This window comes from Homo sapiens, chromosome 2 (assembly GCF_000001405.40).
Source record: "Homo sapiens chromosome 2, GRCh38.p14 Primary Assembly".
In the NCBI taxonomy this organism is placed as follows: Eukaryota; Metazoa; Chordata; class Mammalia; order Primates; family Hominidae; genus Homo; species Homo sapiens.
In genome coordinates this window covers 112,037,266-112,478,207 of record NC_000002.12, presented here as the reverse complement: position 1 = coordinate 112,478,207, position 440,942 = coordinate 112,037,266, and the positions used below count along the sequence as shown (strand labels likewise).

The window sequence follows — 440,942 nt, the reverse complement described above, 5'->3', positions numbered from 1 at the left end:
CTACCAAAAAAACCCTTAAGGACTACCCACACATACATACCCACGAAATGTTAGAATTAATAAACAAATTAGAATTAATAGAATTAATAAACAAATTCAGCAAACTTTTGGAACAGCCCAAAATAATCCAAGAAAAAATTAAGAAAACAATTTCATTTATAGTACCATCAAATAACCCGTTTATTAAGGGAAAATTTGAAAAAAATAAAACTGTCACTTTTCCCATATGATATGGTTCTATACATAGTGGATCCTGAAGAACCTATACTAATTGAATGAATAACTGAACATTGTAAAGTCACTAGATACAAGGTATATATACAGATATAAATTGTATTTCTGTATGTCAACAACAAAGAAATAGAAAAAAAATTTTTAAAAGATACGATTTACAGTAGCATCAATATAAATGTGAAATAATTAGGAGTATCTAATGAAAGCTGTGCATTGCCTCTACACTGAAAATTACAAAGCATAATCGAGAGAAAATTTAAAAGCATAAAATAAATGAAAGGATGTACCATGTTCATGACTGAAAGACTCAAAATTGTTAAGGTGTCAAATTGATCTATAGATTCAATACAATCCCAAACAAAATCTCTGCAGAGCCATTCATGGAAATTGACAAGGTAATTCAAAAATTTATATAGAAATGCAAGGGACTGGCTGGGCGCGGTGGCTCATGCCTGTAATCCCAGCACTTTGAGAGGCCGAGGCGGGCAAATTGCCCGAGGTTAGGAGTTCGAGACCAGTCTAGGCAACATGGTGAAACCCCAGTTCTACTAAAAGTACAAAAAAATTAGCCGGCCATATGTTTTTTAAAAAAGACTGAAAATCTTTTTAAAGATTTTCATGGTGGCATGATTTTTAAGATTTTTAAGATTTTAAGATTCCATGGTGGCATGCACCTGTAATCCCAGCTACTCGGGAGGCTGAGGCAGGAGAATTACTTGAACTGGGGAGGTAGAGGTTGCAATGAGCTGAAGATTGCGCCATTGCACTCCAGCCTGGGCGACAGAGTGAGACTCCAACTCAAAAAGAAAAAAAAGAAAAAAGAAAAAGAAACTCTGACTCAAAAAGAAAAAAAAAAAAGAATAGCAAAGGTAATCTTTAAGAAAGTTGGAGGATTTACACTACCAGGTATCAAGACCTGACTATCAAAGTTATAGTATGTAAGTACAAAGCTGTAGCAATTAAGGAAGCATGGTTTTAGCATAAGAAGGGAAAAATTAACCAATGTAATAAACAGACCAATGTAACCCATGTAGGGAAAACCCATTTTAAGTTGTTTGGGGGTCTAAGTATAGGACACAAAGAAAAGACATGAAGGGAGGAGTAGTTCAGGATTTTGAGGCTTGCTTTTTAGGAGCACCACTCTTAAGCCCACGTAAGAAAACTTTAGAGGCTCTCACTCCGGCCCTGCTCTAGCCACATTCTTCCCTACAGATGAGACGTTTGTGAGGTCAAGGAGTTAATGGCCACCAGGAGACTGTCACCCTCCCAGTTTCTAGGATGTGCCAGATATCCGGGAACCAGAATTCACTGTCCAGAGATCAAAGCCTATTTCCTGGCCCTGCTCAGGCTTCCTCCCCGGGCCCATGTCCCAAGGGTCAGTGGCACTGCTGGTGTAGGCACCCATAGGCCTGGGCAGTGGCCAAGGGGCGGCTGTTTGTGGGTGAGGAGGAATGGATGCTCAGCTGTGAAGAGCAGTGTCCTCGCTTGAGTTCCTCAAAAAGGTGGCCCTGGAACTCACAATTGCATTGTATGTATGTTATAAACAACCTGATTTATATCAAAGGTGACATTGCAGATGAGTAGGGGCAGAGATGGGCTTACAGATGGAGCTGGGTCAAGGATATCCATATGGAAAACTAAATAAACCTTGACTCCTATCACATGCTATACTCAAAAATCAATTGCAAATGCGTTATGATGGAATACATTTAAAAGTGGAAGGTAAAGCAATAAAGCTTGCTGGGTGGGCAAAGTGACCCATGCCTATAATCCCAGCACTTTGGGAGGTCAGGTGTTAGGATCGCTTAAGCCCAAAAGTTCAAGGCTACAGTGAATTCTGATCGTGCCACTGCACTCCAGCCTGGGCGACAGAGCAAGACCTCATCTTAAAAAAAAAGGACTTTTAGAAGAAAACAGGAGAAAATCTTTATGATCTTACACTAGGTAAATATTTCTTAAGAGGACGCAAAAATCTCTATGAATAAAGTAAAAAAATATGAATGGTCAGTCTTAAAATTAACAAGTCTCATTCATCAAAAGACACCATCAAGAGAATAAATAGGAAAGCCATAGAATAGGATATATGTGTGTGTGTGTGTGTGTGTGTGTGTGTGTGTGTGTGTGTATGTACATACCTATATGTATGACAAAGGACTCATATCTGGGATATAAAAGGGATTACAAATTAAGAATTAAAAACTGGTAAGCCAATGAACAAAAGAACTGAGTTGAATATTCATAAGAGACAACCTAAGAAGTAAGCCCTGAGCAAAGAGAAGATTTGGAGAAGAGTCATACTGAGAAAGTCAATAAGGGATATGTTTGGCTAAAAAGCAGGCCCACATCTAATAGTTGTATACACATGGGAGCCACATGTCTCAGTGTCTACCGTATATCTGAGTATTTAAAAGTTACAGACCAAGCCAATAAGCTGCTAAATAGAATGTCTTCTTGCTACTTTACAATCATACTTTTATAAGGATGACCTGCAAGGGCAGGATTTTTAGAATTCTCAGACTCATAAGAGTTCCACGTCAGAGCCTGGTAATACTGGGAGAGATGGCCTTGGCCCCTGACCATAGCTCAGCCCCGTTTCTTCCCATCCCTGACTCCAGCCTGCACCACAGAGGCTGTGCATGCATGCATGGCCTCTTCCTCACCACAGTGAGAAAGTCCAAGCTCCACCCATACATCATCCCCCACAAACAGTCACCCTTTGGCCACTTCCCAGGCCTAGGGGTGCACACACCAGCATTGCCACTGATACCTGGGACATGGGCCCAGGGAGGAAGCCTGCACAGGGCCAGGAAATAGGCTTTGATCTTTGGACAGTGAATTCTGGTTCCCAGGTATCTGGCATAGCCTAGAAAGTGTGAGGGTAACAGTCTCCAGGCGGCCATAGCGCCTTGACCTCAAGAATGTCTCATCTGTAGGGAAGAATGTGGCTAGAGCAGAGCTGGAGTGACAGCCTCTAGAGCTTTCTTACACGGGCCTAAGAGTGGTGCTCCTAGGAAGCAAGCCTCAAAATCCTGAACTACTCCTCCCTCCATCTCTCTTCTTTGTATCCTATACTTGGACCCCAAAACAACTTAAAATGGGTTTTCCCTCACCCCTACCGCCACCACAATCACTCCATGCCTTGCTTACTGTAACTACTTCATAGCTACTCTTCTTGTTCTAGCCCCTCCACCTCTCCCACCTTCCCTGAACACTACCACCAAATTAATCTTTCTAAAGCACAGCATTCATCCAGTCTGTCCACACATCAAATACTGCAGGGGCTCATTGAAGCCAGAACCCCGTTTCAAATTCATAAATTCATGGCTTTTTTTTTTTTTTTTTGAGATGGAGTCTTGCTCTGTCACCCAGGCTGGAGTGCAGTGGCGTGATCTTGGCTCACTGCAACCTCTGCCTACTGGGGTCAAGCAATTCTCCTGCCTCAGCCTCCCAAGTAGCTGGGATCACAGGTGTGTACAACCATCCCAGGCTAATTTTTGTATTTTTAGTAGAGACAGGGTTTTACAATGTTGGCCAGGCTGGTCTCGAACTCCTGACCTCAGATGATCCACCCACCTTGGCCTCCCAAAGAGCTGGGAGTACAGGCGTGAGCCACCGCGTCTGCCCGAATTCATGGCTTTTCATTAGGCCTTTCCACTGTATCTTTCCTGCCACATCTACCACATTCCCTCAACCAAATTGAAATGCCCTGATCATCATCAAGGTCAAATAACAGTTTGTCAGTGGAGTTTTAATGTTGAATGTGTATTAACCCTTCCAAAATGATCCACCTACTAGATGGATCATAAAAATCTCTATTCATCCAAACCTTTAATTAGCCAACATTTTCTATCTCACAGTCACACCGTATAAAACATTTATTATTTCTTCAGCCTGAGAGCTTGGTTGCTCTTAAGCACTTTTGTTTTTTTGGGACAGAGTCTTGCTCTGTCACCCAGGCCAGAGTGCAATGGCGTGATCTTGGCTCACTGCAACCTCCGCCTCCCAGGTTCAAGCAATTCTTCCTCTTCAGCCTCCCAAGTAGCTGGGATTACATGCACCCGCCACCACGCCCAGCTAAATTTTGTACTTTTAGTGGAGATGGTGTTTCACCATGTTGGCCAGTCTGGTCTCAAATTCCTGGCCTCAGGTGATCTGCCCACCTCGGCTTCCCAAAGTGCTGGGATTACAGGCGTGAGCCACCGCGCCTGGTCCCCTTGGATATCTTGCTGCACAAGTGTTTATGGATAATGAGTGTCTTTTTAATACAAAGTTTCTGCATGAGCTCTCCTTATTCAGCCTGTAAATCCCAGCTATGCCCATTCTTCCACAAGAGTGGATTTGGGCCCTTTAATGACAGCTTGAGCTTGTCCAGCAGGGAAAGGCCCTGGAAGGAAGGGTGGTTCTGTATGCAGTTCCTGGAATACACTTCTTCCAGTGAAGTGTCAGGGAAGAGACACAGCCAGGTTATCAATGGTGTGTGGAATGGGAGTACACCTGAATATGGACATCCCAGAGGGAGAATGGGGGAGCTCTGCACCCCTCCACAAACACCCACATGCACCTCTACCAAAGATTTCAACCCCTCTGGAGACAGTTTTCTCAGCTCAAGCAAACTGTTCCCCTCTTTGCTCTCTCATCATTTAAAATTCCCCAAAGAGGGGCTGGAATTTCTCAAGAGTATATTCCAGGCCACCCAGAGCTCGAGACATGGAAGGAGGCTTTAAACTCCAGAACCAGGACCTGGGTTTTGGGATGGTGTCAATCAGAAATCATGAGGACTGAGGTTTCCAAGGGGACGATGGAGCTTGTAGCCACTTTAGTTGGAAAGTAACTGTGTCTGGACTTGTAATTCTGCACAGGCCGTGTGACAGAGCGATGAAGACAGTGGTGCTCTGGGGCCAACCAGGCCTAACATCCCATATCTGCAGTTACTCTAACATCCCATATCTGCAGTTACTCTCTGTGTGACTCAAAATAGGTTTCTTGACCACTCTGGGCCTCAAATTCTGTCTTTCAGGAATGGACTAATGATGTCACAATTGTGAGGATGAAATGACATGTAAAATGCCTAGTACACGCCTGGCATATAATAAACTGTCTGTAAATAAGAAGTTACCAAGTTTAGATGCTGCACTTATATAATAGACCAAAAATACCTTTCTGTTAGGAGGAAAGCAGCCTGTGGAGTGGGGATGTCCCTGCTGGTGAGCAGGAACATTTTCGTTTTCTATGCAAAAGGGACTGCCCCCAGGCACATAGTTAAATTGGTGAAATTCAACTACACACAGACACACACACAGACACACACACACACACACACACACACACACATATATATATATACACACACACACTTACTTTTTTTTTTTTTTTTTTGAGACAGGGTCTAATTCTGTCATCCAGACTGGAATGCAGTGGTGAAATCGTGGCTCACTTTCACTGCAGCCTCGACCTCCCTGGCCTCAGGTAATACTACCTCAGCCTCCTAAGTAGCTGGGACAGGCATGCACCACCAAGCCTGGCTAATTTTTTTGTAGAGATGGGATTTCACCATGTTGCCCAGACTGGTCTCAAACTCTTGGGCTCAAGCAATTTACCCGCCTCAGTCTCCCAAAGTGCTGGGATTATAGGCGTGAGCCACTGCACCCAGCCTTTACACATCTTTTAACACTTTCTCTCACCTATCCCACATCACCAAGGCCCCACTGCATGTCCCAGGTGCTGTCCTTTTAAGACAGCCAGGCAAGCTCTGCACAAGACAGCTTCTCCCCATCAGATTACACCTGACTCTGAGAGTGAGATGAGTATGCAGGTCGTGACCCATGAACATGGACAAGGAAGATACTTACTTCCAACTGTGGAAAGGATCATACAGAGCAATGGAAATGGGAACAGGAAGGCTTGGGGTGGTGTGTTTCAATCATGTCTATGGAACAGAAGGATTGGAGGAAGCCACAAAGTTTATCAATGGTTGATAATGCAGGGATTAGGGTTGTTTCTTTGTACTTTACGTTGAGACAGATGCCAAGATGTCTCTGCTGCTTAATATATATAATATGTTACATAATGTATAAATATTTACTGAACCAATCTGTCACCCTTCTTCACTGCTCTCAGCCAGCTCACTCAGGAAGCCAACAGACACCACATAGGTGTACTAGGTTGTAAGGTCCCTTGAGGCAGGTGCCTTGACTTTATGTCCCTCCAAGTATTTCTCAAAACTAGGACAAAAAGATTTTCCATTTGAGTGAACTTATTAATGCTGAGGTTCAGTGATGGGTGCATTATTTTTCCTAGCAGTAAGGATTGTCAACAGAGACTTTTGGAATGACTTACTCTTAAGGCATGCATCATTCATTCAACATTTAACATGTACTTGTTCCAGACAGTGTTGTAGGCGTGGAGGATTAAGACAAAGTCCTTGTCCTCACATAGCTTATGATTTTAGTGCATGCCAGATAGAGGAATTTTTTTTTTTTTTTTTGAGACGGAGTCTTATAGTGTCGCTCAGGCTGGAGCACAATGGCGTGATCTCGGCTCACTGCAACCTCCGCCTCCTGGGTTCAAGCGATTTTCCTACCTCAGCCTCCTGAGTAGCTGGGACTACATGCACGTGGCACCACGACTGGGTTATTTTTGTATTTTTAGTAGAGACGGGGTTTCACTGTGTTAGCCAGGCTGGTCTCGAACTCCTGACCTCAGGTGATCTGCCCACCTCAGCTTCCCAAAGTGCTGGGATTACAGCCAAGAGCCACCGTGCCCGGCCTAGACAGAGGAATTTTTAATTGGGGGAGCACATATTCCCACAGTCTTGGCTGCTGGAATTCTGGTTTGGGGTGATGGTTGTGGAAACAGGAATGCCTCTTGAAAACCCTCACATCTCACTATGCAGGAGAAAGTTGCTTATGTCCATGTGTGACCTGAGTCATTTTTTCCTCTTATTTCCCGTTCTTTCTAGAGTGGATGCAATGGTTCAAATGTAAAGGAAATAGGAAAGTAACTCAGTGGACTGCATTCAAAGGATAATGCCCAGACCTCCTGGAGTCACAGGGTGCTAGTGACTGTCAGGTGACACCCATGCCTCCCATCCAGAGGCCTCTGGCAAAGCCCCACACTCTCCTTTTGCCGGGGTCGTGCTTGCTGCAAAGTGATGCCTGCTCAGGGTCTACACACAATGTAACAGGCCTGTGAAAACCCAACTTAATTAGAAGTTGGTGGCATCTTTTCAAACAAACACTTCCAGGAAGTAGCCACTCAGCATTCCAGGTAAGACTTAGGCTTCCAGGTTTCAAGGGGAGAAAGCCTAAACCATAAGACGGCATATACACAGAGTTGTAGTTGTTGTTGCTGTTTTTGAGACGGAGTCTCGCTCTGTCACCCAGGCTGGAGTGCAGTGGTGCGATCTCAGCTCACTGCAAGCTCCGCCTCCAGGGTTCACGCTATTCTCCTGCCTCAGCCTCCCGAGTAGCTGGGACTACAGGCGCCCACCACCACGCCCGGCTAATTTTTTGTATTTTTAGTAGAGACGGGATTTCACCGTGGTCTCGATCTCCTGACCTCGTGATCTGCCTTCCTCGGCCTCCCAGAGTGCTGGGATTCAGGCGTGAGCCACCGCGCCCGGCCTACACAGAGTTTTAGGTAAGAATATGCCAGACTGCTCTCTTTGTTTAATTGGGATATCCATCACCTTATATCTTTATCGTTTCTTTACACTTTTTTTATTATCTTCTAGCTATTTTAAAATGTACGAACAATTAATGTTAACTATAGTCACCTTACTGACTTATAGAACACCAAGTCATATGTCTTCTAAGTATATATTTGTACCCATTAATCAGCCTCTCTTCATCCTCTTTCCCCCAGTACTCTTCCCAGCCTCTGATAACCACCAGTCTACTCTCTAGCTTTATGAGTTCTACTTTTTCTTAGCTCCCACATATGAGGGAGAACATGTAATATTTGTCTTTCTGTGCTTGGCTTATTTCACTTACCAATATGACCTCCAATTCTATCCCTGTTGCTGCAAACGACAAGACTTCATTCTTTTTTATGGTTGAATAATATTTCATTATGTATATATACTACATTTTCTTTATCCATTCATCCATTGATGGACACTTAGTTTGGTTCCCTGTTTTGGCTATTGTGAATAGTGCTGCAAATGAACATGGTTGTGCAGCTATTTCTTTGATATATTGATCTCCTTTCTTTTGGATGTATACCCAGTAGTGGAAATTACTGAATCACGTTGTAGTTCTATTTTCAGTTTAGTTTTTTTTTTTTTTTTTAGGCACCTCCATACTATTTTCCATAGTGGCTGTACTAGTTTATATTTCCACGAACGTTGTTTGAGAGTCCTCCTTTCTCCACAGTCTCACCAGGATCCGCTATTCCCTGTCTTTTTTGTAAAAGCCATTCTAACTAGGGTAAGTTGATATCTCCTTGAGGTAAGTTGATATCTCATTGCGGTTTTGATTTGTATTTATCTGATGATTAGTGATGTTGAATACGTTTTCATTTACCTGTTGGCCGTATTTTATGAAAACTCTGTTCAGATATTTTGCCCATTTTTAAGTCGGATTATTTCTCTTTTTTGTTATTGAATTGTTTGAGCTCCTTGTGTATTCTGGTTGTTAGTCCCTTGTCAGATGAATAGTTTGCAAATATGTTCTCCCATTCTGTGGATTGTCTGTCCACTTTTTGATGGTTTCCTTTGCTGTGCAGAAGCTTTGTAGCTTGGCGTAATCCCATTTGCCTATTTTTACTTTATTTTGCCTGTACTTTTGAAGTCTTACACAAAAAATCTTTGACCAGACCAATGTCCTGAAGTGTTTGTCCAATGTCTTCTTCTAGTAGTTTCATAGTTTCCAGTCTTAGATTTAAGTCTTTAATCCATTTTGACTTGAGTTTTCTGTATGGTGAAAGATAGGGGTCTAGCTTCATTCTTCTGCATGTGAATATCCAGTTTTCCCAGCACGGTTTATTGAGGAAAGTGTCCTTTCCCTATTATATGTTCTTGGTGCCTTTATCAAAAATGAGTTGGCTGCAAATGTGTGAATTTGTTTCTTGGTTCTCTATTCTATTCCATTGGTTGGTCTATGTGTCTGTTTTTATGCCAGTACCATGCTGATTTGGATACTATAGCTTTGTTGTATATTTTGAAGTCAGTGTGATGCCTTTAGCTTTGTTCTTTTTGCTCAGGATTGCTTTGGCTGTTTGGTGTCTTCTGTGGTCCCATATAAATTTTAGGATTTGTTTTTATTTCTGTGGAGAATGTAATTGGTATCTTGATAGGGATTGCACTAAATCTATACATTGCCTTGAATAGAATTATCATTTTAACATGATTAATTCTTCCAATCCATGGATTGGAATATTCTGCCAATTTTTGATGTCCTCTTCAATTTCTTTCATCAGTGTTTTATAGTTTTTCTTATATTGATCTTTTATATCTTTTGTTAAACTGATTCCTAGGTATTTTACATTCTTTGTAGCTATTGCATGGGTTTGCTTTCTTGATTTCTTTTTCAGATTGTTTGCTGTTGGTGTATATAAATGCTACCAATTTTTATTTGTTGATTTTGTAGCCTGCATTTTACTGAATTCATTTATCAGTTCTAAGAATTTTTTTGGTGGTGTCTTTAGGTTTTTCTGAGTATAAGACTATGTTGTCTATGCATGAAGCTAATTTGACTTCTTCCTTTCCAATTGTGAATGCCCTTTATTTCTTTCTCTTGCCTAATTGCTCTGGTCAGAATTTCCAGTATTATGTTGGATAAAAGTGGGCATCTTTGTCGTGTTCCAGATCTTAGAGAAAGGTTTTCAATTTTTCCCTAATCAGTATGATATTGGTTGTGGGTTTGTCATATATGGCCTTTATTATTTTGAGGTATGTTCCTTCTATACCCAGTTTGTTGAAGTTTTTTTTATCATAAAGTGTTGTTAAATTCTATTGAATGCTTTTTTTAGCATCTGTTGATATGTTCATATGGTTTTTATCCTTTGTTCTGTCAATGTGATGTACCACATTTGTTGATTTGTGATACAAACCACAAATTTTGATGTTGAACCATCCTTGGATCTCTGGCATGAATCCCACTTGATCATGGTAAATGATCTTTTTAATGTGTTGTTTAATTCAGTTAGCTGGTATTTTGTTAAGGATTGTTGCATCTATGTTCATTAGTGATATTGGCCTGTAGCTTTTTGTTGTTGTTGTTGTGTGTCCTTGTCTGGTTTTGGTATCAGGATGATGCTGGCCTGGTAGAATGATTTTGGAAGTACTCCCTCCTCTTCAATTTTTAAAAAGAGTTTGAGTAGAATTGGTATTTGTTCTTCTTTAAATGTTTGGTAGAATTCAGCAGTGAAGCCATTAGGTCTTGGACTTTACTTTGGTGGGAGACTTTTTATTACAGCTTTGATTCTTTTACATTCATCTTTGGTTTGTTGACATTTTCTACTTCTTCATGGTTCAATCTTGGTAGACTGTACGTGGCCAGGACTTTATCCATTCCTTCTGTGGTGTCCCATTTGTTGGTGTATAGTTGCCTGTAATAGTCTTTAATGATTCTTTGTATTTCTGTGGTCTCAGTTGGTATATCCCCTTTTTTTGTTTCTGAATTTATTTATTCTGTCTTTTTTTCTCAGTCTAGCTAAAGGTTTGTTGATCCAGACTGGCGTGTGTGTGTGTGTGTGTGTGTGTGTGTGTATGTATGTTTGAGTCAGGGTCTCTGTTGCCCAGGCTGGAGTGCAGTAGCAAGATCTCAGCTCACTGCAGCCTCTGTCCCTGGGCTCAAGTGATCCTCCCACCTCAGGCTTCTGAGTAGCTGGGACCACAGGCACACACCACCATGTCTGATTAATTTTTGTTTTTTTGAAAAGGCAGGGTTTTCCCATGTTGCTCAGGCTATTCTCGAACTCCTGGGCTCAAGCAACCCACCCATCTTGGCCTCCCGAAATGCTAGGATTACAGGCATGGGCTCCCAAGCCTGGCCTCAAACTGTTCTTAACCTGTGGAAAAGGTAAATCCATCTCATTAAAGAGAAAGAATAACATATATGCCACAATGTTGCTGATTTGCCACAGCTGGGCATGGTGCCAGACAAAGAGGGCCAGAGAGGCCAACCTTGTACCAAGCACAAGTCACCAACCAAGAGCAGCCCAGTTTCATGGGGGTTGGGGCAGCCAGCCTTTAAGTTGGCCTCAGAGATTCCATCTCCTAGTATTCACACCTTTGTGTCCCCTTCCACATTATAAGCATATTAGTGTTTGTGATAGATAGAATATGGCGAACTGAGATAGGTCACTTCCAAGATTAGGTTAGAAAATACACTGTGGGCCCTATTTCCCTCTCTCTGTCTCTCTCTCTCCTCCATCTCCCTCCCCCTCTGTCATAACTCTCTCTGGGGAAATCAGATGCCATGTTGTAATAATTACAATAATATTTTGTTATTATTCAGTAGCTAATATATGCCAGGCACTGTGCTAGGCACCTTACAAATACTTTTCCAATGAATCCTTACTATCGACCCATGAGGTTAATACCATTATTATTCTGTACATATTACAAAGGAGAAAATGAGGCCTCAAGAAGTGAAGTAACTTGCTCAGAAGTTGGTCCTAATCTCTTTTGACTCCAAAGTCCATGCTCCTAACCACTCTCAGTGTGCTAGGGCAATAGTAGCAACAAAGAACAAAAATCTCAGAACCCAAGCAATTTACAATTTAGTGAGTGAGATGAAGCATGCACAAAGGGAACAATTAGAGAAAAATTACAAATGAAAATACAAATTTGAGATAATTTGCCCTCCCCACTCCCTTAAGCGATAATGACTAGAGGTGCTAAGGAAATAGGAATGTGGGGCAAGGGGAATAATCAGGAAAAATTTCTTAGAAGAAATGGGTTTTGATCCAGATTTAGAATGGAAGGCAACTGAAAATATCATCTGAGCTGGTTCCAACATGTATTGACCCAAGGAAAAGTCAAAGGCATCAGCATCTCTTTTACCTAGTTTTTCCCTAATGCTCATCTGCCTCCAAGGTCAATTGCTAGTTTTGATATTGTACAATAGCTATGCAAGATGTTACCATTGGGGAAAATTGAGAAAAGGGTATATGTGACCTTCTGGTCCTTTTTTTTTTTTTTTTTTTTTTTTTGCAATTTTCTGCAAATGTATAACTATTTCAAAATTAAAAGGTTTTTTGTTTGTTTGTTTTTTTTTTTTGGTCAGGGGTATAACTATTTCCCAAGTGTGCCAATCAGTTGTCTACTGGCTCTTAACTCCATTCGCACCCCTTGCATGCGTCTCTGTATCACAGGGCGGCTGGAAGCCTGCAAACCACATTTCCTAGACTCTCTTTTCAGTTGATTTTAGGTTCTGCCAGTAGGAGTCACTGGCAGTAAATTGGAAGATGATCAAAGCCACAGACTTCTTTTATTCTTGAGGCAACAGTGTATCCCAGTAGCCTCAGTAGCCTGGTGATTGTGGGTCCTGGAAAACACCTTTCCTTTTCTTTCTCCAGGTTAGGTGGATGGTAGCACCCTGCAATTACTGATCTTTGGGTAATCTCATTTCCCCTTTCCAATCCTTCAGCCCTTCCAACATTTTTTTTTTTTTTTTTTTGCAATGGAGTTTCGCTGTTGTTGCCCAGGCTGGAGTGCAATGGTGTGATCTCGGCTCGTCCCAACCTCCACCTCCCGGGTTCAAGCAATTCTCCTGCCTCACCCTCTGGAGTAGCTGGGATTACAGGCATGTGCCACCCCGCCTGGTTAATTTTTTTGTGTTTTTACTAGAGACGGGGTTTCTCCATGTTGGTCAGCCTGGTCTCGAACTCCCGACCTCAGGCTGCCCTCCTCGGCCTCCCAAAGTGCTGGGATTACAGGCATGAGCCACTGTGCCCGGCCCCAACATTTTTTAAAAACACTTTGAGATATAATTTACATACAGCAAAGTTCATCCATCATAAGTAACTGCAAAAATTTTGGCAAATTCATGTGACCATCACTATAACTTAGCTTTAGGACATTTCATCACCCCCCAAAATTTCCTCGTGTCTGTTTATGGTTAATTCCCACTCTCACCTCCAGCCCCCTGGAACCACAGTCCTGCTTTCTGCCTGTATACATTTCTTTTTTTCTGAATATTTTATATAAATTGAATTTACAAAGTGTTGTCTTTTGTGTCTGGTCTCTATCACTTAGCATAATGTTTTTGAAGTTCATCCATGTGTTAGTGCATATCAGTAGTGTGTGCCTTTTAATTGTGGCACAGTATCCCATTATTTGAAAATACTACAATTTGTTTGCCTGCTCATCAGTTGATGGGTCTTTGTGTTTCCAGTTTTTGGCTATAAGAAATAATTCACAGATATGTCTGTATGTGGACATACATTTTCATTTCTTTGGGGTAAATTCCTGGGAATGGAATTGCTGTGTTGTATGGTAAATTTATGTTTAACTTTGAAAGACCCTGCCAAACTATTTTCCACAGTGGATCTACCATTTTATATTCCCACCAGCAATGCACAAGTGGTACAGTTTCTCTGCATCTTTGACAAGACTTGGTACTGTCTGTCTTTTTTATTATAGTTGACGAGTATCTGTGTAGTGGTATCCAGTGGCTTTAATTTGCATTTCACTGATGATTATGTTGCTGTTGAGTATGTTTTCATGGCTATTTGCTTTTCAGCCATCTGTATTCTTTCTTTGGTGAAATGTCTATTAAATCTTATGCTCATTTTTAATTGGCTTGACTTCTTGTTGTTGAGTTGTATGAGTTCTTTATATATTTTGGATACAAGCCCGTTATCAGATATATGTCTGGTAAACACTTATCCCAGTCTGTGGCTTTTAAAAACTATCTTCTTTATGGTATCTTTTATAGTGCAAAAATTTTAGATTTTGATGAATTGTAATTTACTTATTTTTTCTTTTATAGATCATTCTTTTGGTGTCATATTTAAGAACTCCTTGCCCAACTCAAGGTTATGAAATTTTTCTCCTATTTTTTTTCTAGAAGTTTTGTAATTCTAGCTTGTACATTTAGGTATATAATCCATTTAGTGAATTTTTGTGTAAAGGACAGGGTCTAAGGTCATTTTTTTTAAGTCAATATGCAGTTGTCCCAGACTATTTGTTAAAATATTATCCTCTCCTTGTTAAATTTTCTTGGCAACTTTGCTGAAAATCAATCCTTTCACCTCACCCTCCCAAGTAGCTGGGACTACAGGCATGCATCACTGCACCTGGCTCTACACCTGCATTTTTGAAAGATACTTTTAAATTCTGGATATAGAATTCTTGGATAATTGTTGGCATTTCCCCCAGCACTTTGAATATTTTTATACAACTACCTTCTAGCCTTATTTTTGAGGAGAAGTAGCTGTTAATTGTATTAGTGTTCCCTGTATATTCTACTTTCAGTGATAAAAGAGTCTTTGGCTTTCAACAGTTTGACTATAATGTGTCTAGGTGTGGTTCTTCTATTTGAAGTTTGCTGAATTTCTTGGATCTGTAGATTAATGCTTTTCATTTAATTTGAGGAGCATTTGGCCATTGTTTATTCAAATATGTTTTTCTGCTCTTTCTTCCTCTCTCATCTGAAATGCCCATTAAGTATATATAGGTACACTTGATATACGGCAGGTCTTCAAGGCTGTGTTCACTTTTCTGCAGTCTTTTCTCTCTTTGTTGTCTAAGATGTCCTCTTGATCTATCTTCAAGTTCACTGATTCATTCTTCTTCCATCTTAAATCTTTTGTTGAACTCCTCTAATGAATTCTTTACTTTGATTATTGTACTCTTCAACAACACATTTTCATTTTTTATATATTTTTTAAAGAGAGAATCTTGCTTTGTCACCCAGGCTGGAGTGTGGTGGCACTATCACAGCTCACTGCCACCTCAAATTCTTGGACTCAAGAGATCACCCTGCCTCAGCCTCCTGAGTAACTGGGACCACAGGCAAGCACCACGACGCCTGGCTAATTTTTAAATCTTTTTTGTAGAGATGGAAGTCTCAACATCTTGCCCTGGCTGGTCTTCAACTGCTATGCATAGCTTAGTGTTCAGTCGATTATTAGATAAAGATTGTGTTCAAATACCTCAAACCAGTAAGGTTTGCATCATCTGCTGATGCATTTGAACATGGATAGGGGACCACATTAAAAATTTAGGCTGTTGGGGCCAGGCCGGTAATCTCAGCACATTGGGAAGCTGAAGCAGGTGGATTACTTGAGGTCAAGAGTTCGGGACCAGCCTGTCCAACATGGTGAAACCGCATCTCCACGAAAAATACAAAAATTAGCCAGGCATGGTGGCACGCGCCTGTAACCCAAGCTCCTCAGGAGGCTGAGGCAGGAGAATCACTTGAACCCAGGAGGCGGAGGTTGCAGTTAGCCAAGATCCTGCCACTGCACTTCAGCCTAGGGGACAGAGGGAGACTCCTCTTAAAAAAAAAAAAATTAGGCTGTTCTCAGGTCTTCTTAGTGTTTTGCTTTCTGATGCCACCTTTTGAGTCTTCTACGCTCACACAAAGCCTTAGTGTCAGCTAGGAGTGTGTGAATAGCTGGAGGATTCTCAGTCTCTGCCACACATGCGCACAGCATCATACAGGAATATGCTTACCCCAGTTGCAAGCTCAACCGCAGGCCAGTAGAAATTTGACCTTGGCTCCCCCCACTCTCCTGCCTCTGAGAAATCAGTTTCACTGACTGATCCTGACTGTGGGTGTCATCCAGTGCTCCTAATGGAGAGAGTCTCCTTCAATGGCAGTCGAGAAGCTGCTGGTCCTCGTGGGCTGCCCTCCCTGGCAGAACCCCTATGTTGATCAAGCTGGGAGTGGGGGCAGTATGACTGGAATAACTGGGACTTATTCCTCAGATCTCCACAAAGATTAGCAGGGGCTCAAGCATAAACACTTCTCAGATTGTCGTTTTCCTGTGGTCACTTTCAAATTTGCTAAAACAGCTCTTTTTTTTTTTTTTCAATTTTGTCCATCTTTATAGCTGCTTTTAAGGAAGATGATTTGATGATTTCCTCACTCGACCACAGCTAGAAGTTCTGCCTGAATCACTATCCCTCCTAATACTTTTGTAATTAATTCCTTGAATCAAATTTCCTGTTTCAAATAACTTGAGTGGTGGTTTCTGATTTCCTGACCAGACACAACTCAAACACCATAATATTTAGAAACGTACTGCAAGTCAAGGAATGGATGATAATTGAATAGGAAATAATCCTCAAAGGTTTGGCACCATTCATATGCCCTGATGTTCCTCACCCTCACACATACACACAAAATACCAGAGTTTGGTATCACATTGGTATAGATTTGAATCCAGTCTTGATCTACTTATCGGCTCTGAAATTGTGGGCACAATTTTGAGCCTCCATGAGCTTTGGTTTCCTCATCTGTAGAGTGAAGTTAATAATATTTATCTAATAATGCACATGCTAAATGGCCTAGTCATTCCACAGTGTATACGTATATTAAAACACTACGTGGCCGGGTGTGGTGGCTCATACCTGTAATCCCAGCACGTTGGGAGGCCAAGGCGGGTGGATCACTGGAGGTTGGGAGTTCAAGACCAGCCTAGACAACATGGTGAAACCCTGTCTTTACTAAAAATACAAAATTAGCCAGGTGTGGTGGCCCATGCCAGTAATCCCAGCTACTTAGGAGGCTGAGGCAGGAGAATCGCTTGAACTCGGGAGGCGGAAGTTGCGGTGAGCTGAGATCACACCATTGCACTCCAGCCTGGGCCACAAGAGTGAAACTCCGTCTCAAAACAAAAACAAAAACAAAACAAAAAACACAAAAACACCATGTTGCACACCATGAATATATACAATTTTTACCTGTCAATTTAAAAAAGAAATAAAAAAATACTTACCTAATGAAATCATTCTGAGGAATAAATGAGATGATGTGTGGAAAACACTTGAGACACAATACATATCAAATATGTCTTTAAATCCATTTTCTCTCCAATTTAAGCACCCATTCCTTTTCTTGTTTCAGCAGCCTGAATTATTGAACTAGCAGACTGAATATTCACTCAGGAATCAAATTCTTATGAAAATCCACACAGGAGATAACTGGAAAGAAAAAGTCAAATTAAAGTGTTCGGCAATTCATCATTTGGTTTCATTAGTTCCAGGGCCTAATTTCCTTTCAGTTTCCCACAACAGGACTTTTTGAAGACTCACAGTTGAACCTTATTTTTATGCCTGAATTGATTAAAACTTTTAGCTTCTTTTACAGACTCTAGTCCAGTTCTTATTTCCATGAATAAGCAGGACCGTCAGTACAGCAGAAACAGCAAACCTCTCTTAGCTCCATGCATAAATTATGATGTCTGCTTGTTAGCAATACTCTCTGTAACATCAGCAGCAGAGTCAGCTAACAGTTGCTGGCAGGTGCCACAGTCTGGAACTCTACTATAGATGGACATAGATTTCTGTGGCTTGGTAAACCATCTGGATTTCTTACATTTAGGGTGAATCCAATTATTTGTTCTTTCCTTTGGAGGGTGAAAAGTGTCTTCCCAACAAGGTAAGTCAATCTGTCCATGTTTTTCTCCTTGTTGATTCTCTATGGTTGGCTACTCTCTCGTGATTGTCAATCAAAAGTGGATTATGGGATTTCTACAAGTTATGCTCTGAATGTGATGGTGTTGGCTGATCTCTAGATGTATTCAGAAACAGGAATAATCACATTCCTCTTTTCCCTATGTGTTAAGCTGTTTGTTAACTGGGATCATTTATTTTATAATACATTTTGGTGTCTTAATATGTTTCATTAACAGAGTTCATGCTAAAAAACATTGTGTGAGTTAGCCATTTAAAAACGAAAGAGAAGATCTACTAAAGTAAACAAAAACAGTACTAGATACAATACAACCACCTCTGTTTTTGGATAATTTAGGTGTGTTAGGATTCTACATGTCCTCCTTCCAGCTCTATAAGCACTTCATGTCGAAGATCTGTAGATGTGCAGAAAGGAATGTCCCAGAGATATTGTGGGTTGTGGGGGAATGGTGCAGGTGTGCCAGTTGGGCCTCCCAAACATATTCAAAATAGTTTAAGTAGAACAAAAAAGTATGTGTTGAAGGACAAAGGCTTGCCTGAATCTAGGAGCGTAAGCAATGTCCTCAGGACTTGGTCTCACTCTCTCGGTCTCTCACTACACTCTCCTCAGTGCTGGTTCTATCCACAAGCAGGCCCCCATCATGGGGGCACAGTGGCTGTCAGCACCTCCAGGCACATAACCTGGCTCTCAACAGATTTTTGGGGTCAATCATAATTGGACAAGCTGAGATTATCTGTCTTACCTGAAGCAATCCATGTAGCCAGGGGAAGGGTCTTAGCTCAGCTTCCCTGGAAGCAGAGCCTGAGACAGTGGTTTGGGGTCACATGACGTATTGAAGAAATGCCCTTCAGGAAAAACCTATAGGGGAAGGGGAGAAACAGGAGAGGGCAGGGGAAGGAACTAAGCAAGGATGTGGTGTCAGGTCAGATCTAGCCTGGTCTGATCCACAAGATGAAAGCATTGAGGACAAACTACATCATAGTTGGTCTCCCCTAGAGGCAAGGGGCTTACCTTTTATAATCTATTTCATTTGGTCATTGGCTGTAGTCTGTACCTAGAGGAAAGATCACTCCCCAGGAAAAGTAGCTATATCATCTCAGGGCAATTCCCTGGAGAGGGGGCAGATGTGAGCTGTTAGCAGCTTACATTGCAGCATTAGGTGCACGGGCTGGTGAAGGGACCTGAGTGGGCACCATGGCATCTACTACTTTAAGTTTAGTGGGACTCTTCCTATACCCCCTGATAAAGCATGCTTTATTCGGAATCCACAGCTTCTAGTCCCACAGAATCTAAAGTTGGTGAGGAACAGAAACACAAATTCCCCAAGAGAGATGTTGAGAAAGGCCATTCCCCTCTCCACCATTTAGTCCCCATTTCGATGAATTCTACCTTTCAGGAACACCACATATCTAATGGCTGTTGGTTTAAGGAGTGTGTTGCATCTTGAAGAATAGCATTCCATCCTCACAGGGCGTCGTCTCCAGGTCAGCACCTCAACTGCATCTTTAAGAGGCCATTCCACTGCTGTGTCAGGCTGGAAGGTTCTGGAGGATGCAGTACATGTTAGGAACAGTGGATCCTGTGGTCATGGGCCCATGGCTGCACCTCCTTTGTCATCAAGTGGGTCCCTTGTTTGAAGCTAGGCTTTGTGGAATCTCATATTGGTAAATCACTCCCACTGTGAGTTCTCAAATAGTGGTGCTGGCTCTGGCTCTGCAGGCAGGAAAGCCAAACCCTTACCCAGAACTTGTATCAGTTCCAGTCAGGATGAGTGGCTGCCCTTTCCAGAGTAGCAAGGATTCATTGTAATAAACTTGTCACCAAGTTGCTGGCTGGTTGCCACAAGGGAATGTACAGGTGGCTCAGCATCCATCTCTGTTGCTGACAGGCTGGAAAATTACACCACTCTTGGTGAGAGGAGCCTGTGTTCTTGGGCCTCTGCGTAGCCTCCATCTATGCCTTCCTGGCTATTTCCTTCCTGAGGCCATGATGGAAGCACCAGGATGGCTGAGGGTAGAGGCTGGTGGGCATCAATTAGTTGAGTCACTCAATCTATGCATTGGCTTAATATCTCATGCGCAATGGATGGTCCCTTATGAGCATTAACATGTGCTACAAAGACCCTGATACTTGATGTCCACTCCCATAGGTCCAACAATATACCTCTTCCCCAGACCTCCTTGTCCCTTGATCTTACTATGCTGCTCCTTCCAATCCCCTAATCCACCAGTCAAGTCATTCATCACTGCCTGTGAGTGGATGTATATTCTTACTTTGGGTTATGATATGGTTTGGCTGTGTCCCCACCCAAATCTCATCTTGAATTGTAGTTCCCATAATCCCTATGTGTCATGGGAGGGACCCAGTTGGAGGTGATTGAATCATGGTGGCAGTTACCTCCATGCTGTTCTCGTGATAGTGACTGAGTTCTCACGAGATCTGATGGTTTCATAAGGGGCTTTTGCTTGGCACTTCTCCTTCCTGCCATCATTTAAAGAAGAATGTGTTTGCTTCCCCTTCCTCTGTGATTGTAAGTTTCCTGAGGCCTCCCCAGCCATGTGAAACTGTGAGTCAATTAAACCTCTTACCTTAATAAATTACCCGGTCTTGGGCAGTTCTTTATAGCAGCGTGAGAATGGACTAATCCAGGTTACTTCTCTCTCCACCCAAAGTGTATGACCAATTGCATAGCCTGAATGTCTGCCCCCTGGAGGGATTCTCCTCATCACTCTTATCTCTGAGTGGGTCAACCATGCAATAGCAGTGCCTTTTCAGCGGGTACCAATATACTGGGCCAACCCATCCCTGAATCACACTCAGACCATTTGTCCTTCTGTCATCTGTTGGTAATTGACCCATGTTGCTATGTGAGATGAGCTGAGAAAAAGTGGATCATGTGGGTGTCTGGCTCTTTGCTCATGCAGCTTAGTTATTTGCTCTGGATCTGCTTGGACATGATCTTGGATGTGCCATTTCCACCTTTCAATGGATTGCTGCAGGCTCTGCTAAACCTTATGACTCTGGGTCTCACAGCATGCAGTTCATGATGGGCAGTTCTGACCACATGATCACTTGATGGCCCATAGTCAGAGGCAGCGTCTCACCACACCCTGGTAGCATGTGAGGGGCTGTTTTTTAAATGATGTCTAGTTCTCTGCTGCAGATACATAACTTGCTGCAGAACCCTGTATGTCTATGCTGAGATTCTCCTATTGGGGTTCCACATGGTATCACTTTCTAATTCTAATCCATGAGGTATGTCCATTCACTTGGCCCAGGCAGCAGTTCTGTCTGTACTATAGCCCAAATATGCTGCAGTGCCCTTTTCTGCTCGGAGCCTCTATCAAAATTAACAGCTTGTTACTAATATCCAATAAATGGGTTGGAATGATATTCCCAAGTGTGACATAGTCTACCTTCAAAACCAGAAGGGGTCTCCCAAGCACTGTGCCTCTTTCTTTAGTAGTAAGATGTTCAAGGTGAAAAACTTGTTCCTGCTTTGGAGGGCCCATCCTGACATGTTCCACACTTTTGGACTCCTAAAATTGTCATCACTGTGCAAACCTCTGAATCTTTACGGGACTTACTTCCCATCCTCATTAAGTGCGTATTTTCACAAAGGCATCCTGAGTACTTGCCAGTTCATGCTCATCAGGTCCAATTAATGTGTTGTCATCAATAAAGTGGACCAATGTGACATTTGGAGGAATGTCCCAGATGGTCCAGCTCTCTTTTGGTTATACTGAGACAGAGATCAGGAGAATTAACATAGCTCCTGGGTGGCCGGACATGGTGGCTCACGCCTGTAATCCCAGCACTTTGGGAGGCCGAGACCGGCGGATCACGAGGTCAGGAGATCAAGACCATCTTGGCTAACATGGTGAAACCCCATCTCTACTAAAAACACAAAAAAATTAGCCGGGCATGGTGGCGGGTGCCTGTAGTCCCAGCTACTCAGGAAGCTGAGGCAGGAGAATGGCGTGAACCCGGGAGGTGGAGCTTGCAGTGAGCCGAGATCGTGCCACTGCACTCCAGCCTGGGCGACAAACAAACAAACGAACAAACATAGCCCCTGGGCAAGAACGTGAATGAATGCTGTGAATGTGACCTATTTCTGATCCTTCTTCCTGTTGAGTAGGATAAAACCTCCTTTGCCAGATCTCTAGCCACATACTAGATTACTAGCGGCTGTGTTAACGTGCTTTAGTAGTAGGGATACTACATTGTTATAGTAGCTCCATTTGAGGTTATTACTTGGTTAATGTTGTAGCTGGCCACTGTGATACACCTTAAATCCAGGTGTGCAGGAGTCAATCTGGTAAACTACTTGGGAACATAATAGGAACCACCAGTGATGGATTTTTTTTTTTTTTTTTTTTTTGAGACGGAGTCTCGCCGTGTCGCCCGGGCTGGAGTGCAGTGGCCCGATCTCAGCTCACTGCAAGCTCCACCTCCCGGGTTCATGCTATTCTCCTGCCTCAGCCTCCTGAGTAGCTGGGAGTACAGGCACCGGCCACCATGCCCGGCTAATTTTTTTGTGTTTTTAGTAGATATGGGGTTTCACCGTGTTAGTCAGGATGGTCTCGATCTACTGACCTCATGATCTGCCTGCCTCGGCCTCCCAAAGTGCTGGGATTACAGGCGTGAGCCACCACGCCTGGCCGGATCTTTTGTTTTTGAGGATGGCACTCATCTTCGTCATTACCCCCGGGATGCACTATTGTTCTTGATATATGATATTGGCTAAGGTTGTGCGTGCAGTTTCAGGGTGGCTCTTTGATCTTGGATCTCTACTGAGAAATTGAAATACACACACAAACACATGAAATCAAAGAACATACAGAAGGCTGAAACCAGCTACTCCAGTAATGGAGACTCACAATCCCTTGCATTATATGCGTGTGTATGTTTTAAGGCCACACAGTTGGAATCAGATAGCTAAAAAAGTCAGTTGAATAGCAGTTTACCAAACCAGGATGGGAAAGTTTCCCTGATAAGAGTTCATGAATAGCCTGGATGAGAGGTTCATTTTTGGGTGTGTATCATCCAAACGAAGGGAAGTTGCACTGGGCTAATGAGGTGATTGGAGGTGTGTGAGATTGGAAGCTGATCTTGGGGGACTGCTTTTTGCCTTGGAGGCAGAACTAACCAAGACGTGGTCATAAATCTGTGCTCACTTCAGCCAGTGATGTCTTGAGACTGATTATCTTTTACTTTTTGGAGAGCAGTCCCTTTATTTGTGATGCTTCTGAGATGTAAAGTCAATGACGTTGCTGCTTAGCTAAAGAGTTTTTTATTAGTTTGTTCTGGCTAATTAATATGATTAGGGAGTTAAAAATTTGCAGAATTTATTTTTTTCTTTCTCTAGAGAAAGATGACAAAATTATTTTAAATAGTAGACCCTCTGATTTTGTGTGTCATCTCAAACATACTATATATAATAAATTATCTGGCACCTAGAATTCTATTGTAATAAGGTCTGTTGTTTTGTCTGCTTGGTACCCTCCTTCTGCAACAAAGCCCTGATTTTCAGTGTAGAATCATCCTCCCTGACTTTTAGCAGTTATGGTTAGTGGGACCACACCCAATGCTGGATGCAGGGCTGGGCACATAGAAGATACCTAGCCAGTCAGCATGTTCTCTCCCTGAGGCTAGTGCTCTTTCTCTACCCACATCCCTTCACCAGGTCAGTGCATCCATGCCCAGCTGCTGTGAGGCTTACCTGCTGATAATCATAGGTGCACCCCTTTTCTAAAGGATTGGCTGGATGTTTTGCTCACATCTATAATCCCAGCACTGTGAGAGGCTGTGGCAGGAGAATTGCTTGAGCCCAGGAGTTCAAGATCAGCCTGGCTACAAGGTCATTAACTAGAGTGGAATTTCAAAGCCTGATCTACCTCAGGATATGCTTGCCCTGCTGAGGGAGGGAGATGTTATATGTAAAGGAGCAGCAGGGCCTGAATAACAGGGATTAAGAGAACTGGTAGTGTGTACCTAGGAATAGATCTTAATGGCTAGGAGTCAAGGTTGGGTAGAAGGTGAGGCTGCATAAGGAAGCTGTTCATATTAGGTGTCAACTTGATTGGATTGAAGGACACCTAGATAGCTGGCATTGTTTCTGGGTGTGTCTGTGAGGGTATTGCCAGAGGAGACTGACATTTGAGTTGTTGGTTTGGGAGAGGAAGACCCACCCTCAGTGTGGGTGGGCACCATCCAATCTAGCTGCCAGGCTAGAATGAAGAAGGCAGAAAATAGGATAAGTTTGCTTGTTGAGTCTTCTGGCTTTCTTTCTTCTTCCCATGCCGGCCACTGGCTTCCACTCTTCCTGCCCTTGGACCTCAGACTCCAGTGGCTTCCTGAGAGCTCTTAGGCCTTTGGCCTCAGACTGAAGCTGCATTGTTGGCTTCCCTGGTTTTGAGGCCTTCTGACTTGGACTGAGCCACTACTGATTCTCTCTTTCCCCAGCTTGCAGACAGTCACCTTGTAATCATGTGAGGCAGTTTTCCCTAATAAACTCCTGTAGATAGATAGATAGATAGAGATATAGATATAGGAGAGAGATATATATACACACACATACATATATGTGATATATGATATATCACATATATCATATAGGATATATCTATATATCCTATACATCCTATACATCTATATATCCTATACATCCTATATATCCTATACAAATATATAGGATATATCTATGTATCCTAGGATATATAGATATATAGATACATATATATAGATATATAGATATATCCTAGGATACATAGATATATATCTATGTATCTATATATCCTATACATCCTATTTGATAGGATGTATAGGATATATATAGGATATATCCGTATATCCTATACATCCTATTTGTTCTCCCCCTCTGGAGAACTCCAATACAGAAGCCTTCTCAAGGTGGGGGCATCTTTTACATAACACAAGATTTAACACCTGCAATGAGCCCCACAAGAAAGCTCTAATATACCGCTGCAAAGCTTCAGAAGCTTGGAAAAATCAATGGCCCACATTAAATGAAGCAGAGATGCCAGAACTATGGACAAAGAGTTCAAAAAGACACTCCATTTATCAGAGCTAAGAAGGCACTGGTGGGAGGGCAGCAGCATCAATGAGAGGCACGGTAGCAAATGTCTTCTGAAGGTCAAGAAGAATGGTGGGGATGCTGTTACAGAACTGGACTTCCTGTTAGCAATGGGGAGCATAGGATCCCAGCACAGTAAGGGCCATATGACAGCTCCTAAATGTCAGGAGGAAGGTGAGCATCATTACTGTACTAGACAGCAAGGTTGGAATCACAGTCAGAAAGATGTCTCTTGTTTATGTAAACTTGTCTGGTAATATCAACATGATAATTTATTTAATAAGCTATCATTTTCTCATTAAATTGAAATACTGTGCCATTGTCTTACATTAAATTCTGAAATGTGCTTGATTTATCTCTGGATTCTGTAGTCTGAATATCCTTGGGTCAGTTCAATAGTGGGCTGATTGTAGTGTTTTTTTTAGGAGATTCAACTACCTAAAAATGATTAAGTATAGGAACTTACATAAGATAGGTTTATTTCTCTGAAAATCCAAAGCTGGCAGGATGTCCAAGTGATGTAGGCTGCTGCAACCTATGAGTTAATTCAAGGAGCCAAATTCTTTTTTGTTTTCGTAGCCATCCCTTAGGGTGTTACCTGCATAGTCTCACTATACCTATGTTCCAGCCCATGGTATGAGAGAAAAATGGGGGAGAGAAACAAAATCCTTTTTAAGGGCATAACCCCAAAGTCACATGACTTTATTCCATATGTGTGCCTTTAGTCAGAATGTAGTCACACTACCAATCTAGCTAAAAAGGAGTCCAGAGAACGTAATCTCTGACAGGTTGGCCTATTCTTAGATAAAACTAATGGGAAGAAGAGAAATGGACACAGGAAGTTGGTAATGAGCCTTCAAGATGGCCCCCAATAATCCCTGACACCTAGTATTTACAATCTTGTGTAGTCCCCTCCCATGTTACACTAAGTTTAATCTGTGTGTCCAACATCATAGGCAAGAGTGATAGCATGTCACGTCTGAGAATAGATTACAAAAAGACGACAGCCAGTCTTGAGATCTCTCTCTGACCACTTGCTCTGGGGGAAGCCAGTTGCTATGTTGTGAGGTAGCCCTGTGGAGAAACCTATATGGAAAGAACTGAGTGTCTGGCCTCCCAACAACCATACAGTGAGCTTGGAAGTGGATTCTCCAGCCTCAGTCAGGCCTTGAGATGTTGCAGCTCAGGCGGATAGCTTGACTACACCCTCGTGAGACACTCTGAGCCAGAACCACCCAGCTAAGCTGCAGGTGGATTCCTGATCCTCAGAAACTGAGGTAATAAATGCTTGTTATTTTAAGCTGCTATGTTTGAGGGTAATTATTACACACTCTGTTGCTGCATAACGAATTGCTCCAGAGCTTAGTGGCTTAAAACCCCTACGTTTATTAGCTCATAGATTCTTTGAGTCAGGAATCTGGACATAACGTAGCTGGATCCTTGGGCTCTGGTTGCAGTCAAGGTGTCAGCAGGGCTGCAGTTACCTTCAGGCTTGATTAGGGATAGATCAGCTTCCAAGCACTCTCACATGGTTGTTGGCCAGTTTCTACATGGGTTATTAGACTAAAGCTTCAATTCCTCAAAAGCTGTTGGCTGGAAGCCTCTCTTGGTTCCTTACTACATAGGCTTTTCCATTGGGCAGTTTACAACATGCCTGCTGGCCTCACTACAGTGAGCAAGAAAGAGGGTAAGAGATGGTAAGCAAGAAAAAAGCCACAGTCTTTTGTAACTTAATCTTTGAAGTAATATTGTCAGAGGTGTTTGAACCAGAGCGACTCCATATTGAATAGGGGCTGGGTAAAATTAGGCTGAGACCTATTGGGGTGCATTCCCAGGAGGTTAGGCATTCTTAGTCATAGGATGACATAGGAGATCAGCACAAAGTACAAAGACCTTGCTGATAAAACAGTTTGCAGTAAAGAAGCCAGCCAAAACCTACCAAACCCAAGATGGCAATGAAAGTGACCTCTGGTCATTCTCACTGCTCGTTATCCACGAATTATAATGCGTTAGCATGCTAGAAGACATTCCCATCAGTGCCATGACAGTTTACAAATGCCTTAGCAATGTCTGGAAGTTACCCTGCATGGTCTAAAAAGGGGAGGAAACCTCAGTTCTGGGAATTGTCCTCCCCTTTCCTGGAAAACTCATGAATAATCCACCCCTTGTTTAGCATATAATCAAGAAAGAACCGTAAGTGTTCTTAGTCGAGCAGCCCACACCACTGCTCTGCCTATGGAGTAGCCATTCTTTTATTCCTTTACTTTCTTAATAAGCTTGCTGTCACTTTACTCTATGAATTCACTTTGAACTCTTTTTTTGTGTGAGATCCAAGAACCTTCTCTTGGGGTCTGGATCGGGACCCCTTTCCAGTAATAATATTCCATCACTTTTTCCATATTCTATTCATGAAAAGCAAGCAACAGGTCCAGGCCACACTTAAGGGGAGGGGATTACACAAGAGGTTGAATACCAGGAAGTGGAGATCACTGGAGACCATCCTAGGAAGCTGCCTACCATAGTCTGCTCTCTGGTCCCCAGTGATTCACATCCCTCCCTCATGGCAAATACATCTACAACTCTCCAAGAGTCCCCAGAGCCTCACCTCATAACATCAGCTCTAAGTCCAGAATCCCATCATCTAAATCAGGTCCAGGTATGGTTGAGATACATCAGGTGTAGTTCCCCAAGTACAGCTCCTTAAGCACAGTTCCAATTGATCTGTGGATTTCTGAAGCTAAAGAGACGAGATACCTGCCCACCTCCCACACCCAATGTATTAGTCTGTTCTCATGCTGCTAATAAAGACATACCTGAGACTGGGTAATTTACAAAGGAAAGACGTTTAATTGACTCACAGTTCCACAGGGCTGGGGAGGCCTTACAATCATGGTGGAAGGCAAGCGGGGGGAGTAAATCCACGTCTTAAATGGTGACAGACAAAGAGAGAATGAGAGCCAAGTGAAAGGGGAAACCCGTTATAAAACCGTCAGATCTCATGTGACTTATTCACTACCACCAGAACAGCATAGGGGAAATTGCCCCCATGATTCAATTATCTCCCACTGGGTCCCTCTCACAACATATAGGTATTACGGGAGCTACAATTCAAGACAAGATTTGCTTGGGAAAATAGCCAAACCATATCACCCAATATACGATGGTGGGACAGGCACAAGATAATCTCTACACACAAAAAAGGGGCAAATAGGAGGCACACAGGTGTTACTGGTCCATAGCAATTCTGAAATCCAAATTTTAGAACTCAGTCTCATTCCTGCTAAAAATAATTCTCCATGGCTCTTGGCTCCATCCTCTGGACTCCTTATTTTTGCCCTCTGAATCATCCTTTTTTTTTGGAGACACAGTCTCACTCTGTCACCCAGGCTGGAGTGTAGTGGCGCAATCTCGGGCTCACTGCAACCTCCACCTCCCGGGTTCGAGTGATTCTCCTGCCTCAGCATCCCGAGTAGCTGGGACTACAGGCTCCCACCACCATGCCTGGGTGATTTTTGTATTTTTAGTAGAGACGGGGTTTCACCATGTTGGCCAGGCTGGTCTTGAGCTCTTGACCTCAAGCGATCTGCCCTCTTCAGCCTCCCAAAGTGCTGGGATTACAGGTGTGAGCCACTGTGCCCGGACTTTTTTTTTTTTTTTTTAAAGAAAAGGTAGCATCTGTTTTCTCAGCCTGCTTCCTGCTAGAATTTTGGAGGTCCAACAATTCCTTTTTATGTTGTACTGGGTCTGCCTTTTCCACTCCAAACTGACACACAGATTTCTCAGGAAATTTGTGGGTCTTTTTGTTTGCTTGCATAATGTGTTAACTACATTAGACGAAACCCTACAAATCTCTCTGGATAAACCCTTCACTATCTTGAGCTTCTGCTGAGAGGCTGAGGAAAAATACTCTTAAGCTCCCTAGAGGTTTAATTGTTTGAGACAATCTGAGAGCAACACCTTTAATCTCTTTAAAGGGACCTTTGTGTGACTGAATATGACTGTGATCCTTTGGTCTCTCTGAGATTTTAACATTAGATTGTATATACATAGAAATAGGTAACTAATGCAGGCAGCGTTTAGCATTCTCCACTATATAGTGGATATAAAGGCAATTCCCTCTCATTATTCTTTGACTTAGTGTCTTGGTGATTCTGAAGCATTTATTTTTCCATGTAATTTTTGAAATCCTTTTAGCTAGCTCAAACATATTGTGTAAGAACTGCAGCAATATCCATACATTATTAATGTTGGGAGGATTTTTATTCCTATGATAGCGAGTCTCCCCATTCAGATACGGTGTCTCTCAATGTACTTAGTTTTAACGTCCACTACAAAATTTTATTCAAGTTAAACTCATGTCCCTGATGTTATTTTTATTTCACTTTGAATTTAGTTGCTATTCAATGACATGGTTTTCCATTTCCATTTCTGATTTCTGTTCATAGAGAAAACATGTGCAACTATTTAACCAAATTTACTTATTCGTTTAAGATTGTTTTTGTTCCTTTTTTTTTTTTCGAGACAGAGTCTTGCTCTGTCACCCAGGCTAGAGTGCAGTGGTGCGATCTCTGCTCACTGCAAGCTCTGCCTCCCGGGTTCACGCCATTCTCCTGCCTCAGCCTCCCGAGTAGCTGGGACTACAGGCACCCGCCACCACACCCGGCTAATTTTTTGTATTTTTAATAGAGACGGGGTTTCACCATGTTGGCTAGGATGGTCTCGGTCTCCTGACTTCATGATCTGCCCACTTCAGCCTCCCAAAGTGCTGGGATTACAGGCGTGAGCCACTGCGCCCGGCCTGTTTTTGTTTCTTTTCTAAAATATCTTGGATGGTTTTGCCTACTTTCCAACATTTAAATTGATTATTTCTTTTTTTTTTTTTTTTTTTTTTTGAGACGGAGTCTCCCTCTGTCACCCAGGCTGGAGTGCAGTCTCGTGATCTCGGCTCACTGCAACCTCTGCCTCCCGGGTTCAAGTGATTCTCCTGTCTCAGCTTCCCGAGTAGCTGGGATTACAGGTGCACGCCACCATGCCTGGCTAATTTTCTTTTTGGATTTTTAGTAGAAACGGGGTTTCACCATGTTGACCAGGCTGGTCTCGAACTCCTGACCTCAAGTGATCTACCCACCTCGGCCTCCCAAAGTGCTGGGATTCCAGGCATGAGCCACCATGCCCGGCCCCAATTATTTCAATTTTTGATCTAATTATATTCAGTAGAATTTTGAAAAAATATGTTTAATAATGGTGCCAGCTGATATTTCCAGCTTGAAACTGATGGATAAAATTGGCTCTGTGTTTTACTGTTTAGTATAAAGCTTTCTCTTGATGACGAATCATATTTAATCATTTTACTTGGAAACTTTGAAAAAAGATCAGAAACAAGCTTTTTAGTATTTATTGACTTAATTGTATTATCCTAGTTTAAATTGTTGATTTAATATATTGTGATAGTTGAATATTTTTTTAAAATAGTCTTAACTTTTTGGACAGTTTTGTACTTACAGAAAAATTAAGAAATTCGTACAAAGAGCACCTATATGCCCTGTACTCAATTGTCTCCTATAACCAACATCTTACATGAGTATGGTGTATTTGCAACAATTACTCAACTAATATTGATTTGTTATTATTAGCTAGTGTGAATATTTTATCCAGATCTCCTTAGTTTTTGCCTAATATTATTTTCTGTTCGAGGATCTCATCCAGGACACCACATTACATTTAGTTGTCATGTGTCCTTACGCTCCGCTTGGCTGTGACAGTTTCTAAGACTTTTCTTGTTTCTGATGACCTTGACAGTTTTGGGGATACTGGTGAGATTTATTCCTGTTGATGCTGACCTTGATCACCTGGCTGAGACGGTGTCCATTACGTTTCTCCACAGAAAAGTCCCTCTTTCTTTCCCTTTCCTTACTGTACTCTTTGGAAGGAAGTCCTTATGTCAGAGGTGTTTGAACTGGAGTGACTCCATTTTGAGTGAGGGCTAGGAAAATGTGTCTGAGGCTTCCTGGGCTGCATTCCCAGAAAGTGAGGAATTCCTAGCCCCTAGATGTTTATGGTTAAGGGAACAGATTAATAATGTTTACTAAACAGATGCAGACTCGGGAGTGTCCAGATATCCCAATATCTGGAGAACAAGGGCATTCCTAATTTTGCTTTAAACATATCGATTCTTGCAAAATACAGTAATTAGGACAATTAATGCTTTATCACAAACCCCTGTAGCAGAGCACATCTCCCCAATATCTTTTTTTATCATATATATATACATATGTGTGTGTATATATATACACATATGTATGTATTTATCTCATATATACATATATGTATGTATTTATCTCATATATACATATATGTATGTATTTATCTCATATACATATATGTATGTATCTCATATATACATATATGTATGTATCTCATATATACATATATGTATGTATTTATCTCATATATACATATATGTATGTATTTATCTCATATATACATATATGTATGTATTTAGCTCATATATACATATATGTATGTATTTATCGTGTGTGTGTGTGTGTGTGTGTGTGTGTGTGTGTGTGTGTATACCAACATTGTATCTACGGTGGAAGCGTTCCTCCTTTTGCTTTCAGGAACGCCCTGCTCTGTCTGTGGAGTAGCTGTGCTTTCACTACTTTACTTTCTTTAATAAACTTGCTTTTGCTTTGCACTGCAGATTCATCCTGAATTCTTTCTTGTGCAAGATTCAAGAATCCTCTCTTAGGGTGTGGATCGGGATCCCGATCCCTTTCCAGCCCACACTTAAGGATGGGAGAGTTATGCTCTCCACTGTTTGAGGGTGAAATATCGACATCAATCATTTAGAATTCCTCTGCATGGGAGGTTTGTCTCCCCTATTTATTTATTTTCTCAATCATTGTTCATAGATACTTATTTCATACTTTGGGTTAGAATCCAGTGTTACTTTATGGTGTTGCTCCAATCATGCCTCCTTTGGCCACTGGAAGTTCTTTCACTTGCTCCTGTGTGCCTTTGACAAACCTCCATCAAAGTGCGTTTGGTTTTGTTTGGGAGCACTTCTTTATTTCCTGTCATTTCAAGAGATTCTGTGCTTACCTTCTCTATTCCTGCTGCAGTCCTTGAATCAGCCATTTGTCCAAGGAATCCTGGTCAGTTGAGTTTGTAATGTTGAAGCACCCTCTCATTCCTCAAACCCTGATTAGTTAAGGAGTACTATTCTTTTTCCATATCATTGGATTTCATATTCTAATAATTTGATTATAATTTTTGTGTCTGTATCCCTTTATAAAAATGGTATATACTCTAATTTTTTGATATTTCTTACTAGTTTTAAAAATTAAAGCAATGTTAGCCTTATAAGATAAACAATGAAGCTTTGCACTTTTTCCAAGTACTGAAATTGTTTAGACATTGTAAGAATTGTTCCTTCTTTAAAGGCCAGAAAGAATTCAGGGATTAAAATCTTCTGGATCTATGACCTTTTAAAATATAGGCCTTTATTATTTCACTCTCTCTATAGCTAATAATTCATTCAGGCTTTGTGTTTCTTCTGGGTAACTTTTGTTTATATTTTGACAAGAAATGTTTTTATTTCCCCTTCATTCCTGCAGTATAGTTCGCTGGGTATAGAATTAGGATGAACAGTTCTTTTATTTTAGCCCTTGAAAATGTTAGCTATTTTCTTATTGTCCCACAAGTTCCTGGATCTCTGTTCATTTCTTTTCCAGCTATTTTCTTTTTGTCGTTCAGTTTGAGAAACTTGTAATAATCTATCTTCAAATTAATTGACTTTCCTCTGTCATCTCCATTCTGCTATTGAGCCCATTCAATGAATTTATTTTAATTATATTTTCAGTTCTAAAATTTCAAATTTTTTCCTTCTATGTCTTTTTTTTCTTGAATTGTAATTTTCAAAATTTAAGTGTGTTCAATTACTTGTTGAAGTATGTTCATGACATCTGCTTCAAAATCCTTGTCAGGGCTTTGTTGGGTATACATCATCTGAATAACACACATTTTTACCTATTAAGTAATTTCTCACCATCAACTCCCCTCCCACCCCCTCACTCTTCCAAGTCAACACTGTCTATCACTCCACACTCTATGTCCATGTGTACACATTATTTAGCTCCCACCTGTAAGTGAGAACATGCAGAATTTGTCTATGTCTGACTTTTTTCACTTAAGATAATGGCTTCCAGTTTCATTCATGTTGCTGCCAAAGACATGACTTCATTCTCTTTTTATGACTGAATAGAATTCCATTGTGTATATGTACCACATTTTCTTTATCCAATCATCTGTTGATGGATACATAGGTTAATTCCCTATCTTTTTTTTTTTTTTTTTTGACAGAGTCTTGTTCTGTCGCCCAGGCTGGGGTGCAATGGCGTGATCTTGGCTCACTGTAACCTCCCCCTTCTGGGTTCAAGCTATTCTTGTGCCTCAGCCATCAGAGTAGCTGGGATTACAGGCATGCACCACCACGCCTGGCTGATTTTTTTTTTTTTTTTGTATGTTTAGTAGAGATGGGTTTTCACCATGTTGGCCAGGCTGGTCTCAACTCCTGGCCTCAAGTGATCCACCTGCCTCAGCCTCTCAAAGTACTGGGATTACAGGTGTAAGCCACAGCACCTGGCTGATTCCATATCTTTGCTATTGTGAATAATGCTGTGATAAACATATGAGTGCAGTTATCTTTTTGATATAATGATTTCTTTTCCTTTGGGTAGATGCCCAGTTGTGGTATTGCTAGATTGAATGGTAGTTCTATTTTCAGTTCTCCGAGAAATCTCCATACTGATTTCCATAGAGGTTGTACTAATTTACATTCTCACCAAAAGTGTATGACCTTTTCTCTATACTCTTGCCAACATTTGTTATTTTTGTCTTTTTAATAATAGTCATTCTGACTGATGTATAATGATATCTCATTGTGGTTTTAATTAGCATTTCTCTGGTGATTTGTGATGTTAAGCATTTTTTCATATGCCTCTTGGCCATTTGTATGTCTTCTTTCAAAAGTGTCTATTCATGTCCTTTGCCTATTGTTTAATGGGATTGTTTTCTATTTTGTTGTTGTTGTTGTTGCATTGTTTGAGTTCCTTGTAAATTCTGGACATTAGTCCCCTGTCATACATAGTTTGTAAATATTTTCTCCCATTCTCCAGGTTGTCTGTTCACTCTGATGATTATTTCTTTTGCTGTGCAGAAGCCTTTTAGTTTAATTAAGTCCCATTTGCCTATTTTTGTTTTTGTTGTCTGTGCTTTTGAGGTCTTTGTCATCAATTTTTTGCCTAGATCAATGTCCAGAAGAGTTTTCCCCAGATTTTCTTCTAGTGTTTTTGTAGTTTCGGATCTTACATTTAAATCTTTAATCCATCTTGAGTTGATTTTTTTATATGGTAAAAGATGGTGGTCCAGTTTCTTTCGTCTGCAGATGCCAATCCAATTATCCCAGCATCATTTATTGAAAAGGGTGTCCTTTCTCCACTGTATGTTCTTGTTGATTTTGTCAAATATCAGTTGGCTGTAATATGTGGCTTTATTTCTGGATTCTCTTTTCTATTCCATTGATCTATGTGTCTATTTTTGTACGAGTATCATACTGTTTTGGTTACTACAGCCTTGTATTATAATTTGAAGTCTGGTAATGTGACAGCTTTAGCTTTGTTGTTGTTGTTTTATAATTGCTTTGGCTATTCCGGCTCTTTTTTGGTTACATGTTAATTTTAGCATGTTTTTTCTAATTCTTTGAAAAATGACATTGGTATTTTGATAGAGATCCCATTGAATATGTAGATTGCATGGGGCAGTATGATCATTTTAATGATATTAAATCTGACCAATGAGCATGGGATATCTTTCTATTTGGTTGTGTCATCTACAGTTTCTTTCATCAGAGTTATGTAGTTTTCCTTGTTTAGATCTTTCACCTCCTTGGTTACTTGGTATTTTATTTTATTTTATTTTTGAAGCTATTATATATGAGATTGCCTTCTTGATTTTGTTCTCAGCTAGATCCTCATTGGTGTATAGAAACACTACTGATTTTTATACATTGATTTTGTATTCTTAAGTGTTACTGAATTCATTTATCAAGTCTAAGAGTTTTTTGGTGGAGTCTTTAGGTTTTGCTAGATATAGAATCATATCATCAGTGAACAGGAATATTTTGACTTCTTTTACAATTTGGATGCCTTTTATTTCTTTCTCTTGCCTGATTGCTCTGGCTAGGACTTCCAGTACTAATTAATATGTTGAATAGGAGTGGTGAAAGTAGGCAACCTTGTTTTGTTTCAGTACTTAGAATGCTTTCAGCTTTTCCCCATTCAGTATGATGTTGGCAGTGGGTTTGTTATATATGGTTTTTATTAATTCAGAGTATGTTCCTTCTATACCTAGTTTATTGAAGGTTTTTATCATGAAGAGATGCTGAATTTTACCAAATGCTTTCTCTGCATTTATTGAGATGATCATATGGTTTATTGTCTCTAATTCTGTTGATAAGATGAATCAAATTTATTTATTGATTTGCATATGTTGAAGCATCCTTTGCAACCCTGGGATGAATCCCACTTGACCATGGGGTATTACTTTTTGATGTGCTGTTGGATTTGGTTTGCTAGTATTTTTTGAAAATTTTTGCATCTATGTTGATCAGGGATATTGGTGTGGAGTTTTCTTTCCTTATGTGTCATGGTCTCTCTGATTTTGGTATAAGGTATTACTGGTCTCATAGTATGAGTTAGAGAGGACTCATTTCTCCTCAAATTTTTTTTGAAACAGTTTCAGGAGGACTTGTATTAGTTCTTCTTTGTACATTTGATAAAATTCAACTATGAATCCATCTGGTCCTGGGCTTTTCTTTCTTGGGAGATCTTTTATTACTGATTTAATCTAGCTATTCATTATTCATCTGCTTAGGTTTACTGTTTCTTCCTGGTTCAATATTGGGAGGTTGCATGTTTCTAGGAATTTATTCACTTCCTCTAAGTTTTCTGGTTTGTAAGCTTATAGTTGTTCATAATAGTCTCTGATGATCTCTTGTATTTCCATGTTATCAGTTGTAATGTCTCCTTTATCTTTTCTGATTTTGTTTATTCAGATTTTCTCTTTTCTTGGTTAGTCTAGCTAGTGGCTTATTAATCTGTTTATCTTTTTGAAAAACAAACTTTTCATTTCATTGATCCTTTGTATTTTTTTATCTGTATTTCATTTAGCTCTGCTCTGATCTTTGTTACTTCTTTTCTTCTGCTAACTTTCCATTTGGTTTGTTCTTGCTTTTATAGCTTCTTGATGTGTGATGTTAGGTTGTTAACTTGTAATCTTTCTTTTTTTTGATGTAGGCATTTAATACTATAAACTTTACTCAGCACTGCTTTTGCTGTATCCCAAAGGTTTTGGTATGTTTTGTTTTCATTTTTATTTGTTTCAAAAAATTTTTAAATTTCCAGCTGGGCATGTTGGCTCATGCCTGTAATCCCCGTGGTCTGGGAGGCCGAGGCGGGTGGATCACCTGAGGTCAGGAGTTCGAGACCAGCCTGACCAACATGAAGAAACCCTGTCTCTACTAAAAATACAGAATTAGCCATTGTGATGGCACATGACTGTAATCCCAGCTGCTTGGGAGGCTGAGGCAGCGGGAGTGCTTGAACCTGGAAGGCAGCAGTTGCGGTGAGCCAAGACCGTGCCATTGCACTCCATCCTGGGCAACAAGAGCAAAAATCCGTCTCAAAAAAATTAAAAAAATTTTTTTTACATTTCTATCTTAATTTCTTGATGCAATGATCATTCAGGAGCATGTAGCTTAATTTCCATGTATTTGTATAGTTTCCAAAGTTCCTCTTGGTATTTATTTCTAGTTTTAATTCCACTGTGGTCTGAGAAGAACTTGATGTGATTTTAATTTTTAAAAATTTGTTTTGACCGGGCACTGTGGCTCACGCCTGTAATCCCTGCACTTTGGGAGTCTGAGGCGGGTGGATCACCTGTAGTCAGGAGTTTGAGACCAGCTTGGCCAACACGGTGAAACCCTGTCTCTACTAAAAATACAAAAATTAGCCAGGCGTGGTGGCAGGTGCCTGTAATCCCAGCTACTCAGGAGGCTGAGGCAGGAGAATCGCTTGAACCTGGGAGGTGGAGGTTGCAGTGAGCTGAGATCGCGCCATTGCACTCCAGCCTGGGAGGCAAGAGCGAGACTTTGTCTCAAAAAAAAAAAAAAAAGAAAAATTTGTTTTGTGGCTTGATAGAGGTTTGTGTTGGAGAATATTCCACGTGCTGATGAGAAGAATGTATATTCTGCAGTTGTTTGGTAGAGTGTTCTGTAAATGTCTGTAAAGTCCTATTTAAGTTCAATGTTTCTTTGTCAATTAACCATTTCTTAAACTGCCTCTATTTCATATAGTTTGTGAGTCCATTCGCCATTGTTTGAACCTCTGAATCTATCTCATTGTGCCTTTGTCCCATTTTTTAATGTTTCTGCTAAGCCACAACCTATCCCATACTTGTGAGGTCCTAAAAATATCTCCCCCAACTTATCCCTTTGATATTTTGCAGATTTCTTTCTCATGATAGAAGTAAAATTAGATGAACATCAAGTCAAAGAGAAGTAGGTTTACATGTCAGTCAGTGTGAGTTAAACTGTGTTGTAACTTCTGTTCACAGACTAAGAGAGATGGAGTCTTTCCTCTTGGATGACATCAGCTCTGTGATACAGAACAAAGGCATTGAGAGAATCATCTCACCAATGATCGTTCAGCTTTGCCATCTGCTCATCTCAATGGAGAGGAAAGAAGTGGAGAATGAAGTATTTGCCTCGTTGGAGAAGATGGCTGAGGAATTGGCGAAAGCTTGTGAAGACTTCGTGCAAGCGGTCAAAAGGTAATTCTTTCAAAGAACACAATAAATTTTCACTCTGACAAATTTGCAGAAGAAGGAAAGTGTAACTAGAGACTTATTATAATCTTTTTAAGTGCTTTTGGAAAGAAGTCAGATGAGAAAAAAATTAATAAGACACAAAGACACAAAGCAAATTTATTTAATAAGTTGTTATTTATTACTTGGGGTATAATTTAAGTATGCAAACATTTGAGAATTAGTTGACTGAGTTTTCCACTGAGAACAAGTTCTACGTGCCATCAGAGGGTTTCTAGATTATTATTTCATTTCACAGATGAATTATTTTCTATTATAGGGATAAGAATTTTCAGAGTAGTCTAAACACAATTTTCATGTCTGTCTTTTAGTGCATTTGAGCCTGATTCTTTATTAGTAAACCTACATGCAAATTATTTTCATAATAAGTTTCAATTCCAGGGTTAATACAAAGTAGCCTAGTTATAACAACAAAACCGAACTCTATTAATAAAAACTGAATACCACTACAAAAATGTTACTTTTTTCTTTTTCGCCCAAAACTTCATGTAGGTGTTGGAGCAAACTGCCTATGTTTGAATCTTAGCAACACCATCAATTTAGTGCAATCCTATAAAAATTCCACAAGCTTTCTTTTTTAAATGGAGTTTGAAAAGTTGATACCAAAGTCCATATGAAAAAAATTAAACATAAGAACAACTAGGAGAACCCTGGAATAAAAAGCTATGGAGAGCGAGAGAATAGCTTGTCAGGTATTAAAAACACTTCTAGATCCTCTTTTAGGAAAGTGTGTGATACTGTCATATGAAGAGACAGATTGACCACTGGAACAGAATAAAAAGCCCAGAAACACACAACTACACATGGATCTGTACACCACAAAGAGTGGACTTTAGTGCACGCAAATTTGAAAAATGAACCAGGCTGGCCGGACGGGTGGCTCATGCCTGTAAACTCAGCATTTTGGGAGGCGGAGGCAGGTGGATCGCCTGAGGTCGGGAGTTCAAGACCAGCCTGGCCAGCATGGTGAAACCCCATCTCTACTAAAAATACAAAAATTAGCTGGGCGTGGTGGCGGGCGCCTGTAGTCCCAGCTACTCCGGAGGCTGAGGCAGGAGAATCGCTTGAACCCAGGAGGCGGAGGCTGCAAGTGAGCCAAGATAGTGCCATTGCACTCCAGCCTGGTGACAGAGCAAGACTCCATCTCAAAAAAAAAAAAAAAAGAAAAGAAATAGGCTGTTAGGAAGTCCTGTGGAGAAAGCAGGCTATAACAAATGAATCTAACAATATTACAAACGCATGATACAGCCTCACTGAAAGAGTTGCATGGAGAAGGAGCTGACCTAAGCAACTTTGGAAGACAGCCTTTTGACTGGATACTGTAAAACTAAAGAAAATTGTATATTAACACAGTATTCTAGGTAGTAAATTTGTTTCTCAGTAATTTTGAAACTACAAGTATAATAAATACATAAATATGTTGTAGATAATGAAAGTCGGAGTCTCACTCTCAGAGAAAAAAGTTACAAATAAGCAAGGGGGGAAGTTAGAATAAGCCCTGTGGAGTAGAGTGGGAGGTATCAGTATGAATGTGTGCGTGTCTATGTATACACATGTATAATACACTAATCTGTGTTTAGCTATATTTTTTCGCTCTGTCTTCTGAGAAGCCCTAGAAGCAGTGACACCCCAGTATTTCTGGAGAAACGCCTGAGAAATTCTAGGTCTGGAGCCAGGAATACACAAAATAAGGCTGGAACATCTTGTAGCACCAGAAGGAAAAGAAAGGATGGAGGCGTGTAAGAAGGACATGTGGTGGGCTGAATAATGGCCCCCAAATATGTCCAGATCCTAATCCCCAAAACCTGTGAATATGTTACTTACATGGCAAACGGACTTTGCAAATATGGTTAAGAACCTTTAGATGGGAGATGATCCTGGATGATCTGGGGGCCCGAGGGAGTCACAATCGTCCTTATAAGAGGGATGTAGGAGGATCAGAAAGAGGAGAAAGGAATGTGAGGATGGAAACAGAGGTCAGAGTAATGTGCTTTGAAGAGGAAGAACAGGCCACGAGAAGTTGCTACCTGTAATAAAATGTCAAATAAGATCTAGAGGCTTGAGGAGAACCTGAGGTTATCTGTGGAGGGTGGAAGGCTTATGCTGAAGTGGCCCCCTGAGAGCAGAGATCAGGAGTAAGGGACGATCTCCTAGTACTCACTTGCAGAAGTGACTTAAAGCTGCTAAAAGGGTGTGTGTCAGGGCTTTGGCATTCTGCCGCAGACATAGAAAGACCTGATACTGTTTTGACTTCATGTGTCCCTGTAGCCATTCAGCGGCCAACATTTGTATAGTACTTTATCTTTCTCAGCTTATTTCTAATTAGCGATAATTAATACTCTTAGTATTAATACGAGTTAATTTGTAATTCTTACAAAAGAGTGTGAGATAAATGAGCATGTGCTGTCTTTAATTTCCAAAGGAGGAAAGCACTCTGTGCCGTCTGAGCTGCCCGCGATCCAGTCCCTAAGAGGGACCATCGGCAGGCGGCTTCCTGGCTCTTGGGGTCCGCACAGGCCTGTGGTAGCCCTGTGAGGGTCGGCTCCTGCATAGAACCCTGCCTGACTTCCCAGAGGAGGCCATGAGAACCGTCAAGAAGTTCATGGACTCAGGAGGACGTCGTCAGCAGTGCTGAGGTCATGGAATGTGGGCTGGGACCTTGTGTTTGGTGACGTTCTGTAAGTACTCGGCTTGCTCAAGCTAACTGCCCGGCTGGGATCACCGCTCTAGGAGGACTCAAGAGTTCAGATGAGTGGCCCAGGGGCCCGTCAGTGCTGTGCACCTCGCCCCCCGTGGGCGGGGGAGGAGCCTGGGGACTTGGCCAGTCCTGGAGGAGCCCTGAGACCAGGCCCTGTGGCGGGCACCACGGCACGGGGAGGTGCCTGGAGGGCTGGAGCCCACTTGGGGGGCCTTGGTCAGTCGGGGCTGCAGAAGCAGAGAAATGCGGGGTGCCCATGCTGGCTGGGACTCGCCCACTGCCCTGCACATGGCGAGTGAGGGAGAGAGGCAAGGCACCTTTCCAGGGGTGCATGGGAGGCTGCGGTCAAAGGTCCTGCACACCCGCATGCATGCTCACATCTGTAGCTACAGACACTGACCCCCAGAGACCCCCGAGCTCATGTGGGGCTGGTGTAGGCGTGGGGTGGACACTGGGGCAGTGTGGGCTCCTCCTCCTCCTCTATGCGCGTGACGGGGTGGGGGTGGCCCCTTCCCTTGCCCTGGAAGCTCCGGCCCCCTCCCCACCCTCCCTGTGGCCCCAGTAGACAGAGCCCTGGCCCCTGCCTTGGGCCAGGTTTGGCAGAGGGGGCCCTGGCTGGAAACTGGAGGCAGATGGAGGGGAGCTGGGGTTGCGGGCTGGCCGTGTCCCCTAACCCCTACACAGCCCAGCTCTGCTCCTGCTCCGCCTGGGTGTTCTGCAGGCTGGGGTGGAGGTGCTCCAGGACTACCCCACAGCCCGGGGCCACACACCCCTGGAGCGATCCCTATCTCTGTCTGCGCCCTGGCCTCCTTCCTGCCAAGACCCTGACTGAGTCAATAGGCTTGACTTTCATAAACTGGCCAACAAGATTGAGACCACACTTGGAGTGGAAGATGGGGCCGTCTTAAGCCCTTGCCCCCTGCACGGGTCAGCCTGTGGCCAACGTTCTGGGCCGAGCCTCCTCCTCTTGCTCCACGCTCTTCCCACCCTGAGAGGGGCCTGGTCTGGGTGGGTCTCCTGGGACCCCCAGTGTTCGAACATGACCTGAAAAGCAGAAATGGAGGCTGAAGCCTTGGCGAGGAGGCCAGCACTTCCCAATCTCACCTTCCACAGCTGATGTGCAGGGCCGGGGGAGTGTTGGTAATCCTCCCAGGACACACGTGTCTGCATTTAAGGGTGTGCCTGACATGAAAGGAGATTTATTCAATGATGTTTGCTAAAGACTGGAAGCGGACTACTCAGGACCAGTGCGGTGGGTGCTGGGACCAGGGCAGTGGGATTTTGCAGTGGTGGAGAGAGATTTAGGCTCCACTCTGAATATGGCTCCAGCAAGTGGGATTTGATAGCCCAGGAGCAGAGTGGGGTCCTCGGATGGAACATCACTAAGAACAAACAGCAGGGGTGGGGGGTTCTGGCTGAAGGGAGGCAGGGTCATTCGTCATCACCTGGGTGCCCGAGGACGAGCAGGCTGCCCTGACGAGGATGATCAGATACGGGGCGGGGCAGTTCTGGCTGAAGTCACTTAGCAGTGTTCTTGCTAAAACCGGATTTTGCAAGGAAGTGTGCAGGTGGCCTAGAAGGTTCAAGGGCCTGATAGAGTTTGGCCAAGCAAAGAATCTCGTCACTGAGAATTAGAATCAAGGGCAGGTGGCTAAATAGTGCCTTGTAGATTCTCTCCAGCTTTTGCGGCCCCTCCCTCCACATCCTGCTCTGGGTAGCCCCTATCCTGCAGCCATGACCCAGATTCCTGAAGAGGGGATGACTACACAGGGGCCTGGATGCTGGGTGGCGGCCTCAGGGGCGGGAGGCACCGGGAGAGGCCTGGCCGGAGAGCCCCAGGGACCCAGGTCAGGTCAGGACCCAGTGTGTAGCGGAGCTTGGGCTCATGAGGTCAGAGCTGGAGCCACTGCACATCGTCTCCCAGGGCCGGGGCTCCCAGAGGACATGCAGTGTCTGCAGTTTTCTGGGGTGCCCCCGTCCTCCGCGTGGCACTCTGCGTGTTGGGGGGCCTATTGCGAGCTGCTCATCCTGGCTTCTTGGGAGCAGCGTGGCCTGAGCAAGGGAGGCTGCCCAGGACCGGCGCCTGTGGGGCGGGGCTGGTCACAGGGTCTTGGTCCCCGAGGGCTGATTCCTGCTGAATGCTTCAATGGCCAAGGGTGGATCCCTCTCCTTCCAGCCTGAGGCTGTTTCAGGAAGAAACAGTCAGGCCCCGGCAGGTTTCCCTGCCCAAGGGGAGAGTCTGAGGAGGGGCCGACTCGGCAGGTGGAGCAGGGGGCCACTTTCATCGAGTTTGTGTTCAGAACTCACTCCAGGGTCCTTTTCTTTTGGGGCCAGGCAGGCAGCACCGTGTGGGACATTATTAGCAAGGAGAGGAGGGGCCCGGGAGAGCTCACAGGGCGTTTTGGGAGCTCCGTAGACAGGCAGGTCCTGAGGACTTTTGGAAAGGATAGAACAAGGTCCCGGGCAGCTTTGTGGTGGTCGAGAGCGAGGGAGGAGGTGGCCTCCCTGAGCGTGGATGGCTGGATGCAGGCCCCAGACCCAGGGGCAGAGGCCGAGAAGGGAAGGCGGGGGCCCAGGGACCACACTTGGCAGGGTGGAGGGGGCAGGGGGAGCCACTTGCTGGGGAAACTTCACCGGATGATCTGGGCTGAGGACGCGCGAGTGTGGAAGAAACGGCGCCTCCCCCGTGCCAGATGCTGCCCACCACCGGCACAGGGCCAGAGTTGGGGTCAGCAGGGCAGCCGTGTGCCCCCAGTGGGAGCTTGGAGGTCACGGAGGAAATGCGAGACCAGATGCAGGCAGGGGAGTCCTCCGGAGCCTGCAGGAGGGGGCCGCTGGCTCAGGGGCACCGGGAGACCCCCACATGGACAGGGTGGAAAGGGCTTTCTTCAAAGCCAGGATCTTGTCCCCATCACAGCGTCCCGCTACGCATTGGGAGCGCTTGCTGCCAGGAGGCTCCCCAGTCCCGCAGCAGCCCCTCAGCGGCTGCCCTCCAAGGAAGGGGCGCACAGACACTCCAGGGCTCCACAGCGCGCGGGCCAGGGGCCCCATCTACCCCCGGGGCAGCGGGACTGGGCGTGAGCCCGGCCTGGGACACAGCCCCTGCGACTGCACCATTGTTAGGGGCCTTCTCGGAGCTGGCAGACCTAGAACCAGGCCTAGGGGGTGGGGGTGTGCCTGGATGTGTGTTGCGGGGGTCTGAACCCTTAGTTAGGACCGGGGGCCCTCCTTTCCACTTCGTGCAGTCCCTGGGGTCTGGGGCATCCTAGCCATGCGTGGGGCCTCCCTGCTGGGATTGGAGACCCCCTGACAGCTGGGGCTGGTCCCAGCATTTTCGCTCTTCCCCCAGAAGGACTCAGATGCAGGGTCTTCTCTGCTCCCCGTCACACAGAGGGTGGCACCCCCGATGGGAACTCTCATTTATCACCAAACCAGAAGATAATGGAGAAACTGACAGAGAAGGGCTGCAAGCAGCTACCGCAGGGCGGTGTGTGGATGCAGATGGGATGGGCAGATGGAGGCGGGGGCCAGCATCGCTGCCTTCTTGCCCCTCCCAGAGGACCCCAGGTCCCCAGCTCGGGCGCCCCACCAGACTGGTAACACCTGCGTCTGCTGTTTGGCACCGGGGGATGAATCACTTGCTTTTCTTTCAACAGTGTTCTGTAGTTTCCAGTCTACAAGTCTTACACTTTTGGGTTAAATTTATTCATAATTATTTTATTATTTTTGATAATATTATAAATGGAATTGTTTACTTAATTTTACTTGAATTGTTCCTTGCTGGTGTATAAGTAGACATCTCATTTTTTTTAGTTGACCTCGTATGGTACAATCTCTTTGAACTCATTTATTATCACTGATGGTTTGTCTTTTTTTTTTTTTTTTTGAGCTTTCATTAAGGTTTTCTATAGATAAGATCATGTCAAGACACCCTCAGACCACAGGGCGGCGCCACCAGCCCGGCCGAGTGCAGCTGGAGCGCCGACGTCCCCGAGGATACACAGTGCTGAGGCAGAACGCAGGTTCGTCACAGTGGGCCTCCGTGGGCGGCGCCGCACGCTCGTCACAGTGGGCCTCCGCCGGCTACGCCGCTGCTTCAGTGGCTTGCAGGCACTTTCCTCTTGGAAGTGGCGACTGCTGCGGGGCTGAGCGGTGCTCGCACGCGTCTCGGGAGCCAGGTTGGCGGCGCGATGAGGCGCAGCAAGGCCGATGTGGAGCGGTACGTCGCCTCGGTGCTGGGTCTCACCCCGTCGCCTCGACAGGTGAGTGGGTCTGGAAGAGAGCGGCGGCCTCGACCCGGCCGGGCGGCGGCGGCCTCGACCCGGCCCGGCGGCGGCCTCGATGGGTCAGGGGTCATGGCTCCCGACGGGCGCTGCTCCCTGGCGCGCTCTGTTGAGGCGGCGGCCTCCACCCGGCCCGGCGGCGGCCTCGATGGGTCAGGGGTCATGGCTCCCGACGGGCGCTGCTCCCTGGCGCGCTCTGTTGAGGCGGCGGCCTCGACCCGGCCCGGCGGCGGCCTCGATGGGTCAGGGGTCATGGCTCCCGAGGGCGCTGCTCCCTGGCGCGCTCTGTTGAGGCGGCGGCCTCGACCCGGCCCGGGGGCGGCCTCGATGGGTCAGGGGTCATGGCTCCCGAGGGCGCTGCTCCCTGGCGCGCTCTGTTGAGGCGGCGGCCTCGACCCGGCCCGGCGGCGGCCTCGATGGGTCAGGGGTCATGGCTCCCGAGGGCGCTGCTCCCTGGCGCGCTCTGTTGAGGCGGAGGCCGGCTAGCGCAGTCCTGTGGGCGGCGTGGCGCTTGCAAGCGCAGGAAGAGTCCTGGGGGGACCGCGGCGGGCGGGAGACCTTTGGCGCCGGCTCTTCCTCTTTCTCCCGGTTTGTTCCCGACGGTGCTCGCTCGTGGGCTCGCCCTGGCCCGGGCTTTCTGGCCCCGTAGTACCCGCGCGGCCTAGTTCTCGGGGGCTTGGGCACCCGGGTGCTGTATCGGCGGGTTTCTTCCCATGTCCTGGACATTTACTTTATATGCCGCGGCGGAGGTCGTACCTCCTTGGCCTGGAGGAACCCAGTGGGGACTGACGCAGCTCCGGGTGAGCTTTGGCGGCTGCGTCGAGTGACAAGGTAGGCATCTCAGCGTGGACATTTGCAATGGCCCGATGGCACAAATGACACGGAAAGTCCCCTTGTTTTGAGTATGAGGTGTTTGTCGCTGTCCCTTTGTAAGGGTCCAGCTCCACTCCACTCCTCATACTCACCTCCCTCGCCCCCCTCCCCGCCCGGAACACTTTGGTAGCTGCCTTTGCTTAAAAAAAAAAAATTCTAAAGTTCTTACAAATCGTTAGTATGGCTTACAATTTTTAACCTTTTCCACAAGTGTTTTTAGGGTATTTTTCCTCTTTACAGGTAAATAATGTGATCTATTTTGGATTCAATAAGACTTTAGTCATTGGATCTAAAGAGTGACGGAAGAAGCTATTAAAGGTGGATGTGCGCAGAATCTTGAGTCAGTTTGCTTTGGCTTGAATAATCACAGCACTGTCGTTTATAAGCTGGGTATTTGGGGCCACTTACACTTTTCATCCATAGATGGAGTTGTAACATTGATAGAATTTGATAGGATGATCCATTTTAAACATTTAGGTTATTGCTTGACACATAGCACTAAATGTTAGCTACAAGTCACTTTTTATTGTTGATGTTAAAAGGATATTGGCCGGGCGCAGTGGCTCACGCCTGTAATCCCACCACTTTGGGAGGCCGAGGAGGGCGGATTGCCTGAGGTCAGGAGTTCGAGACCAGCCTGGCTAACATGTTGAAACCTTGTCTCTACTAAAAATACAAATAAAGTTAGCCGGACGTGGTGGCGCACGCCTGTAGTCCCAGCTACCTGGGAGGCTGAGGCAGGAGAGTCGCTTGAACCCGGGAGGCGGAGGTTCTAGTGAGCCGAGATCGCGCTACTGCACTCCAGCCTGGGCGACAGAGGGAGACTCCAGAAAAAAAAAAAAAAAACCAGAAACTCACGGATGACCATGATTATAATAGTAGCATAATTGTGTCTCTTATCATAACTAAGCATAGGTTATCTTATTTTGCGCTTCCAGCAACCCTGTGGATATTGAGACCTGTAGAGATTTAAGATACTTGTTCAGGGTCAAATGGGTAGTGCAGCAGAATTTTGGCAGTGGGTCTGATTTAGTTTCTCTTGGGAACAGTGCAGTAAGTTACAGTCTATTCCTCCAGAGAAGGATAGATATCTACTTGTACGTTGTAATTTCAAACTGCTAGCATAGTATAAATATGAATGTGATGGTAAGAGTCTAAAACAGACCTTAATTGAGGGTTCCTGTAACTCCTGAAATTAAAGACTTTAATTTTTGTGTTATTTTATTTTTTTTGAGGTGGGGTCTCACTCTGTCACCCAGCTGGATGCAGTGGCACTATCTCGACTCACTGCAGCTTCCGCCTCCCCAGCTCAAGCGATCCTCCCACCTCAGTCTCCCGAGTAGTTGGGACCACAGGTGTACCCACCACACCCGCTGTTTTGTTTTGTTTTGTATTTTTGGTAGAGACTGGGTTTCACCATGTTGCCCAGGCTGTTCTTGAACTCCTGGGCTCAAGTGATTTCCCCGCCTCCACTTCCCAAAGTGTTGGGATTATAGGCGTGAGCCACTGCACCGGCCATTATTTTGTTTTTGAGACAAGGTCTCTTTCTGTCTCCCAGGCTGGAGTGCTGTGGCGGGATCGTGGCTCACTGCAGCGTTGACGTCCTGGGCTCAATCCGTCCTCCCACCTTAGCCTCCTGGGTAGCTGAGACTACAGGCATGCGCCACCATGCCCGGCTTTTTTCTTTAATGTAGAGACGGGGTCTTACCATGTTACCCAGGCTGGTCTCCAACTCCTGGGCTCAAGTGATCCTCCCGCCTTGGCCCCAAGTGCTGAGATTACAGGTGTGAGCCACTCTGCTCAGCCTGATTTTTTTTTTAAACAAGCTTAAAAAAAAAAAAAAGCAACCTTAGAGCCTTTCTGAGATTCTTAGTGGGGACCTTGGCTTCCAAAAGATTAAAAACCACTGGTCTAGACAGAAGTCAGAATGTTCTTTCAACTACATAACTTCTCCATTAAATAAAGTGGAGTGGTAGCAACATTTTGACGATTGGTTATTATGACCACCTCTCTTACACTTAGAGTCTTTTTTTCCCCCCCAAATTTAAAGTCATTTACATTAGAACCTGGGGATTTCAGCGGAATATGGATTAACTAGTGAGTAACTGGAACATGTGAAGCTATTCTGTAAAGTTAGGTTTGAGTGAAATGACAAAACAGGGTGCTTTGGATAGAAGGTAAAGAATGGAGGGAGAAGAGGCAGTGGCTGTGAAGAATATGAAGAGGTTAGTATTCTCCCCCAGTTTGGCAGAGGCTGGCCATCTGTGAACTGCCCATGCCTTCTAGAATGTCGGAGTTTTGGTGTGTGATGATGCGTCTGTATATCATATCTTTCTAGTCTTCCATTGTGCTTTCATTTGTTAGTCTTCTCTTGTTTTGCCATTTTTCTACTCCCTCACATGTGCTTTTGCCCTTCTTAAAAATATTCTTCGTCTGTAATCCGAGCACTTTGGGAGGCCGAGAGACCAGCCTGACCAATATGGTGAAAATCTGTCTCTATTAAAAATACAAAAATGAGCCGGGCGTGGTGGCAGCGCCTGTAGTCCCACCTACTCGGTAGGCTGAGACAGGAGAATTGCTTGAACCCTGGAGGCAGAGGTTGTGGTGAGCAGAGATTGCGCCACTGCACTCCAGCCTGTGTGACAGAGCGAGACTCTGTCTCCAAAAAAGAAAAAAGGAAAAAAATATAATTCTTTCTCTAGTTTTTCTTTTTCCCGATGGCTTCTGTTTAGTTTTTCTATGTTCTGTCAAGTCGATTTCTTATTCTGCAGCTGATTCCTACTTCTCAAAGTCTACTTGACAGCTCTTATTTTTATTTATTTGTTTTTTAGAATAGGGTCTTGCTGTGTTGCTCATCAAATTTTTGGGCGTAAATGATCCTCCTACCTCTGTTTCCTGAGTACTTAGGACTACAGGCAGGCACCTTTGACAGCTGTTAGTTGTTTTTTCTGCCCTTTACATCTATACTTCATACTTCTGAGTAACACACATATATACTTTTGTTATTTTTAATTCCCTTTCTCCCATTTTAGACATTTTCTTTTCTTTTCTTTTTTTTTTTTTTTTTTTTTTGAGACGGAGTCTGGCTCTATCGTCCAGGCTGGAGTGCAGTGTCGCGATCTCGGCTCACTGCAAACTCTGCCTCCGGGGTTCACGCCATTCTCCTGCCCCAGCCTGTAGCTGGGACTACAGGCACCCGCCACAACACTCGGCTAATTTTTTAGCATTTTTAGTAGAGACGGAGTTTCACCGTGTTAGCCAGGATAGTCTCAATCTCCTGACCTCATGATCCGCCCGCCTCAGCCTCCCAAAGTGCTGGGATTACAGGCGTGAGCCACCGCGCCCGGCCCCATTTTAGACATTCTGTACTGGCTATTATGCTCCTCCAAAACTGTCCTCAGACACTTTGGTTTGCCCCTCATTCTTTCAGTACTGTTACTGCAGTTTTTGTTTAAATGAATAGTTAACATTTATATAAATAGAAGGTAAATATTTTTGCATTTGAATTGCCCTTGTTGTGCAGTTTTTTGTTGTTTTTTTTATTATACTTTAAGTTTTAGGGTACATGTGCACATTGTGCAGGTTAGTTACATATGTATACATGTGCCATGCTGGTGTGCTGCACCCACGTTTTCCTGGACTGAATAATTGCTTTATTTTTTGGTTTGCTTGTATGTTGTGTTACTACTTGCTTACTTAAACTCAGCAATTTAAACCCTCAAATGTGGTCAAACTGGTCACATAATCCCATCAATTTCAGCTTAAAACATTGATTGATTGATTGATTGTCTGTCTACCTGGAATACCCTTACTAACCAACTTCTCCAACCCGGATTGGTTTTTCTTCCTCTTTGCTACACAGCTGTGCTCTTGGGACTTCCCTTTATCACCAGTTTGAGAATTCCCTTCATCTTTTTTCTGAGTTAGACCCTTTGTTTCTTGTATCTCATGTCCTCTTCATTTACTTTCTTTGTTTTGGTGTAGCATAGTCTCACTTGCTTTGAGGAAAAGTGGATGAGAGGTTTTTTTGTTTGTTTTTGTTATGGGACAGAGTCTTGCTCTGTTGCCCAGGCTGGAGTGCAGTGGCATGGTCTCAGCTCACCGCAACCTCCGCCTCCCAGGTTCAAGTGATTCTCCTGCCTCAGCCTCCCGAGTAGCGGGATTACAGGTGTGCGCCACCATGCCCGGCTAATTTTTTCTATTTTTAGTAGAGATGGGATTTCACCATACTGGTCAGGCTGGTCTAGAAACTAATGGTATGTCTTTAAAACATCTTTACTTAATTTAGTTGATCATTTGGTTATCGAATTCTGAGTTTCAAATAATTTTTTTTGCAATTTTGAAAGCATTGCTCCATTTTCTAGAAGTTCTGTTGTTAGGAGTCCCATGAGATTCTTGTTCTTGGTAACTTAAAGGTTTTCTGGAAGTGTCCTTTCAATTGGGAAACTCATTTCTTTCAGTTCTGTAGCATTTCTTGTATTATTTCTTTGACCATTTCTTACCCTTTTTTTTAATGATGTTTACCTGAAAGCTGGAGTTTCTCTAATTTTTCTCTTATTCTCCTCTTTTGTTTGTTCTGCCTTTTGAGAGATTTCCTTACCCTTATGTTCCAGGGGAAGAAGATTGGGGAACTCATGGTTCAGTATCTAGACTTTTCCTCATTGTCCTGTATAATCACGGCCTTCACCCTTGTTGGGACTCCACAGATTTGGAGCTGATCAGATGGGTTTGTTGAGAACAGCAGCTTTTTTGGAGGATTTTAGGGGGAGGGAGATTCATTTGACTGTGCAAGATGGGCGACAGGGTGAGACTCCGTTTGAATTAAAAAAAAAAGAGAGAAATTTAGAACTGCATAATGAAAAAGTAGGCCACAAATATTAAGTTTTGGACAATTACAATTACATCTCTATCTTACTGTGCAAGATAGCGATGATGTGGCATCTCTTAGGGTCTTACTGTTCCTGTTTTCAGCCCTGCATCAGTTCTTGATATTTGGCAGCTTAAGTGAATTCAGGTATTTGCTTATAGTGACATCTGCTGTCATGTAAAGAAGTACTGCTTGCATCAGATATTGTCCTGTTTACATAACATGGGCTGTGCTCCTTTCTAGCTGTATATCTTTAAACAAGGCATTTGTCTGCTTGAGCTTCAGTTCCCTTGTAAAGTGAGCAGGTTAGAGGCAAAAGATCATATAGAAGAATAATTTGTAAAGTTGTTTAATTATCTTAAGATTGTCTACTTTAATAACATAGTTGGAAGCAAAGAAGGTAATGGAATTATTTTTCTATTATGTTTTAACATAGTTGGAAGCAAAGAAGGTAATGGAATTATTTTTCTATTATGTTTTGGCATTGTACCTTGAATCTATTTCTTCATTTTGAAAAGGGGGAACTGGCCGGGCTCGGTGGCTGATGCCTGTAATCCCAGCACTTTGGGAGGCGGAAGAAGTCAGATCACAAGGTCGAGAGATCGACACCATCTTGGCCAACATGGTGAAACCCCATCTCTACTGAAAATACAAAAATTAGCTGGGCATGGTGGCGTGCGCCTGTAGTCCCAGCTTGTACCCGGGACGCAGAGGTTGCAGTGAGCTGAGATCGAGCCACCGCACTCCAGCCTGGCGACAGAGCAAGACTCCATCTCAAAAAAAAAAAAAAAAAGGAAGGGGGGAACAGGACTTGTTCCTTTATGTGCTGTCCTGACTGTTGTGTATTATTTTTGTTAAGATTGCTATAGTTCTTTTTTTTTTTGAGACGGAGTCTTGCTCTGTCGCCAGTGCTGGGATTGCAGGTGTTAGCCTGGCATTGAGCAAGGTTTTGTAATTTAAGCATACAAGTCTCTCACCTCCTTGTTTACATTTATTCCCAGGCATTTTTTTCTTTTAGATGCGATTGTAAATGGAATTGCTTTCTTAATTTCATTTTCTGATTGTTCGTTGCTGGTACAGTAGTCCCTTCTTATCCACAGTATTGCCTTACGTGGTTTTACTTACCTGCGTCACCCGTGGTCCAAAAATATTGAATGGAAGATTATATAAATAAACATTTCATGAGTTTTAAATTGCAAACAGGTCTGAATAACATGATAAAAATCTCACGGCCTCCTGCTCCGTCCTACCCAGGACACGAATCATCCCTTTGTCCAACATATTCATGCTGTATGTGCTCCCCACCCGCTAGTTACATACTAGCCACCTCAGTTATCAGATCAGTTGTTGGAGTATTGCAGTGCTTGTGTTCAAGTGACCTTTATTTTATTTAAAATGGCACCAAAGAGCAAGAATAGCGATGCTGGCAGTTCACATATGCCAGAGAGAAGCCATATAGTGCTTCCTTTAAGTGAAGAGGTGAGTTTTTGACTTAGGAAAGAAAAAAGATCATATACTGGGGTTGCTGAGATCTATGGTAAGAACAAATCTTTTGTCCATGAAATTGTGAAGAAGGAAAAAGAAATTTGTGCTAGTTTTGTTGTGACACCCCAAACTGCAAAAGTTACAGCCACAGTGTGTGATAAGTGCTTAGTTGAGATGGACAAGACATTAAATTTGTGGGTGGAGGACACAAACAGGAAACATGTTTCGATTGATGGCAACCTGGTTTGGTACTATTCATCGTTTTGGACATTCACTGGGGTCTTGGAATTTCAAAAATAAGATGTTTGAGTAGCTGTATACTCTATCACATGGATGGAACATACTCTGGTTGTATCAGCATTTTTTTTTTTTTTTTTTTGAGATGGAATCATTCTGTTGCCCAGGTTGGAGTTCAGTGGTGCGATCTTGGCCCACTGCAGCCTCTGCCTCCCGGGTTCAAGTGATTCTTTGCCTCAGCCTCCCAAGCAGCGGGGATTACAGGCGTGTGCCACCATGCCCAGCTAATTTTTGTATTTTTAGTAGAAAGGAGGTTTCTGTATGTTGGCCAGGCTGGTCTCGAACTCTTGGCTTCAAGTGATCCACCCGCCTCAGTCTCCGAAAGTGCTGGGATTACAGGTGTGAGCCACCGCACCCAGCCTGGTGTGCATCAGCATTTTGGACTTTGGAGTTTATGTAACCAAGGATCCAGGCTGTGGACCTCGTTTATTACTTGAAGAATTCAATATTTATTTCTGCCTTTTTGACTCCTTGACTGTAAAATACTGATCTGATCTGTAGAGAGAACAGTACATGGACCCGGGAATCCTCAGTGCCTTAATAGATCCTAAGTACTTATTTATTCTTTCCCATAGAGGCTTACACATGGTAGGAGAAGAGATTTCTGGAATACCTTTCCTCCCCAAAGAAAGCTGGTTTCTTTTGTTTGTTAAGTGAGAGAGTGGTACCACAGGGTTTCCGAGATTTCCAAGGCTGATGAAAATTCTTAACTTCTGTTGTCTGCTTGTCTTGCTTTCTTGAATTTATTTTTTGTATGTTATGTATTTATTATTTAGAGAGAGGATCTCCCTGTGTCACCCAGGCTGGAGTGCAGTGTCACAGTCATAACTCACGGCAGTGTCAACCTCCTGGGCTCAAGTGATTCTCCTTCCTTGGCCTCCTGAGTAGCTAGGAACACAGGCATGCTCCACTATGCCTGGCTATTTTTTTCCCCCTGGAGACAGGATCTTGTTGTGTTGCACAGGCTGGTTTCAAACTCTTGGCCTCAAAGCTAGCCTCCCACCTTGGTCTCTGAAAGTGCTAGAATTAAATAGAATTAAAGGTGTGACCAACTGCACCCAGCTTATTTATGATGATGATGATGATGATGATGATGATGATGTTTGGGAGATGGAGTCTCTGTCGCCCAGGCTGGAGTGCAATGGCACGATCTCAGCTGACTGCAACCTCTGGCTCACTGCAACCTCCACCTCCTGGGTTCAACTGATTTTTGTGCCTTAGCCTCCTGAGTAGCTGGGATTACAGGCACCCGCCATCATGCCTGGCTAATTTTTCTATTTTTGTAGAGACGGGGTTTCACCATGTTAGCCAGGCTGGTCTCAAACTCCTGACCTCAGGTGATCCGCCCACTTCGGCCTCCCAAAGTGCTGGGATTACAGGCATGAGCCGCTGCACCCAGCTCTATTTTTTGTTTTGTGGTAGGAAATTATAAAACATGGAATTATGCATTTGTCAGGCTTTAACTACTTTTGAAAAAATGTTGGAAAATATTTCTGTATGAAACATAAAACAACTTTTAATTTTTTTTTAGAAGTCAATGAAAGGATTCTATTTTGCAAAGCTGTATTATGAAGCTAAAGAATATGATCTTGCTAAAAAGTAAGTACAAACCGTAACATGTATTCTTTTTTTTAAAATCAATGCCTTTTCTCATTTTCTTCTTTGAAATAGGTAAAAATATGTTCTTAGTAGTTCTTCCTAAGTGTATTCTGGAATAAGGGATTTATCACTCAGACTGATGCTAAGGACCAGCCTAGATTCCATTGAGATTGAAACTGCAATTAGTGTTTTCTGCATGCTGCTGCTTTATACCAAGGGCAAGAAATTGTTTGGCTTAAAACACTTTTTCTAAAAATTGTCTTCTGTTGGAGTAAAAGAGGACCATGCCTATATCTTAATTTGTTTTTGGTTAGATATCTGATACCTTAATCAGATGGAAAATAGCAATGAATAAAAAACTAAACTGTAATTGTAAGGCAGGAGAATAGCTTGTATAAAAGATCTTTAATTGACACAATATGTGATGCTGTAAGGCTCTATCCTAGGGATAAGAAGCTTGGTGATTCTGATTTCCTGGCTGGGAGTGGATTAAAGCAGGAAATTAAGAGGGAGGCAGGCTTTTTTTTTTTTTTAGGCAGTATCTGTCTCTCTTGCTCCGGCTGGAGTGCAGCAGCTGGCTCCATCTTTGCTCACTGTAACCTCTGCCTTCTGGGCTCAAGCGATCTTCCCACCTCAGCGCCCCAAGTAGCTGGGGATACAGATGCGCACCACCACGTGGACCTGGCTAAGGTTTGCATTTTTTGGTAGAGACAGGTGTCACTATGTTGCCCAGGCTAGTCTTGAACTTCTGAGCACAGCAGTCTGCCTGCCTCGGCCTCCCATAGTGTTGGGACTACAGGTGTGTGTTACTGCTCCCAGCTGGGAGGCAGGCTTTTAAAGGCATCCAAAGGAAGATGGAAATGCTGGTAAGAAAGGAAAATGGTGGTACATAAATTATGTAACTAGCAGCACTGTGACTGTTAACTCTTGTACCTTTTTACTGTGAGACTTTAATCCCTTAGTTTAGGTCTGGCCTAATTTCTCTGATCGTAATACTGTCAAGGAACCTAGAGGATATTTACTTATTTTAGTTGTTACTTGATTTGAGAAATGGAAATTTCCTGTATTTGGTACTGTAATTAGTAATTTTTCTTCTGTTCGATTTTAGCTGGATATAGTACTGTTAGAAATTACTTTCTTGCTTAAAGGGTAAATGTATTTCCCTTTGTTGTTTGGGAAATTGTTGCTGTTTAGTATTTTGCATTATGATAACTTTAAAAATGTTTATTATAATCACTTCTAATTTATTGGCAAAACTGTTAGTGCTTTATTAAAATGTGATCAGGAAGAAAAAGCAATCTATATGTTCATTTCTTATGTGTGGTTAACACTGGAGAAAAATTTGGTAAATGTGACATTTAATGGTAAAATGAGTATGTGGTCAACTCTATGTACGTGTTTTTAAGTATTACCCATTTCTTTCTATGAATACTTTTGAGTTATCTGCATAAATAGTGGTAGTTTTGAGTAACAATATAAACGAGTTTAGTGGTTGCTTTGGTTTAAGATGTATTCTTCGGTTAGCATTTAAAAGTACAGTTCTAAGTTTAATTTACTTTTGTATTACTTTTAAAAAACAGATACATATGTACTTACATTAATGTGCAAGAGAGGGATCCCAAAGCTCACAGATTTCTGGGTCTTCTTTATGAATTGGAAGAAAACACAGAGAAAGCCGTTGAATGTTACAGGGTAAGTTATAGGATTCAAATATAGCCTTTGCATAGCCAAACACATGATGCCCAGAGAAATTTATATAAGTAAGTCAAATATATTTTATAAATATCATAAAACAGGCATTGGTATCATAGTACAATTATGTGACACAGCTTGGAACAGATTTAGAATTGTTTAACACCTATAAATTGTAAGTCTAACACGGTCAGAAATGGTGTTCTTTTGTGTTTTTTGCATTCAAATGACACAAATATAATTTTTATTTGATTCATTTCTAGAAAATTCCAAGACACTTTTATTTTAACACCTTTAAAGTAACATGTTTTCTCTAGAAGTAGAATTTTTTAAGGGTTGGAGTGATAATTTTTAACCTTTATGTATAAGTATATATACTCCTACATACATACATACAATTTATTTACTAATCTTTAATTTCTTTTCTGATATTAGCGTTCAGTGGAATTAAACCCAACACAAAAAGATCTTGTGTTGAAGATTGCAGAATTGCTTTGTAAAAATGATGTTACTGATGGAAGAGCAAAATACTGGGTCGAAAGAGCAGCAAAACTTTTCCCAGGAAGTCCTGCAATTTATAAACTAAAGGTAAACAAACAAAACATAAAGGGAGAAAACTTAAGACATAACCATTTCTAATATTTGGAGTTTAAATTACTTTTCAATAGCAAACCTTAAGCTCAGGTGTTTGTGTTTCCTTTAACATTTTTCTTTTAAAAAGTGTATTAAAACCTTTCTGAGCATCTACTGTCTTATTAGGCATTGTTATACTTTATAAGTGACATCTCATTTACCCTTCTGGAATAATTAATATTTTAGGGATTTTACAGTTTAGTAGCTGTAAACTAAGTAGAGCTAAGATTTACATTAAGTTCTGTCTGATATACAATTTTTGCTTCATTAAGTGAAAATTACCTACAGGATGACAATTTAGGGATATTTTAAAGAAGAGTTTTCTGATAACTATTGTCTGAAAGTAGAAGGGATTGTATTTTGAGATAGTAAGGTTTTCAAGCAAAAGATAAAAGGTGGTTTCTGTAGTATATAAGACGTAATTACTAAAAATGGTAGGAAGTTCTTGCTAGTGTGTTGACTGGTCCTGATATTCTTTATAGAGTAAAATATAGTTTACTAAGTAACTGTTCTGGAGAAATCTACACAAATATGTTTGGCAAACATTTAAAATGTATATTGTAATGTTTTATATATTAATGTATACTTTATTGTGTGTGTACAATATAAAATTATAAATGTATATTTGCCTTTAGCTTCCTCCTACCCCCATCATATATGTTTCTGATAGAAATTTAAAAAATTTTAATTTTGAAATAATTATAGATTTTTTTGCACAGGAAGTTGCAAAGTTTGCACAGAAAGATCCTATATGCTACTTCATTTTTCCCCAATGCTTATACAGGTTGAGCATTTAAAATCCGAAATCCTAAATGCTCCAAAATCTGAAATTTTTTGAGCACTGACATGATGCTCAAAGAAATGCTCATTGGAAAATTTTGGATTTCAGATTTTCAGATTTGGGATGCTCTATCTGCTAAGTATCCTGCAAATATTCCAAAGTCTGAAAAAGTTCAAAATCTGAAATACTTCTGGTCTCAAGCATTTTGGATAAGGGATACTCAACCTGTTTAACCTGACCAAAGCACAGTATCAAAATCAGGAATTTTGACATTGGTACAATGTGTATGTATAGTTTTCTTTCATTTTATCACGTGTAGATTCATACCACCACTGCCGTCAAGATACAGAACTACTCTGTTACCACAGAGATCTTCCTCATGCTGCCCCTTTTGTAGTCATGCTATTTACTTCTCTTCACTATGCCTGACCTCTGGCAACCATTAATCTGTTCTCCATCTTTATACTTTGGTGATTTCAAAATGTTATGTAAATGTCATCATGAAATGTGTGACTTTTTTTTTCTTTTTTCATTGTTTTTGAGACGGAGTCTCGCTCTGTTGCCCAGGTTGGAGTTCACTGGCGCAATCTCGGCTCACTGCCACCTCCGCCTCCCAGGTTCAAGCGATTCTCCTGCCTCGGCCTTCCGGGTAGCTGGGACTACAGGCACATGTTACCATGTCCCGCTTATTTTTGTATTTTTAGTAGAAACTGGCTGGTCTCGAACTCCTGACCTCCTGTGATCTGCCCACCCCAGCCTCCCAAAGTGCTAGGATTACAGGCGTGAGCCACCGCGGCCAGCCAAGCATGTGACCTTTTGAGGTTGGCTTGTTCAGTCAGCATAATACCATTTGTGATCCATATTAAGTTTTGTATATCCATAGTTGGTTCCTTTACTTCTGAGTAGTATTTCATGGTCCACAATTTAACCATTCACTTTTTTTTTTTTTTTTTTTTTTTTTTTTGAGACAGAGTCTTGCTCTGTTGCCCATGCTGGAGTGCAGTGGTGCTACCTCGGCTCACTGCAACTTCTGCCTCCCAGGTTCTCAGGTGATCCACCCACTTTGGCCTCCCAAAGTGCTGGGATTACAGGTGTGAGCCACTGTGCCCAGCCTTAACCATTCACTTTTGAGGGGCATTTTGGTTATTTCTAGGTTTTGGCTATTGTTCAACTGCTATGAACAATCATGTACAGATTTTTGAAGCTGAAAAAGCATTGAAGATGCTTCCAAAGATAAATATTACTGATAAGTTTTTCTCCCCAGTAATAAGCAGCTGGATTTTAAATGTTAGTCTAAAGCGTGAGGTCTAATTGTGCAGATTTCTTTACTCTCTTAGGTGTTATGCCTCAAACATAACTCCCATATTGGGCGTGGCAATCCAGTTAATCTGGTGTCAGTAGTGTTAAAGAACATATGTAATGGCAGGAGATTCTTTTCTTGCAGTGTAACAAGTTAGATACTTTGAAGCACTCTTTAAAGATTTTCTTTAATAACTTGAAGGCACTGTTACACCTTTCCTGTATCAGATTTTTTTTTTTTGGAATTGAAATCCATGAGATTTATAACTGTCATGCAAAGTAATTCCATTTCTCCTAAAATTTAAGGCTTGCTAAGGTAAACAGTTTCTGACATTTGTTTAATGAATGAGAGTATTACTGTTGAGAAGGCTTTTTCTCTCAAGTATGAGATAGAACTTTTTAAAAGCACTCATAGTGGTTTTTAAAAAAATGTTTAACATAGAGTCAAAGACTAGGGCTTTTGCAATAGGGAGAGGCCAGGGTTTCATCCATCTCATCCAGAAGAGGAGAAATTGATAAAGGAGAGAGGGGAATGAAATACAGAGTACTAATGGGCGGCTTGGTCTTGAGAGTTGGGGAAAGACGAGTTTAAGTAGGTAAGGTAAAATGGAATTTATATGTGATAGCATCAGGTTTCTCAGTGAAGGATGAATCTAGGTTATAAGTTGAAAGTGAGGGTCAAAGGAAGGTATGGGGAAGTTGAGGAAATAGGAGGAGGTGTGAAGTGTCAGGGAGTGGAGAAAGTGAGTCTGTTAGTACTAAAATGGTATTTTGTTTTAGGCAGCACCAGTTTGATGGTTGAGATAATGCAAATGAAATCAGTTAGCTTGGGGTTATGATTTCCCAAATCTAAGCACACAGAAACCAGTTGGGAGGGTTCTTCTGAGGAAAAGAGGGAATTAGTTGAAGGGATCTGTAAGCAAACAGTAATTATGGATATAAGGGATTATAGCATTTTTTGCCTGACAGAAGAAAGTGTGTGTATTTATATGTGTTTACAGGTGTTTAAAACTTGATGATGTTATTGTCTTGAAGGGAACTTGTCATATGGTGGAGAAGTATATTTCTGAAAGTAAGGGTATGTAGGCCCTCAGTGAGGTGGAAGAATAAGAAGGGTGGTATGGTGGTTTCGGTGGTATGACCAAAATGCAGATTTTGAAGACCTGTGTCAGTGGCAAGTGGATGGTTGAGGTTGGAGTAGAGGATAACATCACTGGAGATGAGGTGATTAAGGAACTGAGTAGTCAGCCTGGGCAACACGGCAAGACCCCATCTCTACAGAACGTTAAAAAAAAATTAGCCGGGCATGGTGGTGCATGCCTATGGTCCTAGCTTCTTGAGAGGCTGATGGAAGAGCATCGCAAATGAGAAGCGAGTGGCCACAAACCCTACTTCCTCTCCTCGTATGTAAGTTCAGAGAGAAAAAGCCATCATGGTAGTGGGGGTTATCCTGAGATGATACTGTCTTCATTTAAGGTCAGGAGGTGATGACAGTGCTTTGAGATGATGATAAAGGTAACAGAACAGTGGGAGGAGAGGGGATGCAGGATTGAATCAGATTTAAGGAGATACAGAGCAGTTTGAACATAAGGACCTTGTTGCTGAGGATTGACTGGGGAGGTCTAGGCTTCTGGTGGTGACTCAGATGGACAGGAATGTGTGGCATTAGTCCTGGTAGTCTCTGAAGAGAGTATGAGCTACTGCAGTAATCACAGATGCTTTTCTTCACATACAGTTCTTGAGGCTTAGTTTCTGGGTTGTAAGCAACTCTCAGAAGGGACGAATAAGGTATTTAGGATGGTGTTTTTGGTGGCATCATCATAAAACTAGACATAGTGGAATGGTGCTTTTTGGGAGCATGACTTGTTTAAAGTTGCACAAGTGTTACTCTAATAATTTTTCTTTTTCCTCTCTAAATAGGAACAGCTTCTAGATTGTGAAGGTGAAGATGGATGGAATAAACTTTTTGACTTGATTCAGTCAGAACTTTATGTAAGACCTGATGACGTCCATGTGAACATCCGGCTAGTGGAGTTGTATCGCTCAACTAAAAGATTGAAGGATGCTGTGGCCCACTGCCATGAGGCAGAGAGGAACATAGCTTTGCGTTCAAGTTTAGAGTGGAATTCGTGTGTTGTACAGACCCTTAAGGTAGATAAAAGCTATTGAGTCTTTACATTTCTATGTAGGCAATTAGCATACATCTTTTTGTACTAAAGCAGCAGTGCCCCGCAGGACTTAAATTTCTTTTATTTATGTAGAACAGTTATAAAATGAAATTTTTACCAGGATCAGTTAAATTTATAATGGGAAGATTGGGGAGATAACTATGATAAATGTATATATTTTTGGTGTTTTCATTTATAAGGTTGATGTAAAAATCAATGTAGTTTCACAAATGTGGTTGGAGTGAGAAAAGGAATTTGTAGGCATAAAATGGTTAATTACTTAACACTTGATTAAGTTTTGTAACTTACTATTCATTCCACAAAATAGGAATATCTGGAGTCTTTACAGTGTTTGGAGTCTGATAAAAGTGACTGGCGAGCAACCAATACAGACTTACTGCTGGCCTATGCTAATCTTATGCTTCTTACGCTTTCCACTAGAGATGTGCAGGAAAATAGAGAATTACTGGAAAGGTGCGTAGACTTTGAGGAGAATGCTTTAGTATAAATTGCAGTTTTTCTTTTTGCAGTAAGTTCATTGCTCTAAACTTCTTCACTGAATCATTATTTCTATAATGTACCTAGGAGTTATAGTTAATACAGTGAACCGCTAGGAGGCAATCTTATTTTTCTTCTTTTACAGGGAAGTTCTAATTGGTTTTATATGACTTTCCTTTTTAGAGAACTCTTATAGTTCAAGCTTGATTAAAATTAGCCTTATGGTTACTCAGTTTTGTCATAGTCAAGCTTAAAATGAATGTTCTAACTGCTATTTCATATTTTATTTTTTTATAATAGTATAATCTTTAGTGAAAATTAAAGTTCATCTGTCATCAGATGGCTAGGTTCACATGTACTAGTATAAGCACTTAGCATCACTGGTATTTCAGAAAATACTGTTTTAGCTAAGAAACAAAATAACTCAACTATGTGATTTACCTTTTTTCCTAAATTTTGATTTTGAAAACCAGTGTCTCCATTTTGAAAATAAATTCCATTGAACAAAAACATCACTTGGATTTGTATAAAGATGTTAGTTTAGAGCAGGGGTTGATTAGAACTTGTGGGCCAAATATGGCCCCTGCCTAATTTTGTTAATATTTATTGGAATGCAGCTTGCCTCTGTTTATGTATTGTCTGTGGCTGCTTACATACTACAGGGTTGGAGTTGAGTGGTTTCAGCAGAGATTGTATGCCTGTAAAGCCAGATTAGTAATCTCCTCCTTTTGTAGAAAAAGTTTACTGATTGCTAATTTAGGCTGTCCATTTGTTTGGAAGTTAATTTATTTCCCCATCTGGTATAAGGAAAGAAGTTCATTTCACTGAGTGCAGGGAGTAGGTAATTTTCTTGAAAAAGTACATAGTGTCCTAAATTGGTAGGGTAAGAGCAGTATCTAAAAGAACTAACATAACTTTAAGATTATTTTAGAAAACATGTAGGATGTTTTATTTTGTGTTCTTTGTATACTCAAATTTTTTGGTCACAAGTTCCTTTTACATTTTTCTTAAGGACATCAAAGATCTTTGTATGTGGGTTCCTTTTTTTCTTTCTTTCTTTTTTTTTTTTTTTTTTTTTTTGAGATGGAGTCTTGCTCTGTCACCAGGCTGGAGTGCAGTGGCACGACCTTGGCTCACTGTAACCTCCGCCTCCCGGGTTCAGGCGATTCTCCTGCCTCAGCCTCCCAAGTAGCTGGGACCACAGGCACACACCACTACGCCCAGCTAATTTTTGTATTTTTAGTAGAGACGGGGTTCAGGATGGTCTCAATCTCTCTTTTTTTTTTTTTGAGACTGAGTCTTGCTCTCGCCAGGTTGGCATGCAGTGGTGCAGTCTCGGCTCACTGCAACCTCTGCCTCCTGGGTTCAAGTGATTCTCTTGTCTCTGCCTCCTGAATAGGTGGGACTACATGTGCCCGACACCACACCTGGCTAATTTTTTTTTTTTTTTTTTTTTGAGACAGAGTCTCGCTCTGTCACCCAGCCTGGAGTACAGTGGCACAATCTCGGCTCACTGCAAGCTTCACAATTTCCTCTCAATGCTCTGAATAAGAGCTTATCCTCCTGCCTCAGGTTGTTCCCCACCAGGAAGCCCCAGGAGGGCCCTGAGGACAGCCCTTGGCCCTCAGAGGGGGAGGCTCAGGAGGGGAAATGACCATGGGGATGGAGTCACTCAGGGGAGAATCTGGACCATGATGGGGTGACTTGGGGGCCTGAGGGGAGGACCCTGAGGAAGATAAAAAGCTGGTGCCACCCTAGGCAGTTTCACAGTGTGGCTTAGGGCTGTGGGTGACAGATGGTTTGTCAGATCAGTTAATCAGGCCTCATGGGCCCTTTGTTACCCGCCTTGTGAACCTCCCAGGTTCATGCCATTCTTCTGCCTCAGCCTCCTGAGTAGCTGGGACTACAGGCGCCCACCACCACGCTCGGCTAATTTTTTTTGTATTTTTAGTAGAGACGGAGTGTCACCGTGTTAGCCAGGATGGTCTCGATCTCCTGACCTCGTGATCTGCCCTCCTCGGCCTCCCGAAGTGTTGGGATTACAGGGGTGAGCCACCGCGCCCAGCCCACACCTGGCTAGTTTTTGTATTTTTAGTAGAAACAGGGTTTCATCATGTTGGCCAGGATGGTCTCGATCTTTTTTTTTTTTGAGATGGAGTCTCGCTCTGTTGCCCAGGCTGGAGTGCAGTGGCGCCATCTCGGCTCACTGCAAGCTCTGTCTCCAGGGTTCATGCCATTCTCCTGCCTCAGCCTCCCGAGTAGCTGGGCCTACAGGTGCCCGCCACCACACCCAGCTAATTTTTTGTATTTTTAGTAGAGATGGGGTTTCACCGTGTTAGCCAGGATGGTCTTGATATCCTGACCTTGTGATCCGCCTGCCTCAGCCTCCCAAAGTGCTGGGATTACAGGCATGAGCCACCACGCCCGGCTGGTCTCGGTCTCTTGACCTCTTGATCCGTCTACCTTGGCCTCCCAAAGTACTGGAAGGTCTCAATCTCTTGACCTCGTGATCCGCCTGCCTTGGCCTTCCAAAGTGCTGGGATTGCAGGTCTGAGCCACTGCATCCGGCCGTATGTGGGTTATTTCTGTCAGTGTTTATTACATTAGAAATTAAAACAAAAAATGTAATCCATTAAAAATGTAATAAGCCCTATTGTGTGTTAATAATAATAGCTTTTTTTTTTTTTTTTTGAGACGGAGTTTTGCTCTTGTTGCCCAGGCTAGAGTGCAACAGTGTGATCTCGGATCACTGCAACCTCTGCTTCCCAGGTTCAAGCGATTCTCCTGCCTCAGCCTCCCAAGTAGCTGGAATTACAGGTGCCCACCACCACGCCTGGCTAATTTTTTGTATTTTTAGTAGAGATGGGGTTTCACCATGTTGGCTAGGCTGGTCTTGAACTCCTGACCTCAGGTGATCCACCCGCCTCGGCCTCCCAAAGTGCTGGAATTACATGTGTGAGCCACTGCGCAGGGCCAATAATAGCATTTTTTATGAAAAATAACTATTTCCCAACAGCAAAAAAGTAGTCAGAAAAGTGTCATTGTTTTTGCATTGTTGTAAATCTTTTTAATGTCTCGCTTAATAGAACATAGCTAGATTCTCATTTACTTCCTCTTTCAGTCTGTAAAACTATTACATGTCATGAAGCCTCTAGAAAACTCAGCTCAGCGGGGCGCGGTGGCTCAGGCCTGTAATCCCAGCACTTTGGGAGGCCGAGGCGGGTGGATCACGAAGTCAGGAGATCGAGACCATCCCAGCTAACAATGGTGAAACCTTGTCTCTACTAAAAATACAAAAAATTAGCCGGGCATGTTGGTACACGCCTATAGTCCCAGCTGCTCGGGAGGCTGAGGCAGAAGAATCGCTTGAACCTGGGAGTCAGAGGTTGCAGTAAGCCAAGATTGTGCCACTGCACTCCAGCCTTGTGACAGAGTGAGATTCTGTCTCCAAAAACAAAAACAAAAAAAGTCAGCTCTACATACATGAGAAAATGAGTATGTAATATATAAATTTTTTTTGGTATTGTAAAAGTAATTTTAACTTCATGGATCCCCTGAAGGGGTTTTTGAGCACCCTCAGAGATCTTTAGACCTCACTTGCTCTGGTTGCTTTATTGTAAGCCACTTTAAAATCATGCTTCACGTTTAAGTGTTTGCTTTTTGCTTTTACTTTTCTTCCAAAGTGAGGATTTGGAGAAACATTAGGATTTAGAAGAACTAATTTAGAATATAGATTACAAATAGTAGGCCAGACATAGTGGCTCATGCCTGTAATCCCAGCACATTGGTAAACTGAGGCGGGCGGATCGTGAGGTCAGGAGTTCGAGACCAGCCTGGCCAACATAGTGAAACCCTGTCTCTACTAAAAATATAAAAAAAGTTTAGCGGGGCATGGTGGCAGGTGCCTGTAATCCCAGCTACTCAGGAGGCTGAGTCGGGAGAATCACTTGAACCTGGGAGGTGGAGGTTGCAGTGAGCTTAGATCGTGCCATTGCACTCCAGCCCAGGCGGTAGTGAGAGACTCCGTCTCAAAAAAAAAAAAAAAAAGACAATTTATTTAACGCTGTAATGATCTATATAGTAAAAAGAGCAATTGCTGTATTGATACTCAAATACCTGTCAGTTATTTACTTATAATTTGGAAATGGTATGTCTAATTTGAGAAATTACAACTGTTAATTAAATAATGAAATTATATGATCAGGAAGAAACTACAAAATAGTCTCCCAACTTTATCCTGGTTTATTTTGAAATGTGCACCTATAATCACTAATCTTATATTTATCCTGTGATTGGAGGGCTGGAAATAACTGGGAATAAGACATCATTTGAGAGGTTAAGCATGAAGTATAGGAAGTATGCAGGATAAAAATAAGCATTAGATGATTCATAATTTATAACATGGGGAATAAGAATTATTAGAAGTTGAATGTGGAAGATGAAGCTTGAAATAAAATTTTTATTTTGTTTTGAATTAAATCAACCATGATTATTCACAGTGCAGTAAGTGTGTATCATCTGTTTGATATTTTCATATTACAGTTTTGATAGTGCTCTTCAGTCTGCGAAATCTTCTTTGGGTGGAAATGATGAACTGTCAGCTACTTTCTTAGAAATGAAAGGACATTTCTATATGTATGCTGGTTCTCTGCTCTTGAAGATGGGTCAGCATGGTAATAATGTTCAATGGCGAGCTCTTTCTGAGCTGGCTGCATTGTGCTATCTCATAGCATTTCAGGTAAGTCTTCCACTTGTAGGAGCAATTGACATTTCACGGAGTCTTGATGTGTTTTAAATGAAGGTGTGCTCTGGTATGTAATGACAATATGTGAACAAACCTGTGGAATTAAAGTTAAAATGAAATAGTCAATTTGATACAGTGGAAAATAACTAAGCATACACAATACTGGTGAGGCTGGTGAAACAGGGATGTTGAATGCACTCTTGTCGAAAGCCTGCATTGCCATGATTTGTTTGTAGACAAATTTGAAGAGTTTGATCTTTTTACTCTGCCATTTTTGGGAACATGATAAAGATGTAATCTCGTATTATGGGTAAAGCTTGATTCAAAAAGATGTGTTACTTGGACAAAATCCTAATAAGTAGACGTAGGGCAATGGCTTTATAGCCTATGATAGAAGAATATGATTGCAATTTAACATGTTAATTGAAACACATGTATATAACATTTATGACTGTATTGTGTATATGTAACAGTATATCTATTAATCTTTGAAAACATAAAACCTTTTCTTATTTTTTATTTTTTTATTTTTTTTGAGACCAAGTCTCTCTCTGTCGCCAGGCTGGAGTGCAGTGGCGTGATCTCGGCTCACTGCAGCCTCCACCTCCTGGGTTCGAGTGATTCTCCTGCCTCAGCCTCCCGAGTAGCTGGGACTACAGGCCCATGCTACCAAGCCCAGCTAATTTTTTGTATTTTTAATAGAGATGGGGTTTCACCATGTTGGCCAGGATGGTCGCAATCTCTTGACCTCTTGATCTACCTGCCTTGGTCTCCCAAAGTGCTGGGATTACAGGCGCGAGGCACTGCGCCTGGCGCGCCTGGCTTTTTTTTTTTTTTTTTTTTTTTTTTTTTTTGAGACGCAGTCTCGCTCTGTCGCCCAGGCTGGAGTGCAGTGGCATGATCTCGGCTCACTGCAAGCTCCACCTCCCGAGTTCACGCCATTTTCCTGCCTCAGCCTCCTGAGTAGCTGGGACTACAGGCACCCGCCACCATGCCTGGCTAATTTTTTTTTGTACTTTTAGTAGAGACGGGGTTTCACCGTGGTAGCCAGGATGGTCTCAATCTCCTGACCTAGTCATCCACCTGCCTCGGCCTCCCAAAGTGCTGGGATTTACAGACATGAGCCACCATGCCTGGCCTTTTTTTTTTTTTTTTTTTTTTAATGAGCTTGCATAACTTTCGAAAGGAAAAGAAATAAGCAGTCTTCCAAAAAAACATTAAACCAGGCTTAGAAAGATGATTAATTTTAGAGAAGGATTTTTTGCTTGGGGAGGGAAAAAAAAGGATTCATTACTTTTAGAGAAGGCCCCTCCTTCTAATATAAATCTTTTTTTCTTTTTGAGACGGAGTTTTGCTCTTGTTGCCCAGGCTGGAGTGCAATGGCGCCATCTGGCTCACTGCAACCTCTGCCTCCCGGGTTCAAGCGATTGTCCTGCTTCAGCCTCCCGAGTAGCTGGGATTACAGGCACACGCCACCACGCCCATCTAATTTTGTGTTTTTAGTAGAGACGAGGTTTCTCCATGTTGGTCAGGCTGGTCTTGAGCTCCTGAACTCAGGTGATCTGCGCGTCTCGGCCTCTCAAAGTGCTGGGATTACAGGCAGTGAGCCAGCATGCCCTGCCTAATATAAATCTTTTTATTTTTATTTGAGACGGAGTCTCGCTCTGTCACAAGGCTGGAGTGCAGTGGTGCAATCTCAGCTCACTGCAACCTGTGTCTCCTGGGTTCAAGTGATTCTCCTGCTTCAGCCTGTCACGTATCTGGGATTACAGGCACACACCACCATGCCTGGCTAATTTTTTGTATTTTTTAATAGAGATGGGATTTCACCATGTTAGCCAGGATGGTCTCGATCTTCTGACCTCGTGATCCACCCAACTCGGCCTCTCAAAGTGCTGGGATTACAGGCATGAGCCATTGAGCCCGGCCTGTAAATCTTTTAAAAACACCGTTGATAGACAGTTCACATGTTAAGTGCTAATATTTGCTCAGTAGAAACTTCTGTGTTCATAAGGAATGGATTAGTGAAAATTAATGGATTTAGTGAGGTTCACTAGGTAATACAAACATTAAAAGGTTCTTATAGAAATTCTCAAGTAACTGATAGTTCTTATTTTTATTTATTTTATTTTTTTTTGAGATGGAGTCTCACTCTGTCACCCAGGCTGGAGCACAGTGGCACGACCTCGGCTCACTGCAAGCTCCGCCTCCTGGGTTCACGCCATTCTCCTGCCTCAGCCTCCCGAGTAGCTGGGACTACAGGCACCCACCACCACGCCTGGCTAATTTTTTTGTATTTTCAGTAGAGATGGGGTTTCACCGTGTTAGCCAGGATGGTCTCGATCTCCTGACCTCATGATCCGCCCACCTTGGCCTCCCAAAGTGCTGGCATTACAGGTGTGAGCCACCGCACCCTGCCAATAGTTCTTATTTTTAATGGAAACTTTAAAATTTATCTGTCTGTGTGTCTATTAGAGTCTTGCTGTGTCACCCAGGCTGGAGTGCAGTTGCGTAATCGTAGCTCACCATAACATTGAACTGGGCTCGAGCTTCCCAGAGTGCTGGGATTATAGGTGTGAGCTGCTGCGCACAGCCTAAAATTTTTTGATATGTAGTTTTGGGAGGCAGAGTCTCACTCTTGCTCTGGCTGGAGTGCAGTGGCATGATCATAACTCACTGCATCCTCGAACTCCTGGGCTCAAGTGATCCTCTCCTGCTTCAGCCTCAGCTCAGTAGCTGGGACTACAGGTGCCTGCCACCATGCCTGGCTACATTGTTAAATTTTTTGTAAAGACAAGGTCTTGCTATGTTTCCCAGGCTGGTTGGTCTTGAACTCCTGGCTTCAAGTGATCTTTCTGCCTTGCCCTCCCAAAGTGCTGAGATTACAGGTATGAGCCACCACACCTGACTGTGAACTTTTAATCATAATAAGTTAGTTTCCCTCTTAATCCATTCACTCAGGTCTCCTTTCCTAGATGACAGCTACTGTTAGGAGTTTCTTGGGTGTTCAGAAATATTTTTTGCATATGCAAATGTGCAATACATTCTTTCTCTGCTTTTAAAAAATATTGTGCCTCAGTGTGGGTGTGCTTTACCTATTGCCAGATGCCTTGCTTTTCTAAATGTTTCTTCATTGTTCCACTTCAGCACAGAGATACCTACCTCAGTCTTTATTAACTACCACATATTTCTGTAGAATGAATATATAATAGAAACATCTTAGATGCTTGTATTTTATTTGATCAGTTTATTTTAAAGCTTAATGAACAAATGATTATAAGCATAAAATGTAGGTTATGTGCTGGCATTTGGGTATTTAAGAATTGGCTAACTTTTATGGCAAGATTTTCAGACTCTTAATCAGAGGAATACTGTGGTTCTAGTAAGTGCATCTGCATTGCAGCTAGGTAGTTAACAAAGTATCTTGAAACCTTTTAGTTAAGATGAGGAAATAGCCAGGCGTGGTGGCTCACACCTATAATCTTAGCACTTTGGGAGGCTGAGGCGGGCGGATCGCTTAAGGTCAGGAGTTTGAGACCATCCTGACCAACATGGTCAAACCCCATCTCTACTAAAAATACAAAAATTAGCCACGCATGGTGGCGGGTGCCTGTAGTCCCAGCTACTTGAGAGGCCGAGACAGGAGAATTGCTTGAAACCAGGAGGCGGAGGTTGCAGTGAGCCGAGATCGTGCCACTGCAGCACTCCAGCCTGGCGACAGAGCGAGACTCCATCTCAAAAAAAAAAAAAAGGAAATAGTGAATTGAGATGATTTGATTGAGTGGATTCACAACTAATTAACTGGTCACAGATTCAACTGTTGAATAATTTTGTAAAAGAGGCCGGGTTTATGAATTGAGGTCAGTTTGAAAACAAAAAGAATGATGTCAACATTTTGTTTCTTACTTTGTGTGCTCTTTTCAACATATAGATGACAAACTTTGACATGATGTTTAGAAAACTTGTGAGTAAAAGGATAGGCGATACGAATATTTCTAAAATTCAAAATCAGAAGCTTTTAGGTTCATAAATCATATATTTTGAAAAATGAGCATGTTTGGAAAGAATTATATATACATGGTTTAAAATTCTGGCGGCTCTTAAGAATATGCTATGAAGACTCCTTTCTGTTCCCTAGTTATTTACTTTCTCCACCCCCAAAGAAACTAATGTTATTGCTTTCTTGTGTGTTCTTCAGGAAATGTTTTATGCATCTCCAAGTAAACACACATATATCCCCTGTCTTTAAAAGAAGGAGGAAAACATTTGAACATTGCATTTACTTTATTTCCATTAACTGTATCTTGGAGATGTTTCCATGTCAGTATATATAAAGGGCATTCTCATTAGTTTGGATGCTTGCATATTATTCCATTGTATGGATGTACTGTAGTTTTGGAGTTTTTAAAACCAGGGTCCTAAAACCAGGACATTAGCTTGCTTTTACTTTTGTTTTAAATGCTACTTCAAGTAATTTAGCAATGATTAACTTGTGCCATGAATTCCTGAAAGAATTGCAGTATCAAAGTATATCTGTGCATTTATAATTTTTAGAGCTGTTGCCAAATATCTAACCCTAAAGAGGTTGTATCAAATTACATTTCCACCACCAATTAAGAAAGTGGTGATAGAATTAAAAGCCGATGCTCTAGTCACCCATATAGTTACTTTTGGCATGTTTCTAGTAAGCGGGCATTGCCTATGACTGGACGTTTTCAGTGATGGACATTCATTACTTTTCAAGATAGCCCAGTGCATCTTTAGGTGGTTTGGCTCTTGGTACTTCCTTATATAGAATAAAAATATTCTTCAAGCCTTCTACCTGTTGGTCTTGTTTCTTCTTTTGATGATTTCTTTTATAAAATAATTTTAATATTTGAAGGCAGCTGTCACGTCTTCCCTTCGCCATTCTATTCATCATGCTTTTTTTTTCTTCCATAGGTTATTGCATGAGGATCTCTTTAATTTCCTGGTTGTCCCATTTATTCTAGTGCTATCCCCTATTATCCATACTCTGAAAATGTGTTATCTACAATGTGGCATTTCCAAGTGTCATTTCACCTGTGCTTTTTAAAGTAGGGTGTCATATCTACTCAAATAGGACAACATCTGCTGTTGTCCTATTTATGCAGGGTAGAAAAGTAATGTAATTAAATTTTCCATTTCTCTGAATGTAACATGAATGTGCTTTTAGTAGAAACTAATTTCTCAGAGCTGCTCTGTGTATGCTTTTTTTTTTTTTTTCTTTTTTTGGAGATAGGGTCTCACACTGTCGCCCAAGCTGGAGCACAGTGGCATGATCATGGCTCACTGCAGCCTTGACCTCCTGGATTTAAGTGATCCTCCTGCCTCAGCCTCCTGAGTAGCTGGGACCACAGGTGTGTGCCACCACGCCTGGCTAATTAAAAAAAAACTTTTTTTAGAGATAGGGTCTCACCGTGTTGTTCAGGCTGGTCTTGAACTCTGGGCTCAAGTGATCCCCCCACCTCGGCCTCCCAAAGTGCTGGGATTACAGGTGTGAACCAACATGTCTGGCCCCTCTTTTTTTTTTTTTTTTTTGCGATGGAGTCTCGCTCTTTCACCCAGGCTGGAGTGCAATGGCGCAGTCTCGGCGCACTACAACCTCTGCCTCCCAGGTTCAAGCTATCCTTGTGCCTCAGCCTCCCGTGTAGCTGGAATTAATAGGTGTGTGCCACCACGCCTGGCTCTTTGTTTTTTTTTTTATTATTTTTAGTAGAGACTGGGTTTCACCATGTTGGCCAGGCTGGTCTCGAACTCCTGACCTCAAGTGATCAGCCCACCTTGGCCTCCCAGAGTGTTGGGATTACAGGTGTGAGCCACCACGCCTGTACCTGGCCTATCTTTCATAGGTTATATAAATTCCTTGGTTCCCAGTTTTTGCAGTCTTTTCCAATTCAGTTTAATTAATGGTTAACTGTTTATTCATTATCAAAAAAAGTACAGTGTAATAGATAAGACCATGTTACTATTAGAAGTATGGGTATCATCAAATTAAGATTTTTGATTCTAAAATTATTAGGTTCCAAGACCAAAGATTAAATTAAGAGAAGGTAAAGCTGGACAAAATCTGCTGGAAATGATGGCCTGTGACCGACTGAGCCAATCAGGTAATAGTAATATTAAACTAATTTAATTTAAAAAGAAAAAGGAATTTCTGTTAAGGCATATCTTATGATAAAATCTTCATCTGTCCAGGAGATAATTTGTCAAAATTATTTCTTTTTGCCGTATCAGTTAAGAGCAATAGGTATGGAAGAGATGCGAAGAAATAGCACATTCTTTTAAAAAAATGAATATTTGATATTGTTTGTTCCTATGTGGAGAGGATTTCTTAACTCTTTCTTCATCTGGCTGCTAGAGCCTCTATCCTGAATATTTAGTCACTTCCTGAACTAAGTATAATTATTGATTTGCCAACCATTTAACACCAGCTGATTCTAAAAACACTGCTGTGGGGATATAAAGATGAAGAAGATACGGATCTGTCTTAAAGAGCTGAGAGCATAGTGAGGAAGATAGAAGATATATACTTACCTTATATTAGGCTCTTGGAATTTGTGGATTTTTTCCCCCATTTTTGGCTTGGGATGAATCCTAAAGGTCTGTTGCATATTACCTGTGATTTTGCTAAGATACAAACTTTAAGGTAGTTAGATGGCCATTGAATCAAGCAGTGAACTGAAGAAACATAATGCTTTCTATAAGGAGCAGTTTTGATATAAAATTGGATGAATTTTGTAAAGAGCAAGATGTAATATTAAATCAAAGTTATTATAAGCTTTGGTGTATAGTTAGGCTGTTGGCCAGAGCTCACATTGCTCTTTTATTCCATAGCCCACTTTTTTTGTGGGAGTTAGGCTTTCAGTCCTTAAAGTGACTTTCTACTTTTTCCCTTTTCTCTTTTCCTTCTACCCTTGCAGGGCTCTCATAAGTGCCTTTGCATGGTGTCACAGTTAGATAAAAATTGCCTGTATCTTTTTTTTATGTCTTTGATCTGGGCATTCCGAGGGTGCCTCTGTAAGTGTGCTGAGACACAACTGTGTAGTGGTAACCAAACCTAATTGCCCAGCAGAATTAACTCGAAGGAGGGTTTTTAAAAAAAGTTCAATTGAAATATAATTCGTATACCATACGCTTCACCCATTTAAAGTGTACAGTTCAGTGGCTTTTACTATGTTCATAGAGTATTACCACTGTCACCACAGTCAGTTTTAGAAGATTTTCATCACTCCGTGAGGAATTCCTTACCTATTAGCAGTTACTCCCCATTTTACCCAAACCTCTCAGCCTTGGCAACCGCTAATCTGTCTCTGTAGGTTTGCCTCTTCTGAACATTTCACATAAATGGAATCATAGTATGTGGTCTTTTGTGACTGGCTTCTTTGATTTAGCAAGGTTTTCAAGGTTCATCTGTGTTATAGCATGTATCAGTACTTTATCCGAGGACTATGATTTTTTGATTGCTTACTGTAAACCTATGGCATAAAAATCTCTGGGAACAAGGCCTGGAAATAATTCTTTTTTTTTTTTTTTTTTCCTGAGACAGTCTTACTCTGTCGCCCAGGCTGGAGTGCAGTGGCGTGATCTCGGCTCACTGCAAGCTCCGCCTCCCGGGTTCACGCCATTCTCCTCCCTCAGCCTCCCCAGTAGCTGGGACTACAGGCACCCGCCACCAGGGCCGGCTAATTTTTTTTTTTTTTTTTGTATTTTTAGTAGAGATGGGGTTTCACTGTGTTAGCCAGGATGGTCTTGATCTCCTGACCTCATTATCCACCCAGCTTGGCCTCCCAAAGTGCTGGGATTACAGGCATGAGCCACCGTGCCCAGCTGGAAATAATTCTTAAAAGCTGTTTAAAGGAGGATTCTGATCAGCCAGGTTCAGAAATCAGTGTATCAGATCAGAGAATAAGAGCTTGTCCCTGTTCTCCTATGGCCACTTAAATCCAGACCTTTTCATCTAAAGTGCAAATATGTTTGGCATTTTTCATACACATTCCTGTCTTTTTTCCCCGTTCTGCTGTCTTATGTAGATACTGAGAATATTAAACCTGTACTCTTTTCATTTGCTACATAAGCACCCATTTTGTTGTCCAGCTGTATTTTTTGGGTTGGAGGGTTAGGTTTGCAATAATCATGTTATTTCCCCTTTGGGTATACAAATGAGACAACGTGAGCAAATACAATCTGTATTTTTAAAGTGATGGAAATAACTTAAATTTTTTTTTCAGGGCACATGTTGCTAAGCTTAAGTCGTGGCAAGCAAGATTTCTTAAAAGAGGTTGTTGAAACTTTTGCCAACAAAATTGGGCAGTCTGCGTTATATGATGCTCTGTTTTCTAGTCAGTCACCTAAGGATACATCTTTTCTTGGTAGCGATGATATTGGAAAAATTGATGTACAAGAACCAGAGCTTGAAGATTTGGCTAGATACGATGTTGGTAAGTTATATGTTTCAGAGGAAATGGTCTCCGTCTTAATTCTTATAAATTGCCCATAATGTTATTACCCAGAAATAACGACTTAATATTTTCCTGTATTCCTTTTGTGTGTGGGTTGGGCTGGGGGGAGTTTGAATGTGGTGCTGTGGGGGTGGCATGTATTTTTTGTTGTTGTTGTTGTTGTTTTTGAGACCAAGTTTTGCTCTTGGCGCCCATGCTGGAGTGCAGTGGTGCGATCTCGGCTCACTGTAACCTCTGCCTCCCTGGTTCAAGTGATTCTGCTGCCTCAGTCTCCCAAGTAGCGGGATTACAAATGCCCGCCACCACGCCCGGCTAATTTTTTGTATTTTTAGTAGAGACGGGGTTTCATCATGTTGGTCAGGCTGGTCTCAAACTCCTGACCTCAGGTGATCCACCTGCCTTGGCCTCCCAAAGTGCTGGGATTACAGGTGTGAGCCACTGCGACCAGCCTTGTTGTATTTTGAGACAGGGTCTCGCTGTGTCACCTGGGCTGCAGTGTAGTGGCATGATCGTAGGTCACTGGTGCCTTGAACTTCTGGGCTCAAGGGATTCTCTTGCCTCAGCCTCCTGAGTAGCTGGTACCATAGGCACATGCCACTCGGCCCAGATAATTTTTTTTTTAATTGGCAGAGACAGGGTCTCCCTTTGTTGCCCAGGCTAGTCTCCAACTCCTAGGCTCAAGTGATCCTCCTGCTTAAGCCCCCCAAAATGTTGGGATTAGGCCCGGCACAGTGGCTCATATCTGTAATCCCAGCACTTTGGGAGGCCGAGGCGGGCAGATCACCTGAGATCAGGAGTTCGAGACCATCCTGGCCAACATGGTGAAACCCCGTCTCTACTAAAAATACAAAAATTATCCGGGGGTGGTGGCATGTGCCTGTAGTCCCTACTCAGGAGGCTGAGGCAGGAGAGTCCTTCAACCCGGGAGGTGGAGGTTGCAGTGAGCCAAGATCACACTGCTGCACTACAGCCTGGGCGACAGAGCGAGACTTCGTCTCAAAAACAAAAAGTGTTGGAATTATAGGCATGAGCCACTGCATCTGGCCATATTTTTCATCTAAATGGTTGTTTATGTATGATTTATCTTGCTTCCTTCATGAATTCTCTCCCATAGTCTGTGTATTAAAACTATAAATATCACTTTTATTGGCAATATAATCTTTTTTATGAAGTAGTCATAATTTGCTTGCTACTTTCTGTTATTGGGCATCCAAGTTTTCTCAACTTTTCCACTGTTAATAATCATACTCTGATAAAAACTTCAACAAAAAGTGTCTTCATTGCAAGTTATTTCCATAGAGATACCTAAAAACAGAATTACTGAGACAAAGGACATGAACATCTTTAAGTCTTGCAAATTGCCAAAATGACAGAAAGATTATACCTCTTCATGCTTCCAGAAGCGCATAACCTTTTCTTTTCTTTTCTTTTCTTTTCTTTTCTTTTCTTGTTTTTGAGACAGAGTCTCGCTCTGTCACCCAGGCTGGAGCGCAGTGGCGCAATCTCGGCTGCCAGGTTCAAGCAATTGTCTTGCCTCGGCCTCCCAAGTAGCTGGGACTATAGGCATGTGACACCGTGCTCGGCTAATTTTTTGTATTTTTAGTAGAGACGGAGTTTCACCATGCTGGCCAGGCTGGTCTCGAACTCCTGACTGCGCATAACATTTTCAATATTGACTTTCTTGTAGAAAAACAGATTTCTTTACTGTACCGATGGATTAATATAGTGGTGTTCCATTGCTTTAATGACTTAAAGCAAAACCCATTGTTTTGGGGTTTCTTATTAGGTTAGGTGTTCTTTATTTGGCTTTTGTCAGTTGATTTTGGTTTATTGAGTTCTAGTCAGTGTCATTTTTTAAGATGGACTTAAACATTCTTCATCACTACTATTTTTATTAAAATTTCTAGAAATAATCAAGTGAGAATGCATTTAATAAGAACATGAGATTTTGCCTAACATAGAATTCCCTCCAGCTTTGATATAGAAAAGCAGTTATATAATTAAGATATATATAATGTGAATTGTTTATGTTGGCAAAACTAATGGCACAAAGAAAAATTTCAAACCCTTAAGCCAATTTTTAAATTTTATTTCAGGTGCTATTCGAGCACATAATGGTAGTCTTCAGCATCTTACTTGGCTTGGCTTACAGTGGAATTCATTGCCTGCTTTACCTGGAATCCGAAAATGGCTAAAACAGCTTTTCCATCGTTTGCCCCATGAAACCTCAAGGCTTGAAACAAATGCGCCTGAATCAATATGTATTTTAGATCTTGAAGTAAGCAAAGATTTTAACAAATTAAATATTCTGAATTTTGTTTAATTTTTTTTTCTAACTTAACTTTTCCTTAAATGAAACAGGTATTTCTCCTTGGAGTAGTATATACCAGCCACTTACAATTAAAGGAGAAATGTAATTCTCACCATAGCTCCTATCAGCCGTTATGCCTGCCCTTTCCTGTGTGTAAACAGCTTTGTACAGAAAGACAAAAATCTTGGTGGGATGCGGTTTGTACTCTGATTCACAGAAAAGCAGTGTAAGTAGTAAAACAAAAATATTGCTTTCACTTAGTGCGTAGGTTTTACCGGGGATTTAATCCTCGTGTGAAGATTTAATTTGTCATGTGACCCATTAACATATATGTATGTAAGCGCTGAACTGTGTATTTAGAAAGCAATTTTAGTAAATTGAACTATTTTTTAGACCTGGAAACTTGGCAAAATTGAGACTTCTAGTTCAGCATGAAATAAACACTCTAAGAGCCCAGGAAAAACATGGCCTTCAACCTGCTCTGCTTGTACATTGGGCAAAATACCTTCAGAAAACGGTGAGTTTTAAAGTATAAGCATTTTTAATGAACATTACCTTAATTTTTTAAAATCATGAACTTTTTATTGAAAGTTTTTTTGTTCTGAAAACAGCAGCTTGGTCATATTATGACAGATGTGTTTTTTATTGCTGCAAAATAGTTAATGTAGTTAAATATAAGCACTTAGAGGAGCAATGCCTGGCACACAGTGAATGTTACATATTAGCTGAGCTGTTACTGTTATTCCTTAATAATTAAGTTCTGATAATTATTCAGCCTGAAAATTAAAAAAAAAATTAGCACAAGGCTTTGTAGGTAAGACCATTATAGATCTTTCTAAATATTTAAGGTGTGTTTTGTGTCACCATTAGGTGTAGATGGTCAGCCTTTTGAACAAACTGACACTACAGAAGAGGCAGGTTTCAGCTATCTAAAAAGGACAACTGTTAAAAAGTAGTTTGGATTGCTACGTTAGAGTGGTATCATTAGAAGCATTTAAAAGTTGAGTGTAGAGGCCGGGTGCGGTGGCTCACACCTGTAATCCCAGCACGTTAGGAGGCCGAGGCGGGCAGATCACAAGGTCAGGAGGTCGAGATCATTCCTGGCTAACACGGTGAAACCCCGTCTCTGCTAAAAATACAAAAAAAAACTCTACTAAAACTACAAAATTAGCCAGACATGGTGGCAGGTGCCTGTAATCCCAGCTACTTGGGAAGCTGAGGCAGGAGAATTGCTTGAACCTGCACGGCAGAGGTTGCAGTGAGTTCACTGGTATTAAGGTGGTTTAGTTATTACAGTATTTGGAAGTTGAACAAATGACTATTGAGGTACCATTTGGTTTTGACTTGAAATTTTAGCCAGTTCTTACAACTTGTAAATGAACTTTAGATCTAATCATGCGTGTTCCTTAAAGTTGTGTGCTTTTAACTTTCTTTTTTAGGGCAGCGGTCTTAATTCTTTTTATGGTCAACTAGAATACATAGGGAGAAGTGTTCATTATTGGAAGAAAGTTTTGCCATTGTTGAAGATAATAAAGAAGAACAGTATTCCTGAACCTATTGATCCTCTGTTTAAACATTTTCATAGTGTAGACATTCAGGTAACAGAGTTCCTTTATGAATTTATTGGAGATGGGAATTTCCAGTTTATAAACAAAGACGTGGAGCTATAAACTGCTTAAATTAATTGCCTTGTTATTTAACGGTAATCTTGTTTTCTAAATTCACTAGCTCTCACAGATAAGATATGACAGAGAAGAGTAATGAGATGTTTGTCTCTTAAGATCATATAAAATCTTTGGAAAATCATTTGGGTTTTATATTCTGAGTATAAACAATTTGACTAAAAACTATTCTATGTGTTTAGGCATCAGAAATTGTTGAATATGAAGAAGACGCACACATAACTTTTGCTATATTGGATGCAGTAAATGGAAATATAGAAGATGCTGTGACTGCTTTTGAATCTATAAAAAGTGTTGTTTCTTATTGGAATCTTGCACTGGTAAGTAGATGCAGTACTTGAGCTAAAAGTTGTATTTATTTATTTATTATTTTTTTTAAAAGACGGGGTTTCTCTGTTGGCCAGGCTAGAGTGCAGTGGCACAATCTTGGCTCACTGCAACCTCTGCTTCCCAGGCTCAAGCGATTCTTGTGCCTCAGCTCCCGAGTTGCTGGGATTACAGGCATGAGCCACCATGCGTGGCCAAGCTGAAAGTTTTTTGTTTTAAAAAGCTAATGATTTCATGAAAGCACTATTTGTATAGATTTTTCACAGGAAGGCAGAAGACATTGAAAATGATGCCCTTTCTCCTGAAGAACAAGAAGAATGCAGAAATTATCTGACAAAGACCAGGGACTACCTAATAAAGATTATAGATGACGGTGATTCAAATCTTTCAGTGGTCAAGAAAGTAAGTAGCAGGTTGTTGTATGTACGTTCTTACTGATAACCCACTGGTCAGTGTTTTTGCGTTGGTCTTATATTTTGGTAATTTCAAAAATACTCAGTAATATGTTGTTATTAATGCACAGAAGGGATGCGTGTGTCTAAATGCTTAGATTTGCTTGCTTTGTCTTAGGTTTGGTGTGTCTTTTTAAACTTGGGAATCTAGGTATATGCTCTTAAAAAGTACTTCTTGGGGAATTAGAAAAGATTTCTAAGATAAGACATTGATTTTGTTATCTTAGCAGTGTAATCAAAACAAATATTATAACCTCAGGACTAATTCTTAATGAACTTTGCTGAAATTGAAAGTTGTTGCTGACAACTTAAGAGCATTTCTTCTCATCGTCATCAGCCATTATGAACGCCCTTGTTTTCTTGCTGTCAGCTGTTTGAGATTGTCATGATGATGTTAAATTATGTTCAGTCTTCTGAGTGTTTTGTTGATTAATTTGTGTTACTACTCTTTTATTAGGATTTATGTTGTCTGGTGTATTGTAGCATCTGTATTTCTGTCACCATTGAAAATCAGTTAGAAAACATCAGTAACTTATTTTGTTCACTTGGAAAAGCTTTCCAAGTTAACATTCCTCTACAATTATCATGGTTAACAGAAGTAATAGAAAGAGCATGGACTTTAGAATCAGAAGATGTTAGACTGTACAACACTTTTCTGTGTTCCTGAAGAAAAAAATAGAATAAAGACAAAAAAATAAAAATAATAATACAAAACAACAGAAAAACAAAGAAAAAAGATAATTAAAAAACACTTTCACGTGTATTATTATTTAAAGTGTAAAGTGCTTATTAAAGTGACAAAAATGTAAATAAGATAAAATATATCATTTTAGAGTTTTTACTTTTGGAATTTTTTGCAAATGAAAGCCCTTAATTAATGTCTTTTATTTTTAGTTGCCTGTGCCCCTGGAGTCTGTAAAACAGATGCTTAATTCAGTCATGCAGGAACTCGAAGACTATAGTGAAGGAGGTCCTCTCTATAAAAATGGTTCTTTGCGAAATGCAGATTCAGAAATAAAACATTCTACACCGTCTCCTACCAAATATTCACTATCACCAAGTAAAAGTTACAAGGTAAACAGGAAAGAATGGAATCATTTCATTGTGAAATTGTTTCTGTTCTAAGTGTTTTAAATGCTGTTTTGTTATTTTTATTTTTTTTTTCAGTATTCTCCCGAAACACCACCTCGATGGACAGAAGATCGGAATTCTTTACTGAATATGATTTGCCAACAAGTAGAGGCCATTAAGGTAAGTCACTTAATTTCTCTAGCTGTACTTTTTATTCCAAGATTCCTTCCCTGGCTACTCTCTCACTTTTTTTCTGAAGCTGGTCAGAATGTCCCCTTGCCATCCAAATAGTATGGCAAGGGGACATTTTGGTCTTTTTTTTTTTTTTTTAAGACAAGGGTCTTGTTCTGTTGTGCAGGCTGGAGTACAGTGGTATGATCACAGCTTACTGCGGCTTCAACCTCCTAGCTCAAGAGAGCCTCTTGGCTCAGCCTGCCACGAAGCCAGGACTACAGACAGTCACATGCCACCAGGCCCAGCTAATTGTTGTATTTTTTGTAGAGATGGGATTTTGCCATGTTGCCCAGGGTGGCCTTGAACTCCTGGCTCAAACAATCCTCCTGCTTCAGCCTCCCAAAGTGCTGGGATTGCAGGTGTGAGCCACTGTGCCCAGCCTACATACCTCGGTCTTGACCCTTTACCATATTTTGTTTTGTTTTGTTTTGAGATGGAGTCTCACTCTGTTGCCCAGTCTGGAGTGCAATGGTGTGATCTTGGCTCACTGCAACCTCCACCTCCCAGGTTCAAGTGACTCTCCTGCCTCAGCCTCCCGAGTAGCTGGGATTACAGGCACCCGCCACCAGGCCCAGCTAATTTTTGTATTTTTAGTAGACACAGAGTTTCACCATGTTGGCCAGGCTGGTTTTGAACTTCTGACCTCAGGTGATCTGCCCACCTTGGCCTCCCAAAGTGCTGGGATTACAGGTGTAAACCACCGCACCCAGCCCTTTACCATATTTTTGAAAGTACTTTATGTGTCTCTCTCCTCATCTTCCACAAAATTTGAGACCTTCAAAGGTAGAAACTGTTTTATTTAAAATATAAGAGTTCCTGACACAGAGAAGGTTCCCGAGTGATTGAAGTGCTACAATGTACTAATCATACTCTGGTCTATGAGTTCATTCCCAGATTAGCTGTGGATTACATGTGTTTCAAATGTATAGCTAGGAATCGAAAAGTGGTCTGAGCTTCAAAAAGTCTTACTATATTTTAATACTTCCATATGAATTTGACTTAATTATGTAAGGAAATAGTTATGTATATATATCTTATTTTAACAATAGGGTTCAAAGGAGCTTGACTTTTTTGGAATTGGAAATAAAAGTAGGTTCTTTCATGTTTATCAAGCAAGAACTAAATTACTCATACTGCTAAAGTTACATCAAGGATATGCTGATGTGTGGCGATTATTACAGTGTGATCAGCAGCATTTGCAAATTAAGAGAATACTATTTGGTGGGGAAGACATTTTTGAATTTGCACAAAAATTTTGAATGTTAATTCTGTGTAGTCGTGGCCTATGACAATTACATACAATTTTGACTTAACATACAGGTTTCAGGCTCCCAACATTGTATTCTGTGGAAGTATAGTGGAGCACTAGTCCATGAGCTTGAAAAGCTTGGTACTAGTACTGACTCTGCCATTAATTAATGATCTTGGGCCAGTCACTTCCTTTGTGACTGTTTGGCTTCTTATCTTTAAAATGAGAGAATTATTGAAGCCAGTTCTCATCACACTGAATGTTAAAAATTACAGTTACAGCAGTGATTGCAAATTCAAAGCTCTGGTGCGGATACCAACAGTGACTATAAAGTTTTCTAGGTGATTCCACTAGTTTCTTATTTCTTGGATGTGTATGTGTAGCATCTGGACTAGGCACTGTAGATGGATGAATGGGGGAAATTTTATTTAGCTTGAAAATTGAGATAGTTTTGGACCTCATGGTTAGGTCTTTCTGGGAAATTTTTAATTGAAACACTTGTAGAAACAGAAAGCAGACATGCTAGATCTGTCCCTGACCTCACTTGTTAGAACTGATCGGATTCCTGGGCTGATACAGAGAAGTTTGAAACTTTTCAAAATTTACCTGTTTTCTGATACCACTACAATTTCTTTGGAAAAAGAATTTCCTGTTAAGTGTCTGTTTTGTAAGGGGACATTTTGTAGGTTCTAGGGTGTTGGGTATGGTGCTGTCATTTAGTTTTCTTCAGCAGAGATCAGGTAGCCACATAGCTACACTAGACGGCATTGGATCTATCTGCCATCTTGTCAAGGCAGCAGAGTTGTGTTAAGAAAACATTTTTGGAGTCAGATGTGTTTCAAATTCCAGCTGTTATTCCCTGCATCCGTTTCTCTCATTTTAAGATAGGAGCTAATATTGTTTACCTAACAGTGTAGATGGTGTAAAAATTAAGAGTTTAAGTGCATTGGACGTATTATTATATACATAATAAATTCTCTGCAGCTACTACTTTTTTCCCTTTCCTGGTGGAGCATTTGAACATCACCTTGAGAATTAGTTGTATTTTGTTTGAACACAGGGTTAAGTGAAAAGCTAATTTGGGGAGGTGATTTGGAATGTCAGGTAGTCCAGGTTGCAGTGTAGAAAGAACACACTGAAAGGATGGTCAGTGTAATGTTAGAGGACTGTGAAAGTTGGGGAAAGAAGTTTAGTTTGTAGGTACTTGTTTTTTTGAGCAGGGAATTGTCTTGGCTGGAGGTGAACGTCAGAAAGGTTAATGTAGGCAAGTGTAGAATGGAAATGAAGGTGTGATCATTTAGGAGGTTATTTGTTTAGGTGAGAGAGTTAATGAATTAGGTTTTGTATTAACGAATGAAAATGGGAGCAGATAAATTTTTAACAAATTAAGAATCATATTTTAAAATCAGCACCAGGTACCTAGAACTCTTTGGCAAATAGAAACTTTCAAAAGATATAATCAGGTCCGGGCGTGGTGGGTCACACCTATAATCCCAGCACTTTGGGAGGCTGAGGTGGTGGATCACTTGAGGTCAGGAGTTCAAGACTAGCCTGGCAAACATGGTGAAACCCCATCTCTACTATTATACCAAAAATTAGCCGGGCGTGCTGGCTGACGCCTGTAATCCCAGCTACTCGGGAGGCTGAGGTGGGAGAATTGCTTGAGCCCAGGAGGTGGAGGTTGCGGTGAGCCAAGATTGTGCCATTGCACTCCAGCCTGGACGACAGATCGAGACACCATCTCAAAAAAGAAAAAAAGAAAAAATCAGTTATTTAAATTTAAAAGAGTAAGTTTCCCCAGCACTGTTTCTGGCATGATATAATTAAATGATTAAAATTATTTGATTTTTTTTTTCTTCCAATAGAAAGAAATGCAGGAGTTGAAACTAAATAGCAGTAAGTCAGCATCCCGTCATCGTTGGCCCACAGAGAATTATGGACCAGACTCGGTGCCTGATGGATATCAGGGGTCACAGACATTTCATGGGGCTCCACTAACAGGTGAGCTGGCAAGTGGATAATCGCATATTTTAGTAAAACTACTTTACTTCCCTCTTTTAAGTAGATAACGTGTGAAATCACCTTGTTTATATATGTTTGTTAATATACATGTCAACGTCTGTTTATATGTGACTTCAAAAGCTGTATTAGGTGTTACGGAGATTTTTATAATCCCAAGCAGAAAAAACGAGCCGTATGTGATCACGTGTATATAAAGGCTTAAAGAACACTTAATCCACACCTCAGATGAGCTGAGATGAGATTATTCCTTAAATTGCAAAATGTTATTGAATAGAGTTATGCACTAAGAAATGCTTAATTAAGAACCTACACCTCTGGGGAATTATTTTGATGATAATGATGAGAGGCAGGACGTTATATAGGAAATCTTACTTAATTTGAAATATTATGGTTATATAAAGAAAGAAAAGGAGTTTGGACCTGAATCATACTGGGTTTTTAAGTTCTGCTCTATCACTTACTATAATAGCTGTGTAAGTTAACCTGTCTGAAATGTGGAGATAATACTTGCCTTACATAATTACTATGAGCATTTGTGTATGTGCAGGTGGGCGTGGGTGTGTATCAGACATTTATTAGAGTATACAGTAAACAGTTAATGAACTAAGGTTACTAATAGTGTTTACTGTGGGTTGGCTGTGTGCAAAAGTGCTGTGTGAATGTAATTTGATTTAATTACAGTAACTTAGAATGGCCGGCACCATTATTAATCCCTTTTTTATAAATAAGGAAATGGATAAAGAAAGGTTAGGTAACTTACTCATTATTATACAGCTAGTTATTGATAGAGCCGAGATTCACACTCCAGTGGTGTAACTCCAAAGCACTTGCCAGTATAATACATTGCTCCCAGGCAGCCAGAAATAACAAAATTGTTCCTTTTACGTACGACAGACTTCTGAAATGGTAGTAGTAGTGCCCTTTTTTTTTTTCTCTTTTTAGCCCAGGAAAGATTTAGAAAAAAATCTAGTTTAGATGAGCACATTTGTGTGATGGTTCCTATAGTTAAGGCAACCCCACTAGCCTTTTGTGATAGTATCTTCTCAACACAAGCAAAATAACAGAAAATCTTTGTGAAGTCAAGCTTATTAAATGTCGTAAGTCATAGATAAGTATATGAAATGTCTAACGTTCAAACCTTGTTTTCTTAAAACCTTACACATCATATAGGTCCTTGTAAGAGGATAAACAAACCGGCTAGCCTTTCCTGGGGCTTTTTTAGTGATGTGTGCAGTCAGTTATTTGGTGCCTTGTGGGTCATGATTTCCATTTCTTCTGTGTACAGGCATAAAAGGTCTTCTGTTCTTATACAAGCATGTAAATCCAACATTCTCATTGTCTCATTTTATTCTTGCAATGACCCTGTGAAATGTGTAGAAGCAGCACATCGTCATTTTACAATTGAGAAACATGGAGACTCCAAATGGATTATTTACAGGTTCACAAAACAGCTTTGTGGCACTGAAAGGGCGAGAGCCAAGATCTCCTGATTTCTGTTCCTGTGTTCATAGATTCTTTTTCCTTAATAAAAGTAAACATATATCAAGATGGTCCTTGTTTTTTTAAAATAAGATGATTAAAATTAAAGATTAATGAGCTCATAGGAGATACTCAGAAGTACTGAACAGGGTGAAGAAAACTAAAAGCTAACCACCTTATTAACATTTCTTATATTTGAGAGCATTTCCTTCTGGTTCTTTCTCTATACATATAGTATTTTTTATGAGATTGTTACCATGTTACTATGTTGTGTGTAGATGAGCTAGCCTGTTTTTAAAATGTTACTTTAGTTCTGAGCATTTTTAAACTTAAATGTTTTTTGAATATTAATGAGTTCATGGTATCCCATCACATGGAAGTACTGTAAATTCTGTTCCTTTATTTATGTTGTTTCTGGTTTATGCCATTACAAATTCTAGGACACTGTCCTAGTTTTGTAGGGTATTCAAAATATTCAGTTTATGCTCTTACCGCTAGTATCTGATAGTGCCATTTTCGCACTTTTGCTAATGCTGACTTACTAGTTTATAAAATCCTTTGCCAATTTGTAGGAACAAAAGTGATATCAATTTTTAAGTTTTTTTAATACTAGTCATGCTCAACAATTCATGCAAATGGCAGTTGGTAGTTTTGCCATCTTCAACGTACCTTCCAGTTGTTTGGTTTCTTGGTAAAACTCACACAAAACAGATGGAGAAGAGTTTTTGTATATCAACATGAATGTTAATGTGATTTTTTTAAAGCCAACGAACACATTTGTGTTCCTTGTGAGATCCTGTGCGTGAATTTGTCAGGTAATTTTTTTGACCTGAACATTCTCATAATAGCTTCAATTTGCACAATGCAACCTCGTCATTTTGCAGATTTTCAAGGCTCACTTCAAAAACATGTTCCTTGAGGCCTATTAACATTTCTTTCCTAAATTGTCTATTCATATGGTGCTTTAAAAAATTAGATTACTTTTAGTAGATTTATTAGAGCCGCACAGTTTAGAGTCAGTAGTCAATTAAAGTCCCTACTTAAACTTCAGACTAAGATTTTTTTTTATTTAATATTTTATTTTTTCTTTTTGCTTTCATGCAGACAGACATCTTGCAAGACTTTAAGATTCTTGGGCCATTTCTGTCAGGTTGTTCTGTGTTCTGTGCCTGCTTCCTCCCCATAGTAATTTCAAAATAGCTATCCTCACCTCTGTAAGGTTTCCGAAATCAAACTTGGGCTTCTGGCTAGCCTTTTCTAGGTCTTGATTTTTCAGTGCTTTCCAGAGGCAATTGTTTGGAACCTCTTGGCACAGTTTCTGTTTCTTCTTCCATGTACAGGCATAAAAGGTCTTTTGGTTGTTTTCTGGTAAAACTATCATAAAACAGTTCAAGCAAATGACTATTGGTAGTTTTGTCATTAACATGGGTGCCTTCTAGTCATTTTGTTTCCTGGCAAAACAGACCAAACAGAGGGAGCAGACAGTTTGTACATCTGTATGAGTGTTGATGTGCTTTTTATTTTAAGCCAGGGAACACATTTTATGTTATTTATGACATCCTTTCCATGAATTTGTCAGGTGATTTTTGAGCTGAACATTCTCAGTAATAGCTTTAGTTTACAAAATACAACCTAGTCTTTCTGCAGATTTTCTAGGCCCACTTCAAATGCATTGACTATCAGATGGCATCTTGGTTCCTTACGTCCTTTCTGTGACTGAATGTCCATAATTCCACATCATACTGATCTTTCTTAGAAAAGGCAACAGTTACTATCTTCTTTATTCCTTTTTTAATGCTTGCGAGGTAGTTCTTGTTGATCACAGCGATGCTATTCTCTCATTCTTCATGTCATATTTAGCAATTTTTTTCTAGTTTGTCATTTGATAATCTTGATTGGTGTATTTTGATGTACAGAAATTTAAAATTTATGTAGTTAAATCTTTCTTTAATTTCTATTGCTTTTGTATTTATAGCTCTTGCCTAGATAGTCTTAACTGTAGTATAGACTTTAACAGTGTTTTCTTTCTTTTCTTTTTTTTTTTTCAGTTGCAACTACTGGCCCTTCAGTATATTATAGTCAGTCACCAGCATATAATTCCCAGTATCTTCTCAGACCAGCAGCTAATGTTACTCCCACAAAGGTAACAAAGGAATAATTTATACATTTATAATTATTTTCTTTTTAAATTGTTTAGGGTTCCTTCAAATAAATTCAAGAGAGCAGTTCACTATTAAAACTTTTATGTCCCTTAAAATGTAGATATTTTAAATTTATCTCCAAATACAGAAATTATCCTTCTCAGTCACCTTATTTTTGTGTTAATAAGTGTGAATATTTAGAATATTTTAAAAATGGGAGTGGTGGTGGTGGATCCTTCATCGTTCTGTTTTAACAGAAATAGAACTGTAATGCCCTTGCTGACCCACTATGTGGTAAGTACTTTCAGGCCTGATACAGCTATATATATAACAATTGATTGAAGACTCAATATTACAGTGGTAGTTGAATGTGACAGCTTTGAGGACAGAGTGTTGGGGTGCATTTAGACCCTTGCTCTTCTGCTTATTTTGACCACAGGCAAGTTTCTTAACCTCTCAGTGCATCAGTTGCCTTATATGTAAAATGAGGATAATAATAATACCTTAATTCATAGGGTTTTTGAGGATATTAAAATGAGATAATAATGTAAAGTGCTTAGAACAGTGCCCAGCTGGCACATTAATGAATGCTCAATAAATGTTATCATCATCATCATCATCATTATTGTTAACATCATTTGATAAATTGTTTAGGAATGAAGAAGGTATTTATTTCATGACTATTTTGGGCATGTGGATCAAGAAAATTCACCTTCATTTATGTTTCAGGGTTCTTCTAATACAGAATTTAAGTCAACCAAAGAAGGATTTTCCATCCCTGTGTCTGCTGATGGATTTAAATTTGGCATTTCGGAACCAGGAAATCAAGAAAAGAAAAGGGAAAAGCCTCTTGAAAATGATACTGGCTTACAGGCTCAGGATATTAGGGGCCGGAAGAAGGGCCGTGGTGTGATTTTTGGCCAAACAAGTAGCACTTTTACATTTGCAGATGTTGCAAAATCAACTTCAGGAGAAGGATTTCAGTTTGGCAAAAAAGACCTCAATTTCAAGGGATTTTCAGGTGCTGGAGAAAAATTATTCTCATCACGATACGGTAAAATGGCCAATAAAGCAAACACTTCCGGTGACTTTGAGAAAGATGATGATGCCTATAAGACTGAGGACAGCGATGACATCCATTTTGAACCAGTAGTTCAAATGCCTGAAAAAGTAGAACTTGTAACAGGAGAAGAAGGTGAAAAAGTTCTGTATTCACAGGGGGTAAAACTATTTAGATTTGATGCTGAGGTAAGGCAGTGGAAAGAAAGGGGCTTGGGGAACTTAAAAATTCTCAAAAACGAGGTCAATGGCAAACTAAGAATGCTGATGCGAAGAGAACAAGTACTAAAAGTGTGTGCTAATCATTGGATAACGACTACAATGAACCTGAAGCCCCTCTCTGGATCAGATAGAGCATGGATGTGGTCAGCCAGTGATTTCTCTGATGGTGATGCCAAACTAGAGCGGTTGGCAGCAAAATTTAAAACACCAGAGCTGGCTGAAGAATTCAAGCAGAAATTTGAGGAATGCCAGCGGCTTCTGTTAGACATACCACTTCAAACTCCCCATAAACTTGTAGATACTGGCAGAGCTGCCAAGTTAATACAGAGAGCTGAAGAAATGAAGAGTGGACTGAAAGATTTCAAAACATTTTTGACAAATGATCAAACAAAAGTCACTGAGGAAGAAAATAAGGGTTCAGGTACAGGTGTGGCCGGTGCCTCAGACACAACAATAAAACCCAATGCTGAAAACACTGGGCCCACATTAGAATGGGATAACTATGACTTAAGGGAAGATGCTTTGGATGATAGTGTCAGTAGTAGCTCAGTACATGCTTCTCCATTGGCAAGTAGCCCTGTGAGAAAAAATCTTTTCCGCTTTGATGAGTCAACAACAGGATCTAACTTCAGTTTTAAATCTGCTTTGAGTCTATCTAAGTCTCCTGCCAAGTTGAATCAGAGTGGGACTTCAGTTGGCACTGATGAAGAATCTGTTGTTACTCAAGAAGAAGAGAGAGATGGACAGTACTTTGAACCTGTTGTTCCTTTACCTGATCTAGTTGAAGTATCCAGTGGTGAGGAAAATGAACAAGTTGTTTTTAGTCACAGGGCAGAAATCTACAGATATGATAAAGATGTTGGTCAATGGAAAGAAAGGGGCATTGGTGATATAAAGATTTTACAGAATTATGATAATAAGCAAGTTCGTATAGTGATGAGAAGGGACCAAGTATTAAAACTTTGTGCCAATCACAGAATAACTCCAGACATGAGTTTGCAAAATATGAAAGGGACAGAAAGAGTATGGGTGTGGACTGCATGTGATTTTGCAGATGGAGAAAGAAAAGTAGAGCATTTAGCTGTTCGTTTTAAACTACAGGATGTTGCAGACTCGTTTAAGAAAATTTTTGATGAAGCAAAAACAGCCCAGGAAAAAGATTCTTTGATAACACCTCATGTTTCTCGGTCAAGCACTCCCAGAGAGTCACCATGTGGCAAAATTGCTGTAGCTGTATTAGAAGAAATCACAAGAGAGAGGACAGATGTTATTCAGGGTGATGATGTAGCAGATGCAGCTTCAGAAGTTGAAGTGTCTAGCACATCTGAAACAACAACAAAAGCAGTGGTTTCTCCTCCAAAGTTTGTATTTGTTTCAGAGTCTGTTAAAAGAATTTTTAGTAGTGAAAAATCAAAACCATTTGCATTTGGCAACAGTTCTGCCACTGGGTCTTTGTTTGGATTTAGTTTTAATGCACCTTTGAAAAGTAACAATAGTGAAACTAGTTCAGTAGCCCAGAGTGGATCTGAAAGCAAAGTGGAACCTAAAAAATGTGAACTGTCAAAGAACTCTGATATCGAACAGTCTTCAGATAGCAAAGTCAAAAATCTCTCTGCTTCCTTTCCAACGGAAGAATCTTCAATCAACTACACATTTAAAACACCAGAAAAGGGTAGGTACTTTGTTGTTAAAGTTAAGCACAATTTTTCTTTCTTTTAATGTTTAGCTTGATGCAGACTCTTTGTGGGATACTAATGTTGGGATATAAACGATGCTTTGTGAACACCCCCAAAATATTTGAGCAATTTTTTTTCTCCCTTAATAAGTTCTCGGTGAGGTTTCAAAGAGCAAGAGAACTTAGTTAAAGACATTTCAGTAACTGGAAGATACTTCTATCATGCTAGGGCAGAGCAAAAGAACTTGGTACAGTGTACGGAGTCATGCTTGAATCATGCGCATTAACGTGAGTCTTTTTTTAAAGTGTTCATTTTCATTTGTTCTGTTTCTTTTGTCACTCAGAAAACATGATATTGAGGCTGGGCACGGTGGCTCACTCCTAGAATGCCAGCACTTTGGGAGGTTGAGGTGGGCAGATCACTTGAGCTCAGGAGTTCGAGACCAGCCTGGCCAACATGGTGAAACCCTGTTTCTACTGAAAATACAAAAATGAGCCGGGCATGGTGGTGCGTGCCTATAATTAGCAGCTACTCAGGAGGTTGAGGCAGGAGGATCGCTTGAGCACAGGAGATGGAGGTAGCAGTGAGCTGAAATCATGCCACTTACTCCAGCCTGACTGAGTGACTGAGTGAGACTTTGTCTCCAAAAAAAACAAAAAACAAAAAACAAAAAAAAACATGATATTGAGATGTTCTCATTTTATGTGTTGTATGTCAGTCTTGCTCATGTATTAAATGAGCAAAGAATGAAACTACAGGGATAAATGAATATGTAAGACAGTCAGATTGGTGGTATAAATTGAGGGATTCTGGCTTTTTATGTTTTAAAAGCATATTCATTTTGTTTCCTAAAATGTTAAAAAATGAAATATTCTTTATTTTCTAGGATTTAATTTTAGCCTTTTTAAATCTAATCCCATGGCCTTTTGGACTAGCACCCCTTCCTCACAGCCTGAGAGCAAAGGTATAGAACTAGCATTCTCAGTATGAGATAACAGCAGTTTTTAGCAGCTGGGTAGCCCTTAGCAAAGTATTAATTACTGTGGCTGTATGAAATGAAGTACTTACCACTACAACATGCATGTTAAAGAATGCCAGTTTAAGCAAAGTACCTTTTGACTGGTGGCATGACACCCTTGTTGGTTTGTTTTTTAAAATGTAGTGGGATGCTGATTTGTAATGTACTTCATTGCTCTGCTATTTCAGGTCTGCTCAATGAAGACCTATGTTTTATCTAATGTTTATCTTTAGCCACTAACGTCTGCCAGTATTCACATGTAGTGGCAACGGCATGTATACAGTATGGAAGAGTGTCCCTGTAGGGCTGTTCTTTTGTGCATGGTTTAGAAAAATGTTGTATTTGAAAATGGACCCCATTTTTAACAGCCAGCATTCTACAGCTTGCATATTATATATGTTGCACAGATCATTTTTAGAAGTGTGGCTACTAGAGTGGAACAAGAAGTGGGATCTGTTGAAGGCCTTCAAGAACAGGTTAGGGAAGTGAAATCTCACCCTTAGTGACCAGTAACACATCTTAGCCATGCCAAACAAGTACAATGATAAAGTAACAATCTCTGATTTTTTTTTAAGTATACCAGTTTTATTACCAGCTAAGGTAGCTCTTAATCTTTTATTTTAAAGATACGGTCTTTGAGAAATGTGAAAAGTGTTAACTTAAAAGTGGATGTATACTTGCGTACAGTTTCTGTGAGCTCTAGGTTAAGAATCCCTGAGCTAAGAACGAATGTGCCTATACACTACTGTAGAACATAGAGCCTTATTCTGTTTTGAATCTGATAATGTCATTGTCCCAAGGGACCTTAGAAATGAAGACTTTAGACATGAGTAAACTGAGGCCAAGAGAGGCTATCTGATTTACCCAAGGGGTCTTTACTGAGTAATAGCAGAAGTGGAACAAGAATCTGTATCTTATGGTGTACTGTTATTTCTCCTAGCTAGGAAATGATACTAAGTTTTTGTTTATAATGAAGGAGAGGGACAGATTTAACATTGTAAAAGGAAGGGCACTGGTTCTGCAGAGCAGTGTCATCCAATAGAAATAAAATATAACCTGTGTATGTAATTTAAAATTGTCATTTGGTGCAATGGCTTGTGCCTATAATCCCAGTTACTTGGGAGGCTGAGGCAGAGGGATCACTTGAGCCCACAAGTTCCAGGCTTCAGTGAACTATGATCACATCACTGCACTCCAGCTCTGGGTGACAAAGGTGACAAAGGAAGACCGCATCTCAAATAAATACATAAATAAATAAATTTTCTAGTAGCCATATTAAAAAGAATAAAAAGAAACAGTTAAAAAGGGAAACAGATGAAAGTAACTTTATTGATAGATTTGATTTAACTCATTATGTCCAAAATATCATTTTAACTTCTAATTAATATAAAAATTAACGATATTTTACATTATTGTTTTTCACCAAGTCTTCAAAATCCAGTGTGTGTGTTTACACTTACTGTTAGCATGTCTTGATTTGGACTAGCCACCTTGTGAGGTTTTAATAGAATGTGGCTAGGCTACCATATTGGACACCATAGCTCTCAGAATGTTTCCCTGTCACCAGTTGGTATACATGGCATGCTTCATAACTGGCTTACTTTATTAAACTCCTTTAGCCAGAAGTTCTTCTTTACATTAATAGATCAGAACAGGTTGCATATAGAAGTTTTTTCTGTTTCTAATTTTTTGCCCTTTGCATTGATGGTGGCTGGGGATGGGTTGTTTTCAGCCATATGAATGGTCTTAGATTTTATAGTGTTAGCTACCCATAGAGTCACAGTTTTTATTTAATTTTATCTAGTATCATGCTTGAACACAGGCAAACTAGATGCAACTCTAGTCACCTTCCATTCTTGGCAATTGTTAACTTTCCTTACAGGAACTAATCACAGTTGGCTTTGGATTAGTTTCATATGTATACTAATACTTGCTTATGTTTTAAGATTTTTTTCAATTGCTGCAAATGCGTGGATATTTTGGTAAACTATTGTATGCTAAGTATAGTTAGGCAACACTTTAAAATTTTTAACCTTTTTAAATTCTAGAAATTTTGTAGTAATTCTTTTCAATGACTATTAAGTAAACACAAGATTTTTTTTGTTTTCTTTGGTTTTAAATAGATTCTGTGTTCACTTAGGGTTTTTGGTAGAACACTAAATCAGGATGCTAATTCTAATTCATGATTATCGTACATCTCTGCATCAAAGTATATGTGTTTTTTATCAGTATGCTGTTTTAACCTATAGATAGGTTCCATGGTTTTTATTTTCAGGTAGAGTATTAACGTCAATACTTAATACCTTATCTTTGTCAATTTTTTTGACTGGTGTTACAGCAAAAGAGAAGAAAAAACCTGAAGATTCTCCCTCAGATAGTCTCGGTCTCCTGACCTCGTGATCCACCCGCCTCGGCCTCCCAAAGTGCTGGGATTACAGGCATGAGCCACTGCGCCTGGCTGACACATGTCTTAATTCTGGTATTCACCAGATTTGTTTCGTGTTCTCCGTTGTTAGTCATCAAATTTGTCTACTTTTTAAATAGAAACATTAGCTAGAGCAAGGAACTTAGAAACACTCAAGCGGCACTGAATGTGTAGAATTGCATAACCAATATAGCTTCTTTGCTTTCACATTTACAATTAGTTGGAGTTTTAGTTCAGCCGTACCCAGTATCTTCCATTCTGCTTCCAGGAAGAAATGGAAAAATGTCAGCCATGATGATGCAGTATTTTAGTAGCAAGTTGATGGTGTTTTGGTTTCCCATGGGAAATATTGTCACTGGAGCATTAGCAGCTATCGGTCACTTATTAGGGTAAAAAAGCAACTTCAGAAGAATTTAATATATGCCAAAGAATCAACAAAGGAAGTAATCAGCCAGGGCAAAGGTCGCACAAGAGATTGTAATCTAGCAATCAGCAGTGGAATAAGCAGTCAGCTTACCAGAAACCCAGGAAAATGCTTCAGAAAGGGCAGTCAGGACTAAGGCAATTTAATGAAATGCAAAATAAATGAAATCTGAAGTTTAAATAAAAATCTAGATTACAATTCTGGTTTCTAACTCAGTTATGAGACCTTGGGCAAAGTCATTAAATTTCTCTGAACTTCAGATTTTTGGGAGTCAATAAACCAATACATGTCAAAGGGCCTGGTAAACTTTACAGTTTAGACCAGGCGTGGTGTCTCACCCCTGCAATCTGAGCACTTTGGGAGCCAAAGCAGTTGGATCACATGAGGCCAGGAGTTTGAGACCAGTCTGAACAACATGGTGAAATCCCATCTCTATTAAAAGTACAAAAATTATCTGGGCGGGATGGCATGCACCTGGAAGTCCCAGCTACTTGTGGGGCTGAGGTGGGAGGATGGCCTGAGCCTGGGAGGCAGAGGTTGCTGTGAGCCAAGATCGTGCCACTGCACTCCAACCTGTGTGACAGAGTGAGACCCTGTCTCAGAAAAAATAACACTTTACAGTTTATCAGCAAACAGGAAAGTCTTGCTAGGCAATGTAATTGATTAGTTCCGTGCCCTGGATTCTGGGCTCTTAACTGTATGAGCACTGTAGGTGTGAGCAGCAACAATTAAGAAGCTGCAGAGGTAAAGGTATAAGGGCAGTGATTGAGGATGTCTACCAAGCAGATTTCAGCAAGTGTGTTTCAAGAAGTATGCAGCAATCTGAAATACCTAATCCTGAAAAATTTCTAGAATCTAGTCTTTTAATTTTGGCCAGTATTTAGCAGTAGTTTGGCCCTCTACTCTAAATTAATAAAAAATAAGTAGTACTATATTATGAGCTGTGTTATCTAACAGTTTATCTTAGCTAGTAGCAATTAATTTATAGCTGCTATTAAAATGACTAACGTAGTTAAAAGTTTGATGAGTAAGTTTTTTTTTGTTGTTTTTTTTTTTTGAGCTGGCGTCTCGCTCTGTCGCCAGGCTGGAGTGCGGTGGCGTGATCTTGGCTCACTGCAACCTCCGCCTCCTGGTTTCCAGCAATTCTCTGCCTCAGCCTCCCCAGCAGCTGGGATTACAGGCACCTGCCACTGTGCCTGGCTAATTTTTGTATTTTTAGTAGAGATAGGGTTTCACCATCTTGGCCAGGCTGGTCTTGAACTTGCTGACCTCGTGATCCACCCACCTTAGCCTCCCAAACTGCTAGGATTACAGATTTGAGCCACCACGCCCGGCCTTGATGACTAAATTTTAAGAAATGTTTTAGCAATTCTTCATACACCTTTCACTTATAGTTACTTAATTCCTCTACTCTTATCATTTGATATTTTCATTTTATTGTGTACCTCTGTAAGGCCGAATCAATAGATTTTGAACAATCTCACACTTAACCTTTAAAAAAAATCTAATAGGCCCAGTTTCCTCTCAACAATCTTTGAAGAACCTTCGAGAAAGGAGAAACACAGACCTCCCGCTTCTAGACATGCACACTGTAACCCGGGAAGAGGGAGAAGGCATGGAGACAACTGATACGGAGTCTGTGTCTTCCGCCAGCACATACACACAGTCTTTAGAGCAGCTGCTTAATTCTCCCGAAACTAAACTTGGTCTGTTACTCTGTCTAAATATGTTCTTCTTCTTTAATTTCACTGTCTTATTTAATTACTATTACTCTAAGGTACATATGCTTTTTTGGGCTGCTCCAATAAAATTTCTTTCAATATTCCACTACCTGTTTGTATTAGGGTTCTCTAGAGGGACAGAACTAATTGGATGGTTGGATGGATGGATGGGATGGATGGATGGATGCTTATTAAGTATTACCTTACACGATCACTAGGCCATCTGCAGACTGAGGAGCAACGAGAGCCAGTCCAAGTTCCAAAACTGAAGAACTAGGAGTCTGATGTTCAAGGGCAGGAAGCATCCAGCACAGGAGAAAGATGTAGCTTGGGAGGCTAGGCCAGTCTCGCCTTTTCAGGTTTTTCTGCCTGCTTTATATTCGCTGGCAGCTGATTAGATGGCACCTACCAGATTAAGGGTGGGTCTGCCTTCCCCAGCCCACTGACTCAAATGTTAATCCCTTTGGCAACACCCTCACAGACAACACTCAGGATTAATACTTTGCATCCTTTAATCCAATCAAGTTGACACCCAGTATTAACCATCACACTGTCCAAATGGAAAAATTATTAAACAAATCTTTTTTAAAATAAAATGCTAGCTCTTGCCCTAGGCTTGAACCATAAATAAGTGGTGGGAAGTTTATAGTCACAAATAGGTGGTGGGTATTAGAAAGCAGGATAAACTATCCTCTCACCCTTCCAAGAAACTGACAGTTTCAGTTTATTCCTCTTGATGAAGTAATGCTAAATTTTTGTAGTGATGTTTTGGTATATTTTATTACTTGTAATTAATATTACTGTTCAAAATTTAGGGGGAATCTGTCATCTTCCTGAAACTTCAGAATCACCTGGAGTAAGGGTCATTTGTATTCATGGTCACTGACCACGTGGGGTAGAAACTGCAAGTCATGGTTCCTTCAGGCAAAGTTAATAGTGGTGACACGGAGGCATCATGATAGAGCAGCAGACTCCAGAAGCCAATTTGACTTTGTGATTTCTGAAAAAATTACCTGTCAACTGTGAGCCTGTTTCATCATCTGTAAACTTTGAATAATGATACCTACCCCGCCTGATAGAAGATTCTTATGAGGGAACATGATACGTGACCAGTAAATGTTAATGCTTTCCTTATACGTGAAATGACATAAAATCTTGGAATATTAATAGATGGGAAGAAGATGTGTAATAAAACTGTCTATAAACACAATTCTGACAAATTTCAGAACTGGGATTCATAGGGCTTTATTCAGTTAGATTACATGCTTTACAACAGAGATACTGTTTTATTTGTGTCACCTACAACATATAATCTGTTGATTGAGGTATGCTGAATAGATGAATGGCAAAGAAAGCAGACCTATAAAATATCACATAGTAAGATATTTATATTTAGATTTTTCTTATTTAGAATCTTCATCTGTAATGTATGATTTTGAAAATTAATTCTTGGAACAACATCTTGCAGAGCCTCCATTATGGCATGCTGAATTTACCAAAGAAGAATTGGTTCAGAAGCTCCGTTCCACCACAAAAAGTGCAGATCACTTAAACGGCCTGCTTCGGGAAATAGAGGCAACCAATGCAGTCCTTATGGAGCAAATTAAGGTGAGATCAGAAAACCTGGCCACCGTGAAAACCGCCAGTTTGGTTTTCTGGACCTTCCATACACATGCACCCAAGTTTAAAAATTCACATTGCAGATGCATCTATAACGTCTTGATCTTTATATTAGATTCCTGATGGTGAGAAATATTGCCTTTTTTTTTTTTTTTTTTTTTGAGACAGTCTTGCTCTGTCACCCAGGCTGGAGTGCAGTGGCACGATCTTAGCTCACTGCAAGCTCCACCTCCCAGGTTCACGCCATTCTCCTGCCTCAGCCTCCCGAGTAGCTGGGACTACAGGTGCCCGCCAACATGCCTGGCTAATTTCTTTGTATTTTTAGTAGAGACAGGGTTTACCATGTTAGCCAGGATGGTCTCGATCTCCTGACCTCGTGATCCACCTGCCTTGGCCTCCCGAAGTGCGGGTATTACAGGTGTGAGCCACCGCATCCAGCCAAAATACTTCTTTTACACCTATTACATAAAGATTATTTCTTAATTCCTACTTTTCCTAAGAAACCGTAATAGATTTAGAAACTAGAGAGATGTTCACAAATCATTGTTCACATATGCTTAAATAAAAAATGGGTGTGAGTCTTTGAATTCTAAAGATAACCAGTGAATTTAAATTATTCAACTGATATTTATAGTACTGAACTACTAAACAGTTTTCAGGTGGAGATGGCAAAGTGGCATGGGAAGTTTTTCCTGTTTAAAGTAGACACCAGAAACATCTAGGAATGTTGCAGAACAGTTGAGGATTACTCAAATGAGGTTTTTCCACCCTGGCTCACTGATAAATCACCCCTCAGAATATAGTCATACTGCTTGTTGAGGAGTTCTTATGACCCAGGCCCTGGGCTTTACATACATTATTTAATCTCATCACTGGTTGAGAGAAAAATTGAAGCTGGTAAATGGTGGAACAAAATTCAAACTCATAGCTGTCTGAAAAGTACATGCTTTTCCCCTGTACTTTGCTGCTCCTAATAGATCTGTCCTGCCACTGTGCAAGGCCACTAGCTATCCTTGTCAGATTATTTTAAAGCCGAATTCAGTTATTTTCAGTAAATTGTATATATCATGACATTCCACCATTAAATACTTCAGTATGCATCTCTATAAAATAACATTTTCCCACTAATAAAAACATTATCATAGCTAACAAATCACTAACTAGCCCAGTAAACCTAAATGACTTATTTAAATGTTATATTTTCTTGTTTTTTTTTTTTGAGATAGTCTCGCTCTGTCACCAGGTTTGGAGTGCAGTGGTGCAATCTCAGCTCACTGCAATCTCCGCCTCCCAGGTTCAAGCGATTCCCCTGCCTCAGCCTCCCGAGTAGCTGGGACTGCAGGCATGCACCACCATGCCCGGCTAATTTTTTTTATTTTACTAGAGACACAGTTTCACCATGTTGGCCAGGACAGTCTGAATCTCCTGACCTCGTGATCTGCCTGCCTCAGCCTCCCAAAGTGTTGGGATTACAGGCATGAGCCACCACGCCTGGCCAAATGTTATATTTTCATAAATTTATACTCTCTTCATGATTTCTTCGTCTTCTTTATTGTCACTTTTTTAAATGGTCCTAGGTTTGAGGACAAAGTTCGCTAACTTTCTTGCCTAACCTAAAATGAAAATATACTAAAAGCTATGGCTTGGTTTCAACCTGGAAATCTTCCTCAAAGACTTGAACATGATATTACCTTTTTTATATTGTTCTTTGCCTCATTTCTCTGATAGTGTTTTACATTGTCTTATATTCCTGAATTTTCACTGTGTCTAACTTTTGTTTTGATTAAGTGCCGTTCACTGTGGACGTCTTAACTGCCTGGGACTTTAGGAACAGGGTAGGGGCAGGGGGTTAGTGGAGGCTGCCGATGTTCCCCTCAGCCCATTTTCAGAGCCCCATGCCATACTGGCTTAGTTTCTATCGAAAGTAGAAGGCAGAGGGAACATCTTGGTACCAACCCATGGCTCCAGTTAGTTGCTCCTCATGGAGACGTTCCATCAGTTCCCCAGCTTTCAACTCCATTTCCATGATACCCTGTGCTTCTGAGACAAGAACCCCAGTATTTACACAGGATGCATCCTCTCCTCTTGTCAGTGATACTTGGTAAGCTGCTGGACTGACTCATTTCCACCTCTTCATCTGTTTCTCGTGAGAATTTCTTGATGTGTCTCATCTACTTTTTCTCCTCTTGTATTAGCTTGTTGCTTTTCTACTTCGCCCCTCTTCCTTCCAACCCCAAATAGCTTAGGACAATGGAGTCCTATAGCCCAACACTTGGTTCATATGCAGCAATCCACTTTCTAGGCAAATGCAGCTTTGAAACTATCTCATAGTTGGAGTTCCGGTTTTCATGTCAAATGGATTTTATACGGTGATGTCATAAACTCCTTTGAAATGCTTCACATGCAGCTGCTGTAGTTAACTGAATTCCTTCCTTTATTGCCATATGGAGGGAAGGGGGAAATTTGGGGGGAAGAGAAGAAAAATACATGAGTTCAGTCTGCCATATTTAATCAGAAGCTCCTAAAGCCCATTTTTAACTCATTTCTCTAACACCAGCTTCTCAAAAGTGAAATAAGAAGATTGGAAAGGAATCAAGAGCGAGAGAAGTCTGCAGCTAACCTGGAATACTTGAAGAACGTCTTGCTGCAGTTCATTTTCTTGAAGCCAGGTAGTGAAAGAGAGAGACTTCTTCCTGTTATAAATACGATGTTGCAGCTCAGCCCTGAAGAAAAGGGAAAACTTGCTGCGGTTGCTCAAGGTGGGTAAAAGGAGAGTCTCAGAACTTCTGACTTCTAACTTAAACTAAACAGCCTGGTGGTTGAGAAGTTGTCTGTATGTGTAACTTTTCAATTTTGCTCATTTGAATTGGGTCTGTCATATGAGTAGGCCGTGACTAGATTTGAAAAGCTGACTTTTTAACATCTTGAGGCAACTGTAGTACATTTATATAATTTTAACGTTCAGCAAAATACAATAAGTGCTTAGCTTGATCTTCTAGCTCTTTGAAAATTGGATTTTTATCCTGGTGTTGAGTTCTGGTGTTCAGCTGAACGTGGTTTTGTTTTAAATTCTACTTTTTAAAAAGCATTTATTAGCTTGTTCCTTTTCTACTTCACGCCTCTTCCTTCCTCCAACCCCAAATAGCCTAAGACAATGGAGCCATAGAGCCCAACACTTGGTCTATATACAGCAGTCCACTTTCTAGGCAAATGCAGTTTTAAAACTGTGCCATAGGCCAGGCGCCGGTGGTTCACGCCTATAATCCCACCACTTTGGGAGGCCGAGGCAGGCGGATCACAAGATCAAGATACCGAGACCATCCTGGCCAACATGGTGAAATCTCGTCTCTACTAAAAATACAAAAATTAGCTGGACGTGGTGGCATGCGCCTGTAGTCCCAGCTACTCAGGGGGCTGAGGCAGCAGAGTCGCTTGAACTCACGAGGCGGAGGTTGCAGTGATGTGTCACGCCACTGTACTCCAGCCTGACGGCAGAGCGAGACTCCATCTCAAAAAAAAAAAAAAAAAAAACTATGATGTAGTTAGAGTTGGTTTCCATGTCAGATGGATTTAATACTGTGATGTCATTAACTTCTTTGAAATGCTTCATATACAACTGCTATAGTTAACTGAATTCAAGCTGCATCTTAAGAATTATGGTTTCGTTTTTGTTTTAGTTTTAAATTACTTTTATTTTTGACATTTACAAGCACAAGGAAGACGCTATAATCTCTCTTGAGTTGTCACCCATCTCTAACAGTTTTCAACTCATGGACAATCTTTTGGCGTAAATAGGGGAGAGTTAGAGACTTAAATCCCACACATCATTTCTTTCCCCAGTGAATAATTCAATGTTTATTGGATTTCTCTGTCACCTATACCTAGTTTATGTTCATTTTGCCTGTGTTATTGTGAATGTCTTTTTATAGTATCCTAAATAGGGCTCATATATTGCATTTGGTTGATATTCCTTAAGCTTTATTTTGTTGTTGTGTTTTTGTTTGTTTGAGACGTAGTGTTGCTCTGTCACCCTGGCTGGAGTGCAGTGGTCCGATCATGGCTCACTGCAACCTCCGCCTCCCGGATTCAAGTGATTCTCCTGCCTCAGCCTCCCAAGTAGCTGGGACTACAGATGCACGCCAGCTAATTTTTCTATTTTTAGTAGAGACGAGGTTTCACCATGTTGGCCAGGATGGTCTCAATCTCCTGACCTTGTGATCTGCCCGCCTTGGCCTCCCAAAGTGCTGGGATTACAGGTGTGAGCCACCACGCCCAGTCATTTTGTTGTTTTTTTATCTATAACAATTATATATATAAGTATATTTTTAATGTGCCACTTATTAATTGAAGAAAGTGGTCATTTATGCTATAGCAGTTCTATATTTGGGTTTTAATCATTACAGGGTAACACTGAGCTTGTTCCAATTGCCTATAAATAGGAAGATCCAGGTGCAATTGGGTGGGATGGTGGACAAAAATACATCATAGATGGTATTGTGTGCTTTCTAAGACATGAGGAGGCCCAGAATGTCCAGACAACTTACTTTTGACTGATTGACCTTATCTAGTTGGTGTTCTTTAACATGTTCCCCATCCCCTGTAAACCCTAATAACTAAACTGATAAGAGTCATCCTCAAAATTGAGCAGGCATCTGAATCATCTGGTATACTTACTAAAATTCCAATTGCTGGTCCCCAATTTCTGACCCAAGATTCTGCATTTTTAGCAATTTGTTGCTGATACTTCTGGTCTGGGGCCCATACCTTGAGAACCCCCGGTCTAGAGGCCTGATAAGATTCAGGCTTAATTTTTTTTACAGACATACTTCATAAGTAGTATTGATAGTTTCTTTGAATCTGGTTTTTAATAATCTTTCTAATGATGAAGGAGGAATGTTCTCAATACTGACAGTAATCTCAGTTCTTCAAACTATAGGATAGGTTTCTATAGCCACAATAGTATTTTTGTCACAAGGGCCCAAATAAGAATACATCATGTATATTTTTAATACTTATTCAAATTACAAATTCACTGTCTTTAATTTATTCTAACAAAAGTAAACCTAATTTTATAGTTATAAAAAAGAAGAAATCTACTTCTAGTCACCTAAGAGTAAAACTGCCCTTATAAAAAACAAGACAGAAATCTCAAAATTATAACTAATTTTATAGTTATAAAATTAACCAGGACTTTAAGAACGTTTGCATTTTAAAATTAAAGTTTTCAATAGTTTTCAATACAACAATGATACTATCTCAAAATACTCAGCATGTCTAACAGGCCTCTTTTAAAAGCTCAGCATGTTTAATGTAGGTGTTGCTAACGTCCAGGTGGCTCCTATAAGTTAAGGGTCCATTGATTTAGAAGTTCTAAAAGAGACTAACCTAAGGGATACCAATAACAGATATTTTTAAAGAATTTCATAGAGGAGATACACATTAGAAACCCAGAACTCTAAGATGTGCATTTGCTAAGTCCTGTAAACAGACAGGAAAACACATTTACATTAGTTTGCCCTTTAAAGATTATTTCCTACTTGTCTCTTATCAATGTGAGTACATAAAAGAGACCTTATTACAATTAAAAACAATGATGGTTTAGCAGCAGATTTAGATACCTTACATTCTCTCTTTAAGAGAGAGAATGTAAGGCCTGGTGCGGTGGCTCACACCTGTAATCCAGCACTTTGGCAGGCCGAGGAGGGTAGATCACCTGAGGTCAGGAGTTCGAGACCAGCCTGGCCAACATGGTGAAACCCCGTCTCTACTCAGAATACAAAAATTAGCCGGGCATGGTGGCGCATGCCTGTAATCCCAGCAACTTGGGAGGCTGAGGTAGGAGAACTGCTTGAACCCAGGAGGCAGAGGTTGCAGTGAGCCGAGATGGTGCCATTGCACTCCAGCCCAAGCAACAAGAGCAAAACTCCTATCTCAAAAAAAAAAAAAAAAAAAAGAATGTAAACTACAAGATGGTTCAAAAGAAATTACACAGAATTCAGCATGGGAGAAACAAAAAACAAGAGTGGGAAAAGACATCAAACATGTTTTTACTAATCGAAGTTCTAAAAGGAGAGACAAGAATACAGCACAGATAATATATGAAGAGAATGGCTGGAAATCTTTCAGAACTGTTGAAGGATATCTATCCACAGATTCAAAAACCCAGTAAAATCTCAAGCAGTATTAAAAAAAAAAGAAGAAATCTACTTCTAGTCACATAAGAGTAAAACTGCCCCTAAAAAAGACAGAGAGAAATCTCAAAAGCAGCCAGAGAAAGAAGACACATTGCCTCACAATAGACTTCTCAACAGCATTGGTGTAATACTATCTCATGTACTAAAAGAAATAACTGCCAACCTTTTATATTTTCCAAGATCTCTTCTGGAAAACAAAAACTTTAAGAATCTGCCTTCACTGGAAATTCTTAATGATGTACTTCAAGCAAAAAGAAAATTTCCTAGGTAAAAGGTCTAAGATGCCAGAAAGAAAGACATGCAAAGGAAACTTACCACCATATTACAGATATGGACTGTCAGTCTGACTGGTCACACTAGGGGCATTTTGTTACCAAGGCCTTGAAAATAATAACCAACACTGCATACATGAGGGATGCCAGAAGAAAGGTCTGAGAGCCACTCTTCCTGGCACTGAAGGAAACAGGGCCCATCAGAGCAAACAAGTACCTTTTGCCTCTCTCATCTCCTTGGAGGCAAATGTTTATAATCTCTGGTTTTGTGTAAAGTTTATAACAGTATTTTTCATTCAGGTTGCTACCTATTAGTGGATGGTGAAATTAATTTGGTGGATCACATTCAGGATATTTTTTTTTTAAATCAAAAGAATACAAGCTGGGCTCAATGACTCACACCTGTAAGCCCAACAGTTTGGGAAGACCAGGCAGGAGGATTGCTTGAGAACAGGAGTTCAGAATCAGCCTGGGCAACATGGCGAGACCCTATGTCTACAAAAATTTTAAAATATGCCAGATCTGGTGGCATGTGCCCATAGTCCTAGCTACTCGGGAGGCTAAGGCAGCAGGATTGTTTGTTAGAAGGAGTTCGAGGCTGCAGTCAAACTTCTGGTCGAAATCCTGGTCACGCCACTGCATTTCAGCCTGGGCAACAGAGTAAAACCCCATCTTTAAAAAAATATTAAGAAATAAAAATAATATGTGAAACGTTAGAATATGTTGAATCTGGTAAGGATAAGCAATTATTTCTTGAAACTCTACATATATACATGAGTGTTGGTAAATACCTGACTGTATCATCAGCTCTAGATATAAAATGTTTATGATGTTGGCTGTGAGTTAATGAGGAATAGTTTTCCTTTCTGTGGGTTTGGGTGTATTTGGGAAACATTAGCTTAGGGGGGTAAAGTAGGTTACCCAACTCTGAAAAGCAGCATCAAAATCTTTATAATAAACACATATTAGGGGCCCAACTTAAATTTCAAGCAGATGTCATGAGCTGCTCAGAGTAGCGTGTTACAACTCTGCGTTATAAGGTAAAATGACTTAGAGTGTAGCAGTAGTCCCCAATGTCAAATAGACAGTGGTAAGTATAGATTGCTCTTCTCCTTGCATCACAAATGTTAATTCACCCTGCCCCCACACGCATTAAAACTCAGCATATTTCACAAATTGAGTGTTTCATTTCTATTTGAGATAGACTTATGGTAAGTCAGCTTTGCTCCCCAAATAAGTTAGCCATATAGTACTTCTATATGCAAAATTTGAATCTCAATTTTACTACTAAAGCTGGAAGTAAAAGTCATTTTTCTATATCTTCTTTGCTCCCAGACTGGGTTACAGTTTACAGATCTGAATATTGTCACTTGTACACCATACATACACAGAGGTCTAAAACTCTCTACAAGTAAATAAAGAAAAAAAGCCCAGCAACCCAATAGGAAAATAGGCCAAGCCTGTTATAGGCTTTTTGATCATCTCCAGACTGGCAGGAAGAGAATGCATACTCACACTGTAAGTGCCTGATTTGATTTGCAGAGGATATAGAACCTTATCAGAAAACAGCCTTCCAAGGCAAGAGCAAATGCACCCTATCTAAGCACAGCTTTTCTCCAATTCTTATTTACCTAAGGAGATGAATAGCTGCCAGGAACATTGTTTGCACAAGGGCAGGAGCCTGCCAGATCTGAGAACACAGCAAAATTTTTATTTTGTCAAAAATCTTATATTCAGCTTACACCATTCATTTCAGGTGAACATACAACAGTCTGCATTTCAGTTTAGGGAAATGTTTACAGTCGTCTGGTTCTCTTTATTCTTGGGAACAAGGTTACCTCACTTGGAACACATAACCAGTGCCAAGTTGTCCATCCCTAAGCAATATCGCTTCCTCCTACTTTCTAGAAGTTCTTCAGGTTGTGGAAGACAGACTTTTCAGAATTGTTTGCCCTCATTCCCTCCTCCAGAAATGCATGCCTTTGTATAATCTCTTCCCCTTGAGAGCCAGTAGGCTAACCTAATGAGTTATGTTTAACCAGTAGAATACAGCAAGAATGATAGATTACAAGAGATTGTGGCTTCTATCTTGCTAGCGGCCTCTCTCTGTCTTCTCTGCTTGCACACTTTGTTGAAGCAAGCTACCATCCCAGAGGCAAGGAACACAGGCCATCAGTTTAGCAGCCTTGAGGAACTAAATTCTTCCAACTACCACATAAGTTTGGAAGTAGATTCTTCTCCAGTCCAGCCTTCAGATGAGACCCCAGCCATGCCAACATCTTGATTGCAGCCCTGTGAGAGACCTTGAAATAGAACCATTTCTGATCTCCTGACCCACAGAAACTGTGAAATAAATATGTGTTAAGGTACTAAGTTTGTAGTAATTTGTTACGCAGCAGATTGTAAATAACACGCAGATAAAACCAGACAGAACAGAAAAATAAAATGACTTGTAACTCTAGAAAGTTTCCCCATGTAAAATTTTGAAAATGCTACTCTGCCTAAGGTCAAACTGTCATACATATATACGTATGAAAACACAGAAAGGTGTCTGGAAGGGTAATACCAAATTAAATCTTTATCCAAGAGGAATGAAAACCAGTATTCACACAAAAACCTATGCACAAACCTTGTGAATATATTAAAAACCAGTGAATTATGCACTTTAAAAAGGTGAATTATGTGGTATATGAATTATATCTCCAAAACATTTAATTAAAAACCTGTACACAATTATTCGTAGAAACTTTCTTTAAAATTGCTAAAAACGAGGAAGATCTCAGTTATCCTTCAACTGGCAAATGAATAAACAAACTGGTACAGCCGTGCAATTGAATACTGCTCAGCAATAAAAAAGAATGCACTGCCAGTTCAGCAACATGGGTAATTCTCAAATGCATTATGCCAGTTGACAGAGGTCAGACTCAAAATACTATGTACAGTGTGATTCTACTTATATGACACTGAAAAAAGCAGAACTATAAGGACAGAAAACAGGTTAGCGGTTGCCAAGGAGTGGGAGAAGCAGCCAGGGAGAACTTTGAGGAGATGAAAATGTGCCAGGCCTTGGTCGGTGGTGGTACGTAACTGTGCATTTGTCAAGACTCAGTGCTATATGCTGAAAAGGGCAGGTTTTACTATAAGTAAGTTGTACCTCAATAAACATGATTTTTAAATGATTAAAACTTTGGTTTTTGTTTGTTGTGGTTCAGTTTTAAGGTTTCCCATAAATCTATTGGTTTTAGATTCTAAGTTGTATATAAGCTTCTGTTTTAAAAGAATTTTTTTTAAAATCCTCTTATCGTCAACAATATTTAGTTGTGCTGGAAATTTTATTTTGGAATTGTTTAATAGAGAAAGACAATAAATAATGTTCAAGAACAGACATTGATTCATAACATCAAAGTATATTGTGAGAAGATGGTATTTCAGAATAGAGGAAGAATTTCTTATGTGCTGGTAAGATTGTTTGTAGATAATCATTTCTGCATAATTTTCATAGCTGGATTGCTTTAATAAAGCCATTTAAAGGTTAAGTTCTAGATTGCTTCATGTTGCTTATCAATGTTTTAAAGCTAAAATAGAAAATTAGCTGTTAAGTTGGCTCAACCGGAAATTCAGTATATCCTTTAAAAAGAGAAATTTAGTAAGCAGTGTGTCTAAAGAATGACATATGGTTGGGTACAGTGGCTCGTGACTGCAATCCCAACACTGTGAGGCTGAAGTGGGAGGATCACTTGAGCCCAGGAATTTGAGACCAGCCTGGAAAACAGTGAGACCTGCATCTCTACAAAAAAACAAAAAATTACCCAGGCATGGTGGTACACACCTTGTGGTCCCAGTTGCTTGGGAGGCTGAGGTGGGAGAATCACTTGAGCCTGGGAGATCAAGGCTGCATTGAAGTCTCATCACGCCACTGCACTCGAGCCTGGGTGACAGAGCAAGACCCTATCTCAAAAAAAAAAAAAAAAAAAAAAAAAAAAGAACCCCCCCCCCCACCAAAAAAGGCATGTGATCAGTAAAAAAGACATTATTTGCTTATATTGTAGAGTGGTTCTAAAATATAGATTTTACATTGAGAAATTTTAATACTCTCTTTTTTCTTTTTTTTTTCTTTGTTTTACTTTCTAAAGATGAGGAAGAAAATCCTTCCCGTTCTTCTGGATGAGCATCCTATCTTCGTAGTTGGTTTGGACTTCGATAGGTTGATGGAAGGAATACTTCTATTAACCAAATAGAATCTGTTTACAAAAATGGTTCGTGTGTGTTACCATTATTCTTTTGTCAAAAAGTGTGTATATGTGTTTGCATTTACATATATTTGTACATCTGTATGACAGATGTATTTTAAAAGTTTCAACTTGAAGTAAAAGTACAACAGCTTGAAGTGTTGATACCAGGCCACAGCCCTCTAACTCATGTGATCTCCCATGCATGCTGCCAGAATAAAACCACCAGGAATGAATTCACTCCCCACTTCTCTGGAACCTCAGGACCCGCCCATTTCTCGGCAGTACTGTGAATTTTGAAGTTAAACTAAATTTTGGTACCATACCAACTGGAATTTAGGCTTTAAAAATAATGTTTCAAGGCCAGGTGTGGTGATTCATGCCTGAAATCCCACTACTTTGGGAGGCTGAGGCTGGAGAATCGCTTGAGGCTAGTGAGCTGTGATTGTACCACTGCACTCCAGCTCGGGGAACAGAGCGAGACCTTGTCTCTAAAAATAATAATAGTAATAAAAATAACGTTTTATGACTATTTATTGCAAGGTCAGATTTACAGATTGTTATAAATTGTTGAGAAATTTTTGTGATTAGAATATGAAGGAAAAAGCTTTGTTGGTAAAAGTGACATGTTAAGGGGCTATGAAGTAAATATGCTGCAGTTAATTGTGCTAAGTTAAAATACAGTTTAGTTATTTGCTTTAAAATAAACTCTTCTTTTTTTCTTTAAAGTATACTACCTCAAAACTCATTATGTTGTCAGAGCCCTAGAGCTGGCTAGTGTAACACTGACTATGAGTAGGTGGGCCCACCACTTGAGTTGAGGTGATTTCATGGTGTCTTTCCAGGCTCTTGATAGGGTGTCACTGCATGCAAGCCATGAATCTGTTTTGAGAATCCTCTCCATTTTCCCAAATAAAAACCTATCCCAACAGTGACTATATCACTCAGCATTGGATCTAAATATAAAAGTGGTGCTTTCAGTGTTTTTGGCAGATAGTGTTCCATAACCTTTCCATCAGAAGGGATTTTAGACACCTTAGAGGTCCGTGCTACATCTTCACAGTTCCTCCGAATAACCTTAGGTGGTAGTGTTACTTGCCTTTGACACCTGTGCATATGTTTTAATGACTAGATCCAAACTGTGTTGTTCTTAAATCAAAAATTGGATAATTTTTAATATTTATGTATTAATCACACAGTGTGCTCTCTGAAGTTCTCTTAAGCCTTCAGTTTATACTCTTAATTTTCTTTCTGAGCTGGGGAACTGACTTTGCACTTTGGTTACACAGAACATTGGTTTCCAATTTAGTTTAACTGAAATTTGCTGCTGATATGTTGAGTTTGTTCTTTAAAAAATATCTCATATATCTCGTCTTTCCTCCTTAGAAGAACAGACCTAACTAGCGAATGTATGAATGAAAATGCATCTATTTCAGAGCCGACATGAAGAGTTTAGTTTTTTTACTTTATAAACTGTGAATATGAGTATGCCAGCTGCATTAGATGTAACTAATCATATTTAAATATATTTCACTTTGACTTTAGACCTTTTGAAGTCTGTATAAACTTGTTTTGAAATACAGTCTCCACTTACGAATGTCATAACAAAATACTTTTTTGCATGATAAAAAATTACTTTGATTACAAAAGGCATATTCTTTCATGGTTTCTGCAATGAGAGGAAGTGTAATGATTATTTTAATATTTCTATTAAAACTGTATATTTTTATGGCTGCTCTTTTATGTTACCCACTGTCTCTTTGGGGTTGTTAATTGGTTTCTGAAAGGGAACTTCAAACTCCTTTACTACTGGCCTTCCATGGTTGGTCCCTATTAGGTTGTTGTGAGAACGTCGACCAACTCTTTGATACCCGCCAGGTAGACCGTAGTACCTGCCATGTCTGACACCCTGCATCCAGCTAAAACCAGAAACAGCGCTGGGCCTCCCTGTGGACAAGACATTGATTTGACCAGAAGCAGATGTCTGGCTAAGGCTGCCAACCAAAGGGTGGCCTTAGATGAAGGGCTTTGTTCAGTTAGGGGCAGAGGTCATTAATTTTTTTTTTTTTTTTTGAGACAGAGTCTTGCTCTGTCGCCCAGGCGTGAGTGCAATGGCGCGATCTCGGCTCACTGCAAGCTCTGCCTCCCAGGTTCACGCCATTCTCCTGCCTCAGCCTCCTAAGTAGCTGGGACTACAGGCGCCGGCCACCATGCCCGGCTAATTTTTTGTATTTTTACTAGAGACAGGGTTTCACCGTGTTAGCCTGGATGGTCTCGATCTCCTGGAGGTAATTTATTTCTTTGGATGTTTGGACTAGGAGATGGGGAGAGGCAGAGCAGAAAGAGAAACACAGATGCCACAAGGAGGAGGAACAGAGCTAACCCTGGATAGGACTGGACACAGCAGCCAGACCAAGAGAGGCATCTAGTGAGAAGCAGCTCTTCAGCCCTGGGCCTGGTGCACACATCACTCCTTGGTTTCTAAGAACCAAATTTGGCCCAGCACAGTGGCTCATGCCTGTAATCCCAGCACCTTGGGAGGCCAAAGCGGGTAGATCATGAGGTCAAGAGATCAAGACCATCCTGGCCAACATGGTGAAACCCCGTCTCTACTAAAAACACACAAAAAATCAGCTGGGCATGGTGGTGTGCACCTGTAGTCCTAGCTACTTGGGAAGCTGAGGCAGGAGAATCACTTGAACCCAGGTGGCAGAGTCCAGTGAGCTGAGATCACACTACTGCACTCCAGCCTGGCGACAGAGTGAGACTCTGTCAAAAAAATAAAAGAAAGCCAAATTCATACAGTCCCTGAGGAGTGGGAACTGATGCACATCTCTTGTATACAATAAGCTATGCTTGTGCTCTGAACAGTGTAAGATTGAGAATTGTATTCCTTTAAAGAAAGTTCGGCAGAACTGTAACTGAATTACTAACAAGGCACTGAGAAGGCATACCGTACTTTGTATGGTATTTGGCGAATGGCATAACACATCAAAAAATTGGTTGTATCATATGATTAAATTGCAACGTGATGATTTCAACTTGGTGGAAGACTTCTGCTTCGTCTTGGTATGTGAAAATCCCCTTTGCTTCAAACTTAATACACACCAAGGAAAACAACCTGATACAAGTTTGCAAGTGTCTTTGAGCTAATGGCTTTTCGTGGGTATTAAAAAGCATTGGGTTATTTATGTATAATTACGTAGAAAGAAAATGTTTGTTCCATTCAAGATACGGTTACACAAAAAGTCATCTAGTTGTGACCTTCAAATTATTACTTATATACCTACAGAAAATTCCTATAAATAGGCTGGGCGCGATGGCTCACACCTGTCATCCCGGCACTTAGGGAGGCCAGGGTGGGCAGATCACCTGAGGTCAGGAGTCCAAGACCAGCCTGGCCAATATGGTGAAAACTTGTCTCTACGAAAAATACAAAAATTAGCCAGGCATGTTGGCCCATGCCTGTAGTCCCAGCTACTCAGCAGGCTGAGGTAGGAGAATCGCTTGAACTCGGGAGGGGAGGCTGCAGTGAGCCAAGATCACACACCACTGCACTCCAGCCTGGGCAACAAAGTGAGACCCCCATCTCAAATAAGGAAAGAAAATTCCTATGAAGAAACACTATACCTCTGAGTTTCAATAATAGAGATGATTAACCCAGTTTCCCTGCAAGGATGTGCTCACTGTGAACAGATGTAGTGGTTACCACTCCAGATGTCTGCCTAGCATTTGAGACAACAGTCTCTGTCACCCCTGCCTCTCTCTGGGAACTTCTGCCCCACCACCATACAGAGGGGCAGTAGGCCCAGCCATAATCAACTGAAACAGACACAGAGTTATGACCTGAGCCTAGGCAATTAGGTTTTCTCAGGAATATGGATCTGGGACTAAAGAACTCAGCATCTTCCTGTGACTGGAGTTGTAGCATGTAAGTACAGAAGCTTTGGAGTGCCCAGAAAGAGCAGAGAAAGCCAAGAGAGTGCCAGGTTTAAGTTGACATAAGAGGTCAACAAAATCGTGAAGTGAGTGTTCTGGGGACCTGAGAGTCAAGGGACTGGATTCTGTACAATGTCTCTGCATCATCATAGTAAACTTCCTACACATGCTTTGAAAGTAAATATCAGATAATTTGGAGCACAGTATAATGGTAAAGTATAAACTGTGAACTTACACAAGGACACCACAATTTCTGCCTCACTGACGAATAACTTGGGGCATGTTCTTGACTGCTCTGAGCCCCCATTTCTTTATCTGTAAAAAGGAAATAAATTACATAGTTGTGAGTTATTGGATGACATAATAAAACCCAGCACAGAGGGCTGGGCGCAGTGGCTCACACCTGTAATCCCAGCACTTTGGGAGGCCAAGGTGGGCGTATCACAAGGTCAGGAGATCGGGAGCATCCTGGCTAACACGGTGAAGCCCCGTCTCTACTAAAAATACAAAAAATCAGCCAGGCATGGTGGCAGGTGCCTGTAGTCCCAGCTACTTGGGAGGCTGAGGCAGAAGAATGGCGTGAACCCAGGAGGCGGAGCTTGCAGTGAGCCGAGATTGCGCCGCTGCACTCCAGCCTGGGCGACAGAGCAAGACCCCATCTCAACAAAAAAAACAAAAAAAAAAAAAACCCAGCACAGAGTAGGCATGCCAGCATTCTCTCACTTCTCAGCCTGCAAAAAGATTTACCAATTTACCTCATTTTCTTCTGTTCCTTGTTCTGACCTCAGTGCATGACCCACAGCACCAAGTGTTACTGTCGTTTATGAGTGAACAATTGTGTTAATAAGGAAATAAATTGAATGTTTTCCAGCACTTTGACCTTATTTTTTAAAACTTTGTACCTCCCAGAGCTGGGAAGAGATTCCAGATTTCCAGACTTAGTCCAGAGTCATGACTAATGCTGGACTTCGTCTATAGCTCTTATTGAAATGTCAGAAAACATTTTTTGCCCCAAAAACTATTAACTGATAAATTTATAGCATCAAACTGCATTTTTTAAAGGAGGCTTTTTGTTTTTTCTTTTTTGAGAGAGAGAGAGAGTCTTGCTCTGTCACCCAGGCTGGAGTGCCTTGGCATAGTCTCAGTTCTCTGCAATCTCTGCCTCCCGGTCTCAGGTGATTCTCCTGCCTCAGCCTCCCAAGTAGCTGGGACTACAGGTGTGCACCACCACATCTGGCTAATTTTTGTTTGTTTTTGGTAGAGACGAGGTTTTGCCATGTTACCTAGGCTGATCTTGAACTCCTGGACTCAAGTGATCCACCCACCTCGGCCTCCCAAAGTGCTGAGATTTCAGGTGTGAACCACCACACCTGGCCAAAAGAGACTTTTTTTTTTTTTTTGAGATGAGTGTCGCTCTGTCGCCAGGCTGGAGTACAGTGGCATGGTCTCAGCTCACTGCAACCTCCACCTCCTGGGTTCAAGCGATTCTCCTGCCTCAGCCTCCCGAGTAGCTGGGACTATAGGCACGCGCCACCACGTCCAGCTAATTTTTTGTATTTTTAGTACAGATGGAGTTTCACTGTGTTAGCCAGGATGGTCTCGATCTCCTGACCTCGTGATCTGCCCACCTTTGTCCCCCAAAGTGCTGGGATTACAGGCGTGAACCATCGCGCCCAGCCCATGCCCGGCTAATTTTTTTTTTTTTTTTTTTTTTGGATTTTAGTAGAGACAAGGTTTCACCATGTTGCCCAGGCTGGTCTTGAACTCCTGAGTGCAGGCAATCTGCCCACCTCACCCTCCCAAAGTGCTAGGATTACAGGTATTTGGTTTTTTGTTTGGTTTTCAAGCAACCTTTCTAAATTTTGCTATGCTCACTCTTTCTTCACATGTTGGTACTGGCTAGATACAGATTTTGCTTTCCTATTGGAGACTCTTTTGAGAGCTGGCTATCCCCTCTTGCTCCTTTTCTTTTTTCTCTTCCCTACTTTCAAGTTTCTTGCTCTTTTTCTTACCCCATAAGTTACCAGAAATTCATACCCCCTTGAGAGGGCTTTTTGTTTGAACTTCAGTCTTTAGTTTCATCAACTTTTCTAAGGAAATTGATCTGTTAATGAAAGTTGGCTTGCTTGACTTCAGAATATCTGTATTATTCAGTGATGTGTTTTTCTGGTTGCTTTGTTTGAGCACAGTGTAAATATCACCCATTGCATAGCTTTGGCAGTGACATAAATCTGGCAGCGTAAGATCGAGAAAAGCTAGAAGTCTCACCACAGATTGTATTTCAGTGAAAGGGATTCTTTTTAAGTGCTGATAAAACTAAAGAAAACCTATAAACATGGAAAACAATTATTAAACCCACCATATGCTCATACTGCTATTAAATGGTGTGACAGATTCTAGAAAGAGTTACCTTTTGGTAAGAGCACTGCTTGTTAACTATAGTTGATTGCTTTAGATGTCTAGTGTGTATACAAAAGCATGAATTTTATTCCTTATAACCAAAGTAGAAACCTACTCTGAGCAATTTGACAAAAGGTTTACATTATTTATTTTAGTGTAGTTTAAGATTACAGTAAGATACAATTCCCAAAGAGTGAAATATAAGGCTGGGCGTGGTGGATCACGCCTGTAATCCTAACACTTTGGGAGGCTGAGGCGGGTGGATCACCTGAGGTCAGGAGTTCGAGACCAGCCTGGCCAACATGACAAAACCCCGTATCTACTAAAAATACAACAATTAGCCAGACGTGGTGGTGCGCACCTGTAATCCCAACTACTAGGGAGGCTGAGGCAGGAGAATCACTTGAACCTGGTGGGGCGGAGGCTGGAGTGAGCTGAGATCATGCCATTGCACTCCAGCCTGGGCACACTCTCAAAAAAAAAAAAAGTGCAACATAGCTTTTCACAAAATATGGAACTGTGGTAGTGTAGAACAATGTCTCAATATACCTCCTACACTAAGTATAATAGTAAATATCTGTATTTGGTGGCATAATATGTTCTTAGTATAAACCAAAAACACATGCTGAGCATTGGACATTGTCCAATGTTTAATTCATATGATTCATTCTGAGTTTCTGACTGAGATCATTCTTTCAGACTATGTCTATTTGTCCTGGGACCCATAAAATATGCAGCCCTAACATGATTTCATTTTTGTTTCCTTTCCTGGAAAAGGAGAAATCATTCAGATCAGCTTTCATATTGCCTTATAGACGATGACTTCAAAATAGTTTGAAAGGGACTCCTTTGTTCTAGAACTGCTCTAACACAGTAGCCACTAGCCACATGTGGCTATTGAAAGATTGAAATGTGGTTATTCCAAATCAGGATGTACAGTAAATATAAAATACACACCAGATTTCAAAGGCTTACATGAAAAAAGTAATGTGAAATATCTCACTAGTAGTTTTTATAGTGATTACATGTTGAAATTTTAACATTGTGAACATATTAGTTTAAATAAAATGTATTGTGAAAATTAATTCCATGTTTCTATTTACTTTTGATAAAAGTACTACTAGAGGCTGGGTGTGGTGGCTCACTCCTGTAATCCCAGCACTTTGGGAGGCTGAGGTGGGAGGATCACGAGGTCAGGAGACCGAGACCATCCTGGCTAACACGGTGAAACCCCGTCTCTACTAAAAACACAGAAAATTAGCCAGGAGTGGTGGCAGGCGCCTGTAGTCCCAGCTACTAGGGAGGCTGAGGCAGGAGAATGGCGCGAACCTGGGAGGCGGAGCTTGCAGTGAGCCGAGATCGTGCCACTGCACTCCAGCCTGGGCTTCAGAGCGAGACTCCGTCTCAGAAAAAGAAACACTACTAGCACATTTTTAAATTACTTGTAGTGATCTCATTTGTACCACATTACATTTCAATCGTATACTGCTTTTCTAAAGAGTCACTGCTAAGCCCTGAAATTAACTCCAAATACCTCCCTGGAATACAGTGCCAAGGCAGGGGCTTCCTTGAACTTCAACCTCCAAAAGTAAGCAAGAATTGAGAAATATCTTCTGCTTTGAAAAATATTCACTCCCCAACCCTAATACATCAATTACATATTATTTGGGGGCTAACTAAGCTCCTGTTTTAAAATGTAAATTGAAGAAATTAGGCCAGAGTCATTCCCATCTTAGTGCCAATCATATAATCAGATAATTAGATTGCTCTTTCCCTAAAGCCTGTTTAGTTTTCTTGTTTGCTGGTTTTGTTGTTGTTGGGTTTTTTAATTTGTTTTTGTTGTTGTTGTTGTTGTTTTGAGATGGATACTCACTGTGTCACCCAGGCTAGAGTGCAGCGGCATGATCTCTGCTCACTGCAACCTCCAACTCCTGGGTTCAAGTGATTCTCCTGCCTCAGCCTCCTGAGTAGCTGGGACTATAGGTGCATGCCACCACGCCCGTCTAATTTTTTTGTTGTTTTGTTTTTTTTTTGTTGTTTTTTTTTGTTTGTTTTGAGACAGTCTCGCTGTTTCCCAGGCTGGAGTGCAGTGGCACGATCTCGGCTCACTGCAACCTCCACTTCCGAGGTTCAAGCAATTCTCCTGCCTCAGCCTCCCAAGTGGCTGGGACTACAGGTGCATGCCATTATGCCTGGCTAATTTTTTGTATTTTTAGCAGAGATGGGGTTTCGCCATGTTGGCCAAACTGGCCTCAAACTTCTGGCCTCAGGTGATCCAGCCGTCTCAGATCAAAGTGCTGGGATTCCAGGCATGAGCCACCACTCACAGCTCGCTAAGGCCTTTTGCCAAGACAAATTAGCTCTTAGAGAACCACAGGATTCCTCTTGTAATGTATTACAAACTAAAGTCTTACCTGCTCTTGAAGAGTAGAAAACATGAAAAAGTTCTGTGTTAGCCCTTAGAATAATTAAAAATTCATAAGCTCTGAAATAAATACAGGTAATAAAGGTAATAAAATTATTGCCTATGACAAAACAAAAGTTTAAATTGGCGTTTGTAAACTCTGCACGAAAGCCAGGTTTCTCACTACTAGAAAAAGAAAAAAAGTTATAAATAAGCCAAGAATTCCAGAATGAATCCTGTGGTGCCAAATATATGTTAACTACAAGGAATAACAGTGACCTTACACTGGAAACACCTTAACCATGGGCCAAGGTTAAAGATATAACAGCTTTCTCACACCCCTTGCACAGCTACCCCCAATGTTAACATAACTGTTAATAAATTATCAAAACTAAGAAATTAGTCTTGGTATAGTATCACTAACTACACTCCAGACCTCAGTCAGGTTTTCCCAGTCTTTCCTTCAGTGTCCTTCCTCTGTTTCAGGATTCAATCCATGATCCTTGACACTTGGTACTTTGTCAGATGTCCTGCTATATGGGTTTGTTTGATGTTTTCCCATGATTAGGGATAGACACTGCAAGACTCAGAGCTACTTTACAAAGAAGCCTCTAGGGAGCTCCCCAGAGAAGACAGGGGAGACAACACAGGGACACTAAAGGAAATTTTAGCCTCTGACATCCATGACTATATAGCAAAGAGTAAACAAAGCCTAACTCCTAGCCAGAGAAATACAAAATCTCATACTAAAGCCTTATTTAACTCAGTTCCTTTCACCCAGTACATCATATACAGCCTCAAACAAAAAATTACAAAGCATACTAAAAGACAAGAAACCCCACACTTTGAAGAGACAGAGCAAGCATCAGAACCAGACTCAGATATGAAAGAAATATTGGAAGTGTCCAAGCAGGAATTTAAAATAACTAAGATTAACATGCTAGGGGCTCTAATGTAAAAACAGCATAACATGCAAGAACAGATGGGTAATGTAAGCAAAGAGATAAAAACACTAAGAAGAAATAAAAATGAAATACTAGAAATAAAAAACACCATAACAGAAATGAAGAATGCCTTTGACGGGTTCATCAAAAGAATGGATATGGCCAATGAAAGAATCAGTGAGCTCGAAGAGATGTCAATAGACACTTCAAAAGCTGACACACAGTGAGAAAAAAGAATGAAAAAGAAAAAACAGAACAAGAGTCAAGAACTGCGAGACAATTACAGAAGGTGGAACACGGAGACTTTTTGGAAATACCAGAAAGAGAAGAAAAAGAGAAAGAAAGCCGGGCGTGGTGGCTTACGCCTATAATCCCAGCACTTTGGGAGGCTGAGGCGGGCAGATCACAAGGTCAGGAGATCGAGACCATCCTGGCTAACACGGTGAAACCCTTTCTCTACTAAAAATACAAAAAATTAGCAGGGGGTGGTGGCAGGCGCCTGTAGTCCCAGCTACTCGGGAGACTGAGGCAGGAGAATGGCATGAATCTGGGAGGAGGAGCTTGCAGTGAGCTGAGATCATGCCACTGCACTCCAGCCTGGGCAACAGAGCAAGACTCTGTCTCAAAAAAAAAAAAAAAAGAGAGAGAAAGAAACAGAAGAAACATTTGAAGCAACAGTGACTGAAAATTTCCCCAAATTAATGATAGATAAAGCTATGGTCTGAATGTTTGTGTCTCCTCAAAAGTTATATTGAAACTTAATCCTCAATATGATAGTACTGAGGTGGGGCTTTTGGGAGTCAATCAGGTTATGAGGGCTCTATCCTCAGGACAGAGATTAGTGCACTTATGAAAGAAGCCCCAGGGAATTAGCTAGCCCCTGACACCATGTGAGGACAAAGCCAGAATGTGTCATATATGAGGAAGCAGGGCCTCACCAGACACTGCTAGTGCCTTGGTCTTGGACATCACAGCCCCTAGAACTGTAAGAAATAAATTTCTGTTGTTTATAAACTCTCCAGTTTATGATATTTTTGTCACAGCAGCCCAAATGAACTAAGGTAGACATAAAGGAACAGATCCAGGAAGCTCAAAAAACACCATATAGGATAAATAACAAAAATGCTACATCAAGGTATATCTTTTTTTTTTTTCTAAGGTGGAGTTCCACTCTTGTTGCCCAGGCTAGAGTGCAATGGTGCAATCTCAGCTCACTGCAGCCTCTGCCTCCTGGGTTCAAGTGATTATCCTGCCTCAGCCTCCTGAGTAGCTGGGATTACAGGCCCCCGCCACTAAGCCCAGCTAATTTTTTGTATTTTTAGTAGAGATGGGGTTTCACCATGTTGGCCAGGCTGGTCTCGAACTCCTGGCCTCAGGTGATCTGCCTGCCTTGGCCTCCCAAAGTGCTGGGATTACAGGCATGAGCCACTGGGCCTGCCTAAGTATATCTTATCTAGACACAGATCTCACTCCTTTCACAAAAACTAACTCAAAATGGATCATAGACCTAAATGTAACATGCAACACTACAGAATTCCTAGAAGATAACATAGGAGAAAACTCAGGTGACCTTGGATTTGGTGATGACTTTTTAGATATAACATCAAAAACATGACTCATAAAAGAAAAAATTGGTAAGTTGGACTTTACTAAAATTAAATTTTTCTGCTCACAAAGGACACTGTTAAGAGAATGAAAAGGTAAGCCATTAAATGGGAAAAAAATCTTTGCAAAAAAATAGTTCTTTATATATGATATATAATAATATATATCATATATAATATTATATATATATATATATATATTCTGAAAAAGGCAAAACCATAGAAACAGTAAGAAGTTCAGTGGTTGCCAGGAGTTAGGAGTTGGGGGTGGGGAGGGTGGATAAATGGTGGAGAACAGCTGATTTTTAGGGTAGTGAAACTATTCTGTTTGATTCTGTAATGATGAATACATGTCATTATACATTTGTCAAAACCCATAGACTATACAACACCAAGAATGAACTCTGATGTAATCCACAAAGGACTATTGTTAATAAAGTTTTAATAATGGCTCATCAATTATAACAAATGTACTATACTAATGCAAGATGTTAATAATAAGGGAAACGGGGGTGGGAGGGTTTGGGGTAAGAGGGCATATGGGAATTCTCTTCTGTTTGCTCACTTTTCTGATAAGCTGAAATTGCTCAAACAATAAAATGTATTATTAATAATTTTCAAAAATTCACTCGATGGGCTACATAGCAGAATGCAGATGACAATGATAGGAGTTTGTGAACTTGATGACAGATTAGAAATGGTAGACCTAAATCCCACCAAATCAATAATTACATTAAATGTAAATGGTCTAAATATACCAACTGTAATGCAGAGATTGTCAGACTACATTAAACAGACAAGACCCGAGTACATGTTATTTATACGAAAATCACTTTCAATATAAAGACTTAATTGATTAAAAGAATGGGCTGGGCTTGGTGGATCACACCTGTAATCCCAGCACTTTGGGAGGCCGAGGCAGGCAGATCACGAGGTCAGGAGACCGAGATCATCCTGGCTAACACGGTGAAACCCCGTCGCTACTAAAAATACAAAAAATTAGCCAGGCATAATGGCACGCACCTGTAGTCCCAGCTACTTGGGAGGCTGAGGCAGGAGAATCACTTGAACCTCGGAGGTGGAGGTTGCACTGAGCTGAGATCGTGCCACTGCACTCCAGCCTGGGTGACAGAGTGAGACTTCATATCAAAAATATATATAGAGAAAAATAAAATTAAAAGTGGAAAAATGCAAATACTAATCAAAGGAAATTAGGCTGGGTGTGGTGGCTTACACCTGTAATTCTAGCACTTTGGGAGGCCAAGGCAGGAAGATTTCTTGAGGCTAGGAGTTCCAGACCAGCCTGGGCAACAGAATGAGGTCCCTTCTCTACAAATGAAAAAAAAAAGTTTAAATAGCCCAGCATGGTGGCATGCATGGTATAATGTACCCTAGCTACTTGGGAGGCTGAGGTGGGAGGATCACTTGAGCTCAGTAGTTTGAGGTTACAGCAAGCTATGATCACACCACTGCACTCCAGCCTGGGCAACAGAATGAGACCCTGTATCTAAAAAAACAAGCAAAAGAAAAAGGAAATGAGAGTGTCTATATTAATATCAAAGTAGACTTCAAACAAAGATGATTACCATGAATAAAGAAGGATATTACATAATTATTAAAGGGTCAATTCAACAAGAAGACATAACAATCATAAATGTGTAAATATAATTCCATAGTAAAAGGAATCAGGAGGCTTGAGAGATGCTTATTTCAGGTCTGGGGTAAGGAATGTACAAAGTGAACCAGGACTAATGAAGTTATATTAAAACTCCAAAAGACGAAAAGAGTCATTTAAAAGACTAATGGAGTCATATGAAAAGGTCCCAGGAGCCAACAGAAAGGACTCCCCTTGGCCAAATCTGGAACATTTTGACAGTTTGAGCATCAATAAGAGTAATGAACCATAATTGACTAGAAGACATTTAAAGCATAAAAACTCTTGAGTCCATAATCATACTCAATAAAGATGAAAACAAACCATCTTATTCATCACTGATGGGGGTGGCTGTTATTCAAGTTCTTATGCTAAAACTTGGTAATTAAAGGTAAATAAAGAATAATGTATTCTTTCTCTGCAGTGGAACTAAGTTTTAGATACAAAATAACCCCAGTGGATGAGGGAAAGTTCTTTAGAGGTAAGAATGACAGTTAATAAATGTAGAAAAAAGAAGATAATTTAATCACCATTTTGCAACTTCTAATTAAGTAACTGAAGTGAGAAAGAATCATTACTGCATGCTAAAACCATTAAGGGAAAGATGTCAAAGATCTCAGTGTTTCAACCCATAGAATACTTTCCAGTGGCAAGAAGATAAATGGATAGTTAACCCTATAATCTTAGAATCTCTAATAGTGGGTACACTAGGTATTATGTGAAGAAAATGGCATCAGGCTGGGCGTGGTGGCTCATGCCTGTAATCCCAGTACTTTGGGAGGCAGAGGTGGGTGGATCACCTAAGGTCAGGAGTTCGAGACCAGCCTGGCCAATATGGTGAAACCCCATCTCTACTAAAAATACAAAAACTTTCTGGGCGTGGTGGCGAGCGCCTGTAATCCCAGCTACGTGGGAGGCTGAGGCAGGAGAATCACTTGAACCCAGGAGGCAGAGGTTGCAGTGAACCGAGATCGTGCCACTGCACTCCAGCCTGGGTGACGAGAGTGAAACTGCATAAGAAAGAAAAGAAAAGAAAAAGAAAGAAAGAAAGAAAGAAAGAAAGAAAGAAAATGGTATCAATGGTGAAGAATTGTTGTCCAACATGTTTAATGTAATTGTGTTCAAGCCTAAAATTCTGCTTTACTGGAAATAAAAGAGAATACAGTTATAGGACACCATGAGGAAACAATCAGATAAATACAGAAAGTGAGAACATTGACCCAACTTCTGTAAGTCAACTGGCTAGGTCTCTCCAATAAGTTCAAAGTCAAGAAAAAAAAAGGGGGGGCCAGGTACTACACTTGATTTTTAAAAGCTTAGAGACAAACAATGAAATGCAACCTATGCTCCTTAATTAGAACCCTATTTAAACAAACCAGCTCTCAAAGACATTTTTTGGGGTCAAAAAGGGAAAGGTGAATATAGTCTGGTTATTAGACAACATTTAGAAAGCACTGTTACGTGTGTTAGGTGTGAAAATTGTGTGATTATATTGTGAAAGAATTCATTCTTTAAAAAAGATGCATTCTAAAGTATTTAGGGGTGAAAAGTTTAAAGTAATTTACTTCAAACTACAGTGAAAAAAATTTAAACACTGCAAAATATTAACTGCTAAATCTAGATGGTGGCTTTATAATATTCACAGATGAGCATATTTCCTTTAAATTTCTATGTGCTTAAAATTTTTCATGTTAAGTAATATATGTATTACATTGGGATACACATAACTATGATTGACAGAAAATAACACTAAAAGTGCAAGATCACTGATTCTATCTAGGAAGTAGGATTATAGGGACTTCAATTTTCAAGTTAGCTTTTTTTTTTTTTTGAGACGGAGTCTTGCTCTATCGCCCAGGCTAGAGTGCACTGGCGCAATCTCAGCTCCCTGCAAGCTCCGCCTCCCGGGTTCACACCATTCTCCTGCCTCAGCTGGGACTACAGGCACCACCGCCATACCCGGCTAATTTTTTTTGTATTTTTAGTAGACACAGGGCTTCACTGTGTTAGCCAGGATGGTCTCGATCTCCTGACCTCGTGATCTGCCCGCCTCGGCCTCCCAAAGTGCTGGGATTACAGGGTGTGAGTCACCGCACCTGGCCCAGTATTTGTCCTTTTTATGATTTGCTTCTTTCACTTAGTGTAACGTTCTCAAGGTTGATCCATTTTGCAGCATAAGTCAGAATTTCCTTCCTTTTTTTTTTTTTTTTTTTTTTTGAGATGGAGTCTTGCTGTTGTTGCTCAGACTGGACTGCAATGGCACGATCTTGGCTCACTGCAACCTCCAGCTACTGGGTTCAAGTGATTCTCCTGCCTCAGCCTCCGGAGTAGCTGGGACTATAGGCGCCCGCCACCATGCCCAGCTAATTTTTGTATTTTCAGTAGAGATGGGGTTTTACCATGTTGGCCAGGCTGGTCTCGAACTCCTGACCTCAGGTGATCTGCCTGCCTTGGCCTCCCAAAGTGCTGGTGTTACAGGCATGAGCCACCACGCCCAGCCAGAATTTCCTTTTTAAGGGTGAATAGATAAATATTCAATTGTATGAATGTACCACATTTTATTTATCCATTTATCCATTTCTGGACATTTGGGTGGCTTCCACCTTTCATCTATTGTGAATAATGCTACTATGAATGTGCACATGCAAATATCTCTTCAAGACCGTGCTTTCACTTCTTTGGGATATAGATCCAGAAGTGGAATTGCTAGATCACATGGCAACTGTATCTTGAATTTTTTAAACAACTGCCTTACTGCTTTCCACAGGAGCTGCACCATTTTACATTCCCTCCAACAGTGCACAAGGGTTCCAATTTCTCCACATCCTTGCTAACATTATTTTCTGTTTTTTTGATAGTAGCCATCTGAAAGGGTAGGAGGTATATCTCACCATGGTTTTGATTTGCATTTCCCTAATGATTAGTGATGTTGAGCATTTTTTCATATACTTATTGGCTATTCTTATTTAAGAGCTGCCGAGTATTCCTGGTAGAAACCGTAATTTACTTAAACAATGTCCTGGATAAATAAACTTTCTCAGTTCTTAAAAACAAAACTGCAATGACTCTCCTTGTACATTCGTCTGTTTTCAATTTTTTTTTTTTTTTTTTTTGAGACGGAGTCTCACTCTGTCACCCAGGCTGGAGTGCAGTGGCACGATCTCGGCTTAGGGGAGGAGACCACTCCTCATGTTGTCTTATGCCCAATTTCTGCCTCCAAAGAAGAAAAGGTAAAAACTAAAAGGCAGAAATGAAATCCACAAGCAGACAGCCCGGCCCCACACCCTAGGCCTGGTAGTTAAAGATCGACCCCTGACCTAATCGGTTATGTTATCTATAGATTACAGACACTGTATAGTAAAGCACTGTGAAAATTCCTATCCTGTATTGTTCCGATCTAATTACCAGTGCATGCAGCCCCCAGTTACATACCCCCTGCTTGCTCAATTGATCACGACCCTCTCACGCACACCCCCTTAAGAGTTGTGAGCCCTTAAAAAAGACAAGAATTGCTCACTCGGGGAGCTTGGCCCTTAAGAAAGGAGTCTTGCCTATGCCCCCGGCTGAATAAGCCCCTTCCTTCTTTAACTCGGTGTCTGAGGAGTTTTGTCTGCGGCTGGTCCTGCTACATTTCTCGGTTCCCTGACCGGGAAGCGAGGTGATTGGCAGATGGTCGAGGCAGCTCCTTAGGCGGCTTAAGCCTGCCCTGTGGAACATCCCTGCGGGGGACTCCGACCAGCCCGAGCGGATCCTGAGAGCGCTCCCGGGTAGGCACTTGCCCCGGTGGGATGCCTCACCAGAGCAGTGTGTGGCAGGCCCCCATGGAGGATCAACGCAGTGGCTGAACACTGGGAAGGAACAGGCACTTGGAGTCTGGACATCTAAAACTTGTTAAGACTAGTCTTTGAAACTTGCGCACTCCGTTTGAGTGGAAGCGTGGCCTGATCACCCATGGCATGCCTTTATCGGCACTTTGGTTTTGGTTTTGACTTGGTTTGAATTGCTTGACAGGATTGGTCTTAGGAACTTGCCTACTCCATTTGAGTGGAAGCATGGCCTGATCACCCACGGTGTGCCCGTACCGGCACTTTGGTTTTTGTTATTGACTTGATTTGGATTGCTTGATACTTTGGTTTTGGTTTTGACCTGGCTTGGATTTCTGGATACTCTGATTTTAGTTTTGATTTTGGTTTGGTGCAAACTGCAAAAGTGTGTGTGTGCCCTTTTTACCCGTTCTTTGTTTTATGGTGTGTGTGTGGTGTAAGCGTGGTGTTTTGTCTCGAAGAAGCATAGGTCAGGCACCAATAAGCCCACCCTACTAGGAACTAAGTTGAAAATTTTCAAAAAAGAATTTAAAAGAGACTATGGAGTACTGTGACACCAGGAAAACTTAAAACTTTGTGTAAGATAGACTGGCCAGCATTAGAGGTAGGTTGGCCATTAGAAGGAAGCCTGGACAAGTAAGTCCCTTGTTTCAAAGGTATGGCACAAGACAACCTGTAAGCCTGGGAACCCAGACCAGTTCCCGTACATAGACACTTGGTTACAGCTAGTTTTAGACCCCATGCCCCCAACACACAGTGGTTGAAAGAACATCAGCATAAGCAGCTGGCAAGACCAGCAGAGAGAGATAAAGGAAAGAGACAGAGAGGAAAAGAGGCAAAGAGAAAGAGGAAGAGACAGAGAGGAAGAGACAGACAAAGAGGAAGTCAAGGAGAGAGAGAGAGAAAGAGAGAGGCAGAGAGAGAGAGAGAGAAAGAGAGAAAAAGAGACCGAGTCAAAAAGAAAGTCAAAGAGAGAGAGACAAAGTCAGAGAGAGAAAGAAAGAGAGATATACAAGCAGTTAAAAAAAAAAAAAGGTGTACCCTATCTCTTTAAAAGCCAAGGTAAATTTAAAACCTATAATTGATAATTGAAGGTATTCTCTGTAACCCTATAACACTCCAATGCCACTTTGTTGTCAGTGTAAACAAGGGCGTATCCCAAAAGGGCCTTCCTATCAAAAATCCTTAACCCAGTAACCCGCGGATGGCCCAAATGCATTCAATCTGTAGCGGCAACTGCGTTGTTAACAACAACAAAAGAAAAAGTAAAAAAAATAACTTTTAGAGGAAAGGTCATTGTGAGCACACCTCACCAGTTCAAAAGTATCCTAAGGAAAAAAAAAAAGAAAAAAAAGGCGGGGCAGAATTTATATGAAAAGAGTATTATATGGTAAATTCTTGTCCTGAAATAAATTAATTGGTTGTTTAAAGAAAGAAATATTTGTAATAAGTCAGAAAGTTAAGCCATGTTGAAGAATTGTCTGTGAAAGTCATGAAAGAGAAAAAGTTATAAAAAAGAATTTATGTAAAAAATGTTGTACAATTTAAAAGTAACTAGGCCTCCTGAATGTAAAACTATTTAAAAAAAAAACAGTTTATGTGCAAGGTGTATAAGAAAAGTATACTATACCTTTGGTAAAAGGATTATAAGGGGGCATAAGAATGTACATTCTTACCTACATTAAAAAGTTAAAAAAAAAAACTATTGTTTTGAAAGTTTAAGCAAGTTTTAAAACATTAATTGTAAAGAAAATTATGTGTGTAAACATATTAGCTACAGTTAAAGAAGTATCATTGAGTTTTTCTGTGAACTGGACATTAAAGTAAAAGCATAATAGGTTTTTCTTAAAGCACCAACCTGCTCTTTAGCAAAAGTTATAAAAGGTTAAAAAGAGTCTATAAAATCTTACTTTATGGTCAAACATTAAAAATTAGATAAATATGTCTACAAGCTTTTATTAAAATTACATTTAATATTAATAACACACTAATATAAAGATAAAATTTAGCTTATCTGATATAAAAATCATACAAGAAGCATTGTTAAATGTAAAATGGTATTTGGCTTTTTTGGTTTAAAAACTAATAAAAACAGGTGCTAAAGGAAATTTCTCAGTAAAAAGGCACTAAGGACTATAAAGTCCACTGCCAAAGTCCCCACATTTGAAACAAAAGGTCAATTTCTTAAAAATTATATACTTGGTTTATCTTTCACTTTCCTTTCTCTCAAAAACTAAAAGTCTTTTAGCACATGTACGACCCCTAGAATTTCTGGTAAACCAGCACCACCAGCCTGAAGATCATGTTCTCATCAAAAGGTGGAAAGAAGAAAAACTCGAGCCAGCCTGGGAAGGACCCTACCTTGTGCTGCTAACCACCAAGACTGCTATTCGTACAGCAAAAAAAAAAAAAAAAAAAAAAAAAAAAAAAGGATGGCCTCATCATCACACCCGAGTCAAGAAAGCGCCACCCCCTCCAGAGTTGTGGGCCATAGTCCCAGGGGAAAACCCTAACAAACTAAAGCTAAGAAAAATTTAACTCTTTTTATCTAGTCTATTACTCTTCCTTCTTTCCTCGTTCTATTGCTGACCATCCAGTTATTAACAACCAAGTCAATTTCACCTCAAACTATTGCATTTAATGCTTGCCTTTTTATACCTTGTGGGGACTTGCCAAGTCAAAGACAGCTTTCTACTTCAGAAAAGTACTTCTGTCCCGCCTGACTCTCCTCAGACTGGGCATTAGTAAACTAGGACCATTTAATCCAGGGAGATGTCTATAAAGACCGCAGTGTCAACCAGGAGTCTTGCCCCCCCATGTAGACCTTTCATGCCATAGTTGGTCCAACGTTCTGTGGACCAGTAAAGAGCAAGGATGGACTGCCCCAACAGGTTTTTGCAATTTCCTAAAACCATACATTCATTTTACTAGAGGATCATAGAAGTTAAAGACTTAAAACAAACTTTAGCAATTAAGACAAGACACCAAGATGCAAATGCCTGGTTAAAAGGGATCAAATATTCCACCTGCATGTTAAACAAAAATAATTGTTATGCTTGTGCACATGGCAGGCCAGAGGCCCAGATTGTCCCCTTTCCACTAAAGTGGTCATCCAGTTGACCAGGTGTAGGCTGCATGGTAGCCCTTTTCCAGGATTCTACAGCCTGAAGTAATAAGTTGTGCCAAGCTCTCTCTGCTATATCCCAAAGTCCGGCACCCTGTGGGTCAGCCCTTGAAGGCCATCCAGCCTCCGTCTCCCAACACTGAGTTCACTTTGTGTCTCTCATGACAAGTAGGAAACTTAGTGTTCCTTGGAGACCTGAAAGGATGCAGTGAGCTTAAGAATTTTCAAGAGCTTATCAATCACTCAGCCCTTGTTCACCCCCGAGCGGATGTGTGGTAGTATTGTGGTGGACCTTTAGTAGGCACTCTGCCGAATAACTGGAGTGGCACTTGTATTTTAGTCCAGTTGACTATCCCTTTCACCCTGGCATTTCATCAACCAGAAAGAAAAAAAAATAAGACATCGTAAAGGGAGAGAAGTCCCTTATAGGTCTTTTGACTCTCATGTCTATTTACATGCAATTGGAGTCCTACGAGGAATACCAGATCAATTTAAAGCTTGAAACCAAATAGCTGCAGGATTTGAGTCAATATTTTGGTAGGTGACAGTTAATAAAAATGTAGATTAGATAAACTACATCTATTACAACCAACAGCAACGAGCTTTTCATGAGTTAAAAGAAAAACTCATGTCGGCCCCAGCCCAGGGGCTACCTGACCTGACAAAACCCTTTACACCCTATGTGTCAGAAAGAGAAAAAATGGCAGTTAGAGTTTTAACCCAGACTGTGGGGCCCTGGCCAAGGCCAGTGGCCTATCTCTCAAAACAACTAGACAGGGTTTCCAAAGGCTGGCCCCCAGGTCTAAGGGCCCTAGCAGAAATGGCCCTGTTAGCACAAATAGCAGATAAACTAACCCTTAGGCAAAACCTGAATATAAAGGCCCCCATGCTGTGGTAACTTTAATGACTACCAAAGGACATCATTAGTTCACAAATGCTAGATTAACCTATGTGAAAATTCCCACATAACCACTGAAGTTCGCAACACCCTAAGCCCCACCACCTTGCTCCCGGTATCAGAGAGCCCAGTTGAACATAACCGTATAGACGTGTTAGACTCAGTTTATTCTAGCAGGCCCAACCTCCGAGACCATCCTTAAACATCAGTAGACTGTGAACGGTACGTGGACAGGAGCAGCTTCACCAACCGCTGCAAAGTGACTCTGAAGAAGACGACAAACCCTGCTCCAGTCACACCCGGAAGCTGACTGGTCCACGCATGGCCAAAGCATGAGAAAACTCATCGCGGGACTCATTTTCCTTAAAATTTAGACTTTTACAGTAAGGACTTCAACTGACCTTCCTCAGACCGAGGACTATTCCCAGTGTATACAACAAGTCACTGAGGTAGGACAAAAAGTTGCTACGGTCCTATTATTTTGTGGTTATTATAAGTGTACTGGAACTCTAAAAAGAACTTGTTTGTATAATGTTATTCTATACAAGGTATGTAGCCCAGGAAATGACCAACCTGATGTGTGTTATGACCCAACTCAGCCTCCCATGACCACAATTTTTAAAATAAGATTAAGGACTGAGGACTGGTGGGGGCTCATAAACGATACGAGTAAAGTGTTAGCTAAAACAGAAGAAAAAGGGGTGCCCAAACAAGTCACCTTAAAAGTTAATGTCTGCGCTGTCATTAATAGTAATAAGTTAGGAATAAGGCATGGTTGTCTTAATTAGAAAAGAGGCTATATGGCAGAAAATAAGTACATCTGTCATAAATTAGGACTGTGTGGAAATAAATATAAATACTGGTCTTGTGTCATTTAGGCCACTTAGAAAAAAAAAATGAAAAAGATCCAGTCCACCTTCAGAAAGGAAAAAATGGCCCTTCCTGTACTAAGGGACAATGTAACCCCTTAGAGCTAGTAATAACCAATCCCCGTGATCCTCGCAGGAAAAAAGAGGAGAGTGTGACCTTAAGAATCTACGGGGCCAGACTGGATCCTCAAGTAAACATCTTAGTTTGAGGAGAAGTTTATAAATGCTCTCCTAAGCCAGTGTTTTAAACTTTCTTTTTTTTTTTTTTTTTGAGACGGAGTCTCGCTGTGTCTCCCAGGTTGGAGTGCAGTGGCGTGATCTCGGCTCACTGCAAGCTCCACCTCCCAGGTTCATGCCATTCTCCTGCCTCAGCCTCCCAAGTAGCTGGGACTACAGGCGCCCGCCACCACACCCGGCTAATTTTTTGTATTTTTAGTAGAAACGGGGTTTCACCGTGTTAGCCAAGATGGTCTCGATCTCCTGACCTCGTGATCTGCCCGTCTCGGCCTCCCAAAGTGCTAGGATTACAGGCGTGAGCCACCGCGCCCGGCCGTGTTTTAAACTTTCTATGATGAACTAAATGTGCCAGTATCAGAAATTCCAGGAAAAACAAGAAATTTGTTTTTGCAATTAGCCGAGCATGTAGCCTAGTCTCTCAATGTCACTTCATGTTATGTACGTGGAGAAACTGTAATGGGAGATCAATGGCCACAGGAAGCCCAAGAATTAGTACCTACAGACCAAGTTCCTGATGAATTCCCAGCTCAAAAGAATCACCCTGATAATTTCTAGGTCCTAAAAGCCTCAATTATTGGACAATATTGCATAGCTAGAGAAGGAAGAGAATTCACTCACCCCGTAGGATGACTTAGTTATCTGAGACAGAAAGTGTATAATGGTACCACAAAAACAGTCACTTGGTGGAGTTCAAATCACACAGAGAGAAATCCATTTAGTAAATTCCCAAAGTTGCAAACTGTGTGGACCCACCCAGAGTCCCACCGGGACTGGACAGCCCCCACTAGATTGTACTGGATATGTAGGCATAGAGCTTACGCCAAATTACCCGACCAGCAGGCAGGTAGTTGTGTTACTGGCACTATTAAACCATCTTTCTTCTTACTGCCCATAAAAACAGGCGAAATCCTAGGCTTCCCTGTCTATGCTTCCCACGAAAAGAGAAACATGGCTATAAGAAATTGAAAACATGATAAATGGCCCCCTAAGAGAATCATGCAATATTATAGGCCTGCTACTTAGGCACAAGACGGCTCATGAGGATACCAGACCAGATGGTGGTGGTGGTGGTGATGGTGGTGTTGGTGATGGTGGTGGTGGTGGTGGTGATGGTGGTGTTAGTGATGGTGGTGGTGGTGATGGTGGTGGTGGTGATGGTGGTAGTGTTGGTGATGTTGGTGGTAATGGTGGTGGTGATGGTGGTGGTGGTGGTGATGGTGGTAGTGTTGGTGATGGTGGTGGTAATGGTGATGGTGATGGTGGTGATGTTGGTGATGGTGGTGATGGTAGTAATGGTGGTGGTGGTGGTGATGGTGATGGTGTTGCTGATGGTGGTGATGGTGGTGTTGCTGGTGTTGCTGGTGGTGGTGGTGATGGTGATGGTGGTGGTGTGATGGTGGTGCGATGGTGATGGTGGTGGTGATGGTGGTGATGGTGGCAGTGGTGATGGTGGTGATGGTGGTGGTGATGGTGGTGATGGTGGCAGTGGTGGTGGTGATGGTGGTGGTGATGGTGGTGATGGTGGCAGTGGTGGTGGTGGTGATGGTGTGATGTTGGTGGTGATGGTGGTGGTGGTGGTGATGGTGATGGTGGTGATGGTGGTGGTGATGGTGATGGTGGTGATGGTAGTAATGGTGGTGGTGGTGGTGATGGTGATGGTGTTGCTGATGGTGGTGATGGTGGTGTTGCTGGTGTTGCTGGTGGTGGTGGTGGTGATGGTGATGGTGGTGGTGATGGTGGTGATGGTGGCGGTGGTGATGGTGGTGATGGTGGTGGTGGTGATGGTGGTGATGGTGGCAGTGGTGATGGTGGTGATGGTGGTGATGGTGGTGGTGGTGATGGTGGTGATGGTGGCAGTGGTGATGGTGGTGATGGTGGTGGTGATGGTGGTGATGGTGGCAGTGGTGGTGGTGGTGATGGTGGTGATGGTGGTGGTGGTGATGGTGGTGGTGTGATGGTGGTGGTGATGGTGATGTTGGTGGTGATGGTGGTGGTGGTGGTGGTGGTGGTAGTCTGGAGTGCAGGAGCAGGAGGTGGTAGTGGCCTGAGTCTGGTGACTGGCAGCCAGGGGTCTTGAGGACCCTGGACAGGTGGTCATCCAGAATCGTCTGCCTGTCTTCCTCGTGGCTGCCAGGGGACAGGGAGGGCGAGGGAGTGCTGGGTGGGCACCCCCTCCCACTAGCTTGGACCTTTCCTTCTCTTTATCCTGCATGGGAAGGCAGCTCAAATACACATTTTAGTATTCAACAAAAACTGCAGAGGACCCTTACATAGACGTCTGGAGTTCTGTGCCTGCCAGCGCTCTCCTCGGCAGTGCTCCCACGCAGCTGCCCTTGCTCCTCTCATCTCCACCTCTGCTCCATTTAGCAAGATTGCTGCGCAGCTGCGCTCTGCCCGGGATGCCCTGCTCTGTGGTCAAGAATGGAACTACAGGGAAAAAGCTGGGGCGATTGCAGAGCTTACCTGATTAGTTTTCTTTTTTTAATAGATCCGTATCTTTCATGGCCTATTATCCAATGCCTAACAGTAACGTCGTTTATTTCCTCCAGCTTTCTAGTTGTTTGAGGGAAGAGGAGGAATCCAATGCCTGTTACTGTATCGCACCCAGAAGCGGCAGTCCTGGTCAGTGGTTTTAACAGGAGGATACAGACCTGTGTATAGGTGAAGTTAGTGCAGTACAGAGACGGAACAGAAAGGGGACGCCTGGAAAAGCAAATTCTTAGGCGAAGGAGGTGCCAAATGGATTCGAAAACGGGCGGTGGTGTCTGGCACGGTGGCTCACGCCTGTGATCCTAGCACTTTGGGAGGCCGAGGTGGGCGGATCCCTGAGCCCAGGAGTTAGAGACTAACCTGGGCAACTGGCAAAACCCTGTCTCTACAAAATACCAAAATTAGCCAGGCGTTGGTGGCTTGCACCTGTAGTCCCAGTTACTCGAGAGGCTGAGGCAGGAGAATCGCTTGAGCCCAGGAGGTGGAGTTTGCAGTGAGTCGAGATCATGCCATTGCACTCCAGCCTGAGCAACCGAGATCCGGTTTCAAAAAAAAAGTCGAGGTGAGGGGGAGGTAGGACAGACACCTCTTTCTCTGAAATAAAGAGAAGAAAGGTAAAAACTGGTTAAAAATTGTAAAAAACCTAGATAAGTCTGAAGATTAGAAAAGAAAAAGAGGACTGGGCAGGCAGTTCTTCCTCACCCTCTCCGTCCTGGTCGTTTTAAGGGTTAGATAAAATAGCACTCAGACTGTAATACCCAGAAAACTTGTGTTAATATATTAAGGAGAAGGAAAACATTTTTCTTCTGTAGCATTATTATGAGACTTAGCAGCCTCCTGAGATGGTTTACACTTAATTCACATAATGAGTATTAGGGTGTTTCTCTTGACTTCCTGCATATAACTCTGAACTGAACTGGTACTTTTTTACTAACTATCTGAACCCAAAAAGCAACTAGCACCAATTCTAAAACCAGACTAAACCCTGGTACATCTGGTATCAGGTACACCTGGTACAGCTGGTATATCAGTACAACACACACATGCACGTTTAAACAACAAATGCATACATAGACCAGACAAATACATATTTATAATTTTGATTTTGGAAGGATAAATTTTATCTTTCAAACTAAGGATATTTGACTGAGGAGATAAACAAATCCCATAGATAGGAACTTGATATAATGTTAGTAACTTAAAATTTCCAAACTAGTCTTACAGCAATTATGAAACTGAATATAATCCTTGGTGAGGTCACCCCACTGCTAGCTGGGCCAGTGATGTCAGTTTCAGTTGTTTTCTATACTCAGTTTATCACATAAAATCCCAGTTCAGCCTGCACATCTGTTTTTCCTCTGGGACTCATTTTAATTTCCTACCTAAATTATCGTCCAGCTATGCTTGCTCAGCCTCACCCATGCCACCCTCTCTGCCTTTCTACTTGTATGGAAGCCCTCTTGAGCAATGCATTACAAAATTTTCAGTGTCTGCCTTTTTGGAAGTGGATGCCAGTAACTAAATTGCCAACACTGCCTCTTCAGACATTGAGTGAGATATTTTGTTAGTAAACCATGGACTCTGTGTAAGAATTGCACACCCTTTGGGACATCAGGAAGACTCTCTGGGCCAGTGTTTAATGGAAATAGCAGCTAAGGCCTCAGAGAAAACACTTAGCTTCTGTTGCCCAGTCTGTTGTAGTGAGCTCTGGAGCACCTCACACTCCAGCTGCTTGGCAGGAAGTAGACTAGTCTTCAGTAAGTGTGTATTGGGTTGCTGCTACAATAGTAGCTCACAAAACTCAGAAGTGGAAAGAATATGCCCAATTTGCTCTATAACATGTCTGGCCTTCCTCCTTAGCTCATACCCACTGATTAGCAAGACAAAAACATTAAACCCCAAACTGGTTTAAGAGCTTAGTATGATCTACTCCGTCCCTAAGATGGCATCTGGGTATGAGGGAGAAGACAGGAGTGGTTTTCATGCCTTTATGGCATTGGGGTAGGGTAGGCTTTGTGCTGGTCCTGGGGTGACGACTGGTTGATAATCACTGTACTAGTCACTAATCACAACAGCTGCTGGCCTCTCATGCTGTGTCTACACCTGGGGAAACGGTGATTTTTTTCTTTTCTTTTTGCTTGGAGAGTGCTTGCAGGGAGCACCAACCAGCTTCCCTCATTGTCTCTGCTTCTCCTCAGCTCTTAATGGCTGAAGACCCTTGGGGAACCGCTCCCTTGTGTAGTCACCTCATCCTATCACAAAGGGCACCCACACTACACAGGAACTGAGAGTGCCCCAGGAGAATCAGGATACCCTGAGCAAACACTCTTGCCTAAGCTTGGCTGCCCTACATTAGCCATGGCACCCTTGCACGAAGTCTCCTCCCAGAATCTCAGACACTTCCCAGCACCTACAAAGAAACAATTCTGGATGTACATCTGGTCAACCCACTCTAACCCTTTTCTCTTCTTCTTTTTCTTGGAATTGTCCAAGGACAGACAGAAAAAGACTTTCTTCCCTGACTCCATCCTCCACCTCATTCCTCAGTAGTTTAGCCCTCCTTTTAGTAAAACTCTAGTTATTGGTATGTTGAAAGGAGTATAAAGGAATTTAGACAATCATTTCAAGTTTCAAGCCAGGCTAGGATAAGTCTGGTTTTCGAGTGTCAAAGCTGAATATTTTGTTCATTTGCTTTGCATTCCTTGTAACAAACTGTAATAGTCTCTTATCTTCACCTCATTGTCCCAGGTGGATGATTGTCACAAGACAATGAGGCAATCTTTGGCAAGCTCAAAAAAAAAGTGAAAATCCATTAATAATTTAAAAAATATTTTTAAAACTGTTTTTTTTTTCTTTTTTTCTTTTTGAGATAGAGTCTCGCTCTGTCGCCCAGGCTGGAGTGCAGTGACGTGATCTCTGCTCACTGCAACCTCCACCTCCTGGGTTCACGCCATTCTCCTGCCTCAGCCTCCCAAGTAGCTGGGAATACAGGCGCCCGCCACCATGCCCAGCTAATTTTTTGTATTTTTTAGTGGAGACGGGGTTTCACCATGTTAGCCAGGATGTTCTCAATCTCCTGACCTCGTGATCCACCCGCCTCAGCCTCCCAAAGTGCTGGGATTACAGGCGTGAGCCACCTTGCCCGGCCTTAAAAACTTTCTGATGCTACTTAGGGGTAGGAGGTGGATATCAGGAATGGAGAGAGGCTTGGCTCACTTTTGGAAAAAAGTGCTTCCATGGATAATCAGAGACACTTTGAGGCTACTCCAGAGACCTGCTGTATTGCATGCTTGTAAGATCAGTGGAGACATTTGCAATCTTTGGTTGTGGCTAATGTGTTCCATATTGGAATTTTGCTTTGCTTTGTAGGAACGTTTTAGGTATTTTTGCTTTCTCGGAAGCCATTAATATGACAACATTGCCCATGTGTCATTACTCCAACTTCAGCAGCTGATTGATTTATTGTCTTGGAAACCCCTGAGGGAAAAAAAACAATCAGCATTCTTTCTTACTCATTAAGTACTTAATGTACAGTAGAAAATAATTGCAAGTATGTTAACCTTTCCAAAGCTTTTTCTAAATTGAAATTAATCTCTTCAGTCAATAAATATTTATTGAGCACTTTATTGATGGGGTTTCTAATAACTTATTGTAGTAAAAAAAAAAGTGACTTGCATGTATATCTCATGGTGAATGTTTAATGAATATGTACTTCTGATCTATATTTATTTAACTCCATCTGGTCCCCTACTTTAGCTTAAATAAAATTGTAACCACTGGCATAAACTTGAGCTCTTTATCATTTCTAAACCTTCGGTTATCAGATAAAGAGAGAGATTTGAGATCATCTAGCCCGAAGTCCCTTTCAAGGCTTAAAAAAGAAAAGACCTTTATGATTTTAATTATTCCCTAGATAAAATTAAACTATTCTTTGGCTGTAAATACCATGTCTTGAGTGGACATGAAGTTTTGCTGTATATGGAGGGGTCAAACCCCAGTCTTTGGATGGCAAAAGTGAATCTGTTAAATCATCCAAGAGTGATCCCAACTGGCCCTTTATGGAAGACGTGGAAGGAGTGAGGGTGACAGATCCTATTTTCAAGTATTGAGCTGCCAATCACTACAGCAAAATGCAGAATGTGCTTCTAAAGCCCCAGGAAAGAACCTGGAGAGACCACTGAAAATGGTCAACCTTAGTTCTCATTTTGTAAAACCTGAGAACACCATTACTTGAGAAGTTATTGTTGAATTAGCAAAGTCAAATTAATTTTGCGCTAATGATAAATATAAACACCTGCGAAAAGCCACTTGCAGACAATGGAATGAGGTCTTGAGAGTTGCAACTAAAGTTGGAAATCGCTATTCTAAGAGTTTGTGCTGTTTTCTGAGTATTGAAAAGCAGCCATGTTGTTGTAGTTAACAACACTGGTTTGGACCCAGGCAGGTGTGTTTAAATCCCAGCTTTTGTCACACACATCAGTTATGATCTTAGGCAAGCTATGTATCCTCACGATGCTGTTTGCCCATCTTTAAAATGGGAACCAGGGCTCACCTTACTGGACTGTCCTGGATACTAGCTATGGATTTGATAAGATGATGCACATAAGCCCTCGAGCACACCATCACCCAATTCGCATATATTGAGGCTTTACCGTAATTATTGTAAATACTTTGGGGCTCAAAAATGCTGGGTAGACTAATGTGCCACTGTGGAAAACGAAGTCAAAGGGGTGAAACCAACACCAATGTGAGGATGGCAGAGATGGGCATTGTTTGATTTGAAAAAAATTATGTAACCCTACATCCACCATACTTTTTTTGGTCCCTTTAGTTACTAAAATGTATCCTTGTGTGCTTGATCATTTGATATCCACCACAAAGCAACGTGACTTCATTCACTTTGCAGTAAGCAATATTCAAAAAGCAATCCATCTTATTACTCATCTCTGTATCTCAACACCTAATAGCATATGCTAAGTGCTCGATCTTTCTTAAATGAATGAATGAATAAATCTGCATTTTGTAGATGAGGAAAGCAATGCTCAGTGAAGTCCTGACTTGCCCAGTATTACATTGCTCAGAAGAGAGGGTACCAAGTCCAGACCACGCTATCTCTTAAGGAATAAGCTTCTGACAGAATTGCTCAGGAATTACATCCAGTAACCTACTAGGCTCCCGTGTTTAAGACAGTGTGTTCTTGACCATTGAACATGTTAGAACAGAAGCCAGAAAACATCTTTTAATGACATTTCCTGACTTTGGGGGAAGCATGACCAGTTCTCTGAAAGCCTTTCCTGCAATGAGATCCCATTTTGATCCTAAAGAGTTTGTGCTCTATTAAGCAGTACATTTGCTAACAACTTCTTAGGTTCAGATCTTCTAACAGAAAATTAACTTTAGCTAATGTAAGAGACGTTTCCTGGAATGAAGGTAATATCAGGAAATGGGGCTTTAAATGCTAACAGCATCTATGTAGATAAGCGAAGCACAATTTCAGTGTACTAAAGATAAATTGAAGGGCAAATAGTTTAATGCTATCCCCCTTTTTTTTCCAGGAAAGTCTGGGAGGGTTCCAGTTATAAGCTTTTAAATGTGCACATGGTTCCCATATGTTCTGTCTTTAAATGCTGAAGATTTATTAAAGCAAAGCATCACACTGCCAGACAGATATTATTAGAAACATTTTTATTTAAATTCAGACAATAGAAAGGTATACAGAAAAAAATTACAGAAACTTGCAACAACAGTATGCAACTTGGAAAATTTATTAGTAAAGAAGGAGGGGAAAAGTTATTCCTAATTTTGCCAAGTACTGGGTTAGTCCTTAATAGAATAATTTATCAGTTCAGCAAAGTATACCCCCTTGCTGGTGTCTTTTGAGCAGACAGATTAACAACGTCATTAATCTACTAAACTGATATCTAGTAAAACCTTCCAAAGTAAAATAGTCAAGGCAGCATTTCCCCAACATTTGAGATACAACTTCGGGGAACTGAAATAATTACAGTAGAAAGTTAAAAAAAAAAAAAGTCATAGTGAATAGGTATAACCTGGATTTCAGCCCACAGATATTGCTTGTGGATCTGATGGAAAACAAACAATCTTAAACCTGGACAACTCCCGCCTGCCCCCGTCCCTGGCCCCAACCAGCAACACACATACAAAGATGCCCTGCCTAGACTGTGGAGGACAAAAGCCCTAGACTAATAACAAAATGACCTGGGCCCTGGAGCCCTGGATCTATGCCAAACCCTTTCTGAATTCTGGGTGGATGGGGCAGTGGGTTTAGGGTAAGGAATGTAAAAAACTTTTAAACTTTGGCAAGTATACAAATGAGTCTTTTTTGATTGTCACTTTTATAAGGAAATATCATTCTACCCTTGAAAAGATATTTTTCTATCATATGTGACTTCCCTCTCAAACATTTGAGGGCAAATTTCTGTAAAATACAGGTGGACTCAAACCTCTATTTTATAATGGTTAGTTTATCATTTTTCACTTTCTCTATTTAAAAAGTGTATAAAAGGTATAGTCTAGGCCAGGTGTGGTGGCTCATGCCTGTAAGGCCAGCACTTTGGGAGGCTCAGGTCGGTGGATCATTTGAGGTCAGGAGTTCGAAATCAGCCTGGCCAACATGGTGAAACCCCATCTCTACTAAAAAATACGAAAAATTAGCTGGGTGTGGTGGCAGGCGTCTGTAATTCCAGCTACTCGGGAGGCTGAGGCAGAATTGCTTGAACCTGGGAGGCAGAGGTTGCTGTGAGCTGTACTCCAGCCTGGGTGACAGAGCAAGACTCCGTCTCAAAAAAAAAAAATTATATATATATATATATATATATATATATATATATATATATATATATATATATATATACACACATATACATACATATATATATAGTCTATCATTGACAACCCCAAGATATTAGTGGTAATGGAGGTTTGAGAATATGGTTATTTTTTAATTGAGCCTCTATATATTTAATTTCTTTACAATAAATTACATATCAGACCTCTGATAATGCAAATTTCACCATTCCTTTCAACCTTAATACTCTCATGAAGGTATTAAAATCAGTAATGAGCCAAGAAGTATGGGGCCTGACTATCTGCAGAGCTAATTTTTTCTAAAATGCTATAATTAGCTATATATTCACTTTTTTCTTATAAACTCTAAGCTTAAAAAACAAGAAGGTCAAGAATAAACAACGCTGTAAAATACTATTCCAAGAACTCACAATCTTCTTTGAACTCACAGCTCTTCCTTATGCCTACAATAATTTTGCTAACAGTAGCATGATTGTTCTATTCCAAAGGGTAACGAAAGGTGTTTAAAGACCAGATACAAGACCCAAAATTAGAGTCAAATCATAACTTAAAAGGGAAAATTACTGTTCATGGTATCAGGATAGAAGGAATTTTAAATGCTATTGATAATTCACTAGGTTAGGACTAAGTATTTATTTTAAAATAAAAGACTGGCCAGGCACAGTGGCTCACGCCTGTAATCCCAGCACTTTGGGAGGCTGAGGCGGGCAGATCACTTGAGGTAAGGAGTTTGAGACCAGCCGGGCCAACATGATGAAACTGTGTCTCTACCAAAAATATAAAAAATTAGCTGGTTGTGGTGGCGCATGCCTATAATCCCAGCTACTCAGAAGGCTGAGGCAGGAGAATTGCTTGAACCCAGAGGCAGAGGTTGCAGTGAGCCAAGATCATGCCACTACACTCCAGCCTGGGCAACAGAGCAAGACTCCGTCTCAAAAAATAAATAAATAAAAATAAATAATAATTAAAAAAAAAGACTGGGCCAGGCGTGGTGGCTCATGCCTGTGATCCCAGCACTTTGAGAGGCCAAGACTGGTGGATCACTTGAGGCCAGGAGTTCAAGATCAGCTTGGCCAACATGGTCAAACCCTGTCTCTACCAAAAAAATACAAAAATTAGCTGGGTGTGGTGGCACACACCTGTAGTTCCAGCTACTCAGGAAGCTAAGGTGGGAGAATTGCTTGAACCTGGGAGGCGGAGGCTGCTGTGAGCTGATAGCGCCACTGCACTTCAGCCTGAGCGACAAAGTGAGACTGTCTCAAAAAAATAAATAAAAAACAGGCTGAGCACGGTGGCTCACGCCTGTAACCCCAACACTTTTGGAGGTTGAGGCGGGTGGATCACCTGGGGTCAGGAGTTCAAGATCAGCCTGATCAACATGGTGAAACCCCGTCTCTAGTAAATACAATAAATTAGCTGGGTGTGGTGGCACGTGCCTGTAAGCCCAGCTACTTGGGAGTCTGAGGCAGGAGAATCACTTGAACCTGGGAGGCAGAGGTTGCAGTGATCCGAGATTGCACCATTACACTCCAGCCTGGGCAACAAGAATGAAGACTCTGTCTCAAACAAAAACAACAACAAATTAAAAAAAAAAAAAAAGAATGGCTATGCAGTTACTTTTCTGGTTACAGAAAAAATCCTGCAGACCTTTATAGGAATAAATTATTGATCAATCCAAACTTTCACCATGAAGTAATCTTGTAAGTCTGGAGGACTCTTAAAGTTATGAATTATTATGGAAACATGGAGCTCCTAAGTTGCCATAATCTGTCTTCACATTGCTTGGGCTGAGGGTGGGGACAAAAAAGAGCAGGTGGGCTGTCTACCAAAAGAGATATAACCCATAAGGTGCATTCTTCCTAATGCAGTCATGGAATACTTCTGCCACACCTGTTTAACGGGTGACAGCATCTGTAAAAGTGACATTTGGATGGATGTCAGGAAGCCATCAACAAGCAGTTAACAAAGCACCCACTGTAGGCCTACAACTAGGCTTGTTTCTATGGCAAGTATAAAAATAAGGAGATACATGTGGGTCCTGTCTCCAAAAGCATAAAATATTATTTTAAATGTGCTTTTTGTTTCTTATTTTAAAATTAGAAATTCTAAGTACTATGTAGATGTTAACTTTTCTTGGGTCTGTATCCTTTCCAGGAAAGGCAGGATAATAGGGAGGGCTTTGTCACAACTGGCAGATACTGCTGATAAATGACATAAATGACATACTCAAACACAAAACTCCAGCAATATAGTGACTGGTAGCTGCCAAAACTTTCTGCAAACCACATGAAACTGCTTGGGGAGAAGGCATTATGTAAATGCTAAGGTGTAACACCTAAGAAAATAGCTTTGAACTCTTAGGCCGTTTGGTTATATATGTCAAAACTTGGATTTCCTAAACTAAGTCTTATTTAAACTATAATTATAGTTTACAAATGCTTATATATTTTACTGGACTTAATTTTGAACATAATGTCATCAAGTGCTGCCAAACCATTTTTGAAAAGATAATTCAAGAAATTAACAGAAAGCTCAATTATTGAAGCTTGCGGGGTGGGGGACCCTATCAGTGGACTGCATGACTGCAGACCACCCCCACCAAGGTACAGCCTTCAACACAGTCCAACCCTCCAAAAACATCAGGGAAAACATCTCCACCACAGATTCTATGTCATGCAAATGAAGAGATTCTGACAGCCTCTTTAAGATCTCATATCCTGGTCCCTAGGAGCTTCCTAACTTCTAGTGGCCATTAATTAAAGAAACATAATACCTTTATGAAGTAAGTAGTCTTTCAGGAAGACCGCAGTGTGACATGCCTGAAGAAATACATATTACAGACTGGGTGTGAATATATCTGTTGTTTCTAAGAGCTGGTGGCTCTTATATTGAATGAGCTGGCCACTTTGCCTAAACATGCTATGATTTAAACAAACACACCATGCACCATGAACTGTCATAGCATTTTTAACCCTCCATCAATATCCAACCTGTATAGAATGTGCAGAGAAGTCAGATCTTGAAGAGGCCCAAGTCTATATAGCTCTAAGGCAGGGAAGTCCTGTCTTCCTGATACTCATGTAGTTAAGGAAATTGCTAACTTGATGGGTTAATATTCACTCAACCTCTCAGGAAATTCTACTGTTGTGTCACCAGTGCATGTCATCTGAAGCTTCGTAAAATTGCTAAACCATACAAACCATACCATGTTATTTTGGAATTTGTACAACTTAATGCACCCTAATGGGAGCATAATGATTATGTTCATTCAAGTTATAAAGCAATTTTATATTTACAAATACTTTACAAAAATAATTCATTCTTTACATCAAATGTGATCAATAAAAATTAACCCAATTTCACAGATAAGCAACTAGATACTGATATAAATTACACAGAAATCAATTCAGAACAAAAAATATGAATTTATTCTCTTTAAACTTCCAGCCCTTGTAAGTCCTTCCTACCTCTAATTAATTCAGCAGAGTAGCTGAGCTAAAAGTTCACACAGGATTTACTACTCAACTCTTCTTCCAGCTTAAAGTAAGTAGGAGGAACACTACTCTTTAAAGTTCCATGGCTAAAGGATAAACAGAAACATAAGCGCACATCATTTCACAATTAGGCTCTTTCGGTTGCAGCCTAATTTGGGGGTTTGAAACATTCAGCTGGGAAATAGAGGGTCCATATAGAAACAGACCCAATTGTTGAAATAGAGTTTGAAATCACTCCAACATCTGATTTGTGTTCAAGGTTCACAATGAGGTCTTAACCAAGATATGAGACAGCAGTTGCTGAATCTCAATTGTCATGATCTTCTGTGTGTTCCATTTCAACCCCCTGCTATATCCACTGTATTCATCATCACAGTAAACAGGTATAGAATTTCCATCACAAACAGTATGAATAGCTAAGTTACATCTCATTGGATGAGCCTATCCATACTCTTAAGACTCAAGTTATTTCTGTTATCTCTAAATGTGTGGCTTCTAAGAACAGGAACGTAACTTACTTTTCAATCTAACAGTGCAAATCAAATTACATGGATTCTAAAAACACCAATTGACCTAAAAGAAGAGGTATTCATTGGGGGAAAATGGCTACTTATTCAATTTGTATGAGAAAATGGGAAAAAAGAAGAAAAATAAACTATGTTTACAGGATATGACAGAATATCCCATAAACTAACGTTATCACAATAAAAATGCTGCATAATAAATAAGTTATTTTAAACATAAACATTTTCATATAAAATATATTGTCAAATTTGAAACTAAGTTCAAACTTTCTTGTAAAATAGCCTCTAGAACACCAATTGAGGTAACAGGGACTCAAGAATACTGAATAAATGAACATTACATAATTTGCATTAATAACTTTTAAACCTGACTCTTTAATAAATCTTGGAATATCTCTTTTAGTTGTAAAAAAGATATTCGGTTAAGAGTTTGGATTCTATTTTGATGTTTAGCAAGCCAAATTATCTTTTTTGTATGATGCTTAAAATGTAAACAGCACTGCTTGACACAATAATTATAAACTACATGAATGAAAGATTTGCTAAAAATTTCATTTACTAAAATCAGCCATTTTTCTGATTTTATCCTGACAAAAGAGTAAATTACACCTTGGGATATATATATATGTTTTTTTTCTGTCAGTTTAATCCATTTTATTGACTTCTCAATTAACAACAAAATTCATTTGGACAGTAAATCAGAAAATACTTTCTATGGTGGCTTTAAATTACATTTTTTAACCCAAAAATGTTATCCAGAGCCATTTTAGACAACAAATGTATCTTAAGTACAAACGGTAAAAATTCACATTCCCTTCAGTAACTCTCCTTCCACTTAGAACACAATGAACTTCTTAGGTAGGCAGAGTTCTCGTTCACTTAACCACAACCCCATTTTAGCACAGAACTGCAGCAAAAAGAATTGAAGAAGTGATTAGAAAGGATATGCATTATTAATAAACCATATGCTATGTGAGTGTTAGGTTCCCACGAAATATTTTACTGTATATTTAAAAAAAAATCCCTTCTCAAGGGCACTGCTTTCATTCAAGGACTGATTTCATTACCTACTTCATTATCTTTTATAGTGAAATGCTCCTTTTCAAGTTATTAATACACATTGGAGTTGTTACCAGCAAACACTGTCCTACACCTGCAGTTCAAAATATGAGTAGCAGTCTAATACTTAGATTCAGTTATAAATTATATATGTATAAAACAAAGAGTTGCCATTATTTATATATTGTAATAAATACACAAGAATGAATACAAGTTATTTTTCATAAAATACAATTTCTAATCAATTTAGGGGATTTCCACACTATGAGGACATTAAATACTTAAAACACCAGGTAATCCCCTCTGTTACAGAATGCCAGCCGGGTGAGATCTTAAAGAGATTCTTTATTGATAGCCAAATACTGTTGACTATACTAGCAATCTGTATTTTCTTGCTATTTAAGAAAAAAATACAGAACCTAGACATTTAAAACATTATCCGTGTAATAATCACTACAGACTCTCACTGGGTCTTTAAAAATTTTGTTAAAAATCGCCAAAGTCATGATGAACACAATTAATGCAGCTACATCATTTGAAAAAGCAATATAAATTATGCTGTTAAAGACAAAAACATTGACATACATAAACATCACAATGTAACACAGCAGTAACTAATTGCTATTTCATATGAAAAATTAAATGTAAAAAGTTATGCTAGAGAACTTGGAAATTTTTCACTTTAGCAAAATGTTCTATTTATATACCTCCAACTTCTATGATACAGTATACAATAAAATACTTTAAAAAGATATGACATTCAAATGCTTCATTTACACAAATAATATTGCCAATACTAATAAAAGTGATGCCCTTAAACATGAACTGCTCTGCTAATTGTAATTTTAAAATGTTTTCTTTACTTGATTTTACATTTTAATTAGCAGGTAGCATTACATATTAATCAGTTCTGTGCTGACAAATAAGAGAGGTCCTAGTCAAAATACTGTTTCTCAAAAGTAATGTACATCATATTGCTTGAAACTAAACAACCATATAAAAAGTGGCAATCATTTATCTAAACATTGATTATGAAAGACAACTGGCATATATTCAGGCAGAGTGTTGAGTTCATGATTGTTTATTTACAATAAAAGTACTTTTACTGAAGCTAACATAAGTTTTTAGGTCAATTACTACAGTCTCTTAAAGTTATAAAAATATTATATAAAATACCACAGGCTTTAGAGGCTATAACTTCATGTGGTTCTGATACTAGCAGCTGAAAAGTGTTTATAATTTAAAAATAAATAAACTATAGAGGTAAACCAGTTACAAAACAGCAGAGGACTGAGATAGTCACAAGAGTGAAAAGAATTGCTCAGTTACACAATAGCTAACAAAATGGTGAAGCAGTTGGATCAAAAGTTTTAAAAACCTCTTTCAGAGATTTGTCATCTGTTTCTCTACCGGGATCATTATCTGGGGTCGGGCTCCCCTGTCCTGGCTGCCTTGCCTGCCTTGGATCACTGTACTGTGGCCTAATTAAGCCTGTTAATGCCTGAACAGGAAGGCTGTGCACTGCTGGGACCTGAACCTTACCAGAACTCCTGGGAACGTCCGCCTGTGGGTCAGCTGGCCCCTCAAGAGTGACTCCCACGTTTGGACTGGGTTTTTGTGGAAGGATGGCTTCTCCAGGAGAAGGTTCAGTTTTGTCACTACTTTTTAAGCCACCACTTTTTTTCTGGTTCTTTGAGTTTTCTCCTGAAGAAGCTGTTGCTAGCTCTGATGTGGATGATGAACCGTGATCCCTAGGGTCATACAAACTAATACCACTAAGAACTGAAGTGGAAGTTCCCAGTGGAAGGCCAGCTGAGGAAGAGAGTTTAGGGGCATATGGAGGCAGAGCCCCGGAACCAGAATTGCTAGTTCCTGCCCCTGAGGGCTGTGATGAACCAGGGTTTGATCTGGGTAAGTGAGGGGCACCCTTTGATGCATGTGAATCCTTCATAACCACTTGATGAGACTCTGTATTGGGCAGTCTGTGAAGCCTAGGATCAAAATTTTTTTGTAGTCTAGGATCTCCTAATTTAGCTCCTGAACCGTGTGAGTCTCCAAATTGTTCTAGGTAGCCTTCTCTGTTTGTTGTGTTAATTTTGGCTTTGGCTGCTAATTTTGGATCAATGGACACTGTATTTTGATGAAGATCACTTTTTGTATTCCATAATCTATTTAGCCTCTGGTCAGCTATAAGTGGGGGCAGAGGTAAATTGATTGAAGACACTGGATCAGGTTTAGGTAAAGGTACTGGAAGTAAGTCTTCGGGAGCCCACACGATGTGTTTTGCAAAGTTGGGTTTGGTTAGAGTAATGTCCATTTTAATGTGACTGAACTGTCTCAATTGTGACCTTGGATCCTGGAGCATTATGCCAGGTGAGGCATCCAAAGGTATTAAGAAAGCTTTTTCTCTCAGTTCTCTTTCTGTATCTTCATCATCATCATCGCCTCTTTTGTGTTTGACATTAGTGCCAGCATTTGCATGATGCAAATCAAACTTTGCTCCACCAACAGAAGAGCCTATGTGACCACTTCCATTCCCTCTCAATTTCCTGGGATCCCACGCAAGTCTAAGATCCAGTGGGGCAGACTCAGAAGGCTTTCTAATGTCTTGCCTTGGGATAGTCCTAAGCCTAGGGTCAACCACTTGGTTTCCTTTACTTTTCTCTTTAGCAAGTCTTGGATCAGTAGGAGTGCTGAGTTCTGTGGAAGGTTGTTGCTGATTCCTTAAAGTTTCTGTTTGTTTCTGTAATGTTTTCAGTATTGATTTGACACTGCTTCCTTCTTCCTCTTCACTACTGGAATACCAGTTAACTGTATCATCTAAATGCAGACAAAAACTTATTATAAACTTTATATTATAAACTTATAATATAATAAAATTATTATATTATAATTATAAATTATTCTTTATAATATGGCTACATTTATATGTAGCCTTAATTAATATTAAAAAACACATACTATTTCTGAAATAAGTATAATCTAACTTCAAGAAAATGCATAACAAAAATGCCAGATTTCAATACTGGAACAAAATAAGATGTGGTAAGAAAACTATCGATTCAGTCATTATACTCTATTAAGGAAGTGGGGTGATACTAGAATATGTGTAATGTCCTTCCAGTCAGAGAAAAGGCAGGACCTTTCCTTCCAACTGGCCAAAGGGAATTCAGATATGTGTGTTGTATGTGTGGTGGGCTGTAGGAGAAAGGAAAATGCTGTTAGCATTCTAAAATATGCTAGGTCTCTTCAAATCAAGCATTCCTTAAGCTTCCTAGCTCTGAATTTATCAAGTTAACAATGGACTAAAAAGAAAACAAAACACTGAAAGTGATGGTTAAGGTAGCAATGGAAACTGAGCAAATGAGGAATGGGGTAGAGACTTTTCATTTACTCTTTATTATATGTTTAGATATTTGACCTGTGTGACTATATTAGCTATTCAAACATTAACTTTAAAAATAACAAAACTGGCTGGGCGTGGTGGCTCACACCTGTAATTCCAGCACTTTGGGAGGCCGAGGTGGGCGGATCACGAGGTCATGAGATCGAGACCATCCTGGCTAACTCGGTGAAACCCCGTCTCTACTAAAAATACAAAAAAATTAGCCGTGCACGGTGGCGGGCACATGTAGTCCCAGCTACTCAGGAGGCTGAGGCAGGAGAATGGCGTGAACCTGGGAGGCGGAGCTCGCAGTGAGCTGAGATCTAGCCACTGCACTCCAGCCTGGGCGACAGAGCAAGACTCCATCTCAAAAAAAAAAAAAAACCTACCATCCTAAAACTTACATACTTTATGAGAACACTTTGAGTCTTACTCTTAAAGCCTATTTAACTCTAGCATATTAGATGCAAGTTTAAGAAGCCTACCTAAAGAAGCCTACCTATCGTAAGTCTTTTCTCTAGCAGAAGGAATTACAAACTGATGTTTCAGAAGGGTGATTCTCCCTCCTCTCCATTAAAATATACACAGGTTGGCTCTGAATTGGCCACAAGGTATCTACTGTTCACATTCTTGCCAGAACGTAAGAGTCAGAACATGGAATACAGATGTATAGATATACTGTATATGCATATATGTATCTCCATCCTGGAGTATCTTGGATCAGCAGACTATCCTAGATATTCTCATTTTTACCTCATCTCACTGCTCACTAATGCATGCCTACTACATGGAACTTTAGTGTTACAGGGTTAGTTTGAACAAAGCAGTGCTTACAAAACAAGCATTGGTATTTAGGGTAGAATGTGGATTAAAACAGCATATGGTATGTCACAATTGCAAAAAGTTTTACTCAGATCTCAATATCTGAAAAAACTACTTCTAGACACTAGATCTCTTTTCTTCTCTTTGACATCAAGGAAATCTACAGATGGATTTGTGATTCACTTTTACCTGCTGCAATTACTTTAAATATTTCTGTATAGTAATTTCACTCCTCATAGTATTTGTTACTTCTATCCTTACTTTCTTTTCATTCCCATATCAATATATTTTATAAGCATTATATATATATTTCATGATTTATAAAGCATACTTAAAATCTTTCTTAAATGAGAGTGAAAATAGTAACAGAGGGAGAGTAGAAGAATAGAGACAGGCTGGTGGAAAACAGATATTAGATAAAAAATGATAATTAGCAGCTTTTATCAAAGCAGAGATAAAATGCATAAAAGCATTAAAATCCATAAAAATTAACACAAACACAAGTAAACCTAGCTGTTCAAAATATTTCTGTATCAGAGCCAACAACTCCCATAGAACACTACCAATTATATAACATTATAGAATAAAATTTTCTATTATCTAAAAGTTTTAATATCTTTGTTTATGAAAACATAAAACTTTTAAGACTATCGAAAGATTACTTTTTTTTTTTTTTTTTGAGACAGAGTCTCGCTCTGTTACCCAGGCTGGAGTGCAATGGCATGATCTCGGCTCACTGCAACCTCCGCCTCCTGGGTTCAAGCGATTCTCCTGCCTCAGCCTTCTGAGTAGCTGGGACTACAGACATGCACTAACATGCCCAGCTAATTTTTACATTTTTAGTAGAGACAAGGTTTCACCATGTTGGCCAGGATGGTCTCGATCTCTTGACCTCGTGATCTACCCGCCTTGGCCTCCCAAAGTGCTGGGATTACAGGCGTGAGCCACTGCGCCCGGCTGAAAGATTGCTATTAAAATGCTTATAATTGAAATTGTACAGGAAATTCACTTATTAGGAATCCTTCATTCTCCTGTGATGTTAGGTAAATGAAGAATTAATAATATCTTCTTTGAAAATGTAACAAAAAATGTTCACTTACATTGATGCAAGAAACTGAAGAGGACACCAAAAATTGGAAAGATATTCCATGTTCATGGATTGGAAGAATCAATATTGTTAAAATGTCCATACTACCCAAAGCAATCTACAGATTCAATGCAGTTCCAATCAAAATACCAATAGTGTTCTTCACAGATATAGAAAAAACTATCCTAAAATTTATATGGAACCACAAAGGACTCAGAATAGCCAAACCTATCCTGAGCAAAAAGAACAAAACTAGAGGAATCACATTACCTGGTCAAATTATACTAGAGAGCTATAGTAATCAAAACAGCATGGTACCTCCATAAAAACAGACACATAAGCTGGGCACAGTGGCTCACACCTGTAATCCCAGCACTTTGGGAGGCCAACGCAGGCAGATCACTTGAGGCCAGGCATTTGAGACCAACCTGGCCAACGTGGTAAAACCGTGTCTCTACTAAAAATACAAAAAAATTATCTGTGCATGGTGGCGCACATCTGTAGTCCCACCTACTTGGGAGGCTGAGGCAGGAGAATGGCATGAACCTAGGAGGCAGAGGTTGTGGTGAGCCGAGATCGCACCACTGTACAACAGAGTGACACCCTGTCTTAAGAAAAAACAAAAACAAAAACAAAAAAATGAACTAACAAAAAACAGACACATAGACCAATGGAACAGAACAGAGAACCCAGAAAGAAACCCATACATCTACAGTGAACCCATTTTGACAAAGGTGCTAAAAACATACATCGGGGAAAGGACAATCTCGTCAATAAATGGTGCTGGGAAAAACTGGATATCCATATGCAGAAGAGTAAAACTAGACCCCTATCTCTCACCATACACAAAAATCAAATCAAAATGGATTAAATACTTAAATCTAAGACCTCAAACTATGAAACTGCTACCAGAAAACATTGGGTAAACTCTCCAGGTCACTGGTCTGGGCAAAGATTTCTTAAGTAATACCTCACAAGCGTAGGCAACCAAGCAAAAATGGACAAATGGGATCACATCAAGTTAAAAAGCTGCATTGTGAAGGAAACAAATGATGAGACAATCCACAGAATGGGAGAAAATATCTGCAAACTACCTATCTGAGAAGGGATTAATAACTAGAATATATAAGGAGCTCAAACAACTCTATAGGAAAAAATCAATAATCCAATTTAAAAATGGGCGAAATATCTGAATAGACATTTCTCAAAAGAAGACATAAAAATGGCACACAGGGATATGAAAAGGTGCACAACATCACTCATCATCAGAAAAATGCAAATCAAAACTACAGTAAGATATCATCTCACCCCAGTTAAAATGGGTCTTATCCAAAAGACAGGAAATAACAAATGCAGGCAAGGATGTGGAGGAAAGAGAACCTTCATACACCGTTGGTGGGAAAGTAAATTAGTACGACCACTATGAAGAACAGTTTGAAAGTTCCTCAAAAAACTAAAAATAAAGTTACCATCTGATCCAGCAATCCCACTGCCAGGTATATACCCAAAAGACAGGAAATCAGTATATCAAAGAGATATCTGTACTCTCACATTTACTGCAGCATTATTCACAATAACCAAGATTTGGAAGCAACCTAAGTGTCCACCAACAGACAATGGCCAGGCACGGTGGCGCACACCTGTAATCCCAGCACTTTGGGAGGCCGAGGCGGGCAGATCACCTGAGGTCAGGAGTTCGTGACAAGCGTGGCCAACACAGTGAAACCCCATCTCTACTAAAAATATAAAAATTAGCTGGGCATGGTGGTGCACACCTGTAATCCCAGCTACTCGGGAGGCAGAGGCACGAGAATTGCTTGAACCTGGGAGGGAGAGGTTGCAGTGAGCCGAGATCGTGTCACTGAATCCCAGCCTGGGTAACAGAGTGAGACTCTGTCTTAAAACAAAACAAAACAAAAAACAGACAATGGATAAAGAAAATGTGGCATATATACACAATGGAGTACTATTCAGCCATAAGAAGAATGAGATCCTGTCATTTGCAACAACAGGGAACTGGAGGTCATTATGTTAAGTGAAATAAGCCAGGCACAGAAAGACAAACTTCTCATATTCTCACTTATTTGTGGGAGCTAAAAATTAAAACAATTGAACTCATGGACATAGAGAGTAGAAGGATGGTTACCAGAGACTGGGAAGGGTAGCTGGCAGATAGGGAGGAAGTGGGGACGGTTAATGGGTACCAAAAGTTTAAAAGAATGAATAAGACCTAGTATTTGATAGCACAACAGGGTGACTATAGTCAATAATAATTTAATTGTACATTTAAAAAAAAACTAAAAGAGTATACCTGGATTGTTTGTAACACAGAGGATAAATGCTTAAGGTGGTGGATACTCTATTTACCCTGATGTGATTATTATGCATTGCATGCCTCTATCAAAATACCTCATGTACTCCATAAATATATATACCTACTACGTACCCACAAAAATAATTTAAAAATTATAAATATATATATTTTAAATGCTCATATAATAGCTTGCAGCTACCTAGCGTTACATAGTTTTACATAGTTTTTCATAAATGTCATGTTTAAGAGTGGCCAAACATCAGTTTTGTAATTCATAAACAGAACTGGATGCTTTAAACTTTTCTCATCCTTTACTGAATTAACTAACTGTTGTATACTTACCAGTATCAAAAATACTAAGATAAACTTAGTTTCCATATAATCTTTTTATATTTAAAAATATTTCTTATTATAGCAGATCCTTAATTATAGAGCCTATGACATAAAAATATCTCTAATAACTGAATCATTTTGAAATTGGGCTAGAATTCAAAATCCTTAAACTGAAAGTTGTCCTTTTCCTGTTCTATTTATTTTCTTCAGAAAAAAAAAGCAAAAGGCTTAATTACTTGCAAGTCTGCACAACCTTGAACTCTAGCTTCAGATCTTTTCACTGCTTCAAGTCAAACCTTTAGCAATTAAGTATTAATGCAATTAATGGCACTGAAACCACAATCAATCACAAGATAGTGGCTATGAAATACATTGGAAATAGAAGACAGAGCTCATTTTTAATCCTTTTTTTTTTGAGACTGAGTCTCACTCTGTTGCCTAGTCTCACTGCAACCTCTGCCTCCCAAGTTGAAGCGATTCTCCTGCCTCAAGCTCCAGAGTAGCTGGTACTACAGGCACATGCCAACACGACCACCTAATTTTTGCATTTTTAGTAGAGATGGGGTTTCACCATGTTGGCCAGGTTGGTCTCGAACTCCTGACCTCAGGTGATTCACCTGCCTCGGCCATTTAAAAATTTTAACCCATCCAAATAGGTAAGATGCTATTAATAACTTCTGACACACCTTCTTCCTTGCTTGGTGCCCTATGAGGTTGGGTGCTGGTTTGTTCTTCATCTTCTTGGTATCTCTGAGTAAGTCTTACAAAAAGAGCTCTTTGCACTGCAGGGAGGAGGCCTGGTACAGGCAGAGGGCCATGGCCTGTCCTAGTGCTGCTGCCATCAGACCCACTCCCATGGTTAGGTGAGTCTTGAACAACAGGAGGCTGCTGCTGGGCAAATTCACCATGCCACATCCCATCTACATGTATAACATGGGGAGAGACAGTCATTGAGTGAGCACAAAACTTCACCAGTCATAAGAAATGAAAGCTTTCATCACAGGCACACTGGATTATCAAATTATATCATTTAAAATATTTCTAAAAGTTATCTAAAATTCTATTGTTTCAAAAGTTTGGCAAACTGAAAACATTTTAAGGTTTCAATCTTATCAATTTTACTCAGCTTTACTTAAAACTTACGTTTCTGTCATGCTTTTAATGAAAAATAGGACTGTATTTTAAATTAGGAATAAATTATTTCAAAAAAGTAAACTTACCACCAGAGTTATTGGGTGGCTGAAAATTATGTATAGAATGCTGTGCATAGTAATTATCGTAAAACTCAGCTGGGTTTTGCAGGGACTCATAATTGGTGTTGAGCTGCATTTCACCAGGACTTTGCTGGTATGATGAACCTGGAGAACAGTGATTCTCTCTGGGTACTTTCATCACATGTCCTGGAAAGCCTGGGGAGTGGTAAGCCCCACCCATACTTGGTGGTGTCAAAGATGTGTCTGGTTGAACAAGCACTCCAGCTTGATTTTGAGGACCTACAATTTCAGGTGGACCAGGTGGTAAAGGTGGGCTCTGTGGCACTGGTAGACCAGGAGGTCCTGCACATGGGTGATGTCCAGGGGAGCCTGGGTGCATCACAGGACTACTGTGTCCCTGAGACATGTTAGGTCCAGGACCTGGACTTGACCCAGAACTATAGATATGTTGAGGGTGTGGACTGCTTCCCTGAAATTGTGGTCCTGGTGGTGAGGCACTGGTATAAAATGCTGGTGGCCTGTAGACAGAAATAATAATATTTCTTAGTTCAAAGAAAAAGAAACAAACAAGAATGTTAACACTTCTAAACAGATATTGGTTAAGTACTTTTTTTACATCAGAATAGAATACTGTGTGTTTAAGAAGCAATTTGTTCCATAGCGTCGATAGGTAGAAACACGAAATAGACCTCATGCTTTCATTTTAGCCCACTTGCTGCTTACCGTTAGCTGTTCTAAAACTTACTGTTTTGAAAAACACAGAAAAGTACAAAGATAAATAAGAATCACCCCTAATCCCACTACCCAGAGATAAAATTTTATTGGTTCTCTCCTACTAGTCCTCTTTTTCAGGCATATATAACCTTTTACAGTAAAATTAGAATCTACTATATAAACATCCAACTTTTTATAATAATTTGTAATTGGTTATTGCTGGCATATAAAAAGACATTCAGTTTTTGAATGTTGCTCTTCTTTCCTGACATCTTGCTAATTTAATTATTATTTCCAATAGTTTTGTCTGTTGATTCCTTTGGGTTGAGGGAAACTTCCCAAATAATTAGGCTGCCACTCCACTTCTAATCTTTATAACTTTTATTTCTCTTATTTCATTGACCAGGATACAATATATAATATTACCAAAATAGTGGACATACTTATCTTCCTGACATTAGTAGAAATACTTTTAATGGTTCAAATGAATTGTGATATTTGCTATAGATTTCTTGTTCCTCATTGGCTGAGACCTCCTTGCTTTCCTGAGTTGTCAGGACTAAACGAATGCTCAACAATGTGACTTAGGGCCCAGGTGCACAGACGCTTGGGGACTGGCAGCAGGGCTGAAATGGTGGTGTTAGAAAATGAAAATCTGGATCCAGAGGTCTTCCGCCAATAGCCTAAGGAATTGCTCTTCAAAATAATCAAATATGTGGAGACCTATTTCCCACAATCTGAAGGCATTATCAATGACAATGCAGCCTCATAATCAAGTGAAAATGCCAAATCCACCCACCAGGCAGGGTTCTTCAGGATTACTATGCTGAGAAGTTTCAGAAGCTGTATAAGGATTCCATATGGGAAAGCACTGATGGCAAGCAGCAGGTGGGAACCGAAAACAAAGGTGGAAGCAACAATCTGCGTGCATGCCAGATATGTGCTATCTCTAACCAAGTTTAATTACATGATTAGCTTGGAGTATGACTTAGTTTCTTAATGATAATTTTCAGAAAAAAATATTTGATGTCATTTTGAAAGTTTTTCACTTACTTCCTCCCAATTTTATGCGCTAAATCCACAGTAGGTTTTACAACTATTTCAAAAAGAGATGGAATTTTCCTAAAATCATCAGAGAAATCTGTCTGAAAATCGTCTTCAGGATCAGAAAAGGGAAAATGCTCTGGAGGGGTTGGCAGAAGCCCAACCCCTGGAGGTGGTTTGGGAAGAGGAGTTATGCCACGCTTTCTAAGTTCCTCTAATTCTCTTTCATCTTCATTTATGAGTTCTTCATCAGTATTCAACACCTAAAAATAATTGGCAAAGATTACTATTTCAAAGCGAGTCTTTTCCTCACATTTAAAACTAGAAGACTTAAGTTTGGTTAGTAGAAAAATAATATTAAAGTTGAAATGGGCTGGTCGCAGTGGCTCACGCCTTTAATCTCAACACCTTGGAAGGCCAAGGCAGCTGGATCGCTTGAGCCCAAGAGACCAGCCCAAGCAACACGGAGAAACCCCTGTCTCTACAAAAAATGCAAAAATTAGCTGGGCATGGTAGTGCCCACCTCAGAAGGTTGAGGTGGGAGGATGACCCCAGGGGCAGGGGTGGGGGGCGGTGCAGGGCAGGGGGTTGGCAAGGAGCAGGGTGTGGAGGTTGCAGTAAGCTGAGCTAAGATCACGCCACTACACCCAGCCTGGACAACACAGCGAGACCTTGCCAAAAGAAAAGAAAAGAAAAGAGACAGAGAGAGAGAGAGAGAAATAAGAAAGAAAAAGCAAGCAAGCAAGAGGGAGGGAGGGAGGAAGGAAGGAGGGAAGGAGGGAAGGAGGGAAGGAGGGAAGACGGGAAGGAGGGAAGGGGGAGAGAAAGAAAAAAAAAAGTTGAAATGGTTTGGAGATAGCTAACTCCTCATTTTTTATAAACAGAATGAGGTTCAAAAAGGTAAAGAATATTGCTCAAATAGAATAAAATATAAAATAGTAAACTTTCAATTTCTCAGCAGTTTCATAAAATATCACTTATAAAATATGATTCAAGTCAAATGTATTTGTGGAGAGACATAATCAAGGTACAAAAATATTACTCACTTTGTCCAAAAGTTTCTTTGTTTCTTTAGTTAGATCATCATGGGAAAATTTACAGTTGTCTCCCTGGTAACATTTTGCTCCACTATGATAGAACTTGCATGGAAATTCATGTAAATAAAAATATTAAGGAAAAGACCAAGTAAAATCAAGGTCTAATTTTTTTTTAAACCAAAACCTACAACTGTTAGACAAGATAGTTAAGTTCTAGAGATCTGCTATGTAACATTGTACCTATAGTCAACAATACTGTATTGTATACTTAAAATTTTGTTAAGGGAGTAGAACTCATGCTAAGTGTTCTTAACACACACACACACACAAAACCACAACTGTGCTGAATCAATAAGGCTGTATTATTATATATTATACTGAATTTACTATAATCACATCAGCTTATTTTTAATTCTATTAAGGTTAGATATTTTAATTATACAAAAACATTCAAACAGCTTTTTTCTCTATTAAAACTAGAAAGCCACTTTTTAAAGGAAAAAAAACATTTATCACTATTATAGCAAACACTATTATATTTTAATTACATAAGCTCTGTTACTTTTCACAATAAAATAAAATATTATATAAATTTTGTAGCAAGAGCTTATATTTATAAAGAAAATTAAGAGGCTTAATATGTCATGTTAAAGGCAAATATCCCAATAATCAACTACAGACTAATCTTAGGATTTTGGAGACAAACGTATAAAGAAAATATTAAATCTAGAAGTATAGTGAAAAATATACCACTCTCAGGTGATGTATGTTCAGGGAATAGCTGGATGGTTTTAGGAAATTTATTATTGTAAACACTGATAAGGTCAAGAAAAAAATTATATGATCATTTTGGCAGATGCAAAAGGCAACTGATAAAATTCAAAATCTTTTTTAGATTTCTTTTTTAGGTTTAAAAAAATCCTCTTAGTAAAATAAAAATATACTTTCTTAATTGATTTTTTAAAACTTACTTTAAAACTGCAGCCACAAGCTAAAACAAAAAGGCACTATCATTAAAACATGTTTTATGTCTGCCACAGTCACTATTATTTAACATTCTTCTGGAAATGTGGCCAATACAATTAAAATTAAATAAGAGGTATAAATATTGTAAATGAAGTAAAATTATTATTATTTACAAACAGCATGACTATATAACAAAAACCCCATAAGAATAGATGGAAAGCTTTCAGAAACAGAATAAAGTATTTGCTTTCTAAAGAAATATGTCAAATCTGAAAAAATTTATTTTTCTTGAATAGGACAAATTCATTACATTTTATTTGTTTTTATTATTTGCCAAATCACTTCTGACCTGAGACTATTACAACATTTTTTTTAAAAAGGAAGGAGTATTTGCCTTACCAAATATCAAACATACTCTTACAGAGGTGAATAATCAAATACCACAATAGATAAGAGTAGTATAGAAGCAGAACTGTGTACAAATGAGAATTTAGGGTCTGGTGAAGATGCCATTTTAAATCAGTAAAGATAAGACAATGAGTTAATCATCTGAATAAAGGTCCTTATTAACACACTGTGTATTAAAATACAGTCCATATTAATGTAAATGTTAAATTTAAAAATACAATATTCACAATCATTATAGATTTCATTTTTCTAAAAAATTATGTGTATAGGCTGGGCCCAGTGGCTCACGCCTATAATCCCAGCACTTTGGGAGGCCGAGGCAGGCGGATCACCTGAGGTCGGGAGATTGAGACCAGTCTGATCAACATGGAGAAACAACATCTCTACTAAAAATACAAAAATTAGCCAGGCGTGGTGGTGCATGCCTGTAATCCCAGCTACTCGGGAGGCTGAGGCAGGAGAATTGCTTGAACCCGGGAGGCAGAGGTTGCAGTGAGCGGAGAACGCGCCATTGGACTCCAGCCTGGGCAACAAAAGTGAAACTCCGTCTCACAAAAATAAAAAATTATGTGTATAAACATATACACATCCATTCATACATACATACCAGCATAGAAAAAAAGTCTGAAAGGCTTTATGCCATACTCCAAGTATGGTTCTCTGTAGGATGACATTACTTAGGATTTTTTTTCTAAGTTTGTTTGAAGGTCATTAACCATACCAAAGTAGAGAGAATAATAAAATGAAGTCCCTCTCATGTTGACCTCATAGGTTCAACAACTTTCATCATTTGTTGTAAATATTTCCATACCTATTCTCAACATAAGGACTATTGTTTCTTTCCTTTTTTTTTTTGAGACAGAGTCTTGCTCTGTTGCTCAGGCTGGAGTGCAGTGGCACCATCTTGGCTCACTGCAACCTCCACCTCCCAGGTTCAAGCGATTCTCCTGCCTCAGCTTCCCAAGTAGCTGGGATTACAGGTGCACGCTACCATGCCCAACTAATTTGTGTATTTTTAGTAGAGATGGGGTTTCACTATGTTGGCCAGGTTGGTCTTGAACTCCTCACCTCAGGTGATCCACCCGCCTTGGCCTCCGAAAGTGGTGGGATTACAGGCATGAGCCACCGTGCCTGGCCCCTTTCCTCTTTAAATTAGTTATGGGAGTGGGGGAGGTGTCTCACTATGTTACCCAGGCTGGTCTCCAACTCCTGGCCTCAATCAATCCTCCCACCCCAGCATCCCAGTGTTAGGATTACAGGTGTGACCTACCATGCCTGGCCAGGAATACTTTTTCTTACCAATCACGACTTCATTACCACCCTGGCAAAATTAATGTGTTAATTTCAACTAGTAACCAGTCAATATACAAATTTTCCAGACTTTTAAAAAAGTATGTTTTTATAATTCCTTTCTTCAGATCAGGACATAAAGATGATCCACAAATTGTATCTAGTTAATACATCTCCCAAGTTACTTTTACTGATTTCTAGAAGTTCCCCTTTCCCTTTTATTTTTGTATCATTTGTTAATTTTAATATTGGTCATAGATGGTATTCAAATACTCTCTACTGTATCATATCAAAAGGCATTTAATATCTGGTTGTTTCTTTTTAGTAATGTTAAGACTGATCAGTCCTTTCAGGTGTTGTCAGCTCCATCCATCAGTTGTAAAGTTCCTAATTAACTTTTCACCTCATGATTTTAGCAGCCATCAGTAATCACTGCCCAGGTCTATTGTGGAGAAACTGCAAAACGTGGGATTGCTGGGTCAAAGGGTAAATGCATATTGCATTTACCAAGCTCTCCTCCATAGGAATGCACCATTTTGACATTGCCAGCATCAAGGTCTTCTCACATCCTTGCTAACAAACTTCACTGTCACGATTTTTTTATTTTTGCAAACGTGACACAGCTGCAAATGTTATCTCAGTGTAGCTTAAATTACATTCCCCTTATTAGGAACAAGATTGAACATCTTTCTGTATGTTTTGGGACCATTTGCATTTCTCTTTCTGGGAATTATCTGTATCTCTTCCCTCATTTTTCTTCTCAATGTTTAGAAACTCATATATTAAGGATATGACCTCTTCGTAAGTGATATAAATTACACATAATCTTTCTCACTTCATTATTTATCTTATTATTTAGCTCATGTTATATGTATTTGTTTTGCAAATGCAAGCTTTTTCATGGAGTCAAAATTTCAATCTGTTCCCTTTTTGCTTCTGGATTTTGAGACAGGAAATTTTTCTGTTCCAATTCATCATGTATTCCTCTGGTAATTACATCGTTCCATTTTTTGACATTTTGATCTATGATAACAGGCATTTTTCATTTTATTCACTTTCTTTTTTTTCACATTTTTTAAACACGACAACAGAATTTAAAAATTTATCTGGAAAAATAAACATCAGAATCTACCAAATATTACCGTGGCTGTTGTGGCAGAAATAATCACAGCAAAGCAAGACAGACATGAGGGTGAACAAATCCATGGAGCCAAACACGAAGTCCAGAAGAAAAATCCATATATGTAAACATTTTGTCTGTGATAGAGTTTCAATTCTGTGGGGGAAAGCTTCATTAGTCATAAGTCGTAGTGAGCAACCTGACAGATATTTGGGGGAAAATTAACATGGAAAAATTGCAGAATACATTTTTTTAAAGGACCAGAACACTATATATAGTGAAATTCCAATTTGGGTAGGAGCAGGAATACAATTTAAATGTATATATTTCCCAAGGGAGAGTGGGGAAGAATATACAGCATCTATCATTGAGTGGTAAGATTTGATAAGACTTATAATCTTCACAATGATAATTTTTTACTCCCGAACTTAAGTAAAATAATTATGGAATAAAATAAGTATTTTGCCAACTACTCCTTCAGGAAGCACAATCTCTTGAAATACTTTAAGCTGATTATATTAAAGTACCTTCCCTTCACAGAATTTTTTCCAAAGGGCAGTTATCTCATTTCCCTAAAGAATAAAGGTCAGTTTGCTCTTTTGAAGTACAAAGTTTGACTAGACTGGGTTTATGTAATGTGTTGTTTTAAATTTAAAACCAAACTAGGCTTTATAGGGTGTATTTATTATTTTTTAAAACCTCAATGATGCTTTAAAACCCCAGCATTTTATTTAACATACATTTTAAATAAAGGATATTATGCATATAAATGCAGTTCTCTCCTTTGGTACAATATCCTTGTAAATAAAATTTGCAGATCTCTTTTCTTTTCTCCAACTCTGCATCATGATCAAATTTACACTGATCTCCCTATTCACAAAAAAAAAAAAAAGAAAAAAGAAAAAAAGGTAAGAAACAATGAGAAACAAAGAAACAACAGCTGAATTTTCTACATGGTGTCTCATGGTAAAATTATGGTCATTATCTTCAGTCTTTAATAATGAACAAATAATAACTCAAATGACCCCTTAGAATTCCTGCCCAAGACAGTGGATGTAGCTACATGCATTAAGGCAGCACAGTGAGCAAGACCTCACAGGATACTGCCTGAATTGGCAACCAGCACTCACCATTTCTTGCTGAGCTACCATGGGAACTTACTTAACCTCTTGGTGCCATGAATAAAATGGGGATAATAACATTAACTACTTTGTAGGGTCACTGTAGGATTAAATCATTTAATATTAGTTGTACTTTGAACAGTACTTGCCACGTAGCATTATGTGTCTTTTAAACAAATCCGATTTCAACAAATTATGTTATTGTCCCAGAACATAATTAAATGAGCTCTAATGTACGGTATTTCCATGCAAGATACATTTTAAAGACCCAGTTTTATTACAACTATATGAGAAGAGAAAAAAATTAACCATCCCCCAAAAGACTTTAATTTTAAAGATTATTTTGGAAGTTAAAATGACTTATGATACCTCTATAAATTTACCTTAATACACCTCCCTTCCAGGAAGTATTTACAGATTTGTTTTCCTTTGTGTTCCACTGTGTGCTGATTAATAAATTCCTGAGTCATAACCTTCCATTTTTTCCCTGGTTTATTATACTGCAAGAAAAAAATTCCATTTGAATGCAGCATATGAAATATTAATAGGTATCAAAATGTATGATTAAGTTGATCTGGAAAAAAGTACAAATTGACTACAAAAAGTGATCAAGATTGAACATTCTGATGCTATTCATTTATTTGGAGAGAGATATGTGTCTAGTAATCTACTTATGCTACTAGTGATCGCAAAAAAAAGCCTATTTCTTTCTATTTTAATGAAGATGAATAACTTTTTAAATAAAATTATAAAAAGTTTAAAAATTCACAATTCTCAATTTGGGCAAAGACACAATAAAATATGCACTCATATTATTGATAGGTATGTTATAAAAGACTTTAAAATATCCATATTGTTTGACATACAACTTGTACTTTTTGGGATTATTTTGAAAGAATTATCAGGGAGACACAAAGATCTAGTCATATAATAAAATACTGACATAGTAAAACAAACAGCAAAACGAGAAACACTCTACACATTTAAAACTAGAAGACTGGTCAAATATATTATGATACACTTAGGTGGTAGAATATTATGCAGTCATTAAAAAATCAACAACTTTGGATCATAAAAACTGTTTACAGATCAGGCATGGTGGCTCATGCCTGTAATCCCAGCACTTTGGGATCATTTGAGGCCAGGAGTTTGAGACCAGCCTGGCCAACATAGTGAAATCCTGTCCATACTAAAAATACAAAAAATTAGCCAGGTGTGGTGGCACACACCTCTGTAATCTCAGCTACTTGGGAGGCTGAGGCACGAGAATCGCTTGAACCTGGGAGGTGGAGCCTGCAGTGAGAGCCAAGATCACGCCACTGCATTCCTGCCTGGGCAACAGAGTGAGAGTGTCTCAAACAAACAAACAAAAAAAAAACAAAAAAAAAGTTTACAATATTTTATGAAGTAAAAAATTGATCCCAATTCTACAATAATAAATAAAGGCAAAGGAAAAAAGACAAAAAGAATATACCCCCATATTTTACAGTGTATGTCTCTGGATGGCAGGATTAGAGATTTTATGTGTGTGGTTATTTTGTACTTTCTTTAGGGGAAAAAAAGGGCAAACAAACAGGCGGCGTGTATTACTTTTAACTTTTAAATATAAAAAGTTAAGAAAAAAACTTAAGAAAATTAAAGGAAAAGAAATCTTATAGCCCTACTTGTTTTCCTTACTTCTCCTGAGTCCCCTATTCAACTTCTGCTTTAAGTATAAGATTAAGTAACAAGGCAGAGTATGATGCTTAGCCATGCTAAATGTAATGAGTTACATTCATCAACTCTAAAAAACAACATTATTTTTCATGCACCTGGCATGCACTGTGCCCTGTATATCATAGGAGTTCAATGACTATTTACTCTTCTGATTTGATTTCTGTTTTCCCTTTTCTCTTAATTTGCTAAAAGATAGAGCATAAAGTTCAATCTACTGAAAACAAGAGATTGCCTCACAGCAAACATTGAGGCAATAGATGTCTAAATTGAAATCTGATCCCCAGCATTCACAGCTCAAATCACATTTTACTGTAAGAATTCTAAAAAAGGTACAAGAATACAAAGTAAACAGATAATCCTAGAGATTCGTTTTAAAAATATAAACATACCTAATTTACCCCAGGAAAACACAATGAAATTGCTTATAATATACTATGACAGAATCATTTAAAGTGTCTCAAATCTATATAAATTTGATTCACAAACATTTTTATGTTTAGAGATTCGTTTAGAATAAGCAGATATAAATGACCAGCTCACATAGGCATTCTATACAAAGAATCATGGCTGTTATAAAATAAAATAAACAGCCAAAGAAAGTAAATTATGCAAAAATCAATGAGCAACCTGAGGAATATAACTCTGAAATTAAAAAGTAAAAAAATTAGGTAATCACACACACACACACACCCTGAAAAATGCAACAAGTTGTACTTAGCGTTTCATTAATAACTTACTCTTTCTGTATACATTACTTCCAAATAATGTTTCATTGTTTTAATAGAGGATTGTGGTGAGGAAGTGTTTTGTTTTGTTTTTTAGTTTAGTTCCACTTAAATGAGTAGAAAGTATGTCAGTGTCCACAGCTATGGGAAACCTGACTATAATCAAGGTACTATAGAAAATCTAAAGCAACTTTAACAAATAAATTTTTAGGGCAAAATTAAGTGCCCAGAAGATATGGTGAGTTAGCAGACTGACAGAACTCAGGAATTGTGCCTTGCAACTCCTCCTATATTCTTTGCATTACAAGACAGTACTGCGAATAAAAAAAAATACAAGAATGAAGGAGAGAAAGAGGGAGAGATGGAGGGAGAAAAAAAACCAAGCTACCTACTGTACTTGGTCATTTTAAAACTTATTTACTTTAGAAGATATATTGATACAAGAGACAAGAGCATAAAATATTAATATATATCAGGTAGAGGAAATGTAAGGATCTACCAGGAAAATAATATTTATTACAAAAAAATGTAATAGGTACAGTAAATACTAAAACAATTTAAGAGTATTATGGCCAATAAAATGAAGAAGCCTTTAAAATTCAGTGAAAGTTTGCTTCTTTGTGACTACTCTTGATTTTTCAAAAAAATTATGATGAATCTGAAGGTACCCCGAATTGATTTGGCTTTGGAGACTCTCATAGTCTCTGAAAGGCCTAGGACAGAGACGGATCTATCTTGGCCACTCTGCTGTGGCCTCCATGTTCATGCTATTCTGGATGGGCCACCTGCAGACCATTCCTGAACATGAACTGCTTCCGTGGGCTCTGGCACACTCCCAGTTGTTTCTGGAATCATAAGAAATGTCTCTCGTGATAGCCAATAAATTGACATGACTGATAATGTATTTTTATCTTTATTTTTCTGTTATATGATTATCTTTTAGGTATAGCCCAGATCTACAGACATCTAAAATGCTGTGCTTGATGGGGCCCTTAGAGTTAACTTAATACTATACCCTCATTTTGCAGATTAAGCAAATTGAGGCAAAGAGACAGGTATAACTTGCTCAAAGTCACACTTTCCTGGAAGCTAATTTTGTTTAAAGGTATAGGGTGTAAGAACTGGGTATAGGTGCAGGCTTACTTAGAAAGCATTTGTATTAGTTTGGGTTAGGGAAATCAGCATATTCTAAAGGTCTACTGGTGTCTAAGAAGATGACAGGCAGGTTTTTAGTCACCCCAAAATTCTAAAATAATAACCATAGTAATTCCAAAGCTGCTGTTCCATGGAACAGTGAGTGGCTCAGTGAATGTTAGTAGGTGTGTAGGGAAAAAAATAGTTTGTAGTTGAGTAAATGATGGGTTGAACAAAATAAGCTTCTTTTTGCCTAAGCTGCTCACAAGCTTTACTACATTAATGTCAACTGAGAATCTCCAAAAGCAGATGGCATGTGCTGGGTTTCGCAAATTTATTTGGGTCTGACCTTCTTTTTTTAGGTCACACCTGTTAACATCTCCTGAAACAGTATACTAAGGAGTGCATATTAAGAAATCTCTGCCCACTATCTTTAAACTGAGAGATCAGAAAACCAAGCATTTTCAAATTATAGTATATAGCTATCCCTCTCAGCTCTCACACAAAGTTGCAGCTTTTTTTTTTTTTTTATTTTGAGATGGAGTCTCGCTCTGTCACCCAGGCTGGAGTGTAGTGGAGCCATCTTGGCTCACTGCAACCTCCGCCTCCTGGGTTCAAGCGACTCTTCTGCCTCAGCCTCCCGAGTAGCTGGGACTACAGATGTGCACCACCACATCCGACAAATTCTTGTATTTTTGTAGAGATGGGGTTTCTCCATGTTGGCCAGGCTGGTCTTGAACTCCTGACCTCAGGATCTGTCCGACTTGGCCTCCCAAAGTGCTGGGATTACGGGCGTGAGCCACTGTGCCCAGCCAAAGCTCCAGCTTTTAATGACCCACTATTGCCTCTATAATTCAATCAAATCTTACTAGAACAGTAGTAGAACACAGGAATTGGACCACAGTAATCCAGGGAGTCACTACAAGGTTAAAAGTTCATGTTCAGAGTTCAACTCAATTTGACATATATTTATTGAATATCTACAACATGTAACATACATAAGTTCACCTTTCCAACCATTTATATCCCCCTTTCTTCTCTTTCAATCTTTTCAACTCTAAAAAGGAAGTTAATTTACCACTGCCTCCCTTCTTGTCCCCCCTACATATTGAGCTATTAGCACTTCATTGCCAGTTACATCTGGGGAAGATGATTCCTAGGAAAGAAAAGCACAAAAGAAGACTAATAGAGGATATATTTTTGCTTTTAAACTTAGCAATTTTATTTTGAGGTTCTTTCAAACATAACAATTTTATTTCAAAGTCAGCAAAATCTGTAAATTAGTTTCACAACTAATTAACAACTATTTTTTGGAGGTTATTGATACTCATTTTATCTGAGCTGGTAATTTTTCATTTACTAGAGAAGTATCATTAAAATCACAATGCTTTCTTTGCCATCAAATAAATTAAAAGATGAAAAAGCTCCTCCCCTCCTTATACATAAATTCTTAGTACCTCTTGAAAGTCATCCGATACTGAAAACACATTAGGCCCTTTATTGGTTCTTCCCCCACGTTCTTTTCGTTTGATTTTCTTCGGCAAGCCACGTCCACGACCAACATTAAAACTTTTAACTCTCTGTTCAATACCTAGAAAAGTTAAAATGTACTTAAATTTAAAAGAAAAACAGCATACCTTTCAATTTATTAGTTTATAAGGAACAGCACATTTTAATAGTCTATAATATACAGTGCATTCTTTTTTTTCCTTCTAGATTCAATGAAAAAAATTAAATCTTTGTATCTTATCTCCTTGGTACTGCTTCTTAAGGGATGTTAACAACATAGGAAGGCAAGGAACAAGGATACACATGGCTAGAGAAGCGAAATCAAGTTTTATTCTTTTTAATTTTCCTTAGCATAAGATCATTAACAAGCCTTTCTGTTTTTAAGAGAATCAAATATTATATTCCTATTTAAGGAAGACATTGTAGGTATCAGTGGTTAATTAGCAGCAAATCAAATTTCCACTGGTAATTTTGAGTAGATATATACACATATATCTCCAGGAAAAATTATACTTCTTTTGTTTTTGAAAAACTTGGTATTTAAAAGTATGTAAAAAGATACCCAAATTACAAAAATTAGTTTTTCTTTTTAGAGGCAGGGTCTCACTCTGTCACCCAGACTGGAATACAGTGGTAAGAACATAGCTTGCTGTAACCTTGAAGTCCTGGGCTCAAGCAATCCTCCCTCCTCAGCTTCCTGAGTAGCTGGGACTTAAGGTGTAAGCCTTTGGCCTGGCCAATACTCAGTTCTTTAAGAGCACAAACAAGTAGGAGCTTGAAAAGAAAAGCCCCAGGTGGGAAGGGATGAACAAGACTTTTTTGCATTACCCTTATTGTCCAAGTGGGATGATCCCTGATACCACAACATCTAGACTACAGGAACAAACTTGCTCAGTACAACAGCATATGTGTAGAAAAATTATTTTCCCTTTATTTCAGCTAAAGCCTACATTCATATTTTTCAAAGAAATCCTGCTAGGAAATCGAGAAAAAATAAAGTCATAGAAATAACCAAATTTACTCATAACTGATTCCTGTATGCAAAGATAATTAAAGGGTAGTTATACAGAGTGTGGCTCCTCACTACTTCATTTCAGTCTCATATTGCTCCACTTTTCCTGAAGCAGATACATTGACTAGCCAATACTTAAGGCTGATTTGAGGCTTACATGACCCATAGTTTCTTCACTTATTGTCAAGAGCTGGCAACTTGTCCTGGTCTCTCCAGGGACCATGTAATTCAATATTGCAGATAAACAGGTGATCAGTGCAGAAATGTCTTTAGATTATGTTTTTATCTCCAATTTTAAAAGATGTTCATAGTCCATGCACACTTGCTTAGCAAAAATGACTGCTGTATTTTAAAGCCTAATAAAAGTATAGCTTCCCAGCTGGTCTAAATTTAAAGCAATACATACAGCAACAGAGATAACTGTATACTGACATGACACAGAAGCAAGGGGAAAAATATAAGAAAGTTGTATTGCATTTTTATGTATTTTTAAATCATTAGAATATCTTTCCAACTGAAATATTCATGTATCATACAGATTGAAATATTTGTAGATTCTGTTCTCAAGGTCTACAAAATAAAAGAAAATGAATTTAGGTTCTACAAGAATAAGCTAATCTTGAACAGGGATAAGTTTCTAAGTTTTTACTCCATAGCTGCCTGTTTTAATAAGGTTCTCACATTCTAAGACAGACTGTAATTTCAAACTTACCTTGCTGAACTCCTTTCATTCTCTGTTTTTTTCCTGATTCTTTAGAAAATGATGACCCTAAAGCAATATTTGAGGTTTCTTTAGCTTGCCTGTATTGTTTCAGCTGATTGGCAAAATCTTCCTCTGTTTCCTGACCGTAGTTACCAAAGTTGTCATCACTGTAGTTACCGAAGTTGTCATCACTGTAGGTGCTGTACTCATCATATTCTTTACTTTTAAATTTTTTGTTATGTTGACCCTTCTTTGATGTTATGTAGCTTCCTGATATATGTCCACGCTAAGTGAAAATGGACAATCATTATCAGGATTTTTCAATTATATATAGCAATTGACAGTAGCACAGGACATCCTTTTCCCCCCAGCAAGTTTGGAGAAAGGAGAAAAGACAGTTATTAGTTCTGACTCTTGATCAGTACTTATCTATGATACTACTTAACACTAACTTCAAAAGCCTAAATGTTACCCTGAGATAATTAAATATTGTTATCTTTATGCTTTAGCCTTTGCTTTCTATGTTCTATGTCTCAGTATCTTACACACAGGAAAAAGTAAAAATACACACAATCATACATAAATTTTTCCTCCAAAAAATGAAAAGGCCTTTTTGAAAATAGGGAAAAGATAGTTAAATAGCTTGGGGTGGAGGAGTGTGGTAAAACATACTATTTCTCCTAACACTGGAAAATTCTCAAATTACATTATATTTAATAAAAAACTGTATGTGTGGAAAATTTTATAAAAAGAAAATGTCTATATCAAGGGTCTAATAGAAAAAACAGAGCTTTCCCTAATAGTGAAAAACATCTAGTGAATAAGTTGCTTATTAGAAACTGTTTATTACAACAAACATGATTAGTTTTATTGCTTCCTTACTAAAGCATGTGAAAACAAAGAATACACTTTAGTACTAGAAGTTTATTAAATGACAGTATTCAGGTCTGTCTCTATTCACTGAAATATTTTTATTAGTTCTATTGTATCCTCTGTCAATTTTTTTTAGTAAAGCGAGAAAAAATTGCACATAATTACAACTTAAGGATCTAGACAAATCCAAACCAAATAATTCATCTTTAGCTTAGTGCATTTTATTTTATTTATTTATTTCTTTTGAGACAGAGTCTCGCTCTTGTTGCCCAGGCTGGAGTGCAGTGGCATGATCTTGGCTCACTGCGACCTCTGCCTCTTGGGTTCAAACAATTCTCCTGCCTCAGCCTCCCAAGTAGCTGGGATTACAGGCGCGCACCAACATGCCCGGCTAATTTTTGTATATTTAGTAGAGATGGGGTTTCACTATGTTGGCCAGGCTGGTCTCGAACTCCTGACCTTGTGATCCGCCTGCCTCAGCCTCCCAAAGTGCTGGGATTACAGGTGTGACCCACTGTGCCTGGCCAGGTTAGTGCATTTTAAATGTGATATTAAAATACTACTCTGGCCGGGCACAGCGGTTCACGCCTGTAATCCCAGCACTTTGGGAGGCTGAGGCAGGTGGATCACTTGAAGTCAGGAGTTCGAGAAGAGCCTGGCCAACATGGTGAAACACCGTCTCTACCAAAAAATACAAAAATGAGCTGAATGTGGTAGCATACACCTGTAGTCTCAGCTACTCAGGAGTCTGAGGCAGGAGAACTGCTTGAATCCAGGAGGTGAAAGGAAGTTGCAGTGAGCCAAGATCGCACCACTGCACTCCAGCCTGGGTGACACAGTGAGAACCTGTCTCAAAATAAATAAATAAATAAATAAATAAATAAATAAATAAAATAAAATAAAATACTACTCTGGCAAAATACCAACATGAGACTACGTATTTAATGAAATGCAATGAAGTATTAGATCTTTCTAATTATAAAATAGAGAAAAAATGCATAACTAATCAAGAAAACCAATTCACTCATCAATTTTAAATTTTAAAAACACTATCATATTTTTGATTTGTTTTAAGTAGTACTTTTTAAAGTTTATGAACTCCATTCTTAGTCTAGCACTTCAGAAGTTCAAAAGGGAATTTATGATTGTAGCCAAAACAGTGTTTCTGACATTTTTTAAAGCCACTATGAAAACTAAAGCAAAACAAAAAATAATTGCTTAGATTAAGTTGAAGATTAAATTAACTAGTTAAATGATGGTTATATTTCCTTTTATTAAAACTGTGACTATATTAATACTTGATATATTTCAACACTTTATGATTGAAGATTACTTTGTTAATAGATGAGTATCAATTTTTCTCTGGAGATTAGATGCTTCTCATACAAGTTTTAAATTCTTAACATTAATTCAGTTCTCTGATTGGCATAGCTTTATCAAAATAATCTCTGTGTTCTTACCTTAAGTAGAATTATCCCTAAATTTTCATTTACCTCCTCCCTAGATTCCCAACTGTAAATATTCTTAATAGTCCCCTAAGAATGCACGTTCCATCCCAGGGCTCCTTTTGTGGTTAAAGACTTCTAGTGTGGACTGCTAAGGTCCTTCACATTCGCATTCACACCACGTTGTATGAGTTTTCCAGGAAGCATGAAATGAATGAAGGGTGACAGAGCAGCCCCGCTTTTCTAGAGTGGTTCATATATTCCTTATGGTTCATATGGTCATCATTGGGATGAACAAAACGCACTCATGGGCGAGGGTCTAGCAGGTATTTTTTCAAGTCCAACCGAGAGAAGATAAATGAAAAAGACAACAAATTCCACAAAAATAGATAGCTTTTGTAATCACTTTGCCAACTGATTATTTGGCTATACAAACTGCTAGAATGTCTGCAGGGATAGAGTTGGTTTCTGTAAAACAAAAACAAGCCCCACAGCAATCACTGGAAACAAATAAAGGAAAAGGAGGCCCTGAAAAAAGATGAGGAAAAAAGAAGCTAAATTAAGTTCTCTAATTTAACTGCTGGGGGGTTAACAGTATATTCAAATTTTGCCCTGTAATTGTAGAAGTTATATAGCAGATACTTGTTATCTAAGAAAAGGGATTTTTGGATGTAATTAGGATATAATCTTAATTCTCAGTGAGTCAACTCTAAAATATATATATGGAAGAAATGGTACTGAACTTTCTCTTCTTGTAAATAGCAGACTGGGCAATTCAGACTAGTTGTCTCTCTTAAAAAAAGTAGAAAAGATAGACAAAATATTTTTCTTAAATCCGTTTGTAGACATCAGACAGCTAACAAATTAGTGAAGGATTACTAGACCAATACCCATGGAGTAGATGAAAATCCTGAGAAGTGGGCAGCATTTGGAGCTGCATTTGCTCCGAGAGTATCACCCCATCAGGAAGAACCAGGTGAGAGATCCAACAGCACTTTAGACTGTCTCTGTTGTCTATGGAAACAAAAGGTGGAGTCCAGAGTCTGGAAAAGGTGGAAGCTTAGTAAACCCCATCCTCAATTATAAGGGGATCTCAAAATGCGAATCACAGACTGCAGCCCAGCCTTCAGGAATCTGAGTGGCTCAGAGGTCTCAAATCCTGAAATTGGAATAAAGTTTGTAAGGGTCACCAGAAATCTGGCAGAAGTAAGTAAAAATCCTTTCTGAAGGAAAAGAACATCATCCTAGGCCTAAAGTTATTTCTACAAAATGCTCAGCACAGAATAGAAAAAACTGAAAACAAAAATTGGCTTATGAAGAGATAGGATCACATGAAAGAGAACCAGCAAAAAATAACAGGCAATAGAAATACAGACTTCAGGCCGTGCACGGTGGCTCACGCCTATAATCCCAGCACTTTGGGAGGCAGAGGTGGGCAGATCACCTGAGGTCAGGAGTTTGAGACCAGCCTGGCCAACATGGTGAAACCCTGTCTCTACTAAAAATACAAAAATTAGCCAAGTGTGGTGGCGTATGCCTGTAGTCCCAGCTACTTGGGAGGCTGAGGCAAGAGAATCACTTGAACTCGGGAAGCAGAGGTTGCAGTGAGCCAAGATCACGCCACTGCACTCCAGCCTTGGCAACAAAGTGAGACTCCGTCTCAAAAAAAAAAAAAAAAGAAATACAGACTTCAGATATAGAAATTTGTATCTGAAGTCTGCTATTTTCAAGTAAAAGACAATATGAACATTTCAGCAGCAAACTTGAAACTATAAAAATGACTTAGAAGATTTTAAAGAACCAAATTTCTACGTATGAAAAATACTTAATAGATAGGTTTAAAGGCAAATTACACTCTAGCCTGGGTAGCAGAGCAAGGCTCTGTCTCAAATAAATAAATAAAGGCAAATTAGATCTCTCTGAAGGGAAGAGAAGACTAGAGAAGAAAGATTAGGTAAAGCATATGTGGTAAAACGTTAACTGGGGAATCTGGATGAAAGATATACAGGAGTTCTCTGCACCATTCTTGCAACTTTTTTGTAAGCCTGAAATTATGACAAAATGAAAAGTTATAAAAAATGAGGATAAAATAAACACATTGGCCTAATAAATAAAAACTGAGAGAATTTGATAGCAAACCTGTGCTATAAGATATGCTAAGCAAAGGCTAAACGATGCAGTGCGTCTGGCTAAAAGAAAATGGTATCATATTAAAACTCAGATCTACAAAAAAAGTGAAGAACACTGGAAATGAAATGTAGATAAATATAAAAGACCATCCGTTTTCTTAATTTCTTTAACTGATTTTTTTGAAGCAAAAATAAAACAGTATGTCTACAGGGATATATAATAGTCAGCGTAATATTAACAATAAATAACTGCATAATGTTTAAAAAATGTGAGATACCTAAAACAACTGCATTATTGTTTATACATACAAATCCATCTTGCCTCCCACAGTGGCCACATAGAAGGCTATGTACTTATTACAATAATGCTGCCACTATTTTAAATATTTGGAACTTCCTCTTTGGGGTTACTTTCAGTGATAACTTATGAATCCAGAACCTGTCTCATTACTTGATATTTTCAAATGTCTTCTCACTTGAAATAATAATGCCCATCCTTAGCATCTTTTCATTCATTGTAAGAGTCTCCAAATGACTTTTGAATATTTCTAAAGAATAAATCTAACTACATATCAGTGTTGCTGAATTAAAAGTTTTGTCACTTGTGGTAAAAATATTTTTAATGAACAGTTATAAAATGTTCTGAGAAATAGCAACAACCACTGACTCTAAAATCACTGGACATATTGACCTTATAAACATTCTGATATTTACCCAACTAGATAAAATTATTAACTAGTGTATAATTCTTTTCAAATTTTAAGAGAAGATATTTTAATAAAACCTCATTTATTTAATGGTCACTTAGCAATCTCAACTATAAAGGCGGCAACAGTGAATCAGACTATAGAAATAACTCTAACAAAAATAGTATTTTGGTTTCTAAACTCACAAGAGATTAGGAACACCAAATTAGGAGAAAAAATAGTGCTCTTGTAGACCAGAACAGTGAGACTGGCAAAAACGAGAACTCAGAAACTTTGGGGCTTTTCAGATAAGTGCACACTGATCCAAATACTTCCTAGTGACTCTGAGAAGCATCATAACTTGCCTAGCACAAAATACTGTATATTTGGAGATAGGGCCTTTAAAGAGGTGACTAAATTAGAATGAGGCTGTTAAAGTGGGCTCTAATCCAGTTTGACTGATGTCCCTATAATAAGAGGAATTTTGGACACAGAGAAACACCAGGGGTTCCTGCACACAGAGGGATGACCATGTTAGGACAAAGCAGTGAGAAGGAGGCCAGTGACAAACCAAGGAGAGAAGCCTAGCACAGATCCTTCCCTTACAGCCCTCAAAAGAAACCAACCCTGCTGGCACCTTGATCTGGGGCTTCTAGACTCCAGACTGTGAGAAAATACATTTCTATTGCTTAAGCCACCCAGTCTATAAAATTTTGTTATGTTAGCTCTAGCAAACTAATACATTATGTATTCTTTTGTTCAAAGATTTCAAATTTACAGCCTATGTCTGATAAAATACCAGAAAGAATAAAATTGAAAGTTTAATTTTTCTCTTAAAAGGGCAATACTCAAAACCACAATGAGATGCCACTTCATACTCATTTTCTGTTTCCAAAAGAAAACAAAGAAAAAAAACACACGTTGGCAAGGATGTAGAGAAATTGAAACCCTCAGGCATTATGTAAATAATGTAAATGTATTTTTATACTTACATTATTGTAATGTAAATAATATGTAAACATTGTAAATAATGTAAAATAGTGCAGCCACTGTGGAAAAGTTTCATGGTTCCTCAGACAGTTGGACATAGAATCACCATATGATCTAGCAATTCTGCTCCTAAATATATACCCCAATAAACTGAAAGAAGTCTTAAAAAGATTTTTGAATACCCATGTTCATAAGCAGCATGATTCACAATAGCAAAAGGTAGAAGCTTTTTTTCATGAACACCCACGTGTCCATCAACAGATGAATGGATAAACAAAATGTGATATATACACACAACGGAATATTATTCAGCCTTAAAAAGGAATGAAATTCTGACACATGCTACAGCTTGGGTGAACTTTTAAAATATTATGTTAAGTGAAATAAGCCAGATACAAAAGAACAAATACTGTATGATTCCACTTACATGAAATACCTAGAATAGGCAAATCCATAGAAACAGAAAATAGAATAGTGGTTTTCAGGGGCTGGGGGCAGGGGAAAACGAGATGTTATTGCTTAATAGGTGCTGAGTTTCTGTTTGGAATGATCAAGAATTTCTAGAAATGGATAAGTGGTGATGATTGAACAACACTGTCAATATACTTAATATCACTGAATTGTACAGTTAAAAGGGTTAAAATGGTACATTTTATGCTATCTATGTTTTATCACAAAACAAAAAAATGGCAATACCTGAGTAAATGGAATGTCATAATCCCTGTAGAAACCAGTTCTTTTTTTATGGGAACTTTCTGTATGTTCAACATCTGAATCAAGGCTGTAGTCCGAACTATCATCACTAGATGGGGAATTATGCTGAAGGGAGGGGAAAGACAAATATGTTACATTTGCAAAAGGAAGAAAATTTAACTAGTAATTAGATAAGCTTGTTTCAGCCAGAGGTACCAACCAGTAGATTATATTATTCCAGGAGACTCTGAAGTACTACTGAAAAATTCTTGCCCCAAAGGCCACCACCATTCCAACTTCGCTGAGGTTTTCTGAGAAGTCTATCTTCCTCTCTGCTCAGAGACTTTATGACATTTTCCTCATCATCCCTTTGACCTAAACAGAAATATTCTGCCCCTATGCTCTAAAATGATCTACATTTAAGCTAAACCTAAAGAAAGTAAAATTGGCTCCTAGATCACCAAGAAAGGTCATAGAACATGAGTAGAGTATGTATTAATTTGTTTTTACCTAAAATGGCTTTGGAGTTCTTATTCTATTGCATGAGTACCCTAAAACTAAAAGATACCAAAACATTACAAATTACAAAAATAAAATAAATCTGGCCCACAAAATTGAACAAAAGTGAAATGAAAAGCATAAGTAATTGATAATGATTATTGATGTCAAGTACAATGATAATTGATATCAAGAGTAAGCTTTTTCAAGTATTAATACAATTTCAAAAAAAATGGGACCAAATCTCCTCCATCTGGTCAGAATGATTACCTTCCCGAGTTGAGCATTCTCTTTAAAGAGTTCTTACATTTCCTAGCAATGAAAACACTGGCTCTGTGTATTATTATCATTGCAGTCCCAGCATCTAGATCTAGTACAAACTCAGTAAAAATTTGCTGAAATGATTGAACTCTGATGCTTTTACAAGGGAAGGCTCTGTTTTTCTCTAATCCATCCTGAAATGTTATTTTAGGAAAGACAAATTGCTTTCCTCCATCTTGTTCCTAAATGGTCTGGAGTTTGGTTTTTATGATTTTATTGCTTTTGTCTTTGTTGATTTGATAGGTGACATAAAGAAATATTTTTATAATTATGCTGTCAAATGCTTCAACTTTAAGTATCTAATCATTCTTGGCTAGGATTTAAAATAAATAGTGTCTATTTAAAAGCCATGTTTGCTCAGTCACCATCAGAAGTCAGCTCCAGCTCTAAGGAAAACCTTTCACCTGAAAAATACTAATAGAATTATACTCTGAAAAGATTTGGTCCTTGTGTTTCTTGGTAGGGTAGATTACAAACTCCAAAAAGTCTCAGACTTTTTGACTCTCTAGAATTAATTTTGTTAGGTAGTACTTTTCTAGAAAATTTTCCATTTCATCTTGCTTTTAATATTTATTTTCATAAAATTATATACATAAATTTCTTATGATTTGAATTTCCTTTTTGATAGTTATTTCACCCTCAGCATATATACATTTATTTTTCTTTTCCCTTTTATTATTGATAAGTTTGGTCAATGATATATATGTTGTTGATCTTTTTTAAAAAACTATTGGTTTTCATTCTAATTCATTCACTTCTGCTTATAATTTTATTAAGTACTTCCTTTTGGTTTTGTTTTGTTTTGTTATTATTCTATGCTGTTTGAGCATAGCTTATATTGTTTTCTTAATTTTTTGTCATTTTAAAATATTAGGTTAAATTTTTCATATGCTTTGTGGGCATGCTTTCTTTTCTGGAAGACTTACTCTCCATTATTCTCTTTTATCTTACAATAACAACTATGGAATGTGACCATAGTCTTATCTTGCTTCTCATGTGAAAAAAATGGATGGAATGGGCCAATAAAGCTTTCCTAGCTTCATAGCTCTAGGGTTATCTCTTCTGTTGTTAGCATGAAGTATTCAAAAATATGGCTATTTTCTGAGCTATGCCTCTTCTGCTTCCTTCCCCCATTTGTTATCTGACTATTTCTTTCCTTGGCCCTATATGCCTGTTTCTCAATGTAGACTTTACTTCCAGCAGTTACCTCCTCAGTGTGGGACTCTGTCATAAAAAGGAATTTGGTTGATTCATATTTGGGGTTCATCAGGTCCAGATCTTTTCAGCACCATCCAATTTCTGTGGTCACCTTACATTCATGCATGAACTGGTGATAGCACAGCCCCCTCCCAGTTTCTGTTGCTGTTCTCAGGCCCATGAGGTTTCCGTGCTGGGCACTGACCATTTGAGGTGAATATCTGTTGGCAACTTGGTTTCTGGAAGTCCCTTTATTTTCCCTCTGCTTCATTTGTACTGATGCTGTTGTTACACTGCTCTTGTTGCTGTCTATCGTTTGGCTCCAGTCATTTGTACTTTTTAGGTTTATTAGAGATAACTTGTTTCTTCCTTTTTTTGTAGATGTTGTCAATGGGTTTTGGTTGTGTTATCCTAATTGATGTGATTTTAATGGAGGAAATTCAGGGAGTTTCAAAACCTGCTCCTACATTGCTGCCAACTTGTCCATGATTTCTCAGTCAGCATAGGTTCCCCTTCTTCCCTACCCCAAATCCACATAATTCTCTATCCAGTACCTTGTTGTTTTTTTCATAGCTTTCCCATTGCAATGTAAACTCTTTAAGAGCCAACTATTTCACTCACTACTATAACCCTCAGCATACAGCATAAAGGTTTCCATAGTAAGCACTCGATCATATACCTAAATGAATAATAAATAGATGGACAATGCCAATGCTGCTAATCTGTATCTGTAGAGAATGAAACTCTCTTTCCTTAATCTTCCAATATCCATGTATACAAGCTTCCATCAATTAAAATATTATTTATTTCAATCTGCGTTAAAATTTAACTTGAAGCCCGGTGTGGTGGCTCACACCTGTAAACCTAGCAATTTGGGAGGCCACGGTTGGCACATCACTTGAGCCCAGCAGTTTGAGCCCAGCCTGGGCAACATGGCAAAACCCTGTCTCTACTAAAAATAAAACATTAGCCAAGTGTGGTGGTGTGCACCTGTAGTTCCAGCTACTCAGGAGGCTGAGTGGGGGATCACCTAAGCCTGGGAGATCAAGGCTGCAGTGAGCCAAAATTGTGCCACTGCACTCAAGCCTGGACAATAGACCCTATCTCAAAAAAAAAAAAGATTTAACTTAATTACTTTTTAAATCTTTAAGATAATTCATATAATCTTTGTTTAGAAAGTTTAATCACATAAATGAAAATATCTAATCCACATGTTTTATAATAAAATAATGACTTCTACTTTCTAATTTTCAGTATTTTATATTTCATAAACATTTATCAAAAGAATAAAAAGTAGATTCTAACTAACCTTATGTTTCTCACGTTTTCTCCTTTTGGATTTTTTCTTCTCTCTCTCTTTCTTATGTTTTTTTCTTGATTTTCTGTAGGCTTTCTCACTTTTCTGCTTTTCATTCTCTTTTGCTTCTTTTTCTTGTATTTCTTCAAATCCTGCATCGTCTATTTCACCATCTTCTAATTCGCCATCTTCTCTATAGAAGGAAAATTTTAATTTTCAAATATCATTCTAAAACAAATCTTACAGAAAGATTTTCAAAAGAAAAAAAGCATATGCCAAGGATTTATGTTATATTCATTTAGACAAGCACTTGAAAAATTTTTCTATAAAGGCCCAGATAGTAAATATTTTACATTTGCAGGCCATATATGGTTTCTGTTGCGAATTCGTCTTCATTTAACATTCCTTTAAGAATGTAAGAACCATTATCAGCAGCCGAAGTTTGCAAACCTCTTAGATTAAAATCACTGATTCTCACAAAATGAATGCATGAATAAATACAGTGCTATCCCAAAGTACTCCAATAGTTACCATCTACTAAATTTTCTTCAAAAAAAGGAATTAAACTAAAATGCTCTAAGAAACACTCGACTTACAGGAAGGTATTTTTAACTTAGTGGCTCATAGACAGCTATAGTTTTAAAATAAAAGGAATCTAAGAACCAAGAATGGGCTGCCCTTGGCGAAAGAGGATCTAGGATCCAGTTGGTGCAGCTTATGGCTTGTCCCTATGCATACAGTTCTTAAATTTTTTTTTTTTTTTTTGAGATGGAGTCTCACTCTGACGCCCAGGCTGGAGTGCAGTGGCACCATCTCGGCTCACTGCAAGCTCCGCCTCCCGGGTTCACGCCATTCTACTGCCTCAGCCTCCCAAGTAGCTGGGACTACAGGCGCCTGCCACCACGCCCGGCTAATTTTTTGTATTTTTAGTAGAGACGGGGTTTCACCGTGTTAGCCAGGATGGTCTCAATCTCCTGACCTCGTGATCTGCCTGCCTCGGCCTCCCAAAGTGCTGGGATTACAGGTGTGAGCCACCCACCACACCCGGCCAAATTATTCTTTTTTTATTTTTATTTCTAAAAAATAATTCTTTCAATAGATAATACAGGCATGTGGCTTAAAGGGAAACCTCAAAAGGCACATAAGGATCTGTCTCATTTTAAGTTAAAAAATACTGTATCAGTATCAAATAATTAAACATTTCTTCATTTGAATCATAACTTTTTTCTTTATTGTATTGTTCCCTTTCCTGTGCTTACATATTTTCAGAAATTTTAGTTGGTGTGCATACGACAATTTGTATTTTGTACTTAAATATTTTACATTTCATGGCTGTATATTCATTTGATCAAGTTCTTTTATATCATAAATAATTCACATAGAGCTGGGCATTTGATTGCTTGCCGATAACTCGGCAATAAGCATTTTTAAGCATGAAGTAATTCTTTGGTTGAATTTTATTCTTGATATGGGGCTTACTTAAGAGTGAGATTTCTGGTCTACAGAAATTACCATGCTCATGAATTTTGACGTGTATCGCCATGATGCTTTGCACAAGGGCTGCACCAATTTAGATCATCTTTAGCAGTGAATCAGCAGATTAGTTTTACTACAACTTTACTAATGTTGGTGGTGGAATTTCAGTTGGTTTTTTTTGCCAGCTTAATAGGTCTAAAATTTTACTTTCTTTGATGACTAGTGAAGTTGAATTTTCCCTGCCTGTTATATTGCTTGCATACTTTGCCTGTTTGTGTCACCGTCCTTCTTTTGGATTGGGGTCATACTATTTTTTTAAACTTATCTGTGTAAAACATTTTATTCAAAACTAGTACTGTTGGTCATATTTAATACAAATGTTTTTCATAATCTGAAAAAAATAAATTTTTTAAAAAGCAATATATCTATCTATATGTATATATATATTTTTTGAGACAGGGTCTCACTCTGTCACCCAGACTGCAGTGCAGTGGCACGATCTCAGCTCACTGCAACCTCCACCTCCCAGGTTCAAGCGATTCTCGTGCCTCAGCCTCCGAGTAGCTGGGATTACAGGCACACGCCATCACATCCGACTAATTTTTGTATTTTTACGGAGATGGGGGTTTCACCACGTTGGCCAGACTGGTCTCAAACTCCTGACCTCAAGTGATCTGCCTGCCTTGGCCTCCCAAAATACCGGGATTACAGGTGCAAGCCACCGTGCCCAGCCAGTCAATATTAATTCTTACCAACAAACACTAAGTAAACAAACAAACAAAAAACCAAATTTTCATACACAGATAGTAACAAAACTCAAGCCACAAAACAATTCCTCAACTTGAATCTGTAAAAAAGATTCATAGTAGAACTATAAATCTAATTTCTTTCCAAATACTAGTATCTTTGCTATTATGGAGGCTGAATCCTAGAAACAAACTGACTTTTATATTGATTATGACATTTTATAGATAGAAACCAAAATATTCATTAATAGTATTTTAAAATGCAAATAAACCAACCGATACACATGGAAAGATGAATACATAAAACAATTTTAACATTTAATCATACTTCCAAAACACTATAGTTTGAAAAAGTGCAAACTACTACAAATAGTACATGCAGAAAGGTAACTGTCTATGTATAAATGGCAGCAAATGAAAAACAACTAAACTATGGTGTGGGCATTTTAAAGGTAATTTAGAATTACCAGGTATGTGTAATTTCTTAAATACAAAACTGATCATGTCACTCTCCTGCCATAAATCTTCAATGATATGATATGATATATCTCAAATCTGCTTCAAAATAATCCACTACGGATAGTGGACGTGGTCTTAATAAGATTGGCCATGAGTTGGTAACTGCTGAAACTGGGATGTGTATACGAGGATTCATTCTATTCTTTTTGAGGTGTTCTATAATAAAAAGATAATCTTCAATGGTTCCCTCTGCTCACCCAGCTACTTTCAATTTCTCAAGTCTACAAGCCTTAAAAAGTGCCTAAAATCTCTCAATGCCCAGCTCATGTCACCAGCCTCACCACACCTCTTTCACCTGGCTAATTCCAATTCAGTATTTCGGATGCAGTTTAGATGTCATTTCCTACAAGATGTCTCCCATTACTACCCAGATTTAGGTGAGATGCTTCATTCTAAGTACTCCTCTGCTAGTTCTCATTTCTCTTATCATTGCACTCTGTACATTATGTCAAATGACTTGTTTGTTCATTGGTGAAAGCAGGGTGTATGACTGTCTTTTACAGAGGTATCTCTAGCACCTAGCATGGCACCTTGCTATTTACTGAATCCCTGAATGTATAATACCCATAACTCTTGCATCATAGAAGAGGCATATGATACGACCCTAAAGTGGCTGTAAAGTCACTGGAATTTTCCCCAGCTTCTACTATAAAATCAGAGAGGTAATATTCACTTAGACTTGAAAATTGCTTATGAGGCAGTCTTGGCATTCTGGCTATTTCAATTAAAATGTTTTGAACTTTTATAAACTACAAAACCTTACAATCCGAGAAAATGAGTGCACATATTCACCAAAAGACAAGTATAAGAATGTTTTTGACAGCTGTAGTCATAATAGTAAAAAATTATAAATAACAAATCTCTATCAACAGGCAAATAGATATATAAATTATGCTTTATTTATATCATAGAATACTACAAAGAAAAAATTAACAACTGCTACAAAAAAACAATATAGAGGAATCTTATAGACATAATGAGGAGTGAAAGAAGCCAGACACAAGACAGTACTGTATGATTTCATGTATATGCACTTTGAAAACAGACAAACCAATATATAACAGAAGTCAGAATAGTGATTACCTCTTGCACGAGTGCAAGTGACAAAAAAAGGGGTATTAAGGAAACTTCTGAGGTACTGAAATATTCTGTATATTAATCTGTGTGATTACTATATATACATTATACACATTTGTAAAAACCCATCAAGTTATACATTTAAGTATTGTGTACTTTGCTATCTACATTTATACCACAATAAAATTTAAAACACAAATGACAAAAAAAATCTATAAGTGTTTATCCTTTCTTTTACTGCGCCTCTCCTTCAACGTGAGCTCCTTAAAGCATAAAAAAAATTACATCTGGAAATCACTGCTTCATATTTAGCATTTTAACTAGAGCTATTTAAAAACAAAGTAAACATGCTAAAAATGCCCATAAACTCATGTCCTACTTTACATACATTATTTAAGTGTGAAATGTGGGTCATTTATATTTGTTACGAGATATAAAACACTGCAAGCTTTTAAAATTTTTTTTAGTTTCCCTTAGCCTACTTATCATTTCAGCATTCATATAATAGCAGATTTAAACTTGTATATTTTTGTATGGCTACAAAAAATGCGAGAGAAAGAGGAAATAGAGAAAAATAATTCACACTATGAACTGCTTCCAAACCCTTTGAAATGTCAGCTTTGGACGCATGTGGAAAGCATGTGTGGTATAATGGAAAGAGAAGGAGACTCCATGGGAGGAAAGCTGGATTCTAATTCCAGCTCTATCACCAAAATAAAATAAAGCTTTCTTAATTGAACACCTAGTAATGTATCAGATACTAACCTAGTGATCTTGGGAAATACCTAGAAGAGGTAATAGAAATAATTAAGAGTTCTTATCATTCTCTAGATTTTGAACTAGCTTAATACTATTATATAAGAGCTGTTTTGTTTACTAAACACAAGACTTTAAAAAATGTAATACATCAAATAGATAAGTTCCTCAGTCAATTAATTATATATGTGACGTTTTATTAATATAAACACAATAGACTGATTATGTCCTTTTTAAAAAAGGAGCATATTCATGTTCTTGTACCAATGACTGGTAAATAACTGTTCAGTTAATAAACAATAATTTTAAAAGATTTTATATCTTAGGCAAATCTATACAGATACAAAGTAGATTAGGAGTTGCCAGGTAGATTAGAGGGAAAAATAGGGAGTGAATGCTAGTGGGTAAAGGGTTACTTTGTGGAGTGGTGAAAATGTTCTAAAATTAAATAGTGGTAATGACTGTACTACTCTGAATATACTAAAAACCAGTGATCTGTACACTTTAAAAGTGAAATGTATCTCAATAAAGCTGTTATTTTAAAAAATAGTTAAAAATATTTTTTCTCTAGATCTAAGTATCTAGATTGAGACAACTGGGGAAAATCATAATACCCTATGGTATAAAAATTCAAGACTCTGAAAATGGTCAGTACCCTCGTCACCCATGATGTTCTTATTCTAAGGTAATTATTCATTAAATCTTTACAAACTGATATGCCTTAATAGAGGATTCTACTTTTTTCCACTCTGATATTGATGGCTATTAAAATAAATTAACCTCAACTATTCAGTCTTACCTCCACAGTAGTTTCTGCTTTTTTTTTATGCTTGCCTAAAGGCTCCTGTTACAAGCTACAGATCAGAAACTGAGTCTTCTGGAAGAAACACAAAAGCCTCTATAAAAGACTATACAAGTACTCCTGATAGATGATAGTACAATGACATTACTCATGAATGCAAACTTCTTGGGATAATATGATCACCACAAAAAAAGACAATCTTCAGAATGTGCCAAGTGACTGTGTCAGAATCTCTAGGATTTCTTTGCAGTCCAGGAGCAAACAACTTAATAGAAGCAGAATGCTTATCCTAAGACCAACAGAACAAAATTTCCTAGATGTTTGAAATGATTACTTATAACATTTTTCTTTTCATGCTTTTGTACTAATTCACACGGTCGTTTCTTCCTTACTATAGATGATAAGGTAGGATAACTGCTCTGTACTCGTGCCCTGGAAAACTCGCATGCCTCCACATAGGCTACTTACGTAAGCCCAACGATAGGCTGACCTAAGCTTTGGCAGAATGCTCTGTGTTCCTTCAGAATATGGAAAGATAGGCAGTATTGTGAGGTGCTGCTACAAGGCTATTTCTTACCAACCTCCATATTTTGTGGGAGCCTGCTGGGAGGCAGTTTCTCATCCACCTTCCCTGGTTCCATGAGGTCTGAGATTCACCACCTTGCCCACTCCTTAGGATGTAGCTGTAGGCTAAAAAACTACTTAGCTACAGGATGGAAACTGTTCCTCAGCCAGAGTGCCCACCACTCATGTTACCTATCATGTGGTCCCGTTTAGTTTCAGTGTTACCCTGCGGATGAGGGACATGAGGAGCTGACACTATGCTGATCATGCATTTCTCTAAGTAATTAATAAACTGTCTGAATATGTCAGCTTGCTTGATAGATAACTTGATTTGAGTCTAGGCTTTGCCCATGCCTATTCTGATCTTTTCCCTCAACCTAAATAGCACATGTATAGTTCTCTTGATTAATCCTTAAACTAACTCCCTACCTTACCCCCACCAAACTAGTATTTCTCCTCAAGGAAAATACTGTCTGCTCACACTGGGGCCATGGAAGATCCACCAGACATGAGTTTTCGTGATTTTCTGTTTATCTCAAAACTTGGCCTTCGGCATTTACATCTTGGATGGCTTTTTGTATCTCCATTTTCTCTTTACAGTTTCATAAACAGTTCCTCTTGAAAAATTATCAGTGGTAAAATCTGATGAGTATCAATAGTCTTCAAAGTGCTTTTTATCTTCATCCTTTATCCAATACATTCTTACACCCTCTGAAATTGTTTAGTTTGCAGAAACTTAGCTTACCCCTTTTTGACTATTTACAGCCATGGCAATTTTTACTTGGTTTGTTTTACTGCTCAAGCCAGTCTTAGAATTTCTCAAAGCCTCAACCCAAATATAAAATCCTTCAGGAATGAGACTTAGTACAAATATATGGGCAATATTATAAATTTTAATTAGCCTAATGGCCTCCATAGTCCTATGACAACCTTTGGAATTTTTGCTGAACTCTATGCAAGGTATCTCTACCCAAGAGATAACTGAGAATTCCTTTCTTACTTACTTTTGTTACAAGTAATTCCTCTTTTGTTCTTAAAACTACACATGGCTCTCCTAATTTTTACCTCCTGAATCAACAACATATTTACTTACATTTGCCTCATTAGAACCTAACTTGCATATATGCATAATAACTCCAGGTATACTGGAGTTATTATATAGCTCCAATGTAATAATTAGATGATTTAAGAGACTTCTCACGTCTTCCAGGAGATCATGCTTACCTGGGAGTGTCTGAGAGGACACTGATCTCCCTGGATGGGGGTTACAAAACTTGAAAAAGCTACCAAAACTTGGTTAATAATGCTGACTGAAAAGATAAAGCCATAAAACCTAGAAGTATAACCAACTAATCTAAAATAATTAATCCAAGTGGTTACAGGTAACAGCATAGCTTTAGATTGCTTAATGGTACACCAAGAAAAAAATATGACATATTGCTAACATTCCCTGATGAATGTGGAGGGAAGGTTGACTAACCTATAGTCAAACTGAAAGAAAAGACAATTTGGCTAATCAAAAGTGGACTCAGAAGGACCCTTGAGATCTGACCTCCTGGTCAAAATAAGGAAATCTTTGGTCATCAATCTAAAGTGACTTCCAGTGTCTCCTTATCATCGTTCTAGTTATTCTTGTCTCACAGTCTTCTAATGCCTGGTCTCCAGAGCTGTATATGCCACTGCATAGCTGTTATTTCACTGATGGCACAAAAAATTATTTTGCAATGGAACGAAAAATAAAGGGATTCTGATATTCAGTCAGGCCAAATGCCAAGCCCTTCAGTTAGAATTCCTACAAAGGTAATAAGCCATATAGCAGTGAATACGTAATCATCTGCTCTACTTCTACAGGAATAAGGGATGGTGAAAATAGGGGAGGGGATTGTTAAAACTGTGCCAGGTTCCCAGTCTGTGCACTCAAAAGTGTTGACCCTATGTCCCTGAGCTTAACATTCATATCCCATCTCAGACCTCTTTGTTAAGCAATGTCTGTGCTTTTGTGACAAAAGCAGAAAAAATAAAATAAAATAAAATGGAGAATTTCGAGTCCCCAAATGAACCAATTAGAACTTAATGCCTAGAACTGGCCAAACACAGTGGCTCACGCCTGTAATCGCAGCACTTCGGAGGCCAAGGCAGGCAGATCGCTTCAGGTCAGGAGTTCGAGACCAGCCTGGTCAACATGGTGAACCCCTATCTCTACTAAAAATACAAAAATTAGCCAGGCGTGGTGGCAGGTGCCTGTAGTCCCAACTACTTGGGAGGTGAGGCAGGAGAATCTCTTGAACCTGGGAGGCGGAGGTTGCAGTGAGCTAAGATCGAGCCACTGCAGTCTGGCCTGGGCGACAGAATGAGACTCTGTCTCAAAAAAAGGAACTTAGTGCCTAGCATCCTTCCCAACATGTAATAAGCTTTATTTTCTTCTTCATCTATCTCTCCCACTTTCTGTGCGGAGAGAAACACTGAACTCATTACTTAACCAGCAAGCAGACTGATTTACATTTATTTATTTAAGCTCTGGTTGTGTTTGTATTATTCCTTAAAGGTATTTATAAAATATTTTATTGAGGCCTGGCGCGGTGGCTCATGCCTGTAATCACAGCACTTTGGGAGGCTGAGGCGGACGGATTACCTGAGGTCAGGAGTTCGAGACCAGCCTGGCCAACATGGCGAAACCCCGTCTCTACTAAAACTACAAAAATTGGCCAGGAATAGTGGGACATGCCTATAATCCCAGCTACTCAGGAGGCTGAGGCAGGAGAATTGCTTGAGCCCAGGAGACAGACATTGCAGTGAACTGAGATCGTGCCACTGCACTCCAGCCTGGCCGACAGAGTGAGACTCTGTTCCAAAAAAAAAAAGTATTTTATTGAACAAACTATAAAATATGTAAATAATCACATAATCACAGTTAAAATTCTAGAGATTAAGATGAAACTAAAACTGAGATTAGCTTACACAGGGTATGCCAGAAACCCCTAACTAATTTTTAGATGTCAGTCACAAATCTGACTTTGAGCTTCAGGAAACAAAAGTTAGGCCTAAGACAACAGTGCTTCCGAGACAAAAACAGACCAGTTGCTCAAGAAAAGCACACTTTTTTTTCTGGGAGTAAGATCAGAGAGAAATTTCTCCTCTGGGTCCTGATGATATTACCTGATATAATGGATAGTACTTGATATGGCAGACACTGTCCTCAAGAGTGTCCATACAATCAATGCAACATTTTATTGCTTACAGCATATGCCAATTTGAGCCAAGGGCACACTACCAAAGTTCAATTAAGAAAAAACAATTATGTAAAGGAACAAAGTACTACTGTGCAAGTACACAATTGTCTGACATTCTGACTTAATCCAGAGATGAAATCCAAAATATCTGCAGCCATAATTCTTAAAAACTATATGTATGTAAGAATTTTATGTCCTTCCAGCTAAAAAAAAAAAAAAGGCCATTCATTCATTTAACACGTATTTATTCACCATGTTCTCAGTGGGGATACAATGGCAAACAAAAACAAGAAAAAGACATGGTTTCTTCTCTCATGAAGTTTTTAATCTTGGGACAGCACAGACACCAATCAAAGAATCACACAAATAAACATAAAATAACCACACAAGTATACGAAGTAGGTAAATGGTGCTATGAGCACACACAACAGGGGAAAGTCATCCGTCAGGGAAGTGTGGAAGGCTTTCCCTGAGGAAGTCGTAAATAAACTGAGATGAGGAGTCTGCCTGAGAGATAGGGGATGGGGAAGGGACCTCTGCAAACAAAGGAATAGGATGAGCAAAACTTCTGTGCAGAACAGAGTATGACACACTATAGGAACTGAGACAAGGCCAGTGTCACTGGGTCATAAATGTGAATTTCTTCAATTCCTCAGGAGTGATTTGAATGTTTGTCAGGAAATGGTGGTCACCAGGGCAGACCAGTTGGGTGACAGTATGGGATTTGGAGTTATAAGACACTATAGGTTTGTTTTTTTTTTAATTGAATAGCATTTTTTTAAGGGCTCAAAGAACATTAGTCCAAACTTTTTATTGTACAGGTTTTTCAAAAGCTGGGCACGGTGGTTCATGCCTATAATCCCAGCACTTTGGAAGGCCAAGGAGGGTGAACTGGTCAAGCCCAGGAGTGTGAGACCAGCCTGGGCAACACGGTAAAACCCCGTCTCTATAAAAAAATACAAAAATGAACCAGGTGTTAGGTGCGTGGCTGTGGCTCCAGCCACTCTGGAGGCTGGGGTGGTAGAATCACCTGAGCCTGGGAGGTCGAGGCTAGAGTAAGCTGTCATTGGGCCATTGTATTTCAGCCTGGGTGACAGAGACCCTGTCTCAAAAACAAAACAAAACAAAACAAACAAAAAACGGTAAAAATATTTAAATCATATGAAGCCAGAAAATCATATAAAGCTAGAAAATGGGTCACCCTATTTCATTTCAGGGTCCCAGATAAGTTGATGAAGAGTGGTTCAGGGCCGGCGCGGTGGCTCACGCCTGTAATCCCAGCACTTTGGGAGGCCGAGGCAGGCGGATCACAAGGTCAGGAGATCGAGACCAGCCTGGCTAACACGGTGAAACCCCGTCTCTACTAAAAAATACAATAAATCAGCTGGGCGTGGTTGCGGGCGCCTGTAATCCCAGCTACTTGGGAAGCTGAGGCAGGAGAATGGCATGAAACCAGGAGGCGGAGCTTGTAGTGAGCCAAGATCGCGCCACTGCACTCCAGCCTGGGCGACAAGAACAAGAGACTCCATCTCAAAAAAAAAAAAAAAAAGAAAAAGAAAAAAAAAGTGTTCAGGGCCTGGCACGGGTGGCTCATGCCTGTAACCCTAGCACTTTGGGAGGCTGAGGTGGGCAGATCACTTGAGTTCGAGACCAGCCTGGCCAACATGGTGAAACCCCGTCTCTACTAAAACTACAAAAATTAGCCAGAAATCGCTTGAATCTGGGAGGTAGAGGTTGCAGTGAGCCGATATTGTGCCACTGCACTCCAGCCTGGGCAACAGGGCGGGATTCTGTCTCAAAAAAAAAAAAGAAAAAAAAGAAAAAAAAGAGTGGTTCAGTTCAGCTCATCAAAGTCAGTAGGGTGGTGGTGGCGGGGGGGTGGGCAGTGAGAAGAGGAACGCTCAAAGAATGAAAACTATTTTATTAATAAGGTTTGCGGTTCAAAAAAGGGCTGAGCACCAATATCCAGAAGAGAGAGTGGAATATAGTGAGGTAGGTGATTGCCCTAACAGCAATTTCTACCTAAAGTTAGAGAGGATGCAAACCAAAACAAAAACCAAATGAAATCTCTTATTTCATGAAGACCCACGGTTCTGGCAAAGTGAGGTCACCTGAACCTGGAAATTAAAATAGGAGTGTTAAATGAGAATAACCAGCAACAAAAGATTTCTTAAAAGGACTACTTAAGGCTTTAAACTTAAGTGGCATGTTAAAACTAATTACTTAACATCATAGCAAGGTAGAAGAACACAAAGCTCTAGAACCAGAAAGATCTGTGTTCAAATTCTGCTTCCCAAAGTACTACCTATATGAACATGAACAAATTATGCCATCCCTCTAACATTCAGTTTCCTTGTCTACAAAATGGGATGAATTAATCACCCTTACCACTGCAGAGTTGTTTAAGGATTGAGATAAAGTTAATTACCTAGCACTGTACCACCTAGTAGATAGCCCTCAACGAAAGCTTCCTTTCCCTTCGTGACTTAACTGAACTATACATATCTGAATAGAATTACTATGCTGGACTACAAGTACTTCCACAGAAATGAACTGGGAAAGGTTACAAATCCAAGGAGAAGGGATTCTAAGAGGAAATTTCTCTTATTTTCCTTCAGAGAATACCAATGAAAAATTATCTGGAATAGGTTTAAAAAAAAAAAATGAAAGGAAGCTGGAATAGACCAAGTTTGGAGTCTGTTCCTGAAGGTATTTGTACTTTATTCCATCTCTATGCAACACTCAGCAGCAGTCTGCATGAACACCTCTCATACTCTCAAAGTCTCCCCAAGGCAACAATAAAACATAAAATGGAGTATGACATCTAGTGATCACAGGGATTATGGTGACAACAGATGTTAATGATGATTCAAAGTAACCAACTAAAGGATAAATCAGCAACTGTATAGTAAAACAGAAAGGCATGCCATGTATTTTATTTACAAAGAGTTCCTTCAAAATGTTTCCAACGGCCGGGGGCGGTGGCTCACGCCTGTAATCCCAGTACTTTGGGAGGCCAAGGCAGGCGGATCACGAGGTCAGGAGATCTAGAGCATCCTGGCTAACACAGTGAAACCCTGTCTCTACTAAAAATACAAAAAAATTAGCCGGGCGTGGTGGCATGCGCCTGTAGTCCCAGCTATGTGGGAGGCTGAGGCAGGACAATAGCGTGAACCCGGGAGGTGGAGCTTGCAGTGAGCTGAGATCGTGCCACTGCACCTCCAGCCTGGGCGACAGAACAAGACTCCATCTCAAAAAAAAAATTTTTTTTCCAACAAATTTGTTTTTGATAAGAAAATATCTGATAATTATTAATTATCTGCCCCCATCCAATGCAAGATGGAAGTAGTGCTGAACATTAATCTAGAAAATTAAGAATTTTTAAATATATCCATAAGCTTGTATGTTTGACATCATGAAGAAAACCACACTATTCCTAAAATATATTATACTTTATGTCATAAGCAGAGACAGACTATTGCATGAATAAGTCAAACTGAATTAGCTTGCCATAGCTTTTTTTTGAGACATTTTAAAAGTTATTATTTTTATATTTCATTTACTCTCTTGGGTATCTAAGCTAGAATTGATTTACTTTCATTACCTTTCAAATTATCCTCTTGATTTAGGCTTTCAGTGCAGACTGGGGAACTAGAAATTCCACAGAAACAAATCTCAGAAAACAAAATTCCCTTAGAATATGAGTATCAGAAAATAATCTTCTAGGTGCCATGACATCAAAAGTTTAAAAAGTTGATACTTTCCACAATATTTTCATATAGCAGTTCTCTAGAAATGCTTACTGGATGAATCTACAATGAACCAGAGTGAAACTGCCTGTTACCTAGTAATATCCCAATGGGCATTTGGTCTGTAAATACCTAATATCCCAATCCAGTATCTGCTACTAGATTAACTGTAATTGTAAGGTACTGCAAGTGGGGGGCATAGGGGAGTAGATTTTTTAAAAGAAATGTTCCAAATTATACTTTGGCCTAAGTATTCAGCCAAAGTATGCTTCTCCAATTCTCCCTTGGCCCATCTCAAGTCATTTTTGGTATCCCTGAATGTCACATGGTCAGAGATTGCATGATCATTCAGTTACCATCATATCTAAACAGTATAACAAAAATCTGTCCAGGCACAGTGTCATGCCTATGAGCCCAGCACTTTGGAAGGCCAAAGCGGGCAGATCACTTGAGCCCAGGAGGCTCAAGACTAGCCTGGGCAACATGGCAAAACCCCGTCTCTACCAAAAATGCAAAATTTAGCTGGGCGTGGTGTTGTGCGCCCATAGTCCCAGCTACTTGGGAGGCTGAGGCAGGACAATCGCCCGAACTCGGGAGGCGGAGGTTGCAGTGCGCCGAGATTGCGCCACTGCACTCCAGTCTGGAAGACAGAGCCAACCTTGTTTCCAAAAAAAAGTGAGTTATGCGCTGGGTCGCCAAGATGTCGTTCCCAAAGTATACTCCTTCGCCCCTGGCCACTATGCCCTCAACCCAGCCGAACAGGACATATTTTTGGAAACCCAGCGGGCGCAAGCCAAGTGGTTGACCATTAAGAGCCTGGCTGAAACCTGCTTACCCTAACTGCCGAGGGCTCATCGAAAATCCTGCCTTGATTCCCTGGACCTATGCAAGATCAGCAAGTGTCTTTCCTAATTTCAGACCCACTCCTAAAAACTCACTCTTGGGAGCTCTGTGTGGAATTGGGCCCCTCTTCTTCTGGTATTATGTTTTTAAAACTGACATGGATAGGAAAGAAAAACTTATCTGGGAAGGAAAATTGGGTCCAACATTTAACCTGTCATATTAAGTCTGGCAATGATGACTATGTATTCTTGCTTAAATAAATCATCTATTAATCATTAAACAAACAACAACAACAGAAAGTGAGAATTTTTTTTTTTTTGAGACGGAGACTCGCTCTGTCGCCCAGGCTGGAGTGCAGTGGGGCAATCTCTGCTCACTGCAGCCTCCGCCTCCTGGATTCAAGCAGTTCTCCTGCCTCAGCCTCCCAAGTAGCTGGGATTACAGGCGCATGCCACCACACCCAGCTAATTTTTGTATTTTTAGTAGAGATGGGGTTTCACCATGTTAGCCAGGCTGGTCTTGAACTCCTGACCTCAGGTGATCCACCCTCAACCTTCCACAGTGCTGAGATTACAGGCGTGAGCCACCACACACGGCCCGAGAATATTTTTTCAAGTATGTCATTTAGGTGCAGTGGCTCACACCTGTAATTCCAGCACTTTGGAAGACTGAGGCCAGCAGATCCCTTGAGGTTGGGAGTTGGAGACCAGCCTGGCCAACATGGTGAAACCCCGTCTCTACCAAAAAATACAAAAATTAGCCGGGCGTGGCGTTGTGGGCCTGTAGTCCCAGCTACTCAGGAGGCTAAGGGAGGGGAATAATTTGAACCCGGGAGGCAGAGGTTACAGTGAGCCAAGATCCCACCACTGCACTCCAGCCTGGGTGACAGAGTTAGATGCCATCTCAAAAAAAAAAAAAAATTTACTCAGTATCTGAATATTCATTTTCCAATTTGAGGTGTTTTACATAAAACTTGGAATGAAAATCTTTTTGTGTCACTTTGTATGTTAAAATTTTCTCAATTAGATGAAGTATAAATGTACATTAATGCAAGAAGAAAATGTCACAATGATTATGAATGCTATTTATGTACGAAAGAAAGTAACAATTTTCAAATAGGCAAATAATAGTGTAATAATATTGAGAGAGTTAGCTAATGAATTTAAGAAGAATATTAAATCCTTTTTCAGATGACAATTATAAAAACTTTAACGAAAAATACAAAGCAGAATAGAAATTTTATATCATAATTTCAATTGCATTCAGTTGTCATACCAGTATTAATTATACTAAACAAAATCATTTCTAAAGACTATATTTAATTTTTAGTTATTTTATACCATGAATTTTTTTTCTTCCTTTTTTTTCTCAGACTCAAAATCCATGAATCTTCTATGAGAAAATCTTATTTGGGAATTCTTCACATTTTTTTGGAGATAAATTAAAAGCAGAATGTTAACTCTACCACTTCAGAATTTTATAAGGAGGAAAACCTCCAAAAGTTCTGTACAACATAATCATTTTTGCTCCAGATATTATGTATGTGTATACATATTTGTATACACACACATATAAACACAGACACATATAAAGACGTTAGAGGAAGAAAGTTCCTCCACCTATTTTGTATTCCACTAACTTCAGTGGAAAGTGACCCTCAATTTAGTGTCTGTATGTGCATGACAGCAATCATAGGAACAATCTAGCAACAGGCAGCACTGAGAAAATTATCATTACTGCACTATAATGTCCTACTCTTAAAATAAGATTACTAATATTTCTGAGAATAAATTATAATAACTTCAGGGATAACATTTCATATCTTCACATATGCCAGAAGTTTACTCTATGATGATGATACCGACTTCTGCTCCAGCTTTAACAAATATTGGTTTTCACACTTGGCCATTTGGCATTCAAAAAAGGGATATTTTGTGCACTAAATGTACAGCCAAAATATGTAGGTAATTCCTATGTCAACTCATTATTTCATTCCATTTTCATGTGCTTATATAAAATATAATTTTAAAAGAGGATCTTATATAGTCCAAGGATGTAGAAAACAACTCACAGCCTCCCTTATGGGTCTAACAGGAGATATCATAAAAAACTCAACCCCACACAGAAGCACCAGTGATCTAATAACATTTTATTGTTAACTGCCAATAATCAAGAAAAATCCATGCAAGAAAGGTGTTAGTTCTTCTGATCTCTATGCATTTTCAATGAATTCCCTTCACAGGCTGAAACCTGTACACAATAGAATTGCTTTCCACAGCTAAAAACTTCCAGATCTAAGTTAGCCAGACTTGACTTCATAGTCTCTTAAAATATAAAGATTATTAACATCCTTATACATTAAAATTTAATATTTTAAGATTTAGACAAGTGTCACGTCAGATGAATTTTTAACTAAGATGAAATTGTCTGTGATTCAGTGATATCCAAAATAAAAACATTTATAAATGCCCAAAATCCCAGTCCAGCAACTGATACCAGAGTAACGATCCTTATGAAGCAAGGGAAAGATGGCTGAGACTGAATGCCACAGATAGGCTGTGGTTCTCACTCAGCTGCTTAGTCATCTTAGACAAGTTATTTGCCCTTCCAAGTCTGTTTCCTAAACTATAAAATGAATATATTAATATCTTCTCTGTCTATATGTCTAACTACCAAATGAAGTTATGGAAATTACAAACTCTGATATATGTAAAATATTGAGTATCATGAGTGTTCCAAATCTAGGATCTTTGTTTTCATACCAACTTTATAAATAGACTGTGATTGATTTTTATGTAGTTTTATGTTTACTTTTAATGTTTACTCTCTTTAGAAACTACTCGGAACTTGATTATTTATTTATTTGCCATTCAAGAATGTGGGTATGATTTATGAAAGTGTATTAACAGTTATCTGAAGTATTAATGTTAAGCTAGAACTCAAATTACAAATAAAGAAAAACAAAACAAATATAAAATCATTTATAATAGAGAAAGCTTGCTTTTTGCCAAGAGTAATAATAATCTGCTGAAATCATTATTGTTAGTCACTTAATGACTACTGTCTTGGTTGGTACACATCAGCAGCAGTCAAATACCACCTCCCAGAACCCAACCACCCAAAAAAAGATACTGGGAATAAGAATGTCCTCAGAAAGCTCAACTGTCAAACTAAAACATAAACCAGAACATAGATTAGGAAGTCAAGCCCAGAGGATCAAGCAAAAGATAGGACTAAATTTAAGATACTAACATGCAATGAGAAAAAATATATCTACCAGAAATATGGAGGTGAGTAGTTTGGTCAGCAATGGAAGCAGTGAAAAAGGAAAGGTACAAAACACTATCATATAAGCATCAACCAGGAGAAAGGATATCCTAGAAGGCAGATTGATGTAAGTAACTGCTTGACAAGTATATCATGGAGCTGAGATTATCACTTTATCAGCGCCGATGCCATTTAAAACTTCTAGTCATTTATAATCAACTCCCTTGTTGTTATCTCATGATCTTGTTCAGTAGGCAACTATTGAAATTTGGTTTTCCATTCAGCATTCTACATTGAAAGAATATATTTCTTGATGTAAATTTCTAGTCCTTATTTTACTTGAATAAACTGGCGTTCTCTTGTGATGGGAATGTATATGCTTAGATAAGAGAGTGGGCTCTGGAGTCAGGTTACTTTGAGTTCCCACTGACTTACTTTGTGATCTTGGGAAACTTACCAATCTGTTGTCTGTTTCCTCATCTGTAGAAAGGGTGCCTAATAATAGGACCTATTTCCCAGGGTTGTTGTGAGGATTAAACAATTCATGTAAAGCACTTAAAACAGTACCTGTCACATAGCAAGTGCTAAACAAATGCTAGCCTGGTTATTATTTTTGAACATGAATTAACATTCCTGTGTCTGATCGCTCTGACACTGATCAGTTTCTAAATCTAAAAAAACTAAAGCAGGGCCACTGTGTTTCACAACTCCGGGGGCATCAATGCACAAGAGAACAGAGTTCTCCGGCCGCTCTGAACTGATGGCATGACCTGGTGAATTCAAGGTCACCCACCTGTGAGGTTCTTTTTGGTAGCCAATCTGTCCAGGTGAAAACTTAAGAGTCATAAACCTAAAATGTCTACCCTAGTGAGGCAGATCTCCTAAATAAGTGAGGCACACCTTGAGTGGTGAGTTTGCCAAGAAACTATGAATGATAAGACTGTGGAGTGTAGAGCACAAGTCAAGCCTTAAATGCTTTCAAATACAGATATTTTAAGATATTCTGTCAGGCAAAAACAACAGTATAGGCAGATTTTAGGCCTGAAGCCCACCAGTTTGCAAACCCTGCAGCACCCTTTCATTCAAACCTTAAAATATTTTAACTTAGGATAATGTACATCCTGTGACCTATTTTTAACCTTTATTTTTCTTTACTGCTCTGTGACTATCCCTTCTTTTCTCCTCCCTTGGTTTCCAAAAACTTCTGTGCTCTTCTCCATACCTCTTGACACACATACCTTGAGTGGTATCATTCATTTCAACTAACATTTCAATCAGCTAAAAATTCCAGATATTTATATCCAACTCTATCAATGCTAAGAAATACCTCATGAATTGTGCCTACTTTCTCATTGCCAATGCCTTTGGTCAAGTCCTCATCTGATTTCTAGACGTTTACAATAGCTTTGGTTCATTCTATTCTCTCATTGTCCACATCCAGCCACCAGTAAATCCTATTGGTTCTAAAACCAATCAAACCATATCCACAATCCAACCATTTTCACCTAAACCATCATCATCTGTTACCTAAATTACCACAGCAGTTCCTTTTACTATTCATTTACCTCATTTACCATACTACTCACTTACCATATACCATAGAGGATCCTGTCCCTCCTCTGTTTAATCCCCCATTAGCTCCCAGGTCACTCAAGAGTGAAATCCCTTGTGTTTTCCTCAATCATACCAGGCTCATTCCTGGTCCAGGCTTTCTCTACCTCCCACTCCCTTTATATGGATGCTCTTTCCTCAAATGTCTTGGGTCTGAATTGTTGTCTTGTATCAGGGCTCTTTGCTCAAATGTTACTCTTTCATAAGTGCTTCCCTAAACACCCTCCCCACATCCACTTGACTCCCCATCTCCCTTTCTGCTTTATCACCATTGAACACATCTGTTTTTCATGTTTATTTTCTGTCTCTCCCAAGAAAATATGTTTCATTACACCAAGTTTTTTCTTTATTGCTGTATTCCTGATCCTAGAACAATACATATTAAGCTTCATGTTTAATGAAAATGACTGAAAAGCTTCCTAACTTGTCTTCCTTCTACTGATCTCCCCTTCTGTAGTCCATTTCCTCCTATCCCCCAGGTAGTATACCAAAAAATGCATCTGATCATTCTCCTGCTTAAAAGACTTTGATGGGATCCCCACATCCTTCAGGGTCTGGCCCCAAATTTAATCCGTTTCCCCATTCCCCAAAATAGTTGTACACTCTCCACATACTAACACTTTTATCATCCCTGAACCTACTTGTGCCATTTATCCATGCTTTTCGTGTATCTCTGTATTTACTTGGCCAAAGTTTTATTCATCCTCCAGGTCTAGTTATGCCATGATGTCTCCCAGAAGCCTTCATCTGTGTACCCCCACAGCACTCAGTTCAGGCCTCCATTATAGTACTTGTGCTATACTATGTATTTACCAATCTGTTTCTGCAACTAGATTATAAGATCCCAGAGAGCAAGTTCATGATGTTGTGTCCAGAGTTCTTTTGTCAGTGCTTAACACTATACTTAGCAGAGACGAAACACTGTTAAGTCTGAGGAATGAAAATGTAATGAATGAAATTTTATAATGAATGAAATATTTGTTTATGAGAGGTTGGGGGAAAAAAAGAGTCTTCCTGAGAGTCAGAGTGCTTTACAACATCAAACCTGAGACCTGATACGAGGTTTTACATTTGCTAAAGAAAAATTTCCTTTAGTAATTTCAACAATAGTTAAATTAGTGGATTCAGGAATCAGAAGTAAGTTAATGGCTAGTCAGGAAAGTTATTTACTCCACGGAACATACTAATTTACAAACCAGATATTGTGTGGAGCAAAAAGTGTACTCTAATCTGAGAAAAGGCATCTGCAATTTTTTTAATTAAAATTGATTTAAGTGGGAAGGAAAATTGAAAATGATCTAGTGCAACTACTTCATTTCACAAATGAAAAAAATAATGAAAAGGGGAAGAGCATTAACCCAAGTTAGAAGATCAGGATCAGTACCAAGGTTTTATTCAAAATGAAGGGCTCTCTCTCAAATGTAGCACATTACAATTCCAAACTACTCAAGGATTAAAGCCCAGAACTTATTCCATTACTTTGCTGTGCAAACTTAATGAAGAGTGAAGATAATATTGCAAGTAGGAAAATAATATTGCAAGACTGAAAATAATAATACCTGGGTTCTTATCTAGGTTGTATTTATGAGATCTCAGACAATTCACTGAACCTTGTAATGCTACCTTAATTAACTACCACATGGGATTAATGTGAGAATCAAATGAAAGCCCTGTTGCAAATGAAAAGTATAATCATCTTTTCCATCCTCATCCTTTCAGGTTCTCCAGTGCAGTCTCTTAGCAAGTTTTCAATCTATATGGGGGGCCATAAACCACTTGCAATTCTGACTAGTTGGAGTTTTGTTGTTCTTGTAGTACAGGACAGAAAGCTGCGAGGGAAGGGTGGGGAGGTTGTTTATGTATTATAAACCTCCTCCCAAAGGGGAGTATTATCCATATCACCTATCAGTTAAAGACTCTTTGAGACTCACAAGCTCTTAAAAGGTTCATGCTAAAAAATTATCTTTTTCCCCAGTACAAGCCCTACAAAACCTTTTACCATTAGTATATTTCAGAAAATTCTGTAACAATTACTTGGGTTATATTTATCTTTTCCTACTCTACTACAGATGTGTCCAAAGCAGGGACTCATAGTATTTCGTCTTCAGGAGTTGTGAATTGTTTTAATTGGGTCAACATCCAGTTGAAATATAAAACTGAGCGGCTGGAGTCGTGCCTGAGAGAACTGAATGAAAAAGAACTGAACGACGAGAGACCAGAATTATACCTCCCTCTGATTTCCCTAAATCCCTAAAGACCTTTAGAAACTAGGCTCTGGGCTTATGCAAAAGTCCTCTACTACATTCTACATAGCCACAAGTAGAATTAGAAGTATTTTTATATTAATAACATCTTATAAAATACAATGTTTTAACTCCAGGTGTGAAAATATTTAAAGGAAAGTACACTAAATGGATTTTTTTTAAATTATTCATTTGGCAAACAATCTTGTGCAAAATGTTCACTATATAACATGTACAAGGCCAGGCGTGGTGGCTCACGCCTGTAATCCCAACACTCTGGGAGGCTGAAATGGGAGGATGGCTGGAGCCCAGGAGTTCAAGACCAGCCTAGGCATATAGCGAGACTCTATTTCTTTAAACGAGAAAAAAATTATGCATTCTGTGAATTCCATTTACATTTAGAATCTCATTCTCATAAACAGTAATATTTTAATTTGTATAAAATCAAAGCAATTGTAAATATAAATCATAGGCTTCATTTTTTTTCCTGCATACACAATATGCCTTAATTTTTGAAAATGTTATAAAAAGAATATCCTTGGCTGGGCACAGTGGCTCACCCCTGTAATCCCAAAACTTTGGGAGGCCAAGGCTGGTGGATCACTTGAGGTCAGGAGTTCAAGACCAGCCTGTCCAACATGATGAAACGTGGTCTCTACTAAAAATACAAAAAATTAGCCAGGTGTGGTGGCGGGTGCCTGTAATCCCAGCTACTCAGGAGGCTGAGGCAGGAGAATGGTGTGAAGGCGGGAAGTGGAGCTTGCAGTGAGCTGAGACAGTGCCACTGCACTCCAGCCTGGGCGACAGAGCGAGACTCCGTCTCAAAAAAATAAAATAAATAAAATAAAATCCTTGAGACAAAGCCTAGCTCCATATACCAAGTTTCATATATTTTTCTCCACTTAATTCACAGAAACTTTTATAACAGCATAAAATAGCTATTATATGGAAAGATACAGTATTTTGGAAGCCCGCAGATTAGTCCATTTTTTCCCCAAATTTCTTAAGAATTTCCCAGGGAGCCTATGAAAAATACCCTAGAGATTCTGATTCAGTTGCTCTGGGCAGAACAAAAATTTATTCCCCAAAGTGATTCTGATGATTAACTATCATTGGGAAACACTGATCGAGTATAGCGGTTCTCAATTTGGCACATATTAGAATTTCCTGGGGAGCTTTTAGAACTCTTAAAACCCAGGCTGAGGTCCAGACCAACAGAAATAGCGCCAATACTTTAAAGAAAAAAAGTTCCCCAGGGAAGGTTTAGAACCATTGATCTGATCTTGTAGAATTTCTCCTGACTTCTAGTTCACTTTGTTTTTGATGTAGTTGTTTTGTTTTTCATGTGGGTTGACAAAAAAAGCATGAAAAAAAAAAACCATCTCCTTCATCTCAGCACAATGATGCCACTTAACAATTGGCTAAGTTAAAGTGGAGCTAACCTTTTTGTTTCAGAAATCACTAGAAAATACTTTTAGTCCGAATTTTAAATAAAATAGACTAATCTTAATCTTTAGCTCCTACTACCAACCTATTAACATATCTTACAAATAATTCTTTAAAGTTTTCTAACCTCTAAACCAGTATTTTAAAATTTCAAATTCTTTAAAAGGTCTGTCATCACAGTTCCTTACCAGCAAAATTATTTTGATACTTGAATTTGATGGCATTGTTTTTTCATGATGTACAATACATAACTCCATATATAGAAGTTACTTTGTGCACTAAGAGAGGGGAACAGATATTCTTCCATATTAAAAAAAAAAAGGATTTTAGGCTCCATTAGCAAAACCCCATCATTGGTTTGTCCATACCTCAAGAGCAAGGTATTAGTCAACCCATTCTAAGAATTTCCTTTTTAATACAAAAGATAACGTTAAAAAAATCATTAAAAATGTGCCAAGTGCAAGCTTATCATTTTTAAAAGTGCATTTTACTTTCCAAAAATTTTTACACTTTGATTGACGTGCCCTCTGGGAATCTACTTTTATTATTACAATACTGAAGTTGTTGAAATACCATTTTTATCCCTCTCAAGATTGCTAGGTATTTAGATATTTCAAATTTCAGCAGTGTTTGTGATTTTTGCTTCTGGGTTTTAAAAAACGTGTTTAGGATGCTTTACCAAGCCGATCACATTACTACAGATAAAACTTCAGCAATGTATATAGTCTATAGTAAAACGTATATTTTTTCTTACTTCTATTCACAAAGGAGTAATTGTGAGGTTCTAGATTTTCAAATTAATATTCTAAGTAAGAATCAGATGCAATGGATTTTGTTTCAGTAAGTTTAATGAATGAAAGCCCCCCTTTCGCATTATTAAAGATATATACGAATGAAAATTTGAATTATAACCAAAATTTAAGTATGCTACAGTATACTTTGTAAATGTCCCCAAACTCGAATGGAAACAAGAATGTGCCTCTTAAGGCACAGAGCAAAAAATAAAAAATCAGAATCTCAATATTCAAGTGATACACACCATCTAGAAAATTGGGCTAGCCGGAATAATCCATGGAGTTTTTACGTTAGGGTAAAACTGTGCTAAACTAAGTTTCTGCAAAGCCTAAGTATTTTGTGTTAACATATTAAACTTGAAACTTGCCATCTCAAATTCCAAGGGATAAGACTGTATACAACAGATGGCCTTTTGGTGCTGCTTAAAACTTCCCTGAAAACCAAATGTTTATTTTTTTAGAGGTGTTCTCGGTTCTCGGGAAGCAGTCAAATATCAAAACACCCATTCCTGAAAATTCCTGGCTGGTCCTATCTGGCCGGGAGCACCGACACCTGGACGGGCAGAAGCAGGACCTCAGCACCGAGCCGGGACGCTGAGAGCCGCCCGGCGCACACGGAGCCCGCCCGGGGGGCGGGGGGCTCGCACGTGCCCGGCCGGGGGCGGGGCCGGCGCTGGCGAGCAGCGACCCCGGCTCGGGGAGGCGGGCGCGGCCGGGCCGACCTCCCCCGCGGCCGCGATCCAGCAGTTTACATAAGAGTGCGCGTCATGGAACTGACGGAGCCACACAGAGACGTCTAGGTCATGCAGGAGGCGCCCGGCCCCGGCCCGCTCCCGCCGCCCCAGACCCCTCCTCTCATCCGACAGAAAGACAGACAAGAAGGGTTCCCGACCTGTCGTGCCCTGCATGTTCAGAGTCTGTCATGTTTGGTCAAGAACGGGGCGGGGCTGGAGGGCAGGTCTGCGAGGCCGGCGGCGGCGGGGCGCGGGGAAGACCCCCCGCGCCGCCTGCGGGAACCTGCTCCCGGCCGCCGCCGACAGGTGACGAAGTGGTAAAAACTCACGGTTACTAGTGAGCGACACAGACACAGACTTTCCAGTCTATTAACAACCACGCCAGAGAGATGGGGCTCTAACTGCAAACACTGGGCAACGGCCCCGCGCTGCCGGCGCTGCCGCTCTAGTCTCTATTCGCCGCCGGTGGCTGTGGCGTGGGAGCGGGCGGGCGGCGTGCAGCGACGCGGGGATTTGGACAGTGGCCGTAACGGTGATTTCTCCTCACCAACATGGCGGCACCCGAAACAGGCGGCTCGAGAAAATGGCGCCGGCCGCAACACCTTGCCCGGGACTAAAGGGCAAGAGAGATTCCTCCGCGAGCCGCGGCCCTTGCCCAGCCCGCCGGGGCCGAGCGCGTTGACCATTGGAGGAGAGTGCCCGTCAATCACCTGCAGGGGCGGGTCTTCGCCCTTCTCTGTGCAGCGGCGGAGGCGGCAGCCTAGTGGCGGGGCCGGGCGGCGAGAGACGCGGCCGGATGGCTCCTCGAGTGTCTGCAGGAGGGGGAGGCAGCCCACGGGACCTACGAGGGCCACCAGCGCTTCTGCTCCCGGCGCAGTACGGGCCGCGGTTTTTCCTGCGAGACGCCCGCCGCCCGAGGAGTTCCAGACGCACCAAGCAAACGGGCCCCAAAACCGTTAGCCGAGGCGGGCAGGGGTGGGATAACAAAGAACAAGGCGGCTGTAGAGTCCTTAAATTTTTTTGTGAAAACCTTTGTTCTTGTAATAATAGGGAAATGCAGTTTCTCCTTCACAGTTGTAGCAAGTATCTGTTTTTGTAACGTTTAGTGTTCAGAATCATGTTTTAAGGAAAATAGCTTGCCATGCAGTTTTTTCTTGTATTTGCTGTTAAATTTACCCAATTATTACTTAAATAGGAATAGCTATTGAAATAATTATATAAACGTTACTTTATTTCGTAATAATATTAACATGTAAAATGTATGCGAGTATTTTATAAATACTATTAGGCATGCCTTTTTTTTTTTTTTTTTTTTTTTTTTTTTTTTTTTTTTCTGAGATGGAGTCTCCTCTGTCGCCCAGGCTGGAGTGCAGTGTCGCGCTCTCGGCTCACTGCAACCTCTGCCTCCTGGGTTCAAGCAATTTTCCTGCCTCAGCCTCCCGAGTAGCTGGGACTGCAGGCACGCGCCACCACGCCTGGCTAATTTTTGTATTTTTAGTAGAGATGGGGTTTCCCCATTTTGGCCAGGCTGGTCTCGAACTCCTGACTTCAGGTGATCCGCCCTCCTGGGTCTCCCAAAGTGCTGGGGTTACAGCCGTGAGCCACCGCGCCCGACCATGCATGAGTTTTTTATACTTATGAAGTGACCTTAAAAAATTTTTAAATGACAAGTCAGTGTTTTGGCCTATTTAATATATTAGTCCTGAAGGAAAGTTCCTTGCTTTTTACTAAAATGATAGACTCAATGATTAATCCAAATATCTGACTTAATTTGTCTTTCCTTAATAATACATTTTACTAATACATAAATGGAATGCATTCAAAAACAATTGCAATGAGTGGATTAAATTGGAAATGTAAAGTTTTTGATATTAACATATACATTGAAAATAAAGGCCGGGCGTAATGGCTCACGCCTGTAATCCCAGCACTTTGGGAGGCTGAGGCGGGCAGATCACCAGAGGTCGGGAGTTCGATACCCGCCTGACCAACATGGAGAAACCCAGTCTCTACTAAAAATAAAAATAAGCCAGGCGTGGTAGCCCATGCCTGTAATCCCAGCTAATCGGGAAGCTGAGGCAAGAGAATCGCTTGAACCCGGGAGGCGGAGGTTGCGGTGAGCCGAGGTCGAGTCATTGCGCTCCAGCCTGGGCAACAAAAGCGAAACTCCGTCTTAAAAAAAAAAAAAAGTCGCCCCTTTTTTTTTTTTTAAAGTTGAATACAGCCAGTGACAGGAGCTGTGGTCGCACTATTTTTTTTTTTTTTTCAGTTGAATGCAGCCAGTGACAGGACCTGTACTTATAGCCACACTTTACCATAATAAATTTGTAGGGAGCTTTCAAAAGGTACTATGAAGGTACTATGAAGAAACTATGTTAACATTTGGAGTTACATTAAAATCTCAGGACTTCGGTTTTATCGTAACTGTTTTAGTTAATTTAGGCCTTTCTGTAGCTAATTTGGGTAACTGCTTTCTTGAAGTTATCCAGAGGCCCTTGTGGTAAACAGTTGCTGTTCTTTCTTGCACTTCTGTTTTCCCCTGTCTCCTGTATCTGGAGGTCTGAGAATTTCTTTCAAGCCTTCGTTAAGGTGTTTGGTTTGTGATGGCGTAGGACAGTGCAGTTCTCTCTGGATGAAAAGCCTCCTTTTCGAACCGTTGGCATGCGCCACTTAAGTTTGATGGTAAAATTTGTCATCAGGTCTTGGTCTTTTTCTCTAGGTAACAGAAAGGGGAGGTGTGTGGGGGTGAGCATTGAGGGGCAGTGCTCCTTTGAGGCTATGGGTTTTTAGAATCTAGAAGTGCTTAGAGATCTGTGACACCTTGTCTTTAATTGCCTCAGTTAAGGAGCAATGTAGGTATCAAAGAGATTACACTAATTAATTTTAAACCTAACAGATTTTACCTAATAATGACATATGGATCATGAGAACTGCAGAACTCTTGTCACGTAATGACCTTGTCCAAACCTCAGCAAAAGGAGACCACCAAACTATAGCGAGCCTTGTAGCAGCATAAGGTCGTGTTCGTAGGATGACCGCAGATCTCTCCCCGGGCCTCTCGGTTAAATGTCTCCCAGAGAAAACTCAACACTGCCCACCTGGCCATAGGCCCTTGACCCCCTTTCTTGGAGCATTTACAAAAAAAGAGCTTACAATTGTGAGTCCTTCCTCTGTCCCCTTGACACGTATGTGTTCTCTCCTACAATTCAGGAGTATCTTTCTTAAGGACCTGAAAGCCATTCCTTTGAAATTTAATCATCTGGAAGGTTGCTATCTCCCATTCTTGGTGGGAGGGTAGAATCCTGACTTCAGTGATAATCGCCAGCTAGCTGACGCAGCTGATCTAATCACTTTTATACTGACAGACTTTGAAATGTTTTGCATGTATTCCGGCTCTTTCCCCCTCCCTTATTCTCTCTTTAAGCTGCTCAATTATCTCTGCATTGAAATGGAACGCTGCTCTTTCCCCTACTGTTAGTAATTACTGAATAAAATTGGTTTTCACCACTTTAATGTCCAGGTTTTTTTATCTTTGTCAACCTTCCCCACCCTCTATCCACACAAAAATTGTAACGGACATAAAGGTACCAACACTTTATTTTGCTAAATAAATTAAACATATTAAACATCTTACGGTTATTTCATAAAAGACATTTTAACATCAAGAAAGTAGGAAGGATATCATTATTTTTGTTTCGTTGGTTTTTGTTGGGTTTTTTTTTGAGACAGAGTTTCACTTCACAGGCTGGAGTGCAGTGGCACGATCTCGGCTCACTGCAACCTCTGCCTTCTGGGTTCAAGCAATTCTCATGCCTTAGCCTCTCGAGTAGCAGCTAGCATTACAGGCACGCACCATCATGCCCGCTAATTTTCGTATTTTTCATAGAGACGGTGGTTTCTGCCATGTTGGTCAGGCTGGTCTCTATCTCCTGACCTTGAGTGATTCATCCGCCTCGGCCTTCCAAAGTGCTGGGATTACAGGCGTGAGCCACCGCGCCTGGCCAAGGATATACTTTAAAAAGCCAATTACTTTACTTTGAATTCCTTTACATTTAGTGTTAAGAAAAATTCCTTTTATTGCCCGTGTTTTGTCCCAGATGGTAAGAATAAGCCCTGGTATACCAAGGCTCCCAATATTGGACCACTAGACATTCGGAGACTGGTCAGACTTGGGACAAAAACGGTCTCCTAGGTGATCATCCTAGCTGGAAGATTAGGGGACCCTTACCCCATCCTTCCTGGTAGCTTATACAAACCCTAAATGTATATGTGGCCCTAGGCAGGGGGAGGGAGCCCCAGTTACAACTGTTTTCTGTCTACCTACCGGAATAGGGGCTTAGAGTTAGAATTAAATTGGCAGGAATAATTCCCCGTACAGTACACACTGAGGTTACAAATGAATACTTGTGTTAGTCACTGGAAAGTTTTTAACACACACACACACACCCTAAAAATACAAGCATCTGAACAGTAGCCATGTCTTTGAAAAAGTACTTTTATTTTATTTTAAAACAGAGTCTCACTCTGTTACCCAGGCGGAGTGCAGTGGCATGATCTCGGCTCGCTGCAACCTCCACCTCCTGAGCTCAAGTGATTCTCCTGTCTCAGCCTCCCGAGTAGCTGGGCCTACAGGCGTGCACCACCACACCCGGCTAATTTTTGTATTTTGTAGAGACGGGGTTTCACCATGTTGGCCAGGCTGGTCTCTAACTCATGACCTCAGATGATCCGCCCGCTTGGGCCTTCCAAAGTGCTGGGATTACAAGTGTGAACCACAGCACCCAGCCTGAAAAAGTACTTTTAAAATGTTGCCTCCAATTCTTTTGCAGCTCATAAGCATGATGATTAGATTTTCATGTGCACGCGTGAGATGTGCCTCATCAAGCCTTGTTATGACCTCAGTACATCCAGATGTGCTGGAGTGCAGTGGCACAATTATAGTGCTTAGTGATCTGTGACACCTTGTCTTTAATTGCCTCAGATAAGGAGGAGTGTATGTATCACAGATATCACACTAGATAATACAAGAACTAGAACTGCAGCCTTCCACCTCAGCCACCGCCATCACCCGCTGTCCACACCCCCCCACTGCCCCAAGTAGCTGGGACCACTGGTACACTCTATCACATCTGGCTTATTTTTTGTAGAGGCGAGGTCTTACTATGTGCCCAGGCTGGCTAATTTATTTGTATTTTTGTAAAGACAGGGTCTCGCTGTGTTATTTAGGACTCATTTCTCTTAATACAATTTTGTAATTTTTTCCTATGTCTTTATTTTTGTAGAGACAGGGGCTCGCTGTGTTGCCCAGGCTGGTCTTGAACTCCTGGCCTCAAGCAATCCTCCAGCCTCAGCCTTCCAAAGTACTAGCAATACAGGATTGAGCCACCACACACGGCCTTAAGTTTTAATATAGAGTTTAGAAGTAGTCATTTAGAATTTATAATTTGATAGAACTTTTAGAGTTATCAAGTTCCATAAAGAAAACTTGAGATTTTTATTAGCATTGCCTTGAATTGATAGACCAATTTTGAAAGAACTGACAATTGCTTAGTTGTGTCTTTCATTTTGTGAATATGTAATATCTCTCCATTTATTTAGGACTCATATCTCTTAATACAATGTTGAAATTTTTCCTATATGTCTTTCATTTATATAAATATCTTGCATCTTTTATAGATTTATTCCTAAGCATTTGGTATTTGTATTACTTTTCTGTTGCTGCATAACAAGTTACAACATACCTAGTGTTTTATTTCTTCCTTTCCAATCCTTAGACTCCAGTTTCTTTTTCTGCCCTGGCTAGGATCTCCAGCACTAGGACATTCAATCCTGTGTTAAATAGAAGTGGTTATATTGGATATACTTGTCTTGTTTCCCAATGTTCAAGGAGATGACTATAAAGTTTTCCCATTTAGGATGATATCTGGGGATTTTATAGACAGTCATCCCTCAGCATACATAGGGGATTGGTACCAAGACCCCTGCATATACCAAAATCCACGCATACTCGGCCTTGGCAACTCTATTATATGAAAAGTGGGTCCTTTGTATATGCTGGTTTCTGCACCCCTCCGATACTCCCAAGTTTGGTTGAAAAAAATTCTCATATAAGTGATTCATTGATTTTTTTCCTTAAGAATTCACTTTTTACTGTAGGTCATAATTTTTTACTCTTATTTTTATTGTCTCTGTCTCATCAATTTTCACTCAATCATATTATATCTTTATTCCTGCTTTCTTTTTTGGTTATTATTTTATTTTTAACTTCTTCATTCATTAATTTTGATGTATCTTTTCTATTATAAGTATTTATGTCTATAAATTTCTCTTGAAGAACTGCTTTTGCTGAATCCTATAAGTTTTAACATGTGGTATTTTTATTTTCAGTTATTTTATAATTTTTATTATAATTTACTCTTTAACCCATGAGTTACTTAGCAGTGTTTTTAACTTCTAGCTTAACTGCCATGAGGTCATAAATTACGGTCTGTATAACACCTATTCTTTACAATTTTGAGGGTTTGTGTATAAGATTCATTTTTGTAAATGTTCCATTTGTGCTTTAAAAATGTAAATTCTCTCATTGTTAAATGCAGAACTCTATATATGTCCAGTGGGTCAAGATTATTCATTGTAAAGTTCTTATTTTCTATATCCTTGCTGATTTTTCTTCATCTGTTTGATAAAACAATCAAGTAAAGTAATTTAAATCCCTCACAATGATGTATTTCTCCACTTCTTTTATAGTTATATCACATATTCTTCATTTATTACAAGGATATCGTACAAAAGTGTCTAAAGTTGTTTTCCCTTCCTAGTAAGTTATTTAGTAACTTTCTCCATTTCTAGTGATGCTGTTTTTCCTAAAGTCTTTTAAATCTTTTTTTTAAATATTCATATAGCTATAAAACCTTTCTCTTAGTTTCTGTCTGATGAGTCTTTTTTTTTTTTTTCATTGTTTTTCTAGCATTTCACAAGCTCAAGGCTCTGTACTACCCTGATTTTAGCCTGGAGGACACCAATATAAAATGTGGGTCACTGTCTGTCCAAGGCAGTGGTGAGGGAAACAAGGGCACAATTGGAACTGTTTCTTTTCTAATTTATCTTCTCACAACCTTCCCAAGCTGCTTCCTGCCCCAGGCCCAAGACACCAACTGTTATGGTTTGAGTGTGTCCCCCAAAATTCATGTGTTGGGGACTTAATCCTCAATGCAACAGTATTGGGAAGTGGGGCCTAATGGGAGGTGCAGAGGTCATGAGGGGTTTGCCCTCATGAATGGATTCATGCTGCCATAAAAAGGGATTGCAGGAGTTGTTTCTCTCTCTTCTGCTGTTCTACCATGTGAAGACATGGTGCTCTTCCCTTTCTTGCCCTCCCATCTTCCACCAGTGGGGACACAACAAGAAGGCCCTCACCAGGCCACATGGCAGTGCCTTGATCTTGGACTTCCCAGCCTCTAGAACTGTGAGGAATACATTTTTGTTGTTTCTAAGTCAACTAGTCTCAGGTATTCTGTTACAGCAGCACAAAACATACTAAGACACCAACCCACAGACGTCAGTTTAAAACAGCACCTAGTCCCACAAACTCCACCATTGCCATGGAATCTCCAGAGGTTTCTCCCAATTTTCTCTGTTACTTGTTACTTTGTTAACATTTTACCATATTTATTACACTATTAGCTATCTATTCTTTCCTTTATCCATCCATCAGTTGATTTTGTCTTTAGACACATTTCAAAGTAAGTTGCAGACTTCACTGGTTTTAGTCTGTTTGGGCCACCATAACAAATTATCATAGACTGGTGGTTTATAAACAACAGAAATTTATTTCTCACAGTTCTTGAGGTCAGAAAGTCCAAGATCAAGGTGCCAGAAGATTTGGCCAGCTTCCTGATTCACAGATGGCTGTCTTCTCATTGTGTCTTCACATGGTGGAATCAGCAAGGGAGCCCTCTGGGTTCTCTTTTATAAGGGCACTAATCTCATTCAAGAGGGCTCCAACCTCATGACCTAATCACCACCCAGAGGCCTCATCTTCAAATACCATCACATTGGGGATTACGTTTCAACATACTGAATTTCAAAATTTCAAATTTTCAACATAAATTTGGGAGGAACACAAACATTCAGTCTATAGCACCTTCTAAACACTTCAGCATACAAATCATTAATTAGAATGTAATATTTTTGCAGTACCATTTTAAGGTAAATTTTACATACAGTGAGGTGCAGAATCTTGAGAAAACAATTTGATGAGTTCTGAAAAATGCAGAAAATACATATACCTGTGTCACCCAAATCCTTATGAAAACATAAAACATGACCATACCCTAGAAATTTCCCTCCGCCCCTGCCCATTCAATCCTCATCTGCATCCAGAGGCAACCATTCCTCTGACTTTTTTCACTGTAAATTAGTTTTGCCTGATTTAAAACATGGTGTGATTTATAAATAGAATAAATGCTGTTTTGTGTAAGGCTTTTTTCACTCAGAAAAATGACTTTCTTCATTTATTTTTTATGTTAAAAATTGCCATTTTTTCAGTTTTTATATCTCTTGCTTTTTCAAAATCTTAGAGGGAAAGCATTCAATCATATGAAGTATGCTAGTAACCATAGTTTTTGACATGCCCTTATCAGATGGAGGATATCTATCTATTTTTTGGTTTTTGAGGTTTTTTGTTATTTATTATTGATTTCTTTTTTAATTCCACCATAGTTAGAGAACATACTTTATATTATTTCAATTCTATGACATTTGTTAAGGTTTGTCTATTAAGGAAATCTTTCTGTTAAGGAAATCTATCTATGCCTAATTTGCTGAATTGATGTTGGATATTGTCAAATAATTTTCTGCATCAGTTGATGAGATCATATAGTTTTTCTTGTTTTGACTCATAACATGTTGGATTGCACTGAATGATTTGCAAATAACAAACCACCTTATATTTCTGATATGAACTCCACTTAGTTGTTGCATATTATTCTTTTTATATTGTTGGATTTGATTTTTAACATTTAGTTAAGGATTTTAAAATCTATGTTCAGGAGGGACATTGGTCTGCAGTTTTCTTTCTTTGTTTTTGACTGTTTTTGGAATTGGATTAATGCATGCCTAATAAAATAATTTGGGAAGTGTTCCTTTTTTTTCTATTTTCTGCATGAGATCATATAAAACTGGTATTTCTTCCTTAAATGTTTGGTAGAATTCTCCAGAAAAACCATCTGGGGCTTGAGATTTCTTATTTTAGAAGGTTTTAAGCTATGAATTTAATTTCTTCAATAGTTATTGTTCTGTTAGATTGTGTACTTTACCTTAGATGAGTTTACATGGTTTGTGGTTTGTGAGGATTTGGCTTTTAATCTAAGAGGGTTTCATAAAATTGACTTTTTTTTTTTTTAATTATCGCTGGAGTCTGTACTGAAATATCCTCTTTCATGTCTGATTGGTAATTTGTATCTTTTCTCCTTTTTCTTTTCAGTTTTGCTAGAGATTATCAATTATCTTTTCAAATAATTAGATTTTGGTTTAACTTTATTGTTTTTCTGCTCTTATCTGTTGTTGATTTCTGCCTTTATCTTTAATATATCATTCTTTCTGCTTGTTTTTTCTAACTTCTGAAGGTAGAAGTTTATTTATTTGAGATCTTTAAGTATTTAGAGCTCTAAAATTCCTATAAACACTGCTTTGGCCGTATCTCACAATTTTGCTATGTTGCATTTTCACATTCATTCAGCTCAAAATATTTTCTTTCTTTCTTTCTTTCTTTTTTTTTTTCTGAGACGGAGTCTTGCTCTTTCGCCCAGGCTGGAGTGCAGTGGCGCAATCTCGGCTCACTGCAACCTCTTCCTCTCTGGTTCAAGCAATTCTCCTTCCTCAGCCTCCCGAGTAGCTAGGATTACAGGTGCGTGCCACCACACCCAGCTAATTTTTGGTAAAGACGGGGTTTCACCATACTGGCCAAGCTGGTCTCGAACTCCTGACCTCAAGTGATCCACCCGCCTCAGCCTCCCAAAGTGCTGAGATTGCAGGTGTGAGCCACTGGACCCAGCTTCAGTTCAAGATATTTTCTAATTTACTTTGTGAATCCTCCTTTGACCTATGGAATTTTTAGAGGTATGTTGTTTAATTTCCAAGTATTTGGAGGTTTCGTTGTTGTTGTTGTTATTTATTATTGATTTCTTATTCAATTCCATTATGGTTAGCAAATATCTCTCTATTATTTCAATACTATTACATTTGTTAAAGTTTATTTTATAACCCAGTTTATGGTTTATCTTGGTGAATTTTCCATGTGCTTTGTATATTTGTGCATACCTATTTAGGACTATTATGACTTTATGGTGAATTTGCCTTTTTGTAATTACACAACATCTATATTTATCTCTGCTAATTTTTTACTCTAAGGTCCACTTTGTTTGATATTAATACAGTCACTTTGGCTTTCTTTGGTTTAGTGTTTCTTAGTATGTATTTTACCAACCTTTACTTTTAACCTATCCATATCATGTTTAAAGTGAGTTTCTTGCCAGGGGTGGTGGCTCACACCTGTGATCCCAGCACTTTGGGAAGCTGAGGTGGGAGGATCACTTGAGCTCAGGAGTTCGAGACCAGCGTGGCTAATATTGTGAAACCTCATCTCTACTAAAAATACCAAAATTAGCCAGGCATGGCGGAGTGCGCCTGTAATCCCAGCTACTCAGGAGGCTGAAGCAGGAGAATCCCTTGAAGTTGAGAGGTGGAGGTTGCAGTGAGCTGCAATTGTGCCACTGCACTCCAGCCTGGGTGACAGGAGCGAAACTCCATCTCAAAAAAATAAATAAAATAAAATAAAATAAAATGAGTTTCTTGTGGAGAATACACAGCTGGATCATATTTATCCATTCTGACAATCTCTTTGTTTTATTTGGTAAATTTATCCCACTTGCATCCAATGTACCTATTAATATGTTTGATTTTAAGTCTATCTTTAACATTTTTTTTATTCATTCTCTTGTTGCTCTTCCATTTTTTTCTTTTCTGCTTTAACATTTTGGGATATTCCATATTTGATTTACTTATTGTGTCTTTGAATATTCATTGAGTTTTTAATTTTAGTTTTTATATTTTTCAGTTCTCAAAATTCCATTTGGTTCTTCTTTATGTCTTCTCTTTTTTTACTGAGATGCTCTACTTTTTCCATTTGTTTCAAGGGCATTTAGTGTAGCGTTTTTATAAAAAGCTGTTTCAAAGTCTGTCAGATAATTCCAATATATAAGTCATCACAGCTTTGGCATTTGTTGATTGTCTTTTCCCAGGCAATTTGAGATTTTCCTGGTTCTTTGTATGCCAAATAAGTTTGAATTGTATCCTGGAGATTCTGAATAATAATATGCTATAAAACCTCTGGATCTTAGTTAAATCTTATGCAGAATGTTTATATTTTTGTTTTTATTGGTAATAGACCCGGTTAGGTTCAGGCCTCGATTTCTAACCCACTGCGATTCCAGTGCCTGTTCAACTGGATGCCTTTGCAATGTTATTTGAATCTTAGATCTGTACTACCAGGGACCAGTCAGGACATGGATGAATTATGTCTATTCAACTCTCAAAAGTCTTTGGCATGCCAATTAGGATCAGATCCATGCATGGGCAACTATATGGTAAGCCCGGGGGTTCAGAAATTTATGATGTCATTTTTCTAGGCCCCTTCTTCATTATGGTCTCCTAGAAAATTTTTCAGGTCCCTGGAGCTTTATTTTTTGGTTGTCCAACCAGAAAGCTTGAGCTTCAGTTACCCCCACTTCTGCATACATTTGCAATTGTACCTATGTCTGGGCTTAGTGGCAGGAGGACCACAGAAAAAAGAAAATTAAAAACTTAACGCTATTTCAGTGGTACTTTGAATTGTCATCTTCTTCACCAATCTGCCTGCGTTAATTACTTTCTAGAGTCTTCAAGCAATTCCGTGCATCCTATCTAGGTAAACCTATATTCAGGGACTATAATGTGCTTTTACTATGTTACCTAGAACCAGAAATCCCATCATATATAAACTTTAACTACCAAATACCTTAGTAATATTGTTCTATTCACTAAATATTTACTTAGAATGATCAGTTTCTTCATTGTCCATTTTTTTCTTATAACTCAAACCTGCACCTGAGATTTGCTGCTATCAAATTCATTCTTTCTAATTTCTAAATTTATTCAGAATCTCCTAAATAATTTGCTCATAGTGACCTCTCTGTTTTTGTTTTCCTAAATACATCTTATAGCTCACCTCCATTTTTGAATAATATTGTTTCAAGGTATAGAATCCTAGTTCAGAAGTTTTATTTTCTTTCAATTTATTGAAGATATAATTTTATTGTCTTCTGGATTCCCTTGTTGCAGCTGTGAAGACAGCTGGCAGTCTAATTGTCATTATTCTGAAGGTAAACTTTTAAAACTTTTCTGTGGCTATTTTACATATTTTCTCTGCTTTTCTGTAGTTTCAGTATGGTGTGTCTTAGTATGGATTTCTTTTAGTTATCCTGCCTAGTATTTGTTTAATGCTTGATCTGTAAATTGCTGAGTTTCAACAATCTGGAAAAGTCTGTCTTTTCTTTTCTTTCTTTTTCTTTTTCTCTTTTCTTTTCTATTTTTTTTGAGACAGAGTCTCACTCTGTCACCCAGGCTGGAGTGCAGTGGCACAATCTTGGCTTACTGCAACCTCCGCCTCCTGGGTTCAAGTGATTCTCCTGCCTCAGCCTCCCGAGTAGCTGGGATTACAGGTGTGGGCCACCATGCCTGGCTATTGCGTATTTTTAGCAGAGACAGGGTTTCACCATGTTGGCCAGGCTGGTCTTGAACTCCTGACCTCAAGAGATCCACCTGCCTTGGCCTCCCAAAGTGCTGGGAATATAGACATGAACCACCACACCTGGCCAGCCTTTTCTTTTCAAATATGTCCTCCTCCTCTTTCTTTTTTTCTTCTCTTCTTATTATTAGTTATATGTTAGACATTTAAATCTATTATTTATGTTTTTATAATAATCTCTTTTGTAACTTCCCTTTTTTGGGTGGCAGTCTCTCTATGATGTACTCTGGATAATTTCTTCTGACTTATCTTCCAGTTCACTAATTTTCTTTTAAACCCTGTCTACTCTATTAAAGCCATCTTATTACTCAAAGTCTAATTGGATAATCAGAATCACTAGAAGATAAATAAATAGATAGATGACAGATGATAGCTAGCTAGATTTACAGGGATTTGACCTTATGCAATTGTGGGAGCTGTTTAAAACAGTCTGTAAAGCTCTTGTCTGATATTGGAGCTTCAGAGCTGCAAGGTGGGGCCAGGCACAGCGGCTTATGCCTATAATCCCAGTACTTTGGGAGGGTGAAGTAGGAGGATTGCTGAGGCCAGGAGTTTGAAACCAGTCTGGGCAACACAGTGAGACCCCATGGGAGTGCAGTGAGCTATAATTGTGCCACTGATGAAGCAAGACTTTGTCTAAAAAACTTTTAAGACCTGCAAGGCACATATTCAGGAAGGGAAGTTGGATGTAAAGTGGGGGAGAATGAAGACAATCTAGAATCCCTGAGCATAAACCCAGAACCTGTATTAATCTGCTCTACTTTAATGACGTAGGTGTTGTGCAGGAGACTCTTGAGCCCTTTATCGTGGAACTAAAGACATGCTTGGCCCAGAATTTAGAAAATCTGAAGGAGGATCTGGGGTGAGTTATATCAGGTCTTGTTGTTGTCCCATATCAACAAGGTAAACCAGTAAACAACAATGTGCATGAGTTGCAATAGCATCTTCTGCCCCTTCACTGACCTCCTGAATGTAAAAAGCAATATGGCTGCTGTTTTACCTCCACCTCCCAAATTTTATGCAAAATCTATCTTGTGGTCCACCCTAACTAGAAATATGCAGGATAAGAATCCTGGAAAACATGGGTTAGCCTACCTAAGATGACATGTTACAAAATCACCAAGTATACACTAAGATGACATATTACAAAATCATCGAGTATACACTTATTTTTTTTTGAGACAGAGTCTTGCTCTGTCACCAGGCTGGAGTGCAGTAGCGCGATATCGGCTCACTGCAACCTCTGCCTCCCGGGTTTAAGCGATTCCCCTGCCTCAGCTTCTTGAGTAGCTGGGACTACAGGAGCCTGCCACCACGCCTGGCTAATTTTTTGTATTTCAGCAGAGATGGGGTTTCACCATGTTGGCCAGGATAGTCTCCATCTCCTGACCTCGTGATTCGCCCACCTCGGCCTCCCAAAGTGCTGGGATTACAGGCATGAGCCACTGCGCCTGGCCCAAGTATACACTTTTTAACTAGGTACCTATAAATATCTCTTTAACCCATATTTAGTTTTCAGATAAAAGCAATAGCAAAGTCATGCCTCTGCCTAACATGATGCACCAATCCCCCATTCAACCAAAAACATGCTACCCATTTTCCCAAGAAAGGATAAAAAGTCCCTTTTTCACTTTTGGGTGATGTTCATTCTTCTTTGAATTCTTTTTTTAGCTCAGTCACATGCCTCCTTTTATATCCTATAACTTAAATAGAGATATAAAGTTAACTACTATTAACATATTTTGTGTTAGATGGTAGGGGAATAGTAGAAGGGAAAATTTTAAATATATGTGTGTGTGTGTCTATGTGTGTGTAATTCCACACACATATTTCCACAAATTTATATCAAATTAAGAATGATATATTCATAAATATTGCAATCATTTTTGCTACTGGTCATGTAGTTGGGAAGCAGCATCATTCGTCTGGGGTAATTCCTTAGGTTCATTGTCTCATGCCAAGGAAATCGAGGATTCGGACACACAAGGACGGAGTTTAAGAGCAGAAGTTTAATAGGTGAAAGAAAGAGAAAAGCTGCCTCATGCAGAGGAAGGGGTCCCCAACATTTCCAGGTTCAGGGAGAGATGTGGGTGGTTTTATAGATGAGCTTGAGGAGCTGGTATCTGATTTACATAGGGTGCAAAGGATTGGTTGGACCAGGTGCGCCATTTACATGGTGCTTGAAGAAGCTAGCAACCCCACCCTAATCTTTTATTATGCAGATAGGTTTGCTACCTGGCTGGTGCCATGTTGCCTGTTCCCTGACTGTACATGTGGTGACAAAGAAAAGGGAAGATGGAGCCTCCATGTTGGATATGCCTGGCTCCTAGGTAGCCCTTTTCTATTGGCACAGCTGCCAGCATTTACCTCTGCAAGGTTCTAGCTTGCTTTTCTACGTCTGCTGCTTGATTTTTCAGGCTGCTCTTTGTTAGAAATGATTTTGGAGCTGCTTTTTTATTAAAAGGGAAACCTTACTGAGGACTCGCTTGCCCTCACTAACAGCCTAAACAATTTCTTTTAAGCTCCTGTATCAGTTGCAGCTGATATTTGTACAACTACCTTCTGCTCCTACTCTTTGCCGTGTTCTCTTTGCTCTCCCAAGCTGGTCTTGACTCCTTGCTGGGCGTGAGGCAGGAGAATAGGGTCTGGAAGCAGGGAACTTAAGGCCAATTCGTGCTGAATCAAGGAAAAACACCAAGGTCTGGGGGCAGGGAATCTGAGGCCAATTCACGCTGACTTCCCAAAGCTGGATCAAAAGGAAAACACCTGGGTCTGGGGGAAGGGATCCTAAGGCCAATTACTGTAAATATCCTAAAGCTGAACCAAAAGGAACCCCCCCTTCCCATCTCCTCACACCAGAGTAGCAAAGGATCAAAGGCTACTCTCCCTACAACTCTCCCCCATCTACCACATCTCAGATGGAAAAGGAAAGTGCCCTGGATTGGCCGAGGGCCTGGCAGGGACCATCGCTTCATCTACATAGGGCACCAATTCACCTCAGCCTTTAATTAGCCAGAGACCAAATCCTTCATCTATAAGCACCTCAAAAGGAGTACTTAAAACCCAGAAAACTTTGCAACTGGGCCCTTGAGCTGCTTGCTCTGGCCCATTCCCACCCTGTGGAGTGCTTTCTCGCTTTAATACATTCCTGCTTTTGCTGCTTCGTCCCTGTGTTTCATTCCTTTGTTACTTTGTGCGTTTTGTCTAATTCTTTGTTGAAAACACCAAGGACCACCACAACTTACACTCAAGTGCCCTCCTGATAACAGGTGGATAACCCAAACCTTCATGCCTGAAGGGTTTGGGGCACTTTCAGTGCTGCCTGTGGTGGTGGTGTTTTCTATTAACTTTAATCATAGAGCATAGGATTACTTAGTCTCCCGCCCAGGAAATCAGCTGCATCCTAGACATACTCTTCCTTAACATCATTATGTAGTCAGGATAACTTGATAGTTAGGATTAATCACCCCTGCCAATACAGTAAGCCCCTTCTTTACCTGTTAATTCACTGGCATGAGGATCCTAAGGTGGCCAAACGGCAGTCTCAACCTCAAGTTTAATGGACTCATTGTCACGCCCCTTGATGCAAACATTCCTACTTTTGGGATTAACGCTACACCGGTGGTTCTCAAGTGAGGACGATTTTGCTCCCCGCAGAGGACATTTGGCAATGTCTGGAGACATTTTGGGTTGCCACAACTGGGGAACAGCTGCTACTGACACCTAGCGGCAGAGGCCAGGGATGCTGCCAAGCTTCCTACAATGCGCAAGACCGTCCCCAATTATCCAGGCCGAAATGACAATAATGTTACGGTTGAAAAAGTCTGCTCTAAACCAGCAGAGCCCAAAGTTGTGGAGATAGGCAGCAAACATTATTCTAGGGCATCACTAGGAATAATACAGAGAGGACCTACTCCCACTTGGAAGCCTTGATTCCCAGACCCTGTGTATACTGGCTATGGGAGAAACAGCACCATGTATTGGTGATTGTTGATTTATAGCACATACTCATAAGGTATTATATCTAGCTCATACTGGAGCTGAGTTATCACAGGCCATTTCACCATTTTAACATGCCAACTGCTTTATTTTATTTTGGTAAAAGAAATATAAAATTTGCCATTTCAACTTTTTTTTTTTTTTGAGACGGAGTCTCACTCTGTTGCCCAGGCTGGAGCGCAATGGCACCATCTCGGCTCACTACAACCTCTGCCTCTCGGGTTTCAGCGATTCTCCTGCCTCAGCCTCCCGAGTAGCTGGGATTACAGGTGCCCGCCACCACGCCTGGCTAATTTTTGGATTGTTAGTAGAGACGGGGTTTCACCATGTTGGTCAGGCTGGTCTCAAACTCCTGACCTCAGATGATCCACCTGCCTTGGCCTCCCAAAGTGCTGGGATTACAGGAGTGAGCAACTGTGTCTGACCAGCCATTTTTAAGCATATAATTCATTGGCATTAGTTACATTCACATTGTTGTGCAACCATCACCATTATGTATTTCCAAACTTTCCCATCACCTCAAGCAGAAATTCTGTCACTTTTAAGCAACAATTCCGTTTCACCCTCTCTCAGTCCCTGGTAACCTCTAATCTACTGTCTGTCTCTATACAATTCCCTATTGTAGATATTTCACGTAAGTGGAATCATACAATATTTGTCCTTTTGTGCCTGGCTTATTTAACTTAGCATACAGTTTTCAAAGTTCAGCTAGTATACAAAATTCAGTTCTGACAGCATGTATCAGAGCATCATTCCTTTTTATGGATAAATAATATCCTATGTGTATATCACATTTTATCCATTAATCAGTGGATGGACACTCGGTTTGTTTCTACCTTTTGGCTATTGTGAATAATGCTGCAATTAACATGAATGTACAAATATATGTTTCAGTCCCTGTTTTCAATTCCTTTGGGTATATACCTAGGAGTGGAATTGCTGGGTCATATGATAATTTTATGTTTAGGCCATCTGCTTTATAATAATAGGGAATTTCACTTTTCTATTGCTATAGAGGACAGCAAATTGGCCTAAAACTTTGTGGTTAAAAAAACAAACATTGATCTTCTTTATTATTATTATTATTTTTTGAGATGAAGTTTTGCTCTTCTTGCCCAGGCTGGAGTGCAATGGCGCGATCTCGGCTTACTGCAAACTCCGCCTCCTGGGTTCAAGCGATTCTCGTGCCTCAGCCTCCCAAGTAACTGGGACTACAGGCATGCGCCACCACACCCAGCTAATTTTGTATTTTTAGTAGAGACGGGGTTTCACCATGTTGGCCAGGCTGGTCTCAACCTCCTGACTTGAGGTGATCCACCTGCCTCAGACTCCCAAAGTGCTGGGATTACAGGCGTGAGCCACCACACCTGGCCCAACATTGATCTTCTTATATCCTCTGTGGGTCACGAATCTGCGAGCTGCTTAGCTGGGTGGTTCTGTCCCACAGTTTCTCACGGGATTGCTGTCGAGATGTCTTCTGGCTTGCTTAGTGCTGGGAGATCTGTTTCCAAGGTACCTCACCCACATGGCTGGCTCTCCACAGGCTGCCTGAGTGATTCATGACATGGTGACTGACTTCCCTTCATGCAGATGATTCAAGAGAATAAGGCAGAAACTACAATGTCTTCTTATGACCTCAGAAATCATGCATCATCACTTTTGCCACATTGTATTTGTTAGAAATAAATAAGTAAATCCTATCCACATTAAAGAAGAGGGGACTAAATCTCCAACTTTTGCAGGGAGAAGTGTTAAGGAATTTTTGAACACATTTTAATATGACCACACCATCCACTGATTTTTTTTTTTTTTTTTTGAGATGGAGTCTCACTCTGTCTCCCAGGCTGGAGTGCAGTGGCGCAATTTCAGCTCACTGCAACCTCCGCCTCCCGGGTTCAAGCGATTCTCCTGCCTCAGACTCCTGAGTAGCTGGGACTACAGGCGTGCGCCAACCCGCCCAGCTAATTTTTGTATTTTTATTAGAGACAGGGTTTCACCATTTTGGCAGGATGGTCTCTATCTCTTGACCTTGTGATCCACCGGCCTTGGCCTCCCAAAGTGCTGGGATTACAGGTGTGAGCCACCACGCCCAGCCCCATCCACTGATTTTTAAAAATTTCAGTATTATATTTTTTATTTCTAGAAGTTCTACTTGGTTACTTCTCCCCAATTTCTCTATGACACTTTTTATAGTTTCTTTTTTATTAGTTAGATATTACTATGTAGTAAACTACTTAAAAACTTAGTGGCTTAAAACAAGGACCATTTATTTATGTGGGTTAGTAATTTGGACTGGGATCATCTGAGAGTCTTTGGTTCTCTGCAGGACTCCATCATGTGTGTGCTCAGCTGTATGTTGCCTAGGAGGCTTTGCTTTTAGGGTTTTGCTAGCTGTTGACTGGGTGTTTTCGCTGTCCTCCATTAGCCTTATCTTCTACATGCCTCTCCCTTATCGTCAGCAGGGTAGCCTGAGTTTATTGTCCTGAAGAAGGCAGGCATATAAGAGACAGCAGACACATACAAAGCCTCTTGGGGCCTTGGCTTGGTATTGGCAGGCCACTTCTGCATTCTACTAGCTAAGACAAGTCATTCTATCAGGCAAAATCAACTCAGATTAAAGAGGAGGTGAAATAGATCCTACCTCTTTATGGGAGGAGCTGCAAAGTCACATTGCAAAGGACATGGATACAGGAAAGGTTGGAGAAATTGGGGCCTTTTTTGGCATCAATCTAACACAAACATATGTAGCCTTTTATATAGTCTTTGTCTGAAAATGCTAGTGTCTGATGCCTTTGCAGGTCAGATGTTTTAGCTGCTTTTTACCTACCAATCTAATTTTCATTTGTGTCTGGTTATCTTTTGCTGTATGTTGGATATTTTATATAAAAAAGTGTGTATGGTAACAATTTGGGTTCTATAATAATGCTTCCTGCTAAAGAGGGGGTAATTCTAGTTTTTATCTCCTTAATTCAATTTTTTCTCTGAATTTTTAGTAATGATTCATGTTCCATAGGTGATGGCCTACAATATAAACAACATGGGAAAGTAGAATTTCCCTGGGGAAGATGTCTGGCTTCAAATAGTTCCCTTCACTAATCGGTAAAGGGATCCTGATTCATGCCAAGAATCAAACACTCCCTTCACTTACAGAAGCAAGTCAGGTTCTCTATCACTGGCCCAACCTAGGGTTTGAGCCTTCCTTTCTACAGGTCCCTTAAATGGCATTACATTGAGCAAAACTGAGCAATTTCCTGTTCTGCAACAGCATGCTCTATTTTCCTGCCTTCATACAATTCTCTCTACTTGGAATGCCCACTTCCTCTTTTCCTATGGAAATATCTCAAGACCCAGCTCAAATACTCCCTTCTCAAGAAGCCTTCCCAACTGGATGCAATTTTTTCCCTCTTCTGAATTCTCTTAGTATTTGGTACTTTTTAACGGACTTTTCTGTCTTGAGGTTACTTGTGTATTCATTTTAATTCCCATTCAATTGTAGAGACCCTACAAGTTACATTACCTGACTACACATCTGTTTATTCATTTCAAAACTGTGAATGGTAATAGAACATCTTTTACAGGGCTGTTGTGAGGATTAAGTTAGCTAACATGTGAAACGCTATTTCTAAGGAATAGTAGTGGAGTGCTCAGATAAATGTTAGCTGTTACTACCATCCCTTAGAAATACTGTGATTTTGATGGAAGAGTTTTCACCAAGGTGAAAGCAGAATCCTAACAACTAATTTTAAAAATTCTGGGCTGGGGCCGGGCGCGGTGGCTCACGCCTGTAATCCCAGCACTTTGGAAGGCTGGGGCGGGCGGATCACGAGATCAAGAGATCGAGACCATCCTGGCCAACATGGTGAAATCCCGTCTCTACTAAAAATACAAAAATTAGCTGGGCGTGGTGGCAGACACCTGTAGTCCCAGCTACTCAGGAGGCTGAAGCAGGAGACTTGCTTGAACCCGGGAGGCGGAGGTTGCAGTGAGCCGAGATCACGCCACTGCAGTCCAGCCTGGACGACAGAGCTTGACTCTGTCTTTAAATAAACAAACAAACAAACAAATAAATAAATAAAATAAACAAAATTCTACTATCTGAGGTAAAGGACGAAAAAGCTTACAGAAGGGCAACCACGGCGGCGCCTGCGCAGAGCCGAGGCGAAGGAGGCAGGGAGAGACCCGGCCTGCCCAGAGTCGCGGAGGGCGGTGCAGCGCATGCGCGGGGCAGGTGAGGCTGCGCGGGGCGGAGCCTGTGGCCCTGGCGCGGCTCTGGGTCCGTCTCGTCGCGTCCGGGTTGTCACTCTCTCGGGTTGTTACTCTGTAGCTTCCCGGCTCGCGAAAGGGAGGACCTGTCTGGGTCATGGATTTTGAGAATCTTTTCTCAAAACCCCCCAACCCGGCCCTCGGCAAAACGGCCACGGACTCTGACGAAAGGTGATCCCATATCTTTTCATCTTTTGAATGCAGGGGCTCAGCGGGACTCCGCCTCTTAGTTTCTTCTGGATTGGAGGCAGTCCGGGGCCACGTCCGGGCCGCGTCGCGAGGGCCCGTGGGGAGCACGTGGGCCGGCCGGGCGCCACCGTCTGACCTATAGAGGTCGTGCGGGGTCCGGGTGGGAGCAGAAGCTGAACGCGGGGCTCAGGCTTAGGCCGTCAGGGCCGGGGCTGTCGAGAGCCTGGGCGGGGGAGCGGGGTGGAGGCGAGAAGGCTCCGGGATGCGCCCCTTTCTCTGCACAGCAGCGGGTGAGGAGCCCGCCTCTGTGGTCCCGTAGCGTCTGTCTTTACCGTTGTTGCCTGTTTCCACGAGACCGTAAACTCCCAGAGGACACTGATGTGACCTTTTTCACTGACACCTCCTAGGTTCTTTTCTGTAGAAAGGATGAAACCACAAGTTTATTGAAAGGTAAAGAATAGGCAATACTCTGCCATTAGTCCACTGATTTGCATGGAAAGACCCTAAAGACCACAATAAAGCAACAGACGTCATTTGGACTTAATATTTCCATTAGGTTGGAAAAGCAAGTGAGACTCTTGGTCAGATGGCCCTAATTTGTAGATTATATTTTTGGAGCAGTGTCTAGTGATTTGAAATGCTAAAAACCACCATCTTTGTTCTTAAACCTACGTCTTTTATTTCCCTCAACTGAGATATATTTCCAGTTGTGATTGATTTTACCATTCGATATTGGTCAGCTGTTCACTCTATCTCAAATTTTACCTTAACTGATCATCCAGAGCTTTACCTTGTGCTTTACATGAAATAAATCACTTAATCCTCAAAACAAACTTAAAGAGAAGATGATGCCGTCCTCGTTTTACAGATGGGAAAACTGAGGCACGGAGAGGCTAAATAACCTGCCGAGATTGCACAGTGTAAGTGGAAGAGCTATGTCCAGGATCCATGATTTTATCACCAAGCTTCTCATGCAAAATGACTAAAATTTTAAAATAAGCCCTATAAATATTGGAAAGAGACAGATACACTAATTACTTGCAGATGATATAATTTACTAAGAAAAATAACTGGTACTAATTGATATGTTATAAAATACATAAGAATTCATCACACAAAAAAAAGATAATAGCAACATTTAAAAATCCGAACAGCAGCTATCAGTTTCAAAGTGTGTTGGACACAAGCTCCATTCCCCAAAACTTGACTGCAATACATAAAAGACACTTGGAATTTTGCCAAAATGATGGGTGAAGGATGGTATGGAAGTATGGTGAGCTGTCCATATTATTTGCCCATTTTTCTCCTTTTTGGTCTTTTTCACATTCTAGGATCTCTTATCTGCGAATACTTTACTCCCAATTGTCATTTGTCTTTGCCTATGGCATTATTTTTCAATGTAAAAAGGAATGGGGATGTTGTGGTTTGGTTTTATGCAGTCAGATGAATCAGTCTTTTCTCATATGGTTTCTGGTTTTTTTTCCGAGTAATTTGTGATGGGAATACTTCTCATTCATTCAAAAAATCGTATTGAGCACCTGCTACGGCCTTGGGGATATAGTAGTAAATGAAGAAGAGATGAAAATTTCTGTACTAATGAATTTACATTATTAGGGGAAGGGGGAGACATACATAAATATATCATATTTTAGGTGGTACTAAATGCCCTGAGAAAATGAATGAAGGGTAAGGGGAAAATAAGCACTGGTGGGATGGTAGGGAGGGAGTAGTTTTGTGGGTTTTTTTTTTATTTTTTTGAGCAGAGTCTGGCTCTGTCGCCCAGGCTGGGGTGCAGTGGCGCGATCTCGGCTCACTGCAAGCTCTGCCTTCCGGGTTCACACCATTCTCCTGCCTCAGCCTCCCGAGTAGCTGGGACTACAGGCGCCTGCCACCACGCCCGACGTATTTTTAGTAGAGACGGGGTTTCACCATGTTAGACAGGATGGTCTCGATCTCCTGACCTTGTGATCTGCCCGCCTTGGCCTCCCAAAGTGCTGGGATTACAGGCGTGAGCCACCGCGCCCGGCTGGGAGGTGTAGATATTTTAAGAAGGTAGATAAGGAAAGCCTCACTGATAACATTGGTAAGTTTTAAAAATCTGTGTAGGGACCTGAAGGAGGTGAGGGGGTTTCATAGTCCAGAGGGGTGGAGAGGAGTCTGTATAAAGGTCCTCAGACGGAGTGAGCTTGGTGTGATTGGGTTAGGGGAGCAAAGTGGCCAGGACAGCTGGGGTGGAGTAAGAGGGACTTGGAAGTCTGCGAGGTACTGGGGTAGGGTTAGGGGAGCCCAATCATGGAGGAACTGGTAGGTGCCGAAATAAGGACTTTGGCTTTTACTCTGAATGAGACAAGAGACCATTGGAGGGTTTTTCAGCAGAGTGACATTTGAAATATTTTAGCAGGGTCATTCTAGTTGTGTTGAGAGTAGAATGTAGGGGTGCCAGAGCAGCTTGGATTGTTGTATTAGTGGCAAGAAGTGGTCAAACGTGGGTATGTTGAAGATAGAATAAACTGGATTTCCTCAGAGATTGGATGGGGATGTGAGAGAGGAATCAAGATTGACTTTAAGGTTTTGGTAGGGATCTTGAGAGGGATGGTGTTGCCGTTTTAGATAGCAAGAAGGATTAGGCTTCAGAGAGAAGAGCAAGAGTTCAGTGTTGGATGTTTTAAGATTACATATGTCTAGTAGATGTTCAGGTGGTTATGTTGACTAGGAAGTTAGCTCTGTTTGGATTTAAGAAGAGGGGTTTGGGTTAGAGACTTGGATATTGAAATCAACTACATACAGATGATATTCATAGTGATGATATAGAAAGGGATAGCCTGGAATGAGAATATAGATGAGAATATAGACAAAGAAGAGAAGAGGTGAGAACTGACTTTGAAAGTTGTGAAGATAAGGAACCAACAAAGGAGACTGAGAAGTAGTAGCTGTGGAAAGAAGAAACTAGAAGAGCCCACTATCTCTGAAGCTAAGTAAAGAACATGTTTTACAGAGAAGAGGTGGTCACCTCTGTCCTATCCTGCTCATAGGTCTAATATGGGTGCTGAGTATTGTAGACCTTCACAGTGAAAGTAGACATCTATTTAGAATGGGCAGTGTTGAATAACAGTGTGATTGTAGGGCACATACTTGGGAGCTTTGCCTGCCTGCTGGGGCTCAGATCTCAGCTCCACCATGTATTAGCTCTGTGACAAGTTACATATCCTTTCTGTGATTGTTTTCTCATCCGTAAAATGGGCTTTTAGTATGTATGTCATAACACTGTTGTTTGTGGTAAGTGTTACGTGTATGGAGCAGCATCTGGCACAGAGTAAGCATCATTCAAGTGTTGGCTGATGCTGTTACTGCTATTGAGGTCATTATTGTCATTATTCCTCTGCCTAAGGAGAGGTTGCCTCCTACTCCATGAGATGATTCATTACTGGAAACTATAGCTATAAAGATTCACAAGTATTGGGGTTTTTGGTTCTTGTAATGGTGGCTTCTGTAGCAGGCTCACAACTTAGTACCTCATCTGATGGATGTAACTCTGGAGCTCTGAGTCAGTGTAAACTGTTGAATTGGACAAAGCTGTGAAGCCTGAGCTCCTGTAACTTTGAAAGAACAGCCACGGAGCCACTGTTCACATTCTCCTTGTGCTGTCAGTGCTTTCCCTTTGTAACATGTTCTCTTGAGATGGGACACATTCCCCAATTCCTTGCCTTTATCTGGTGTGTAACTCATATTTTAATTCACAGCTTTTCCCAATCTTGTGTTCAATAGTCACCACTTACTAAGATAATATTTTCTTCAGCTCCCTATATTTCTAGTATCAACCATTATTCAGATACATCTATACATTTTATTGTCTTCTTTGTTCACCATGTTCTTATATTTCCCATCCCTCTTGGGTTCATATTTAGTTTTGCTGGAATAGCCTCAAGTAATTGTCTCAGACTGTTATATATATGCATGGTCAACTTCTCAGTCCTGTAAGTCTGAAAACAGTTTTTCTTTTTCATCTTTACACTTAAATGTGTTTGTCTCGCTCCTAATCTCAAAAGGCACTCTGCATTCTGCCTAAAATACCCTTCTCTCTCACATTCCTCTTTCCTCTTTTTTGGCTAACTCATAAGTATCATTTAGGCTCTGAATGCCTCTGATCCCCAAGTCTGGGTTGTGTTCCCCATATATGCCCCTATACTTACCATACCATATTGAAATAGCTTTATTTTTTTCTCCCAAGGAGATAGAAAGCTCTCAGAACACAGTGACAGGGTCTGTATTTTTCATTGTTGTAGTCCAGGGCCTAAGGCCCGGAGCCTCGTACATGGTGGGTACTTAGTAGTTGTTGAATTAATGGAATGATGGATGAATGAATGATTTATATAGCTGCTAATACTTGAACATTAAGGCTTTATAATCTAAAATTTTACAGGCTATTCATAAATATATATGGACATTTATTGGTCATCATAATTTTGTACATTTTCTGGAGTATTTGGTATAGAATTTGAATTTGTAATTTCTTTGAGGGTAAGTTGAAGACAAGCCAAAGCAGTGAATTGTAACGCTGTGGTATGAACACTTCAGGTTGAAAAAACTCTTTTGTGTTATTTGATATTTTTGCTACAGAATCGATGATGAAATAGATACAGAAGTTGAAGAAACACAAGAAGAGAAAATTAAACTGGAGTGCGAGCAAATTCCCAAAAAAGTAAGATTAAGTTGACCACTGTTTAAGTTGAAAACGCAGATTTTTTTTTCTCAGTTTCACATGGAACAACAAAAAAAGAAAAAACAGATGGAAATGGATATGAGAAATTAATGAAGGATCCTACTTGTCTCATTTTACCAGCATTTGGGACCCAGTTACTTATATCAAAGAAAACTGGTTATACTTTTTAAATAAATTATTATTTAATAACTTTATTGTCATTTAACATGACATATGTTTAATAATTGCATTTATTTCTATTTTTGTTATTTCTGAAATGGACTGTAAACAGTTTCAAAAGCTTCTTTCAAGTTGGGTTAACATTTTTGAGGGTTATGATTTGTTAACTTAACCAACCTTAGTGATTTATAGCTTAAAGCCCGTATTAGTTCATTAGGGCTGCCATAACAAAGTACCACAGACTGGGTGGCTTAAACAACAGAACTTGGCTGGGCGCGGTGGCTCACGCCTGTAGTCCCAGCACTTTGGGAGGCCGAGGTGGATGGATCATGAGGTCAGGAGTTTGAGACCAGCCTGGCCAATATGGTGAAACCCATCTCTACTAAAAATACAAAAAAATTTAGCCAGGCATGGTGGCATGCACCTGTAGTCCCAGCTACTAGGGAGGCTGAGGCAGAAGAATCACTTGAACCCAGGAGGTGGAGGTTGCAGTAAGCCAAAATCCCGCCACTGCACTCCAGCCTGGGCAACAAAGCGAGACTCCGAATCAAAACAAAAACAAAAACAAAAAAAACCCCAGAACTTTATTGTCTCAAGGTTCTGGAGGCTGGAGGTCCCAGCACAAGGTGTTGGCAGGGTTGGTTCCTTCTGAGGCTGTGGGGAAGAATCTATTCATTCATCTCCCCTAGCTCCTGATGGAATGCTGGCAATCTTTGGTGATGGCTTGCAAAAGTATCATCCTGATTTCTGCCTTCATATTCACATGGTGTTCTCCCTGTATGCCTGTGTCTGAATTGTCTGAATTTCCTTTTTTTGAGACAGAGTCTTGCTCTGTCACCCAGGTTGGAGTGCAGTGGCACAATCTCTGCTCACTGCAACCTCCTTCTGGACTCAAGCAATTCTCAGCCTCCCAAGTAGCTGGGATTACAGGTGTGCACCACCACGCCCAGCTAATTTTTGTGTTTTTTGTAGAGAAAAAATATACATGGGGTTTCGCCATGTTGCCCAGGCTGGTCTCGAACTCCTGGGGTCAAGCGATCTGACCGCCTCGGCCTCCCAAAGTGCTGGGATTACAGGCCTGAGCGACTGTGCCCGGCTGAATTTTCCTTTTTTATAAGGAAATCAGTCACTGGACTAGGGCCCACCCTAATGACCTAATCTTAATTAATTACACTTGCAATGACCCTATTTCCAAAAAAGGTCACATTCTGAGGTATTAGGGGTTAGTAGTTCATTATAAGAATTTTGGGAGGGTGCAGTTCAACCCATAACAAAGGTAATGTATATTCCTATCTTGCCCTTCTTTTCTGTTTTTGAACATGGAGAAACGCCATCTCTACTAAAAATACAAAATTAGCCAAGCATGGTGGCAGGCACCTGTAATCCCAGCTACTCAGGGAGCTGAGGCAGGAGAATCGCTTAAACCCGGGAGGCAGAGGTTGCGGTGAGCCGATATCATGCCATTGCACTCCAGCCTGGGCAACAAGAGCAAAATTCCATCTCAAAAAAAAAATGAGTTTTAACACACTATAGAAGAATGGGTTAAATTGTCACTGAGACTTATAAGACAGAAATAGACTTTAATAGTGTATCTTTTACTTAGCTTTCTTGCTTGCTTGCTTTTTCTTTTTCTTTCTTTCTTTTTTTCCTTTTCTTTTTCTTTTTCTTTCTTTTCTTTCTTTCTTTCTTTTCTTTCTGTCTCTGTTGCCCAGGCTGGAGTGTGGTAGCATGATCTTGGCTCACTGCAACCTCCTTCTCCTGGGTTCGAGCAGTTTTCCCACCTCAGCCTCCCGAGTAGCTGGGACTACAGGCACACGCCACCACACCTGGCTAATTGTTGTATTTTTAGCAGAGACAGGGTTTCATCATGTTGCCCAGGCTGGTCTCAAACTCCAGAGCTCAAGTGATCTGCCAGCCTCGGCCTCCCGAAGTGCTAGGATTATAGGTGTGAGCCACCATGCCCAGCCTCCTTAGTTTTATAAAAGAATACAGGACAGATGATAAAGCAGGTACAGTATCTTCATCTTCTTGGAAGCCTCTCAGCTACCCAAGTAAGCAACTTCTTTTCCCCTTTGGGGCCTATGTGGCTTCCAAAGATGAGAGCCAAGGTTGACGACAAGAAATTGCAACTTCAACTTCCCACAAGTTTTTTATACTGCTTGAGTCACATAGGCCTCAGTCTTTTATGCCCACTTTTAGCTCCTCCAGACTTCGTATTATATATTATAACCTTCCACAGCAGACAGGCAGAAACAACATTCTACAACTGTCTTACATAGTTTCTGCAAAACAGTACTGTGAGAAGATGGACTCCTAGGTTATTCTCAACCAGGCTTGCTTCAGTGCAGCCTCTTCACTCACAAGTATGTAAAAGGTGAATACATTATCAAATAAATATCACAGCTAATTAATTAATTAACTTATTTATTTTTGAGACAGAGTCTCACTCTGTTGCACAGGCTGCAGTAAAGTGGCAAAATCTTGGCTCACTGCAACCTCCACCTCCCAGGTTCAAGCAATTCTCCTGCCTCAGCCTCCCGAGTAGTTGGGAATACAGGTGCCTGTCACCCACCTTGCCTGGCTAATTTTTGTATTTTTAGTAGAGATGGGTTTTTGCCATGTTGGCCAGGCTGGTCTCGAACTCCTGAGCTCAAGTGATTGGCCCGCCTCAGCCTCCCAAACTGCTGGGATTACAGGTGTGAGCCACCATGGCTGGCTATAGCTTATTTAAAAGAGAATACCCAGGTAAACACTTTGCAAGTTAAGAAAGAGCATTACCTCAGATTTTGAGGGTTTGATTTCATACCACCACAATAAAACAAATATTGCAGTAAAGCTAGGCACAAGAATGTTTTGGTTTCCCAGTGCATATAAAAGTTACATTTATACTATACAGTACTCTGTTAGGTGTCCAATACCATTATATTTTAGAAAACAGTATATATCTTAATTAAAAATTCTTTGTTGCTAAAAAATGTTAACAGTCAGCGAGTCATCTTTTTGATGGCAGAGGGTCTTGCCTCAGTGTTGATAGCTGCTGAGGGTGGTGACTGCTAAACACTGAGGTGGCTCTGGCAATTTCTTAAAATAGGACAGCAGTAAAGTTTGTCACCTCAATTGACTTCTCCTTTTACAAAATATTTCTCTGTAGTATGTGATGCTGTTTGATAGCATTTTACCCACAGTAAAAATTTCAAAATTGGAGTCAATCCTCTCAACCCCTGCCACTGCTTTATCAACTAGGTTTATATAATATTCTAAATCTGTTGTCATTTCAACAATGTTCATAGCATCTTCACCAGAAATAGATTGCATCTCAAGAAACCACATTGTTCACTTGTAAGAAGCAGCTCCTCATCTGTTCAAGTTTGATCATGAAGTTGCAGCAATTCAGTCACGTCTTCATTCTCCACTTCTAATTCTAGTTCTCTTGCTTTTCCACCACACCTGCAATTACTTCGTCTACTGAAGTCTTGAACTCCTCAAAGTCATCCCTGAGGGTTGCAATCACCTTCTTTCAAACTCCTGTTATTGTTGATATTTGACCTTCTGCCATGAATCACGAATGTTCTTAATGTCAGCTAAAATGGTGAATCCTTTCTAGGTTTTCAATTTACTCTGCCCAGATCCATCAGAGAAATCACTTTCTATGGCTACTATAACCTTAAAAAGTGTATTTTGTATTTATTTCTTAAATAAGACTTGAAAGTCAATTATTCCGTGATCCATAAGCTGCAGAATGGTTGTTGTGTTTGTGGACATGAAAACATTCATCTCCATCAGAGCTCTTGGGTGACTGGGTGCATTGTCAATGAGCAGTAGTATTTTGAAAAGGATATTTTTTCTGAGCAGTAGGTCTCAACAGTGGGCTTAAAATAGTCAGTAAACCATGCTGTAAACAGATATACTGCCATCTGGGCTCTGTTGCTCCATATATAGAGCACAGGCAGAGTATATTTAGCATAATTCTTAAGGGCCCTAGAATTTTCAGACTGGTAAATGAGCATTGGTTTCAACTTAAAGTCACCAGCTGCATTAGCTCCTAACAAGAGTTAGCCTATCTTTTTGAAGCCTTTTAAAGTATTTTATTTGTATAAATTTACGGGGTGCAAGTGCAATTTTGTTACATGCATAGATTGTAGTGGTGAAGTCAGGGTATTCTTTGAAGTGAGGTATTGACTTCTCTCTAGTTATGAAAGTCCCAAGTGGCATCTTTTTCCAACATAAGGCTGTTTCATTTACATTGAAAATCTGTTGTTTAGTGTGGCCACCTTCATCAATGATCTTAGCTAGATCTTCTGGATAATTTGCAGCTTTTACATCAGCACTTGTTGCTTCATCATGCACATTGCTTTTTGAGATGGAGTCTTGCTCTGTCACCCAGGCTGGAGTGCATTGGCATTACCTTGGCTCACTGCATCGTCTGCCTCCTGGGTTCAAGCGATTCTCCTGCTTCAGCCTCCTGAGTAGCTGGGACTACGGGTGTGCACCATCACACCCAGTTAATTTTTGTATTTTTAGTAGAGACGGGGTTTCACTATGTTGGCTAGGCTGGTCTTGAACCCCTGGCCTCAAGTGATCTGCCCGCCTCGGCCTCCCAAAGTGCTGGGATTATAAGCGTGAGCCACCGCGCCTGGCCTGTCATGCACTTTTTATGTGATGGAGACATCGTCTATCCATAAACCTCAAGAACCAACCTCTGCTAACTTCAGACTTTCCTTCTGCAGCTTCCTCACCTTTTTCCACCTTCATAGAATTGAAGAGAGTTAGGGCCTTGCCCTGGATTAGGCTTTGGCTTAAGGGAATGTTATGACTGGTTTGATCTTCTATCCAGACCAATACAATTTCTCTGTATCAGCAATAAGGCTGTTTTGTGTTCATATCATTAGTGTGTTCACTGGAGTAGCACTTTTACTTTCCTTCAGGAACCTTCCCTTTGCATTCACAAGTTGGCTATTTGGCTTACGAGGCCTAGCTTTCAGCTTGTCTTGACTTTTGACATGCCTTCCTCACTAAGCTTAATCATTTCTAGCTTTTGATTTCAGTAGAGACATATGATTCTTCCTTTCCCTTGAACACTTAGAAGCCATTGTAGGGTTATTAATTAGTCTAATTTCAGTATCTTAGTGTCTCAGGGAATAGGGAAGCCTGAGGGGAGAGGGAGGGAGAGAGACAGGAGAATGGCTGGTTGGTGGAGCAGTCAGAACACATGCAACATTTATCGATTAAGTTCGCCATCTTATGTGGGCATGGTTCATGGCACCCCCTCAAAAATTACAATAGTAACGTCAAAGACCACTGATCACAGATCGCTATAACAGATGTATTGCGAGAATTACCAAAATGTGACACAGAGACACAGAGTGAACACATGCTTTTCAAAAAATGGTGCCAATAGACTTGTTTGATGCAGGGTTGCCACAGACCTTCAATCTGTAAAAGAAATGTGTTATTTGTGACACACAGTAAAATGAAGGACATCAAATAAGGTATGCCTATAACTTTCTTTGTAGATATCTCACATCTTATATACCTTTTGTTATATTTATTGCTAAGTGTTTAATGAAACTATTGTGAATAATTTTTTTTAAGTATCATTTTCTAGCTGTTGGTTTCTCATTGGTTGGCATACACCCATATGTAGGGATGCATGGAAGACAGATTTTTGAGTTCTTGTTAACATTTCTGAAAATATCTTGAATTTACCTCATTGTTGATAGTTTGGCTGAAATAGAATTAAGTTTGAGGTTACTGCTCCATTGTCTTCTACTATCCAGTGTTACAAAGGTGAAATTTACCAATTTCATTCTAATATCTTTGTAAGTATCCTGTTTTCTCTGGAAGCTTTAAGGCTCTTCTCTTCATTCTTGGCATTCTTAATTCTATGCGATTGTGAATCTTTTTTCATTCATTCTGCTTAGTGCTATTGTGGTGAGATTATTTATTCATATCCTTTTATATGAGACATATCTCTTATTTTTTATCTTTTTTCTTTATATCCCAAGATATTTCCTCTGTTTCTATTTATCATTATTTCATAAATTACAATTTAACTAAGATCTTATTCTTGTTTTGATAGCTTTCTAACATTGTTTTTGAATATATTTTTTAATATCTTTGTGTATTTTTAAATTTTCGAGTTCTTTTTCTCAAATGATAGTTGCTTCTTCTGGATCTGTTTTTCAGTTATTTTCTTGCTTTTTTGTTATGTTCTGGAGATCAGGGATCAGTAAGCATTTTCTATAAAGGACAAGACAATAAATATTTTAGGTTTTTAAGGCAAGAAGCAAAATTGAGGATGTTATGTACGTATTTATATAATGAAGGAGAGAAAACAAGTTTCCACAACACAGCCTTTGACTGATAGACTTCAGTACATAATAATAATTGTTTTTTAATACGATTCTAATGAGAAGAATGGGATTCTTCTTTGTGAGGTAATTATTTGCTTAATTGGGGTTCAAAGTTACTGTTCCTTATCAAAATTGATTGCAAAGATTCATCTGTTAAGCTGATATATAATAAGACTTTATTTCATCTCTGAAAATGTCTTTTCGCTACAGATGGATATTGCCCAATACTGATATCAGTTCACCAGAATATGATCTTAATTGAGCATATACATTGCCTGGAAGACATTTATGGAACTTTGTTCGATTCTTCTCTTAGATTTGTCTTTTAGCATGTTACTACATTGCAGATGAGTCACTGCCAATCAAAGGTTAGGCGGAAGCTCCTCAGTTGCATAGTTAAATGGATTTTGAAGCACTTAAAGTCTGAAAAAACACTTCTGGAACTGTTTGAGTGTGCAAAATATATCTGCTGCAAATTAATGTAGGTATGGAGATCTTGTTCCTATTTTAACTTTGAACAGCACAGTGATACCAAGCAGTGTCAGTAACACCTGTGAACTCATTAAAAGCCAAGGAAAACCACTGGAAAGTATTTACCTGGTTTTAAATTGTCTGATGAAGCTCCAGTTTCCTCATATCTTTGAGCAGCTGTTCTTGCCAAAAGGCCACTTGTCTTAAGAACTTTATTTTCTCTGGACAGATTTCTTTGCTGTAATCAATCATGATTTAATTAACTCATTATAAGCTTTCTTTGGCTACAAATGAAACTTACTTTGATTATAGTCTTGTTTTTGTTTTATTTTTGGAAAGATCTGTGGATGTGATCATTTATTTTAAATTGTCTAATTTTAAAAAAGAATAATTTTAATCAGAAGAGAGCTGGAGTAAAATTTTCTAATTTTTCTGTTACTCTCTTGTGAGTTGGGAATATTGTGGTGAATGCTTAATACTGTAATGTCAACATACATTGTTTTCTTTTAGCACTACTGTAGTATTGTTACATAATAACCACAGTGATTTGCCGTCTGACTTGACAGTATAATAATCCACAATTCACTGCGCCTTTAAATACTTGACATTTGAAGTTTGCTTTTTGTGTTTTGATGTGGTAAGTATGCTCTGGAAAAAAAATTAAATAGCATGAGGTACTCAATGAAGCACTCAAAATGTTGTCAATTTATAACTGAGCATCTCTACGAAGTGATGAGAATGCCATGAAGGTCTCTTGCAGCTACTCAGCTCTGCTGTTGTAGCAAAGAAGCAGGCCATATAATATATAAATGAATGAGTATGCCTATGTTCCAATAAAATTGTATTTATGGACTCTGAAATTTAAATTTTATATAGTTTTCAAGTGTCATGAAATATTCTTTTGATTTCTTTTGTTTCAACCATGAAAAAATATGTAAAGTTCATTCTTAGCTTGTGGGTGCTTACAAACACAGGTGGCAGAGCGGATTTTGCCCTTGGGTTGTAGTTCACTGACTCCAGCTCTAGATTTTTGTCACATGCTTTTGTATTCCTTTGTTGTCCATTCATTTAAGAAAGGCCCAGAGAGTTAATAGATGTCCTCTGCTGATGTGTTGGTAAGTCTGTGTCTCTAAAGGCCTTTTCTCTAAATAGGAAGCCTGACTGGGTGGTGAGTGAGTAGGCTGTGTGGATAGGAGGTTTTCCAGCAGTGTAACAATTCTCAGTCCACTTTGTGCCATGCACCCCCTTTAGCAGTCTGGTGAAGCCTATGGACCCCTTTTCAAGTTTTTTAAGTGTATAAAATAAAATGTTTGATTACAAAGGAAATTGATTTGATTGAAATACAGTTTATCAAAATATTAAAAACAAATGCTATAGAGTAATATGTTCTTTATTAATACACTGAATATTAAGACCTAGCAGAGCAGTTAGTCTGATTCTAATTTTGCAGTGGTCATGAACATAAAAGGTATTTTGAGATCTGCAACAACTATAATGTGATACATGAAAATATCTGTGATTTGTGTTAGTGACAGTCACAGGCACTGCTGATACTGCTATATTTTGTTTCCTATGTTCAAAACGGAATAACATATTTGAACATACTTCCTTTGTTCAAATACCAAATGTCAATTTGGAGGTTGATGAAAATAATATGTGGTTTTCTTCTCATTCAAGTTCACTGAATTTTCTGAATTCAAGTTCACTGAATTTTCTGAATTCAATCCATAGGCCCTTGAGGGGGGGGTCTCTGGACAGCAGGGTGAGAACCCCTGCTTTATGGTGAGTAGGATGGAGTATTTTTCTAGTAGGGGTTGCTCCCAAATGCCAGCCCATGGAAGATTTAGTACCTCCATGTGGGTGGTCGTAGTACCCACATCTTAGCTTTTACCAGACATTCTATTCCATTTCTTTGGATAACAGCCTTCTCTTTTTTTCCTAGGGAAAGTACCTGGGTGGTTGTGTTCTGGAGAGGGAGAGGGCAGAGAGAATTTGTTGTAACAGCTTTGTCTGTTTTTTGTAGAATTTTAATTCATTCTCATTTATAGCCCCATTTCTCACACTGTACCTAAGCCCACCCTTTAGAGCATAACTTCCTTTTTGTCTATCAGAAATTTGACTCTTAATTCCTGATGAATGCACTTCATGCCTCCCATACACACACACACACACACACAAAACACAACACACATACACACGCGCACACACACACACACACACACACACACACACACTGTTACCTGTACTTTAATTTTGGAGGTTTCTGGAGGCCATACTAGTTCAGTAAACCATCTTGAATAAAAAAAGTTATTTAGACTCTTACAAAAGGAGAAAGGGGATGTAATCATGTTCGTATGCTTTTTAAATTATACAAAAAACAACAAACTGAAGCAATGAGTTTATAGCTAGCTAAGTGAAGAAAAGTATTCAATTATTTGTATTTTATATATTTCAATGCCCTCTGAAAAGAATCATTAGTAATATTTATCCCTACTGTATAATAAAACAGCAAAATTGATGATTGTCCTGGCTTTATTAATGTTGCCAGATTGTTTCATGTCTTCATTTAATGTAAGTCCAACGTATTATTACTTGTCGTAAAAGGAGTCTGCTTCAATACTGTAGGCCTATGTGTTTTGTGCAGACAGAGGGAACTTAATCACTCATTTGGATCATTTTAATATTTTGATTCAGATGCACTGAAGAAAATCTCACCTCTATGTATTTGATTAAGCTAAACTTCATAGGAGCTGCTGCATACTGAATAATCTTTTTGGTTCCCCCATGCCTACTAAATAAAATTAAAGGCCAAAACCAAGGTAAACATAATCTATCACAGGAGTCGGCCAACCTTTTCATAAAGGATCAGTTAGTGAATCTTTTCACCTTTGTAGGCCATGTTGTCTCTGTCACAACTAAGACAATATGTAAATGAATGGATGTAATTGGTGTTACAGTAAAACTGTATTTACAGAAACAGGTGGTGAAGCTGAAAATTTGCCAACCCCTGATCTATCAGTCCAGAAGTTACATTTACAAGTTTATTCTATGGTGTTAATGGGGAAAAGGCACTCTTTCTTGAAGACCTAGAGACAAGAAGTTTGGTGGCCTGAAGATAATTGGTTGATAGTCTTGTCTGGTGTAGGGAAGATAAGGTATAATTGAGGCCATTGTCAGATCAAGAAACTTCCTCAGCTTGTTTGGATTCTTTAAGCAGGGAGCAAGTTCATTTTCTAGGCTTATAATCAATCCTCTGGTGGAACAACTCCTAACTTTGAAGTTAACCATCAGAAGTAAACTGTTGCCGGGCATGGTGGCTCATGGCTGTAATCCTAGCACTTTGGGAGGCCGAGGCAGGCGGATCACTTGAGGTCAGCAGTTCAGGACCAGCCTGGCCAATAGGGTGAAACCCTGTCTCTATCAAAAATACAAAAATTAGCTGAGCATGGTGGTGCATGCCTGTAGTCCCAGCTACTCGGGAGGCTGAGGCAAGGGAATCGCTTGAGCCTGGGAGGCAGAGGTTGCAGTGAGCCAAGATCGTGCCACTGCACTCCAGCCTGGGCAATAGAGTGAGAATCCATCAAAAAAAAAAAAAAAAAAAAAAAAAGTAAACTGTTAAATTGGGCCACCTAATATATTTTATAATAGCGATTCTTCTGTTTTGTTTTTTGTCTGTTTGTTTTGAGTTTGCTTCTTAGTTATCATGTGAAAGCAAATAAGAGACCAGGCCCCAAAGTATGCTTTGAAACAAAATCATTATCCACTGTAATGATAGGCATGCCATTTCTTCGTGACATCAGAATAGGAGCCCTTTGATACTTGGTCATTTTTTAAAAATAAACTTTCTGATTAAAATGTGTCATACATACTAATTATAATGATACAGTTTAATATACCTGTGTCACCAAGTGTAGAAACACATGTAACCAATACCTGAAAATTTTTATGCAGAAATTGCTTTAAGTCATTGCTGTCATCAGCCTGGGCTCCTCTAGGATTAGCTCCCATGCCTGGGTTCTTCACCCTTGCCTTGGGCACGTGCAACAACAGAGTTAGGAAACTCTTTCTGCAAGTAAAGTTAACTTGATTACAGAGAATAGGGTAGTTCTTTATTCCTTGTCATCATTGCTGCTACCACTTCTGTGAGTTATAGGAGAAAGACTAGACTTTGGTAGCTTAGATGTATCTTAAGTGTAAGTGGGTTTTCATATGGACCATTACAGTTTACTTGGGGTGTTTTACAAAATGATAAATTATTGAAGACATTTAAAAGTACTGTCAATGCAAAGGCAGAAATGTAATGTGTGAACTGTAATACTGTAATCCTCTCATATCAAATAATTAAGATTTAGGGGTTTAGACTTTTAATTCAGTCAAAGGCACACAATGTACAAATTTAGAATTTTCCCTCAAATCATCTTTAAGGATAGATATGTCATAGTGGTTTGTTAGTTTGTTTTTAATTCTGGAAATTTTTTCTTTTTTTTAATTCTGGAAATTTTCAAATATATGAGTGGAGAGAATAGTATATGAATCCCATGTACCTATTACCCACCTTCAACAATGACCAGTTTATAGCCAATCTTGTTTCTTCTGTATAGCCAGATTGTTTTGAATCATGCTAGGTTTTTAAAATTGAAGTTTTAATTTTTACTTAGTTTAGACACTCTGCAATATCACCAAAAAGTTCGCTGCATAGAAAATCAAGAAGTAAGGACTATGATGTATATAGTGATAATGATATCTGCAGTCAGGAATCAGAAGATAATTTTGCCAAAGAGCTTCAACAGTACATACAAGCCAGAGAAATGGCAAATGCTGCTCAACCTGAAGAATCTACAAAGAAAGAAGGAGTAAAAGATACCCCACAGGGTAAGAGTCAAACTATTTTATCATTTAAAGTTTATCTAGAGAAGCAGTCACAGTTGTCCATATACGGACAGAGGATTTTTCTTTGCACTTTATCTTATGATAAGACTATGGTTTTCATGAATATTTATACCAGACATGAGCTTGCATGGCCAGAGACCCCATCTGAGACCTGGCCACTTGGTGCATTAAATGCTTAGTTTGTAGAGGGAGCTGGAGGATGGAGGTGGGTTATCAAAGGCCCTGACTATTTCTAAAGGGAGAATGCTAAAGCCCTGGCCTCTGCATGTGTGAAGGATAGGATATGCCTGCTTGTATTGCTGTCATTTAAAGAGGATTGACTGGAATGGTTGTATGTCAGACTGTAACTCAGAAATATATTCTTCTAGATTACTAAAATGAGATTTAGCCATAAATATGAGGGCAAATGGCAATTATAAATGAAATTTTTGGCCAGGCATGGTGGCTCACGCCTGTAATCCCAGCACTTTGGAAGGCCGAGGCTGGTGGATCACTTGAGGTCAGGAGTTCGAGACCAGCCTGGCCAACATGGTGAAACCTAAAAATAAAAAAAAGTATCAGGGTATGGTGGCACATGCCTGTAATCCCAGCTACCCTGGAGGCTGAGGCACGAGAATCACTTGAGCCTAGGAGGCAGAGGTTGCAGTGAGCCGAGATCACACAGTGCACTCCAACCTGGACAACAGAGCGAGACTCTGTCTCAAAAAAAAAAAAAAATTAAAATTTTAATGCTGTCATTTTTTTGTTGTTTTCTTTACTTAAAATGGATCTGTATTGCTTGAGCCCAGGAGTTCGAGGCTCCAGTAGACTATGATTATGCCATTGCAGGATAGATGGATAAATGCGTGCACGGATAGATAAATAAATAAAAACTTGATCTATTTAAAATGTTTTCAGTGAAAAATCTGACAGTAATTTATGAGGTCATTGTAAACACTTAAAGTTTTACTGTTGCAGTTCCTAATTAGATCCATCATACTCTGAACACTTCAAAAGGATCTGCCTTAGAACTTATAAGACTGATTTTATTATCTTGCTTTTTTCTTGACAATACCTTATATATTTTTAAAAACAATGAATGGGGAATCCAGGATGTATTATCATAATTCTCTTTTTGGTCCCTTAGTCCCAGAGCTTCTAGGAAAACTGATCACTATCATGCCAGTTTTCACTTATTGAGCCTTAGAGAACTTTCCTCAATTATTGTAAATCATACTTCTTTTTTCCATTTGTTTTGCGACAGGTTCTCACTCTGTTGCCCAGGCTGGAGTGCAGCAGTGCAGTCATAGCTCACTGTAACCTTGAACACCTTGGCTCAAGCAATCCTCCTGCCTTAGCCTATAGTCCCAGAGTAGCTGGACTACAGGCGTGCACCACCACACCCAGCTATGTTTTTGTAGAGACAAGATCTCTAGGCTGCCTAGGCTGGCCTTGAACACTTAGGCTGGCCTTGAACTCCTAGCTTTGAGCAGTCCTCCTGCCTCAGCCTCCCAAAGAGCTGGGATTACAGACATGAGCCACTGCACCTGGCCCCGTACTTCTTAAAAGTAAACTGCTATTGTAACTTTATGTCATTTTTTAAATTAATTTTTTGTTTTTAGCTGCTAAACAAAAAAATAAAAATCTTAAAGCTGGTCACAAGAATGGCAAACAGAAGAAAATGAAGCGAAAATGGCCTGGCCCTGGAAACAAAGGATCAAATGCTTTGCTGAGGAACAGCGGCTCACAGGAAGAGGTATTGGAATATATGCTTCTAGGAATACCTGACCCCTGCATGCTTTTGGACTTGATCTTATACTTCAGTGACAAGAAGTGCTATGTGATATGGAGAGGTGGAAGCATCCCACAGAATCGGTTTTCGGATGAAGATGTCCTTTTACTGTCACTGGGTTCTCTGTGTTCTTCCTTCTTATTGCAGCTTTCTTTTTCTCACTGATTAGCTGCCAGCACCACTTTTAAGCCTTAGCGTTCTCACTGTTGTTCCTGAATATATGCACACAAGCTCCTTGATTTTTTTTATTATTGTTATACATATATTTTTTTGAGACAGAGTCTCGCCTTGTAACCCAGGCTGGTGCGATCTCGGCTCACTGCAAGCTCCGCCTCTCGGGTTCAAGTGATTCTTCTGCCTCAGCCTCCTGAGTAGCTGGGACTACAGGCGCCCGCCACCATGCCCGGCTAATTTTTGTATTTTTAGTAGAGACAGGGTTTCGCCATGTTGGCCAGGATGGTCTTGAACTCCTGACCTCAGGTGATCCACCTGCCTCGGCTCCCACCACCCACCACCTCCCTAAGTGCTGGGATTACAGGCATGAGCCACTGTGCCTGGTCACTCCTTGATTTTTTTTTTTTTTTTTTTTAGTGTTATACTATCAATGACTCGGGAAAAATGGGAAGCCCAGAGAAGATCAAATAGTCATGAGGCATTTCAAAGGCCACTGAGTCTTACAAATTTTTTACTACTAAAGTCCCTCATCCTGGCTCCCTCTGGAAATTAAAAATCAATATTTCTGAGCATTGGCCTTACTGAATCTCCCCACTCCCCACCTTCCTGTATTTTGATTTTGGTTTTTAGAAGTTCCCTTTCCTTGGTCTGTAGATGTAAGCAGGGTAGAATAATAAGTACCTCTTCTGGATTCCACTTTTCTGAGGGCTTTTAACTGGATGGCAACTTTTTTTATTAGGCTTGGTCATATGGGACAAGGGTAAGGGGTGGTAAAATATTAGAAATGCCAAATATTCTAGATTGAAAAACATTTATATACAGTCTGTCCCCTGCCTCCATATTTTATGAATGAGGAATCTGAAGCCCTGTGGTTCAGGTAATTACCCATAGTCACACAGGGCCAAGCCAGGACTAGGATTTTGTTTCTCAACCCCCTGTCAATATTCTCTTTGATTTGATTTACATGGCTCAAATGATTATTCAGCCAAAGCTGACAGCCCTTCTACACAAGGAACAAATTCTAAACATATATATAGAATTTAATAATGTTACCAAATAAAACAAGATTTAAACTGGCAGATATTTATAAGACATAAATTTGATGGTGCTAAGTGGAAATTTGACATTATTATAAATGACTGTACAGTCAGCTCCCTTGTTTGTACATACTGTATTCCTAAAACTGTATGCAAAAATTTGGTATACAGAAGCTGTAATCTGTAGCATAAGTTAACATGTAAAAAGTACCTTATGTTTCTGAAGAGCTTAAATGTATTATAAGATTTTCTTCCTTTTTTTAATGTAAAAATCTCCTTTTATACCTTTATCACCATCTTTGACGGTGTATTTCTAGTTGCGTGTGTTAATTTGAGCTGATAAGTGTGCTCAACTCACACCCAGTGAGCATCTCATTGAAACTATAGATTCCACTGCTTTTGGTTCACTCTGATTTCCAACTTTGTCTCTACCACTCTAAAGATCTTCGTTCTTAGACTTCGGTTTTTAATCATAAATACTATCACTTTCATTTAATTTTTTTTTTTTTCTCCCTGAGATGGAGTCTCGTTCTATTGCCCAGGCTGGAGTACAGTGGTGCAATCTTGGCTCACTGCAACCTCTGCCTCCTGGGTTCAAGCGATTCTCCTGCCTCAGCCTCTAGAGTAGCTGGGCTTACAGGCGCACACCACCACTCCCAGCTAATTTTTGTATTTTAGTAGAGATGAGGTTTCACTGTGTTGGCCAGGCTGGTCTTGAACTCCTGACCTCAAGTGGTCCACCCGCCTCAGCCTCCCAAAGTGCTGGGATTACAGGCGTGAGCCACTGTGTCTGGCCCATTTAAAAAATTTTTTTCATTCATTTTTACAAAATAAAGGCAATGTATCATAAAATATTCAAATCAATACAAACATTAATATTCAATGATGGAATGCTGTTGAAACTGACAAAACATTCATTTTTAACCTGGTGTACAGAAATCCAAATTTTACATATGAAGGCCAATTTAGAAGAGTCACCTTTAAGGCTCTGAAGTTGGTTTAAATAATTTTGTGCAACAGAATAAAATATTTAATTTTCTGTTTCTTACATTTAGTTTTTTTGTTTTTGTTTTTAAAGGATGGTAAACCTAAAGAGAAGCAGCAGCATTTGAGTCAGGCATTCATCAACCAACATACAGTGGAACGCAAGGGAAAACAAATTTGTAAATATTTTCTTGAAAGGAAATGTATTAAGGTATAAAAATGTGTAAGCAAAAATCTACTAAAATGTAAAACTGCTCTTTCTGTTTGATACTCTTTTAATTCATACCTTTAGGTTTTTAAAGCTGTTTCATTCTGGAAAAAAATCAGTTAGAAAATTTTAGTGAAGTATTCTTTTATGTTTAAAAAAGTAGCCAGGCCTGTAATCCCAGCAGTTTGGGAGGCCGACGTGGGTGGATCACCTGAGTCAGATAATTTTTATTTATGTATTTATTTATTTTTTTTGAGATGGTGTCTCACTGTGTCGCCTGGGCTGGAGTGCAGTGGCGCATTCTCGGCTCACTGCAAGCTCCGCCTCCTGGGTTCATGCCATTCTCCTGCCTCAGCCTCCCAAGTAGCTGGGACTACAGACGCTAGCCACCACACCCAGCTAATTTTTTTTGTATTGTTAGTAGGGACGAGGTTTCACCGTGTTAGCCAGGATGGTCTCGATCTCCTGACCTCATGATCCGCGCACCTCGGCCTCCAAAGTGCTGGGATTACAGGCGTGAGCGACTGATAATTTTAAAAAATGCTTTATGTTTAAAAATGTTTGGGACTTAAGAAGATTTTAAGCAGATATATGTGATGTGGTTATAATTTATTAACAGTTAGAATGTGCTACCTCTAAGACTTTGGTTCTTTCTGGAATCATTTGCTTATTTAAAGTTTAGTAGGAATTAAATCATAATGACTTGACTATGAGAAATAATGGCTTTTCCTTGCTCCTTCTTTTGGCCTAGGGAGACCAGTGTAAATTTGATCATGATGCAGAGATAGAAAAGAAAAAGGAAATGTGTAAGTTTTATGTACAAGGATATTGTACCAGAGGTGAAAACTGTCTGTATTTGCATAATATCCTTTATCACAAGATATGGTGACTTTATAAATATTTACATGAACATTTTAAATGTGCAAAATTTTTAATGAAACCAGTGTTTTAGGTATACCAAAATGATATTATCCAAGCCCAACTTAGTATCAAAGTGATTAAATTGTACGTGGATTTTTTCATAAGCAAGAAAAGAGGGATTCTTTAGAAAATCTCTCAAATGATGATTCTTTCTGCTCAACCTGGGTGGTATAGAGGGTCCATGAGACCTCTTCAAATCCCAGAAAGACTTATCACAATTTCTACTGTGACACTGATTAATTGAATCTATATTCAAATAAGCTACTTCATAAAAAGGCAAGGATTACATAATTTGGGAGTACCTGTTTTCTGTGTATTCTGTACTGTGTAGAAATTAATCATCCCTTAATTTGCAGAATAGCCTTAGCTCTTCAGTGCAAATGGCACAGACAAGTTGTAAAAACATGGAACATAAACATTTTAGGTTAATAGCACCTTTAGTCATCACAAAAAAATTTTTTTCTTCAGGCATTCAATATAAGGAGTATCAAATTGTAATTTGAGGATTGTTTTCCTAGAAAATATTGAAGTTATATAAATTTATTCTGTTGTAAACAAGTCTAATGTACAAAGGATCCAGATTTGTAAGATATGTCGTTGTTGACTTTGATTCCTCCACCCCCAAAGGAATGCTTTAAAAATGATCACATTTATCAAGGTATTTAAAATATATACCCCTTTCATATATGAAACATGCCTGTACTCTATTATAAGAATGGATATGAAGGAAAAAAATGTCCTGTCATAGCCAAGAAACTTGATTTACGTATGTAGTCCTTCTAAAATTAGATTTTTAAATGTATTCCAGTTAGTTTATTATCTCATACTTTAAATAGAGAAATCCAGTTTCTGCTAGTAGGAAAGGTCTTTTTTTTTTTTTTTTTTTTGAGACATTATCTTGCTCTGTTGCCCAGGCTGGAGTGCAGTGGACAATCTTGGTTCGCTGCAACCTCCGCCTCCCAGGTTCAAATGATTTTGGTGCCTCAGCCTCCTGAGTAGCTGGGATTACAGGCATGCCTGCGCCACCATGCCCAGCTAATTTTTTTGGATTTTTAGTAAAGGCGAGGTTTCGCCATGTTGGCTAGGTTGGTCTTGAACTCCTGGCCTCAAGTGATCTGCCCACCTCCGCCTCCTACAGGCATGAGCCACCTCGCCCGGCCACAGAGGTCTTTATTTAGGAAAAATAAAGTCATTAAGTTAATAACATTATTTCAATTGGATTAAAATTGTTCTCTTCCTTAACACTTGGGTTACATGAATATCCTTGTAAGTTTTACCATACAGGAACAAAATGTTATCAGGGAGAATACTGCAAGTTTTCTCATGCTCCACTGACTCCTGAAACACAAGAATTGTTGGCTAAAGTAAGTATAATTTTTAATAATCTTTTGTTTTTTCTTTTTTAAGGAATATGTTTGAACTAAGGATGAGAATTTGAAGATAATTAAGGAGAGTGCCTCTTAGGTTAGCATATGGGATATATTAGGACTAATAACTTAAGAATTCAGTTTAAATATTTTTCATTTGTATATGTTTCCTTGTAGCTGAAAGGAAGATGTATATTCATTGCTGATTTAAGTTGGAAAGATGTAAAATCTTCAGTATAATTAGCCATTTTAATAGCTAAGCTAAGCTAAACAAAGCAAATCAAATAAGAAAAATAGTACTCCTGTTATAAAGATTCTTGGAAGGAAAGTTACAAGTTACGGGTTTATAAACATTTTAGAATTACATCAAATAATAGTTAAGTAGTAATTTCAAAATGTTTTCTTCAGATATTCTTTCAGTCTGTGAGAAAAGGTTATTGAAAAGTTACAGTCATTTGTATTCTTTCATTTCTCATGTTAGTTGGAGCTAGTCTCTTAAAAATTTAATCTAAGTATACATGAAAATTTAAAAGATTCTTTTGAAGCCAACCATACGATCTTCTGGCAAAATGTTCCCTTGAGCATATGTAAATATTACAAAGTCAAAGGTGCTTGTTTATAGATATTTTTAGGTTGTAAAATATGAATGGTTAATGTGGAATTAGAAGTTGTACCAAATATTTAGTTGTTTATTTGTGTGAAATAGATATGGAAAAGTGATATATATGAAATAAGTTTTTCAGTTCCTGTAGTAGTAGTAAATAATATTAGATGATTATTAGGATGAATTTGATTGGAATCATTTGAAAGTTATGAATATGACAGTATACCTGAATTACACATGAATGCATAAAAATGATTATGTGATTTTTTTTTTATATTAGGTTTTGGATACTGAAAAGAAGTCATGTAAATAAAATAGACATAAAAAGGTAAAATTAGAATTTACCACATTTCTTTTTTTCTTGTCTGAACATCTCCAGAAGTTGGCATGCAACCTCAATAGGGTTCTCAAATAGAAGTATTTTTCTTCTTCCTCCGCCACTAAAAAAGAATTATAAAATATTTGATATATTTACATACCTATATGGATCTACATCAGCCTGCTTCCTTGTGTGGGCTTGTCTATCAGGTATATTTTTATTCTCCTCTTGTGTTTCTTTGTAGATTTACCAAATACGTATAATTCACAAAACAATATATTTAGTTTTGCTTATGTTTGGATTTTATCAGACTGTATCATACTCTCTGTATTAATTGATGACGTGGCTATTTTCACCCAACATTATTCATTCGTGTAGATGCATGCAGCTGTCATTCATTTTTACTCCTATATAACATTTCACTTTATGTTTATATTAGTTATTTGGTCATTCTACTATTAATGAATATTTAGGTTATTTTCAATTTTTAAAAATACTAACTCTTGTAAATATCCATATACATACTTCTTGGCATGAATGTGCACAAGTTATCCACAGTATGTGCCAAGGAGTAGAATCATATCATCATAAAATTTAATATAATATCAGTTTTTTTCTCAAGTAGTTATACCAGTTTATACTCCTACAAACTGTGTAGAAGAACTGTCATTCTACACTTGCCAGTACTTTATATTGTCAATACTTTAATTTCAACCAATTTAGTGGATGTAAAAATAGAATCTCGTAACTTAATTTGCATGAAGTGCAGCATCTTTTCTTATGCTTACTGGTTTTTGAGTTTCATCTTTGGTGAAATGCCTGTTAATGTCTTTGCCCATGTTTTTATTGGTCTGATTGTCCTTTATACATTGATTTCTATATATTCCTTATATAATTCTTTGTGAGGTATGTGTGGCAGGCCTTCTCCCATTTTGTGGACGGTCTTTTCGTTTTTTGTTTTTTTTTTTTGCGGCATCTCAGTGAGTAGAATTACTTATTTTGGGAATCTTTTTGTTTATGCCTACTTTTGTGTTTTGTGTCTCATTTAAGAAATTATTCCCTGTCATGAGGCTGTAAAGTAATTTAACTTTTTTTTTAAGTTTTGGAGCTTTGCTGTATACGTTTATATTTTAATCCATTGGGAATTGTATTAACAGTTGGTACAGTAATGGTGCTTAGCAAAAACAACTACAAGGTTCTCAGTAGTGAATAACACAAAGTGCTTATTTTTTATGCATATATAGATTGGCTGGGAGTTGGCTGATCTCATCTGGCCTTGGTTGGGTTGGCACTGTTTCATATGGCAGATCTGCTGGGTCAGTTCTGCCCATACTTATCTAACTCTCCTGGGACCAGTGGGCTAGCTAGGGCATGTTCTTCTCATGGTGTTGGCAGAAACTCAAGAGGGCAAAGCCCTGTTTACAGCACATTTACTTATAACCCATTGGCTAAAGTAAGTCATATGGCCAAGCCCAAAGTCAAGGAGAAGGAAACTGTACTCCACCTTTTGTACTTTACATGTGGGAGGAACTGGTAGAATGAATGAAAAAAGAGTATAACTGTAACTCTAGGGAGAAAAGAAAAAATAATACTAATAGACTTTTTTAAAATGGTATCAGATAGAGGCCTCATATCATTCTTATTTTTGTTGTTGTTGTTCCCTTTTTCCCACATGGATAACCAATCTCCCAAGCATTATTTAATTAAAAAGACTGCTCTTTCCCCCACTAACCTGTAATACCCCTTTTGGTATATGTCAAGTTTCCATCAAGTGAAGATCTGAAGGTCTGTTTCTGGGATGTCAGTTCTTCTCCATTTGTCTTTTTCTCCAGTATATACTATCTTAATTACCGTAGCAACACTTGTTACTGTCAGTCATTTTGATTATAGCTTTTCCAGTAGGAGTGATGCTGTATCTCACTGTAGTTGTAATTTTCATTTCTCAAATGACTATGAACATCTTTTCATGTGCTTATTGGCCATTAGTCAGTTTAGATCTCTGCCCATTTTAAAATTAGATTGTTTTCTTATTGAGTTTTAGGAGTTCTTTACGTATGTTGGATACAGATCCTTTATTAGATACATGATTTGCAAATATCCCAATCTGTGGCTTGTCTTATTTTATTAATGGTATCTTTTGAAGCATCAAAGTTTTCATTTTGATGTCGTACAGTTTATCAGTTTTCTCTTCTATGGATCATGCTTTCCGTGTTGTATCTAAGAATTTATTGCCTAACACAAAGTCACAAGATGTGCTCTTATGTTTTCTTCTAAAAATTTTCTAGTTTTAGCTCTTGTGTTTATGTCTATGATTCATTTTGAGTTAATTTTTAGGAATTGTGTGAGTTAAGGGCAAAACTTTTTTTTACATGTAGATGTCCAATTGTCCCAGCACTTTTTTTTTTTTTTTTGAGACAGAGTCTCACTCTGTTGCCAGACTGGAGTGCAGTGGTGCAGTCTCGGCTCACTGCAACCTCTGCCTCCCAGGTTCAAGTGATTCTCATGCCTCAGCATCCCGAGTAGCTGGAACTGTAGGTGTGTACCACCATGCCTCCTAATTTTTGTTATTTTTAGTAGAGACAGGCTTTCACTATGTTGGCCAGGTTGGTCTTGAACTCCTGACCTCAGGTGATCTGCCCACCTTGGCCTCCCAAATTCTGGGATTACAAAGGTGAGCCACTGTGCCTGGCCACCAGCACCATTTTAAAAAAAGACTGCCCCTTCCCCCTGACTTGCCTTCATGCCTTTGTCAAAAATCAGCTGACTATAAATGTATGGATTTATTTCTGTACTTAGTTGTGTTCCATTGACCTCTATATGTGTGTCCTTATACACTATCACAGTGTCTTGATTACTATAGCTTTGTTCTAAGTTTTGAAATAAGGAAGCGTAAGCTGTCTAGCTTTGTTCTACTTTTCAAAGATTGTTTTGGCTACTCTGGATCTTTTGCTTTTCCATATAAGTTTTAAGATCAGCTTGTACATTCTGCAAAAAACCCATGCTGAGATTTTGATAGGGATTGCATTGCATCTGTGGAAAATTGCACATAGAATTCTGATCTGTGAGCATGGAATGTCTCTCCATTTATTTAGATCTTCAGTTTCTCTCAGTTTTGTAATTTTCACTGTACAAGTGTACAGTGTACACTTTTTTGTTAATTTATTCGTACATATTCTGTTTGATGCTATTGAATGGAATTGTAATTTAAACTTTATTTTTAGTTGTTCATTGGTAGTATGTAGAAATAGAATTTATTTCTGTTATTGATCTTGTTTCCCAAGACTTCGAATTCATTTATTAGCTCTAGTAGGTTTTATTTTGTGTGTGCATGTATTCCTTAGGAATTTGTATATGTAGGATTATGTTATGTCTTCCTTTGTTTTTTGAGACAAAGTCTTGCTCTTCTCCCCCAGGCTGGAGTGCAAATGGCGCGATCTCGGTTCACTGCAACCGCGGCCTTGCGGGTTCAGGTGATTCTCCTGCCTCAGCCTCCCGAGTACCTGGGATTGCAGGCATCTGCCACCACGCCCGGCTAATTTTTGTGTTTTTAGTAGAGATGGGGTTTCACCATGTTGGCCAGGCTGGTCTCAAACTCCTGACCTCAGGCGATCCGCCTGCCTCGGCCTCCCAAAGTGCTGGGATTACAGGCGTGAGCCACCGCGCCCAGCTGCCTCTTCCTTTCTAACCTTTCTAATGCTTTTTATTTCTTTTGTGCCTGATTTCACTGGCTGAAACCTTCTATACAAGGTTAAATAGAAGTGAGAGCAGATAATGTTGCCTTTGTCCTGATATTTGGCAGAAGCATTCAGTCTTTCACCAATACATATGATTTTAGCTGTAGGTTTTTATAGATACTCTAGTTGAAGGAGGTTCTCTCCTATTTCTAGTTTTTTGAGTACTTTTATCATGGATGAATCTTGGGTTTTATCAAATGATTTCTGTGCATCTGTTGAGATGACCATATAATTTTTCCTCTTATTTTATTCACATGATATATTAGTTGTAAAATAATTTGTTTTACATTCTTGAGGTAAAACCCACTTGGTCATGTTGTATATAATTTATTATTGGATTTCATTGGCTAATATTTTATTAAGGATTTTTACATCTTTTTCATGTTTATGAGGGATATTCATGTGTAGCTTTCTTTTCTTGTGATGTCTTTTTCTGGCTTTCGTATCAAGGTAATACTGGCCTCCTAGAATGAGTTGAAAGGTGTTCCAGCTTCCCCTATTTTCTGGAAGAATTCATGAAAATTTGTTATTATTTCTCCTTTAATTCACCAGTAAGACAACTGGGCCTGAGCTTTTTTTTTTTTTTTTGAGATGGAGTCTTGGCTCTGTTGCCCAGGCTGGAGTGCAGTGGCACAATCTTGGCTCACTGCAAACTCCACCTCCCGGGTTCACACCATTCTCCTGCCTCAGCTTCCTGAGTAGCTGGGACTACAGGCACCCGCCACCTCACCTGGCTAATTTTTTTGTATTTTTAGTAGAGACGGGGTTTCACCGTGTTAGCCAGGATGGTCTTGATCTCCTGACCTCATGATCTGCCCGCCTCAGCCTCCCAAAGTGCTGGGATTACAGGCGTGAGCTACCGCGCCCAGCCGCTTTTTTTTAATTAGATTTTACATAACAGATTCAATTTCTGTCCTTGTTATAAGTTTATTCAGATTTTTCTTTTTTAAAAAAAAAACAGCTTTGGTAATTTGTATCTTTCCATTAATTTTGCTATTTCATCTAAGTTGTCTACTTTGTTGGCGTAAATTTGTTTATAGTATTGTCTTATAATCCTTTTGAATTCTGTATCATAAAAAGATTTTCTTTTTTTTTTGAGATGAAGTCTTGCTCTGTTGCCTAGGCTGGAGTGCAGTGGCATAATCTCAACTCACTGCAACCTCTACCTCTTGGGTTCAAGCGATTCTCCTGCCTCAGCTTCCCAAGTAGCTGGGATTACAGGTGTGCGCCACCACACCCGGCTAATTTTTGTATTTTTAGTAGAGATGGGGTTTCACTGTGTTGGCCAGGCTGGTCTTGAGCTCCTGACCTCAGGTGATCCACTTGCCTTGGCCTCCCGAAGTGCTGGGATTACAGGCGTGAGCCACCATGCTCACTCTGTTGTCCAGGCTGGAGTGCAGTGGCATGATCTTGGCTCACTGCAACTTCCGTCTCCTGGGTTCAAGTGATATTCCTGCCTCAGCCTCCTGAGTAGGTGGGACTACAAGCACTTACCACCATGCCCAGCTAATTTTTGTATTTTTAGTAGAGACTAAGTTTCACCATGTTGGCCACGCTGGTCTCGAACTCCTGACCTCAAGTGATCTGCCCGCCTCAGCCTCCCAAAGTGTTGGGATTACAGGCATGAGCCACTGTGCCTGGCCAGCTTTGTGACATTGAGGCTTTTAATCTATGAATATGTTGACTGTAGTCTTTTTTTAGACATAGGGTCTTGCTCTGTTGCCTAGGCTGGAGTGCAGTAGCACAATCATAGCTCACTTTAGCCTTGAACTCCTGGGCTCAAGCAATCCTTCTACCTAAGCCTCCCAAGTAGCTGGGACTGCAGGTGTGTGCTACCACACCTGGCTAATTGTTGTCTATAGTCTTTCAAAATGTCTTTTGATAACATTTTATTATTTTCCCCAGTGGGTTGCATATTTTTGTTAGTTTTTTTTTTAACAATTAACTATTTTGAGGTATACAGAACAGTCAATGAATTGCACCCATTTTTAATGCACACATACAAAATAAAACCTACTAGAGTTAATAAATTCAGCAAAGTCTCAGGAAACAAGATCAATACACAAAAGTAAATTCTCTTTCTACATACTACCAGTGAACAGTCTCAAAATGAAGTTTAAACAATTTCATTCAGTAGCATCAAACAGAATAAAACAGGAATAAATTAAAAAGGTGTACACTTGTACACTGAAAATTACAAAACCGAGAGACACTGAAGATCTAAATAAATGGAGAGTATACAGTTCAATGAGTTTTGACATGTGTATAACCATGTGGCTACCACCACAATCAATAAATAGGACATTCCATCACCCCAGAATGTTCCCTGTGACACTTTACTACAATTCATTCTTCTCCTTCTCTCAGACCTTAGGCATCCACTGGTATTCTTTCAGTAAGTATCGATTAGTTTTGCCTGTTCTAGAATTTCATATAAGCAGAATTATATAGTCTACACTCTTGTGTCTTTTGCTCAGTATGGTGTTTTCAAGCTTCCTGTTTTTATGTATATTAGCAGCACACTTCTCTTTATTGCTGAATTGTGTTCTTTTGTATGGATATACTTGTTTATTCATCTGTTGATGGACATTTGAGTATTATAAATAAAGCTTCAGCGAACATTTATGTTCAAGTCTTTGAGGCAATGTAATTTGAAATAAAGCAATGATAGTGTATTTTTGTCCTGGGTTTTAAAGAGACTGCTATTAATATTTTCCCCACTGAATACAATGTGTCCTGCAATTTTCTGGTAGAAACTCTGTCAAGTTAATGAAATTCTCTTCAAATTGTAGCTTGATAAGAGTTGTTGGACTTTTTGTTTCTTTGTTTTATAATCAGGAAGAGATGTTGACTTTTTTGGAATTCTTTTTGACATGACCAGAGTTTTTCTTTTTATTCTGCCAAAGCAACAGATTATATCTATGCATTTAAAAATACTAAACCACCCTTACGTTCCTGATATAAACTAAATTTTTAAATATAAATGTGAAGTTTTCAAATATCATTAATATTATGTCAAAATATTAATGCCTTTTGAGACAGGGTCTCACTCTGTCACCTAAGCTGGAGTGCAGTGGCATTATCTATCTCAGCTCACCACAACCTCTGCCTCCCAGGCTGAAGCGATTCTCCTGCCTCAGCCTCCTGGGTAGCTGGGATTACAGGCACCTACCACCCTGGCTAATTTTTGTATTTTTAGTTGAGATGGGGTTTCACCATTTTGGCCAGCCTGGTCTCAAACTCCTGACCTCAAATGATCCACCTGCCTTGGCCTCCCAAAGTGCTGGGATTACAGGGTGTGAGCTGCCGTGCCTGGCCTTTATTCCTTATATTGATTATTTGTGCCTTCTGTTTTTCTTCATCAGTTAATCTGCAGTTTCGTAGTTACATTATTCTCTAGAAAGAACCAACTTTGCTTTCTTTAATTCTATTTTATACTAATTTTCTATTTCATCAATTTATTTTCTAGATTATATCAGTCATTTTACATTGTTTGGGCTTATTTTGCCCAAAGATTGATTGTTAGCATTTCTTCTTTCTCAGCACATCTAAACCTATACATTTTTCTTAATGTACTATTTTGCTTGTAGCCCCAAAGTTTTTTAAATTAAATATTCTTATAAAAGTAATATATGCAGATAGTTTAAAAAGTCAAGAGGTTATACAAGAATTATCATGGAAAAACAGCAGTCCTTCATATCATGATGATTTTTGTAGATGCTAAAAAAAGCTTTCTGCTAAATTCAACACTCATTTCTTTTTTTTAATGGCTTTATTTATTTTATTCTATTCTTGAGGATTGTTTGTGTGTTTCTAGAAATTTGTCCATTACATCTAAATTAATACATTGACATGCAATTGTTCATATAGATTTATTATTCCTTCTTTAAATATTCTTTACTTTTTTTTTCTTTTTTTAAATTATACTTTAAGTTCTAGGGTACATGTGCACAACGTGCAGGTTTGTTACATATGTATACATGTGCCATGTTGGTGTGCTGCACCTGTTAACTCGTCATTTACATTAGGTATATCTCCTAATGCTATCCCTCCCCACTCCCCCACCCCACGACAGGCCCCAGTGTGTGATGTTCCCCACCCTGTGTCCAAATGTTCTTATGGTTCAATTCCCACCTATGAGTGAGAACATGCAGTCAACACTCATTTCTTATTTTAAAAAAACACTAAAGAAAATAGGAATAGATGGATACTTTAAAAGTTTTTTATTGTGATAAAATACACCTAATATTTACCATCTTAACCATTTGTAAATGTACAATTAAGTAATGTTAAGTTCATTCATATAGTTTTGAAACCATTACCACCACATATATTACCAGAGCTCATGTTTTTAATCTCAAAACTAAAACCCTGTATCCATTAAACAAAAACTCCCCATTTCCTCTTGTCTTCAAGGCCTTGACAGCTACCATCCTGTTTTCTGTCTCTTGTGATTTTGACTACTTTAGATATCTCATATAAGTGAAATCATACAGTATGTCCTTTTTTTATCTCATATAAGTGAAATCATACAGTTTGTCCTTTTTGACAGACATTTCTGTCACCACCATCCTATTTTCTGTCCCTTGTGATTTTGACAAATGTAGGTATCTCATGTAAGTGAAATCATATAGTATTTGTCCTTCTCAACAGGCTTATTTCATTTAGCATAATGTCCTCAAGATTCATCCATATTGTACCATGTCAGAATTTCTTCTTTTTTTAGGGCACAGCCTCCTTTTGCCCTGGAAACACCCAGACAGCAGGGCAGGCAACTCCACCCTCCCCCCACCTCTTGTAGCCAGACAGGCCAGGCCACACCTGCTAGAGCTTCCAACCCAGTGGTCCCACTTCTACCTGAACTCTGCAGGCAGGTGCAACCCCGTGTTTACTCAGGAAGTAAACAGACAACAACAGATTAGGGCTGACCTAGCAAGGATACAACCTATCTGTCAACTGAGGTTCCTGTCTGAGGGAGAGCCCCATGGACAAGAACACTCAACAAAAGAAACATGGGCACAGAGACAGTAATCAGAGAGGGCTCCTCCAAGACCCAGGAGCAGGCTAGAATCTAAGCCAGTCAACTGATCCCACCTTATACTGTAATCAAACCCCCAAGGTTATCAAGAAGAAAAAAGCAAAAAATCTACCCAAAGGACAGCAACTTCAAAGATTGAAGAACATCAGCCGATATAAATGAGAAAGAACCAGCATAAGAACTCTGGCAACTCAAAAAGCCAGAGTGCCTTCTTACCTCCAAATGACTGTACCAGTTCCCTAGCAATGGTTATTAACCAGGTTGAAATGGCTGAAATGTTACAAATAGAATTCAGAATATGGATAGGAACAAAGATCAATGACATACAGGAGATAGTCAACCCAATCCAAGAAATCTAAGGATTACAATAAAACAATACAGGAGGTGTTAGACCAAATGACCATTATAAGAAAGAACCAGACTGACCTGATAAAGCTGAAGAACACACTAGAAGAATTTCACAGTGCAGTCTCAAGTCTTATCAGCAGAATCAACCAAGCTGAAGAAGGAATCTCAGAGCTGGAAGACTGGCTCTCCAAAATACCTCAGTCAGACAAAAATAAAGTAAAAACAATAAAGAAGACTGTATTAGTTCGTTCATGCATTGCTATAAAGAAATACCTTAGACTGGGTAATTTATAAAGAAAAGGGGTTTAATTAGCTCATGGTAGGCTGTACAGGAAGCATGGAGGCATCTGCTTCTGAGGAGGCCTCAGGAAACTTACTTACAGACATGGCAGAAGGTGAATGAGGAGCCAGCATGTCGCATGGCCAGCAAGAGAGAGAGAGTGGGGAGGAGCTACACACTTTTAAACAACCATATCTTATGAGCATTCACTCACTATCACTAGGACAGTACCAAGGGGGATGGTGCTAAACCATTCATGAGAAATCTGCCCCCATTATCCAGTCACCTCCCCACCTTCAACACTGGGGATTACAATTCAACATAGATTTGAGCAGGGACACAGATTCAAACCATATCAAAGACTGAACAAAACCTCTGAGAAATATGAAATTATGTAAAGAGACCAAATCTATGACTCATTTCCGTCCCTGAAAGAGAGGAAGAGAAACCAAGCAACTTGGAAAACATATTTCAGGATATTGTCCATGAAAATTTCCCCAACCTTGTTAGAGAGGCCAACATTCAAGTTCAGGAAATACAGAGAACCTCTGCAAAATTCTACACAAGAAGATCATCCTCATGACGGATAGTCATCAGATTCTCCAAGGTCAAAATGAAAGAAAAAACGGTTAAGGGCAGCTGGAGAGAAGAGGCAGGTCACCTACAAAGGGATCTTTTTTGTTTGTTTTTGAGATGGAGTTTCGCTCTTTTTGCTCAGGCTGAAGTGCAATGGCACGATCTCAGCTCACCACAACCTCTGACTCCCAGATTCAAGTGATTCTCCTGCCTCAGCATTCTGAGTAGCTGGGATTACAGGCACGCACCACCATGCCTGGCTAATTTTGTATTTTTAATGAAGACGGGGTTTCTCCATGTTGGTCAGGCTGGTCTTGAACTCCCGAGCTCAGGTGATCCACCTGCCTTGGCCTCCTGAAGTGCTGGGATCACAGGTGTGAGCCACCGCGCCCAGCCCTACAAAGGGGTCTTTAGGCTAACAGCAGACCTATCAGCAGCAACCCTACAAGCCAGAAGAGATTAGAGGCCTATATTCAGCATTCTTAAAGAATTTTCAACCAAGAATTTTATATCCAGCCAAACTAAGTTTCATAAGCAAAGGAAAATTACATCCTTTTCAGACAAGCAAAGGCTAAGGGAATTTGTTACCACCAGACCTGCCTTACAAGAGGTCCTGAAGGGAGTGCGAAATATGGGAAGTAAAGACCATTACTGGCCACTGCAAAAACACACTTAAAAGTACATAGGCCAGTGACACTATAATGCAGCCACACAAACATGTCTGCATAATAACCAGCTAACAATGTTATGACAGGATCAAATCTGCATGTATCAATACTAACCTTGAATGTAAATAGGCTACACACTCCAGTTAAAAGGCACAGACTGGAAAGCTGATATAGAAACAAAACCCAATGGTATGCTGTCTTCAGGAGGATCATCTCACATGCAATGACGCCCTTAGGCTCAAAGTAAAGGAACGGAGAAAAATCTACTAAGCAAATGGAAAACATAAAAAGACAGGAGTTGTCTATTCTAATTTCAGGCAAAACAGACTTTAAACCAACAAAGATTTTTAAAGACCTATGAAGTGACTTAAATAACCACACAATAATAGTGGGAGACATTAAACACTCCACTCACAGTATTAGATCGTTGAGGTAGGAAAGTAACAAAGATGTTTGGGACCTGAACTCTATACTTGACCAAATGGACCTAGTAGACATCTGCAGAACTCTCCACCCAAAAACAGAATGTACATTCTGCTCATCTGCACATAACACATACTCTAAAATTGACCATACACCCGGGCATAAAATAATCCTCAGCAAATTAAAAAAAAAAATCACCCCACTCACACTCTCATCAGACCACTGTGCAAGAAAAGTAGAAATCAATGCTAAGAAAATCGCTCAAAACTATACAATTACATGGAAGTTAACCTGGTCCTGAATGACTTCTGGGTAAATAATGTTGTAAATAGTGTTGTGAAGACTTTCCCTTATGTTTTCCTCTATGAGCTTTATAGGTTTAGCATTTACATTTATGTCTTTGATCTGTTTTGTGCTAATTTGTGTATGTTGTCTAAGACAGTGGTCCAACTTCACTGTTTTGCATGAGGAGATCCAGTTTTCCTAGCACCATTTGTTGAAAGACCGTCCTTCCTTCATTGAATGGTCTTGGTACTTTTGTCAATTATTTACCATAGACGTGAGGGTTTATTTCTACCCTCTCCACTGTGTTCCAGTGCTCTATATGTCTATCTTTTATGCTGTTAGCACACTGTTTTGATTACTATCACTTTGTATTGAACTCAGGAAGTGTGAGTCTCCCAAATTTGTTCTTTTTCAAGATTTTGGCTATTTGTTCCTTCAGATCCCATATGAATTTTAAGACAGATTTTTCTATTTCTGGAAAAAAACATCAATTTGAATTTGATAGAGATTGCATTGAATACATAGATTGCTTTGGGTAGTAATAACATCTTAACAATATTGTCTTCCAGTCCGTTAACATGAGATGTCTTTCCATTTATTTATGTGCCTTTGATTTCTTTCAGCAGTGTTTTATAGTTTCTGTTACACAAGTCTCACCTCCTTGATTAAATTAATTCCTAAGTACATTTGGCCCTTGAATAACAGAGGAGTTAGGGTTACTGACCCCTGCAGTAAAATCTGCATATATAGATGCAGTCAAAAATCTGCATATAACTTTTCACTCCTCAAAATCATAACTAATAATAGCCTACTGTTGATGGGAAGCCTTACCAAGAACATAAACAGTCGATTAACACATAAGTAGACTCTCTCTCTCTCTATGTTTCCAAATTGTAGTGAATCTCCAAAAAATTTTCCAGTGTATTTATTGAAATCTATATATAAGTGGATTCATACAGTTCAAACTTGTGTTGTTCAAGAGTCAACCGTATTCTATTCTTTTTGGGTACTGTAAATGGAATTGTTTTAATTTCCTTTTTAGACTGTTCATTGTTTGTGTGTAGAAATACACCTGATTATTGTGTGTTGAGGTTTTCTACATAGAAGATCATTGGGGGGATACTTTTTTAACATGATAAAATATGCTATACCTTAATAGGAATGCACCATACTCAATAAGGCAAACAGTAGAGGCATTTCCACTAGAAGAGTCTATGTTCCATTGAGACTGCCTGGTTTCTAAACCTTGAGTAGAGTTCCCTTCTGAAAACATCTGCCTTTGGGGTGAGGTTCATTTAAGAATGTCCTTGATGAAGCAGTAACAATTATTAATGTTATTAAACCTCATATACAGTCTTTTCAATATTATGCCTAGAGAATGGGAAGATAGATGAAGTACTTCTGCAACTGTATTCCTAAGAAAAGTACATGTGCTGTGTTATCTGAGTTGCAAGCTGAATGAGTTGTTTTTCATGACTGCTATTTTTACTTGAAAGAACAACTGAGAGCTGGGTGTGCTGGTATGAGCCTGTAATGCCAGCTGCTGTGGAGGTGGAGGCAGGAGTTTGAATTCAGGTCCAGCCTGGGTAACACAATAAGACCCTATCTCTACAAAAACAAAAACAAAAACAAAAACACAAGAAACCAGACACACATACAAACACAAACCCAAACAAAGAAACAAAACCAAGGGGCAACATTTTTTTTCAGATATAGATGTTTGACAGGAACTTTTTCAGAAATGAACAGAGTGACCCTGTCACTTTGAGGAGGACAACTGAAAATATTTGTCATCAATGATAAAATTCAAGCTTTTAAGCAAAAATTATAATTTTAGAACATCTGATCTGTCCCTGTGAGCTTGAAAGCTTTCCTGTACCTAAAGACTGTTTTGGCAAGATTCATTGGTGATATTAAAGAATGTAACTTTTTAAAAACACTCTACTATATAATGAAACATGTGGAAGATCTGCATAGATTAGTAAACTGATATTTTCTAAATAAACAATGCACAATATGACAGAATTATACATGCATAAAGCACCCATCCAACCTACAAAGACCAATGGATTTTAATGTAACAGTATAAAAAGTTCATTGATGTGGTTTCACATTTTATACTGCAACTTGAAAATGTTTCCATTTGCTTTTAATATTCATTTGCCCATCACTTTATTTTTAGCTTTTCTTTTTTTTTGAGATGGAGTCACCCAGGCTTGAATGAAGTGGCACGATCTTTGCTCACTGCAACCTCTCTGCCTTCTGGGTTCAAGTGATTCTCATGTCTCAGCCTCCTGAATAGCTGGGATTACAGGCATGTGCCACCATGTCTGGCTAATTTTTTTCTATTTTTGGTAGAAGTGGGGTTTCACCATGTTGGCCAGGCTGGTCTCGAACTCCTGAGCTCAAGTGATCCACCCGCCTTGGTCTCCCAAAGTGCTGGGATTACAGGTGTGAGCCACCGCGCCTGGTCTGTTTTTAGCTTTTCTGAATAATTTTTAGGTTTGTTTCTTGTATGGAACATATGTAGTTGGGTTTTGCTCTGCGGGCTCAACCAAAAATCTTTTTCTTTTGATAAGTGGATTAAGACCATTCACATTTGTTGAAATTACCAAATGTTTGGTTTAGTTTCTGTCATTTTATTGTTACTGTGTTTCTTTCTCTATAATGTGTTTTCTTTGTTTTCTATTAAATTTTTCTTTCTTCATCTCATTTTTTGTTCTCTTTCTGCTTTTGTCCGATAATGTTTATCATGTTTCCATTCAAATTTATTCTTTCTTGTAATATAGTCTTCATTTGTAATATAATTTTTTTCTTGTTTGCCATGTCTGAGGTTAGTCAACTCTTGTCTCATTATTTGTATTTTTTTTTTTTTTGCTTCAGTTCTAATCTTAGTTTTTGAATTTCAATTCAGAATGTTCTTTAATTTTCCCAAAGAGGGGTGTTTAATTCTGTTTGGATTTTTGCTTGTTTTCTTCAGCTATATGTTTTTTGTTGTTGTTGTTTTGGGAGATGAGAACTGGGAGTAAGGGCGGCTCTGCTGGTAATTTTCATGAGCTGATGTGTTTTTGTTCTCTGTTTTCTTCTGTAGGTAGCAATGTACAGATAAAGAGTACTTTAACGCCCATGCGTGTTCAAGACTGTTCAAGACTGGTGATTTGGAGTAGTTTACAAGATTCCTCATTCAGAGTGCCCTCTTGTGTGACTGGGGTGATGTGCAGCTTCCATAATGGATGGGACAGAGAGCTGGGATCTAATGTACAAGTGAAGGGCTTGGTCTTCCCTGAGACATTCCAGCCATTGGAATAGGAGAGGAGCATATATGGCAGAGGTGATGGCTGGTGGGTAAATGTGATAGTAAATTGTAGAAACCTCTTCTGATTGATTGGATTTCCTTAATAAAATCGGAAGCAAGGTTAGGCTGAGTGAGGGTGAGTAAAGAGGTAGAGGAGGTTTGAGGAGAGAGAACTGCTCGGAAGACATTGGTAGATGGACCATAAAAACAGAGTTAGTTCTCTTTATGACATTAAATAGTTTTACAACATATTTTTAATGGTTCACAATTTCATTTTAGGGCTTAAAATAAATTATGGTTCTATGATTTTTTTAAACCAGTTTCCTATTGTTAGACATTTGTTTCCAGTTTCTTACTATTATAAATAAAGTGAAACAATATCTCTTACTATACCATTTCTAAATTTAGAGTTCGTAACTTTTCTGTTGTTAAAATATAAGAATATTTATCTTTCTCATTGGTTTATAAACTGTAGTCAGATTATACACTTGTGTGAGTTACAAACTTTAGGAGTGTGATGGTATCATTAACACAAGATTCAAATACTAATGTTCCAAGTACAAATAATAATGAGATTCTAAATATGCAGTTTTATATAGTAATATTGATTATTGGTTATTATTAGACAAATACCATGAAATGGAAACTCGTCATTATATTGTTTTATTGTTGGGAAAAGTAATAGTATTACCAACTTGCTGGACATACAGAGTACACCAAAGCTAGTGATACTTCTTAGCAAAGTCCTATTTGAAAATAGGAATCAAAGTTATTTTCATTGTTATCTAATCCTGCTAAAGCAAGAAAGGGAATTGCATATACTCCAAGCAAAGGTTTATCAGACAAGACGAAAGAAAGCAGGAAACAAGGGTAAATCCTAGGCCCTTAGAAGCAGGAAACTGAGGAATGGAGAGCAAGTCATCTCTCAGTGCCCTTTTGCTGTCTGCCCAGGTTGATTGGTTCGCTTCTCAGCTGTGGCTCGGGAGGTGGGCAAGGCACTTCTTATTTAAGTCTCATAACAACCTTATACAGTGGATAATGCAATTCATTGCATAGAAAGGGAATAAATAGGAATGCTTAATTTTTTAATTTTCATGAGCCTTGTCAATACTTGTAGTTAATCTTATACTACAGTCTAGCAGTTTACTTCCTAATATTACCTCATGTATAATAGTTTGATACTTATAAAGTATAGATTTTATATATAAAGTTTATATATAAGGAAAAAAATAATTGTTATATTTCTGAGGCAGTACCCATCTCACTTGTAAACTTAAAAGACACCGCAGAGATTTGAGGGACTCAGAAGTCAAATAGAGTAGGTTAAAAACCTCTTATTTTTCAAATTAATTGTTTTAAGAAACAAGCATACCTGTGTAAGTGAAATATCTTAATTTGTGTTGAATCAAGTTAGGAGACAGAGATTCTCATGAATGTGTCCTGTGTTCTCAAAGCAGCTGCTAGCCTGTGGGTCTCTCCTACCTGGGTTATGGCAGCACCTCACAGCCAATCACTGGCCTCCATTCTCCCCTTTCCTCTGTACAGTTTGCTCTGGTTCCTCAGAGCAGATTTCCGAGTATACTGCTTCAGCCACGCCCCCACTGTGCCGTTCCCTGAACCAAGAGCCATTCGTCTCAAGAGCCATTCGTCCAAAGTACTCTATCACCTAGCCATTGTAGCCATACCAAGCCGGGCTTCCTACTTCCCTCTGCTCCCCTTGGTTTCCTCCTGTGAAGTAAATCTCACTGACCCTTGATGCAGCTCCAAGCATATATAATATATATATAATAAAACCATAGTCTAAAAAATTCAAACCAGGAGAAATAAAGCCAGAAAGTTGTATGGGAAAAATCTGCACAGATTTATTTGGCCAGCATGGTTATCATGGCTCTATTGAATTTATCCTTGACCGTCTTTAAAGCCAAAGCAAACGGGATAAAGTGATCAACTACTTACCTCTCAATACCAGAAAGGAAGCAGGAGGCAAAATCTCTCAATAATTTCATAAAAACAATTCTTAGCTGGGCGCGGTGGCTCACACCTGTAATCCCAGCACTTTGGGAGGCCGAGGTGGGCGGATCATGAGGTCAGGAGATCGAGACCATCCTGGCTAACATGGTGAAACCCCATCTCTACTAAAATTACAAAAAATTAGCTGGGCGAGGTGGCGGGCACCTGTAGTCCCAGCTACTCGGGAGGCTGAGGCAAGAGAATGGTGTGAACCCCAGGGGGCGGAGCCTGCAGTGAGCTGAGATCGCACCACTGCACTCCAGCCTGGGCGACAGTGAGACTCCGTCTCAAAAAAAAAAAAAAAAAAATTCTTAAGTGGGTCTTCATTATGGAAATCACAGAATAGAATGGACAGAATTCTCATTTCTAAAATTCTGTGTGACAGGTTTCATATGGGTCTTTTTATGGTCAGTTACTAAAAGCCACATAATAGTAGAACTAAATTTTTTTTTTTTTTTTTTTTTTTTTTTTTTTTTTTTGAGACGGAGTCTCGCTCTGTCGCCCAGGCTGGAGTGCAGTGGTGCGATCTTGGCTCACTGCAAGCTCTGCCTCCCGGGTTCAAGTGATTCTCCTGCCTCAGCCTCCCAAGTAGCTGGGACTACAGGTGCATGCCACCACACCCTGCTAATTTTTTGTATTTTTAGTAGAGACTGGGTTTCACTGTATTAGCCAAGATGGTCTCGATCTCCTGACCTCGTGATCCACCCACCTCGGCCTCCCAAAGTGCTGGGATTACAGGTGTGGGCCACCGCACCCGGCCAGAACTCAATTTTTATCTGTTGGTGAGATAATATAGGTCAAGTATATAGCCTTTTGGTGTTTTAACTTGATCCAATTGTAGAACTTTAGGAATTCAGACCCCGAGATGTTAAATGACTGTCCCCTGTTTTAATAGGTTTCCTGAGTTTCAGCATAATTGTCTTAGTTCACTGACTAGTTTCTTATAAGCATAACCACTGGGGGGTTACGTGCAAGGATTTCTTCAGGCCGGGTGCAGTGGCTCACACCTTGAATCTCGGCACTTTGGGAGGCCAAGGCAGGAGGATCACTTGAGTTCAGGAGTTTGAGACCAGCCTTGGCAACATAGCAAGATCTCATCTTTACAAAAAATTTTTAAATTAGCCAGGCATGGAGGTGCATACCTGGAGTCCCAGCTACTTGAGAGTCTGAGGCAAGAGGATCACTGGAGCCCATGAATTCGAGGTTGCAGTGAGTCCTGATTGTGCCACTGCACTCCAGCCTGGGCAACAGAGCCTTGTCTCTTATAAAAAAAAAAAAAAAAAAAAAAAGCATTTCTTCTGAGTTGTGCTTGCTGAACTCAAAATACTAGGTGATTTGGTAATGCGCCTAAAGAGCATGGGGCTCCTCCTGCCAATTATAAGCAAAGACATCACATTTGGAGTTTGGCAAGATCAGAATATCTCAGGTTGAGCACCTGCTGAATGCTAGGATTGTGTCTATGCATTTTAAATCTATTTTTAATCTTTATTACAGTCTTATAATAGGGATTATGACACCAGAACAGAGACAGCTGTCTTAAGATTTCAAGGGGTGCTAGCTGAAGAAAACAGAGAGGAAAGTTGGGAAGAAGCTGGATCCTTGATAACAGCTGAGCCATGGACTTAACCAGTCTTAGATGAGCGATACCTCACCTTCAGATTTCATGTCATACCACCTGAAATAATATATTTTCATTATTGTTGAAGCCATTTTGATTTGGGTTGTCTACTATGCTACCTGCAGCCAAAGGGAAACTAATAAATGTGAACTAAGAAGCAAACCTACATTCTTCTTCCCAAAGTCCATGTTTCTCCCCCTCGCCATCCTCTTCACCAAAAACTACATTCATTGTATTCAGCTCCTGCAAAGAGCACACATTAAGAAACAGGTTTAAGGAAGTGTTAGACACTGAATGTATTCGACCCCCAAAATTCATGTGTTGAAATCCTGACTCCTAGGACTAACTGTTAGGAGGTAGGGCCTTTGGGAGATGATTGGGTTTTGAGGGTGGAGCCCCTCATGAATGGGATTAGTGCCCTTATAAAAGAGGCCCTGGGGAGCTGTCTCCCTTTTCCACCATGTGAGGACACGGCAAGAAAATGGCTGTCTACAAAGCAGGAAGCAGGCCCTCACCACACACTAATATACCAGCACCTTGACCTTGACCTCCCCCCATCTCCAGAACTGTGAGGAGTAAGTGTTGTTTAAGCCACCTAGTCTGTGGTATTTTTGTTATAATAGCCCAAATGGACTAAGAAATGAAGAGAAATTAAGATGGGGAGGGCTATTTTCATAATAAGGAGCAGAAAACTAGGAAGAGTAGATATATTTAGAAGGGTTAAGAGGAGAGGGGAGAATGTATATGTTTGGATAGGGAGGGACAAGATGCCCAACTCATCTTAAAAGTGCTGTTGATTCCTGTGAAATTTGTAACACTCATTTACATTATTTAAAAATAAACTAAATTCGAACTTGTCTTGGAGGCATGAAAGAAAAAAAAAGACATGTTTTTAGTTATTGTATGTTACTCTGAGCTACACATTATTTAACATCTCTGAAACTGGAATATATTTTACAATTGATAGACTCATTTTAATTAGCAGGTTATTGTTTTCTTAGCAGTACATAAGAAATGGTGAATCTTATTGATTCAGTGGCATTTAGATTCTATTAAATATAATTTTTAACTGAAGTTGTACATAGTTAAATAAAAGTTTACTATGAAATAAAGTTTGTTATGGAGTTTATTATGGATGAGTGAATTATAAAAGCATAATGAAGATTTTTTCAATGAAAAAGAGTGGTTCTTTGCCCCCTCTCCTTTCTGTAGGCAGAGTTCTAAGATGGCTCCCAAGATTCCTCTTCCCTAGTGTATACGACCTACATAATTCCTCCTCTTGGATGTGGGCATTATTATGAATATCATGGATTTCACTCCCATGATTAATTTTTATTATATGGCAAATATGAAGATTTGACATTTGATGCAATTAAGGTCTCAAATCAGTTGATTTTGACTCTAAAAAAATGTGGGGCAGATTATCATGGGTAGACCTCAATGAATCAGGTGAGCCCTTTAAAGAGACTGGGCCCTTTCTGAAGTCAAAGATAGGAAGCATCAGAGAGATTCTGCTATTAGCCTTGAAGAAGTAAACTGCCATGCATCTAGGACTTGTGGACAGCCACTAGTAGCTGAGGGCAACCCCCAGATGACAAGAAGTGGAGATTTCAGTCTTATAACCACAGCCACTTTATCAGCAACCTGAATGAGTTTGGAAGAGGTGCTCCAGGCTTATTTTGTATCTTCCCACCGTAGCCCTCAGATCAGCCATTTCTCCAAGCAGCCCAGATTCCTTTTAGTTAAGAATAGCATTTACAAACCAATACTGGTTGCTAGATGTGTTCATTACTACTGAATGTCACTGCATCTAGTGCCTTCTTAAGACACAACTAGGGAATATGTGTCTTGTGTGTATGTATAAATGTACACACATTTACATCTATATTTCAACATGTATTGGAAACCATGATTTCACACCAGCATCTTGAATTCCAGTCCAATTTTCTACCTTTCCTTTTTTTTTTTTTTTTTTTTTTTTGAGACAGAGTCTCACTCTGTCACGCAGGCTGGAGTGCAGTGGCACAATCTCAGCTCACTGCAACCTCTTCCTCCTGGGTTCAAGCAGTTCTCCTGCCTCAGTCTCCTGAGTAGCTGGGATTATAGGCATGTGCCACTATGCCTGGCTAATTTTTGTATTTTTAGTAGAGACAGGGTTTCACCATCTTGGCCAAGCTGGTCTCGAACTCCTGAGCTCAGGTGATCCATCTGTCTTGGCCTCCCAAAGTGCTGGGGTTACAGGCGTGAGGCACCGTGCCCGGCCTATTACCTTTCCTTATTTTTAACAACCTTCTTCAACAGCGAGAATTCTGGATCCCAATATCTTTAATATACATATTAATTTAATTGATTACGATCTCCATCGCCACTGCAGCTACCTACTGCTACCCCATCTCTGAGTGAAGGATAAGACTCTGATACTCTTCTGGGCTTCAGGTATACCGAGCCATGCCCCTGCCACCACATTCTCCACCTCATGTAAAGACACTGCCCTCACTCTGCTTGGGCTCCAACACCTCATGTCAGATTGCCATCACCAATCTGGATTCCTCCCCATCCCTTTCAGAATTCAGTGCCCTGTATCTTGCACAAATTCCCTCCTCACCCTCCCCAGGCTCAGACACCCCGTGCTGGGCTGCCAGCATCACCACTCCCCACACAAACATCTCTCATTCCACTTGGTGCTCCGGCTCCACTTGGTATAGATTCCACCTTTAATCCTACTTCACCCTCATCCTCCAACACCCCAGGCCAGGCTGACCTGTGCAGATGTCAATTTCACCCTCTTTTGGCTCTGACACCCTTTTTTGGGCCACTCTTCTAAGCAGATGGCCTCCTCACTCTGCTTGGGCTCTCACACTATGTCAGGTGGCCATCCTGTGAAGACATGCATCTTCCCTATATAGGGTTCCTACATCCTGGGTCAGATTTCCATCTTCCTTTTGTGACTTCAATTTTTGTCTGACTCCATTTTCCTCACCCTGCTCAGGCTCTGGTGATAGCCCATGCTTGGTTACCCTCTCATGTTGACATTCTCAATGTAGTCATGTTCTGACACACTGTGTCTCTGTCTCCCCTTTCTCACTCTGGAGATGCCATGCTTTGTGGGCCCATTAAATTATTTCTTCACTCCCTAAGTTTATGGTATATTTCTTTATTACTTCTAATTGTCAAAGTAAGCCTATGAGGTAGATGATGTCATTGCCATTTCACACCAGAAAGCTAAAATGGTTGAGTTTTTCCCAGGGTAATTCAGCAAATGATTGAGCTGGAATTTGAACCCAAGTCTGTCAAACTCAGAAGTTCTGAAGCACTCTTCGTACTAAAACACCTCCAGAGAAGCAGCCGGAGGTGCAGATAAAGGGGGAAAGGTAGCCTGTTTCAGCAGAAAAAGCACCATGTTTTCATTATTGTCTTGTGTTTGCATCCCATTTTCTTCATTTTTAAGCTGTGTGACATTTGGCAGTTAATCTTTCTGAAACTTAGTTTCTTTATCCGGAAAATGGAGCCAAAAATAAAATCTGTCATGCCTACATTATGATTTTGATTTGAGATTCCAATGAGGTAATGGATGTAAATACACTGAAAAATTTAAGGGACAATACAATGGAAGTTGTCTAATATGCATTTTTAAGGGAACCAAAAGGGATCTTGGGGAGGGGGTGGATTGTCCAAATCAAATGCCACATCATCATCACCTTTTTCTGAAATCAGCCATTCATTCAAGATAGGTCCAGAGGGTTAATTTGGGTCATTTGGACTAGAAATATATTTATGTTATTACAAATGAACTGATCCCCAAATGTCAGAGGAACTTGAAGTTGTCACTTTTAAGTTATGATTTGTTTCAAGAAGTTTTGCCTGGAAATATAAATTTTGGAGTTATCAGCATGTAGATAATATTAAAAACTATCAGACTGTATAAGATTATCTGGAAAGTTAGTGGAGATAAAAAGAGAGAGAGTAGTAATCCAGTACTGAACCATAGGGTACTCCATAATTAAGAGTCTGAGGAAATAAGGAAGACTCAGCAAAGAATACCAAACAGAAATGGCCAGTAAAACAAGAAGGAAGAAGTGGATGGATCAAACAGAATACCAACAATAAAACATAGACCTAAATCCAGACATAATAACTCAATTACATGTAAATGTCTAAACTTCAAAAGCCAAATCCAGTCCCCAGTCCACTATGTGTGGTTTGTTTGTTTTTTTGTTTTGTTTTGTTTTGTGTTTTGAGATGGAGTCTCACTCTGTCACCCAGGCTGGAGTACAATGGTGTGATCTCGACACACTGCAACCTCCGCCTCCAGGATTCAAGCGATTCTCCTGCCTTTGCCTCCCGAGTAGCTGGGATTACAGGCACCTGCCACCATGCCCAGTTAATTTTTGTATTTTTAGTAGAGACAGGGGTTTCACCATGTCGGCCAGGCTGGTCTTGAACTCCTGACCTTAGGGGATCCTCCTGCCTCAGCCTCCCAAAGTGCTGGGATTACTGGTGTGAGCCACCACCTCCAGCCCAGTCCACTATGTGTTTTTGTAAATAAAGTTTTATTGGAACACAACTATGCCCATTTGTTTACATGTTGTCTATGGCTGCTTTCCCAATACAACAGACTTTAGTAATTGCTACACAGGATGTATGGCTTGCAAAGCCCAAAATATTTACTTTCTGCCTTTACAGAAAAAGATTGTCAGAACGGATTTTTTAAAAATGACCCAACTATATGCTGTCTACAATAAAGTCACTTTGGTGAAAAGTAAAAGGATGGGAAAAAATGCAACATGCAAACATTAAACAAAAGAAAGATGGAGAGGCTATATTAATAATAAAATAGACTTCAGAGCAAAGATAACTTCAAAAGATAGAGTCACTGCATAATAACAAAAGGGGTGACTTGTTATGACATTACAATCCAAAACGTGTATACATTCTAAAAACAGTGAATCAGAATATGAAGCAAACACTGGCAGAACTGAGACAAGAAATAGACAAATTTACAATTATATTTGGTAACTTCAACACTCCTTTCTTAGTAATCCATACAACTAATAGACGGAACAAATATATAGAAGAACTGAGCAACACTATCAGTTAACTTGGTCTAATTGAAATTTATTGAATATACCTCAAACAAGAGTAGAATACACATTCTTTTTTTTTTTTTTTTTTGAGATGGAGTCTCTCTGTCGCCCCAGCTAGAGTGCAGTGGTGCAATCTCTGCTCAATACAACCTCTGCCTCCTGGGTTCAAGCAATTCTCCCGCTTCAGCCTCCCAACTAGCTGGCATTACAGGTGCCTGCCACCACACCCGGCTAATTTTTGTATTTTTAGTAGAGACAGGGTTTTGCCATGTTGGCCAGGCTGGTCTTGAACTCCTGACCTCAGGTGATCCGCCTGCCTCTGCCTCCCAAAGTACTGGGATTACAGGCATGAGCCACCTTGCCTGGCCAAATACACGTTCTTTTCAAGTGCTCATGGAGCATTGACTAAGATAAACCATATCTTGGGTCATAAAATAAAACTTAACAAATTTAAAAGTATTGAAATAATTCAAAGTCTATTCTCTGTACATAATGGAAGTAGATTAAAAATCAGTAAGAAAGCTGAACACAGTGGCTCACACCTGTAATCCCAGGACCTTGGGAGGCCAAGGCAAAAGGATCACTTAAGCCCAGGAGTTTGAGACCAGCCTGGAAAACAGAGTGAGACCCCATCTTTACAATTCTTTTTTTAATCTGCCAGGCATGGTTCTGTGCACCTGTGGTTCCAGCTACTTGGGAGGCTGGAGTGGGAGGATCACTTGAGCCTGAGAGGTTGAGGCTGAAGTGAGTCGTGATTGTGCCACTGCACTCCAGTCTAGGAAACAGGGTGAGATCTTGTCTCAAAAAAAAAAAAAAAAACAGTCAATAAGAAAGATAATAGAAGCCCAGGCACAGTGGCTCACACCTGTAATCTCAGCACTTTGGGAGGCCAAGGGCAGGTGGATTGCTTGAGCCCAGGAGTTTGAGACCAGCCTGGCCAACATGGCAAAACCCGGTCTCTATAAAAATTAGCTGTGGTGGTGTACATCTGTAGTTCCAGCTACTTGGGAGGCTGAGGCACAAGAATTGCTTGAACCCAGGAATCTCAAGTCAATAATCTAAAATGGAGTAGAGCTAGAAAAAGTATAGCCAAATAAATCCAAAGCAAAATGAATGAAGGAAATGAAGACAACTGTAGAGATCAATGAAACTGTAAACAGAAAAATAATAGGGAACATCAGTGAAACCAAAGCTTTGTAGGTCAAAATCAATGAAAAAAAGTCAGTTAAACCAAGTTCTTTGTAAAGGTCAGTAAAACTGATAAACTTTTAGGCAAACTGATAAGGAGCAAAAGAGAGATGACAAAAAATACCAGTGTCAGGAATGAAAATGGGAACAGTACCAGAAATCCTGCAAGAAATGAAAGGTATAAGAGAATACTACAAACAGCTACATGCACACAAATTTGAGATTATAGATGAAATACACCAACTCCTCTAAAATCACAAATGACTAAACCCATATAAGAGGAAGTAGATAACCTGAATTAGTCCTTGTAACTATTGAAGACGTTGAAGTCATAGTTTAAATTTCATACATAAGAAATCTCCAGGTTCAGATATTTTCACTGGCAAATTCTACCAAAATTTATAAAAGAAACACCACCAATTCTACACTGTCTCAACATTAGGAAGATGTCAATTCTCTCCAAATTAATTTAGATTTAATATAACTCCCATAAAAATCCCCAAATAATTTTTTGTACGTATAGACAAGCTCATTCTAAAATTTATATGGAAAGGCAAAGGAACTAGAATAGTCCAAACATTTTTTTTAAAAGAATAAAATTTGAAGACTCATGCTAGCTGGATTTTAAAAATTACTATAAGCTACAGTAATGAAGATAGTGTGATACTGGTGAAGTGACAGACAAACATATCAACTTAATGGATTAGAGATTCCAGAACTAGGTCCACACAAATATGAGCAACTGATTTAATTGGTGTATTTAGACTGTTATTTACATTTAATGTAATTATTGATATGTCAAGACTTAAATTTGCCATTTTATTATTTGTTTTGTTATCTTTGTTGTTCTTTTTTTCTTTTCCTGCTTTCCTGTGGGTTACTTGAACATTTTTTAGAATTCCATTTTTATTTCTCTATAGTATTTTGGAGTGTATCTCTTTGTATAGTTTTTTTAGTAGTTACTCCATACATATATAAAATGTATGCATATATAACAGTCCAAATACACTTAATATAATTGCTGGTAAGCTAGAATTTTATGTTTGACATTTTGTTATTGGCTTTCTGAGTGTCATGTCCTTTTTGTTTCTCTATTCCTCTATGAATGGCTTCTTTTGTGTTAAATACATATTTTCTAGTCTATTATTTTAATTCCTTTGATATTTATTTTACTATAGCCATTTGAGTTATTTTGTTAATGATTGCCCCAGGGATTATAATTAACAATGTAAAACAATCTAGTTCAGATTGACACCAATTTAATTTCTATAGTAGACAGTGAAAACCTGTTCCAATATGGCTTTTTTCCCTTTTCCCTCTTTTGTACTATTTTATTTATACCAATTAAATTTGTATACATTATAAACTCATCAACACAGTTGTATAATTGTTGCTTTATGCAGTTGTCATTTAAATAAGGTAAAATTTAACAGTGTCATAAACAAAAAATATATTTATATTGTCTTTTATATTTACTTACATAATTTCCTTTATTGGTGTTATTTCTTTGTGTGAATACAAGTTACTCTCGAGTGTTCTTTTGTATCAGCCTAAAGGACTCCCTTTAATATTTCTTATGTGGTATGTGTGCTAACAATACATTTTCTCCATTTTTCTGTATTTGAGAATGCCTAAGTTTCTGTTTTCTTGAAGAAGAGTTTGGCTGATATCGAATTCTTGGTCAACAGCTTTTTTTCTTTGATCTCTTTGAATATGTCCTCCCACTGTCTTCTGGCTTCCATAGTTTCTGATGAGAAGTGACCTGTTACTCTTATTGAAGCTCCCTTATACTTGAAGTCTTTTCTCTTACTAGTTTAAAAATTCTTTTTGACTTTCAACAGTTTGACCATGATGGGTCTAAGTGTGGATCTTTTTGTCTTTATCCTGCTTGGAATTCTTTTAGCTTCTCGGATGTGCATATTAGTGTTTTTCATCAGATTTGGGGAGTTTCCTGCCTTATTTATTCAAATACCCTTTCTTTCTTTTCTTACTATCTTCTCCTTCTGAGATGCTTATTATACATATATTGATATGCTTGATGGTGACCTCACAAATATCTAAGGCTCAGATAGTTTTTCTTTTTTTTTTTTTGTTCCTCAAGCTGGATAATATCAATGACCTATGTTTAAATTCACCGATTCTTTCTTCTGCCTGCTCAAATTGTCTCTTGGCCTTCTTGTGAATTTGTTATTTCAGCCTTATACTTTTCAACTTAATATTTCTATTTGTTTTTTTAAAAAGTTTCTATCTCTTTATTGATATTCTCTATTTGATGAGACAACCTCCTTTAGACATGGTTTTCTTTACTTTTTTTGAAAATATTTATAATAGCTGATTTAAAGTCTTTCTCTAGTAAGCTGATATGGTTTGGCTGTGTCCTCACCCAAATCTCATCTTAAATTGTACTCCCACAATTCCCACATTTTGTGGGAGGGAGCTGGTGGGAGATAATTTGAATCATGGGGGCAGTTTCCCCCATACTGTTCTCGTGGTAGTGAATAAGTCTCATGAGATCTGATGGTTTTATCAGGGGTTTTTGCTTTTGCATCTTCCTCATTTTCTCTTGCCACTGCCATGTAAGAAGTGCCTTTTGCCTCCTGCCATGATTCTGAGGCCTCCCCAGCCATGTGGAACTGTAAGTCCAATTAAACATCTTTTTCTTCCCAGTCTCAGGTATGTCCTTATCAGCAGCATGAAAACGGACTAATACATAAGTTCTGAGCTTCCTTAGGGATAGTGTGTATTGACTGTTTATGCATGGGAGCATACTTCTTTGGGCCCCCTTTTTTTGGTAAGTTCATAATATTTTATTGAAAATTGGACATTTTAAACAATATAATTTGTCAACTTTGTAAATCATACTACTCCATCCAGGGTTTGCTTGTTTCTGCTTATTGTCATTGCTGTTTGTTTAGTGTTTTTCCTGGACTAAGTGTGTAAAGTTTGTATTTTTTTATTCTGTATGGCTATTGAAGTCAGCGCTTAGTTAGCTTAATAGACAGCCCTTGATTGGGCAGAGATTTTCTCAAATACCTTGAACATATGAGTCTTCCAGTCTTCATAGAGGAACTCTGTGTGTGAGTTGGGACATACCTTCAATATTCTGGCTGAGAATTTACAACTCTGCCTTAGGCTTTACTTCCTGCATGAGAAGTACCTCAAGCTGGCCTGAGATAAGAACTTAGGACCCTTTCAGGTCTTTCTTGGGCATGTTCTCATCCCTGCACATGCATGGTTTTCTAGATTCCCAGGGATGTGTCAGAGCTTTTCAAAGCCCCCTGTAGATATTTCATTTCCCAGTTTTTTTGTTTTTTTGTTTGTTTGTTTTTGTTTTTTGCTCAGCCTCTTGTTGGCTCTGGAGGTAACAACACCTCCAGTTGCAATATTAAACAATTGCTACTGATTGTTTTTGACAAATGGTAAGGCTGTTCACACAGAGTGAGCTCTTGAGTCTAAGCCCTGAGAAGGTAGCTTTTCAGTAAGCTGTGAGATCAAATAGTGAATTTTAGTGGGGGGTGGAGTTTTTGAGAAGCTCCCAACTTGTTCTACTCACTCCAGTGACTAGTAGGTACTAGTTTTCATAGCTGTTAAGGTTGCAGGGCTTTCAGTCTTCAAGGCTCATACTGTGGAGCTGGGGAGAGGAGAATGACATTAGAGAAGTTAAAATGCCACAGGCATTTCACCAAGATTCAGCTGTTTTGCTTGAATAAATTCTCTTCAAATTGTTGCTAGCCTTCAGTTAATTTCCAGATTCTGAAAAAGTTGATTTTTGACTGTTTTGGCAGTGTTTTTATGTCTTTCATAGAGGAGTGGATTTTTGAAGATTTTTACTCTGCTGTTCCAGAGGTAGAAACCTTAACTCACTTTTAAGTGTGGTTTGACATCACAATACCTTTTAAAAAAACCCTGCACTTAAAAATATATATATTTCTAAATATATTTCATATCTATATATGTAATATATAAATAGAAGTGTATATATAAATAGAACTATATACGTATTTATGACTGGTATGAAAATTGAACATGTCGTCTTCTAGTACTTTTATTTCAAAATCACCTTTCCTTGCCTGGCATGTCCAGAGACTCATCTTCCTGGGGAACGCAATTGCACTCAGAGGAATGAGACAGTAAACAATTAACAGATAAAGTGCACATGACTGTTAGCAGGAAGCTCCTAGTTCATAAGAATTTGGGACCTTTACTCCATGCTCCAAATTTTTAAACTACCTTTTTAAGAGATTCCACAGAAGTAGTCTTATTTACCATTCCCATAAGTCTTAAATATATACAAGCTTTGTATCCCAGCTGTATCCTACATAAAAATACTCCAAATTTATTTGCCTGGATGTGTTGCTTGGCAGGTATATTTGTTACATAATAATATAAACTAGACTTTAATCTTGGACTTCCTGAATGAATTTGTGATTCAGCCTCATATCTGCTGACACACCAGCTCTTTTCAGCCTTCCATATGCCCACAGACTGTAAGCCAATTTAAACTTCCTCATGTAGCTGAACTCAGTTAGGTAAACCTGGAATCAACAGAAATGCTCCTTATTTCAGCCAAATGCACATAAAACAGTCATTTCAGTCCATGAAGGAGGAAAGCCTGGTTGCTGTGAATTCCTTATTATCTCAGAGACTGAATGCCTGTCCTTGTGTAGCTGTGAAGGATTCTATGTTCTCCCTAAGTTGGGGAGATGATGTGAGTGGCCCCTCAGGAAACAGAAACCTGCCCAACCTCCCCTGGCTCCTGCCACTCTGGACTGCCTGCAGTTCTGGAGGGCTGTGTTCTTTGGGATGTGTCCTACACCTACATCTGAACCAGGGGAGGAAAAAAAAAGAAGGGAAAAATGCCCTTGACTTTTCAAATAAGATGTGCAGGCCTTCTGCCAAGGAGCTGGAACGGCAAGGCAGGGAACAGGGTACCCTGGAACAAATGCGAGACCTGAGAGATCTTCACCTGGGAAGACACTGCTGGGGCCCACGGCCTTTGTTCTGTTAAATCTTGGCAAGGACCTGTGACAAGGCTGTGGTGTGGGAGCTGCACGATGGTCCGTGAAACAGGCCTTCCGGGCCCACCCATGAATGAGCAAGTGTCTGTTGTTCAGAACTCTCCAGGTCAAATCACAGGATTTGTAAAGAGATTCAGGACAGCAGTCACTGGGCCCTGCCTCCTGCCTCAGAGGCCTCACTCACATTTCCTCTGTTGTCAGAGGCAGCCTTAGTGAACCAGGCAAGGGTACATCTCGCTTTCCACCCTCCTTTGATCTCAGCAACCCTCACACTCCTTGTCTCAAATTGTCCTCCCTGACATTCTGGAAGCTGTGGAAGGGCATTTAGTGTACCTGCCCCATCCAAAGCTGTATTCTCTGCAAGGATCAAGCACATAAAAGGCACTTGCTCAATATTCATCATTGACATTTAAACATTTAAATGGGTGCTGCTTTTTTCCATCCAACAATATGAAAAATGGTGACCTTTAAGTGAAAGAGAATAAATAGGATTTTAAAAAACATTTAGGCTGGGTGTGGTGGCTCACACCTGTAACGCCTGTAATCCCAGTACTTTGGGAGGCTGAAGCAGGTGGATCACCTGAGCTCAGGAGTTCGAGACCAGCCTGGCCAACATGACGAAACCCCACCTCTACTAAAAATGCAAAAATTAGCCGGGTGGTGGTGCACCTGTAATCCCAGCCACTTGTGAGGCTGAGGCAGGAGAATAGCTTGAATCTGGGAGGCAGAGGTGGCAGTGAGCCGAGATTGTGCGACTGCACTCCAGACTGGGGGACAGAGCGAGACTATGTCTAAAAACAAAATAAAACAAAAAACAAACAAAAAAAACCATTTACGCCTTATCCATGAAACAACATAGATGGAGGTGATGTGTCCTTCTGCTCAGGTAATTCGAGAATTCCCCAGACAAAGGCAGAAATGAAGGAGAATGGCCAAGTATGTAGCTAGTGATTCCCTATGCATAAGCCAGCTGCATACATGCCACCCCTTATGTGACATTCCCACGAACATCTGAGGTGTCCCCCATGGCTCTGCACAGTTCCTCCTGGGCAAGCCATACTCCTTTGTTATTTCCAAGCTTGAGAATCTTAATTAGTACTAGCCACCAATTACCTAATACACACTTCACAGCTGATCACCACACTCCAGTGGATCAGGGATTGCAGTTGAGAGCACTGGTTGCTTGAGTTGGGAGTTGATGTCTCTCAGTCAAAGACCACCAGGAACCCACATATAGTCAACAAAGTCAGGTTTACTATTTGCTGCAGCAAAAGAGGTTGCATATGGGGGGTGTCTTTGTCTGTTTTCTGTTGCTATAACAGAATACCACAGACTGGGTAACTTATAAAGAAAATGTTTAGCTCATGGTTCTGGAGGCTGGGAAGTTCAAGAGCATGGAACTGGCATCTTGTGAGGCCTTCTTGCTGCATCATACCACGGTGAAGGGCATTACATGGTGAGAGGGCAACAGCAGGAGAGCCAGAGAGAGCTCGCTTCTATAATAAAGCCCTTCCCTCAATAACGAACCCACTCCTGTGATAGTGACATTAATCCATTTATGACCACACAGGCCTCATTAACCCATTAATCCATTCATGAGGGCAGAGCTAACACTAATTCATTCATGAGGGCAGAGGGATTAATTTTCCAACACATGAACATTTGGGGGCACATTCAAACCATAGCAGAGAGGAACTGAGGAACATCTTAACAGGAGGGAATTGGGGACAGACAGGGCATTTGAGACCAGAGAAAGTCATAGGATGATCCTGGAAGGGATGGGTGAGATTTTGTAAACTAGAGAGTTTCTGGAAGAGTCAGTACTCTTGTCTGGCTGTGTGAGTGAGTGGGTGTTAGGAGAGTTTATGCTTAGATGATTTGTGACATTCATGTTCTGAATGGGTGCCATTTATGGGTTAGCTCTAGAGCAGCAATGTTGAAAAGTTGTGGCTTGTTTCAACTCTCAGTTCTCCCTGACAGCCTTGCTGCCAATAGAGCAATTTTTCACTCCGTCACTGGAAAAGTGACGATGAGAGAAATGAGAGAAATGGACACCAGGAAATGACTCTGCCCACCGTACAACTGTCTGTCACCATGCAAAGAGGGAGAGTTGCATGCAGGGATGCTAAAGGAGAAAAGACACCCTGGGCAATTTCTCAGGGGGACCGCCTTGACCTGGGAGGCATTTCTATGGAATTCCTGTCCATTTGTCTTTTGACTCACTTTTGATCTTGATTATAATTTTTTCCCTTCTGTTTGTCCAAGAGGAAAAGGAAATGTGGGTCATGCATCCTGGTTCCTAGGGCAGAGCCTGGCTTTAATTAGCATGCAGATGGAACCCACATAGTCCTTCACTTGCTCTGTAATGTCACCTGAAGTTAATAAAAGCAGAGATTCCAATTAGTTAGCCTGACTCACTGGTAGACTATAGTGGAGGGAGGCTTCCCTGGCTTTACTGAGGGTGTATCTTAGTGCATTCAGGTTGCTATAATAAACTACCTTAGGCTGGGTGACTAATAAACAACAAAAATTTATTTCTCACAGTTCTGGAGGTTGGAAAGTCCAGGATCAAGGTTCCAGCAGGTTTGGTGTCTGGTGAGGACCTGTTTCATGACCCATAAATGGTGCCTTTTTACTGTGTCCTCACATGATGAAAGGTAGCAGACACACTCTGGGTTTCTTTCTTTCTTTCTTTCTTTCTTTCTTTTTTTTTGAGACAATCTCACTCTGTCACCCAGGCTGGAGTTAGTGCTGCAATCTCGGCTCACTGCAACCTCTGTCTCCCAGGTTCAAGCGATTCTCCTCCCTCAGCCTCCCAAGTAGTGGGATTACAGGTGTCTACCAATACACCTGGCTAATTTTTGTATTTTTAGTAGAGACGGGGGTTTCACCATGTTGGCCGGGCTGGTCTTGAACTCCTGACCTCAAGCAATCTGCCCACCTTGGCCTCCCAAAGTGCTGGGATTATAGGCATGAGCCACCGCACTCAGCCTCTGGGTTTCTTTTATAAGGACACTAATCCCATTTATGTGAGCTCCGCTTTTATAAACTAATCACCTCCCAAAAGCCCTACTTGGTAACACCATCACCTTGGAGATGAGGTTTCAATGTATTAATTTAGGTGGTTGGGGGAGACATAAACATCCAGACCACAGAAAGGGGTAAGAGCCGAATCAGCTGCTGCAGGAATATTGTTACAGAGGAGGGAGACAGCAGGCCTGGAAGAGGAGGTTTCAGGGAGGGAGTGTTTTTGATCCTGCAGATTCTGAGGAGAGAATGGCTTTGATTTTGTTTGCTGTTCTCCAGGCAAATCCAGGGTGGGGATTAAGAGTCCATAGCCCTTCCTGTTCCTGGAGTCAATGAATCTCTTTATGAAATATGCTGATTGAGCCCCTTGTTTCATCTTTTTACTGCTGAAGTGAGTAGAATCATGTCATTACTAGTTATAAAATTAGTCCATGTCTTTTTCAGAAATAGAAAAAGAAAAAAGTCCACGATGTTTGAAAATCAGCTCCCTGAATGTCCCAGTATGACTCTGCCCTCATTGCAAAATGGCTTTCCTCTCTGGCTTTAAATTTAGCTGCAGTTACACTAATAAAGTCATCATCTTGCTCCAAGATCATTAGCAAAGAAAGGGATGGCTGAGCTAGGATGTGGACTTGAAGTGAAGTGACTGGTTGGCAGTTGGTGGCTGTCTATGTTCCCTAGGATGGGGATGACCCCTTTCAGCAATAGGTGATTTACCCTCAGCTGGTGTTTGGAGGGGAGGTTGGGATACTAGGTGTGTTCATTTCCTAGGGCTGCTGGAACAAAATACCACAAACCAGGTGGCATTCTCTCACAGTTCTGGAGGCTACAAGTCTGAAATAAAGGTATATACAGGGCCACACTTCCTCCAAAGGCTGCAGGGAATGATCCTTCCTTATCTTTTCCTAGCTTTTGGTGATTGCCAGCAATCTCAGCATCCCTTTGCTGTGAAAGCATGACACCAATCTCTGCTTCTGTCTTTTCTCTCTCTCTCTGCATGTTTCTCTCTCTGTCTCTCTCTCTCTCTCTCTCTCTCTCTCTCTCTGTGTGTGTGTGTGTGTGTGTGTGTGTGTGTGTGTGTGTGTTTTCTCTTACGGATGCCAGTCATTGTATGATGATTCCATCTTAACTAATTACATCTGCAAAGACATTATTACTAAATAACATCACATTCATAGGTACCAGGTGTTAGGACATTGACTTGGTTTGGCTGTGTCCCCATCCAAATCTCATCTTGAATTGTAGCTCCCACAATTCCCATGTGTCATGGGAGGGACCTGGTGGGAGATAACTGAATCATGGGGGCAGGTCTTCCCCATGCTGTTCTTGTGATAGTGAATAAGTCTTAGGAGATCCAATGGTTTTATAAAGAGGAGTTCCCCTGCACAAGTTCCCTCTTGTCTGCTGCTATGTAAGACATGCCTTTGCTTCACCTTTGCCTTCCGCTATGATTGTGAGGCCTCCCCAGCCAGGCAGAACTGTGAGTCCATTGGACCTCTTTTTCTTTATAAATTACCCAATCTTGGGTATGTCTTTATCAGCAGCATGAAAACGGACTAATACAGACATAAACATATCTTTTTGAGAGACACAGTTCAGCCTACAACACAAAGCCTATTATGCTCCTCAGGCAAGAGGCTGGGACAGAGCTAAGGCTGGCCCTGATCAGACTCTTCCATGATGCTGGAAAGGATATTCTAACCTTTGATACAGGCCATTCTAGCCTGAGTTTTGCAATTTAAGTAATCAGGCTGGGCACTGTGGCTCACTCCTGTAATCCCAGCACTTTGGGAGGCTGAGGTGGGAGGATCGTGCGAGCCTGAGAGGTGGAGACTGAAGTGGCATGAGAACATGCCACTGCACTGGCATGAGAATATACCACTGCACTCCAGCCTGGGTGACAGAGCAAAACCCTGTCTCAAAAAAAAAAAAAAAAAAAAAAAAAGAAGAAGAAGAAGAAATTAATTTTGGGGGAAGGGTAAGGCAGGTGCACAGAGTCAAATGTGTTCTGTTCCTCAGTCCACAGCATAATCTCCCCATCAATGATAGAGGGATCTTGTCATTTTATTTTCTCCCTTTCTGCCCTGAGTCAGTCAGGATAGTTATGCTGGAGCAACAGACAACCTTAAAATCATTGTGGTTTAAAACAACAAAGAACCATTTTTTGCTCATGCTTTTGTGCCTCATAGATCAGCAGTTCACTGTGATCACTCAGACACCTGAGCTGACAGGGCAACCTCCACACTGAGTGGGGCCATTGGCCATATGAGAGGAGAGAGAACTCTGGGGGTCCCAGCATCTGTGAGTTCCTTGGCCTGGAAGAGACTGGCACCATTTCTGAGCCACCACTGGTCTCAGTGACATGCCCTCCCACGAGGGCACAGAGTGCCAGCCTATCATGGGCCCAGAGGTGGGAGAGGAGGAAGTATTAGGCCAAATTTGCTAATGTCTACCACAAATGCCAACTGTTTTGTGCCTTGTCCATCACCTTGCCCACAGGACAGGCTGGCACTGGAGCTGCCTCAGTGAGCATGCAGACAAGATGCCTGCTCTTGTGGAGCTGGGATGCCAGCAGGTCAGGTCTGTAGGGATGCTTAGAACGGCTGCAAACAAGAACTCCATCTGAAACCTACTTAAATCATAACCACGTTATCTCACATAACAGCAAGTCCAGCATTAGTATGAGAAAGACTCCCTAGAGGGCAATGTTCTTGCCTCCTACAGCTTTCAAGCCCAGGTCTGGCACCCCCTGGGAGCTGGACAGGAATGAAGGAATGGGAGCAGTAAATTACCTTGCCACTCAGGGCCCCAGCAAGGGGTGAGGAGTGAACTCTTCCTATGATGGAGGTTTGCCTGGGTCAGGTGGACAAACGAGTCAAAGAGGCAGAGATCTTTATTTGCAGAAACATGTCTGGCCACTCAGCCAACCATAAGAAAGGAAGGCAAGCTATTGCGTAAGTGCCACCGCATGGCTGAGGTGAATCCTGGCATAAGTAAGCAAGGTATATGACAGAGCACACTTTCCCCCTAAAGAATGCATCTAAAGCGCTCCCTGAGCTAAGAAACTAGATTGCTACGATCTAATTTCTCATTAAACGTGGTCAGATTCAGAAAATCCCATCAGCCCAAATCTAATTTTCATCATCATAGTCTCTTGTTTGCAAGTCAGCTAATATTTCTGTGGTCTGGCCAATGCTGTGTTTTGTTGGAAATCCTCTTTGTGACAAAGGGTGGCCTAAGTTTCTCATTAGACTTCCTCTAATAAGAACCAACTTCTCCATGAATCAAGTGCCAACTTCTCCATGAATTGGTCTTGACTCTTCCAGTGATCCCTTTCCCCCAACTTCTGACCTTGGTGAACCTGCAGCACCACCCACATTGGATTTCTCACTCTGTTTCTACCATTGTTCAAAGTATCCCCTTGTGACAGATGTGGAGATCTTACTTCTGAACTAGAGGGTAAGTTTTATTTTAGGCAGAAATCATTTGTTTGAAAAGAACACCCAAAAGAATGCATGCAAAGGAAGACTGAAAGGACACAGGGCTATCTGATAAAACCCACTGACGGGAAGCCAGGTTGCATGAGGCACTGGAAACCCAAACAGGAAACCAGGAGTGGCGTTTTGAAAATTGGCCCTAAAATCCTTTGAAACCTCTCAGCTCAATTCAATTTAGTAAGTACTCACTGGCCTATGTCCACCTCCCAGGACTCAGTGGCTTCTTGTGACTACTTTGACCAACAGAGTATGGTGGAGGTAACAATATGTGATTGGGTCCTAAAAGGCCACGTAGCTTCCACATTGTTCCCTGGAACACTCATGCTAGTAACACGAGCCACTGTGTTAGAAGCCCAACTACTCTGAGGCCACCTGGCTCAGAGGTGGCTTTATTGGGAGTCTGAACTTGTGCCCAAGGAGAGATATGAGGAAGTCAGACTCAAATGGGTCACTTTCCACCAACCACTGCCTCAGCTTTACCAAGCTCTCCCTGCAGGGAAGGAAAGATGAATTTTTGTGACTCTTAGCTTGTACATATGAAAATCTCTAAGTGTTTACGAGCTGCATAAATATTCCTGAATGTCTGCTGTGTCCTACACACACTGTTCTAGGTGCTAAGCCACATGGAGAGCCCAAGGGTAGATGTTCCAGTTATCGGTCCTAGTCTTTAGGTCATCCCAGCCCAGGCAGACATGTGAGTGACCCTTAGGTAACCCTAGCCCCCAGGCATGGAGTCTTCCCAGCTGAGGGAAGCAAAGACATTGTGGAGCAAATAGAAACTATTCCCCTGTGCTCTCTCTGAACTACTGGCCCACCGAATCCATGATAATTCATAATAAAATAATTGTTTTAAGCCACTAAGTGTTGGGATATTTTATGCAGCAATAAGCAGAACACAAAATTAAATTCTATCCTTCCAAGCCCTATGTTCTATTGTTTCCTTTCTTCCCACATCAGCATCATTGTTCTGTTTGTAGACAAGTTGTCTTTCCCTTGTGCACATGAGCCCAATATGGCCATCCAAAGCTTTACACCACTACCTCATTCAAACACTCAGGAGAGATTCTGAGTCCTAAGGCCAAACTCCTAGGATATGGGATCCAACTGTCATTGCACACGATTACGGTGTTTGCAACACCCAAGTGACGTGGATGATATACATTTGGCCCTCCATACCCACAGGTTCTGCACAATCAACCAACTGCATATCAAAAATATTCAGAAAAAAGGAATAAAAATAACATACGTTTTAAAACGTAGAGCAACTATTTATACAGCATTCACTTTGTATCAGATATTATAAATAATCTATAGATTACTTAAATTATGCAAGAGAATGTGCATAGGCTCTCTTCATATACTATGCCATTTCTGGTTTTTTTTGAGACAGAGTCTTGCTCTGTCACCTAGGCTGGAGTGCAGCAGCGCTATCTCGGCTCACTGCAACCTCCACCTCCTGAGTTCAAGTGATTCTCCTGCCTCAGCCTCCAAGTACTTGGGATTACAGGCATGTGCCACCACACCCAGCTAATTTTTATATTTTTAGTAGAGATGGAGTTTCACCATGTTGGCCAGGCTGGTCTCAAACTCCTGACCTCAGGTGATCCACTCGCCTTGGCCACCCAAAGAGCTGGGATTACAGGTGTGACCCACCGCACCCAGCCCTATGCCATTTTTCTATCAGGGACTTGAGCATCCATGGATTTTGGTATCCATGGGGGGTCCTGGAGCCCATCCTCTGCAGATACCAAGGGATGACTGTAATTACATATATTACACATACATTTACTATATACTGACAAACACCTTTCACTGCTTTTGTTTTTGTAGTTCTCATCCCTCTTTGACATTACACGTTTTTTCATTTACACATCTATTTTCTGTCCCCTTGCCAAAATGTAAGCTCCATGAAGTCAGTGTCTTCAGCAATCTTATCCACTGTAACTTCAGCAAGTAGAACAGTGCCTGGAACGCACTAGACATTCAGGAATATTCACGCAGCTCATAAACACTTAGAGATTTTCATATGTACAAGCTAAGAGTCATAAAAGTTTATCTTTCCATCCCTGCAGTGAGAGCTTGGTAAAGCTGAGGCAGTGGTTGGTGGAAAGTGAGCAACCCATTCGAGGGACTTCCTCTCTCCTTGAGCACATGTTCAGACTCCCAACAAACCCATCAAGTTGACTGTGACTCTGCAGTGGTATTTCATTGTTGGCTTATTTTTCTTTTCGTTTGCTAGTGTTGTAGGTATAATAATTCTTAAAAAGTGATTTTTAAAACCCATCCAGAATCCTAGCTAACTTTCTACTGCTCAAGTGCCCAGGATCTATTTGGCTTGCCTCTTGTCTCTTCCTGGTGGCAGCTGACTGATACCCAGATACCCAAGTCAGGCAGGTGGGCTAGCTGTAGAATACCCCTCCACTCAGGCCTCTCTGTCCTTCCAAAGGAGGGTTTGGTGGGTGGGGCAGATGTGAGAACTGGAGGCGTCACTGGGGCCTTCTTTGATTCAGGAACAAGAATGTTCATACATTGCTGTTGGGGGTGGAAAATAACATAATTCTTACAGAGGAAAAGTTGGCCCTAAAGATACAAAGGCAAAAATACAAAAAGACATATGCATATTGCTGCAATATTTTTAATAGCAAAGGGCTAGAAACAACCCAAATGTCAATCAGGAGTGACTGGTCGAATAAACAATGGTATGCTGTCATAATGAAGCATTACAATGGAAAACATACTATATGGTTCTATGGAGTGACAGCCAATATTTTAAGCAAAATAGAAGGGTCCAGGAAAGTGTGAAATAGCATGCTATCATTTATCATTTGTTTATATTGCTTAAATGGAAGGATAAAAGGGGAAATTTGATTACAGCAGAAGAGAAGCAGGAAATAGGGTGGAGGGAACCGGTCAGAAGATAAACTCTGAATACATTTTGTTCTGTAGATTTGACTTTGGAACCATGTAAATAGTTTACATAATTATAAAACAAAGTTAAAATTAAAAAGCAATCTCTAAAAATTTCAGGAAAATGAAGGAGGTATAATCAGTAAATCCTGATTCTAGTTTGGAGCATGCCACAGAGAGGGGAACCATTCCAAGTAACTTTACAACAGTAAGTTGACTGTCTGTCCCTAATCGCATAAATGCTGAGGACACAAAGAATTGAAGAAAAAAAATGATTTTAGCTGTTTTTAGTTATCACATTTGTGTGTTAAGGTTGGCATTGTTCTTATAAGAATTTTTTTTAATGTGTAGTTATTTTGGTGATGTTTAGAAGGAGGTTTTCAGAATGAGAGAAAGAGAGCAGATAGAGGATCAATGAAGCTATGTTAAAAATGAAAACAAGGCCAGGCGCGGTGGCTATGCCTGTAATCCCAGCACTTTGGGAGGCCGAGGCGGGCAGACCACTTGAGGACAGGAGTTTGAGACCAGCTTGGCCAACGTGGCAAAACCCTGTCTCTACTGAAAATACAAAAATTAGCTAGGTGTGGTGGTGCATGCCTGTAATCCCAGCTACTCAGGAGGCTGAGGCATGAGAATCACTTGAACCCAGGAGGTGGAGGTTGCAGTGAGCCAAGATTGCACCACTGCACTCCAGCCTGGGCAACAGAGCTGGACTCTGTCTCAAAAATAAAATAAAATAAAATAAAACGAAAACACTACAAAAAAATAAAAATTTGCTGGGCATAATGGCATGGACCTGTAGTCCCAGCTACTCAGAGGCTGAGGTGGAAGGATCGCTTGAGCCCAGGAATTTGAGGTTGCAGTGAGCTATGGTTGTACCATTGCAGTCTACTCTGAGTGACACAGAGAGACCCTGTCCCTATGCCAGTTCTCCCCTCTAACTAACAAAAAACCCACAGTAGTCCTGAATTAAATTGGAAGTATCAGCATGAACTCATGTAGTGTTTTATCTTAAAAAATACTAATAATACATATTTCCTAGCTCTAGCCACTAAAGCCAAGAAACTATGATGTAACCACTACCAATGAGCACTCTGAGCACTCAGACCTTGATGTCTAATTACCATCCCCCACTAGAAGGAACCAGGGATTACTGGGAGAAAACAGCTGATTTCAGGGCAGGGGCAGAAAATATACAGGATGAAAAAGACTACTAGGGTCATGTCAAAAGGAATCAGCCACCTCGAAGCAGCTCCCAAGAACCAAAGATAGAACAATTTGAGCAAAAACAAAGACAGTAGCTGTAATTACTATTAATACAGATGATAACACACATGATAACATCAGATATGTTTCAACCATGAGTTCATAATGTACTCAAAGAAGAAAACAACTCTCACAGGGCATGTTGGAAAGATGCCTGTGAACCATCTCATTTTGAAAACTGAAAAATAAAGGGAGGAAAGCCAAGAATCAATCCTACTTTTCTTATACAAACCAAATCTCAGGGTAACCAAATAACTGATGAGAGTGTGTTTCTCTTTATAAAGTATGTCAGCTAATAAACAAAGAAAAAATCAATAGCACTAGAATATTAATTGCAATCCCTACAGAAGTAATGGATCTGTGCAATCTGCGGGGGCTAACATCAGAAAAGAGAGGCAACCAGATATTTTGCTCCTCCTACTGGAAGCATCTGTCACCACCAATAAAGTAGTCTTGCCTAAATAAATCTAACTTGAATCTGACTAACTCTCTAGATTTATAAGAAATAGAGAAGACAGAGATGCACTCAGAAAAACTCATACTGTGAAAAATTCTACAATATAAATGACCCTATATTTTGTCTTCCAACAAACCTTCAGATTATTCCAATATATGCTGAAGTGTGAGACCCACTGCTACAGATTAAAAAAAGGCTTAAAATGCATATCAATAAATCACAGTGCATAGACCTACTGCAAGTAAACAAAAAAATATAAGCCACTCAGAGAAATGTCAACGATGGCTGAATATTTAAAGGTATTAAGGAATTAATGTTTTAGATGTGAATGGCATTTTGGTTATCCTTTTTTTAAAAGTTGTCTTTTAGAGATACATTCTAAAATATTTATAGATGAAATGATAGGATTGGGAATCATCATGAGGTGGGGTGATAGCAGATGAAACAAGTTGGCCATGTGTTCATTGTTGAAGCTACTGATTCAGACATGGGGTTCATTATACTATTCTTTCTACTTTTGCATATGTTTGCAACTTTGCATGATAAAAAGTCTTAAAGCCCCTCCCTCAAATAATATGAAACTATATTACCTGGAAAGGGGTGCAAATGAATTCTGGTTAACCAGTAGTTACTCTTAGTACAGAGTGGAGCTCTGAAAGGACAAAAGAAAAGTTGATTCCATAGAGGAGAGTGAGGAGAGAGCATATAGAGAACAAGACACTCCACAGGGAGAAGTGCCCAGCCATTATCCACAAAAGACCCATCATCCACATCATCCACAAGAAGTGCCCAGCCATCATTGTCCACAGCCATCATCCACATCCTAAGCAGTCAGCCATTTGTACTTTGGTGCTGTGGGCACCGGGGCTGGGTGCGTGATTTCATCAGTGGGAAGCAGGTTTGATGACGGCAGATCTTGGTGATGGAAATTGTTGCTTTAAACTGGGCTGTTTGGCATCAAAGCCCTATCATATACCAGTTTAGAGGGCACCTGCTCTGGAGACTCCCCAAACACTCCCCACCTTCTGGCATGTGAGAGGCTTGTCCCCCTGAACACATCATATCTCAATATATCCCACATATATCCCACATCATATGTCATCATATCTCACATATGATGTGTGTGATGTGTGGGCTGTCCCTAGCCCACAGCTGTGACATCTCCCATTCAGGAACCTGGCCAGGCCCTTAGACTCTTCCGCCTGGTGTTGTGCACATGGGACTGGGTGGTGTGCAGGCTTCTGGCCCAGCATAGCTACATTTAGAAACATAAGGCTGTGGATAATGTTTTAATGAAGTCTTGTAACTTTAGTTTGCATGTCCTTTTTCTGTTGTTAGAGATCGCAGCTGAGCCCATGGGAGAAGAAACATTTCAAAAGCAACTCTTGACTGTGTCTCAACCTTTGTCCAAACAACAGTACAAGAATAAACCATCTTAGAAACCATCTTGATGTAGGGCTTGATCATTGAACTAGTGACACACTTCTGGCTCCATCTCATACCAGGGCAAATACAAAGATTTAAATAAAATATGTGTGAGGAAATCTCACCAGCAGCTTGACATGTAATTAGATAATGAAACTTTCTTACAGCTTCGCTACCTCTTAAGTTTTAGCTTGAATGATCTTCCCCACCCTACCCCATACCCCATCCTACCACACCCCACTCAGCTCTGGCCAGTGTTTTCTCTCTTTGATCACCTGGAGGGCGTCACCCTGTAGTGAATTCATCAGAAACAAAAGGCCATGGAATCTATGACAACTCAAGCATTTTCCTAAACTCTCCACGGCCAGGTATTGTCCTTACCAATCTCCCATGTGGTCAAAACAAATTTATAATGTGGAACAGTCCCAAACATCACCTCTGTGTTCTCTGACTCATTTATTCCAGTGTATCCAACCCAGACAGGAAGAGAGTCAGCCACCCCCTCCTAGAAGGAAGTGGGCTGTCTCATGCTCAGGTAGAAGTCAGGCGGGCAGGAAGGAGCAATCACTTTTATTTTTTCAGTTATATTACCAGGTTATGTATTTGAGATATGATTTCTCAAAAGGGAAGTAACTCAGGCAGAATCCATGCTTTTAACAATGGGTCCTTGGTCTAGAAGGATCTGCGTGGGGTTTAAGGCCCTCCTGTGACTCTCTGATGAGAAGGCAGGCAGGCAGGCATGTCACAGAGGAAAAGGCAGATAAGAACAACGTGCTGGGTCATGGGAGGAGACTCCACTTCCTATGCCACATGCGCAGAGGCATGACTAGGGCCCCCCGCACGACTAGAACCGTTTCATTCATAGCAAGCCTGGCTACAAAAAGGCAGAAGGGCTGATAGTCACCTGACACACATTGCCACCTTTTCTCTCCCCAGCTAGTTCAAACTCACAAGGCCATTTGCACAGCATTTTGGAAAGCCACCCATCCCCTGGATGAAAAAGTTTTAAGAAAGTTAGTGCATAATCTAAGGGAAGGGCCTCAAAGCAGAAAAAAAAAAAGAGTGATGGCAGCAGTTGAGTTTTGTGGCTGCTCTTCCGTGCTATTCCATGGGGCGCCGTGCAACGCTGCCCTAGAAGCCTGGGTGCACTGGTGAGAGGGCGGGAACAGGCGGGAGGCTCCACGCAGTCGGTGCCCGAAGCTGAGCCTTCGGGGAAGAGAAATGAGGTCAGCTCTCCACACCCCAGTGCCCCTGTGTACCCTCAGAAGTCATAGGGGGATACAAAGATGGTGACCTTGGACACGTGGTTGGCCTGGAAGGAGCGGTCCAGGTATTCCGACATGTCGACGTCCACCTCCAGCGTCTGAGGCCCCTCCAGGTTCTGCACAAGGATCAGATCCCCAGTCTGCCGGTCTGAACGCTGCATCACAAAGTGGCCGCGGCTGTTCCCACCCACGATCCCAAACCGCAGGCTGTTGGGCCCAGCTCGGCCGGGGGCAGAGGCTGTGGCCATGCGGAAGAGCGTGATGGGCGTCTTCAGGTTGGAAGGCAGAGAGAGGTAATGGAAGGAGATGGTCTTGGGCAGATGGCGGCAGGGCCTGCTGTCCATGGGGCAGGGGTTCCGCTCACACTGGCTGGAGCGGAGAGGCAAAATGGAGGCAGTCAGCCTTGGGGAGTCTCATGAAGAGCTGCTCTGACCCGGCTGCCCACCTGCCCTCTTGCAGAGGCCACCTAGATGACCTTTCCCAGCCACGGGTCCTTCACCCAGGAGCTATGGAGCTGTGGACGAGTGAATGTAGCTGGTGTCAGGCATGGCAAAGGAAGGGCTGCTGCTTCTGTTCCTGCTCAAGGGTGCTCCCTGCCCACCTGTGTACGTGTGTATGTGTGTGCACATACATTTATTTATGCTATTACTATCATTTTTACAGAAAAATATAGCCTGGGAATATTAAATAACAATGGCAATGCTGATATTCAAACCAGGTGCCCTTTCTCCATGTGCTGCGACCTCGCCCAGTAATGGCAGGACCTCAGCAGTTAGCCAGCAACATCCTGTAATGCAGTGCTTCCCACACGGTGTACGGTGAACTTCCTAAACACAGCAGCATGTATTTTATTTATTTATTTTTAGACAGAGTCTCACTCTGTCGCCCAGGCTGGAGTGCAATGGCATGATCTAGGCTCTCTGCAACCTCCACCTCCCAGGCTCAAGTGATTCTCCTGTCTCAGCCTCCTGGGTAGCTGGGATTACAGGTGCCCACCACCACGCCCAGCTAATTTTTGTATTTTTAGTAGAGACGGGGTTTCACCATGCTGGCCAGGCTGGTCTCGAACTCCTGATCTCAAGGGATCCGCCCTCCTCGGCCTCCCAGAGTGCTCGAATTATAAGCATAAGCCACTGTGCCTGGCCATCACGTGTATTCTCAACGCAGGAAGCCCTGTTTTCCTTAATCATTTGGAAAGAGGGTCTTGTGGAAATGCTTTCGATATTTCTCTATGTTGTTAAAAGACAAATGCAATCTAGTATATTTGGCGATTCTGTAGCATCATGATTATGCAGTCAACTGTCACATCCAGCTGTTGGTCGAATGCCCCAGAGGCCGTCATAGACCCGTTCCCTATCCCTTCACCGAGTGACTTCATGAGGAAGGTTCTGATGTCTTCACTCTCTCTAAAAACTGCCATGCTTCAGTGCCACTAAGTTTCTTGCTGCTTCTAATCTGCTTTAACTCAACAGCAATTCAAATAATTAAGTTACCCTCCATGGCTGTTACTTCATTTTAAAGACAACGCTAGGGCTCTTGTGATCTCTTTTTGAGAGGAAAATGTATGTGCTTTGTGATAGTTGTAGTCATTCCCCTTAAAGGCCCATCTCCCAACTTTAAAAAAAAAAAAAAAAGCTCTACTTGCTGTTTAAGAGTTGCAGTTACTAGATGTAGAACCTTCTAGTACTATTGGAAAAGCAGAGTGATATAATGCAGGGTGCACGGGATATGCAGTGTAACTCAAGGGAGTCTATAGTTCCTGGCTATGTGAATGCTGTCACCTCCCAAATCCATGTGATCTATACCTGTCTCCTGGGCTGCTATGGGTTTATCAGGGTAATGTCACCAACAGCTTCTTCCCTTCAGTGCCTGCCCTGGCTTTGCCATCCTGGGGTGGCAGCAACCCCATCAACCTCTATGTAGTGGGGGTGCACTTAGTATATTACTCCCATGGGGAATGGGGTTCTTATTTCTCCAGAGCAGCAACGCATTAAATGCAACCACTAAGCGGAAATGGAAATTCAGAGACACCAGCCTCCCAGCCTCCTGCCTCTCATCTTTCTATGGTATAACTGTACCTTCTCCCAAGAACCTCTAGGAAGCATCCAGCCCAGCCACACTTGGAGGCCTGGGTGAGGGTGTGCCTCCCCTGGAGATACTCACAATGGAGACGTCTTCACGTAGCTCACATTGCCGCTGCCCTCGGGGCACTCAGGGCTGACACACTGGAAGCTTCCACCGGTGTTGATGCATGTGGTCCCCTGGGGGCACACCGGCTGCAGGCCCACACATTCATCCACATCTGAGATACAGGACATACAACAGGTGAGAATCGCCCTGACCTTCCCTCCATTGCAGACAGAACCACATGAGAGGCCCTGCAGGTCCTGTAATGTGGTGCTCCCTGCTCCTGGCACTTATTCTTAAAGCAGAAAGCCTGCCTTCCTTAACTGTGTGGAATCAGGGCCCTGAGGAAATGCCAGGGAGTGCCCCTCCCTGGGATCCTGTCCTCTTTCCCTGGGGTATGACAGGTGGCAAGGATGGTGGAAAGCACCAGGTGAGTGTTACTGGTCACAATGCTTCTCTTAGACCTGTCTGCTTCTCAGCCCAAGTGCCCCATTACCCTCCATGGCTGTTATTCTTCATATATATATATGTGTGTGTGTATATATATGTATATGGTATATATATATATGTATATATGGTATATATATACACACACCATATATACGTATATATGGTATATATGGTGTGTGTATATATATATACCATATACATATATATACATATACCATATTCATATATATACCATATATACACCATATACAGCATATATATACCATATACCTATATATACTATATATACACACACTTTTTTTAAATTAGAATCTTCTAGAAAGTCTTCCCTGCCAGCCTCACCCCATGCGAGTGCAGACACCTCAATATCATGATTTGTATGAGTTCTCTGCTCCCTTTGCAGACATCCAGAGAGTCTCCCCAGCTGGAGGCCGTCCCTCCCAACCCCAAGCAACCCCAGGTGGGCCTTCGTGAGCACTGTGGGAGGGAGGGAGTGTGGGTGGCTATCTGGATGCCTTCTCCTGCTCCAGCCCCAGGTCACCCACTCCTCAGAGCCCTGCAGCGGGGCCCCAATGGGATGTCACCGGGGAGCCACCTCTCCCCTCACATTCCCACGTCAGCCCATGGAGGAGCCCTCTGCCCTCTCTTCTCCCGTTCTCCCTTGGTGGGTCAGAGCTGTTATCTGGAGCCAGCGGGGCTCCCCTCTGTGTCCTGTTTCCATGGGGGAAGTCCAGCTGGGGAGGTGGGCCTGTCCACCCTCCTAGTGTGAGGTATGCCTGCAGGAGCAGAACCAGCCCCCCGAAAGGCCCACTGCAGCATGGTGGTTTAAGGGCCAAGGGTCAGGATGATCCCACTTGGGCTTCAGGCCTGAGATGTGTGCTCTGACTCAGCTCATGTGGAGATTCAGCATGTCTACATCAACTGACATCTGTATTTTCCCTAAGTGGAGGTGGGGAAACACAGGAGGCTTCCTGTTAGGCACCCAGTGTCCCTGGGACTTGTCCTGTAGTGATGATGGTGACTGTTGCGAGGGTTCTCAGCCTCTCTGTTCTACAACCAACCCACTCTGCACACATCCTTCCTAATCTCTTAGGTGCCTCCCATCCCTGCTGCAGACATTCCTTGTCAACTTAAGATGTTCTTTCCCACTCTGCCAGGAATCAGCCTCAGAAACCTCAACCCGGCCCTCCAGGAAACCACTGCTGATGGACAGGATTCAGCACTGGGGTGAAACCTGAGCCAGTTATTTTCCATCTGCGCCGCTGCCCCCCAACCCACTCTCTGCACCTGAGAGGCTGACTGGTTTTTAGCTGGGGTTGGCAAATGACAGTGACCCAGCCTGAGGAGTCCTGACCTGCCTGGATGTGGTTCTGATGGAGGCTGTGTCCTTGATCAGAGCCACAATCTTTCAGGCTCTGATAAGCCCCCTCACTTCCTGTACCTCACAAGCCAGGGGTAGTGATGCCCCCGACTCTTGTCCCTCCCTGGGTGCTCCGCCTCCCTTGTTGTCCTCAGCTACCATCAGACAAGGCTGGTGCTGTAGCGCCCGACCTCACTAAGACATAAGTGCCTGTAAGGTGCTGCCCCTTTCAGAGGTGGACTTACAGGTGGACACAGGGTCATGGAGTCTCATGGGTTCCTCCAGATTACATGACATGGGTGACCACCTGGCCACTCTGCCTTTAGGCCCAGCCCTAGCTGAAGGAATTGTTGAGTGGGTAGAATTGACCAGACCTTGAAGAAAACAAAAAACCCATTTACTCAAATAAAGTCGGAAAAGACTAGTTGCCAAGATGTTTAAGGAACTCATTTTCCTATTTATGTAGATGATAATGTGGCCTGACCTTTGAGAAGCCCTTTGGTTGGTGGCTTTTTAAAAATCCAATGTATCTGAAACTGTGACTCTCCTAACCACCTCACTCCCGACTGTGAGGTCCTGGGGGTTCAGCACAGCAGCAGGTGGCTGGGTGCAGACGACACTCTGTAGCCTCACTCACCCTCACAGCTCTTCCCGTCAGCCAGAGTTCGGTATCCACCGGGGCAGGTGCAACGGTAAGAGCCCGGGGTGTTCACGCAGGCGTGCATGCAGAGCCGGGGGCGCCCCTCCTGCCCGTAGAGCTCACACTCGTTCACGTCTGCAGACAGAAGTGCTCACTGTGACTTTAGGAGCCATGCAGCAAGTGTTGCCAGCTGTGACCCAGAACAATCATGCTTCAATTCCTGGAGGCAGTGGCAGCTGCAGTTAAGTGGCTGGGCCTCGGGCAGCCGCCATGCCCTACCCCCAGCAGAGCACTCACAAGAGGAGCAGGTGTGCTTCCCTTTCTCCTAAGCCGAGGGCCCAGAGGGCTAAAAGGAGGAGTGAGAGGGAGCTGAAGTGCTAGGCCCTAGAAAGGCATCACTGTCTTAGGCTGAAGACACCTGGGGAGACCCTGCAGAGGCTGGCAAATCAAGCCTATTCCCAGAAAGTAGGGATGGGTTAACAGCCCCATGTTAACTCTCTTTATCTTTGGGAATCCTCCTTTCTGTGCTGTAAAATGAGGCTATTAGCACCAACTGACCAGATCTCAGCTTTGAACTCCTGCTTTGCGTTGTTTGGGGAGAGAACTCTGGTAATCAGGAGAGCACAGCAAAACTGAGCCGTCAGGAAAGCTAAGCCCAGAGGGGACCAAGGAATGAGTCCCACACCCCTACCCAGCTCCGGGCCCGCTCTACCAACACGGCGATTTAAGCTCCTCCTTGCCACCCGTAGACGTGATTCCAGCCAGGGCGGAGGGGATGGAGGGTCTCAAGGCTCTCCTGAACCAAGCGCGTGTGGCTTGGGCATAGGCTGGACCAGGTTCTGAGGCGGGGCGAGCTCTGATTTCTGTGAATTAGCTGCCTTCTAGCCATCACTAGGTCAACACTTACCTATAATGCAAAGTGGCCAGGCCTTCTGAGACCGCGCGCAGGAAGCCACCCGTGCCGGCAGGAGGGCGGTGGGTGAGAGCCCCTTCCCCGCCCCATGTCCTCCCCGTGCTGTCCCCAGTGTCCTGGCGGAGCCCGCGCCTACCCTGGCAGACGCTGTCGCCGGCGGCGCCGCTCAGGTGGAATCCGGCCTCGCAGCTGCAGTGCTGAGCCCGCTCCACCTGCGCACAGCGCGGCGCGCGGCTGAAGGCGGAGTCGCCGGCCACGCTGCCCTCGGGGGCGGCTGCGGGGAGAAGACACGCTCAGTGCCGGGCCCTGGCGCACCTGCCGTGGGCCCGACCTTGGGTAGGGGCCGGGAGCAGAACCAAGACGGAGGCACGGCCCCTTCTCAAAGGGCTTACTCTGGAGTAGGGAAAGGAGAGACAAGTAATCAACCACAGACCCAGACGACCCGTCCAGGGCCTACGCGAAGGGGGCGCGGGAAAGGAAGCGCCCTGGAATAGAATGGTGCAGGAAAATGCAGGCCACCAAGCCGCACCCCGAGAAGGACAGCTGGGGCAAATCCACGTCTTCACTTAAAAAGACTTGAACACCCCAAAATTCTAACGGTGATCACTAGAGTTTAAAACCATGGGCCACTATTTTTTGTTTCTTTGTGTGTGTGTGTGTATTCTTTATTTTATTATTTTTAATTTTAGGTTTGAAGACCTTCAACATGTGAAGGTTTGTTACATAGATAAACACGTGTCACAGGGGGTTATTGTACACATCACCCAGGTATTAAGCCCAGTACCCAATAGTTACCTTTTCTGCTCCTCTCCCTCCTCCCCAACCCCTCAAGTAGACCCAGTGTCTGTTGTTTCCTTCTTTGTGTTCATAAGTTGTTATCAATTAACTCCCAGTTATAAGTGAGAACATGCCGTATTTGGTTTTCTGTTCCTATGTTAGTTTGCCAAGGATGGTAGCCTCCAGCTCCATCCATGTTTCCACAAAAGACATGATCTCATTCTTTTTTGTGGCTGCGTAATATTCCATGGTGTATATGTCCCACATTTTCTTTTCTTTTTTTTCTTTCGTTTTTTTTTTTTTTTTTTTTTTTGAGACAGAGTCTCACTCTGTCGCCCAGGCTGGAGTGCAGTGGCACGATCTCCGCTCACTGCGAGCTCTGCCTCCCGGGTTCATGCCATTCTCCTGCCTCAGCCTCCTAAGTAGCTGGGACTACAGGCGCCCGCCACCACACCGGGCAAATTTTTTTGTATTTTTTTAGTAGAGACGGGGTTTCACCATGTTAGCCAGGATGGTCTTGATCTCCTGACTTCGTGATCTGCCCACCTCGGCCTCCCAAAGTGCTGGAATTACAGGCGTGAGCCACCACGCCCAGCCCCATGTACCGCATTTTCTTTATCCAGTCTGTTATTGACGAGCATTTAGGTTGGTTCCATGTCTTTGCTATTGTGAACAGTGCTGCAACAAATATTCGAGTGCATGTGTCTTTATGGTAGAATGTTTTGTGTTGCTCTGGGTATATACCCAGTAATAGGATTGCTGGGTCAAGTGGTAGTTCTGCTTTTAGCTCTTTGAGGAATCACCATACTGCTTTCCACAATGGTTGAACTAATTTACACTCCCACCAACAGTGTATAAGGGTTTCCTTTTCTCCACAACCTCTCCAGGATCGGTTACTTTTTGGCTTTTTAATAATAGCCATTCTGAGGGGTGTGAGATAGTATCTCATACCAGATAGTTTTGATTTGCATTTCTTTAATCATCAGTGATATGGAGCTTTTTTTTCCATATGCTTGTTGGCCTGTTGTAGGTTTTCTTTTGAGAAGTTTCTGTTCATGTACGTTGCCCACTTTTTAATGGGGTTGTTTGTTTTTCTCTTGTAAATTTAAGTTCCTTATAGACGCTGGATATTAGACCTTTGTCAGATGCATAGTTTGCAAATATTTTCTCCCATTCTGTAGGTTGTCTGTTTACTCCTTTGATACTTTCTTTTGCTATGCAGAAGCTCTTAAGTTTAATTAGAATCCGTTTGTCAATTTTTGCTTTTGTTGTAATTGCTTTTGGTATCTTTGTCATGAAATCTTTGTCCATTCCTCTGTCAGGATGGTATTGCCTACGTTGTCTTCCAGGGTTTTTGTAGTTTTGGATTTTACATCTAACTCTTTAATCCATCTTGAGTTGATTTTTGTCTGTGGTGTAAGAAGTGGTTCAGTTTCAGTCTTCTGCATATGGCTAGCCAGTTATCCCAGCACCATTTATTGAATAGGAGTCTTTTCCCCATTCTTGTTTTTGTCAGCTTGGTCAAAGATCAGATGGTCATAGATGTGTGGCCTTATTTCTGTGCTCTCTATTCCGTTCCATTGGTCTACGTGCCTGTTTTTGTACCAGTACCATGCTGTTTTGGTCACTGTAGCCTTGTGGTATAGTTTGAAGTTGGGTAATGTGATTCCTTTAGCTTTGTTCTTTTTGCTTAGGATTGCCTTGGGTATTCAGGATCTTTTTGGGTTCCATATGCATGTTAAAGTAATTTTTTTCTAGTTCTGTGAAGAATGTCTTTGGTAGTTTGATAGGAATAGCATTGAATCTGTAAGTTGTTTTGGGCAGTGTAGCCATTTTAATGATATTGATTCTTTGTATCCATAAGCATGGAATGTTTTTTCATTTGTCTGTGTCTTCTCTGATTTTTTTGAGCCATGTTTTGTAATTCTCATTATAGAGATCTTTCACCTCCCTGGTTAGCTGTATTCCTAGGTATTTTATTTGTGTGTGTGTGGCAAATTGTGAATAGGATTGTCTTTCTGATTTGGCTCTCAGTTTGGTTGTTGTTGGTATATAGGAATGCTAGTGATTTTTCTACATTGATTTTGTATCCTGCAACTTTGCTGAAGTTGTTTATCAGTTGAAGGAACTTTTGGGCCGAGACTTTGGGATTTTCTAGATATAGAATCATGTCATCTGCAAACAGAGATAGTTTGATTTCCTCTCTTCCTATTTGGATGCGCTTTATTTCTTTCTCTCGCCTGTTGCTCTCGCCAGGACTTCCAATACTACGTTGAATAGAAGTGATGAGAAAGGGCATCCCTGTCTTATGCCAGTTTTCAAGGAGAATGCCCATTCCGTACAATGTTGGCTGTGAGTTTGTCATAGATGGCTCTTATTATTTTGAGGTCTGTTCCTTCAATACCTAGTTTGTTGAGAGTTTTTAACATGAAGAGATGTTGAATTTCATCAAAAGCCTTTTTGCATATATTGAGATAATCATGTAGTTTTGCTTTTAGTTCTGTTTATGTGATGAATCACATTTATTGATTTTTATATGTTGAATCAACCTTGTATCCCGGGGAGGAAGCCTACTTGATCATGGTGGATTCGCTTTTTCATGTGCTGCTGGATTTGGTTTGCAAGTATTTTGTTGAGGATTTTTGTATCAATGTTCATCAAGGATATTGGCCTGACATTTTCTTTTTTTGTTGTGTCTCTGCCAGGTTTTGGTATCGAGATGACTCTGGCCTCATCGAATAAGTTGGGGAGAGGTCCATCCTCCTCAGTTTTTTGGAATAGTTTCTGTAGGAATGGTACCAGCTCTTCTTTGTACATCTGGTAGAATTTGGCTGTGAATCCGTCAGGTCCTGGGCTTTTTTTGGTTGGTAGGCTATTTATGACCAATTCAATTTCAGAGCTCATTATTGGTCTGTTCATGGGCCACTATTTTTTGTTCCTGGTTTTTTTTTGTTTGTTTTCTTTTGGTTTTTTTTTTTGTATTTCTTGTACTTTTCTAAAGTGTTCACATTTTTGGTTTTTGCCAGGAACATAAATTTCTCTTTCTCTCTCTCTCTTTCTTTCTTTTTGAGACAGAGTCTCGCTGTGTCACCCAGGCTGGAGTGCAGTGGCACGATCTCGGCTTACTGCAGCCTCTGTCTCCCGCATTCAAATGATTCTCCTGCCTCTGCCTCTGAACAGCTGGAATTACAGGTGCACGTCACCACACCCTGCTATTTTTTTTTTTTGTATTGTTAGTAGAGACAGGGTTTTACCATGTTGGCCAGGCTGGTCTCAAACTCCCAACCTCAAATGATCCACCCACCTCAGCCTCCCAAAGTGCTGGGATTACAGGCATGAGTCATCATGCTTGGCCAAATTATATTTCTAATCAGGAAAAAATGTTATTTTTCTGAAAGTTTTTCAAGGATTGATGGGAATCAAACACAAGTGGACAAATCCTGCATGATTCTACTTAGATGAGGTCCCTAGAGCAGTCAGACTCACAGAGACAGAAAGAAGAATGAATGGTGATTACCAGGGGCTGTGGGGAGGGCAATGGGGAGTTGTCCTGTTATGGGTACAGAAGCTCAGTTTTGCAAGACAAAAAGAATTCTGGAGCTGGATGGTGGTGATGGTCGCACAACAATGTGAATGTGATTAATGCCACTGAGCTGTACAGTTAAAAAGGATGAAACTGGTAAATTTTATGTTATATATATGTTTTATCATCATAAAAAATAGGGTGAATGGATTTTTAAAAAAGGAATTGGAGGGATGCTCCTCCAGGGAACTGGAAAGGCATGGGCCAGCTGATGGGAAGGAAGGTGTCAGGCTGAGGGACAAGGTGAGCAAGAGCCCAGATGCGTGATGGCTGTTCATGGAGACTATGAGGATAGGAGCTGGCTTTGGATATGCCTGCTTGCTTCCCCTCCTTCCCATTCCTGGGGAAGATTCTGGCCATGGGGACACTTTATAACAGGCCCCCCTGGACCTGAGCAACAATTGTCTAAAGATCCTTGGGCGGGCATGGTGGCTCACACCTGTAATCCCAGCACTTTTGGAGGGCAAGGCAGGCAGATCACTTGAGGTCAGGAGTTGGAGACCAGCCTGGCCAACATGGTGAAACCCCGTTTCTACTAAAAATACAAATATTAGGCAGGAGTGGTGACAGACACCTGTAATCCCAGCTACTCGGGAGGCTGAGGCAGGAGAATCACTTGAACTCAGGAGGCGGAGGTTGCAGTGAGCTGAGATGGTGCCACTGCACACTCCAGCCTGGGCAACAGAGTGAGACTCCCATCTTAAAAAAAAAAAAAAAATCCCACAGTGGGAGGAAACCCTAAAGAGTGGGGTTTAGAACATTCAGTGACCAGGACTGGCATATTTAGGGCAGAAGGGAACCCATTTCTTTTTCCCTCTTGTTTGTAAACAAGGGGAGAGGCAGTGAGGTCTCCAAGAAAGCCCTGTCTCTGGCCTCAGTTTCCATAGAAAGCAGTTCCAGGGACAGGAGCTGTAAGGGGCCTCTGAGCTCGGGAGGACAGCCTCATTTTGAGAAAGTGCCCAGCCAGCTGACTCAGCTGAACTGAATCAGGGCATATTAAGCAGCAAATCTCTTGGGGCACTATTTAAACCTGAGCTTGGGCTGGGTCCAGTGCCAGGATCATAAGTATTGATAAAGCTCTTATCCACTGGACACTGCACTAGCCCCAATGTCCCTTCCCCCCACAGATATTTCATACAGAAATAAAGACAAACAGGCATAACACACCAGACTTTTGTGGCTAAGGAATAGGATATCTTTGGGGCTGAATGAAATCTTGGTTGCATCATGGTGCGGGAACCCCTGTCCATCCTCCACAGATTCCTTATCACTGGATTTTCTTGCCATATGCAAAACCAGGCACCACGTGACTTCTTAGACTCTCTGGGTCGAGATATGTTGAGACTCAAGATGTGAATAGTAATCTCAAAACCAGTCAAATGTATAGTTATCCAGCTCTCAAAATACTTGGGCCTGCATCAATAGCTGCTAATTTTGCAAGATGTAATGGGAACACTGGAAAGAAAAGGTGGTTCTGCTGGCGTAAGAAATGCTGACCAAGCAAAGGTGGCAACAGTGAAACTTCTTGGGCCACATTCCCAATCTAGGGGATTTTTACGTTGGGAGTCAGTTCTTGCGCTTGTGTTTTCTACTATAAGAAGGGTCAAAACTCTGGTTGCATCAAAGAGCTAAGCTCTGTCAAGTGACCACCTTAGAAAACCAGAGGGATCGGTGGATGTGAAACAGAGAGGAAAAGCTACATCTTTGAGTGGGGGACTGAGCTCCCTACATGTCTGCATTTGGGGACCTATGCCTAGGGTCCTCCTCTCCCCACAGCAGGATGTCCTCACCTAACCCCATGGTGGCTACATACCAGTCTGGGCCTGATGCTGACAGCGGTTCCCAGTCCTTCCTGGAGGACAAATGCATCTGTACTGGTTGACTCCTTCTACACATGTACCACCATTTTGACAAGGCTGGCTGGAGCATTCACTGATACCTAGGAAGATAAATAATTTTCAAATATACGGATGTGAGTTCTAGGTCTAAAACAAATACAATAAAAAACTGATGAAGGGTTAACTTCCTTTACATTGTAGGAGAACTCCCACTTTCTACCTGACCCCACCCACTCTTTCCACCCTCTCCACCCGCAAGAGCTGCCAGGGGGCCGATGGGGCTGATATGCAGCCCTATTGCATCTCCATTCAGCAGGCCCTGCACCCAGGCACACACTGCCCACCTGGGGCTCTGCATGCAGGAGCTGGCCTATGAGCTGGCCATACCCCACCCACAGGCACCATTTTCTAATTTGCAAAGGTGCAGTGTAGACAGCTGTAGCCAGACAGAAGTGGCTACCTGTGGGCATCTGCCCACATTGCCTTTGAGTCAGGCCCTGTAACCCACAACCCTTCTGCTCCATCAGCCAGCACCTGGGAGAAACATTTTTAAACAGGAACAAAATTCAGTGCAGTTATAAAGGGGAGGGATGGCCCACTGGAATGTCCAGGGTTGGGGAAAATGAATTCTCCAAATTCCCAACCAGAAGCCCTACTGTGCTTGACCAGGTAAGAGTTTTTTGACATTTCCTTAACATTGGTAAAGGGAGACGTTCCTTGCTCATCTACACGACACTTCTGTGGAAAAGGTCTTTGTAGAGAGAGATTGTTATTTTAAAAAGCTCAGTAGACTTTTTTTCTCTGAGTGGTAGGCTTACAGGTGATTTTTCTTTGCTAGTTTATAATTTTTTGTATTCTTCCCTTTTCCCATAATAATCATGTATACATTTTTTTTAATTAGAAAAAAAATGATTGTTTTAAAACCTAGAGGTCACATGTTAGCTGGGCATGGTGGTATGTGCCTGTAATCCCAGCTACTTGGGAGTCTGAGGCAGGAGAATCGCTTGAACCCGGGAGGCGGAGGTTGCAGTGAGCCGAGATCCCACCACTGCACTCCAGCCTGGGTGACAGAATGAGACTCCGTCTCAAAAACAAAAAACCAACCAACCAAACAAACAAAAAAAACCCCATAGGCCACATGTGCTTGTTATGAATTCCCTAAGCCCAGTTTTAGTGCACAGAAATAGGCCATTTCCATCAGAGAGAGGCTTGTCAGTTCACTGACTTGACCACATTATCTTCGGAAAGAAAACTGAAAACACCTCCTTGTTGGCATAAAAGCAGCCTTTCCTGTGTGTCTATCAAGAGGAAGAAAAACAGGTGCTTTGCTCCTAATGAGAACGACAGACTTGTTTTGGGTGGAATGGGAGGGACTTAGGCTTCCCTTAAGCCTCCTGGAGATTGGGATGTCATTAGACTCTTAAACAGTTTCTATTTGTTGCAAAAAGACAGACCACCCGAATGCTGCTCATCCCTAGAGAAGGAGCCATTTCAGTTTCTCAGTAACCTCAGCCTGGTTGCACTGTCCCTCATACATTCTGTTTGCAGAAGACCGGTTTCCAGGAATGTGTCTGAAATGACTGTACACAAATGCTTGGGGTTGCTTAGAGCTTGGGGTTACTGTTATCCCTTGTCCAGCTCCATGGTTGCCCACCAGCGTAGTCTGGAAGTGGGCAGATCACTAGGCCGTGAAGTTGTGGGCAGAGAGCCAGAAAATGTGAACACCAGTATCTTGTAGCTTGGCCCCAGTAGGGCCAGTGCTGTGGTCTCTCCTTTGCTGCCTGCCAAAAGAAGGCATTGAGCCTGATCTGTACCTGAACCATGTGGATGGGTGTTGGGGATCATCGGTGCAGCAGAGAAACGCACAGCTGTCCCAGGACCGTACACTCTGTCTCCCTCTCTGGATCCACCCAGTGTATTCATTTCTAGACAGGCTGCATTCAGACTCTCTTTATCTGTTATCTTGATATGCAATCAGAGGCATCCAATGGCCTGATGTCCAGCCCGGCACCCACTCTGTGTCCTGATTGAAGTACAGTTGTCATCACACGCACGTATGTCCCAGGCTGTGGCATTCAGTCAAGTGCATGGCAGGGGCTGGCAAGCCAAAGCCCAGATGATAATTCTGCTTTCATCTGCTGTTTCGTGAAGGTGAAACTTCACGTAAGTAAGTTTCATCTTACTGTTTTCATGAAGCCTAGCTAAGGATTTTATATGCATGACCGAACTTTTTTCTTTTATTTCTAATTCCTTCCTGACTTTTTTCTTTTATTTCTAATTCCTTCCTGACTTTTTTCTTTTATTTCTAATTCCTTCCTGGGTTCTATCAACTCATTTCCTGTTTTTCATTTTTCCAATCACCTCATTTTTGAGTGTTTTCTCATTTTTATCTAAACTGTTCTTTCCTTGCTTTTATCTTTTAAACATTTCTTTCAGCTTGTGATACTCTAGGTTATAGTTTTTATCTGTTTTATGGCCATGTCTTTCCGGCATTTCTTTATTGTCTATAGAAATTTTACTCTTTTTTTATAATATCCTCTAAGGAATTTGTCAAGAATCCTTTTCATTACTCATAATTAAGTGAAATGTTTTCCATATAGCTTTGCTAACTTCATGACTCTGAAATTCTCACTTCACTTCTGTTGTTTTTCCAACGTGAGCAAACACAGGGCCTCACACTTTCTCAGCTCTGCCTCCTTTGCACTTTTGTCTGGATGACCATCTCTTTCATTTGCACCTATTTTCCTTGTTGTGCACAGTTTGGACTCTCCTCCCGTTAAAGTCTCCTTAATATTAAGACTTTGCCCTGGAAAATTTTGGAGGTTCCTGTGGGGCAGGCTGTTCCAGCCACTGAAACTTCCTATTGAAAAGACGAACTTACAGCCAGGTGTGGTGGCTCACACCTGTAATCCCAGCACTTTGGGAGGTTGAGGCGGGTGGATCACTTGAGGCCAGGAGTTCAAGACCAGCCTGGCCAACATGGCGAAACCTTGTCTTTATTAAAAATACAAAAAATTAGCCGGGCATGGTGGTGGGCACCTGTAGTTCCAGCTACTTGGGAGGCTGAGGCAGGAGAATCGCTTGAAGCCAGGAGGCAGAGGTTGCATGAGCCAAGATCGCGCCACTACTCTCCAGTCTGGGCAACAGAGTGAGACTCTGTCTCAAAAAAAAAAAAAAAAAAAAAAAAGAAAGAAAAAGAAAAGGTGAATTCCATACCTGAGAAAACTGACCCAGAAAGGCTGGCACTGAGACAGATCCTAATCAAATGACTGAATTTTAAAGAAAAAGAATATATTTTGGGGGCATTCAGGCAAAAAGACAAATATAGTAGCACAATAGCATCAGTTTAAAACAGAAGACACAGAGTGACATAAGATACTCAAGAAAAATGTGAGATAGGTGTTTTATATCCAATGGAACTAACAACCAGTAAAAAAGCTGCACACTTTTTGAAAGTGGGAAAACTCAGGAAATTGCTCTAACTAAACAGACATCAGATAAGGATGGTAGTGACACTCGCTGAGGCAGAAGAGACATTATCAACCAATTCTAAGTTATAAAACTGATTTTGACCCTGATTCAAACAAAGTGTTAAAAAAGTGTGAGACAATTGGGGGAATTTTTACTCTAATTAGATATTGATGATGTTAAGGAATTTGCTGTGTTAATCACTGGATTTTAGGTACATAAGTTCATTCTACTATTCTCTGTAGTTTGGTGTGTTTGAAACTTTCCATAGTGAAAAAATCTTTTAAGATGCTTAATGGTCGGGTGCGGTGGCTAGCGCCGCCTGTAATCCTAGCACTTTGGGAGGCCGAGGCAGGCGGATCATGAGGTCAGGAGATCGAGACCATCCTGGCTAACACGGTGAAACCCTGTCTTTACTAAAAATACAAAAAAATTAGCCGGGTATGGTGGCGGGCACCTGTAGTCCCAGCTACTCGGGAGGCTGAGGCAGGAGAATGGCATGAACCCAGGAGGCAGAGCTTGCAGTGAGCCAAGATTGTGCCATTTAATAAAGCCTAGAATAGCCCTTAGGAGGAAGTGCTTCCTAATCATAAAGAGTTACATTTAGAAAGAAGAGGTAATGAAAAATTGCTCACGTTAATATCTATACACAGATGATACTGAATATGTGCGACTTGGATGTATGTGTATGTGCTTAGATAAAAGACTAGAAGGAAATTCATCTTTTTTTCATTAATTTAATCATTTGGTAAATCAGCCAGCCAGTCAGTTACTCAGTAACTATTTATTGAGTGTCTACTATATATTTAAAAGGCAGCTCTTTCTACTCAAATCTTTTTTTTAAAGGTCTCGGGGGAAAGGCCTCATGATACAGAAGGTGAGGTGGACTGAAGCTCTGCTCCCTTCTCACTGCAAAATGCCCTTCCAAAACTCCATCCAGCACCACTGGCCCTGCTTTCCACAGCCTCCCCGAAGTCTGCCTCTCCCGGCCCCTCCTGTCTCCTTTCGCCCTCCTCCTTCTCCATTTGACTTCTCAGTGCCCTGCAGGTCTCTGCCTGAGTCACGTTTCTGTCTCCATCCTCTCCTTGCAGGTCCTCCTTCCACTGCCTATGGATTTCAGTACTATCTTATGCAAATAACTCCCAACTGGGTACCTCCAACCCTTCTGCTGCCTTGAGCTCCAGACGATGTCTACCCATCTAGGGTGGAATGAATGGATCTCCACTAGGGTGTCTGTCGCACAGCCATTTTAACGTAATATGTCCAAAATGGAATTCTGATCAATGACCCACACACGAGCTGTTTAAAAACAAACCACATCCATCGCTCAGTCTTCATCATCTCTGTAAATGACACCCGGCACACCATCATCCAAGCCTGAGCCTGGGAGCCTTGATTTCTCCTCCTGGCTCACAGCCCACATGGGATGGCAGCAAATTCCATCAGTTCTGTCTCTAAAAATACCTAGAATCTCCGCTGCCACAATCTCTCCCCTGGACTTCTGCAATAGCCACCTATGTGTTTTCCCAGCTTCCATTCTTGTCATCTCCAATGCATTCTCTATGCAGCAGCGACACTTGTCTTAACCCTGTTTATTGGGCTTAGAACTAAAATCCCACCACCTGCATGGCCCATGACTACAGTGCTGGCCTGCGTGTCTCTCCACCTCACCTGGCTCACTCTCAGCTCATATAATCTCCAGCAACAAGGTTCTATAATTTCATTTTTCATTTCTTCAATTGTGCCAAATTCTTCCCTTCCCTGGGGGTCTTTGCTCATTCTCCTTCCTTTTCTTTTCTTTTTTTTTTTTTTTCACTTTCGAGACAGGGTCTCACTCTGTCACCCAGGCTGGAGTGCAGTAGCATGATCTCGACTCACTGCAATCTCTGCCTCCCGGGTTCAAGTGATTCTCCCAGCTCAGCCTCCAGAGTAGCTGGGATTACAGGCGCATGCCACCATGCCCGGCTAATTTTTGTATTTTTAGTACAGATGAGGTTTTGCCAAGTTGGCCAGGCTGGTCTCGAACTCCTGACCTCAAGTGATCCACTCACCTTTTCTTTTTCTTTTCTTTTCTTTTCTGTTTTTGTTTTGTTTTGTTTTGTTTGAGATGGAGTTTTGCTCTTGTCACCCAGGCTGGAGTGCAATGGTGCGATCTCAGCTCACTGCAATCTCCGCCTCCCGGGTTCAAGCGATTCTTCTGCCTCAGCCTCCCAAGTAGCTGAGATTACAGGCGCCTGCCACCACACCCAGCTAACTTTTTACATTTTTATTAGAGACGGGGTTTCACCATGTTGGCCAGGCTAGTCTCGAACTCCTGACCTCAAGTCATCCATCCACCTCGGCCTCCCAAAGTGCTAGGATTACAGGCATGAACCACCGCGCCTGGCCCCTTCTTCCTTTTCTTAAAACAGTGTCTGCCCTGTGCTGCCCAACTACCTGCTCTTTGCCTGGCTAGATCCCATTCCTCCTTTCATCTCAGTGTCATTGTCCCCTGCTCAGAGGCCCTCAACTGCTCCTTGCCCCGTGCTGTTTACTCTGTCCCTTGTTAGGTCATGTGTGGCCCTCACCACAAACGTCAGCTCGCTTCCCTTGGTGTGTGGCTGCCTGCTTTGCTTTGCCTCCCCTCTTAGCCTGTGCACCCCAGAGGCCAGGGTCGTGTCTGTGGGATTCGACATTGAGTCCCTGGCATCTGGCACCAGCTTTGTGAATGGCTGGTGCTCAGTAAAAATTGGCTGAATGAAAGAATGAAGGTTAAAAATAAAGGGTGGGGACGACTGACAAAGATTCCTTTCCACCAGCATGACGATAAGTGACAACGGTATTTATATCTCTCAAATTCGTTTCTTTGGTTACCCACGTTGTCAAAGGCACAAGATCTTCAGCTATGGTTACCAATTCAGAAAGCTTTACGTCTTAAAAACATGGCCTTCAGAGAAAGGAGGAGGAAAAAAGGAAAATAAAGGAGAAATGGAGAAAGCCAAGTGGCTGCTTTCCACTCTGGAGTTCTGGAGTCCACCTACGCCTGCTGTTTTTTTGTTTTGTTTTGTTTGTTTTTGTTTGTTTGTTTTTCTCCCGAGACGGAGTCTTGCTGTGTCACCCAGGCTGGAGTGCAGTGGTGTGATTTCGGCTCACTGCAACTTCTGCCTCCCAGGTTCAAGCAATTCTCCCTGCCTCAGCCTCCTGAGTAGCTGGGATTACAGGTGCCCACCACCACGCCTAGCTAATTTTTGTATTTTTTAGTAGAGATGGGGTTTCACCACGTTGGCCAGGCTGGTCTTGAACTCCTGACCTCAGGTGATCTGCTGCCCTGGCCTCACAAAGTGCCGGGATTACAGGCGTGAGCCACCGCTCCTGGCCTGCCTGCTGTTTTTTAATGGCGTAATTGTGTACACACAATTTCCTTCCCTGCCAAGTTGGGTTCATCACTGTCTTTCCAAGCAGCTGACTAGAGTTGGAGTGAGGGACAATTATGACAGCACTGCCAAATTTGTCACTGGCACTGATATTTTGGGCCTTGAAATGAATTCTCTGTAATTAAGAAGATTATGCCCCACCCCCACTCTGTGGTCATAACACATGGCAACCACACGACTGGTGGTTTGGAACATGCAGTGGGTGTGCTCAGTGGTTGCTGGTAAGTTTCTAGGTTTGGTCACTAGATTGTTGAGTTCCAGCCTGTGTCCCGTCCACACCCTTAATACTGTCACAATTGGTCATCAAACAGCAGTCAGGAGCACTATTTCTCCCTCCTGGCAAGTTTGGCTGACACCGCTTTGAGGCTCTTGCTGGAGACAACAACCATGAATCACATCAATTCCTGCTGAGAACAGAAGTGTCGGTGCAGGCAGAGTCTACTCACTTAGGAGGGGCCGTGGCCAGCAGCTGCTGGAGCAGCTTGGTTGTAACACATGAGTATTTTTGTTCAATCACCACCATGGGGTCAATGCCCAGGCCCCATCTATGCTTCAAGAGAAGAAAAATCTCCATCTAAGATCTCATCCTGGACTGGCCATCACCTTGTTCCCTGAGTTAGTCCTTCCCAAGTTTTTGATAGCACATGCTGTCTGAGTAGGCATCCCGAAGGTGGGCTGCATCATGCAGCTCTTTGGTGTGGAAGTCAGGGTAGAAGGAAAAAGGGCTATGCAGGAGGCTATGGGGAGATGAGAGACGAGCACAAGGTGCATCTGGAATGAACTGGTACGTCCAAGGGCAAGACTCGGGAGGATACCACGTTGGACCACGGGAAAGGTCAGTAGGCTTGCTGGACGCCTGGCAGGTGGGACCGTCTGCTCTGCACCATGGTCCTCCAGGCAAAGTCCGCCCTCCACATCTCAAGAAAGGGAAGTCTGCTCAGCAGGGCTGTGGGCTCTGATCTTTGTAAGAGTTGGCTTGGCCTTCCCAAAACATCAGGGCAAGTAGCAGTGAACATAACATAACATAACATAACATAACATAACATAACATAACATAACATAACGTGTCTTTCCTGGACAGAGATGACACACATACATCTGTCTACTGTTTTGCCTGTGGCTGGCAGTCATTCTGACTGGTTTGGGCCCAAAATGCATTAGCACTTCAAAATTTTCAATATATTTTCTGCTTCTGGCAATAGCAAGAACGAACCAAGTGGTGCTTCTCAAAATTTAGTTAACAGCAGTATTACTTAGGGAACATATTAAAAATGCAGATGTTTTGGGTCTCATCTATAAAAGTTCCGACTGGATCGGTCTTTTGAGACCTCAGAATCTATCTTTCATGAGCTTCCTGGGTGACTCTGGAGGACCTGAATGTTTGAGATCATGGCACAAGTTAGGACACGGCAGGACCCTCTTTTCCATTGAGGGGGTCCTGCTGCAGCGAGGCAGGTGCAAATGCATAACTAAAGCAACCAAGGTCAAGAAGGAAGCTCGTGGACACACCCAGGATCCTCTAGAAAGGCATTCTTGGCGAGCCACTAGGATGGAGATGGACTGTGGGGAGCGCTTTGGGTCTCCACCTTTGTCAAGTAACCACATGTTCCTTTGCTTGAGTCACTTCTCACGACTATGTTCCTGGGCCTCCAGTGTTTTGTATCTATCTCCCTAAAAAGGCATTCTTTCTGCTATCATCTCTGATGAACTCATCTTTTCATTTTAATCACATGATGTGCATTGTAGTATGTCGCCATTGAGGACAGAATATTTGGATAATATCTGAGCAAGCAAGAAAAAACAGCACACACATAAGTAAGATGTGCTTTCGCTTGCAGCACCGCTTGGGGGTGCGTGGGCAGGTGCAGCCCTTCTGCTGAGTGGCAGGCAGTGCTCAGTTCAAAGCGAGCCTGAAGCCAGTAGGCCCTCTCCAGCCACAGATACACAGCCCAGAGACAAAGTAGGGCGATAAGAAGGCCTTGTCAACATTGTTTGTGGTGGCCGGGAGTTGACTGCAATCAGGTGCCCATGGCAGGGGGTGGACAGATCAGATGTGGGGGTGCACCCCAGAGAGGACGAGGCAGCTATCAGAGGCACTGGAGCAGACTGCACGTGGCAATGCAAATGGGTCCTGAAAGTGCGGAGTAGACCGAGAAGGAAACCAACCAGGGTCTGTAACTCAATCTGTAAGTTAAAAATACTGACACCCAAAACAATAAAAATGAAATATCTGTGTGTACCCATCTCCCCCGCCATGGGTTATCACCCAGGAGGTGCTTAACCTGGCTTGAGATCTTTCAGAGTCAAGTAAGTAAATACCAGATATTGGCATTTCCCCTGTTTTGTTCGCATGTTACATGACTTTTACTTCCTGACTGGTTCCTAGGTGGGTCTGAGAGCCAGTCATCAACCTTTGAACCATCATCACTCTTTCCAGGGGTCAGGAAAGAGAAGCCTAAATTGTAAATGTGATTCTGGTTTCCCTGAGCTTCTCATGGCAATCCATACTCATCTTTAGGGATGGCATACTTTCTGGAGTTCCTCTATGTTTTCAAGTAATTTAAGCATCCAAAGTCCTCTCTTGGCCAGGTGTGGTGGATCACACCTGTAATCCCAGCACTTTGGGAGGCCGAGGCAGGCAGATAACTTGAAGCCAGGAGTTGGAGACCAGTCTGGCCAACATGGTGAAATCCCTTTTCTACTAAACATACGAAAGTTAGCTGAACGTGGTGGTGGGCACCTGTAGTCCCAGCTACTCAGGAGGCTGAGGCAGGAGAATCGCTGGAACCCGGGAGGCAGAGGTTGCAGTGAGCTGAGATTATGCCACTGCACTCCAGACTGGGCAACGGAGCGAGACTCCGTCTCAAACAAAAACAAAAACAAAAACAAAGTCCTCTCTCTACTCTGCTTTTGCAATCTTCTTGTTTATATAATGTCCGTGTTTCTCCTTCAACTCTTTGGCTAGAATCATGGACATTCTGCCTCAGCAGATGTCCCACGAACCTTGCTCTGAAAATGACTGGTGAATGGTAGCCAAGATTTTTTTGACCATGGGTTTTTGAAAAGCCAACAGATTTTTGTGCCAAGGCTGATTTTCCTCTATATCAAAAAAGTGCTGTTTTTAAACCTAGCACAGAGAGAAGCCTTCTCATGCCTCCCCGACACAGTGGACTCTCCTGGAGCCTCTTGATACCAAGTCCCAATGCAGACAGAAAGGACACCTGAGGAGTTTCCTCAGCCCCAGAGGTTACCAGCAGCCTCACAGACAGACTGCAGGCCCAGAACGGAGCAGCCACAGCAGCATCATCCTGCAGTACCTTCCTCTGGTCCCTTTCCCCAACCCATGAGCAGCTTCTTGCCCTCACATTGATAAGAACAAGTCACTGGTGTCCAGAGCAGAGAGTGGTGTGAAGGAGCGCAGACTCTGGGGTCAGAGTGTCCAGGTGCCAAGCATCTTAACTGTGCCGCCCACCCCCTAGCTGTGTAACCTTAGGCAAGTTCTTGAACCTCTGTGTGCCTCAGTTTCCCCATATGCAAAACAAGACTAAATTATTGTGAAGATATAGTGAGCTCATACAGATAGAGACCAGCGCCAACCTGGCATGGAGGTGAGTGATCAGGCACATTGGCTGCTGTTCTGTGGTTGAGGAATGATTAAAGAACCAAGCAGAAAATGTTCCAAGGAATGACCCTTTCTATGCAAGAAACCCTTGCTATACTGTGATGGGTCCAGCGCAGTGGGATGGGAAGGAGAGACGATACCTCTACAGTGGGGCTGCTCCCCTGTCCAGGTGCCATTGGGAAGACACACCACGCTGCTGGGCCCGACCAGCCGGAACCCAGGGTTGCAGGTAAAATGGACTTCGTGATCCACTAAGTACTTGCTTCCAAACTTTCTGCCGTCTGCGGGGGTGTTCAGAGCCGGGCAGGAAACTGTAAGGAGAGATGGAAGGATTACGAGCTCCTCATCCTGGACCACAGCCCTTAGACATTACTGAATTACAGGACTTCCCATCTCGAAGTGCCCTCTGTTGCATGCCTGCTGCAGGCTGTGCACTGTGCTGGTCATTCTGCATGCTGCGTCTCATCAAGTCCTCAAAGCTCTCTTGGGGATGGGTGGTACGATGCCTGCTTAGCAAAAGGTGATGAGACTGGGGCTCAGAGACACTAAGTGCTGTGTGCAAGGCCTCGAAGCGTGGGAGGCCCACCCTGCAATGATCCGCTTCATCACTGCCACCTACTCACTCTGATTTTCTGGGGCTCCAGCCCCCCTGGGTTTCTTTAGGTCTCCTGAACAGGCCGGGCTCAGCCCCAGCTCCAGGCCTGGGATTTTGCTCTTCTCTCTGCCTGGAATGTTCTTTCCTCAGAGCTTCCACAACTGGCTCCTTCTCACTCTCCAGGTTTCCACTCATATGCCACCACCTCCCCGCGTGTTCCCTGGCCACCGTGCCTAACCCAGACCTCCCCAGACACTCTTCCCCAGGTGCTCACTCTGCTGTCTTCTCAGTATCTGTAACCATCCGAACTTTCTTATTGACTTGCCTCTTTCTAGATATGCGGTCAGTCCTCTCCATCAGAATGCATCTGGCCTATGTTCCTGTGTATCCCCAGCACCAGCCCACTGCCTGGCACATAGTGAATACTGGATAAATCATAAATCATTCTTGAACAAATGAATGAATGGAGCCTTATTTATTGCATCTTTACTATGTGCCAGGCACTATATTAGGGACTTAGGCAGGCACTATATTAGGGACTTGGGCTATATCCATGAACAAAATAGACAAAACCCAACCCTCAGGAAGCCCACCATCTAGCAGGGGAGATAATAAGCAATGGCGAAGTGTGGGGCCATGTAGAAAATGAAAGCAGGGAATGATGCTGGAGATGCTGGAGAGAGGGCATCATTTTGAATACAGTGGTCAGGGCAGGCCTCACCAGAACGAGTTGAAGGTGAAGGCACAGCCAGACAGATGTCTGGGGAGGGCAGAGGGACAGCTGGTCAAACATCCTGAGGTGGGGATGTGCCTGGCAGGTCTGAGGAATGTCAAGGAGGCAACAGGACTGGAATAGAGTGGACGAGGTGGAAAGTAGTTAGACATGAGTCAGGCAACAGGATCAAGACAGCTCAGAGTTACACGGGGCATTGGAAAGAAAACAAAAAGGCCATGCAACTTGTTCTCCGTGTGAGACCGGGCCTCTGGAGGTCTCTCTCAGCAGCACTCCTGCTGCGGTTTGATTGTGAAGTGCCCGTACAAGAGGAAGGGGAGGGAAGCTCAGGCCAGGGTAGTAGCTGAGCATGAGGGACATGGTTCGAATCCTGGCTGCTCTGTGAAGATTTCCCGAAGGACTGATGTGGTTGGAGAGAGACGGGGTGAAGCTAGCCTGTTCCTCTTCTTTTTGCAACAGAGCATCACGCATGGGCGACGAGGGAATGCCCAAAGTTAGGATGGCTTGGATTTGGATTCAGTTTAGATGGAAATTCAGAGCCACTTCTAAAATGCATTTAAGGTAAATTCCAAGTGTCATTTGCCATGTTCATATTTTAAACAGGCACAAACAGAACTGTTGCTTCAACTGTGCAGGTCAAAGCAAGTGACAGAGTCACTGAGCATCCCCCATGAGGATGCACTGATCAGGGGTGTCCTGGACCAGAGGCCATTAAGGAGCGTGATGGGCCTCCCTGTCCAGGAGTGCAGCTGGCAGGATGGTGTAGCCCTGCCCAAAATCCCACCTGGGCCGGACACAACCTAGGGTTCTTTGAGGAGCAGCCGTGGCAGCCTGAGCTGGGGCGGAGGGAGGTGCCGGACCCTCCGAGGATGCTCGGTGGCCTTTGGTGATTGGGGAATATCTGCCCATTGCTGCATCGCCTTCCTTGAGTAAAGCTCCAAGTTGGCCCCCAGTGGTAATAACCTTGTGAGTAGCAAGCGAGTGAGAGCTCACATCCCAGGACTCGGCTGCTCCCGGGGTTCTGCCTCAGCCTCTGAAATAAATTACTTTATAGTTCTTTTTTTTTACATCTAGTACTTTATTGCGTTAAAGAGTTTTAAAATGCATTGGGGGAAAATAGTAGGGTCTCTTTGGGGATGAAAAATCTTTAAAAACCTCGACAAAAGAAAACTACCTGCAACTCACAAATACACCATACCTGAATAGATTGAACAGTATCTGGCACTTAATAGATGCTTAATAAATGTGAATGGAGTGGATTAATGGATACAAATTAATTAAAAATCAATTTGTAGTCACATCCCAAATGGGAGCTGAAGGCCCTTCTCTAGTGACAGAAGGGGAACGTGTCCTTTGGTTGATTCTGTTGGCGAGAAGCACATCCTACTGAGTGTGCAGAGCCACAGCGAAGCTCCCTGCGCCTTCCGAGGTGAAGTTAGCATGTAAGGAGTGAGACCCACAGTTAAGCAGTCTCAGCAACATGGGGACATGAATCCGCTGAGGCTGCTCTGGATGAACCCTGAAGCTGATGGGTTGTGATGATGCACCCAGGAAACAGGAGGGAGGTACTTCATATGGAAGCCAGAGAGGAAGACCAAGAATTCTCCAGAACTGGAAATTATTCTTCCTGACTCCCAGCAAATTCCCTTAAAAAAAAAAAAAAAAGGCAAAACAGGCCTGGCACAGGAGCACCCGCCTGTAATCCCAGCACTTTGCGAAGCTGAGGCTGGAGGATCGCTTGAGCCTGGGAGTTCAAGATCAGCTTGGGCAACATAGTGAGACCCCATCTTTACAAAATTTTCAAAATCAGGTGCAGTGGTGTGCACCTGTAATCCTAGCTACCTAGGAGGCTGAGGTGAGAGGATCGCTTGAGCCTGGGAGGCTGCAGTGAACTAGGATCACTCCACTGCTCTCCAGCCTGGGTGACAGAGCGAGACCTTGTCTCTCTTTTAAAAAGCAATAAGGTAGTTTTCCCACTATGTGCCATTTGATCTGGGCAGGTGTCTGGCTTTCCTCCAGGTGCGGGCCCAACCCCCACCACACCCTGAAAAGGGATCCTGACAGCTGCCTGTCCTCTGCAGGGCTGTCACAGGATCAGCCTCTGCACGCATAAAGTACCCAGCACGGGGTCCCCCACACACTTAGAAATACAATACATGATGGCGATTTTTTAAAAAGAGAATTTGGCACTTTAAAAAATGTTGTACATTTCAGAGATGAAAGCCCCTGAATCTTGGGAAGGAGGATGAATAATGTAATAATAACTGCCTTTCTATCTGTCTAGCGGGCAGGGCCCTCTCACATGGGCAGGGCCCTCTCACATGGGCAGGGGAATTGTATAACATTCCCTGTGGGCTCCACTGAAACTCCCAGGGACCGCAGGCAGCTCTGACCCCATGAAAACAAGGAAGGCTTTGTGGAGTCAGGCCTTGACCGCTAACTTACTTGTCTTGGCCTCAGTTTCCCCATCTGAGGCAGGAAGGAAAGACACCCTGCCTGCACCATGGAGTTGGGGTGTGTGGAGCCCCAGTGAGGGCTTGGGCCTCACAGTGCCTTGGAAAGTGTGAGGCTTGGCTGGTGGTTATTTCTGCAGCTGTGGAGCCAAGGAAAACAGGAACGGACTCAGTGCCGTTGAGAGCTGGATTTGCCACCATCATCTCCGAGAAGGTAGGAAATCCAACGCCTTCCCCAGGAAACTTCAACTCACTCAACAAAGACAGCCCTTGATAAATGTGTCTGCAGTGAGTAAATGATGTCAGATATTCCACAGGCTCCTGACTTTGAATGAACATGATGACTGGCCCCTGTCCCCCAGCACCCTAAGACACCGGAGGAAAACCAGCCGCCCATCTCTGGGTCTTGGCGGTGTGAAAGCTGTTACAGGGCAAGCATGAAAAAGTGCCCTTGTGTCTGTCAGAGTCCTGCCCTCATGGGAGGGAGTCTGGGGTGTCGGCTGTAGCCTCATCAGACAAGTGGAACTTGTCCTCAGCAGCCCTTCCCTCCCAACCGTCCTGGTACTAACGGGGACTCCCTGGAGGGTGCACTTTCACGCCTGAAGCACTGGAGCCAACCTTGGTCATGGACTGGAACCAGTGTATTGCACTGGCTCGGGCTGAGTGTGTGTGTGTGTGTGTGCGCGTGTGCGTGCGTGTATGCGTGCTTGTGTGTGCGTGTGTGTGCGTGCGTGTGTGCGTGTGCGTGCGTGTGCGTCTGCGTGTGCGTGCGTGTGTGCGTGCGCGTGTGTGCGTGTGCGTGCGTGTGCGCGTGCTTGTGTGTGTGCGTGCGTGTGTGCGTGTGCGTGCGTCTGCGTGTGCGTGTGCGTGCGCGTGTGCGTGCGCGTGTGTGTGCACGCACAGAGGGTGTGGAGGAACGCAGTGCTTTCCACTCAACTCTGCTATGAACTTAAAACTGCTCTAAAAAATTATCTTAAAGTAAAATCAAAAATGAAAACAAAACCAAAACTGGATCCAACTTGTGGACGGGGAAGGGAAAAGCAGTGCGTGATCTAAAAGTGGCGCCTTGCAACAGTTTGGTCCGTATGAAGACGTGATAGTTGTTAAGGCCAGAATGAAAAGGCTGAAGAAGAAAAGGGGTGACATTGAGGCTGAGGGAGAAGAAAGGGGGCAGCTGCCTTTCTAATGTGCTCCCCCCACCCCCACTGCCACCAACCAGGCTTACAAATGGGCCACAGATTGGCCCGGCGCGGTGGCCCACGCCTGTCATCCCAGCACTTTGGGAGGCCGAGGCGGGCGGATCACGAGGTCAGGAGATCGAGACCATCCTGGCTAACAAGGTGAAACCCCGTCTCTACTAAAAATACAAAAAATTAGCCGGGCGTGGTGGCGGGCGCCTGTAGTCCCAGCTACGCGGGAGGCTGAGGCAGGAGAATGGCGTGAACCCGGGAGGCGGAGCTTGCAGTGAGCCGAGATCGCGCCACTGCACTCCAGCCTGGGCGACAGAGCGAGACTCCGTCTCAAAAAAATAAATAAATAAATAAATAATAAATAAAAAAGGGGGGGCCACAGTTGGAAGATGGAAGGTGATGGGGGAAGGGTGAGGGGTGACGAGGGGCCTCCAGCTGGGAGCGTCTCGGGGAGAGTGCTCGAGTGCTGCGCTGCCGCCCCAGCGGTGCCGACGTGGGGACCCACCTGGAAGGGCATCTGGGCCCACCCTGCCCACAGAGTTCTGCAGCGCGGCCAGCCGGCTCTTCATGTGGCGGATGCCCTCGGCGAAGCGTGTCTCCTGGCCCTTCAGCAGCTGCTGCAGCTGGCGGATGGCCGAGAGGAGCTGCTGTTTGCTGAGACAGTTCTGCGGAGAGAAGACATCGCCGCCACCACCCATTGAGACTGACTCAGTCCCACATGCTTGTCTGAGCTTCCGAAATCGCCGAAGCCACGGGGTCCAAACCGCGTTTGAAGCTCACTCAACGCAACGTAAAAGTGACCTGCCGCTGGACAGCCCCAAGTACATGCATGGTAGCCCCAGTTCACCCCTTGACAAAAACAAAATGCAGGCAGGACGGATGACTCTAAATGACCGGGTGGATGAACAGTTATTTGAACCCAAAGAGCCTTATAATCACCACGCTGCCACTCTGAGAGATTCTCTCTAATTCTTCACTCTAAGTTAATGCTCTGAAAACCCTGGGCCTTGGCAAACATTTTCTTTCTGTCACTCTTAGACATTTTTAAAAGCAAAGGGCCAATAATACATGTAAAACAGGCAAAACAGGAATGCCCAATGGTTCCTATTCTTTAAAGACATATAACATGGGAAATAAGAAAAAAAAAAACTCACTAGAGTTAAAGAGGCATTCAATAAAAGTCAATGTTCAGTTCTGATGATTTTTTTTTTAAGCCATAGAAAGGCAGAAAATGGAGGATCATGCTTATCATGATAAAGGCTACCTAACTTAAAGCAGCATCAAGCATCATACTTTTTGTTTGCTTGTTCAAACAACAGAAACTTATTTCCTCACAGTTCCGGGGCTAGAAGTCCAAGATCAAGGCATCGGCAGTGTTAGTTTCTGGTGATGTCTTCTAGATGGCAGATGGCCACTCCCCGGAGGTGCCAGCATTCTACTTAATGCTAAAATTCTCAAGGTTTCCTGGCCGGGTACGGTGGCTCATGCCTGTAATCCCAGCACTTTGGGTGGTCAAGGTGGGTGGATTGCTTGAGGCCAGAAGTTCGAGACCAGCCTGTGCAATATAGTGAGACCTCATCTTTACAAAAAATTTAAAAATTCAGCCAGGCTCGGTGGTTCATGCCTGTAATCCTAGCACTTTGGGAGGCTGAGCCGAGCGGATCATGTGAGGTCAGAAGTTCGAAACCAGCGTGGCCAACATGGTGAAACCCAGTCTCAACTACAAATATTTTTAAAATTAGCCGGGCATGGTGGCAGGTGCCTGTAATCCCAGCTACTCGGGAGGCTGAGGCAGGAGAATCGCTTGAACCTGGGAGGCAGAGGTTGCAGTGAGCCGAGACTGCACCACTGCACTCCAGGCTGGGCAACAGAGCAAGACTCTGTCTCAAAATAATAAATAAAATAAAATAAAATAATTAAAAACAAAAAAATTAGCCGAGCCCGGTGATGTATGCCTGTAGTGCCAGCTACTTGGAAGGCTGAGGTGGGATGATTGCCTGAGCCTGGGAGGGAGGTTGCAGTGAGCTGCAATCACATCACTGCACTCCAGCCTGGATAACATTGAAACCCTATCTCAAAAACAACAACAACAACAAAACCAAACTAAATATTTCCAATCTCAACTGCCTTTAAGAACCAGGACAGGCTGGGCACGGTGGCTCACGCCTGTAATCCCAGCACTTTGGGAGGCCGAGGCGGGCGGATCACAAGGTCAGGAGATCGAGACCATCCTGGCTAACACGGTGAAACCCCATCTCTACTAAAAATACAAAAAATTATCCGGGTGAGGTGGCGGGTGCCTGTAGTCCCACCTACTCAGGAGGCTGAGGCAGGAGAATGGCGTGAACCCCGGGGGGCAGAGCCTGCAGTGAGCCGAGATCGCGCCACTGCACTCCAACCTGGGCGACAGCGAGACTCCGTCTCAAAAAAAAAAAAAAGAACCAAAGAACCAGGACAGGCTGGGTGCGGTGGCTCACGCCTGTAATCCTAGCACTTTGGGATCACTTGCATCCAGGAGTTCAAGACCACCCTGGGCAACAGACTGAGACCCTGTCTCTACAAAAAATAAAAAATTAGCTGGGCATGGTGGTGCTCGCCTGTAGGCAGGAAGATCACTTGAGCCTGGGAGGTTGAGGCTGCAGTGAGTCATGATTGCACAACTGTACTCAGCTTTGGTGACAGAGTGAGACCCTGCCTCAAAAAAATTAATTACCTAATTAAGAAAAAGAGCCAGGACATGAAAAATAGTAAAGGAGGGGTGAATCAAGTGGGGAGGGATGGGACCTCGGCCTTGTGGAGCAAGCAGGTCTCTACTAAGGCCATTCACATTCACTGGGGGCTGTGTGTTACAACAGCACAGCCTGGACTCTGCTGCCTGCACAGGAGACAGGAGACACATCAAGACGATGATGGTTATCTTTAGGGATAGGCTTATGGATTATGTTTTAATTTAATTTAATTTTTTTTTAATGAGATAGAGTCTCACTCTATCACCCAGGCTGGAGTGCAATGGCACAATCTCAACTCGCTGCAACCTCCACCTCCCGGGTTCAAGTGATTCTCATGCCTCAGCCTCCCTAGTAGCTGGGATTACAGGTGCCCACCGCCATGCCCCGCTAATTTTTGTATTTTTAGTAGAGACGGGGCTTCGCCATGTTGCCCAGGCTGGTCTCGAACTCCTGACTTCAGGTGATCTGCCTGCCTTGGCCTCCCAAAGCGCTGGGATTACAGGTGTGAGCCACCGCACCCAGTCTTAATTTTATTTTTTCTACTTAATTTTTTTTCTACTGAGTATTGGTTTTATAATTCAAAAAAACTCTCTAAAATACAGTGGAACAGTAAAGTGGCAGGGAGGTGTGTGGCCCCCACAGCCAGGGTGGCTTCCAGCCTCACCAACGAAGCACCACAACCACAACCACCACCACCACCGCGGTGGGAATGGAGCCACTGCCGCTCTCCCAGGGAGGCTGCCAGGCCTCTGCACCGTGGAGATTTCACCAAACAGATGACTCACTGGCCAGACTGAATGGATGCTTTTGACACAGTTGAATCCCCAGTTGCCCCTGGAATTCGTTAATCCCGGGGGCTCCTGGGCCTCCACCATACCCAGGGCCTGACCAGGCACAGCCCCAAACGCAATTGCTCGGAAGAGAAGTTTGGTTTGTTTTCCTTCCTCCTCCCACGTTGTGGTCCCTCCCACGCAGGTCCTGGGGCACTCAGGAGCGACCTCCTGCAACCCCGTACCTGCCCAGCACCGTGCAGCCCTGCCACCCAAACCTGATTTCCCACACCCACGTCCCCTTCCTTAAAAAAGGGGGGCTCTGCTTTTATAGATGACTTCATGGTTTATATGTCAATTGCATTTGTGTACTTCAGTCTACAAAGAGCTTCTTCGCTGTAACAAAGAATAGTTCAGCTACTGGCCGGCAGCAACCCCGTGGAGAAACGGGGCTTGTCTCCATTTCATAGAGAAAGATATGGAGGCTGAAAGTCAAACACCTTCCCCCAAATCATGGGGCTTAGGAGCAGTAGAGCCAGGCCAGGAAGTCTGACTCCCACCCAGCCCCGCCGGCCACCCCAATGGACTGCCTCCTTTGTTCTCACAGGCTCCTGTGTGGTGAATGATCTTATTGATGAATTTGCACTAGGGATTGATAGGACTGAGCCCAAATGCCCCACAGTAGATTTCTCACTCCCGTGCAAAGTTCAGGTTGGGCACCTGGGCAGCGGGGGCAGGAAGCGTGAAGGGAAGGTGGAGGAGACGTCCTTGCCCACATCCAGCCAGGCGAACAGCTGCCTCCTGCGCTACGAGCTGGCCAGGCCCTGACAGCTGAAAGTGGGTTCGCGGAGCCGCAGCTGCCCCGGGTACATGGAGGGCTCAGTTTTGAAGCCGGGAGAAATCTGTGCCAAAGGCTGCGCTGGGAAGGGCAAGCATACTGCCAGGAACCTGGGGTGATGGCCTGGGGCTCCAGGAAGTAAAGGAAGCAGGGGAGTGTGTGTGGAGGGACAGGGTCTTGTCTTCTACTTGGCCGCTGGGCAGCCAAGTATTTCTAACCCCAGTGCTGCTGGCTCCAGGCACAACTGCCCTCTGCTTCCGGTGCCACTTCCTGCTCCGTGGGCAACAGGCGCCAGCTGCTTTCTCCCCGGTGCTCATTGAGGGTGAGATGTGCCCAGCTTGCCAGTTACCACGGAAAAACCTTAAACATCTTCAAGACCAAGCAAACCAAGGCTGCATCTCCGTCCCAGGCGGGGAGGGAGACAGGAAGGCTCCAGGCTGACTTGCCGAGGGAAGGTGAGGAGGCTGTGGCCCATCCCAGCCTCCAACCTCTCTGGGGTGAGGCTGATGAAACAGAGCGTGGTACAAGGAAGCATCTTGCTGCTCTCGGCAAGCCAGCATGCCGGGGCTGGGGCCAGGGAGCCCGAGAAGCAGAGAGTATCCGTGCCTTTGACATGAGGTTTGAGGGTCTGAGCTGCAGCTGCTCCTAACAGGGCAGGTCCTGGATGCCATGCTCATCTGTCACCTGAGTTGGTATAGGCACAGGCATCACCGAGCTCCTTTGCAAAGCTAGATGATGAAGCTGGAATCCTTACATACCAAGACATGCACCCATGAGACCCACATTATGGGGACAAATGAGGTCATGTGAGGGGCCTGAGACCCCAGTGCCCCCTTTTTCCAAGCTGAGAAAGCTTTATCATTTTGCTTGATCATAAAAAGAAAGCATAATCTCTGCAAAACAATTCAAAATACAGAAAAATGCATTCAAACAAAGAACAAGTCCCACAACCAGAGACAACCACTGTTAACTTTTCGTTGGGTTTCAAGTCTTGGGTTAGACACAGGTGCTCCCTTGCACAGACGTCACCATGCAGCCCCACAGGATGCAGGCTCTATGTCAGCTCTTTCCCCTCAACACTGGCTGTGGCATCATTTTCATGTTAACGAGCAGAGCAACCGGCCTGTCTCTGAGTCTCAATTCTCATTCCTCAATGCACTCTTTTCAGTCTGGGCAGGGGGCTCCTTGCCCACAGCCACAGTTGTCTGCCATTCCCCTCCCAAACCCACCACCCTCCCCTGCTCTGAGCCATGCATGGAAGCAGGCCATTTCCTTCCATGCACATGTGGTCCTTGCTGAGGTCAGGCCAAGGGTGCTGTGAGGGGCTATGGGATGGACAGGAAGCCGGCCGGACCCTCAAGGGCTGTCCACCTGCTGCTCAGTGAAGGGCTGGCTTTTGGGTGAGGCTTTCCCATCTCAGGGTTCCAGGTCCCAACAGTGAAAAGCAACCCCAGGCTCCGCACAGCCCTCGAAGCTGACCTCCCACTCTCCAAGGTGGGAGTGGGTGAAGGTCAGATCCAGACAGGGCAGCAAGGGGAGGCCCCTGCACACCAGGAAGGACAGAGCGTGTTCCAGAGGCCGTCCCCTCGAAGCTGAGGAAGCTGCCATGTCTGGGTCCTCACTTTCCCAGGCCTCTTCCAGGGCTCTTGAGGCGCCCCGTTTTAAATCTTTTTCTTAGAGAGATCCCCTCAAATGGTATAAATTTTCATCCCTTCAAAACCAGTCGTGGCCCAACTTATGTCATTGACAATAAATAATGACGAATAGTTTCCATTTCTTTGAATTAATAACTTCTTTGAAATGGAACTAAGAGGAGACATGCAGTGAAACCTTCCATCTTTGAGTAGAAAAATATCAAGGTTTACCGTTTCTGTTATGAAACTCTTTAAAGGGGTGAGTACTTCATCTAACTTGACACCAATGGCAATGTTTGCAGAGAACCAGTTAGAGAAGGAACAACAGATGTCACCCCATCCAGGTTTTTCCAAGCTGGAGTAGAGGTGGCATGGATGGTTCTGGAAGACGCAGACCAGTGCTGAGAGCTGGGCGAGGGGAGGAGCTGGTTTTAAGGCTCTTGGAAGCAAGAAGGCCCATGGAACGCTCCATCCACCCCTGCCCTTCTCCGGGAATTCTTGTCCATCTCCCCTCCAGCCCCTTCTCGCACAGTGTTTACTCCGGCGGGTCCACGGAAGATTCCTCAGAGATCACCAGGCTCCCTTCCTCTGAGAACCAACTACCACTTGCAGGATGGCTGGGCCTCCAGAGACATTTCGTACCCCCAGACCCTACCTCCTGGTCCAAGGGTGGACACAGCCAAAGATGGGTGTGTGTCCCCCGGCTCACCCGGTCCCCTGCCAGCAGGCCTGACCCCTCTCATCCCATCCAGGCCCCCATGCTGTTTGGGCTCACTCCGAACCTGCTCTGAAGGCAACAGAGGGTACAGAGAAGCTTCAGGAGTATGTACGGAAACATGGGGACTGGTCCCTGGGGCTTCTGTTCTCCTGTAACCTGGCTCGATGGTCTTCCTCACAGTGACAGTCTTGGTACAGTGACACCTTTTGAGAGCCTCTTTGGTGACAATAGAGCTCCAAGACCTCCGATGGCCACGGATGACCCCTAGACTTGGAGGGGCCGTCTCCCACGCTGGTTTCTCCCAAGCCACAGCTATGCGTCACGTCAGCATTTTGTTAATGGGAACACAGATGTTTTGATGCCTTAGGTCTCTGAAAGGACCGAGCAACTTACCAAATGTGAGCCTGCTGGCCAAGGCTCGGAGTCTTCAGCGTCTGAGTCATGTCGAATTCGTGAATGTGCTCTCTACAGAACTTATTTTTATTTTTCAACTGAGCCAGAGGCGGGTTATAAATCCTCGACTACTCTTCATGCCAGAGACCTCTGCTCAGCACCCACATATATGAGGAGAGAAAGTGGGTGCTTCTGGAGGAAGTGAGAGAATTTCACTTGGGGAGTTGCCTGAGGCCTTTGGATTAGTCAGAACTCTCTACAGAAACAGAAGCAATAAGAAAGAGATATATATTATATATACACACACATGCATACGTATACATATGTAATATTGTAATATATAACATACTTATTAATATATGGAGAGAGAAAGAGAGATTTTAAGGGATTGTCACGCAGTTGTGGGGGCTGGCAAGTCCAATTTTAAGGAATTTTAAGGAACTGTCGAGCAGTTATGGGGGCTGGCAAGTCCAACCTCCGCAGGGCAGGAGCAGGCTGGAGACCCAGGGCCAGTTGCAGGTGATGCTGCAGCTCAAGGTCAAAGGCAGAAGGCAGTGTGGAGGCCCAACTCCCTCCTCAGGGGACCTCAGTCTTTTGCATGAGGGCCACCCACACTAGGAGGCGAATCGGCTTTTCTCAAAGGCTGCTGATTTAAATGCTAGTCGTATCTAAACAATCGCTTCTCAGCAACATCTGGACTGGTGTTTGAGCAAATATCTGGAAACCATGTCTTAACTAAATTGACACATAAAATTAACCACCCCAGCCCTCCAGCTGGAGCCTCCCTTTGGGGCTCTGCACCCCAGGATGCTCAGGGTACTTTGAGTTTGAACCCTGCTGGCTGCCTGTAACTCTACATTTACACTCCATGCGCAATTCCAGTCTGGTTTTTAAAACAGCCACAGGAGCGATGACAAAAACAGCGGGTGCCCAGAGCCGGCACTGCGGCCACACTTCACACAGGAACCCATGACAGCGCAGGACGTGGCACCATTACAACACCCACTTGGCAGGGGCGGAAGCCGCATAGGTCTCTGAGCCACGGTGGCCTATCCAGGATTTAAAACCCAGTGTGCCTTCTCCAGCCGCTGGTGTGACAAGATGGCCGGACTCACCTTAGAGAGGGGTGCACAGAGAACCTTCGTGAGTCCTGCCTCATTCATCCTCTCACTTCACAGCATCCCCTTGAAAGTACACTAGATGCCCATTTGAATGAACAAACGAGTGAACGAGTGAATGAGGAGTGAAGGAATGGCGTCAGTATGAGCCAAAGACAATCTCTTGCTCATCTTACCACCAAACTCACTTTCCCCATTTCACCTGCTTGCTGCCCAGCTAACCTTTGTCCAGAGGCCATCTGCACCTGTGGATTGGGTTGTGCCTTTCACAGCCTCGGTATTATCTTCAGCAAGTCTCTGAGGTCCCCAATGCCCAAGCCAAGCAAGGAGCTTGGGGTCCACACACATGGCATCCAGCAGCTGCAATCCCCTCCTAGGTACACAAGCCGGGTATATGAGCCTTCTCCTCACATCTCACAACCTGAGAGCCTCCTACCAGCAAAAATGGCAGCACATTTTGTCTATTTCCTTTTGGGATTTAACACAATATGAATATAGAAGGGAGAGAAAGTTTAGTAGATAAAAAGGAATCAAAGAAGGCAGCAATGAAAAACTAATACATTCTGTCAGCTCCATGGTGAGGAGTTTCCCTTTATTCTCAGCGGCGAGGAGACTTGTGGGATGTAGGCAGGGGCGTGATGCAGCCTGGCCTCTGACCTCTGTCTTTGGGAAATACAGATTTTACGAAAGCAAGTGAGGATGCAGGGAGGGGAGATGTGACAGGACTGCCGTGGTACAGGAGAGGATAATTTCTGTTGCACCACTGCCAACCCACTCAGAAACACTTGGGATTTTCCCCTAGAGAGAGTAGGAAAATCAGAAAACACACCCCACTTTTTATTTAGCCATCATCACCATTCATGTTAGTTATTCCAAGAATAAAGACTCCAAGACCCCGGACCCTGACAATGTACTCAGGCACACCGCCATCATTTGACCCTTCCCTTCCCGTTTGCCCACGGAATCCAGCGGAATCCGTTCTGCCAGTGGAATCCAGGCCCTCTTACCATGAACCTCCCCAGGCTACACCCACCTTGGGGCCTTTGCACCGGCTGGGCCCTCTGCCTGGAGAATCTGCCCCCAGGTCCTCTAGAGTGGAGTCCTCTAGAGTTGTCTTTCCACTTCGACTTAGAAGTCCCCTCCTTAGAGAGTTCCCTACCTGCTTGCTTAACCTGGAGTAGCTCGTGGCCACCCTCCAATGCAGCACCCCGCTTAGGCAATCGTTGGCCCTCTGATACTTTTCTAATTTGTCTGGTTTTTCTCTTCCTGCTTGGTGAGCTAAGTGGCAGTGGGGACTGTGTCAGCTGCATCTTTCTCTCTCCTGTCACGTATTTAGCATTTGTTATGGACCTGGTCTTTGAATATTATTCATTTTCTTCAACTATGACCCCATGAGATGGGAATGTCTATTATCTCCACTGTTCAGAGGAAGAAACTGATTCACAAGGGGCAGGAACTTGCCCCAGATCAGTCAACCAGGAAGGATCCGAGCCAAGATCAAGCCAGGCCTGGGAGTCTTCACCACGTGCTACGCTGCCTCAGGCCTCCCAGAACAGCATTTTTCCTGTGCTAGCCTCTCAGGACATAGTTGTGGAATGAGCACATTATCTTACTAGTTAGATTCTTTTTGTCATGCAATCAGAGAAAAGGCCTAAATTGCAGGAGGACTGAGGTGATACTGACCCGTTCAGGAGATACTAACATGTTTGTATGTTTTTACACTACAGTCTGATGCTTCTCTGGATGCATTTTTTTTTTCTTCTGGTACAGCAGAGACCCCTGTCTTGGAGCTCAGTGGTCCTCTGTTTTTGTTCAAATCAGCCCGGGAGTCATCTGATGCTCTCAGCTCCCCAGGGGCAGTTGAGGCTTTCTGGACAATGCAACCAGTTGCTGGTCTTGCTCTCTGACCCCAGCCCCTCCTTCAGAGATGGGGTGAGCATGGGAAAGGGCTGCTCCAGAGCTCATAACCCCCTCCCCTTCCATCTAAGGTCCAGAGGGAACTAATCTCCAGCAGACGGGGAAACGTCTCAGATAGTGGCCAACCAGATGGCAAGAACGGGGCCAAGGGTGGCTCGGGGACTTTCCAGTTCCCTCCCAGTCACCACCAATATCCCCCATGCCTCTGGTCTTTGATGTGAACAACTGTCATGTCTCAATCTTAGTACTTAGGCACCCAGCCCCACGCTGAGTTCCTTGGGTCTCACTTCCCATCGAGGCTGCCTCCTTTGAGAGATTCTGGTGTCCAGAGAGGAACACATTTTCCTATATACAGGAGGAGAGATGATTACTTCCTTGAGATACACATTTTACTTACTTGAGTTACAAATTGTACTTGAGACTTGTGCAAATGGATGGGTTTGGGTCCAGTCAAATTATGGGTGCTTATTTTTTCTTTAACAAAAATGTGTGTCGTGTCCTTATTTTAGGTTTCAGGCAGTTACTGAAGAGCATGGAAAGTCCTGGCAGGGAGTTTGAAAGGATAAAGAAAGTTCAACCCACCCTGGGAGTCTTCTCTGGAGCCCCAGGGCTGCACAAACCCTTGCCCCTATGGGTCAGGGGAGAGTGGCCAGCACAGTCAGGCCTTTGTCAACAGCTGTGCCCAAACAATGGACCCTGATCCTGGCACCGCTGGCTGAGAGGCAGGTCTGAGCCAGCATATGGAGGGAGGGCTGGTACCCAAAGGGAAGGGGAGCAGCTTCAAAGGCATCTGGCTCGATCTGCCTGCAATCAAGTCTAGTGCCAAATAGGATTCCCCAGGGTGAGCAGACCTGGGAGGACATCCGTTCCTGATTGAAAGACTCCAGGCTAGCCCAAGAAACCACTGAACTGGCTGGCCACGTCTCCTTTCCCAGCGGGCCATGGTGTGGATCAGGCCCTTTACACTCACTGCCCAATGCCCCCAGGGCCAGAAATGACCCCAAGGGAGCAAGGGGACTTCCATTCTCCTCTGCAATCAGGGCTGCCCTTGACAGGATGTAGATCTCATTCTTGAATGTGCCAGGGAGAAGTGGAGGCTGCTAGAGAAAGCAGAAGATGCCAGGAGAACCTCCCCATCACCACCCTGCCCTGATTCCACCCATTTGTCTAAACACAGGTGCCTGTGGGAGTAAGTCTTTGCGTCACTATGATGGAGGATTTGCAAAAATCACCCCAGGTCTTCCTCCCTGTGCCAACGCCATATGCAAGGAGACTCTGCTCTCTTTTCATCAAAAAGGAAGTCTGTTTTCCCACCTTTCATATCTGGGCTGGACTTGTGGCTTGCTTTGGCCAACAGGATGCAGTGGAAGTCATGCTCCAGTTCCAAGCCTGGGTCTCAAGAAGTCTGTGAGCTTCTGCTCAGTCTTGGTGCTCTACAACCACCATCACCACCACCACAACCACCATGAGAAAAGCCCCAGCTAGCCTCCTGGAGGATGAGAGGCCTCACGGAGCAGAGCCTGCATGCACCAGATGAACTGCCCTAGACCAACCAGCCCCAGCTAGCTTGGCAGCTGACTACAGACAAACGAGCAAGGCCAGTCCAGATGAGCTGAGTCTGGCCCTGACTAGCACAGCAGACCAGCTGAGCTTGGCTCAAATTGCTACCCTGGCCTGCCAACTTCAGATCCAGAGCTTCTCTCTTAAAATCAAAGCAAGATCACTGTCTGTTTTGTTCCCAGTGCCTGGGCCATTGTAGGCACCAAATATCTGTTTTATGAAATACCTCATTTTAGATAGCGGTATTTATCTCAGATCAATAGATCTGAATGATTCACAAGCCCCTGCTGTTTCAGCTCATCTTCATGCATTAGTATTAAAATCTCTACTTCAGGGTTAGTGAACACTCCTGGTGCTAGGATGAGGGCAGATACCCCTGTCAATCATGGTGTCCTTTCATGCCAAGCTCTAGAGTGACTGAGGAGCCATCTCAACCTGGACTCTAGGCAGTCCCAGGCAATCAATCCGAATCGGCAGCTAAATTGACACTGATGGGCTGACTTCCCAGGCCATACTAGGCCGGAAAGGAGCAAGCTTTTGTTTTCATTTTTCCACCCTTCAGCTCATTTTTTTTTTCTCAGACCAAGAAATAAGTCTCAAGTCCTGCTCCAGCGCGAGGTCTTGATTTTCGCTGGGAAGTCAGTGGGGAGGAGAGCTGGCGGGCAGTGAGTCGGAGAGAGCGCGGGTCAGCTTTCCTCCTCTCACTTCCTCCTCTGGCCTTGCTCCCAACTGTAGGATTCAGCCACCACTCTTTTTGGCCACAGCAGACCCCCCACCTACGACCCGGGATCATGATGCTACTGTTGGCTGCTTAAAAGTTTCCGTGTAGAAAAAGTGTGATATCTACTGTAGGCAAGTGATTTGACAAGTCCAGCAATAATGAGTTAAAAATCATTTTCCTAAGGATGGGTTCAAAAAAATAAGGGAGTAAGCCAAAGAAAGAGGAAGACATGTGATCTCGAAAATGTAGACTCCAGCTCAGGATAGCAGAGAGACTCTCTCCCAAAGCCCCTGTGTAGCCGCAGGGCCACGAGCCCAGGGAGGGCAGCAGCAAGGCGGGAGCCAAATGCAGAGAGGCCGGGGGAGTCTGGGCTCCAGGGACAAGCAGCCCTGGCAGAACACTGACTGGGAAGGAGATCCTGGAAACAATTGTGCTTGTGTAGACGGCAGACTGAGGCAAAAGGGAATAAACTCTAGGAAAATTAAAAAGTTACACAAGAAAGGAAATTAATCATAGGGGACTACTTGGCTCTGTAGTGGATTATGGAACAAAGCACTTATCTGTCATTATAGGAGATCAATTGTGTAGAAATGCGGAGTGGTCCCCAGAGTATTTAGAAGTAGGTGCCTCAAGAGAGAGGTGCTATGGACCAATTTCTTGAAAGATACAAACTACCAAAACTCACCCCAGGGAAGAAAAATTGCCAACCTAAATAGCTCTGTATCTAAGAAATTGAATTCATAGTTAAAACTTTCCAGAAGTCTCCAGGCCCACATGGTTTCATTGGTAAATTCTACCAGACATTTCAGGAACTGGCACCAATTCTACACCATCTCTTCCAGAAGACAGAAAATCCACCTTATTAACAGACTAAAGAAAAAACACAGGACCATATCAAGTGAAGTAGAAAAAAAGCATGTGAAAAAATTCAATGTCCATTCATAATAAGTATTGTATCAAACTAGGACAAGAAGGAAATCTTAGCCAGACAAATAACACCTACAAAAAACCTACAGCCAGAACCATACTCAATGTTGAAAAAACGAATCCTTTCTTCCTAAGTTCTAGAACAAGGCAAGAATGTTCGCTCTCCTGTTAAAAACTGTACTTGAAATTTTAGTCCATGTAATAAGGCTAAATACATAAATAAATGACACATACATTAAAAAGGAAGAAGTAAAACTGCTCTAATACATAGATGACATGATTGTCCATGTAAAAAAACCCCTGGAAATGTATTTTTTAAAATTCCCTATAAATAATGATCGAGTTCCACAGGGTCACAAGATACAAGGTCAACGCAGAAAAGCCCATTGGATTTCTCCATACTAGGGATATCCACTTGGAAATGAATTTAAAAAAAAAAAAAAAAAAGCTTCAAAAATGAAATAATTAGGTATAAGTCTAACACACAGCATGTTTGTGTTGAAAACTAAAAATATATATATACTGATGAAAGAAACCAAAGAATATCTAAATAAGTAGAAAGACATTTTGTGTTCACAGATTGGAAGACTCAGTACATTTAAGATGCCAATTCTCCTCTAATTGATCTATAGATTTAATGCAATCCCAATACAAATTCCAGTAGTTTCTGGTTGCTGTTGTTGTTTTTGAGACAGAGTTTTGCTCTTGTTGCCCAGGCTGGAGTGCCATGGTGTGATCTCAGCTTGTGGCTCACTGCAATCTCTGCCTCCCGGGTTCAAGCAATTCTCCTGCCTCAGCCTCCTGAGTAGCTGGGATTACAGGCATGTGCCACCACGCCTGGTTAATTATGCATTTTTAGTACAGACGGGGTTTCACCATGTTTGCCAGGCTGGTCTCGGACTCCTGACCTCAGGTGGTCTGCCCACCTTGCCCTCCCAAAGTGCTGGGATTACAGGCGTGAGCCACAGTGCCCGGCCCAGTAGAATTTCTTATAGGCATAGACAACTGATTCTGAAATGTTAATGAAAAGGCAAAGAAACTAGAATAGCCAAAGGGATTTTGAAAAGGAATAATAAAGTTGGAGGACCCACTTTACTCAATTTTAACACTTACTGTAAAGCTACGGTAATCAAGATAAGTGTGTTATTGGCAGAAATTTCTCCATACATGTATGATGAACGATTTTTGACAAAGTTGCTAAGGCAAGTGTGTGAATCAGCAGTCTTTCAACAACAAATGGTATTGGAACAATTGGATATCCACATGAAAAATTGGCCCTCAAGATGAATCTCACACCTCATTTTTAAAAAGTAACTCAACATGGGTCATAATAAAAATGTAAAACTATAAAAATTTTAGAAGAAAATTTTCATGACCTGAGGTTAGGCCAAGAGTGCTTAGACTTGACACCCAAAACACAATCCATTAAAATAAAAAATTGATAAACTAAAGTTCATTAAAATTTAAAATTTTGATCTGCAAAAGTCATTGTTAAGCTACAAACTGAGAGAAAATATTTATAACTCACATATCCAAAAAAGGCTTTGTATTTAGAATATATAAAGAGCGCTCAAAATTTATTAAAAACAATCAGGATTTGCCTGTAATCCCAAATACTCCAGAGGCTGAGGCAGGAGGGTCACTCGAGCCCAGTAATTCCATGGCTGGCCTGGGCAACATAGAAAGACCCCATCTCAAAAAAATAAAAAGAAAGAAAAAGAAACAAACAATCAATTTTTTAAATGGGCAGAAGGCTCGAACAGACGTTTTGCCCAATAGACTATTTGGCAAATAATCACATGAAGAGATGTCCAATGTCATTAGTCATTAGGGAAATGGAAATTAAAACCGCAATGAGATACCACTGCATGCTTACTAGAATGACTTGGAGAAAAACAAATCAACCCGAGAACTCTAAGTTCTGGTAAGGATGCAGTGTAGTGAGGTCTTTCATAAATGTAAAGCGGTAAAACTAATACAGAATATAGTTGGGCAGTTTCTTACGAAGTTAAACACACATTTACCATATGACCCAACAATCCCACTCCCAGGTATTTGCCCATAAGAAATGAAAATACATTCACATGAAAAGCATATTTTGAATGCTTATACCAGCTGTATTCACAATTGCCCAAAACTGGAATGACACCACGGTGGTTGTTGTTCAGTGGGTGAACCGATAAACAGTAGAGGCCAGGCACGGTGGCTCACGCCTGTAATCCCAACACTTTGGGAGGCCGAGGCGGGTGGATCACAAGGTCAAGAGATAGAGACCATCCTGGCTAACAAGGTGAAACCCCGTCTCTACTAAAAATACAAAAATTAGCTGGGCGTGGTGGCGGGAGCCTGTAATCCCAGCTACTCACGGAAGGCTGAGGCAGGAGAATCGCTTGAACCCGGGAGGCGGAGGTGGCAGTGAGCCAAGATCACGCCACTGCACTCCAGCCTGAGTGACAGAGCAAGACTCCGTCTCAAAAAAAAAAAAAAAAAAAGAAAAGAAAACAAAAACAAAAACAAAAGCAAAAACAAAAAGGAACCTGTAGCTTGGGTGATTCTTAGATGCATTATACGAAGTTAATTTTCTTATTTAGAATCAAAAAAGTGCAGCTTGCTGCCAGTGCTCATTTAATTTTACAGAAACATGCTTTTTGAAGCTGAAGCAAATCTGAATGATTTTCAATGTGAAAATAAAATATAAAAACTGTTCTTGTAGTTATTTCAAAGCAGAACTAACATCAGAATTGTCTGAATCATTAAAATCGTCTATTTGGGAAAAATCGGATGCATCAATTGAATCTTCGGCCAACAACTGTTCCAGAGCGATGTTAATATCACGCGTAGGAGAGCTATATTTCTAGGATTTGACATTTTCAGCGATCAAGAATTACTATATTTTGTAAATGGAAATACCACTACTAAGAACAGAATGCTATAAATAGAATGATGTCTGTTATTTCCAAAGTTGATATACTAAGCAATGTGAAAATAATAAAAGATATTTTGTGACAAAGTTATCTCGGGGTAAATGCTGCAGCCACAAGCACTGCCCAACACATATTCTCAGAGCAAATGAGATTAAAGAAACTAAACCCAAAAGGCCATGTACTCTTTTCCATTTATATGACATTGTGGAGGCCGGGTGCAGTGACTCACAGCTATAATCCCAGCACTTTACGAGGCTGAGATGGGAGGATTGCTTGAGCCCAGGAGTTCGAGACCAGCCTAGGCAACATGGCAAAACCCTGTCTCTAAAACAAAATAAAATAAAAAATTGTATGACATGATGGAGAAGACAAAATTGTAACGATAAAGAATAGATAAGGGCTGCCAAGGCTGGGGTGGGTAGTAGGTGTGACTTCAAAGAGCAGCATGATGTAGTTTTGGGGGCGGTGGAACTGTTCTGTACCCTGATTGTGGTGGTGGTTGCCACACATAGAATATAGTTCCATGGTTAAAATCATGAAATTATACATGAACAACATTTATTTTTATTTAATTATAAAAAGCAATGTATCAAATGGGAGGAGGCAACTAAAAGAATGAACCTCTCATGGTGGAATTTGGAGACCTGTGACATCTGATCACAGGGAGAGGGTCAGGGAGGGAAGCCTGCTTAAACACCATAGCAGCTCCCCACACAGGCGAGGAGGTGGCCGGGAGCCCGCATCCCCTGCCCGCCCAGAGCCACTGTGGGCTGAAGGTGAAGTGCGAGATGATGGTTAGATATTTGTTCTGATCTCCCCAATGAGGTGTTTCTCTTCCAGTGGGAAGGCCACAGGGTGGGCACAGTGTCCAGAAAGGGCTCCTGCTCTCTGCACACCCCATACTTCTCAGCCTCCCTTCCTTCCCCATGACCACCTGCTCTTCATCAGCCAGTGACAAAAACCTGCAAAGTGACTTGGGACAGATGCGCTGACAAGAGGGACACAGTGGATAGCCACAGAGGAGAGCAGGAGAGAGATGAGACTCCATCCCCGCAGGACCACTGCTCTGGACCCTGCAGCACACAGCCTCCCCTCCCCTGTAACACATACACAATCACAGAGACACAATCACCAACACACAAAGACATGTGCATACCCAATCACACACACAGCACAGATATGCACACACACATACACTTACCATCACACATACAATCACTCACGCAGACAGATGCACACACAACCACAGGTACCAATGCAAAAAAGGTGTGTACACACAACCACACACAGAGACACATACATCTATTGACACACACACACACAAACACACACATACGCTCATGATATTACTCTTGCGCTGTCTCCTAAAACGCAAAGCAAGCACATTTGCCAGCAAACGGGAACCCCAGACAGGGTTGTGGCCCACCCCCATGAGGAGCACCGCAGTCTCCATCTAGAGCTCCTTGGAGTTGCTGTGTCAATGGGCCTTGGTCGAGGAAGCCTGTCCTCAGTGCCTCCCACCTGACCCATCTCATCTCCTCCATGGCAAGATATGATCCTGTGGGCACAGCTCATTCTCCAAACTTGCTGAGTCTCCACCAACCAATGGCTCTTACTGGTGGGTTCAGGAGTCCCAGGGCTCACACTGCTTTAAGGCCAGGTGGGTCCCTGCCCCTGGAGCCCTATAGTGGGAATACAGACAATAAACTTGAAACCTACCAAAATATATCATTACAAATGATGATCGGTACTACGCCAGAGCCCTTCAGGGGACCCAAACAGGAAATACAGGGGCAGAGAGAGGACTTGTTTAGAGTAGAGAGAGTTCTGGAAGGCCTCTGCAGAGGATTACTTATTTGAGCAGAGACCCAAAACGTGGAAGGAGTCAGGTAATGCTTGTTCCAGCATGCACCAGGCCCTGGGGCCTCCTTTACAATTCACCCTTTACGCTTGCCCGGACAGGGTTGAGGGTGGAGAAGGGGAGACCCCTGGCCACATAGGACTGTGGGTGAAAGAGAGTCTCACTAGAATTTTTAAATGACCATCTATGGGCAATCTCTTTTGTTCCCTTTCCCCTCACAAAGCACCTAAGACAGGTGTTTTGCAGCTCAAGACAGTAAGGTTTAGAGGATAAGAAACTTGAGAAAGACTGGATGTGGCGGGACAGGGATTGGACCCAGAAGTTCCGGGTACAGAGTCTGGGTGAGCTCACTTTGCCTCTGCAGCAGCTGCAAACATATGACAAGTGCTTCGGTCTCACCTGGTTTCTAGGTAACCTCAGGAGACAGGTGTTTACCTCATTCCCCGAGCAGCAAAAGTCACACAATGGCAGGGCCTGGTTCTCACGCATCTCATCACACATCCTGTCCACGCTGCCTCCTTGGAGCCTAGGCTGGGGAGCCGCCTTAGGGATGTACCCACCTATGCTTCTGGCATTGGGCTCAAGGTCTGAGGTGGGGTTTTACTTTGTTCTGTAACCTGCAAAGTTGATAGGAGACCCCATTGCTCTGTTGGGTGGGTTTAGCGTGGCCCCAAACTGGGCCTCTGCTGCCTGGTCACTGAGTATCTCCCTGTGGTGCCCCCTCACTACCTTCTGCACTAACATCACCACGTCTCGTCTGAGCCAAATTCTGCCTGCCTGGAATCCCTTCCTGCACCGTAGGGGCCTCTAGGTGGCCATGGGCATGCCTGCCTGGCCCAGGAAGTCAGTCTCTGGCCAGGGAGTATGGGCAAGTGTCTGCAGGCAAGGAAGAAATCTTGGAGCCCAACAAGAGAGACTGGGTTTATTCCGCTCATTTCTGGTTGTGTGACCTTGAATACATCTCATCCTCCCTGGGCCTCACTTTCATCATCTGCAAAATGGGGGTAACAGTCCCCACTTCACAGGGTAGCTCCGGGAATGAAGTGACTGGAAGATGCCCTGCAGGGAGCCTGAGGCGCACCAGGCACTCCGTGTGCAGGCTCTCCGCTGCCCACCGCTGTTGGTATTGTGCAGGTAGCGGGGTCGGCAGTCCATGGCCGGGCCCCTCACCCTGGCTTGCCAGGGCTACTCTGCTGGATGTGGGTCCCGGACTCGGCAATTCAAGTTCTCGCCTTAATTTTAAAAATCAGTTGCTAATGGTTAACATAAAAGCGAATCTGGTCAAGTATTAAACAAATAAATCCGGTGAGATTCGAACAAATGCCAACGGCAAGAACAGAAAAATTAAACAGCAAGCCGCCTGTATATGTGTTTAAGAAAATGTAGTCGCACATCCAGGGCCTCGCCGGCTCGGGAAGGGACCGCTTCGGAAACCTCCCGGGCCACCTCTGCCTGGGAAATGCCACAAACTGCTGAGAAAGTCCCGTGAGTGTTCTGATACTTCGGTTGGAAATTTAAATGTCGGAGTTTGGAGGGCGGGGACGTTCTCTAAGCTAATTAGGTGACCTGGAGCTCTCATGGAGACCCAGGAAAGACCAATGTCTCATAGCTCCCTGAGAAATCTTCTTCCTCCCGGCGGTGCTCACGTGGAGTCCTCGCCCACAATGGACCGACGCTTTCGCAGCCCAGCCCGGGTCCTCCCAGGGGCCCGGCCAGCGATGCATCTGAGGTGACAGGTGGGGGACCCTGCACCTCTCTCTGAAAACTGAACCCCAGCCCAGGCATCGCTCCGAGCTCTCAACCCAGGCATCCGAGTGGAAAGTGGCAAGCCCGGGTCCCCCAGCCTTGGTGCTGCCTCCCCTGCGCGCGGGACAGGGGAGAGAGGAAGGAGGGATGCTGGCCTGGAGAGAGGCAGGAGGGACACTGACCTGGAGAGAGGCGGGAGGGACACTGACCTGGAGAGAGGCGGGAGGGACACTGGCGTGGAGAGAGGCGCGCGGGACAGGGGAGAGAGGCGGGAGGGACACTGGCCTGGAGAGAGGCGGGAGGGACGCTGGCCTGGAGAGAGGCGGGAGGGACACTGGCGTGGAGAGAGGCGGGAGGGACACTGGCGTGGAGAGAGGCGGGAGGGACGCTGGCGTGGAGAGAGGCGGGAGGGACGCTGGCGTGGAGAGAGGCGGGAGGGACGCTGGCCTGGAGAGAGGCGGGAGGGACGCTGACCTGGAGAGAGGCGGGAGGGACGCTGGCCTGGAGAGAGGCGGGAGGGACACTGGCGTGGAGAGAGGCGGGAGGGACACTGGCATGGAGAGAGGCGCGCGGGACAGGGGAGAGAGGCGGGAGGGACACTGGCCTGGAGAGAGGCGGGAGGGACACTGGCGTGGAGAGAGGCGGGAGGGACACTGGCCTGGAGAGAGGCGGGAGGGACACTGGCCTGGAGAGAGGCGGGAGGGACACTGGCGTGGAGAGAGGCGGGAGGGACACTGACCTGGAGAGAGGCGGGAGGGACACTGGCGTGGAGAGAGGCGGGAGGGACGCTGGCCTGGAGAGAGGCGGGAGGGACGCTGACCTGGAGAGAGGCGGGAGGGACGCTGGCCTGGAGAGAGGCGGGAGGGACACTAGCCTGGAGAGAGGCGGGAGGGACACTGGCGTGGAGAGAGGCGGGAGGGACGCTGGCCTGGAGAGAGGCGGGAGGGACGCTGACCTGGAGAGAGGCGGGAGGGACGCTGGCCTGGAGAGAGGCGGGAGGGACACTAGCCTGGAGAGAGGCGGGAGGGACACTGACCTGGAGAGAGGCGTGAGGGACACTGGCCTGGAGAGAGGCGGGAGGGACACTGGCCTGGAGAGAGGCGGGAGGGACACTGACCTGGAGAGAGGCGGGAGGGACACTGGCGTGGAGAGAGGCGGGAGGGACGCTGGCCTGGAGAGAGGCGGGAGGGACGCTGACCTGGAGAGAGGCGGGAGGGACGCTGGCCTGGAGAGAGGCGGGAGGGACACTGACCTGGAGAGAGGCGTGAAGGACACTGGCCTGGAGAGAGGCGGGAGGGACACTGGCCTGGAGAGAGGCGGGAGGGACACTGGCGTGGAGAGAGGCGGGAGGGACACTGGCTGGCCTGGAGAGAGGCGGGAGGGACACTGGCCTGGAGAGAGGCGGGAGGGACGCTGACCTGGAGAGAGGCGGGAGGGACGCTGGCCTGGAGAGAGGCGGGAGGGACGCTGACCTGGAGAGAGGCGGGAGGGACGCTGGCCTGGAGAGAGGCGGGAGGGACGCTGGCCTGGAGAGAGGCGGGAGGGACACTGGCGTGGAGAGAGGCGCGCGGGACAGGGGACAGAGGCGGGAGGGACACTGACCTGGAGAGAGGCGGGAGGGACAGGGGAGAGAGGCGGGAGGGACAGGGGAGAGAGGCGGGAGGGACGCTGGCCTGGAGAGAGGCGGGAGGGACACTGGCCTGGAGAGAGGCGGGAGGGACACTGGCCTGGAGAGAGGCGGGAGGGACACTGACCTGGGAAGCCCGCGGCTCGGGGCAGGCGAGGATCAGGAGCAGAAGGAAGAGCGCGCGCGGAGAGCTGGGCACCATCTTGCCAGTCGGAATCCCGCTGCCTGGGAGGGGAAATAACTTTGCCTCCGCTGCCGAGTTTGTCCCAGCGATGCGGCAGCCGTCCCTGCAGGGTGCGGGGCGCCGCGCGGCCGGGGGGCGGCTGGGGCAGGGGGGGAGGCGGGAGGCCCCGAGCGCAGCGCGTCCCGCGGGGATCGGCGCCGCCCGGGCCTTGCGAGGGTCCAGGTGCGCCCGCAGCTGCCCGCACGAGACAGTCCGCGCGAGGCGGGGAGGCGCCGGCCCCTGGGCTAAGGACGAGGGAGGAGGGGCTGCCCGGCCGGGAATGCGCCCGGGAGCGCGCCCAACCCGCGACGCCGAGGACGAGCGCGGGCATCCTCGGGGCCTGGCAGGGATGGGCGGCCAGTGCCCCGCATATGTGCGGGTGACTGGAAGCCCACCCTGGGCGGGTTCACTCCCGACCGTCCTATTTCCCAACCAAGTAGACTGAGGCTCAGTCACCAAGGACAAGTGGCAGAACAGAAACCCAAACCCAGGTCTGTCCTACTTCAAAGCCCACGCGACACCCTCCTCCCGACATTCCTAGAAGGGGGCCAGGAAATGGGCTTCATAAGCTTGACGTGGGGTGGACTGAGCTCTCCATCCGAATAAACTAGTGTCCCTTTAAATAATGCAATGGGGCCGTGAGAACACGCACGCACAGTGAGTAGATACACACACAGTGATACAGTGAGGGGATCTACGTCCTTCTGATTCACTGTCCTCCTTGCTCAAGGGAAGGAGAAACTCAGTTTAAATCGGAGGTCAGGTTCTAGAACATTGCCTGCCTTGCTGAAGTCGAATCAGGAAGTGCCAGGCCGGCATGAGCAGTCTGAAGTCCCCTGCCATCAGGGCTGTGGTACAACCAGATGCCTCAGACCTGAGCTCCCGGAAGGCATGACTGACGTTCTTCCTGGAAGGTTTTCTGAAGGCAGTCACTGCAGATGTCCTGGGACACACAAGTCTGGTCAAGCCCCAGATCTCTTTTTCCTCTTCCACATTTCACTTTGTTGAGCCCACTCAGAGCTCAGGGAACGGGGAGCCCACAAGACTGTGACCACAGAGCAGGAGCTGTTTCCCAGCAGAGGCCAGAAAGGAAAGCTGGAGTCCTGGCTTAGTCCCTTCAAACTGCTATAGCAAAATACCATAAACTGAGTGGCTTATAAACAATAGAACGTGTTTCTCACAGTTCTGGAGACTGGGAGGTCCAAGATCAAGGTGTCAATAGATTAGGTGTTTGGCGAGGGCCAGAGTTCTGGTTCCCGTGTCCTCACAGGGGAAAGGCAGCTCTCTGGGGCCTCTTTTCTGAGGGCACTAATCCCAATTTTGAGGGCTCTGCACTCATGACCTAGTCACCTCCCAAAGGTCCCACCTCCTAATGCCATCATCTTGGGAATGAGGTTTCCAACATATAAATTTAGGGGAGACACCAACATTCAGAACCTAGCCAGTGCCCCAAAAAGCAGGGGACATGGTTTAGGCTGGCCTCCTGGGCATTGGTTGCCCAGGAAATCCTACAGTGCTGCTCCCCCAACCTTCCCATGCAAAGGAGGTGGAACGGGACCCATGTAAATCTTTTTTTTCTTTGAGACGGCGTCTTGCTCTGTTGCCTAGGCTGGAGTGCAGTGGCCTGATCTCAGCTCACTGCAGCCTTGCCTCCCTGGTTCAAGTAATTCTCCTGCCTCAGCCTCCCAAGCAGCTGGGGCTACAGGCATGCACCACCACGCCTAGCTAATTTTTGTATTTTTAGTAGAGACAGGTTTTCACCATGTTGGCCAGGCTTGTCTTGAACTCCTGACCTCAAATGACCCACCCGCCTCAGCCTCCCAAAGTGCTGGGATTATAGGTGTGAGCCACTGCAGCCTGCAAGGGATCCATGTAATTTTATTTTGCATTCCTGGTTGAACATCCTGAAGAGAGACATGGTCATACCCCTGCTTCTCCCTATCCAGGTGGAGAGGACGGGACAGCATGGCCCGATCCAGGGCAGCCTGTGGAGATGGTGGTTTTCTGCCTCGATCTCTCATGTGTTTGCTGTCTGTACCAAAAGCCAGTGCCCTGCTCCCTCTCTGTCTCTCTGTCCTCTGCCCTATCCTTGAAAAGCTTCCTCCTGGTCAGTGTGGCTGCATTTATTAATATTTTGTGTCCTATCCCACCTTGTGTTTACATGGCGACCTTCTCTGGAAGGCCAGCTGTTCTGGCTCTCAGCCTTGTTCTGGCTATGCGCTGGTAACCAGACATCGGGCAGATGTAAGCAAGCCTTCTTTTCTCTTCTCCTGCCCTTTCTGTGGAGTCATAAAGCTGGAAGAGATTCTTGATTTCACAGATGAAGAAGCTGAATCGGGGCATGGTTGACTGACTTGCCCAAGGAATGCAAACTCTGGTCTCAAGATCCCCCTCCCAGAGCGGTGCTGTTTCTAGGACAGACTACCTTTGACTTTATCCCACCTCTCATTTTAGGGCTACTATGTTGCTTATATTAAATACATGATCATAGCATTTCAGGAATTTTATTTACAGTAATGGGGGGTTTTCTGTTTTTTTGTTGTTGTTGTTTTTTGTTTTCTTGGGTTTTTGCTTTTGTTTTTACTTTTCAAATATTTCTAAGTTTCAACAGGATTTTTTTTCCTATGTAATTATTTATATTTGTAACCCTTTCCCTATGGCTGCCTTCCCTCTAAGTGTTCTGGCATCTGGTCTGAATGAACCTTCTAAGATCTGACTGCCCCAGCAGCACTGTCCTTTCTCTGTCTTTGTCCTCAGCTGCCCTGGATCTGCAGTAATCAAGGCAGAGCCTATCAAGTCCAGAACCTACCAAGGCTGTCTACAAGCAGACAGCCCATGAAAATCAGCTGGGTGCTCTACCTTTAAGCCCCCAACCCTCACCTTTAACTGAATACAATGGGCCTATCAGCCTTTTTTTTTTTTTTTTTTGAGACAGTCTCACTCTATTGCCCAGGCTGGAGTGCAGTGGCATGATCTCAGCTCACTGTAACCTCTGCTGCCTCACAGAGGCAATCTATTCTCCTGCCTCAGCCTCTCAAGTAGCTGGGATTACAGGCACCTGCCACCATGCCCAGCTGATTTTTGTATTTTTAGTAGAGACGGGGTTTCACCATCTTGGCCAGGCTGGTCTTGAACTCCTGACCTCGTGATCCACCCGTCTCAGCCTCCCAAAGTGCTGGGATTACAGCCATGAGCCACCATGCCTGGCCCTTATCAGCTAGTTTATTCCTCTATTTCCCCTCTATTTAGTTTTCAAGAGAATATTCCTGAGTGTCGGGGGATTGGTTTGGTGGGGTTCAACATGTCTACAGAAAGTATTTTAAACATCTTTTGGTAAGATCAGTTGCCATCTCCTTGGATTAGTGCTCTGATACATTCAGGTTCTCTGTGTAACATAGGCATGCAACACAAAATGGGAAGATTTGTTGCAGAAATTTGTCTTTAAGACCCCAACAGAGGCCAGGTGCGGTGGTTCATGCCTGTAATCTCAGCACTTTGGGAGCTGAAACAGGCGGATCACTTGAGGTCAGGAGTTTGAGACCAGCCTGGCCAAGATGATGAAACCCTGTCTCTACTAAAAGTACAAAAATTAGCCGAGTGTGGTAGCAGGCACCTGTAATCCCAGCTACCTGGGAGGCTGAGGCAGGAGACTCACTTGAACATAGGAGGCGGAGGTTGCAATGACCTAAGATTGTGCCACTGCACTCTGGCCTGGGCAACAGAGTGAGACTCCATCTAAAAAAAAAAGAAAAAAAAAAGCTGGGTGTGGTGGCTCACACCTATAATCCCAGCATTTGGGAGGCTGAGGTGGGCGGATTGCGAGGTCAGGAGATCGAGACCATCCTAGCTATTATGGTGAAACCCCATCTGTACTAAAAATACAACAAATTAGCTGGGCATGGTGGTGGGCACCTGTAGTCCCAGCTACTCGGGAGGCTGAGGCAGGAGAATGGCATGAACCCGGGAGGCAGAGCTTGCAGTGAGCCAAGATTGCTACTGCACTCTAGCCTGGGCGACAGAGTGAGACTCTGTCTCAGAAAGACAAAAATAAATTAAATAAATAAACAGATGCTAGCAGAAGCAAGATCCAGTCTGAAATTATCCTTCCAGAGCTGTCCTGGGGGCTCCTCTGGGTCCCCAGTGGTGCCCCATACCATGTTGCATACCATTTTGGGTTCATGGACTTACTGATTCAGCTATGGCTGAGTCTTACTGTCAGCTCATTTGCAGCTGCTTCTCTCCCTTTTCATCCTTTACCCCACATTTCTCTGTGGTTCTAAATGTCATCAACCCCTACGAAGCACCTACAGAGGTCCCAGGAACAAAGTCCAGCATGTTAGCCTGACAGGATAATAGGGTAGAAACCGTGTAGGGAGAACGGTCTAGCAGAGGTGCAGTGACTTCATCCAATTCATTCACTACAAAAATATCTATCAAGTGCCAACTCCGGGCATGGCCCTGTACCAGGCACTACATTCTCACATTATATCTAGAGCTTTAGCCAACAGAACTGTGCAGTCCTGTGCTGAAAGGTGAAGAGACTGTCTACTTATGTATGATATCAGGACTGCCAGTAGAAACCGTTCCCCCTAGAAAAGCATTTCCAATTTTACAAGATGAAAGCCTGTAGAAAAGCAGATTTCACTGTGCTGTGATTAAAGACCAAACACCAGTTAACATCTGCCAAAAGGAGCAAGACATTGAACATCCACGAATGCCATTCCACATGCCTTTGGAAGCAGCAGAGATGGTGGATGCAGTCAGGCACACACAGCCTTTGAAGTCAGACGTGCCTCGGCCAAATCTTACCCCCTTCTTGCTGCCAGTGTGAACTTGTAACCTCTTAATCTTTACAGGCCTCAGCTTCTTGATTTATATATGAGAATACAAGTATTTATCAAAGAGATTATGAGATTTCAAAATAATAAAGTGCCTAACACAATGCTGAGCATAAAGTAAGTGCTCAGTTAAAGGGACATTGCTTATACTGATGGTCCTTCATACAGGGACAACATAAGAAGGAAACAAACATGTCTTGAGCACCTACTGTAAACCAGTCACAAATGCTCTCATTTGTTCTCATGACAACCCAGTGAAATGGGTCCCATTATTAATCTCATTTTACAGATTGTGAAACTGAGGCTTAGAATGCTTCAGTAGGTTGCCCAAGATCAAACTGAAATTGAGTAAATGCTAAGCAAAAAGAAAACCTGGATAAAAGGTGTAAGTGCTAATTTTGCAACTTTTAAGTCTAAAATTATCTTTAAATAAATGTGTGTATAATTTAATATTTTATTTCACCTTATGTCAGTTATACATTATAGTTTTCAAGGAATTCTTTAATTTTATCTAATTTGCCAAATGTAGTGGCATAAAATGGTATTATTCACTTATCTTTTTAATGGCTGTAGGATCTGTAGTGGTAGCCCTTCTTTTGTTCCTAATATTGATGATTTGTGCTCTTTCCCTTTCTTCTTAATTATTATAGCTAAACATTTATAAATTTTGTTTTTCTTCTCAAAGAGACAACTTTTTGCTTTGTTAATTTTCTCAAGTGTTTGTTTAAAATTTCATTGGTTTCTGCTCATATCTTTATTTGTTTCAATAGCACCTAGGATTTGTTTTAATCAGATGTGGTAAGATACATAGACATGAAAATAATTTCCATGAAGAAAGAAGTTTTTATTATACTCACAGTCTCCTAAGAACAAGAGGGATGGTATGTCATGCAGGATCACACAGGAAAATGCCCAGGTGAGATGAGCAGGCAGAGAGAGAGGAAAAGAGAGAAAGAGAGAGAGAGAGAGAGGAACTGTGGACAAGTGACTTTATTGTGGTTTTTGCAGGAAGGAACAATTGAAACAAGGTAAGCAAGCTAAGCAGGTTTAGGATTGGATAGTTTGAAGAGTTTGGATGGGCTCTAGGCTCTAGGGGTAGTCCCTAGTTGTCCAGCACCCAGCTTTGCGGTGTTTAGGGCAAAAGGATATCGTAGCAGATAAAAGGAAACAAGCAGGAGTATGAACTTGGGGTTATTTGGTTTGCATATAAAATGCATGCTCTAGAGCAAGTCATTTACTATCTTTCAGAATTTGCAAACTCCAGAGGAGCAGTCCTTTCAGGTCAGTAAGGCCCCAGATGCAAGAATATTGAAAATACAGAAAATAAGAAAATACAGCTTTATTATTATTTTATTGCTTTCTCTTTCTTTGGGTTTACTCACTCAGCTCTTTTTTTCCTAGATTATCAAAACTGAAATATAGGTAATTGACTTTATACCTTTCTTCTTTCCTAATATAAGTGCTTAAAGTTACAGCATTCCCTCTAAGTACTACTTTAGCTGCATACCATAAATTTTGATATATGGTGTTTTTATTTTCATGTAGTTCAGAATGCTTTCTAATTTTTCTCATAATTTTTTCTTTGATCCATGGGTTACTTAGAACTGTGTGGTTTAATTTCCACATATTTGGTTTCTTTCAGATATCTTATTATTTATTTATAATTTAATTCCACTGTGGTCAGAGAAGACATTGTATGTTTTCTTTTTCTTTCTTTCTCTTTCTTTCTTTTTCTTTCTTTCTTTCCTTCTCTTTCTCTCTCTCTCTCTCTCTCTCTCTCTCTCTCTCCACTATATGTTTTCAGTCCTTCCTTCCTTCCTTCCTTTTCTTTTTCTTTCTTTTTGAGACAGAGTCTCACTCTGTCACTGAGTGTGCCTTTTTTAGATAGCATATAATTGAGTCTCACCTTTTTATCCAATGTGAAAAATCTTTGCCTTTTAAGCTGAGTGGTTTATTTAAATTTAATGTAATTATTGATATGTCTGAATTTAGGCCTACCATTTTATCATTTGTTTTCTATTTGTTTCCTCTGTTTGTTTGTTTATTTATTGAGACAGAATCTTGCTCTGTCTTCCAGGTTGCAGTGCAATTTTGGCTCACTGCAAAATTTTGCAATTTTGGCAAAATTGCAATTTTTGCAATTTTGGCTCACTGCAACCTCCGCCTCCTGGGTTCAAGTGATTCTCCTGCCTCAGCCTCCTGAGTAGCTGGGATTTCAGGCACCTGCCACCACACCTGGCTAATTTTTGTATCTTTAGTAGAGACGGGGTTTCACCATGTTGGCCAGGCTGGTCTCAAACTCCTGACCTCAGGTGATCCGCCCACCTCGGCCTCCCAAAGTGCTGGGATTACAGGCATGAGCCACTGTACTCAGCCAGTTCCCTCTGTTTTTTTATTACTCTGTTTTCCTTTTCTGCCTTCTTTTAGATTAATTGATTGAATGTTTAAAATTTCACTTCAATTCTTTTATTGACTTTTAACGTATACCTCTGCATTATTGTTATAATTGTTTAATGTCTGCCACTGGATCACAATATACATTCTTAATTTATCACAGTGTTTTTTAGTGTTAACAGTGTATACAGCATATAAAATGTAAGATTGCCAGATGTGGTGACTCATGTCTGTAATCCCAGCACTTTGGGAGGCCGAGGCAGGTGGATCGCTTGAGGCCAGGAGTTCTAGACCAGCCTGGGCAAGATAGTGAGACCCTGTCTCTACGAAAATAAAATGAAAAACATTAGCCAGGCATGGTGGCGTGTGCCTATAGTCCCAGCTACTTAGAAGGCTGAGGCAGGAGGATCACTTGAACCTGAACGGTTGAGAGTGCAGTGAGCCATGATAGAGCCACTACACTCCAGTCTGGGCAACAGAACAGAACAAGACCCTGTCTCAAAAAAAAAAAAAAAAAAAAAAGTAAATAACTAAATTAAATAAAATGTAAAAAGCTTTCAATGAAATGGGCCAATTACCAAGTCCTGTCATTTATGCTATGGTGGTCATATGCATATTATGTCCATATATGTTAAAAACCCCGTGGTGTAATATTATAATTTTTGCTTTAAATAGTCATATGTGTTTTTAACAAATTTTTAGCAAGAATATTCTTATATTTATAGATAGATTTACAATTTCTGGTGCTCTTCATTTTGTTTTGAAGACCCAAGTTCCCTTCTGATATCATTTTCCTTCAGCAGGAAAAACATTCATTAGCATACTTTGTATTGTAGGGTCACTAGCAACAAATTTTTAAAAATATGATTTATCTGAAAATGTCTTTATTTTGACTTTGTCCTTGAAGACTATTTTTGGTAGATATAGAATTCTGGGTTGACTTTTTTTACATTCGGCACTTTAACAATATCACTGACCTGTTCTCTAGCATCCATTCTTTCTGATGAGAGGTCAGATTCATTTCTGTCATTGTTCCTCTCTATGTGGTGTGCCATTTCTTCCCCTTCATTGTGGTTTCAATATTATATTTGTGTCTTTGGATTTCTGCAGGTAAAACATGCCTACATGTACTTTTCTGCATATTCTGGTTGGAGTGCACTTAGCTTCTTGAATCTATAAATTTGTGTCTTTTACCAAATTTAGGGAGTTTGGGCCATTATTTAACCCAGTAATTTTTCTCCTTTATTCTCTCTTTCCTGTCCCTTTAGAATTAGTTTAGCGTTAGAACTCTTAATGATTGTCCCACAAGTCCACAAGGCACTGTTCTTTCTTTTTTCTTTCTTTTTTTTTTTTTTTTTGAGATGGAGTCTCGCTCATCTCGGCTCACTGCAAGCTCCGCCTCCCAAGTTCACGCCATTCTCCTGCCTCAGCCTCCGGAGTAGCTGGGACTACAGGCGCCCACCACCACGCCCGGCTAATTTTTTTGTAATTTTAGTAGAGACGGGGTTTCACCGTGTTAGCCGGGATGGTCTCCATCTCCTTACCTTGTGATCCACCTGCCTCGGCCTCCCAAAGTGCTGGGATTACAGGCGTGAGCCACCGCACCCGGCTCTTTTTTCTTTTTCTTCGTGTATTTAAGGTTGAATATTTTCTATTCTATGAACTTCAAGTTCATTGACTCTTCTGTCACCTCAATCCGTCACTAAACACATCCAGTGAATTTTTTATTATATAAGTTGGTCTCATATTTCCATTTTTTGTTATTGTTTTTGTTTTTTTTTAAATATTGTTTTCTATTGAGATTTTCTATTTGGTTATTTATTATAAACTTTGTCTTCCCCTTTAGCTCTTTGGGCATAGTTATAACTGCAGTTTTAAAATCCTTTTTTTGGTCATTTACCATCTGGTATGCTCTGAGGCTCAACAGCTATTGCTTGTCTTCTGAGTAAAGGTCACTTTTTCTGGTTTACTAGTATGCCTAGTTATTTGGGATTGTATCCAGGGATTGTTAATGATATGTTGTAGATGTTCCTTATTCTGTTGTGTTACCCTGAATATAACTTTTTAAAATTGAGGTATAATTCATTTACCACAAAATTCACCACGTTATAGAGTATGACAGAGTGGCTTTTTAGTATGTTCACAAAGTTGTGCAATCATCACAAGTATCTAATTTAAGAACATTTTCATCATTCAAAAAAGGTATCCTATGCCCATTAGCAGTCATTCCTCATTCTTTTATCCCTTTGGCACTAGGAAACCACTAATCTACTTTCTGTCTTTATGAATTTGCCTATTCTGGGCATTTTGTAAAAACAGAATAATAAAATATGGGGCTTTTGTGAGTGCTTTTCTTTCACTTAACATGCTTCAAGAATCATCTATGTTGTCACATTTAACAGTACTTCATTGACTTTTATGGCTGAATAATATTCAGTTGTATGGATATATCATATTTGGGTTATCCATTCATCAACTGATGAAAATTTGGTTTGTTTACAATTTGTGGCTATTATGGCGAATCCTACAATGAGCATTTGTGTACAAATTTTTATGTAGACATGTTTTCATTTCTGTTAGGTATATACCTAGGAGTGGTATTGCTGGGTCATATGGTAACTCTTTAATCATTTGATTAACTGCCAGGTTGTTTTCCAAAGGGGCTGTACCATTTTACTTCCCACCAGCAGTTTAGAAGAGTTCCAGTTTCTCCATATTCTCATGAACACTGTTATTTTCCTTTTTTGTTGTTTCTATTATGACAGCGATCTTAGTGGGTGTAAAGTGGTATCTTATTAAGGTTGTGATTTTCATTTTCTTGATTAGTAATGATTAGAGCATCTTTTTATGTGCTTATTGGCCTGTCGTATATCTTCCTAAAATGTGTATTCAGAACCTTTGCCATGTTTTGGTTGGATTATTTGTCCTTTTATTATTGAGTTGAAGGAGTTCTTTATACAGTCTAGATACAAGTCCCTGATCAGATATATGACTTGCAAATAGTTTCTCCCATTCTGTGGGTTGATTTTCATTTTTTGATAGTGTCCTCTGAAGCACAAAAGTTCTTAATTTTGATGAAGTCCAATCTATCTGTTTCTTTCTTTTGTTGCTTACGCTTTTGGCGTGAACTCTAAAAATAGTTTGTCAAATATAAGGTCATGAAGATTTAGCCGTATGTTTTCTTCTTAGAGATTTATGGATCTAGCTCTTAAATTTATGTCTTTGGTCCATTTTGAGTTAATTTTTGTATATATTCTCAGGTAGGAGTCCAACTTCATTCTTTTGCATGTGGCTATGCAGTTGTCCCAGCACTATTTGTTAAAGAGACTGTTCTTTCTCCATTGAATGGTCTTGGCACTCTTGCTGAAAGTCATCTGACCATAGATGTATGGGTTTATTTCTAGACTCTGAATTCTATTCCATTGATCTATATACTATCCTTTTGCAGTTACTTAACTGTCTTGATTATAGTTGCTTTAAAGTAAGTTTTGAGATGTGTGAGTCCTCCTCTTAGTTCTTATTCAACATTATTTTGGCTATTCTGGGTCCCTTGAAATTGCATATGAATTTTAAAATCAGCTTCTCAATTTCTACAAAGAAGTTGGCAGGGATTCTGGTAAGGATTGCATTATCAGAATCTAGGTCAATTTGGGGAAGACTGCTATCTTAACAATGTTAAGTCTTCTGTGAACATGGAATTTGTTCAATTCATTTATAGCTTATTTAATTTTTTCAACAATATTTTACGGTTTTTAGTGTATAAGTTTTGCACTTCCTTTGTCAGATTCATTCCTAAGTATTTTATTTTATTTTATGTATTTTAGAGATAGGGTCTCACTCTGTTGCCCAGGCTGGAGTGCACTGGTGTGATCACAGCTCACTGCAACCTCCAACTCCTGGGCTGAAGTGGTCCTCCTGCCCTAGCCTCCTGAATAGGTAGGACCAAAAATGTCCATCATCATGCCTGGTTAATCTTTTTTTTTTTTTTTTGAGACACAGTCTTTGTCACCCAAGCTGGAGTGCAGTGACATGATCTTGGCTCACTGCAGCCTCTGCTTCCAGCATTCAAGTGATTCTCCTGCCTCAGCCTCCTGAGTAGCTGGGATTACAGGCGCCCACCACCATGCCCAGCTATTTTTTATATTTTTAGTAGAGACAGGTTTTCGCCATGTTGGCCAGGCTGGTCTCAAACTCCTTACCTCAAGTGATCTGCCCGCCTTGGCTTCCCAAAATGCCGAGTAATTCTTTTAATCTTTAGTAGGGTCTCCCTATATTGTCCAGGCTGATTCTGAACTCCTGGCCTCAAGCGATCCTTCTGCCTCAGCCTCCCAAAGTGTTAGGATTACAGGCATGAGCCACTGTATTTTGTTCTTTTTGATGCTATTGTAAATGGGTTTCGTACTTTCATTTTTGGATTATTCATTGCAAGCTTAAGAAATATGATTGATTTTCATATGTCAATCTTGTATCCTGAAACCTTACAGAACTCATTGTTGTTCTAATAGTTTTTTAGTGGATTCCTTAGAGATTTTTATATACAAGATCATTAAATCTGCAAATAGAGATATTTTTATTTTTCCATTTCAATAACTTTTATTTCCCTTTCTCTCTCTCTTTCTTTCTTTCTTTTCTGATTTCCCTGGCTAGAAGCTCCAATACAATGTTGAACAGAAGTGGTGAGAGAGGACATTCCTGTCTTTTCCAGATCTTAGGGGGTGTCTTAGTCTGTTCGGCCTGTTATAACAAAATATCTTGGACTGGGTAACTTATTAACAACACAAATTTATTGCTCACAGCTCTGGGGGCTAGGAAGTCCAAGATCAAGGTGCCAGTAGATTCAATGTCTGGTAAGAGTTTGGTCTGTGCCTCATAGATGGCAACTTCTTATTGAATCCTCACATGGCAGAAGGGGCAAACAAGCTCTCTTGGGCCTCTTTGATAAGGGCAGTAATCAAATTCATGAGGATGATGCCATCATGACATAATCACTTTCTATAGGTTGCACCTCTTTTTATTTTTAATTATACTTTAAGTTCTTGGATACATGTGCAGAACGTGCAGGTTTGTTACATAGGTAGGTCGCACCTCTTAATACTATTCCACTGGGGATTAGGTTTCAACATACGAACTTGTGGGGGACACAAACATTCAGACCATAACTGGGGGAAAGCTTCTAGTCTTTTGCCATTTAGTATGACGTTAACTATGGGTTTTTTTCTGTAGGTACCCTTTGTCATGTTGAGATTTCACTCTGCCTCTAGTTTGTTGGTTTTTTTTTTTATTATGAAAGGGTATTTCATTTTGGCAAATGCTTTTTCTACAACTATTGAGATACTCATAGCATTTTTGAGTTTCTGTCCTATTCATATGATGTATTACATTAATTTTCAGGTGTTAAACCATCTTTGCATTCCCAGGATAAATCCTGCTTGGTCCTGGTGTATAATTCTTTTCATATGTTGCTGGATTTGGTTTGCTAGTATTTTGTTGAGAACATTTGCTTCCATATTCATGAAAGATATTGGTCTGTAGTTTTCTCATGTTGTCTTTGGTCAGTTTGAGCATCAGGGTAATTCTGACCTCATAAAATGTGATGGGAAGTGCCTTCTTCTATTTTTGGGAAGAATTCATGAAGAATTGGCACTAATCATTCTTCTTTTTCTTCTCTTTCTCTTCCTTCCTTCCTTCCTTCCTTTCCTTCTCCTCCTTCTCTTCCGTCTTTTCCGTCTCCCTCCTCCACCCTCCCTCCTCCTCCCTCCTTCCTCTTCCTCCTCCTTCTCCTCTTCTTCTTCTCCCTCTTTCTCCCTTCTCCTTCTCCTCCCTTCTCCTTCTTTTTGAGACAGGGTCTCACTCTGTTGCCCAGGCAGGAGTGCAGTAGTGTGATCATGGCTCACTGCAGCCTTGACCTCCTGGGCTCAAGCAATCTTCCTGTCTCAGCCTCCTCAGTAGCTGGGACTACAGGTGTACACCACCATGCCTGGCTAATTTTTTAATTTTTTTTTTTGTAGAGAAGGGATTTCGCCATGTTGCCCAGGCTGGTCTCGAACTCCTGAGCTCAAGTGATGCACTTGCCTTGGCCTCCCAAAGTGCTAGGATTGCAGGCATAAGCCACTGCACCCAGGCTAATTCTTCTTTAAATGTTTAGTAGAGTTCAATGGTGAAGTCATCTGGGCCTGGACTTTTCTGTGTAGGTAGTTTTTACAAATTACTAATTGAATCTTATCACTTACTATGAGTCTATTCAGATTGCCTATTTATTCTTGAGTCAGTTTTGGTAGTTTTTATCTTCCAGGAATTTGTCCATTTCATGTAAGTTGATTTACTGACAAAATGTTATTCATTATATTCACATATTCCCTCTCCTTTTTTGCTCTTTGTTTTCTGTATGTCTTATCTTCTTTGTTCCTCCACTGCTGTCTCCTGTTTTGTTCAAAAAATTTAGTAGTTTACCATTTTAATTCCTTTCCCATTTCTTTTAGTACATTTTTTAAAAGTTATTTTCTTAGTGTTGCCTTGGGGTCTACCAATAATGCCTTATTTTATTTATTTATTTATTTATTTTTTTGAGACAGAGTCTCACTCTGTTGCCCAGGCTGGAGTGCCATGGCACAATGGCGGCTCACTGCAACCTCTGCCTCCTGGATTCAAGCAATTCTCCTGCCTCAGCTTCCTGAGTAGCTGGGGTTACAGGCGCGTGCCACCACGCCCGGCTAATTTTTGTATTTTTAGTAGAGACGGGGTTTCACCATGTTGGTCAGGCTGGCCTCAAACTCCTGACCTCGTGATCCACCCACCTCGGCCTCCCAAAGTGCTGGGATTACAGGCGTGAGCCACCGCACCTGGCCAATAATACCTTAATTTATAAGATTTTAGTTCTGAGTAAAACCAATTTTAATAGTATGCAAAACACTTGCTCCTGTATGGCTTCTCTCCTCCTCTCCTTTATGCTGCTATTGTCACGAGTTGTATTTTTACACATTATATGCCCATCAACTTAGATTTATCAATAATACATGTTTCTTTTAAATATACTAGGAGAAAAAAAGAGTTACAAACAAAAATACATTTATACTGTCTTTTATATTTGGCTAGTTATCTTTACTGGTACTGTTTTATTTCTTCAAATGTATTCAAATTACTGTTTAGTGTTCTTTAATTTCAGCCCAAAGTACTTACTTTAGTTTTGTTTTTTTTGTTTGTTTGTTTGTTTTTGAGATGGAGTTTTGCTCTTGTTGCCAGCTGGAGTGCAATAGCACTGTCTCAGCTCATTGCAACTTCTGCCTCCTCAGTTCAAGCGATTCTTCTGCCTCAACCTCCTGAGTAGCTGGGATCACAGTTGCTCACCACCACGCCTGGCTACTTTTTGTATTTGTAGTGGCGACGGGGTTTCACCATGTTGCCCAGGCTGGTCTCGAACTCCTGACCTCAGGTGATCTACCCGCCTCAGCCTCCCAAAGTACTGGGATTACAGACGTGAGCCACCGCACCTGGCCTACTTTAGTATTTCTTGCATGGCAAAACTACTAACAACAAATTCAGTTTTTATCTCAACTGTCTGTATTTCTATTCATGTTGAATGGATAGTTTGCTTGGATATAGAATTCTTGACTGACGGTTTTTCTTTCAGTACTTTAAATATATCATCCCATTGCCTTCTTACCACCATAGTTTCTGAGGGGGAAAAATTAGTTGTTAATGTTACAGAGGATTTTTACTAGGCAATGAGTCACTTCTCTCTTTCAAAACTCCATCTTTGGTTCTGGTTTTCCATCATTTGATTATGATGTTTCAGTACAGATCTCTTTGAGTTTATCTTATTTGGAGTTTGCTAATCTTTCTGCTTAGGTAGACTGTTTTTTGTCAAGTTTGAAAAGTTTTCAACCACTATTTATTCAAGTATTTTTCTTCCTCTCTCTTCTTCTTCTCGTACTCTCACCGTGTGTGTCTGTATGCTTGAGGTTGTTCCACAGGTCTCTGAGATTCTGTTAATTTTTCTTCATTCTATCTTCTTTTTGTTCCTCACACTGAATAATCTCAATTGACCTATATTCAGATTCACTGATTTTCTTCTACCTGCTCAGATCTGCTCTTGAGCACCCTCTAATAAATGTTTTGTCTCAGTTATTGTACTTTTCAATATAAGAATTTTCATTTGGTTCATTTTTATCATTGCTATCTCTATTGACATTATTTGGTCAAACATCATTCTCATACTTTTGCATTTATACTTTTTTAGCTCATTGAATACTTACAAAACAGCTTACAGTTTTTGTCTAGTAAGTCAAACATCTGGTCTTTCTCAGGAACATTTTGTTTTGATGCTCTTTTTTTTCTTGTGAGAGATACACTGTCATTTCTTTGCTTATGTCATAATTTTTTGGTAAATACTAGACATTTTAAATAATATAATGTGGTAACTCTGAAAACCAGTTCCTTCCCCTTCAATGGTTTGCTGTTGTTACTACTTGTTGTAGTAGTTGTTTAGTGAGTTCTCTAAACTAATTCCGTAAAGTCTGTATATTTTGTGATATGTGGTCACTGAAGTCTCTACTCAGTTATGTAATGGTTAGACAATTATTGGACAGAGACTTTCTTAACCTCTCGGAACCAGTAAATCTCCCAGTCTTTGCCGAGGTGCTTGTGTGTATGGTGGGGCACACCTTCAGCACTCATTCAGGCAGTTTACAACTAACTCTGCCTTAGCCTTCACTTCTTGTTTGTGGTCTTTGCTGAGCATGCAGAGCCCTATGCATGCATGTGACCTTTTAGATTCCTGTAAGTATGTTGAAGGTTTTTCAAAGGCCTTATGGTCATCTCATTCTTTAGACTTTCCTTTTAAGGTTTTTGGTCAGTCTGTTGTTTGCTTTGAATGTTATTTTTTGCTTTAGGCAGCTGTGACATTAAAAAACATGCCTGTGAATATTTTTAATAAGTATCCCCTGGAAAGAGGCATTTAGCACTGGGAAAGCTGTGACTCAGGTCAAATAAAGACAAGCCTTTCCAGCAGACTCCACTGAACCCCAAGAAAATCTCCACTTATCAAATGAAGAAACAGAGAACTGGAATTATGACCATGTAGAAACAAGAATTTGGAAGCTGAAAAGACAATGAAGTCATATGAAATGACGTAGCAAGTGGTCACCAAAGTATATAAAATGTATTTCAAGTTTTGATGCCCAGTCCAACCCTTCTGTGGCATCTCTTTCCCCCTGACAATAAGGACCAGAGGTGAGAAAAACAAACTAGGAGGCAGTCTTCAACCCTGGTCTGAGGGAACTGTAGCCAGTGACACTTTCCTGGTCCTCCATTTCCTCATTTGTAAGATGATCTTAGAGGCTCTTTCCAGCTTTAAAGTTTTAAAATATACCAAAATAACTGTTTTTCCAGGGCAGTGCTGTGTGAATTATTTTTAAGTTTTTTTCTTCATCCCCAAATTTGTTTAGTGGCATTTGGTAAGTAAATTTATAAAATCTGTAAAGGGAAGAATTAGAGAAAAGAAAAAAAGATTAGAACTCTTCAAGAGACATTACTTTGGCACCACCTGCTGGATAGCTTTCACATTTTTTCCTGTGCATAAACTTCCATTGCAGCTTCTTGTTTTTTCAAAATGATTTTAAGGAAATACTGTCAAAATTATTTACATCTGAAATCAGATATAAATCAGGTCAGCCTCTGACCAGATGTAAATATCAGGTCACCTCTGTTAATGTAGCTGTACATTCCCTATCACTTAAGGGGCATAAAACTTGCTCTGGGTAACTTCATCTTAATACAAGTGAATCAATCCTGGAATGTGTTTGAATTTCATATGCCATTTGTTTCAATTGAGTCTCAGTCACCCCTCAATCATTGCTGTACCTTTCACATTAACCTTAGCTGCCTCCTGAAGGCTATGCACCAGGCACTTTAGATACATTGTCTTACTTAACCTTCTCTAACAAGCAAACAGCACTTTGTTAACCGAAACTCCTCTCTCCTCAGGACTTCGAGGACAACCCTTCTAGGATGATTCCCACCAGTATTATACCAGCCTTGCCACCTGCCAGGATGGTAAACTATCAAATTATTTAACCTCTCTCTCAGTTTTCTAATCTATGAACCAAGGGAACTAATACTTCATTGGCTACTGTGAGAATACAGTGGTTACCAAAGCCTGGCACTCTGCAAGTGCTCCCAAGTCTGCCAAAATGGTCATCAGTCTTATGACAACAGCCCTTCCTTTCCCTCTGGGACTATCCATCTTGTCCCTCTCACTCCTCACATGTCAAAGGTGGGAGAATGTCCATGAAGAAAATTCTCCATGTCCCATCTACTTACAGCAAGATGGATTTTTTAAATTAATTAAGATTAAGCTGTGAACCAAGACACACTTTTCTAGATTTTCTGATACATAGTCTAAGGCACTATTATTATTATTATTATTATTATTATTATTATTATTATTGAGAGTCTCGCTCTGTCGCCCAGGCTGGAGTGCAGTGGCACAATCTCGGCTCACTGCAAGCTCCGCCTCCCAGATTCACGCCATTCTCCTGCCTTAGCCTCCCGAGTAGCTGGGACTACAGGTGCCTGCCACCATGCCCAGCTAATTTTTTTCTATCTTTAGTAGAGATGCGGTTTCACTGTGTTAGCCAGAATGGTATCGATCTCCTGACCTCGTGACCCACCCATCTCGGCCTCCCAAAGTGCTGGGATTACAGGTGTGAGCCACTGCGCCTGGCCAAGGCACTATTATTTTTACATATTTATGTTGAATATGTTTCTTAGAAAATTAGGGGTAAAAATTAGGCCCTAGGGTATGGTGGGTCCGCAAGATGGAAATAAACCCCGGGTGTCTGAGGGACATGTGGAGGAGGGTGGCCCTTCCCACCTCTATACCTACTGAAGAATTGTCACATGAGCAAGAAATAAACTTTTTGTCTTAAGTTTCTGAAAGGCTAAAATCAAGTTGTGACCACAGCCTGGCTGAGCCTCAACACTAACCATGTATGCCACCCCAGTGCTTTTCCACTCAATCCTTTCTCTACTTTTTTTTTTTTTTTTTTTTTGAGACGGAGTCTCGCTCTGTCGCCCAGGCTGGAGTGCAGTGGCCCAATCTCAGCTCACTGCAAGCTCTGCCTCCCGGGTTCACGCCATTCTCCTGCCTCAGCCTCCCGAGTAGCTGGGACTACAGGCGCCCGCCACCACGCCCGGCTAATTTTTTGTATTTTTTTTTTAGTAGAGACAGGGTTTCACCATGTTGGCCAGGATGGTCTCGATCTCCTGACCTTGTGATCCACCCACCTTGGCCTCCCAAAGTGCTGGGATTACAGGCGTGAGCCACTACGCCCGGCCTTTTTTTTTTTAAATTATCTTTATTTCAAAATAATAATTAATTATGTAATTATTTATGTAATTAAGAATTATGTAATTACTTAATTCTGTAACTTTACAGAAAAGTTGGAAGATAGAATGCATTTTTTCTGAACCATGAGAGTAAGTTGCTCTACCTTATTTTTACATAGATAAGCATTCACATATGTGCCACTGCATCACAGTTCTTATAAGTATTTTTATTATAAATTCTTCATAATTTAATGGCTATACAATATCTCATAAAGTAGCTGGTTAAACCATAATTCACTTAACTATGATATTGTTTGTCTCTAATTTTATTTCTACTTTAATATTATAATAAACACTTTTGTGGAGAAACTTTATTCTGTATTTTGAATCATTTTTTAAAATATCACCAGAATTGACATTATTCAAAGGTTATAAACACATTGTTGAACTTTTCACAAAAAAGGAAATCAACTATATTACCATCATTAATAAGTGTGCTCATTTCATCAGACTTTGAAAGCAAAAGGATTTTACAAATATACCATAGTACAAACTTATGTTAATTTGATTTTTTAAACTATCCCCTATCTTTTGTTTTGCATTTCTTTACTACTACTGAGGTTGAGCACTTTTCCATGTTTGATTAGCTGTGCCTCCTGTTTTAAGAATTTTATGTCCTGCCATCTATTGGAGTCTATATATGTCTATATGTCCTACAGATTTATATAATCTAGCACCAATAAATACTATCAAGAATCAATCATTCAAATTCAGAGCATTTTTATTAAAAGAACAAAATATTAAGGCACAAAATACATCAATTTTTCAAATGAAAACCCTTCAAACGGTTATGTCCTACATTCAACGAAACTTCTTCCAAATTACGGAATAATTTAACTTTTTAAAATAGAAAAATACAAGTTCTTAAATGCCTAAAATTTCTCCCCAAATAAATGTTTTCTTAGTTTTAATGAAGTCTCTTCATGCAGTACTGAGCTCCAATATTATAATGTACACTTCCTTAAAAATCTAGTTTTGCCACTTATATACATTCAATATGTTTAACCAGTATATTAACCAGTATATTAACCAATATGTTAAACTTCTTTTAAGTATAAGGCTTGGTATTTTGTATTGCTTATTGCATGCTTTGATCATACAAAGACACAAGTACCAGAACTAGTGATTATAAATCTAGCATAGCATCTGTCAACTTTAGTCATGTACAGCCTAGTGCAACAGACTCGAACTTTTTTTTAAAAAAAGGATACATAACTCAAAATGTATATGTACATTTTTTATACTTTCAGCTTGACAGTATAGTAATGTAAACATTGTACTGTAATACAAGGGGAAAAGGTGGTATTTTCTACAGGATGTGTAAGTTAAAATATTATTTTCTTTACAAGAAAAATATGGGAACATTCTATCATCTCTCAGGCTTAAAAAATTCACATATTCACATATTTTTCCTTATTTTTACAATAAAATTAATTGCTATCTAAAGCAGATATTTAAATACTAATCTAAATCAAATCATGAAAATTCCCTTTTAAGCAAATTTCACACATCGTATGAATGAATGGCATAACCAGAACACTTAAGCATTTTGCCTAGAAAAACATCAAACCAGACCCGTATCCTCACTAACAGTGAGACCCACCCTGATGGGGGCATGCTAAAAGTAAACTGATTTGAGTGCCTCAGAGGCCCTGATGGCCAGTTTCAGGAAACTGTGCAGAAACAGGGATGATGAGCTGCTCAGTAGCCCTAGGTATAACTTCTCCTGGTGTCCTTCCTGTGAACTACAGCTATGGCACTAGAGCACCCCTCTTGCGTATGTAAGGGGCCTAAGAAGACCCTTCATAGAAATACTCGATCCAGGTCATCAGTCATCAAGAGATGGCACAAATATTACTGAAGGTGACAGACAGCACATGCCCTTCTAGTAACAGTATTTGTAATGAGGTTACTAGGAGGGAATTCTGCTTTCTCTGGATGGAAGAAAAGTTTGCACTGCAGCCTGTAGCTGAGCTACAGGGTAGCATCATTTATCCTACCAGCTGTAGAAAGACATGTTTTGGTAAACATTACTGAGATTCTGTCAGAGACAGTTTCCCTTTATTAACATACTCACCATTAACTCCACACTCCCACTCTACCAGATTTGCAGCTCCTACTGCCTGCAAGCCCAATATTCCACATTTTAAAATTCAACTAGAGCCACATAATGAGTAGGGGGTCAATCTGTCTCAAAACTTGGGGAATGGGGTATTAGATAAAAATGTTACTGGGCTAAGGGGAGAATACAACAGAACATAAATGCTGGGAATTATAGTGGGTGGGAACCCATTACTGCAGCAGAAACTGAAATAAGAAATGGAATTCACAATTGTTAAACTACTTTTTTTTTTTCTCCCTAGGAAGGATATCCCAAAGCAAGGGCATCTTGAAAAGCATGATTTTCTCGGTAATGTTTGCCAACACTGTTCACTTTCCACATGGTCACGACTGAAAACACATTTACCAATACCTTTCAAGCGATATGACTACCAGAAATAGATCTTCTTTACTACCCTCTCTGAAATGAGTAAACAAGAAATAAATTCAGAAGGTAGGCTTTTGAAAGAAAAAGAAAAAAAATTGCTTGCGGCTTCACAGTGAAAAAAATTGGAGTGTTTGTGCCGGTTAAGATTTTAATGTTTTCTTAATCAAAATTCTCTGAAGTCATTCTCAATTTACAAGGTTAGAACTCCTTCAAAGAAAAGACATACAAGACTCTAGCTTTAATTATTATTCTAAATGTCCACTAGCCCTGTATCTTTGGTCATGAAAGCAGCAAAACATTCACATTTTCATCATACTACATTCAATTGCCTTTCAAGTTTAGAACATTCTACATTTTAAAAAAAGACATTAAAGCAAAAGATTTCATATTACACATTACAAATATATGATGTAACGAAATAAGGTATAAAACATGGTTGAAGCTTAAGAAATTAATTATAAAATCAATAGTGATGTAGCATGCAACTAAATGTATGTTTTTATTATGAAATGTAATATGCCAAGATTATGTAAAAGATACAGTTCTAATTTCCACAAAGTTCACCAGTAATGGGTCTCCCAGCTTGCCAGTTAGGAAGTGCTCTGGGGGAGCCACGTGGCCACCACCCACCCCAGCACACTCAGCAGCATCGCATGTACACATGGCCTGAGTGAGGGACAATGAGGGTAATTCTTTGGTAGTGACCCTCAAGACATCTCTCTCTGTGCACTTGTGTTCCCCTGAGCTCAGAGAAGACCTAACTCCATGATTTGATGTGCATGATGAGACTCAAACAAGGGCTTTGTATAGATTTTTTAAAAAGGGTGGGTTGGGGGGGAGCGGAAAAAACCTATAAATATGCCTATATTCAAACATTAACTGTTTTACTTAATATCAAATCACTTCAGTACAAATGTCAAAGAGAAGTATTATTGCATCTAGTAAACCTAAGACACAGAGACACGGATATACTATACTCCAGAAAATCACAATATCTACCTCAAAGGTGACTAGAAGAAAGACCAAGGGTATTTATTAAAAAACATTTTTCTTTAATCTGGAATTGTCATATGTTCCAGAGAAAAGAGGGAGAACCCAAACCCACAGGCCTGCCACCTATCAGCTAAGAGGCATCTGTGCAGATCTTTATCATAATACTTTCCTCAGGTTATTTCCAAATCCAATTTAATGGATATTCAACTGACACTCAAGAGTCAGCTTTAAAAGGACTATAGAACCTCCTACCATCTGAATTCTTCATTTTGATACACAGACTTCCAAGATAACACAATAAAAATTTTTAGGCAATATCAAATCAAAGCTCACTTTCAGTCTTGATGAAGGATAGTCCTTCAGGCTTAACTACATTTCTTATACGGGTTCCAATCACATTATCTTTTCTGAAGAGAACATTTTTTCAGCCATTTCAGATCTGGTCATGATTTCCTGAAGAAAAAAAAAGAAGATATGTATCAACATGTTGATACTACTTCCAGAACCCTAACAAAAATTTTCTAATCTTTCAACAGCCACATTTAGGGAAACTAAATATATTCCATAATATACATGGAAATATTACATACAGAAAATAAAAGGCCAAGTACAGTGACTCATGCCTGTAATCTCAGCACTTTGGGAGGCCGAGGCGGGAAGGCTGCTTGACGCTAGGAGTTCGAGACCGGCCTGGGCAACATAGAGAGACCTCATCCTTATAAAAAATTTAAAAATTAAAAAATAACCATATAATCCATACTCTCCAATAATGTATAGTCAGTTATCTGCTGAGAAGTTCAGAAAACTTCAACTTCCTGCTAGCTAGAAAACATGTCAAGTTCAGAATCTCCAATGAGAGGCAGGAATAGAGCTAAAATGGATTTCTTAGGCCTAGCTCATCTAGAGATTTGCCTCACTTTACTAAATTAATGTATTATTGAAATTACAAATGAATTATTTACTAAAACTTTAAATACAGAAAGATGTAGCATAAAATTCCTTTTAAAGGGGCATTTAAAGTACTTTTAATCTACATGCTACATCTTTCTGTAGAGTTATGAATCTTTCTGTAATGCTACCTCTTTCTGTAGAGTTATGAATCTTTCTGTAATGCTACATCTTTCTGTAGAGTTATGAATCTTTCTGTAATGCTACATCTTTCTGTAGTTATGAATCTTTCTGTAATGCTACATCTTTCTGTAGAGTTATGAATCTTTCTGTAATGCTACATCTTTCTGTAGAGTTATGAATCTTTCTGTAATGCTACATCTTTCTGTAGAGTTATGAATCTTTCTGTAATGCTACCTCTTTCTGTAGAGTTATGAATCTTTCTGTAATGCTACCTCTTTCTGTAGAGTTATGAATCTTTCTGTAATGCTACCTCTTTCTGTAGAGTTATGAATCTTTCTGTAATGCTACCTCTTTCTGTAGAGTTATGAATCTTTCTGTAATGCTACCTCTTTCTGTAGAGTTATGAATCTTTCTGTAATGCTACCTCTTTCTGTAGAGTTATGAATCTTTCTGTAATGCTACCTCTTTCTGTAGAGTTATGAATCTTCCTGTAATGCTACATCTTTCTGTAGAGTTATGAATCTTTCTGTAATGCTACCTCTTTCTGTAGAGTTATGAATCTTTCTGTAATGCTACCTCTTTCTGTAGAGTTATGAATCTTTCTGTAATGCTACATCTTTCTGTAGAGTTATGAATCTTTCTGTAATGCTACATCTTTCTGTAGAGTTATGAATCTTTCTGTAATGCTACCTCTTTCTGTAGAGTTATGAATCTTTCTGTAATGCTACCTCTTTCTGTAGAGTTATGAATCTTTCTGTAATGCTACCTCTTTCTGTAGAGTTATGAATCTTTCTGTAATGCTACATCTTTCTGTAGAGTTATGAATCTTTCTGTAATGCTACCTCTTTCTGTAGAGTTATGAATCTTTCTGTAATGCTACCTCTTTCTGTAGAGTTATGAATCTTTCTGTAATGCTACATCTTTCTGTAGAGTTATGAATCTTTCTGTAATGCTACATCTTTCTGTAGAGTTATGAATCTTTCTGTAATGCTACATCTTTCTGTAGAGTTATGAATCTTTCTGTAATGCTACGTCTTTCTGTAGAGTTATGAATCTTTCTGTAATGCTACGTCTTTCTGTAGAGTTATGAATCTTTCTGTAATGCTACATCTTTCTGTAGAGTTATGAATCTTTCTGTAATGCTACCTCTTTCTGTAGAGTTATGAATCTTTCTGTAATGCTACCTCTTTCTGTAGAGTTATGAATCTTTCTGTAATGCTACATCTTTCTGTAGAGTTATGAATCTTTCTGTAATGCTACATCTTTCTGTAGAGTTATGAATCTTTCTGTAATGCTACATCTTTCTGTAGAGTTATGAATCTTTCTGTAATGCTACATCTTTCTGTAGAGTTATGAATCTTTCTGTAATGCTACATCTTTCTGTAGAGTTATGAATCTTTCTGTAATGCTACATCTTTCTGTAGAGTTATGAATCTTTCTGTAATGCTACATCTTTCTGTAGAGTTATGAATCTTTCTGTAATGCTACCTCTTTCTGTAGAGTTATGAATCTTTCTGTAATGCTACATCTTTCTGTAGAGTTATGAATCTTTCTGTAATGCTACCTCTTTCTGTAGAGTTATGAATCTTTCTGTAATGCTACCTCTTTCTGTAGAGTTATGAATCTTTCTGTAATGCTACATCTTTCTGTAGAGTTATGAATCTTTCTGTAATGCTACATCTTTCTGTAGAGTTATGAATCTTTCTGTAATGCTACCTCTTTCTGTAGAGTTATGAATCTTTCTGTAATGCTACATCTTTCTGTAGAGTTATGAATCTTTCTGTAATGCTACATCTTTCTGTAGAGTTATGAATCTTTCTGTAATGCTACATCTTTCTGTAGAGTTATGAATCTTGAAGTTTAACTGTTTTGCAGCAAGGCCTTCTCAAACCTTCCCATCCCAGTACAGTCAAATAACAGACTGATGCCAAAATCATTTCCTTCTCTTTCAACGTATACAGCTCTGGCCCCTCTTATGTGCTACAGCCACCATACAAGTTACAACTTAGCTACCACTAACTTCCCTCCACTCGTCCTTTTTGAAAGTTAATGTTCCGTGCATCCAGTCTTTAATTCTTACACTTCAGATTTCTTCCCGCCTTGTGCCACACAACTTAATGTCCAAGTGATCCACAGCTAATTTTTTTCCCAAAAACTTTCCTAAATCCACATCCTCTATCCAAATTTCCTGCTTAGTAAATGAAAATGAGATTGAAACTTTAATATCTCAGCAAAATGTCTACAAGTATCAGAGATTAATTTAGACAAACTGCCATCTTAAAATCGTTTAAACTCAAGATTTCATAAAATAACCCTTCATTTCCTTCATACCAGTAAGTATTTATCTTGTTCTTGTTTGAAATGGGGACTTTATTCATAAATCCTTTCAACTTTACCCACAAATCAATTCATAGCATCTTTCTGTCTGTTCAATTTATAATAATCTTAAAAAGTAGCTTTCAGAACTTCTTTCTGAAATACATCTCTACTTTGTGAAAATATCAGCTCCAAGGAAATATGCAAAAATATATTTTACCTCATCTGAATCCACTAACACTGGAAGAGCTCTGAAATAAAAGGGAAAAAAAGGTGATAATGTTGTTAACAGTAAGGCCAGTGTATCCACGAAAGCCGAATACAGGCACATGCCATGGCCCACTAATTCTCACTCCTGGGTATCCACAGGTGACAGAAGGGAGCATCTAGGCTCGCAGACAGACATGCAGGAGTTTTCGCAGCAGTGCTGTTCTCAATAGCACTCAACTGAAAATAACCCCAATGGGTAAATTGCGGGTTATTCAGACAATGGAATACTATACAGCAAAGCAAATGGATGATCTATTGAGGGATAACATTTTAAAACCTGACACAAATAATCTACAGTTGTAGACTTCAGGACAGCAGGACCTTTGGGAAAGTGGGCTCCTGATGTGAAAGGGAAATAGGAAATGGGCTTTTTAGAGCACTTAGTGTTATTCTGTTTTTTGATCTGGGTGACGATTACACAAATGTGCTCATCCAAAAATTTTATTGCGGACCTAACCCATTTATGAGTAAACACATTATGAAAGGCGGTATTTACAGAATCCAGCATTTGCTTAACTTCTGTGTCATTATGACCACTGCCTGGATGTCTGCCAGCAAAGGGTACCAGAGAGAAGTGTTATATAACAGAACTTTTGCTCAACAAAGATAATATAGATATAAAGAAAAGACGAATGTAACAAATGTTAAGTAAGTTTAATCTAGCCTCAATGTGTGACAGAGGTCTGAGGGAGGAGAGCCTGAAGGAAATGTCCAAGTTCCAAAGTTTTGCCATGAAAGAGCCACGCACAACGCCAGAGGATGCTACCTACAGTGCGGTCCATGGTGAAGCCAGGAGGGCCAGGAGACTGACTAGGTGTGAGGAAGGAGGCAAGGCAGACTGTTTGGAATAATACGATTAAGGAAAATATGGGGGAGAAGACGGCGTTAGAGGAAAGGTGAACCAGAAGGCAGTCTGCTACACGCTTGGCACCTTGTTTAGAGCTAAACACTAGCAATATCAACAACGGTCCCTGCTATGACGTTAATGACTACTTAAAACTTATTAAGAACGATTCAGTGCATTAAAGAGGGAGATAAGCTATGCTAATGTCACCTTCATGGGTTATCGAAGATGAGGAAATTCACAGTGAATATCATACCAATATCTCATAATACATATCATGTGGTTATTCATGATCTGTTTAAAATGTCCCATGACTTATAAAATTTTTGTTCCATTTCCACAGATGTATAAGGGGAAGGCTTTTCTCTGTGTTTAAAGTCTAAATACTAAACTTGCTATGTAAATTGTACATTAATTTTGGATAGTATTGGGCTACATTTCTTGTGTTAAAGTTTTCGTAAGTGAAGAAGCAAAGGTTCCCAAGAACCTAAAATTTTGGAAATCATCTTAGATTATAGAGCTCTACTCATTTCACATAAATGGTTCATGAAGACATCAAATAAGAAGTTCAGTCTTCTATATTTCAAAGGATTTTTTGTAACCAAGAATATATTTCTATCTACAGAAAAAAATAGTAGAGAATGGTGACTTCCTCACATGCAAAGAGAACTACCTAGGAGCCTTATTGGTTTCCAGCAAGAAGTGATGGCACAGTAGGAGGTAAGCCTGCTTAAATAATTTCCTTCTAAAATGCTTAGTTATGAGTTTCCAAATCTGGAAAATAATGGTGGCCACCTAATTTGAATCTCTCCATATAGTCTTGCTCAAAAAACCATAAAATTACTAAGGATCACAAACAAAACCACAAAAGACACATGCCTTCAGCATTACCAAAAAAACACCACAAACTTGAAATTATATGTAAATAGAGAAATAAATGTCAAATTCCAACAGATTCCCTGCTGTGACTGCAAGCTCATGGGTACACAGAGTAGGGAAACAGAGGGTTGAGAGACTTTAGGAAAAATAGTAGAGGGGTGGGAGGACTCAGACAACCGTAGACAAAATTCAACCCCTCCAAAAAAGCCCAACACTTAGTGCCAACAGACTGAATAAAACCAGTGACTTGGAAGAAGTTCACAGCACCTGCTACACGGAAGGGGCTCAAATCGAGTGGGACAAAAAGCAGCACCCTTGAACGATCATTGTTTTCAGGAAAGGATGATATATAAAAAAGAAGAATATTCCTTGGAGATGTGATCGTGTAGTAAATAAAAAGAAGACAGTAAAAAGTTGGGGGGGGCGGTGGGAGAAGGTCTGCAGAAATAAAAGAAAAATAAAACAACACCAACCTCTCCTACTCCATACCATCAACGTCATCCATAAAAGAAACTACAATTCATGCGCACTGATGGAAAAAGGCACTCAAACCAGGAACCTTCATCATAAAAGCTCTCAGAATGGGAAAACAAAATCAATTCCATATAACAGTGCAGGAAAGAAAAAAGAAGGAAAATGAAAATCAAAACATTTTACAGTAGAAGAAAACTATAGTTATAACACACAATACTCCAAATTAAATACAATAACTTAAAAAGAACATTTGGCAATATTAAAAACATTCTACAGTAAGAAATCTAAAAACCAAGAGCAGAAGTAGATAAAAACAAAGCATGAAGAAATTCAAAGAATCAATCATAATCAGAAAAAAAATTAAAGAAAAAGACAAAAATGATTCCAGTGCAGTGATGCAGAAAAGTACAAGGCACCCAAGGGAGAATAAATTCAACAGAAATCTTAATGTGTGGTAGGAAAACAACATAGAAAATGAAACAAAGAAGGAAAAAAGGATCACAGAGAATGTGATTGCAATACAAGAGAGCAAGTAAAGCTGGACAGAAAAGGTCAGATGATCCCTTCCACAAAAAACACTGACAAAACCTGGACCAAAATGTCAAAAATAAGTAGCTAGCCGGGTACAGTGGCTCATGCCTGTAATCCTAGCACTTTGGAAGGCCGAGGCAGATGGATCACCTGAGGTCAGGAGTTCGAGGCCAGCCTGGCCAACATGGTGAAACCCCGTCTCTACTAAAAATACAAAATTAGCTGGGTGTGGTGGCGCCTGCCTGTAATCCCAGCTACCCAGGAGGCTGAGGCAGAAGAATCACTGGAACTTGGGAGGCAGAGGCTGCAGTGAGCTGAGATTACGCCACTGCACTGCACTCCACCCTGGGTGAAAGAGCAAGACTCCGTCTCAAAAAAAAAAAAAAAAAAAAGTAGCTGAAGGCACTGGAAAATGACCATGGGACATGGATCTGAGAAGCTCAACAAATTCCAAGGAGGATAGACAAAAAAAAAAAAAAAAAAAAAAGACCATACTTAGGCATATCATAAACACAATGCAGAAAGCCAAATATAAAGGAAAAATCAGAAAAACAGCAAAAGATAAATGTCACATCACACACATGAGAACAATACAATTAATGACTACTTTCTCCTCAAAAACAACAAAAGCCAGAAGATATTGGAAAGACATGTTGGAAGTGCTCAAACAAAAGTCAATCAAGATTTCTATATCCAGCAAAACTATCCTTTAAAAAGGAAGGAAAAGTAAATACATTTTCACATAAATAAAATTGAGAGAATTTGTTGTCAGCAGACCTATCCTATAAGAAATATTAAAGAAAGACCTATAGGAGGAAGGTCTTAGCTCATATATAGAGGAAAGAAAGAAGAAAAAGTAAATACATGGGAAATATAAAAGAATATATACACCCATATTTTCCTTTTCTGACTGCTAAAATAAAAAAGTATAACAGTGTATTGTTAGTTTCATAATGAATAGGCAGTTCTTACTTTGCACAGACTATTTATACATTAATTTCAGTTATCACAGTTTAGTTAAATAACACTAGTCCCCCAACAAGACAGTTTGAATTCCATAGTTAAATATATTTAACACTAGTCCCCAGCAAGGCAGTTTGCATTCCAGTAACTCATAAATGCGATGACATATCACTTCATAGTCACTAAGAGCTAAAATCAAAAAGGTGGACAATAATAAGTGTTAACAAAAAGTTTGGAGAAGTTGGAACCCTCATATATTGCTGATAGGATTATAAAATAATGCAGCTGCTTTGAAAAACAGCTTGGCACTTCCTCAAAATGTTAAACATAGAGTTACCATATGATCTAGCAATTCCACTTTAGGTATACAGCCAAGAGAAATGAAAATATATGCCCACACAAACCTAGAATTATCATATTCATAATGACGAAAACTAAAGATAAAGTTAAAATCCTGAAGGCAGACAATTCCCCAGCCCTTCTCACCCAAAAAAACCTCAACCCACACAAACAAAACCCATATAACATGTGGAGGAACACAGATAAGAACTAAAGCAGACATCTTTCTGAAACTATGAAAGCCAGAAGACATTCAAGTGACCAACCTTTTAAGTGTTGAAAGAAAAAAAAGGTCAACAAAGAATTCTATTCCCACAAAAATTTCTTCAATAAAGGTGAAACAAAGACTTTTTCAGACAAACAAAAATCTGACAGATTCACTACCAGCATACCTGCACTACAAGAAAGAAATGTAAAGGCAATTCTTCAGGCAAAAGGAATATCATAGTACACAGAAGCTATCTAAACAGAAACCAGATGGGGGCTAGGGAGGGAAAGACCAATATGTAAAAAAATTTTATCATACTTGGCTATTCTATTTTTCACTATGGAAACAGCTATCTGGAATTCTTGTGTCAAACAGAACATAGATAAAGAGGATCCTGAATAGCTCAAAGTTTCCAGAGGGGATTCCTATACTCATGTTTTTCCTCCAAAAGCCTCCTCACAATACATGGTGCTGTGGTTACCTTTAAAAAAAAAAAGTTTACATACATTTGACGTTTTCCATAATAGATAAAAAATGAAATGATCCTGATAATGGCAGATCAGAAAAAGCTAGAGTTGGTTAGAGGCCACTAGTTTTAAAATGGTTGCTGTATCGTGAAAAACAAAACAAGCCAGGGTTTTGTTTTCTTTGCAGTTCTGTAAGGGCCATGTACTGGTGATAGGGGCTTACCCAAGTACATGCAAGTACGAGGTTTGAAAAGCACATGACAAAGGATGAGAACGATCCCTTTTAAACTACAGCCTAAAATTTACAATCAAACTGTAACAGAAGATAACTTACACATCTGTGAATGAAGAGGGAATATTTTCTTCTACCCACTTCAAATCTTCATCCTGTAGAAATATTTATACTTAGCATTTGCTTAATATCACCTGACAGCAGAATTTTTAAAACAGAATATATATATAACTTAAGTGTTTAAATGTAAATATTTGACATTCTTTTAGTTTCTACATATGTCCTAAGTTGGCACTCATGCCATACAGAAATTATGCCACTGTTTTCTTACACACGCAAAAATTAGATTTCAGATTTCTACACTTCTTGGTTTTAGTTGGATGTATGAAATATTATTTTTTTTGTCCTGAGAAATCACAGTAAAAACACAAAGTTCATTTGTAAGATAGAAAATAGCAAGGATATTGAATTTTTGCTTTGCCACACTCATTATGCCTCCTAATTTGTTCTAGTTCTTATATAATGAGTTTATAACTTTAAAAAAAATGATGATAATACAAACATTCTTTTTTTTTTTTTTTTTTTGAGACAGAGTCTGACTCTGTCGCCCAGGCTGGAGTGCAGCGGTGTGATCTTGGCTCACTGCAACCTCTGCCTCCCAGGTTCAAGCAATTCTCCTGTTTCAGCCTCCCGAGTAGCTGGGATGACAGGCACATGCCACCACATCCGCCTACTTTTTGTAATTTTAGTAGAGATGGGGTTTCACCATGTTGCCCAGGCTGGTCTCGAACTCCTGAGCTCAAGCGATCTGCCTGCCTCAGCCTCCCAAAGTGCTGGGATTACAGGCATTAGCCACCGGGCCTGATCTCAAATATTCTAACTTTAGAAAAGCCTATTTATTTGTATCACTCATTTATGCTCATCTCCCTACAGGAGGCAAGAAAAGGAAAGCAGGTCAGCTGAGATAGCTATCTGTCTATGTCTGTCTATCTTATCTAACTACCTATCTATCTATTTTATCCATCCATCTATCCTTTCTATCCATCCCTCCAGTCTATGTTATCCATCTTGTTTATTTATCCATCTGTCTAATCTATTAGAGAATCTGCCAAATCTAACAGATAAAAAATGTCTTCACATATTATCTATCGTGTCAGAACTTATATATGCATACATAAATTTTTACATAGTATTAATCACAGCACATATAGTTATAAGGAAAGTATAAAACTATATGATAGACATTTCCATTTTACATTGTTGTCTTCAAAAACATTTTTATGCATAAATAACATGCAGAAAATATTTTTTAGCTCATCTCTGCCCAATGTTTTACAATTTTATTCAAGCTTCCCACCTCAAAAAAAAAAAAAATCTGTTAATTTTGGTAACCGTGTAGGTAACACATAAAGTTCTTTACCAACAGATAACAAATGTTATTTTAAAATGGCTTCAAAAATCACTTTCATAGGCTGAAAAGTTAACACAAGCTTTTATTGGAACAAAGCTTTCCCATCTCGAATGTGCAGATGAACAGGCTATGGAATCTTTTCAAAAAGCAGATTCCAATTCAGGAGCGTCCGGGGTAGGCCTGAGACTCTGCATCTCTAACAAGTTCCCAGATGATGCTCATGCTGCTGGCCTAGGAACAGCAGGTGAGAAGTGAGATCTACAATGAAGGTATTTCAGTTATGGACAACCAGGATTGCTACTTGGCACTTGGCAACACTAATTTTTATAACAACAACAACAAAATCTTAGTAAAAACTGTTCTTCTGAGAGTCAATGAATATGACACTCGTATAGCTCTCTAAAGTAGTGAAGACTAAGGAAGACTAAGATTGTACTAAATATATACCATACTCACAAAGTTCTCAGAAGTGGCAGGCTTAGCTGTTCCATTGGAAACTGATTTTGAGGCTCTTAATTTTATTCCTTCGGCTACGAGAGACATTATAAACATATATATAAAATCACAAAATAATATTTTCCTTTAGAAATTTAATAATCTGATAAGAAAAAATACTATATCTTTTTAGAAATGGAGGGTTAATAATGGAAACTTTAGGCAGGATGCTGGATTTACCATTTGGGAATGTAGGAAAAATATATGAAAAAAGTTCACAGATTTTTGGAAACTATTTGTCAGAACCACCAGGTTTTCAAGTTTCTTGTTTGAATCCTAGTTTTAGAGTTTAAACAAGTATACATGCATACATATTTCCTTAATTGCAATTATTTTAAAGTTTATGGATTTAAAAATCTTCAGGATTCATGGTACATTCAAGAACAAAACACATCTTTGGGTATGCTTTACATCCCTGATGTACAAATTTTGAAATGTGCGTATGGCATAAAGAAGATAGGAAAGATCAAGATTTCTTTCATATTTGACCAAGGCTCTTCTGCATGTTTGCAGTTTCAGTGGAGCAAAGGCTAAGTGTCTGCCTCACTGGAATCTTGGGCAAGGCAATTAACTTCCTGTGACTTAGTGTTTCTGACTATAAACTGGGGATAATAATAATTTCTACCTCATAGAGTTCTAGTGACCATTGAACAAGTTAGCACATATAAAATGCCTGACACACAATCTATGCCCAGTAAGTAGTCACTTTTGTTATTACACTAATTTGCAAATATTGCTTCTCCATAAACTAGAACAATTATAACATAAGCTGATGTAATAAATAAAAATGAGGTTCCTCAATCCAAAAATGTTTTCCTGGGACATTCAAAACCCCAACATTTCTCTTAGAAGGGGAATACAGTGATTTTTGAACACTGAAGCGTGTGTGTGTGTATATATATATATATTACAAATTTTAAGTGTACAGTCTGAAGAAACCTGACAAATATATACACTTGAGTAACTGCCATGCCAATCAATACAGTTAACATTTCCATTATCACAGAAGGTTCTTTAAGTTCCTTTCTGGTCAATCCCCACCTCACCAAAAGCAACCACTGCTCTGATTTAGATAATCATCTAAATCATGCAACACTTTCATGCAAGATAAACATTTTTGAGATTAAGTTATGTTATAGAGTGTTGGTTACTTTTTATTACTGAAAAGTATTCCATTGTATGGATATATGGCAATTTATTTATCTTTTCACCTGTTTGTAGATAATTGTGTTACTTCCAGTTTTGGACTATTAAGAATAAAGCTGCTGTAAACATTCTTGTGTTTCTGTAGACATCTGCTTCATTTTTCTGGGTAAACCTTAGAGTGGAACAGTTGAACTGTATGGTAGGTATATGCTTAACTTTGTAAGAAGCTGTCACATTGCTTTCTAAAGCGGTCATGCTATTCTACATTCCTTCAAGTACTGTATGAGAGAGCCAGCTGTTCCACATCCTCTCCAATAGTTCATGCTATCTATCAGACTTTTTAATTTTAACCATTCTAGCAGATGTGTGGTGGCAGCTCATTATGGTCTTAATTTGCATTTCCCTGATGACTGATTATATTGAGCACCTTTTAACGGGTTTATTGGCCATTCCTATGTCTTCTTTGAAGTGTCTACACTAGTCTTCTGCTCATTTTTTGCAACATAGGTTATCATTTATTGATTTACAGGAATTCTACTTATATTCTGGATATAAGCCCTTTGTCAGATATATATGTACTGAGAATATTTTATCTCCCACTGTAGCTAGCCTTCTTATTTTCTTAAATTCTTCCTGATGAGCATAGATTTTAAATTTTGATAAAGTCTCATTTTTTAATTTAATGGTTACTGTTTTTCATGTCCTAAGAAATTACCCCATCCAACGTCATTAAAATATTTTCCTTTTTTCTTCTAGAAGAATAACAGTTGAAGCTTTTCCATTAGGTCTGTGATCCATCTTGAATTGATTGTGAGATGTGCAACAAAAGTCTAATGATTTTTTTTCCTACACATTTATCCAGTTGTTCCAGTACCATTTATTAAAAAGACTATCCTCTCTTCATGTAAGCCTTGGTGCCTTTGTCAAAAATCAACTGACCACACATGCATGGGTTTATTCCTGGACTCTATTTTACTACCTTGATGGATTTCTCTATCCTTATGCCAATACCACACTGTCTGGATTGCTGTAATCTGAAATAATTATGTCTTGAAATCAGTATAAATCCACTAATTTTATTTTATTGAGAGATAATTCGCATACCATATTGAAGTACAGTTAGATTTTGAGATATTCACAGAGATTTGAGATATTCACCACTCTCCAATTTTGGAAAATTTTCATCACCCCACAAAGAAACCCCAAACCCATTAGCAGTCAGTCCTTACTTTCCCCCTCCTCTAACCTGTGACAAGCACTGATCTACTTTCCGCCTCTACGGACTTGTCTGTTCTGGACCTTTCATATAAACAAAATTATACAGTATGTGGTCTTTTGTGATTGGCTTCTTTCACTTAACATAATGTTTTCAAGGTTCATCCATGTTGTAACTACAAGAATGTTAAGGATCTTCTACGTCTTTTGCTTTTCCATATACATTTTAGAATCAACTTAACCACTGTATTTTTTTTTAAGTCAGCTAGAATTATAATTGGGATTGCACTGAATCTATTTATCAGACTGGGAAACTGAGAGCTTAATACTGAGAGTTCCAATTCAGACACAGGTTCTATCTCTACATTTACTTATTCTAAAATTTATCTCTGCATTGTTTTATAGTCTTCATTGCAGAGGTTTTACGTATTTTTCATTAAACTTATTCCAAGTATTTTATTTTTGAAGGTATGGTAAATAACATTTTAAACTTCACCTTCAATTGTTTTCAGTTAATATGTAGAAAAACAACTGACTTCTGTACATTGGACATATACCCTATGACTGTCACAGTCACTTAGTTCTACCGTACTTTTTCTTTTCTTTAGACTCCTTGGGATTTTTCCATACATAACCATGTTGCCTGCGAATAAACACAGTTTTACTTCCTCCTTTCCACATGTTCTTTCTTTCACATTCTTTGGAGTTTTGTTTTGCTTCTCTGCACTAGGTAGGACCTCCCATACAATGCAGAATCAAAGTGGTATGTACATACCCTTGCACTTTATCCCTAATCTTGAGAAGAAAGTGTTCACTATTTCACCATTAAATAGAATTTTAACTGTGGAGTGTTTTCATACCATTTTAGAATTAGTTTGCTGAGGCTTTTGTTATTTGTACCCACTGAGATACTTTTGTCATTTTTTTCTTCTTTCTTCTTTTATTTGTACTATTTTATTTTTATTTTTATTTATTTATTTATGTTTTTGAGACAGAGTCTTGTTCTGTTGTCCAGGCTGGCGTGCAGTGGCTTGGCTCACTGCAAACTCTGCCTCCTGGGTTCATGCAATTCTCCCGTCTCTGCCTCCTAAGTAGCTGGGATTACAGGCACACACCACCACGCCCGGCTAATTTTTGTATTTTTAGTCAAGAGGGGGTTTTGCCATGTTGGCCAGGCTGGTCTCGAACTCCTGACCTCAGGTGATCTGCCTGCCTCAGTCTCCCAAACTGCTGGGATTACAGGCATGAGCCACCGCACCCAGCCTTATTTGTACTATTTTAATATGATGAATTATACTGAGTGATTTTCGGAATGTTAAAACAGCCTTGCAACCCTGGGATAAAGTCCACTTGATCATGATTGTCTTTCTATATTTTGCTAGATTTTATTTGCTAATATTTTTAAAGAATTTTTGTATGCCCACTCATTAATGATATATTGGTCTATAAGTGGTCTATAATTTTTGGTCTATAATTTTTTCTTGTAACGTCTGTTAGACTTTGGCATTTCAATTGTACTGGCCTTTTAAGTACTCCCACCTCCTTTACCTTCTAAAGATTTTGTGTAAAATTAGAATATTTCTTCCATTTCTTCCTTAAGTATTTGAAAGGACTCACTAGTGAATCATTTGGGCCTGGTACTTCATAGGAAGATTTTAAATTAAAAAAATTTTTTTTAAATTTCTAATAGATCAGAGCTATTCAGACTTAGTGGCACAGGGTTAGAATTAAAATTGGGTTGTTATATGTATTTTTCAATGAACTTGTATTTTTCAATGAACTTGTCTGCCTCATCCAGATTGCCCAATTTGTTACCATAAAATTGTTCATAATATTTCCTTATTTACCTTTTTTACCATAGTAATGTCCTCTCTATCATTTCCAACATTAGAAGTTTGTCTTACTGTACTACAGTTGACTTTTGAATAATATGGGTTTGAACTGCTCAGGTCCACCTACATGCAAGTTTTTTTCAATAAAAGTTACACCACATATGTCTGCCTTTGCTGCCTCCCCTTTCCTTCTACCTAATAACATTTTCTTTGCTCCACCTACTTTATTGTAAGAATACAGTATAAAATACATATAATACACAAAATATGTGATAACTATGTTAACAGTAAGGCTTCTGGTCAACAGTTGACTATCAGTAGTTAAGTTCTGGGAGAGTCAAAAGTTATAAGTAGATTTTCAACTGCTCAGGAGTTTGGTGCCCCTAACCCTACATTGTTCAAGGGTCCACTGTAGTTTTTTCTTTATTTCTGGTTTAGAGTAGCTAGAGGTTAAGCCACTTTTCACTAAGCTTTTCAAAGTAATTACTTTTAGATTTGATGATTTTTTTCTATTTGTTTTCCTGTTTTCTATTTCATCGATGTATTAGAGAACCAAAACAGAAGGTGAAAAAGAATGTTACTAAGAGAAGCAAAAGTAAGAGGACAAAAAAATGAAACAAAGATAAAATTACCCTCAACATCTGAGTTACTTATTGATGTTGCCTTAACAGATGCTTAATTAGATTACAATAAAATTAATAAAATGATAAAATGCTATGTAGAAAATAACAGAAAGAATGAAAATATCATTAAAACTTTAAGTAGAAATGCTTTCAGCATGATCAGAAATTACAGGTGTGCATACTTTAAAAAGAGCAAGAAGATGCAACTCAAAGAAACTTAGCAATCATCAAGATGAACATTATTTAGCAGCTAAGCACAATATACATCAAACCATTCTTATGAAAAACAGTGTAACTATTTCAACATTTTACGAAATGAGTAACAAGCTCAAACTACAATAGTCTTGAAAATTTCATCACTGACCTTTCTGTTACTGTCTACCAAAATAAGGTTTCTGAAGATAAAAGTTTTTAAAATATTTTATAGAAAAAAACAATATATGTGACCTTGCATCACGGGTAAAGGTACAATATTTCTGTTGCAATATGTACAATGGTCATTTAAAAAGAAAACATATTACTCACTTAAATTTTCAGAAGTTACCATGAATTCCTCAATTTCATCATCAGAATCATCTATTAAGGGCATGAAGGCATATCTATAGCAAAAACAAGGAGTAGTTTTACTAGTATGTTTAAACTTGTTCAATTTTCAGTTTATATCTAAAAGCCATTGTATAAAAAATCTACATTTAAAAAATTTCTTATACTTTAAAATAATGAAAACGTAATTATTTTACTTTCAAATTAGCTAAAATTATCATTAAGAAATTGTGAAACTGGAGCTCTCAAACCCTGTTTGTAAAAGCATAAGTGGGTAAAATCTTTCTGCAAAGCAATTTTGCAATATTTAATGTTGAGGGAAGGGAACTTTCTGCTGTTTCTTTCTCCATGTCAGGTTTACCTCTCTGCCCACCACTTGTCAGTTTATTTCCTAAAAAAAGAAAAGTTGCTAATCTGATTGGTGAAAATAAAGCCCACTGAATGGGCCACATTTCCTAGGGTGATAAGCTCAAAATACTGCTGATGGAGTGTGAATCAAGACAACCTTTCTGGAGGGTCATTTGGCAATAGCCATTAAAGTAAAAATTCATTTACCTTACATTACACTAACAAAAGTTTGCCAAGATGATGTCCAACAGCATTCTGAAAACATTATTGATAATAGCAAAAATCTATTTTTTAAACAAAATGTCTAATAACCAGGGACTGCTTATATAAATTATATTACATTCATGTTATAAAATGCCATAAAACCATTAAAAGTAATGTGGTAGATCTATACATGCTGATATGGAAAGATAGTTGTTTTTTTTGTGGTTTTTTTTTTTTTTTTTTGAGACAGGGTCTGGCTCTGTTGCCCAAGCTGGAGTGCAGTAGCAGCGGCATGATCTCAGTTCACTGCAACCTCCACCTCCTGGGCTCAGGCCATCCTCCCACCTCAGCCTCCCAAGTAGCTGGGAGTACAGGCACATACCACCGCACCTGGCTAATTTTTGTATTTTTTTGTAGAAAGAGGGTTTTGCCTTGTTGCCCAGGCTGGTCTCGAATTCCTGGGCTCAAGTCATACACCCACCTTGGCCTCCCAAAGTGCTAGGATTATAGGCGTGACCTTAAACAGGAAGGTACAGAACAGTATGTGTATGTATATGCGTGTGTGTGTGTATATATATATATATATATATATATATATATGTATTATTGTATAATTTTAAAAAGGACAGGAGAAACACACTGATACAGGTTGAGTAGCCTTTATGCAAAATGCCTGAGACCAGAAGTGTTTTGAGTTTTGGATGTTTTCAGATTTTGGAACATTTGCATTATCCCTACCAGTTGAGCATCCCAAATCTGAAAATCTGAAATTCAAAATGTTCCAATGAGCACTTCCTTTGAGTATCCTGTCCGTGCTCAAAAAGTTTTGGATTTTGTAGCATTCTGGATTGGGATTTGGGATGTTGAATCTGTACATACTTTTTCATTTTTTCCTAAAGGATGGACAAGAACTTAAGTTCTCTCCTTGGGGCAAAGGGATAAAGCAAGGAAGCTGAGGCTTCCTATCACATGCAGTCTCAAGTACAACTTTCTGAACTTGACACTCAAGTCTTTTGTCATTTTGGCCGTACTTCTCCCTTCCAGCTTGATCTCCCTCCAATATGAGTATGTGGTATTAACCAAACTGCATGTCTCACTGGCCTCCAAAGTATCTCATGCCTTTCCCACCACCCCAGAAAATGGACACTCTTTCCCAGTTCAGTCATTCGCTATCCTATTCCTTTCCTCAAGGTGTAATGTAAGCGCTGTCGCTTCAAGAAGTCTTCCTCAACCCTCTTCCATCTTCCCCTGGACTAGTCTATACATCTCTTTTTTCACTGTCTTGCATTTGTTTTGCTTATCTCCCTACTTGACTGTATACTCCTTAAAAGCAACGACTATTCTCCTGGTTTCTATAAACGTGTTCTTGACACTATAGAAGGTGATCAACAAATCCTTGACGACTTGAAATTTCCTATGTTAGGTACCTCTGATTGTTTGCTGATGGTCTCCACAAAAACATGATTACAATAAGGATAAGCGAAAAAAGGAAGCTCCAAAATGCATCGTCAACCCAGCGTTCCATCCAATCCTAAAAGAAGGACAATTCAAGCATGAAACGTTAATTTTCTGATAAGCATATAGGTTTCCCATTCAAATAATGTACAATGACAAGTACTAATGAAATCTTTCCAACCAGTAAGTCTTCCAAATAAACAAGCACATATTTTTTCAAGAAACCTATATTGTTCAAAATGTTTCTAAAGGGTTGTTTAATGTTACAAATATTCCCTGCCATAAAATTTTTGGGTTAACAGAAAGATTTCAAAATCAAAAGATGCAAAACATATACTTAGGATTTCAAATGGCAAATACTAAGGTCAGAAGGCCCAGCCTCTTCTTTTATTAAATTGTCTCTAAGGCAGCAAAAGCTCTGGATTTTCAGAGGGCTTTTTGTGATTATTTATATGGCACTAGAGACTAGCTCCAAATCTCAACAAATCCCCAAAAGAGGACCTTTCATATTCTAAGTCTAAGAATATATCTTCTTCCAACATGAGAACCCATAGAAAACATCACTCGACTCGGGAGGCTGAGGCAGATAATTGCTTCAACCCGGGAGGCGGAGGTTGCAGTGAGCTGAGATCGCACCACTGCGCTCCAGACTGGCTGACGGAGTGAGACTCATCTCAAAAAAAAAAAAGAAAACATCGCTCGAATGCCCATACTGAACACACGATCCTAGAAACATGCCAGTCTTAAGATTTCTAGTCCATCTAGATACAAACCACTCAATTTCATGGTGTGCAGGAAGAAAAGGATTTCCTGTTAGGGTATACAGGAAGAGAATTTATTTTCAAAATATATAAAAAAAACTTGACAAAAGGGCATAATAGGAAAAGGAGATTTCGGAGGAACTTTTTCAGACTCACTTGGAGGAGTTAAAAGTTTTTTTTTTTTTTTTTTTTTTTTTGAGATGGAGTCTCGCTGTGTTGCCCAGGCTGGGGTGCAGTGGTGCAATCTCAGCTCACTGCAAGCTCCACCTCCTGGGTTCACACCAGTCTCCTGCCTCAGCCTCCCCAGTAGCTGGGACTACAGGCACCCGCTAATTTTTTGTATTTTTAGTAGAGACGGGGTTTCACTGTGTTAGCCAGGATGGTCTCGATCTCCTGACCTCGTGATCCGCCTGCCTCGGCCTCCCAGAGTGCTGAGATTACAGGCGTGAGCCACCGCGCCCAGCCAAAAGTTTTTATAACTCTGTAAAAAATAGTTCAAAGTAAAAACATAAATCTCCATTAAAATCACCTCTATTTGCAAGCATAAACTAAATTGTTCAAAATTCTACAAAATAGTATAAATAAAAATAACTGTTTAAATAGGAAGGTTATACTTACTGATTGGCATTTTGCAATTCTAAATGTCTTAGTTGTCCACCCCATAAACACTATAGAAGCTGAAACACACAAAAAGTCACCTTTGAAGGAATATAACAATACTAAGATAATTTACTGTAAGAAAAATTAAATAGCTTACCCAGCACAGCAAAGATCAGAGTATTTTTAAAATGTCTATATAATGAAAATTTCACAGTGTTCTTTCTTAGCCTTAGGGTCTTCATAGTTTGTGCCAAACTAATAAAAATGTGAAAAAAGTTAAGGAAAAACATTCCAAGTAATAATAAGAGGTTAAAAAAAAAAAACAGAATCTTCTACTATGTTCCCAAAGTCAGTACTGCTAAATACAGTTCCTAAAATTTGAAGCTAATGAAAACACAGAAAATGTTATCTTGGCCAATATTGTACAATCATTATACTTTATCACAGATTTTCTTTTACAATTTACCATTGTCTGAACTAAGAAAACAAACTCCAAGGAAAAAACACGGAAGACCCATGATGCGTTCCACCAATGCCATGCACCCGCAACACGGGATAGAGCAGTGCACGCACTAAAACCCCTCTAAGTGAGACACTCTTTACAGATCACATTGTGACATGCCATTTGGCTTGTGCTTTTCTGGCCCTATTTCTATCTTATTTTGATCTTTCCAGTCTATTCTCATTTTATTATTTGAATAACCATAATTAAGAGGTTAGGTCATCTACCAATTCCATTTTATAAATTTTAAAACTAAAATTCATCAGATGAAACAAATCTGGACTTAGTTAAGGGCTTTATTTGAAAGATGACTGCAACGGGGGAGGATTACTGCAATAGGAAGAATACTACGACTATAAGATCTGCAAGAGTCTCAGAGGTCAGGCAGAAAAGGGTTTTTCTTTTATAGAGCACAGCAAACAAGGATAAAAAGCAGTAGGTGTGGGGAGTGAGTGGTGGGACTAGACACACCGATGAGGGAATGTCTTTTCCTGAGGTCTGCAGATTCTCGGGAGGGCTGTGTATTGGCTCAGGCTGACGGTGAGTCAACGTTTATGGCCTGGAGGAAGAAGAATACTTACAGTTTGGTTCAGTGTTTTGTTCAGATCGATCAGTGGATATAAAGAGTTCATCTAATTATTCGTGATGCAAGGAATGGGAACTCAGAGGGTCTGTGCCCGGCCTTGTCATAGGTAGACAAGCGGGCCTCCAGGAGTCTTACCTAAGTCCAGTGGGGAAGGGGGTTCTCTGAGGTAAGTCTTTTCTCGGAACACAAATAGGGAAGGGGGTTTGGAGGGGGGTGTCTTAATCTTGGCTGTTTTCCAGGAGCACAGGGCTCAGGTGAAGTTCAACATTGCCAAGGATGAAGAAGCAAAAAGAAGACTTTTCCACTGACTCCTCAGCAGTGAAGCAGAATTCAAGCCAGCTCTCTCTGCTCTTAAATGAGAATTCCTTCCTCTGGAGCAGACCAACAAGCTTTGTTTATGAACCAAACACTAAAAATAACAGAGCTGAGCAACAGAATGGATGTGGCAAGTTTTAAAAATTTTAAATATGTCATTAATAAAAAACTTCATTTTAGTACTAAAGCTACTTTAGTACTTTAGTACAAAACTGCTTTTTAATCTTCTAAATGACCAACAAATTACAAAAGATCAATTTCTAAAGCAATACAATACAACCAATTCAGGTTACTATGAGAACTTTAAAAATGCAAATATACTTTATTCCTTAAATACATCAAAACATATACTTTTAACAATTCTTGACTAAAACCAAATTTCTAGGATTAAAAAAAAATCTGGTCTGGTTTAATAATTTTAAAAAAATGTTTTTAAGCTAAGGAATAAAAAGTAAATTTGAAATTGCCTAAGCCTCCACTTACCAAGACACTGTTAAATTTAGGTAAAGTGTAAATCATTCCTGCCATGGAAGGAAAGTAGTCATGAAAACAAATAGCCCTTCTGATCCTGAAGTGAGAGCGCGCTGCTGTGGTAGGAAAAGGATATCCACCAGCACAAGCCAGAGTCAAGGAGAGAGAGGGGGAGGCTGGCCAGAAGAACAAGATCAGAATCACTCACCTGCAGCAAAACAGCAAAAAAAAAAAAAAAAAAAAAAAAAAAAAAAAAAAAAAAAAAAAAAAGAAAGAAAGAAAAGAAAAGAGAAACGAAAGAGAAACAAGAAGAAAAAAAGGGGAGGAAGGGCCACAGGAGAAAGGCTAAGGCTATGGCTTTTGAATTTTTCAGCCTATTTTTTTTCCTATGACTTTAGAATTAGATTCTTAGAGGATTGGTTATATTAAGTTCATCAAAATCAAAGGAAGCAGGGTCATTTTCCAAAGCACTCAATTGTATACGTATTTAGTTCTGCTTTTTTTTTTCTTGTCATTTATATCATTTAGGAAATCTGCTATCTTTCTGTATAGAAAAAGCAGACATTTCATTTTAGTGATAAAAATTACCAAAGAGCAATCTGACAGCAAACTTCACAAATTCAGGCTCATGCAGAAATAGACACTAGACTTCCTTTGTCTCACCATGAAACACTAAAGATCTTTCACATTTTAGATTTCTTTGACTATTCCCTGAAACATTTTCATTATAAATATTCATAATTAAGCAAACTAAGTCTTTCATCTGTTTTCCTTATTTTCCTACCCCAATCTGACTAATCAGATACTGGAATGTGTGAAAGTCAATGCTGTTCATAAAGGTAATAAATTACCCCCACTCAAATCCAGATGGATTAGAGCCATCAGAGCTGCTTTTCTTTGGAATTTTCTGCCAAGCTGCATTACTAAGTGTTTTTCCCAATGAACTACCTTGTGGATGGTTAAGAACAAGAAATCGGCAGGGCACGGTGGCTCACGCCTGTAATCCCAGCACTTTGGGAGGCTGAGGCAGGAAGATCACAAGATAAAGAGATCAAGACCGTCCTGGCCAACATGGTGAAACCCCGTATCTACTAAAAATACAAAAAATTAGCTGGGCGTGGTGGCGCACGCCTGTAGTCCCAGCTACTCGGGAGGCTGAGGCAGGAGAATCGCTTGAACCTGGGAGGTGGAGGTTGCAGTGAGTTGAGATCACGCCACTGCACTCCAACCTGGTGACAGAGCGAGACTCCGTCTTAAAAAAAAAAAAAAAAAAAGAACAAGAAATCTTTGAAATAAATATCTATAAATTACCAGAAAAGATAGTTTATTTTTTAAAAAACGCAGTCTGCAGCTTAATTAATTGAATGAAGGACCATACTCCCTAACTTGTTAAAGTTCCAAGCATACACGGTTTTAGAAACAAGACAATTCTAAATTGAATAGATATAATCAGCTCATTTTCTAAACACACAATGACAGAAAATAAGACAGTAAGATCTAAAGATAATCTGAGGTCAACAGGCAGGTTCATCTCCACTGTCATTCTGCCTATCCCAGTGCAAGGTATGTTTATACCTCCTGCCCATTCTCAAGGCAGGAGAGTCCCCTTAACAAGCAGTCCTGTGGGACCTACAGACTTTGTGGTGAGTACTCTCTCTTATCACTGGAACACTGCTCACATGTAGAACTGAGGAACAGACTTCACATTTTTAGCAAATGAATGTCTTTAATTTTTTTTAACATAGAAAATATGAAAATGACACCAGAGGAAGATATTTATATTACTCTCTGAGAAAATCAGATTTATTTAACTATAATTTTATTCAACAAACTTGGATTCTGAACTAGCAGCTCTGAACAAAGTAGAATATGCTTTTTTAAACAAGTTCAGTCAGAAACAACTCTTTAGATCAGTTATTATTCCCTAAGTAGGCTCCTCAGACTCCTAAGATGTCCACAGATATAATTTGGTAAGTCTTTAACTGCCCTGTCATGCAAAGCTCCTTGTGTCTGTGTTCTGTGAAGAGAGGCTCCACAGCTGTTAGCAGATTTTCCAAGGCATGTCTGATCCTAGTACCCAAACAAGGTTAAGAATCACTGCTTTGACGAGTGAGGACAATGAATTACAAATTTTAGGTTTGTAGCACTCTTCATAGGCTTTTTAAGTTGGAAGCATATTGAGAATTCACAAACAGGGAATTTAAAGAATAGGTAGACCCAGCTTAGAAAACAACCCACAAGTGGCTCAGAAAAGCCTATGAGGAGTGCTACATTTGCCAGCACACCTGAAAAATGGGAGACCTTCCTTCTAGGGCATAGTGATGAGATCCAAGCCCTCTGGCCCTTCCTATGAGACACATAGATGAGAAAATGGAAAAAGATACAAGAAAAACAATTTTTTAAAAAAATTAATGTCAAAAAGCTAAAAGACATAAGTATCAAAAACAGAGGAAACAAAGAACTTGGCAAAAAATGAAACCTATCTAACAGGAAAGCACTTCAAAGAGGACATAAATATAATAGAAACAGATCCAAAGAATGTTCTGGGATATGCATAACCCTGCATTCCACTCTGGTCAGTCACATTTTCTCTAGAATTCCTCCCATTTCCACAAGTGCCCCCATGAAGAAAAAGCAATGGGATTCCCCAGACTCAACTTGAGTCATCGAATCAGAGAAGACCCTCGAGGATCCAGTACTTACTGCCTCTAAAACTTCTCCTGCAATATGGCTGCAGCCCCTAAACCTTCTCTGAACCTGCTCTCTTCCACCCATTTCTAGCAAGTCTATCACGTGGGTTCTTCTTTCCATATCCCCTACCCTACTTCTGACCCTCACCATCTCTTCTTTCGACCACTGCAAAGGCAAAGGAATACTGACTCACCTTCCTGCCTCTAGACTCTCCTTTCCCACGTCATCTTCTTCTGTCACCAGAGTTCTCACTGACACAGGTTTCATCACATTACTCACCTGTGCAGCTTCAATTCCTCTCCAGCCCCTGCCTCTGGAAGGCACTCAGCTCTTGAGCATGCCCTGCCACCCTTCCCTGAACCGCCTGCCAAGGCTCTCCCATGCATGTCCACCCAGAGGCAGGCTTCCCTGGACATTCTGCCACTGTCCCCCTCTGTTTTCCTGCTTCAACCATTTGCTCCCCTCCGTTCTTCCTAGAATACCTCTTCCCTAATTACCTCCTTATTAATAGTAAACCCCTACTTGTCTTCCCAGTCTCAATTTAAATGTTGCCATCTCTGTGAAGTCTTTCCTGATTTTTATGCCAGCATTAACTTCTCTCTTCCCCTGTTGGCACAGCACCTCTCTAAGATGGCAACTACTACTGCTATACTGATGCCAGTTATGTATCTGTCTCCCCTACAAGACTGTGAATCCCTTAAATTTAGGGACATCTTTTTCACCCATGCCTCGTCAGTATGGGGCACATACTGAGAATGAGCACTAACTGTTTGCTAAACTACATAGAAAAAATAAAGATATTCCTTGTTTGGGTAGTTGCTACTTTTTCACCTTCAAGTGAACCCTCGTATTAAGGTAACAAAAATGCATAACTGTATTTCTTTCTATTGTTATTACAAATTACATGTAATCTGATTTTCATGATACAACAAACTATTTTGAAGGACACAGTAAAGGATATGAACCACACAAAAATGGAGTCAATAACTGCTAAAATAATGTCATCAAGAACAACAGCTAAATGGTTAGAACCCTGAAAGATAAAAATAAGGGAAGAAACCTGAATGTAACACTTTCATTGCACTATAGCAATTATCATTTGATGAAGAAAAATAATTTAGCTTATCTCATTACTTTACAAAGCCACATAAAAGATTTAATTTCCTAAGAGGATTGTGTTTAAGCACATGGAAATGACCTGTTTTTGATAGCAACAAGTGCTAATTTATGTGATGATAGCAACATAAAACTGTATTATGTAATGGCAAATAAAAAGCATCGTGTCCCCAACCTCACTAACACCAGCCATTTCAATCTCTCTCCTCCATACCAAACCGACAGCCAGGGCTATTAATGAAACGAACTCCCGATCTTTCCTGACTGTGTTGTGAAGGGACACAGAAAAAGTGAAGGGGGGGATCCATGTTAGACATTTACTCTGACTAGTCACCTTTAAAAGTCACTATCTAAGATGTTGGCTATGTAAAATTTTTTTTTTTTTTTTGAGATGGAGTTTTGCTCTTGTTGCCCAGGCTGGAGTGCAATGGCGCAATCTCAGCTCACTGCAACCTCTGCCTCCCAGGTTCAAGCCATTCTCCTGCCTCAGCCTCCCAAGTAGCTAGGATTACAGGCGTGTGCCACAAAGCTATGTACAATTTTAAAGGAATACAATATATATGGTGTATTTACATGTGGGATATTTATCTTTTCTATTTCCTTCTGGCAAGTATTTATTATTATTATTATATGAATGCAGAGTTCTTCATGATCATACAAACGTGGAAATAAATATACTCAAAGACTAAAAGAGCATCTAACACAGAATGCAGGTGTATCAAAGACAACAGGGAGAAGAATGAGGCTTTTTAGCACTATTGGATAAATATTTATGATCTGATTTATACAGCTAATCCAAAGACATTTTAGGTAAAATGACAAAGGTCTTTGGATTAGGTAAGATATAATAAGCTTCTTAATCACTCAATCCTCAACCATTTATTCAAAAAACTGAAGCAACCATGAGTGGTAGCTCATATCTGTAATCCCAATACTTAGGGAGGCTGAGGTAAGAGGATCACTTGAGGCCAGCCAGGAACTCAAGACCAGCTTGGGCAACATAGTGAGACCCTGTCTCTACAAAAAATACAAAAATTAGTCTGGTGTGGTGGCCTGCACCTGTAGTCCCAGCTACTCGGGAGGCTGAGGTGGGAGGACTGCTTAAGTCTAGGAGATGGAGGCTGCAGTGAGCCATGATCATGCCACTGCGCCACTGCACCACTGCACCCCAGCCTAGGCAACAGAGCAAGACCCTGTCTCCAAAACCAACCAACCAACCAACCAACCAACCAACCAACCAACCAACCAATCAACCAATGAGACAACCAAACAAAAAACCGCACAAAATAAAAGTAAAAAAACTGAAGCTAGAAATCTAGGGGTCTTTGCAGACATAAATACTGATACTTCTCTAGAGAATAAAGTGCTGCTGCCCACATCCAGAGTCATCTTCCCCTTGAACATCACTTCCTCTAGGCTTTTCCAATGGTGGGGTCTACTGAATCCTCAAAATAGCTAGTCCCCAAGAGTCAGAGAAAATGAATAAACAAATGAGACTTAAAAGAGTGATGGAATGTACTGTATGTATACCTGAAGGGTGTAATTAACTTTCTGTTCACTTGATACATTTTAAAATCCAGGGTTAAGAATGATATTAAGGTATACCAGCTGCATAATGATAAAGACAAATGTTCTCTATGAAGAACAACCATGAACCTTTCTGGGATGGGACTGATACCTGGGATGATATCAAGCGGTGCCTTCGCAATCAGTCATATCATTTTAAGAAGCACTCTGTCTAGCCTTTGCCTTTCAGGAAGTATTTTAAAAGGGAAACATCCCATAGAAGAAAAGTTCAAATTGGGCCTTTTTCACAAGTTTCTATCTAAAAATTCATCTCAGGAGATACAAAGTAAAACCACATTTCACAGCAATAACAAAAAGGGGTGGTAGAATAATGTAGTTTTTACCCCAATGACTCTCATCACGCCTTCAACAGCTGCAAAGATTAAGTATAGAAGCCCCAGTCCGATCACCCGGTGCATGACTGTTCCTAAACGAGGCCTGGAATCAGGAAGAGGAAACAGAGAAAGAAGAAAAAGCATGGGTGAGTAAAATGCACCTGAATACAGTAACTGGCACCATTTCCAATACCAGGAAGTCACTATCTAATCACATCAGTCTGTTCCCGGCTCTGAGGTACTTTGTTTTAGGAAACAGGCCCAGGAACAAAGGGTCTCTTTCTCTAGGACCTGAAGCTATACTGATGCCTTTGAAGCAATATTTGGAGGCCACAAAGGTGCCAGAGGATTTTGCTGCTGAAATTCAAGCAACAGAATGAATATAATTCAGGTACTGTTTCTATAGAATGGAAGAGTAGGTTGATGAAATCTAGGAAGGTAAATGCCAACTTCTAAGTGCCACTGAGAAGTCTAACTTAATTCTTCCTGAGGTCTGTCTTTTCAGAGATAATTCACTTGTCTCATGACTTGGGCAGAGGAAGAGCAGGACATGAGGAGATGGAAGTCCATGACCTCCTTTCTGATCACCAGCTCTTAACCAGAACAGGAGTGCTAACAGAATTTCATTTTCATTCTTTAAACTGAAAGAGTTAAAATAACATTTTTGGGCGAGGCGCAGTGGCTCATGCCTGTAATCCTAGCATCTTGGGAGGCCAAGGTACGCACATTACTTGAGCTCAGGAGTTCGAGACCAAACTGGCCAACGTGGTGAAACCCGGTCTCTACCAAAAAAAGCAAACAATTAGCCGGGGGTGGTGGCTCGTGCCTGTAGTGCCAGCTACTTGGGAGGTTGAGGCACGAGAATCGCTTGAACTTAGGAGGCAGAGGTTGCAGTGAGCCAAGATCGCACCACTGCACTCTAGCCTGAGCGAGAGTGAGACTTTTGTCTCCAAAAAAACAAAAACAACAAAAAAAATTTTTTTTGGCTCTTTCAAAATATAATTGAGTTGGGAAAATACAAAGATGGTGGTTTTTGCAATTAATAATTTAAAATAGAATAATTTCATGATATTTGCAAATCAGAATTTATTGCACATACATTTAAGGCTGCTCAAAAACCCTCCTCTCAGAGTAATTAGAAGAAAAAAACTGGTTTAAAAAAATATTTAAGATAGTCAATTCAAAACAAAATATAAGTAAAAAATTAAGTTAGTGGTCATAGCTCATATTTAATTAAGACTATTTACCTAATCTAAGGAATCTAAATTCTGATTCATTATAATCAACTAACCAGAACCTCCAAATAACCAGAACTGTTACTGCTCTCACTTTATGAGTTGAGCCGAGCAAGCTAACAGTGAAGGGATTCATTTAAAAAGGGTTTGTATCTGTACCCATTCATTTAATCTTCTATTCCTTTCACAGTAACAACACTGCACCTGTTGGTATCTGATGTTCATAACCAGAGCTGTGAAAGGTACTGCAAGATTCCTCAACAAGAGGCCTTCATTTCCTACACTGTACTAAGAACACAAAAGGCATTTGAGAAAGAATCTCCAATAAAAGTCCAGGGGGATAAAGGCTTCCAGGATAAAATCCTGCTAACTCCCCAATCCCCAGCTCACAAGCAAACGGGCACGCACACAGGAGGAGAGCCTAGGGGTGCGAGTCACAGAGCAGAGGCCTGAGCCTGGGCCCCCGGGGGCCGGAGCTCAGGAACACAGGAGGGTGCAGCAGAGGAGGCTGGGGAGGAGTAGCCAGTGATGTGAGAGGATGGAAGACGAGCTCCCAGAAACCAGGCAAAGCTGGCACTCCTTAAAGCTGCTCACGGGACAACTGGACGAGGGCTGAGCAGGGCCATGTGATATGGCAGGTGAGGTCATGGTGGCCTTGACAAGAGCAGTCTCAATAGAGCAATACTGGGGAGGCTGAGGTACAGACTACTCATGTGAGAAGTTATGCTGCACAGGGGAAAGGTGAATGAGGCAGAAGTGGAGGAGAGGGCCATGTGGGGTGGAGGGAGGGCTTCACTTTAAAAAATGGTAGAAATAACGAGATGCTGATGGGGGTGACCCACCAGAGAGGAAAGCTGACGATGCAAGAAAAAACAAAACCGAGCACTAGGACAGTTTCCCTCACAGTTGAGTGGGCACAAAGGCAGGGGTGGCCCGTGACTATCAAGAAGAGGAAAGTGGTTCATGCGGTCCAGATGTGGGGGAAATGACAGGGTCTGGGGGCACAGATGCAGTGGAATTCCCCTCTGATGGCTTCTACTTCCTCAGTGAAAAAAAAACCGAAGGTCAGGGTAGAGTCTGAGAGAAAGGGGTAAAATGGTCTTCTGCAGACAGGAGAGTGAGAAAATAGTGGCAAGGGGATTGAGTACAACTGCCAGCAGCACTGAGGGTGCACGTGAAGTTTAGGGTCATGAATGGCAAGTAGGCCCCCTCAGTGTGGTCCAGGGCTCTTTTTGGGCAAATTCCCCTGCTCGGGTGGGAGCCTGAGGCAGAAGGAAAGCTGGACTTAGCAAGGCTGGGGTTTTGTCAAGAAGGTTGACAAAGAGAAAGGCAGGGGTCTTTGGGTGTCAATGTCCTGCTGGACCAGGGAATCCAAGCAAAAGGAAGAAGGTAAGGATATAAGATGGGGAGGGACAACGGAAGGTGCCAGGGTCAAAAGGCTGGAGGCCAAAGTATAGTCGAAAAAGACTGACACCGACATGTTAAAGAAAGTAACAGGAAACAGAGGAGGTTGACAGTTGAAAAGTGGATTGCTTAAAATTGAGATTTTGAAGAGGGTGCAGTTATATATATAATAAAGTCTAGAAAATGATACTGGGAATCAGTAGCTGAAACATGGTGATGGGCAAGAGCAGGAGAGGTGGGGAGGTGAGGTCAGGTTACTTAAAGGGTCATGCACATGGCTCCTGAGACCCCATGGCCTTCTGACAGATGAAATGCTGAGGACGACACCTGTGAAGCCAGTGCCCACAGAGCTGAGGAATGAGGGAGGGTCTGGAAGCTCACAGTGACCACAACAAGATGCAGCAGGTGACCCAGCCTGAAGAGTGAGCTTCTGGGAATCAGGGTTTTAGGAAAGAAGCAGGAAGAAAGGTCTGAAAAAACACAACAAGGATAGAAATCAAGTTCTCCCATAGTTATGCCCAGTGATTCACAGGTGAGAGGAGGAAAAGACCCGCCGGAGAAGGTCCAGAAGCAGAGTCCTTGAGGGACAGACAGGTTTCAGTCAGAAGTTTTGCTGACTTGGTGTTTAATCCACTCTCTCTTCCAACACTCAGATAGGACCATAAAAGCTTAATGATACTGTCTAAATAACAGAAAAGGGTTTGAAAATGGTTTGAATTATTTTAGATTTTCCATTATCCTTAAAGTTGATTATTTATTCATCTAACTATATAAAGTTATTGAAATAAAAATTCAGGGTCTTTATTGGAAGATAACATAAAATAGCAAGTATGTGGAAATCTTTTAAAAATGTGTTCTTGTAGATTTTTCCCAAAGGGATTTGTACTACAATACTTAGAAGTTCCATTTTCACAAAGGTCATAATGTAGACGGACTGAATCACTGGGCTGGGACCCAGCATTTTTCCCACACGCCAGTACTTACTTCACAATGCCATAGCCCAGGCTCACAATGATCACGAGAAGGCGAGCCAACGTCCTCTTAATCGCAGAAATCAACTCCGCAAATATCAATAAGCCTTGGGCTGAGGAAGAAAAAAATAAAATAATTCACTTTGTCTACACCTGGAAGCCTGCCAACCAAGATTCTCAACAACATGTCCTGTGTATAACTACATTCGAACTTCAGACCAATCAGCCACATTTGATTTAAAAGTCACTGAATCCAACTGATGCTTGAAAACTTCAGTGAAGGATTCATACTCGCCTCAAGAATTCACTCCCTATCTATCTAATCTGCTCCACTGGGCACAGCTTTCTTCTATCAGCCCGAACACTGTCTCCCTGAGCTTCCCTCTGTTCTTGCTCTTTACAGAACTCTCTCTTCTTGTCCTGTAAATATTTAAAAACCACAACATCCTCTAGAGTTCTCTTTTCTCCAGGATCTCCTCATCATGTATTCATTTAAAATGTATCTGATATGCTCCTACTGTGTGGCTATAATAGTGAAAAAGACATCTTGATCCCTGCCTTCATGGAGCTTGTACTCTGGTTAGGCTAAGTAAATAGAACTCAGTGTGGTAAGAGCAAGAGGTAACACATCATCCCTCCAGACTTGGAAGAAGGCCAGTCTAATCTACACCTGGGGGAACTAGAATTGGGTCCTGAAAAACTCAGAAAAAGTGACATCTAAATCAGGACTTGAAGGCTAAGTAGGAGTTAAGTATTTGGGGGTGGGGGATGACAAAGCAAAGAACACGGCACGTGCAAAGGCACAGAGAAGAAAAGAGGAAAAGCAAACTATGCTGCAAGAAGTCAAAGTTCATTATGCCTGCAGCAGAGAGTGTAATGGTAGATGTCAAGAAAAGAGGCTGGTCATAAAGGCAGGGACCAATCATGCAGTTTGGAGCCCCTGTCATGGAGTCTGGACTCGATGTTAAGGGCAGTGGGAAGTCAATAACAATAAACAAAAGAACAAAGGAGGGATTGGTAAACTATGGCCCATGGGCCAAATCTGGCCCTACATCTGATCTGTTTTTGAACATAAAGTTTTATGGGAACACAGCAATGCTCATTTGTTTGCATGTTGTCTATGGCTGCTTTTATGCTTTGATGGCAAGGGTGAATAGTTACAACAGAGACCATATGGCCTGCAAAGCCAAAATATTTCCTCTATGGCCTTGACAGAAAAAATGTGCTGACTGCTGGAATAAAATGGATGGCTTTATTTTATCAAGATTGCTCTACCTACAATGGTTTGGAGAGGAACAAAACTGCAGGCAAGGAAAATGCTCAGGAGACTATTCCAGAAAACTAAGAGATGATGAGAGTACCGGCAGTGATCACAGAGAGAAGCAGAAAGATTCAGAAAGATATTCAGAAAATATGGTGGCAAAACCAGTTGTGAATCCATCTGATGTTTTCAGTTCACACTGTTTTCAGCTCCATCTTGCCTGCAAGAACTCACAAGAGACCTTGTCAAATGCCTCGAAGATAGATCTAGAACTACAGGCAGAGCAAGAAGCCAAGAAAGATGTGAAAGATGGTCCTGAGGTCTCCTGGCAGTATCATGCAGCGAGAGGAACACCTGGAAGGGCAGCAAGTGTGGGCTGGGGCGAGACCGCCACACAAAGGCAGAAAGGATGAGCTCCCTTTTTGCCATTCAGAGGTTGAGAAGATTGCAAGGCATTGAGAAGCTGTTTTGTAGGTGACTGGATATATATGTCTGTAGCTCAGGATAGAGAGTTCCACAGGAGAGAAAGCTTTAGGAGGAAAACAATGGATGAGCTCTCCGAAAGAGTGCAGAATGTAAAGAAGGGGTTTATCATCACAAATGTTGAGGGATGAGTGTGCTGTCAATCCCTCCATGGGCTGTCTATACTCCTCTTGAGGTAATGTGACTACAACGTTTCTGGTACAGTGTGGCCTGTACAGCAAGATTCTCAACTTTCCTTCCAGGCTCCTGCTGCAATCTGAGGTTGTGGGAGCTTGTGGGAGGCAACTACCCTATTATTGCCTATGTTGAGTTTGCTTTTCATCAGCTTCAATTTTTAAATTCTTTTTAAAACTTTTCCATTGGTATTTTTGCAATTTGTACTCCAAACCTAAGTTCAAGATCATCAGATTTCACCTTTCTATTCAGCATGTCAACTCTCTTGCCTCTCATCACATATCTTCAAGTGAAAAGGGTCTATCTAAAATGATTCTCTATGCCCCTAAGTATTTACGACCCTGGCCAGCCTCACATCATCCACAAAATTTAAGAGAATGCTGTCTACATAGTCACACAATAAATGTTAGTTGAACAAACCAACAGATTCACAAGAAGAATAAAACAGCAACAAGGCCTAAAATCTGAGAGAGACACCATTCAAAGCCTCCTAGCTCAATGGTTCTCAACCCTAGATGCATATTGGAATCACCTGGAAGCCTCTACACAGCCCCACTTCCTAGGTCTGCCCTAATCAGACTCTCTGGCACTGGTACCATTTTAAAGTTCTTCAAGTGATGCTGATGCAAAACCAGGGATGAGAACCATTGCTCCAGACCAGTGCTGTCCCACAGACCCTTTTGCAATGATGGAAGTGGTCTACCTCTGTGCTGTCCAATACAGCAGTCACTGGTCACCTGTGGCTACTGAGCACTTGAGATGAAGCTAGAACAACTGAGGAACTTAATTTTTAATTTAATTTAATTTTACTTAAGTACCCAGATGTGGCTTGTGGCTACCACAGAAAACAGCAGCGGTCTAGACTGACCAGTGATTATCTCCATGAACTCTTTAGATATGGCAGCACCACCAGTTTTCAGCTCATCTTGTCCACAAGAAGTCACAAGAGACCTTGTCAAATGCCTTGAAGAAGTCAGCTATACTAAGTTTACTACATCTTCCTGTCAATCTAGCATCCCAAAACAAAAAAATTAGTCTGACATGATATTCTTAACATACCCACGTCGGGTCCTAACAGTCAATGCTTCTCATCCTTCTAATGATTTTTCTAAATTTGATGCTTCAAGATCAATGCTGGGCAAGACAGCCCCTGTCACAGAATTCCCACTTGGGAAAATCAGAAAGGACATCAGCTCCTGCCCACCTCTCCTATTGGACGGGACTCCTGAAAGACCCTGACAGCGGTCTGGGTATCTCTTCCAAGCCCTCTAGTGCCATCTCAGACAGCTTAGATTCCCTGAGGATGGCAGATGGCCTCTTACCTCTTCATGGATCTCAGGTTTTTGCTGCTCCTCACTAAAGTCCATGCCACCCTTTACCTTCACTAAACAAGAGATCACCACCACTGACAGCAAAGCATCAGAACTGCCTTCTCTACATTCAGGAATGCTTCAATTCTAAGCAGCAGATCTACCCTTCCTTCATCATCTGGTTTAGAGCACACATGCACGCACACGCACACGCACACACACACACACACACCATAAAAAACTTCTTACAGAGTAGTGATATCTCTAATATGCATCCTGGATGTTTGTCCTTTCTTTATTCTTTGGTACATGTCCTTTTAAACTTTTTATTTGGGGAAATTTCAAATACTCCCAAAAAGAGAGAAAGCAATATAATGATTTCCCTTGTGCCCATCATGCAGCTTCAATAATTAGCAACGTTACGCCAAATTTGTTTCATCTATAGTCCAATTCATTTTTTTTCTAGAGTATTTCAAAATAAGTAACAGACACATAGTGCCAGCTACTCCAGAGGCTGAGGTGGGCAGATCATTTGGGCCTGGAGGTCGAGGCTGCAGTGAGCAAAAATCGCACCACTGCACTCTAGACCGGGCAACAGATCAAGACCTTGTCAATCAATCAATAACAGACAAAATCATGCCCTTTGAAGATCTGCACCAAGATCATTTGTAACTGGTCACTCAGAAGTACACTCTTGAGCACCTTCAACCTCTCTGAGCTCTCTCTTTCCAAAGCTTTGGTGGGAGAGTTGTACCTTTACTTCTCTGGCCTGAAATCCACTTTCTAGAAGTCTGGGGCACACATCTGAGGATGCCCAGCTGTATGGCCTGCCTGCTTCACATATTCCACTGCGTAAACTGTGATGGTGCCTCCACTGGTTATATGAAGATCTTTGTGGGAGTAAAGAGGTGGGGAGAGCACAAGGAGGCTGCAGGCACCATCCCTTCCAGCACCCCTGATTTTACTCCCTGCGGCCAATTTCCTTTCGTTTTTTGAAGGAGAAGGAGAAAGAAAAGAAGATGTGGGGGGAAGGAGAAGTATGTTAAAAGGATTGACAGCACCTGAAGTCTCCCTGTCCCGAACTTTGTGCTGTTTTAATCCAAGCTGAACCTTAGGAAACGGGACTTTTATTTTTCCCAGGAGGAAAGTGAGGGGAAATTTAGCAAGAAGGAAAACAGATAATGAAGAGAAGACACATGCTTGGCCAGATCAGAGGCCTACTCTGACATTCTTTCCTTGGCTTTCCTTCTCTTCATCTATAATATATCTGTTTCCAAACCACTGTTCAGAAGGGGGCCTCCCACTGCTCTGCTCATAAATACTGGGGAACTCTTAGATCATACTATATTTACAGAGACAGTCAAAACTTACTTGACAGTCCAGTGTTGCTGATGTTTTGGTATTCACTATAAAAAACTGCTTTTTCAAGCATTCCCAAAAAAATAACAGCTGCAATCCAGAACTGGATTCTTAATATATCTTTCCAATAACAGGCAGACCACGTCAGCCAGAGTATGCCATATAATATATAAACAATACACATCACCATGTAAAACTGTAGGAAGAGAAGCAATTTTAGTCAGTTAAGCCTTTTGGTCATTTGAAAGTTGGCACTTCTACATTCAAGTATCCAACCCTTCATTTTCCAGTCACTCTGGAACCAGAAATACAGGATATGTCAAAGCATTAACTACTGAGGAATTACTACCACAAAGCTCTTAGGGTATAAAATTCATTTTTTAAAAAGGAAAAAATGATGAGAAATACTCACAATCATTAGGGGCCAATCTGATGCAGAGATATATCCATGAGGCCCAATCATAGAAAGAGAAACTAGGATAGAGAAGAAGAGAGAGTTAATTAACAGTCAGTCTTAAATCTTTAAATGTAAGTTCATTTCCCAGAAGGCTCCAAGAATACAAACCACACTAACAAATGCTGAATTTGTATGTAGCACATACATGGTATTGGACAATTAGTATTTGTTTGATTATGTAACCTTACCAAGATACCTTTACTGTAAGACCAGAAACTGTAAAACTGCTAGAAGAAAACATAGGGAGAACACTACATAACACTGGTCTGAGCAATGATTTTTTGGATTTGATCCCAAAAGCACGGGCAACAAAAGCAAAAATAGACAAATGGGATTACATCAATATAAAAAGCTTCTTTGCACAAAGGAAACAATTAACAGTAGACATAGACAACTTAGGTACTGGGAGATAAAATTAGCAAGCCATATATCCAAGAAGGAGTTAATATCCAAAATACATAAGCTCAAACAACTCAATAGCAAGAAAACAAAAAACCCAATTAAAAGAATGGGCAGGCCGGGCGTGGTGGCTCACCCCTGTAATCCCAGCACTTTGGGAGGCCAAGGCGGGCGGATTACGAGGTCAGGAGATCGAGACCATCCTGGCTAACACGGTGAAACACCGTCTCTACTAAAAATACAAAAAATTAGCCGGGCGTGGTGGCGAGCACCTGTAGTCCCAGCTACTCGGGAGGCCGAGGCAGGAGAATGGCGTGAACCCAGGAGGTGGAGCTTGCAGTGAGCCGAGATCACGCCACTGCACTCCAGCCTGGGCGACAGAGCAAGACTCCGTCTCAAAAAATAAAAAAAGATAAAAAAAATTAAAAAAAAAAGAATGGGCAAGGGGCTGGGCGTTACAGCTCACACCTGTAATCCCAGCACTTTGGGAGGCCAAGGTGGGCAGATCACTTAAGGTCAGGGGATCGAGACCAGCCTGACCAACATGGTGAAACCCGTCTCTAATAAAAACAGAAAAATTAGCCAGGTGGGGTGGCGTGCACCTATAATCCCAGCTACTTGGGAAGCAGAGGCAGGAGAATCACTTGAACCCAGGAGGTGGAGGTTGCAGTGAGCCGAGATCGTGCCACCGCACTCCAGCCTGGGTGACAGAGCGAACTCCTGTCTCAAAAAAAAAAAAAAAAAAAAAGGCAAGGGACCTAGATGTTTCTCAAAAGAAAACATATAAATGAGCAAAAGATATTAATACATGAAAAATGCTCAACATCACTAGTCATTAGAGAAATGCAAATTAAAACCCCAATATCATTTCACACCTGTCAGAATGGCTTTTATCAAAAAGATGAAAGAGAGTAAGTGCTGATGAAGATGTGGAGAAAAGGGATGCTTTGTGAAAATGTCAATTAGTACAGCCATTATAAAAAACAGTATGGAAGGTCCTCAAAAAACTAAAAACAGAATTACCATATAATCCAGTAATCCCACTTTACTATTTACCCAAAAGATCTAAAATCAGTTTGTCAAAGAGCTGTCTGCACCCCCATGTTCACTGCAGCAGTATGAACAATAGCTAAGTTATGGAATCAAGGTAAGTGTCCATCAACAGATGAATGGATGAAGAAAATGTGTATATATACACAATGAAATACTATTCAGCCTTTAAAAAGAAGAAAATTCTGTCATTTGCAACAACATGGATGGAACTGGAAAACACTGTGCTGAGTGAAATGAGTCAAGCACAGAAAGACAAATACTGCACATTTTCACTTATATGTGGAATCTAAAACAATTGAACTCCTAATACGAGAGCAGAATGGTGGGTACAGAGGCTGGGAGGTAGGAGGCATGGGCAGATGATGGTCCAAGGGTAAAAAAAAATCTCACACAGGAGGAGTAAGTTTTTTCTTTTTTTGAGTTCTATTGCACAGCATGGTGAATAGTTAACAGAGTACTGTATGTTTCAAAATTGCTGAGAGAGTACATTTCAAATGTTCTCACCACAAAAAATGTTAAGCATTTGGGGTGATGAGTATGTTAACTAGTTTGACTTAATTATTCCACACTGTATTTATAGATTATAACATTACTTTGTACCCCATACATTTATGTCATATGTAATTGTCAATTTACAATAAAAAGAAAAAAAGAGATCCCTCTACTTGTATACACGCTATTCTAAAAACCTGTGCCAAATCTGATCATATACAAGAGCACAGTAGTCCCAGCTACCAAACAAGACCTCAGACTGGCCCCCTTGCTAATTTACTCATCTCACCGGGACCTTATCTTCCTTGACGTAACTTGGAATAAATTACCAAACTCACACATCTAGGTTGGGTTTTGTCTGAGATAGCAATAATAAACCATGTGCCGAGTACAGTGCAAAACATGCAGGGCTCAGTGACAGCTCCAGCTACTAATTAGCAGGGGCTCAAAACTGCCCGCTGGTGTCAGGGGAAAAGACACAATGCCTGGGAAAGAAGTGGGCACAAGCCTAGTTCTATGGTCTGAATGTCCTCAAAAATTCATTAAAGCTTCATACCCACTGTGGTGGTATTAAGAGGTGAGGCCTTTTGGGAAGTGATTAAGTCATGAGGGCTCTGTCCTCATGAATAGATTAATGCCTTACAAAAGGCCTGGAGGGAACTAGCTTAGGCCCTTCTTTGCTCTTCTGCCTCCACCCCGTGAGAGCAGAGTGGTTGTCCCCTTTTGTGCTTCCTGCCCTTCTATCCTTTCTGCCATGTGAGAACACATCGTTTAAGGTGCCATCTTGGAAGCAGACACCAGGGACCTAACCAGACACCAAACTTGGTGGCACCTTGATCTTAGACATCGCAGCCTCAAGAACTGTGGGGAAATAAATTTCTGTTCTTTATAAATTACCCAGTGTCAAGTATTCTATTATAGCAGCACAAACAGACTAAGATAGGTGACAGAATGGCATCAGGGTCCCTGCTCCCTCTACTTGGCACAGTCTGGCTCATGATGCCATCTCCAGAAGGAAGCCTTACCTCACACTCTTCCAGAGCAGCCACCTTGCCAGCTTCCCTCCAAGGGCCATGCAGTACAACAGACCGAGCCTCCTCTGCAGCAATGCCTACCTCACCTCATTGGTTTCTGCCAGCTGACTGGCTGAATCAGAGCAGTATCAAATCCCCAGGGCCCTCACATGCTGATTGGCTACTGCTGGCCCCAGCAGACACACCCACTATGGAAAACATCAGCCAAAGTGATTCTAGAATATGGGAAAGCATTCATTCTCTTGAAAACTGCTTATTGCAAGTCTACTTTTGTGGCACTAAGGAACCACAGCTTAACAAGGCACAGAGGGTCTAACTTACAGTGGTGGGGGTGCCTCACAGACCACAGAAGCACATGCTGGCAGATATGCTGCTTCTACTCCTAGGCTACAGACAGATCCTTTAAAATAAAATTTGTCAAATAATAAAAATCTTAAATCCCTGATGATGGCCATTTTCAAGAAACAGAGAACATAACCTACTTGAAATACACAACTAAAAAGTTGCCTACACATTTCTACATGTTAAAAAAATTTTTTTAATCTGAAAGAATGGAGAATTTTATATCCCACTATGAAGTTTGAAATTTTAAAAATTTATCTTAACACAGTAAAATTTTAAATCAATTAAAAAATAAATAGTAGCAATAAGATAACTTAATGTTACATTTTAAGTATCTAAAATAAATGTATGATTAACAGAAATTCATTTTTGAATGATGTATTTGAAACAGAGAATGTTGACTCAGGTCAGTGACAAAAATACAGAATACAGAAAATGCAGACAGTAAACATGCATGCAGTTTAACTATACCATTCAAATTCCAGCTTGCATCTGTATTCTCCGTTTTAATAGAAACAATAAAGATATGAAACCCATCTTTTTGTGTTCTGGCTACAACATCCTGAAATAGAGGTGAAAAAAATTCTTCATTATTTTTAACAAATTGCTATGTAATATAGCTGAACAACTGTTTGCCATATTTTAAAGTAATTGAATCGGGTTACTTTTTAAATTTTTCTATTTTTTAATTTTTTCCTTTTTTTTTTTTTTTTTTGAGATGGGGGTCTCACCATGTTGCCCAGGCTGGTCTCAAACTCCTGACCCCTCATGTGATCCTCCTGCTTTGGCCTCCCAAAGTGCTGGGATTACAGATGTGAGCCACTATGTCCAGTCATATTGGGTTTCTTTTAAACACACACACAGACACACACACACACACACACACACACACACACACACACACACACACAAAACAGAAAAGGAATGGCAGGTAGTGGAAAGATAGCTATTTCTCTTATTTTTTAAACACCATCCTTCCAGACCTAAAAAGGTAAAGGAGGAAAGAAGCGTTTCTCATTCTTCAATGTTTTCTATCTTTTATATTTTTACAGGTTCCCTCTAATATTACCAATCTATAAATTGTTTAATATTATCAATAAAAAACTTTTTCTAGGGCTGAGCAGGGTGGCTCACACCTGTAATCCTAGCACTTTGGGAGGCCGAGGTGGGTGGATCACTTGAGCTCAGGAGTTTGAAACCAGCCTGGCCAACGTGGCAAAACCCTGTCTCTACTAAAAATACAAAAATTAGCCGGGTGTGGTGGTAGGCACCTGTAGTCCCAGCTACTTAGGAGGCTGAGACAGAAGAATCGCTTGAACTTGGGAGGCGGAGGTTGCAGTGAGCTGAGATCACACCACTGCACACCAGCCTAGGTGACAGAACAAGCCTGTGTCTCAAAAAAACCTCTTTTTTCTAACAATACTCTTCTCATATTTTATCCTAATTTTATCAAACATTTTGTTTTATTTAAATGTGTGGTTTTCATTATTCATTTATTTTTTGAGATGGAGTCTCGCTCTGTCACCCAGGCTGAAGTGCAATGGTGCGATCTTGTCTCACTGCAACCTCAGCCTCCTGGGTTCAAGCAATTCTTGTGCCTCAGCCTCCGAGTAGCTGGAATTCCAGGCACCTGCCACCACACCCGGCCTAATGTGTGGTTTTTAAATTGAATTGGGGGAAGAGGAAGTTAGATAACATTGTCAGAAATGACTCAGATTAAGTACATAAGCTAAATGATTCAAATTTCTTAAGGCACTATGTTACTTGCAATTCCACTAAGGAATAAAACTTCCCACTGTAATGCTTGTAAATTCTCCAGTGCCCTCCCATAACTGGATCACACTTCTTATACTCCATTTTCCTGAATATTTCCTATCCGTTTCTTTCATTTCCTACTCCTCATCATATGACAGATTTTGTACAAAGTTTGTCCTGGCCACTGCAGAGCGAGTGCCTTTCCATTATCAGACTTCTTTAGGATGGTTGAAGAGAAAACATGAAGAGTCATAGTATAAAAGCAAACATTAAGCTCTCCCAAACCTGTTTTCAGTCCCTACACATAACTCCCATCCCTTTCGACCTCTTACTCAGTCTTCTAACTTTTAGTAATTCCCCAGAATGCCAAAATTTCCCTCCCACATGCTACATTCATGGTTTCTATTTCTTTAAATCCTTAATGACACGCACAGCCCATTGCTATGCTGTCTTGCACATTTAGAGGGGGAATTTTATTTTTTAAAGAAAAGAAAGGCTGCATAGAAATGCATCTTAAATTGCTTTAAGGATATTTTTAGACAAAGATAGTAACAGTATATACAAAATTCATATAGACATATATAAGAAAACTTTTTTTTGAGGCAGAGTCTTGCTCTGTCACCCAGGCTGAAGTTTAGTGGTGCAATTTCAGCTCACTGCAACCTCCACCTCCCAGGTTCAAGTGATTCTCATGCCTCAGCCTCCCAAGTAGCTAGGATTACAGGCATGTACCACCATGCCTGGCTAATTTTTGTATTTTTAGTAGAGATGAGGCTTTGCCATGTTGGCCAGGCTGGTATCAAACTGCTGGCCTCAAGCAATTAACCTGCTTCAGCCTCCCAAAGTGCTGGGATTGCAAGCAGGAGCCACTGCACCTGGCCTGAAAACATACGGTTTTAAATAATGTTTCCTTTTCCTTCCACAGTTCTAATAACCCTACTTTATATCACTCTCTAAGTATCTATCCATCAGCGACTTTTTTCAGTCTTACGTTAACTTGTGTATATTTGATTTAAAGACAAATCAAACTGCTTACCATTGATCTTTCCTGGTTTGAAACATTTCTGATATTTATTAGTTCTTTATTCTGGAAAAAAGAGTAAATAATGCCATTTTATACTGCTGCATTTCTACGGAGAAAAATTGTTTTAATAATTAAGAAAAAAAGTTAGAAGAAAAATGAAAAATTAAAAAGCTAAACATCAAAGAACAAATCTCACTGTATCCCAAACACAAGTAACAAAGTTCTGCTTTTGAAAAATTGCCCCTATTATATAAAGAGATGGAATCTATGACTCACTGACACTCCTGAAAGAGATGGGAGAATGGAAGCAACTTGAAAAACCTATTTCAGTATATCATCCATGAGAACTTCCCCAACCTAGCTAGAGGGGCCAACATTCAAATTCAGGAAATGCAAAGAACCCCCACAAGATACTTTATAAGAAGATCATCCCCAAGACACATAAATCATCAGATTCTCCAAGGTCAAAATGAAGAAAAATGTTAAAGGCACCTAGAAAGAAAGGTCAGGTCACCCACAAAGGAAAGCCCATCAGATTAACATTAAGCCTCTCCACAGAAACCCTACAAGGAGAAGAGAATTGGAGGCCTATGTTCAACATTCTTAAACAAAAGAAATTCCAACCAAGAATTTTATGTCTGGCCAAACTAAGCCTCATAAGTGAAGGGGAAATAAGACCCTTTTTAGACAAGCAAATGCTGAGGGAATTCATTCAGACCTGCCTTACAAGAGCTCCTGAAAGAAGCACTAAATATGGAAAGACCATTACCAGCCACTAAAAAAACACACTTAAGTATACAAACCAGTGACACTAGGAAGTAGCCACACAGATGAGTCTGCGTAATAACCAGCTAACAACATGATGACACGATCAAACCCACAATGTCAACACTAAAAGCCCCAATTAAAAGGCACAGAATGTCAAGCTGGATAAATAAGCAAGACTCATTGGTTTGCTGTCTTCAAGAGACTCATCTCACATATAACGACACCCACAGGCTCAAAATAAAGGGTTGGAGAAAAATCTACCAAGCAAATGGAAAACAGAAAAAAAGCAGAGGTTGCAGGCCTAATTTCAGACAAAACTGACTTTAAACCAACAAAAATCAAAAAAGACACAGAAGGGCATTATGTAATGGTAAAGGGTTCAATTCAACTGAAGACTTAACTCTCTTAAATATATATGCACCCAACACAGGAGTACCCAGATTCATAAAGCAAGTTCTTAGAGACGTTTAAAGAGACTTAGACTCCCACACAATAATAGTGAGAGACTTCAACACCCGACTGAAAGTATTAGATCACTGAGGCATAAAATTAACAAAGATATTCAGGACCTGAACTCAACACTGGATCAAATGGAGCTGATAGACATCTACAGAACTCTTCACCCAAAAATAATAGAATATACACTCTTCTCATCTCTGCATGGCACATACTCTAAAATCAGCCAATGAGAAATAAAACAATGCTCAGAAAACGCAAAAGAACCAAAATCATACCAACCACTCTCTCAGACCACAACAATAAAATTGGAAATCAAGATTAAGAAAATCTTTCGAAACCGTACAATTGCATGGATATTAAACAACCTGCTCCTGAATGACTTTTGGGTGAATAATGAAATTAAGGCAGAAATCAAGAAGTTCTCTGAAACTAATGAGAACAAAGATACAACATACCAGAATCTCTGCGACATAGCTAAGGCAATATTAAGAGGGAAATTTACAGCACTAAACGCCCACAGTGAAAAGTTAAAAAGATCTTGGCTGGGTGCGGTAGCTCACACCTGTAATCCTGTAATCCCAGTACTTTGGGAGGCTGAGGCGGGTGGATCATCTGAGGTCACGAGTTCGAGACCAGCCTGGCCAACATGGCGAAACCTCATCTCTACTAAAAATACAAAAGTTAGCTGGGTGTGGTGGTGGGTGCCTGCAATCCCAGCTACTCGGGAGGCTGAGGTGGGAGAATCACTTGAACCTGGGAGGTGGAGGTTGCAGTGAGCCGAGATTGCACCACTGCCCTCCAGCCTGGGCAACAGAATGAGACTCTGTCTCAAAAAAAAAAAAAAAAAAAAAAGAAGAAGAGTTAAAAAGATCTCAAATTAATTAACAACCTAACATCACAACTCAAAGAACTAGTGAAGCAAGAGCAAACCAACCTCAAAGCTGGCAGAAGACAAGAAATAACCAAAATCAGAGCTGAACTAAAGGGGACCGAGACATGAAAAACCATTCAAAAGACCAATGAATCCAGAAGCTGTTTTTTTGAGAAAATTAATCAGATAGACTGCTAGGTAGGTTAATAAAGAAGAAAAGACAGAGGATCCAATAAACTTAATTAGAAATGACAAACGGAATGTTACCACTGAGCCCACAGAAATACAGGTAACCATCAGAAAATACTATCAATGCCTCTATGCACACAAACTAGAAAATTTAGAATAAATGGATAAATTACTGGACACATACACCCTCCCAAGACTAAACCAGGAAGAAACTGATTCCCTGAACAGACCAATAAGAAACTCTGAAATGGAAATAGCCTACCAACCAAAAAAAGGCCGAAGACCAGATGGATTCACAGCTAAATTCTACTAGAAGTACAAAGAAGAGCTGGTACCATTCCTACTGAAACTATTCCAAAAAATTGAGGAGGAGGGACTCCTCCCCAACTCATTCTATAAGGCCAGCATTATTCTGATACCAAAACATAGAAGAGACATGACAAAAGAAGGCTTCAGGCCAATATCTTTGATGAACACTGATGCAAAAAACCTCAACAAAATACTAGCAAACCAAATCCAGCAGCACATCAAAAAGTTAATCTACCATGATCAAGCAGGCTTTCCCCTGGGATGCAAGGTAGGCTCAACACATGCAAATCAATAAACATGATTTATTACATAAAGAGAATTAAAGACAGAAACCACATGATCATCTCAATAGATACAGAAAAGGCTTTGGATAAAATACAACATCCTTTCATGTTAAAAACTCTAATAAACTAGGTATTGAGGGAACAGATCTCAAAATAATAAGAGCCACCTATGACAAACTCATAGCCAACATCATACTTAATGGGCAAAAGCTGGAAGCATTACCCTTGACATCCGGCACAAGACAAAAATGCCCTCTCTCATCACTCCTATTTAACATGGTATTGGAAGTCCTGGCCAGAGCAATCAAGTAAGAGAAAGAAATAAAGGGCACCCAAATAGGAAGAGAAGAAGTCAAACTATCCCTGTGTGCAGACGACATGATTATATATCTAGAAAACCCCATACTCTCTGCCCAAAAGCTCCTTGAGCTGATAAGCAACTTCAGCAAAGTTTTGGGATACAAAATCAATATATAAAGATCACTAGCGGCTGGGCGTGGTGGCTCACTCCTGTAATCCCAGCACTTTGGGAGGCCAAGGCAGCAGGATCACTTAAGGTCAGGAGTTTGAGAGCAGCCTGGCCAACATGGTGAAACCCCGTCTCTACTAAAAAAAAAATTCAAAAATTAGCCGGGCATGGTCACAGGTGCCTGTAATCCCAGCTACTCAGGAGGCTGAGGCAGGAGAATTGCTTGAACCTAGGAGGCGGAGGTTGCAGTGAGCAGAGACTGCGCCATTGCACTCCAGCCTGGATGACAGAGTGGGCAGTGGTGGCGGCGGCGGGGGGGCGGGGGGGGAATCACTAGCATACCTGTACACCAACAACAGCCAAGCCAAGAGCCAAATCATGAATGCAATCCCATAGGAATACAGCTAACCAAGGGGGTGAATGAACTCTACAATGAGAATTACAAAACACTGCTCAAAGAAATCAGAGATGACACAAACAAATGGAAAGATGTTCCATGCTCAGCCGGGCGCAGTGGCTCATGCCTGTAATCCCAGCACTTTGGAGGCCGAGGCGGGTGGATCATGAAGTCAGGAGATCAAGACCATCCTGGCTAACACAGTGAAACCCCATCTCTACTAAAAAAAAATACAAAAAATTAGCCGGGCATGGTGGCGGGCGTCTGTAGTCCCAGCTACTTGGGAGGCTGAGGCAGGAGAATGGCATGAACCCGGGAGGTGGAGGTTGCAGTGAGTGGAGACTGCGCCACTACACTCCAGCCTGGGTGACAGAGCAAGACTCCATCTCAAAAAAAAGAAAAAAAAAAAAGATGTTCCATGCTCATGGATATGAAGAATTAATACTGTTAAAATGGCCCTGCTGCCCAAAGCAACTTACAGATTCAATGCTATTCCTATCAAACTACCAATGACATTCTTCACAAAACTAGAAAAAACTATTTTAAAATTCATATGGAACCAGAAGAGAGCCCGAATAGCCAAGGCAATCCTAACCAAAAGGAACAAAGCTGGAGGCATCATGCTACCTGACTTCAAACTATACCACAGGGCTATAGTAACCAAAACAGCATGGTACTGGTACAAAAACAGACACATAGACCAGTGGAACAGAATAGAGAGCCCAGAAATATCGGAGCACACGTATAATAATTTGGTCTTTAATAAAGTTGACAAAAACAAACAATGGGGAAAAGACTCCCTATTCAATAAATGGTGCTGGGATAACTGGCTAGCCATATGCAGAAGACTGAAACTGGACCCTTTGCTTACATTATATACAAAAATCAACTCAAGATGGATTAAAGAGTTAAATGTAAAACTTAAAACTATGAAAACCCTATGAAGACAACCTAGACCATACCATTCTGGACATAGGACAGGTGACGATTTCATGACAAAGTTGCCAAAAAAGCAATTGCAACAAAAGCAAAAATTGACAAATAGGATCTAATTAAACTAAAGAGTTTCTGCACAGCAAAAGAAACTATCAACAGAATAAAAAGATAACCTACAGAATGAGAGAAAATATTTGCAAGCTATGCATCTGACAAAGGTCTAATGTCCAGTGTCTATAAGGAACTTAAACAAATTTACAAGAAAAAAAACAAAAAAAAATTAAAAAGAGGGCAAAGGACATGACTAGACATTTTTCAAAGGAAGACATGCATATGGCCAACAAGCATATTTTAAAAAGCTCAATATCACTGATCATCAGAGAGATGCAAATCAAAACCACAATGAGATACCATCTCACACCAGTCAGAATGGCTATTATTAAAAAGTCAAAAAATAACAGATGCTGGCAAGGTTGTGGAGAAAAGGGAATGCTTATACACTGCTGGTGGGAGTACAAATTGGTTCACCCATTGTGGAAAGCGGTGTGGCAATTCCTCAAAGAGCTGAAAAGAGAACTACCGTTTGACACAGTACTTCCATTACTGGGTATATTATATACCCAAAGGGATATAAATCGTTCTGTCATAAAGACACATGCACACATATGTTCACTGCAGCACCATTCACGTTGCCAAAGATATGGAATCAACCTAAATTCCCATCAATGGTAGACTGGATAAAGAAAATGTGGTACATATACATCATGGAATAATATGCAGACATAAAAAAGGAGATCGTGTCCTTTGCAGGGACATGGATGGAGCTGGAAGCCATTTTCCTTAGCAAACTAACACAGGAACAGAAAACCAAATACCGCATGTTCTCACTTATAAGTGGGAGCTAAATGATGAGAAAATGGACACAAAGAGGGGAACAGCAGACACAAAGAGGGGCCTACTTAAGGGTGAAGGCTGGGAGGAGGTAGAGGAGCAGAAAAAATGACTATTGGGTACTAAACTTAGTACCTGTGTCATGGAAATAATTCGTACAACAAATTCCTGTGACATGAGTTTTTTTTTTTTTTTTTTTTTTTGAGACGGAGTCTCGCTCTGTCGCCCAGGCCAGACTGCGGACTGCAGTGGCGCAATCTCGGCTCACTGCAAGCTCCGCTTCCCGGGTTCACGCCATTCTCCTGCCTCAGCCTCCCGAGTAGCTGGGACTACAGGCGCCCGCCACCGCGCCCGGCTAATTTTTTGTATTTTTAGTAGAGACGGGGTTTCACCTTGTTAGCCAGGATGGTCTCGATCTCCTGACCTCAAGATCCACCCGCCTCGGCCTCCCAAAGTGCTGGGATTACAGGCATGAGCCACCGCGCCCGGCCTACATGAGTTTACGATATAACAAACCTGCACATGTACCCCTGAAAATAAAAGTTAAAAAATAAAAATAAAACCTTCTCCTTAATGAGGATAGTGTTGCCATTGGCAGGGAAAGTGTTAGGAAGTAAAAGGGGGTTCTAGGTGCTAAAATGTTCTATAATTCATCAGGGTCTACATGGTTGTGCTCAGTTTTGTTGTCTGTTTTTTTTGAGACGGAGTCTCACTCTGTTGCCCAGGCTGGAGTGCAGCGGCATGATCTCGGCTCACTGCAAGCTCCACCTCCCGAGTTCACGCCATTCTCCTGCCTCAGCCTCCCAAGTAGCTGGGACTACAGGTGCCCGCCACCACGCTCGGCTAATTTTTTGTATTTTTAGTAGAGACGAGGTTTCACTGTGTTAGCCAGGATGGTCTCGATCTCCTGACCTCATGATCCACCCGCCTTGGCCTCCCAAAGTGCTGAGATTATGGGTGCGAGCCATTGTGCCTGGCCTTTTAAAAATTCATTGAGGAGTACACTGATGTGTACTTTTCTGTGTTTATTATATTTCAACACATTTTAAAGAGAACTCCTTTAAAACTTTTACTAAAGACTTTCACTTCAGAATTTACAAAAGAACAAAAAATAAATTTAAATGCCTCATAATCTCACTAACCAAGGCTGACTGCTAGGTTTATTTTTGTTTTTGTTTTTGTTTTTTGAGACGGAGTCTCGCTCTTGTCCCCCAGTCTGGAGTGCAATGGCGTGATCTCGGCTCACTGCAACCTCTGCCTCCCGGGTTCAAGTGATTCTCCTGCCTCAACCTCCTGAGTGGCTGGGATTACAGGTGCGTACCACCACACCCAGCTAATTTTTTGTATTTTAAGTAGAGATGGGGTTTCACCATGTTGGCTAGGCTGGTCTCGAACTACTGACCTCAGGTGATCCACCTGCCTCATCCTCCCAAAGTGCTGGGATTACAGGCTGAGCCACCACGCCCAGCCAACTGCTGTTAATCATTTTAGAATCTAAGCTCCCACACTGGTAGGGAGAAAAGGCATAAAGGAGGAGTTAGTGTTGACATGTGTCAAATGCTGGTAAGTCAAGACTTTTGGTAAGAGGAACAGACCATTGGATTTAACAACATGGAAGTTACTGGTGACTTTGACTAGAGCTGTTTTGATGGGATGATGGATGCAAAGGTCTGACTGCAGTTGACAGAAGGAAGAGTGAGAGATAAATTGGAGGTAGCAGATATAAAAGAACCTTGCAAGGATATTGCCAAAATAAGTTGCAAGGAAATGGAACAATGGTATCAGTATCTTATCTTTTTTTTTGAGACGGAGTCTCGCTCTGTCGCCCAGGCTGGAGTGCAGTGGCGCAATCATGGCTCACTGCAAGCTCTGCCTCACGAGTTCAAGCAATTCTCATGCCTCAGCCACCCGAGTAGCTGGGACTACGGGCACATGCCACCACACCCGGCTAATTTTTTTATTTTTAGTAGAGATGGGGTTTCACCAGGCTGGTCTCAAACTCCTGACCACAGGTGATCCACCCACCTCAGTCTCCCAAGGTGCTGGGATTACAGGTGTGAGCCACCGCGCCCAGCCACGTATCTTACTTATTATGTACTACTATACACACAAACAAACTAAACCTAAAAATTTACAAGTTAACCACCTTTATCAAAATCCTGATAAAACAGTACTTCAGTTGATACTTGTATTCAGTGGGAATAAAATAAACTTTATTTTAACATGGCAAGTCAGATACCACCTTTATCAAAATTCCGATAAAACATTACTTCAGTTGATACTTGTATTCACTGGGAATAAAATAAACTTTAACATGGCAAGTCAGATACTCACATTCAAAGAGGGAAACACCTGTGAATCACTGTTGCAATCTAAGTTTTCATTTTTTGTTGTCCAACAGTTGTCATTCTTCAAATAATGACAAAAGTCTTCATCAACACTAAGTTTATGTTTTTGGAACAGCTCCTATATAAGGTAAAATTCTATGTTATAATTTATTCCCACACTTCTTATCCTAGAATATAAATAAAAGTTAATGTCTAAATAATACCAAAAGTATATTCAGTTTGAAATACCTGGAAATACGCAATAGAATAAAATACCAAATAAAAACTGTTTCGAATATAATTTTAATATAATTGAGATAATCATAACCTTTTAGCCATTCCAGTGTGTTCAGATACAGTAATACATAACACAAGCACACTTACAATAAGAAAACTGACTAAGATACTACAATGAAATAGTTCCCAGAGAAATAAAACATACTTTGTTCTGGGGCTACTTGTATTTTATCCCATGTGTAAGAGATTTTACAGAGAAAGAAAGTAGCATTCAACTACAAAAAAGAGAAAGCAAACAGTAAGATACAGCAAAGGTAGCTGAGTGCAGAGGAGACGCTCATTTACACAACTACCTGAGGTTCCTGGCATCCTTGAATGGATGAATGAACCAGGCTCCTTAATGGCAGCTCCCAGTCATCAAAAAAAGTGGAGTTGGCTCCCACAGACCAAATATGGGACAATATGAGCAAAATATATAAAAACAGTAATAGATTATAACCTATATAACAAAGTAAAAATCAACAAGTCCGACCTGATGACTGACAGATAAGACAGATTGATTAGGGGAGTAGAGAGAGTGCATCCTTATAGTAGAATGCTAACAAAGGAAGAAGAAAGTATGGAACTAGAAAATCACCATTCAGCAATCAGCACAGTAATGACTGACTCATCAGGCAAGAATCATGAAAGGATGCTAAAACAAGTGGCTGAAGGTTTGATGAAAACCACAACATATTTACATAGTTTCAAAAGTTTTTCCTCACAAGTTGTTGTTAATAACAAAGAGAAAAGTAGTAACTTTGGAATGGAAAAAATCTTGCAGATATGTCCTTGACCAACTGATCAAATTAACATCACCAAAAATGAGACAAATCAGTATTCTGTGGTATTCCTGCCAAAAATGTATAACTTGAATCTGATCATGAATAAACATCAGAAATATTCAAATTCAGGGGCATTTTGCAAAAATAAATGGTCTGTGCACTTCAAAACTATCAATGCCATGACACACCAAAAAGGGGGGAAATCCAGATTATCAGGAACTAAAAACAAAAACAAGGAAAGGAAATGAAATGCAAACCTGAATTGGTTCCGGTATGGGGTGTGGAGTGTGTGTGCAGGGGGAGCGGGGGCGCCTGCTCTAAAAGACAATATTGGGACACTGGTGAACTTTTTTTTTTTTTTTTTTTTTTTGAAGACAAGGTCTCACTGTCTCCCAGGCTGGAGTGCAGTGGTGCAATCACAGCACATTGCAACTTTAAACTCCTGGGCTCAAGGGATCCTCCGGCCTAAACCTCCCGAACAGCTGGGACTATAGGCACATGCCACTGTGTCTGGCTAATTTTTTAATTTTTTGTAGAGACAGGGTCTCACTTGTTGCCCAGGCTGGTCTTTAACTCCTGGGCTTAAGTGATCCTCTCGCCTCAGGTTCCCAAAGCGCAGGAATTACAGGTGTGACCCACCCTGCCCAGTTGCAAAATTTTAATAAGGTTTATATATAATAGCATTTTATCAGTGTTAAATTTGAATTCTATAATTATACTGTGAAAAAAATAAATGAATATCTCTGTTCTTAGGAAATTTACATTGAAGTATTTAGTGTGAAGGTGTAAAATATTTAGAGATGAAGCCAAAAAGGCAGTTCAAGGAAAATGGCATGGTTCAATCCAAATAGAAATATAATACTAATAACAATACAGAAAGCCAGCTATAATGGCTCACATCTATAATCCCAGAAACTCTGGAGGCTACCTGAGACAACCTGCCAGGAGGGTCACTTGAGTCCAGGAGTTCAGGGCTGGAGTGAGCCATGATCGCACCACTGCACTCCAGCCTGGGTGACAGAGAGAGATCTCATATGTATTTACATGCATATACATGTATAGGTATATGTACACATATATGTATATGTATAGATATATACATATATACATATATAATTTAAAAAGATATGGAAACCCATATATTATTCAAGGTAGAAGCCAAACAGGTAACAGAGAATCTGAAAAGGAAACAATCCCAAGCAACTATCACGAGAATCATCAAGAGAAACACCTTGCTGAGAGCCCAGTGCACATCCCAGGAGGAAGAAACCCAGGCTTCACAGCCAGGTGCAGGAAAAGCCTTGCTCAGCACAGCCACTTTCTCCTTCTCTCTCAGAATCCTCTGCCTTTCCCCAGATACCTCCTTTCTTCTCCTCACCTCTTTCTGCGATCTACTTGTGCTCACTAAATCTACTTGTACTCAATACAGTTCTAGTTTCCCTATAATTTTTTTAAAAAGTGAAATATTTAAACTTCTTTTGCAAATTAAGCATTTATTTGTATGTATGCGTCTTTATCAATGACTCCTACGTGCCTGAATTTAAACATTTACTAACATTTTTCATATCATACAAGGCAACTAAAAGCTCGTAGTATTCTCAGCATGTAACTTGGTTTATTGCCATAAGTCCCAAAATTAATCTGTAGCACTTCTAAAACTGTAATCTCTATTTCTAGCCTCCTCGCTTGATGAGCTAATCTTTATACCCATAATTTTCCTTCATAGCTTTATATACATTAAAAACTTGTGTTTTACTTACTTCCAGATTAGAATGCTCATTGTGACAGGTATGATACTTCAAATGCCACACTATGGTAAACTTCACAGGCCCAGAACAATGGAATGACTTAACTGTTTAGAAAAAGAAAGTCTTGTTTTACATGAATAATACATACACTCTAATATAAACTTAAGGTTTTGAGAATGCAATTAAAAATAGGCTACTTTAATGTAACAATGAGTAAAACATTAGCTAATTTCTCCAAAAAGTCACTGTAAAGTGAGACAGATAAATTCATTAAATTGTTACAGTTAACCAAAAGCTGCTGTAATACTGCTCATTTCACGTATAAGTCTAAAATTAAATAAACTGAGTGGCCTGATATGCTAAGTCACTGCTTATTTCACTCTCAAACATTTTTCTCACTCACATATTCATTCAAAATATACTGAGTGAGCCCCATCCTGTGTGCCATCCTGTGAGCTATGATGGTAAACAAGAACAATGCCTGTCTATGACTTAAGAGGTACTGGAGGAGTGAGTTTTAACAACTAAACAGGCACTCTCAGTAGTCCCAGAGGCTGAGAATAGTCAAGGGAGCACTGAGCAGGTCACCTATCATAGCCCAGGAGAGCATGAAGAATGGGTTCTGGGTAAGCTTGCTGGAGGAGGAGACCTGTAACTTGAAGGAAGAGCAGAAGTTAGCCTGGTGAAGAGAAGGGTGGACCAAACATGTAAATGCCCAGGGTGAGTGAAAGCACAGCATGAGTATGACCCCTGAAAATAGTCTGCTATGCTTAGAACACAGGCTGGGGAAAGGAGAAAGAGTTGAAGCTGGAGAAGAGTGCTGGGGAAAATTCATGAGGTCTTAGACCCTGCTGAGGAGTTTGGCCTTTCTTTTGAATGATCCAGGTAAGAGAGTGACACAAATAGGCAGACTGAAAAGCATTAAGTCTGGAGTTAAGGAGAGCTCTGTTGGGAACGTCCTCACGACATGGCAGCTGGCTTACCCCAGAGTGAGTGATTAGAGAGAGCAAAGATGCAGCCACAGTATCTTTTATAACTTAGCCTCAGAAGGGATGTGCCATTATTTCCACCATGCTCTATCAGTCACTCAGACCAACTCTGATAAAATGTGTTAGAGGACCACACAAGATCATGAATAACAGGAAGCAAGGATCACTGGGAGACATCTCAAAGGCTGATAATGACAAAGAGCGAAACCAAACTGAGACCAGAGATTCAAGTTCAACAAACTGAGGCTGGTAGATTTTCTGGGGGACAGTACCCAAGAGATGGAAGCTACATAAAGAGAAAGAGAAATCTGCATAGTGATCCCCTGGAGTTTCTGGCTGAAGGGCAGCCTGCCCATGCATAGGAACAAGCCCAACAATTCTCAGAGCTCACACAGAGTTGGGAACTGTTTGAGTTTCCACTAGCCAGAGTGGAAAGGCCTCAGTAAATATACCAGGTATTTGGAAGACAAGCAGAAAGACCACACCACAGAAGCACTGTTAAGTTTGCCCTAGACAAAAGGCTACTGCAGAACCATCCTAAAAGAACTTAACAAGAAAACTGGAAAGCATCAAACTGACCCACAAGGAACTTAAATGTCTGCTAGAACAAAGTTGTTAAAGGACTACAACGTCCTCCAGCACTCAAAAATGTGAAATTCACAATATGCACCGACCAAACAAACAAAAAGCCTGCTTGGATTTTGGCTGGGATTAAACTGAACTTATAGATCAATCTGGGAAGAACTGACAGTATGATGTTTGCTACAGATTTTTCATAGATGCCTTTTATCAGGTTGAGGAAGTTTCCTTCTATTTCTAACTTTCTTTGAGTTTCTATCATGAATGGGTGTTGAATTTTTTTCAAATGCTCTTTCTGTATACTTTGAGATGATCATATGGTTCATTTCTTATATTCTGTTAATATGGTGAATTACATTGAGATATTTTTTAGCACAGGCTCCACATGACTTGAATGAGACAGCAGAAGAGAGGTTGCCTTAAAAAAGCCAGATATCTGATCTCCCAAACAGCATCGACATATATCCAAGGGACCAGTCCTTAGCTTAACAAGCACTAAAATCTGGCTCTGTGAAAACACAGATTCTCATCTCACCCTTTCCCAATGGTAGATGTGTACATTAGAATGCTCAATTACTCACTTTCATGATTACCATGTAGATGTATAAATTAGAATACTCAATTACTCACTTACAATGAACAGAAACCGTAAACTGGACTAGTAATGATCAACTCTTTCCCTTCAGCATGCCTCCCTGGAGGCCCAATACGGATGAGAAGGTGGTTTGGTGAGCATGGCACCAGACCAAGGAGGCTCAGGTGGATGCTATATCCACAACTGCCAGCCCCATGTCATAGCTGTGGTCATGGTTCAAGAAAACCTCTCCCCCAACAATGCTGTTGGACATGACCAGCATTTGCCTGACTAAACCCTAGTTTTATTATGCTTTTGCTCTTAAATCCCTCATGCTGTCCCATTCTTTCTTTAGATAAGTTAATAACAACGTCTTGATTGTAGTCTACTCATATGTTGATCTCAGGCATTTGTAATGATTTTTAAAAATCAAATTCTGTTTCAGTGGCTGACGTTACTTTTTTTTCCATATAACTTTTTGTCAGCACCAGACTGAGATTCTTTTAAATCCTTTGTCTAGACTTTGAGACATGAATTCATTAAATAAACAGATGCCAAAATTTTTTTCTCTCTCACCTTGGACTTCAATTTCCTCTTACCAAGCTCTTATCACAACTGATGATTGATATTACAGAGCTGCTTGAAACCACCTCTGCTTTCTAGCTGCTGGCTAGCCTGACTTCCCTCAGGAAAGACCCATAAAAGGAAGAATTGCCCCCAACAAATGAGCAGAGCATGATCTGTTGTGTGAAAGGAAAGAGGCATGACTTTGGATCCTGTAGAAGCCAGTTTGCTCTACCCAGCAAAAAACTGCTCCTTATCCTGAGACTTTAACTCTGGCAACCAATTTTCCTAGTTAGGTTACTGGAAACAATAAGAGGAATTGGGCCACAATGAATACGATCCAATGAAAATCCAGTGAAATTCTTAAAAAACCTTGGTAGTTCTGGTATCTCAGTATTGACACAGAAAAGACAGGCCCTACCTAATGAATATTTTAACTTTTATCAACCTTAAAACTCTAATTAAAATGTTGTCCAGCAATTTTTACTTCTTACGAGGATATGTACGTTTTGAAAATTTTCAAGGCCATAAAGGGTTTATCACAATCATGACATTTCATATATTCGTAAAAGCAATTTATCTAGTTTTAAAAATCTGAGACTCAAAGTTAAATTTCACAAAAAACAAATTTTTTTTGTTCGTCTATTAGACTTTAATTATAATTTTCATAAAATGATTCACATTACATTTTCTGAAAGAAGATCAGAAAAATCCATTCTTGTGGGCCATGCACAGTGGCTCATGCCTGTAATCCCAGCACTTTGGGAGGCTGAGGTGGGTGGATCACCTGGGGTCAAGAGTTGGAGGCCAGCCTGGCCAACATGGTGAAACCCCATCTTTACTAAAAATACAAAAATTAGCTGGGCGTGGTGGCGTTCGCCTGTAATCTCAGCTACTAGGGAGGCTGAGGCAGGAGAATCACTTGAACCTGAGAGGCGGAGGTTGCAGTCATCCGAGATCTTGCCACTGCACTCCAGCCTGGGTGACAGAGAAAGACTCTGTCTCAAGAAAAAAAAAAAGAAAAATCCATTCTTGTAAATAACCAAGTGCTGACTGAAACAAAACAAAACCTTAAAATGTTAGAACTACTTAAAAACAAAACATTTGCTTAGTTTATTATATATGTTATATTCATTTACATGAATGTATTTGTTTATATTATGTTGTTTATATATATATTAGTATTTCATTATTCTTGTTTGTTTGTTTTTGAGACAGAGTCTCACTGTGTCGCCCAGGCTGGAGTGCAGTGGCGCGATCTCGGCTCACTGCAAGCTCTGCCTCCCGGGTTCAAGTGATTCTCCTGCCTCAGCCTCCCAAGTAGCTGGGACTACAGGTGCCCACCACCATGCCCAGCTAACTTTTTTTGTATTTTTAGTAGAGACGGGGTTTCACTATGTTGGCCAGGCTCGTCCTGAACTCCCGACCTTGTGATCCACCTGCCTCGGCCTCCCAAAGTGCCGGGATTACAGGCGTGAGCCATTGCGCCCAGTCTAGTATTTTATTGTTTTATTATACTTACCAGATAACTTGATATCTGTAGAGTTAAACATAGTTTTCCTAAATATCAAAGGTCCTGATTTCTAAAATGAAAAACAAACACAGGAAGATCTTGTTAGAAAGTTTTTTTTGCAACTGTTTTACCCCACAACATATAGAGTTCTAAGCCTTGCACTCCTCTCTCTGACAAGAGTATTTTTTTAACGTAAATCTGATCACATCACTAACTTGCTTAAAACCTTGTCATGGTTCTACTTCCTGCAGTTACCCTGAGGATCAGGAGGGCTCTGGCCTCTAGCAGACTCAGTTAGGGCCAGTGACACATAAGAGGTAAAAGATGCTGCCATTGCAGGATTAGTGCTGCTCAGACGTGACATGAACTGACTGCATTTGCATGTTGCTCTCCTGGCGTCAATTTGAATGTACTTTTGATAAGGAACTGTCCCCCTCTCCCAGCTCCAAGTCGTTATGGTTTACCAATGCAATTACAACAGACCGAAATTCTTACTGTAGCCTATAGGACGTGAATAATCAAGTCCTGCCCACCTCTCAACTTTCCAGTTCCAGAAAAGCATGATATTCTTTCCTGCCCTCAGGATTAGTGGTCAACCTGAAAAATTTACTTTAAAATCCTTCCTTTCACCCTTTGTTCATCTAGTTGGCTCCTTCTCACCCTTCAAAGCCCAGCTCAAAAGCCCGTTCTGCAGGAATTCTTCCACTGTGGCCCATATCCGGCCAGGCCCTCCCTTATATAATCCCTAGCACCCTTTCTTCTTCACAACCTTTCCACAATTTAAATCAAATAATTGATTAGTTGTTTAATGTCTTCTCAGGAATAAAAATCCTGCAGTTAGAGACTGTGTTAAATGTACAAATGATTAGGCATTAAAAACAAAACAAAACAAAACAAAAAACACTGATAGGACAAGTGGTAACCTCTTCCCTTCCCCAACAGAGTTTCAACAACAACAATAAAATTCCCAACTTGGATCCTTCCTTTGAGCTCCAGATCCAAATACCCAACTGCCTAAAGGACATGTCCACTGACAGATGTCCAACAGACAAACCTGTTTTAAACCAGACACACTCCTCTCTGCTCACCAACTTTTCCTACATTGTCCACCTTGGCTGGAGGTGGTACCATCTACAGTCACCCAAGCCATGGCTCCTTCCAGTTCCCCACTTCCATCACCCAATCCCCAAGGCATGCCTACTTTATCTCACAAACATTTATCAAATTTAGTTCTTCCTCTCCATCTCTGTCACCACTGCCCTAATTTAGGCCCTCTGCATTTCCTGCCTAATTTCTGCAATAGCTTAACTGGTACTTCTACCTCCAGATCTGATCCTATAATTCATCTTTAGACAGCAGCCATAGTGATTAGCATTATGTCTAAGATCTTTCAATGGCTCCCTCATTCACATCCTAAAGTAGCTACTGGGAGTCTGGAGGTCTAATCCAACCTAAAAATGGGATATACTGGGCCCACAAGAGGCCTTTTTAAAACTTTAGTTGACATAATAAAAAGATGGATTCCAGTCTCACTTAAAAAAACGAGCTGTGGCAATTCTGTGCCCACTCTGCTAGAATGTATGCAGAGTAAGCTGAAGCCAAATGGCAGCTGCCCTCTTCAGAATGGGCATGCAATCTGTAGTCCACAACATTCCTCACTACCCCCTCCAGTCCTGAACTTAGCTCACTGTGCTTAATGATATGACTTGCCTTGGCCAACACAGGTCCTTGAGTTTGAGGCCTCTGGCCTCAGGCTCAAGGCCAAGCTCAGGCATGGAAAGCTTGTGGTGACCTGAGTCCCCTCTAACAACCCTGCCAGAACTTGATGTAGCAGGAACACCAATAATTTCCTGCACTGCTGCTGCTCTGTTCCCCTCCTCTTCTTCATCAAGGTAGTACTTATCCATCTTTTAAGACTGAGGCCGAGTGCGGTGGCTCACGCCCGTAATCCCAGAACTTTGGGAGGCTGAGGCGGGAGGATCACCTGAGGTCAGGAGTTCGAGACCAGCCTGATCAACATGGAAAAACCCTGCCTGTACTAAAAATAAAAAATTAGCCAGGCGTGGTGGCACACACCTGTAATCCCAGCTACTCAGGAGGCTGAGGCAGGAGAATCCCCTGAACCCGGGAGGTGGAAGTTGCAGTGAGCCAAGATTGTGCCACTGCACTCCAGCCTGGGCAGCAAAAGCGAAACTTCGTCTCAAAAAAAAAAAAAAAAAGACTGAGGCAGGTCTCTCCTCCAGGAAGCAGGGTTAGGTGACCCCCTTGGTGCTCCAGTAATATCCCAAGTATATCACAGTGTATATGACTATCTACTCATAAATCTGTTATCCGTATTATTGTGTGAACGTCTTGGGAGAAGGGGCTGTGGCTAAAATTCATCTTTGCAACAGCAATGACCAGTCTAACATATGACACACAGTGGTGCTTCAACCATTTGCTCCCTTGTACACTCAAAAGAACCATTTCTTGGCCAGGTGTAGTGGCTCATGCCTGTAATCCCAATACTTTGGGAGGCTGAGGCAGGAGGATGGCTTGAGGCCAGCAGTTAAAGACCAGCCTTGACAATATAGTGAGACCCCTATCTCTACAAAAAAATTTAAAAATTAACTGGTGTGTGGCATGTACCTATAGTCTTCGCTACGCAGGAGACTGAGACTAGAGGATTGCTTGAGCCCAGGAGTTTGAGGCTGCAGTGAGCCATATGACTGTGCCACTGCACTCCAGCCTAGGTAACAGAACAAGACTCTGTCTCAAACAAACAAAAACAAAGAAACAAAATTTCCTGATAGATTTGCAGTACAAATGAAAGAAAGCCCCACTCTCCTTTCCTGTTTCTGACAACCTGAAATGTGGAAAATATAAGTCCACTCTTGGGAGAGAAGGGCTTTTAGACTTCTGGCGGCCCAGGGTCACACAGGAGTAAAATTAGCCTAAAGGTCATGCAGCACTCAAGGAGCAAACTTCTCTTCCTCATGCAGGAAGAAGTACACTTGGCAAAGATCTTTGCAGGTATGTTCACAGTACACTTAGCAAAGATCTATACAGATATGTTCAAGTAATCCAACAATATGCATGCAACTGATTCACTTCCAATATAGTTATATTGACTATTCACTATCGTAGCAGCAGGAAGCCATGAGAGTAGTTCACTGAGTTCTACTTTTTCCCGTTCAGGAAATTAAATAATGGAGATGTGCAGACTATAACTGGCACACAAATTAGGTCACCAACCCAGAAGAATCCAATCCTGGAGGAAATGGCTGCACTAGGTCTTAAAAGATCCAGAAAGATACCCAGCGTGTTCCTCTGAGTAGCTTTTGTGTTGTGGGAAGTATTTGTAGTCTTTGGAACTACTTTCTTTTTCTGGTTAAGGAAATCAAAATATAAGTCTCATCTTTAGAACCTGGACATTATTTCATGCATGTGGAAAATACCCATCCCAAACAGTGCTGGATGAGTCATCTGACCCCAGAGAAGCCGGAGATAATGCCTCTTCCAGACTTCCTGTCTCTCTTTTGCAAGACTTTCCATAATTCTGCCCCTGCATCTCTCCCACATCATCTCCTCTAATTACCAGACGCCAAGTTTTCTAATAGCCTGCCTTGGAAAGAAGAGTTTCCACCCACTCATGCCTCCAGATTCGCCTTTCAAGCACTCCCTAATCACAAGTCCCGCCCCACCTACACACACACTCTCTCTCCCGGAACTGTGACAGGAACTGTAGAGAAATTCAGGAACTCAAGAAGAGAGAAATAGAGGTAGGGTGACTACTGCACGTTTCCCCCTCATTTAAATTTTTTCTTTCTTTTTTTTTTTTAAGGAAGCGGCAGACCCGCTTTCTAAGTTTATGCAGAAACTGAAGCGCTGGCAAGTCCTCCCTGCGGCCTCAGGGGTGTGGCCCACTGTGGCTGCATCCGGACAGGAAGAGTCGAATCCCAAAGATGCTGCTAGATGTGCCGAGAGATTCCTGATCCAGCCAAAACATGTCAGAGCAGAATGAGGGCCACGGCGTCGGGCATGGTGACCCTCAGTAACAGTCCGAGCGCTCGGACCCGAGGGCCGTCCCATGCGCAATCCTGACGGCTCTTGCCTGCAGCCCAGGTCGGGCCGGAGGAGGGGCCGCTCCCCGCTCCCCGGCTGTAACAGACAAAAGGCTCAGGGAGGGTATCAGGGGACCCGGTGCTGACCCGGCAGAGGCAGGGTGAACAAGCCCGGGGTCAAGCGAAGCCGCACGACGGCCCTGACGGCCCGAGACGTGCCACGCCTGGGTCCCGACACTCCACTTACGTCGTTGACTGTCTCTAACCAGAGCCCGAGCTCAGGGACCGCGCGCACAGCCGCCGGGGTCCAGCACAGGAGGCAGAGGGCGACGCGCAGCAGCGGGGCCCGGGCGGGAAAGCAGCGGCGGCGGCGTGGCAGGAGCCCGGCTACCGAGCGGCAGGCGGCGACCATCTTGACCAGGAAGCTGCACCTGGCGCTCCGAGACGCCTGCCACACCCGCACCTGGTGCAGCACCGCCCCAGGCAGGCGGGTCCGAATCCGGGACGCGGGGCTCGGACTCGGGTGTGGAGGAGGGGCTCGCGCTTGGGCCTGGGCGGAGAGGCGCCGTGCAGTTCTGGGAAACCCGGCCAGGACCGGGAGGCAGGGCTTAGGGCTCTGAGCCGGGCCCGAGCGTGCAGCTGGGAGATGCCTGGAAGGCAGAGATAGGAGCCAGGATGTGGAGTTGGCGGCGAGACGTGGAGGCTGGGCTCAGGGCCTAGCGTGGGCGTGAAGATAGAAGAGGAGCCGGAACGTGCAAGGGAGGGCTGGCAGCCCGAGCGCGGAGGCGGGGCCGGGTAGGGAGGCGCCGCCGGAGTGTGGAGACGAGGCGGGGCTCGGGAGTGTGGGGGCGGGGTGGGAGGCGTGGCTCGGGGCCAAGCTGGGTGTGGGGACAGGGCAGGGTTGGAGGCGGGCTCGGGACTGTGGAGGCGGGGCGGGGCTCGGGACCAGGGCGGAGTGCGGAGGCAGGGTGCCCCAGGAAGGAAGAGCTTGGGGCCAGGCCGAGCGTGGAGGCGGGGCCGTGTGGAGGCGGGGCCGTGTGGAGGCGGGGCCGTGTGGAGGCGGGGCCGTGTGGAGGCGGGGCCGTGTGGAGGCGGGGCCGTGTGGAGGCGGGGCCGTGTGGAGGCGGGGCCGTGTGGAGGCGGGGCCGTGTGGAGGCGGGGCCGTGTGGAGGCGGGGCGGGGCTCGGGACCAGGCCGGAGTGCGGAGACAGAGTGCCCCAGGAAGGAAGAGCTTGGGGCCAGGCCGAGCGTGGAGGCGGGGCCGCGTGGAGGCGGGGCCGTGTGGTGGCGGGGCCGTGTGGAGGCGGGGCGGGGCTCGGGACCAGGCCGGAGTGCGGAGACAGAGTGCCCCAGGAAGGAAGAGCTTGGGGCCAGGCCGAGCGTGGAGGCGGGGCCGCGTGGAGGCGGGGCCGCGTGGAGGCGGGGCCGGGATTTGGAGGCAAGACCCGGCGGGGAGGCGGAGCCTGAGCGTAAAGGCGGGGCTGGTCAGGGAGATGGGGTCGGAGTGGGGAGGCGGAGTTGAGGACCAGGCAGTAGTGTGGAGACGGGGCTGGACGAGAAGGGCTTGGGGTTAGGCCGTAGTGGGGAGGCCAGGTTGGGCGAGGAAGCAGGGCTTGGAGCAAGCCCTAGTACGGAGACGGGACTGGGCGGGGAGGCGTGGCCTGAGTGAGGAGACGGGCCTGAGTGGGGAGGCGGGGCCTGAGTGGGGAGGCGGGGCCTGTCTGGGAGATGAGGCGCAGTGGGGAGGCGGGGCTCGCCGCCAGCGAGCGCGAGTGTCAAGGTCCTGGAGTCGAATGCCTAGTAAGTGCTACGGTTGGAGTGCAGTCTAGAGTTCTGTTCCCAGGGTGTCTCCATTTCTTGCGTCTTCTACACTTACCCCTGCCTCGACCCTCTCAGCTGTATGGAAACCGTTCTTTAAATTCAGGGAATGTGCCAGGAAAGTGCTTTGAGGCCAAGGCCAGTTGAACACAAGGCATTGTGTTGTGAAGGTTAACGTTAATAGGACAGTTAATACTTTTCAGAACAAGTAGTTACTTGACTGGCTTAAAGCTCAGAGGGGTCAGGGCTTGGATCCGTCTTATTGTGTACCTTCCCTTGCATTTTCGGCTGTAAGCTGAATACATGTTTTGCTGTCAAAGAGAATTAGTTCATTCATTATCAAATGTAAATAATATCCAGCAAGGGAATAGAATCCTGTGCTAATATTGTTATTAACGTAGAATAAGATCGATTTATAGTCCAAAGGCCTTGGCTGCTTTACCAGTCACCAGTAATTATTGAGGACCTACTATACACTAGAGATTGCATGTGCATCTTCCCAGTAAGCAACGTGATCAGTTCTGTTTAGGTCAGAATAACTGTAACAGGACCACAGGGGAACATCCACCAGAGATTTAGGAAGTAAGTGAGGGACAGAAGGAGAGAACAATACATGAAATTTAAGTTCTACAAGAAGAGTTAAGGGCGAGTTACCTGTGGGAGTGAGGGGTAAGTCTGAAATCGTTTTAGTTACGAGAGAACTGGAGGAATGGAAAGATCTTCCAGATGACTGGATGTTGGTGTGAGACGGAGAGTGGCAAAGCTGGGAATATTTAAACAGTACCAAAACATACAGGCATTCCTAAATTAAGTTAGGCAGATGGCACCTTTAGTTAAGAACACTGGAGAGGCAATGATTTTTTGTTTTGTTTTGTTTTTGAGACTGAGTCGCGCTCTGTCGCCCAGGCTGGAGTGCACTGGCGCGAACTCGGCTCACTGCAAGCTCCGCTTTCCTGGTTCACGCCATTCTCCTGCCTCAGCCTCCTGAGTAGCTGGGATTACAGGCGCCAGCCACCACGCCAGGCTAATTTTTTTATATTTTTTAGTAGAGACTGGGTTTCACCGTGTTAGCCAGGATGGTCTCGATCTCTTGACCTCATGATCCGCCTGCCTCGGCCTCCCAAAGTGCTGGGATTACAGGCGTGAGCCACCGCGCCCGGCCCCAATGATGGTTTTTAAGTAAGGATGAGCTGATCAGAAAGATCGTGTTGGTTGTCAAATTGGGAAACAGGAGCATAGGAGAGCCAGGGTGACACCATTTTAAAAATAACTCCATCTTAAAACTAGCAAGGTACATTTCTTGCCAGTCACCACCCATGGTCGTAAGATGTTTACAGTGGCTGGGCACGCCTGTAATCCCAGCACTTTGGGAGGTCAAGGCGGGTGGATAGTTTGAGCTCAGGAGTTTGAGACCAGCCTGGACAACATGGCGAAATCCTGTCTCTACACGAAATACAAAAATTAGCCAGGTGTGGTGGCGTGCCTGTGGTTCTGGCTACTCAAAGAAGCTGAGGCGGGAGGATCACTTGGGCCTGGGAGGCGAAAGTTGCAGTGAGCCCTGCACTCCAGCCTGTGTGACAGAGTCAGAACCTGTCACAAACAAAAAAAAGAAAGAAAGAGAAAGAAAGCAAGAAAAGGAAAAAAAAAAAAGGAAAATGAGGAAGGTTAGAATGAACTATAATGCTGGCTTGCAACTGATGATATCAGTGTGAACTCATTTTTAAAATTTAGTTTTATAAATAGATGTAGATATGTGTGTGTGTGTGTGTGTTTATATTTTCTTGCACTGATTCCCAGGAGGACCTAGAAGCAGCGACACCCCAGTAGCAATAGGTACATCTAGCACCAGATCTTGCTTTATAAATATCATTCTCCACTAAAATAAACCAGGGATCCTTGGAGAAGTGGCTGAGCCCAGGAATGGAATAGAGAAATTCATGATGAACTTGAGAATCTTGTTTTGCCAGAAAGTAAGGAAGTGGGTAAAAAATTATGAGGACACGTCAAAAAGGCATAGGAGCCAGTTTGAAGGAGCTCCCTTCCACTTACCAGATCTGGGACAATTTGGTCACCAAAATGATAGTAGTGGATTGTAACTCATTGACTCAAATAGGAATCCATGAGTCTATACTAACATAAATAAATAAATGATTACATAAATAGGAAAGAAAATCACTTTCTTACAGTTGGAAAACTAATAAATGCAGAAGGAATAACAAATTTAAAATATCACCATTTGGCAACTATCACAATTAAAATTGATTCAGAAAGAATCATCAATTCTATTCTAAAGTTAGTTGGCAAAAGCTTCATGAGGAAATATCTTCCAAAAATTACTTATTAATTACAAAGAGAAAAACAGTAATTATACAGTGGAGATACCTGGCAGACACCAACTTAATGATCAAGGTTAATCCCACAAGGATTGGGACAAACAGACATGATATGTATCATGATTTGATTAACTGAAAAGAAACAGCATGACTTCTGTGATATTCCTGCCAAAAATGCATGCCCAAAATGCAAAAATGCATCTAATCAAGCTATTCAAGGAAATGAGGAAAAAATTCACATACTTAAATCTAATCACAAGGAAACATCAGACAACCCAAATTGAAAGACATTCTACAAAGTAACTAGCTGGTATAATTTACCAAAAAAAAAAAAAAAAAAAAAATATATATATATATATATATATATATATATATATATATATATATGCCAGGTTCTTGAAACAGCTGAGGAAGTTAGAGGTTAAAGGAGACCCAAGAGACATGATAACTAAATGTGACATATAGGCCTAGCAGTCTGGAGCCTACACCAGAAAAATTGTTTTTGCTATTAAAATTCTTTAGACAATTGGTGAAATTTGAACAAGGACTTTAAGAAAATGGTATTGTCAATGTGAATTTCCTGAATGTGAAAATGGCACCGTTATCACACTAAGAGAAGGTCCTCTTTCTAGAGAAAAGCACACTGAAGTATTTAAAGGTAAGCGGGCACCACATCTGAACTTATTCTTTGGTGGTTACAAAAAACTTTTTATATATTATATATATAAGCTTTATATATGTATAACATGTATACCATCTCTATCTATCTATCAAGATAATCTAATAAAACCAATTTGAATGAAGAGTATGCAGGAGTTCTTTGTATTCTTCTTGCAACTTTTCTTTGAGTCTGAAATCATTTCAAAAGAAAAATTTCCAAAACTAAGAAAGAAGGGGGTAATCACTCTGTGGTTCTCCCTGTATATATGTTAATAAAATTTATATGCCTTTCTAAGAAGGAGGAGGAGGAAGGAAGAAGGAAGGGAGTATCTCACACCTCTCACATCCCATATAGGGATCCAACTTGGTGTCCTCCACAGCAGATGGAAAATTTATGATTACTTGGTAAAAATAGATTGATAGTCAACTGATTGCCAGAGTGCTTTACTCATTCTCTTTTGAGTCTTATGGGATTTAGAAAAACAAACAAACAAACAAACAAAACAGCTACCATATAATTTTTAATTTGAAAAATTAAATCCTGGAGCAAACAAAAATTGTCCAAAGAACAAATAAGGAAAAATTTGGCAATAGTTGACTGTAAGCTAGAACTGAAAGGCCCCCATCAATAGACCAGTCCTTCCTCTAGTGGAGTTTATTGCAGCTGTTATAAAACTGAATCACAGTTCAGAGGTTGCTGTGCAGGGAAATGAAAAGGCATTTGAGAACACGAAGTATCATGAGATCCTGAATTCAGTGCTATTAATGAGAGACTTTGGGGTATGGCTAACACCAAAAATGAATAGATGCTATTTTTGCATAAAAAGCTGTACATTTGATTCATTGCTTTTAATTAAAATATTGGATTGTATGAGAAATTTTGAGAGTATCATATAAAGCACCTTTTCCACATACTTCCATTTGCCTTCATTTAACTTTTTCTTCCCTAAATCAAAACTGATTTTAGTTTTGAGTTGAGGCTTATGGATATGTAAACATAAAGGTTGTTTTTCTGATATTTCCTCTTCATGTGCAACTTATATATCACATAAATTGTAGGGACCAGCCCCACAGGGTCAGTGGGTCTCTCCCCGTGTGTGGAGATGAGAGAGTGTAGAAATAAAGACACAAGACAAAGAGATAAAAGAAAAGGCAGCTGGGCCCAGGGGACCACTACCACCAAGTCGCGGAGACTGGTAGTGGCCCCGAATGTCTGGCTGCGCTGTTATTTATTGGATATAAAGCAAAAGGGGCAGGGTAAAGAGTGTGAGTCATCTCCAATGATAGGTAAGGTCACGTGGGTCACGTGTCCACTGGACGGGGGGCCCTTGCCTGCCTGGCAGCCATGGCAGAGAGAGAGAGGGCGAGAGAGACAGCTTATGCCGTTATTTCTGCATATCAGAGACTTTTAGTATGTTCACTAATTTTGCTACTGTTATCTAAAAGGCAGAGCCAGGTGTACAGGATGGAACATGAACGCGGACTAGGAGCGTGACCACTGAAGCACGGCATCACAGGGAGACGGTTAGGCCTCTGGATAACTGCGGGCGGGCCTGACTGATGTCAGGCCCTCCACAAGAGGTGGAGGAGTAGAGTCTTCTCTAAACTCCCCTGGAGAAAGGGAGACTCCCTTTCCCGGTCTGCTAAGTAGTGGGTGTTTTTCCTTGACACTTACGCTACCACTAGACCACGGTCCGCCTGGCAACAGGCGTCTTCCCAGACGCTGGTGTCACTGCTAGACCAAGGAGCCCTCTGGTGGCCCTGTCTGGGCATAACAGAAGGCTCGCACTCTTGTCTTCTGGTCACTCCTCACTGTGTCCCCTCAGCTCCTATCTCTGTATGGCCTGGTTTTTCCTAGATTATGATTATAGAGCGAGGATTATTATAATATTGGAATAAAGAGTAATTGCTACAAACTAATGATTAATGATATTCATATATAATCATGTCTATGATCTAGATCTAGTATAACTCTTGTTGTTTTATATATTTTATTACACTGGAACAGCTTGTGCCCTCGGTCTCTTGCCTCGGTACCTGGATGGCTTGCCACCCACATCTTATATATCATATAAATATTAATACTTTTTCTATTTTGTTGAATTTTTATTGTTTACTAATACTTCCTACAGAACACTTGTTATATAACCATCAAAATTCAAGAGCACTAAGAAATGGATAGAATTGTTTCCACAGCAGTAGCCACTTTTCACCAGTAGGTGACACTAGCAGATTGATGATATTTTATATAAAATTGGGTCTTTCCTAAAGGTCTTTTAAATCTAGTCTTGTTTTCCGTTTCTAACTTTAATTGGTGACACTATATTTCTAATATATTTATTTTCAAATTAATAAACTTTATTTTTCAAGCAGTTTTAGGTTCACAGCAAAATTGTGCAGAAAAGTACAGACAGTACCCATATACTCCCTGTCCCCCCACAACCTCTCCCCACTATCAACATCCCACATCACAGTGAGTAGCCCTAATTTAAGACATAAAAACTTTAATTTATTTGGAAGACACTATGTGCCTTACTGAGTGCTGGGTATTGCACAAACAGCTAGTAATGAAGGCAGCAGGGATTTCTGCATTATTAAGGAGCAATTTTATTTGTTAGTTAGTATTTTTTTCTATTTGGCTATAACCAAGTTTCCAAGGAAGATTAGAACTCATGGCATTTAGTTAAGCAAATCAAGCAGCGTTTGGTATCTCCTACATCTGAGGAACTGCCTACATAAGAAGATCCATAAAAGGTAGTCCTTGCCGTCACCGGAGGGGATATGCATGTAAACAGCACGGTGGGAAAGTCCTTAAGTGTGGATATGAGGAGTGCTTTTGGGGAAATGTGGTTACTTTTTTCAAAAGAGGACTTATCTTTTAGAGGTTTCCTTCATTTGGATTTTCCTAGAAGTAGATCCTGAAATAAGGGCTTGAGTGGCAGTAGCTGATTTGAGAGGTAGAGTAAATGCCAGTAGGGGAGTATTATGGGCTGAACCCTGTCCCCTCCACCTCCCAAGTTCTTATGTTGGAGTCCTAACCTCCAGTACCTCAAAATGTGTATTCAGAGATAAGGCCTTTAAAGAGGTTATTACGGTAAAATGAGGTCATTAGGGTAGGCCCTAATCCAATGAGACTGGCATCCTTACAAGAAGAGGAGATTAGGACACAGAAATATGCAGAGGGGAGGGCCATGTGGAGATACAGGGAGAAAACAGCCATCTACAAGCCCAGGAGAGAGGAAACCAACCCTAATGACACCTTGATCTAGGACTTCTGGCCTCCAGAACTGTGAGAAAATACATTTCTACTGCCTAAATCAACCTATCTTCTGGTACTTTGTTTTGGCAGCACTAGCAAACAAATCCAGGGAAAGAGCAAATGTGACAGAGAAAGGAATGCAGACATAAAGGGGACATTATCAAGTCAGCTACCACTGTGGGCGAATGGAACGCAATCCCACAGAGAAACTTAGGGAAAGGTGTGAGACAAACACCATAGAATTATCTCACACAAGGGTGAGGGAGCTGGGATGTGGAGGGCTACGCCGGGGAGAGCACCAATCACACTGGCGGTTCCAGCCCACTATGCGCAGGGCAGAGTGGCTTTTCTGAGCTTTAAGGAAAGCCTTCAAGCAAAGAGATGCAGATCATGACAGCTAGAAGTCAGCTCAGGCACACTGAAATGAAAAGGCAGGATAGACACAGGTGGAGCACTGGCAGGGACCCCTACAGAAACTCACCCTGAAATATTCACAGATGAGCTTACATGATGTCTGGGATTTGCTTCAAAATGCAAGAGGGAGGCTGGGCGCAGTGGCTCATGCCTGTTATCCCAGCACTTTGGGAGGCCAAGGCAGGCAGATCACTTGAGGCCAGGAGTTCAAGACCAGCCTGGCCAACATGGGGAAACCCCGTCTCTACTAAAAATACAAAAATTAGCCAGGTGTAATGGCACGTGCTTATAATCCCAGCTACTCAGGAGGCTTAGGCAGGAGAATTGCTTGAACCTGGGAGGTGGAGGTTGCAGTGAGCCAAGATTGTGCCATTGCACTCCAACCTGGGCGACAGAGTGAGACTCTGTCTCAAAAAAAAAAAAAAAAAAAAAAGCAAGAGGGAGAGAAGTGAGTGGGGGCACAGATAAAACAAGATTGGCCCTGATTTGATCATGTTTTAAAGCCTAGAGATGAAGACATAGGCAGTGACAAAACTATTCTGCCCACTTATATAAGCTTGAAGTTTTCCCTAATAAAACATTTGTTAACAAGTACATTCAAGACTTCTGCTAGATGTAATAATGGGTACCAAATTTACCCTCCTGCCTAGAACAACAACACAAAACCAGACCAAATAGATGAAATAACAGTTCTTAAGACACCGGATATCAGGCAATGAAAGACAGTTACCCCTGAGTGAAGGAAAAAAAAGAAAGTTGAGTCCTATGACTGCCTCAGCTTACTGGCTTGAGAGAATGTTCAGACCACAGCATGGGGAGGAATAACTCTAGCAGAGCCGGGCAGATTCCCTGAGTTGAGAAGACAAAGCTGGGAGTTCAGTGTGAGCAAAGCAGCAGTGGTTTGCAGGACAATATATATGGAGAGGTGAGAGTGGTACAGAGAGAGTTCTTGAGATCTGCAAAAGGTCCCCTTTAAATCTTCAGCAGAGAAATTATCAGCCACTGTATGTGAAGAAACTACATGAAGTAGAGGAAAGAGTCAGCAAAAAAAAAAAAAAAAAAAAAAAGAAGAAGAAGAAATAGTATCACAACAGGCTGGGAAAATAGCCTGTTCTCACCAGCTAACCTAGAAAACTTCCTAATTCACAGGGCATTGGTAGAATACTCAAAAAGGTCTTGCCTCAATAGTACAGAGTAATTAGTTTTAGACTAAACAGGGCTTTAGTCTCTTTTTATTTTTTCACCTCCTCCCAGATGAATTGAGCCTCAACAAACAAATCTTTAAAGCAAAACCCAAATGAACCAAACAGTTTCCACGTAACTTAATTATGCCCTAGAACAAAGCCCAAGAATATTTATAGGAGTACAAAAATCTGTAACACTCAACTAGTAAAATTGTAATGTCTGGCATCAGTTGGAGATTACTAGGCATGCAAAGAATCAGGATACTGTGAGACATAAAGAGGAGAAAAATAATCAGTTGAAACTGGCCAGAACTGACACATATGTTAGAATGAACAAAAAAGTCATTAAAAATTATAACTGTATCCTATATGTTCAAAAATTAAGTAGAAATATTAAAAGAAAAAACATGAAATCCAAATTTCTAAAGATGAAAAATGCAATGCCTGAAATAAATACACTGAATGGGCTTAATATAGCAAATTGGCTACTGCAGAAGATAAGATTAGTGAAACTGAAGACATAAGGATAGAAAATAACCAAAATCTAGGAGAAAAAACTTAAAAAATTAACAGACTATTAGTGAGTATTCAAATGGCCTAATAAGATTAGTAAAACTGAAGACATAAGGATAGAAAATAACCAAAATCTTGGAGAAAAAACTTAAAAAATTAACAGACTATTAGTGAGTATTCAAATGGCCTAATATATGTGTAATTGGCTCCAAAAAACAGTGGAAAAAATAGAAAAATATTTGAAGGAAGAATGGTTGAAATGTTTCTAAACTTAATGAAACAATAAACCCATAGATCCAAGAAGTTCAATTAGAGCTAAACAAAAGAAACATGAAGAAAACTGCTTCAAGGCACATCATAAGCAAATTGCACAAATCAGTGAAAAGAGAAACTCCTAAAAGCAGTTAGAGGGGAAAAAAAGACATGTTTGATACAAGGGAAAGAATAAAGAGAAGGATGACATCAATTTTTTAGAAACAATGTAAGCAAAGAAGACAGTAGGGGGCCAGGCACAATGGCTTATGCCTGTAATCCCAGCACTTTGGAAGGCCAAGGCAGAGGGATCACTTGAGGCCAGGAGTTTGAGACCAGCCTGGTCAACACAGTAAAACTCTGTCTCTACCAAAACTACAAAAATTAGCCAGGTGTGGTGACACATGCCTCTAATCCCAGCTACTTGGGAGGCTGAGGTACAAGAATCACTTGAACTCGGGAGGCAGAGGTTGCAGTGAGCCACGATAGTGCCAGTGCACTCTAGCCTGAGTGATAGAGTTAGACTCTGTTTCAAAAAAAAAAAAAAAACAGCGTGGGGACATCTTTAAAGCATTGACATGGGCAACCCCCTTTGGGTCCCCTCCCATTTTATGGGAGCTCTTTTTTCACTCTATTAAATCTTGCAACTGCACACTCTTCTGGTCCGTGTTTGTTACGGCTCAAGCTGAGCTTTCACTCGGCATCCACCACTGCTATTTGGCGCCATCGCAGACCTGCCACTGACTTCCATCCCTCTGGATCCAGCAGGCTGTCTGCTGCGCTCCTGATCCAGCGAGGTGCCCGTTGCCCCTCCCAATTGGGCTAAAGGCTCACCATTGTTCCTGCGTGGCTAAGTGCCCAGGTTCATTCTAATCGAGCTGAACACTAGTCGTTGGGTTCCACGGCTCTCTTCCGTGACCCACGGCTTCTAATAGAGCTATAACACTCACCACATAGCCCAAGATTCCATCCTTGGAATCCATGAGGCCAAGAACCCCAGGTCAGAGAACAAGAGGCTTGCCACCATCTTGGAAGCAGCCCACCACCATCTTGGGAGCTCTAAGAACAAGGAGCCCCCGCCACCCCCGGTAACATTTTAGCGACCATGAAGGGACCTCCAAAGCGGTAATATTGGACCACTTTAGCTTACTATCCTCCCTTAGAATTGGAGGAAAATACCAGGCACCTGTCGGCTGGTTAAAAATGATTAGCATGGCTGCTGGACTTAAGACTCACGTGTGAGGCTGTCTGGGAAAGGGCTTTCTAACAACCCAACCCTTCTGGGTTGGGAGCATTGTTCTGCCTGGAACCAGCTTCCGCTTTCAATTTTCCTGGGGAAGCCGAGGGCCAACTAGAGGCAGAAAGCTGTTGTCCCGAACTCCCAGCATTAGCCAGTTGAGATCATGGTGCAGCCAGAACTCTCTACTCAACAGTTGCCCATGCATGCACCCCTACCTTTCTTTCTGACCCATACATCCTGGGTCCCAACCACAACTTTCTTGAAAGTGTAGCCCCAAAATTCTCTTTACCTCTGAATCTACTTCCTCCAATCCCTGCCTCCTAGGTACTAATGGTTCAGACTTTCATTTCCTCTCCCAAGTATTAGAGCAAGTTGTATCTCCAAAGGGATCTAAGGAAGCTCTACACTGTGTCCTTAGGCATCTAGGCTATGAACCCAGGGAGTCTTGTCCCTGGTGTCCCTCCCAATTTAGGCATATAGCTCTCGACATGGGCAGTTATGTGGGACCCGTTCCCCACCACCCTTGCCAGGGCCCCAAGTTTGTAAATGGCTATGAGGATTGCTCTCCCATTGTGTAAGATGCTCTCTTCCCCCAATTTCTACCCAGCTTACCCCTCTGCAATACAATCTCCAAGTCTTAGCTCCTTGGCCAGGGCCTTAGAACTGATGACCCAGTACTTTAACAACTGGAACTGGGTCTACAACAACATAACAGATCAGGATGAAAGCGACTTGAGTAAGTCAAGGAGAGAAGAGACAGAGAGAGAGAAAAGAGAGGGAGAGAGAAAAGAGAGATAGAAGTAGTAAAGAAAAAACAGTGTGCCCTATTCCTTTAAAAGCCAGGGTAAATTTAAAACCTATAATTGATAATTGAAGAGCTTCTCCATGACCCTATAACACTTCAATACTACCTTGTTGTCAGTGTAAACAAGGGCATTGCCTGAAAACACTGAGACCACTGACAAACAGTAACCTTCCTGTCAAAAATCCTTAACCCAGGAACCCGCGGATGACCCAAATGCATTCAATCTGTAGCAGCAACTGCTTTGCTAACAGAAGAAAGTAGAAAAGTAACTTTTAGAGGAAACCTCATTGTGAGCACACCTCGCCAGTTCAGAATTATTCTAAGTCAAAAAAGCAAAAAGGTAGCTTACTAACTCAAAAATCTTGAAGTATAGGGATAGTCGGTTAAAAAAAAAACAACATAACATTAACCACTGAAAATTCCCTTAACCCAGCAGATTTCCTAACAGGGGATTTAAATATCAATTACCATACAAAGGCCCAGCCAGACCTAGAAGGAACTCCCTTCAGGACAGGACAATAGATGGTTCCTCCCAGGTGATTGAGGGAAAAAAAAAAACACAATGGGTATTCAGTAATTGATAGGGAGACTCTTGTGGAAACAGAGTTAGGAAAATTGCCTAATAATTGATCTGCTCAAACTGGGAGCTGTTTGCACTCAGCCAAGCCTTAAAGTACTTACAGAATCAAAAAAAAAAATTCTATCTCAATCCTGACTCAAAAGGTTACCTACACCCTCTGAAATGAATTTCCATAAGAACTGTTGTTTATAGGAATGCATCTTAATGGGGCAGCTGGGTTGTTATGAAATACTCAGGAACCCAGCCCAGCTTTAGGACTCACCCCTGAGCACAAAGGCAATGTTGGGCACGCTGGTAAAGGACCACTAGAATCCAGCAGCCTGGACCCCTTTCTTTGTGGTCAAGAAAGGCAGGAAAACAGGTGCAGGACTGCTACATTGGTGAGCGTAACTACTCCAATAAGCAGAAGTCCATGGGTGATTACGCACACTGGAAAGGAATAAGCATTAGGACCATAGAGGATGCTCTAGGACTAATGCTCATTGGAAAATGACTAGGGGTGCTGACATCCCTATGTTTTTTTTTTTCTCAGATGGGAAACGTTCCCCACAAGGCAAAAACGCCCCTAAGATGTATTCTGGAGAATTCGGCCCAGTCAGAGTGTATGTACCTTTTTCCCTGTCAGACTCGAAGCAAATTAAAATAGACCTAGGTAAATTATCAGATAACCCTGATGGCTATATTGATGTTTAACAAGGGTTAGGACAATCCTTTGATCTGACATGGAGAGATATAACGTTACTGCTAGATCAGACACTAACCCCAAATGACAGAAGTGCCATCATAACTGCAGCCCTAGAGTTTGGAGATCTCTGGTATCTCAGTCAGGTCAATGATAGGGTGACAATAGAGGAAAGAGAACAATTCCCCACAGACCAGCAGGCAGTTCCCAGCATAGACCCTCACTGGGACGCAGAATCAGAACATGGAGATTGGTGCCGCAGACATTTACTAACTTGTGTGCTAGAAGGACTAAGGAAAACTAGGAAGGAGCCTATAAATTATTCAATGATATCCACTATAACACAGGGAAAGGAAGAAAATCCTACTGCCTTTCTGGAGAGACTAAGGGAGGCATCGAGGAAGCATACCTCCCTGTCACCTGACTCTATTGAAGGCCAACTAATCTTAAAGGATAAGTTTATCACTCAGTCAGCTGCAGACATTAGAAAAAAAAAAACTTCAAAAGTCCGCTTTAGGCCTGGAGCAAAACTTAGAAACCCTATTGAACTTGGCAACCTTGGTTTTTTATAATAGAGATCAGGAGGAGCAGGCAGAACAGGACAAACGAGATAAGAAAAAGGCCACTGCTTTAGTCATGACCCTCAGGCAAGCGGACTTTGGAGGCTCTGGAACACGGAACAGCTGGGCAAATGAAATGCCTAATAGGGCTTGCTTCCAGTGCGGTCGATGAGGACACTTTAAAAAAGATTGTCTGAATAGAAATAAGCCACCCCCTCATCCATGCCCCTTATGTCAAGGGAATCACTGGAAGGCCCACTGCCCCAGGGGATGAAGGTCCTCTGAATCAGAAGCCACTAACCAGATGATCCAGCAGCAGGACTGAGGGGGCCTGGGGCAGGTGCCAGCCCATGCCATCACCCTCACAGAGCCCCGGGTATGCCTGACCATTGAAAGCTAGGAGGTTAACTGTCTCCTGGACACTGGCACGGCCTTCTCAGTCTTACTCTTCTGTCCTGGACAACTGTCTTCCAGATCTGTCGCTATCCGAGGGGTCCTAGGACAGGCAGTCACTAGGTACTTCTCCCAGCTGCCAAGCTGTGACTGGGGACCTTTACTCTTTTCACATGCCTTTCTAATTATGCCTGAAAGCCCCACTCCTTTCTTAGGGAGAGACATCCTAGCAAAAGCAAGGGCCATTATACACTAGAATTAGGAGAAGGAAAATGGGTAAATATATATACAGACTCTAAGTATGCTTACCTAGTCCTCCATGCTCACGCAGCAATATGGAGAGAAAGGGAATTCCTAACTTCTGAAGGAACACCTATCAAACATCAGGAAGCCATTAGGAGATTATTATTGGCTGTACAGAAACCTAAAGAGGTGGCAGTCTTACACTGCCGGGGTCATCAGAAAAGAAAGGAAAGGGAAATAGAAGGGAACCGCCAAGTGGATATTGAAGCCGAAAGAGCCACAAGGCGGGACCCTCCATTAGAAATGCTTATAGAAGTATCCCTAGTATGGGGTAGTCCCCTCTGGGAAACCAAGCCCCACTACTCAGCAGGAGAAATAGATGGGTTTCACTCGCATCCACCTCTGTGGGAAGAGACCACCAAACAGGCTTGGTGTGAGCAACAAGGCTATTTATTTCACCTGGGTGCAGGCGGGCTGAATCCGAAAAGAGAGTCAGCGAAGGGAGATGGGGTGGGGCCGTTTTATAAGATTTGGGTAGGTAAAGGAAAATTACAGTCAAAGGGGGGTTGTTCTCCGGCGGGCAGGGGTGGGGGTCACAAGGTGCTCAGTGGGGGAGCTTTTGAGCCAGGATGAGCCAGGAGAAGGAATTTCACAAGGTAATGTCATCAGTTAAGGCAGAGACAGGCCATTTTCACTTCTTTTGTGGTGGAATGTCATCAGTTAAGGCAGGAACAGGCCATTTTCACTTCTGTGATTCTTCACTTGCTTCAGGCCATTTGGATGTATACGTGCAGGTCACAGGAGATACGATGGCTTAGCTTGGGCTCAGAGGCCTGACAATGGGGAACCTCATGAGGACATAGTTTCCTCCCCTCAGGATGGTTAGCCACCAAAGAAGGAAAAATACTTTTGCCTGCAGCTAACCAATGGAAATTACTTAAAACTCTTCACCAAACCTTTCACTTAGGCATTGATAGCACTCATCAGATGGCTGAATCTTTATTTACTGGACCAGGCCTTTTCAAAACTAACAAGCAGATAGTCAGGGCCTGTGAAGTGTGCCAAAGAAATAATCCCCTGCACTGCAGGCCATACATTTCAATCCCTGTATCTTTTTAACCTCCTTGTTAAGTTTGTCTCTTCCAGAATCGAAGCTGTAAAACTACAAATCGTTCTTCAAATGGAGCCCCAGGTGCAGTCGAGGACTAAGATCTACCGCAGCCCCCTGGACCAGCCTGCTAGCCCATGCTTCGATGTTGATGACATCAAAGGCACCCCTCCCGAGGAAATCTCAACTGCATGACCCCTACTGCGCCCTAGTTCAGAAGGAAGCAGTTAGAGCAGTCGCTGGCCCGCCTCCCCAACAGCACTTGGGTTTTCCTGTTGAGAGGAGGGACTGAGAGACAGGACTAGCTGCGTTTCCTAGGCCGGCTAAGAATCCCTAAGCCTAGCTGGGAAGGTGACTGTATCCACCTTTAAACACAGGGCTTGCAACTTAGCTCACACCCGACCAATCAGGTAGTAAAGAGAGCTCACTAAAATGCTAATTAGGCAAAAACAGGAGGTAAAGAAATAGCTAATATCTATCACCTGAGAGTACAGGGGGAGGGACAATGATTGGGATAGAAACCCAGGCATTCGAGCCGGCAACGGCAACCCCCTTTGGGTCTCCTTCCATTTTATGGGAGCTCTGTTTTCACTCTATTAAATCTTGCACCTGCAAAAAAAAAAAAAAAAAAAAAACGTTGACATAAAAAATTCTTTCAATCTACAATACTATACCCAGCAGAAATATCTTTCTAAAGCAAAGGAGACAGTGATGTCAACAAAATGGCAGACTAGAAAACTCGAAGGATTGTTCTTCACTTCAGAACATTGAAAAAACAAGCAGGAACTGTCTGAACAAACTTTGTTGGTGCTCTGGAAAACAACCCAGTGTTAACAGCAACCAAGCAAATGCCCAGTCAAGAAAAAGACATCTTGGCTGGACATGGTGGCTCACGCCTGTAATCCTAGCACTTTGGGAGGCCAATATGGGAGGATCACTTGAGGCCAGGAGTTCAAGATCAGCCTGGTCAACATAGTGAGACCCTATCTCATTTTAAAAAAGAAAAGAAATGAAATGAAATCTTCAAAGTGGTTGAAAAGTTTTGTAGTGATTTTATCTTTGCCCAGCATGACCCCACCCCCACCCACTGCTGCAGTGGCAGTCTCAGTCTTGAAACTGCAGAAGCTGGATTCCCAGTTCTCTCTCTCTCAAAGCAGAGGGGACAGAGCAGAGTTTATTTACAAATTATTATGTACACCTGTTCTAACTTCTCCACGGGATATCTGAAGGGTGAACACAAGGTGCTTCTCTCTGTCTTCCCTAACTTGGAACTCAGGAAGAAAAATGGTGGGTATCACTCATAAAAACTGCCAGGTGACTACAGACCCATGGATGCCTAAGGCAAGAGATTCTGGGTAGAGACGTACGATAGACCATCAAAGGCCTAAAGGAGAATCTGGGGTGAGATGTTTTTGGGAACTTAGGACATGCAAAAGCAGCCATGTATACCAAGGAATTTAGAAAGCCACAAACACACCCAGGCAAAATCTATGCTTAGAAAAGACTTGAGAAGATACTAAGTGTTCACTGAAGGCTGACCCTAGGCTCAGGGTGAGCCTTGCTAAGTGCTGAAGGTGCGTCCCAGCATAGAGCTAACTTGCAAAGATTGGGAGAGGTGGTTGGTTTTTAGTTTTGTTGTTTATTTTGAGTTTTATTTGTTTGTTTCAGCTCCAAGTATTAAATGAACTCTCTGTCAAAACATATAAATTCAGTTTTGTGAGAGTTTTTATTATGAATGAATGCTGATTTTTACAGATATTTTTTCTGTGTCTACTGAGATAATCATGTGGGTTCTTCTCCCCTTTATGCTATTTGTTTGGTGTGAGTCATTATTTTTTACAATGATTTAATTAAGATATAATTCACACATACCATAAAATTCACTCTTTTTTATTTGTGGTAAAATATACACAACATAACATTTATCATCTTAGCCATTTTTAAGTGTACGGTTTTATAGCATTAAGGAAATTCACATTGTTGTGCAACGATTACCACTATCCATCTCCAGAACTTTTTCATCTTCCCCAGCTAAAACTCTATACTCAGTAAACATTAAGTCCCCATTCCTTCCTCCCCACAGCCCCTGGCAGTCACCATTCTGCTGTCTCTATAAATCTAATTACTCTGTGAACCTCATATAAGTTGAATATCATACAATATTTACTCTTTCCTGACTGGCTTCTTTCACTTAGCATACTATCTTCAAGGTTCATCCATGTTGTAGCATGTGTCAGAATTTCCTTCCTCTTTAAGGCTGAATAATATTCCATTGTACATATATACCACATTTTGTTTTATCCATTCATCTATTGATGAACATTTAGTTCCTTTCTATCTTTTGGCTATTGTGAATAGTGCTGCTATGAACATTTATGTACAAGTTTTTATTTAAAGACGTGCTTCAATTCTTCTGGCTATGTAACTAACAGTGGAATTGCTGGGTCATATGGTAATTCTATGTTTAACTTTTTGAGGAACCGCCAAACTGTTTTGCAAAGCAGCTGTACCATTTTACATTCCCATCAGCTGCCTTAATAAAATAGCATAGACTAGGTGGTGTAAACAACAGAAATACAGTTCTGGAGACTGAAAATCTAAGATCAAGGTGCCAGCAAGGTTGGTGTCTGGTGAGGGTTCTCTCCTTGGATTGCAGATGGCCACCTTCTCAATGTGTGCTCTCATGACCTATTC

The 440,942-nt window shown here is 41.1% G+C and overlaps 5 protein-coding genes, 1 long non-coding RNA gene and 4 pseudogenes across 26 annotated transcripts, besides 16 other annotated features; 4 read left to right on the top strand and 6 right to left on the bottom strand.

Annotated features, from left to right (window-relative positions):
- VINAC1P (vinculin/alpha-catenin family member 1, pseudogene) lies at positions 31,640-38,896 on the bottom strand (annotated as a pseudogene).
- Positions 42,997-43,975: an enhancer, noted in NCBI's record as "H3K27ac-H3K4me1 hESC enhancer chr2:113191810-113192788 (GRCh37/hg19 assembly coordinates)". NCBI's record gives its function as "activates a minimal SCP1, AML or CMV promoter by ChIP-STARR-seq in primed H9 embryonic stem cells {active_cell/tissue: H9 hESC(primed)}" and the evidence as "EXISTENCE:reporter gene assay evidence [ECO:0000049][PMID:30033119]".
- On the top strand, positions 44,563-109,839 carry RGPD8 (RANBP2 like and GRIP domain containing 8). 7 transcript variants are annotated; one of them, NM_001164463.1, is made up of 23 exons: positions 44,563-44,826; positions 53,901-53,968; positions 55,549-55,660; positions 56,096-56,248; positions 60,294-60,524; positions 60,870-61,015; positions 65,582-65,777; positions 71,824-71,911; positions 74,033-74,242; positions 76,360-76,541; positions 76,625-76,800; positions 76,968-77,091; positions 78,014-78,172; positions 78,439-78,576; positions 78,839-78,985; positions 79,930-80,109; positions 80,203-80,286; positions 83,455-83,590; positions 87,139-87,233; positions 87,961-90,184; positions 97,245-97,384; positions 99,954-100,155; positions 107,996-109,839. In NM_001164463.1, exons 1-23 carry the CDS (start codon positions 44,755-44,757, stop codon positions 108,028-108,030), a joined length of 5,298 nt encoding a protein of 1,765 aa, NP_001157935.1. In that variant the 5' UTR covers positions 44,563-44,754; the 3' UTR covers positions 108,031-109,839. The 7 variants fall into 7 exon arrangements, with proteins under 7 accessions (NP_001157935.1, XP_011510035.1, XP_005263804.1 ...); XM_024453101.2 differs by lacking the exon at positions 44,563-44,826 and adding an exon at positions 45,658-45,678; XM_011511733.3 differs by lacking the exons at positions 97,245-97,384; positions 99,954-100,155; positions 107,996-109,839 and adding exons at positions 91,075-91,152; positions 93,545-94,449.
- LOC124906067 (uncharacterized) lies at positions 109,632-132,822 on the bottom strand. Its single transcript, XR_007087191.1, has 2 exons — positions 132,452-132,822; positions 109,632-112,345 (listed from the first exon to the last, which is right to left on the bottom strand). It is a non-coding gene; the product is annotated as an uncharacterized LOC124906067 (long non-coding RNA).
- Positions 131,303-132,163, bottom strand: LOC100418696 (axin 2 pseudogene; annotated as a pseudogene).
- A 5,326-nt stretch (positions 132,823-138,148) lies between the features above and the next one.
- On the bottom strand, positions 138,149-202,611 carry ZC3H6 (zinc finger CCCH-type containing 6). 2 transcript variants are annotated; one of them, XM_006712519.4, is made up of 13 exons: positions 202,182-202,611; positions 178,179-178,359; positions 174,857-174,979; positions 168,047-168,323; positions 166,271-166,404; positions 161,622-161,738; positions 160,876-160,987; positions 156,343-156,452; positions 155,306-155,559; positions 153,545-154,056; positions 153,011-153,244; positions 145,926-147,203; positions 138,149-144,231 (listed from the first exon to the last, which is right to left on the bottom strand). In XM_006712519.4, exons 1-13 carry the CDS (start codon positions 202,211-202,213, stop codon positions 144,221-144,223), a joined length of 3,375 nt encoding a protein of 1,124 aa, XP_006712582.1. In that variant the 5' UTR covers positions 202,214-202,611; the 3' UTR covers positions 138,149-144,220. The 2 variants fall into 2 exon arrangements, with proteins under 2 accessions (XP_006712582.1, NP_940983.2); NM_198581.3 differs by having other exon boundaries at positions 138,149-147,203.
- Positions 191,766-192,207, top strand: NDUFB4P6 (NADH:ubiquinone oxidoreductase subunit B4 pseudogene 6; annotated as a pseudogene).
- Positions 195,489-195,689: a silencer, noted in NCBI's record as "peak3818 fragment used in MPRA reporter construct". NCBI's record gives its function as "represses an SCP1 promoter by STARR-seq MPRAs in K562 erythroleukemia cells {active_cell/tissue: K562}" and the evidence as "EXISTENCE:reporter gene assay evidence [ECO:0000049][PMID:32103011]".
- Positions 201,842-202,321: a silencer, noted in NCBI's record as "silent region_11871". NCBI's record gives its function as "represses an Ori minimal core promoter by ATAC-STARR-seq in GM12878 lymphoblastoid cells {active_cell/tissue: GM12878}" and the evidence as "EXISTENCE:reporter gene assay evidence [ECO:0000049][PMID:35858748]".
- Positions 202,337-202,909: an enhancer, noted in NCBI's record as "NANOG-H3K27ac-H3K4me1 hESC enhancer chr2:113032876-113033448 (GRCh37/hg19 assembly coordinates)". NCBI's record gives its function as "activates a minimal SCP1, AML or CMV promoter by ChIP-STARR-seq in naive H9 embryonic stem cells {active_cell/tissue: H9 hESC(naive)}" and the evidence as "EXISTENCE:reporter gene assay evidence [ECO:0000049][PMID:30033119]".
- Positions 202,512-202,721: an enhancer, noted in NCBI's record as "active region_16391". NCBI's record gives its function as "activates an Ori minimal core promoter by ATAC-STARR-seq in GM12878 lymphoblastoid cells {active_cell/tissue: GM12878}" and the evidence as "EXISTENCE:reporter gene assay evidence [ECO:0000049][PMID:35858748]".
- LOC124906182 (uncharacterized) lies at positions 206,841-206,937 on the top strand (annotated as a pseudogene).
- Positions 221,182-221,433: a transcriptional cis regulatory region, noted in NCBI's record as "candidate enhancer chr2.4107 targeted for multiplex CRISPR interference". NCBI's record gives its function as "positively regulates ZC3H8 gene expression in K562 cells {active_cell/tissue: K562}" and the evidence as "EXISTENCE:mutant phenotype evidence [ECO:0000015][PMID:30612741]".
- Positions 222,984-223,193: a silencer, noted in NCBI's record as "silent region_11870". NCBI's record gives its function as "represses an Ori minimal core promoter by ATAC-STARR-seq in GM12878 lymphoblastoid cells {active_cell/tissue: GM12878}" and the evidence as "EXISTENCE:reporter gene assay evidence [ECO:0000049][PMID:35858748]".
- ZC3H8 (zinc finger CCCH-type containing 8) lies at positions 223,166-266,679 on the top strand. Of its 2 annotated transcripts, none has more exons than XR_001738994.2 (9): positions 223,166-223,300; positions 227,936-228,017; positions 239,680-239,893; positions 241,513-241,646; positions 243,972-244,088; positions 244,837-244,948; positions 246,261-246,370; positions 247,258-247,505; positions 261,740-266,679. XR_001738994.2 is itself a non-coding variant. In NM_032494.3 (9 exons), the coding sequence occupies exons 1-8, from the start codon at positions 223,227-223,229 to the stop codon at positions 247,288-247,290; spliced, it is 876 nt and encodes a 291-aa protein (NP_115883.2). In that variant the 5' UTR covers positions 223,166-223,226; the 3' UTR covers positions 247,291-247,305; positions 261,740-266,679. The 2 variants fall into 2 exon arrangements, 1 of the variants encoding a protein (NP_115883.2); NM_032494.3 differs by having other exon boundaries at positions 247,258-247,305.
- On the bottom strand, positions 233,500-339,823 carry FBLN7 (fibulin 7). 10 transcript variants are annotated; one of them, XR_007069507.1, is made up of 10 exons: positions 339,478-339,823; positions 318,373-318,532; positions 313,037-313,207; positions 302,369-302,494; positions 296,332-296,469; positions 295,280-295,417; positions 292,869-293,007; positions 247,323-256,612; positions 238,955-239,087; positions 233,500-235,259 (listed from the first exon to the last, which is right to left on the bottom strand). XR_007069507.1 is itself a non-coding variant. In XM_011510585.2 (9 exons), exons 1-9 carry the CDS (start codon positions 339,550-339,552, stop codon positions 290,572-290,574), a joined length of 1,362 nt encoding a protein of 453 aa, XP_011508887.1. In that variant the 5' UTR covers positions 339,553-339,823; the 3' UTR covers positions 286,005-290,571. The 10 variants fall into 10 exon arrangements, 8 of the variants coding, with proteins under 8 accessions (XP_011508887.1, XP_011508889.1, XP_006712323.1 ...); XR_007069508.1 differs by lacking the exon at positions 238,955-239,087; XM_011510585.2 differs by lacking the exons at positions 233,500-235,259; positions 238,955-239,087; positions 247,323-256,612 and adding exons at positions 286,005-290,646; positions 290,735-291,074.
- Positions 309,391-309,904: an enhancer, noted in NCBI's record as "NANOG hESC enhancer chr2:112925881-112926394 (GRCh37/hg19 assembly coordinates)". NCBI's record gives its function as "activates a minimal SCP1, AML or CMV promoter by ChIP-STARR-seq in primed H9 embryonic stem cells {active_cell/tissue: H9 hESC(primed)}" and the evidence as "EXISTENCE:reporter gene assay evidence [ECO:0000049][PMID:30033119]".
- Positions 320,841-321,670: an enhancer, noted in NCBI's record as "H3K4me1 hESC enhancer chr2:112914115-112914944 (GRCh37/hg19 assembly coordinates)". NCBI's record gives its function as "activates a minimal SCP1, AML or CMV promoter by ChIP-STARR-seq in naive H9 embryonic stem cells {active_cell/tissue: H9 hESC(naive)}" and the evidence as "EXISTENCE:reporter gene assay evidence [ECO:0000049][PMID:30033119]".
- Positions 337,293-338,006: an enhancer, noted in NCBI's record as "H3K4me1 hESC enhancer chr2:112897779-112898492 (GRCh37/hg19 assembly coordinates)". NCBI's record gives its function as "activates a minimal SCP1, AML or CMV promoter by ChIP-STARR-seq in naive H9 embryonic stem cells {active_cell/tissue: H9 hESC(naive)}" and the evidence as "EXISTENCE:reporter gene assay evidence [ECO:0000049][PMID:30033119]".
- TMEM87B (transmembrane protein 87B) lies at positions 358,894-422,939 on the bottom strand. 4 transcript variants are annotated; one of them, NM_032824.3, is made up of 19 exons: positions 422,452-422,939; positions 418,171-418,231; positions 413,955-414,046; positions 411,141-411,272; positions 403,246-403,296; positions 400,926-401,016; positions 397,090-397,151; positions 396,690-396,873; positions 392,104-392,203; positions 388,490-388,583; positions 386,425-386,496; positions 381,056-381,164; positions 380,917-380,975; positions 379,510-379,613; positions 377,513-377,586; positions 372,133-372,206; positions 370,368-370,420; positions 365,279-365,309; positions 358,894-362,124 (listed from the first exon to the last, which is right to left on the bottom strand). In NM_032824.3, exons 1-19 carry the CDS (start codon positions 422,614-422,616, stop codon positions 362,065-362,067), a joined length of 1,668 nt encoding a protein of 555 aa, NP_116213.1. In that variant the 5' UTR covers positions 422,617-422,939; the 3' UTR covers positions 358,894-362,064. The 4 variants fall into 4 exon arrangements, 3 of the variants coding, with proteins under 3 accessions (NP_116213.1, NP_001316843.1, XP_005263884.1); NM_001329914.2 differs by lacking the exon at positions 386,425-386,496 and adding an exon at positions 382,909-382,980; XM_005263827.3 differs by having other exon boundaries at positions 400,926-401,017; positions 403,250-403,296.
- Positions 390,748-390,837: an enhancer, noted in NCBI's record as "active region_16390". NCBI's record gives its function as "activates an Ori minimal core promoter by ATAC-STARR-seq in GM12878 lymphoblastoid cells {active_cell/tissue: GM12878}" and the evidence as "EXISTENCE:reporter gene assay evidence [ECO:0000049][PMID:35858748]".
- Positions 417,420-417,634: a silencer, noted in NCBI's record as "fragment chr2:112818151-112818365 (GRCh37/hg19 assembly coordinates)". NCBI's record gives its function as "represses an EF-1alpha promoter that drives an FKBP-Casp9 reporter gene in an ReSE screen in phorbol 12-myristate 13-acetate-treated (for megakaryocytic differentiation) K562 erythroleukemia cells {active_cell/tissue: K562(+PMA)}" and the evidence as "EXISTENCE:reporter gene assay evidence [ECO:0000049][PMID:32094911]".
- Positions 421,798-422,137: an enhancer, noted in NCBI's record as "active region_16389". NCBI's record gives its function as "activates an Ori minimal core promoter by ATAC-STARR-seq in GM12878 lymphoblastoid cells {active_cell/tissue: GM12878}" and the evidence as "EXISTENCE:reporter gene assay evidence [ECO:0000049][PMID:35858748]".
- Positions 422,168-422,237: an enhancer, noted in NCBI's record as "active region_16388". NCBI's record gives its function as "activates an Ori minimal core promoter by ATAC-STARR-seq in GM12878 lymphoblastoid cells {active_cell/tissue: GM12878}" and the evidence as "EXISTENCE:reporter gene assay evidence [ECO:0000049][PMID:35858748]".
- Positions 422,968-423,697: a silencer, noted in NCBI's record as "silent region_11869". NCBI's record gives its function as "represses an Ori minimal core promoter by ATAC-STARR-seq in GM12878 lymphoblastoid cells {active_cell/tissue: GM12878}" and the evidence as "EXISTENCE:reporter gene assay evidence [ECO:0000049][PMID:35858748]".
- Positions 423,898-423,947: a silencer, noted in NCBI's record as "silent region_11868". NCBI's record gives its function as "represses an Ori minimal core promoter by ATAC-STARR-seq in GM12878 lymphoblastoid cells {active_cell/tissue: GM12878}" and the evidence as "EXISTENCE:reporter gene assay evidence [ECO:0000049][PMID:35858748]".

What these genes read in the sequence shown, in the direction of transcription:
- RGPD8 (NM_001164463.1), top strand. Translation starts at nt 44,755, where the DNA reads ATGAGGCGCAGCAAGGCCGATGTGGAGCGGTACGTCGCCTCGGTGCTG. An exon ending in TTCATAGTGTAGACATTCAG is followed by an intron (nt 78,173 to 78,438) that starts GTAACAGAGTTC and finishes CTATGTGTTTAG; the next exon opens with GCATCAGAAATTGTTGAATA. An exon ending in CTTATTGGAATCTTGCACTG is followed by an intron (nt 78,577 to 78,838) that starts GTAAGTAGATGC and finishes CTATTTGTATAG; the next exon opens with ATTTTTCACAGGAAGGCAGA.
- ZC3H6 (NM_198581.3), bottom strand. Translation starts at nt 202,213, where the DNA reads ATGACAGACTCTGAACATGCAGGGCACGACAG. An exon ending in GAACATGCAGGGCACGACAG is followed by an intron (nt 178,360 to 202,181) that starts GTCGGGAACCCT and finishes TTCCTTCTATAG; the next exon opens with AGAAGATGGCGAATTAGAAG. An exon ending in GAAAACGTGAGAAACATAAG is followed by an intron (nt 174,980 to 178,178) that starts GTTAGTTAGAAT and finishes CCCTCCCTTCAG; the next exon opens with CATAATTCCCCATCTAGTGA.
- ZC3H8 (NM_032494.3), top strand. Translation starts at nt 223,227, where the DNA reads ATGGATTTTGAGAATCTTTTCTCAAAACCCCCCAACCCGGCCCTCGGC. An exon ending in GCGAGCAAATTCCCAAAAAA is followed by an intron (nt 228,018 to 239,679) that starts GTAAGATTAAGT and finishes ATTTTTACTTAG; the next exon opens with TTTAGACACTCTGCAATATC. An exon ending in AAACTGTCTGTATTTGCATA is followed by an intron (nt 244,949 to 246,260) that starts ATATCCTTTATC and finishes CACTTGGGTTAC; the next exon opens with ATGAATATCCTTGTAAGTTT.
- FBLN7 (XM_011510585.2), bottom strand. Translation starts at nt 339,552, where the DNA reads ATGGTGCCCAGCTCTCCGCGCGCGCTCTTCCTTCTGCTCCTGATCCTC. An exon ending in CCGAGCCGCGGGCTTCCCAG is followed by an intron (nt 318,533 to 339,477) that starts GTCAGTGTCCCT and finishes TTCTCTCCGCAG; the next exon opens with AACTGTCTCAGCAAACAGCA. An exon ending in TCAGCATCAGGCCCAGACTG is followed by an intron (nt 296,470 to 302,368) that starts GTATGTAGCCAC and finishes TTCTCCCCGCAG; the next exon opens with CCGCCCCCGAGGGCAGCGTG.
- TMEM87B (NM_032824.3), bottom strand. Translation starts at nt 422,616, where the DNA reads ATGGTCGCCGCCTGCCGCTCGGTAGCCGGGCTCCTGCCACGCCGCCGC. An exon ending in TACAGATATCAAGTTATCTG is followed by an intron (nt 414,047 to 418,170) that starts GTAAGTATAATA and finishes TTTTCTAAACAG; the next exon opens with TTAAGTCATTCCATTGTTCT. An exon ending in TGTTAGTGGATTCAGATGAG is followed by an intron (nt 362,125 to 365,278) that starts GTAAAATATATT and finishes TTTTTTCTTCAG; the next exon opens with GAAATCATGACCAGATCTGA.